The sequence below is a fragment of the Ursus arctos genome, unplaced genomic scaffold (assembly GCF_023065955.2).
Source record: "Ursus arctos isolate Adak ecotype North America unplaced genomic scaffold, UrsArc2.0 scaffold_14, whole genome shotgun sequence".
In the NCBI taxonomy this organism is placed as follows: domain Eukaryota; kingdom Metazoa; phylum Chordata; class Mammalia; order Carnivora; family Ursidae; genus Ursus; species Ursus arctos.
The window spans coordinates 198357-749815 of NW_026622808.1; the positions used below are offsets into that span (position 1 = coordinate 198357).

Sequence of the window (551459 nt, forward strand, 5' to 3'; positions counted from 1 at the left end):
GATGGGGCTGCAGCTTCAGGGGACCGCACAGGGCAGGGTGGGAGTGGAAGGCACACACCCGGTATGAAGACCGCGACAGGGCTGCTGGCACGCACAGGCAGGCCCCACCGCAGTCAGAGGCCCTGGAAGGCTCTCCTGAGGAACGAATATCTAGGTCGAAAGCTACAAAATAGGCGGGCACTGTGAAGGCGTCAGCCTACAGGCCCCGTAGGAGGTGGTCCCCACGGTCTCGGACCTCATCTCCACCACACTGCAGCCACGCAGGCCTCCCGGCCGCTCCTCACACCCGCCGAGTCACTCCCACCTCAGGGCCTTTGCACACGCGGTCCCATCCGCACAGAATGCTTTTCTCCCAGCCATCCTTGGGTCTCCCTCTCTGGCCTCCTTCAGGCCTGTGCCCAACTGTCAGCTTCTCAGTGAGGCCTCCTTCCCCAGATCCTACCCTGCCTTTAAGTTGCTACCCACCCCTCCTGATTCCCTTACTCTGCTTGAGTTTTTCCAATCGTTGCTTTCTTCTTACATCATACAGAACCGGTTTATTTTAGCTTGTTATTATCTGTCGTCTGCATCTCACTCCTAGGGTACAGGCCCGTGAACACAGTGGTTTGTGTTCCGTTTTGCTCGTTCTGTTATCCCCAGACTGGACCAGTGCCCGGCACAGACTTAAGGCTCAACAAGATTTGTTGGCTGGATGGACAGACAGATGAATGGATGGAAGAATAAAGCGGAAGGGAGCTCTGGGGAGACAAACAGCGCGAGCAAAGGCGCAGCAGTGAGGTCGCTGACGGGATCCTTCGAGGCTGCACGTGCCTGCAAGCAAGGGCGGCAGGAAGCGAGCCCCGGGAGGAGGGGGACGCAGATGATGGACAGCCTGCAGGTGTGGTAGAGGCCGCCCACCACTCGTGGACACACAGCTGCTCCTGCCGGCCCCCCGGCCCCCCGGCCTCCGGAGCTGGCGTGCCCCCGGGTCTGACTTCTAGCTGGTGGGCTGCGCGGGGTGCGGTGGGCTCCTTCCAGGCTCGGTCTTTCCCGTTCCGCTGCTGGATGCCGGCGATGGCAAGGCTGTGATGGCCGTGCGTCTACTGGGGAAGAGCGCAGGTCCCCGGGCTGCTGCGTGGCCACACGCCCCCTGCCGAGAACCAACTCTCCGTTCGGCTTGTTCCATGAGCGAGAAATACATTCCTGTAGTGTTTTAAGCATCCAGCAATTGGGGGTGCGCTATACCAGCGAGGGTACTAACTCTACCTCGAGCTGGGGCGCCTCCCTTACTTAGCAGGGGAAATAGCGGGCCTGGCTTAGGGGTCAGGCAGCAGGGGACGCGGACTCAGATACTGCAGAGCGGGAAGGTGGACACTCACGTCGTGCAGGGTGAATGTTCGTTGCCACCGTCCCCCTCCGGCCGTGGAGGGCAGAGCAGGCCGCTACTGAGCCTGGTGGCTTTCAGGGGCACTCAGGCAAAATAGTGGGTGCGGGGGGTGCCGTCTGTTTGCAGCGAGGTGCGTGCAAGGGGACGGTCTGCAAGTGGAAGGCAGGTGGGTGACAGGGTGGGCGGCCTGGCGCTGTTGGAAAAGGCAACTGCCGTTGGGCACCAACAGCCCAGGAGGCCCAAGGCAGCAGCGGCCCAACCCAGCTTTCTCCGCGCTGTAGACAAAGTCTCGGCCGCCTGCAGGAGCGGATGCGGTGTCCCCTGGGCCCGCCAGCTCACTGTCTGAGCTGCTCCGGAGGTGAAGTTTCGGGAAACTGAGGCGGAGGCAGACGTGGGATTAAAAGCAAAGAAATGGAGCTTCTTGAAAGCTACGTTAGGAAAGGGCGCCGGTGCAGTCATCTGGCACATCCTGGAAGGAGAGCTCCTCAATTTTGGGAATCGTACTGCCACGAAGAATGTGCCCCTGGCTTGGCCCCCCGAGACCTCGCCCACGTGCGCAGCCTGCAGAAAGCGTCCAGGCCCCTCCTCAGATGTGGCCACGGAGAAAACGGGACGGGCAGGGCCCTCCCAGAGAGCAGAGTCGGGGCCGAGCCAGGGCGGGGGTCCCCACGGCACCTGCCACGGGACGTGCTGCCTCCTGCCTGCCCTTCTTCAGCCGAGAGCTTCACCCGCGTTGAGCCTGTCCCTGTCCCACCATCTCATCCTGGTTCAGAGTGGGCAGTAACTTGGCTTCTACTTCTAGATGCCAGGCGGCTGCCCGTGGAGAGCACGCTGCACCTCTAAGAGACAGGAGGCCTCCGGCCCAGTGGGGTGTGGTGTGGGCTGTCCGTCCAGCAGAGCGGGCGAGCGGAGAAAGGGCAGCTCTGCCACTGGGTGACCAGAGGACAGATTGTTGCAGGGACTCCGTAAGTCGCCTAAACTCCACTTCCTGCCCTTCCTGGGCAGACAAACGGCATCGCCCAGCCTCCCTGGTCCTTGATTGGCAGAAGTGGACGGAGGCCTTCCGAAGGTGGTGCCTCCCCTCCCCCACCCCTCCTTCCCCTTCAGGAAGTGGCGGACTCCTGGGAGGGAGAGCCCACCTTGCATCTGACCTCTGAAGCATTGTTCAGTGTATCTGTTAGAACTAAGAGCAGCTTAACAAACACATGGGCCTGCTCAGGCATCTAGATTGTTGCTGAGGTTTCTGGGGGACTCATTGAAGGCTTGTAAACAGGGAAGTGCCACGTTCATATTTGTTTTAAAGGAATTATGGTGGCGAGAGTGTGGCGAAAGGAGTGCAAGGTGAAGGTTGGGGTTAGGAAGGCCGCGTAGGAGGTCAGGGCAGATCCTCAGTGTCCTGGACCACAACAGAGGAGTACGAGAGAAATGGGTAGGTTCGAGGTTTTCCCGAGTCCACAGCTGACAAGTGGCAGGGTCAAGACTCAAACTGGGGTCTGTCTGGGTAGAAGAGGGCCCTATGTGCTGAGGTGTGTGTGTGTGTGTGTGTGTGTGTGTGTACGCATGGCCCCCAGATTCCATCTCTACTACAGCCAGCCCGGGCCAGGGCCCAGCATCCCTCCCTCACCTGAACTTCTGGTCTCCTGACTGATCTCTCGTGCCCTGTGGGCTGCTCTCCACACAGGAGCCAGAAAGATCTTCCTGAACCCTCAATCAGACCGTGTCCAGTGCCCTTGCACGGCACTAAGGGTACAATCCGAGGCACCCGAAGCAGCCCCTGCTCACCCACGTCTCTCAGGCTCATCATTCTTCAGCGGCACGGACCTTGTTTCTGCTCTTCAAATCCTTCAGGCTCATTCCTGCCGCAGGGCCTTTGCACTTCTGTTTCCTCTACCTGAAATTGTCTTCCTCCAAACATTACCATAACATCGCCTTCCTTGTCATTTAGATCTGTCCTAATTAGACATGTGTTCAGCTGCTAGGAAAACCCGACTCACAGTGGCATTTCATTTACCCCCGTGTCAGTCTGGAGGATGAAGGTCCAGGCTCATTTCGTCTGCATCGCCTTACCATGTTGCCTTTTGCCCTCCTGCTTGTCGCTTCACGGTCACAGAACGGCTCCTGTGCGTCCAGGTATCTCAGCCATGTTCTAGGCAAGAGGCTAGACCTTTCCAGACCTCCCCATCTGATGCTGCGTCCCCGGGCACTCTTCACCTCACCGCGCCATCTTATTCTGACCTGTATCACTCCTTGGACTGTTCTTACTTGTTTCCTTGCTTCTTGACCAACTCTTGCCACCGAAACAAAAGCTCAGAAAGCAGGACAACACCCGTCGTGTTCATCGCCAAGCCCCGGCTACGGCACCGTGTCGGGAGCATAGGGATGTTTGTTGAATGAGTGAACGATGACATCCCCGAGCTGGCTTGGTGCCAGCGTCGGGACGCCAACTCACGCCACCCACCTCATGGGCCTGGACATTTCACAGAGTGTCCATGGGACCCTCTGTGCGAGGAATCCAGGGAGTCGTGAGGAGCTGCCCGTCCACGCGCAGGTTGAGGGCATATGAACAAGGAGCATGTGTTTGCTGGGCTGGTTGGAGAGAGAGAGAGAGAGAAAATCCCCCCCGGCCCCCACTGGGATTTGGGGAGTACTCCTTACTCGGAGTGTGAGGCCGTATTTCCTCAGAGGCCTGTGGCCAGTGAGATGATCCTGGGCCACGAGAGCACAGAGTTAAAGGGTAAGCCCTCCCCTCGGGGGCAAGTGTCTTCCTTTTCCTGGGAGCTTTAGGGGAGCGAAGATATCTTGCTAGAATTTAATAACTTTTTTTGTTCTTACTGTATGTATTTTTGCAGAATCCTGCATGTGATACAGACATTCCATTCAGATAGGCAATACAGAGTTTCTCTCTCTTTTTTTTTAAAGATTTTATTTATTTGACAGAGAGAGACAGGCAGCGAGAGAGGGAACACAAGCAGGGGGAGTGGGAGAGGAAGAAGCAGGCTCCTAGCGGAGAAGCCCGATGTGGGGCTCGATCCCAGGACCCTGGGGTCATGACCTGAGCCAAAGGCTTAATGACTGTGCCACCCAGGCGCCCCCAGAGTTTCTCTTTGAAATAAATGTATTTCAGCGTTCAAAGACTAAACGCACTCAAAGAGCAATATTAAGAGTGGACTAAGGATCTGGCACAAATGCCAATCATCACGTCTTCCTAGTTCCAAAACATTTTCTCCATCCCTAGAAGAAGCCTGGTACCCATCAGCAGTCCCTCCCCACGCCCCAGCCCCTCACGCACAACTGCTGATCGAGGGTCTCCCTAGGCGTGCCTACGTGGGCATGTCACACACACGTGACCAGCTGCTTCCGTGCAGCGTGTTTTCCAAGTCCATCCATGTTGTAGCGTAAGTGTCAGGACCGCATTTCTGCATGGCCGGGTAATAGCCCGCTGTGGGGATGGACCCTGTTTTGTCGATGTGCTCGTCGTGCGTGGACATTGGGCTTGCTCTACATTTTGGTGACTGGGAATCGTGCTGCCGAGAGCGTGGGGGTACAAGCTGCTGTTGCTGGTTTGCTTTTTTTCAGATTTATTTGAGACAGGGAGTGAGCGAGAGAGAGAACACCAGCAGGGGGAGGGGCAGAGGGAGAAGCAGGCTCCCCGCCGAGCAGGGAGCCTGACGCAGGCTGATCCCAGGACGCTGGGGTCGTGACCTGAGCCGCAGGCACACGCTTGACTGACTGACTGAGCCAGCCCGGCGCCCGGCAAGCATCTGTTTCAACACGACGTGTGCTGGTCCCCTTTGTGCTCTGTACAGAGGCCCGCGGCCAGGCACTTCGGACTGCACCTCCTGTGACTGCTGGCCTTCCGGTTCTTCTTTCAACCGCGAGGAATCTGGTGGCCCATGCTCTTGGTGGGGTCCCCTTGTCTCTCCAGGCATCCCCCGGAGCAGGACAGGATTTAAAATAGCGTCGGAGCCCTTCTCCCATGTCCTCCCGCCCAGGCGGGAATGTGACTGGCCTAGTACAAGCCGGTGCCTCTCCCCAGTGCGGCCCCCGTGGTCGCCAGCACAGCCTCTCCCCTTCAGACAGCTTCACGTGCAGCCATCCAGCAGCCCCCATGTCCCCCAGCCCAGGGGGCCCAGAGCAAGTGTCGTCAGCCCACATGTCCTTGTCTCGAAGCAATCTTCACTCTGATCTCCAGCTTCTGGTAGGCTGGGTGTTGGCCACGGTTGCCATAGGGCACGGAGCCTTGCCACATTGGGTGGCCTCAGTCCAAACTGGGCAAGAGTGTGCTCTGGGCAGAGTCATGTCCCTCCCAAATTCGTATGCTGAAGTCCAGTACCTCAGAGCGTGGTTGTATTTGGACGTAGTCTTTAAAGTGAGTAGGGTGTGGGGCGCGTGGGTGGCTCACTCATCAAGCATCTGCCTTCGGCTCAGGGCGTGATCCCAGGGTCCTGGGATCGAGCCCCACATCAGGCTCCTCCGCTGGGAGCCTGCTTCTTCCTCTCCCACTCCCCCTGCTTGTGTTCCCTCTCTTGCTGGCTGTGTCTCTCCCTGTCAAATAAATAAATAAAATCTTTAAAAAAATAAAATAAAATAAAGTGAGTAGGGTGATGGGGGACCTGGGTGGCTCAGTCAGTTAAGCGTCTGCCTTTGGCCCCAGTCATGATCCCGGGGTCCTGGGATGGAGTCCCGCATCAGGACACAGTGCGACCATGGCTGCTGCAAGCCAAGGACAGAGGCCTCAAGAGAACCCAGCCCTGCTGGCACCTTGATCTCCAACTTCTAGCTCCCAGTAGCTTGAAGAAGGAAATGTGTGTGGTGTAAGCCCCAGTCTGTAGCACTTTGTTATGGCAGCTCTAGAAATGATTCTAGGGTATGTTTTAAGGCCCTGCGAAGACGCGAGGCCGCTCCACTTCCCCCGAGGTCCCCCAGCCCGTTTGCGAGCTCCACCTGTGAGTAGATGTCTCGCCTACTTCGGGTCCCGAGGGAGGCGCCTGCTCTAACAGGAACTATAAAAAGGCACTATTATGATCAAACCATCTTGGCCCAGTTTGCCCAGGAGCTCCTCGTCTTAAAACCGGAACTCCCGTGTCACCTTCCAGTACCCCTGCTCTGTGTGGCCCAGCCCTGAATCAGGAGCTGCCAGGCGGGCAAACGGAAGGCAGGGGCCTTGTCCACGTCCTCCTCTGACACCGGGGCTTTCCCACCACCTGACGCAGAGCAGGGGCTCAGCAAGGGTTTGGGGACACCTGACCGGGTAACACGTCCCACGAAGCCCCACGACTGCTGGGCGGCATCACTCTCGTGCTGACGGCCGCCAGTCTCCACCCAGGAGGACCCTGAGATCAATCAGGGCAATCGGTGTGTTTCCCCCGCTCACGCCGTGAAACTGGGGCAATTGTTTTATCTTAACAGGCATGAGCTTGGGGGTCCCCAGGAGTATGGGCTGTGCACACACCAGGGCCCTTTCCATGTCCAAGGTGGGGTGCTGATAGGAGGGAGGATCAAGGCTCCCCAGGAACATCCTGGAAGGACGCTTGGCTGCTTGCGGCTGGGCTCATGACGGCCTTGGGCCCCACGGAGCACGGGGAGGCCAGCTTTTGTCCCACCAGGCGGAGAGCGTCTGCCAATACAGGATTTTCGGAAGGACTTGTTTCGGGCGTCCACCACTGTGGAACAAGCCACCTCAAAGCACGGTGGCAGAAAACAATGGCCATTTCTGTCTGCTCATGGAGTTCGTGGGTCAGGAATTTAGACAGGGCACAGCAGGGAGGGCTTCTCTCGGACTCTCCACGTCTGGGGCCTCGGTGGGGACCTTCGTTATCAACGCGACAAGTGCCCACCCCCACTGACCCCGCAAGCTGTCCTCAGGAAATTATCCCACAGGAAGGTGTGCACACGGGCGCCAGGAAGTCGTGCAAGCACACGGGCTGCAGCCGCCTCCGAAACACTAAAAGAGTCCTGCGAGGCTGCCTATAAAGCCGTCACATCTCAGCGTCCGGTGTCTGCGCAGCGTGGTCTCCGGGATACGGCGGAGTGAGAAGGACAAGTCACACCGCTGTGTACAGTACGCGCCCCGGGCTGAAAGGAAACAGTCGGTGTTAGTAGATGGATACATGTGCCCACGTCTGATTCTCTGTGGAAGACACAGGAGGAAGGTACAAGCGACGGCTCTAGAAGCTGTGAGGGACTAGGTAATGGGAAGACCGGGGTCCGGGAAACTGACTGTCACTGCATATTGTTTCGTAATTTGAATTTGATGCCGTGTGAATACATTATCCATGTAGAATTAAAGTTCTATTTTTAAGATGCTCCCTTTTGATGCTGTTAGTCATAAGTTCAAACCTTCACGTGAAAACATTCCACACAGACGCCTTCGTTTGCTTGCCGGATGCCTTCTGTGCGCTGTGAAGCATGCAACAGGCGTGACTTGTTCAACACTCGTTGCTCCTGCCCACGACAGCTGCGCACGGTGGCCGTGCGTGGGTGCTGTCTGCGCGTGTCATCCCACACGTGCCTTTTTACGCTCCTCCCTGCAGCCAGGACTGGAAGCCCGGCGGGTGACTCGGCCGACAGAGGCACGGACAGGGCTTCCGCAGACAGGACGGAGGGAGAGGCCACCCCAGTCCGGGGTTCTGTGGCGCCTCGGGCCACAGGGGTGACAGCAGCACCCCAGGGGTGTGGCGCTCAACTCCTGCTCCAGCAAGCGGGAATCACGGTTCTGGGAAACACGATTTCTTCTCTTGCTCCCTCAATCTTAGGGGCCACAGCTGCTCCCTCTGGTTACTAGTCTGTGGGTGTCCTTATTGTCCCCTTGCTTCTCCTGCCCTCTCAACACCACTGTAAACAATGCCCTGTATTAAACTCCTTCTGCTTGAAGTACCTAGGGTGGCTTTCCCCCTCAACTAGACCCTGATTAACACACAGAGACAATCGCCCCCATTTTACAGATAAGAAAACTGAAACGCAGAGAGAGGAAGTGACTTAGCCAAAGGCAAACCCACCACCTCTCCTCCCTCACCATGCTCCCCGGTCCCGTTTCTGGAATATATCAAGCTCGCTCACACTCCAGAGCCTTCACCTGGACTCTCTCGGTGCAGAACATTCTGTCTGCAGCTCTGCCTGATCACTCTGTCTCTCTTCAGGTCCCATGCACAGGTTACCTCTTGAAGGAGATGTCCTCCAGCCCCCCACAGTCTCCAAGTCCGTCTACTACATCATCCTGCTTCGTTTCTTCTTGGACAATCTCTGAAAATATTCAGTTGGTTGTTATCTCACTAGACTGAAAAGCGCACGAGATCAGTGTTCGTCTTACTACGTGCTGTGTCTGGTGCCTAAGCATGTGACGCAGAGTGCACTCAATGCTTATTTGCTAAGAATGCATGAAGGAAAAGGGTGCTCAATTATTTCTGAGCACCAGCGAGGACCCACCTTTCCCACTGTCTGTCTGCTTAGCCGTTCAGGGGTGGCTTCACTGCCTGGGAGGCCACGGGAATTCCAGCTTCCACCATTCAGCCTGTGCCCGCAGTGGGTGCTCCGTTTCTACATGCTGAGTGAACTAACCTGCCTGTAAACCTTCCAGATGTCTGGGCATTAAGAGTGATCAAGAGGCAACACTGGGGGTTGAGGGGGCTGTGTCTCAGCTCAACTCGGCAGACTGGAAGCAGACGGCCTGGTAGAGGTTAAGTGCAAGAGCCGGGGAGATGGGAAGATCAGCCTCCGTGCACAGCTGTTTGAGTACTTGCATTTCCTCTGTGCACTGGACATTGGCCTGGGACCTGTCGTCATTGATGAAGACAGTGGCATCCCCAGAGCTCCTCCTGAGAGGCACCACAGCATAGTGTCATCTCTGCAACCAGACAGCTTGGGTTCAATTCCTGGCACCATTCCTGACCGGCAGGGTGACCTTGGAAAGTCACTCATGTCCTCTGTGGCTTGGTTTCCTCATTTACACGGTGAGAACGTTGATAGTAACGGCATCACTTTCACAGGGTTGTCGTGAAGATCAATAGTTAATCACTTAACATACTTAGAACAGGGCTTGGCGTGACATCACCATCGGTTGTTACTGTTACCTGGGTGACATGTATGTACAAGTTCCATACATGTATCATCTCATGTAATGCTCAGAGCAGTCCCGTGAGGAGAGGGACTAATATCGCCCCCACTTTACATACAAGGAAACTGAGAAACAGGTTACAGAAGCAGTCCTAGATCCAGAGCGTGCAGCCAGGCTTCGCACCCAGCTGTTCTAGAATCCCTAGAGACCCTCCTCACCGCCACACTGGTCCAGAGAAAACGGGCCTGTCTGGAGGTAATGACAAGGCAGCATGGTAACTGTTCAGAGGTCTCTAGCAACACGGTACGTACACACTGGCACCGTGAGGCAGGGTTGTGTGACCTGAGCGGGCACTTCCGCGGTACCAGACGGGCCTAAAGTCTAAAGGAGAGTTGGCTGGGAGAGAAAGACGTTTTAGGGAAAACATGGCTTCGCTCCGGACTCACTAGCCTGGCAGGGTCCAGGCAGGAAGGAGAGGCAGGTGAAGCTGGCAAGACAGGCAACCTCCCAACTATCGAGGGGCTTCTAGATGGTGCTGAGGAGCTTGAGTTTCATCGTGTAGGTCATGAGGGCCTGTGAGAGGACCTGAAGCACTTAAATCTACTGCAGAATAAGAGCTGGAAGGAGATACCGAGGAATGCTCAATGCTACGAGCGCCATCTACACCTGACAGCCCCGTGCCCAGGCGTGCTGAGTTCCGCCAGACTTGGATGCTGACAGCAATTGCTGTGCTTCTTCCTGTCTCGTAATCTGGAGCACATTTTGACACACGAGAGTTGCTCAAATATTTATGGAACCAACTAACGTGTTGTAACGTTGTCCGTGGAAGCAGCAGAGGGACTACAAGTTCCAGCTCTGTGATCGCTCCTCCTCCAAACAGCCCAGAGGCCTGTTGGAGCGGCATCTACGAATCCCTGGGTTCGGTTTCGTCCATCCCGACTCTTTCCAGCAGCGTCCACGCAGGGAAATGCCGGCCCTGGGTAGGGCTCCCGTCAGGCGGTGTGATTTGCCCAGCATATACCCTCAAAGATACGGAAACAGGAGATTATGTTCACGTCCCCGCACCGAGGCGGGTGGGATGTGCGGTGGAGACTAAGGGCCTAAGTGGCCCTATCGGAAATGGGCTTTTCTCTATACAGGACCCTGTTTCTTTCACAGCAATGATCACATGTTGTAGTTTTTTCTCTTCTTTGCTTTGAGACTCTCAATTCCAACAGTCTGTAAGCAGGGACTTTCGGGGCAGAACGGGCGGCGTCTGTCTTGTCCCCAAAGCATCTCTGGAGTCCAGGGAATTTGGGGGAATGGTGCGCGAGTAGCGAGGGCCTCTGAGAAAGGCCGGTGCCGCCTCCGGCCCCTCGGTGACCTTAGTGGGCAGAGGCGGCTGTGAAGGGCAGGTCGGGACGCCTTCGCGGAGGGCGAGACCGAGACGCGGGCTGGACGCGCCGGCAGCGGGGCGGGCGTGAGGGCGACGAGCGCGGGGAGGACCGGGAAGCGGCGGGCCTGCCCCACGGGAAGCGCGGCGCCCCTCGGCGACTGTGGCGGGCAGCGGCGGGACTCCTCCCGCGCGGTGCTCTGGGAGTTGTAGGCACTTTCTTTCCGCTCTCTTTCAGCTCTTTGCTCTTGAACACCAAGGCCCTACAAGCGGCCGGGTGCCTGTGACTCCTAGGTTTTGAACTCTGGGAATTTTAATTTCTAAAAAGGTGCCCTGAATAGGACTCTTCCCAGGGCGCCTCCTTCCACTCCGCCCGGTTTGAGGACTACATTTCCCAGGCGGCCTCAAAGAGGCGGGGCTTCCGGCGCGAGAGATGCGTTGTGGACATTGTAGTCCCGGGGGGCTCGATTTCCACCTCCCGTGCAGTCCGGAGCTGTGGCCCGGACTACATTTCCCTTCCGTTCGCCCACAATCCCGGGGCCGCCTTGGCGCGAGACATTTGCGAGCGGAGTGTCTCCAAGATGGCCGCTTGGGGAAGGAGGCGTCTTGGCCCGGGCAGCAGTGGCGGCAGCGCCCGAGAGAGGTGAGATCCGGGGGCCTGTTGCTTTCCCAGGGCGAGTGGCTCAGGAGCCTGGAAGCCAGTGAGGCCTCCTGGGGCTGCACCGCTGTCCCTGCCTTCGTCCCCGGGCTCCCCTTTCTCGCCCACCGGCCCTCCTCGTACCCCTGCGGGGCACGCGGGGTTCCTGCGCCGGCCGATCCAGGATCTGGGTGGAAGCCGGCGCCCGCTCTAGCCCGACTGAAGCGGCCTCTGCGAAGGGCTCAAGGGGAGGTGACGATGGCGGGGCCGGGCGAGGTGGGCCGCGGCCATACAGGGGCCGGGCCGGGCCACGCGGGAAGGACCGGGAGCCCCGCGCAGGCCCAAGGGGACTCTCCTAGCATCCCGCGGCCGAGCGGCGTCCGAAGCTCCGGTCCCGCCTGGACACAAGCGTGGCCATCTCGGCCGCGACCCCTGACGTGGTGAGGAATGGTTCCCGGGAGGGAGAAGGAAGGGAAGCCTTCACGGAGTGGGCCAGCTGTGGGAAGGGCAGTGCGGTCTGCTCGTTTATCAGGGTAGCTTTAACCTTACTCAATTTGTTTTCCGGTCCGAGAGCCGGCCGCTTCCTCGAACCCTCGATTCTTGCGACTTTTCGAGGGTTCTCTGCAAGCGCCCCTGCCATGGAAGTCCTTTAAAGTGACCTTTCCTAATGAATGATGTGTGGATAGGGAGCTAGGGGCTTGTTTCTTCTAAGGTGGATCTCGATTTGGAGAACTCATTTCTAGAAGACGAGAGTGGAACAGTTTTTGTGTTTCGTGTTGAATTAACAGTTTTTGCTTCAGGAAAGCAATTTCAGCTAGTAGAAGCCACTAGAAGCTGTTCAGCTACTAGAAATTTGGGGGAAGGACGAGTATTGGTGGAGTCACCTGGATTCAACTGGTCTGTCAGTTTTGTTAGGGCTTGGTTGGTATAGCCGAGGTCAGCAAGAAAGTTGTGTGTTTGCTTTTTTTGTCTCTTTGGAGAAGCTTTATATTAAACAGAAAAGTTCTCTTTCTCTCAACTATCCTCACTATTTCTTTTGATTCCATCACATACTCATTGCTGTTGCAGATGGTTTTCTCAGCTCAGAAGATTCTTCCTGTTTGGTACTTGTGATAGACCAGCTTGCATTTTATTCTTAAACTCAGAGTTATCCAACGTTGTCTGTTCTGCATTTCCTCTTCCGTGGAAAAGCAGTGAATGGCAAGCAGATATTTTTGTTTTTCCAACTCCCATGTGGTATTTCTTAGATCAGACCGTAGAAAAAGTTAAAGAAGTGACCTCGATGGTTTCCAGATGGCCTTTAAACCTGGCAGACGTTTTCAAGATCTTCAGTGCGACCATTAATCCTGTTTAGAAAAGCCAGAGTAGCTGAGAGAAAGGCATTTCTCCTTACTGGATAAAAACAGCTGGAAGGGCCAAATGGGAAAGCCCCAGACACCATACAAGGGCTGTGCCGGCACAAGTTAAGCTTTTATTGATCTAAGAAATCAGATACTGGGGATCTTATCTCCTTGGTTGGAGACAGGCATTAATTCAAAACTGAGTTTGCAAACTAGCAGCCCATTGGCTGAATCCAGCCCTTGACTGTTGATCCTCAGGTTTTAAAAAGAATTTAAGTCAGTTGCCAATACTTATAAGTTGAAAGATTTCACATAAAACTCTCCTTGAAAAGCTGAGTAGTGGCTGACTTTTTTTGGTCAGGGCAAGTGCTCTCTAGTTCATTACTCACCTGACAGCTTGACTCCTTGCAGTTACCTGCCTAGTCTCCCTAGGTGTGCAGGTTGCAACCTTTGACCTGGAACTGAAGGCTCTGCTCACACATGCAGATGCTGTATGTCAGCCAGGAATAGGGCATCAGATTTTGTGATTTGGGTGGCCCCATCTCTCTTCCTTCCATATATCATGGTGTGTGGCTGGGGGGGAACCCTTCTGTTTGCCTTTGCCAGGAGGCCCTGGCCAGGCTCTGTTGGAGGAGTCATTTGTCTGAGCCCAGTTTCCCTAAGATCCTCCCACGCTGAGCAGGGGATGGAAACCTAACCCGCTGCTGGGCCAGCTAGCTAACTTCTGGGCACACCTCCATTCCTGCTCAGTGGGTGGAAAGACTGTTCGGGTGGGGCAGGCTGGATTAATTGATTGCCCAGCACCGTAGATTAAGAGGCCCAAGCATATTATTGGCTCTTACGACTGAAATAGGCTGTTTATGGCTCTCTTAAATGAGTTTGTTCCATGTCACATTTGTGCTGGCTCAAATCTCAGCCTTGCATTGGAAGACCACTTTCCAGAATAGCTGGACACACCCAGCTGGAGTCTGCTTTATGCTGAAAGGGAAGGACACATTGCCTGGTTTGGGGCAGGAGCTGGAGCAGAGCAAAGCTTTGGGCAAACCTTCCAGATTTGCCAGTGGCTGCGAACTCCAAAGCATGACTTGTATTTAAAGGCCCTGCCCAGGGCCATACCGTCCACCAGAATTACTTACATCAACTGTGTATTAATGGCGGCCCACTTTAGAATGCTCAGCGTGTGAATTCTTTACCTGGTTCTTGAGTTTAGAGCTGTGTTCATTCAGTAGCCACTAGTCACATGTGGCAATTAAATTTTAATTAATTGAAAACAGGGGCATCTGGCTGGCTCAGTCAGTAGAGTGTGGGACTTTTGACCTCGGGGTTGTGAGTTCGAGCCCCACGTTGGGTGTAGACATTACTTTAGAAAAAAAATCTTCAAAAATTAATTAAATAAAAATAAATAAGATGAAAAAATTCAGCTCTTCAGTCACACTAGTCACATTTCAAGTGCTCAGTGGCCACATGGGGCTTGGGGCTACCATATTGGGTAGGGCAGATATGGAACACCTCCATCACCGCAGAAATCTAGTGATGCGACAGCACTGGTCTAGACTAAAATAAGAGAGGGGTGGAAACAGCAAACTGCTAGCTGCTTGCATGTTGATTTTTCTCTCCACTCCATTAAATCCAGGGACTCAACAGTGTTTGTAATGAAGAACATCAGACTCTGAGCTGTAACCTGAATTCTTGTCCAAAATTGAGCACACTGGCAGCGAGCACACGAAACAGATTGCCACTTGTCCTGTCGGCGTCTTTGAGACACCCTTGCCCATCTAGGAAGGCACAGTGCAGGTATCCGTGTGTTCTGCCGCTTGGGTGCCACCCCGGACCAGCTCCCAGACGGTCCCGCCTGTCCTACTTGGGCTGCTTGTCTTCACTCCCTCAGGGCCTCTGAGCGTCCCTGAGTTCTCCGTGATTGCTGGAATGTGAGTATAGCCACGTACTCTCAGCTCCGCTCTTCTCAGCATGGGAAGATGTACTGGATCCGATTCTGATCCTGATGTGACGCACCAGCGCTGTTACAGACCTGGGTGTTCAGAGGGCCTGGCCTACGCCTAAAGGCCCAGGTTTTCAGGGGAAGTCACTTCTTGAGGCCCCTCCCCTGGCTTGTGCGGCGGTGTGCCTGTGTTTTTAGGCAGCCAGTCCTGTGGGATTATGGCCACCTCTTTCTGTACCCTACCTTCTTTCCCGGGACTCGGTCCTCCTTTTTTGACAGCGTTGCTTTAATACGTGAATCGGAGAGACGTGGTCCTGGATGGCTGGTGGAGGGTTTAGGTCCCGGTCCAGCTGAACAGATGGGCCACAAGCCATGTGGGCAGGTGGCTCACATTCCGGGAGTGACGTTCTCCTCATTCTGATCTGATCCTTCCCTTCTAGAGCTGAGGACCCTTAGTGGTCTGGGGTATTTTTTTTCCTCTTGGAAAACTGCCTTTCTGGCTCTAGTATGTGGTAAACGTGTTTCTTTCCTCCTGGTCTGGGTGAGCCACACGCATAGAGCATCCGCACCTGAGTCTCTAGGTGCCTGGGGCCTCCCCAGCAGGCTCCCAGAAGGTGGAGTCGTGCGCACTCGGGCCACATGCTCTGATCCCGGAAATTGGGTGTTGCAAGTTAAGGTCATCACCGGGGTTCATCCTCTCAAGGCACGACTTTCCATTTTCCTTGATTGACTTGAGCGGTCTGGTTCCAGCAGCAGTACCTCAGGCCTCAGGTCCTTTAGGCCCCATTTCAGCTCCGGCCCAACTCTGAAGAAGGGTGGGATGCTCTTGTACGCGGGGAGGGGAGGAGGAGGCTGAGGCCAGGCCTGAGTTGGGCTTCTCTGCCTGGGGCCTCAGTGAGCGGGGGCAGTGGGAGGAGGTGGGATGTCCTCCCCAGAGCAAATGCTCGGGCACCTCCCAGCTGCCGCTGTGTTCTGTCCCTGCCGCCAGCAGCAGCATTATGGGCCACGAGTCGTAGGAGTCCTTTAGCTCAGGGCTGTTCCGTAGGATTTTCTGCCATAACAGAAATGTTCTGTCTCTGTGCTGTCCGTTAGGGTAGCCATTGGCCACAGGTGGCCGTGGAGTGTTCGAAGTGTGGCCCTTACATCTCAGGAGCTGGATTTCTTACTTGACAGTTTCAGTTAAACAGCCGTGTGGGCCTTACACTGGGGGGTGCTTTGCAGCTGTCACTTCGGTTGGCATTGCTGACCCCACTCCACCCTCGCTGCGGCACTCGCTCGGAAAGACCTAGGGCCTTTGCCCTGTTTGACCTGAGGCAGTGTGGCTTACAGCAGCAACGGCTTTTGCCCTTGGCCACAGAGCCGGCGAGTCACCGAGAGGGAACTAGAATCCAGGTCTCCAGACTGCCACACCCGGTGCACTGTGTCCTTATTCCCAGAGCAGAGCGCTGTGCGGTTCCCGGAGCAGCGGGGCTTTCTCTGAAACAGGGGACTACATCAGGAAGTTCCTTGGCCTGTTTGGAATCACCCTCAGCATTTGGGGCTACATGCCTGTGCCTTTCTGTCTGAATTGGACTTTAAATCCACAACATAGAATCCTCCTGCTTTCTTTGGCTCCCGAGGAAGTGACTTTTGGTTAGCCAGAAGTGCGTTCTAGATCTGGGGGGTAGAGGTAAAGTCCGGCACCTCACAAAGCACAGGTAATGAGGTGGCCACATGCTTACTAGGTGGAAAGCAACCGACATATGGACCTAGTTTAATTTTTCACCCACCCGGTCTCTTAATTACTGTAATTGGTTCTCTTGCCACTCATTTCAGATGAGCTTGCACTAATGTTGTTGGTAACCTGTCACATTCAGGTCTGGTGCTGGGGATACTGTGCTGAAAACGCAGTCTGTCTCCCAGAGCTCCGAACTGACGTGCTTTGTATTTCAGACGGAGGAGCTCACGGCCCGGGAGCCCAGGGCCTGCTCCAGGAAGTGGGCCCAAAGCAAGTGCTTCCGCTAGAACACATAGATTAGCCTCTTCCGGTTCGGCCAGGACCAGAAGTGATGGTGGCCTGCGCGGCCCCTGGGCCAGTGCTTGCTTGAGCCGACAGGGAGATGGAACTTTCCTCCTGCTCCCTGGCAGGACTGCAGGGGGCTGAGAGCAGCAGGATACCTCAGCCATGAGATGCTGCCTGTGCCCAGGCTCGCGGTGGTGGGCTCGTGCCCTGCTAGCACGGGCTTCTCCGCAAGCACGGAGACGCTGCCGGAGCGGAACTGGGCTCCCTCCTGCTCACCTTGGCTGTGGACGGCCCGCGGCTGCGTGGCCTCGTCACCCCGAGGGATACGGAGCTGTCCAATGACAGTCTTCTTTTTAAGAAAAAGTTGGCCGTTTATTTTCCCATTATAAAAGAAGCACCTGTGTATTTGTTTTCTTTAGAAAAATACAGAAACCTATGAAGGAAAATAAAATTTTAGTCACCTGTTAGGCCACCATCCAAAGAAAACCATTGTTGACTTTTCTTCGTGTCCGGCATCTTTGATACTTCCCTCCAGATGTTTTGTCTTGGATTTTAAAAAACTGTATGTTAAACACATCAAAAGTATGTTTCTAACATGTGAAAAGTCATACACTTGCTACCGTATGTCTGACCCTTGAGAACATTATGCTTATTGAAAGAAGCCGGTCACAAAAGGCCACAGACATGATTGCATTTACATGGAATGTCCAGAACAGGCCAGTCTTTCGAGTAAGTGGAGTGGGACTTGCCAGGCGCTGGGGAGGGTTGGGGGAAATGGGGAGCGATGGGGTTTCTTTTTGGGGTGATGGAAATACTCCAGAAATGATCGTGGCGCTTGTTGCGCAAGGCAGTGAAGGCGCTGAGCCACTGAACTGCAGATTCCAAAGGAGCGAATTGTGCGGCCTGTGACCCCGGCCTCAAGCCGCTATGAGAAGAGTGCACATCAAAGCCACAGGGCGATGCCACCATCAGGATGGCTCCTATTAATAACAGAAACAAAACCGAAAATCAGAAGCATTGGTGGGAAGGTGGAGTAGCCGGAACCCTCCTGCTGTTGTGGTGGGAACGTGAGGGATGTGCCGGAGGGTCGCGCGGCGGTTCCCCGGCACTGAGCACATGCTGCAGCCGTTCTACCCCCTAGACGTACGTGCAGGAGAACTGACAGTGCAGACGTGAGCACATCGCTTTTACCATGTTCACAGAGGCATTATTACCAGTAGCTGGAAGGTAGGCGTAGCCCAAGCCTGATCGATGGATGAGCAAGTGTACGGACATCCGGTGGAGGGTTTATTCATCCTTAAAAAGAGAGGAAATTCTGACTCCTGCTGTAGAACATGGGTGAACCTTGAAAACATCCTGTCGAGTTGAGTAGCCAGTTGCAGGACAGATACTGTATGATTTCACTTACGTGGGGTACCTGAGGTGGTCCCACTCAGAGCCACCAAGTCGAAGGGTGGGGCAGGGGTGGGAGCTGTTGTTTCACGGCGCAGTTGTGGCTTTGCAAGCTGAAACCGTCCTGGAGCATGGCTGCAAGACAGCCAGGAGGTACCTAGCGCTCCCGAGCTGTATACCTGCAGATGGTCAGGACAGTCCATGTTACGTGCTTCACCATGCTCTGGAGACAGTGAATAAACCTCGGCTGAAGGAGAGAACTAGCATTGCCCCGGCGCACGTGTCCCTTCCGGCAGGCGGAGGCGCCGTGCTCATGACTTCAGAGCACACGTGAAGACGGTCCGAAGTAGCAGCGTCTCCTTCGGTTCTCTGTGCGGCTCCTCCACCCTACAAGTGAGGGATGCAGCCGTACCTCCATTTCCCCCCTGGTGGAGGAACAGCCCGATTTAGCGATCTCTTCGCATCCGTGCTGCTCTCTGGGCCCAGACGGTGCTGCTTGGATCATTTTTGTATAACTCTGACTTTTGGGGAGGTATCTCCAGACTTTGCGGATCCCATGTCCGAGACTCCTTTTGTAATTCCAGATTCCTCTGAGACCAGCTTCCCGATGGCGTAGGGGACCACGGGGCCACATGCTGGGCAGGCTGCCAGGTGCAGAGAGGGTGCCCACGTCCGGGGAGTGGACTTCGTCGGGCTGGTTCTCCATTATGGCCACCTTTTCACTGGAAAGCCGGTGTTCCCAGGGGATTCCTCTGATGATCGTTTCCCAACTACCGCCAGAGCAGATTCAGAGGAGAAGAAAGGGTCTCAGGCCCACTCTGGTGGAAGGCAGAGGGAGGCCGAGTCACAAGCCCCAGTCACAAGTGCCCATGACCCTGAGGCAGCGTCCACAGCGGCCCCTCCAGCTCCGATGGGTTGATGCGTGCTCCGCAGGCTAGTTAAGGGTTCAGCATTGCAGACTGATCTCAGCATTGGCAGAGGGCGTTGAGGAGCGTGACCCTGTTCTATAAGTACCGTGGATCGTGCTAAATCCAAAAGGTTCAAAAGTTATTTGGTAAAGGAGTTTCCCTTTTCTTCCCGGAGCCACTCCATTCCTCTCCCCAGTGATGGTCATAATTCTCAGGTCTTTGTATATCCAGGAATGTTCTGTATGTTTAAAAGCAAATGTATACTTTTTTTTTTTTTTTAATTTTATTTATTTATTTGACAGAGATAGAGACAACCAGCGAGAGAGGGAACACAAGCAGGGGGAGTGGGAGAGGAAGAAGCAGGCTCATAGCGGAGGAGCCCGATGTGGGGCTCGATCCCACAACACCGGGATCACGCCCTGAGCCGAAGGCAGACGCCCAACCGCTGTGCCACCCAGGCGCCCCAAATGTATACTTTTTTTATCCCTAAAGATTTTACTTATTTGAGAGAGACAGAGAGAACACAAGTGGGGTGAGGGGCAAAGGGAGAAGCAGACTCCCCGCTGAGCAGGGAGCCCCGATGCGGGGCTTGATTCCAGGACTCCAGGATCATGACCTAAGCCCAAGGCAGACGCTTAACTGACTGAGCCACCCAGGCGCCCCTAAAAGCAAATGTATACCTGTTTAAAAGTACACTAAAGGTAACATTACTATAATCACTGTTCTTTACTTGCCTTTTTCACTTTATTTTTGGATACTTTTCCATCAGTGCTTTCTCTTTCTCTTTTTATATGAACTTTTTAAGATTTATTTATTAGAGCGCCAAGTGGGGGGAGGAGCAGAGGGAGAGAAGATAAGCCGACTGTGCACTGAGTGCAGAGCCCGACTCGAGGGCTTAATCCCAGGACCCTGAGATCATGACCTGAGCCGAAACCAAGAGCCAGATGCTCAACCGACTGCGCCACTAGCCGCCCCTACACGAACTCTTTATTATGCACGCTTACTGGTCATTTCACACCTGTTGTGAAAAGCAAAACTACAGTCTCTTAGGAAGCCCCAAAGACTCCAATTAGCATTCTTTTTTTTTTTTTAATCTGCATTTGCGTACCAGGGCTCAAATTAGGGGTTGGCTGGTGATGGCCTAAAATTGTTCAAGTCCGCTGGGTTCCTTCCTTAGTTGGGTGACATGTGACCAGGAAACAAAAGCATATCACCTGTGGGTGGGCACTGGGGTAGCTGGGCGGCAGGAGACACAGCTCTGTCCTGGGAGCGCTCGGCCACCAGGTTTCCGAAGTAACAGCCATGGCAACCACGTGGACTGAATCCAGTGGTCCGGGCAGCTTTTAAAATCTATAGTTGCAGGGACGTGACACCTGGACTACTGGTGACACGTGGACAACTGCCCCAGCCCAGGTGGAAGGAGTAGACGCTGACTGCTTGACGGGGTGGCCTCTAACGGGGCCTCCAGCATGTGTGCGTGCGCGTTTTGAACCTCTGTGTCTCCTTCTGTGTATAACACAGAATCCTGGAAACCGACTTCTCACGACTTCAGATGACATCCCTGCCCAATGAAACAATCTGTTCGCTGAATTTGGGAATAGCGGTTTGGCTTTAAGAGCAGAATTCGTGTCAGGCCAGTGAGTATGGCTCTGCCTGCCGGGCTGGCTTCAGAGGCTGCCTTGTTGGAAGTACTTCAGTGTGGCTTCTGCTCTTTTGTTTTTACACTACGGGTAGCTGGTTGATGGTGATGGGCAGCAGTGGGGTGACCTGCTCCCAGAAGGCTGTCGGGGCTTCAGGAAGCTGTGGTGTGCTTTGGCAAGGTTCGGTGGTGTGCTGGACGAGCACCCCCGTGTCTACACACGCTCGTGGGAGCCGTGCTGTTCATGGCTGTCCACGGCCAGAACGCAGCGGGTCTGCTCACTGTTCCCGTGCCGTCGGGCCGGTCATCTGTGTCAGCAAGCAAGAGGGGAGTGCCTTGCTCACCACGCCTGCCCTTGGGATGGGCTGGGGAAAGGCGGGCGGCGTGGATATGGATGCCAGCTGGGCTTGCAGAAGTGATGGCAGCAGGGGGCTGGGGGAGGGCGAGGTGGGGTCTGCCCACTGATGTGTTTCCAGAATGGAGCAGCCTGTTCCGGGTGTGGGGTTTCAACTGCCGTTTTCTTATGGGGCCTCATGACGTTCAGGATGGCTACAGTCTGCTGGGCAGAGAGGGCACTGTATGCTAAGGTTGATTTGGGGTTCGGGCAGGAACATTCTATAATTCCAACCTTGACACCCACGTTTTGCTTTCAATGTTCTGGAGGGACTTTGTGGCCAGAAAGGCCTCCTTGGCCTCACTTTGATGGTCAGTGGGACACACACTGACTTGGAAGTAAGTGCCTCTTCACAACTTGAGAACCCAAGGGAAGTCGGGGCTGCCTGGGAGCGAGCCCTCGCCCTGGTGCTGCACACGTGGGGCCAGTCAGCCCAGGCCCAGTGCCTCTAACTTCTGCTGTGAGTGAGCAGCCAGCGTGAGACCCTGCCTCTTAGGTTTGCTTGTTTGCTACAGGTGGCTTCTAAAGTGCTGAATCCTGCCTGGCAGTAGTAACTGAAACAAGCTCCATTTCCCCTCCCTGAATTCAAACCAAATGGAGGCCTTGAAAGGGAAAACCCTCTTTTCCCGTTTCATCAACTTCCGGTGGATTCTTCCGGAAACAGCTCATTAACTCCTTCTGGAGAGGCAGCCCCAACTACTGGCTCACCGTAGTGAGCTGCTCTAGCAATGTCCCATGTTTAGGAGGCTTCTCGTCTGACCCCCAGGGAACGACTTCTCCCCAGTGCACACTGTTTAATTAGGGCCTGTGATTTAATTAGGAGGTTTCCCTGAGCCCAACTTAATTATAGTTACTTTTGCAGAATAAAGAGTTCCCTCTGCCTAAGTCCCAGCCAGTGCTTTTGCTAAAGTGGTTCCCACGTGGGAATGGAGGCCCCTCCTGGAGGATGCCCTCCCTCTGCACTTGGGGGCGCACCCAGCCCATTACCAGTGACTTTTCATTTCTGATGTGACCACGGGAGAGTACTGAGCAGTTGTTTTTCTAACAGAGGGAAACTCTCTGACTCTTTGCTTATCTGTTGGCTAGAAGTAGTTTTTATTGTGCTGAACCCTGCCTGGGATTAATAACTGGAAGGAGTGCTCAGTGGTCTCGCTTTCCGATCGCCCGCCCTTTTTCCTTGAAGCGTACCCCTGACAATCCAGTTTTCATCACACTTAACGTGGCATTTGATCTTTGAAGGAGGGCCAGGACCAGAGGTTCTGGGGATGACCTTGTTTTAAAAGCCTTCACTTGTCCTTAATGTGCACGGTCCCTGATGAGGAAGCTCTGAGCCCGGCTCCCCTGTGGCTTTCCTCTGAGTGGCTGCTGGGTGTGTGTGCCTGGGATGTGGGGCGCTGGTGGCCTCGTGTCCTTGAGTACTTAGGGCTGTGCTACTCGTTGGGACAGTCGGAGCTCAGGTGGGTGGGCCGCATTCACCTTTGTAGGGCTCAGTACACTCGTCCGGAGCCCGGTTAGGGGGGCATGGGCCTGGGTGGGAGGAGCAGTGAGCACCAGGAGCCAGACGGGGGTTCCTGGACCTCCTCTCCTTTGTGATGGTCTGACCAGCCCAGGGACCAGGGGCTGCTGTTCACTGAGGCATGTGAAAGGTGCCCTGCACTGCCTGGTAAAAGGGTTAAGTGACTTGATCCAGCTTCACGAGCTGTGTCTAGCAGTGTGCCCCTTGGAGGCTGGTAGAAAGAAGGCTTTTTACTGGATGAACTGAGAACACAAAACTAGGAGAAACGGTATACGCTGGATGGCGGTATGGAAATTCAGAAAGATCTGGACGGGCTGAAACAAGCCAAATGGAAATGACAAGGCGTGTACAGGTCTATATTTAGGTTTGCCCATCAGGGGTGTGGAAAGATTCTGCTTTGGATGCGAAGTTTGCGCTGGAGAGACGTCAAATAGAGTCCTGAAACTGCCTAAAATGCCCCCGTGGCCCATGGTCACAGCCAGCTCTGTGGCCTTGAGTCACAGCAGAGTCGTCCCTGAGCCTCCAGTTTGTCTTCCGCCGGTGAGGGTCAGGTCACCCATCCCTAGTCCCCGGGGAAGCTGGATCAGCTCAGCCACTTGAAGTGGGTCTTTGTGAACAGTGTTTCTTATGTGAGAGAAGTGTTTACTGGCAACAAATACAGAGTCCTGGAGGCACAGCGTCAGAATGGGCGGGAACCTCTGGGGGCCCTTCATGTGTCCCTCTTACACTGAATTTCATTGTCACTGTCCTTGAGGCCTTGTCTTTTCCTAATTAAAGCAGAGGGCTGCTTTTTCTAAGCTGTGTGCTGGTGTGCCTGGGGCTGCTGGCCTCGGTGCTTTGCACAGCTCGTTCTCCTGTGACGGCCAGAGGAGTTTTGTTCTCAGTCATCCGAGGCGAAGACCACCCTGTGGGTCTTCTGTTCTGCAGGCCGGGGATGACTACTCTTGAACCTTGCAGAGGGCAGAGTGCTTGGCACTCTCGGCCTTGGGTCTGTTGGTTTCTATTGGAAAATCCTCCTCCTTCGATTGCTCTGGTTAACCAAGAGCACGTTTCATCTGGCCAACCTTGGGCCTCCATGTGGATGTGATTCTGGGCTGAGACCTTCTTTCTTCCTTGGGGCTCCTGTGCGAGCTCAGCTCTGTCGGTCCACTGCCTTGGGCTAAGTGCCAGGCCGGTACACATTGCAGGCGGTCGTCTCCTCAGAGATCAGGGTGCTCCTGCTGTGTCTCTCTACCTTTCACTGTCTTCTCTCAGAAAAAAAATTCTTGGGACACCTGGGTGGCTCAGTCGGTTAAGCGTCTGCCTTCTGCTCAGGTCGTGATCCCAAGGTCCTGGGATCAAGCCCCACATCGGGCTCCTTGCTCAGCGGGGAGCCTGCTTCTCCACCTGCTTGTGTTCTCTCTCTCTCAAATAAATAAAATCTTTAAGAAAAAATTCCTTAGTGACTACTTGTATATTGGGTTCCAAAGAAGATAAAAACATAAGTAAGACGTGGTGCCCTTAAGAGCTCAGGCTCTCTGATGAGCCTGAGGCCCAGGCTTCGGACACGGACTCCTCCCAGTGTCTCAGCACAGAAGCGGGTACATGCTTCTCAGCCTCACTGTCTCACTGTCTCCTCTTTCTCCCCCCTCCCCCCCAAGGGTGAGCTTGTCGGCCACAGACTGTTACATCGTGCACGAGATCTACAATGGGGAGAACGCCCAAGACCAGTTCGAGTACGAGCTGGAGCAGGCCCTGGAAGCCCAGTACAAGTACATCGTTATCGAGCCCACACGCATCGGCGACGAGACGGCCCGCTGGATCACTGTGGGCAACTGCCTGCACAAGACCACCGTGCTGGCGGGCACCGCCTGCCTCTTCACCCCGCTGGCCCTGCCCTTAGATTACTCCCACTACATCTCCCTGCCCGCCGGCGTGCTCAGCCTGGCCTGCTGCACCCTCTACGGGATCTCCTGGCAGTTTGACCCCTGCTGCAAGTACCAAGTGGAGTACGACGCCTATAAACTGTCCCGCCTGCCCCTGCACACACTCACTTCCTCCACCCCGGTGGTGCTGGTCCGGAAGGACGACTTGCACAGAAAGAGACTGCACAACACGATAGCACTGGCCGCCCTGGTGTACTGTGTAAAGAAGATTTACGAACTCTACGCCGTATGATTTCAGTAGGACGGGGAGAGCAGCAAACGACCCAGCCCACGGGAGACAACAGTACTCAGATCGCCACAGTAACAGCTTTTGCTCTGTGAGGCAGCGGAGCCCGGGAAGGGGTTGGGCTTGATACTTGTTATTTTTTTAAAAAAATAACACAGATCACAGGTGTACCGAGGGTTTTTCAACTCATTGCACTAAGATGTGGATTTCCATAACCCACAGGGGGTCTGAGCTGTGGAAGTCTGAGGGGCGGTGGAATGTTGACGGCAGCAACGCTACTGAGGGGGTGTGAATGCGCTTGCGGGGTGGGGGGGAGGTCTTTCAGTCTGTTGTTTAACTGTACCATCCAGAGCCAACCAGAAGCTATTGACCATTAAAATTATGAGAATTTCAGCTTCGGGTGTCTTCTCTTTCCCTGACCGCCTGCAGCTGCTGTGGGCGGGCGCTTGCTCGGGGGAGCATTGGGCACCGCGGGAGCCGTCGGCCCTGCTCCTTGCTGCGGCCTGGCGTCACCGTCTGCAGCAAGAATGGGCCTTCGAACGAGGCCAGCCCGGACCCCTCCCAGAGCGGTCTCACCTGTCATGCCCGCCTCCTTTTCAAGGCCGGCACTGCTAAATGCCATTTGGGGACGTGGTAGGATCCGGTGACGAGGCCTAGAGGTCACTGGGTTTCCGTGTGGGGCCAGGTGGAGAACTGAGGCCTGGGACCTCCTGTCCAGAGATTCTGATTTAGAAGGCCCCACGGGTGAACATCTGTATTTTTTGCAAAGCGTCGAAGCTGTTCCTGACGTGGACCCTGAGTTCGAGCCCAGGGCCCCTCCCAGCGCTCCCATTCCACTGGAGCCAGTCCTGCGCCCCCCTCCCCCGCCCCTGCCACAGCAGAGGGCGTATTGCACACACCATCCTCCATATCCCTCTAAGGTGTTGGATCAATGAAAAATCTTCTCTTCACAAAGATGTCAGGTCCCCCGTCTTCCCTGCAGCCTTCCTAAGACCTGCTCTCAGTTCTGCAGCGCTACATGTCATTTCCTTCTGAAGGGTCCATCTCTTAAGAAGCAGTCTAGCTTTAAAGGCCACATCGGGAAGATCTGATACCAGAGAATAATGAAGGGGCACATGGGAAGGCGTCAAGGAGATCAAGTGGGCGATGGGTCCATTTATTACAAGGGGAGATCCAGAGCTTTTAAAAGACTTCAAAATGGACCGAGGTCCACAAAGAGTTAGAACAACTTAAATTCCAGGGGGCCTAGAAATACTCAACAGTTGAATGCTGGGTGGCAAAATGGTATTGGGGCACACTATAGTTTCCTGGCAGTCTGGCCATCTGGATCAATGCTCATTTGGTAGTGATCCCAGACACACAGACCAGGTCTCGACTGTGCAGTGGCCGCAACCGCTTGGGGTGTCTGGCCGCCAGGCCGGCTGGGCACGAATGGTAGGTGTCTTTGTAATAAACGGCGCAGATCGGGGAGGGAGCCCCATGCTCTGCCTGCAAATCAGATCTCCTGGGGGTGGTGGCTGGAAGCCGACAAGCAGTAGCGGTCTCGGTCGGTCAGCTGAGCAGACGTCCTCACCAGGAATAGAAGCCAAGTGCAAACAGGCTGGTTCCAGCTGCTGATTCTTGTCAGGCGGACTAGCCCAGATTCTGAAACACCACCTCCATTACATGTCCCCTGCCAAGGTGAGGACTCGGGCCTGCCGTGGGGCACAGGGCAGGACTTTGGTGTTTTAGGCCTCTCTACAGGAGCAGCACCCCAAATCGGCTGCGAAGGGGAGCAGCAGGACCACACCTCTCGCGCCTGGAAGGCCTTCCCCTCGGCTGGCATCGGCTTCTCTCTTTCTGCCCCCTTCCTGCTCAGACGCCACTGACAAGTGGGCTATGCTCCTCGGTGACGTGCCACAGTGCTCTTGAAGAAACAGCCTTAAAGAACTGCCAACTGGGAAACAAAGAACAAGTCAGCTGGGCCCGTGCCTGCGAAGTCCACACGCAAGTCCTGTGCGTGCCCACGTCCGTGAGTGCATCGTGCCAGTAACCCAATTACGGGAGTCTTGTTTGAACTGCCCACTCTCACCTCAATTTCTGAGAAGAGCAAAGAGCCCTTCGCAAGGTCAGCTCAAGAGGTGCAGAGGAGCAGACCCCCAGCAGACACTTACTGTCTCTCTCCTTAGCCTACCAGCTCCCTCCGAAGTGTTCACATCTGCTTCAGCAGCTGTCGTCCCCCATGAAGAAGGGAAGGGAAACTGCGTCCTTGGAGCCTGCTGGGTGCCGGGCAGTGCGCCCAGGCAGCTGTGTGCTCACTGTCCCGTCTAATCACCCGCGAGCCGCGGCCACTCAGCAGCGCACAGATGTGCAGTGCGCTCTCTGCAAACTCACTTGGTTGTGCTCTTCCTGACTGATGCGGGCACGCGGCACAAGTGCGCCTGCTTCTGCCCTCGGACCAGGGAATCTCCAGGAGGCCTACAGAGCAAAGCGGAAAGAGCCTTTGAACTTTATCTGTAGGCAGAACCGATCCAGAGTTGAGCTTTTCCAACATACCCCTCATCCAAGGAGGAGAGAGAGAGGGGAAAACAAACCCTTGACAGAAAAGCACAACTGGAACAGCAGTACCACCACTACCCCTGGTGGCAGATGTCCATCCTCAAACACGGGTTTGAAAGCAAGAGTGGAGTGCTGGCCCGGGCACAGTGTGGGCAGGGGCCTCGCCCTCAGGAAAGGGCTGCGGCTGCCCTCCCAGTCCAGGGAACTCCAGCAGGCTCAGCAAGGCCCACCTGCGCCTGCGCAGCGCGCTCTCCAGGGGATCGGGCCCGACCCCAGAGGCCCAAGATGGCCTCACGGGCCACGTGGGCTTTAAAGAGCGCTGAAGTCGCTGGCCCTGTTTAGTCCTCTCCCCAGTTTCCGAGGCCAAAAAGAGCCTGCGTGCGGTGGGAGCGCATCTGGTAGTGCCAACCTCCTCAAGAGCAGCTGGGCCTCGGACAGCCTTGGTCAGCCAGCCGGCGGGAGCTGGATTTTAACGGGTGGTTGTGTTACATTTGCTATTTATATGGTAAAATATAAAGTTTCTAAAGTAAGAAACTTTAAGAAAGTGAATGTGAGTCTTTAAAAATGTGAGGTAAATAAACATCCAGTGGTTTGGGATCTGGCTCTGGTGTCGTTTGTAGGTTTAGAGACCCTTCGTGTCTGCTCCGAGCTCTGCGCACCGCACGCGCCTGAGCCGCTGTCACAGCGGCCCCCAAAGCAGCCACCTCAGCAGGAGACTTGCTGCCATGTTTTGATGACGGACTGTGGCTGCTAAGCCTGTGTTCTTTAGAGGACAGGGGGTCACACTGGTCTCCAGTTGCTGCCCGTTTTGTTTAACGGAGAGAAAAGGACAGCACCTGGCTCCGGGCCCCGCCAGAAGTGCCAACCAACCGAGTGTCCAAGGGGAGATGTGCTCTCGTTCCCATTTAGAGGCACAGCTTCCTGTCACTGCCTTTTCCTGAGGACCCGCCATGCACCCGGCATTTTACTCAATCTCAGAGGAGCCTTTCGAGTGGCCGCTACGGCTGTCTTGGGTCCAGCTCTTCCCCGACTCTGACGGCCCAGATGGGAACAGGAAGATCTTCCTCTTCCATGTTAGGAGGGAGGGAGATGGTTTATGTGGAAAATGAAGAGCCAACCCGTATGTCCATGTCCACATTTCAACCATGGGCCCCTGGAATGTTCAGGCAGTGCTGGGAGCTGGGGAATATCACCAGATCTAATGCCCCACTCCTCGTCCTCCTGCTCCCAGGAAACTCAAGAGCCTCAAACACTAACCACAGGTTGGCTTTGGCCATTTTTATTTCAGGGACAGCTGTTTACGATACAAGCTCTGCAGGGCCAGGGTTAGGAGGCAGTGCAAGATGCTGCTATGACGTGCTAGGACATTTTTATTCCAAATCGGGGAAGCCACACAATATACCCACAGTTTCCACTTTCAGCCTCAATAATAGGGAAAGTTCCATCCTAAACTTCAGATATGAAGTTGATTTACTCACTGAACCTCAATCTTGTATTTTTCATAAATCAGAAAGGTGGAAGCAGGCATCCCTTCTGGCTACGCTCCACCAGGCACCGCTAACAAATGACTGCTCTCTCCGGGGGCAGTTGCGGCCTTGGAATCCCTCCCCGCCTGACTGGGCTTCGGAGTCAGACTTCTTAGAGGATCTGTGGGACCACGCGGGGTTTTCCTCTCCCTTTTGGCTCCTGCGTCCTTAGTAAATTCATCTTCTGCTTGGAGTGGGGCCTGGTCTACAGGGCTAGGTGGAAGTTCACAGGGAAACCGGGGAATGCCTTTTAGGTACTAAAGCCAGCATCACTCGGGTTACGTGGAAAGACAGAACACACAGGAGCCCATTTGTTGTGTTGGATGATGCACCGTAGGACCCAGAAAATGGGTATGGATGACGGCTTCTTAAAACGACAGCCTGCTCCCTTTAGTACTGCGGGTGACTCTGCCAAAACCATTAGGTATGTGATCCAGATCAGCCCAATACGAGAAGTGGGTCAGCTGATTCAGGATGTCTTCCGTCTTCAAGACTGAGACACTGTCTAGGAGCTGGCTGAGGCTGGAACTCAAAGGAGGCATGGTGCTTTCAGCCCTTGAGGACTACAACTCTTAACCATTCATTCATTTCAAAGTCTTAGTTTAAACCCAGCTCCACATTTGTTCCTTAAGGTTTACCCTTCACCCCTGAGTAGGCGGTTGCCCTTTTTGGTTCTCATTCTATTCACAGGGGCCTAGCCAGGGATCTTCAGAAGTGTGTGTTCCATCTTTCCCACCCGTAAGACAAACGTCCAGTAAGGTCTCAACAAACGCAGCCGTCCCGTCGAACAGCTACACCCAGGCAGGTGCCCCCTATCGCAGCTCGGATGCACTACTAGGAGTTCTTGGACTTCCGCTCCTTTCTGGCCCTGGAGGCCATGAGGCGGAAGAAGAGCCCAGGAGCCAGAGTTCGCAGATAAATGGCCAAGGAAGGCAACAGGTCGGCCAGGATCACATCTTTCTTTTTCTTCCCCACGGCAGCCAGAACATCTCGGGCCACCTCCGCAGGGCTTCGGCCCTGGGCCGTGGTCTTGTCCATGACTAAAATAAACAAAAGAAAGACATGAACTAGAAAGCAGAAGTCCCTCTCTCAAGGATGTGAGAGGACATGGACCAATGTCAGCTGGGTTTGCCGAATTTCCCATGAAGCTCTTCCCACCATCTGTTGGGAGGAACGTGGTATGCCACCATCCCTATTCTGTACTCCAAAGAAATGAGGAAGCCGTCTAGTTCAGTGTGTGTGAGGGGGAAAAGGGGAATGTGGGTGAGACATGGGCCCCCTCAGTGCAACAAAGGCCAAAGGCCAGGCCAGATGGGGTCCCAAAGAGTGAGCCCTTCACACACAGCGATTCCAGACCTTGTAAATTGTCTATTGGAACCAACAGTGAAGGAGGATGTGGCACTGAGTTGGTCTGGAGTAGCTTGGCTTCTTGAGGTCTACCAAATGGGGGATGGGAGAAGACCATGCCCCCCCCCCCCCGCCCCTGGCAGTGAGGGTGAAGTGACTCAGGAATAGATGTCATGGTTCCCCACATCATGTGTTAACTGGACAAGGACAGGAAGAAAGCCTTGGTTTGTCTGAGGTGTTACAGGCAGCTGCAGGGAGTTCAGGAGGTGTGAGGCTGCTTAACACCAACCGACGCTCCTTCTTTCCTAGTAATCTGACAGCTCTGCCCACGGAGCAGAAGCAGCTAGCGGGAGGGGAGGAGAGGCCACCAGCACAGGCCGTCAGTGAGCCGTCCAAACTGCATGAGCTTCCTCACCAAGATCTGTTTTCACTGTGTTTTTAACACAGAATAGGAGGTTTCTGATTATTGCTTATTTTTAAATGCCACAGAGGGAATTGTCAAAAAGAGATTCTTCTAGGTATAAATAAATATGAACCTCTCTGGCTCTATGCTTCTGTATGGTTCCTGCTGACTTGCTGAGGGAGCAGCTATCCAGGGCACGTGCGCCCTCGTGGTTCAGGTCTGGCTGGGTGGGCTGCAGGACCTGCAGGCCCCCGGTGAACACTAGAGCACAGGCCCAAGAGGGCACATCCAGGGAGGTGGGACCTGGCAGGTTACGTCTCAAGAGGTGAGGCCATGCAAGCGTGGGGAAGCAGAGCTGGCTCCCACGTCAATAGCACGTGTGGGTCCGCGGACCTGGGAGGCTGGCCGGAGCCTGCATGCCGTGCAGCCCACTAGTGGTGACTGCGTGTCAGCTCACCATGTCTTTGGCTGAAGCGAGATGGAGATGGAGACCAGTGCACCCAGCCTCACCCGAGAAGACTGCACTCTTTCCTTTGAGCACCCTGAAATCAGTCCTCTCTCAAGCACACTGGGCGCAGAATCTCTTGGGTCAAGCAACCCATACTTTCTATGAAGTTAATCCACTTTAATTTTACTTTAATTTGGAAGCTTGGCCTTCCAAGTCCTTCCAAGGACTCAAAGTCTGGGCCACCAGGGACCCTGCTCCAACAGCTGCAATGGTGACGCTCAGGCTAAGGGTGGCTCGTGGTAAATGACCACTAATCAACAGTACGTATAACCAAGGCCCGCACACCAAGGTTTTTGGTTTTAAAAATTACATTCCAAATGAAAATAACCAAAGACTCATCAGGTAGGAGGAGCACATCTCACTGTACCCAACCAACAGCTTTTCACGGAAGAAAAGAGAAACCAGGGCCTCACCTCCGTACGTGGACCCGTCAGCAGTGACGGCATTGAGAGAGAGGTTGGTGTGGATGTAGCCAGGGCTGACAACAGTCACCTCGATCTCATACTGCTCCATCTCGGCACGAAGACAGTCGAAGAAGGCCTGGGTTGCGTGTTTGGAGGCTGCGTCTGCAAAGGTTCACGGCCAGACACACAGGTGAGGGAGAGGGCCGGGGACAGCCCCTCAGATTCATTCCCACTCATTCTCCTTTACCTAAAAACTGATATTGCCATTTAAGATTACAGTATGACAGCAGTGTTCATATCCTGATTTAGGGAAGTGCACTGTAGCCTTGTTCTCAGGAAATACCCCGAACTGTGTAAGAGTAAAGAAGTGTCATGTCTCCAACCTTCTTTCAAGTGGTTCAGGAAAAAAAAAATTAGAAATTTTATATACACATGTCTGCATACATACACACAACACACACAGACTAGGATAAAGCAAATATGCTCAAATGTTAACAACTGGGGAATCTGTATGAAGGAGACATGGGAGCTCTTTGTACTATTCCTATGACTTTTCTTTAAATCCGAAATTCTTTTTTTTTTTTTTTTTTTTTTACAGATGTATTTATTTTAGAGAGAGTGCGAGAGTGTGTGTGGGGGGGAGGGTGGAAGGCGAGGGACAGAATCTCAAGCAGACTCCCCACTGAGCATGGAGCCCAATGCAGGGCTTGACCTCACGACCCATGAGATCACAACCTGAGCAGAAATCGCAAGTCGGACATTCAACTGACTGAGCGACCCAGGTGCCCTGAAATCTGCAATTATTCTAACGTTAAGAGTTTAAAAAACAAAACCCAAAAAACTTAATGCCTAATAGGCAAAACATTCACACAGGACAGAGGATATGAAGTAAAAAGTGAAGGTCTTCCTTCCGTCTTCCGGTTGCATTTTCCAGAGGTCAGCTACACTATGGGTTTCTCAGGAATTACTTTTTATAAATCCCATGTACATATATGTGATTTCACACTTAAATAATTTTTTGAGCTCATACTGTTCATTATTCCCACAAGTAGCTTTCTTCACCCAGTGACGCAGAGCGAGCAGTCTGTGCCGGCCACACAGGCCTGCCGTGCTTCCACGGGTCACGAGACCACAGAACTGGCCTGTCCATGGGACTTCGTGGGTTGTTTTCAGCTTTTGTCACTGAAACAGCACTACCAGGGAACATCCCTGCAGGCATGGGAGTGCGTGTATGAAATCCATGCCTAGCTTTCTTATGTATTTTGTTTGACAAACTTCCATGGAGTGGCTCTCCATCGGGAAGAACCACTGAGCTTGCTCCCCCAGAAGCCACAGAGCCACCGCTGCTCTTCAGCCACGGCTCCAAACATGCTGAACAGGTGCTCTGAGTGGGGACGCAGTGACCCGACAATGACATTCTTGCAAAACACATGGCATCTCCCCTGAAAATCCATTTCCTCCAACTCAGACTTCTACATGTTTTAGTCTTAGGAAAGGGGCATCCATCAGCCAAACAAACAGGAAGGGAAGAAGCAAGGAAGTGTCCCAGTGAGGCACATGAGAAATTCCAGTGTTGGAACTCACTGCAGCACCTTTCAGAGGCCAGCAACTTCGGTTTGGGCCAAGTTGCTGGGGGCTGGATGCATAGTTTGTGGGTAGGCAGGTGGAGAGAGCTTCTCCTACCAGTTGTGATCCCAGGGGTGTAGCCCAGGCCCGAGGACTGAGAAGAGTCATCCTGGGGGTCCCCCAAAATAGAAGGCTGCACCCTGATGACCAGTGTCATGGAGTCTCAGGCTGTAGGTCCTCGGCCAGGCTGTGCTCACCTACACCCTCACCACGGCTGGCAACAGTGAGCCCCGCCGATCCACAGGGCGTGGGGCTCAACACGCCACCCGGATCATCTCACTTGGTCCTCACAACAGCAGTGGGAGGCGGGGAGAGATGCTCTCCTGCTTTAGAGACGAGAAGACTGCTGCTCACCAGGATTAACCAACGTGCCCAGGCGCACTGCCACAACTCAGTCTGCTTATTATAAAGTGCCCAGACCAACTATGCGTGACCTACCACAGGCACAGGCCAAATGGAGGACAAAATTCAGTGAGATCAAATCAAAGTAAAGGTTGGAAGTGATTTCGTACAAAGAACACTGTATAGCCTTTACCCTGATTTACCTAGTATTAACATTTCACCTCACCTGCTTTATCATTTGTGATTCTATTTATGCCTGAACCACTGGGGCTGCCTTCGACAGCTGTCCTGTGCTGTCGGAGCCGAAGCAGAACGCCGGCAAACAGAGAAATAACAAGTGTAGGCACAAGTATGGCTAGAGTGCTTCCCAATTCACAAAGGACGTTCCATCTCCAGATGTCTCGTTTCATCCTTTACACAGCTCTGTGGAGCGTGTGTGAGAACTGTCAGTCTCTTCACAAGCAAGGAAATGGGGGGCCAGAGAAGTTAAAATTACTTGCCCAAGGACATGCAACGGAAAGCTCAAGGCAGAGCCGGGGGTCCTATCTTGAGGGAGAGGACGGCGTTGGGACAGCTCCAGTCCGCTGCGCCGTGTCATCCAGCTGGATGTCTGCTACTGTCCTTTCAAAGTGCTGAGCCAGCTCTGCTTGGCCTTCGCTCGCTGCCAAGTCTGCAGCCACGTGAGGCTGGGGCCAGCGCTGGGAAGCGCTGAGAGCAGACGAGGCTGCTACAGGTCAGTCTGGCAGAGGGTGGAGCAAAGACGGAGCTACCGGGGCGGTGTGTGAAATCACCTTTAAAATCTGTTAACGAAACCAGCCCAGGCCCTGTTTCCTTGCTGGGACAACATGAGGGCAGACAGATGGGTGAAATGAGATCTCAAACTTTTGACGCAGTCACTCGCGCGTGGAGGTGAGAATGTGAACTAGAGGTCAATTTGGCAGTTTTATTTTTTTGGTCCTACTTACTATTTCCACTTTTTTGGAGACCCTCCCATGAGTGGCCAGAGATAGAGGTATTTAACGATACTCTGGGTAGCACATCATTACTACTGGTCAAGAACTGAAGGGAAATCCTCATGTGTCCAGGAAAATGGCTCAAGAACTCACGTCACATCTATTCAATGAATTACTGCATACCCTCTTAAAAGGATCAAGTGAACTGCAGATGTTGATGTGGAAAGTTGTACTGTCGAGGGGAATACACAAGCCACAGAACAGTATGTATGAAGTGACCCTATGTCTGAATGTGTGATCACAAGAAAGAAGCCGGAGGTGTGTGCTGCACGTGATGACGTGGAAGTGCCTGTGTGTCCACGGTGAAAACCGGTAACGAGCTAGTGGCCAACACACGTGCGGCACTTACGCCTGGCCACACTCCAGCCCTGCACGCACAGCGCTCGCAGACTGCAGCAATCTTCCAGCGGCCCTCCAAGGCTGGGACTGCCCCGTCTCCCTTTTGCAGATCCAGACTGTGGTACAGAGCAATGGGGACCTTTGCACAAGGTCATGTAGAGGGGGTTAGGAGCAGAGCCGGGATTTGACCCCAGGCATTCCTCTCAGGAGAACACATTCTGATCAGGTCCCCTCACGCTGTGTGTGGAATCTTTCTCTCATGTCTGAATTCTGCATACTAAACGTGCTATTTTGATAATCACGAGAAAACAATAAGCAAAAGCGCTTGGGGGAGGGAGACGGGAGTACTCACATGCTGATCGGAAGGGAATGCTGATTTTGCCCTGGATGCTGCTGATGGCAACAATGTGGCCTTGTCGCCTTTTGATCATGGAGGGCAGGAGCGCTAAAGAAAGACAGCAGAGGCTTTAGAGGAGGACTTTTCTTCTGGTCACTGCAGACACGCTGACAGGAGGTGACCTCGCTTATCATATGTAGTCAGAGCCAGGGAGGCAAACGGGGAAAGCTTCTGAGTGGGGAGTGCCAGGCTGGTTGGAACTCTCAGGCCGCCTGCGTCCAACAGACCGCCAGCAGGAGGAAGGAGCAGAAGGAGGCAAGGAGGGAGGCAGGCAGAAGCCTAATCACTAGGAACAGTCAGCTCGGTCCCCTTTTCTAGGGAGACCCTCTCCCCTTGACTGGTATCTGTGGCTGGCCACAAAAATGTCCCCACTTTGTGTGCGCTTCCAAACACCATGAAGAGGAAATGGAGGCAACACTATACAAATAAAGCTGTCGCTGAGGAGAACATCTTGATTTAAGGCTAGAAAGCAGATAAAGAAAATGCAAATGAAAGCCCAGAGAAAACAAACACCCAAGCTGTAATGACAGCACCTATTTCGGGGTAAAACAGATGGAGACGGGCAACATCTAGCTAAAAAGAAATCAAGTAAAGTAAAAAGAATGCCAGCCTACAGTGCTCTTTTTTTCCTTTTAATTCAGGACTGTTACCTTTTGTTAGAGCAACTGGGCCAAAGTAGTTTGTCTCCATGACTTTCTTATCCACGTCCGTGGTGGTGTCCACGATGGCGCCCCGGTAGCTGATGCCGGCGTTGTTGATGAGCACATCCACGTGGCCGAAGCACTGCAGGATCTCAGCTGTCGCTGTGACGATGGCCCCAGGGTCTGCGAGGTCAAAGGTCACCATGTAAGGCTTGTGTGTCTGCACCTGGTCAAATGCGACAGAAATCAAATGCACCTTGAGTGACAGGCATGTGAGCCACATGTCCCTGCTTTTCAGAGTGCCGGGAGTGGCCTACCGGGTGTGACCTGACACAGGCTCTAGCACCTCTCTTCCCAAGCAATGTGGCCTGGAGGTTCCTACCTCTGGTGCTCACACTTGACCTGGGTGACTTTACCCCTAAACTGAAAATGACTACACAGCCAGGCTCCCATCACTGCCTTGTGCCAGCACCGTGCTGTACATCACCATGACATTAAACAGTGCCCCTCCTGACAGGGGGTATCCTTCTCAGGTTGTTCCTTTTGTTCATTTGTTCATGAAACATTTTTTTTATATAACTCCTATGTGCCAGGCACTGGGGACAGGCAGAAAGCAAGACAAACATGGCTCCTGTCTTCCAGAAGCATATACTGTCTAGTGAGGAAGACAAATTCTATAACTGTAAAGAATATCATGAAGAAGTATAAGATGCTAGAGGAATGAATAACCGAGCCATCTAACTTACAGGGCTTCCCAGTGGACGTGAGTTTAACAAGAGATTAAAAGGAGATGTGGAAGTGTGAAATCAGAGAAGATGGCAGAATAGGAAGTGCCAGGAATCTGTCTTTCCACCTGGACGTTGTACTGGCAGAAACTCTCTGAAGCAACAATTTTGGAACTCTGGAGTCCATCTGAATCCTTGCAGCTTCCAGGGCAGTGCTTGGCTGGCAAATTATAGATAATTTTGGTCAATTCTAGCCATCACCTTGGTGGTTAAGTTTTCATCCCCCATCCCTGCATCCCTGTGGCAAGAAGCTGTAGGAAAGACAACCCACACCTCTGGGGCAGCGTGAGGAAGCCAAGATAGGCAATAAGAACCTTGTCTTCTAAAACTCACGGTTGTGTTCTGGTGGTGGATCACTGAGGCGTGGTATGGAGGCAAGTTGCATTATTTTCACCACCAGTGGCTAAAATGGTTTACAATGGATTCAAAGGAGTTAAACCTGTTGTTTTGATAATCAAAAACATAAATAAATCCCCAGAAAATATACTAAAGTGCTAAAGGAAGACACGGAAAAAGGCAGAAAATTGATGTATAAACAAAATGAGTATCATTAAATGCCATCAAAGAAACAGAAATTATAAGAAAATTCTGGAGCTCAAAGTACAACTTCTGAAATGGAAAATACACTACAAGTATACAAAGCACATTTGAGCAAGCAGAGGTGTGAATCAGTGGAATGGAAGAGAGGACAACTGAAATTACTGAGTCTGAAATAAGAAAAAAGAATGAGGAAAAGTAAACAGAGCCTAAGGGACCTGTGGGACACCATCAAGTGGACCAATAAATACACTGTGGGAATCTGAGAAGGAGAAGAGACAGAGAGAGGGGTGGAAAGAATATCTGAATAAATAATTGATGAAAACGTCCCAAACTTAATGAAAGACATGAATCTACACATCCAAGAAGCTCAAAACCAAGTTGGATAAATTCAGAGGCCCACATGAAGACACATTACAATCAAACTGTCAAAAAAAACAAAAAAAAAAAAAAAAAAGAGAGAGAGAGAATGATTTCTGAAGACATCAAGAGAGACCTACTCTAACATAAAAGGAATTCTCAGTAAGATGATGAGCTGATGTCTCATCAGAAACCTTGGAGGCCAGAAGACAGTGGGTTGATAAATTAAAAGGGCTGAAAGAAAAAACTGCCAACCAAGAATTCTGTATCTGGCACAACTTTCCTTCAAAAATGAGGGAGAAATTAAGATTCCCAGATGAACAAAAGCTGAAGGAGCTAGTTACCACTAGACCTGCTCTGCAAGAAATGCTAAAGGGAGTCCTTCAGGTTTGAAATGAAAGTAAGGTGGAGGGTGGTGTAACTTGAAGCCATATAAGAAATAAAGATATCTGGGAAAGTAAAAACACGGGCAATTATAAAAGCTACTATTATTGTAATTTTGGTTTGTAACTCCACTTTTTACTTCCTACATAAATTTAAAAGACAAATGTGTTTAAAAATTATTATTAATCTGTTAATGGGCCAAGCACTGTATGAAGATGTAACCTCTATACGAATAACAGAAATGGGGGAGGACAGAGCTGTAAAGCAGAATTTTTGTATCCTATGAATCCCCTTAGAAACCACAAAACAATAGCTACAGCATATGCACATGAGGAAATGAGAAGGAAATCAAAAACATTTCACTACAAAAACCAAGCAAACACAGAAGAAGACAGTAATGCAGGAAAAGAGGGACAAAAAAAAGCAATAAAGCATACAGAAAACAAATAGCAAAATGGTGGAATTTCCTCCTTACTAGTAATTAGTTCAAATAAAACTCTCTCATCAAAACACCGATTGATAGCTCCAATTTTTTAAAAAATCCAACTATATGCTGTGTTTAAGAGACTCATTTTAGATCCGAAGATACAACATGTTGAAAGTGAAAGGATGAAAAAAGGTTATTTCATGTAAATAATAACCAATGAGAGCTGGAGTGGCTGTACTCATGTCAGAATAGGCTTTAAATCAAAAAAGGTTACAAGAGACAAAAAGGACATTATATGCAAGCATACCTCAGAGACATTGCAGGTTGGGTTTCAGACCACCACAGTACAGCAAATATCTCAATAAAGCAAGCCAGAGGAATTTTTTGGTTTCCCAGTAGATATAGAAGTTATGCTTACACTATATTGTAGTCCATTAGTGTGCAATAGCTTTATGTCTAACAAAACAACATATATATCTTAATTTAAAAATATTGCTAAAAAATGGGAACCATCATCTGAACTTTCAGTGAGTTGTAATCACTGATCACAGATCACCATAACGAATTAATAAGAATGGAAAAGTTTGAAATATTTTGAGAATTACCAAAATGTGACACAGAAACACGACACAGAGACATGAAGTGGGCAAATGCTGTTGGAAAAATAGCACTGATAGACTAGATCAATACACACTTGGCACAAAAACCTTCAATTGGTAAAATACACCATATCGGCGAAGCACAATAAAGTAAAGCACAATAAAACAAGGTAAGCCCATAATAATAAAAAGGTATTCATTACAGCAAAAAATGTAATAGTTAGTATAAATATTTATGTACCTAATAATAGACCCTCAAAATATATGAAGCAAAAATCAACAGAATTGAAGGGGGAAATAGACAGTTCTATAATAATATTGTGATCTTTCAATACTCCATTTTTAAGAGTGGACAGAACAACCAATCAGAAGATCAATTACAAACAGATGACTGAATACTATAAACCAAGAGGACCGAAAAGATGCATATAGAACATCCCACCCAACGATAGCACAACACACATTCTTCTCAAGCACATGTGGAACATTCTCCAGGATAGACCACATGTTAGGCCAGAAAACAAATGTTAGCAGATTGAAAGACAGCTATCATTTAAAGCGTCTTCTTCAACCACAGTGTGATGAAGCTAGAAATCAGTAACAGAAGGTAAACTGGAAAACCAGTGGAAATTAAACAAACCCTCTTAAAGAACAACCGACTCATAAAAGACATAACAAGGGAAATTAGAAATGAAAACAAATACGCAACATACCCAAACTTATGCGATGCAGTGAAAGCAGTGGTAAGAGGGAAATTTATCCCTATAGATGCCTACATTTAAAAAATAAAAAAAGATTTCAAATCAATAATATAACTTTACACCCTAGGGAACTAGAACAGAGTAAACTAACAAAAAGCTAGCAGAGGAAGGAAATAATAAAGATTAGAGAGGAGATAAAATAGAGAGCAGAAATAAAGAAAATCATGAAACCAAAAGTTGGTTCTTTGAAAAGATCGACAAAATTGAGAAACCATTAGCTAGACAAAGAAAGAGAGGATGGAGTGGGTCCCTCCCTAGATAAAAAAAAAAAGGTTATAATACAATTAATATAATATAATTGTACGCCCACAAATAAGATAACCTAGAAGAATTGAACAAGTTCCTCGAAATATACGAATTATCTGAGTCAAGAAGAAATAGAAAAATCTCAGCAGAGATTGAAGCAATAACCTAAAACCTCCCAACAAATAAATGTCAGCCACCAGATGGCTTCACTGGTGAATTTTACCAACCTTTAAAGAAGAATTAACACCAACACTTCTCATACTCTTCCAAAAACCTGAGGAAAGAGAGAACACTTCTTAACTCATTCTGAGGCCAGCATTACTCTGTCCAGAAAACCAGGAATGGAGGGGAAAGTCCTCAACATGGTAAAGGATATTTATGAAAAACCTACACCTAATATACGTTCAGTGGCGTTAGACAGGATGTGTTCTCCCTATGACCAAGAACAAGACAAGGATGCTTGCTTTCACTGTAGGTACTCAACACAGTACTAGGGTTCTAATCAGAGCACTTACACAAGAACGAGTAATAAAAAGCACCCAAATTGGAAAGGAAAAGGTAAAACTGTTCAAAGATGACATGATCCCATATGTAGAAAATCCTGAGGAATCCAGAGAAAACCATTAGAGCTAATGTAAGTCAGTTCAGCAGAGCTGCAAGGTACCAGAAAAACACACACACTCATCAGCTATGTTTCTATACACCAGCAATGAATAATCTGAAAAGAAAATTAGGAAAGCAAATCCACTTAAAATAGCAGCTAAAAGAATTAAATACTTAGGAATAAATAAAACTAAAGAGGTCAAAGATTTGTATGTTAAACACTACAAAACATTGCTGATAGAAATTAAAGAAAACCTAAATACTTGGAAAGACATCTCACGTTCATGGACTGGAAGACTTAACATTGTTAAGTAGTCAATACTACCCAAAGTGATCTACAGATTCAATGCTATCCCTATCAAAATAATTGCATGCTTTGGAGGAAACAGAAACAAAGTCCCAAAGTCCATACGGAATCTCAAAGGTCCCTGCAAAACCAAAACAATATTGAAAAAAAAAGGAACACAGTTGGAAGATTTACACTTCCTGATTTCAAAACTTACTGAAAAGCTACAGCAACCAGTGTGGTACTGGCATTAAGACAGACACACAGACCAATGAAATAGGATGGACAGCCCAGAAATAAACGTTCGCATACATGGCCAAATGACTACTGACAGGGGTGCCAAGACCATTCAAGCAGGAAAGAACAATCTTTTCAACAAATGGTGCTGGGAAAACTGGATATATACATGAAAAAGAATGAACTTGAAACCTTACCTAACACCGTGTACAAAAATTAAGTCAAGTGGATCAAAGACCTAAATGTCGGGAGTTAAAATTACAGAACTCTTAGAATAAAACACTGGAGAAAATCTTCATAACATCTAATGGGGCAACGACCTCGTGGATGTGACACCACAAGTACAGTCAACAAAAGAAAAAATAAACTGGGCTTCAACAAAATTAAAAACTTTTCGATGGCTCAGTTGGCTGGGCATCTGACTCTTGGTTTTGGCTCAGGTCATGATCTCGGGGTTGTGAGTTCGAGCCCCGCGTCAGGCTCTGCGCTCAGTGCGGAGTCTGCTAGAGATTCTCTCTCTCCCTCTGCACCTCCCCCTCCTCACGTGCACGCACGCTGTCTCTCAAATTACTAATAAAATCTTTAAAAAAAAGTAAAACTTTTCTGCATCAAGGGATGCTGTCAAGAAAGTGAAAAAACAGGGGTGCCTGGGTGGCTCAGTCGTTAGGCGCCTGCCTTCGGCTCAGGGTGTGATCCTGGTGTTCTGGGATCGAGCCCCACATCAGGCTCCTCCGCTAGGAGCCTGCTTCTTCCTCTCCCACTCCCCCTGCTTGTGTTCCCTCTCTCCCTGGCTGTCTCTCTCTCTGTCAGATAAATAAATAAAATCTTAAAAAAAAAAAAAAAGAAAAGAAAAAGAAAGTGAAAAGACAATCTACTGAATGAGAAAAAGTATTTGCAAATCGCAGATCTGATAAAGGATTACTATCCAGAATATATAGAGAAGTAAACTCAACAACAAAAACAACCAACCTGATTCAAAAAAACAGGAGAAGGACTTGAAAAGACATTTCTCCAAAGAAGACATATAAATGGTCGCTAAGCACAGGAAGAGATGCTCAACATCATTTGTAATTAGGGAAATGCAACTCAAAACCACAATGAGATACCATTTTACATCTCGTAGGATGGGTACAATTGAAAAACAAACAGAAAAGAACAAGTGTTGGCAAGAATGTGGAGAAAGCAAAACCCTTGCGCATTGGTGGTGGGAATGTAAAATGGTACAGCTTCTGTGGAAAACAGATGACAATTCTTCAAAAGGTGATACATAAAACTACCCTATGAACCAGCCATTCCACTCCTAGGTGTATATCTCCAAAAACTGAAAGCCAGGACTCAAACAGATAATGTGTACAACTGTGTTCATTGCAACTTATTCACAATAGGCAAAAGGTGGAAACTCCAGTGTCCATGAACAAAGTAATGGATAAACAAAATGTGGTCTATACGTACACTGGAATATTACTCTGCCATGAAATGGAATGAAATTTTGGTACATGCTAAAATATGGATGAACCTTGAAGACATCACGCTTAGTGAAATAGCCGGACATAGAAGGACAAATATTTTCCACTTATATAAGGTATCTAGAATAGGCAAATACATAGAAAGACAGTAGAATGAATAGAGCTTTCTAGGCACTGGGGAGAGGGGAGGAAGACTGAATTACTGTTAATAGGTACAGAATTTTTGTTGGGGAGGGTAAGTATAGAAAGTGGTGATAGTTATACACATTCTGAATGTGTTTAATGCCTCTGACTTGTTCACCTATAAATGGTTAAAATGATTCATACTAGGATATGTATATTTTATTTATATGTATACCGTTTTATGCATGTAAGTACTATGTTATCTATATTTTTCCACAATTAAAATTTTAGAAGTCATGGCTAACCTCCCCCATTTCCCCACCCTAGAGAGATGAATAGGTATTATCCAGGTAAAGGGGGAGCGGAGGCATTCACAGAGGCAACTGCCTAAGCTCAGTGCCAATAAGTGGCAGAGGTGAGACAGGAACCGTGCGACAGCCCTGCCTCCTCAGGCAATGGAGACCTGTCGCCTTCGCTGGTGCAGAGTGACCATGTGGATGCCCTGCACGTGCGGCGGCCCAGGAGTGGCCACTATCTCCTCAGATGCCTGCAGAGGATGGACTGAACCTCTGGCCCACGGAAAACATACCCCTGGCCTCACCTTGGTGGCCAGAGAAGCAAGTTCTTTGGTGAGCTCTTCCAGGGCCTCCCGGTTTCGGCCGCAGAGCACCAGCTTGGCACCCACCGTGTAGAAGACTCTGGCGCATTCTAAGGGAGGGAGAAAGAACCTTGACAGCTGAGGAAATTCAATGCCTTTCTTCCCCAGGGCAGGTCAGTCCAAACTCACTCCGTGTTTCAGAGTACGAATTTGTTTCTTCATGCACCGCACACGTGCGCATCCGCCCCTGCTGTGGACCAGGCGTGGAGCTAGGAGTTAAGGCCCCAGTGACAAATGAGCCCCGCTCTTGCCCCAGGAGAGCTCGTATCAGTGGTATGGCAGACACCAAGGCAAGAGGAAGGCTGGGACCGGTGGACAGATTTGTTAGGTACCACGCTCGGAACATTCCATGATCTTTAGCTCTGAACAACCCTGGGGGCATGACTTCCTTTTTCACAGCTGAGGAAGCTCAGAAAGGTCAAGCAATGTGCTCAATGATCAGGCAGCACCAGCCACGGTGAGGCCGTGGCCTGCTGAGGCCTGCTTTTTGGCCCAATCTAGGCTGTTTCCCAAGTCACTTCAGTGCGGCAGGTACAGATCTATGGGGCGTGCTTACACGGTCTGTACAAGCACAGGGAGCGCAGGACTCTGCTGAGAAGGGATGGGGGGCCTGGGAGGCTGTTTCTCTGGAAAGGGCTCAAGGCTAAGGGAGCAGAGTTTGCAAAGCACCTGAGGGGCCATGCACAGATACATCCGGGACACAAACTGGAGCGTCTGACAGCCTTACCAGGCTGGGAAATGACAAACAAACGTGAAGAGTTGAAGCGTGCGGAGTACCTACGACAGTGAAGGCTCAGCAAGGGAGGCTGCAGTTTAAAAGGCTCCCTCCCACTGGGTGAGAAGGAAGGGGACTGGTGGAGACCAGGCTCTGCTGAACCCACTCCAACATCCCAGTAACATCAAGTGAGACCGGGGTACCTCTATTAGTCAGTGTTCTTTTGGTGGCAAGAAAACAGACCCGACTCACACTGGGGCAAAGCAAAAAGAGATTTATCAGGAGGCTGCTGGGATAGCTCCAGAATTAAGAGAAAAGAGCTAAGTGGCCAAGACTTGGGAGGGACAGGAGTGGTTGCTGCCCAGGGCCACTGGCAGCAGGAACCAGGCTCTCTCAGGGCTGGCAGGGCCTTTTCTCCACTTCGTCTCCCTGGCCTGGCTTCTCTCCAAGATGAGAACAGGGCTGCAGGCAGCTCTGAGTCACATCAACACAGCTCCCCCCGCCAGACAGCAGAGGGGTCTCTGTAGTGGCAAGCTTTGCTGCCGAAATCCCAGGAAGGGTGGGGCGGCATCTCGAGCACGAAGCCAGCAAGGGTCACAGGCAAATCCCCTGAGGCCCAGGGGGAAGGGCAGGGAGGAGAGACCTCCAGAACCGGGGCTAACCTGTGGGGGAGAGGGAGGGTGAGGGTCTCTTGCTTCTTGCTTGTTCTGAGCCCAGACATGGCCTGACTGAATGTTCGGTGCCCTGAAAACATACAGCTTGTGAAAAGCACTGCAGCCCAGTGGTCAAGGCACTGGACTCAAACTCGACCACCTACGTGCAACGCCGACCTCAGTCACTTCCTGGTTCTGTGATCTTGGGTAAGTTATAACCTCTGCGCTTCTCACTTTCCTCTTCTATAGAATGCAGGTAAAAACAGCACTGGGACTGAATGAGTAAAACTCAATACAATACAATAGAGAAGAAGTACTATAGAAAAAAGCACCACAGAAGTGTTCACTGTTCTCACATTTCTAAGCTGCCTTTTTAAAATGTTCTAAAACCTTACTGTTGGTGGAAACTGAAACCTGAGGGTTTAAAGAGGCACTGCTTGTCCACACCTGAGGGCTGGTCTCCCTCAAACACCCACGGGCAGTTCTGCTCAGACCCCTCCGCCCGTAGCTGACCGAGCAGCCAGTGCGCCACCGTGTCCTGGGCCGAATCTCAGAGGCTCAGGCAGTCGTGTGGTGCCTCGTACCCCAGCTCAGAGAAAGGACAGGCCTGCCCCGGGAGCTGTGCAAGCGGTTGAGGGGTCAAACCTGTCCCTTCCTGGCTAGGAGCAGAGGACAAGGTAGGGTCCAGACAGGGTGTACTGGTCTGCTAGCTCTTCCCCCACAAAAGTGGCAAAAGCTAGAAGGGTTCAAAACAGGAGGGGAGAACAAATTCCAGCATCCTTTGGGAAAACAGAGAGAATGTTCTTTAACGTCTGGATTGTCTCATGGTGCAAAGCCCTCTCTCTTCACTCGACGGCTCCTCCTTTAGCTCCTCTTACAGCTTTCACGTACCATCCCCAGACCAACACCTCCTGGCATGTCTCCAGGCAGAGTTTTCCGGAAGGCAGTGCTAAGTAGACTAAATCAAGACACTTTCAGGTGTGGTGTATCACCCTCCTTGAAGCTTTGGTCGGTTTCTTCTCTGGCTCATGCTGACAAAGGGCACAAACCCAGACAGAGGTGCAGCCCCTGCTCTGCTTGTGCCTGGATGGCCCGGTCGGGGTCTCAGCCCCGGTGCAGCCCGCCTTGCTGTGTTTCCTCGGCAGAGCGGCAAAGCCAGACAGCAGCATTCCTGAGGCTGGAGCGGCTCATGTGGTTTACTAAATCATTCCCAAAGATGAGGAATCTCAGGCATGGCTGGCTTCCTCACCCCAGTTCATCCTGACGTGACTGACACAACGGACATTTCGTAAGGTGTCACCAGAGTGCAGACGCGCAGAACTAAAGCTGGGGAGAGGCACGAGTATCTAAACAGCTTCTGGAAAATGGTCACGTACATTCTGCTTAAGCTTTGCTTACTAGCACAGCCAAACAGGGAGGAAATTAAAGTCTGTGTAGGGAGTGACAGAAATGAAAACAACAGATTGCAAGGATTCCTTTTTCACTTCTTGAAAAAGCTGACACAGGGAGGCAGGAGGGTCAAGGGAAAAAGGAAAAAAGTCCCGAAGTACCATTTATCTAGCTACGGCTGCCAGATGATTCTCCAGCACTGCCGGCACTCCTGCCTGTTAAATCAAGAGAGTTATTCACGACCTCAGGGCTTAAGCTGGCTAAAGTGGGTATCTAGAACATTCTGTTCCTTTAGTCAATGGTCTTACTGTTTTATAAGGATAAGCTCATGTAGCTTAAACATACAAAACAGGAGACAAAACAGGAGAAATACAGAAAGCTGTCTGAAGACTTATCACATGATCCAGGCTTTCAGAGCGGCCAACAGGGCAGGCAGAGCACAGCCACCAAGGACCACTCACAGCCTTCCTCCTCCAAAGGCTGAGGTGCAGCAGCGCCTCCGTGGTGGCCACCACAGGGCCGGGTGTCCTTGTCACGGCTGGGGAAGAACCTGTTCCTATTTTATCTGGCTGGAGGGGAAAGAGATCCATGCACTCTTGTCCTTCAGATGTGAAACGGGGCTGCATATAAGCAGAGTGATTTGGAATCTGGGAAATGGCTGGGCCAATATATGATAGAAATATATATATACACACACACAAATAGGTTTTGTTTTTCTTTCAATTACATTGTCTATTCCCTTCACAGTCTTAGTTTCCAGAAGAGGAAATGTGGAATGACCAAGAGGACAGTGTCTTTCTTCAACATTCACATGTTGGAGCACCTGCAAGTCACCACCCCAGCCAGCTCTCAAATACTATTCAAGGACTTAAAAAAAAAAAAAAATGCTTCTCTCTGAGATCAAGAGAAGTGGCTGCTGACTACCCTATATATAGGAGCTGAGTAAGGTCAGAGGACTGACCATGGCAAAGGGCCTGGAGGCAGCTGTCCCCACGCGGTTCTGGGTATCTAATGACAGGCCGAGGGTTCACCCGCAGAGACCTCACCTAAAACATGAGAGTGGCATACAAATGAATCCATGTTTTCCCAGGCTCCCTCCTGCCGACTGCAAGCCACTTCCTCTGCACACAAGGCCCCGTCTGTTCCTTTATGTTCCTGCAACACGCAAGTGCTTCCCAGCCCTGCATGAGCACGCTGCTCCCGGCTCTGTGCTTGTCGGCAATGCCCTCCTTGCTGGCCTGTGCTTTCCTTTCCCTGGTCCTCTCCCCCAGAGGGAAGAGAAGACTTGAGTCCTGCAGTCATACCTGGGGTTTGACCCTAGAAGTCCTAGGGCAAGTCTGCATCTTGGCTGTGAGGATTCGGAGGGATAAAGTGCAAGCCAGCACATCCCCCTACTGGGCCTGGATGGGAACACCCATTACTGAAGCGTCAATATCCTGAGATAAGTCCTGGCCGCTCTCCATCGGACTGTGACCTCGCTGAGGGAAGGGACCCTGCTTTCCTTGGTTTGTCCCAGCACTTGGTCTGGAGCCTCCCAAACGGGAGCTGCTCGGTCACCGCCAGCTGTGCTACTCCCAACCAAAAGATGCAGCACCGGTGGGTTTACCGCAGTTCTGCGTGCCGCTCAGCCTTCTTCCGTGGCACCGAGCGCCAGCGTGGACGACGGGCTGGGGTGGTGTGGGACGTGTACAGATGCCGAGAAGGAGGAAGCTCCGTGAGATATGCCTGCGTGTGCCGCTCACACTCTGCCAAAGTCAATGTGTGTGTGTGGAAGGGAAGTGATGGCAGCTCTACAAACTCATCTGTGTGAGGCCGGGGGTGGTGGCTGACTCTGGGCCAGCATACAACCCCTGGGACCCAGAGGCTCAACGTGTTCAACAAATTAGACGGAACTAACTTGAAGAACTGAGTATCTGAAGTATCACTTAGTCTGTTCTCGACCTGCCAGGGCCACGCTCAGGGTAGAGCTGGAGGCACAGTCCCGGGGAGAGGAAGGTGAGGGGAAGGGGACACCAAGGCCATGAACTGGGGTTGCTCGCTGAATCCAGGAAAACGCATGCTTTGTTTGGCCCTCACAGAGGTAAAAATGTTTTTTAAGTTAGTTGCCGTATTTGACAATTGGGAGCCTTCACATAAAAACCCCAATTTCCACAACCAGCTGGAGCGGAGTAAGGCGGCCCCTTACGTGAGACACGGAGTGTCCAGTTTGCCACAGTCTTCCTCATGGCTTTCGCCTCCCAACACTGATGCCGATGAAAGTCAGGGGCCATTTCTCACCGCACTTAAGTTCTTGCCTTTTCCAAGTGGACACACTCTTGTTCCCGAGTCACCTAGCCTGCTTCACTTACTTGCACCCGAGCGGCGGAGGCGCTGCTCCTGTTGTCTGGGTCAAGTTCCCTGGCCCCTCCGCCCGCCCCCACAGCACCGCCCGCAGGACCCACCTCGCCCCAGGCCCGAGGTAGCGCCGGTAATGACCACCACGGCGTTCCGCAGGTAGGCCTTCATGCGCATCCGCTGCAGCAGCTTGAAGACGCTGAAGATTCCCACGCAGCCAAACAGCAGCGGCAGGATGGCCGTAGACGTGAGAAAGTCCATGACCCTCACCTTCAGCAGACTCTTCCTAAAGAAGCCCAAATCAAACGAATTTGTGACAAAACAGGAAAACTCAAGGGCCTTGCCAGCCCCCCTCCCGCCCAGACTGATACAGAGCCCAGATCTCTCTCGTGAGGACTTCAGCTGAGCCCAGCAACCACCCTTCTAAGGCCCTGCGCTCTATGCCGACTGCGCAGCACGGTGGAACCTGTTTCCGCTCACTCTGACTGACATGAGCAGACAGCAAAGCCACAGACCTTGCGATGCCTCTCAGAGGCGCACAGCGACCCCAGAACAAGCTGAAAGAGTCATTCAGCACGGGACCCAGTTACCCGTGAGTGTGACAGGAGGCTCTGGCATGGCCACACTCCCCGATTCTCCTTCAGAAACCTATTTAGGGGGACGTAAGTACACCCATTATCATTCTCAACCCCTATTTGTGTAACTAGAAAACGTTTTTTAAAAAGGAAAAAAGAACACCATACCAATCCTTCTACCCCTCCCTAAGCAGATGGATGTTTCTGGGTGGGGTGTACCCTGGATGGCGTCTGCGATGGCCCACAAATGTCCTCCTGGCCACAGGCCTCACAGACACCCAAAGGGAACTCAGCACAGAGGGGAGCTGCCCTTTGCCACAGACTCAGGCTGTGAAGCGGAATGCCCTGCCACGCACTGTGGCGTGTTCTCCCTAGCATTTGCCGGGGAGCCACGGCCAGCCACAGGAAATCAGGAGGCTACAGGAGTGTCTGGGCAACAGTGGCAGTCAATTCTTGGGATCCGTTCCTTTCACGACTGCCCAAATTTCCTTACTCCTCCAAGCTTCCTTGATTCCTTGTCACTTACCCAAGCCCCCATGCCCTAAGCAGCTGAGAGAGGAGGGAGACACAGGATTAGAGGAAGGTCAAGGAGGAGCCAGTGAGGAGCAACACCGTGTCTGTCACTTTGAAAGAAATGCCCTGTAAAGCTACTTGACAAGTGGGCTGAGTCTATTACACAGAAGGCCCACCACCCACACTTCTCCTCCAGGACTAAGATATTAGGAGCATAGGCTCATACCAGCCTAATGCTTTCAACTCTTCATCAGATTGGGAGTAAGTATGTAAAACCCTCACTCACCTGCTGAACGTCCCATGTCCTTCACTCCATATATTTAAAAAAATATTTCTGCTTCCATTCCCAAGACAACATCAACTCTGTGGGTACCGCGAAGCCAGGAACCCACTGAAGCCCAACACAGATGAGCTGAGCTGCTTTGATCGTGAACCTCAGGATCAGGGTCAGCTGTCCTGATCTAGGGTAAACTGCTTGACTGCAAAAGGGTTCTGCTCAGACTTGAACCGCCAACTCAACTAGTTTAGTATTTAGTTTACTTTTTCATCTGCCTTTCTAAATATATCCAATTTCTTGGTCACCATAAAAAATTAATATTCTTAGACAAACATCTGTAAAAATGACTGTTTCCCATCAAGCCCACTTAATCCACTTCTGAAAAGTCCCCAACGGCTGTGTGCTAAGTGGTTACATTTCCCTCTCACCCGCCATTGTGCCAAGCCTACACTCGGGTGAACTGGCAATTAAAGTGGCTTCTCAAGTGCCAAGCTCTTTCCCCGGGTACTACTGGCACCACCCCCTGCCCACAACTGGAAGCTGAGGCCAGGTGTTCTAGCCTGCAGGCGAGGCCGAGCCTCAGGGGAAATGTTAAGAGTCCGTGGACCCTTCGTCTGGCCGCTGGGAGTACTGAGATCGGTGCGGAGCAGGGACTGGTACCTCCGCAGGTCTGTGGGTCTGCAGGTATTGCCTGGGGGCCTTCACAGGGCTCAGCCCCTGAAGCCTGCAGGGTGTATGAGTATTTCCCAGGGGTGGGAGAGGTGAATTCTGGGGGGCAGGGATGACTGCCAGTTTGTTAGTGTAGATTTACCAGAAAATTACAGCAATTGACAGAAAACACAGGTAGGCCCCAAGGTAATTATAGCTCAGAACCTTCATGTAATGAACTTGGGGGTAGGGAGCTTTCAACCCAGCAGGACGGCTGTCTAGGAAGAGCTTTATCCCACTGCAAGCCCAGATCCTTATACCAGGCAGATCCCAAGGCAGACCACCCTGCTTGGCCCAGAATTACACAGGGCCTGGCTACTGCCCAGGATGACCAGGGAGTTGAAGAAGGGACTCATGAAGGGACAACAAGCCTCAGCCCCTGGGTGGGGGTGCAGAGCTCCATTAGGTGAGCTGGGGGAAACAGCTCTGCGCACTCCTCCACAGGCTCCTGGAGACCAGAGCCTTGTGGAGTCTGCCCATTTCAGACCTTCAACCTGGAGCTGAGCCAGAACTCCACTGAAGGCTACAGGGGTGTCATGTACCAATATGCAGCCTGTTGCCCCTCAAAATTCAGAGGCTGCAGAGACCACATGGAAAACACTAACTGTGGCAAAGTGACAGCAGTGCAGGGGTTACAAGGGTGACCCCTCGAGTCAGCCTGGCTGGGTTCACATCCTGGCTCAGTCACTTACTCACCAGCCTGGGTAAAGGACCTCCCCACTCTGGGCCTCAGTATCCTCATCTGTAAAATGAGGGTATATGATGGTCCACCTCACAGGTCTGTTGTGAGGTCAGCTGAATTAATACATGGAAATGTGTGCGCAGTCCCTAGAAAAGTGTAAGCGCTCAGTAAATGTAGTTGCCATTGGCATCATCATGACCCAGAACTAACTAAAAACTCCTGGCCCGGGAATTAGTTTCACAGCAGTCAGCTTTCCAAGGTTGTCTGAAAGAGTCCCTGGTTTATGAAAACTGGTTTCTTCCAAATGAAGGAAATTCATTAAACATAGACCTTGCTGGAGTTTAGTTTTTATACCTTCATAAACCCTTTGGTTTAATGACACTAACAAATAGGAAAAAAGAAACCCTGACTTTGTCAGAAGTCAGGATCCCATATGCCAAGGTACGTGTCAGAAAATGTGGCCACCGTGAGTCACTGAGGCCAAGACAGCAAGGAGAGCACAGACAAGTGCCCAAATGTCCCTGCCTCCTTTTTTCACACCCAGGGAGGAGCAGGATGAAAACAAACCCACCTAGTAAGGTTCACCCCGTGAAGACAATGACAGCTCCCAACAAACTGCATTTTCATGCACCTTTTTACAACCCAAGCCAGCAATCTAGGACACGAAGAAAAGAGAGAGAACTACACACCGTCTTGTACACTTCTGGGATTCCTTGTGCACCTGACACAACATCGCATGCCAGCCTTGGTCTCCTGGCCCTGGGGACCACTTTGCCTGCGGCAAATATGGCAGCAGGTTAATGGGGTCCATCCTCGGCCCACGGGCCGGCTTTCTGTGGGGAGAGCGCACATCTGCATTCAGTCTGGCAAGTCGTTAACAGAATCGGAATGCAAAGTCAATTAGAAATCAGCACCAGTTGTGCCCAGCTAACTCAGGATGATGATGGTGGGAAAAGACATTCCAGAGCAAGCCATTTATCTGAGAGCATTATGCTCAGTTTCAGGGTAGGTATTCAGGTCACTTACCTGACCAGGTAAAGCTGGTCATATTGACAATCCCAACTTTCTGGGAGTTTCTCAAAATTCTTAAAGACTTTCCCCCTTTGATTCCACTCTTCAGTGCACGGGGCCATACTGCCAGGCCCCTGGGCCGCTAGGCCTCTCCCGTCTCTGAGTGCTAGCTGGGTCAGCTCCTCCGTGTCTCACCGTCGGCAGTGAGGATGGCCAAGAGAGCAAGACACGGAGGTAACTCAGCGCTACCGCCTTGCTGTGGTGTCCGGGGGCATTCTCCAAGCAAACAGACAGCTTCAAAGTGGAAGAAAGGAATTGTGTCCTGACTGGCCACATTTCCAGATTAGGAAATACATCTCCTATGTAAAACAAGGTCAGAAGGGGTCAGTTTTCTTTGAAAACGGCATAGAAGAAGAACTTTAATATGTATACAAATTTTGCATTTTATACTGAAATGCTTAACTCAAGTTTCAGATAGAACTGGGAAGGCAAGATTGATGGTATAAAAAGGGAGTGGGGGGGGATCTAGCTCACAATTTCTAGCATTTGGAAATCAGCTCATACATAGAAGGGACAGCCCAGCATCACTGTGAGCTACAGCAGAAAGTAGGACAAGTCACAAAGAGAGAGTGAGGTCAGAAAAGGAAGAAGGCGAGATAGCCCCCCTCGAATAGAAACCACAGATCACACAAGGTCTAGAAGTGCGAGTGCACCGCCTAACAGAAAAGTAGGCACTCACCGTCGTGTCTACTCTCTTAACTGACAGGGAAGTGACCTGAAACATGACCTTAGGCTAGAAGCCACATCCACTGGCATGAAGAAGTTAGGGAGTACAGGCGTTCACACACTAAGCTCGTCTGCTTGTATTTTCATATACCACAGACTACGGAGCTCTAGACCTAAGTTAAACAGGGTAAAGGCAGAAAAGCCCCTTCCTGGGTGAGTGTTACCTGGGCCTGGACAGCCAGAAAGTTCATGGGTTCTCACTGCGACTTTGAAATCCAGCTGTTCCTTTATTCCACCGAGAGGTTCTTTAAAAGGGCTTTTGGAACCTCAAACTGGAAACAAGACTATCTCCAAGAAATCAGCTCTGAGCAGAAATGTCACTTTACTGTTATTTCATTCCTCATCCTTTAGTCAAAATTCTACATTGCATTTCACAGACAGAATCTGTTCCTAAGATTCCTTTCTTCTCTCAACCAATTATAAAAAATAAATGGAACCATCCATAAAAACAGGTTGTTGGGAAGCTACTCTGAACCACACACAGAAATTAAACCTTTAACAGCCGCACCCGAAAATCAACAGAGGGTATCCGAAAGCCCTCCACAGTTAAAAAATAAAAACGATTTCCGGTCTGAAAGAAGGACTGGTCATGAAATAATTTGTCATGTTATGCACAAGAAAATCAGGCTAAAGGGCAGAGAGGAGTTCCAGCTGGAAGGCAGGTCGCTGAAATCATGCAGCAAGGAGTGGCTTAGTATCACCAAAAGCAGTTAGGATCCCGTTCTCACAAACCTACTCTTGCATTTCGTAACTGACGACCAGCACTGAACAGCTGGTCTATTAAAGGTGACATAAGGTATGGGTCATGCTTATGACCCTATCTGAAGATACCTATCTATTTTCAGAAAGTAAAAGCAGAGTAAAGCTGCTCTTTTTTGGTCTCAAGCGTATGAGAAGCAGCAGCTAAGGCCGTCTCGGACTGGAAAGAAAGAACAATATCCTACCTCAGATGACAGCTACTTTGCCAGTGGTGGGTCCCGGTGCCAGCGTCTTCTCTGGTCTCTTGACCTGGGGCACGCTGACTAAGACTAGAGGCCAGAGGACACCTTCAGGTCAGCAAGCCCTCCCTGGAGCGCCGGAATGAGCCACCGACGAGTGGCCTGGAGGGTGTATTTTGGGATGCCAGCCTTAGGGGCCCCAGTTTAAAGGAATGCAGGCTGGCATTAGTCAAGATAAAAGCAAAAGGCAGGCCCGAGACGACTTCAGGCCGGCCTCCTGAGTGCCCACTCCTGGGAAGAGCAACCACGCTGAAGCAAGCCGGCTCTCCAGTGAGACGCTGAGCACACGCTGCACAGCGGCCCCGGCCAGGGAGGGCGGGAAGAGAGGTGCCAGCACGGCTCCAGACCCTGCAGTGCAGGCTACCCACACAGCAGCGGGCCACCAGAGCCGAACCGTTACGACGAGCCAAAGTCTTCGCTCTGCTTCTAAAGACAGCACTGATGATGTCTACCTAGTGCCCTGCCACAGCAAAGCAATTCTGGTGTCTAACATGCTTTATAAGATGAATTCAGTGTCACTGGAGGATACAGGAGCGGTCTCACTCTCTTTCCTAGAAAACACACAAGAGGCCCTGACAGAAACCAGACGGCACACTCGCTGTGAGGGTGAAGCAGAAAAAACACTACGGTGGCACTTGGGGGGCTGGGCTCGAGTCCACCATGTCGTGTACTTGCTGCACGACATGGGCAAATTTACTCATGACCTGCAAGTATGTACCCTAATTTCACAATGCGGACGATTATCCCAATGAGAAGACACATAGGAACACCCAGTACATGCTAACATCCTGAACAGACATGCTCCTGACTCCTAAACTCATGAAGGAAAGGCAGTCCCCAGAGAGGAGCTGGGAAAGGAACTAAACATGGCAGCCAAGCAGACAGCGTTAAGGGCTAGTCTTGTTTAAGCAGGCTAGGTACAAAGGCCAAACGTATGACTTTATGCCCACACCCCGTACACCAAGTGCCGTCCAGTACCAGACTCGGCTAAGACTGGGATGTAAGGCAATGAATAGGGGCGTGGTTTCTGACCTCGCGGAGCACACGCCTAGATGGCGGGACTGACAATAAACAGAGAAACAGAAGAATTAAATGATCAGAATTGTGATAAGGAAAGAAACAATCATTGTAAAACCACAGAGTGATGGCCTGTCCAAAGGGCAAGCCTTGCCTGAAGCTTTAATTCAAAGTCAAAACAATTCAAACCACTATGCTGGCCACACAACACACGACCGGGCCCAGGGCAGCTGCTAGTTTCTGACTCTTGAGTTTTAGATTATTACCTTAAAAAATTACATATAGTAATCAATATGACAAAGTACCCATGTAAATATAAAGTCAGGAATCCGGTGTGTTTATATGTTTTTTCAAAGATTTATTTATTTTATATTTAGAGAGAGCGACAGAAAGAAAGCATAAGCAGGAGGGACAGAGGAAAAGGGAGAGGGAGAGAATCCCAAGCAGACTCCACACTGAGCATGGAGCCCAAAGTGGAGCGAGGTTTCACAACCCTGAGATCACAGCCTGAGTTGATACCTAGAGTTGGACACTTAACCAACTGCACCACCCAGGCACTCCAAGAATCCAGTGTGTTTAAAAGGAGCTGGTGGGGCCCAAACCAGAGTATCTAATAGGAACTGTGCATGGGTATCAGCTTCAGAAATAAGAAAACACAGTAAACAATAGTGTACTCAAACGTGGGCACAATTACACACTATATCTGCTATAGCATAAATTCACTGCACAAACATTTACTGAGCACCTACTGTGTGTCTATTTTTCCAGGCTCTGTGGTACAGTGAGCAAACAGGAAGCAAATTGTTGTCCTGTGGAGACGCCATATCAATGAGAGGGACAAACAGTAAAAAAGATAAGCAAATAAAATGTACATCAAAAGGATTCTAGGACAAGGGTGGAATAGGAGGCACCAGGAATCCATTTCCCCACCTGCAGTTATTACTGCACGGGCAGCCTGTCCGGTGTAACTGTACATCGTAGAACTCTGGAGTCTGTTGAAGGCTTGCAGGTTCCCTGAGAAGGCCTGGAGGGCAAGCTGTGGTTAATTTCAGTCCATTTCAGCCGCAAGCACAGTAGCGGCTACACAACCTCCACCCCACGGGCATGCAGTTGTGCACCAGATCCTGGAGCAACTTGCATACAGCGTGCTGGAATGAGGGTGGGTAAAAAAGACCCTGTCCTCTAAATATCAGGGATTTGTGCCTGACTGCCGATTGCTGCTTCTGATCAGAGAGGCGCAGACAGGGGTGGGCAGCCAGTGTGGCTGCACCTCCCTGCATTGTAGCGAGCCTCTCCACCTCCGGATGAGGTGCTGCGAGGGTACTTAACATGGCCAGCAGCATTTTGTCTTGTCTTCATTTCCCTCTTTTTCTCCTTTTAGGAGCCAGTAATTAAAGAGTAGGACATTCAAAAGCAACCGAATACATAGGGAAATTAGAAATTGACCATGAATGTCCAGGAAAAGGCACATGCTCAGAAAAGACCCAAGATGACCTCAAGTTCATAGATCAGTCTGATCATAGGCACAAAGACAGCTTACAAAAATAAATATGCCAATTAATTAACAAAAAACAGCAAACACTAGGGAACAGAGAAAATCTGATTCCAGAGATTAAAATGTCCGGTGTTCAACAAAAAAGTCAAAAGGCATACAAAGAAATAGGAAACTATGACCCATTCAAACAAACCATCCCTGTGAAAGAACTACAGATTTACTTGGCGAAGACATTAAAACAACTGTTTAAAGGTGATCAAAAAACTAAAGAAAGACATAGAGACAATCAAGCAAATAACGTATACAAAGAATGGAAATATCAATAATGAGACAGAAGACCTAAAATGAAAGCAAAAAGAAACACTGGAGTTGAAAAGAATGACAGAAATGAAAAATTCACCAGGGCGACTCAAAGGCAGATTTGCGCATGCAGACAACAGAGTCAGTGAACTCGAAGATAGGGCAATGGAAAGTACTGAAGCTAAGAAATGAGGGAAAAAGACGGAATGAAACTGAGCAGAATGTAGGGGACCCACGAGACACATCAGGCTGACCAGCATATACATTGTAGAAGCTTCAAAAACAGAAGAGAGAGAGAAAGGGACAGAGAGAATACTTGAATTAGTGGCTGAAATCTTCCCAACTTTGCTGAAAGACATGAATATAAACACCCAAAAAGGGGCGTGTGGGTAGCGCAGTCGTTAAAGCGTCTGCCTTCGGCTCAGGGCGTGATCCCGGCGTTCTGGGATCGAGCCCCACATCAGGCTCCTCCGCTGGGAGCCTGCTTCTTCCTCTCCCACTTCCCTGCTGTGTCCCCCCTCTCGCTGGCTGTCTCTCTGTCACATAAATAAATAAAATCTTTAAAAAAAATAAAAAATAAACACCCACAAACTCAATGAACTCTGGGTAACATGAGCTCAAAGAGACCCATACCAAGACCTATTATAATCAAACTTTCTAAAGGCAAAGACAGAGAAACTTGAAAGCCGGAAAAGTGATTTGTCACACACAAGAGATCCTCAATAAGAGTACCAACACATTTCTCACCACAAACTTTAGAAAATAAAAGGCAGTGGGCAATATAGTCAAACAAATAGCACAACTGCACAAGTAAGTCCTTCCTTACCTGTACTTACTTTAAATGCAAATGGATTAAACTCTCCAAAGGACAGAACTTGGCAGAATAGATAAAATCACACAATTCAACTATATGCTGCCTACAAGAGACTCACTTGAGATCCAAAGACACAAACAGGTTGAATGTGAAAGGATGGAAAAGATACTCCATGCAAACAGTAAGAGAGAGCAAGGGTGGCTACACTAATATGAGACAAAATGGACTTTAAATATATGAAGTAAAAACGGACAGAACTGAAGGCAAAACAGTCCTATTAAGAGTAGTTGGAGACTGCAATATCCCACTCATAATAATGGGAAGAAGGAACCAAAATAAGGAAATAAAGGACTTAACATAATAAACCAACTCGGTCTAACAGACATATAAAACGCTATCCAACAGCATACACATTGTTCTCAAGGACACATGGGACAATTTACTAGACCACAAATTCTCAAACTAGTCTCAATATTTAAAAGACAGATATCATACAAAGTATCTTCTGTGACCACAACAGGATAAAGTTGAAAATCAATAATGAGGGGCGCCTGGGTGGCACAGTGGTTAAGCGTCTGCCTTCGGCTCAGGGCGTGATCCTGGCATTCTGGGATCGAGCCCCACATCAGGCTCCTCCACTATGAGCCTGCTTCTTCCTCTCCCACTCCCCCTGCTTGTGTTCCCTCTCTCGCTGTCTGTCTCTATCTCTGTCAAATAAATAAATAAAATCTTTAAAAAAAAAAAAAGAAAATCAATAATGAGATATTAGAAAATACCTAGAGATAAATAAAAACAAAAATATAATATACCAAACTTAAGGTATACAACAAAAAGAATGCTAAGGGGGAAATTCATGGCTATAAATATGCAACATTATAAAACAAGAAAGATCTCAATGACCTAACTCCACAATTAAAAAAAAAAACTGGAAAAAGAACAAACTAAAGTCAAAGCTAGCAGAAGAAAGGAAATAATAAAGATTAAAGCAGAGATAAATGAAACAGAATAGAAAAGAGAAATCAATGAAGCCAGAAGTTGACGCTTTGAAAAGGTCAACAAAATTGACAAAACTTTAGCTAGATGGACTTAAAAAAGAGAAAGAAAAGACTCAAATTACTAAGATCGGAAAAGAAAGCAAGGACGCTACTACTGATTCTACAAAAATAAAACGGATTACAAGAGAGTACTATGAACATTATACGCCAACAAATTGGATAACCTAGGTGAAATGGACACACTCCTAGAAACACAAAACCTACCAAAACTCAACCATGAAAAAACAGAACATCTGAATAGACCAATAACTACTAAAGAGAGTGAATCCATAATAAAAAATGTCAACAAAGAAAAGGCCCGGGGGTATCTGGGTGGCTCAGTCAGTTAAGCATCCAGCTCTTGATTTTGGCTGAGATCATGATCTCAGGGTCATGCTGAGCATGGAGCCTCCTTAAGATTTTCTCTTTCCCTTTGCCTCTCACTGCTGCTTGCATATCCCCCCCTCTCTTTCTCTCCAAAAAAAAAAAAAAAAGAAAGAAAGAAAAAGAAAAAGAAAAAAAAGTCCCAGATCCCAACAGCTTTACTGGTGAATCCTATGAAACATTTAAAGAAGAACTAATACCACTCCTTAAACTTTTCCAAAAAATTATAAAGAACACTTCCTAACTCATTCAATGAGATCAGCACTACTACCCTGATACCAAGAAAAAAACACTATAAAGAAAAAAACAAAACAACAAACAAAAAAAACTACAGACCAACATCCCTTTTGAAAACTGATGCAAAAATCCTCAACAAAATATTAACAAACTGAACTCAGCAGCATATTTTAAAAAATTATACATCATGACCAAATGGGATATGTTCCTGAAATGCATGAATGGTTCAACATATGACAACTGATCAATGTAGCATCCCACATCAACTAGAGGAGTCATCACATAACCATCTCAATGACGCAGAAAAAGCACTTGCCAAAATTTAACACCTTTTCATGATAAATACACTCAAAACAGGAACAGAAGGAAACTACCTAAATTAATAAAAACTCTATATGAAAAACCCACAGTGAACATCATATGCAAAGGTAAAAGACTGAAAGCTTTTCTTCTAGGATCAAGAACAAAGCATGGATGTCCACTTCACCACATAGTATTGGAACGAGGCAAGAAATAAAAGGCATCTAGATCGGAAAGGAGGAAGTAAAATTATCCCCATCTGCTGATGATATGATCTTATACATAGGAAACCCTAAAGACTACCCAAAAAGGTAAGTGAATAAATAAATACAGCAAAGTAGCAAAATACAAAGTCCACATACAAAAATCAGTTGATGCAAATCTATGTGCAAACAATGACCAATCTGAGAAGAAAATTACAAAAAGAATTCCACTTATAATACAGCCGAAAAAATTATATACTTAATAACTTAACCAAGGAGGTAAAGACTTGTAAAATGAAAACTACAAAATACTCCTGAGAGAAATTAAATAAGACATAAGTACATGGAAACACATACCATATTCATGGAGTGGAACACTTAATATTATTAAAATGTCAATACTACCCAAAGTGCTCTACAGATTTAATGCAATCCTTATCAAAATCCCAGAGACATTTTTCAGAAACAGAAAAACTCATCCTAAAATTCATATGGAATCTCAAATGTCTCCAAATAGCCAAAACAATCCTGAAAAAGAACAAAGCTGCAAGGCTCCTATTTTCCAATTTTGAAGCTTACTACAAAGCTACAGTAATCAAAACAGTGTGTTTTTGGCATAAAGATAGACATATAAACCAGTGAAACACAACAGCAAGTCCAGAAAGAAACCTTCTATATACGGTCAAATGATTTCTGACAAGGTACCAAGATCATTCAATGGAGAAAGGACAGTCTTTTCAAGACAGTGCGGGCAAAACTGGATATTCACATTTGAAAGAACAAAGTTGGACCCTTACCTTATACAAAGGTTGACTCAAAATGGATCAAGGACCTAATTGTAAGACCTAAAACAAGTAAACTCTTTGAAGAAAACATAGGGCAAAAGCTTCACAACACGGGATTTGGCAATGATTTCTAGGATACAACTCCAAAGGCACAGGCAACAAAAGAAATACTAGACAAACTGAACTTCATGAAATTTAAAAATTCTATGCATTAAAGAACACTAGCCGCAGAATAAAAAGGCAATCTACAGAATAGGAGAAACTATTTTCAAACCATACTTCTAGTAAAGGATCAATATCCAGAATATATAAAGAATTCATAAAACTCAAAAACAAAACAAAACAAAAAACAACCTAATTCAAAGACGGGCAAAGGGCTTGAATAGACATTTCTCAACAGGAGGTATACAAATGGCCCATAAGTACCTGAAAAGGTGCTCAATATCACCACCTAGTAGTGAAATGCAAATGAAAGCCATGAGAAACTACCTCACATGCATCAGATGACGACTACCAAAAATACAGAAGATAACGAGTGTTTGGGAAGATGTAGAGAAGTTGAAACCCTTGTGTACTGTGGGTGGGAATGTAAAATGGCAGAGATGCTGAAAAAACAGTATAAAAGTTCCTCAAAAAATTAAAAATAGAATTGCCATATGATCTAGCAATTTCACTTCTGGATATATACTTCAAAAAATGAAAAACAGGGTCTCAAAGGGATGTGTGTGAACCCATGCTCATAGAAGCATTATTCACCATAGATAAAACACGGAAGCAACCAAAGTGTCCATCAACCAATGAACACATAAGCAAAATATAGTATATATACAATGGAATATTATTCGGCCCTAAAAAGGAAGGAAATTCTGTAAAAAGCTACAATATAGATGAATCTTGCAGACATTATGTAAGTGAAATAAGCCAGTATACAAAAGGACAAATACTTTATATGAGATACTTAGAGTGATCAAATACCTAGAGACAAAAAGTAGAATAGCAGTTACCAGGGGTTGGGGCGGGAGCAGGAAGGGATGGGAGTTATACTGTAATGGGTACAGAGTTCCAGTCTTGCAAGATAAAGAGTTTTGGAGACGGGATGGTAGTGACGGCGGGACAACACTATGAATGTATCTAATACCACTGAGCTGTGCACTGAAAAATGGTCAAATGGAAAACTTTGTGGGGCGCCTGGCTGGTTCAGTCAGTGGAGCGTGCGACGCTTGATCTCAAGCCCCGTGATGGGTGTAGAGATTACTTAAAAATAAAATCTTAAAAAAAAAAGATAGTAAACTTTATTACATGTATTTTATCACAATAAAAAACGAAAAATAAGGATGTCATTCACAAAGGATTAAACACTAAATGCTGCCCAATTTCAAGTAGGCTCGTGGTTGAAATGAGATTGTCTTAAATTCTAACAACTGACTTAGTTCCCTCGTGGATTTAGATAAATCATCTGCCCCGTCCACTGTCCCTCTTAGACAATCTGCCTTACTGTAATTCATTTAAGATGACGCTTCACCCTGAATTCCAAGTTATTTTTAGAACTGAAAAACATTATTGTGAAATTTAACTAGGAAATGCCCTTTACTCTGAAGCAGTTTTTACAATGCTTTTACTTAAAACTTGTAGTGCACTGACTTTTATGCTAGAAAACATAAAGGAAGGAATTTCATAAACTGAAAGGGCAAAAGGAGAAGGAAGGCATAATAACCTGAGAGGGGTTTTTCATAGCCAACTTCTAAGCTTTCATTTAAAAATAGCCTAGCGAGTGCCCGATCACTTTATTTTCAGTGTCCTAGCAAATTGCTCCCTGAGACATAGCTATGTCTCCTCAGGACAGGCCCAGGGTAGGGAGTCAATGAACTATTTATTTCAACCACTCTTAAATTTCCCACTTTCCCCCAAACATATTTTTCCTCTTATTTCTCTCTCAGAGGCTTTTCAGTCTTAAAAAATATATATTCGGCAAATTCCAGAATCTATATTAAAAAAAGAACAACTTGCAACTGAGAACATCTACACATTGACTGTATTTGTTCTCAGTGTGTAACAGTATAAGGGCTATGTTTTAAACTGCATTAAAATATACACTGTTACATAATGAAGCTTTTTTTCCTGGTGATATAAAAATTAATAAGTTAAGCCACAGAATGAGGTAAAAGCAAACAAATTTTAAAGCCAATTTTAGAAGTCAAGAAATGAAAGATTTAAGTCTCTTTCCTTCCATGGTAAAATGCTGACGGTTGTTGAGGCTGGGTACAGAGTATATGGGGGTTCACTGTTTTATTCTAGTTTTGTGTATCTCTGAGCATTCCTATAATTTCTACTTCACTCTCGACTTTGCTAAAATGGAATTGGAAAAGTGAACAATTAGCTACACTGAAAGTATCAACTTTGTAAAATAAAACTAGCTAATAAATACCAACTAGAACACCCATAGGGACAAACTGACCAATGTTAAGTTACAGTGGCATCTACGTGGGGCAGCATGGTGGGTGGGGTCTCGATTTGGACCTTTCCTGGGACTTGAGACCAGGTGACTACAGAGTAAGTTACCAGACTTTTCCAGGCTTCCCCTCCTAACATATTTTCCAAACCAGCTGGCTCCAAGCCACATTACTCATCCTCGTCTAATCACTACCTACGTTAGAAGCACCTGTTAAAATCCAGATCCAGAGCCCCACCTAGGAAAGACCTTTGAAATCAGTAATACCAGAAAAGGTGAGACCTGAGAATCTGGACTCTTGATGCCCTCCTCCGATGATTTTAATAGATACTACAGTTAGAAGCTCCTGAAGACCTCTGTAATTGTCTATCATGAGAGATGTGCCACTGTGAGGGTAACAAGGGCTATCTGCCAACCTCCATTCACAAGGTCAGGGGTAACTGCTTTTTTTCTAGAATCCATCAACAGGAGTCCAGAAGAGGCTCCCAGCAGGCCCTCCACCCCCATCCCTACCCCAATGGCCAACCCCGCCACCCCCATCTCCCCAGAAACCACTGGGACCAATCTTATAATTTTTATGGCTGTTTACATCAGTCACCACAGGAAGTCTGGGTCTCTTGAGGCAACCCCAGGCTCCCAAACCACTCTGTGCGCTCCCTTTTCTGATCCCACCTCCCACCCTTCCCCACGTCAACCTGGTGGTTCTCTTGATCAGTCATCAGCAAAACCACTTGCATATTCTACTCGCATCTTCTACTCTGGACAGTCCCTTCACCTTCCTGTTCCAACGATGTCTGGCTCCTCCTGAGGACACATTCCCCAGCAGACCTCCACAGCGGCGGCTGTTTTCTCCCCCATCCCCCTCGAACTCGCTCGAAGGTACGGTGGGGCCGTCTTTCCTCCTCACTATTCTTCCCTTTCTCCCTAAAACTGCCCAGTTGTGCCTCTTACTTGTCAGACTATGTTACACGCTGCCTTATGATCACCTGCTTTCCTCTTGGTTACCACCACCCCCGCACCCTGGCATTACTTAAAAAGATTTTTAGCTACTCACTGTTACTCTCTCCAGCACATTTCCCGTCATCAGAATTCTTGGAGGTTTTATATACACATGGGTGCTCCTACCTATGCCTTAGTTCTGGGACCGGTCCTCCATTATCTTGTCCTCCACCCTGCTTCGGCCCCTCCCACACTCAAACACCAGCCCTTCGTATAATCCTCACTTCAAACACCCCATTCCGGCTATTGCCTATGTCCTTTGTGAATTTATTGTCATACAGATGGCATCTAAACATGTTGTCAACCCAATAGTGTCAATAATTATTACTGCTTCAATACGATCTTGCGACTTGTACAGAAGTTTAGAGAAAACACATTTACAGTCTTTTATAGCTACCCACAAGTTCATCATTTCCAGGGCTCTTTATTTCTACCTGCAGATACAACATACAGTCTGGAGTCATTTCCTTTCGGCCTGAAGTACTTCCCTTAGTATTTCTTGAAAGATAAGTCTGTAATCAATAGATCACCTATTCTTTGTTTACATGCGAATATATTTTACTTTCATTTTTGAAGGATAGTTTTAGATATAAAATTTAATATAGAATTTGGTATGGACAGTTTTTTTGTTAAACATTGTAACTCCACTGTTCTGCCACAACCATTCTTTTTTCAATTATTAATACACTTTATTTTTTAGAGCTGTTTTAGGTTCAGAGCAAAACTGAGCAGAAAGTACAGTTCCCCTATACCCATTCTCCTCACAGGTGCACAACTTCCCCCACTATCACCATCCCCCATCACGGTGGTAAATGTTACAAATGATGAGCCTACATTGACACGTCATGATCACCCCAAGTCCATACTTCATGTTATGGTTTACTGTTGGTGCACATTCTGTGGGTTTTGAAAAATGTACAATGACGTGTAATATGTCATTGTAGTATCACATAGAATAGCTTCACTGCCTTAAATATTCTCTGTGCCTGTTGATTCCTCCCTCCCCTCCCCCAACTCCTGGCAACCACCGATACTTCTACTGTCTCCAGAGTTGTGCCTTTTCCAGAATGTCAGATAGCTGGAATCATACCGTACGCAACCTTTTCAGAGTGGCTTCTTTCACTTAGTAATATGCATATAAGGTTCCTCCACGCATCCTCATGGGTTGATAGCTCATTTTCTTTTCATATTGAATAACATTCCCTTGTACTGCAAAAATATATATATATAATACTCCTGGATGTACTGCAGTTTACTCCCCTACTGAAGGGCGTCTAGGTTGTTTGCAGGTTGTGGCAATAATGGATAAATATGTTAAAACATCTGTTTGCAGGTTTTTGTGTGGATGTAAGTTTGCAACTTATTTGGGTAAATATAAGGGAGTGCAGTTGCTGGGTCATGTGGTCTAAGAGTATGTTAAATTTTGTAAGAAACTGCCAAACTGTCTTCCAAAGTGGCTGTGACATTTTGCGCTCCTAGCAGCAATCAATGAGAGTTCCCGTTGCCACACACCCTTGCCAGCATTTCGTACTGTCAGTGTTTTGGATGTTGGCCATTCTAATAGGTGTGCACTGACATCTCACTGTCGTCTCAATTTGCCATTCTCCAGCGACCTATGATGTTGAACACCTTTTCATGTTTACTTGCCATCTGCGTATCTTCTTTGCGAAGGTGTCTGTTTAGTCTTCTGCTCCAATTTTCAGCTGTTCATTTTCTTACTATTGAGTTTCAATTTAAGAGTTCTTTGTATATTTTGGATAGCAGTCCTTGATCAGATACGTCTTTTACAAATATTTTCTTCCAACCTGTGGCTTGTCTTCTCATTTTCTTGACACTGTTTTTTCCAGAAGTTTTTAATTCTAATGAAGTCTAGGTTATCAAGTATTTTGTTCATGGATCACGTCTTTGGTGTTGTATCTAAAAAGGCATCACTGTAGCCCAGATTATCAAGGTTTTCTCCAACGTTGTATGCTAGTTTCATAGCTTTGTTTTACATTTAGGTCTGTGATCCAGTCTGAGTTAATTTTTGTAAAGGGTGTAAGATCTGTGTCTAGCTTCATTTTTTTGGGTATAGGTGTGCAGTTGTTCCAGCATCATTTGTTGAAAAAACTCTTTGCTCCATTGTATTGCCTTTGCTCCTTTTTCAACAATCAAGTGACTATAGCTTTGTGGGTCTATTTCTGGGCTGTCTATTCTGTTCCATTGATCTGTTTGCTCTTTCACCAATACCATGTTGTCTTGATTAATGTTGCTTTACAGTCAGTCTTGAAGTTGCATAGTGTCATCTTCCAACTTAGTTCTTCAATAATCAAGTTGGCTATTCTGGGTCTTTTGCCTCTCCATATAAATTTTAGAATCAGTTTGTCAATATCCACAAAATAACTTTCTGGGATTTTTATTGAGGTTATGTTGAAATCATTGATCAAGCTGAGAACTGACATCTTGACAATATTGAGTCATTCTATCCATGAACATGGAATAGCTCACTATTTAGTTCTTTAATTTCATATATCAGAGTTTGGCAGTTTTCCTCATATACATCTTGAACAAATTTGGTTAGACTTATACTTAAGTACTTCTTTTTTGCACGGGGTGGGGATGCTAACAGAAATGATATTATCTTTAATTTTAAATTCCAGTTGGTCATTGCTGGTATATAGGAAAGTGACTGACTTTTATATATTAACCTTGTGCCTATAACCTAAGTTATAATTGCTTATTAATTCCAGGAGGGTTTTTTTGCTGATTCTTTTGGGTTTTCCACATAGACAATCATGTCATCTGCAAAAAAAGACCGTTTTATTCCTTCCTTCTACAACAGTATACTTTTTACTTCCCTTTCTCATCTTATCGCATTAGTTAGGACTTCCAATACTACATTGAAAAGCAGTGGTGAGAAGAGCATTGCCTTCTTCCTAATCTCAGTAGGGAAGCTTTGAGTTTCTCACTATTAAGTAGGTTGATGTTGGCTGTAGGTTTATTGTAAATGTTCTTTGTCAATTTGAGGAAGTTCTCTTCTATTCCCAGTTTGCTGAAATTTGTTTTTTTTAAATCACGAATGGGTATTGGATTTTGTCAAATGCTTTTTCTGCATCCATTGATACAGTCACATAATTTTTCTTCTTTAGTATGTTAATGTGATGGGTTCTATTAATTGATTTTTGAATGTTCAACCAGCGTTACATGCTGAGATAAATTCCACTTGGTCATGGTGTATAATTCTTTTATACAATGCTTGATTTGAAATGGTAATATTTTGTTGAGGATTTCTGCATATATGTTCATGAGAGATCTTGGTCTGTAGTTTTATTTTCTTGTAATCTCTTTGTCTAGTTTTGCTATCGGGGTAATATTGGCCTCACAGAGTGAGTTAGGAAGTATTCCCTCTGCTTCTATCTTCTGGAAGAGATTGTAAAGAACTGGCAAAATTTCTTAAATGTTTAGCACAATCACCAGTGAACTCATTCAGGTCTGGTACTTTCTACTTTGGAACATTATTAATCCCAATTCTTTCACAGATATATGCCTATTCAGACTGTATATTTCCTCTTGTATGAGATTGACACATTGTGTCTTTCAAATAATTGGTCAATTTCATCTCGGTTATCAAATATGTGGGCACAGAATTGTTCATATTCCTTTAGTATCATGTCCATGGGACCTGTAGCGATGTTTCCTCTTTCTCTTCTGATATTACCAATGTCTTTTTTTCCTTTTCTTAGTTAGCCTGGCTACAGGCTTATCAATTTTATTGATCTCTTTCAAAAAAAATCAGCTTTTGGTTTTGATTTTCTTTACTGATTTCCTATTAATTGAAATCAATTGAAATTTTTCAATTTCATTTGGATTTCTACTCCAATTATCATTATTATTCTGCTTACTTTTGATTTAATTTGTTCTTTTTCCTAATGTAGAAGCTTAAATTACTTACTTTGGATTTTTCTTTGTTTTTCTAATATATGCATTCAATGCTATGAATTTCTAAACATAGTTTTCACTACATTCCACACATTTTGATAAATTGATCTTCATTTCCACTTAGTTCAAAATATTTTTAAATTTCAGATTTCTTCTTTGACCCACATGTTATTTAGAAGTGTGTTGTTTAATTTTCCAAGTATTTTGGGACATTTTCCAACTACCTATCTGTTACTGACTTCTACTTTAATTCCAATGTGGCCCGAAAGCAGACGATATATGATTTCTATTCTTTTAAAATTTGTTGTATTTTATGGCCCGGAATGTGATCTATCTTGGTGAATGTTTCATCTGAATTTGAGAATAATTTGTAATCTGCTGTTGTTGGATGAAATATTCTATAGATGTTAATTATATCCAGTTGATTGATGGTGCTATTAACTTCAAATATGTTCTCACTGATTTTCTGCCTGGTGAATTATGTCCATTTCTGATAGAGAGGTATTAAGTCTTCAATTACAATAGTGGATTAGTCATTCATCTTTGCAATTCTATCAGTTTTTGCCTCATGTACCTTGACACCCTATAGTTAGGTGCATACACATTAAGGAATGTTATGCCTTTTGGGCGTATTTTTTACTCTCTTTATCATTATGTAATGCCCCTCTTTATTCCTGATCACTTTCTTTACCCTGAAGTCTGCTCTAAAATTATTGTAGCTACTCCTGCTTTTTCATTAGTGTTAGCATGATATATCTTTCTCCATCCCTTTATTTTAATCTATGTCTTTATATTTAAAATAGATTTCTTGTAGACAAAATATTTTTGGGTCTCGTTTTTTGATCCATTCTGAAAATTTATTTAATTGGTATATATAGACCACTGATCTTTGGAGTGATTATTTATATAGTTAGATTAATATCTACCATATTTGTTACTGTTTTATATTTGTTGTAATCATTCTTTGCTCCTATTTTTGTCTTCTATACTTTTTCTACCTTTTGGAGTTTTAACTGAGCATTTATATGATTCCAATTTTTTTTTTTTTAGAATATCAATTATACTTCTTTTTAAACTTTTTTTAGTGGTTGCTTTATGGAATGCAGCATATATTTATAACTCATCCAAGCCCACTTTCAATTAACACTATAACACTTCACAGATAATGCAAGTGATAAAATACTAATTCCTTTCTTCCATCTCTTACATCATTCCTGTCATCCATTTCACTTATGCATAAGCATATCCACACAAACTGATACATTTTTCCTATTATTATTCTGAGCAAACTGTTACCTGTTAGGCCAATTAAGAACAGGAAAAATAAAAGTTTTTATTTTACTTTCACCGATGCTCTTTCTTCTTTGACATAGATCTGAGTTTCTGACCTATAACATTTTCCTTCTCTGAAGAACTTCTTTTAACATTTCTTACAAGGCATGTCTACTGACAAAAAATTCCCTCAATTTGTGTTTGTCTGAGAAGTCTGTTTCTCCTTCACTTTTGAAAGATAAGCTCCCAGGGTATAGAATTCTAGGATTTGGGGGGCACAAGGCTGGCTCAGTCAATGCAGCATATGACTCTTCATCTCCAAGTTGTGAGTTTGAGACCCAGTTGGGTGTAGAGATTACTTAAAAAATAAATAAAAACTTAAAAATTTTGTGTAAAATTTCTAGGCTTTTTCTCTTAACATTTTGGAAATTTCATACCATTCTGTTTTTGCTTAATGGTTTCTGAGGAGAAATCAGATGTATTTCTTATCTTTGTTCCTCTATGGGTAAGTTTTTTTTGTGTGGGGGGTGGCTTTTTGCTTCTTTGAAGATTTTTTTTTCTTATCTTTGATTTTCTGAAGTTTAACAATAGTATGCCTAGGTGTTGTGAGATTTTCTTGGTATTACCTTACTTGGTATTCCCTGAGCTTCCTGGATCTGTGGTTTGGTGTCTCTGATTAATTTGGGCACATTCTCTATCATTATTGCTTCAAATATTGTTTCTGATTCCTTTTCTTTTCATTCTGGTATTCCCATTATGCATATGTTACATCTTTTGTAGTTGTTTCACAGTTCTTATATATTCTTTCTGCCTTTTTGCTTTTTCAGTTTTGAAAGTTCCTACTGTCATATGCCAAGCTCAGAGATTCTTTCCTCAGCCATGCCCATAAAAGACATTCTTCATTTCTCTTAGAGTGTTTTCTATCTCTAGCACTTCTTTTTTCTTTCCTAGATTTCCTATCTCTCTGCTTATATTATCCATCTGTTCTTGCATGTTGTCTATTTTTTCTTTTAAACTCCTTAGCATATTAATCATAGTTTTCAAATTATCAGTCTGATAATTCCAACTTTCCTGCCATATCTGACTCTGATTCTAATGCTGTTCAGTCTCTTCAAACTGTGTTTTTTGTCTTTCAGTATGCCTTGTAATGTTTTCTTGAAAGGCAGAAATGATGTACTGGTTAAAAAGAACTGCAGTAAATAGGCCTTGAGAAATGTAGAGGCAGCGGAAGCATGCTCTGGCTCTATGATCAGATCTAGTCTTTTGGCAAGCCTATCCCCCAAACTGTGAACTTCATCAGTGGTTCTCAGGGTTTTATTCCCCTCCTTCCATAGGACAGGATAACTAGAGGGAGCTAGAGTTGAGTATTTCCCTTTCTCTGAGTTCCCTAGATAAAATAGTTTCTCCTGGGGGCAGGTCTGTAAAGAACAAAATGCTCCGGTGTATTTCAAAACAGTTACTTTTCCCTCCCCATAACAGAAGCACAGGGGAATTTTTCTCCCAATATCCACTGTGAGGGCCTGGTAGAGCTCCTGGAGTCAAAACTCACAAAACTGTGGGGCCCCCTTTAGACTGGGTCCCTCCAGTTTTTAACTCTCAAATTTGTCCACATTGAGCTTCCAGCAATTTGTCAATTACAGTTCAGGTTTTCCTGCAGCAGTACTTATCCAATAAATGTGATTCTCTGTATCCACCCTTCTTGCCAATTTTAGTGACAACAGTTTGCTCTGTGATCTCATGACTCTGACGGACCTAAGAGTTGGTTGATTTTTCCACTTGTTCTTGTTTTTACTTATTAGGATGGAAAGGCAACTTCTAACCTCCTTACATGCTGAATAAGAAACCAGAAGTTCCAACACCACTCTTTAAGATGAGAAGTTAAGCCATTAATCACAGGGTTGTCCCTTGTGTGTGAGGAGTAATTTTTCTCTTATTGCTTTTAACTTTGATCTTTGGCTTTCAACAGTTTTACTATGATGTATCTAGGTGAGAATCTTTGTGTTTACCCTACTTGGGGTTCACTGAGTTTCCTGGATATATATACTGATGTTTATAGTAGCCTGAATAAAATCCCCCAAAGATGTCCACATCCTAATTCCTGAGAACTATGAGTATATTATCTTATTTACATGGTAAAAGGAACTTTACAGATGCAATTAATTAAGGATCTCGAGATGGGGAGATTATCTCACGTTATCTTGGCAGGCCCAATACAATCACAAGAGTCCTCATAAGAGGGAGGCAAGAGGGATGAGTCATTGAGTAGATATGACAACAGGAGTAGAGGTTAGAGTAATGTAAGGAAGGGGCCCTGAGCTAATGAATGCTGATGGCCTACAGAAGCTGGAAAAGGCAAGTACACAGAGTCCCTCCAGAACTTCCAACAGGAATACAATTTTGCTGACACCTTGATTTTAGGACTTCTGACCTCAAGAACTATAAGATAATAAATTTATGGAGTTTTAAGCTATTGCATTTGTGGTAAACTTATTATAGCAGCAATAAGAAACTAATACTATGCTCTTCATCAAATTTGGGGATCTGGGGACTTTTTTTTTTTTAATATTTATTTATTCATTTCAGACAGAGAGAGAGAGCACGAGCGGGGGTTGGGGGGTGGAGAGGAAAAGGGAGAGGGAGAAGCAGGCTCTCCGCTGAGCAGAGGAGATGATCTCTGGTCCCTGGGGGACCCTGGGATCATGACCTGAGGCAAAGGCAGCAGCTTAACAACTGAGCCACCCAGATATCCTGGGACATTATTTCTTTAAATAGTTTTTCTGCCCCATTCTCTCTTCTTCTGGGACTCCCAAATAACAGTACACTTGATATTGTCCCAGGGATTTCTGAGGCTCTATTAATCTGTCTTCAACCTTTGTTCTTTTTGCTATTTTCCCCTAGGTATGAGTCACACTTTCCTGTTTCTTCAACATGTCTTATAAACTTTTTGTTGAAAACTGACTATTTTAGATATTACATTGTAGCAACTCCAGATTCTCATTTTCTCCTCTGAAGACTGGTAGAGTAGCTGACTTTTAAAATTTAATAATTTGCCTGTACTAAACTTATGGATTTTGTTTCACCCCCAGTGTGTGGCCACTGATGTCTCTGCTCAGTTTTTCTTTTTTTCTTCTTATTTTTATTTTTATGCTTGGATTCCTACTGGTGGTTATCTGAATATCTTAATGATCACTATATGTAAGTATTTGTGCCCAAACACCTCAGACAAGTACAGCTTCTACCCTTTGCAGATGGATCTATGTGGTATGGGAAGTACATTCAAAGTTCAAGCAATTTTCAAGTCTTCCTCAGCTTTTACTTTTCATCAAGCTTTCTCATAACTCCTCTGTATTTGCACACTGTCATCCAGGGATGTGTGGATAGGTTGGGCGTCTCTAGCAAACCGTGCTCATACATGTAGCTTTCTAGTCATCTAGAGCATGTGGGGGTTTATCAAGCCTATCTATGCCTGTCTCACTAATAGGACCTGTCAAATTTCTAGCTAGTCTACTGGTTCACTGCTTGGCCAACCAGGGCCAAAAACCTAAGACTACAAAGCTGCTGGTCTTCCCCACTCACTTCTCAATTAAGATCAATAGCTTTACCGACAAAGCTGCTGGGCATGGCTCCCCCCCCCCCCGCCCCGCCGTTCTGTTCCAAATAGTTAGCCCCCTCTAACAGTGAGACAACTAGTCACCTGGTTGAACTACTACACTAACTGAGCTGGGGGTATGGGATGGGATGGGATGGGAGGAGCCCAGGCAGGAACACAACAGATTCCCATTGGTCTCACCTAATGTTCGATGCTTTTCTTGAATAAATGCTTCTCAATTTGTTGTGTGTCTTTGGTCAATTTCCAGACCTCTGAAATGGTTGCTTTTGACAAATTTGTCCTGTTTTACAGTTGGTTTTTTTGAGGAAATTTGCAACCTCTTTACCATACCAGAAGTCTTTACCATACCTCATCCCAAGGACTTAATGGACTTTTCCCTACTGCTAAAAATTAAAACTGATAATAATAACACAAACCTAATCAAATGGAAATTCTGTCTCTCAAATCACCCTATCTGAATATCTTCATAACCAAATACTGCATGTCAATTAGAACCTTTCAAAAGAGATGGCTTATAAGATGTGATATGTGGCCGAGTTAAGTTTAAAATGTTGAGGGAAAAAAAGCAATTAATTTTAATTTCCAGTTTATGGGAAGAAAAAAAGATACTAGATCACTGTGAAATTTGCTTCTTGTTGCAAAAATTTACATTTCCTCACTTTATCCAGTATCCCTGGCCTGGTGTCAGTTGCTACAGTTGTCCAACCACATCCTCCTTTTGATACAATTCAAAACCAAATTTTGTTTCTTACAATTTAGTAGTTTTTTTTCCAATAAATAATTTCCCTTTAAATTTCTCTTGCTTTTTACCTAAGATCAAGTTTCCAGCTACCATTTTTCTATTGAGTTATAAATGACAGGTATGACGATAATTTCAAATTACTGATATAACATAGCAAACTGTCTTTGGAACCTAGGTTCAAATACCAATAATCAGACTACCTAGGTAAGTATCTCTAGACAAGTTACTTAATATTTCAGCCAGTTTCCTTATCTGCAAAATATGTCTAACACCTGCCTCACACAGTTGTAGGAAGGATTAGAAATGATAGCAATTATCTCTACAATTACTGGGTTATCTACTTAGAAAGTTGGTAGGTAATGTCAGAAAGGGTGAAAAGAAGGAACAAAGGAGGGACGCCTGGATGGCTCAGTCAGTTAAGTGTCTGCCTTTGGCTCAGGTCATGATCCCAGGGTCCTGGGATCAAGTCCCACATCAGGCTCCCTGCTCAGCAGGGAGTTTGCTTCTCCCACTGCCTGCCATTCCCCCTGTTTGTGTGCTCCTTCTCTCTGACAAATAAATAAATAAAATCTTTTTTTTTTTAAAGGAACAAAGAAAATGGATGAATTAATCTTCCTTGCTATGTCTAGCACTCATGGGTGGCCAAAGTAACTACTTAAATTTCATTTCTCCTTATCCACCAATTAACAATGAAGTGACCTTCTCTTTTTTTAACCTCCTTTTCATTAATTGAGACCATTCTACACAGTATATTCTACCACACACAACACACTGAGGAACATAACAGATATTTTCCTACAAAGCTGCATTTAAATTTTATTTCTTTAAACAATTTTTTGGGGGGGCATTACTGTCTGAGAAACATTGACTAGGGAAAATTAAGTACCATAGTTTTTAAATTTATATATTGAATTTTTAAAATTCTCTGCCTTTTCTCGGAATAGATTCCTTTGGAAACCTTACTACTGCTGAATCTGCTAAAATACAAGTTTATACAAATAAACTGTGGAAATGATATCAGGAAATCCACAAACCGTCATAAGCCCATCTGGATACCAAAGTTAGAATGCCTACCTTTGCTAGAAAATCCTTCTGCAATGTGAATATTCACCTCTTAAACCTGAGTGAATTAGTATATCTGGATTTTCTTACTTCTAGATTCCTTAAACTGAGGCAGTCCAGCATTACAAATGAAACGCAAATCACTATAATTGCTACATGGTAGAGCAATGGTGGAGCCAAAATGTTGCCACCATTTATTTCCTGTTCTACAATGGAACTTATTTTCCACTTTGGACCCCAGCTTCCCCACCTATAAAATAAGGAAATAATCCTCATTCTACACACATCTCAAAACACTAATAAGAGATAAAGAGGTTAACAGTTCCTCACATATTATAAAGTGATGAGTGGGGTCCACTGGAATTACTTACCCCAGCTGCCAGAAACATTCTCTGCTGTTGCATGTTTACCTCATGTGAGTGTTTCTCAACGTGGAAATCAGATCAAGAGGAAAGCCCGGAACTGTCTGGTGCCTCAGGCCAGAGCTCTGGGAACACTTGATCTGTCCACATGTGAACTCTCTCTGGTGGCTTATGCCAATCAATTCTCTGTTTCCTGGGCCAGACACAAAGTAGATGTTCGGTAAATATTGTTGACTGAATGATGAACAAATGGGCAGCATATGTGAAATGAGCAAACTGAACACCTGAGCGCCATGGGCTTCCTCGCGGTACTCCTATCTCCTGGTTTTCAGGAGCTGGAACTTCAAGCCCCAATCGCTATCCCAAAAAGTCAGTGGAGAGCAAAAGCTGTATCACTGTTGTGCAACCTACTGGATTGGGCCCTTGGGAGGTGCATGCACAGTATGTAAGAACCACTATTTGTCACAATTTGTTAATCCACAGGTTAAGAAGAGAGAAAAAAGCCTGCCCTTTGTAAAGACCTTGCAACTGAGAGGAAAAGAGGGACAATGCTGCTTTCAGATGCTTTTTATATATTACAGAACGCTATAAGATATAATGTCACAATCCTTCATTCCCTTGAAGATATGGTAGAAATTACTAGATATCCCAACTCCTCAAACCAGAAGTGTATTTCTATTTCTAATATAATTAATCTTTTACCTATTCTGTGACGTTTCTAACACACATGACAACTTTAATGGAGTGAAACAATAATATTATACAAATGTCCAAACTGTACTTTAAAAAAGTAACTTTTATCTTGTTACCATATATGGCTACTGCGTAAAGAAAAATATTAATAACAATTACTAACTTTTTTTAGTGTTTGCAACATACTGGGCTACATACTCCATACCCATGATCTCATTTCCTCCTCATAGCAATCCTGTGAGGTAGGTATGAGAGTTATTTCCATCTGCTAAATGAGAAAAGCACTTGAAGTCACATAGGTAGCAAATGGAAGACTAGAGAGTTGAACCAGGTATTCAGACTCTAAAGTCCACATTAAGTGCACTAAATAGGGGGTAAATAATAATAATATTAGTAATCCTTTAGTTGGAGCCTTAAACAGGAAGAATTTTAATACTGTCTAGATGAATAGATCCCCATATTCGGCTGCAATCACCCAAACAAAATACAAAGGCTTTTATGCAAGAATTGAATATAAACAAGCTAATCACTTAATAGGAACTCAGTACAATTTCCTTGATTCAGCTTAGCTAATGTTTTAAGCCAATCTGGCCTATAATACCATACTCACAGAGAATTTTGAAGCAACAGTAGTTTCCTAATACACTTTCCAGTTTAACAACTGCTAAGTACTACTCATATAAACCTGGAAAATCTTACACCTCCCTTCAAAACTTAGTGCTCCCAGTACACACATGCCCTTACTTGATAAAATAAAGCTCTAGCTACAGCAAACAAGCTAAACTACTTGTAAGTGATGTCCCATTAATTCAGCTGCTATCAGCAGACCTCTCCCTCCACAAAGCAGATGAGCAGACAAAGTCTCAGGTTACCATGAACTTAAGGAGATGGGAAGGAGAGCTCAGGCAGAATCCAAAAGCATTTATTCAATTTCCAATTTCCTACCTTGGTGGGTGGCAAGAACCTTCCAAGCTAAATTTATTTGCCATTCAACCTCAATTTCCATCCTCAAGTTTATAGCTTTCCAGAATAGATTAATGGAGAGTTCATTTCGGCATTAAAATCTTAACGTTACCTACCAAAGAAAGGTCTCGTATGTGTATAACTGGGGTTAAAAACAAGACAAAAGACCCCAAACTGAGTCGTGTTTGCTAAGCCCCACATCACCAAACCAAATCTTAGCTGAATTACAGTCTCAGACTCTTCCAGAAGTAGGGTCTTAAGCCAGTCACTCAGGAATCACCTGGTCAGCATTAGTGAGGTAATCTGTCTGATAGACCCCTGCCATCCCCTAAAGGAAAGTGACCTTGCCAAAACCAATCCACTTTTTGCTAGTATAACTTCCTTGTTCCCACTCCCTTCTGCTGATAAGTCTTTCATTTTGCACAGTTCCTTGGAGCTCCTTTCTGTCTGCTAGATGGGATGCTGCCTGATTCATGAATCATTGAATAAAGCTAATAAAATCTTTAAATTTTACTTATTTGAATTTTGTTTTTTTAACATTGGGTAGGACTAAGAAATGACATTATTGACATTAAGGAGGACAAGACAAGCCCTGGAAGGGTTAACTATGAGAGACAAGAGTTTTGGCTAGAAACTACCAGGACGACCCAGATCTACATTTTTCTTTAAATCAATGTACAAGGGGCGCCTGGGTGGCTCAGTAGTTAAGCGTCTGCCTTCGGCTGAGGGCATGATCCTGGCGTTCTGGGATCGAGCCCCATGTCAGGCTCCTCCGCTGGGAGCCTGCTTCTTCTTCTCCCACTTCCCCTGCTTGTGTTCCCTCTCTCGCTGGCTGCTTCTCTCTCTGTCGAATGAATTAATAAAATCTTTTTTAAGAAATAAATAAAGAAATCGATGTACAAGAAATTATGGGCTACATTTGACCATTTGAGGGCATCCTAACTAGGCAAAACTACGTGGAACTCACTTAAAAGTCATCTTCAGAATAATCCCCATCCTGTGTGTGCCTCAGTCCAACATTTTACTGCACCATAAGTAAATTTTTAAAATTGACTTTTCTCTGTTGCCAAAAGGGAAAGAAATCTTTTTGCCTCCCTCATTTTTCTTAGAGCATTTCTTTGAACAACCCAGTATTTATAAAACTTGCCTCTGTCCTTTGATATGTATGCAAATCTTTTTAAAGGTTAAATAAGCTAGTTGCGGAACTCAGGAATGTTTTTCTGAAAGTCCTAGAAGCCATCTCTTTTAAATGTAAACACGCAGGAAGACAGCGCCCCCTCTCCCAGTCATGGTAGGAGTTTAGCCTACACACCTCTATTAACGTGCACACTGAGATTGGAGAGGTTTTACTTTTCCTTCAGATAAAGGCAATTAATTAGTTCAGATGGCCACCCCAATTACCAGGTGAATTTAGGAGAAATTATGAGAGCATGTACATTCAAATGGTGCTGTCAAGTCTTCTTACGAGATTACCATTAATCTTGACACTGTGTATGTAACCGATTGTAAATGGCAGAATTTCTTTTTTGTTTTTGCAATCTCATTAGCGGACTACTTGTGATGGATCCCAGTCTGGGTTAATGCTTATTCAGTAACAGAACTAGTTTCTTTCATTCCACATTTGTGGAGACAATTTCTTAGGTGGGCAGATCTTAACTTTTCTCCAACATAAATGTGGAGAAATTCTACTCTCTGCTGGGCTGCCTCACTGTCACTTTCCCGACTTTGATGGCTCCCTCAATACAAGAAAGAGAAAAAAATCCCTCCCCGACAAGGGTTTTTTAGGGCCTTAGCCGATTACTGTCATCTGAATGCCAGATCCTCCTATATCATTGCCTTTGTGACACCTGCACTTGGATCATTTCAAAGACGTCTTTTTTCAAAGCTGAACTCATGTTCTTCCTCCAGGGTTTCCTATCACAGAAGCACAAGCCGGAAAATGAAGAATTGGCCCTGACACCTCCCTTTCCCTTCTCACCCAGAGTGAAAATATTACCAAGCCCTATTGAGCCTGCCTCCTAAATAGCCCTCAAATCCACTGACTTTTGCCTCCACTGAGGAGCCAAAGTGATCTTTTAGTAACACAGACCCGCTGATGATACTCTCGTGACTGAAATTCTTCAACAGCTTCTCACCCTTCTTAGGATAAGCCTTAAATCCTTGGTACGAGCATGACCTATGAGGCCTGCATGGTCCGACCCCAGCCTACCTCTTCAACCTGACTCCCTCCCTCCCTCTCTGCCTTCAAGCCTCAAATGGGAGCTTAAGCTCTAAGACAACTGAGACCATGACTATTTGCTCATGCTGTATCCCTAGCCCAGTGCCTAGCACATAATAAATGCTAAATAAATGTATGCTGAAGAATAATGTTGATAAAACAACTGCAGCACCTTAGGGGCACCTGCGTGGGCTCGTTTGGGCACCTCGGTTGGGCGTCTGACTCTTGATCTGGGCTCAGGTCATGATCTCAGGGTCCTGGGATCTAACCCCACGTCGGGCTCCACCCTCAGCATGAGTCTGTCTGTCTCTCTCTCTGCTCCTCTCTCTGCTCCTGTTCTCTCTCTCTCAAATAAATAAACAAAATCTTCCTTAAAAAAACAGCATCATCTTAAATGGAAGGCAAATAAAACATTAAAATATGCATGGTGAAGGAAAAGAAAGTCCTTATGTGTTTGTATCCTAGGTGGCTGATATACAGTGTGAACCACAGTGGGGCTATAAAATGTTAAATCATTTTGCAAACTAGAGACAATATGATGAAACAAAATACTGGCGCTCAGTCTGTTTAGCTTTGTAGTACAAATGACCAATGCCAATTAAGTCTCCCATTTAGGTATTTATCCCTCCTCTCATCCTCAGTCCACATCCTGTGGGCAACCAGAATCTAACCACATGTTTGAAGGAGGCTGGACTCTAATCAGAGCTGGAAAATAGGTATGGTTTGTGGAGCTGATTATAAATTCTGAGAAGCAAATAAACCAAGACTGGGGGTGATACTGCTCTTAGGATAAGACCCCTACCTACATTTTGTGTTACGCCTGGGCAACATTTGCCATCCTTCGGCCACACAGTGACGGTAAGACACAAGCTCCTCCTATTCTTGAGGCTTCACACATGCCCTTCCCTCCCCCTGGTAGCTCTTCACCCTTCTCTTTGCCCAATTTAATTCCAACCCAGTCCTTAAAGGTCTCAGCTAGATATTTCCTCAGCAGAGCCTCCCCTGTCTCTCCTCACTCCCTCCCGCTGCCAAATGGCCCCATTATACGTTCTCATAGCACCCTCTACCGTCCTCCATAGCATGTACCACGACTGTAATTATTATTTAGTTTGTAATTCTTTTTCTGCCTATCTCCATTGTTACACTTAGAAGCAACCTGACAGAAGGGACTGTGTCTGTTTTGGCCATCACTGTATCCCCAACACCTAGCACATTGCTGGTAGAGAGTAGGTGTGTTCAATAAATATATGCTGAATGAAGGAATGAAATACACAGATAAGCACTAGCTTTTGGAGTACATAGAAATGGCTCTGCCCTTACTAGCTCTGTGCCTTTGGATAAATTTCTTACCATCTCTGAGCCCATTTCTTCCTCTATAAATAAAGATAACTATTCCTACTTTATGGAGTTATCGTGAGAATTGAATAATACAATAAAATGCTTAGCATAAAGTCTGGCACATAACACTCAATGAATGTTAACTACTATTATTATGGAGGAAAAGAGGAATGTATGTTAGGAAAGGCACATTCCATGCTCTTAACTAGAACACAAACACAACACTCTTAATACAAACATATAGCTTCAAATCTAAATAAAATATTTTAAGTACACTATAGGAACGTATTATCTAAAAGAACCCTAAAGAAGAGAGCACAAGCAGTAATTTTTTTCACATCAGCTATAGCAACTTCTTTCAAGATATGTGTCCTATGGGGTGCCTGGGTGGCTCAGTCGCTTAAGTGTTTGCTTTTGAGTCAGGTCATGATCCCAGGGTCCCTGGATTGAGTCCCACATCGGGCTCCCTGCTCAGCAGGAAGTCTGCTTCTTCCTCTTCCTCTACTCCTTCCCCCTGCTCATGCTCTCTCTCTCTCTCTCTCTCAAATAGTCTTTTTTTCCAAAAAAAGATATGTGTCCTAAGGCAAGGAAAACAAAAGCAAAAATAAACTACTGAGACTACATCAAAATAAAAAGCTTCTGCAGAATGAAGGAAACAATCAAAACTAAAAGACGACCTACTGAGTGGGAGAAGATATTTGCAAATGACATATCCAATAAAAGGCTAGTATCCAAAATATATAAAGAACTTAAAAAACTCAACACCCAAAAAGCAAATAACCCAATTAAAAAATGGGCAGAACACATGAACAAACATTTTCCAAAGACATACAGATGGCCAACAGACACATGAAAAGATGCTCAACATCACTCATCATCAGGGAAATGGAAATCAAAGCTGCAATGAGGTATTCACCTCACACCTTTCAGAATGGCTAAAACCAAAAACATAAGAAACAAGTGTTGGCGAGGATGTGAAGAGAAAGGAACCCTCTTGCACTGCTGGTGGAAATGAAAACTGGTGCAGCCACTGTGGAAAACAGTGTGGAGGTTCCTCAAAAAATTAAAAATAGAACTACCCTATGATCCAGTAATCGCAATACTGGGTATGTACCCAAAGAATGCAAAAACATTTATTCGAAAGGATAAATGCACCCCAATGTTTACTGCAGCATAATTTACAATAGTCAAATTACAGAAGCAGCCCAAGTGTCCATCGACAGATAAATGGATAAAGAAGATGTGGTGTATATACAATGCACTGTGTGTGTGTTTGACATATTCCGTATATAAATACAATATATAATATATATGTATATTATATATGCATATTGCATACATACATTGTACAAAATGTATGTATACGTATATTGTATAGGATGTTTACTGTGTGTATGTATATATACATCTATGTAATGGATTATATATACACAATTCAGCCGTAAATAAGAATTAAATCTTGCCATTTGCAACAACATGGATGGAGCTAAAGAATATAACACTAAGCAAAATAAGTCAGAGAAAGACAAATACTGTATGTCTTCAGTCATGTGTAATTTAAGAAACAAAACAAACAAAGGGGAAAAAAAAACCAAAAAACAGACTCTTAACTATAGAGAACTGATGGTGACCAGAGGGAGGTGGGTGGGGGGATGGGTGAAATAGGTGAAGGGGATTAAAAGTACACTTATCTTGATGAGTACTGAGTAATATACAGAATTGCTAAATCACTATATTGTACACCTGAAGCTAATATAATACTGTGTTAACTACACTGGAATTAAAATTTTTTAAAAATACGAAAAAAAATTTTAAATAAAAATTAAAATAAAAGAACCTTCAAATAGATCTGTTTATAAAGTCAAGAATCTTTTTGGATGTGAAGTGATCATACATTTATGTGGCCCACACACTCTTGTATACAGTGTCAGGTTCTTTCCAAGCAAAGTACATCATCAATCCATTACTGCAGGGCAGCAGGTCTCCAAACCTGCACTTCAAAACCAGTCCAGCTCAGTCCAGCTCAGTCCAGCTGTGCTGACCTTGGCCCAGGATACGCAGATAAAACAACGGACTTTTGCCTTTAAGATACATGTCCTTCCCTCCCAGTAGGAAACTCCATGCCTTAATGAGAAAATGTCCCTTCATTCCAGTGTTCTCCAGCATCTGAGGGTAACCTTTCCCTCCCTTCCTGGTGTATTCTGCATTACCCAAGATACCCCCCTTTAACATTGTTTTGTTCTCCCTTAGATTCTCCAAATTTAGACACATCATTCAACTTCTCTGAGCCTCAATTTCTTCATCTGCAAAAAATGGAACTAAAATAGTACTTCCCCGGGCGCCTGGGTGGCTCAGTCAGTTAAGCATCTGACTCTTGATTTTGGCTCAGATCATGATCTCGGGGTTGTTGGACAGAGCCCTGTGTCAGGCTCCACGCTTAGTAGGAGTCTCCTGAAGATTCTCTTCCTCACTCTCCCTCTGCTCCTCCCCCCACCCAGCACACATGTGCTCTCTAAAATAAATAAATAAATCTTTATTTAAAAAAAATAAGACAGTACTTCCCTATCGGGTAAATGGTTCAGCATATAACATAAAATTAACACATGGTAACTACTGTTTTAGTGTTTCTACCAGATCGCTATTCAATCTATAATCCGGAAAAAAATTACAACAAAGATCCTTTTCAGTGGTATAATTTTTTTTTTAAAGCCTGTGTTTTCTACAATAAAAGAAACCCTCCACCTAGGAATAAAAGGAATGATCCTAAAGAAGCTTCTAATGTTGCAAAGGAAAATAACAGAACAAATTAGGTGATCTTCTATTTCCTGAAAAAGATTAATTCAGCAAAACATAATTTATGCATATCCATCTTTATAATGCCTCCTTTTAAAGGAAGCCCTATTGGGACTACACAAACTACAGTCAACTGTTAATCTGGAAGCCTCACCACACTGTCTTTGGGGTTAATAAAAGGTCATCCCAGAAAATCCCAGCAAGAAGCAGCCCTCAGCCTTACTGGTAACTCCTGACCAACACCCAGTCATGATCCTACTTCTTCCTCCCATCTTGGCTCCTTTCCACCATAACCCTCAGGAGAAAGCATCATCACCTTAGGAAAAAGCTGAGAGACCTCTGTATGTTCATAAGCTATATTATGACAAGGCTCCAGATTACCTTTTAAGTATAACTTCTTTAACAAGGACCTCTTCAAAGGCAACCCTTGTACGAGGATGAGTAGGTTTTACAGAGGCCAAGTTCTAAAAGCCTGCCTCCCCCATTATTTGTTGTACGTAATCTCAGCTTCCATAACTCCCCTGAAAGCATATCATGATACCATCCACTTTACTCTTTTGTGGTGAGGAGCAAGAGAGGTATCACAAGAGACAACAATCGTAAGTTAGTTCCCCTCCCTATCCTTCAGAAGAATTAGATCATTTTTACTAATTGCATCTCCGGGTCATCAAGCTAAGGATCCCTTGTTCCACCTGCCACTCCTTTAGAAACTGACTTCCTCTTTGTTCTCACCACCAACGCCCCACCCCGCCCCCCTTCATACAGATTGGAAGACGCGAAAAGCACTTCCTGGCAATTGCACTACAAGAATCAAGTATTAGCTCACTACACATAGGTGTATACGAAGCCCAGAAGTTACTTCAAAAGTAACTTCTCACCTTTCAAGTCACTGTACCAAGGCAAATTAGAATTCTATAGGTACCATTTACTGGGTAAGTACTATGTGCCAAACACTAGGCGGGGTGCACTCTACAGGCAATCTCACTGACGTTTCACAACCACCTCACGAATATGGCGTATTATTCCCAAAATTACCGCTGAGTACCCAGGCGCCAAGAATTTCAGACATTGGCCCAAAGTCGCACAGGCAGGAAGCGGCGGAGCAAGGACTGATGGAGTAACATAGGTAGAACAGCCCCCTCCCGCGGGTGCTCCACAGTCAACACTCTCCCCTGCCTTGTGAAACAGGGGATCTGCTTTGCTAATCCCAGGTCTCTAACGCCAGGCTCCAGTGCCACCAGCCTCTAGCGGTCCAGCCTGAGTCACGCCCGCTGCCGCGGGGCTTCACTGCCGTGGGTGCGGAATCGAGTCCGCCGCCTCGCGACAGCCCTTTCCAGCCGCACACACCGCCACTGGGACCTCAAGCGAAGGCGCCAGCGGCGCAGAGCAGAAGCGCCAGAGGCAAAACGCGAGCGTAAGCGCCGGAGCTGAGTCTTCCCTCAGAGCTGGGGGGCGGCGGGCGGCCAGAGGCAGGCCCAGGGGCGCGGCGTGCCCCTCAGGGTCAGCGGCCTCCGCCCGGCCTCTACACCCGCTTCCCTCCCTTCGCCTGGGCTGGGAATGCACTCGAGTTGGGATACACCCGCGCGCCTCAGTTCCGGGCCCGTCCCTCCGCCCCTCGCCACCGAGGTCGCTTCCTCCCCAGCCCCTACCTGGTCGCTTCTGTGACCATGGTCAATCAACTTCATCCTCCCGCCTCGGAAGTGACGCGAGACTTCGCTCCCCGAGGCGGCGAGGCTCCGTCCAATCCCGGCCCTCGGGCTGCGCGTGCGTGTCGGGCGTGCGTTCCTCGAGGGGCCGGGAGGATGCGCAGGGCTCCGAGGTCCGAAAGGCTCTCTCCTGCCTAAGTGCCTTCCTTTCATCTTTCGGAGGGACGTTCGGAAGGTCGTGGTTTGGGTGCCGTGCACTCTCTCGATGGCGTGTTGGGGTGGGGAGAAGTGGTCGGTACACTGGAGAATGTATGCTCCAGTTATCAAGACTTACTATAAATTAAAAGGACAGCATTAAAACAGCGATATGTAAGAATGGAAAAGAAGAGGCTAGAAACAAACCCACAGGCATGTAGGCATATTCCCCCCCCCCCCAGAAAGGAAACCCCCATAAAGCAATAGGAAAGTTATTTTCAGTAAATAGTGCGAGATCAATTGAATGCCTAAAAGGGGTAGGGGTGGGTAATGAGCCTTGATCCCTACCACGTACAAAAAATCAATTCAAAAGTACACCTAAATGTGAAAGGCACAACTCTAGAAAATAACAGCACAATATTGTGACCATGGATTAGGGAAATACTTTTTACCAGGACACAGAAAGTACCAACCCTAAAGGGAAAGGTTGATAAATTGGGCGTCATTAAATTTAAGACGTGGAAAGACAGAAGAGAGTACCGTGCAAGGAATAGAGTGGAGAAGATATTTGCAATATGTATATCTAAAAATGATTTTTCTTCAGGATATATAAGTAGTTCTTGCAAGTAAGTTTTTTAAAAGATCTGAAGTGGTTGAAGGGGAACCATGGTAAGAGGATGTTGAAAGAGAATCAGGAGAATTCTCATAGTTCAAAATTCAAGAGATGACAAAAGTGTGTAAGTTGAACAATCTCCCTTCCTGTTCTCCAGGTACCCAGTTCTCTTCCCAGTAGGTAACAATGCTATTAGCTATGTTTGTCCTTCCAGAGCTATGTTACTCATAATGAAGCAAATAGGTGTACATACAGCACTCTCCTCGTTGTCCCTTGTACAAACAGCATACTGTACTATTGCTCTGTACGTTGCTTTTATTCACTTTAGTCAATATTTCATGGAAATCTTCACAAGTATACACAAAATCTAGAAACAGGAAATTTTATTTCTAACTAAATGTTAGTTATCTTTTCAAATAATATGTTTAATATGTTTTCCTTAGACATTTCCCTGGGAGTTTGTATACCCTCTTGCTCCCTGTCCACCGTTCTGGAAACTCTAGACTCCTTTTTTTTTTTTTTTTTTAAGATTTCATTTGTTTATTTGAAAGAGAGAGCAGGAGCAGGGCAGAGGGAGAGGGACAAGCAGACACCCCACTGTGTGGGGAGCCCGATGCGGGCTTCAATCCCAGGACCCCAAGATCATGACCCAAACTGAAGGCAGACACATAATCGACTGAGCCACCCAGGTGCCCTGAAACTCTAGACTGCTGCTTGCTGGTTCCCAAAGTGTGACTATCCCACTAACAAACCCAATATGATCCTGAGTCCTTAGTGCAAGACTGAGCCAGTTTCCTAGGGTTAATTTTCTAAGCTTATCATCCATCCCTTTAGCCAACATAAACTTCAGTCCTACTTGGAGTCATTCTGGAAGCAAGAATAAATTCCAACGTTTTTATAACCAATTTGAGTTGGATCTTCTGTCAAATGCAAGTATAAGAACTTTAACTTCCCAGCCAGGATATTACACAGATAGACCCCGTGGCTTTCAATGAAAATGGGACGGGATTTCGAAAGAAGACAGAATAGACATGCTATTCCTCTTGCTAAGTACAACTTAAAACCCTGGACAATATATATTTAAAAAGCATAAGAAGTGTCTGAAAAGTAGAGGGAAGGCATACTGGCTAGGGATCTTGGGAGTGAAGTAACAACATGGTGGTGAGTTCCCTAGTTTTGGTTTTTGTTTTTGTTCTTTTCCTCATTACCCCAAACTGGATACTAGCGGGGCAGGCAACTTAGAAGTGCCAACATGCACAGACAAAGTCCTCCCCAAAAAGCCCGCTGCTCTCTCTAAATAGAAAGACAAGGAAAAGGACAGCCTTGGAAGACAGAAAACTTAAACAATGGCTCTACTCCAGCCAAAACACCTCAAAAATACTTTAGCCCCACAACCACCCCTGCCTGCAAAGGCTAAGTGGAAAGCTTAGACTTCCTCTCAAGCCAAGCTATGAAGGGATCCGGCTACCCCTTTCTTCCCTCTACTGACATAATGTCAGAGAAGGCCAAGTAGAGAGCTGGGACTTTCATTCCCATTGGGCAGAAGGCTCTCACCCAATATGGTGTTAGTGGAAACTGTGTGGGGAACCTGGACTTCCACCCCCACTTAATGGTAGGGAGGTACCCCCTCCCTCCTCCATGAGATGGTATTAGAGGGAGAAAAATGAAGAGTCAGGATCTTTACCACTGCTCAGCAGCAACTGGGCCACCTCCCACCCCACATTCATGAAAGAGCTCAACAATTCCATCAACCGACAGAACTTAATCAACATTCGTGGGACATCCCCCAACAACATCAGAAAACACATTCTTTTTAAACACTCACAGAATATGTCGAAACAGACCATATTCTGGGCTATAAAAAACTAACCCCAACAAGTTTAAAAGAAATGGAATTAGATAGAGTGTGTACCAACTACAATGGAATCAAGCTAGATATCAAGAGAATATTAACAGGAAAACCTCTAAAAACTTGGAAGCTAAACAGCATGCTTTTAAATAACCCATAGGTCAAAAATGTAGTCTTGAGAAATTTTTTAAAAATACACTGGACCCAATGAAAATAAGAATACAACATATCAAAACCTGTGGGACACAGCTAAGATGGTGCTGAGAGGGAAATTTGCTTACGTTAGAAAAGAGAACAGTCTCAAACAGGCTAAAAATAAATTAGAGAAAAAAAGACTGAAACAAACAGATGGAAATAATAAAGACAGAAGAAATCAATGAAATTTTATTTTATTTATTTTTTTTAAGATTTCGTTTATTTATTTGACAGAGAGAGACAGCCAGCGAGAGAGTGAACACAAGCAGGGGGAGTGGGAGAGGAAGAAGCAGGCTCCTAGCAGAGGAGCCTGATGTGGGGCTCGATCCCAGAACGCTGGGATCACTTCCTGAGCCGAAGGCAGACGCTTAACGACTGAGCCACCCAGGTGCCCCTCAAAACAAAATGAAACAAAAAGCTGGTTCTTTCAAAAGATAAAATTGATAAACCTCTAGGAAGACTGACAAAAAAGAGGGAAGACACAAATGACTAATATCAGTAATGAAACCGTGTTATCACTACAGACCCGCAGACATCAGAAGGATAATAAGGGCGTACTAAAGCAACTTATCCACATAGATTTGACAACTGAGATGAAATGAACCAATTCCTTAGAAAGTACAAACTACCACAACTTGCCCAATATGAAATAGAAAAGTAGAACAGCCTTTTAACTATTAAAGAAATAATTAAAAGCCTGTCGAAGATGAAATATCCAGGCCCTGATAGTTTAATTGGAGAGTTATACCAAACATTTAAAGAAGAAGTAATACCAGTTCTACAAATCTCACCCAGAAAATAGAAGAAGAGGAAACACTTCCTAACTCATTCTATGAAGTCATTCTGTATCACCCTGATACCAAAACCAGACAGAGACAGTACCAAAAGAAAAAAGAACAGAGAGAAAGAAAGAAAGAAAGAAAGAAAGAAAGAAAGAAAGAAAGAAAGAATCCTATAGACCAGCATTCCTCATAAATATGGAGGCAAACTTCTTAGTAAAATACTAGCAATTAGAATTCAGCAATATGTGACAAGAATTATACACCATAAGCAAGTGAAGTTTATCCCAGGAATGCAAGGCTCTTTCAATATTTGAAAAATCAATCAAAGCAATCCATGATATTAAGAGATTAATGAAGAAAATAAAACATGATCATATCAATTGGTGCAGAAAAAGATTTTGACAAAATCAAACACCCATTAATGATAAAAACATTCAACAAATTAGGAATAAAAGGGAACTTTCTCAACCTGATTAACAGCAACTATGAAAAACCCACAGCTGTCCACATAGCTAATAGTGAAAGACCAAATGCTTTTCCTCTAAAATTGGGCAAGGCAAGGCTGTTCACTTTCACTGATTGCTATTCAGCCTAGTACTAGAAGTTCTAGCCAGTGCAATAAGGTAAGGCAAGGAAATATAGGGCATACAGATTGGAAAAGAAGAAACTGAAGTGGATTTCTCATACATTTCTGGTGGGAATGTAAAATGGCACAGCCACTCCTGAAAACAGTGTGATGGTTTCTCAAAACAAAACAAAAAACTAAACATAAAACCTAGTTATTGCATTTATCCCAAAAAAATAGAAACTTACAAAAAGATGAAAACCCAAACACAATTGTTCATAGACACTTTACTTGCGGTGGACAAAAACTGGAACCAACCAAAATATCTCTCATGGTTACACAAACAGTGGTACCACCATACCATGGAATACTACTTAACAAGGAAAAGGAATGACTTACTGATTCATGCAATAATTTGAATGAATCTCAGGAGCATTATGCTGACTGAAAAAAGCCAACCTCAAAAAGTTACCTATGTAGGATTCCATTTATATACGATTCTTTTTTTGTTTTGTTTTGTTTTTTAAAGTTAGCACGAGCAGAGGGGGAAGGACAGAAGCAGACTCCCGCTGAGCAGGGAGCCCGACATGGACTTGATTCCAGGACCCCGGGATCACAACCTGAGCCGAGGGCAGATGCTTAGCTGACTGAGCCACCCAGGCGCCCCATTTATATAAGATTCTTAAAATGACAGATTAGGGGTTGCCATGGGAGAAAGGGGAATAATTTTGACTATTAAGTGGTAGTAGGAGGGAGATCTTTGCAGTGATAGAATACTTCTGTATCTTTTTTTTTTTTAAGATTTTATTTATTTATTTAACAGAGATAGAGACAGCCAGCGAGAGAGGGAACACAAGCAGGGGGAGTGGGAGAGGAAGAAGCAGGCTCCCAGCGGAGGAGCCTGATGTGGGGCTCGATGCCAGAACGCCGGGATCACGCCCTGAGCCGAAGGCAGACGCTTAACCGCTGTGCCACCCAGGCGCCCGTAATACTTCTGTATCTTGATTGTATTGGGGGTTACACAAATCTACATATATGACGTGGAATTGCACACACGCACACAAACATATATTGTCAGATTCCTGGCTTTGATATCGAAGTACGGTCATGCTCTATACTGCTGTATACTCCCTTTGCAATTTCCTGTGAATCTAATTCATTCAAAATAAAGTTTAAAATCCCCCCCCACACACACGTGTTGAATTTCTTAACCCCTCAGCCTTCTCATCCTTAAAATGAAGACAATAAAGTGTGAGACCAAAGGCAATAACACTTGTAAAATGCCGCATAAGTTAGTGATCAAAAAATTGTAGCCTATGTTTTGATCCCTGTTGGTGGTGGAATTATTGTTGCAAGAATACAAGGATACATAAAAATATTTTCCTCTGATGAGAGCAGAAAAAGGAAAAAATGTTTCATTGGTAATGACACAGATTTTGTATAGTTCTAAGGAGAAATTTTCTATTAGCGACATGAACTCTAACATGACCCCATCCTCCCACCCCATGGATCTTTTTAATGAAATTGGTTTCCCACTGATAACGTGCTTTGTACGATGTTACTTGGAAGCTGCTGGATGATACAAAGGACCCCCCCCCCTTGCTTTCTCCACCACACTGAGCTGCAAGGAAAGACCACCGCCTTCCCAAAGCACTTGGAATTGAATCAGTAGTTTGCAGAACTTGTTATTTGCTCTTGTCATATCACCTCTTCATCTCCGAGATGTATTTGTCAGTATAAAGGTTATGCCAAAGATAGTAAATGGTCAGAAGGACAACTGGGAAGTGATCACAAAAGAACAGCAGTGCAATTTTGAGAACATTGCCCATCTGACGGCAGAAAGCACAAAGCTGAGGGGCGCCTGGCTGTCTCAGTTGGTGGAGTTCACGACTCTTGATCTTGGGGTTATGAGTCTGAGCCCCACGTTGGGTATAGGGGTGTAGAGATTACTTAAAAATATTTTTTTTAAGATTTTATCTATTTATTTGACAGAGAGAGAGAGAGACAGCCAGCGAGAGAGGGAACACAGGCAGGGGGAGTGGGAGAGGAAGAAGCAGGCTCCCAGCTGAGGAGCCTGATGCGGGGCTCGATCCCATAACGCCAGGATCACGCCCTGAGCCAAAGGCAGACGCTTAATGACTGAGCCACCCAGGAGCCCCTAAAAATATTTTTAAAAAGGGACGCCTAGGTGGCTCAGTTGGTTAAGCGCCTGCCTTTAGCTCAGGTCATGATCCCAGGGTCCGGGGATCCAGTCTCACATCAGGCTCCTTGCTCAGTGAGGAGCCTGCTTCTCCCTCTGCCTGCTCTGCCTGCTGCTCCCCCTGCATTGCTCTCTCTCTCTCACAAATAAATAAAATCTTAAAAAAATATATTTTAAAAAAAGCACAAGGCTGAAACACACACAGCATGTTCTGTTATTTGTGGTTCCCGGGAAATGTTCAGCTTCCTGGCAGGAAGGGCAGTTTGCTACTCCCTGTAACTTACGAGAAAAGCAAGTGCTGGTGACGGCTGCACAGAGATCGTGACTCTAAGACAGCCTTTATTCCTTCCCTGGGAGGAAGGATTTCTAAAAATTTTTAAGTAAAAGTGTCCTATAGGATCCTGTTGCCTAATCTAATAATATCTCCACTGTAGTTCTTCAAACTTTTAATCAGACATAATATTCAAGAGGAACATCCATTAAAGGCTAAGAGTGTCAGATGGAATAAACATTTTCATAAAACTGATTTTTCCACAAGAAGCTGGTGGCATTTGGGGCTAAAACTGTGCTGCCCGATACAGCAACCACTAGCTACATGTGGCTATTTAAATGTAAATTAATGAAAATAAATCTAAAAATTCAGTTCCTCGGTCACGCCAGCTATATTTCAAGTGTTCATCACAGATAGAGAACACTTCTGCCATCTCAGAAAGTTCTATGGAACAGCACTAGACCAGTCACAGCAAAGGTACGTTAACTGAAAAACATTCCTTCTGCACCATTATTTCTACCAATACTTCTACTCCTGTCAAAGACATCTGTGTGTCAAACAATGTGCTAACGTCAACTGGAAAAAAATTAACCTTCAGACACTGGGATTTGACCCTGAGGAGTCTGACTCCAGAGCACACCCCTGGAAAGAGTTATACAACCGAGCTTTTCCAGCGAGAGACCACAGCTGCACTGCTGGCTGGGGACATCCTCTGCTGCAGCCCAGGGAGTAAGTTCTCTGCCTCTGCCCCCCTCCCCCCATACAGAAGCAGCGCCCTGCTACACGCACCAACATACACACACTGCCTCAAAACCAATTCCATTTTATGTTCACTGGAACTGTTTGGGTTTTGTCTGAATCAAAACATGTCAATTTAATGGTTGCTACATGTCAATCTCAACTAGATGACAGGTGGTCTTGCTTTTCTCTTCTATATTCAATCCTAGGGCTTCCACTTTCTGAACCTCCTGGTGTGTTTAGAAAATAAAAAACAAAACAAAACAGCATCCCAAAATGCGATTGCAATACTTACAGAATACCTTTAAGGTTGCCCTTTAACAAATCAATGATTTTAACACGCAAATGAAATGTGATGGATTTCTGTTGTTTACAATTCCAGAATTCCTGGGGACATCTGACAGCTGCCCCAGGGGTGGTGCGGGAACAAGAGTGTAGCTAGTATAAGGAGCGACATTTTTCTCTCTCCCGTCAGCGTGTCTCTGTGACTCCGTGGCCTCACAGGGCAATAAAGTCAGAAGTCACAAGGACCTTGTTGAATGCGAAGCCGGGGACAAATGCCCAGCCCGCTGGCAGCCAGCGGGTATCCAGCCTCCCAGGCGGGGGGAAAGCAGTGCTCGCAGAAGGGTGTGTTCCGAACTCGTCCAGCAGGTGGCGACCGCGACCGGCGCGCGGGCGCCCGAGGAGACATCTTGAGGCCGCTCTTGCAGCTTCCATTTTCTCCCCTTACCTGGAGCCATCTGTGTTGGTATCCCCGGGAGGAGTGACTTGTGTGTGCCTTTCTTACCTTCTTGCCAGCTACACTACCTCTTAAGCTCCTCTTTGTGGAACTGTGTATAAATAACTGGTGAAGGGAGTGGGTGTCTTCCATTCCTTGTCTTGCCTTAGGGACAGGCTTCACAAAGCAATTCCACGTCCCCTTCACTGTTCACCGGGCGCATTTCAGGCAGCAAAGAACAGGTAGCTTAGCTGGTCGGTTCCATAGTCCTCTATTACTCTAGCACAGAGATTTAGCCAAAACAAAGACCATGGGTTTCTGACTGTGTTTGCTTATTTGAGGTGGTCACGTCCCTCTTTGAGGCAGACACGTTAGCTTTGATCTCAAGGTGTCCCCCTCCCTCACCTGCAAGGGACTGAATCCTTGGGACCCAAAAGCTGCAGCATCTGCCATTTACCAACTTTGATACTTTCTGCCATCACGAAGGTATTTTTGATTTTTGAAAGCACATGCGATTCTCAAAAATTCTGTTTAAGGACCTATGAAAAGCTATTTGTATGCTTACTGCCCACATGCAGCCCTGTCAGCCATGAGATCACACCGTCTGTGACATTTCTGGGTTAACTTAAACCGTCTGATCTGGAAGATGAAATGGGAAGTGAGAGCTCCCACCATCGCCTACCCAGAACTGGGTGGAAAATCATACAACGAGAGCTCAGGAGTCTGTGGGTTCAGCTACTGGAGCCCAGGACTTCAGGCCTGGGCTTAGTATATTGTAAGTGCTCAGAAGAGTACTGACAGGGCAGCCTCCTGGATCAGGGTATCTTTTGTGGAGAACCACACCTCATTTTCTTCCTATTTCCCATGTATTTGTTCAACAAATGCTTAAGGAGTACTTACTACACATAGGGTACTGTTGGGTACAAGGATACAGCAGGCTCGGCTCTAGCCCACAAGACACTCACGATCTGAGGGAGAGAGCAGACATGAACAATGAACACACTTAGCCGTAACAAGAGAAAACAGCATGCAGTATAGAGAGTTTCAGTCACACTGCTGTGGAAATTTAGGAGATGAGTAGGGATGGGCACCCAGGAAGGCTTCATGGAAGAGTGGATGTTTGTATGGGTCTGTGCAGGAGACAGAGAACTGGACATGTCCATTTCACCCTCAGTGACATTACCAAGGGCACAGAGATGGTTAGTTGTTGGGTTTGGCTACTGTGCAGGACAGGCGAAGGTGAGAATTTGGAGAGCAGACGGGGTCAGACTGGCCTGTGTTCAGCTGGAGTGGGGACACATGACTGGCTCTGTAGCAGGGAATTGAGTGGTTTTGTATCCTGTGTCAGGAATATCCCCACAGCTTCTCTCTGAAACATGACAGAAGACGGTTGAGAGTAGAGACAGATAGTCTGGTTAGGAAACAGGAGTAACACTGTTCACAGGTAAGCTCGTAACTTAATGCAAGTTCACGGAAAACACATTAAGGAATTATGGAAGGTTAATTCATCATTTAATAAATATTTCTTGCATACCTACCATGTGCCAGGTGGTTTAGGAATAACGAAGGGAACGAATTTCAAAACTAGGGTCCTGAGGGCAGAAATGGAGTTGAGAGAGGCTAGAATCCAGAGATGGGGCAAGTGTAGACTCAATGTGACTTGGCAATGGGCTGGATGGAAGAGGAGGGAGCAGGAGAGGCAAACATGACTTGAGCAGGATCCAGGGTGATGTAGGTATAAGAGAAGAAGCAGGTTTGGCTGGGGGGGGGGGATGAAATGAACTCAACTTCAGATGGGTTGCGGTTGAGGTTCTGCCAAGGGAGCCCTCTAGAGCAGCCCTGCAAGCATAGGATTTGTCAGTTTGTCGGGCCGGGAGACAGAGCAGAGACCATGGGAGCCTGTGGGAAAAGGATTCCCTTTTAGGGAAAGGGAAAGGGCCCGAGCCCCAGGTCCCCACTGCAAGCTAAAAAGAGAATACGGCTATGGTAGATTGAATTATTACTCACTCCCATGTGGTATCCCGCCCTGCAGAAGGATTAAACATCTCTGCTCTGTAGAACTCCGGAGTGGCCATTAGATTTCCATAACCAATGAAATGTGGGCGGAAGTGACATGTATGACTTCTGAGCAAAAACTATAGAAATCAGTGTGTGGTTTATCGTGCCTCTTTTCTTTCTGCCTTAAGATCAGCAATGTCCCATACAGAGGCTTCTCCAGTAGCCTGGAATGAAGAAAGTGAGGGGTGGGACCTTAGAAGACTAGTGTAAATCTTGACAGTAGCTGGTCTTCTCTCTCTCTCTCTTTCTCTCTCCCAATACAAATGCCTGACTTAATCCCGTCCAGTTTTAATTTGATGATCGATGTCATTGTTCTTGATAAACTCCTAAGTAGGGCAATTGAGCAATATCTTTCAAATTTCTTATTCCCTCCATCCCAGAAATTCCAAGATTTTTTTTTTTAAGATTTTATTTTTATTTATTTGTCACAGAGGGAGAGAGAAAGAGAGCACAAGCGGGGAAAATGTCAGGCAGAGAGAGAAGCAGGCTCCCTGCTGAGCAAGGAGCCCGATGCGGGGCTCGATCCCAGGACCCTGGGATTATGACCTGAGCTGAAGGCAGACGCTTAACTGACTGAGCCGCCCAGGCGTCCCAGAAATTACAAGATTCTAAAGATACCTTTGCACATATGTAAAATGAGGTATGTACAAGACTATTCAGCACATCTTTGTGATAACGAAAGGTTACAACGTAGGCAGGCTGGGTCTGAGGACCCAGAGGGGGCCCCACAGGACCAGCCAGGAGGGTCCTCGGCTTTGCCCAGGATAGAAACCAAGTGCAAACCAGGAGGAAGTGAAAGCAGAGTTCGCTAAATGGCATTAAGAGTTAGGTTATAGCAGACTGAGTGTCTAGGGGACTCGGAAAGGAAAGGAGAGTGAGTCTCATCATCACTCAGGGTTAGGGCTTTATACGGTGAAGGGGTCAAGGGTTTGTATTCCTTCAGGACTCCGGGGTAGGGCTCGACCAAAGGTGAGTGACAGGTGAACAATAGGTGTTATTTCATCAATTGTTGAAGGCAGGGCGTATTGGCCACGGTTTGTTCAGAGCTACTGCAGAGAGCATGTTTGGGATCTGGTTTTTCTTAGGGGTCATCAGGTGTATGGGAGCTGAGGATGAAACTCAGAGAATGATTCACTTTCTTGCTTCCCTCCCTTGGAGTGGGAACATAGCTTCCGTGGTTTATTCCGATGCAAGTAGAGATGGAGCCTTTCTGAAACAGAGTCCTTTCAGTGTCCCCATCTCGGGTGGACCAAGCCAAGCACTCATTAATGGAAGTTGCTTAAATATATGGGGGCCCAGCTCTCCACTGGAATATCATGAAACTCAAAGAAGCAAATCTGTGCTCCAATATGGGAAGTCACTATCTAGCTCAGTGACTTATATATAAAGGCAAAAAGGCAAAATGAAACTAGATTTTGCTGCAGTAATACCACCTAACAAATATGCCCCCCGCCTCCCAAATTCTAACTGGTTTACAACAACATTTTCTTTTCTTTTTTTTTTTTAAGATTTTATTTATTTATTTGACAGACATAGAGACAGCCAGCGAGAGAGGAAACACAAGCAGGGGGAGTGGGAGAGGAAGAAGCAGGCTCCCAGCGGAGGAGCCTGATGTGGGGCTCGATCCCATAACGCTGGGATCACGCCCTGAGCCGAAGGCAGACGCTTAACCGCTGTGCCACCCAGGCGCCCCAACAACAACAACATTTTCTTGCTCACGGATCTGAGGGTCTGACTGCTTCGGGCTGCCAGGCACGTTCAGGTGTGTTCCACGTGTCTCTCATTCTGGGGCCCACTCTGCACACGCAAGCTCTTGTCCTGGCAGATGGCAGGAATGCAAGAGTTCTGGAGGTGACTTGCCACATCTCCCAAAGCCTCAGCTTGGAGACGGTGCGCTGTCCCTTCTGCCCACCTCTGTTACCTAGAGGAATGTCAAGTCTGAGGTCAGCAGGAGAGAAGTAAATTCTACCTCAATGGAGGGAGGTGAGAAGAGTGACTATTAACTGAGCAAAAGTCCAATCAAAACACAGATGCATATGAAGCCAAGCTCGGAGGGAATCCAAGGAGGGGAATGCAGACACCAGGGCAGGCAGGGACAAGGATGACGCAACCATGTCAGTGAAATGACTTTTTATACTTTCTTTCTTTTTTTTTTTTCAAGATTTTATTTATTTATTTGACTGAAAGAGAGACAGCCAGCAAGAGAGGGAACACAGGCAGGGGGAGTGGGAGAGGAAGAAGCAGGCTCCCAGCGGAGGAGCCTGATGTGGGGCTCGAACCCAGAACACCAGGATCACGCCCTGAGCTGAAGGCAGACACTTAACGACTGAGCCACCCAGGCGCCCTGTCTTTTTATACTTTCTATTTGTTGAGCCCTATTCATGTATTAAGTTCATGTTTTTGAGCCATGTGAATAAAATTTAAATAACTCAGGAAAAAAATCTACATTGTGCCATAGACCTTGATTGTGAATTCCTAGAGGGCAAGATCTATCTCCTCTTTGTTTCCGCAGCACTATGTGCTTTTCAGACATTGAATGAATGCATTAGATAAATGCTGATGATGTCATGATGTTTTCTTATTTGCCACCTCCCCCATAAAGCCTTCCCCAAGTTGCGTTGTCCCCAACGTGACAACTCTGCGTCCTTTCCCAGGTTGAAAAAAATTTTCCCATTCAAGAACCTTTTGGTATCCTCATAGCTCCAATCACATGGAGACTTGGGGAACAAATTGCCCATACAGTTGTGTTAATTATCCAAACTACCTTTGGACTTCCCTCTGCCTCAACCGGTAGATTCTCGAGGACAGGAATTGTATTTGTCTATCTCACCCTTTTTGGTATATATTAAGCATTAATAACCTTTTAAAAAGACCATTTTTCAAAGAGCAGTTTAGGTTTACAACAACATTGAGAGGAAGGTACAGAGATTTACCACATACCTCCTGTCCCCACACATACACATACTCCCCTATTATCAATATGACTCACCGGAATGATACTTTTTTTTTAAAAACCAAGAATGAATCTACATTGACACATCATAACCACCCAAGTCCACAGTTTACAATAAGGTTCACTCTTGGTGTTGTAAGTTCTATGGGGTTGGACAAAACTATAATGACATATATCTATCACTATAATACTATACAAAGTATTTTCACTGCCCTAAAATCCTCTGTGCTCTCTTATTTATCCCTCCTTCTCCCACCCCTATTAATCTTTTGTTGAGGGAAGTTTAAGATATGAAACTTTAAAGCATCTTACCTTTAATCGCATTTAAATTAAAAAAATAAATTATCTTACTTTAATTTGAGCTTATGAATACTTAATTTCCCCCTTGTAATTTAGGTACTGATGTTTGAAGTCATGGGGCACTTATCTATAAAGTGAAATTGGATAATACTTGGAATTATTTTGAGGTTGTAAAGTGCTATGGGGTCCAAATGGCACCTAGTGTATTATTGAACACGGACAGATAGATAGATGGTGGCAAGCCTCTTCACTGAGGGATAAGAAAATGCTTGTTGCCTGGAATTCATTTAAATTCTTTCTCTTCTCTAAGTTTCTGGCTCTGTGTGAAATGAATACCGTCCTCCTGGAAATTGTTGGGGAATCACAGGTCACATTTTGATTCCGACGAGATACTCGCTTTTCTCCTCTTGGCCTTAAATTAAAAGAGGAGAGATGCAAATTCTGACCCCATCATGGGAGGCAGCTCCTGCCAGCCAGCTCGGTAGCTGGTCGGGTTATCAGCGACTCTAAAATGGCCTCGGAGAGCTTCAGGGAGCGTGTTGCGGGAGACAAATGCGTGGTTTTGATTTGGGTAGTGTTTTCCTCCCGGATCCACTCGCAAGGAATTGCCGTCTCCTTCCCTTTCCCGACCGTGTGCGGGTGAGTGAGCCAGTCCACCCACCTGTGAGCTGCCCACCAGGCTAGAGATCGTAGGACTTCCAATTAAGAGGTCTTCGTCAAAGACTGGGCTTGCGTCCCGTCTGGACCAATCAGGCTCTGTCTCTGGGGCTTTGGTGAGAAGCGACTTCAAGTCCGCAAAGTAAGAAAGGGTGGACCCAGATTGGCTGATACTTTCTGGCATCCCGTTCTGCGAAGCTGCCCTTTAATTTCTGTTCTCGGAACCCCTGCTCTTTCCTACCTATAAAATCCCTTTTTTGTGATTATAACGGGAATAAATATGGATCCCCTCGATCGATATTGGCATAAAAGTCTCCCTGATTTTTAGCAGGTGAACGCTGTCTTCGACAAAAGACTACATTTTCCAGCATGCTTTGCAGACCAGAGGGCCAATGAGACGTCAGTACGAGCCCCGCGTCTCCAGGAGGGGGCGCCGAGCGCTGCGTCCACCTCGCTCCTTCCCGAGGTGCTGATGCTGAGGGGTTCTCGCGTTCGGAAAGTAACCCATTGTGTCGGGGTGTTGGGCCAGGGATGGCTTGCGAGGAAGGCAGCCGAATTGAGTCGTGAAGGTGTAGCCCACCCTGTCGCCTAGTGATTCCACTGGGAGGTGTATTGCCAAGAGAAATGTACCAGAATGGGCACAGCTGCTTTATTCGTAATCACCAAAACGCTGAAACGACCCCAAACGTTCATCAACAAATTGTGATGTGATCATAAAATGCGTTGTTAACAAATTAGCGGAAAAGAATTAGCTGCAGCTGGGGCAATACGGATGAATATCACAGACACGGTGATAAATGATCTTTCATAAAGACACAAATTTGAGTACCATTTCGTGACGTCTAGGAACAGGCGATGGAGGTGGCAGGAGCCAAAACCGTGGCTCCCTGGGGCGGGGGATTGTGACGGGGCAAAGGGTATGAGAAAGCCTTGCGGTACAGGAATTATTCTACATGTTGATTTGGGAATAATTGTACAGGTGTATGCATATGTAAAAATTCTTCAAGCTGTGCACTTAAGATTAGTGCACTTCATTATATATTTACCAACGGTGTGTATATTACACCGCAGAAAAGTGAAGGATGTCCAAAATAACAAAAATTCAACCGAGTAAATTTTAAAGACCTAATTGGCTTTATTATTGACTCATGAATCAGGCAGCATCCCATCTAGCAAGTAGAGGGGAACGCCAAAGGGCTACAGAAGAGAAAGGGTTTTCATAGGGAGAGAGGGAGCAGAAAACAGGAAATCATTAGCAGAGAATTCATTATGTTAGGCAAGGCCACCCTCCTAAAGGGAATGGAAGGTGTCTATCAGTAAACTTTCTAGTGCTGACCAGGAAACTCCCATGCTGAGTGGTTAAAGGTTACATTCCTGGGGGATCGAAACTGCATTTAGGTTAGGTATTAAGTCTTGGTTTACTGACTTGGGGCCTTAACCTAAGCAATGCCATTTGGGGCCTGTGCTTTTCTTCTTCACAGATGTACCACTTCATTCTTGTGTCGGTATTCCCATAGCATCCAAACTCAGCTCAGAAGGTTTTAATGGGAATTCTCTACATTTATTTTATTTTATTTTTTATTTTATTTTATTTTATTTTTTAAAGATTTTATTTATTTATTTAACAGAGACAGATAGCCAGCGAGAGAGGGAACACAAGCAGGAGGAGTGGGCGAGGAAGAAGCAGGCTTCCAGCGGAGGAGCCTGATGTGGGGCTCGATCCCGGAACGCCGGGATCCCGCCCTGAGCCGAAGGCAGACGCCCAATGACTGCGCCACCCAGGCGCCCCCAACATTCATTTTAATCAAATTTCATTTTCCAGTAAATCACTCCCTATCATCTTTGGGCTGAACTACAAACTCCTTTGATTAGTGACATAATAATTGTGGTTAAAGGAAGGGGTTTTGGGGCCCAGACTTCCTGGGCCTTAAATCATATCTCTGCCTCCCGCTAGCCCCGTGAACCTGAAGAAAGTGTTTAACCAGTTTTCCTCATTTGTAAAGTGAAGTAATCCTATTACCGACTTCACAGGATTGTTGAATAATTAAATGAGTTAATATATGAAAAGTGCCTAGAATACTAAGAACAAAAGAATGCAAGCATTTGTTATTGGTGCTCAAGACCATTCATCCTTTGTCCCCCAGCAACCTTCCAGCAAGATGTCTCCCCATTCACCTTCCAGTATCTTCTCACTCAAGTATACTTAATCATACTGTTTTACTTCTTCTTCTCTTCATACGCTGCTCCTTCTGCCTGGAACACCCTTCCACCAGGCTGGGGCACCTAACACACAGTTTGAGCACATGCATAGAGCACAGCAAAACGGGGACACCCCTCAAAAAACCCCCCTCCAAAAAAAAATCCCAAATGCACAGAAGTAGTTATTATGGGGAAGTCTGTAGTTTACTGAGCTGTGTTGCACCTTTTCATGGTCTAGTGTTCTTTGTGTATGAATTGCATCTGTGTGGTGGGAAGAGAGGTGACTTTGATGACCCTCCCATTGAGAGGTAGAACGTCTCTCCTTGAATCTGGGAGGGTTTGTAACAATGGAGACATGAGGCCACGCCCCTTTCAAGTCAAGGTGAGACCTGTTCCTTCTGGCTCCTTTGGGATGCCTGCCCTTGGAGTCCAGCTGAGGAAGCCGAGGCCAAATGAAGGCAACTTAGGGGGTTTCCACAGCCACAACTGGAGCTCTAGTCAACAACCAGGGCCAACTCTCAGACATTGCACTGAGGAAGCTTCAAGACGAATCTAGCACCAGCCATCTCCCTGCAACTGTCTGAGATCCTGACACAGAACCATACCGCTCAACTCCCATAACCATGAGAGAATGGAATGATTCTTGTTGTTTTAAGCCACCAAGTTTTGGAGTGATTCGTTATATAGCGATAGAGAACTAGAGCAGTTTTAATGGAACACTCCTTCCCTCCCTCTCTTTCCCCATCTGGATAATCCTTCCTCTTCTTCAAGACTTGGCTCCAATATTCCACCTCTGGGAAGTGTTCTCTGACCTCTAAGTCTGAGTGAGGTGCCCCACATCTGGAACCCCACAGACCTCTGGGCATCCCCCCCGCCCAAGCTCTATAATCATTGTTTAATTGTCTGATGCCCCCATTTAAAACTTTAAACTCACGTGGGCAGTGACTGTGTTTTCCATCCTCTATATTCCCAGGGGCGAGGGCAGAGCTAGAAAAGAAGTAGTGGGTAGTAAATCATGTGAAATCAACAACTTTTTCAGCAAAGCAGGGACTCACGAGTCAAGTGATGGCCAGAACATGGCAGGAGAGTCAAAGCAGGCTTAGGGAACAGACTGCTGGGTTCCCCATCCTAGCTGGGTAACCAGGCAAGTTACCAAATTTTCTGTGTCCCAGTTTCTGTAATACGGGAATGGTAAAGAAGATATTGAAGATAAAGTCTCATAGCTTAGTTTTGAGCACTGAATGAACATTTTTTCTTTCCACGTAAAACATACGACGGAGTCTGGCTTTCAGAACAACTGGCTAGCAGATGAAAAGAGGTGGTGCTAATAGTAAAGATGATTATATGCAAATTGTCAGTCCTGATTGGATAATGTATTTCTGTTGATGAAAACTGGAAATTCCTGTCTTGTATTAATAAAAAAACCACGACGCAGTTTATCTAAAGATGACAAGCTATTGTCATTTGTACTTCGAGGCTTTCTGGAAACTCCTATATCCATGTCCTATCTCAGAACCCAAGGTTTTTAGAAATGTAAACCTTCTCTTATACTTTTTGAAGTATAAACATTTTCTGGGCTGAAGAAATGGATGCGTCTATGTGGGATAGAATTAGTCTCAGTAACTCCTTAATTGGACTTTTATGAGGACTAATTATACACAGTATATCACAGAACAGCGCTGGTACATAATAAGTATTCAATAACTATCAGTTGTTATTACTATTGATGTCACCACCATCATCAAAGCCTGGTAAAGCCAAACTTCCAATCCTCTTTGCCACTAAAGCTGTGTGAGTTTGTGCCTCTGAGCCTCAGGTCTCTTGTGGGCAAAATGGAAATTACTGCTTACTTCGCACAGCTGTTGTGACAATTACACGAAAGTATAGATGAGAAAGTGGCTTTTTCAACAAGTGTAGATTATTAATATCTTGAATATTTTCTCATTGAAAGCTAATTCACTCGAGAGAAGAAAAATTCCATACACTCTTCATTTTCATTTCACCGTTATTAAGTAAAATCTGTTATCAATCTTTTCCCCATTTCTGACAGCAAAAAGGCAGTTTGCAGCCTGTTCTTTGTGTATGAGGCTGAATAGCATCATTTCAGAGCTTGGCCTTAAAAACGGCAAGGCTGAAGAATTAACAAAGGGAATCTCAGAAAGAACCAAAGATGTAACGGGTAGAGAAAATGTCCTGCATCTCAAACTATTAAAAATAATAGTTTAAACCATTTAAAACAATCGATTTCAAATAACCTATTGAAAATTTATTATTTAAAAATCTACCATAAACATAAACAATTTAAAATAATCTGATTTGATAAGATAGTAAGTTGAGAGTGGAGGCAAGTTATATGCTCTGTTGCAAAACCGAGAGTGATGTGAATATTTAGAACAGTGACCAAATTGTGTTTGCGATTAGAATAAATGTTTCATTACAAGTGTTATTTGAACAAAGAAGCTTTAGAAATTGTTGCCATGTTCTGCAAAAAAGGAACGAACCAAACCTGCAAAAAGGACATTATTCCTACATGGTTATTTTAGTTGATAGTTTGTTGCTGAGGGGAGATAGTCTTATAATTGATGTCTCTGTATTCCTAATAGATACTTTTAAGATTTATCTGTTAAATCTGAAGAAGATCATTGACCCCTTGTCTTTTCCCACATGCACAATGGAGAATGTCCAACTTTTCTGGATTTATTATGTAACAATGAGTTTGAGAGTTTAAATTAAGAGTTTGAATTATGCTAGGGGTGCCTGGGTGGCACAGCGGTTAAGCGTCTGCCTTCGGCTCAGGGCATGATCCCGGCGTTGTGGGATCGAGCCCCACGTCAGGCTCCTCCGCTAGGAGTCTGCTTCTTCCTCTCCCACTCCCCCTGCTTGTGTTCCCTCTCTCGCGGGCTGTCTCTATCTCTGTCTAATAAATAAATAAATTCTTTAAAAAAAAAAGAGTTTGAATTATGCTGACTAAGAAATTGTGATCATTCAATCTGCTCAGGGTAGAAGTTGACTTGTTTCATCTAGAAAACTTCTTAAAGACATCACATGTTTACTGCTTGAGTGTGGTAGGCATTACTAATTTCAAAATGATACAAAATATTGCATCTGGACTTACTTTGTTAGCACTTAATTCTGGTGGGAAAGTCGTAACAGGATTTGGTGAAATTTTCACATTTCAGGATTTTCTAAATTTAAGCAGAACTTTCCCCTATTGGAAGGACCAGTGGATCCTGCTGTGGGCTTTTCTAAGAGACAAAGAGAGGGAGAGAGAGAGAGGCAGGAGAGAGGAAAGAAGAATGAGGGGAAGGAGATAAGAAATATGAGATGTTTCACTGAGCATCATGAGTGCTTAAATTCATCAGGAAATTGGCTTAGCAGCTTTTAGTGAGTGTCTTTATTTAACTTTCCAACGAACAATAACAGCATCATGCATCCTTCAAGGAAGTTCTCATCCTCTTCCCTGAAAGAGGAGACAAGAATCCCACCAGTCATTGTGCAGAATTTTGTGCCGTGTTAATTTCTCTTCCGTTTCAGTCACAGCCCTAGACAGTCTAGTCTGTACCTAAAGGCTATGAGATTAATCACCACCACTTCCCTTATCGAAAATAGCTGGAGGAAAGCACAACAGAAAAACAGAAAGTGATTAATATACACAAATACAAGCAAAAACAGAAGTATGCATATTTCCTAGAGTGTTTAACTGGTCAGATGCCATATTGGTGTTTATAACTCCTTCCTTCACAGCATGATTCATGTTACCTCTACCCTCAACTGGCATCTCAGCTGATTAGGGCTCTGTACCTCCAGAAGGATCTGAGCCCTGAGTATTGTCATATATAGTATGTTGCTGTAATCTTCCATTGACTTTTGCTACTGGATCTGGAAGTCCTGGGTCCCCCCTGAAAGGGAGCCTCACCCCACTCTGAAATCCCCTAGGATCCGGATATGGCCTTCTCTGCCCACATTTTGCATCAACAACCCTATCTGGTAATCAGGATCAATCATCCAAGACAGCATAATAATTCCCTTAATTGCCTATTGGTTCAATGGAAGAGCTAAAAATAGCTAGAGACATCTCAATGTCCAGTTAAATGGAGTAATTGCTGTATCCCCTGTGGAAACTTTCTTCCATTAGAAACTAAGACCTCTACCCAGGTTGAGCCCAATGTAATGGCGATGAAAAATGAAAATGTTTGCGTGTGAATCTATGTGTAAGAATAAAAGGTCACCTCCCATCCATTAGGATGGCTACCATAAAAAAATAATAATGTTTGCAAAGATGTGGAGAAATTGGAACACTTGTACACTGTTGGTGGGAATGTAAAATGGCACAGCTACTATGGAAAATAATATGATGGTTCCTCAAAAAAATGAAAAATAGAATTACCGTATGATCCAGCAATTCCACTTATGGGCATACACTGAAAAGAATTGAAAGCAAGGTCTGAAAGACATATTTGTACCCCCATGCTCATAGCCGCATTATTCACAAAAGCTAAAACATGGAAGCAACCCAAGTGTCCACAAATGAATGAACGAATAAACAAAAGGTGGTATATCCATACAGTGAAGTATTATTCTGCCTTTAAAAGGAGGACATTCTGACACATGCTACAATATGGATGAACCTTAAGGACATTATGCTAAGTTTATAAGCCAGTCATGAAAGGACAAATACTGTCTGGTTCTGCTTATAGGAGGTACCTATGGTAGTTGAAATCACAAAGATGGTTTGTAGAAGGGTGATTGCCAGGGATTTTGGGGGAGGGGGGATGGGAGTTATTGTTTAATGGGGGCAGAGTTTCAGTTTTACAAGATGAAAAGGGTTCTGGAGATGGATGGTTACACAACAATGTAAATACACTTAATGCCACTGGACTATACACTTAAAAATAATTAGGACGGTAAATTTTATGTTATGTGTATTTTACCGTAATAAAGGGAAGAGAGAATGAAAGGAGCCCCTTCCAATTCCACCTCTGATATCCAGCCCCAGGGTTCTGGCTATCAACAGCCCTACGTGTTGATCATTGGCTCTAAGTGTGTGCTGTGTCCTACTGGACAGCCTCCCAACCTTGCAGGCATTACGGCATTATCTCACAGCTGGCACAAAGAGTAAGTGTCCCATAGGCCCTGCCAACATTCTAAAAGCCCCATAGCTTTTCAGAGATGCTAAGGCTCCCACACCACGGTGTTTCTCAATTCCCAAGGCGCATTCTCTGCACACTCTCAGGGTACGGGGGTTTCAGGAGAATCTCACGTGAGAAATTTCCTCCACCACGTCTACCTCGCTCAGCCTGGACTCTGTCCTTTATATCAGTGATTCTGCAAACACATGCCCAGACCATGAAGAAACTTGTTAGAAATGGAAATTGTTGGCTCCTGTCACAAACCTACTGCATTAGAAATTTCAAGAGTGAAGCCCACCAGCTTGCTAAGCACATGCAAGTGTGAGGACAGCTGTTCAGTGCTGAACTAGGAATGCTCTGCCTCTCAGCTTCATTGAAGGTAGGCTGAGATGATTTCAGGTTGTAACCAGCCAATCAGACAATCCATTAAAGCCACTTCCAGCTACTCAAGCTACTCAAATCCTGAAGTCCTAGTAAGTATATCATATTCCTAAATTCTGTCTAATCAGACAAAGTATTCTCTTCTCCTTGATCTGGTGCCCTTAAAATCCATTTCCATGCATTTCCCCAGATTTTGGCAGATAAGTTAGTAAAATCTTATGATTCTTTTATCATCTTGTAGTTCTTTTGATGTGTAGACATCATAGTAGTTGTCTTCTTGGGGCAAGCTGGGATCTGACTCTAGTTAGGGTCTAAAGGCAATGAGGAGACATGAGTGGTGTGAGTCCCTGGAAAAAGTACACAAACTCCTTACAAAGCAACTGCCTCAAATGAGGTCTTTATGTTGTCTTCAAGCAAGGAAGGCTTGGGTTACATATGAGTTCAAAGTTCTCAGATATATCCAAATTCACCCAAACGTCCTCCCCAATTCCTTCCTAGTCATTGCAAGGGCTCAGTTAAAGTAGTTGAAAAGCCTGGAGGAGCAAAAGTGGGAAGAGGGTGTTACTGATGGATAAGCTACGCCAGCCCCTGTAATAGAGCCCATGAGCCTGCATTTAACACTGCTGTTGGTAAAGGAGTTGTTGGCAGCAGAAAATCTTCATCTTCCCTCACACCTGCAAATCTCACCTGCTGGCTTCCTGGTGGTGGAAACTAATTGGGCTGCATCTGACAAAGGAGCCTGGGAAATGTAGTTTTGGGGCTTCCATTTCTGAAAGCACAGAGAAGAAACAGCGCAGTAGGTGTGAGGCGGAGTGCCCCCAGACAAGAGCTGGCTGTATTTATATATTTAAAAATTATTTTTGAAGAGAGTAATACAGGCCCATGGTAAAAATTCAAACTCTGTAAAATAGGCACATATTAAGCCTCTGTCCTATCGCTCTTCCTCCTCAGAGGAAAAGATGGTTACCTGTTATTTATATCTTGCTCTAGAGATATCTAACATATATACAAGTTATGTGTTTTTAGAGGGATTAGGGGTGCACTGTGATGGTCTTTTTCTTTTTCTTTTAAAAAATTTTATTATTTTATTTTATTTTATTTTTTTAAGATTTTATTTATTTATTTAACAGAGAGAGAGACAGCCAGTGAGCGAGGGAACACAGGCAGGGGGAGTGGGAGAGGAAGAAGCAGACTCACAGCAGAGGAGCCCGATGTGGGGCTCGATCCCATGACTCTGGGATCACACCCTGAGCCAAAGGCAGACGCTTAACGACTGAGCCACCCAGGCACCCCATCTTTTAAAAAATTTTAAAAATATGTTCAAAGTTTCAATAGCAGCTAAAGAAATCAGGAATATGAGTTCAATAAAAAATACTTTTCTTGTGATGATCTTTTTCATGAGTCTACTTGGTTAGACTCAATTCCTAGATATTCAAACATCAGTCTTGATGTTGCCATGAAGGCATTTTGTAGATGTGATTAAACCTAGAATAATCTGGTAACAAATTAGAATAATCTTGGTGGACCTGATTCAATTCATTGAAAGGCCTTAAAACCAGGGCTGAGGGTTCCCTGAGAGAAGAAGCTTTAGCCTACACCCATGACTTCAGGTCTTCTCTTCCCAACAGCCTGCACCCCTGGACCTCAGGCTTGTCCAGCCAGTCCCCACGACAGTGTAAGCCAATTATTTGCAATACATCTCTTAGTATATATCTCTTATGTGTTATGCTTCTCTAGTTGAACTTTGAATGATGTATTTGTTTCATCACATATTTGTCATCTCTCTAGCCATTCAGTAAGCCAGTATATTTTGTTATGTATTTAAAAATAAATTTCAGCCATCATATACTTCCTTCTAAATACTTTACCATGCATATAACTAACTAGAATCCATTTTTTTTGCATTCAGAGGATTATTTTTATTTTTTAAATTGTTTTAATTTTTATTTAAATTCAATTAACTAACATATAATGTATTATTAGTTTCAGAGGTAGCGTTCAGTGATTCATCAGTCTTACAGAACACCCAGTGCTCATTACATCACATGCCCTCCTTAATGCGCATCACCCAGTTACCCCATCCCTCCACCCCACCCCCAGCAACCCTCAGTTTGTTTCCTATGATTAAGAGTCTCTTATGGTTTGTCTCCCTCTCTGATTTCATCTTGTTTTATTTTTCCCTCTCTTTCCCATGCTCCTGTTTTTTTTCTCTTAAATTCCACATATCAGTGAGATCACATGATAATTGTCTTTCTCTGATTGACTTATTTCACTTAGCATAATACCCTCTAGTTCCATCCACATCGTTGCAGATGGCAAAATTTCATTTTTTTGATGGCTGAGTAATATTCCATTGCGTGTGTGTGTGTGTGTGTGTGTGTGTGTGTGTGTGTATACATCTTCTTTATCCATTCACTTGTCAATGAACATCTAGGCTCTTTCCATAGTTTGGCTATTGTGGGCATTGGTGCTATAAACATTGGGGTGCAGGTACCCTTTCGGATCACTACATTTGTATCTTTGGGGTAAATACCCAGTACTGCAATTGCTGAGTCATAGGGTAGCTCTAGTTTCAACTTTTTGAGGAACCTCCATACTGTTTTCCAGAGTGGCTGCACCAGCCTGCATTCCCACCAACAGTGTAAGAGAGTTTCCCTTTTCCCACATCCTCACCAACATCTGTCCTTTCTTGACTTGTTAATTGTAGCCATTCTGACTGGTGTGTGGTGGTATCTCATTGTGGTTTTAATTTGTTAAAATCCTTTTTTTTTTACATTTTTATTTTCATGTAGAATTTACACAAAGTCTTAGAAAATGGTGGATAGGAAGCTCCAGACCTTGGTACCTCCACTGAAATAACCATTAAGCTGGAAAAAATAATTAGAATCAATAATTTCAGAACTCTGGAATGGGATCAGACATTTACAGCAACCAGGGGAGTGGCTGATGAATGAAGTCTGCTCAGCATCAGCTGCAGTGGCTTCCCTGGTGGCATTTATTCGAAGATATAAAGAAAAATAACATTTATTTTATCTTATTTTCTTTTTTGATTCAGACATTTATGGAAATCTCCATCAGGTTACAAGCTGATCATAGAGATAATTGAACATAACCTTCAGTGACCACACACAATAAGGAATACAAAATTTGAAAAGTATTTTGGAAGTCACTTTGCAAAAGGACAAGTGCAGCCCTCCACAAGAAACAAAAATAATCTCTGAGGAGGGAAAAAAAATGTAATTCTAGGGATACCACATTATAATACTCAAATATACAATTATAAATAAAAACTTATGAAGCATAAAAGTAAAAGTTAACTATTGCTCATTCACAGAGGGGGAAAAAAGAATTTGACTGAACTTATCTCTGGGGAAGCCCAGACATTGGGATTACTACTTGAGGACATTCAATCAACTGTCTTTAACATGCTCAATGAGAAAAAAAAAAAAGAACTATGGGCAAAGACTGAAGGAAATCAGGTGAATAATGTATGAACAAATAGGAAATGTAAATGAGAGAAAAATTATAAAAAGGAACTAAATCAAAACTCTAAAGTTCAAAAGTACAACTGAAGTGAAAATTCTCTAGAAGTGTTCAACAGCAAATTTGAGTAGTCGAAAGAAAGCATCAGCAAACTTGAAAATAAGGCAGTTGAAATTATTCAGTCTGAGGAGCAGAAAGAAAAAAGAATGAGCAAAAATGAACAGAATCTGAGGAGCCTACAGGACACCAGCAAAGGTAACAACATATGCATCAAGGGGGCCTGAGAAAGAGAGAAAGAGAAAAAAGGGCACCAAAAAAAATTTGAAGAAATAATGACCAAAAACCATTCCAAATTTGAAGAAACACATAAATCTACACATCCGAAAAGCACAATGAACTCTAATGAGATAAACTCAAAGAGTTCCCCACTGAGATATAGTATAATAAATCTTCAAAGCCAAAGATAAAGAATCTTGAAAACAGCCAGAAGCAACTCATCACTTCCAAGCGATCTTCAGTAAGATTAACAGCTATTTTTCATCAGAAACCATGGAGACCAGAAAGCAGTGTGATAGCATATCTAAAGTACTGAAGAATAAAAACCACCAACTAAGAATTGTACATCTGGCAAAACTATGCTTCAAAAATCAAGTGGAAATTCAAAAATCCCCAGATAAACAAAAGCTAAGGGAGTTTTTCATTAGTAGGTCTGCCCTACGAGAATTGCTAAAGAGAGCCCTCCAGGCTGAGATGAAAGGTGACCTGGCAGTATCCCGAAGCTATACAAAGAAAGAAAAGAACAAGGTAACCACACAGGTAAATATACAGACTAGTAATATTGTACTTTTGGTTTGTAACTGTTTTGTTTCCCCATATAATTAAAAGACAAATGCATAGAGAAATGACTATAAATCTATGTAAATGGGCACACAATGTATAAAAATGTAACAAAAATATAAAGAGGGAGGAAGAGAGAAGTATGTGAGCAGAGAGTGTACTATTTAAACTATTTAAACTGAAGCGGGTATTATTCAAACTAGGTTGCTATAAGTTTAAGATGCTAATTGTAATCCAAATGACAACCACCAAGAAAAGAACTAGAAAACATACAGAAAAGGGTAGAAGAGAGGAACAAAAATAAGGTCACTACAATAAATTAACTAAATACAAAAAGAGTAGTATTGGAGGAACTGAGGGAAAAAACATATGTGAGACATACAGAAAACAAGTAGATAATTGGCAGAAGAAAATCCTTCTTCTGGAAACCAAAAAACACTGCTGAAAGAAATTACAGAAGGCTAAATAAATGGAAAGACATTCTGTGTTCATGGAACAGAAGACTTAATATTGTTAGTATTGTCAATGCTACCCAAAGCAATCTACAAGATCAATGAAATCCCTATTAAAATCCCAATGGCGTTTTTTGCAGGAATAGAAAACACAACCTAAAATTCATCTGCAATCTCAAGGGACCCCAAATAGCCAAAACACTCTTTGGGGGGGGGTAAAGATTTTATTTATTTATGGGGAGGAGCAGAGGGAGAGGGACAAGCAGACTCCACAATGAGCGTGGAGCCCAACACAGGGCTTGATCCCACGACCCCGAGACCATGACCTGAGCCGAAATCAAGAGTCAGAGGCTTAATTGACTGAGCCACCCAAGTGCCCCCAAACCAATCTCAAAAAACAAAAAGCAATTGGAGGACTCACATTCCTCCATTTCAAAACTTACTACAAAGCTACAATAATTGAACAGTGGGGCACTGGCATTGGGATAAATAACAGACTAATGGAGTAGAATAGACAGCCTAGGCATTAACTGTATTATCTATGGCCGTGGATTTTCAACAAGGGTGCCAATACCAGTCAATGGAGAAATAATCCTCTATGACAAATAGTGCCGGCGAAGCTAGGTAGCCATGTGCAGAATGAAACTTTAACTTCACTCCCTGTGCAAAAGTTTACTCAAAATGGATCAAAGACTTAAATTTAAGGGCTAAAATGCTTTGGAGAAAACATAAGGAGAAATCTTTATGAACTTTCATTTGGTAGCAGGTTCTTAAATATGACAACAAAAGCCAAGGTAACAAAATAACAGATAGATAAATTGGACTTTTTCAAAACGTGAAACTTTTGCACATCAGAGGACACTATAAAATAAGTGAAAAGACAACTTGAAGAGTGGGAGAAAGTATTTGCAAATCATGTATCTCAGGAGGGTTTAACACCCAGAATATATAGAGAACTCCTACAACTTAGCATCAAAAAGACAACCCCATTTTATTTTATTTTTTTTAAAGATTTTATTTACTTATGTGACAGAGAGACAGCCAGAGAGAAAGGGAACACAGCAGGGGAGTGGGAGAGGAAGAAGCAGGCTCCCAGCGGAGGAGCCCGATGTGGGGCTCGATCCCAGAATGCCGGGATCACGCCCTGAGCTGAAGGCAGATGCTTAACGACTGCGCTACCCAGGCGCCCCGACAACCCCATTTTAAAAACGGGCAAAGGACCTAAGTAGACACGCAAATAACCAGTTAGCACACAAGATAATGCACAACATCGTTCGTCATTAGGGAAATGCAAATCAAAACCACAATGAGATACCATCTTACATCCATTAGGATGGCTGTAATTTTTTTAAAAAGGAAAATAACACGTTGGTAAGGATGTGGAGAAACTGGAACGCTCAACGCATTGCTGTGGGAATGTAAAATGGTTCGGCTGCTATGAAAAAGCTTGTCAGTTCCTCACAAAGTTAAACAGAATTTGCACATGACCCAGTAGTTCCACGGCTTGGTATATACTCGAAAGAATCGAAAACAACAAATCAAACAGATAATTCTACGCCGGTATTCACAGCAGCATTATTCACAATACCCAACAGGTAGAAACAACCACGTGTCCGTCCACAGAAGAATGGGTAACAAAATGTGTACACCTACGATGGAATACTGTGCAGCCACAGAAAGGAATGAAGCTTTGATCCATGCTACAGGGTGAATGAACCATGAAAACATTATGCTCAGTGAAAAAAGCCAGACACAAAGGACAGATGGTATAAGATGGCACTTACTTGAAACACCTAGGGAGGAGTCCAGCTCCTGCTTAGAAACCTTTGTGTGACTTTTCAGGCCTGACCACAGGCCATCACAAAGGCTTTCCCTGTCGGACCTCACGGGCGTGGGTGGGAGTGGGCTGGTGGGTCAAAGCTTCTCCCCCACACCGGGCTCAGGCTCAGGCTTGGCAGGTGCACATTAGTCTCCAAGGAGAGTTGCACTCAGGGACTCGGGCCCCTGGCTGGCCACTCTCCTTGCCTCGGTGCATTCCTGGCCCAGGCACCTTCATTGTCGCCTGGGGGAAGAGATCTGCAGGTGCTTTGCGAGGCCTCTATATGGGGGGGGGGGGGGGTTGGGGGAACCTCCAGGGCACTTTCTGCACTCTGACTCAGTACTCAGCACTTTTCTACTTCGAGCCCTCTCCCTCGCCTTTCCTCTGACCTCAGTGTTCATAAACCTGCCTTTTTTTGGGATTCCCTCCACAGTACGAAGACCCCACACCTGTACGGCTCCACCTGACCCTGGGATTCCCTCCACAGTACGATGACCCCACACCTGTACTGCTCCACCTGACCCTGGGATTCCCTCCACAGTACAATGACCCCACACCTGTACGGCTCCACCTGACCCTGGGATTCCCTCCACAGTACGATGACCCCACACCTGTACGGCCCACCTGACCCTCAGCAGGTGCACCGTTTCCCAGGGGAAATGGAACATGGGAAGTCAGTGCCTTCTCCAGTATTAGATTCTTGCTTGTATCATCTCAGTAAATGATTAAAGCTTAACTCTTTCATTCTGGGCTTGTTGCTTTAATCATCTGCTCCAACACCTGGCAGCTCAGTGCTCTCCACCCCCCCCCCCCGCCCCAGCTGGGCTGAGCTCCTAACATCTAGAAGAGGCAAATTCACAGACATAGAGAAGATTAGAATTTAGCAGGAGGTGGGGGACAGGAGGTGGGGAGTTATAGGTTAATGGCTACAGAATTTCCATTTGGGGTGATGAAATTTTGGGGTATAGACAGTGGTGTGGCTGAACCTTGTGAATGTACCTAATGACATTGAATTGTACATTTAAAAATGGTTCAAACGGTAAAATTTGTTACATATCTTTTACTACGATAAAAATATTATAAAAAATGAAATGCACAAATATTAGGTTGCATCTTCTGTGTTTTGACAAAAACACGTATAAATAACTCAAAATACATCAAGATTTACCGTAAACCCATAAAGTGTCCTCATGCCCCTTTCTGTTTCATGTCCATCTACAATCGCCCAGAGGCACTCGCTATTCTGAGTTTTTTTCAACATAGATTTATTCTGCTTCTTTTAGAACTTCATATAAATGGAATCATATACTATGCTTCCTTTTTTGTAAGGCTTTTTTCACTTGGGAAAATGTTTTAGAGATTCATCTTTCTTGTGGGTAGATGTGATTCACCCCTTTTATTGATGAATAGTCTTCCAATGAATGAATGCACCATAGTTTAACCTTGATGGCTCCTAGCGCTGTTTCCAACCTGGGGCTATTACGAATAAAGTGGCTCCATTACTTTGCAAGTCTTTTCATGAAAATATATTTTCATTTCTCTTGGTACGTATCAGAGAGTGGAACTCTGCATCACAGGGTAAATACGTGTTTAGTTCTACAGGAAACTTCCAGACCTTTTTCCAAATTGGTCTTCACATTTCAAGTTCCCACCAATAGTGCGAGGGTTCCAGGAGCTCCACGTCATCACAAATATTTAATGTTGTTGCTCATTTTAAGTTTAGCCATTCTGACAAACGTGTAATGATATGGAATGGATGTATACCACGGTTTTCATTTACATTTCCCTGATGAATAACAATGTTCCCTGTTTCATGTGCTGATTGGCTATTCATACATCCCCTTTGGTGCAATACTTGTTCCAATCTTCTGTCTATTTTAAAATTTAGTTGTTGGTCTTTGCATTATTGATTGTAGGATTTGTAATAATATATTCTAGGTACTAGTTCTTTTTCAGATATATATTTTGTAAACATTTTCTCCTAGCGTGACTTGCCTATTTGTTTTCTTTTCTTTCTTTTTTTTTTAAGATTTTATTTATTTATTTGACAGAGAGAGAGACAGCCAGCGAGAGAGGGAACACAAGCAGGGGGAGTGGGAGAGGAAGAAGCAGGCTCATAGCGGAGGAGCCTGATGTGGGGCTCCATCCCAGAACGCTGGGATCATGCCCTGAGCTGAAGGCAGACGTTTAAGGACTGCGCCACCCAGGCGCCCCTGGGGGAACACTATTATAAATAGAAATGCTTTAAGATTTTATTTCCAATTCTTTGCTCTTAGTATATAAAATACAATTAAATTTTGTATGGTAATTTTGTCTCTTGTGGAATTGCTAAATTCACTTTCAGGTTCTAGTAGTTGTAAATTCCACAGCATTTTCTAGCTAAATGATCTTACCATCAGATCAGTTTTAATTCTTCCTTTCAGATTTTTGTGCCTTTTATTTCTTTTTTTCTTGCTTTATTGTAGTGGCTAGGACCTCTAGTACAATATTGAATAGAGCTGGTATTACTTTCTTCGCGATCTTATGGAACACCATTAAATAGGATATTAAGGGTAGGGCTTCTTTTTTATAGATATATTTTATCAGATTGACAGATTTCCTTATTATTCTTAGTTTACTGAGAATTTTTATGATGAATGAGTGTTGAGCATTTTGCCAAACACTTTTCCTGAATTTATTGAAATATGGTTGTCCTGGGGTGCCTGGGTGGCTCAGTCGTTAAGTGTTTGCCTTTGACTCAGGTCTCGATTCCAGGGTCCTGGGATTGAGCCGCGCATTGGGCTCCCTGCTCAGTGGGAAGCCTGTTTCTCCCTCTCCCACTCCCCCTACTTGTGTTCCCTCTCCCCCTGCCTCTCTCTCTGTCAAATAAATAAAATCCTAAAAAAAAAAAAAAGGAAAAAGAAATATGGTTGTCCTTTATAATCCTAATATAGTGAATGACATTTGATTTTCTAATGCTAAACCCATTTTGCCTTACTGGGATAAATGTTACTTGGTCATGATGTATTGTCTTTTTTATCTACTGTTGGATTAAATTTTCTATTCTATTCTTTTCTTTTTTTTTTTTTAAGATTTTATTTATTTATTTGACAGAGATGGAGACAGACAGCGAGAGAGGGAACTCAAGCAGGGGGAGTGGGAGAGGAAGAAGCAGGCTCCCAGCGGAGGAGCCTGATGTGGGGCTCGATCCCAGAACGCCGGGATCACGCCCTGAGCCGAAGGCAGACGCTTAACCGCTGTGCCATAAGTTTTCTATTATTTTCTTACAAACTTTTCCATTCATGTTAATAGACTCTATTGGCCTATAACTTTTAAATGTATTTTTCATTAGAAAAAATGTATTTGGCATTAGAGTTCTACTGACTTCTTAAATTATTTGGAAAGTATTCCAGCCTCCTGGCTTTTTTTAAAGAATTTATATAAGATTGGTGTTATTTATCTCTTAAATATTTGGTAGAACTTACTAGTAAAATCAACTGGGCCTAGTTTCTTTGCGGAAGATTTTTAAAAAATGAATTCCATTTCTTTAATAGAAACAATTCTGTTTCTATTTTGTCATCTTGTGTCAGTTTTGGCGAATTGCATTTTTCAAGGAATATATTCCTTTCTTCTAAGTTCATGAATTTGTTGGCATGACATCGTTCATAATATTCTCTTACTATTTATTATAGTTGGATTCTGTTGCAAAGCCCCCCTTTCATCCCTAATATTGCTAACTGGCCTTATTTCTGTATTTTTTTAAATTCCTCTAGCTACAGCATATCAATTTTGTTGATCTTGCCAAAGAAGCACTGTTTGGCCTTGCTAGTTTAAAAATTATTTTCCATTTTGTTGATTTCTGGGCTTAATTTATAATTTCCTTTCTTCTACTTACTCTGAACCTCTAAACTTCTCCCTAAGCTCAGCTGTAGCCCAGAAATTTTGATTTTCATCATTATTCAATTCAAAATCTTATCTAATTGTTTTGCGATTAGTTCTTTGATTCATGAATTACTTGGCTCATTGGCCATCTGTATGTCTTCTTTGGCGAGGTGTCTATTTAGGTCTTTTGTCCATTTTTTTCCTCAGGGCAGTGTTAACACAGTCTCCTACTAGCCTGTGGGAAATTGCAGGGGTCAGCAATGGATGAGCCTTGCTCTAGGAACACCACCTTTTTAACCATGGTATCTCCTCTGCCGGGTAAGGGCTGTTTGTGTGTATGTGGGGGGGGGGGGGGGGTTGCCCGTTCTAAAATCTGAGTTGTTTGTTTTTTTTCTTGTTGAGTTCTCAGCTATTAATTCTCCAATTCATTCTCTCTCTCTCTCTGGTCCTTCTGGAACATGAACTGCGTTTATGTTTTCCCTTTTGATCATATCCCATTGGTCCCTGGGCTACTATTTGGTTTTTATTTTCCCTATTCTTAAAATTGAATGATTTCTATTGATCTGTCCTCAAATTCCCTTACTATTTCATTGTCATCCACATTCCACTGCTAAGCCCAATCCAGTGAATTTTTTTGTGATAGGCATCATGTTTTTCGGTTAGTTGTAGAGTTTCCCATTGGTCCTTCCTGTAGTTTCTATTTCTCTGCTGAGATTTCCTACCTTTTCATTCACTGTGACGATATTTTCCTTTATGTCAGGGGTCAGCAAGTGACAGTCCGTGGGCCTAATTTGGCTATTTTTGTTAACAAAATTTTACTGCCAAACAGCCTCTCCCTTTTACAGTACAATTGCAGAGCTGAACAGTTACAACAGCGATCCTATGTGGGCCACAAAACCAGAAAATACTTGCTCTCTGACCTTTTGCTGCAAAAGTTTGGTGACTTCTGCTTTACATCACTGAGCGTACGACTGATGTAAAATTCTTGTCTGCTCTACAGTATCTGAGTCATTTTAGGATTAGTCTTTAAAGATAGTCTCCTTTCCTGAGAATTTGTCACTCCTTCCTGGTTTTTCATAGTGCAGTAATTTTTTATTTTAACATAGATACTGTGAATGTCATGTCGTGGAGATTCTGAACTGTTCCAGTCCTCTGAAGAGTGTTTTTTTTTTTTTTAATCGTCTTAACTTTAAATGCTGTCTTTTTGGATGGCAGCTCAAATCTCAGTTCAGTTCTTATTTTCTGCTGAGCTACTTTAGGGATAAGCCAGAGACTGGGATTGGTTACCATACAGAATTTGGGGCTCCTTTTCTCAGGCTCCTCTTTCTTCCAGAAATCCTCTGTCACTTGCTAGCAGCTATGGTTTGTCCAGACTCTGGATCTTCGGGTCAGAACCACTGTCGGTTTACTGTTGAAATTTTAGCCACCCCATGCAATATAGACGATTGCTTACCCTTAAGTTAAAAGCTGTAGAAACAGGAAATTCATTGCAAGTTGGTCCTTCTTCCAGTTGTTGACTGCCCTCTAGAAACTACCTGCTTTTGTTTCTGTCTCTGATACCTTGTGGTCATTGCTTTGGCTTTGTTTTGTTTCTTTTGTTGCTGTTGTGCAGAGTTCCTGGTTCTCTGCAAACAGGTCAGTTCCATTAGGAGCTTGTTCTGCAACACCAGAAACAGAGCCCATTTAAATCTCGTTTCGGTTATAAATCTCATTTCTGGTGGGCCTTCAGAAATGGAATGGTTTGTCCTGTGAATGTTCCCCCCATTGTATATTTTGCTATTGCATCACCATCGTGTAATTTTATTCTAAAAAAAAATTTCATCATATTTCCTCAGGTTTCTTTTACTGTTTTTGAAGAAATAAAATGTTCCTGACACTGGTGTATTCTTTTGGTGAGATATTGCATTGAGAGGATGTTCCATAATGTATCCATCCAGGCTCCTGATGATTGTTTCAAACAATGTGGCAATTTATTGTCCTGGATCATCCTCGTTTGTGCTAACATGTAACCATATATGATGTAGTTTTGCTTAGTCAGATGGCACATCTATTTATATTTTTACAGATATTGCCCTCTAAAAGCTTATTCCAGTTTACCTTCCTAGAATACCTGCCTCCCCAAAGGTTTGTGTTATGTAATTACTTTTTAAAGTGTGTGCATTAGGGATGCTGGTGGCTCCGTTGGTTAAGCATCTGCCTTCAGCTTAGGTCATGATCCCGGGGTCCTGGGATCAAGCCCCACATTGGGCTCCCTGCTCAGCAGGGACCTGCTTCTCTCTCTACCTGCCTCTCCCCCTACTTGTCCTCTCTGTCTCTCTCTCTCTGATAAATAAATAAATAAAACCTGGATAGATAAATAAATAAATAAATAAATAAATAAAGTATGTACATTAGTTTCCTAGGGTTATCATAATAAATTAACACAAACTGGGAGGTTTAATACAACGAAAATCCTTTCTCTCACACTTCTAGAGCTAGAAGTCTGAAATCAAGGTGTTGACAGGGTTGGTTCCTACTGGAGGCTCTCAGGGAGAAACTGTTTCATGCTTCTCTCGTAGCTTCTGGAAGTTGTCGGAAATCCTTGGCATTCCTTGGCTTGCACATGCTTCAATCCAATCTGTTTCTCCATCTTCACGGAGCTATCTCCCCCACGTCTGTGTGTCTCGACATCTTTGCTTTTCTGCCAGTCCCAGCCGGCAGTACTTCTGTGAAGATAAATTTTATCAGATCCACAACTCACACACGTAATCTCTCCAGCAAAGGACTGTCCAGGCATACCCTGGTATTCTCTCACACTTTCTCATCTGTTAGATATGTTGAGAATTCTCCAAATCTTTGAGTGCTGGGTCGTTTTTCTTGCTTAACAATTCTTTCTTCCATTTATCGCTTTCCTCCTGCATTTTCCTATTAGCAGGAAGAAGAAACCAGGCTGCACCTTCCATATTTTGTTTGGACATTTCCTCACCCAAATAGCCAAGTTCATCCCTTGCAAGTTCTACTTTCCACTTAACAGCAGAACACAATTCAGCCAAATTTCTACCAGGTTGTAACAGGCATCATTTTTTCTCCAGTGTCAATGACCTGCTCATTTCATTTGAAGCCTTAGCAGGAACATTTAACATTCATACCCTAGGTTACCATGCCAATATTCTGCCCATGATGACATGTGTATTCTCTAAGAATGAAAGCTTTCTCTCCAGCTGTCCTCACTTCTTTCAGGATCTTTCAGCAGAATTACCTTTCACATGTATATTTCTTTCAGCAGTCTCTTCATGGCAACTTAGCCTTTTTCTATCAAGGGTCTCAGAATTCTTCTAGCCTTTACCCATAACCCAATTCCAAAGCCCCTTCTATGTTTTTGAGTATTTGTTACAGCAAAACCCCACTTACAGGTACCAAAATCTGTATTACTTTCCTAGGGCTGCCATAACCAATTACCATTTAACAACAGAAATGTATTCTCCCACAGTCCTGGAGGCCAGAAGTCTGAAATTAAGGTGTTGGCAGGGCTGTGCTCTCTCTGATGGTTCCAGGGGGAAATCCTTCCCTGCTTCTTCCTGCGTTCTGGTAGTTGCCAGCCACCCTTGGCATTCCTTGGCTTACAGCTACACCAGTCCAGCCTTTGCTTCTGTTTGCATATGGTGTTCTTCCTGTGTGTCTGTGTGTCTCCAACCTCCCTCTGTCCTTATAGGGACGCTGGCCATTAGATTTAGGGCTCACCTTAATTAATTAATTAATTAATTAATTAATTTTTAAGACTTTATTTATTTATTTGAGAGAGAGAGAAACAGCCAGCAAGAGAGGGAACACAAGCCGGGGAAGTGGGAGAGGAAGAAGCAGGCTCCCAGCCGAGGAGCCTGATGTGGGGCTCAATCCCAGAACGCCAGGATCAGGCCCTGAGCCGAAGGCAGATGCTTAACGACTGAGCCACCCAGGCGCCCCTCATCTTAATTTAATATGACCTCATCTTAACTTGATCATATCTGTAAAGACCTTATTTCTAAATGAGGTCACACGCACAGGTCCTGGTGGTTAGGACTCTAAAACATCTTTGTGGTGGGGCGGGTGGAGGAAGAACATAAGTCAACACACAATAAACTCTTTAGATCTTTGACATGTTTTGTCTTTATCCTGCAGCTGAGACTCTCATTTCTGATGGTGTGATTTCCTGATGCCAACAGGGGGCTGGACACAAACCTGGATATCACATTGCTTATTGGAAACTCTTTTCAGGACTCCAGGCTTTTCCTGCTAGCCTGGGCTCCCCTCTCCATCTGGTGCCAAATTAGCTATTTGTCCTGAACAGCATGCTGACTCTCCCCCCCCCTTTTTTTTTTGTACCAGCAATTTGGGGAATCTTACTTCTCACTCAGTGCAACCTTATTGGGATTATATGTCAAGGTGCCCTGCACTTCCCTAGCCATGGGGGGTCAGGTGAGTCGGGTTAAGCCAATCAGAATCTTCCTGCTGGGCCTTTGACATCCCCCCGCCCCCCACCCCTGGAGATGGAAAAATGGATGGAATACAGTCAACTTTGTGTCAGGGGTCTCCCATACACTCTCAGGTTTGGTGATTCGTTAGAAGTACTCACAGAACTCAGAAAAGCTGTAATACTCGTGGTTGTAGTTTATCATCACGAGAAGATACAGATTAAAGCTAACAAAGGAAAAGGTACAATAGGGCAGAGTCCAGGAGAAACCAGGGGTGAGCTTCCAGCAGTCCTCTCCCGGGGGAGTTCTATGGATCGTGCTTAATTCTCCCACCACGACGTGTGACAACCCACACAAAGTATTGTCAACCAGGAGAACTCAGATGAATCGGGTTTTTTATTGGCTGTCAGTCACATAGGCATGGAGGGTCCACACACTGAACTTAGGTCCTCATACTCTAGCCCCAACTCATTCAGAGGTCAAACTGATATGTGTGGCCCAGGGCTTCCCGCAAATGAAAACAGGCATTTGCCATAAATCACATTGTCAACAGAAACTACGGGCATGGCCAAGCTTTTAGCTACACAATGACACTCTAATCAAGCAGGATATTTCAAGGACTCCGGAGCTCCTGGAGCTGTCTCCCCGGAGCTCTTAAGAGCCAGTCCTCCCTTTGGAATGTGCGGAATCTGAGTAACACAAGCCTGCTAAATTAATCCTTTATTTTGCCCACACTTGTTCCTTGACACTCAAGGTTTTCTGAAAAGAGGAAATTTCAGCTGTACTTCTGAGAAGGGAGATTGGTGGAAAAGATACATACCTTTGTTAAAGGATTTTTTTTCTCAGTCGGTTCCCACGTTCTTGGTGAAGCCACTTCGAAGAAAGAAGAGGTAGACCAGACAGAGGGGTGGACAGCAAAGCAAGATGTATTGAGCGATAACAAAGTGATAGTACAAAGCTCCCAAGGAGGGAGGGGACCCTAGAAGGTTGCCACCAAAGTTTCTAAATCTAGGGATTTTTATGGGCTTGTCGGCGGGCTGTTTTATTCTGACTAACCCTCCCTGAGCCTGTCATCCAATCAGGTTTTTGTCACCTATCTATCATATGGGAAAGGGTGGAGGGCTCCTTTCAGGGTGGTGTAAAATCCTTTTGAGAGTGGTTTCCCCTTGGGCTGGGGGCCTCTCGTCCCTGCCTGCCTGACTTCCAACTATCCTTCATTACCTTAAGGGAGGTAGACCGTCTTGTCTGCTTGGTGAGTTTGAGAAACAAAATTCCTCTTATTCATACCCCTTGGATTCACTCTTGCAGCTCTGCTGCTTGCTCTTTGCCATGTTATCTCTCAAACACGCCAGACCTATTTCAGCTTGAGGGCCTCCGTCCTTGCTGTTTCTGTGCCAGAAATGCTCCTCTCCCACATATCTCCATGGCTTCCTCTCTTCCCTTCGTTTGGGCCTTTCTAAACTTGGCAGGGGCTACTGTACATTTCCATGATTATTCATAGCAGCCGTTGTTTGAGTTGGGATGAAGTTGAGAGGATAATTTGATGACCAAGTCTGGGATGTAGTCCCCAGCTGTTCATTTCTAAGAGAAAAACTGAGCTCAGCGACCTCACGGAAGGGCATTTAGAAGCCTTGAGTCAGAAGGAAAGCAACTTCTCCCCACAACCTGGCTTTCACAGGCTGTTTAGAGAGCCACTATTTCCCGGCCCAGTTGCAGCCTCTTCTGTTGGTTGTATCCCCAAAACTGATATGTATAAGTCTTAATCCCTGATATCTGTGAGTATGACCTTATGTGGAAATAGGGTCTTTGCAGATGTAATAAAGTTAAGATGAAGTTATACTGGGTTAGAGTGGGCCCTAATGCAGTGACTAGTGTCCTTATAAGAAAAGAAAACAAAGACACAGGTGCACAGAGGGGAGAAGGCCATCTGAAGATGGAGGGAGAGATTGGAGTTTTGCATCTATAAGCTGAGGGACACCAAGGATCATGGCAATCACCAGAGCTAGGAAGGACCATGGAAGAGATTCTCCTTCAGAGCCTTCACTGGGAATCAACACTACTGCCACCTTAATTTCAGACTTCTACCTGCAGAACTGAGAAAACGCGTTTGTGTTGTAATTTTGAGATGCATGGTAGAAAAAGGCTAGATTGCCCTGAAGAGATTGATGATAGAAATATGCACGTTAGAGATTCTAGTGAAAGCTCAAAGAAAGTGAGGAGAGCTGTAGAGAAAGTTTCCATCATCCTAGAGAATATATGTGTCATTGTGAACAGACCATTGGTACAGCAGCCTGGTGTGTGAATGTCAAAGTTGCATGTGGTTAAAGCCTTAGAAGGAAAGGATGAGCATGTTATTGGACATGGTGGGAAAGATGAGCCTGGAGAGAAGTGGCAGGAAGTTGATTGAATTGTGCTCTGCTGTTGGGTGGAACTTGGGTATTTAGGTGAAGAGATTTCCAAGCAAAGTGTGGAAGGTGCAGCCTGGTTTCTCTTTCCTGCTTATAGTAAAATGTGAGAGAGAGATAAATGGAGGAATGAATCATTAAGCAGAAAGGAACCAGAACTTGATGATTGGAGAGATTCTCAGTGTATCATATCACAAAAGTTGATAAAGCATGCTCTGGAGAGAATACCAAGGGTGTGGCTGGACAACCTGCTTGTCAGATTAAGCACGTGACTCATGGATCCCAGCAAGCATCTCAGCAGAACCAGAAGTAGAGATGGGATTATCCAGGAACAATCTATGGTGAATCCTCATGTTTAATAATGTGGATCCCCTTGACATACATGGGGACCCACAATAATTTTGAGACTAATAGAGCACCAAAACCACTGCCAGCTTTGAGTGAAGAGGACAGTGACAGGATGACCTGAAGGAAGGCTGTCAGACTTCTGGAATCCCATAGGTAGGGAACGGTCTGATAGAACTACTCAGCTGTAAATATTCCTTATCTTTCAAGAAAAGGGAAGAATAAGTCCAGTGGTGGCTCGGACCTTAGGGAGGCTGATGGGGCATCTGCCTCCGTGAGCCCAGAGGTGGGAGTCAGTGGGACTACTGCAGGTCCAGAGAGTGAAGCATCAGGCCCTGGAAGATTATTCTCAGGCCTTGAAAACGAATTGATTTTGCCCTGCTGGGTTTTGGCTTGCTTGGGACCCATGGTCCTTTATCCCTTCTAATTTGTCCCTTTGGGAATGGGAATGTTGATCCTGTGCCTGTCCTACCTTTGTATTCTAGAAGCAGACGACCTATTTTCACAGACCTGTGGATGGAGAGGAATTTGCTCCAGGATGGACCATACCCAGAGATTTATCCATACCTGGTTTAGATGATTTAGAAGATGAGATTTTGGACTTTTTGTGTTGATGATATTTAAATGATATTTTGTAATTAGAGTTGATACTGGAATGTGTTAAGGCTTTGGGGGATGTTAGGATGGGGTAAATATACTTTGCAATGAGAAGGGCATGAATTTTGGGGAGTTAGAGGGCAGACTGTCATGGGTAGAAGTGTGTCCCCCACCCCCAAAAAGATATGTTGAAGTCCTGCTGCTTTAAGCCACCTAGTGTGTGGTAATTTGTTATGGCAGACCCAGGAAACCACTGCAGGTGTCAACGTGAGAAGGGTTGTCAGCAGGCCGGTCTCCAGATAGGACCCAGCATAAAGCATGGGACACTGGTCCCTTAGATGAGAACTACTAAGAGCAAGACGAAATTCTTAGTCCTAAAGAGGCTTGGTCCTGGGGTGCCAGAAGCATTACCCATTGGGCTACCTGCACCCAAGGATGAAAATGGACTGCGGAAATGGAGAGATTATGACTTGCCTCCAATAGCCATCCACCCCCACTTCTGTAGCAATAGAACCCTCCATCTTTAGCTTGGCACATGAGCACTCAGAGAACAGATTACATCCTAGTCTCTCTTATGAGTAGATGTTGCCATGTGACTAAGTTCTGGCAAGTGGGACTGGAGTACAGATAACATGTATTAGTGTCCTTTAAGGGGGAAGGCTATGCTTTTTCCTCCCCTCTGCCCCTTTCTTCTTCCCAATGGCTGTAGTGGAGATGGCAGTCTGCCATCTTGTACTGTGCAGAGCTGGGAACGCCCAAGGGATGATCAAACAACAGAATGGGAGGAACTTGGATTTCTGGCCGTTGGAGCAGTCATACCAACCTTACAGTTCTTATACCCAGACTATTTTGAAATTAACTTAATTTTGTTCAAGCTTCTGTTGTTTCTGTTACATGAGCCAAAAGTACACCCTAACGAATATTATCTATATATCTAACATAGACCCACATTCGGGGGATGAAACCAAGGCCAGATAGCAGTGACAGGGGTGGGGAGAAGGGGGGCAGCTCAGCCTGAAGCCGGAAGCAGGTAGGGGTGGAATTAGAGCACATGACTTCAGTCATAGGGAAGGACAGCTGCAGGAGCTGGGAAAGCTGGCAGGTCCTAGCTACAGACCTAAAAATATAAGTAACAGGCTAAAGTGTGCGAAATGCATTAAACAAGTGAAGCTGGGCTGGGTTTAGGCAGATTTATACGTCTCTCCAGCCACCCCATGTTATGTCCTAGAACTTCACGGGTCACGTGGTCCTGTGTTTTCAAACTGTGATGTCAGGACCAAATAATAGATAGGAAATGGATTTACAGGCAAATCTTTTTTTTTTTTTAAAGATTTTATTTATTTATGTGACAGAGATAGAGACAGCCAGCGAGAGAGGGAACACAAGCAGGGGGAGTGGGAGAGGAAGAAGCAGGCTCATAGCGGAGGAGCCTGATGTGGGGCTCGATCCCACAACGCCGGGATCACGCCCTGAGCCGAAGGCAGACGCTTAACTGCTGTGCCACCCAGGTGCCCCCACAGACAAATCTTAATAAAACAGGGGAGAATAGACCAAAGAGTAGGATGAAGTGCTGTTCTGTGAAATAGTTATTTTGGTTATTATATCCGTGTGTGTATGTGTGTTGTGCTGCCAAGAAAACATGTTCTTTACTGTCGATCTGATATGCAAATGCCTGACTTCCCCAGAAGTGGTGCAGCCCTTATGAAAGAGTCAATGCACTTACGTGTGTAAGAACATGTGTTCCTGTGTTCAGATCTCAACTCTGCACTTACTGGTTTTTGAATATCGGAACGCTCTGGGCCTCAATTTCCTCATCTGTGTTTTGGGATCATCAGAGTACCTGCTTCATAGTAACATTCACAGTAACATTAGTTACTGTGAGGATTAAATGAGAGAACATCTGTAAAGCGTCTAGCATAGTACTTGGCATATGGTAAGCTTATCTTCCACTTCCTCCTCATTATTGTCATTAGTCAAAGTGGTCATTAATTATTATTACTATCAATTGGACCTTAAACTGATAAGGAATAAGCATTTTCCTCCTAGAGATTGAGAATGTAAAATACATGTAATAGAAACCATAAACTTGGGTTTGGGATTGGAAGGCTTATATTACCTTTTGCTGCAAACTTTTGAGTCAGTGAGTGCTTGACCTAGAGCCTTGGGGAGCTCGCTGGCCAGTCCCCTCACCTTATAGGAGGCCTAGACAGGGGAAGAGATTTTCCCCACCCATGAGCTAAGGCTTACCACAATCGAGAATAGATTTGTGTCCTGAGGTCCTCCTCACCACTCTCCCGAGGGACCCCTCCCCATCTCAGCCCTAAGCAGTGTCTCCTGACCCTGATCAGCTACTGTCCATATCATCTGTATCCCTGGACATTTGCTGTCCTCGTGGCCCCACACAGCTGCCTTGCCACCTCCTGTCTCGGTCCTGGGACCAGGCCACGGGCTCTTTATGCCCTTAGGATGTATTCCAGGGCCCTGCCCCAAAACATGGTCCACTCATAGCCTCACAAATTGATCCAATGTGTTTCACCTGGTCACTTGCAGTTCAACATTTGTGAGAGAATACAAAGATGAAGAGCTTATCAGCAGCTATAGAGCCTCCTATTTTTCTCTTATATTCAGTATGTGTTCCCCAGGATGCTCTGGCAGCTTACTTCTGGGGACAGTAGCACTCGACATCCCCATCAGTTGGCTGGTCTGGAAGGAGAGTATATGAGTTTTCTGTGGGCTGTAACAAAGTACACAGATTTAGTGACTTAAAACACAAAGTAATCCCCTAGAGAATATTTCTGGAGGCCAGAAGTCTGAAATGGGTTTCACTGGGCCAAAGTCGTGGTGTTGGCAGGGCTGGCTCCTTCTAGAGGCTCTAGGGGAGGATCTGTGTCCTTGTTTTTTGGCTTCTAGTGGCCAACTGCATCCCTTGTCCCGTGGCCCATTCTCAGCATCACAATTTCTTCCATTATACCATCTCCTACTACCAATGGACTCTCCCGCTTCCCCCTTATACAGACTCTTGTGATTACATTGGGCCCACCTGGATAACCCAGAATCCTCTGCCATCTCAAGGCCCTGCAGATTAGAATGTGAATATCTTTGGAGGTCATTATTCAGCTCACCACTTTGGTGCACATTGGAGTTCCAGGAACTAGCTTAGAATTCTTTTTTTTTTTTAAGATTTTATTTATTTACTTGACAGAGAGAGACAGCCAGTGAGAGAGGGAACACAAGCAGGGGGAGTGGGAGAGGAAGAAGCAGGCTCCCAGCGGAGGAGCCCGATGTGGGGCTCGATCCCAGAACGCTGGGATCACGCCCTGAGCCGAAGGCAGACGCTTAACGACTGTGCCACCCAGGCGCCCCGGAACTAGCTTAGAATTCTTGCCCTTTCCCTACTACGTCTGTTCTCTGAGCTCTTTCTTTGAAAGGGAAACAAATAATACCTACAATTTCATTAAGTAAAATTAAGTGAGATGATGTCTATAAACACCCAGTCCGGTGTCTGGCACGCATCAGGCCCTGACACATATCAGGGCTCCCTCATCTCCACACCCTTTTGTTGGCTTCCAACCTGACCACTTCGCCAAGCCTGCAGCCTGTTTCCCAGGTGGTTTGATGATGCCATTAGTTCTGGCCTCACCTGGCGATCCCTGGTGCCTTAGCAGGGATCTGCCCGCAGGAAGACACTATAATTGTTTGAGTCAAACTTCATGCAGAGAGGCTGGGGAGATGGCAGAGTAGGAGGACCCTAAGCTTGCCTCATCCCATGGACACAAGTAGATAACCCTCATTGCATAAATAACCCAGAAAATGACCCGAAGACTGGCAGAACAAATTCTACAACTAAAGGTAGAAAAGAGACCTCATTGAAGAAGGTAGGAGGGGTGAAGATGTGCTTTGGGAGTTAAAGGGACCTTGGCTGTCCATGGTCAGGAGAGAGCAAGGGTCATGAAGAAAGGCAAGAAGCAGACTATCATATCACACCAGGGAGCCTGCAAAGGGAAAATGAATCCCCATAATATTTGGATTTGAAAGTAAGAGAGGCCAAATCTTGTGAGGGGGCTTAAAGCCTGGGATTTAAAAAATCAGCAGGCTTGGCTGTGGGAGAGCTCTGAGGGCGTTAGAAAACTGAGTCCCTCCCCTTAAAGGAACAGCACAACAAACAGCCTGTGGAGATACAGTGTGGAAGCAGCAGTTTGAAAAATGCCTGTAGCCCATGGGAGGGAAAATGATTTACTCATCTCAGAGTGTGGACTGGAGAGGCAGGAATCATGGGGAGAACTTCCAGGAACAAAGGAGCTGGCAGGCACCATTTCCCTCCCCAGCCACTCAGCATAAACACACAGCTACCTGCAGAAACCAGCAGTGCCAACACTTGCTACCTAACTCATTTATATCACCCCCCCCCCACGGATGGACAGATCTGCCCTTTCTACTCAAGTTTGCCTAAGGCCTGATGTTGCAGGATCCTCCCCCCCCCCAAGAAGATCTGCAAACTCCACCAACAACTTGTCTCCTGATCCATGTCTTTTGTGGGGCCTCCCTTCTGGCAGTGATGGTGCCAGGTCTTATTTTGAAAGAGGACCAGTGCATATCTTGTTAAAATGCCCCCCACCTGGGCAGGGACCAAACACTGCCTACAACAGGCAAAGAGAGACCCTACAGACAACTGGATTGAAGGAAAAAGCAGCCAGGACTCAACAGCAGGGCACATACACACACATAGGAGACACTCCCAGAAGTGCCAGGTCCTGGGGAACAGGGGACACTGCACCGTATGGCCCTACAGGCCCTCTTCTTCATAACATCCTTACCTTCAACAGCAGATGTACCTGACTTTCCTAACACCGAGAAACAGACACAGAGAATTAGACAGAGGAATATGTTCCAAATGAAAGAACAGGACAAAACCACAGGAAAAGACCTAACTGAACTAAATTTAAGTAATATGCTGGATAGAGAATTTAAAGTAACGATCATACTCACTGGACTTGAGAAAAGAATGGAGGACATCAGTGAGAGCCTTAACAAAGAGATAAAGAAGAACCAATCAGAGATGAAGAACACAATAAATGAAATTAAAAATACACTTGATGGAATAAATATCAGGCTAGAGGAAGCAGAGGAATAAATTAGTGACCCGGAACACAGAGTAATGGAAAATAATTAAGCTGAGCAAATGAAAGAAAAAAGAATTATGCAAAATACAATAGACTTAGGGAATTCAACAACATCATCAAGCATAATAACATTTGTATTATAGAGAACCCAGAAGAAGAAAAAGAAAGAGAAAAGGGGGTAGATATTTCATTTGAAGAAATAAGAAGTGAAAAATTTCTTAATATGGGGAAGGAAACAGATATCCAGATCCAGGAGGCACAATTATCCTCCCAACAAAATTAACCAAAGGAGGTCCACACCAAGATACATGGTAATTAAAAGAACAAAAAATGATTTGAAAAAAAATTTTTTTTAAGCAGAGAGAGAAGGAGACAGTTACATATAAGAGAAACCCCATAAGGCTATCAGTGGATTTTTCAGCAGAAACTTTGCAGGCCAGAAATGGGTGGCACAATATATTCAAAGTGCTGAATGGGAAAAATCTACAGCCCAGAATACTCTATCCAGCAAGGCTATTATTCAGAATAGAAGAAGAGATAGAGAGTTTTCCAAACAAAAACTAAAGGAATTCACGACAACTAAACCAGCCTTGCAAGAAATGTTAAAGGAGACCCTTTGAGTGGAAAGGAAAGATCATAAGAGAGAGTATAAAAAGTTGGAAGCACAAAAGCAGTAAAAATAAGTATATCTGTAAAATTCAGCCAAGGGATTCATAAAATAAAAGGATGTAAAATATGACACCATATACCTAAAAAGTAGAGGGGAGGGGCGCCTGGGTGGCTCAGTCATTAAGCGTCTGCCTTCGGCTCAGGGCGTGATCCCAGGGATCTGGGATCGAGGCCCACATCGGGCCCCCTCTCAGCGGGAAGCCTGCTTCTTCCCCTCCCACTCCCCCTGCTTGTGTTCCCTATCTCGTTGGCTGTCTCTCTCTCTGTTAAATAAATAAATAAAATCTTTAAAAAAAATAAAAGAAATAAAAAGTAGAGGGGAAGGAATAAAGAATGGGTTCAAACCTAAGGAACCATCAACTTAATATATACTGCTATATGCAGAAGATGTTATATACAGATGTAATGGTAACCACAAATCAAAACCCAGTTATAGATATGCAAAGAATAAATAGAAAGGAATCCAAGTATAGAGAGGCTAACAAACCACGGAAGAGAACAAAAGAAGAAAGGATCAGAGAAAATCTATAGAAACTATCACAAAACAAGTAATAAAATGGCAATAAATACACATCTATCAATACTTACTTTGAATATAAGTGGACTAAACAATCAAAAGACTTAGGTGACAGAGTGGATAAAAAAACAAGAGCCATCTATATGCTGCCTATAAGAGACTCATCTCAGACCTAAAGACACTTGCAGATTGAAAGTGGGGGAATGGAGCAGCATTTATTATGCAAGTAGATGTCAAAAGAAAGCAGAGTAGCAACACTTACACCAGACAAAATAGACTTCAAAACAAAGACTGTTACAAAAGACAAGGAAGGACACTATATAATAGTAAAGGGGACAATCTAACAAGAAGATACAACAATCGTAAATATTTATGTACCTAACATGGGAACACCCACTACCTAAAACAGTTAATAACAAACATAAAGGAACTAATCAGTAGTAGTACAATAATAGTAGGGGGCTTTAATACCCCAAATTACATCAATGGACAGATCATTGGAACAGAAAGTCAATAAGGAAATAGGGGCTTTAGATGACACTCTGGACCAGATGGACTTAACAAGCACATTCAGAACATTCCATCCTAAAACAGCAGAAAAGACATTTTTTTCAACTGCACACGGAACATTCTTCAGAACAAATCACATATCGGCCATGAAACGAGTTTCAACAAATTAAAAAGATGCATCTTTTCTGACCACAATGCTATGAAATTAGAAATCAACCACAGGAAAAAGCCTGGAAAGAACACAAATACGTGGAGGTTAAATAACATGCTACCAATAATGAACGCATCAATGAAGAAATCAAAAATTACATGGAAACAAGTGAAATGAAAATATAACAATCCAAAATCTTTGGGATGCAGCAAAAGCAGTTCCAACAGGAAAGTTTATAGCAATAAACGGCTACCTCAAGAAGTAAGAAAAAAATATCAAGTAAGTAACCTAACCTTACACCTAAAGGAGCTAGGAAAGGGAGAACAAACAAAACCCAAAACCAGTAGAAGGAAGGAAATAATAAAGATTAGAGCAGAAATAAATGATATAGAAACTAAAAAAGCAATAGAACAGATCAATGAAATGAGGAGCTTGTTCTTTGAAAAGATCAACAAAATTGATAAACCTGTAGTTAGACTTATTAAAAAAAAAAGCAGAGAGGTCTCAAATACATAAAATCACAAATAAAAGAGGAGAAGTAACAGCCAACACCACAGAAACACAAAAAAATTGTAAGAGAATATAATGAAAAATTATATGCCAACAAATTGGACAACCTAGGAGGAATGGATAAGTTCCTAGAAACAGATAACCTCCCAAACTAAATCAGGAAGAAATAGAAAATTTGAACAGACTGATTATCAGTGATGAATAAGTTGAATCAGTCATCAAAAAACTCTTAACAAAAACAAGTCCAGGACAAGACAGCTTCACAGGCGAATTCTAGCAAACATTTAAAAAAGAGGTAATACCTATTCTTCTTAAACCATTCCAAAGATAGAAGAGGAAGGAAAACTTCCACATTCATTCTATGAGGCTAGCATTACCCTGATACCAAAACTAGATAAAGACACCACAAAAAAAAAAGAGAACTACAGGCCAATATTTTGGTGAACACAGATGTAAAAATCCTCAACAAAATACTAACAAACTGAATCCAACAATACATTAAAGAAATCATTCACCATGACCAAGTGGGATTTATTCCTGGGATACAAGTTCAATATTTGCGAATCAATCAACATGATACATCACATCAATACGAGAAAGGATAAAAACCATATGATCATTTCAGCAGACGCAGAAAAAGCACTTGACAAAGTACAACATCCATGATAAAAACCCTGAACAATGTAGGTCTAGATGGAACATGGCTTGACGTAATAAAAGCCTTATATGAAAAGCCCACAACCAACATCATGCTCAGTGATGAAAAGCTTGAGAGCTTTTCCCCTAAGGTCAGGAACAAGACAAGGATGTCCATTCTCAACACTTTTATTCAACATGGTACTGGAAGTCCTAGCCACAGCAATCAGACAAGAAAACGGAATAAAAGGGATCCAAACTGGTAAGGAAGAGGTAAAACCTTCGCTATTTGCAGATGACATGATACTATATATAGAAAACCCTAAAGACTCCACCAAAAAACTACTGGAACTGATAAATGAATTCAGTAAAGTCTCAAGTTACAAAATCAAAGTACAGAAATCTGTTGCATTTCTATACACCAATAATGAAGCAGCAGAAAGAGAAATTAAGAAAACAATCCCATCTATAATTGCATCAGAAATAATAAGATACCTAGGAATAAACCAAAAATAATAAGATACCCAGGAATAAACTCTAACCAAAGGGGCGAAAACCCATACTCTGAAAACTATAAAACACTGATGAAAGAAATTGAAGATGACACAAAGAAATGGAAAGACATTCCATGCTGGTGGACTGGAAGAACAACATTGCAAAAATGTCTATATCACCAAAAGCAATCTACACATTTAATGCAATCCCTATCAAAATACCAACAGCATTTTTCACAGAACTAGAACAGACAATCCTAAAATTCATATGGAACCACAAAAGACCCCGAATAGCCAAAGCAATCTTGAAAAAGAAAAACAAAACTGGATGCATCACAATTCTAGACTTCAAGTTATTTTAAAAAGCTGCAGTAATCAATATAGTATGTAGTACTGGCCCAAAAACAGACACATAGATCAATAGAACAGAATAGAAAACCCAGAAATAAGCCCACAATTATATGGTTAAACTTTGACAAAGGAGGAAAGACTATCCAAGGGGAAAAAGACAGTCTCTTCAACAAATGGTGTTGGAAAAACTAGACAGCAACATGCAGAAGAATGAAACTGAACCACTTTCCTATAGCATACACAAAAATAAACTCAAAATTTAAGGACCTAAATGTGAGACCTGAAACCATAAAAACGCTAGAAGAGAGCACAGGTAATAATTTCTCTGATATTGGCAGTAGTAACGTTTTTCTAGATACGTCTCCTAAGGCAAGGAAAATAAAAGCAAAAATAAACTATTGGGACTACATCAAAATAAAAAACTTCTGCACAGTGAAGGAAACAATCAACAAAACAAAAGATAAACTACTGAATGGGAGAAGATACTTGCAAAGGACGTACACAATAAGGGGCTGGCATCCAAAATGTAGAAAGACTTATACAACTCAACACCAAAAACCCCCAAATAATCCAATTAAAATGGGCAGAAGACATGAACAGACATTTTTCCAAAGAAAACATCCAGACGGCCAACAGACACATGAAAAGATGCTCAACATCACTCATCATCAGGGAAATGGAAATCCAAACGGCAATGAGATATCATCCCACACCTGTCAGAATGGCTAAAATAAACACAAGAAGTAACGGGAATTGGCGAGGATGTGGAGAAAAAGGAGCTCTCTTGCTTTGTTGGTGGGAATGCAAACTGGTGCAGCCACAGTGGAAAACAGTACAGATGTTCCTCAAAAAGTTGAAAATAGAACTACCTCATGATCCAGTAATCACACTACTGGGTATTTACCCAAAAAAATCAAAAACACTAGGGATGCCTGAATGGCTCAGTCGGTTAAGCGTCTGCCTTCAGCTCAGGTCATGATCCCAGGGTTGTGGAATCAAGTCCTGCATCAGTCTCCTTGCTCAGCAGGGAGTCTTCTTCTCCCTCTGCCTGATGCTCCCCCTGCTTGTGCTCTCTCTCTCTCTCTCTGATGAAAAGAACCTTAAAAAAAATCAAAAACACTAATTCAAAGGGATATATGCACCCCTACATTTATTACATTATTTACCATAGCCAAAATATGGAAGCAGCCCCAGATGAATGGATAAAGAAGATGTGGTATATATATATATATATATATATATATATATATATATTATTCAGCCATAAAAAAGAATGAAATCTTGCCATTTGCAAAAACATGGATGGAGCTAGAGAGTAGAATCCTAAGTGAAATGTCAGAGAAAGACAAATACCATATGAGTTCACTCATATATGGAATTTAAGAAACAAAACAAATGAGCAAAGGAAAAAAGAGAGAGAGAGAGAGAGAACCAAGAAACGGACTCTTAACTCTAGAGAACAAACAGATGGTGACCAGACAGGAGGCGCGTGGGGGGATGGGTGAAATAGGTGATGGGGATTAAGGGTACACTTAGCGTGGTGAGCACTGAGTAATGTATAGAATTGCTAAATCACTATATTGTACACATGAAACTCATATAATACGGTATGTTAACTATACCAGAAGTAAAATAAAAAACTTAATAAAAAAATAAACAGTGTACCTTCAAAAAAATAAAAATAATCAAAAAGTCTTCAAAAGTTTTAGAAAGAATGAAAAAAACTCATGCATTCATTCAACAAACATTATCCAATGACTGTGAAATAGCAGGAATAGATGCTTTTGAATGACCCACAGTGACACATTACAATGATTTGGGGAGCTTAAAAAATATACTGATGCCTCTCTGTTGTTCCAGATTCGTTAAAAGGAGTTTGAAGGGCACGGGGTATGGACGTGAGTCTTTCATTCAAAAGTTCCCTGGTGATCTTGAAGAGCAGCGGGCCGGTCTGCACCAGGATCCCCACTCCGTGCTCTCCTATCCCCATAGGAGGACACAGACCGTGAGAGAAGATTTGGTGCTAGTAACGAAACGAAGGAGGACACCATGCCGGGTGCCTGCTGGGTGCAGGGAGGCTTCCGAGGGAGGTCAAGGAGAGCCTGACTGCCGAGTGCACATCTGAGCAAAAGTAGAAATCAGGGGGAGAGAGGAGAGCTAGTGCCGCTCCCTTGAGGCAGGAGTGAGGCAGGCAGGGGTCGCCGAGGACCCCAAAGGGCATGGCGAGGAGTTTGGATTTTATTCCAAGGGCAACGGAAACTAATGAAGGGATGTCATCTGATCTGTACTTATCCAAGATCGCTCTGGGGTCATGGGACCAAGAAACGAGGCTGGGTCACTGGCAGGGAGGACTCAGGACTGGGCCATGGATATGGAAGGGAAGAAAGTAGATTTTCTTTGAGGGAAGAGTGAGAAGGGCTTAGTGATTGACAAAAAGGAAGAAGGCCCTGAAGGCACAGGGTGGGCGCCTCAGGCAGAAAGAAGAGCAGGGCGGGGGCCCTGAGGGGGAGGGGCCACAGGACTGGGAAAGGGGTTGGAGAGGGGAGGGGTGGGCAGGCGGGCCGCTGGGCGAGTGTACTGATCCAGACACAAGTATTTACTGAGTGTTGGGCATGGGTTAGGTCCTGGGTACACATCAATTTAAAAGAAAAATCTTACCTGCAAGGAGCTTGTGTTCCGGTACAGGGAGTGAGAAAATCAACATGATAAAAAAATAATGTGATACGCAAAAATATAAAACAGACTAACAGGCATCTGAAATGCTGAGTGAGGAGATGTTCGTAATTTTAAGTAGAATGGTCAGGAACTGCTCACTGACCAAGAGTTGGTGACGGAGCAAGCCGTATCTGGGGAAGAGCTGTCCAGGCTTTAAACAGCAGGTGCAAAGGTCCTGAGGCAGAAGTATTCTTGTGTGTTAGAGGGCTGGAAGGAGTTGAGGGTGGCTGCAGTAGAAGAGCAAGAAGACAGCAGGAGGAAAGAGCTGTGGAGGAATGATGCATGGAAAAGACCCAACTTGTTTTCTTGCGTGTGTGGTAAAATACACAAAACCTGACAACTATCACTTTAGCCACTTTTATTATTTTAACGTAATACTTGAAAAATATTTTTCTATTGAGATGAAATTCATGTAACATAAAATCAACCATGTGAAAGTGTACAATTCAGCAACATGAAGTGCATTCACACTGTCGTGCAACCACCATCTCTGTCTAGTTCCAGAACGTTCTCATGCCAAATGGAAGTCCCATTCCCCAAACCCCAGTACGCAGTCCCTCCCTGTTCTTCCCTCCTTATAGCCTGGCAGGGGCTGATCTACTTTCTATCTGCGTGGGTTTTCCTATTCTGGACATTTCACAGAAATGGAATCATACGGTATGTGGTCTTTGTGTCTGGTCTTTCTCCCTTAGCATAAAAATTCAGACTTCGTGAATATCTTAGCATGGGTCAGAACTTCAGGACTTTTTATAGCTGAGCAATAAGCAATTGGATAGATGGACCACAATTTCTGGACCACAATTTTCTTCTGTTGATGGACTTCCAGTTGTTTCAAGGACTAAGCTTTGATTCTGAGGGAGGTGTTGGCCATTGCTCTGAGCGGAGCACCGGACCTGGTACCTGTTCTGACAGGATCACCCTGACTGCTGCAGGAGAGCAGACGGGGAGGGACACCTGTCGGCGTTTAGAGCACTCATCCAGGGAAGAGATGGTGGTAGTTTGGCCCAGAGTGCTAGCAGCGGAGGTGCTGGCCCTCCCTCAGCCCTCTGGAAGCCACCAATGGCAGGAGGATGGAGGGCAGGTGGGCACCCTGCAGACAAGCCCTCTCACACTTCTGGGAGTCCTCCTTCGGTGGCTGGCATTGCTCGCTGCCTTACCAGGTCTCTAACACGCCGCAATGCCGCCTGGGTGTGGAGGAGAGGTCTTCTTCGAACAGTAGGAGCAGCGGAGGACAAATGGAAAACAGAGCCCTTTATCATCCAGGCAAGAAAACTCTGCGGACCGAAAAGCACCTCTGGAGGATAGAAATAAGAGCCCTGGGCTCCTGCCCCGGCGCCAGGGCCAGCTGAATCACTGACCTGAGTGGGAAGGGGTGGCCATGGGGCGTCCCTCCTCCTCCCGGGCACTGCAAAGACTCAGCGGCTCCCCAGCTGCCACCTGGACTTAGATAATCCTGGAAGCATCCATCTCAAGCACCACAGGACTCGCATTTGCTGCCCATTCAGCTCAGCTCTCATCATCCTTGGGCCTCAGGCATCCTGAAGCCAGAAGAGCAGGTGCCCCATGTAGGGCTCCACCTTTACGGCTGCCAGCAGAAATGAGTAGAGAGCTGTCTTCCCATCTCGTTGGCACATCCTAGGTCACTGGTCCCTCGGAAAACCTTACGAGCCCAGCACACGAAGAAGTCACAGGATGACGGGGTCCTACTTCTTGCCGAGCACGATTTCTCTATGTCCCACTATCCAAGTGTCAAGGACACACTGAGAAGGACTGCAGGGTGGACCTGGAAGTTTCCAGGGGACTGATTTCCTGCCCAGTTGCCACTAATGGTGCTAGAGCCCAGGAAAGTGTGAGGTTTGCTGAATTTGGCCTTGATAGACACATCCTTCCTCTATTCTTAGCCCTCCCCACTCCTGGGTTGGGGAGGCAGCCACTCCTTCCTCCTCCCCTGTCCTGCCAGAAGCTGATGGGGTTAGCTTGCTTAAGGCAATCTATATGCGTTTTATTGTGGGACAATAATAGAATTAACAGGAAGTATGAAAATCAGAGGGAAACTCAACTTCTGGTCCATTACAGGGACAGAGCGGCAGGGCACAATGGGAAGAATTTCGCCTTGGGGATGGCATGTGGCCTTGGGCAGGGCATCCGACTTGTCTAGTCCCCGTCCCCTCATCTCTAAAGGGGGGTTAATAGCACCTCCCTGCAGGATGCTGGCTGTCACCGGACCGGCATGATGCCGGGCACACAGTAGGAATGTAATCCATGCGTTAGTAGTGATGATGTTGTTTACTTCTGCGTGATCCCATCCAGTCTGTGTCTCTACTTCCAAATCGTGTGCTATGTATATGGTTGAGGCGAACGTGTGACTGGAGTTTACCATGTGCTGGGCGTGGTCCTCAAGTCTTCACTCGGTGTAACCCATTTATTGAATCCTCACGACAGGCCTTTGAGGTGGATGCTATTGTCACCCACGTGCTACAAATGAGGAAACTGAGGCACGATTAATTTGCTGGAAGTCACACACCCATAAGTACTGGAGCCAGGGTGAACCCAGGTGGTCCGGCCCCAGACCTATGCTCTTACCCTCTATGCTCCGCCGGCTCTGCTCAGGATAGAATGGGAAGTGGGGACAGAAAAAGGGTTAGGTGAAAGCCTGGAGGGTAGGCAGCAACGTGACAGGGACAGCAAAAGGAGACAAGGACTTTCTGGCTCAAGCATTCATATGCCCCCCCCCCCATATCTCCTTTCTTGGAAGGGGGCAGGGGAGCCTGAGGCACTTAGGGAAGAAGACATGGCCAGCCCAGTGCTGAGCTGTCCCTTCCCTCCCTGACCGCAATGCTTCATCAGTTTTCAAAATGCCAGCTCTTCCCTGCGAGCCAGAGACAGGAAGGAGAGACTTGTGAAGGACCACAGAGATGACGTGGAGGCAGGGGTACAAAATAGAAGAGAGAGAGGCAGAGAGGAGAGAGAGAGAGAGAGGAGGGGTTGGTGGCCTTGTAAAGGAAGAGCCATTGTCCCTCTGCCATCCCTTGGCAATGGACAAGGACACTGTTGCTAGGCTACGTGGCGTCCAACCCAGCGTGCTGCGTGTTCGGACTGCTAAAGGGGTCACGGTCCTGGGCAGAGGCAGGTCATGACACAGCATGGGGTGGTCCCGTCCGTCACCAGAGCCTGGAGACCAGCCAGGGGCTACAATTTGCTTTTTGGAGACCTTAGCAGGCTGGTGAGTGACAGAACACAGTGGTCAAAAAGTACTTCTCACTAAGGAGATACCATTCATCAAGTTCTGAATAGGCTGTGGCAATGTCTGACACAGACTGTCATATTTTGCCCCTTTTAGAGATGTACAGCTATTTTTTAAAAAATATTTTATTATTTATTTATTTGAGAGAGAGCACATGAGCAGGGGGGAGGGGCAGAAGGAGAAGCAGACTCCCTGCTGAGCAGAGAGCCCAACAGGGGGACAGGGGACTTGATCCTAGAACCCTGGGATCATGACCTGAGCCGAAGGCAGAGGCTTAACCAACTGAGCCACCCAGGCACCCCTACTCCCAGCTGTTCTAGAAAAAAACTTTCTTCTGCCTTTTCTTCTATACAGAGGAGATTTTAATAGCCAAGGTATTTCAGGAAGTCCCAGTTTGCCGGAGCAAATGAGCAAGATTTTCATTTTGTGAAACTGAATTAGCAACAAAACAACAAAAAAGACAAGGGGCAATGAGGCTGCAAGGCTGTGACCAGAGCCACATTCTCACTGACTTCAGGACTCCATTCAAATTTCATTCCATGCAAATGACACACTCCACATGCACTGTGACCTTGAGCAAGTGACTTCAGTTCCCTGAGGCTCAGGTTACTCAATTGTAAAAATGAGATAAAACCACTTTCCTCATAGGCTTATGACAAGGTCAAATGAGATAATATGTGTAAAAGCCCTTGGAACCTATAAAGGATAACACAGAAGGATGGTAATATTTGTCTTCTTTGGTTTTTTTCCTGTTACTAGAAACTGTATCCCAAGTAATATAGACCACTCTTGAATTTGGCAACTTGGATGACTCAACGCAAAATAAATGACCTAATGATACATTCGTGTAATCAGAAATATTCTTCAAAGCTTAGAAACAAAGTAAAAGGGGGCACCTGGGTGGCTCAGTTGGTTAAGTGTCTGGCTCTTGATTTCGGCTCAGGTCATGATCTCAGGGTTGTGACATTGAGCCCTGCCTAAGATTCTCTCTCTCCCTCTCCTTCTGTCCCTAAACACCCCTACCCTGGTCTCGAGTGCATACATGCACTCTCTTTCTCTCTCTCTGGAAAGAGAGAGAAAAAAGAAACAAAGTGAAAAATGACCACTTGACTTGTAATGCACTAGACACCTGTTCTCTAAGGAAATGTAGCTATGCTTATCCTACTATTGATTCAATTAGGAACCAGACATTTTACAATTCTCTAAGCTTAAAGATTAATGATAGAGAGTAGTACAGTATGATGGTTTTCTTTTATGACCAGCAGAAAAGACGACCCCAAAGCGTACAGTTGCATTTCCTTGGAGAACAGTGGTTCTCAAAGTGTGCCCCCCACTCCCCCCGACCAGCAGCAGCATTATCTGGGAATGTGTGAGAAACGAAGTTTCTCAGACTTCACTCCGGACCTATGAAATCACAACCTCCAGGAGTGAAGCCAAGCATCCCAAGGTTCCTCTGTTGTAGGCTGCAGTTTGAGAATCACGGACCTAGGACATTAACAGAGTTTTAAAGTCATAAATAGAAAACCTTATCTCATCATGCCCTTTCTTCCCACTGACCAAAACAATCCCATTTTCCCATATGATATTTTGACTTGTGTATATCTTCCTATTGTCCCTTGTTAATAAAGTTAAATAAAACTTTGCTGTGTGCTATTTTGTTGTTGTTAAATTGAGATATAATTGGCATATAACATTAGTTTTCAGTGCACAATAAAATGATTTGACATAAGTATATGTTGCAGAATGATTATTATCTGTGTTTCAGTAATATCTATCACCATACAAATTTGCCTATCCTTCTAACCCCGTCTCTGGTAACTACCAATCTAATCTCTGCATCTGTGAGTTTGTTTGTTGGTTGGTTGGTTGGTTTTCTGTTTTTTTTTTTAAATTCCACATATAATGTCTTTTCTGACTTATTTCACTTAGCATGATGCCCTCGGGGTCCATCCATGTTATGGAGAATGGCAGGATTTCCTTTTTAAGGGCCGAATAATATTCCATTGAACACGGTAGAGAAAATGTGGTGTAGCTATATAAATACACTGGAATATTATTCAGCCATAAAAAAGATATCCTGGGGCAGCTGGGTGGCTCAGTCAGTTAAGCATCTGACTCTTGGTTTCAGCTCAGGTCAAGATCTCGTGGGTCGTGGGATCCAGCCCTAAATTGGGCTCTGCACTCAGCAGGGAGTCTGTTTGAGGGTCTCCCCCTCTGCCCCTCCCCCTACTTGGGCACATGCTCTCTCTCTAAAATAAATAAATAAATAAATCTTTTTAAAAAATTAGAAAAAGAAATCCCGACATTTGCAATACTTAAGTGTCTTTCAGTACTTTCAATGTTGTTCCACTGTCTTCTGGCTTCCAAGGTTTCTGATTTTAAAAACCTATCATTGCTCTCCTGCATATAATGTCTTTTTTTTTCTCTAGCTGCTACCAAGATTTGCTCTTTATTATTTGTTTTTAATAAACTGTGTTGTGACTCAGCATGTTTTCTTCACATTTATTTATTTATTTTTATTTTATTACGATTTTATTTATTTATTTGAGAGAGAGAGAGAGAGAGTGCAAGCACAAGTCGGGGGTGAGGGAGAAGCCGACTCCCCTCTGAGCAGGGAGCCTGATGTGGGGCTCGATCCCAGGACCCTGGAATCATGACCTGAGCTGAAGGCAGACGCTTCACTGACTGACCACCCAGGCGCCCCTTCACATTTATTTTCCTTGGGATTCAACGGCAGTTTTGAATCTAAACATTTTTATCCTTCACCAAACTGGGGGAAATTTCTACCATGATTTCTTCAAATATATTTTCAGTCTCATATTCTCCCCCCTCTCCTTGAGATGGGGACTGGAATCACACTTACGTTAGGCCTTTCGGTATTGTCTCATGCGTCTGTGAGGCTCTGCTCAATTTTTCCATGTTTTTTCTTTGTTCCGATTGGATCATTTCAACTGACCTATTTTCAAGTTTACTTACTGTCCTATGTCATTTCTGTTCTGGTCTTAAGGTGACCTTTTTATTGGAGATACCGTGTACTTGAGTTCCAGTTCTTATATATAGTTCATGCTTCACTGCTCTTTCCTATCTTTTCATTGATTTGAAGGATATTGTCCTTTACTTCACCAAGCGCAGTTAGCATAGCCACTTTGAAGTCCTCACGTGCTAATTTTAACATCTCATGCTTCTAGGGTTGTTCATTTCTGTCTTATCCCTTGAAAATGAATCCTAGCTGCAAATGTCAAGTAATTTTGGATTGTATCCTGAATGTTATAAATGTTATACTGTTTTCAGCATGGATTTTGTTGTATACCTCCAAAGAGAGTTGATATTTTTGTTTTTAAAAGGCACTAATTTAGAACTTAACTATTTCTTGGGCTGCAGCTTTAATCTCTGCTCACTTCTTTTTGTTCTACTTGGGCTCGGTGGAATTATCCATGAGTGGCTAAGTGGTCAGCTAGATACTTAGAACCAGTTTGTGCATAGACTCTGGGCTCCCCTTTCTTCTCTCCTCACTTTTCAGTGGTTTGTTCTGTACTCTTCTCCTGCTTCCTCAGTCCAGAAAGGGGTGGGGAGGGGACGGTCTTTGGTCAGAGTTTCAGCCTCCCTGTCTGGGTACCTCCAAGAGTAGCCTGTCCTCAATCTACAAGCCATAAAAAACAGGTGACTTCCTTGGGCAAGTCCCGTCTTCCAAGGGTCTGCTCCCTCCTGAATCTGCTTGCTTTGGTTCACTCTCCAATACTTTCAGGTGTTTGTTTTTGTATTCTGTCCAGAGATCACAGCTGTTATCTGGCCAAGGACTAGTGTAGGGTATTACCTGACCATCTTGGAAGCACAATTCCATGAGTGTTTTAAGTTTCTCTAAATTGGAAAACAACAATAAAAAAAAATAGAGAGAATAATATTTTAGACCGTGTTAGTCTCATGGATGGTGCGAAATACTGTTCAAGGCAAATCTCTCACCATGTCACTTATTTTTAAAAACTGACCAACTCCTACTCATCCTTCTGTGCTTATGTAAAGCATACTAAACTTGTCTGGGTCCCCTCCACTATGACTGCAGGGCAGGGTTAGGGTAAAATGTTCTTGAAATGTTTTCACGTTACCTGCACTTTCCTTTATCTCTGCAATTTCTTATTACTGGAATTGCTTGCTAATGTCGCTATTTATCCCACTACATTGTGGGATTCTTTTTTTTTTTTTAATTCAAGTACAGTTGACACACATGTTATATTTGGTTCAGGTGTACCGCATAGCGATTCCCCAACTCTATACATTTTGCTTTGCTCACCGCCAATGTAGCTCCCATCTGTCGCTATACATTACCGTATACAGATTCTCAAAGTAGGACATGGTCTTAATCATTTCAATGCCCAGCAATGAATGTAGCTCCCATCTGTCCCTGTTACATTACCATTAACTAGTCCCTCCGCTGTACCTTTCATCCCCATGACTTACTCATTCCATAACCTCAAGTCTGTACCTCCCACTCCCTTTCACCCCTTTTTGCGCATCCCCTCCCATCTCCCACTCCCTTCTGGTGACCACCAGATTGTTCTCTGTATTTATGGGTCTGTTTCTGTTTTTTTTGTTGTTTATTTGGTTTTTCAGAGTCCACATCGAAGTGAAATCATACAGTATTTGTCTTTCTGTGTCTGACTCACTTCACTTAGCATAATACCTTCTCCGTCCGTCCATGCTGTCACAAATGGCACGCTCTTATTCTTTTTTATGGCCATAATATTTCATTGTGTATATACACCACATCTTTATCCATTCACATATTGATTGACACTGAGGTTGCTTCCATATCTTGTCTATTATAAATAATGCTACAATAAGCAGAGGGATGCATATATCCTGGAGTTACTGTTCTTTTCTTCGGGTCCCTAACCAGCAGTGGAATTACTGGCTCATGGGGTAGTTCTATTTTTAATGTTTGAGGACCCTCCCTACTGCTTTCCACAGTGGCTGCAACAATTGACATTCCAATCTGTGGTTTTTTTCTCATTGAAGTATAAATAACGTAAATGTTATATTAGTTTCACGTGTACAATATAATTACTCAACCATTCTATACATTTCTCAGTGCTCATCAATTTAAGTGTATTCTTAATCCCCTTTATTTCTTCCATGCCCCCACCCACCTTCCCTCGGGCAGCCACCAGTTCGTTCTGTTTTTTTTAAGCACCCGGATAGTATTGTTTGTTTTTTTCCTTTGTTCGTTTTGCTTCCTCACTTCTGAGTGAGTGAAATCGTACGGCACCCATCCTGGGATTCTCAAAGTAGGTCATGGTCTTAATCATTTCAATGCCCAGCCACTACCAGACAGGCCACAAAGACGGGAGAGGCCTGCAGAGCCCCAGACGAGGGACTCCCGTCGCCAACAAAACTGACAGCGAACCAGGAAAGCACTGCCCGGGGTGGGCAAGCCCAGGCTGGGGCTCCGCACCTATCTGCGAGGCCCAGCCCGCTGCTCCGCCTCTTTGCGGCAGAGCTCAGGCCGGTGCAAACCGGTTCCGTGCCCCGACGGACAGCCCGCGTCACCCGCTCCTCGGCTGGCCCCCACCTCCGCAGTGCTCCGTGGGCGATCGGGAGCGGCCAGCGGCCGGCCCGCAGGGAGGGAGCTCGGAACCGCGCACCCTGCGCCGACAGCTAACGACAGCGACCGCAGGCGTCAGCGCGGGGGCGGGCCCTGGTCGGCGCGGAGCGCCCGGGAGCCTGCGAGCGCGGGGGGCGGCGGGGCGGGCCCGGGAGCGGCCGGAGCCTGCGCACTGCGGCGCCCGCGGCCGGCCGGGGATGACGTAACCTCCGCCTGCGGCCTCCGCGCCCCGCCCCGCGCCGCGCTCCGCGAACCCGGCGAGCGCAGCGCGGGCGGCGCCTGGTTGGCCGCCGCCTCCTCCTTGGCGTCCGCGCAGCCGGGTCTTTGTCCGCCGGCCCCGCGGCCGCCCGCGCTTTGTTCCCGGCGCCGTTCCCCGGCCGGCCGGGGCGCGCCGCCGAGCAGCTCCCCCGCGCCGCGCTGGCGTCGTCCTCGTCCCCCTCGCCGCCCCCCGCGCGCGGCCGGGCCCTGCCCCCCATGGTCTCCCGGCCCGAGCCGGAGAGCGAGGCCATGGACGCGGAGCTGGTGGTGACGCCGCCGGGCTGCTCGCACCTGAGCAGCTTCAAGGTGGACAACTGGAAGCAGAACCTGCGGGCCATCTACCAGTGCTTCGTGTGGAGCGGCACGGCGGAGGCCCGCAAGCGCAAGGTGCGACCCCTCTCGCCCGGAAAGCCGCGGGCTGGGCTGGGAGCCAGCGGAGACCCTCTGTTTGCGGCGTTGCTCAGCAAGGGGGTGGTGGGGGGCCTTGCTGGGGGCGAGGAGAGGGAAGGGAGGGCCTGTTAGCCTCCCGCGGGCCCCTCCCGGGTTGCGCTCGCCGGCGGGGCGGGGCGGGGCGGGGGGGCCGAGAGGGCTCTTCTCCTTTCTTATTCCCTGCCCCCTCCCCTCCCCCTGCTCCCTCTGCTCTCCCTCCCCTTTTTTCCTCCTCCCCTCACCCCTCCTTCCTCTCCCCTCCACCCTCCCCTCTCTCATCCTCCCTCCCCCTTCTCCTCCTCCCTCCTCCCGTTCTCCTCCGCCTCGGTCCTCCCGCGCCCTCTTCCCTTCCCCCATCGTCCTCCCCCCTCCGCTGCGGGGGTGGGGACGGAGCAGGGGCGGGGTTTGGGGCGTGTCCAGTTCCGGGGGGTGGGCGAGCGCAGTTCTGGGAAGGGGCGGTTTTCTTCTCCGGGCTGGCTGTGGGAGCCTGGTACGGAGGAGCCAGGGGTCCGAGGTGCCAGCGCTAGGCCTCACCAAGGAGCTCGCCAGGGCGGGGGACGGTTTGGGGGCGGGGAGGGGGGCAATGAGAAAACCCGGGTCAGAAAACTGTAAAGGGACAGAGACTCCGGGGCCTCTTGGGTGGTGCGCTGTGGGTCAGTCCCCTGCCACCATACTGAGCACCCGTTAATGTGTGTGCATTAAGGCTTACCTGGCTCAGGGAAACGGAACCGTGTGTCGCGGTCGGGAGTTGTTAGGGTGAAGCTACAACTGTGCGGTGCTCGGGCAGAAGGCCGCACCGGCTCCAGGGTCTGCAGGAACGAATGCAGGGAGATGGCACGCCCCGCCTCATTTCAGATTTGAGCGTGGGTGGAGGGGGTAAGCGGGAGTGAGCAGTCGGAAATGGAGCGAGTCAGGCCACTGTGTACACCTGTATCTGGGAAAGCCATTTCGTTACCATCACGGTGTGTTTTGGAGAATCGCTTGTAGCTACGGAGGAGTGGATTTAAACGGAAAGATGGATTTGGTGGGAAGGTGGGACAGTGGCATGCCTTCTGCGTTAAGAGCCTGTAGTAAGAAACTGATCACCTCCCTGAGACGTTGAGGAAATTACATTTGGTGTTACATTTTTCAGATACGTCTCGTTAGGCTTATTAATGTGGAAATGAGAAAATAACGGTATTATCTGAGTAAATCTTGTTACGGTGTAACGCGATTTTGCAGTTTAGTGAGATCGGGAGGTCTGTGAGGCTCTTTCCACCTTGAGTAGCTTTTTTTCTTTTTCTTTTTTTTTTTGAAAACATCCACTGAGATTGTAGGGAATGTCAAGTACCAGTTTTCTTTCTTTTTATTAGTGATGGTGTCGGGAAACATCACCTCTTAAAATGATCTAAAATCAGCGATGATTTCTATTAGGATCAGAATGAGATTCTTGCTAATGGAATTATGTGCTCCTAAAAACAATCCTGGTTGAAATTGATGATCTTCAGGTGATAATCTTGGACTGCTCCATGTCGTTGGTTCATTGGTTGAGATTTATGTGGTGTGTGTAAATGCCTCTCAACGCTGGATTCCTTACTTAAGGAATCCCCTTTTTTTCTTCTTTCTCTTCTCCCCTTCCCCTGTAAATTTTTAACAGAGCTGAAGGAGTCAAGTTTAACCCATCATTAACTTTGTCTCCTTTCCTAAAGGAAGGAATCACTTTTTCTTTTGCCATATATATATATATATATATATATATATATATATATATATATATATATATCTCGGATTAATTCTTTAATGTCAGTTACTGAGTTTGGAAGCTGTTGAAGTAACGTCTCTGTTATTCACTTGTAAGCACTTGAGCTATTGACAGACAGGAGGTGGTGATAAACACCTCAAACTTCAGATCTGTCAGTGTTGCAATACCTTTTGGTACTAAACCAGCCAGGAATCCTAATGTCCTTCATCTTTTCTGCTCCGGATTTTGTGGGGGGGAGGGTCATTGCTGTATCACTCGGGTCCTGTCTAACTGCACGTCTAGCACTCTCTAGTGGCCCAGCCAAGGAAGAGTTGATTTGACAAAGGGTTTAACCCTGTTGGTTAACAATGAGCAGTACATGTTTCGCAGTGTGGATTCTCAGATCTGTAGGCGTAGCATATTTTTGGTTTTAATAATATTAAGTTTCCTATAAAAATATTTCAATTTAAGTTACAATCTTAGTAAACAAAGATGCCTTTCGAGGTCGAGGTCTCCGCTACAGTGTAACCATAGAAAGCAAGCCCTGGATAAACAGGAGAGCTTTCTCTAAGTAGAAAAGGGTTATGGTTTTTGTATCCACCCTTGATTCTTCTTTTGGTAGGCACAGAGTAAGAGGGACGTGATCAGATTTGGTAACTTTCTGTCCAATTTAGGCTTGACTTGCAGTAAAACGTGTGTACTGCTGGATGTAAAAATGTTCCCGTGGTTTAGGACTCGGTGCGGCCACAGTGGACTCTGCTTTTCTGGCACGTGTTGAATATAGCAAGTATCTTACCGTTTTAGGGTTTGTGTGTGAAAAAGAAACCGACAGTGAAAACATCAAGATTTTGCAGTGCTGCCGGTTATTATGACATAAAGTCTACGTGGTATTTTGGGTATATAGATTTTTGGGAGGACAGGGAATATTTTTTTAAATAATCACCTCTCTCTCTCGTAATGTTTCTGTGACTCTAAAATTTTGCAGCAGCTTGTCCTCAAAATACAGCCGTCTTTTTTTAAATTTTTATGTAATTTTTAATTTTTTAAAGAAGATTTTATTTATTTATTTGACAGAGAGAGAGAGACAGCCAGCGAGAGGGGGAACACAAGTAGGGGGAGTGGGAGAGGAAGAAGCAGGCTCCCAGCGGAGGAGCCTGATGTGGGGCTCGATCCCAGGACCCTGGGATCAGGCCCTGAGCCGAAGGCAGATGCTTAATGACTGAGCCACCCAGGCGCCCCTCAAAATACAGCCCTCTTGGGACACCTGGGTGGCTCAGTCGGTCGAGCGTCTGCCTTCGGCTCAGGTCCTGGGATGGAGCCCCACATGGGACTCCTCGCTCAGTGGGGAACCTGCTTTTCCCTCTGCCTCTGCTGTTCCCCGTGCTTGTGCGCGCATGCGTGCTCTCTCTGACAAATAAATAAATTTAACCCCCCCCCCCACAACACAGTCCTCTGTAGCTGTAGTACGCACTTTTACCAAATATACTTTGGTACAAGAGAAGAAGAGTTGTCAGACGTACTGTAATTCGGATTATTATGGATTCTGGTTTAGTTTGGCCAGTAATCTGGAGGACAGTAAATTGCTTTTGAGGTTTCTATCTGAGGCACAACATTTGGGGCCTGAAGCAAGCGTTTGGGTAGAAATCCTTAGGGCAGTATCTCATTTGAGGAAGGGGCTCGAGAGAAGGAATTACCTGGGAAATGATGGGTGAAAGGGGGGAGGGCTCTAAGATCGGCAGTCATACCTTCCTTTAATACTTCGTTCTGTCTGATGTTTGTGGTCTTTACACCACCATTGAAATGTGGAATGGGTACCCTTTGATGGAAAGTGGAACGAATCCCTGTTTTTTTAGAACTCTCATTCTCTCTTCCGTCCAGAGTCAACTCTGAACCCTGGGTTCTGTCTTGAGGAATTGAAATCCTAATTGTCAAAAGGCCGTTCATTGACTAGTAGGTGTCATGCAGCCAGCTAATGAGTATCTGCCTTAAAATTTAGAGTATTTGTAGATGCCCAATGGTGATTCTTACACGTAGGGTAATTAGAGCCTGAACATACATAAAGGAATGTATAAATAATTCTAGATGCTTAATCGTTGGTCAGTTTTACTGAGGAAGATTAAAATGCATGAATCTGTGTATTAAAAAAAACAATTATGGAATGACAATATGAACATAGTCTTAGTGTGTAAAAATAAAACACCTTATAGGCTTATAGACTGTATGTGGTGAGTGTTTTCTGGCCCCACACAACCACTGTCAAGATATGTTTGCTGTCTGGGCCTGCTAGATTTTAAAAAAATTATAGGGGTGCCCGGGTGGCTCAGTCACTTAAGCGTCTGCCTTCGGTTCAGGTCATGATTCCAGGGTCCTGGGATCGAGCCCCGCAGCGGGCTCCTTGCTCAGCGGGGAGCCTGCTTCTCCCTCTCTCTTTGCTTCCCACTCTGCTTGTGCGCAGGTACTCTCTCTCGGTCAAATAAATAAATAAATAAAATCTTTCAAAAATTACAACTACGTCTCCATATAAAACAATTACGTGTTTTATTTATGTAAACACACATGCCGTGTATCTTGTTTCCATTCTCACTCATTGCCCACGCGTGTCAATCTGTTCAGCTGTGCGGTTAATATTCCACTGGATGCAAACTGCATTGTGTATTTCCCCCTTTTTTTCAAGCTTTCAATTTGGAGGATTTACTAAGAATTTGTAAACCTCAAGCCTGCTAATCAGTTTGCAGAAGGAATAATCTTAGGCAAGTCGTTTATATATGTGTTTTTGTTTACTGAGGGATTGAAATGGGACTACTTGACATCAAACCTGAGATGCCTTGAAAAAGTACAGTTTTATTTATGGAAAAACATGGGGAGGGAGGTAGCCAAAAGGAGACAAATACAAAAACTAAATACGAAACATAAAAGTTTAAGGTGGTATGATTTCATGGAGTATACGTGTCATGCCCTTTCATTTTGAATCTTTACAAAGCGACAAATACAGGTCGTTACTCTGTGCACCCTTGCCTCAGATGAGAGTAGCTCTGACACTCAGGGTTGTGGAAGTGTAGATTGTCGTGGGAAAGGGAAGTCATTGCAGGAGGAAAATGGTCTTAATTCTCTTGAGTCAGTGGCACTTTGCCACGTCTTTTAGAAAAAGCTGTCTGGTCTAGGGCTATGCACTGGTCATCTCGTCATAGGTGCTGTTTGGTTCTGGAGTCTGAGATCTGTCCCTTGAGAGCTGAATGAATCTCTTTGATTCGTTTGAACTTTTTAGTAGACGTCATCATTGGGGGGAAAACAGTTCTGCCGTTCCTGGCTTAGACAGACTGCCTGCAGCCGCAGGACAGACTGATAGATGGTAAACGGAGAGCCACGAGTTGTCCGTGTGTTGCTGGCTTCACCGCTGAGACAGGCTAATCCTCATTGACTCAGCCCAGCACTTCCCCAGGATGTTGAGAACGCTGCTGAGCCCACTCTGTGTTTTGTGTTTTTGTTTAATAAGTTCAGTTCATTTTTTGGATATGTTTTTTTTTTTAAGTAAACTTTTTTTCTTTTCAAACTTTATTCCCTTGAGGAATTAACTCTTGATTTATCAATGCCTTGAATCTCTCAAATCCTTAACAGCAAAACGTCATACAGCTTATACGAAGCAGGGGACAGGTTATTCCAAGTAAAAGGTCCAGAATGGAAAAAAATTTTTCTTTTGAGATAATCATAGATTCACTTGCTGTTGTAAGAAACAATACATGGAGATCCCTGTACCCTTCACGCAGTTTCCCCCAATGGTAACATCTTGCAAACTGTGATAAAATACTAACAACCAGGATGTCAGCATTGATACAGTCCATCTTTGATACAATCCACCCGTTTTATTCCGACCACCCCCCTCCAGTCTCCCTGATAGTTAACCTCTTACTGTTACCATGGTACCTTCTGTTACAACTAACGAGAGAGCCTGATACATTGTTACTAACTGAAAGTCATGCTTCATTCAGATCCCAGTAGTTTTTTCCTAATCTGTTTCATTCTCAGAATCCCATCTGGGATTCCACGTTACATTTAGTCGTCATGTCTCCGTAGGCTCCTCTGGATTGTGACATTTTCTCAGACTCTCCTTGTTTTTGATGACCACAGCAGTTTTGAGGCATAGGGCTCCGGTATTTTGTAGAACGGTCCTCAATTTGGGCTAGTCTGTTGTTTTTCTCATGGTTCATAGCTGTGGTTATGGGTTTTGGGAAGACCAGAGAAGCGAAGCGCTCTTATCAGGTCCTGTCAAGGGTGATGCAGTCAACAGGACTTGCCACTGTTGGTGGTAAGCTTGACCCTGGTTCTCAGGCTGCCCTCCAGTAAAGTGAGTCTCTTTTCCCTCCTTTCCGAACTGTCCTCTTTGGAGTGGAGTCTCTCTGCACAGGTCACACTTAAGGAGTGGGCAGTTACGCTCTACCTCCTTGAGGCCAGAGCATCTGTAGAAATTATTTGGCATTTTTCTATAGGAAAAATTTGTCCTTTCTCACGCATTTAGTATTTATTCAGTCTTTGGTATCAGTATGGATTTGCGGATACTGTATACTGTAGGTTATAATCCCCTATTCTGCTTTGTTGATCAGACTTCCAGCTTCAGCGGGGGGGGGGGGGGGGGGCTCTTCCAGTTGTCTTCCCTGTCACTTTGACATACCGTTACCAATTTTTGTTTGGTTTATTGTTGTTTTTGAGGATTTCCTTACTTCCTTATTTTCCAGTACTGTGAGTTTCTAGGCTTATATTGTATATTTTCTGCCCCGGTCTTAGAATCTGCCGTTTCTCCAAGGGGCCCTAGTTCCTTTTATTAGAGAATAGAGTTAGAAAATACGGGTTGGCCAGTGGCTTGCTTGTTGATACCAGTGATGTGGCTTCTCAGCCCTCAGGGGACAGAGCTGGGAAACAGAAGTGTGTGTACACAAAGTCTGTGGTTGTTCATCTCCACCCTTATTACACTATCCCTGAGTTCACAGTGATGTCTCTAACTCGAATCCAACATTACATGGATCATTCTAGCCTTCTCCTCTTGCTTATCTGTAACTTCTCTGTCTAGCAGACAGAAACTTATCCACCATCCACGTACTTACCTGTTTAATTTCAGTTTACTTGTATAGTGCTATAGGGGCCAAGAGTAGTCTGCCCTTAAATGTGACCGTTTGGCATATTGTCTTTTCTGAATTAAAAGTTCCTTAAAAACGGGCCATGCAAGAACAGTCTGATCCTCCTTTGTGTCCAGAAGGCAGGAAATAAATCTTCCATCTCAAATGTACCCTCCTTGTACCAGGAGGCAAAGAGACATCTTTATCATCAGAGATAGGGAATTTAGAACCGAGAAAGCTGTATAACCGTTGTTATTTTTTACCACTTTACAGCCCAGCCCAAAATCTGTGTAGAATTCCTTATTAATTGAAGCTCCTGAACATAAGCTTTTGTCTGGTCAGTTCCTCTCAGATTTATTGTCTCTTTGCCAGCTTTTGTCATTTCTTTGGGTCTTAATGTCAGTATTGGTCTTCCTGTGCACATGATTAAACTTTGATTTTTTTCTTTTGTTAATCTGTCTGATGTCAGTTTGAATCTTAGACCAGCTGGAAGAATCTTGAAGCGTGGAGGAAAATTTTTCCCTTCCAACAGCGGTTTCAGAATTGTTACTCTGCCTCTCCTTGGGAAGCAGCGTTATCACCTGGCTGACATATGGCTCCTTGTGCCTTTCGTTTTACACCCTCTACTCATTTCCGAGTTACTTAGGCATGTTGTCCCATACCCTCTACGTACGTGGGCCTTATCGTATTCATTTATTGTAATACAGTTCTGTGAGGGCCTGCGCTGCATCCTGACATCCTCTGACTGCCTAACCAATTATTTACAGATTTGCATATATTATGGTTTGCCCTTTGTGCTGTGAAAGTTAAGAAGATTAAGTAGGAAGTATGTAAACTCGTTTTGGGGGACTGAAATGACCTACTTTAACAGATATTTGAGGTTTGTTTCTTGTCTCCTCTTATGTTGACTGGTACCTGGAGCGGAGAGTGAAATTAAACCCGAACCAGTAGCTTTTATTACTACTTATTAGCCACTCTGGTAAAAGACTGCGGAATAAAGGGGAAAGGGCAGGTTAAAATGAGGGTTTAGGAGAATCTGATCCCTCCTATACACACTGACAACTGACAGTTGGGAGGCGATGTAGAATTTAAATTGAGAATAGCCCAAGGGGGAAAAAAAAAGTAGCCCAAGGCAGTCAGTACCCTGGGGATTTTGCCTGTGCTTCCGCCCAGAAGTGTGACCTGCGCAGGTCCCCATATCTCTCGAGTGTCATTCATTTCTCATTTATGATGATAGTACCTATGTTACATAGCATTTTATATCTTAGAAAGGACTTTTCATACTTACTTTCACTGGATTTTGGCACTCGGGCTACACGTTTTTGGTGGGCGTGGCAGGTAAGTCTCCTAACCTATCCAGGGACACTGATCCTGAACACCAGGTCTGGGCCTTGAAATTAGGTTCCTTTGAGTCTGAAGTCTGTGCTCCCCGTTAAAGTATTCTGGGATGTTTTACGACATCACGAGGTCACTCGCGAATCTCGGCAGGCAGCGACCATACGTGGTACAAATGAGACTCAATCGGGGCACTTCCTGGAAACAGTGTGAGATTGTAGAGGTTAAGGGTTCAGTCCCAGAGCACCGCTCCTCCTTTAGACACGAGTCACAAGTCCGGATTGGCACCTGTGTTTGCAACTGATTAGGACCCCTTCTTCGATAACATGTTCAAATGGTTCACAAAACTGAGGGAAGCATTTAGTTAAACATTTACCACTTTATTATAAGAGATACTGTAAAGCGTACAGATGAACAGCCAGGTGAAGAGCTACATAGGATGCGGTCTGGAAGGGCCCCGGGCACAGCAGCCTTGCCCCAGTGGGGTCGGGCTGCACCACGCCCCCAGTGCATGTGATGTATGAAAGATGTTAGCGTTTGAAGCCGACGGCCAACAAGGAATTCTTGAGATGTCTTTGTGCAGAAAGGTGATTTTATTGAAGGACAGGGACAGGCCCCGTGGGCAGAAAGAGCTGCACCTGGTCATGAGGAGTGGCCCATTATATACTTTCAAGGTGGGAGAGGGTTAAGGACAGCGTAAGTCTCTAAGGAGTTTTGGGAGCAAGGTTTCCAGGACCTTGAGGGGGCTGGCTGTTGTTGGGAAAGGTTATTTATTACTGTCTAACAAAGCCTTAGTCATGAGACCCTTCAGATGTATATCTGTGGGTCCTATGCTTGGGGATGATTGCCAATATATATTTTGGGGGGTAGAGATAAAGGAAGTTTCCGTAGGAATTTTTTTTTTTAAGATTTGTTTATTTATTTATTTATTTATTAGAGAGAGCGCACATGTCCTCGCATGAGGGGAGGGAGAGGGAGAAGAAGCAGGCTCCCCGCTGAGCAGGGAGCACAACAGGGGTTCGATCCCAGGACCCTGAAATGATGACCCGAGCTGAAGACAGCTGCTTAACCAACGAGCCACGCAGGTGCCCCCAAAGGAGTTTTTATATGTTAAAGTAGACTTACAGGAACCCCGGGGGTCGCGCGCTAAGATTGCCTTTTGCCCTTAGCCAGGTATTACTATCGCGGCACCTGAGTTCCTAGAGGAATGTCACTCTGTTTCAAGGACTTGTCAGGGCTGTAACTGGTAAGGAAATGTAGTAATTTTTCTTCTGCCTTTGTTTCCCACATTACATGGATGCACTAACCAACCCAGAAGCCATTACGTAGTTCTCATTGATTAAGCAGACGCTGATTAGACCATTACATAGGCACGATTGATTAAATCATTGGCGATTGGTGGAGGTTGGGGTGGGGCTGGGAGTTCCAACCCCCTAATGACATGGTTGGTTCCCTGGCACCCAGACCCTATCCTGAGGCTCTCCAGAAGCTTTTCAAAAATCATCTCATTAACACAAATTTAGACGTGGTCTGAAAGGGACTTGTTGAATAACAAAAGACACCTTTATCAATCAGGTCACTTAAATTCCAAGGGTTTTAAGAGCTGTGTGCTTGGAACTTTGAAGGAAGACCAAACTGAGTTTCTTCTGTCACAGTTATGTCACTGCCACTTTCGTACGTCGAGGGAGTTGGACGAAATAGGTCTAGTTGAGTTGAGATTCAAAACCCTGAGGTTGAGAAGTTTGAGAAGATTGTTTCTTTTAGTGCCTCAGTTCATGTGGAAAATGGAGTGTTTATTCCTGTCCCTTCGCTTATACCGGAGTCCATGACGGGAGAAAAGTATTTTGAGCCCTTGAAAAAGTCATTGAAGAGAATGAAGAACAGTTAAACTTACCTTCTTGGAGTTGTCAGGTGTTACTAGACCAGTGGCGGTGGGAAGTCGCGCATTCCCTCTCAGGGCGCGGGCTCGCGGTTGTCGCTTTCTTTCAGCTGGACTGAGACGTCACCGTACAGCTGAGTCATCCCCGACTTCGTGTGCGCCTTCTATCCCCGCCCCATCCTTCTTGGGTGGGGAGGAGGGTGTGAGAAATAAGATCAGAGAGATTAGGGTATCCAAGGAAATGCTGTTAGTAATGGGGCCTCGAGTGGATGGACTTCCTGTGCCTTCTTGTACCGTGTAAGCTCAGAGCTGTTTAAGTTTTTATTTAAATTCCAGTTAGTTAAGACACAGCACAGTACTGGTTCGAGGTGTATAATGGTAGTGAGGCAACACTTGCATACGACGCCTGTGCTTATCACAGGTGCCCTCCTTCACCCCCCCCATCTCTCTGCTGACCACCAGTGTGTTTCTCTGCACTTGCCAGTCTGTTTCTTGGTTTGCCTCTCTTAGCAGAATCCCCTCTAGCTTCATCCACGTGGATGCAAACAGAACTGTTAATTACTGACCCCTGTCTGCTTTTGCTGTCAGTAAAAGTCCTAGTTGTGTTTCAGGATTTACTTGCAGGCTGCTGAATTTACCTGAATTAATTTATGGGAGAAAGGGATTTAATACAGAAATCATTGCAAGGCGTCCAGGAGCAGTAGACTCTGGGTCGAGTTTCCTGGAGCCCCCGCCAGCCCCCAGAATTCCGCTGCCTCTGTCGATCCAGGGAGCTTGCTGGGGCTACTTCCCCGGCAGGATGAGCCCAGGGAGGAACGTTGCCCTCCCCGCCGCAGCCAGCCGCTCCAGAAAGCAGCCAGCCCTGGCCTCTGCTGGCCCACGCAGACCAGTGGTGTGTGGTGCAAGGGTGTCCGGACCTTTTCAGGGCCAGCAGGAGCGGTTAGAATAGTCGTAGCTAACGTGAGCTCTGTATTCTTTCCTGTGGCTCCTTTAACAAGTGACCACAAACTGGGGGGCTTTAGAACGAGTTCTGGAGGCTAAAAGCCCAGTCTGGTGTTGGCAGGAGCACACCCTCCAGAGACTGGAAGGGAGGAACAATTCTGGCCTTTTCCAGCTCCAGCCCCACCCCCTCCAGTGCCTGCCTCCTTCACTGGCCTTCATTCCCAGGTCCAAGGTCTTTGTGACCCTCCCAAGAACGCTCAGGATGGCATTTAGGGCCCACCCAGATCATCAAGTGTAATCTCATCTCGATGGACACCGTAACTTAATTACACAAGCAAAATTTTCCACCTAAGGTAACATTCAGGGCTCTGGAGATTTAGACAAGGTCCCTTTTGGGGAGCGGCACTGTCCCCAGTACGTTAAAAAGCGTCCAATCATTTAATCCTTGTGGTAGCCTGAATGAGGTAGACACGTGTCCACATTTTTAAAAGTCAGGAAACGGAGGCAGAGAACGGTGTAACTTGTTTGGACTCACAGTGAGAGTGGTGGGAACCGGGATGGGACCCCTCGGTGCCCTGTAACGGATGTTGGGTGGGTCCCGGGGTTAGCTGCAACCGGAAGCACGATCTTGAAAGAATTAACTGGAAGTCAGAGGCCGGCTTTGAATAGGAATTGACGTCTATCTGTTTTCACCAGTACTGGGCAGTACTCATCACTTGGTTTTGTCCTAACTTCCTGAGATTTGGTGTCAAGCCTACAGATGTCGGTGTTACGTCTCCTTCTCAGGGCATCCAGGGTTATTCCGAGCTGCTCTAGTCTCTGGGCTTCGGCTTCAGGGGGCCACTGAACTCAGGACACAGATATCACGACGTCCTCGTGTAAGTCCGTCATGGCTCATTTTAGGATCTAGAACTGTGCTGTCCAGCACGGCAGTCAACAAGCCACGCGGGCTGTTTACGATTACTGTGAAACAGAGTGAGAAACCCAGTTTCTCGGTTGCGTGAGTCACTTCTCGGTGAAGACTGCTGTAGTGCACAGGGCAGACCCGACACTTGCAGCGTCGTTGAACCTTCTGTGGGCCGGGGCTGATACAGATTACGGCAGACAGCATCAGAGACGGATCCCTGCTTTCTGTAGCTGCTGTCTCTGGCCTGTCGGCTGGCCGCTCGATGACTGTCGGGGGACCGGTCTCCTAGCTGTTGAATCCATCAACTCCGTCTCGGCCTTCAGGGCTGAGTGCTGCACCGGCTGCTGTTGCGTGGCCTCGCTGTTACGCACGTGAACGAGGTCTCCCCAGGAGGAAGTCACGTAAGCAGCGTTTATTCTGTAGAATTCTGTAGAATTGGAGCAGAAATTGTATACAGACTTTTCCTGATTTCCCCAGTCCTCCTCAGTCAGATGTGCTGGTTCTCCTTTTAAATTTCTTAGCATTCGGTTTATGTCGCTCAGTGTAACCGCGTCTGTTATCGGTGTGTTTGTTATTTCGTATTATGGCTTTTAATCCCTCCTGTTAAAGCGCACTCCTTGATGAATTTTCGTAAAGTGAACACGCTCCTGTCCTTGTGGACTGCACCCAGCCCTCCAGGTCATGTCCCCTGGGAGCCCTTTCCTGGTGCCCCCTCGTCCCTCAGGAGGGTCTGCCATCCGCCCTTCCGTCCAGCAGGGGACCTCTGGCTGCCTCAGTGCTTTGTGTGATGGTAGCAGGCAGTATGTACCTCTTCGTGGCCCGCGTCCTCTGTGAGATTTGCTTATAAGATTCATCCTACCGTGACTTCCTTTCCATTGCTCTGGTCATTCCATTCACCGTCTATTCTTTTTGCTTCTGACGAATATTTTTATTTTCAGGTTTGGGGTGTTACAGTGATGACATTCTTCTTTGCGTCTTCTGGTGCCCTTGATATATATGCGTTTCTGTCATGTGTAAGTTCCTGTTTCTGTTATATATAAACTTAGGAAGGGAATTGCCGAGTTACAGGGTATGTATTATTTAATAGTTTTCCTTTATTTTTAACAAGTACAAAATCTGGGGCGCCTGGGTAGCACAGCGGTTAAGCGTCTGCCTTCGGCTCAGGGCGTGATCCCAGCGTTCTGGGATCGAGCCCCACATCGGGCTCCTCCGCTGGGAGCCTGCTTCTTCCTCTCCCGCTCCCCCTGCTTGTGTTCCCTCTCTCGCTGGCTGTCTCTCTCTCTGTCGAATAAATAAATAAATAAATAAATAAATAAAAGTAAAAAAAGAAAATGAAGATTCTGCATTTGTATTTTTGTCTTTCCTACTACATTGATTAGATGGAATTCTCCTGGGAAAAAGACTGTAATTTAAAAATATCCCCTGAATTCCTGAAAGCAGTTATGGTTACTTGATTTCTTTATCACTGGAAGAATAAACAGATGATGTAACTACTATTTATACTACTATGGCATTTTATTTACTTATTTTTTAATTTTTGTTTTGAAGATTTATTAGAGAGAGCACGAGAGTGCACAAGGGGAGTGGGCCAGGAGAGGAGCGTGTCTAATTTGTCTTCTGGCTTCGGACTTTGGCCCCAGGGCTCTGCCGTCTTTGAGGAGCACACGTCCGTGCACCCTCCCCTCCCAGCTCGCCTGCTCCAGTTCCGCCGCCTCTGGAGGCTGGAAGTTCTCAGCGTCCGCACACGGCTTCCCCACAGGCGCTCCCATTAGGTGCACGGGATGATTCGTGTTTTATGTAAATATGGTTTGAGCCCAGTCGCCAGAGCTTCTCCCTGCGTGCCCTTCGCTCTAGGGGAATGCACAGCCTGTGACCCCCCCCGGGCTCGGTGCCGGACTTGATCTTGTGTGTGCAGAGTGGAGCTTGGGGGGCCGCCTCCAGGCCGAGGGGGCTCCTGGGGTCAGGCACGTGCTAGTCCACGTTCTCGCTGCGTCACACACACCCCCTCGCAGTGCTCAGCAGCATATCCACTGACTTTGTTCAGCTGTCAGCGAGCCCACAGCCTTCCCCAGCGGGTGCCTGTGAGCCTGGAGTGAGGCGCATCATCGGGAAGCCCGCGGCACCAGCGTCGGGGGCGCGTTCAGCTGGCGGTGTGTGATGTTTGTGTGGCAGCCCTTTCCGTTGTGACCTTCCCTTCCCCGTACCCTCCTGGCCTCCAGCTCCCTGCTTCCGGCCGGCCCATCGCGGCAGCAGAAAATCTGACACCTGGTGTCGTCTCGGAGGCCGGAAGTTCTGTTGGAGGATCCGTGGGGAGTTGATCGTTACCCTGACGGTGTAGAGGTCGTATTGTGCTGGGAAACAGTGGTGGTCTGGGGTGGTTTGGGTGTGTAAGAATTACCCCTGCTCCCAGAGGCTGAGATTAAAGTTTCAGGTTTCTGTGGTCAGAAACACTCTTGGCAACAAACTTTCTTTTTCTTGTTGTTGTGTATCACTTTGACTCATGTCCCTCTCTTCGGTTGACGGATGGCTTCTGAATTGGCTGTGGTCTTCGACCTGGAGTAGCAAACGTACAGTGATGTCCAGGAAAGGGTGGCTGGGCCGTGAGCGGCCGGTCTGAAATGGGGACAGGAGCTGAGACGGTGGCGGCACGCTGTCCGGACTCGGACAACACTGGTGGCTCCTGCAGCTTCACGTAACCGTCGGAGCGGTTTGTGAGATCGTGGGCGGAGCTTTCTTACCTGGAGCTAGTTCTGAGCTGCATGGGCGAGGGTACCTTTTGGAGCCATTGAAAGGATTCAGAAAGCCAGCTCTTGTCCAGCGGGACTGCGGAGACCCTGTGATTTCCACTCTTGTCGGTGGTGGGTCAGTGGGCTTGACCACTCTTGTCCCGACAACGCCCGGTTTCTAACACTGTGCTCTCGATTGCAGGCGAAGTCGTGCGTGTGCCACGTGTGTGGCATCCACCTGAACAGACTCCACTCCTGCCTGCACTGTGTCTTCTTTGGCTGCTTCACAAAGAAACATATCCACGAACACGCGAAGTCCAAGCGACACAACCTGGGTGAGCCCCCCGCCCCTGCCCTTCTGTTCCCCGAGCTGTGGCTCGCAGCCGCCCTCCTCCCGGGGATGGGCTGAAATCCTTGTGGAGTCAGGGGCCGTGAAACACACGAACTCCGAGGGATTGTGCACCCGGCTTGCCTTGAGGCACTGGAGTTGAAGTTAATATTTTCTGTAACTGGAAATGATGAATTGCGAAGGCTCACCGTTCCAGCTCTTTCTCAGCTTTCCCTCTGAAAAGCGTGGTTACTTATTCGATGAGGCAGAAATTCGCAAAGAAAGATCTTTGGTGCCGTGTTGGGTTATTGATGCGAGCACGGATGAGAGCCCCACTGGGTGGTTTTTATTGCTTTCTAAAGTGGATTTTCACTCTTCTCGGTCACACCGAGTCATGAAAAGGCGAACGGCACTGTGGCATCAAGATAAATTTATGTTTCTTATACTTACCGGTTCAAACTGTCGCACATTGTGGAAGTTACATGAAGCAGAGTTTTGTCCTTGGCTTTATTTCTGTGCTCCTTCACTGTTCTCTCCTTCAGAATGATGCTTTAGGTGACGGGGGGGTTCTCAGGCTATCCTTAAGAAAATCACTTTTGAAAGGTCCAAGCCAAAGAAACTTTGTGGGGGGGTCAGCGATTCCAGCTAAAGATCTTTTTAGGCCTTTTTAAGTAGTAGAAATGGAATGTCCTAACTGAGTCATCCGTCTCGGAGTGGCACACTTGTAACTAAGAACTCACAGCGAGCGCTGGTAAAAAGGCTGCTTGGCTCACGTCGTGACGATGAGTAAATTGGCCTTTTCGGAAAGAGAGCTAATGGTGCCAGTGGTGCTCTTGTGAATTCTGTCCCACGGAGGAGTGAGGTTGTCAGTGACCTCTTCACGTTGGCCAGCCAGACGGAAAAGACACGTGTGCTTAGGACAGTGTGGATGGGATCAAACTGTGTAGTATTTACTTAATGTACGATTGTGCTTTACAATAGAAAAGAAAGTATTCCTGCCATGTCTGATTCTCAGACCAGACCCGTTAGGCCGCTCTGCTGTTAGGCCTGGGCTGTGATTTCATGGGGTTAAAGGGTTACGGACAGTTGGAAATACAGTTGCATTACCCAGAGTCGTCTGTAAAAATCACTTCAGAAATTTATTCATTTCATCCAGCTGATTGATAAACTCTGCCTCTGCTTTTGCTAGAATGAATAAGCTTTAGAAAGCTTGCTCTCAGATACAAAACCTTGAGATGGGAGAAAGATCCAGGTCTTTGCTGCGTTCGAGTCCATGAAGTTCCTGAAGGTCGCACGTGTATGTGTTTGACCGTCCGGCTGGGGAGGAGGGCGGCGGGCACAGGAGAGGGACGCCGAAGCGTGAAAGTGACGTGGGGCAGCCTGACTCCCCGCTTGTCCTTTGGTCTCCGTCGTTCCCGACTTGCTGAGACTGTGCGTCTCCCTGCCGCCCCTCCTGTCATCTCCCAGCAGCTTCTAGGCTGTGGGCACGTTGGCTTTTACACAGGGTGATTTGCAGGATGTCCAAGGGCCAAGTAACGGAGCAGTGGTATGGGGACTGAGGAGCCTCGATTTCCTTGTGGTCAAGTTCTTCCACCTCCCAGGGGGTGTTCGGCAGTACAATGTTGGGACCGCAAGTGGATTATTAGGAAAATTGTCAGCAGGCACCCAGTGTTTAGTTGGAGTAGCGTAAGAGGCCCACACTGAGTCTTGCCTGAATGTCGTGGATGATGCACTTAAAAATAGGAGTGTCAGTAGCAGCAAGGTCATTGTCCAAGGTCTCGTGGAGGGACAGACAGGAAGGCATGGGACGAGGAGGGCCTGACGGCGGTCTGATGGGGGGTTCTAGGTCTTTATCCATCCTGCCCTATAAAGTTGTCTTCATGCGATGCGGTAAGTACACAGTTCGGGAAGAAGAGCGTCCTCTCGTTCGGGGAGTCCCTCCGATAGGCTGGTGTGTGTACTTCCGGCTGACTGTGGGGCCGGCTGCCGGGAGGGTAGGTGATGAACTTGCAGCTGTTGGATTTCATACCTGCTCGTTCCGTACAGGTTTTTTTTATGGTAAGTCACAAGGTACTTAGATTTTGCCACCATGAGCCACAAAGGTGTAAAAGTAATGGCTTTAGCTTTCCTGTGTGTCTTCAAAGAGGTACTTTAGGTGTCCCCGAAAGAGCCCGTGCTGGTGGGTGCGGGGTACCAGCTCACTGAGCACCCGGTAGTGTTCTCCCTCCATTCTCTAGGTCACCCTGTGACCGAAGGGAAAAGGACCTCGCGTGGTGTCTGCAGGCACAGTGCCTATGTCGGCTGTGGCTTCGGGAATCCCCAAGGAGGCCGGTGTACCCCCATCGTGACTGTGAAACAATTTTCCAAGGGATCCACCTTGATTGTTGGTGTTGCTTTGGGTTTTTACATTTTATATTGAGGTGAAATTCACATAACGTACAATTAAACAGTTTTAAGCGTACGATTCAATGGCATTCACTCCCCACATTGTGCACCCACCATCTCTCTACTTCAGAGCCTTTTCATCTTCTCAGGAGAACACCCCACCTCCAGGAACGAGTTCTCCCCCCACCCCCAGTCCCTGGCAGTCACTAATCTGCTTTTGTCTCTGGATTTGCCTATTCTGAATATTTATAAAGGGGGTGATACAGCAGATGACCCTGTGTGTCTAGCTGCTTTCTGTAGCGTGTTTTCGGGGTTCATCCATGCCATAGCATGCATCAGGAGTCGTTCCTTTGTATGTGTGAGGACTCTCGCCTGGTGTGGGTCTTCCATATTTTGTTCATCTTTTTGTCCATTAGCGGATATTTGGGTTGTTTCCACCTTTTGGCTCTTGTGAGTGATGCTGTGTAAACACTCATGTGTGAGTTCGTGTCCACATACGTTTTTGTTTCTTTCAGATCTGTGCTTAGGAGTGAGACAGCAGGGTCAGATGCTGAGTCTGTGTTGAATTTTTTGTGGGGCCACCAGACTTGCCCACAGTATCTGCACTGCTTTCTCTTCCCGCCAGCCGTGTGTGGGCGTTCAGTTTCTCCACATACTGGCCAGCACTTATTTTCTTTCTTTTTTAGTAACTCTGGCCATTAGGATGGGTGTGAAGTGGTATCTTATTGTGGCTTTGATTGGCATTTTTGCTCAGTGACCGTTGATGTTAAATGTTTTTTTCATGTGCTTCTTGGTCCTTTGTATTTCTTCTTTGGAGAAATGTCTGTTCGAGTCACCGGTTCATGTTTTTAATTACGTTGGGTTGTCTTTTTGTTGTACTTATGAGAATACATATTTATTTTGGAAATATAGGTATATATTCACACACACGTGCACACACCTTTGATGTATCTGTCTGTCTCCTGGATACATGGTTTGCAGATGTTTTCTCCCATTCTGTGGGTTGTCTTTTCACTTTCTTAATAATGCCTTTTGAGGCACAAAGTCCAGTTTTGCTGAAGCCCAGTTTACCAATTTTTTTCCTTTAGTTGCTCGGGTTTTTGGTGTCAGATCTGAGTCCATTGCCAAATCTGACGTCATGAAGACTTAACCCCCCTAGGTTTTCTTCTAATAGTTTATACTTTCAGCGCTTTATGGAGATTGCTGATCCATTCTGAGTTCAGTTTTATGTATGATGGGAGGGTGAGGATTGAGCTTCATTCTCTAGTTTGTGGATTTCTGGTCCCCCCACCACTGTTGGTTGAGAAGGGGGTTCTTCCCCCACTGTGTGGTCTTGGCACCACGGTTGGCATCATTAGTTTGACACTGCGAGTGAAGGGTCGGGTGTGGAAACGTGCCTTGAAGAAGAGCTTGATTAGAAGGACCTGAGTGCACATTGAAATAGTTATATGCCTTCCACGGGCTGGTAGTTGTGCTGTTGGCTGTATGCTTGGTGTGTGTGTGTCTGTGTGTGTATATATATTAATTTTTTTAGATTTATTTACTTATTTGAGAGAGAGAAGGGGGAGGGGCAGACAGAGAGGGAAGGAGAGAGAACCTCAAGCAGACTGCCCGCTGAGTGCTGGCTTCGGGCTAGGTACCTTGCTTGAACATAGTTTTTATTGAATGCCGCTGCTTTCCTGAAAATGCCTGTCATCCTCACTGTAGTCTGTCTCGGGCTTTGGTATCCCCATGCGGGGAACTGACCCGCTCAAGGAATCCGCAGTGCCAAGGGGCAGCCAGGCTCTGCAACAGCTTCGATGGGGACTTTGAGAGGCTTTGTAGGAATTTTGTCCGTTTTGGGTAAGAGGCAGGGGTGGGTGTGGGATTCTTACATTGAGCTTTAATACATCTGCTTTAGAGGACTTGAAAGATCCACCACCATATACTGATCTGTGGCCTGGCGACTGAAGACACAGCATACGATAAAAGCTGTGCTTTATGAAGACATTACTGTGCCCTGGGTGTAACTGTTAAGTTATAAAGTCACCACGCAGACCGATGAGGTGCTGGTGCTGCTACCATCACCATGACGCCCAAGGGGAAGCTGAGGCTCAGAGAAGTGGAGTAGTTTATCAGAGGTGCGTAACCAGTCCTCCGCGGAGCTAGGATTAATCCCAGTAATTCTCAGTCTGTGCTCTTCCTGCTCCATTGCCTCTCAGACACCTTCTGTTGCTTGGTGAATCTGAGCCAGAAGAAAGTTCTTTTGAATTGTTGAATTGAGACACCTTCCTTCCAGGTGCTTAAATCAAAAGACTTCTCTTTCTTTACAATGAAGTGACCAAGAGCCAGTTTCTATAGGTGATGCAGTTGAGAAAATGCATAAGACCCAATCACAGGTGGGCAGGAGTCAGCTCTGTGGGTCAAGAAGTGAAGATTATCTGGGTAGAGGGTATTTTACCGCTGTCCTTAAAGGAAGAGTAGGCTAATAGCTGTTACCTTCCCTTTTGTAATCATATCAGGAATTCTAGATGTAGTAAAAAGAAGTTCTGTGTGTCAGGCGGCTAAGAATCCTTAGGAGCTGAGCATACTCAATGAAGGTTCCCCCCCCTTTTTTTTATTTGAAAGAGAGGACGAGCACAAGTGGGATGGGGGGTGAGCCCAAGGCAGACACTTAACTGGCTGAGCCATCCAGGCATCCCTTCCCTTGTTTTAAATACCAGTCTTTGAGAGGCTAGACAGAGGGTCCCGATACTCGAGGTCCTTTGTAAAATACGGATGTGACGCCTCTCATTCTCTCAGATTCCTCGGCCTCCGAAGTGCTGGGCTTCAGGGAAAATACACATCCCTCACCTGCTTAGAATAAGGGTCTGAAGTGGGAGGGATAAGTCCTTTTATAAAAAGAGGTTTCTGTGGTTTCAGAGTAGGGACATGGTGGAAACGGTAAAACGTCTAAAACAGATGTTTCGTTTGTGACCTTAAGCGTCAAGTTTCTCACTGAGTTTGATTCCTCGTCCCTCCTTTCTCTTTTCAGCCATAGAGCTTATGTACGGCGGCATCTACTGCTTTTTGTGTCAGGACTACATATATGACAAAGACATGGAAATCATTGCCAAAGAGGAGCAACGGAAAGCTTGGAAAATGCAAGGTTTGGTTTCGCCTTGATTTACGTGCCTGATGCGTCTCCTGGTGGTGCCTTCCCTCGAGGGCAGAGCTTATCAAGAGAAAGATTGGTATCTAGGGAGACAGGGTAGGGAGGATAGCCGCTGGGTGTTTGCCGGTTGGGTCTCGATGTGGTGGGAAGAACCCCCCACACACCTGCTCGCTTCCTCCTGTGGGCGCCAGCTGGGGATCCAGGAGCAGCAGGTGAGGTGACTGGCCAGACAGGTGCGCAGGCTCCCCCTGCAGGGGCGGGGGGAGGAGGGCTGGAAATGCCAAGCATCTCCTCTCATCATGGCGCCCTCTCTCTGGCAGCCAGCCCCCTGCCGGGAGCCCGGCGGGAGTCCAGATGCTCCTAGTGCTCTGATCACTTAGGAACTTGCAAGGGTTTGGGGAGCTCTGTGCCGGGAGCCAGGGGCGATGTTTCCTCCTAGCTCCGGGACCAGTGTGGGCTTCTCAGGTGCCCCGGCTCCCCTGTCCTACCTCACACGTGCTTGCTTCACCCGATGCGTAGTGGGGATACACACAACAGTATGCACCGTTTTCCCTAGCGTGCATTTCTTTCTTTCCTGTTTCCTTGCATTTGTTAGTTTTCATTTCCAGCAGACGTTTATTCACCACACAACAGTGAGAGGTACAGTTCACCCCACTTGACGAGTGAGCATCTCTCGGTGAGCAGAACTGTCAGTGTTTACAGAGAGAACATAGAAACCCAGTGTCTGCTTTACAGTTTTTGGCTGTAATTGCTCTGCTTTTGAAACAACCCCAGTTTTTGAGAATGGAACAGTAGAAACAGGCGTTCTCAGTGATTAGAAGTGTTTGAATGTAACAGATCTTTTCTGCAGAACAGTCTGTTTCACCAGCTTCCTATTCTTTCCTCCCTCAAAAATTTAGTAACATTGCAATGAAGTCTGAATGTATGATTTCTTTGGGAAGAACATTTCACCCACGGGAGCTAAGAAATGCATGGCTCAGAATAAAATAGATCATCTAAAATCTTTCCAAATTGCAGAAATTTTAGGTCACGTGGAACAAGTAGGTATTAAGATGAAGTGTGGCAGTCAGCATCCGCACCACTGTCCGTGGTGGGAATCTTTTTTGGGTACCGCTGTTCAACGCGATGTATTTTCAAACAGTGTTTCAGCGAGTGCGTTTTCTCCGTGTTGCTTTCACTCTTTCACGGGAGACCCCACATCTCAGTGCCAAGTGTAGCACTTCCCGCTGGGGCTGGTGCAGTCTCTGTGCTCAAGGATTAAAGGCTTTGCAGAAAACCCGCATCTTGGCATTAGCATTAAGGTAGCGTTAATTAGAGGCGTTGCCTTTCTCACGGGAAACCGCTTATTTGCCACACGTTTTCTAAAAGAAACTCCCTCTAAGTGTTCTTTTTAGCCCGTCGCGATGTAATACGTTTGTAGAGAGACCTCGTGTTGTGGCCGCCCCTCCCTGAAGTGCAAGCTGATCCGTATTCTAGCCCCATCGCGTTTGTTTGTAAACGCATTTGATGAAAATTGAGCTCATGGCACCTGCAACTGTCTTCCGTCTGCTTAGGCGTTGGGGAGAAGTTTTCAACTTGGGAACCCACCAAACGGGAGCTTGAACTGCTGAAACACAACCCGAAAAGGCGAAAGATCACCTCCAACTGCACCATCGGTAGGTGGGGGACCCCTCGGGGCAGCCGTGTGTTCTGACTGCGTTTAAAAGTAGATGTAAGCAGGTGGATTCCACAGCACAGTTCTCTTTAAGCCCCTGTAGACGTCGTTCATCTATTGCTGCCCGTCCCCCCCAACGATGTCTGGAACACCTGTTCTCACGGTGGGGGGGGGGGGCTGTGGTAGGCTTAGTGGGCCTCGTGGTGATGGACGGAAGCGGTCCCTGCCCCGGGGCCCTGACGGTCTGTCCTGTAGGAAGACTCAAGTTTATTCTGCCCAGGGCTGCGGGGGCTGATCAACCTGGGAAACACCTGCTTCATGAACTGCATCGTCCAGGCCCTCACCCACACGCCGCTTCTGCGAGACTTCTTCCTCTCCGACCGGCACAGGTGTGAGATGCAGAGCCCCAGCTCGTGTCTGGTCTGCGAGATGTCCTCGCTGTTTCAGGAGGTGAGCGCTGGTGACGTGGGCAGCGCACCATTTCTGGAACCGCTTGTACTTTTCCTTTAAAAAAAAAAAAAACCCGGTTGACATAGTAAAGGCAGGTTCCTGAAACCGTGCACAGTGAATTTCTCATGGGACAGTTTTGCCAAAGGGAATCGCTAGGGGCTGTCGGAGTCACTTAGAGGCACAGGGCTGACGTGGAGGGTGAGAAAGAGCCCTTCGGAAGGGGCACGAGCGCTGGAAGACATCAGTCTGTACGTGCTGTGCTCGCGTCACCCTCCTGTATTGTCTGCCGTCCTCTGTTCTCAAGGACAGTGGCCCTTCTCCTGCCAGGCCTGGGTGGGCTTCACCAGAACACCTGTGTTTGTGGCCCTCAGCCCCGAGCATCAGGTTCTGTTCTGCGAGGACCCTCGCTGCTCTCGGGCCAGGCCTGTCCTCGCCTCCCCGCCCCGCACTCACCGTGCGACAGAGCTCGGGCCTGGGCTCGGCGCCCCAGGCGGGATCCCCCGCACCTAGTGACCCAGAGGCTGTCCCGGCTACCGAACCAGCGCCTGCCCCGTGGCTGCCGAGAGCACCCGGATGTGCTTCAGGGGCCCCGCGGAGGGGCCGGCAGATTCGGCCGCGTCTGCTTTCGTCGGTACCTCGGGTCGCAGCCTTTGCACGCACTCAGCGGCCGCCCACCGTGTTCCGCACCGGGCGCTCCCGGTTCAGCAGTTTGGCTTCTCTGTAGAAAACCGACAGTGGGAGGGGACAAAATGATAGATTCAGAAAGTCCAGTGAGTCCGCATAAAAATACGTTTTGAAAAAAAAGAAGGGGGAGTAAAACAGCCGCGAGAACTTCTAGGTTTAACGTATTCTTCACCGTGCGTGCTCTGTGTTCAGAGTGTAGTACTTACTCCTGACGCGTGTCCCTTTACTCTGTGAGCAGTTCTACTCGGGGCACCGCTCCCCGCACATCCCGTACAAGTTGCTGCACCTGGTGTGGACTCACGCGCGGCACCTGGCGGGGTACGAGCAGCAGGACGCGCACGAGTTCCTCATCGCCGCCCTGGACGTCCTGCACCGGCACTGCAAAGGTGCGGCGCGCTCCCGCCCTCCACCGTGGGGCTCTGCTTTGGCAGATTGTATTGTTTATCCCCATTCATACCCCGGAGAGGCTCTCACGGCTTAAGAGAGGAGGGAACGGTTTGGGGTGTTGTGCTCCGACCTTGCTGGGAGGGAGGGGAACAGCATGGCGGGTGGCCCTGTAAAACCCGTAACAGTGAACAGAGCTCTCGGTCCTTGACGGGCCTTTGCCTCGAGTCCTCTGCTGCCGCTTCCTCTCGGCCTGATGTGAGGGAGCCAGTCTGCAGTTCCTCTGGGATATCGTGGCCCCTGGCAGGCCAGAAACTTCCACATATGCTCCACAAACGCAGCTGAACCATCAACACTGGCTCCTTCCCCTCGTGGGGTCTCCAGAACCGTGGCTCTAAGAGAGCTGAGAATACGAAATTGGACCTACACACTCCCCAGTGCTTCCCCGACCCCAAGTCACGCTCATGTTGGGGTCCAGCCAAGGGCTTTTTAAAGTCTCTCTCAGGATCTCACGGGATCTTGGCTTCTGTCCCACAGCCCGGCCCCCAGAAGGGGGCAGTCTCCCCAGGGGTCTCAGACGTGGGTGGGTTTGGACAGTCTGGGGAAGGGGACAGGGGGCAGCAGCTTTTTGGGCTCGGGGCAGGAGATTAGGACTCAATAAGCCACCGCGGCTTCCTCGTCCTGCCCTCGCCGTGCCGGGCTCCCAGTCGGACGGCCCTCCGCCGAAGTGTGCTGACACAGGGATCAGCCGAGGGGGGATTCAGTGGGTTGTAGGTGATTCTGTTAGACCACAGCTCTGTTTTCCAGGCTTCCTCCTGTCCCCGCTCAGCCTCTCTCCAGTCACCGGGCTGCTCGCCCACATGCCCCGTGTTGTCTGACATTACAACTTAGAGGCGAGCGAAACTCCAGATAAGATACCTGGCTTGTTCTCATCAGCTGCCCTGGCTTTGGGTTCTGGCTTTTGTGTGTACTTAAATGTTTTTCTCCTGAAAAACACACATCCTTTCAGTGCTCACCCGCGGAACCCAATAAACAGTGCTTAATGGCTTAGGTGAGGTTGGTTTCTAGGACGAAGTGTAGCACACACAGAAAAGAGCCGCGGTGTAGGACTAATCAATTATTATTCCAAGCACTTGAGGGTCATCAGGAGACTTCTGTAACCAGCCTTAGTCTGTCCTAAAAATGAGCGGCTTCAGATGCCTTGCTGTGAAAGCGTTCATCTGATGGAGGCATGATGTGGTGACGGTGTTTCGCTTCTCTGACGTAGTTCCGTTTCACACGTCACAGGAAGCCTGTGGCTCTTCTCGTCAGAAGCAGGGTGTTCTAGTCCTCCTCCGGCTTTGCTGGTTCACGGCCCGCAGTCAGGCCCTCCGTGCCACTGCAGGACTGTTCAGTTGTTGTGTGCGGGAAGGGGGACTCGCTAGCTCTCCCCAGTGACTGGGTGTTAGCTACGTCCTGGTACCTAGCTAGAAGCCAAGCCGATCTTAGGGATGAGAAAAAGAAGAAAATTGAAAATAAGCCAGCTGGGTTGTTTCCTCTTTCCCCGCCAATCTCCCTGTTCGAGTAAGGGTCCTCCTGTGCTCTTAGGAAAGTACCGGCATTTCGGCTTCATCGGCCTCTGCAGGTGAATGGCCTCGTGCTCTGGGCCCATGGCTCTTGCAAACTTGCGGACTCGGGGCACAGGTGACAGTCACACAGCTGCGATCTTTCCCCAGGTGACGATAACGGGAAGAAGGCCAACAACCCCAACCACTGCAACTGCATCATAGACCAGATCTTCACGGGCGGGCTGCAGTCGGACGTCACCTGCCAAGTCTGCCAGTAAGTGCGAGGCTCCCGTGCGACGCCCGGTGTTCTGGAACGCGAGAGGCCGCCTGGGCGGTGCTGGCCAGACCGTGATGGAGGACCCCAGGGCCTGCCCGTGAGACTGACTTGATTCTAGGTGCTGCTTTTTGAACCTCGTGGGACATGTTCAGCTAATAAAACTGCTGTGCTCTGAGCAGGTTTTAAAAGTTGCACACTTAGAGCCAAAAGTTTAGTCGGCATCTCCGTGCCTGTGCCTTTTTGGCGATGTGTAGATAAGTAGGTGGTGATGTGTGGGTAAACACGGGAGCCTCTGCAGCGGCAAGCAGACGTGAAGCAGGACAAGTGGAGGTCAGACAGCGTGGTAGAGAAGTAGAGAAGACCCACAGGGGAGCCGGTCACCCTGGGCGCTGCAGGTTGTCCGGAGCGGGGTCCCCGGGGCTGTCTTTGTTCCTGTGCACACCGCGGGCTGTGCCCTGAACCTTCCCCCCACCTGTCTGCTCTACCAGGAGCTACATAAGCGAGCCCTGCCTTCCGGAGGGACTGGCGCACCCCACGTGTGTTGCTTTTCATGTCACGATTTCCTTCCCCGTGTTCTCCAGTAGTGTCCCTGACGGTTCACAGCCGTGGTCTTGGCTCAGCGTGCAGAGCTTTGATTTCCAGGAGGGGGACGCATTGATCGGCGAGGTTGTAAGAACCCTCCCTTTCGACTCCATGCACACTCCTGTTTTTTTCTTCCATTTCAGGGTTTTAAAAAACCCTGGTCACGATCTACCCAAGTGATTTCGGATCCTCTGCTGGACTCCCATGTGCAGCTGGTAGAGGGTAGAGCAGATAGCGGAAGGGGAGCGGTGTCGCCTGGGTCGTGCACGCGGGTTTCTGTGACATAGATGCCGTCGTGGGCACTGCCCCAGTGTTTAGACTCTTGGTTTTACGGAACCTCCTTGTGGGCTCTGTGCTACTGAATTCCGCCAGCAGGAGGTTGTCTCGGGTTTATGTCCTGTTGCAATTTCTGGAGTGAAGTTCCAGCCCGTCCTTCACATCCGTCGCTAGGAGGGACCCGGCCGTGTTACGTAGAGCGTCCCGGGGCCCCGCTCAGCCTGCAGTGCCTGCTCGGCGTGTGCTGTCGACGGGCAGTGTGCTTGGGGCTCTGAGGTACCGCCTGCACTCGCGGTCTGCGGCTGGAGGCTGGTGACGCAGACCCATCAATTCAGAACTGGACGTGGGGCCCACGGGTTTCTGTTTTCAAGAAACCCCAAAGTGATTGTGACGACCCTCTGGGTTCGGAAACCGTTGCTTTGGAGCAGCCTGTGCCTGGAGTGGTTTACCTGCTGTCCCTCCGTAGGGCCCGCTTGGGAGCCCAGGGCGCGTCGGCTGGGAGCTGCCCTGTGTTTCCTGACCTTCCGTGTCATTTGGGTGGAAGGACAGCTGTGAGAGGATGCGGTGCCGTCGGCCAGGGGCTGCCTCAGGCGGCTGGCCATCCGTTCTCACCTGTGTGTGTGTCTCCTCTTGCTTCTAGTGGCGTCTCTACCACCATAGACCCCTTCTGGGACATCAGTTTGGATCTGCCTGGCTCTTCCACCCCATTCTGGCCCCTGAGCCCCGGGAGCGAGGGCAGCGTGGTGAACGGGGAAAGCCACGTAGCAGGAACCACGACGCTTACGGACTGCTTGCGAAGGTAAGAAAGCCGCCGGCACCTCTGGAGACCAAGAGCGGTCTGTCTTTGCAGGCACTTGTCTCTCCCGCCTTGAGGCTCTTTGGGGTAGTGGATGGTCGGAAATTCTGAAGAAATTCAGGGCCACCCACAGCCCCGGTAGAATTTTCTTTCATGTGTCCGGTGTAGATAACGAGACAAGACAGGACAGGCGGCAGGTGGCTGCGGTTGGTGCCCAGCAGCTTGTAGCATCTGTCACGTGTTTGCAAGATGACTGTCGTGTTCACCCAGCTTTGCGTGGAGCGTGTGTGGGTCACGGCCGCCTTCCACCCCACGCATGGGGTAAGGTACCCTAGAGCCGGAGACTGTCCCCTGTGGCTGATAACCTGCACCAGCGTCTGGCAGGGCCTTTCCTGCAGGCGAGTGGCCTGTTGCGTGGCGCACGTCCGTTCACCGCATTTGCACCTGAGACAAGCACTGGGGTTTAGGGGATACTCTTGTCAGCGTGTTCAGGTAGGTCTCACACATTGTGGCAGAGAGACTAGAGACCCCTTTCTAAACTATTCTTGTTGACTTTACTGTTTTACACTCTTTTCTTTTTCTTTCCTTTCCTTTCTTTTCTTTCTCCCTTCCTTTCATTCCTTTCTCTTCTTTCCCTCTCTTTCTTTTTGAAGATTTTATTTATTTATTTGACAGAGATAGAGACAGCCAGTGAGGGAGGGAACACAGGCAGGGGGAGTGGGAGAGGAAGAAGCAGGCTCCCAGCGGAGGAGCCTGATGTGGGGCTCGATGCCAGAACGCCGGGATCACGCCCTGAGCCGAAGGCAGACGCTTAACGACTGCGCCACCCAGGCGCCCCTACACTCTTTATTTTCTTTGGCTCACGTTAAAGGTCACCGCAGGGGCGTCCTTGAGCAGAGGTGTTCTTGTGAAGAGGGACAGGCTTCTTGGTTTCTCTGTTGCCGTGTGGTCAGCAGGCTCAGTGGTGTATGTTGAGAATTTTTAAACACGTCAGCTCCTCACCCTGATAGGTCCAGTTGTAAATGGGGCATCAGACTTGGAATTTGTAAACCGAGCAAAACATCCGAACTGAAAAGCCCACCATTTTTGAAGGGAGTGTTTACGACTCCGTTAAACGTAGTTGTACGTTTCAGTAAACCTTGGCCCAGCAAGTGGGCACGGAGGGGGCAGCCCCCCTGGCCCCACTGAGATGCACCCGGAGCTGTCGGTGGGGGGCCAGCGGGGCTGGGTCAGCGGCCGAGTGGCCGAGGAGGGACGGAGCACGTTCACGTCGAGTTCGTGTGAACAGCAGAGGGGCCCTTTCCAAGTTACGTTGAGAGCAGATTGCGAAGCCGGTGGGAGGAAGTTGAGGCAGATGGAGTCCCGCAGCTGCAGACCTTCCAAGTCCTCAAGTGCTTCACGAGGGCAGGCGGTGCGGGGGCAGCTAGGTGGCCGTCGCGCCTCGGGGGCCGCCTGAGGGCACGCGCACCCCGTACTCCTCGCACCCTTCGGGGAGGCGGTAGACTCGGCGGGAGCACAGACGCGGCCCCGGTGATGGGGGAGCCCTCGGCACGGCCAGTTGCTTCCCTGGGTGTCCGTGCCCCTCCTGGGATGGCCTCGGGCTGTGCCCTTGGCTCTCGTCGCTATATTGCTGGCTCCGCTCTTGACTCTCGGCGCTGTGTTTCCTCAGTCCGGATTGACATGCAGCCAGTTCGGGGAGGAGACTGCCTCGTGCTGCCTTCCTGTCCCCGTGTCCCCGTCCCCCCTGCCGCACCTCACCTGGGGATGCTCTTCTGCCGGACGCATGCTGAGGGCGCACGTGCATCTGCCAGGTCGGAGTGCTTGCAGGCGGGCGGGCGGCAGAAGTGGGCTCCGCCGAGCTCAGGCGGGTGGAGGTACCGGGAAGGCTGAAGACCCAGCCGAGCAAGCAGGTGGTCACCGTGCGAGGCTGGGGGACCGGTCTCCGGAACCGGGCAGCCCGCTGCCGGCCCGCTGCTCTCACGTGCGGTGCAGCTGCTGCCTCTGGCGAGACCGGGCTTCCTACGGACGCTGCTTGAGAGTGACCTTTCCAGAGACAGCGGCCTCAGGACGGGGATCCGACTGGGTGAGCCTGGGTCGCGTACCCAAACTTTTGTGGTAGCACTCATGAAGGAAGATGGGCCGTGCCCCCCACGGCGGTTTGGAAATCCCCAAGCGCGGGTGGAGCGGGGGCACGGAGAGATCAGTGGGAAGAGACGGGGGTTGAGCGCCGTGGTCCTCCATTCTTGACTCACGGTTATGTCAATTCAAGCCAGATCCTCTTCGTACGTGACGCTGTGGGACATTCTCCTAGTGTTGAAGCAGGTTTGGTTGACCTACCTGGTGTCAGAAAGGTAGCGTAGTTTGGCAGAGAGGACAAGGATTTGGGGGTACGTGGATTTCAGCTTTTAGGGGCATTGCATACGGAAGGAAAAATGACAAAATACCAGGACCTTCCAGAAGAGTAAAAAATGAGAAAAACCTCGAGCGAGGACTTCGGACTCAGCATTTTATGCTGCCCTGGCGTGCTGCAGTCTTTAACGTACACGTTCTCGGGACGCCGTGGCCTTATTGCTCCGTTGATTAATGGGTACCAGGTAGCAGAGTGGTGGTAACTGGCTGACGCACGAGTTTCCAGATTCCAGGGCAGGTGAAGTGTCCGCAGCCCCAGTCTGACTTGACAGGCTGCGGACCCGTCCCAGACGAGCGTTCCTGCAGCGCGAGCCTCAGGGGGCTTCCTTCCTTCACGAGGGAGGGGGCTGGGGGGAGGAGGGCCGTCAAGGAGCTGTTCTTGCAGCCCGGCTGGGTAGGTTTGTTGCCTCGGGCACTTTGCTTTCCCCCTTGGGACACCGGCTTCCTGAATGCTCGCAGGACGGCACAGTCCCGTTTCTCATTTCTGCTGGGGGCTGACATGGGGCTTCCCGCTCTGCGGGTCCGCGCTTTTCCTCAGTGCGCCCGGTAGGGACACAGGGTCCGAGTGCTTGTCGCTGCCGTCGCCAGCGCAGACCGGAGAAGCTCGTCCAGTCGGCAGGGAAGCGCTCGTGGCCCCCGGTGTGTTCCTGAGCAGTTCGGCTGGGCTGGGGCCAGGCAGGTTTGAGGTGGAAAACTGGGGTATGGGGTAGTGTGCAGCGAGTCATGCGTCTCCAGAGCCTTCGCTATAAACGTGGGCACGCGCTTCTCTCTTCCAGTCAGGTTCCCGCTGCTCAAGCTGCCCTGATTGTTTTTGTGATAAACTGTTCCGTACAGTTTGTCCAACTCAGGATCCAGACGAGGTGTGCACGTTCCATTGGGTTGACTGGTTTCACAATCCCTTGCAAATCCATAGGCTTCAGCCCCCCTTTGGTTTCCTTGCTGTTTCTGTGTTGCAAAGACAAGATCGTTTTTCAAGAGTGACGCACACTGCGGCCTTTGCCGCGTGCATTTGTGGGCTAGTTCTTGCAGGTTGTGGCAGACACGCTCAGACGCCTTGTCCCGTGTTCCTCCCTACGAGCTCTGACTGCTGTCCTCGGCTTCCCTCGGCTTCCCTCTTCTGGGGCACCTCCCGGGGCAGGCGGGGTCAGCTGTGGTCAGGAGGGGGCATCGACTTGCCCTGCTGAGATGACGGAATTTCTGAAAGGAGAAACAAATATTTCGAGACCTGGTTGGGAAAAGATGAACTTTGTTTTCAGCTTGCTTTTTTTTTTTTTTTTTTAAGATTTTTAAAATTTATTTATTTGACAGAGAGAGGCAGCCAGCGAGAGAGGGAACACAGGCAGGGGGAGTGGGAGAGGAAGAAGCAGGCTCCCAGTGGAGGACCCTGATGTGGGGCTCGATCCCAGGACCCCGGGATCACGCCCTGAGCCGAAGGCAGACGCTTAACAACTGAGCCACCCAGGCACCCCACGTTTTCAGCTTTCAACTTAAAAAATTTGGCATAAATCATATTGAAACATCTGTTTTATGGGTTTCTGTCTTAGTAGCCACCACTGGTGCCGGAAATGCTTGCTGACTTCCTTCGCACAACCTTGCTATGTCATGGTCTGTCTTCATCATTCAATAATGATCATTTCCCCGTTTTTAGAATCTAACTTTTATTTTGAGATACAGATGCACGTGCATTTAAAAGGAATAACTGAGTACCCTGTACTGAGTTTCCCCCAGTGGTAACGTCTCGTAAAATTACAGTAAAAGGTCACGATTGCGATATTCACATCCGTGCAGTCAAGATGCAAGGCATTTCCATCCGTCCAGGTCCCTCCCGCCGCCACTGCCTCGGGACCCCCGGCGGCCGCGGATCTGTCCTCCATTTGTGTAAATTCAGCATTCCGAGAATGTTACGTAAATGGAATCATAGAACATGGAACCTCTTGGATCGCCTCCCCCGGGCTCCCCGCCATAAGTCTCTGGAGATTCATCCAGGTTGTGTGTCCGTAGTTTGTCCCCGTCTGTGGCCGACGAGTATTCCACGGGGGTCACGTCGCCGTTCTTTAACCTTCTGCACTCTGGAGAGCTCCTGACTGCTGCCAGGTTCTTCTGGCCGTTAGAGACACAGCTGCTAAAAACATTTGCATTCAGTCGTTTGCATGAACACAAGTTCAAGGTTTTCTGAAATTCGAATTACTGGGTCTTACGGTCATTAGAAAATTACTATTTCACCAGACTTTTAAATAAAAAAAAAAAAAATTAAGATCGTGTTTAAAGTGATGAGGGGAACAGATGAAGGAAGAAATCGTTTGTTCTTTTTTCCATTGTGAAATTATAAACGCCCCTAACTGGATGTGTGTTTTTAGTCGGGAGATTAACCCACTGAAAGTGATTTAATAATTATTTTCGGCTTTTTTCCTCTCTTACCTCTCCCACCTTCTTTTCCCTAAAACTGTATCGTTGGAATGTCTTGCAGATTTACCAGGCCCGAGCACTTAGGAAGCGGTGCGAAGATCAAGTGCAGTGGCTGCCACAGCTACCAGGAGTCCACGAAGCAGCTCACCATGAAGAAGCTGCCCATCGTAGCCTGTTTCCACCTCAAAGTAAGCTTTCCAGAGAGCAGGCTGCAGTGGGACACCTACCGTGTGATCCCCAGTACATGCGCTTGGAGCCTGTGGGTTTGCTGCACAGAAGGACGTTTCGTAAGTGCAGTGACCCCGTAAAGAGCGCGGAAGGCACGAGAAGGTAGTAAGTCGTGACTCCCCCCGCCCCCCACGTCTTCTGCGCAGAGAGGTTTATGGTGAACGGGAGTAATTACTTCATAACGAAAGTAGGGTGTGAGTTATTCTCCCCGGGGGCGGGGGTTAAGAATTTACTCCTCCTCCTCCCGAGATTCCCCACCCTCCCCCCAACACCGAAGTTTTCTGGTTTTCTTTTACTTAAAAGCAAACAGGACCCTAAGCGTTGCGATCTAGTCTAGGGGTCAGTCAGCTTTTTCTGTAAAGGGTCAGATAATAAATGCTTTAGGCTTCGTGGTCTCATAGAATCTTCGTTTTATGGTCTGTGTTTTATTCTGTGAGCCTTTCAACACAAAACCCAAACTGTTCCTGGCTTGCTGGCCCCGGTCTAGTCAAAGGAATGTCTTTGCTGAAAGGAACAGTATGTCCGTTTTCGCTCCTGGAGCTTACGGACGTTCTGTTTCCTTCCACCGTGCGCTTTGCTGGCTTTGTTGTAAGATGACTTTTTTGCACACTTGGCGTCAATCACTTTCAACAACCCCATCCTTTCAACACTCCATTTGTGAACCCCATAAATTAGATTTGTATGGCTCAGTGCCGTGTTACTGAGTCTGTAAGCTGTAGATGTGGCCGGAAAACGAAAAGCCCGCTTTCGGGAGTGTCCAGAGAAGCCCCATTGGAGGAGACCCTACAGCTTCACCCTTGCCTTGTCTCCCCAATTCCTGTAGCGATTCGAACACTCGGCCAAACTGAGGCGGAAGATCACCACGTACGTGTCCTTTCCCCTGGAACTGGACATGACCCCCTTCATGGCGTCCAGGTATGAAAGGGTCGGGGACACGGTGTGACCGGGAGGGCCGTGGTTCCGTAGGGTCCGTGATCGGCACCGGTTCCCTGTGAGCCTGCGTGGAGGCTGATAGAAGCATATCTGCTAAAACGGAACCTTGACCCTGATCTTAACCCAGGTCACCGTTGAGTTTCCTCAGCTGTGTGCTTTGGCTTCGGGTTTTCGCCGGCAGTCCTTCGTGCGCTGTCAGACGCGGCGAGCACGTGGGGGGGCGGTCACGGAGGGCGGCGCTGCCGCTGACGGAACTGAGTTTGGATACAGCTTGATGGTGCAGTTGTCGATTCCGCTTCTCTTGTTTTCAAATCTCGACATCCCAGACCACATAAAATGTCCCCTGCAAATCACCGCGACGCTCGCTCGTGTGTCTCCTGTGGCCACTGTAGCAGATCACCACGAACTTGGCTGGAAGCCTGGCCTCCACTTCCCCACCTTCACACCGGGAGAGTCTTCCCCTAGAAAGCAGAGTTGCTGGAAGAATTAGAAAGCATGTCTAAAGTGCACTGAGTGCCCCGACTGGCAGAGGAGGCCCCCGGGGTAGTGGTACCGTCGTTCGAGCCACGCGTCTGCTGATTAATTATTTTACGTGATACTGACGAACTGCTGTTCTTTGTTCCAGCAAAGAGAGCAGGATGAATGGACAGTACCAGCAGCCAATGGACAGTCTCAACAATGACAATAAGTAAGTGGCACCTCGTGGGTTGGCGCTGGGCGTCTCCAGTGTGAGCGGGGAGTGTGGGACCACCGGTGGGCCGCACGGGCGGGGGGGGGGCCCTGATGGCACAGCCCTTCTTTCCTTTGGCCACGGGCCTGCTGCCCCTCCGCGCCTGTTGAAAATGCTGCAGCCCTGTGGGGAAAGGACTTTCCACGCCTGCACCGTAAAGCTCCCCGATGTAGGAGCCTGACCCCTCGGTCCCAGCCCCTGTGTGGGAGCGCGGTCCCGCCGGCCACGGTGGTGCTAGCGTGAGAGCTTGGTGTCTGGATTCGGGGCTCCCTGGCCCCTGCGTCCGCCGGCGCTGCAGTGAGGCCTCTGTTCTGTCCTTCACCACGCGCTTACTGTTGCTGTGGGAGGAAGAAGGGCCAGTGTGCTTCCAGCATCCCCAGCGCGGCTTGCTGTCCCCACTTCCGCTAAATGTGGTTCCCGCAAAGCAGCTCGAGAGCTGCGTGGGCTGCGTGCCCGCCGGGCGATGGTGTGTTCCGTTTGGGGTCTGTGGGCAGCGCACCGTGCAGGCTTCTGACTGCTTCCGATGGTGAGAAGACTAACTTGACTGCTCCTTCTCTCCCCGCTCGCGCGCTCCCGTACCAGGTACTCCTTGTTTGCCGTGGTTAACCACCAAGGGACCCTGGAGAGCGGCCACTACACCAGCTTCATCCGGCAGCACAAGGACCAGTGGTTCAAGTGTGACGATGCCATCATCACCAAGGCCAGCATCGAGGACGTGCTGGACAGTGAGGGGTACGTCCGGGGTGGCAGCTGACTGTGTACATCCGTTCAGGACGTTCACCTCGAGTCCTGACGTCATGAGGCTTGTTCTGGACAGGATGCCCGCTTCGCTCGGTCGTTGGATGGGCCGGGTCGCTCTTGATGAGCACGTTATCGCCCCGAACGTGGGGTGGTCGTTCCTGTTCTCACGGCAGGAGCGGCCACGTCCGTTCTTGGGGAGCTCCTTTCTTGTTGACCCGCCTCATTCCTCCCTGGCCCGTCGTCGTCCACCCTTTGCTTTGTGAAGTCTTTATTGGTCTTGAGACTGTGCGTAGAATCCCCCCGCAGGGTGGGCCGGGCTGAGCCGTCGGGAACGGCCTTGCGGCGGCTGCACTTGGCGTTTTCTCCAAGCGGTGGGGCGCCCCTGGAGCGAGTCTGTGTAGAAGAATCCGTGTGTGAGAGGACAGTGTTGTGGGTAGCGAGGAGGCCAGAGGAGGCCCCCCAAAGGGGCGGATTTGGACTAGAAGCCGTTGCAGGAGTCTCCCCCAGAGGAGGCGCGGCCCCAAGGCAGTTGGGGTGGACGGCGGGAGAGGCGGACTTAGGGGCTGGGGGGGGGGGGGCGGACAGGTGGGAGGACGGGCTGGGGGGGGCGGAAAGGTGGGAGGACGGGCTGGGGGGAGCGGACAGGTGGGAGGACGGGCTGGGGGGAGCGGACAGGTGGGAGGACGGGCTGGGGGGGGCGGACAGGTGGGAGGACGGGCTGGGGTGGGGGGGCGGACAGGTGGGAGGACGGGCGGTCGCCGCGGGCACCGCTGCTGCCTAGCCAGGGCCCCTCCTCCTCGGGGACTACGAACCAAAGCGCAGCCAGGCAAGCAGTGGGCCGCCAGTGGGCGCCGGGACCCCCGCGAGCGTTCTGGGGCGGCTTGCCTTGAGCGCCGTGACTCAGCACGTCAGCGCGCTCCCTGCCTCTGCGCCCGCAGGTACCTGCTCTTCTACCACAAGCAGTTCCTGGAATACGAGTAGCCTTCCCTGCGGCTGCTCCACCAGGACAAGGCGAGCAGCTGGCCAGCCCCCCAGAATCCTCCCCGCCCTCCCTGACGTCATGAAGCGACCCCCCACACAGAAGTGCCCCGAGAGCATCGGATTGCATCGGATTCCTCCGCAGTCCGGCCGCAGCGGCTTCCGGGGCCGCGGCGTCCGCGTGGACGAGCGCTGCGCTCGGAACGAGGCCCCAGGAGCCGCGCGGCGGAAGCAGCGACGTGGCCGCTGTGCCCTGCGTGGGGAGGGGCGCCGCCGTGCGTCCGTCCGTGACGCGTCTCCTGAGCTGCTGGAGACCACGTGCGGCGGGGGGGGGGGGGGGGGGGGGGAGGAGCAGGGCGGAGCGGTTTCTAAGGGCGCCGGGTCCGCTGAGGCCGCGGAGCGCAGGAGACGTGCGAGGACGGGGACTTCGCGGGCCCCCTCCTCTCCGTGGGTTCCGTGTCGAGCGTAGGTCGCTGCAGCCCCGAGGGTCCGTCCGTCAGCCGCCAGCAGCAGCCCCCGCCCCCACGTGGAACCGAGCACACCCCCCGGGGTCGCCGAGCACGGCTGTTCGCGCGCCACGTGGCATCCGACTGCATGTGGACGCGTCCGCCCGGGTGTTCTCGCTTGGTTTTTCTAGAAATAGGCACTTTCTTAGTCCCCGCCCCTCCCCTCTCCTTTCCCACAATGGTGACCCGCATAAACGTGATGGTGGTAACGTGAACGAATTATTGGATCGATACAGACATGTAGATCGTTTCCTTCATTCCCGAGAGTGAAGCTGGCTTTTTCGTTGGTGCTGGTTTTGTTGCCTCCCCTCCCCCTTCCCTCTGGAAGCGCCCGCGTCCTGGTCGAAGGCTGCCGGGGCGGCGGACGAGGGTCAGGCTGAGGCTCGGAAGCCTCTGTGTCCTGTTAACGTTTGAGTGGATGAAGCGTTCCCGGTGGCTTCCTCGTTCCCTGCCTCCCATTCGCTGCCCGGCCGCCCGGCCCGCTCGCTGTCCGCGTGGCTGCGTGGCGGCCCGTGGGTCGGCTGGACGCCGGCGGGGCTTCCACGGAGCTGGCGTTCCGTGGCTGATGCCTCCGCTGTGCCCTTGGTGTCGTTCCCGCTGCAGCGGGGGGCGGATGGCTTTGCCGCTGAGCTGCCAGGGGCGGGAGGAGCCGCTGGAGCAGAGGGAACGGTGTGCACGGCTCCTTGTAAGATATCCTGCATGCATCCGTCTGTGCAAACCCCAACTTGGATTGTCCGTTTCTGAGAACAACCCAGACGTGGGGGAGGAACGGCTGCTTTCATGTCGTTCGTGGAACAAGCAGCGCTTGTCCTGGGCGCCGGTCTGCATCTGAGCTGTGGGAGGTTCGTTCCTGGACGAGAGAACCGTCTGTTTCAGGTTCAGTGCACGCACTTTTGTTTCTTCTTTTGTCAAGAGCCAGACGGTGAATATTTGAGGCTTTGTGGGCCATGCGGTGCCTGCCGTGGCTAATACAGAAACAGACGAGCATGGCCGTGTTCCAGTGAAACATCTTACGGACGCTGACATTTGACAGTTTTCATCTGTCGTGGGTTTTTTTTTCTCTCCCTATTTAACCATGTGCAGACTGTTCTGAGCTGGTAGGCCGTGCAGACGGTCGGTGGGCCAGAGCCGGCTCGCGAGCTCGTCGGGTTAGGAAGTGGGTCGGAACAGTTGACTGACTAGGTACTGCTCAGTGTGGAATGTGCTGGAATACAGGAAACCACAGTTGTCTGCTGCAGTGGCCTCCACGACAATGTCCTTAGCGGTGCAGCTTGTAAAGCCCTTGCTCGGTTCATGCTCAGTGTATTTCTGCCTTTTGGGAATACGTGTTCTAAGAGAGCAGGCGTTCTCAGAAATACGGGCGGGTGCAGATTTTCAGAAACGGCCCCATGTGCTTGAGTTTGTGTGTGTGTGTGACAGAGAGAGAGAGAGACCATGCTTTGGAGATTTTTTTGGGGAGAGCTGTTGCCTTTTCATAAGGAGCAGATCAAACGAGGAGCTGGCCGACGCTGGCCTGCACAGTTCTGAGCCATGAGCTTTGCTGCCTTGTGACCCGGCTTTACTGGATTGTCCTGGGTTTTCTGGCAGGTTCCCTGTGGTCTGGCGAGCCCCGCTTCCCACGTCTGTGTCTGCTCATGTTCAGGGGAGCTCAGCTGGTCCAAGAGCATGAGGTCTGGGGATAGACGATGAGGCCACGTTTCTCTTCTGTAGACGTGACTTTAAATTTTTGTATCCAAATTAATTGTCGTGACTCCCTGTGGGCACTGGCGTTGCAAGTTGTCACCTGTGTCTGTGCCGCTGGGAAGCTCCTGTGACCGCAAACCGTGGGCAGTGTTGGCAACAGGACGTCCTGCCACCAGCGTGTTCAGTGGGATTCATCCTGTTACCCACAGAATACTCCATGCCCGGCCTGGGAATGTTTCTCTTCGCGCCCAAGCCAGCTGTTAAATTCAGGAAAGTGGCTTTCTTGTTTCCTTGTAACGACCCCTTGTCTATGTGTTCAGGTCATTACCAAGTGCGTCTGACACGAAAGGGATCATCAGGTGACCCCACCCGCCCCTGCACTCCCACCCATGGTTTTAAAATAACCTGTATTTCTGAGACGTTGGCCGTCCTTTCAGCACGTCACAGGGAAACCGGGCTTTCCGTCTGCAGGCGTGTGAAGCGAGTTCCGAGCAGCGTCCGTGCTGGGCAGGGGTGGGTCCGGCGGGCAGCCCGCGTGGCCGGGCCTCCTCTCCAGGGCACAGGATCGATCGTCTGAGGCCTCCTTCCTGCGGCAGCGCCCCCGACCCCACAACATAGCCCCGTGCTCTTGTCCTTTGGCTTGGTGTGTACGCTTTCCCTGGGTAAATGGCCCTTCTTCTGACAATTCAAGTGACTGTTTCGTTTACTATAACCTTGAAAACAAAAATTGTAAGAAAAATATTCCAATGATTGTGCTGTGGATTTTATTACCAAGATGTTTACACCTCCCTTTTACCTGTCATTTTGAGAAACTGTCGACTCTTCTCCCTTAATGGCTTGTAGTCTTTCCTATGTCATAATAAAGCTACATTTTCTTCTGAACACTGGCCGGCTCTCCTCTTACTACTGACAGCAGCCGAGAGGGCGCAGCGGAGGGGAGGGGGCGCTGCACGGCTGCCAGGGCTGGGGCTGCCAGGGCAGGGCTCGGCGCCACAAAAGCCCCGCTGAGCTCAGCGGCCGGAGCTCATACCTGGTTTGGGCCAGTCCAGTGCCGGCTCTGGGTGTCGGGACGTCCGTGCACCCCGCATTCTCCTCCTCTTCCCTCCTCTTGGCATCCGGGAGTCAGGACAACCATGCATTGTCAGTGTGTCACCGTCACAGTCCCCGGAGGAGCTTTTTAAATGCAGGGATCGTTGCCAGCGTCTGATGACGAGACCCAGGGTGTGGTATGACGATACGTGTTTGTAGTAAGCTCCCCAGACGAGGAAAGAGCATATATGAATCCGTAAGGAGAAAATGTGCAATTAGTCCTGCTCTTGATCCTGTAATTGGTCACACCACTGTACTTGGCGTTTGTGACATCCTCCCGCCTCCCTCCACACTTCGTTGTCCTCAGAACCTCCCTTAACTGGTTTTTACTTGGTTGACCCAAAGCTTCATTGCTGAGCTGTCCCATTTTAGAAACTTCTGTTGCAAGTTCCTTTACTTCCCTCACATGGAAGCACCAAGAGACACCAGCGACTTCTGGGTCCCAGGCTTAGTCCTCTGTCCCCACGGAGTAGCAGTCAGTTCAGATCACCCAGAACCAGTGTTGTGTCCCTCAGGGGAAGACCATCAAGCCAACAAAGCCCAGATTTTCCAGGCCTGGAATAAAAAGACTCTGTGATTGGGTTATTAAGTATAATACCGGGAAGTGCCAACCCCACCCCCGCAGCTGGCTCCTCAGACCCATATGTCCTGGCTGGGGGCGGGGGGAGTCTGCCCCAGATAACGGTCTCTGGCTAAAGGCATACAAGTCATCCTGGAAGACAGAACCCCATTCCTTCACCATAGCTGAGTCCTCAGTACGCCCACCTGCGTCCCGGTGGGGGGTGATGCAGTGTGAACAGTTCTTCGGACACAAGCCCGTTGCTCATGAACGTCCGTTGCTATGATTTGGGTTCTGTGATCTGGGTTCTGTGATCAACAGCTATTTGCGGAGTGTGACCATGGATGGTGGTGCTGATGGGTGCGGTGGGCGTGTCCGTCATCAGAATATGAGTTTATTCCAAGAAGACCAACCTTCCATGATGCAAGAGGCCCAGTGTAGTCAACCTGCCGCCGGGTGGCCGGCCGGTCCTCTTAGGAAACGCCAGCCGAGGGACTCGGTGTTAGTGTTCGTAGTTTGCTGGTTAGGCACTCAGCGGTAGTTAGGTTGGTGAGCCTTGGGCAGGGCAGATCTAAGACCTTGAACCTAGTTCAGCCCCCACCCTGTCTTGATGGCCCCTTGGTTCATGGGTCCACCAAGCAAGCATGGTGTCTGGGGAAGGAAGCTCACTGTATCCACAGGCATGCCGTTTTGCCTCCCTGATCATAAGAGCGTCCCCTGTAGGGATTCTCCAGCAGGCACACGTGGATACAGGTCTCTTCACGGTCTGTGCCCATTTTGAGACCTCTGTCCCCATCCAGACCTCGTCACTAATCCTGGAATCCTCTTCCAGATGTTTGACCGTCCAAGCAAGCTGTTAGCTCAGCACAGATCAACGTCGCCCCGTCCTGTCTCGTTCCAGACAAGTGGGTAACCAGACGTACAGCTCAAAGCTCCACTCAGGGTTTTCCTCCATCACTGTCCGTAGGCGACCTCAGTCATCTGGCCACAAAAAAGCACCCGATGCCATGCAGCAGGTGTCCGTTGAAAGTCCAAGCCACCTGTTCGTGCAGTTCACCTGGGCAGGCCTGCGCTCACTCTTCCACGTGCCGTTTCCGCTGCACGATCCGTGGCTGCCGCCCAGCCTTAAGGCCAGGCGGGTCAGACCACTCGTTCTGCTGTGGGATGCCCGGGCTGCACGGGCAGCTCATGACCTGTGAGTACACGTTTAGCGTGCGAAGTCCGAGAGACGAGCAGGAGCTGTTTCTAGAAAGGGTACGTATCTGCGGAAGACGTAGATTGGAGTTGCTCTGAAATCCTGGAGGTCTGTGCTGTTCCTCGCCTGCTGGCCCCCGCTAGCGTCTCCCTAAAGCGTCCTTATCTGCCCACTTGGAGTATCGCTGGATCTTCTGGATCCTACGATTTGAGTGTAGTACGGCGTGTATGACAGCCTGAACTTAGGTCCTCCTCGCAGCTGGGAGCCGTGTGATGCCTCTGGAGGTGGGTCGGATTGACACGCTAGGATGTGTGTGCAACCTCGCAAACCCAGCAAGACCCGTCAGGCATTGTGGCTCTTTTTACATAGTAGGTGGTGCGACTTGCAGCCATTTGTCCTTCACCTTGAAGAGGATATCCTGACAGGCTTCAGACCCCTGAGCCCCCAGAAACTTCATGGAGTTGGGGGCCTGAGTTTCGGGGAGTTTATTCCTCATGCTTTGGCTCACTTGTCTCGTTAAAGCCTCTGTAGAATTTACTGCTCCGTGCTTCTCAGAGCCAGTCAGCATAATGCCAGCAGCAGAGTGGACCAGAGCCGTGAGTGATGGAGTATCAAGGCAGTCCGTGTGCATACAGACTTCCTATAGCAGAGTGACGTAGCCCCGAGTCTGTACCGGGAAGGTATGCTGCGGGCCCCGTCAAGTAGAAGCAAGGCCCCTCGGTGGGCCTTTCAAATTGGTATGGGAATAAAAATGCTTTAGTCAGGTCACCAGCTGCATACTTCGTGCCAGGAGCCATGTTGACTTGCTCCAGTAACGGCGCTGCCTCTGACAGCAGCTGCGATCGGACGGCCCCTGATCAGGTTTCTAGAAGTCGGCCGTCATTCCCGCGATCTGCACACGGCGTACAGGTGAACTGCGAGGGCCTGTGATACGTAATATCACTGCTGTGCCTTTGGGGTGTTACTCTTTGAAATCCCCCCAGGAGGGGCACCTGGGTGGCTCAGTTGGTTGGGCGTCTGCCTTTGGCTCAGGTCATGATCCTGGGGCCCTGGGATCGAGTGCCGCGTTGGGCTCCCTGCTCAGCGGGGAGCCGGCTTCTCTCTCTCCCTCTGCCTTCCTTTCCTCCCCGCTCGTGCTCTTGTGCTCGCTCGCTCTCAAATAATAAAATCGTAAAGGAAAAGAGAGATAAGAAAGAGAAAAAGGAAAGAAAAGAGGGAGGAAGGAAGGGGGAGAGAAAAGAAAAGGAAAGAAAGAAGAAAGAAAGGAAGGAAGGAAGAAAGAGAAAGAAAGAGAAAGAGAAAGGAAGGAAGGAAGAAAGAAAGAAAGGAGAAAGAAAAAGAAAAAGAAAAATTCTACATAGTCCTTCCAACCACATCAGCCCTCACCTAGTGGGTAAAAAGTCACCGTAGGGATCCTGCCAATGCCAGGTATGCCCACTATACACTTAGGAACTGGGGGAATAACCACAGAATGGATCAAACATACTTCCATTTAAAAAAAAAAAAAAACGTCTATACACTTTCTGGGCAGACTCAGAGCCGGTGCATGTTGCCCCATGCTCGCTGTCCCCTCAGCCACGACTGGCCACGTTCAGTTAGTCTCCATTGGCCAGCATGTCCCAGGTAATGGGTCACGCGGAGGAGAACTTATAGGTGACCAGACACTCGTGTGAGCAAGAAATACATATTTTTTTAAAGAAACACTACTGTCTTGGGCTACATTTAGGATGATACCTAAAACTGGGGATGGGCCAGGTCGAGTCTTCGCATATCCCCAGCACTTAACATAGCTCCCACTCCACAATATTCATTAATAAGTGACTCTCGTACTCAGCGTGTGACTTCAGTAAGAAAAGATCTCCAGTGGAATGTGATGGGGAGCAGAAAGGGGCCAGGTCCTGTCCCCAAGGAACATGCAGGAAGGGAAATAGTGTTGACATAGTATCTGAGAACCGTGGGCAAACTCGGTACAGAGTTCTCTGGCAATCTTACAGGGCCGTTCGGGGCCTGAGGAAGTGACATTTAGCAGGACGGGGACATCGGTGGTGTGGGTGAGGTGGCCCTGTTGATGAAAGGACAGTCCTCCTCCAGAGGGAGAACCGGGCACTTCAGTCCGGCGGTGCCTGGGGCGTGCACCACAGCATCCCCTGCACTCAGTGACATGTCTGCGTCCTGAAACTCTCACGTTCACGCATTAGTACCGGCTCTTGCAACGGACACGATGACCAGTGTCATTCAGAGCAAACCGGAAGCCCCAACCTGGACCGCGCTCCCAGGCTTGCCCGGGTCCCCGGCTCCTGTCTGCACACACAACTCCGCCAGTGAGGAGGGCACGCGCCACCTTTTTCATGGGAAGAAATGTAACCACCTGAAATCTTAACGCATTTTATCCCAACGTGGGAGCTCATGTACGTTTGAGGCAAACACTCTGCACGCCACAAATTCGTGAAGACTAACGGGCTAATCAGAGCTCCACGTGCCCCCTCCGTTCTGTCTCGGTCAGTGGATGGGCCTGCTCCGGCGAAAAGCAGTTTCATGGAGCAGGAAAGGCTCTTTCCCGGGAACTAGAGATGAGCATTCTAGTTGGGGCTCCGTGCTCCCTGGAGGTGCTCCTAGGTCTGGCTATTCTCTTGAGCCCCCTGGCCCCTTGGCTGTAAGATGAAAAGAGGCAGAGCTTAAAATGGGTGGTCGGGAAACTCCATTCCACCCCTGCTGTTTGATGAGTCTTAAGATTTTTTTCTGCTTGCCTCTCCTGATGGTGATACCAGTCTGTCGAGAATGGATGTCAATGCCAGTAGCTAGGAGAGGGAGGCGAAATGTAAATACATTGCATTTTTGTAGAATGTTCCAAGTAGAAAAGACTTTAACAAGGATTCCATTGGGCTCCTGAATCTATTCATTTCACAACTATTTTTTTAAAAGATTTTATTTATTTATTCGACAGAGAGAGAGACAGCCAGCGAGAGAGGGAACACAAGCAGGGGGAGTGGGAGAGGAAGAAGCAAGCTCATAGCGGAGGAGCCTGATGTGGGGCTCGATCCCAGAACGCCGGGATCACGCCCTGAGCCGAAGGCAGACACTTAACGACTGTGCCACCCAGGCGCCCCTCATTTCACAACTATTTGACCCTCTGTATCGTGCAGGATTTGTACTGTTCTGGACACGCGGGAGCAAGAGACCACAGTCCTGTTCTCACGGAGCGGACGCGTCTATGTCAGATTGTGGTAAGCACTGTGTAGACGAGACAGGCTGGGGGCCAGAGCCCGACAGCAGGGACCGTGCTGTTTACACAGGTGGTCAAATGGCTCTCCAATAAGACAACCTCAGAGCAGGGACCTGAATGAAGTAAGAGACTGAGCACAGGCTATCAGAGAGAGAACATTCCAGGTAAAAGGAACAGCGTGTCCTTGAAGACGGGAAACTGAGGCTCAGAGGGACACCTTAGCGAGCCCCCTTCGGTCTGCTCTCGGATCCAGCCCACGCTGGTTTTTTCCCATTGATTCTAAGAGCCGAGTCTCGAAGGATTGAAGGAGGGACATTGTGTGACCACTGTGTCTCTGACCTGTGAAGTGGCCTGGTTCTCCCGAGGAGCCAGTGGAAAAATTCCCCCTGGTCTCCAGCCAGGACTTTTCGTGCTTTCCGCGCCAGTGGGTTCATGTGGTGTCTCTGCCTTGTCGGGCATGTCACTGCATGCTGAATGGCTGTTCCAGCTTCTCTGACATTTTACATTGTAATTTTAACCTTCTCTGTGGTATAGTCCAGTGATTAAGAGACAGGGTAGGGAGCCAGATTGCCCGAGCATGAACCCTGGTTCTGGGTAAGTTCCTTCAACTCTTCAAGCCTCATCTATAACGTGGGGACACTAATAGTATATCCTCGCATAGGATGATTGCATGGGGGAAAAATTGAGTTAATATATGGAAAGTGCTTAGGAAAATGCTTGGCTTGGAGTAAGAATTATATAAATATTTTTTTAAAACCCCAAACCTGAGAGCCAAGCTTGGGGCTCTCTGGGTGTGTGGTGTGTCTTCTGACTCACAGGGGAACAGGCATACCAAGCCCATATGTGCATTTCTGAGGATACGTTTTGGGGTTTTCCTTTGATTAGTCTATAAATGAGAGTGTGTCAACAAAAAGTAGGAAGGCAAAACCAGGCGTTTAGCTAAGCAGATGGGGGACCTGTCCCCGTTCAGTTGGAACGAGACCGCATGTGTCTGCACCACAGTCCAGCCTGGGTGAAGATGCGGGAAAGAGCATTCCTGGTAGAGGGAACGGCGAAGGCAAAAGCCTCGGGACAGGAGGATGCGGGTGCGAGGGGCTGCGGCGTGGTGGGTGCCCTGGAGTGTGATCTGAGCTGACTCTGAGAGGAGGCCAGGGGCCAGGGCACATGGGCTCAGAGGCCCTTGTAAGAGGTTGAGGTTTTATTCGGTGTTGAGAACCCGCTGGAGGGTTTTTTTTTTTTTTTTAAAGAAAATTTTTTTTTTTTTAAAGATTTTATTTATTTATTTGACAGAGAGAGAGACAGCCAGCGAGAGAGGGAACACAAGCAGGGGGAGTGGGAGAGGAAGAAGCAGGCTCATAGCAGAAGAGCCTGATGTGGGGCTCGATCCCAGATCGCCGGGATCACGCCCTGAGCCAAAGGCAGACGCTTAACCGCTGTGCCACCCAGGCACCCCTCGCTGGAGGGTTTTAAGCCGTGAAAAGACATGATGTAATCTATATTTTATAAGGTCACTCTGGCTTCCAGGGCCACCTGGGAAGGAAAAAGCCAGAGAGAGAAGCACTCCTTCCCAAGTGGTAATAAAGCCAGATAATCCACAAAGCCGTATCTTCCCTGAGCCCACCTGTGAGGCGAAGCCGCAGGGCAGCCAGGTAGCCTGGAGTCTAAGGAAGGCAGGTGCCCCCGAGGAGAGAGGGGACGAGAGCAGGGAAGAAGGCAGAGCCGCCTTGCAAATGGGCAAGAGGAGGTCCTCCAATGCTTTAAGGGATTGCTGAAGGCTGAGTGCGGGTTAGCACGAGAGCACAGAACTTTCAGGAACGTCGAACAAGGGGAGTTGACACGACTTGCAGGTTCTTCTCCATACACTTCCACTGGACCTTATAAAAAACATCAGGCACAGAGCGGAGACCACAGGAAGCATCCCTCAAAGGTGCAGGTGTGGGGCCTTGGCTGCTGGAAGTATTCACAGGCCCACCCACACTCTTCTTCCCTAACAAACCAAGGCTGGGAAAAGGGCAGCACACTCAGGATACAGGTGCTAAACGCACTGCAGGCGAGAGGAAGGAAAGTACCCTCTAGTCCATCTGGGGGCAGGACACTGTCCCGGGCCTGATCCGTGAGAGAGATTCCATTCCTAGGTGGAGGGGAGGACCACTGGATAAGGCTTATTCCCTCAGCTCCGGAACGTGGGCTGCCTGAGACTGAGTCGGAACAGGATGGGAGACCGCTCCCCCCGTCTGCCACCCCCCAGGTTGGCAAGCACCAAATAACGTCGTCCACCACGGACGGAGGGCAAAGAATGGAGAATGACCCCCTTCGGCAGAGGCATGCAGGGAAGGCATAGAGCTGAGGGCGTAGCAGGAATATCACAAACCCAGCCACCCCCTGCCACCAAGAACGTGGTAACACCAGGGGCATTTGAAGCCAGCAAGGCACAAAAGGTGAGCATACAGCAACAAAACCCAAACCCAGCTCAGCTCATAACTTGCTCGACTCAACCCCTCACACTGTGCAGGTGAGCAAGCGTGCCCGTTTCCCGCATACGCACTTCGTCCTTCTGCCTACCGTCCCGTGCAGATCTGGCGTTTGTTAGAAAGATCACAAGACACACAAGCGACCAAGTAAAAACAAGCCATTGCCACGAGACAAATCACTGCACAGAGCCAGAGTCCGGGGTGATCTGGGTGTTGAAAGTGTTAGGCAGGAATGTTTAAACAACTAAGATCCATATGTCGAATTCTCTCATGGAAAATGCGGAATACATGCCTGCATGGGGGGGGGGGGCTTCAGCCTGAATAGAGGGGGGGCTTCAGCGGAGAGCTGGAAATGGTAAGAGTCAAATGGAAACTCTGGAAGGAAAACCCATGTAATTGAGACGAAGGCCCACCAGTCAGCTCAACACAGCTGAAGAATGAAGCAGTGAACTTGAAGGCCAGTAGAATTTACCCAGACTGAACCACAAAAAGGAAAAGGAATGGGGGGGAAAAAACCAATAAAATAACAGGGCACCAGAGCTGTGGGATGATATCAAACAGTTGGAAGAGATAATGAATGGCCAATAAATATAGTTTTTAATAATGAAAGACATCAAGCTACAGATCAAAAAATCTCGGAGAACCCCAAGCAGGATAAACAAAAACCAAACCTAATCCAGGGCACTTGGGTGGCTCAGTTGGTTACGCATCTAACTCTTGTTTTTGGCTCACATCGTCATCTCAGGGTTGTGAGATCGAGCCCCGAGACGGGCTCTGAGCCGGGTGTGGAGCCTGCCTAGGATGCTGTCTCTCCCTCTCCTTGTGCCCCTCCTCCCCCGCTCACATGCTCTCTCTCTCTCAAAAAAGAAACCCAACAAAACAAAAACAAAAAAACAAAAACCAAAAAGGACCTAACCCAAAACCTCCTAGACACAACATATTCCAACTGCTAAAAAGGTAAGAAGGGCATCTGGGTGACTCAGTCGGTTAAGCGACTGCCTTCGGCTCAGGTCATGATCCCAGGGTCCTGGGATCAAGCCCCGCATCGGGCTCCCTGCTCAGCGGGGAGTCTGCTTCTCCCTCTGCCTCTGCCTGCCCCTCCCCCTTGCTGTGCTCTCTTTCTCTGTCAAATAAATAAATAAAATCTTTAAAAATAAATAAAAAGGTAAGAGAAGGAGAAGAAATTGAGGGCACAGACTACAAAGGAACAAAGAGAGGAATCAGAGGAGATGTCTTCTCGGAAACTATGCAAACCACGGATAACGGAGTAATGTCTTTAAAATTCTGAAAGGAAAGAACTGGCAACCCCAGTCTATACCCAGGCACAAAAACATCTTTCAAAAACCCAAGAGAAATAAAGACTTTTCCAAACAAACAAAAATGGAAAGAATTCACATCCTGCAGACTTTCAGGACAAGGAATAAAGGAAGTTCTTCAGACAGAAGGGACATGTTACCAGACACTTGGCTTTACACCAAACAGTGAGGATTTCCAGAAATTAAGGTAAACATAAAACGCATTGTTTTTCTTATTTTTAATTGCTCTGAAATACTGAACTTCTAAAGCAAAAATAGTAGTGATGTTTAAAGGGTTGATAGAGGGGTGCCTGGGTGGCACAGCGGTTAAGCGCCTGCCTTCGGCTCAGGGCGTGATCCCGGCGTTATGGGATCGAGCCCCACATCAGGCTCCTCCGCTATGAGCCTGCTTCTTCCTCTCCCACTCCCCCTGCTTGTGTTCCCTCTCTCGCTGGCTTTCTCTCTCTCTGTCGAATAAATAAATAAAATCTTAAAAAAAAATAAAATAAAAGGTTGATAGAACATGTAAGGAAAATGCGTGCGGGCGGCAACACAGAAGCTGGGGGGCGTTGGGAGGGTACTGCTGTAAGGTTCTTACGCTCTGTGTGCAGTGGTATATTATTATTTGAGGGTTGACTGTGATGAACGAAAGACATACCATCAAGACAAATTTAAGAGGCATAGGGCGCCTGGGTGGCTCAGTCGGTTGAGCATCTGCCTTCAGCTCAGGTCATGATCCCAGGGCCCTGGGATCGAGTCCCGCGTGGGGCTCCCTGCACTTCTCCCTCTCCCTCTGCCCCTCCGCCCCTCCTCCCACTCATTCTCTCAATCTCTCTCTCTCTCTCTCAAATAAATAAATGTGATCTTTAAAAAAATTTCAGAAGCATAAATGAAAAGATCAGGGTTCAGAGAAACAGCAAGTAGAATGGTGGTTAGGGGGGTTGGGGTGGGGGTGGGGGTGAGATGCTGGTCAAAGGGCGCAAACTTCCTTTTACAAGATGAACAAGTTCAGAGGAGCTAATGTACCCCATGGAGGCCACGGCAATAATACTGTATCATCTCCTTGAAAGTGGCTAAGAGAGTAGATCTTAGGTGTTCTGACCACCGGAAAGGAACGGTAATTGTGTGATGGGATGGAACGGTTCCTTAATGCTACGGCGGTCATCGTCTTGCAATATGTAAATGTGTCAGATCGTCACATTTGACATCATAAACGTACACAACGTTACAGGTCAACTCTATCTTAATAAAGCTGAAAAGGAAAAAAAAGATCAGGGCTGCCATGAATGGGGAAAGGGCCGGGTTCCAAGGTCTGGCCCGCGGATCAAATCTGACCCGCCACCTGCTTCTAGAAGTCCCGTTAGGGAGCACAGCCTTCCCTGCTTGCTACTGTGGCTGGGGCCGCGTACCTGTCCGGCCGCTGTCGCAGGAACCCAATAGGCTACAAAGGATAGTCACTCTCTGACCCTTTCCAGCAAAGCTGGCTGTGTCCCAGGCTAGGGGACAGGGTGGTGACAGAGCGGCCAGGGGGCGCTGGTGCACTCCCGCGGGGGAGCTGTGGCAGGAGCCTGGCTCCGAGGCTGGGACAAGTGGCAGGAATCAAAATATATGTTGCAGATAGAACCAAGAGAACTTTATCCAGAGCGTGCGTAACACAGACAGTATTTAGTTTCCGATTTACTATCTATCACAGGGATCCCTGTCTTAAAACACAGACACACACACACACACACACACACACACACTTACAACAAAGAGCAACTGAAAACCTGAAAACCACTATTATTCTTGTCTGATGGGGGCCAGGGTCGGGCACTCAGCGCCTGGCGTTTTCTGCAGCCCTGACTTCCTCAGCACTACCAGAAACATCCCCCAGAGTCCCTGGGTTTGGACGCAGAGCTGGAACGCTGGAGAAGAAACAGAAACCCGCACACCTTCCAGGTGAGCCTTCCCGTCTCAGTGGTACCTGGATGTCTCCCAAACATGCCGTTACCTTGTCAGCGTGCGGGGACATCTACACCAGTTACAGGGCTTTAGTGTCAATCCCGTCATCGGATAAGCTGCTTGCATGGGCTTGGTGGCAGGAAACACCAGGGGGTCGCCGTTTGCCATGTGGGGCTGACTGTGCGACGGGTCAGACACGTGTCTCGGGCAGAAACGCTTTAGAAGCCCCCGGTTCACATGTTAAGCCCTAACCCTCAGCTCCCTGGGATGTGACCTTATTTGAACATGGAGTCTTTACAGAGGTGATGGAGTTAAACGAGGCACCCGGGCGGGCCCCGAACCAGTACGACTGGCGTCCTTAATAAAGGACATGATTAAGCTCCAGACACAGAGGGCGAGACGACGCAGGCCAAGCCGAGTGGCCCGGAGCAGACCGGTCCCTTGCAGAAGGAGGCAGCTCCGTTAGCACCTCGAGAAGTAGGGGACAGTGACTTTCTGTCCCTTAAACCTCCCCGTGTGTACTAGTTTGTTCCAGAAGCCCCAGGAAGCCGAGACAGCCTGTTAGCCCGAGGAGGGTGGACAGGTGGCGCATCGGGCATCCCGTCTACACCACCCAACGTGTGTTACGTGAACGTCTGGTGCGTGTCGCTGTGCAAGGGAATCTTGGTGGCACAGGATGAATCATTTTCATTCCCATAATCATGGCTTTATCTTACGTGTAAGTGCTTCTAAGACTCATGCATGTTAAGTGTGACTAAAATGTCGATTTCGATGCCACTAAAAATAGAAATACAAAACACAGGTCACATCTACAATGTGTGACTGTTCAGATATCAGTGCTTAGTGTTATCACGCGTAGAATTTAGCGTGAGGCTCGAGTAGGGCTAGAAGAAAAGGGGGGTGAATAGAAAGAAGAATCTGAAGCCGCTAACAGTACAGGCTGGTGGCTAGAAAGGGCCGAAGGTGTGTGCGAAGGAGAGCGCACCCCCGGGGGCCAGGCAAGGAGGCTTGGGCTTTCAGAGCGGCTGGGCGCCCTGGGCTCAGCCTGCCGCTTCCTGTCCACCCCATGCCGCACTACACAGACACACACACACACGCGCGTGCACACACACACACACACACACGTTGCACCGTGCTCGCCGCTCTGCCTACGGACGCAGGGTGGAGAACTTGGTTTGCAAAAGGAAAGCAGGTGAGCCCAGCCCTCCTGCAGGAGGCCCACCGGCTTCCCTCCATTCTTTGACTTTCCCTCTTACATGAAAGCGTGCCTCAGAGTCCCGGGGTGTACCCCCTGCTTCCCACCCTGCACAGGTCAGCAAGCTCCTGGTGGGGCGGTCCACTTGCAGGTCCTTGGAAACCAGGCGTCTGCGGGAGGAGCCTTGCGCACAGGGAGGCGGCGGGAGAGGTGGGGCGTCCAGAGGCATCCCAGGGAGACACGACCAAAACCAGGGAGAGGGCGGAGTGGGCAGCCGGGGAAGGTTTTATTTCTAAAGAAGGGTTCTTGGGGGCTGTGTCCAGCAGGCACGGATGGCTTCACTGCAGGTGTGTAGGTGACGGTGACCTGCGTTGGAGACGTGGGAGAAAGACGTGACCGGCCTCCTTCCCTGACACCTCTCTCCCCCCTCCCCATCTCGCTCCATCTCCCCATCTCGCTCCATCTCCCCATCTCTTTTCCTCTCCCCATCTCCCTCCCTCTCCCCACCTCTCTCCCCGCTCCCCATCTCTCTCTCCGCCTCCTACTCCTACCCCTCTCCCCGTCTCACCCTTCCACGTCACTCGTCACTCGGCGGGGCCTCCCTCCTCCGCGGGGGCGCACAGGACCTCAAGGCCGCCGTCTGCGGCGCGCACGCAGGGCTGTGCGGTCGCGGTCCGGCCTAGGCGCCCCCACCTCCCCGAGGGCGCGGCGTCAGGGGTCCCGGGCGCGCCCGCGCTCTCCTGGGTGGGCTGCCTGCGCTCCGGGAAGCAGAAGCTGCACGTCTCCACCGGCTCTGGCAGCGTGCCCGGGGCGATTCCAGCTTCCAGACAGTGATCTGCGGGAAGGGGAGAGGGCGACGGCGTTGGCCTTGGCCCCATGCCTCCTCAACCGCCCTGCACCGAGGGGATCCTCGGCCAGGGTGTCAGGGTCCCGCAGAAGGTAAACTGCCCTGTCCGCCCGCGCCGGGCAGCGCCCCCTCTCGTCGCCAGCGCCCCCTTCCGCTGGGGAGCCTGCATAGGAGCAGGCCTTCACACCTTGGCTGACCTCACCCCCAAGCCCCCAGGGGGACCGCCTCCTCCAGGTTTCAGCCCTGCGCCCCTGCCAACCCAACCCCCTGGCCATCACCCTACACCCACCCTTCCTCAGGTGCCCCATCTCTTGTCTTGATGTTGAACCTGATTTCACCAAGACAGAAAAAGTCCTGCAGGTGCGTGGCCCGGGCCTTTCTCAGGAAGAGCTGGCAACATGCTGTCCCTTTGGAAGCAGGGCCAGTGCCGGGACAGAGGGATGGCCCGTGGCTTGTCCCACAGGCGGTGGGAGTATGCGGGCCCGTTTCTCGCTCACCCTGGGAGGACTTGGCCTGGGTCCGACATGGCGCCGCGGAGGGCTGGCAGGAGAACGGGTCCCCTCTCCTCTTGAGGAAGCAGGCCATGGCCAGGAGGAAGCAGCAGATGATGGCACAGAGGCAGAGGCCCAGCGTGCTGTAGACCAGGGCCAACTGGTCGGCGCTCAGCTTCAGCCCTGGGGGCGCCCCAAAACAGATGTGAGGCCCTGAGATCTGGAGGGGCCCTTCACTGCCCAGGGCCCTTCTCTGGAGTGTCCCCTCCTCTTTCTTTTCCCTCATATGCCCCCCGGGAGGGCGGAGCCCCCAGCCCCAGAGTGTTGTCCGTCTGTCTGGCTCCTGGAGAGGCTCGTTCCCTTCCTCACCCTGAAGTTTGGCTGGTGGGGACCCTTCTCTGGACTTGGGAGGAAATCAGCCCCCTCTATCCCAGGCTGGTAGCAATGTCTTCTGAGAGCTCAGAGCAGCACTTCTAGAGCTGGCCCTTTCTGCCGTCCGCTCTTGCCATAGGACGTAGGTTGGGACAGTACCAGAAGCGGAGAGCTACATGGACAGACAATAATCCCGGGAATTGTCCTGACCTGGGCTTTCCTCCAAGAGGGGGCCTTCCTGGGGAAGCATACTTGGAGAGTGAGACAGGTCCAGGTGCTAATGAGTCTGGGATAGCAAGGCAGGAGGGCCCTGGGGACCTGGGGTGCTGGGCACTCCACTTCTCAGGGCCTTGATCCTCTGGTTTGGACACCAGAGGAAGATGACCCTGAACCAAAGCCCTCCCCTTGAAATTTTTCCTGCCCCTGGAATCGGGGCACGCCTAGGCCCCAGGTGGAAAGACAGAGGGGCCAGAGGTAATCCATGCGCGTAATGAAGTGGGCCACCCAGGGAGCCCTTACACGTGCAGGCGCTCGGGGGAGGGTCTCCCATAATTCCCCTGCTCCCGTAAAGGTGGGTTGATTACCCCGCCTTTAGATCCTGAGATAGGGCCAATCTGGCAGCACAGTCCTCATCCTCGAGTGTGCAACTCAGTGGGTTTGAGTGTAGTCACAAGGTTGTGTGAGCATCACCGCCATCTGATGGGAAGACATTTCCATCACCCGTGTCCTCACTCACTAGCCGTCACTCCGCGTGTCCCCTGCCCCAGCCCCTGGCACCACCGATCTCCCCTCTGTCTCTGTGGTTGTGTCTATTCTGGACCTTTCCTATGAAGGGAATTAATCGCACAATATGGGGCCTTTTGTGTCTGGCTTCTCTCGCTGAGCCTGATTTCAAGGCTGCTGCGGACTGTCCTGTGTGTCAGGACTTCACTCCTGTGTGTGGCCGGATACTGTTCTGCTGTAGGGTCATAACCCTCTTTCTCCGTTCATCTGCCCACGGACGCTTGGGCTGTTGCCTCGTTTTGCTGTTGTCAGTAGGGCTGCTGTGAACATTTGCGTGCAAGTTTTCTTGTGGACGCATGTTTTCCGTTTTCTGCCGTAAACCCATGAGTGCAGGAATCTCTGGGTCAGATGGTAATTCTCTGTGTCACTTTTTGAGGAAACTCCAGACTGTTTTCCACAGGGGCTGCACCAGTTGACGCTCCATTTTGCAGGTGACAAAACAAATTCAAAGTCACCCCGTTCCCAGTCGCCGCTGTCCCTGGGAGCAGGTGTGATGGACTCCGGGCCAGTGCTCAGGGTTGGCCACACGGACACGATGAAGAGGATACCGCCCCCGACACGCTCCTCAGAGTCACGAGATTTGTAAAGTCACAGAGCTGGCAGGTGCCACCCTGACATTTATGGAGGGAGACCGGGTGCTCTGGGCGGTGCTGTCCTTCGTGTCCCTTGCCCGGAGCTCAGGGAGGCCCAGGGGAGGGGGAAGCAAAGAGCTCCCAGTGGGCACCATACTTTGATATTACAGATCTGGAGACTGAGGCCCTCAGAGGGAAGAGGAGCCAGGGAAGGGTCACAGGGCATAGGGCAGAGAAGGGCAACGCTTCGCATTTCCCAGCTCCCAGGTCTTTCCATCCGCCTGCCCGCTCCTACTCGGCTGTGGAATAAAATGACATCCTATGGCTGGATCCACAGCGGAGAGGCCGGCAGCCTTCATTCACATCAGGGACGGATGCCCGGCCGCCAGACTGCTAAATACAAATGAACTGCCGTGTCGATTCAAGAGCAAGTCTGACCATCTGCGTATTTCAGACGTTCTCAGCGTGAATTCTACCACCCAGACCTGGCAGCAAGTGTTCACGGACGGTCCCCAAAGAACTGCCTGCCCACAGCCTGCCCTTCACGTCAGGACCGGGCCAGCCTCCCTGACACCAGTAGAAGGTGGCGGAGCCATCGGCGCCTCTGAAGGTCTGGCAGCCCTTGCTTCTGCTCCCCTGGGAGCCCCGAGCCACCGCGTGAGAAGGACCGTGGAAAGGCCACGCAGAGAGACCACTCAGAGAGGCCACGTGGAGAGGCCACACGGAGAGGCCACGTGGAGAGGCCACGTGGGGAGACCACGCAGAGAGGCCATGTAGAGAGGCCGTGCAGAGAGGTCACTTGGAGAGGGGTGGGCCCTGAGACTGAGGGAGGGGCGAGGCCCGGCCATCCCGGCATCAGAGCCAAGCTCCAGGTGACCCCATCCCCCCACGCCCCCAGCACCATCTGCCTGCGGCTGCACAGACACCCCAAGCAGACAGCAGGCCTGCCCAGCTGAGCCCGGTAACCCACAGAACCATGCGAGATAATAACAGGGTTATTTGTAGGCCACTAAGTTTTCGGTGGCTTTTGGAGCCTTCAGTAAACAAGCAGACTGTGCTCCTGAGGGGGTGAGGGGCTCGTCCCAGCTGCTCTCTGCCCCTCTGTCCAGACCAGCCGTCTGAGGTTTCCTGCGGGCCATGGGACTAGCTCCTGCTGGTGACCTGCCCCGAGTACCTGCTTTCAGAGCCCCCGAACCAGGAAGGGACGTGCAGATTCAAAGTGCAGGTGTCCCCTCCCACCCGTCTCACAAGAGCACCTCGTTTGGGGGGCGGGAGAGCGGAGAGAAGTTTGGGGGGCACTTGGAACCAGCAACCAACAAAAACAGCACACTTTCCTGATCCCCGTGGATTCGGTGACTTCACTTCCAGCCCACGTCCCGCCCACACAGACACAGGCGTTCACCGGAGCCTTTTTGAAGCAGCTGGGTCACCTCAGACGGACCAAACCCCACGAAGTGTGCAGCGAAAGCGGGAGGCGGGCACTTTGGGTGCCAGCAGTGGTGTGAACCCCGCGAGGAGCTGTAGGTGTGCCTCAGATAAGGGAGAGTAGTTTCCGCGCCCAGCGTAGAGCCCAGCGTGGGGCTCGATCTCAGGACCTGACATCAAGACCTGAGCTGAAGTCAAGAGTCAAACGCTCAACCGACGGAGCCACCCAGGCGCCCCTCTTCTTTTTCTTTTTTTAATCATTTGTGTGTGACATCTATTCAAAACAGAAGAACAGCTTGAAGCTGTTCTGGTTGCCCACGTGTCCAAAGAGCTGCATAAAAGGGCCACCAGAAGGACGGCGGTGGGGGGGTGCCGGTCAGAGTCCCAGCAGCTGGTGGACCCACGAAGGGGATGGCTGTCCCCCGCTGCTCTCTGTACCACCCGAATGGGCCCTGCCACTGGCTCTGGCAGCGGTGAGCACCAAGACCGTCCTGGAGGGTGTGGGTGCCCTTCTGTGCTCTCCTTTGGTCAATCACGAAGGTCTCTTGGGTCACGACATCAGAGGTCGCCTTCTGTTGGCCCTCGGTGACCTGGCCCCTGCAGGAGAGAGAGGCCTTGCCCTGTCTTCTCTGTCTGCTGACCCCGGGAGCAGAGGGGCACAGTCAAAAGGTTTTGTGAGAAGAACACATGCATTCTCTGTCCTTGTCGGAAAATCAAGTCCAGGGCAGACAGCCTGTGCAGGTGCAGTTCCCGAGAACCACCACCAGAGGGCACACACGGCTGCAGGCTGCTGGGGAGCGAGGCTGGCCTCAGCCCAGGGACAGTTTATCTCCAGGCTGGTTTTTATTTTTGTTTTGTTTTGTTTTACTGTCTTCAAAGCAATCTCACATCTAAAAATAGAATTTCCCCAGACTGCTGCGGTCCCCGGCTCAGGCTAGGCTGGCCAGGTGGTCGGGGTTACGACCCGTCACTTAGGGGCCGGATAAAGGGGCCTCTGCGGGCCGGGAATCCAGATGGCCCCACTGAGCCGGACGCAGCCGAGGGCCCCGCAGCCACAACTGCTGGAGTTGAAGGTGGCTTTGGACACTGTACTCAGCTTGCTCAGCCCTCAGTTTCCTCATCTGTGAAATGGGGCACGAGATTCCGCTCAGCATTGTTTGGCATCCACGAGCTAGTGCGAGTCAATGGATACGAGGCTGCGAGGCTCTGGGGTGGGAGGGGGGACACGGGTGCCGCAAGTCCCCAAATGTCCCCACGCCTCCACGGCTCAGCCAGTGGGAGTTTGTCCGTAGGAAGGAGGGAGGCTGGGGTGGCAGCTGTAGGACACCAGACTCAGGAGGATTTCAGCCCCTCTTCCCTCTCGGAAGACTGGTGCTCGGCTGCTGGGCCGCGTCCACGGGGACCTGCGTTGTCCCCTCCTTCCCTCTGCACGTGCTGGCGACACTGGGCCCGATGTCCACCTTGCCGTGACTGTGAGCCTCACTCTCCGGTCGCTGGGGGGCCTTTCCGCAGACAGCCCCCCACGGGCTCCGTGTGAGCTTGTGTGTGCGACACGTGGCTGCCGTTCCGGGAGACGAGCTCGGGAAAGGATGCGGGGCATCCCCCACTCCACCTGCCACCCCCATCAGGGCCTGGGATCCCGGAGTCCCCGTGCTTCCTGTGGGAGCGAACCCGCATCCTGCTGGGGGAAGGGCAGGGGGGGTGACTCCTTCACAGCCTCACCCCTGCCCCCTTTGGCCCCTCTCCTGGCCCCGGATCAGGCCCACTGGCCTTTCCCTTTGCTCAAGCCGCTCCAGTGAGTGAAGGAAGCCCCCTTCCGCCCCCGGACCCACTCCAGCCACAGCCTGTTCCTCCCCTCCCTTCTCAGCCGGGTTTTTTAAGAGCAACCCCAGGCCGCCCTGTCTGGCTTTGGGTCCCACACACGAGGAAACCTTGAGCAACTCCTGAGACAAAGGCGGTGTCCTCCCTGACCCCGAAGGGCTGACCGCTGGCTTTTACAGACGTGACCCCAGTGAGAAGACGCAGTTTCCCACCCTGCCCTCGTGACCCGCAGACAGACTCACATCGGCCGCTGTGTTTCTCTTCCTGAAATGCCTGTGGTGCTTTCCGTTTGCTGAGCCGGTGCCCCAGCTGTGATCTCCTTGTGCCTTTTTTCCCTGGGGTGCGTGCACCCCACAGCCCAGTGCTCCCCACCACGCTGGACGCTGCTGCCCGCCCGCTCCTCCACACCCTCCCCTCCTCTGGCTTCAGGCCCCCTGCCTGCGATCTTCACAGGGGGCTCTGCGCCCCCGGCATGGCATCCCAAGCTGCTCCGGGAACACGGGGGCCCTGGAGGGCGGTCTGTGCACGTTCCCATCTGGTGGAATTGGGTTAAACTGGACTAGGGGATGCTAACGGCCTGATAAGGACGAGGCTAAGCGTGAGAGGGAGAGGGAGAGGCCTGGCCTCTTGGCCTCGGGCACAGTGAGAGAGGGGCTCCCTGCCGTGCCCCCCGCCATTTCCTCAGGTCAGGACTGCCTCCACCACGGACACCTGAAAATGGCCCTTCAGAGGGTTCTCTGGCCTCTTTGTGGCCAGAACTGCTGGACATCTGCGACTTCCTCTGTGCTGTGACCTAATCCTTCCAGAACTTTCCTCCTCTGTGCCTTTATGGACATAAAGCCCTCTGGGTTCTGCTCTGACCTCCCTGACTCTCCTTTGCAGTGTGTCTGGGGGACCCTCTATGACCTCGCAGACTCCCTCCCCCCCCCCAGCACCCATAGAGTTTCCCTCTCAGTCCCTTTCTGTGCACACAAGGTCCCTGGGGTATCTTTTCCACTCTTGGAAACACAACTGCCACTCCGTAGGCCCACGAAATCCAAGGTCTCCAGTGAGATACTCCCCAGAGCTCTGGACCTTTGTGGGGGTCCTGGCTGCCCCCAGGGCTGGTATCACCCTCCCATGGGGAGACCCACCTCGGAGCTCTTGGTCCCGCTGGTTCCCTCCCCCCGACTGGGCTTCCTTCCCTCCCCCCAGAGAGATGCCCCCTCGTAACCTGCAACTGTGACCTTATTTGGAAACAAGAAACTTTGTGTAATTAAGGATTTCAAGTCGAGACCATCTAGATTAGGGAGACCCTAAATTCAGTGACAAGTGCCCTTAGAAGAGAAGAAGACGGACACACGGTGAAGCCACATGACGACGGGCGCAGAAACTGGAGGGAGGCGACACACGCTAAGGCCCCCCTGGGGCCACCAGAACCGGGGTGGGGCAAGGAAAGGGCCTCCCCTAGAGCCTTTGGAGGGAGCACCGCCCTGCCGACACCTGGATATCGGGCTTCCGGCCTCCAGAACGGCGAGAGAGGACATGCGTGTGGTTTGAAGCTCCCAGTCTGAGGCGTGGCCTAACAGCAGCCGCAGGAAGCGGACGTGGCCCGCCCAGGGAAGGACCCACCTTCGGCTCTTCCCACGCAATGAGGCCCCCTGCCCCCAAATCCCAGAGCCCTTTAGGCCCAAGAGAGCCCTGTGAGGTCGGTGCTGTTATGACGGTTACAGGTGGGGACAGTTAGGCACAAGTGGTCCAGAAACTTCCCCGGGGCACCCAGGCAGGTGGGCTGGCATCCAGGTGCCAGCAGGCTGGTGGAGGGCCCTGTTCCGAACACATCCGGAGCACTTTACCTGCGACCCAGGGGGCCCGTGGATAAATCTGGGGGCTCCGTGGACTTGGATAAGAAAGGCACGTCTTTAACTTCCCTGATGGCCAACTGAGACTCCGCCTTTGCTCCTCTGTGCGCGGAGGCCTCAGCCCCGAGCGGTAGGAGCAGGCGTGTGGCTTTGTCCGTAGCGGAACCCGGGGACTCTCGGCACCCCGCGCTGTCGTCTGTGCTTCTCCGTAGTTCGAAACCCACTGTCCTCATCCAGCCCACCGCCCCATCTTGCTCTCTGATGCATTCATAGAAAAGCTCGAAGATTCATCCTGGGGTTGCCACGTGTGCAATGCTTTGGTGATCTTTTGATTTAATATTTACTTTGATTTACTATTTGGAGATACAGTTGTGACCAGCATCTCAACATCACTGGTTTCTCTGTGACCCTACGTGCCTTGTTGCGTGCGCTTTAGAATTACTAGCAGAAGGGCCCCCGCGGTGCCGAGTCATCCCGGAGCCTGAGTGGCCCCGCTGTGCTCGACGCGTCCACAGCTGTCCAGAGCCGAGGGCCTCTGCTGCCCACCCACCCTGTGCACGGGCACCACCCCTCGAGGACCATCCAGGTCCTCGTCATCTGTGGCCTCTTTGTTGCCAGAATCAGGCTCTCCGGGTCCCTGCTGCCTTCTCCAATGGCCACCCTTCAGGGGCCCTGGGGGATCTCCCTGCAGCCCAGTCCCCTCCCTCTGGTCTGTGGCTGCCCGGGCCTCCAGGAGCGCATCAGTCTCCCCATCCTCGCACAGAGGCTCTCTGTCATCGGCCTCTGATCCTCTCCCAGGGCCCTCGGTTGCTCCGCTGTTCCGTCCGCCCCCGACCCCGGCGCCCACCTCCCCTTCCCCAGAAGCCGGGCAGCCCCTCACCGTGCAGTCTGTCCAGGGAGAGGCAGACGTTCCATCCACCTAGCCCACCCCTGGGCGTCTCCCTGGAGCCAACAGCCACACTCCGTAGGTTCATTCGGGCTCCCCACTCTGCCCCACGTCGTGGCAAGCTGACGGGAAAGACTAGGGGCCTGCGCTTCTGGTGCTAGTGGAAAACTCCAACCATGCGTGGCCCCTCGCGCAGGGGATCTCTCGCCTGCCCACCCCCGTCCACAATGAAACCCCAGGCAGCCTCCTTCCCCGCCCTCTCGGGCCCTTTCCAGAGCAGCTGTCCTGCTGTCTCCCTTGAGAGCCTCACGGTGTCGGTCACAAGATTTCTGTACGCTCTTGGCCAGTGTGCGGTATCATCGTCGCAACCTCCAAAGCACCAGCACTTTCGGGTGGGGGTCCCTCCTGCCTCCGTGGAGTGGCCACCTCCCCCCCAGGCTGGGAGCCCCTGAGCAGAGACTCCGGGTCGTTCTCCTCCGATTTGCCCTCTAGCGTGAAGCCCCTGTCAGCCCTTCATGGCACAGGAACTTTAGTCCTCACAGCATCTGTACGTGCTGTTCCCTCTGCCTGGAATACCGTTCCTCCACCTTCTTTTACACATGGTTTCTTTTTAAATGAGCACTTACTGTATGCTTGGTGGGCACTCAGGTTTTAAAATCTTCACAACAACTCCATGCAGGTGTATTATCTCATTCTCACAGAACCAAGGCTCAGAGGGGTTGAGTAACTTGCTCAGGGTCACACAGTTAGTGAGGGATGGAACCAGGCTCTGTCTCCACAGCTTCCACTTTACTCCCATCTGCCTCAAAGGCCCCTCCTCCGAGAAGCCTGCCTTGCCCTCCGTCGCACCCCTGGCTGGGTTACGTTGCCACCACGCACTGAGATTAATTTATCATTTGCCCGAGTCTCGTGCATCGCCTGTCTCTCCCATTAGACTGTGCCTCCTCTGGGGTCAGGGACAGGAGTTGCCTGTCTTGTCACCTCGCCCATGCACAGCAAACCCTCACAGTTATGTGTCAGATGAAGGAATGACAATCTGGAAGGACCGCACGAGAGAGCTGGAGTAGGGTTGAGGTGGGGCCTGGCAGGGATGCGGACTTAGTAGGGGGTGGCAGGATCTGGGGAGCCCACAAGGGGGACGGGAACACGTCAGCGCCACCAGTATCTCCAGTGAGATACTCCCCAGAGCTCTGGACCTATGTGGGGGTCCTGGCTGCCCCCAGGGCTGCGGCCAGAGGCAGCCTGGTCCCGTGGCGTCCTGCAGTCCATGCCCCAAACAGGTCCACACCTGGTGCTCCCGCCGTGTGGTCCTGGTACTGCTGTTCATGATCCACACCAAGCCCAGCTCCCGCTCCAGCAGCACACGCAGGTGTCAGAGGAGAGAGCAGAACGGACCGAAACCCCAGCCTCTGGGAGACTCAGGCCATAGCAAGACAGTCATTAAGCCACCAAGTCCCTGGGAGGGCATGTGGTGTCCCCAGCTGCGCTGTGGTAGGAGAGCGACAGCTAATGCCGCAGGATCAGGCATGACCTGTCATGTAGACCCCACTGGCTCCCCACCGTGTCCTTACACACTCCCATCCACACGTCCTGGGGGATCTAGCCCTGGAGCCAACATGAGGCCCCCAGATTCCACCCGCTGCCCTGCAGGGGTGAGGCTTGGCTGAGAGTCACAAGCAGGAATAGCTCATCTTGCCCCCACGGGCAGCAGGTTACCCTCAGGGAGTGACAATCCATCCCAGGACTGCCGCTCTGGGATTTTTGCTCTTGCGGAGGGGATAAACTTCGGAACCCACAGACTTGGCCTGAATCCCAGCTCAGCATTGCTCATGCGCTCATTGCACAACTCTCAGCAAGTCACTCTAAATGTTGAGACTCAGTTTCTCGATCTGTAAAATGGGTAGGATGGATCTCAAGGGGACCCTATGGCATCAAAGGTGAGAAAGTGCTGGCTTTGGCTGGAAGAATCCAAATACATCGCCAACTGCGGGTTGGACATACGGGTCACTAGACACTGGAGGAACAGGTGTGCCCCGCCCATCCACCCTTCCTGTTCCACGCATCGCTCCCTCTGTGTCCATGCCCCCCTGCACGTGAATCTGCAGTTCTCATGAGAGAGAGGCTGTGCTGGATTAAAGTCCAGCTACGAATTCTTTGTCTCTCCTCCCGCATCTGTCTCCCCATCCTTGAATCTGACTGCCTTTTCAACTTGAGTAACAGAATGCAGCAGCGTGTCCCCAGCCTGGCAACACAAGCCTTGTGTATTTCTACCTCTTATGCTCCTGCCATCGTCATGAGAGGGACATGCCCGGCCAGCCTGGTGCTCCCGGGAAGAGGATAAGGGACACCTGGAGTGGAGCCACCTCTGGCTGAGCCAGCGGAACACAGCTGAGCCCAGTCCAAACCCAGATACACGAGAATAATAAGCCCCTGAGTTTTGGGACTGTTTGTTACACAGCAACAGCTCACTGACAAGGGAACAGAAAAGAGTAAATGCCAACAGTCTAACCAAGTAGAACTTGGGGCTGGGCAACCTCCATTCTCAGGGCACACAATACCTGCCCTTTGGTATCTCGGCCCTAGGGTCTGGTGCCATGGAAATGATGTCATTGTGAGGAGAGTCACAACAGAGGAAAGAAACCAGTCAAGCCACCGGGAGCTTCAGGCCTATTGTCTCTCCCGTGACAGACCAAGAGCAGTGTAACTAGCTCAAGTGTTTACGGACCCACATGGCATTCACCTCCCATCCTTTCTGACACCACAGAGCAGGGTAGGTAAGCCAAGAGGTGTTTTCTGGGAGAATACTTAGACACTTTCAATGCTTGGCCCTTAGTAGATGTTGAAGGGACCCTTCTCACCATGTCCCAGGTGGCCACACCCCCACCACAGTTGTTTTGTAATACTTTTTTCCTTCTCATTCTTTGGAAGTCACTATTGTCTCTAAATGGAATCAAAGATCTTGCTCACAAGGTTATCTCTGCTGGTTACCTACTGCCCTGTGTTTTAAAAACTCATTTAGCCTCCACTATAAGGCTCTCAATGGTCAGGTCTTCTTTTTTTTTTTTCCCCTTCTTTTCCTCCTGTGTCCTTCTGGCCCACAGACTTCTAGATATTTTGCTTAATTTTTATTTCTATCCTGTGACGACCCTCCCCTGCCTTCTGGCTGTTTGCCTGGACTCTGGACTTCCTGCTTTGCAGACCCTCCTTATTTAGGCCTGGCAGCTGGCCTTCCTCCCACTGTGACCCTCAGATACCATCAGGCCAACCTCAGAGGGCTTACCTGGACCTGCCTCTGAGCCTCTGTGCTCTGTTCCCTGGTACCTTCCCAAGTCGTCTGACCTGGTTTCAGCTTCTCCAGCCCGCTGTCTCTTGAGCTCTGGTGGGAGGTTCACGTGGCTCCTGAGCTTGTTCTCGCAGAAGTATGTGCACTGCTTGGGGTGACGTCCGCAGATGGATGCACAGCTGATGCAATCCCTCAGGAGCTGGTCATAGTACCTGCCTTGCTCCTTGCGGCAACTGAGGGACTCTGGGAGACGGAAATGAGTGATGTTACTGGGTGACAGAGACGTGCAGGCCCTGAAGCTGGCCTTCAAGGGTATCACAGTTAAAAAAAAAATCACAATTCAATTCCCCAAAAGCAATTCCAGAGTAAAGCAAGTCCTTTCCCAATATGTAAATGGAAGGCTATACATTGTCCTCTAAGTACTGTTTTAGCTGCAGTATATACTTTGGTATGTAGTATTTTTCCTATATCTCCTTTACAATGTTTTTATGTTTCATTATTACTTCTTTCTTGGCCTATTGATTATTTGAAAGTGAATTTCTTAGTTTCTAAACATATAAGAATTTTCTAGTTATCTTTTAAAATTTAAATCTAGGTTATTACATTATCACATATGTTCTTTACTTGCATTTTTCAAACTTCATAAAGGAAAAACATACTTCATATTAACATAAGGATTGGAGGAGGAAGCTAACTAATAATGTTTCTTCTGTCTTAATGACTGAGAATTATAAGAGCTTAAACAGGCATCAGTGCCAAGGAGCAGAAGGCAAGCAAACTAAAGCCCACACTTGCTTTAAGAGAACAATTTTGAGTGCATAACAGAAATCTATACTTTCACAGGGCAAGACTCCCTTGTCTTTGAAATAAGATTCTATTTATATGAAAATGTGACACACAGAGGGGATTTTAAGGGCACATTTCAGAGGCAGTGCAAGATAGGGGGTAAGAACACAGACTTCAAGGCCAAACAGATTTGAGAGCATCCCTAGTCTACCACTTGCAGGTTGTGGGGTCTTAACCTGTCCAGGCCTCAGTTCCCACATTTCCAAGACTAAGGTTAATGTCGACTTCTTAAACTTGCTATGGGGACTTGAAGTTCCTGGCACAGTGTCTGACACATAATAAATAAATGGTGGGTTAATGGAAGGTTTAAGTAGAATATTCATTTGTGTCTCTTTGCAGCACAAACACACCAACTCTTATGTCCGTGAAAGAGTAAAGGAAAAGACCAGGAAGATGGTGGAACTGGGACCTCAGGGAAAACTCAGATGAGATCAGTGACCTCTTCTTGCCCTGGCTCTGCCCAGGGGCTCCACTAAGCCACATAGGGCCACTGTCACTGCCACTTATGAGATGGAGTTGACGAGATGACCATGGTGTTCCCAGGGTTTTATGTGCGACCTCCTCCCCTCCTCAGGCCCCCCGTGTTGTTGCTGCAGGTGGTGTCTGTGCTCCCCAGACCACCAATCCTCACTGCCCAACCTCATAGACTTCCCTTCCGAGCCTTGATATTTCCTGTTGTGTTTTTCCACCTCCGTGCCCTTGTCCGCACTGGTCTTTCTTCCAGGAGTGTCCTTCCCCCCACATCTGACTGCCACATCTACAAGCTCTTAACAATATATCTCAGGTGGTATTTACTCCAGGAACACCTCCCTGCTCCCCAACCCATCAGCCAGGATGGTGTCTCCCAACTGTAGCATTTTATGGTACTTTATCTTTCACCCTTGAAATGTAGTTATTTCTTCCATTAAGTGATAACCCCCTTGAAGGATCACGTCAGTTTCCTATTTTCAAGGGGCTAAAGAGTTCCATGAATATTTGTGGAGTGATACAATGAATACTCTACTCCATTAATGGATAGTGGAGAGACTCTCAGTCAGCGAAGTGTCTGCCTTCGGCTCAGGTCATGATCCTGGGGTCCTGGGATCAAGTTCCTCATCAGGCTCTCTGCTCAGCTGGGAATCTGCTTCTCCCTCTCCTGCCCCCTCTGTGCTCTCTCATCCTCTCTCAAAGAAATACAATCTTTAAAATAAAGTAAAATAAAATAAAATACACGAGCAAACAAAAAAAATGGCCGGGGAATAAAAAGGCAGAATTTTTAACACTAATGATGGGTTGATAGGGATTTATTATCCTATCGTCTCTGTGATAATTTCTATAATAAAAAGTTTCAAAAGAAAGTCAGAACACAGAACGACGAAGGAGGTCCTCATTTCTATTGGGCAGTCAGATAAGACCTTTGACATTTGGCCTCAGACCTGAAGGTCGAGTAGGAGAGAGCTGAGGGAAATATAACAGGGAAATACATTCCAAGCATAAGGTACAGCATGTGTAAAGACCCTAAGGCAGGAAAAAAGCAGCATGCTCAAGAAACTGCAAGGAGGCCAGTGTGGCCAGAGCAGAAAGACTGAGGGGAAAAGGGGTGCCACATTGTACGTCTCCTTTCACCACCTCCTTCTCAGCCACCCAAGTGCAATGGGGCCTGATGGACCTCTGAGGGGAAAGAAGGGGTGATCCAGCCCACAGGGCTCGGGCCCCAGAACTCACTGCAGAATGCTGCACAGGTGCGTGGAATCTGATGGCTGCAAATGGGTTTGCAGGAGAGGCAGACGTTCAGCAGGGGGTCCCAGTACTGTTCTTCAGGGCAGGGCTCCATGGCCATCCCCATTCACAGGCCCTGTGGAGCTGAGAGGCAGGGAGCATGAGGGCAGCTGGCACCCTGCTGCAGGTCAGAACCCAGAAAGCCACTCCCACTCACATTCCTACTCTCTGTCTCAGAGAGCAGACGGGGAGCCAGACACAGTTAGCTTCCAACCCAACTGCACCTGAGGGTGAGCTGGGGCAGCCATCTCACTTCCTTGAACCTCAGTTTCCCCATTTGTGAAATGGCTGTTCTGAGGCTCCCTCTCTCACAACATCTGAGCCCTTCTCTGAGCCCTGTTCTTTGCCCTCTTTAATGTGCCTCTTTCTACCACAGTACCTTTGCACAAAATGCTGTTCCCTTTGCATAAATGCTCTTCTTCTCCGCTCCTCTGCTGGTTATTTTCTCCTGGTCCCTTAGAGCACTGTTTCAATTTCATTTCCTCAGAAAATCCCGATTCTTTTCTCAGATTACGACATGCCCCTTTTTCTGAGCAGTGATGTGCCCTTTACTTGTCACTGTTTTCACTTCACTGTTGTGACTATTGGATACTGTCTCCCCCATTAACTGTGAGCACCATTCAGGCAAGAGCTCTAATTGTTTTGTTCACTCTGGGTCCTCAGAACCTAGATGGTGCCCAGGACAGAGCTGGTACTCAGTAAGTGAATCAAAAGAAAACCAGATCTAGCCAGTGCCTAGCATACAGCAGGCATTCAATAAATGTCTATTTCCTTCCCTTTTTCTTTTTCACTGAGGTATGAAACACACACAATGATGTGTGTAGAGTGCAAAGATCCGAAGCATACAGCTTGATGAATTTTTCCATATGTATATACCTGTGTCACTACAACCCACAGCAAGGTACGAGGTGTAGATATTTCTTGCACCCTGAAGACTCCCTTGGCTCTCCTCCCATATGATACTTACTTCCAGAGGGAACTTCTACTCTGATTTTTATCACCATAGGCTGTTAACATTGCCCATTCTTGAACTTGTGTGCCTGCTTTTGTTGGTTCCACAAGGTACCTGAGACACATCTCTGTTGAGGCTCCATCAGTCATTTGTTTTGTATTGCTGAGTCTTCCATTATATGAATGCATCACCTTTTCTACAATTTTCTGCCTGATTTCATGATATTAGCTTCACCAGAAACATCTCCTTTTAAACATTTTGTAAGGCCGTTTGTTTACTTTTTAATGAAAGTAAGCCGAGAAAAGACCAGTGGCTTCTGGTTCAGTGTGGCAGCTTAAACACACGGGCTTATCTTCCTTCCCTCTTAAAACCCTACTAAAAGGACAAGAAAAATATGCTTGTCCTCAAGGAGAAAGAGAATGTAAAAAAGTTACTGTAGCAGGGGACAGATGTGAGCAACATTTTGGGATAAGGAAGGCATGTGAACTGGGGCTGATTTCAGTTCAAGTTCTCTCTCCTCTGATGCCCTCAGGGAGAAGGAAACTGATTTGAGCCACAGAACCCTAGGAAGTCTCTGGAATTGGGCGCACCAGGTGTCTCTGACAGTGGGGGATGGGAAAGCAAAACGACGAAAAAAGACTGGTTGGAAATTTATATAAAGAGGGCTTGACCCCAGCCAAATCCCATCCGCAGATAGGTAACGGCTTCTTGACAACCCAAGCAAAAGACATAGCTGAAGGTAGCCATAAGGTCCACTCTCTCCAAAACACAACCTAAGGAGTGCTGTAGCCAGGTTATAAAAAATGTCTCCTTCCCCATCCTGCAACTGGCAGGAAATCAAGCAGACTCTGGGAAAACTGATTGAAAGGAAAAGACCCAAAAGCACTGACTGGGAGATTCTCTCAAGAAAATGACCAAAACAACCCCATTTGTTAACCCAGAACTTCCCATCAGCTGTTTCTGCCTCAATCTAAGCTGTGAACCAAGAACCATGGGTCACCTGATATTGGAGCACCCCTCTCCATGAAAGAGAATTCAAGCAAAGCAAGCAGAAAGAACATGCTGGGAGCCAAGAGAGACAATGCAGAGAATAGACGAAAAGTAAAAGGTGACAAGAGCAACAATTGATATCTCAGAAAGATAGGAGAATTTTTACATTCATGAAAAGGAATGGTGTGCTGTCTTTAAAAAAGAATATGCATAGAATAAATAAGAATTATTAGAAATTAAAAATATAATAGCCAGAATAAAAACATCAGTAAGAGGGTTGCAAGATGTAATTGAAGATATTTCCCAGAAAATAAGGAAAACTATGGAATTATTTCCAGAGGTCCAAAGGTTGACTAATGGGAGTTCTAGAGAAAACGGATTTCCAGGATATAGCTTCCAGATTCAAAGAGCCAGTCAGTAGTCTGGCACAATAAATTCTCACGAGCCATGACGGTCATCATAAAATTTAGGGGGACCAGAGATTAACAGCAGATTCTACAATCTTCTTGAGAATGAGCAGGTTGCCCACAGAGTTTTGTAGGGAAATCAGTAGACATCTCAAATCAAACCTGGGATGTGAGAACAATGTCTGGGAAGATGGCAGAGTAGAAGCCCCTGTAATCTGCCTTTCCACCTAACAGCTGCTAGTGTTAGCAACCATCTGAAGTACCGGTTTTGGAACTCTGGACTTATCCAGGGGAAAGCTGGATGAAGAGACTGGTAAATTTTTGGAATTTTGGTGCATTTCAGCCAATTTCATGGAGGTGGCTACCATTCCTCAGTCTCCAGCCCCATGGATGCAGCAGTGGGAGCAGCTGCTTTTATTGCTGGTGCGACTTCCTGGAACCTAGATGGGCAATAAGGACCTTGTCCTCCAAATATTGGGATTGTAGGTTCTGACTGCTGTTTGCTGTTTTGGATCAATGAGATGCTAGCACATAGGTTGGTGGCCATTGTTTCAACCTCCATCAGCTGAAGTGGCTTCCATGGGGATTTATTTATTTTTTTAAATATTATTTCTTTATTTATTTGAATGAGAGAGAGAGGGAGGGCACGAGTGGGTGGAAGGGAGCAGAGGGAGAGGGAGAAGCAGACTCCCCACTGAGCAGGGAACCTGATGCAGGCCTCAATCCCAGGACTCCAAGATCATGACCTGAACCAAGGGCAGACGTTTAACTGACTGAGCCACCCAGGCACCCCAAGCATTCCATGGGGATTTAAAGAGACAATACTCTCCCCCACTCTTGGGAGCGAGACTTTTAAGGAAATCTTTGTCAGGTCACTGGCTGACTGTGGAGATAAACGGACAGAAACTTCAGTGGCCACACACAATAAATATAAACTTTCAAAAACAGTCTGGAAAAGCCACAAATGGACTCCAGCCATCAACAAGCAAGGTACAGCAATCCCTGAGGAATGAGAGTTAGAATTACCACAACATAATACTCAAAATGCCCAGTTCTCAAAAAACTTACAAAACATACAAAGAAAGAGGAAAATATGACACATTCACAGAAAAAAAGAATTTGACAGAAATTATCCATGAAGCAGTTTAGACATTGGAAATATTAGTCGAAGATGTTAAATCAACTGTCTTAAATATGTTCAATGAGCTAAAGAAAACCATGGACAGAGAACTAAAGGAAATCAGAAAAACAATGCATGAATGACGTATGAGAATATGAATAAAGAGAAGTTGTAAAAGAAGGAACCAAAACTTGGAAGCAAGCAAGGTTTCCTTCAGTACGTGTGTGGGTAAATAAACTATGATCCGTCCAAACAATGGAGTTTATTCAACACTAGAACGAAATCCGTAATCAGCCATGAAAACACATGGAGGAATCTTAAATGCATATTAGTAACTGAAAGAGACCAAGCTGAAAAGGCTACTGTGTGATTCTAGCTGTATGACTTTCTAGAAAAGGTGGAACAGGAGAAAGATGAGTGGTTGTCAGGGTCCTGGGGAGGGAGAGATAAAGATGGAGCCCGGGGGATTTTATGGGGCACTGAAACTATTCTGTTTGATACTATCATGGTGGGTACACGTCCTTATACATATTTGTGAAATCCCATAGAAGGTACGACACCAAAAGTGAATGTTAGTGTAAACGTATGGACTTTGGGTGATAATGATGTATTAATGTAGATTCATCAATTGTAACGAATGTACCGCTTTATTGCAGGATGCTGATAGTATAGGAGGCTGTGCATGTTTGGGTCCATGAGGTATAGGGGAACTCTCTCTACTTTCCACTCAATTTTTCTGTGAACCCAAAACTGCTCTAAAAATAATCTCTTAAACAATAGAAACAAACAGAAATTCTGGAATTGAAAAGACCAATAACTGAAATGAAAATAAACTCACTAAAGGGGTTCAACAACAGATTTGAAAAGGCAAAAGAAAGGATCAGTGAACCTGAAGATAAAACAATTAAATTGTTTAGTCTGAGAAGCAGACATTTTTAAAAATGAGGACACATGCACAAAATCTGAGGAACTTGTGGGCCTCATCAAACATACCACCATAAATTTATAGGAGTTCCAGAAGGAGAGAGAGAGAGGGACATAAACAATATTTGAAGAAATAATGGCTGAAAATTTCTCAAATCTTAAGAGAGACATGAATATACATTTTCAAAAATCTCAATGAACTCTTAATAAGATAAATTCAAAGCGCCCACACTGAGACACATTTAATCAAAGGTAGAAACCCAAAGACAAAGAGAAAACTGTAAAACCTGCAGCAGAGAAACAACTTGTCACATACAGGTGATCTTCAGGCCAGGAGTCAGTGGGATGATCTGTGTAAAGTCCTGAAAGGAAAACTTTGCCAACCAATAATTATATAGCCAGCAAAACTATCTTTCAAGAATGAAGGGGAAATTAAGACACTTCCAGATAAACAGAATCCAAGGGAGTTCATTACCAGTTCATTAGACCTGCCCTACAAGGAATGCTAAAGGGAGTCCTTTTTGCTGAAATGAAAGTATCCTAGACACAGACACAGTCATAGGAACAGATAAGGGACATTGGTAAAGGTAACTGCATAGGTAAATATAAAAGCCAGTATTATTGTACTTTTTGTGTGGTTTGTAACTCCTCTTTTTTTTTTCTGTATGATTTAATGAACCAATGCATGAAACAATGACTATAAACCTTTATTAATGGGCATAAAACGTATAAAGAGGTAATCTGTGACAATAACAATATAAATGGGAAGGGATAGTGATATAGGAAGAGAATGTGTATTATTGAAACTAAGTTAATCTTCAAATTAAGTTGTTATAAGTTTAAGATGTTAATCATAATCTCCAAGATAACCACTAAGAAAATAACTTTTAAAAATGCAAGAAAGGAAAGAAAAAGCTAATCAAATGTTACACGCAAGTAACCAACTAGGTACGTAAAAGGGTAGTAATGGAGGAATTGAGGAACAAAAAACATATAAGACATACAGATATGGTGACTAACATAATAAAAATTATTATAAAAAAAGACATGCAGAAAACAGATAAATGACAGAAGTAAGTCCTTTTTTTTAATCAGTAATCACATCAAAGTACATGGACTAAATTCCCCTATTAAAGGGCAGAAATTGGCAGATTGCATTAAAAAAGAAAACAGTATCCATCTATATGCATCTATACAAGAGACTTCCTTTAGATAAAAAGGACACAAAGAGATTGTAAGTAAAAACAATGAATAAATATATTTCATACAAATAATAGCCCAAGGAGAGCTGAGGTGGTTATATTATTGTCAGATAAAATATGCCTTTAAGCAAAAGAGGTTATAAGAGAAAAGAAGGACAAAATATATAGATAAAAAGTTTGATACAGTGAGAAGGTTATAAACATCCATGCACTTAACTACAAAGCCCCAAAATATATGAAACAGAAATTGACAGAATTGGCGGGAGGAAAAGATAGTTCTACAATAATATTTGGGTATGTCAATATCCCACTTTCAGTAATGGATAGAAGAACCAGGCAAAAGATCAATAAGGAAATGGAGAACTTGAGCAAGACTGTAAACCAATTATAAATAACAACGCTATAAACCAATAATGTATAATGAACATACACAGGGCATTACACTCAACAGCAGCAGAGTGCACTTTCTCTTCAAGTGTACATGGGATATTCTCTATGATAGACCATATATTAAATCATAGAGGCACCTGGGTGGCTCAGTCAGTTGTGTCCAGCTCTTGATTTTGGCTCAGGTCATGATCTCGGGGTCGTGGGATCGAGCCCCATGTCGGGCTCCACACCAGGTGGGAGCCTGCATAAGAGTCTCTCTCTGCCTCTGCCTCTTCCCCCCTCACTTTCTCTAAAACAAAACAAAATAAAACAAACCCAGACCATATAATAGGTCACGGAACAAATTTTAACATGTTTTAAAAAATTGAAATCATTCAAAATATCTTTTCTGATCAAAATGGAATGAAACTAAAAATCAGTAACAGAAGAAAAACTGGGAAGTTCACCGATATGTGGAAATTGAACAACCTGTTCTTAAACAACTGCTCTATCAAAGCAGAAATCACAAGGAAAACTAGAAAAATATTGAGATAAATGAAAGTGAAAAAACAAAGTTATGGGATACAGCAGAAGTAATGCTAAAAGGGACATTTTTAGCTATAAATGCATATGCTGAAAAAGAAGAAATTCTCAAATCATAACCTAACTGTACACCGTGAGGAACTAGAAAAAGAAGAGTGACCGAAACCCAAAGATGGTAGAGGGAAAGAAATAATAAAGATTAGAGTGGAGATAAATAAAGAGAACAGAAAAACTGTACTAGAGAAAATCAACAACCCAAAAGTTGATTCTTTGACTAGATTAACAAAATCGACAGACCTTTAGCCAGATTGACTAAGAAAAACAGAAGACTCAAATTACTAAAGTCAGAAATGAAAGTGGGACACGAAAAGACGCTCCGCATGACCCATCGTCGGGGAAATGCAAATCAAAACTACAACGAAGTATCACCTTACACCTGTCAGAATGGCTAAAATAAAAAAATACAAGAAACAGCAACTGTTGGTGAGGATGTGGGGGAAAGGAACCCTCTTGCATTGTTGGTGGGAAGGAATATTGGTGCAGCCACTGTGGAAAACAATATGGAGGTTCCTCAAAAAATTAAAAATAGAACTACCTAATGATCCAGGAATTGCACTACTGGGTATTTACTACTACTACTAATACAAAAACACTAATGCAAAGGGATACATGCACCCCTATGTTTGCTGCAGCATTATTTACAATAGCCAAACTATGAAAGCAGCCCAAGTCTCCATGAATAGACAAATGGATATGTGGTATATATCTACAATGCAATATGACTCAGATATAAAAAAGAATGAAATCTTGCCATTTGTGAAGACATGGATGGAGCTAGGGAGTATTATGCTAAGCAAAATAAGTCAGTCAAAGAAAGACAAATATGAGTTCGCTCATATGTGGAATTTAAGAAACAAAACAAATGAGCAAAGGGGCAAAATAAGAGAGAGAGGCAAACCAAGAAACAGACTTAACTATGGAGAACAACTGATGGTTACCAGAGGGGAAGTGGGTGGGGGGAAGGGTGAAATGGTGATGGGGATTAAAGAGTACATTTACCATGATGAAAATAAAGTGAAATGGAAGAGAAAGATTTAAAAAAATGGAAGTGGGGACATTACTACAGATTCTACAGATTATGAGAATGCTATGAACAATTACACATCAAACAAATCAGGTAACCTAGATATATAGACAAATTCCTAGAAATGTACCAATCTACAAAAACTGACCCATGAAGGAGGAATATCTGAACAAACCTATATATAACAAGTAAGGAGATTAAATCAGTAATCAGAAACCTCTCAGTGAAAAGCCCATGACCAGATGGTGTCACTGGTGAGTTCAACCAAACATTTAAAGAATTAACACTTCTCAGACTCTTCTAAAAAATTGAAGGGGAGCGAATACCTCCTAACTCATTCTATGAGATCAGCATTACACTGATACCAACGCCTAATAAAGACAACATAGGAAAAGAGAATTACAGACCAATATGCCTTATGAATATAGATGTAAAAATTCTCAACAAGATATAAGCAAATAAATTCCAAAGGGTTTATTGAAAGGATTTTACACCACAACAAAGTAGGATTTTTTTCCTGGAATGCAACAATGATTCATTACATGAAAATCAATCAGTGTAATACACCACATTAAAAGAATGAAAAGAAAAACTGTATGTTCATCTCAATGGATGCAGAAAAAGCATTTAACAAAATTCAACACCTTTCCATGATTAAAAAAATAAAACAGTAAAGTTGGAGTAGAAGAAAAATTCCTCAATATGATAAAACCCATATATGAAAAACTCACAGCTGACATTCTACTCAATGGTGAAAGACTGAAAGCTTCTCTCCTAAGATAAGCAACAAGACAAGAATACCCACTTTTACTGCATCGACTGAACATAGTACTGAAAGTTCTAACTAGAGCAATTAGACAAGAAAAAGAAATAAGACATACAAATTGGAAAGAAGAAAGTAAAATGATCTCTGTTCACAGATGACATGATCTTATATGTGAAGTCCTTTAAAATCACACACACACACACACACACACACACACACACACACACACCTATTGGAGTGAATGTTAAGTTGTAGGATACAAAATCAAAACAAATATATGTATTTGTAACAAACAATTCTAAAAGGAAATTAAGAAAACATTTCCATTTACAAAGGCATAAATGAAGAATAAAATAGTTAGGACGAAATTTAACCAAGGTGGCAAAAAAGTATACCCTGAAAAACTATAAAACATTGCTGAAATTAAAGACCTAAATAAAGGAGATCCTATGTTCATGGACTGGAAGATTTAATATTAAGATGGCTATACTACCCAAAGTGATCTACAGATTCAATGTAATCCTTAACAAAATCCCAATAATTTTTTTACACAAATACAAAAATTCATCCTAAAATTTCATATGGAATTGTAAGGGCCCCTGAATAAGCCAAAACAACTTTGAAGAATAAGAACAGTTAGAGAATCAACACTTCCTGATTTCAAAACTTATTGCAAAGCTAAAGAAAACAGTTGTGCTATACTGGAATAAAGACAGACACACAGATCAGTGGAATGGTCCAGAAATGGACCAGAAATAAACTCTCACCGAGTGAACTGATTTTCAACAGGGGTCCAAAATATTTCAATGGAGAAAGGACAATCTTCAATCAACGGTGCTGAGAAAACTGGATACCCACATGTGAAAGAATGAAGTTGAACCCTTACCTTACAATATATACAAAAATTAACTTAAAATGCATCAAAGGCCTAAACTTAAGGCTAAAACTATAAAAATTTTATTTTATTTTATTTTATTTTATTTTTTTAAAAGATTATTTATTTATTTATTTGACAGAGAGAGACAGCCAGCGAGAGAGGGAACACAAGCAGGGGGAGTGGGAGAGGAAGAAACAGGCTCGTAGTGGAGAAGCCTGATGTGGGGCTCGATCCCAGAACACTGGGATCACGCCCTGAGCCAAAGGCAGATGCTTAACCACTGCACTACCCAGGCACCCCTAAAACTATAAAAATTTTAGAAGAAAACAGGGGGAAGTCTTCATGCATTGAATCTGGCAATGACACCTTTGAAACAACACCTAGATAAATTGGATTTCATCAAAATTTAAAACTGTGCATCAAGAGTGAAAAATGGGAGCTCATAGAGCTCTGCTTTCACAGAGTGGGAGCAAATATCTCTGATAAAGGACTAATATGCAGAACATATAAGGAACTACTGAGACTCAACAACCATTAATGGAACAAGTCAAGTCAAAACTGGACAAAAGACTTGAATTGACATTTCCTCCAAAGAAGACATCCAAATGGCCTATAAGCATATAAAAATAGTCAACATCATTAGTCATTAGAGAAATTCAAATAAAAACTACAATGAGATACCACCTCATGCTCATTAAAATGGCTACCTTTAGGGGAAAAATAACAAGTGTTGGCAAGAACGTGGAGAAACTGAAGCCCTCATGTATTGATCATGGGAATCCTAAAGGCTGCAACCACTACAGAAAACAATTTGGCAGCTCCTCAAAAAGTTAAATATAGAGCTACCATTTGGCCCAGCAATTCCACTCCTAGGAATATACCCAGAGGAACCGAAAGCAGCAGTTCAAACAGATAGTTGTACACAACGTTCACAGCAGCATTATTCACAATAGCCAAAAGGTGGAAAGTCCAAGTGTTCATCACTAGATGAAAGGAGAAGTAAAAAGTGCCATTTACACTGGAATATTATCCAGTTATTAAAATGAGTGAAGTCCTAACACGTGCGGCAACATGGAAGAACTTCCTAGACCTTATGCTAAGTGAAATAAGCCAGTCACAAAAGACAAACATTGTACGATTCCATTTGCATGAGAATAGGCAAATTCATAGAGGCAGAAAGCAGACTAGAGGTTACCAGGCACTAAGGGGAGGGGAAACTGGGAGGATGAAAAGTTTTGGGGTATAGATAGTGGTGATGGTTGCAAAACATTGTGCATGTACTTAATGCCGCTGAATTGTACACTTAAAAGTGACTAAAATGGTAAATTTTATTCTGTGTATTTTACCATAAAAAAGCAAACCAGAGGGAAGAAGATGGTGGCACAATGGTCCAAATTTATGACAGGAGTGTTTTGAGTCTAGAACACCACATGTTATTAAGCAAGTGTGGGGTCAAATAAAGATGTTACGAGACGTACAAAGTCTCAAAACTTTTTATCTTCCATCCACGCACCACTTTTAGTAAGCTACTGGGAGATACGCTCCATGAAACGTAGGAAATAAACAAAACAATGGGAAGTGGGGGAGAAACACTGGGTCCATCTCAGCAAAGAGGTGAAGGTAGAATTCTCAGAATGATGATCAAAGAAGTCTCTGGGAACAGCTGCCTACAGGCCTAGAGGGAATCCTATCCCAGCTAAACGAAGAGAAAAGATGGAAGGAAGGTGTCCAGTGAAAACATTGAAACAATAAACAAGTGAATATGTTTGGCCAACTGACATGCTGAGTTTGTCACAGGCCTGAGGATAAATTACTGATACGTGCAGAGGAAATTGAGGCGCTATCAAGCCCAGAGAAATCATAGTACGTGTACGGCTCAGCTGAGAACAAAACCCACGTCATCATAAACGTGAGCAACTGTCCATGAATAACTCAGAGACTTTGAATTATGTCTGCTATACAATAGTTTACTCATCTGTGTGAGTGGCGGCAGCCATTAGACCACTGTCAATGGACAAAGGCAATACCAGGACTTACAAGAGAGGACAAAGAAAGGGAAGAACGGAACTATGGAGGGTTTTCCATCTGGGGGCAAACTAATTAGCTGGCCGAAAAGAGGGCAGTCTATCCTTGAACACCTGGGTCGGTAAAGGGATCCAAAGGAATTTCTGTTGTTGACGGATTCTCTGGAAACCCTGAGGGCATCAGAGAGGGCAGATGCGCCAGGCTGTCTGGGTACACTGCTGGTCCTGCCTCATCCACAATGGGGTCAGCCCCATTGTCTGCATCAGACTTGCTCACAGTCTCCCCGGGTCTAACTAAACACAGCGCTCTGGGAGACCGGGTGGAGGGGAGGCTGTGTGTATGTGGAGGGTGACGTAAGAGTTGAGCTCTTGTCTTAGAAAGTAGGAAGTTAATACATAATGTATAAAATGGAAAAGTCAAGAACTAGCAGTGTATGCCTATTATACTCTGAGACTCTTTGAGAGTGAGCCCAGTGAAGCCATCAGGTAGCGATGTCTGGGAACCGCTGGACTGTACATCCCGGGCCCAGCACTTCCTAGCTGTGTGACCTTGGGCAGAGCTTCGCCTCCTGGAAACCCAGTGTCCTCATCTGTAAAATAGGAATGTTAACGCTTACCTCATAAGGCCATTGTGAGCATTACATGCATGGCAAGTGCTTTGCCTGGCATGGTACTGTGCAATTAGTAAAAGGTTAACCCACTAAGCTATTGCCCTTATTAATACTGCCCTTCCTTGCAATATGGAGCACTGTGCTGGCCACTAGGTCAAGGGAAGAATAAAAAGGCCGATTCCTGCCACAAGGGCCTAAGCCAACTCCGTATCTCTCTCCAAGGTGGGCAGAGGGTCCCATCCCCATGAGAAAGGAGCAGGATGGGTGAAAATCTCAGCTCCTCCTTCTTACTCTTTACAATTTTGCCAATAAAATCTATCCATGGGACTTGAAAAGAAAGGACAATAAAAGCTTCAAGACAGGAAGCTTCTTGCCCAATCTTTGAGTAAATACAACGTGAACTGGGGGCTTTGAGCTAGGCTGTCAGTGGTGGGGTGGGGTCAGGAGGGGATTCCAACGTAAAGAGACAGGGTGTGTGTCCTGGAGGAGGTCACAGCCTGACACCTGGGGCACCCGCAAGAGAACTGGCAATGACCACTTACGACCTCGCTTTTACTCTCACGAAGAAGAAGGAGGAGGAGGTAGAGGGGTTGGGGTGGTGGGAGAAGTAAGAGGACAAGGGGAGGGGAGGAGACGAAGAAGGGAATGAGAAGGTGGCTCTTCATTTCAGTTATTTGTAGTGTGATTTCCTACCAGACTCTTCTGAAATATTGAACATATCTCAGAGACTGACCCTTGCCAGCCCCCACCTCTGCCCCAAACTACCTTTCAGAGATTCTCAGGGTGGTGAGCCCACCATCCCCATCCTGGATCTGAGTCAGAACTAAACTAGGTCCTGGGAGTTCTAGTCAAGTCACTTTCTCAGTTCTGGTTTATAAGAAGGGGACAACCATTTCTACCCATTGTAATTTTTGCCTTCTGTTAGCTCATTTTGAAAGTTGATTTGCCACAGTTCAGGGACAGAACAAGTGTGAGAGAACAAAAATGGCCTGTGTGGGGAAAGCGCAGCTCTGGGTTACCACTGAATCTCCTTGGGAAAGGGCACAAAACCTCGGCTTTCCTTATCTGCAAAATGGGGGGTATAGGCTTTCCTCTGCAGAGAAAGTTCTCTCAAGGACATGTACGGGACATGCATGTAACTGCCCCGAGACTCGGCTGCCAGGTGGTAGTTACTTGCCTTATAGAAGTGGTATAAAATATAATGGATTAATTATAGTCACAATTAGAATCATTTGATGATAATATAAAACCTATGGAATCATTTATAATGGTAGAGTATTATTATTAATAATAACGATAGTATCGTTGGATTAGCCCTCCAGGTCTGGGAACTGCTCCCACAATCTCAACTTGTGGCTTAAGCATCATAATTTTCTAAAAACACTTGTCCCCATAGCTGCCTTGTCCCCTTGCTTCTCCTCTGAGCTGTCGTACATGTGTCTTTCTGGATGACCATGTGGCCTGAGCATGTCTAGTGATGATATTTCTTGTTTTGTAATTGACATTTGAGGGTGTAGCCTTTCTGCCTCCTTACACTGTCTCATTCATCTCTGAATCTGATGCCTCCCATAATACCAGGACATAGCAGGTCCTTGATAAATGCTCATAAATGACCTTGCACATCGTTGTCCTCAGTAAAGACTTGTGGAATGAAAAGCAATCTCCATTTTTGCACTGTGTTACAGACAGCCGGGCTGGGACAACATTTAAGTTTTACTCTGCCCCCTCTCCTGCCTGCATTTCCTGCGTTCAAGTAAGACTCAGGGCAGAGATGTCCTGGTGTGGAGAGAGGGGAAAGCAAAAATCTTGGCTTTTGATTTTAATACTTAGGGGAGAAGATTCTTGGCAAAGGGGAAGTAACTAGGCCAGAAACCAGCACAGGAAATAATTTCCCATATATATATATATATATATATATATATATATATATATTTTTTAAACCCACAAAAAACAAAAAACAAAACAACAACAACAAAAATCCAGAAGTCCCATCAAAGATTTAAGTGTGAAAAAGAATAAAATTACAAAAAGTTCTAGAGAAAAAAATGATCCGATATTTCTTTGTAACCATGGAGTATGAAAGGCCTTTCTAACTATGACCCCATATCCAAAATCTGTAAAAGGAAAGACTGATAAAATAGGCTACACAGAGCAAGCAAACAAACAACCCCAAACATGACCAAAAACGCCTTTAAGAAAGTCTAAAGGCAAATGAAAAATGGGAACAAAACATGGAAATTCATATCTATGAACAGAAGGGGAAAGGCCAGCTACCCAATAGAAAATTGGGCAAACACAATGAACAGACAGTTCACACACAGGGAAAACATCATAAAGATGTCTGGTCTCATTCCTAAGAGATAGGTGAGTTCAAACTATGCTGATACTCTCTTCCCTCTAATAGACTTAAAAATCCAGGAGCTTAATAACACCTTCTATTGGCAGAATCATGAGGAAATTGGCCCTCTTATTCACTACGGAAGGGGGGAAAATAGGGATAACCCTTGTGGAGGGCGATTTGGCAACATCTGTCAAAATTACTGATGCATTTACCAGTCACATAGTGATTAAACTCTGGGATTTATCCCAGAGTATGAAATAATAAAGTCATTGGAGCAATGTTTGTAATAGCAGAAGATTGGTAAAAACCCAAATGCCATCAATAGAGGACTGAATGAGTAAATTATAGTATGCTTATATACAAGACTATTGTGCTTTTCTAAAAAAAGAATTAGGAAGTTCTTTATATGTTGCTAGGGAAAGAACTCCAAGATATATTATGTGAAAAACAAAAATAAAAATAAACAGGGTAACAACAGCATAGCTCATAAAGCTCCTTCCTTCCTTCCTTTCTTTTTTCAAAAAGGAGGAAAGTTCAAATCTATAAGCATTGGCATATACACAAAAAGCACTATAAAGAAACTGTAAAAACAAAAAAAATGGTGTTTTAAGTAAAATTCTTGGGAATAAATTTAACAAAAAAGTACAAAACTTTTACATTGAAAACTACAAAGCTTGTTGACAGAAATCTTAAAAGACCTAAATAAATGGAGAGACATACCATGTTCAAGGATTGAAAGACTTAATATTGTTAAGATGGCAATATTCCCCCAAATTATTCTACAGATTCAATGCAATCCTAATAAAAAATCCAGCTGGCTCTTCTGCAGAATTTGACAAGCTGATCCTAAAATCATATGGAAATACAAGACACCCAGGAGAGCAAAAACAATCTCAAAAAAGAAAAACAGTTGCAAGACACACTTTTCAGTTTCAAAACTTACTACAAAGCAGTAGTAAATAAGATAGTGTGGTACGGGCATAAAGATAAGCATAGACCAATGGAATAGAATTGAGAGTTCATAAATAAACCCTGACATTTATGGTCAATTGATGTTCCATAAGGGTCCCAAGACAGCTCAATGGGAGAAAGGATAGTCTTTTCACCAAATAGTGCTAAGACAACAGGCTAGCCATGTGTAAAAGGACAAATTTGGACTCCTACCTCACACCATACACAAAAATTAACTCACAGTGACCATAGATCTACAAGTAAAGCTAAAATGACAAATTTTGAAGAAAACGAGAGTGACTCTTCATGACTTGGGGTTAGGCAATGACACCAAATGTGTAAATGACTACAGAGATTGAGAGATTGGATTTCATCAAAATCACACACATTCATGTTTCCGTAGAATACCATCAAGAAAATAAAAGGACGATCCACAGACGGGGAGGAAATATTTGCAAACCATATATATGTTAAGGGATCCAGAATATATAAAGAATGCTTATAACTGAATAGTGAAAAATAACCCAATTTAAAAATAGGTTGAAGAGTCAGACATTTTTCCAAAAAGATATGTGAATGGCTAATAAAGACAGGAAAAGGTGCTCAATATCATTTGTCATTAGGGAAATGCAACTCAAAACCATACTGACGTACCTACTAAGAGCTACAATGAAAAAGAGGGATAATGACAAGAGTCCATGAGGATGTGGAGAAATTGGAGCCCTCCTGCATGTAGCAAGATTATCAGGTGGTACAGCTACTGCGGAAAACAGTTCGGTAGTTCCTTAAAATGTTAAGGGCAGAATTACCGTAAGATCCAGCAATTCCACTCCCAAGAGAAATGAAACCACGTGCACCCAAATACGTGAACACGAATGTTCGTGGCAAAATTACTCGTAATAGCCAAAAAGTAGAAACAATCCAAATGGCCATCAGCCGATGAAATGGAGAAATAAAATGCGGAATACCCATTAAATGGAATATTACTGGGCTATAAAAAGGGACAGGGTGCTGATACACACTACGACCCGAATGAGCCTTAAAAACACCGTGCCAAGAGGAAGAAGGCAGTTTGCCAAACACCACATTCGATTTTTATAAAATTGTCCAACACAGGCACCTAGGGGCACCTGGGTGGCTCAGTCCATTGAGCGGCCAACTTTTGATTTTGGTTCCGGTGGTGATCTCAGGGTCTTGGGACCGAGCCCTGACTCTGTGCTTAGTGGGGAGTCTGCTTGAGATTCTCTCCCTCTCCCTCTGCCCCTTCCTCCTCAAATAAATAAATACATCTTAAAAAAAAAAAAACAGGCAAATCTGTAGAGATAGAAAGCAAATTAGTTGTAAGCTAAGGCCGGGGATGGGGAGGAACGGGGATGTGGGGTGATGAAAATGTTCTAAAAATAGATTATTGTGATGATTGAGCCACTCCACAAATACACTAAATAAGGTTGACTCGTGTAAACTTTATGACATGTAAATGGTATGTCAGTAAAGCTGTTTCTTCCAGGGGAGGCAGGAACTGGGCAGGTGAAGGACAGAGAGGGAAGGAAGACTTCATATTGTATATCTTTTTATACTTTCTGGGCTTTCAATGGGTGACCACTGTCTACTCAAAGAACAAATTGAAAATACAGAAGGATCAAACACAATTAGAGGGAACTCTGACCCTTCCATCATTTGGGGAGAGGACAGAGAGGGTGCTGCCACCCACCCCTGCCCACTGTGAAGTGATGGCTGGGGGGGCCAGTGGGTTAGATTGGACAGGGCAGCCCTAGAGAGCTTCCAAGACATATTCATGGTCTGGAGGCCACCAAGCTGTGGGACCTGACGGAGACATAGGACCCAGTGGGCCAGATGGCGAGCACCCCCCCAACTGACCAGAGGGCGCCGGGCCTGCTCCCCACTCCTCCACCACCACCTGGACCTACATAAAAACCCCGAACCATCATCCAGCCCCAAAGAGGGGCAGGGAAACCCCAAGCTTGACACCATCCAGGCAGAATAGAAGCTTGAGAAAGTTCTATTGACATAGAGGAAAGAAAGGAAGAACTCCTCTTGCATGCCTGGTTTTGCAGACCAGGCTCACACCCCTGGCCTTCTGCACCCTGAGACCCGAGAGCAGCCAAAAGGAGTGATGGTTGGAGCCCTCTTCCTGTGATTCCTCGTGTGCTTGGCTTGAAAGTTTCCGTACCAAGAAAGACCTCTGTGGTCGAAGTGGTTTGAAAAATGCCAGATTAAAGAGAGCCAAAGCTTTTTTAACTATAGCCCTTCTCCGAGCCTCTACTTGGGACTCAAGAGGGGTTCTGGCAGGTTCAAAGCCCTTTGGAGGTTTTGAGGGACTTCTGGTGGGACAGAGGCTCTTCTTCATGGTACAGCTGAGGAAACAGAGCCTGGGGAGGTCACACAGCGAGTCCGTGAACACCGGGACCTGAAACCCCGGATTCTGCTGCACCCGGCACCCGTGCTCAGAGCTCCGTCACAGTTCTAACCAAGTCCCGGCCCGTGGTCCTGGGGGCCTGGGCACTTTCACCCTGAGTCAAGGTGGCCTCTGGTCCTTGCCTGGTCTGAGTCTCTCAGAAATTTTATACGTTTGAGCCCTCAGCTGGGGACATGTCTGGGGACACAGTCACTGGGTGAAAAAAGGAATCAGAGAAAGGGTATGCTTCCTGCCTGACGTGAGCGGGACAGAGAAGCAGCCAGCCGTGTGTGAACCCAGACCGGGCCACCGAGGGGCCCGACAGCCCCTCAAATCCAACCTTGGGGCCCCTCTGCACAGCACAGACTTGAATCGATCTGCTCCAGCAACCTATGCTTCCTGGTTTGTGCCTTCAAACAAACCTTTAAAACCCTGATAAAAATTCTGCAGGGTAAGCAATCTAGCGTCTTCAATAAATAAATTGCACGGGGAGAAAAGGAGACCAGATGGGAACTGTTCTGGATTAAAACATGTAATCAAAGGCACGGCGTGGGCCGTAGTCAGATCCTGATTTGAACAAATCAGTTGGAAAAGACATTGATAAGACAGTTGGAAAATCTCAACATTGACTGGCTGTTTGGTAATGCTAGCGGGGTCATTCTTTTTCAAACTGGTCAGGGCATGATGGTTAATTTTTTGGTTTTTGTTTTTTAAAGAGCCTTTTAGAGATCGATGCTGAGGTACCCACAAATCGAACAACACAAATGTTTGCTATTAGCTTCAAAATGAGCCGGTGGGGCTGGAGGGGGAACATGGCGGGCACAGAGGGTGTAACGTTGGCCGTAGGTCGATAATTGTCGAGGCTGGGGGATGGATGCGGAAGCCGCATTAAACTCTCCTCTTCCCTTTGGCATAAACGTCACTTCAAAATAAAATACTTTTTAAACATCCCGGCCAACCTGGCTCAGGTGCCCCGGCCAGCTTGGGGGTGGGGGTGTCTCAGCTGGTATTCCTGCCTACGTGCTGACCCTCCAGCCTCCCGGCTCCTCTCCAGGAATGCAAGGTGCAGACCCCCAAAGCCCCCAGACGTGAGGTCCTCCACGTGCAGGGGCATGGGGTGACCCCCAGACTGCCCGAGATTGCCGGTCTGCTGTGGGTGCTGTGCCCACCAAACCCCATCGAACCCATGCGGGGTGCCCCTGGCCAAGCCGTCCTCACCCCCACTACCCCCTACCCCGCCGCTTCCCCGGCTACTCACTCCACTCTTACTGGCCCGCCCGGCTCCGGCCAACTCTCTTGCTCCGGCCCAAGCTGCTCATTACTCAGGACGTTTATTATTAGCCTTAGATTTGATTAGTGCCTGAGCTGCACTTCCTGGGTTTTCCCCCCAACCTGTAGGATGTAAATCAGCGGTACCCCCTCCCGCCCTGCACCTGCGTGTTAGGAGCTGAGGTGGGTGGCCTGGGATGACTCCGGAGTCCCCAGCAGTGCTGTCTGCGGAGCCCCCACTGCACACTGCCCACCAGCGCCCGCCGAGCAGGGGAGGACAGGATGGCCTGGCGTAGGGATGAGGTATAAACTGGTAGGACCCCAATCTGGCTCTGACCCACCGTGTGGACCTGGTTTCCTGCCCCATGGCACACATTCCCAGCTGCAGGCGGGGTGAGCCCTCTCTCCAGCCTCCAAACATTGCTCAGGCCCTTCCCTCTTCCTTGACACCCATTTCCTGTTCCATCGCTTGGTCATCTCTTCTTGTTCGGCCTTCAGGCTCAACTGAGGGGCCAATTCCTCCGGGAAGCCATCCCTGACTGTCCCAGGCTGGGCTACATGCCCATTCTCTGTGCTTCCTAAGCCCGATCAAAGCCCTCGAGAGGCTGAGGCTAGCGCAGGGCAGCCTGGGTTTGAATCTCGGCCACTTACCAGCAGGAAGACTTTGGGGCAATTTACGTAACTTCTCTGTGCCTCCATGTTCTCTTCCTGTGAGTGGGTATCACCGTACCCGGCTCACAGGTTGTTAGGAGAATGAAAGGAGTTGCCACAGTCTTAGAGCAAGTTCTTGGCACCTAGTAAGTGCTCAATAAACAATCTGGAGGGTTAGCGCCGTAGCCCCCATCACACTATTGTAAGTCGTTCTCTACACCTTCCCGACTCCCCTGAAACCCCCATGGGATTAAGACTGGATTGAGACAGATGTGGAAGCCCATGGCGTTTAGGAAGGAAACTTTGAGGGATGGGAAGGAATCGGGTAGGTGGAGGCAGAGCGGGACGGCATCAGGGGGCAGTTAGGGCAGGAGCGAGGGCAGAACAAAAGCCTGAGTTGGGTGATAGTACAGCAGGGGAGGAAATTGGGTTGGTAACCCTAAAAACTGCTCCATCTCAGTGATCAGAGACACACCACGTCAGCAATGAAAAACGAGTTTTCATCCACCAGGGGGGCAGAATCTTGGAGTCTGATGCTCCAGAGGGCTGGAGGCGAGCCAGGCAAACGCGATCTCGCGTCCTGCTGGAGGGAAGGAGTTGGTCCCGCCAGTTTGGAGGGCAGCCGGCCAGCATCCATTAATCTGTACAACGTATGCCTCACTCACGACTGGCACATCCTTCTCCCCGGAGCATCTGGAAACAATGTACATGTCCATCCGAGGGAGGATGGCTGATGGAGGTACACAGGTCATAACCAGGAATGTTACACAAAGGTTACAAAGAAGGAGTTGGATGATTGTCAAGACCAATCATGATACCTACAGTAAGACACCTTGTAGTAAAAATCCCAGATGGCCTTCTCCGTGGCCCCATACACGTGAATGTGGGACGATGGTTGCCTCTGGGTAGGACGAGAGGGACCAGGTTTGGGGGTGATGGTCAAGGGAGACTTTAGCCCTATTGGTAACGTTTTAATTTTTACACAGAGAAGATACTTCTGTATTACTCATGCCACATATAGGCCGGTGGGGGTGTGTTTGGGAGCCAGGAGCTCCCTGCCTGCTGCATCGGGCCAAGCCCAGAGTCACTGTTGGATGCCCTCAGCACGTCTCCTCCTTACCTTCTACCCAGGGCTGGGGCTCTCACCACCTCACAGAGCAGCTGGCTCCCAGGGGGTTAGTTCTGACCGTTAGAAAGCTGTCTCTGTCTACTGAGCGGACTGTGCCTTCCAGAAACAGACCCACCGGACGGACCGCCGCTCTCTGAAGCCACACACGTCCTCTTGCTCAATGAGATCGCACTTTCGAGTTTTAAAGCCCGCACAGGTTAGACGTGAAACAAAAGTCAAACAAAATCCAATTTGACTTTTGGGGTGGCCGAGAGTGGGATAGTAGGGTTTCCTCATGTCTCATTGCTGATCACAGCTTGTTAATGCTTTTGCTCAAACACCCTTTACAGATCGTGGATTTTATTCACTTTCTATTTTCTTCAATTACAAGTGTAATTTATATGCAGTGAAATGCGTGAATTTTAAGTGTGCAAATCAATGAATAGGTTACATATGTGCACGCCCAGGTAACGCTACCCAGATTCAAGACTTAGAACGTTTGGAGTCCCCCAGAAGTCTCCCTCCCTGCCCCTTCCAGGCAGCCTCACCACCACCCCAGAATCGCCACCCTCCTGACGTCTATACCCATAGATTTTCATTTTCCTGACTGTATAAACAGGAACCTTCTTTCTTCTGGTTTCTTTCGGTTGATATTAGATTTTATTAAACCAGACAGACCAAAGCACGTGTGACCCGCCCCCGCCAGGGCCACACGATTACAAGGAATTTTATTATTACCGTTACTGAACTCGAATTTCACGACCCATGCAAATAGAATCCCTTCCTCCCCGGCTCCCTCAGAACAGGTGCTGAAGGTTTCTGAACCTCATTCTGAAACCAGCCCTCTCTCGGAGCTGTCTCCCCGGGGGGATGAGGGATTCTAATTTTAAGCCCCACACTTAAAGGGGACAGAAGAGTCTGGAACCTAGAGTAAAGATACCTTATACACCTCCAGGCTTTGGAGCTGATGCCTTCAAATACACGTACCTAAACAGTTAAAACAAGCACATGGTAAAGAAAAATTCAAACAGTGTGAAAGGGAATATAGCAAAAAAGAAGTTTCCCTCCTGTCTAGATACTCTCGACAGCCCCTTTCCCTGCTCGAAGCCGGCAACTGTGACCAGATCTGGTTCACACAGGCTTCCAAGCAAAGCCCTGGCATTTACATGCCTCTGTACGCGTCACAGATGATAGATTTTTGCCTCCATCCCCCCACCCCCACCCCATGCACGTTTTTTTTTTACACAATTGCTTGTTTATGCAGATTTAACACACTGTGAACATACAGCCTTTCTTCATTCAATATATCCTATCAGTCAAGCCTTATCTTTTTAAAGGAGCTCTTTAAATGCTCATTAGAGAGGCGCCTGGGTGGCACAGCGGTTAAGCGTCTGCCTTCGGCCCAGGGCGTGATCCCGGCGTTCCAGGATCGAGCCCCACATCAGGCTCCTCCTCTATGAGCCTGCTTCTTCCTCTCCCACTCCCCCTGCTTGTGTTCCGTCTCTTGCTGGCTGTCTCTCTCTGTCAAATTAATAAATAAAATTAAAAAAAATAAATGCTCATTAGAAATAGTAACAATAGTGAGCATTTATGCAGCATTTACCACGTTCCAGGCACTATTCTAAACCCCTTACATATGTTCATTTCATATATATTTTATCTCTGTGTCTCATCGAAGGCTTGAATTTCCTAAGTGGATTACTTGGTCAGAGGAAACATTGTCCCGTTGATCAATATTTTCCAATGAGACTGTTCCACTCTACACAGCGCAGTGGTGATATTTCGGCCCTGAGAACCTCTAGCCAAGCTCGGTGTCGTGGTCTCTCTGAGGCCGTGGGCATTTGTCTCATCCACGCCCTGGCGTCTGCCAGCCCCCACCCACCCGGTCCCTTTGAGGCCGTGCTGTTGAACCTTCTCTGAGAGTCCTAGAGGTAAGCCAAAAGCAAGAGTATCCAAAAAAGGACATTTCTTAGAAATGCAGTGAAAGCCCTGATTTTCATGATTGCAATTTACATATGCGACTCAGATGTGAATTTCCTATGCTGCTAATGTACCCGGCCCTCGATTTGTGTTAATTTTTCAGAAACGCTAAATACTTTTAGCAGAACCAGCTTCAAAGAAGCAGACGGCAGTTTCTAGAACAAGAGCCGCCAACTTTTGTGGGAAAACCTAGTTTCTCTTTCCATTTAAAAATTTCTTTCCCGGGGCGCCTGGGTGGCACAGCGGTTAAGCGTCTGCCTTCGGCTCAGGGCGTGATCCCAACGTTCTGGGATCAAGTCCCACATCAGGCTCCTCCGCTGGGAGCCTGCTTCTTCCTCTCCCACTCCCCCTGCTGTGTCCCCTCTCTCGCTGGCTGTCTCTCTGTCACATAAATAAATAAAATCTTTTTAAAAAAATTTCTTTCCCCTCAAACCTTTTTATTACAAAAAATTCAAAATTCAGAGAAAGGTTAAAAGTAGCATAGAATGAACACCCATGGACCCCCCCAGCGAGCTTGAACGTGTGTTCACGTTGGTGTCTGTCTACCATCCACTCTTCCCGCTGAGACGCCTGAAAGGGTTGGCAGACAGTGTGACATTCACTCCTCAGCCCTGCAGCAGGCATCTCCTAAGACACGGATGTTCTCTTCCATAGATTTAGCATTTCCACACCTAAGAAAATCAATAATAATTCAAAACACCATCTACCAGCTAGTCCATATTTAGATTTCCCCAGCTGTCGTCTGAAGCTTTTCTTGGCTGCCTCTTCTGAATCAGAACCCAGCCAAGGGGGGCACCTGCGTGGCTCAGTCAGTGAAGTGTCTGCCCTCGGGTCGTGATCCTGGGGTCCTGGGATCGAGCCCATGCTCAATGGGGAGCCTGCTTCTCCCCGTCCCTCTGCTGCTCCCCCTGCTTATGCTCTCTCACTCTCTCTGTCAAGTAAATAAATACCTTAAAAAAAAAAAAAAACAGAACCCAGCGGATGGTCACATGTGGCATGTGGTTGTTGTGTCTCTTTAGGCATTTTTTTGGGTCTAGAATTGTCCCCTCCCTTTCTCGCTCTTTTCTCTCTCTTTTTCTTAATTTAAATTCAGCTAGCCAGCATATAGTACATCATTAGTTTTTGATGTGGCGTTCATTGATTCATTAGTTGTGTATAACACCCAGTGCTCATCACATCACGTGCCCTCCTTAATGGCCGACACCCAGTTACCCCATCCCCCATCCCCCTCCCCTCCAGCAGCCCTCAGTTTGTTTCCCAGAGTCAAGAGTATCTCACGGTTTGTCTCCCTCTCTGATTTCTTCCCATTCAGCTTTCCCTCCCTTCCCCTATGGCCCTCCGTGCTATTTCTTATATTCCCCATATGAGTGAAACCATATGATAATTGTCTTTCTCTGATTGACTTATTTCACTCAGCGTAATCCCCTCCGGTTCCATCCACGTCAATGCAAATGGTAGGTATTCATTTTTCTCTTTTCTTTTATCTTCTTTTCCTTTCTTTGGTTTGTCTGACGTGGACGCAGCCTCTGTCTTATAGAATTTCCCACACCCACACCTCTGAAGGTTTCCTCCCCTGGCCTTCAGCCGGTCCTTCTATCCCGCCTGAGTTCCTGGAAGCGGAACGGTACGTCTGCACACTTGCTTGGAGTTGGGCTCCCCGTCTTGGGGGAGAAGACATCCCAGGTGATGGGACGTACTTCCTATTGATTCCCTTCAAGTGGTGCCTTTGTCAACTATCCCCCACGTGGTGCTGTCCAGTTGGACTGCCTGTTAAGGCGGTGACGCCAGATGTCTCCATGGAAAGGCGCCCTGCCCCCTCTGCAAGTGTCACCTGCGGGGGCCGCTTGGCGCCTTGCCTATCTTGCTCCCCAACCACCACTCGCTGGTGGTCCTTGTCTGACACAACTGTAACACTTGGAAAATGGTGACTTTCTAAACCTACCATTCCTTCTAACTTCTTAGCCAGTGTTTTCTCTTCTTATTTCCCTTGTTAAAAAAAATATACAGAATATAGCCGTGCACGAGATCACAAAACCCATATTTTCAGCACCTAGAGTCACCGGGGAACAGGATAGCATATTCACCTTCCAATTTTTCTTTTAGGAAAGAAAGCATTACAGCTCTGAAATCACCTCCCCCCCGCCGCCGCCCCTATGTCTCCCCTCCCCAGGAGGAACCACCAACATGAATACGGCTCCATTTTCCAGGCTTATCTTCATACCTTTGCAAGGATGCGTGTATCTATGAACAATGCAGTATCCATCACTATTTTGCGTGAGTGATTTAAAATTGTTTTCTTTTTTTTTTTAGATTTTTAAAATTTATTTATTTGACATGACAGAGACAGCCAGCGAGAGAGGGAACACAAGCAGGGGGAGTGGGAGAGGAAGAAGCAGGCTCCCAGCGGAGAAGCCTGACATGGGGCTCAATCCCAGAACGCTGGGATCACGCCCTGAGCTGAAGGCTGACGCTTAACGACTGCGCCACCCAGGCGCCCCTAAAATTGTTTTCTAAACATGGTATTCTGTATCTATCGTTATGCATTTTCCCACTTTCACCCAACGTTGTGGAGATCGACTCCCATTAATTCGTACATAGCTAGTTCATCCCTTTTAACAGCTGTCTGGTATTCTACACTCCGCTTCTGCCCCTCCTCTGCCGAGGAACATTTAGGTCGTTTCTGACTCCTTGCTGTTATGAGCAGTGCCCTCCGGGGCAGACCTGTGCATCCTTCTTTGTGTAAACATGAAAGTCTCTCTAGGGGGATGTCCTCAAGCAGGGCCCCTGAATTGTGGGGTGTGCCCTTTCCCCACTCTAGCAGCTATTGCCGAACTGGCCACACTAAGATTCGTTCCCACTGGCAGCGGATGGCTATGCCCAGGCCCCATCTCTTTATCCACACAGGGGAGTATCGGACTGTTTCATCCAGTATCAGATACTTTGGCAATGTAATAGGCGAGAGTTGGTGACTTGCTGCTTTCATTTGCATTTGCTGATTACTCATGGGGCTGTGCACAGATGCTCACTGGCCCCTGGGAGAAGGAGCTGCTATGTACCTGGAGGCTTGCAGTCACTCACTGGAAAGGAGGGAGCGTGACCACGAGAGGCGTGGGGGGCGGGGAGCACTGCTGTGAGCATCTGAGCTGCTAATGAGTACTCACTTCCTAGAGATGTCTTGCACCCCCGAAGCCCACCCTAAACCTGTATTAGCTAATAACCAGGTGGATATCATGGAAGGAATTAAGGCATGTATTATTATCCATTTATAATGTTCCTATATTTGTATTAATAATCCTTGTCACCAATTACTGGCATGTGTGAGGCACCTTACAGATTTTATTTAATCCTCTCAGAAATACATTTATTATTATTATTCCTATTGTACTGAAGACGAGACTGAGGGTCAGAGACGTGAGTGATTTGCCTAAGGTCATAGAGCTGGTAAGTGAATTGCTTGAAGTGTCCAAACCCTTCCCTCCCCATACTCCTCCCACATGCCCAGATAGTTCCCAGGCAGAATAAAAGATGACTTCTTATTGAAAGAAGAAAGGTTCTGGTTGTCCTGCCCCTCCCCTTGGCTACGAGCAGGGAAATTTTTTGTTAACCAAAGAGTGCAGCCTTGCAAACAGCTCCCAGCCCACTGACCCGGGTTCTGGATCAGGAGAGAGAGAAGGCAGCTTAAAGTACTTCTTTCCTCACTGCGGCTTAGGAAGGAGAGGTGAGCCGGAGATCTCTTCATCTTTTATAGTTTTTTGATCTGTTGGAGTCAGGGTGGGTGGGGAATGGAGCTGCGAGGCTCAACAATGGGGGAACTTTTATATCTTCAGTTTGGGAGCAGAAGGACTCTCTCCGTCTCTCTCTCCACGGCCTCTGTTGTACTTGTGGGCAGAGATATTTACAGACTTCTCCACTGTCATCCGGACTCTAGAAGAGAAGTATCTCACAGACATCCGTTCCAGCTACCCATTTTATACATGGGAAAGCTGAGGCATAGAAATCTCTAGGCTCCGGTCTGCTTGAGTTCACCAAGGTATGTGACTTGTCCTCAGAGCCCAGCAAAGTGTTCGGCACACAATATACCTTCACAAATATTTGTTGAGTGAATACGTGAATGAATGAGAAGGTTGGAAATTGAAAACGAACAAGATTTTGGTTCCTTTGGGTTCTGCTGGGCGGTGACCAATTTAAGGAAGGAAAATCGGTGAACCAGGTCCTTCGTGAGAAGACGAGGCCGGGCCCCGCAGGGAGGCGGTGGTGACTCAGCTCACACTCACGTTCACAGCCCACTGATTCACAGACCTGGGGCTGAGGCCACCAGTACAAGGCCAGGAACAGAACCTGCACAAGGCCCCATGCTGCCTAGTTCCACTGCCTCCCTGCTCTGCTTTCCCACCTCTCTCCCCCGCTCCCTCCAAGAGCCCCGCCAGACCCATTCCCACCTCGGGGGACCTTTGCCCCTGCCGTTCTCCCTGCGGAATGCTCAGCCGTGGCTCTTCGTGAGACAGTCTCTGCTCCTCGGAGAGGCACTCCTGACCCCCCGAGCCAGAGTTCTCAACCCCACCACTTGGACCTGGTTTATTTCCTTCTGAGCGCTGACCTCTGCTTAGAACGAGCTAGCTGGTTGGTGGGCTTGCTGGCAGCTCGTCTGCTCCCCCGCTAGAATGTGCCAGCAGGCCACAGCTTCATCTCCACATCAGCGTGTCCTTGGTCCCCAGAGCTGTGCCTGGCACGTGAAAGGCACCCAAGAGACAGGTGCTGCATGAATGAGAAAGAGAAGCTGCTGACTTCTGGGCGGAAGTCTCTGGCAACCTTACCTGTAAACAGTAGGAGACATGCTGGAAAAGGGGCTTGGGCCCCACAGTGAAGGTGATGGTGTGTGATGGGCGGGGGTTGGGGGTGGGGGTGGGGCATTAGGAGAATAATAAGTGACTGCACTTAGTTGAACTGCTACTGCTAAGTGCCCCACACAAGCTTTATGTTAAATTGCTTCATTCTCAGAATAAGGCCGGTGCCACCAAGCCCCCCATTTTTGCAGGTAAGGGAGTTGTTGAGACTGAGAGAGAGCATTTTTCCTATAGCCAAGGATGTGGTAGAGCCAAGATTTTCTCCCACCGGTATCTGACCCTGGGGCCCACGATCTCCCCAGTGGGTGCTGGAACAGTGGGGGTTGTTACAAATTTTCATCGAGCTCCAAATAAGAGCTTGAGCTCCTGCCCGACCCTGACGTTCTTCTGCCCTGGGACCCCTGACCCTCTCAGGGAGGACACAAGGGACCAGAAGCAGAGTGGTTCACTCACTCAGTCCAGAAGCATTAATAGAGCACCTACTGCGTGTAGGGGTGCTGCGGACATGGCAGCGTGTAAGTCAAAGTTCCTGCAGTCATGGAGCTCAGGTGATGGAGGGGGAGGGATGCCAGAGTAAGGAGATGACAGGAAGTCAGACACTGGTCTGTGCTGGGGTAAAGGCAAGTGACAGGATCTGGAGCGCCCAGGGTGTGTGCATGTCGGCAGAGGGAGGGGTGACAGGATGGGGCTGCCCACAAAAGTGGATAGGCAGCTTGCAAAGGTCTAGGTGAAGGGCAGTTCAGACAATTGGTAGTTATGAGTGAGTGAACTTGGCGTATGAGTGTAATAGAGAACAAGGCCTGTGTGGGGGAGGGTGTGAGAAGGAAGAGAGAGATTTACCTAACGAAGGAAAGATGGAAATAACGTGTTGAGCTCCCACAGAACCCGGCATGGGGAAGGTCCTCCAGAAATGTCTGAATTGAATTGAATTGAATTGAATTGAATTGAATTGAATCAGATCAATCCTTGGAAAAATCAAGAAACCACAGTTTCTGATGCCGCCTGCCTCACAGGAAAATTCCCCCCGAAAAGAATGAGGGTGAGTGTTACCCCCAGTGGCTGGCAGACCAAAACGATACATGCTGATGGTAGACGGCAGATCAGCAAGCATCAGGTTGCCGACGCAGAATTGAAAAGTTTTGGGTAAAGGGAGGGAAAAAAAACTTAAGACCTTTTGTCTTGCAGGATTTGAGTTTAATCTCCTGCTACTATTGAAGGCTCCTCGATTTTTCTCCTTTTTCCTGCTAAGATGACTCTGGTTCAGGTGGCTACACCAGCTCTGGGGGCCCTAAACCACATGGCTGGGCTGGCCTCGTTGTTGCAGCTCTGGGTCTGAAGTGGCTAAGGACACAGGGAGCCCAGGGTAAAAATGGTGAGATCCTGCTTCCATCCGCCTGCCCTGAACTGTCACCCTGACATTACCCACTAGACAGAACATATCCAAAGCATTCCCTCTGCCACTCTTGCCCATTCCAGTACGTGATACCACTGTGTACTGAATGACTCAAGCCAGAGACCAGGGATGGCCCTTGATCTTTTCCGTTCCTCACTCCCATGTCTTATCCATCACCAAGTGGCCTATTCCGTCTCCACAATACAGAACATCCTCAACGTGGCCATTTCCCTCCCCTCCGCACCACCACTCTCGTATCCACATCACCTTTCTGCTGAGCCACTAACTGATATCCTACCACCCGGTCACCTCCAGCAGTTGCAAATGCACTTTTCAAAACATAAATCAGGAGCACCTGGCTGGGTCAGTCAGTAGAGCACACAACTCTTGATCTCAGGGTTGTGAGTTCCAGCCCCACCTGGGGTGTAGAGTTTACTAAACAAACAAACAAAAATAAAAGCTTAAACCAGATATCATATTAGTCCCTCACTGAAAACTCTCTATTTTCTTTTCTTCTGTCTACTCCTAAGATTCTTCTTGTCTTAGATTCCTGGTAACATTATTGTGCTGTACTTAAGTGTGGTTTTCTTTGTATTTGTCCTCCAAAGGGTTCATTAGTCCTTTTCAAATCCATGGCTCAATGTCTTTTCATTCATCTAAAAATATTCGTATCATTTTCTCTTAAACTACTACCACTGTCCAGTACATCACCTCTCCTTTATTTATTTATTTATTTACGATTGATTCATTTAGAGCACAAGCAGGGTGGAGGGGCAGAGGGAGAGGGAGAGAGATTCCCAAGCAGACTCCGTGCTGAGTATGGAGCCCAACACAGGGCTCGATCTCACAACCCTGAGATCATGACCTGAGACGAAATCAAGAGTCGGTTACTTAACCAACTGAGCCACCCGGGCACCCCTCTCTCCTCTTCCTCTGCAACCCCAATTACACATATGTTAGGTCTTCTATACCATGTCCCATATTTCTCTTAGGCTCTTTTGTCTCTTCAATCTGGATATTTTCCTGTGACCTACCTTCAGTTCCTTACATTTCTCTTCAGCTGTAGATGCGTTTAGATAATCAGCTATTAGACTTATCTTTTGTTTTTAAAGATTTTATTTATTTATTTGACAGAGACAGAGACAGCCAGCGAGAGAGGGAACACAAGCAGGGGGAGTGGGAGAGGAAGAAGCAGGCTCATAGCAGAGGAGCCCGATGTGGGGCTCGATCCCATCACGCCGGGATCACGCCCTGAGCCGAAGGCAGACGCTCAACCGCTGTGCCACCCAGGCGCCCCTAGACTTATCTTTTGAGTTCTTAATTTCAGTGACTGAATTTTTCACGTCTGCAATTTCCCTTTGATTTCCTTCTCTTTCCTTCTTTCCTTCTTTCCTTCCTTCTTTCCTTCCTTCCTTCCTTCCTTCCTTCCTTCCTTCCCCTTTAGTTGATCTTCTTCCAGTCTTTTACAAATAATATTTCATGTTTTAGAGCCACATTTAGGTTCACAACAAAATTGAGCAGAGAGTACAGAAAGCTCACATATGCCCTTACTCCACACACACAGTCTTCCCCACCATCAAGATCCCACATTGAAATGGGACATTTGTTACAATCACGAACTTACATTGAAACATCATCATCACCCAAAGTCCATAGTTTACATTAGGGTTCACTCTTGATGATGTGTATTCTATGGGATTTGAAAAATGTATAATGGCATGTATCCTCTATAGTATCGTACAGAGTAGTTTCGGTGCCCTGAAAATCTTCTGTGCTCTGCCTATTCATACCTCTCCCCACCCAAACTTCTGGCAACCACTGATCTTTGTACTGTCTCCATGGTTTTGCCTTTCCCGGAACGTCATATAGTTATACCAGACAGTACATAGCCTTTTCAGATTGGCGTCCCCCAGTTATAAATATGCATTTAAGCTTCCTCCATATCTTTTCATGGCAAAATAACTCATTTCTTTTTACTGCAGAATAGTATTCCACTGTCTGGATGTACTATCTATTTACCCATTCACCTCTGAAGGTTGCTTCCACGTTTTGGCAATTATGAATAAAGTTGCCATAAACATCCATGTGGGGTTTTTTAATGTTCATATAGGTTTCCAGTTCATCTGTGTAAATACCAAGGATTGTGATGGCTGGATCATATGGTAAGAGTATGTTTCATTTTATGATCCCCTTTTATAGTGTCCCATTCATTGCCAAAATTCTCATCTTGTCTTGTTATTCACTGAACATTTAATTGTAGTTATTTCAAAGTCCATGTTGTAACTCCAATATCTGGCTCCTCTTGGGTCTCTTTTTATTATGTGTGTGTGTGTGTGTGTGTGTGTGTGTGTGTGTTTTCCTCTATCTGGGGGCAAGTCTTATATTCTCGTAGGCCTGGACATTGAGTATGAAAAATTATAGAAATAATTTGATGTCATCTTCCTCCTTACTTTTGCTTTGGGCAGGAAGCTAAGCTGGGATCACCTTAGCTGGCCAGCCCCAGATCACCTTAGTCAAGAGAGAAATTGGTATGCCTTAAAGCTGGGATACAATTCCTGTGAGGACTTGTCTATTTTTTTTTCCACCTTTATTCTCAACATGCAGCCCTTAAGGATACCAACCCAAAGCTTTGGGTGTTTCATAAATGCCGCCTCCTAGACAAGTTCTAAAGTCAAACTTCATGAGTCTGTAAAAAGCTCTGCTCAGCTTCTCAGCCTCTCAGATATTGTTTCAAGTCAGTAATCCCCTTGAGAGGAAAAGTGGTAACCCCTGCCAGTCTCACTCTCTGGGCATCCATGCTGTCCCAGATCTTGGCCCCGTAATTCCCGTAATTTCTCACCACCTTGATAGTTATCTGGTACCTTCAAGTAGACGCGTTTTCCTTTTTAATTTTGTCCAGCTTTTCTAGTATTCTCAGCATGGGGAATGGTCTGAAATAATCTGGTTTAACATTGATGGAAGCTCCCCCATTACCTTGGGAGAAAAGTAAAAACTTCTTGCTCTGCCCACCAGACAATATATGATTTAGATAGCCTAGACCTCCGATTTCCTGTCATACTACTCTCTCCCTTGATCATTACACTCTAGTGAGATGTTGGGCTTTTCCCTGTGACTCAGCTATGCCAAGCTCCTTGGTGCCGCAGGAACTTTGCACATGCTCTCCTCTGTCTAGAATGCTGTTTCCTTTACCCAATCCTCCAGGTCTCTGTTTAAATGTCCCTTCCTCTGAGAAGCCTGTCCTGACCTTGCATTCTAACACATTCAAGCTATACCTTCACACTCCTCACTACCTAACCTCTCATTTATACCCTGTTCTTCCCTCTACACCCCTTATCATAATATTGATTTGTTATTATTTTTTTATTCTCTATCTTCCCACTAGCTGGAAGTCCTGTGAGGGCCGGGGCTGTCTTAATTTGCACTCCTCATGAGCAGACCCTGAGAAGAAGATTAAGTACAAGTTGTTCAGGAAGTTGTACAAGGAAGGAAAAGCAGCCAAGAAAGGATGTTATGATGCCAGCTGCCATGGTGGGTACCTGGAGCTCAATCCCACAAGGCAACTCTGAGAAAGGGTGTAAAACTTATGCCTGGGGTATGGGGGAGGGGGAAGGGTATTCAGACACCAGTTCCTACCAGTCTTATTGGTTGAAGGCTGCTCCTGGGGTATCTTAATTCCCTGGTGCCTCCAGGGAATTATTTGGCAACAAGCATAGCAGCCTCCTGGAATTAGAGCTATGGACCCTGGGGCGCAGTGAAACAGGGAGGCCCGAGGGGGGTTCACCAGGCCCCTGATAGGATCATGTTTGTTTGGGGCACCATCTTATTCCCAGCCCCTATCATGGGACATGGCACGTAGTAGGAAATCAATCAATGAGTATTTAATAAGTGAACGTTCAGAACACGGTGCTAGGATTAGGACGTTGCTCTTTGAATGGGATCACTATGGTATTAAAGACAACTTTGAGAGTCTGCAGTTGGCCAGGCCTCGTGGAGGGTGGGAAGGGGCTTTCCAGAACAGGAACAAAATTAGAGGAGGGCACCCAGCAGCCTGGAGCCTGTCCCTCGTGGGGAGCAAGACCGTGCATCCCGTGAAGACAAGGCTCGGTGACAGTCCTCACACACCCTGCTGCCCTCCTGGGGGCCATCCCGTGTAGACTCCACGGGGTGAGAAGGACCTGGGAAGACAGCGCTCAGTGCGACTTTGAGGAGAGCTCCTTCCATTCAAAGGCTCCCTCAGCTGAGTAGTGAGCTCCCTGTCGCTGCTACTTTAGAGGAAATCGTGCTCTCTGTCCTCAAAGGGTCCAGTGTCTGCTGGAGAGGACAAGACATCACTCTGCATAGAGTTGTATAAAGGTTTAAGTACAACAACTCAAGGGCAAAGCACTAAACTCAGCTCCCGGTTGGGGGAGCTCACACTGGGGTGTCTGAGGCAGGAGGGGGTAATCCCATTTGATTTTTCTGTGTAATCAATCTTACAGTGCTGTGTTTCCAAGGGCTCTGCTTGGTCCAGTTCGGGGCCTTGTATGAGAGGCCCTTGTTGGGTTTCGGGGCACCTGAACCCCCTATTGAGATCCTGACAAGCCCGGGAAGAAACCAAAAGGAAGATGGGGCTGTTCCTAAGAATCATACCTGGATCTCCGACATCTCTGCCCCACCATCCCCCCACTGTGGTGGTTAATTTTATGTGTCAACTCAGCTGAGCCACAGTGCCTGGATATTTGGTGAAATACTAGATACCGCTGTGAAGGTATTTCTTGCTGAGACTAACAGTGAAATCTATGGACTTTGAGTAAAGCAGATGACCTGCCACAGTGTGGGTGGGCCTCATCCAATCAGTTGAAGGCCTTAAGAGCGAATGACTGAGTGTCCCTGAAGACGGAATTCTGCCTCCAGTCTGCCTTCAGAGTGGAAACTGCAGCATCTAGCTCCACTAGGTCTCCAGCCTGCAGATCCGAGACTTGCCAGTCCCCACAAGTGCATGAGCTAAGTCCTTAAAATAAATCTATGTATCTGTCTCCTGCGTGTTCTCTTCTCCTGGGGACCTCTGATGAATACACTTGGCCTGTGCTCGGTGTGTAGTAGTAGTGACAGTGCACAAATCCTCATCTGCATCCAGGCCTCTCCTCCGGACTCCAGACTCCGCTCCCTGTTGGCCTCCTCCCAGCTTCCGAAGAGGCATCTCAGACTTACGGCCGCCACAGCGAGCCCCGCCCTTACCTCTGTGGCCTGTCCCACCGTGTCCTCTCTGTCCTGGTAGCTGGTAGTTCCAACCTTCTTTCTCTTTCTCTGGATCCCACTCCCTGCAACAACCCAGCGGCAAACTCTGTTGGCTTTGCCTTCAAACTATCTCATCTCGCCAGCTCATGCCTGCCTCAAGCCACGCCTCGCTCCCCTAGATGGTGCCCATTGAATTCTTACCCAGGTCCTGGTTTCCCTGCTCGCTGCTCCCTACCCCCACCCCGTAGCGGCTCCCAGCCTCGAAGCTGGGAGGGAGGTGTCCTGGGAACACTGTCGGACGGCGTCCCTCTGCTACTGGAACCTCCGGGGAGGCCAGGGCAGCTCCGGGCCGAGGCTCACGGCTGGGTCAGCCTCCGAGGCCCCATAGCCCAAACAACTACCCCTGCTCTGGAGTTTTCGTTAGGTAAAAGTTTGAAAATCCAATACAGTATGATATAGACGTTGTAAGTGGGCAGCTCGAAAGGCTTTCACAGCCCCCCAGCATCCAGACCAAGGACCAGACCGCGCCCAGCCCCTCCCGGGCTCCGCCTTCCCCCAGGATAACCTGGGCTCTGACATCCAAACCTAGGGCCTGTCTGGGGCTTGACTGAACAGAAATGGAGAAAGAAGTGCCTCGGTTTCAGATGATTTTAGAAGTACAGAAAACTTGAAAACATGCCACGGGATTCCTGAATATTCTCCATCCAGCCTTCCCTAATATTAACACTTCACAGAACCCTGACCTCTGATCAGGACTAAGACATCAACCCTGGTGCGGTGCTATTGGCTAAATAATCCAGTTAGCTATTAACCGGTGTTATTCACAGAACAATAACGGTAATACAAACCGTCACCTGGATTCGATTTCTCCCGTGGATCCCTCCCGCCCTGTTTGTGTTCCAGGGTCCCGGCCGGCTCCCCAGACTCCGGCACTGCCTCCTCCATCCCCTCCAGCCCATGACAGCTGCTGTCTTCCCTTATTTTTCACCACCCGCACAGCTTTGGGGAGCACCGTGGATGGTACGGACAGGAAAGGTCTCAGAGCCGGGGTGGGCACGCGCCGACAAAAGGTATGGCTCCACGGCCCCACACCTGGCCCCCGAGCTAGGTGACCCCCCCACCAGCCTCCCAACACCTGCGGTGTCCCCGGAGACCTCTGTCCGGTCCCCATCACAGTGGAGGAGCCCAGAGAGCTGCTGGTTGTGGGCACACCTATAAACAGTGACGGTGTTGAAAATTGAAACTGAGAACTTAAAGACTATTGATTTATTTTATTTTTTAATTCTTTTTTTAATTTAAGTTTTAAATTCCAGTACACTGGGGCACTTGGGTGGCGCAGTCATTAAGCATCTGCCTTCGGCTCAGGGCGTGTTCCCGGCGTTCTGGGATCGAGCCCCACATCAGGCTCCTCCGCTGGGAGCCTGCTTCTTCCTCTCCCACTCCCCCTGCTTGTGTTCCCTCTCTCGCTGGCTGTCTCTATCTCTGTCAAATAAATAAATAAAATCTTTAAAAATAAATAAATAAATCCCAGTACACTGTTCTCTTAGTTTCAGGTGTACGATATAGCGACTCGGCACTCCATACATCTCCGTGTGCTCCTCACAATACACGCCTTAATCCCCACCCCCACTTGTCCCATCCCCCCAACCTCTCCCCTCTGGTCACCGTCAGATTGTTCTCTATGATTTACAGTCTGTTTCTTGGGTTGTCCCTCTCTCTCCCTGTTATTTTTTCCCTTTGCTTTTTTTTTTTTTTTAAGATTTTATTTATTTATTTGACAGAGATAGAGACAGCCAGTGAGAGAGGGAACACAAGCAGGGGGAGTGGGAGAGGAAGAAGCAGACTCCCAGCAGAGGAGCCTGATGTGGGGCTCGATTCCATAACGCCAGGATCACGCCCTGAGCCAAAGGCAGACGCTTAACCGCTGTGCCACCCAGGCGCCCCCCCCTTTGCTTTTCTGTTTTGTTTCTTAGATTCTACATATGAGTGAAATCATATGGTGTTTGTCTTCGACTTATTTTGCTGAACATTATACTGTCTAGCTCCATCCGTGACCTGTTCAGATAAATGGCGTCGTGTTATGAGAAAGTCCCTACGTATTTCACGAAAATGAGTGACAAGAGCAGCACTGTTGTACATTTTCACAAATCTCTTCAAAGTCACGCCTGAGACAGTGCAGCTCGGCTCTGGCACCTGCCCGCAGCCGGTCTGTGGCTACGAGCTGCTTGACCCAAGAAGTGAAGGAAATCCGCCTCGGGCGTCTGTCACTGGCAAGGTGGGACCTGGCAGGTCTCCCGGAAAGGTCTCGGGGTCCCGCTGGGGTCCCGACAGCACGAGTCCTGGTTTTCCCCTCTGTCAAATGGGATCCCTGCCAGCACCGACTCCGCGGGCTGCTGTGAAGGTCGCTGGGGGTGATGCTCGGGAAACACTCTGCGGGCCCCTGGCTCACTGTGGGCTCCCGAAAGGGGCAGGGCTTCCTGGCGCCCTTCCCTCCAGGTCTGCAGGGTGTATGCACACGTCTGCGTAAGCAGCACCCCGAGGAAAGTGTGCAGATGCTCTCCCACGGACAGCCGGGCCTGCCCCCCCACGGGCTGACCCGTCACCGGCTGCCCCCCCCACGGGCTGACCCGTCACCGGCTGCCCCCCCCCACGGGCTGACCCGTCACCGGCTGCCCCCCCAAGGGCTGACCCGTCACTAGAGATCAGCTGTGCCTGCTCCTAGGCTTCGGATACACGGAGTCCCGCAGCGCCTGTCCTCGCGGGGCTGGCTCCGCGCAACGCTGTGTCGGAGAGTCATTCGTGTTGTGCGAGGCTGTAATTTACCCACTGCCATGGCCTTGTGGTATTGCATCCATTCTCTGTCTCTTCCCACAGTTCTTAGGAACTCGGGAAGTTTCTAGGTTGCCGTGATCACCGCCGGCACTGCTGTGAACTCTCTTTCACCCGTCTCTCGGTACCAGGACTGACCCGTTGGCCGACGGCGTACCCCTGGGAGTGCGATGCCTGGGACGCCGACCTGTCACTTTAGCGAATTCTGCCAAGTTGTGTCGCTACTTTCCGACATGCTGGGCCCCCTTGGCCTCCCACCAGCTGTGCGTGAGAGTTCCAGCAGCAGATCAGGCTGTGTCACACGCCCGGGTCAAGTCCCACTCTGCCAGCCAGTAGCTGTGACACTGTGGGCAAAGCACACAGCTTCTCCAAGCCTCAGTATTCTCATCCATGAAATGGAATGATAGTGGGCCTTACCGCACAGGACTGTGGTGAGGATTGTGTGCGATGAAGCTTGTTAGGCTCTTCCCCCAGCGTGCATGACCTTGAGGGACACAATTCTCCCTCCTCAGAATTAACAGGAAGACGCCTTCCTGGCCCAACAGGAAGGCCTTGAGGGGGACATGAGGTGCCAGTTCTTATCTGTCCTGGAGGATAAGCCCCAGATCTTTGCTTCCAGAAACAACCCTCCTAGGGATCAGGATGGCTCTAAATTCCCCCGAGCTTAAGCTCCTCCCCCACCATGAGGGTTTCCCCAGAAGCAGCGACAACTGTGTCACCACCACCACCACACCTGTGTCACAATCGCCTCCCAGACCTGTGTCACAATCACCTCCCACACCTGTGTCACCACCACCACCACCACCACACAGGTGTCACAATCACCTCCCACACCTGTATCACCACCACTCACCTGTGTCACACTCCCACACCTGTGTCACCACCACCTCCCACACCTGTCACCACCACGTTCCACACCTGTGTCACCACCACGTCTCATACCTGTGTCACCACCACCTCCCACACCTGTGTCACCACCACGTCTCATACCTGTGTCACCACCACCTCCCACACCTGTGTCACCACCACCACCACCACCACACAGGTGTCACAATCACCTCCCACACCTGTATCACCACCACTCACCTGTGTCACACTCCCACACCTGTGTCACCACCACCTCCCACACCTGTCACCACCACGTTCCACACCTGTGTCACCACCACGTCTCATACCTGTGTCACCACCACCTCCCACACCTGTGTCACCACCACCACACCTGTGTCACACCCACCAGGCCCTCCCACCCAGGCAGCACCTCTCTGCCTACACACTCCTTTGGGTGCCTTCGTCCAATAGTAACAAACCCCCCCTTTCAGTTCCTCAGACATGCCACACCTTGTCCCTGCTCAGAGTCCTTGCACATGCTGTTCCTTCTGCTGGAGAGACACTTCCCTCCCACCCTCCACCTGCCTGATGCTCTCTCTGCCCTTAAGCCTCTGTTCTAACGTCCCCCCTGGTGGAGGCCTCCCCGGGCCACCGTCAGGAAAGTGCACCGTGCTCACCCCCGTCTCCCAGGCCTTGCTCGTCTTCCTCGCAGCTGACTGTGACTTCACGTGTCAGCCTCTAAGGTGCAGTAGTCCGTCTCCTCAGGCGAATGCAGCACGAGGGCAGGGACGCGGTCAGTTCACCGATGCGTCCCAGGTAGAGGGGAGTAGGAACTCAACAGATACCCGTCCAGTGGCTGCATGCACTTCGCAAAGAGGGCAGGTGCGAGATGAGGGGACACGCGGGTGAGGTCGCAGCACGTGGCGCCTCCTGGGACCGCCATTGTCAGAGCTGGTGCTTCCTGACTATGTCAGCGAGCCGGTGGCTGAGCGGACACCGACACGGGTGGTCTGGAGCCCGGGGGATGCAGATGGGGGGCGGAAATCAAGGTGGGAGGCCCGGCCAGGGCAGTCACACAGCCAGCTGCCGGCAGAGCCCACACCGAAGCCTGCTCAGTCTGGTCCCTGCACTGCCCAGCGTCATGGGCTTGGACTCCACGTTGCCGTCCACACCGCATTCCCATCCAGCCCGCCAGCTCGTCATGCAGGTGGCGCCCTCAGAATGATTCTTAGCCCACCACTTGTCAGCGCCTCCCTGAGTCCTACCTAGTCTGAGCCACCCTAGTCACTCACCCGGACTGGGCAGGTAGCCTCTTCACTGGCCTCCCTCCTCCTGCCCACGCCCCTCCTCAGCGTGATCCCCATCCAGGCCCCGTGACACCTGTTAAGCCCAAGAGGAGCTTAGCTCTCCTGTCTCAGAGCCCTCTGCTGACTCCCAGCTTACTCTGAGTGACAGCAGAATCTTTACAGGAGACTCAGGGCACTGACCCTGGGCCTTTCTCGCTCTCTCTCTCTGAGCGGTCTGCCGCTCTCCCCCTACTACACCAACTCGTACAGGAGACTCTCCTCTGGGCTTCAAGCATGCCAATTATGGTCCTGCCTCAGGGCCTTTGCACTTGCTGGTCCCTCTGCCTGGAACACTCTTTGCCCCGATAGCTGCTCGGAGAACCCATCACTTCCTACTAATCTATGCTCAAATCTTGCCTGGTCAATGAGGACGGCCCTGACCATGTCAGGAATGGTATCCAGGACATAGTACTTCCTCAACAAGTACAGGAAAGGAGAGAAGGAGAGAGGGAGAGAGGGAAGCAGAGAAGGAAGGGAGGGAGAAAGAATGAGCGAAGGAATACGACACAGCCATTGTCATTCCCGTGAAACCGGGTTACGGCGAATGCAGAAGAGTAACCCAATGGTGCAGAAAGAAAGATGATAAAGGGCCAACATGAGTCATGAATGGGGGTAGGAGAGGGAGGGATGCAGCTTGGGAGACCCCGGGGCATAGACGATTCTCTCTGCCTTCTCTCCCCCACCTCTCAGCCTCGCCCAGCCACCCCAGACTCTGGACAATACTAGGAGGCCCAGGACCCTGGGAGGGGCTGGTGGGGGGCAAGGCGCTCTGTGGGCCTCAAATCTCATCTCATTTCTGCTCCAAATAGGCAATCTTGCCGCCTCCGGAGGAGGGAGTCCAGACACTGGGTTCTAGTCTTGCTGATGTCCCAAGCTCATCGGGTGACCTCAGACTCAGCACTCAACGTCCTGGGCCTCAGTTTCCCCTTCTGTCAAAAGCAGGGAGAGTGGACGCCATCCTCCACCAACAAGCCCCCTCTCTTCTGAGCTTCTATAAATAGCGCGGGCACAGTGCTTATCTGCTAGGAAACCCGTCACGCCAAAACCACGCCGAGCTCCCGGGGCAGGTTTTACTGGAGACTGTAACCGCTGCACCTGGGCCCACCGCACCGCAGACCAAGGGCAAGGTCACCTGGCACCCCCTCCTTCCTCCACTCTTTCCTCTCGGGAGGGACTGGGGTTTCACACAGAGCAGCCAAGGGCCATAAATAGCCGCTGGCCACTCACAGGCCAACCCTCCCAGGCCCCAAAAAGGAAGTGAGAGAAAGGCGGGCCCTTTTGTTCTTTGTGCAGAAGAGAACTGCCAGCCACTCCCCAGGGCCCAGAGCCGACCCGCCCCCCCCGCCCCCGGGTGCTCTCTGTGGGCTTGGCCAAGTGGGGCTCCAACGGATCCGCCACTGACCCTGACAGATGAAGAGACAAGCCCAAAATCACAGCTGACGAGGAAGGGGCTGAGGCTGGACCGGGATTCCCTGCCCTACAGCTTTCTGTGAATGGCAGTTTGTTCAACAGGGATGTGCAGACAAAACCCTAGGGGACATCGCCGTGTAAAGAAAACCCACGGGCAGTCCTCTGGGGTGACTCCGGGAGGAGGCCACTCGAGGGGCAAATTCCTTTGTGGGGGGCACACACTCACAGATCGAAAGAGTCGGCCCCCACCTCCTTCCCTAACACTAGATTCCAGGGCGCCGAGTGGCTGAGAACAACCTGGCCCCGCCAGCCCCCTCTCAGGCCCGTGGGCACGAGGACGAAGCGGTTTGCTGTGGCGGCATTTGAAACAGCAGCTAGAGGAAAGATGGCGAAGGGTGTTGTTTTCCCTCGGCCTGCCAGATCTTTCTAAAGAGCCCCTTCACTGAGTTCCTTCTTGCTTTGAGCGCTTTGTCGGTTTCCTGCCCAGACCCTGCCTGAAACGTCAGCAGGGAAATGAGTGAATGAAACGCGACGTGTTGGGACAGTGGAGCCTGAGACAGCAGGAAGACAAAGGAAGCCAGGCCTATGTGTGTCTCCGCCAGGGGCCTCTCAGAAACACAGGGATGAGGAAGGAGACACCGGGCTCCCTCTGCGTGGACCCTGCAAGCACGGGCCCCGATGAGCTCGAGGTATAGCTCACGGCCACTCACGTACGGACGTCAGATAGAAAAATGGCCTGCGAACCCACGAACCAAGCTCACAAGAATGCGTCCTTCTGGGGAGGGGACACCTCTGGCGGTCCAGGTCCAAGGGGCCTGTGACCACACGCGCAGTACTTCGTATCTTAAAAAAGAGAAACGTGGGGGCACCTGGGTGGCACAGCGGTTAAGCGTCTGCCTTTGGCTCAGGGCGTGATCCTGGCGTTATGGGATCGAGTCCCACATCAGGCTCCTCCGCTATGAGCCTGCTTCTTCCTCTCCCACTCCCCCTGCTTGTGTTCCCTCTCTCACTGGCTGTCTCTATCTCTGTCAAATAAATAAATAAAATCTTAAAAAAAAAAGAGAGAGAAACGTGGAGTGGACCCAACCGGTTGTCCAGAAGGCGCACGTGGGTGCTGTTCGGTTATTCCTCGTGGTGTTCTGAGTGTTGAAATCTTGGATATACTTGTGTACCTGCCGGATTTCAACTCCGTCTGCTGAGCCCTCCTCTACGCCCGCGCGGGTGATGAATACGGGTGATAAAACGGGTGAAATACCCTGCCTTCTGGGGGGTTCGTGGCCACTTGGGAGACACACAATCCATGACGTAGGTAAGTAGAACGCATGGCCTGTCAGCTGCTGCCAAGGCCATCGGGGGAGGAAGCAGGGGAGGAGCTCTGGGCGCGGCGACTGCAAGGTGGAGTCAGGCCGTGGCCTACTTTCCTACGGCGGCCATGGTCAAGAAAGTACCACTAACATGGTGACGTGAACAACACACATTTATTCATTCCCCCAACTATAATCTTGAAGTTCAGAAGTCCCAAGTCAGCCTCACGGGGCGAACGTCAAGGCGTGGGCAGGCTGACTCCTTCTGGAGCCTTCAGGGGAGAATCAGCTTCCAGAGCTGCGCCCCTCGCATCCCTCGGCTCGTGGCCCCTTCCTCTGTCTTCAAAGCAGGGAGCCCAGCACCGTGCTTTGGTCACATTCCTGCGGCTTCTCTGTCAGATCTCCCTCGGTCTCCCTCTCAGGGGACACTTGAGGTCACACTGAGAGTGCCCCCAGACAATCCAGGATCCTCTCCGCATCTCAGGATCCTTACCTCGGCCACAGCGGCCAAGTCCCTTTGTCAGACGAGGGAACATTCCCACGGTCCAGGGAGGAGGCCCTGGGTGTCTTGGGGTCAGTGTTGAAGCTCTCACGGGTAGGAAAGGAAACCTCATAACAAAGTGGCCTGCGGGAGGAGGGAGCCAAGTTCTCTGTGGACGAGTGTTCCAGGCACAGGGAACCGGCCTGGCAAGTTTGAGGAACAGCGGGGAAGCCAGCGCGGCTGGAGCTCAGTGAGGAACGGAGAGTGCGGGGGGGCGGTGAGGCAGCCGAGCCAACGGCTTCGGGGCCCAGAGGGCCTGGCCAGTGGGCGGAAGTCGGTTTTCCCCGAGTGACAAGGGAGCCATGGGCCCTTCCCACAAGGGGCCTGATTGCTCCATCTCTAAAGCCCTGGCCCCCGGGTTCTAGAGGATGCAGCCTTCCGGGACACACGCGTTCCTTTTTATTGCTGAGTCATACTCCCTTGTACGGCTATATCCACTCACCAGGGATGGCCATTGCGTTGTTTCCAGTGCTTGGCAATTCGCGGACGAAGCTGGTAGAAAGCATAAACGTTCTGCAGACATGTTTGTATGAACACGTGTCATTTCCCTTGGGTCAACGTCTAGGGGTAGAACGGCGGGATCGTACCATAGGTATATGTTTAAAATTTCAAAAACCTACCAAATTACTCTCAACAACGGTCCTACACACTACATTCTGACCAGCGGGGCGTGAGGGACTCAGTAGCTCTCTACCCTCGTCAGCACTTGGCGTTGGTCAGTCTTTTTAATTTTAGCCATCCTAACAGGTGCACGGCAGGATCTTGTTATGGTTTTAATTTTTATTCCTCTAATGACTAATGAATGATGCTGAGTATCTTCTCATGGGCTTACTGGCCGTCCATATACCTTCCTCGATGACGCATCTGTTCAAATCTTTGGCCCATTTTTATTTCTTGTTTTTATTATTTATTTATTTATTTGAGAGAGAGAGAGAGCGCGAATGGGGGTGGGGGTGGGGGTGGGGAGAGAATCCCACCGCAGACACTGAGGCAGGGCCTGATCACATGACCCTGAGATCATGACCCGAGCTGAAATCAAGAGTCATATGTTTAACCAACTGAGCCACCCAGGTGCCCTGGCCCATTTTAAAAAATTGAGTTGTTTGTTTTCTTACTATTGGGTTTTTGGGAGTTCTTCGTATATTCCGATACTAGTCTGTAATCACTCCATGACTTGCAAATATTTTCTCTCAGTCTGTGGCTTGTCTTCCCAACCCCTTAACCAGCATCTATGGAAGAGCAGAAGAGTTTAATTTAAATGAAGTCAATTGATCCATTTGGTCTTGTATGGATTGTGCTTTTGGTTTTGTGTCCAAGAAATTGTTGCCTCACCCAGGTTTTCTTGTACGTTTTCTTCTAGAGGTTTTATACTTTTAGGTTTTACACTTAGGTCTATGATCCATTTTGGGTGAATTTTTATATATGGTGTATGAACTCTCTATCCTGTTCCACTGATCTCTGTTCCACTGTCAGCCAACCCATGTAGCTACGTATGGTATTAGCATACTATGCTCCCCAGCTTTACTGCACGACCAGCTAGTGTCAGCTCCCCGGCTTCGTTCTTCTTCAAAGTTACTTTGGATATTCTAGTTCCCTTGCATTTCTATATATTTCATATAGCTCTTCGGACTTCTCCAGAGAAACAGAAATATATATATATATATATAAAATTTGTTTGTTTATTTATTTATTACAGGCATATATATGCCTGTAATTTTTTTTTAAAGATTTTATTCATTTATTCGACAGAGAGAGAGACAGCCAGCGAGAGAGGGAACACAAGCAGGGGGAGTGGGAGAGGAAGAAGCAGGCTCATAGCAGAGGAGCCTGATGTGGGGCTCGATCCCAGAACGCCGGGATCACGCCCTGAGCCGAAGGCAGACGCTTAACCGCTGTGCCACCCAGGTGCCCCATATATGCCTGTAATTGTTTCAGGCCAGAGCTAGCCAGGCTAGGAGAGGCTAACTGCTGAGACCAGCTGAAGGACTCAAGTGGAAGGACTCAAAATGAAAGGCAGAGTGAACTGTAAATATTGCATGCTGTATGGTAAACATGACATGGTATTACATAGAGTATATATAAATATATATCTATTTTTTCTTTTATATAAATATATATTATTCTGTTTCTCTGAAGTACTCTAATACGTCAAGTGCCTAGACCAATGCCTGGCCCACTCTAGGCAATAAATATTTGTTGAATGAATGAATAAGTCTATCTGTGTGTTCACTACCACATCCCCAGTGCCTGACACTCAGACACAGTGAACGACGAATGTGAGCATGAGTCTCTCCCAGGATGGACTCTTCCTGTTTATGGCTTAGCTTAACACCGTCTGATGAAATGCTCACCTGCTGGCGGTCCAGAGTCTTTACACTTTCATCCCCAAGGAGTGGGGGTGACTTCACAGGTCTTAGACATCCCTCTCCTCATTCGGGTTTTATCTAACCCAGTGGTTCTCAACTCAGGCAGTTCTGTCTCCCAGAGGACATGCAGCAATGTTTGCAGACGTTTCTGGTGGTCTCAATGGTGGCATGGGGCTCAGGGGAGGGCATCCACTGGCGTCCACAGAGTAGAGGCCAGAGATGTTGCCCGGCATCCTACAATGCACAGAAAAGCCCCCCAACAAAGAATTACCTGGTCCACAATGTCAGTGGGGCTGATATTGAAAAGCCCTGGTTTATACGGGTCACTGATCAAAAACGCTCCGTATCTACGGGGTGCCTGGGTGGCGCAGTCGTTAAGCGTCTGCCTTCGGCTCAGGGCGTGATCCCGGCGTTATGGGATCGAGCCCCGCATCAGGCTCCTCCGCTAAGAGCCTGCTTCTTCCTCTCCCACTCCCCCTGCTTGTGTTCCCTCTCTCTCTGGCTGTCTCTATCTCTGTCAAATAAATAAATAAAATTTTTTAAAAATGCTCCATATCTGATCCCTTTCACGTACAGCTTCGCACCAGCCTTCCTTCAGAACGGCACGACTCCTACATGGGATGATTATGAAACTCCAAAACCACAAACAAAATGCATTCGTTTTACAAGGAACACACTGGAGACCACAACCGTTCTAAGAACTTTGCATACGGAAGGGTTTTGTTTTTGAAAACTGAAATTACAGAATAAGAACCCAAAGAGGAGAGAGGGAGAGAACTTCACTATTTGGGTTCAAATTAGCAACCTGAGTATTCTTGGCTCCTGGCAGGAAAGGTCCGTGCCAATGTCAGACCAGGCCACCTGCTGCGGCCATGGGGTTTTGTTTTGACCCGCTCCTTCCCGCTCCTGTTACAAGAGGAGCAGATGTTTGGGAGACCAGATGACGAACCAGACAGCCAAAGAACAAGGTTTATATGCAAACAGAAAACGATCTTTTGAGTAGAATGGAAAGATCTGCCGACTGCTAACTCAGAATGAGATGTGGTAATGAGCTGACCTTGACCAGTGTGGCCCAGACCACACAGCTGGGCGGACATGGGGAGGAGGTCAGCAAGGCAGGGCCTGCTTGCTTCAGCACCGGTGTGTTCTATTCTGTAAGGCAGTGGGGGCCGGGGGGGGGGGGACATCAGGTGGAATCCGTCTATGCCGTTCGTGTAAGCATCCAGAGTCTAGACCTATCACTCTTCAGCGTGGCGACTGCTAGTCTCTTGTGCAATTGAAATCTAAACATAAATTTCATTTAAAAATTCAGTTTTTCAGTCTCACTAGGCACCTTCCAATGCTCGATAGGCATGGTGGCTGGTGGCTACCGTACTGGACGGTGCAGACACAGACCATCTCCAGACATCACAGAAAGTTCTATCACAAGGGACTGATCCGCATCTCGTCTCCTTGATGCAGGCCTGCCAAGGACAGGGCAGGGCTTCAGGGAACGTCTGCGCTCACGGGGAAGGTGGGGGAGGCCATGCCTGTACCTCGCCACACGCCGTCTTCCCTCCTCCTGGCTCACCCGCACTCTTTCTCCAATCTCTTGCTCCTCTCAGCCCCACCCAAACCAGAGGCAACGTTTCCTTCTTCCAAACTCCCGTAATCCCTTACGCGTACTTGTGAATTTATTATTTTGAATTGCATACGTATGACTCAGAACAAAAGCTACTCAAGGCCCCTACGTCATCTCTGCGCACATCTCCTACCTCCCTGCTTGCGTTCTCCGCAGCTCCCGCCCCCAGCTACTTGTGGTTCCGAGAACGCATCGGGCAGGTCCTGCTTTGGGGCCTCTTCAGCGGCTGTTCCCTCTGCTCTGAATGCGCTTCCACCCAATACCTACGTCGTCATTGCCTCTCTTCTTTCAGGTCTCTGCTCAAATGTCATTTTATCAGAAAGATCCTCCCGGACCATCCTATCCCGCATAGCGTGGGCACGAGCGCGCGCGCGCACGGAGGCAACAACTTCTCCGCGCGTCTTCTCCTGTGGCCTTTCCCCAAGTTCTGGGCATGGCGCGCCCCTGTGGACAGCTTCCCCCAGCGCTCCAGAGGGTGGATTTCCAGCAAGGCCTGCAGGCACCCCGTTCCTCCACATCCATGCCCTCCCCAACGAGGTCTGGGGCTCAGCCCTGGCTCTGGGAGGGACGGCGGGGCGGGGCTCTCCCTCGTGTGCTCCATCTCGGCCCTGGGTGGGGCGGCTGCTCGTTCTTGGGCTGAGTTGTAACTTCTTCTTAGTGAATGCCTTGTTACACCATGGCTTTGTTAATAGTCCTTGAACGTTCTCCATTCCAGTGATGCTGTGGCTTCTGTCTCCCAATTGGACTCTGGTAAAGGCACCGCGACACTGTTCCAGCTCTTCCCCGCCCACAGAGCCTCGTATGTACTGCGCGTTTGATGCATGTTGGGTGAACACATGAATGAATGACAGTTCTCTTTTGGGTTCACCCCATATGCTGGTTACTGGCTGTTGTCCCTCCGTGGGGGAGGGGACAATGAGAAGATCTAAGTCATGGAAATGAGCAAAGCTATATTGGGCACCTACAGTGCAAAGCATTTCCTAGCTGCTGTGGAAGATACAAAGATACTTATTTGCAAAGAGAATAGAGAAGCTGTTCGCACTTATTCAAAGCACGAGCCCCGTGGTGGGTCCTACTCCACAGAGTGCTGGAGAAAGATGGCCCCGTGGTGAAGGTAACTGACATCAGCTCACAGAGGCCTGAGCAGTCCTGCGTCTCACCCGGCTGGGCGACTCGTCCCAGCTGAGAGCTTCAGACGGAACTACCATCGCCGCTAGCTAGTTCCAGAACATTTCCATCACCTCAAAAGGAAACCCTGTCCCCGTTCGCAGCCGCTCCCCATTCCGCCCTCCACTCCCGCCCTGGCAACCACTCAACAGCTTTCTGTCTCTACCACCTCTTCTGAATATGTCATTAAAATAGAATCATACAATACACGATCTTTTGTGTCTGGCTTTTTCCCTTAACAGAATGTTTTTCAGATTTATCCACGGGGGGGAATGTATCAGCAGTTCGTTCCTTTTTAGGGCTGAATAATATTCCAGCGTCCGGCCGGACCACATTTTATGTGTCCCTTCGTCAGCTGATGGGCACATAGGTTGTTTCCACCTTTTGGCCGTTGTGAATACTGCTGAAAATTTGTGCACAAGTGTTTGTTTTCAGTTCTTTTGGGGATACACCTAAGAGTGGGAATGTGGGGTCATACGGTAATTTTATGTTTACCTTTTTGGGAAGCTGTCCAACTGTTTTCCGTGGCAGCTGCACCATCTCCGCTCCCACCAGCAATGTAGGAGGGTTCAAATTTCTCCACGTCCACACCAATGGTTTCATTTCTTTTTTTCTTTTTTTTCGTCATTCCCGTAGTGGGTATGAAGGGGTATCTCACTGCGGTTTTGATTTACATTTTCCTAATGACATTACCCATCTTTTCCTGGCCTTGTTGGCCATTTGTATGTCTGCTTTGGATGACTGTCTATTCAAGTCCTTCGCCCATTTAAAAATTGGATTGTTTGGGGCTCTTGGGTGGCACAGCGGTTAAGCGTCTGCCTTCGGCTCAGGGCGTGATCCCGGCGTTCTGGGATCGAGCCCCACATCAGGCTCCTCCGCTATGAGCCTGCTTCTTCCTCTCCCACTCCCCCTGCTTGTGTTCCCTCTCTCACTGGCTGTCTCTATCTCTGTCGAATAAATAAAATCTTTAAAAAAAATTGGATTGTTTGCCTTTTTGTGGTTGAGTTGTAAGAGTTCTTTATTTTTTCTGGATACTAGACCTGTATTAGCTAGATGCTTTTAAATATTTTCTCCCATTCTATCGTTAGCCTGTCTCTCAAAAATGTTTTCTCCTGCCCATTTTTAATTTTAATCAAGTCCAAGTTGTCTATGTATTCTTTTGTTGCCTGTGCTTTGGTGTCATATCCAAGAAGTCTTTACCGAATCCAATGTATGACACTTTTCCCTTTGGTCTTCTTCAAAGAGCTTTACAATTTTTACTCTTACATTTAGGTCCTCGATCCATTTTAAATTGGTTATCATATATGGTGTGAGGTTGGGGTCCAACTTCACTTTTTTGTGTGAAAATTCGGTTGTCCCTGCACTATCTATTGAAGGGACTATTTTTTCCACATTGAATGGTCATGCCACCCTTGTCAAAAAATCAACTGACCGTATATATGTTAATCCATACACCAGTACCATTCTGTTTGGATTACTGTAGCTCTGTAGTAAGTTTTTTTTTAAGATTTTATTTATTTATTTGAAAGAGAGAGAGAGAGCATGAGCAGGTGGGGCAGAGGAAGAGGGAGAGAGAGAATCTCAAGCAGACTCTGTGCTGAGCACGGAGCCTTAAGTGGGGCTTGATCCCACGACCCTGAGATCACGACCTGAGCTGGAATCAAGAGTCGGATGCTTAACTGACTGAGACACACAGGCGCCCCTGTAGTAAGTTGTAAAACCGGGAAGTGTGATTCTTCTGACTTTGTTTTTTTTCCCCTCGAGATCATTTAAGCTATTCAGGGTCCCTAAAATATGAATTTTAGGATCAGCTTTTCCATTTCTACCAAAAAAAAAAAAAAGCCATTAGGATCTGGGTGGGGATTGCACCGAATCTGTAAATTGCTTTGGGCAGTATTGCTTCTCAGCAATGTTAAGTCTTCCTGTCCATAAACATGGGATTTCTTTCCATGTGTTTAGATTTTCTTTAATTTCTTACAGCAATATTTTGTAATTTTCCGTATACACATCTTTAACCTCTTTTTTTAAAAAAGACTTTATTTATTTATTTGACAGAGATAGAGACAGCCAGTGAGAGAGGGAACACAAGCAGGGGGGAGTGGGAGAGGAAGAAGCAGGCTCATAGCGGAGGAGCCTGATGTGGGGCTCGATCCCAGAACGCCGGGATCATGCCCTGAGCTGAAGGCAGACGCTTAACCGCTGTGCCACCCAGGCGCCCCCACATCTTTAACCTCTTTACTTAAATGTATTCCTAAGTAGTTTATTCTTTCAGATGCCATTGTAAGTGGATTTATTTTCCTAGCTTCCTTTTGGGATTGTTCATTGCTAGTGTAGAAACACAACTAATTTTTGTGTGTTGATCCTTTACCTGTCAACTTTGCCGGATTCGTTTATTAGCATTAATAGTTATTCAGTGGATTCCTTGAATTTTCTACATATAAGATCATGTCATCTGTGCATACAGATAGTTTTACTTCTTCCTTTCCAATTTGGATGTCTTTTGTTTCTTTTTCTTGCCTAATTGCTCTGGCTGGAATTTCAGCACTCTGTTGAATAGCAGTGGTGAAAGCAGAGTCTTTGTCCTGTTTCTGTCTCGGGGGAAAAGCTCTCATCTTTCACCACTGAGTATGATGTCAGCTGCGGGCTTTTCATAACGTCCTTTATCACACTGAAGAAGTTTCCTCTATTCCCAGTTTGGCGTTTTATCATATGGGGTGTCGGCTTTTGTCAAATGCCTTCTCTGTATTAATTGGGATGTTTATGTGGCTTTTTTCCCTTTACTCTATTAATGTGGCATATTACGTTGATTGATTGGGCAGCTCTGATTTTCCAAGATTAGTGGAAATCTGAATTCTAGTGGGAAATAGTCTTACTTTTAAACACTGACATACCTTAAAAAAAATTTGCATGGGCCAAGTCCAACTCAGCTAAGAGCCAAGTTGGCTCTATGGCCAACAGTTGGAAATCTCTGATAAAGAAACTTAAAAATCATTCTTCCCTTCGTTGACTTAGGAATTCCACTTCCAGGGATCCATCCAGAAGAAATAATACACTTAATTATCATTTTTATTTTATTTTATTTTATTTAAAGATTTTATTTATTTATTCGACAGAGATAGAGACAGCCAGCGAGAGAGGGAACACAAGCAGGGGGAGTGGGAGAGGAAGAAGCAGGCTCATAGCGGAGGAGCCTGATGTGGGGCTTGATCCCAGAACGCCGGGATCACGCCCTGAGCCGGAGGCAGACGCTCAACCGCTGTGCCACCCAGGCACCCTTTAATTATCATTTTTAAAGCCTAAAGCTGGGAAGCTCCTGAATATGGAATAAGAGAGGTTGGTTAAGGGCCATGTTCACCCCAGTGGAAAGAGTGTTTTACGGCCACTTACAATGGTCGTAATGAAAACTGTGGAATGCCATCAACGGATATAGGTGATATAATGATTGCCATTCAATATAATCATAATTGTTATCTACTATGAAGATATGTGTTTTTTTCCCCTTATGACAAGAAGCAGACAGGATCCCGAAGGCTGCCCTGCTGGCTGGGTTAGGTTGGCTCAACAACAGATCATTTGACCACCTCCCTCCCAATACCCCCCCCCACCCCTTTCTTCTAGTTTCCAGATTTGGCATAATGTGCTAATGTGATTTTCTTTTTCCTTTTTGGCATTCTCCACATTCGATTCACATTTTCAAGCATTTCAATCTCAAAGGCGCATTTCCACATACCAGCTTCCCTTCTGCTGCTTCCATGGGCCACACTGGTTTGCCCCGACTGTCATACATAGGAACTGCTGCGGGCGGAAAGCCACTCCCTTACCCAAAGCATCCCTATTCTTTATAAGCCCTTGAATCAAAACAATCTTGAACATGGCTTTTGGCACTGCTGGCTGGCAGGGACCCACACCTCTTCCAGAATTAAGCACCATGGACAACAGTGCTCACTGCACTGCTGCTTTAACCCACGGCAACTGGAGCCCTTCCACCAAGCAGCTCTGGGACAAGCAGGCTGTCTGAAGATTCATTTTACGAAGCAGATGCTGCTCCATGGAAATCTGAGAGCTCTTTCCATGGGTTCGTCTTATGAAAGCTGACTTCCATTTTGAGCACTCCGAGTCTAGACGTCAGTGATGATGACTGGAGGAGAGGAAAACAGGAATCCTGCTGCAGTTTGAGCACTGGCCTGGTCACTGTCCCACTCATACCACCTAAGCCCAGGACAGGGGAGTGGTGGGGGCACAGACCGGGCTTCCCAGAGGAGGCGATGCCTTGGCTGGGTGCTGAGAGGCAGACGTAGGGGAGAAACCGCTACACAATCTATGTGTCCAATGCAATGCGGTGCAGACCCTTTCCAGAGGCCCCACATGCTTGCTGGGGCTCAGGACAGGACGTGGTCCCGGAGGATGGGGAAGGGCTGCCTGGAGGAGGCAGCATTTGAGTCGGGCCTCTGTGGGAGGTCGATAGTGTGCCTCTGAGATTCATAACCACCTGGACCTGGGAATGGGACCATATTTGGAAAGAGCGTCTTTGCAGATGTGATCAAGTGAAGATAAGGTCATACTGGATTAGGGTGGGCCCTGATCCAATGACCCATGTCCTTAGAGGAAGCGGGAAATCTGGATGAGGATACCCAGGGAAGGAGGCCACCTCAAGACAAAGGCAAAGATTGGAGGGGGGCGTTTGCAGCGGAGGAATGACAAGACACGCTGGCCGCCACCAGAAGCTGGGGAAGAGGCAAGGAAGGACTCTCCCATAGACCTTTTGGAGGGCTAGTGGCCAGGCTGACACCTTGATTTCAGAGGCTGGACTCCAGAACAAGGAGAATACAGTTCTGTTGCTTTAGGCCTCCATTTGGGGTACTCGCTTACAGCAACCCCAGCAAGCCACTGCGCCTTGAGGGGGGGAAGCCTTGTCGGGAAAGCACCTCTGTCCCTTCCTTGTGGGTGGGCCCTCTCCGAAGGGTTCTCCCGATTGTCACCAGTAGGTGGCAGCCCTGATTTAGGCTCCAGCACTTCTCCCTGGGCCTGGGTCTGACTAAGAGGAGCCCTGGTGGCCTGACTGAGCTTGCTGCCTCCTGGTGAGAGGTGGGGACAGCAGGTGGCTGAATGCCACTGCACCCAACGCATTGCCTTCCTGACAAGGCCTGAGGCCGGGGCTGGGCTGCCCTCCCTCTGCAAGGCACTGGTCCCCGGGGCCAGATGAGAAGCACGAGTTCTTTCTTCCTTTCCAAGGTCGTGTACGGGCTTCAAAGAGTTCATGCTGTTCCATGCAATGATATAACGGAGCTGGCAGTGGAGGACACTTCCCAGGGATGCGGGACTCTTGGCCAGGGCACAGGAGGGTAATGGGTCCCCCATGCTCCAGGTCAGTGTCCTGCTTAGAAATCCCTGGTGTGTGTCAGAATGTGTGACCTTACAGAAAATGTCCACAGGAGCGTCGGGCGTCCTGAATAATCGGGATGGCCTGGCTGGAGCTGTTTGGAGGCTCAGCCTCGAGCCACCTGGAGCCAATCCTCTGTCTCTGAGGCCTGCTCCAGGGGCCCACCCCGTTCCCCCGGCCCCCATCCCCAACTCCACCTGATCCACGAACACTGAGAATGAGGGGGGGGGGTTGCCCCCAGGGAGGTCAGGAGGGCAGATGCCCGGCAGGCAAAGGCAGCCACCCTCCTCTGACGGATTCACTGGGCTGTGGTCTTCCTCTTCCCCTTCCCTCTGGGCCGGCCCCGGAGAGGTGGGAATGCTGGCTCCCCAAAGGCCTCATCCCGTTCTCTATGGAGGCAGTGGGTGGCCTGAGGAGGCAAGAAAGGCAAACGTCTTGCAGTAGAAAGAGCACAGAACCTGGAGTCAGAGCTGAAACCCGTCCCGGCTGTACCGTGCACCAGCCACGTGGTCACTTCGGTTTCTTGGGTGTAAAATGGGCCCAAAGTCGTGCACCTGTCTTTCACGGAGGTTGTGTCAACCCTTCGAGACATCACGCGGAAAGGCTCTGACCGCAGGGCGAAACTTGTAGCACAGAAACTTCTCCAGGTGTTTTGGAGATTTTCTGGTGGTGCTGGTGGTGGGTGCTCGTGGTGAAATACACATAAAATAAAGTTTACCATTGGAATGAAAAGAACTCTTTTCATCTTGTAAAACTGAACCGCTGTCCGCATTCAACGCTAATTGCCCACTCCCCTCCCCCCAGCCCCGGGCGACCGCCATCCTACTTTCTGTGTCTGTGAATCTGACGGCTCTAGAAACCTCGTATAAACGGGATTGTACAGCATTTGTCTTTTGGGGACTGGCTTATTTCACTTGGCACAGTGTCCTCAAGGCTCATCGCTGTCGTACCCTGTGACAGGACTTCCTTGCTTTGAAAGGCGGAATAATATTTTATTCTGTGCACAGATCACATTCGGTTCATGCATTCACCTGTCGATGGATGCTTGGCCTGCTTCCCCCAAGCTGCGACGGGCAGGGGAGTACAAATATCTCTTCGAGAACCCGCTCTCAATTCTTTAGATCTATACCCAGAAGTGGGATTGCTGGATCATATGGTGATTCTATTTTTAATTTTTGAGGAACTGCCAACGGCTTTCCACAGCAGCTGCTCCATTTTACGTTCCCACCAGCCGTGCACAAGGCTTCCAATGTCTCCACGTCCTCGCCAACATTCACTGCTTTCTGGCTCGGTGATCGCGGCCGTGCCCCTGGGGGTGACATGGTACCTCCAGGTGTTTGGAGCACACCACGCCTGACACAGGGATGGGTGCTTCCGAAATCAATGAGAAGCCTGGGCCTCTGGGGGCGCCTCCCAGGTCCCTGCAGAACCCGCCTACCAGATAAGGGGGTGCTGCCCCCCTCCACCAAGGCCAGGTGGACAGTGGGGGGCATCACTCAAGCAATCTCCCCTGGGTGCAGGGAGCTGGGATCGGGGCCCTGTCCCACAGCTCAGCAGCCCAAGATCAGATGCTGGGCCAGCACAGCACCGCCAAAGCCGCAGGCAGATGGCCCCTCCTCCCTCTGCCTCCCTCACCTCCCTCCGCATGTTTATTTGATGGGCCCTCGCTCACATCCAGAGCCTAGCTGCAAGGGAGCCTGGCAGATGCCGTCTTTTCGCTTTCCAGCCTCCACAGGCCAGGAAGGCACCTAAAGAGCGGGACAGACCCAGAGGGCCACATACCGTGCGGGTTCAGCAGGGGCTCGGGGCCCCGCCACTGTTGTGTTAGTGTCTCCTGCAAGTGTGAGTCCTGGAAGCGGCTTCCCGTCAGCCACACCTGCCTGCAGGACCCCTCCTGCCAAGAGCCTTTGCAAGGGCCATTCCCTCCTTCTCGACTGTTCCTACCCCCTACCTCCATATATTCAGGTTAACTTCTACTCCGCTGAAAATGCCACTTTCTCATAGCATCTTTATTCTTAGTAGGTGAAAATTGGAACAACCTGAATTTCCATCAACAGGGGAACAGATCAACTGATGGTGTCCTCGTGCAATGGGGTGTCTACCGCAATGAAAAAGCAGGGCGTGCTACCACGTGCCACGACGAGCCGGCGTCTCATGGTCGGGGGAAGAAGCCAGACACGGAAGAGCACATGCACACGCTTCCATTCATACAGAGCTCAAAAAGAAGCAGCATTTATCTATGGCCAAACAACCTTTGGGGGGTAGGTACCAGCTGGGAGGGGCTGCAGGGAGTCTTTGAGGGGCTGGAAGTGTTCTCTCACGGTCACCATGGTGTTTGCATGGTTGGCACACCCTGGTAACAGTTCACCAAGCTGTCTGATTGAAAATGCATCGTCTGTGCAATAACAAAAATAAAAATAAAACCAGTTCTTCTCTAAGGGAAGCTTTTGCTCCGACTAGAACAAACGTCCCCTCTGTGAACCGTCAGAGTCCTGGGCAGCCCTCCCCCGGGGCTCTGGCCACTGCTGGGACAGGTGATGCTGGCCGCCGGCTCCCCTGCTGGACCAGAAGCGCCCCATGGGAGGTCACTCTGTCTTGCCAGCGCCCGTTTCTTCAGGCCCCTCTCTGGGCGTGGGTAGCCATCCTCGTAACATAAACCCACTCTCTGACATCAGGAATGTGGGCTTGGGGCTGCAACGTGAGATCTGCACCCAGAGCGGGGAGAGAATAATCAGATTTGCAACTGATTAATCCTGCAGCCGTCCAGCTGAGCCGAGAAGCCAGGGAAGGCAGGCTTCAGAAACAGAACCACCTACGCCTGTCACTCTTCTGAAAATGTCCCACGTTCAAAGATCGTTTCCAAAAAAAAAAAAAAAGAGAGAGAGAGAGAGAGAGAAGAGAGAGACAAAGAATCTTTTCACCTTGAAACCTCCGTACTTATGATCCTTAAGATCGTGCACAAGTAATATTTATGTAAGTGTATCCGTGTGACGGGTGAATACTTCACAGCTGCCTAGTGCATTCAGGGGCAGAGACTGTGTTCGTGTTGAGGAGGAGGAGGAAGTGAAGACTTGCCAGGCTGGGTCCGTGTGCAGCTCGGCGGTCCCAGAAGAGCCGAAGGGACTCGCACTGCCCGGACCTCGGCTCCTCCATGCCAACAGGATGTTCGTTGCCATCTAGATGGCAATGGCAGGCCAGTGGAGAGGCAGCCTCAGAAGAGAAACAAGCTCTGAAATGATTCGAGATAGGTGATGAGCCCCCTGTCCCTGAAGGTATGCAAATAGAAACTAAAAATCTCTCATCAGCGAGGGAGACTATGAGACAGGCAGAGGGTGAGGGGCTAGAAGGAAGGCCTCTCTGGGGATCTCGGAGGCTCAGGAATCTTGTATCTACATCCTCTCGAAACGTTTCATTCTCATTGAGGGAATACCACTCATCAGATTGCCTACAACTATATAAAGAGTCTCGGAAGGCAGGAGCCAGGAGGGACCTTCCAAAGTCTTGCTTCCTATCCCCAGACGACAGCACACAGGGAGCTCAAGCTTTTGCCAGGTGTCACGCTGCTCCTGGAGGCTCGGTGCACAGGGGAGGCTGGACGGGTCACACGCGCCCAACGGGCGGAATCACAGTTGTGCTGAAGAGTGTGGGTTGTGGAGCCCGACTGTGGGGCCCCCCCCTCCTGACCTGGGGGTGAGAGTCTCAGAGTCAGATCCTGGAACAAGGATTCAAGGGCAAGGACTTGACTTGGGAGGCGCTGTCAGGAGAGCGGACGCACGGGGCAGGGCAGGGAAGGAAGCACAAAGTGTGTGTTATCAGGGCTGTCACCGCCGGGTCCCTGGGGCTGAGTCCTGCTGTGGAGCCCTGGGAGAGAGTGCGCAGGATGTCCCCCAAGCAAAGGGCAGCAGCCGGTCTTGCTCTCCACCGCCCCCCCCGCCCCATCCAGCAGGGTCCCTCATCACTGACTGCAGCACCGACCTGCCTCCTTGCCCTTCCCGAGGGCTTCCAGAAGGCCTTGAAGCACCCCCCTGTGGCACGAGTGTTGGGCTGGGCTCCCAGCAATGGCCCATGGGGCGCTGCTAGCTGTGGGCAGGAAGAGGAAGAGACCTGGGGGGGGGGGGGCTGAGAACCTGAGGAGCACCCCTCCCACGCAGTCCACCCCCACGCTCCGGAGTGCAGGCTACAGAGCCCTCGTGCCCCCGCCCCCCCAGGCCAGCCGGGCTGCTGTGAGTGTCCTCTCTGCTAGACGTGGCTCAGAACACTTGGAAGCGAACCCCCAAGAACAGCTTGTCACTGGACGCGGAGAAGGCCGAGGACTCCTGCAGAACAGAGTGCTCCCTTGCGCGGTCCTTCATTCCTTCCTGCCTTTGCTCGGCCACCGCACGCAGCCCTTCCTGTGTGCTGGGCCCACGGCTTGGCATCGTGCCTCTCCCGTGCCCCCCACCAGCACACAGCCTGGGGCACGTAGGCAGGACAGACAGCAGGGCCCAAAAGCCCCCTGAGCCGCCGGCCCCGGGGGGTGAATGAGCAACGTGGCTGGGGTAGGAGATGAGATGAGAAATCGGTAGAAAATGCTTCTCCGGCACGGCATCCAGGCCGTCCTCGGCACTGGGGAACTGTGAGCTACCAGAATGATCACCCTTAGTAACGCGCACACAGTCATCACCATCCACCCTGTGGAGCGTTTCCTAGGCGCCAGGCACCGCTTCAATAACTCAGGGTGCCCCCTCTTCCATGATGCCTTCTTGCATCTTACAGGAAGGAAGTGGAGGCCCAGAGAGGATCGTTACCTCGTGCGAGGTCGCCCAGGCAGCAAGCAGTACAACCCCAGGGAAGCTGGCGTGCGTGTGGGCTCGCAGCCCCGGGGCCCGAGCACCCGCCAGCCGGCCCTGAGCGCCCACCTTGCCGGGACGGAACCCACGGCTCCCAGAGGCCTCTGCCAGAGGCTCCTTCTTGAGCTGCACGCCGTGTCAGTCGATGAGTCACCTACTTCGCTCCAAGGAGAAGCCGCTCCCGGCCTGGCGAACGCCGGGGTCAAACCACAGACTTCTTCCGCGCGTCTCTGCCTGGACCTCCCCGGGCGGGACCTCAACCATCCGCCTTGCGAGAGCCCACTCCTCAGGAGGCCTGCAGTTTACACACCAGCCACCTTGATTACATTGCAGATGACCTGTTTCCTGGTGACATCACAGAGGAAAATGACCAGAGGCTTAGCCTGGGAGATGTTGACACGCAGGAACACTGGAGGCAGGCAGCCTCTCACCCGGAGGCCCGAGGCCTAGGCCTTGCATACAGGAGGCATTCAGCCAATGCCTGTCGACTTGCTGAATAAGCAAGGGAGGAGTGTAAGTTTTCGCAGCAACCTGGGTCTTTGGTGGCACTCAGGTCTGGGTTAGAGCCCCAGCTCTGACCCTGGAACAGGTCACTTTCCTTCCTTGAGTCTCAGATTCCCCATCTGACCTCTCAGGGGTGTTGTGAATGTAAATAAGGCAGACAGTGCAGCTGTCCCCCCCCCCCCCAGCTTCCCTGCGGCCACCAACTTTTGCACCCTTCCCCGGAGGACACCCCGGGGCTCCAGGAGCCATTCCTCCCTACAGGCAGAGCTGGGCGTGCCTGGCAGCTAATGTCCTCCAGCCCTGCCCCAGTGACCCTCGCCTAACGACTGATTGGTGCACAAGTCTGAAAACCCAGCTGCCCCGCCTTGAGGGGACTTTCTCTCAGGCTGGGGCTTCTGAAGAAACAGCTTGCACACAAATATTTTTCTCTGGGCCTCACTTCCAGAATCAGCCTAAGATTCATGCAGAAATCTGCCCCCCCGTCCCACCCCACAGAGCGTGGGACCACCTGACCTTACCATGTAATAGAACCTTTCCTTATCTCAGCAAGCACCTGCAGTTAATAGGCTCTCATGTTCCTAAGGAAAGGCCCGTGCCCCCTTCCCAAGGGTACACTGCATCTCTATGATGAAGGAGGCGATCCAGAAACACTAGCAAACCCCTGTTTTTAAAGCATTTTGTTTCAGAAATCAAGCCTGACTTGCTTTTACCAATTGCAAACATCAGAGAGGTCCTTATGCCTCCGTAACCCAAATAAGGTAAAAGAAAACTAGGACTGGATGTTGAGCAAGAGCCTGCTCAAAGTGACCAGGTGAGCAGCCAAAAGACTTCACTACCCATTTCCAAGCAAGTAAAGGTGGCTGATGAGATAGAAGCAGAAATTACTGGGCAGGTCTTCCAGGAAAGCTCCCAAAAAGCCAGTGTGTGCCCTTTTTGTTTTCTTCCTCCTTCTTCCTGCCTGGAATATATATGCGGTGGCTGGCACTCCAGTGGCCATTTTGTGACCTTGAGGATGGAGTCAAACTCTATAATAGAACAGAAAGACAGAAGGATTGTGGATTCCTGATGAGGCTCTAGAACTACCCTACCTGTCAGGAAGTGCCTGACTTCCATGACCTGTGAAAATAAACCTATTTCATCGAAGCCACTATTTTCCGGGTCTCTGCTACTGGCAGCTGGGTACCATTTCTAACTGATATAGATGTAACCCACGTCTGCAAGGTTTTGGTCCTAACGGAAACAACAGGATTTTCTCTTCTCAACCTCTCTCTCAACAGGACCATCTGGTCCTGCTCACAGAAATTTGACTGCCAGGGGCAGGTGACCCTTTCACATCACTGAGAAAACCACACTAGCTCTGGGGCCCAGATCTTCTTAGGACCAGAGTGGGGACAGGTAACACCTGGGTACTTCATGGTATTGCAGAGAATAAGGACTCTTGGATCAGAGGGAAAGCCATATATGACAATTCCATAACTTGGTAGATAATTGCCAAATTGCCCACCAAAAACATGGCACTAATTTATATTTCGCCCATAGGGCTCTTTCCCCACATCCGTGGTGATACTGGGTATTCACTCTTAAACAAGCATTTTGCTTCCTGCCTCTTTGACGGAGGATTAGGTGTTTGACATTATGTCGGATGGCTGTTGGCGCTTCCGCACGTGGCCTTTGTGTCCTTTCTTCTTGCTGATTTGTAAGGTCTTTTTGCATAATGGATTTTAACCCTTCGTCATGGTCGATAGGTTGCAAATATTTTCTCAGCTGATCATTCTACTTTTGGCCCTGTGGAGGGGGATTTGTGTGTTTGTTTTGTTTGGTGTTGGTATTTGGGAGGTTTTCATGTTCGTGTAATCAGATCTGTCATTCTTTTTCCTTTGTCATTTCTGGTTTCTATGTTAGGAATTCCCTCTCTTAAGCTCCATTCCTTGGCCTCCCTCTTCAGACTGACCTGCCATTCTCTCTAGATTTGGCTCTCCTTCTGTCCTGGTCTCTCTGGTCCTTCGTGTAAACCGAGGTGGCTACTCTCATACCACTGACCCCATAAGAGCAAACCCGAAGTACCCCTTTGCCTTGCTCACGACCCTATCCAGGACCCCCAACTCCACGGTCCCTATCCACTTCCCTGACCTGCCTTGAGGTCCCCCCTCACTTTCCTCCTTTCTTAAACCTCAGGAATGTGGCCCGATTATACCTCTCTGATCTGACAGCAACACCTTTCTTTTCTTTTTTTTTTTTTAAAGATTTTATTTATTTATGTGACAGAGAGACAGCCAGCGAGAGAGGGAACACAAGCAGGGGAGTGAGAGAGGAAGAAGCAGGCTCCCAGTGGAGGAGCCTGATGTGGGGCTCGATCCCGGAATGCCGGGATCACGCCCTGAGCCGAAGGCAGACGCTTTAACGACTGCGCTACCCAGGCGCCCCAGCAACACCTTTCTTAAGCACAATCAACACAGCTGCTTATCACCATCCTTGACAAGTGGGGCACACTCTCAGCTCAGTCCCCTGGGTCAGCATACAAGGTCATCATTTCTACCAGAAGGGAATCAGCCAGTCCTCCTGATGATTCTGGAATCATCCTGATGATTCTGGAATGATCTAGAATCATCTGTGGCTTCCCCCAGCTCTGCTCCTACTGGTGCCTCCTTCTTGCCTTCTCAGACCAAACGCCCTCATGTCTAACCCCGTGACCTGAAACACTTGCAGCCTCTCACCGGTCCATCCACTGCCCACCATCGAGCCTCACGCAGCATATCACCCACAGACCGTTTGTCACATGCTATCACAGCCCTCACAGACCAGGAGTCCAGAGAAGGACACCACGCAAGCTCCTACAGCAGACCGTGTGGTTCTGTTATAAACGAACGGGCCGTTAGGAGGCTGCTGTCCTTGCCTCCTGGCCAGCAGCAGGAAGAGTAGGGGACGTGAACAGCTTTGACAATATCTCCACAGATGGAGCTGCTGTAGGGGAAAAGAGTCACTGTCGACAAACTCCATTCAGCCCAGTGGGCTTCAAGGGGGCCACACTCTGTCCCGGGCCCACATCCTGGGTCTCCAGCCCTAACAGCCTTGCTATTCCTGGCTCCCAGGACAGGGACTCGCAGGATGTCCATGCCAGGGAGGCCTGTGTGGCCGGGAGCAGCTGTGTCCCTCTGTGCCCTCCATGGGCTCAGGAAGACCCCACCCTGCAGGTGGCAGGAAGGGGGCCCCTGCGGCTGGGGCAGGTCTGCTTCTAACTTTCCATTCCTGTTTTCATTGGCAAAGGGCTCCAGCTAATGTGATGGGGGAACTCCGATCTCAGGTGACCCGGCAGGCGGCTGGTTCCTAGCTGCTTTGCAGTCTGCTCAGGTCAACACACGTTTACTGAATGCCTACTGTATCTTCCTGGACGCCTGGGAGATTTCTCTCTGTGCCTCCTTTGTGTGAGGACTCTTCTGTGTGCTGGGGATGCAGCCTTGCACGAAGGTGTCGGTTCGGGTCCTCCGAGAAGCCAGCAGCAAGACAGAGTTAGAGATGCAAGAAACATGTTGGAGGAATGCCTGGAATAAGTGGAGAGGGAGTGTGCACAAGAATGGAGAGGCTCCAGCCTGCAAAGGAAGTGGGCGGGAGGATCAGCGGGGAGCCTTGGCCAGCCTGCCGGGCACTCCAGATCAAGGCCCACCGTGGAGGAGGTTCCTAAAAGTGCCCAGGCTGGAGGCCGCGAGCTGACCGCACTTTTTGTGGCCGCTTCTCTCTGGAGGGGTGATCGGAGCGGCACGCCCCGACGGCTGCCACAGCAAGGTGGGACGCTGCTGACACCCTGTCAGGGGACACAGGGGACAGCCGAGCCGCTGAGCAGCAATCGCACACCCTTTCCCGGACAGAGACCCAGTGACAGTGTCTTAAAGGAAGGAACTGTGCCCCTTCTTCTCGGCTCTCTTCCCCCTGTGGCCAAGCAATTGGACATGGTGGTAAGCCATCTTGAGCCACAGGCAAGAGAGACGCCCCAGGGATGGGCAAAGAGGAGCCTGGGTTCCTGAATGACGGCACGGAGCAGAGCCACCACCACGCCAGCCCCACATAGCAGACTGTAAGTGGGAGGCACGGGCTCCCTTCTGCTCAAGTCACTGCTGCTACATGCAACTGAAATCGTATCCTCAATGCCCGGTTCCATTCTTTCTGTCCACAGTAGGGCTCTGCCAGACAAACAGTGCCTGGAAAAAGATTTAATCAGCCCGCAAGCCCCAGCCCTCTGCACAGAGCTTAGTTGGTGCGGAGTGGGGTGGGGAAACAAGGCAGAGGGAGGAATTCCTTTGAGGCATACAATGACTTTTCCACTGGGAACATATACACAGCACAAAACTTACCGTTTTAACCATTTTAAGTGTATAGCTCTGTGGCATTCAGTACAATAGCATTCTTGAGCAAGCGTCTCCACCATCCATACCCAGAAAATTTTCATCTTCCAAAATGGAAGCTCTGTATCTACTCAACCCTAACCCTCCCCCCGCCCCCCAGCTCCAGCCCAACTCTCTGCCTCTAGGAGTTCGATGACTCTGGTTACCTCAGGTCAGTGGAATCATGCAGTATTTTCTCTTCTGTGTCTGCCTTATTTCACTCGGCAGAATGTCCTCAAGGTTCACCCATGTTGTAACATGCATCACAATTTCCTTCCTCTTTTTAAAAAAAACTTTTATAAAGATTTTATTTTTAAGTAACCTCCACCCCCGACGTGGGGCTCAAACCTACAACCCTGAGATCAAGGGTCACAGGCTCCACAGACCGAGCCAGCCAGGAGCCCCAGAATTTCCTTCCTTTTTAAGGCTGAATATATTCCATTGCATGGACAGACCACATTTTGTCTATCCGTTCGTCTGTCTACGACACTCAGCGGCTTCTATCTTTAGCTATGGTGAATAATGCTGCAATGAACTTGGGCGTACAGATATCTATTCAAGTCCCTGTTTTTAATTCTTTTCCGTATATGCACACCTGGAAGTGGAATTACTGGAGAGCAGGTTAATTGTACACGTGACTTCTTCACAAGTTTTTGACATGACATCCCAGCATGATAGCTCTGAGAGTAAATTGAAAAGACGAGGTGCCTGGGTGGCTCAGTTGGTTGAACATCTGACCCTTGATCTCGGCTCAGGTCATGATCTCACAGTTGTGAGTTCGAGCCCTGCCTTAGGCTCTGCGCTGGGTGTGAAGCCTACTTAATAATAATAATAATAATAATAATAATAATAATAATAAATTGAAAAGACAACAGTACTGGGGAAGCTCTGGGAGCAAGGCAGTTAGACCTGTAGAGGAGACGGTCAGGGCAGCTCCTTTATCACGCACTCACCCTCATCTACCAACAGGGACAGACCCTCCGCCGATAGCCCCAGCAGCCCTGGGCCTTGGCCCACCTCCCCAACCCCCACAGGTTACAGGACAGCGCTGGGTCTTCTTCACCCAGTTTGTCAGCCAGCATGACCACTCGGTGCACGCGGCTGATGTCATCGGTGGCCCAAAAGGGAAACGACACGTGCTGCTACTGAGACCAGCTCCGCTCTGCCCTCCATGGGGTTGTCACAGGTGAATGACCGTAGGTGACTTGCTTCACCCCCTGACTTTGGAACATAAACCCACGGTGGGGGTCCATTGGGGGGGGTGTTTTCCAGAAGAGTTGTGCCCTTCCTCCTATCTTCAATCTTTATCACTCAAAAAAAAAAAAAAAAAAAAAAAAAAGAACCCCAAGCAGAAGCTAAATGTCCCCTCCACCCAGCCTGCACCCCCAGGGAAGGGAACGCTGTGCTCCCGCCGATTTCCCCCAGCTCCTGCTTGTGTAGCCTTTGCAGATCTTCTGTACCCTCCAAGGGCACCTCCCCCTGAGCGTGCGTGGAACCCTCCCAGCAGACCAGCTCTTCGCAGGAGCCTGTGGATGGGCAGACGGAAGGGTCCGAAATGCAAATTCCTGGGCCCCACCCCAGGCCTGCTGACGCAGGAATTCTGGGAGGGAACCAGCCATCTCTCGCCCTGGCCTCCATCGTCCTAGCTCTGAGCTCACCCGGCTACCGGAAGGCTGAGTGGGGTTGGCGCTCAAGGATGGGCCGCGCTGGGCTCCAGCCGGTCCCACATTCTCTCTCTTCCTGTTGAAATTGAGGCATAACTTACAGCGAAGTGCACAAGCGTAGCTGGACCGCTCACCAGCCACACCCCCGATGGAGACACAGACTGTTTCCAGCCAAGAGCCAGGAAGGTTCCCTTGTGCCTCCTCCCAGTCAGCCCCCCTCCCCCCCAGGGAAACCACCGCCCTGATCCCTCGTGCTGATCAGTTTTGTCTGCCCTCGTGAACCCCACGTAAGGAGAACCATGCGGTTTGCGCTCGCTCTGGATTTTCTCTTCCCACTTTGCGAGATTTGCCTAAGTAGCTGCATGCAAGAGGGGTTCGGTCTTGTTCTTCGCGGCACACATCTCCCGTGGTATGAACCCAGCGCACTATCACGCCGGCTGTCGGAGAACATTCCTTTCCAGTTTTTAGAGAACGCAATAGCTCCTTGGCTGGACGTAAGCACTTGTTTCTCCTGAGTGCCTGACCCCTTCCCGAGCTTTCTGACGCCAGCTAAGCTAAGGGCGAGGCGTTTTCGACTGTCCATCACTGGGACCTGCTGTGCAGCCCTTACCTGGAGCCCAAGTCCCAGCAGGGCTGGGGCCGGCCCAGCTGAGGGAGCTGTTCTTCCGGCTCAGGTGGGAGTCGGTTAGTCCTATGCAATGGGGCCAAGCCAGGCCAGAGCTCTGGGTGCTGTGACGCCAAAGGCTTCAGGCATGTGGTTTTACAGGGCTGAGGCTGATGGCATTCTGTGGTTGTCATCTCCTGGGGGCTGGGAGCCTTGTCATGGGGACCCCTGCTCTGCACATAGCAGTGTAAGAAATGCTCTCTCCCGTGACAGCGCGGGAGCCTCCCCAGCATGGATTTCAAACATGGGAAAAGTTTCTAGAACATTGTACAGCTGGCTGATTTTCAAGCGGGGGTAGGCAGAGGTTTGTTAGAAGCAGTGGGTGGAGTTGTCCTCATGCCAACAGGAGGTCGTCCTCGAGATCAGGTGATGGGGGACAGAGGCAGGGCCAGGATGCAACTTCAAGTTCCAGGCCACATTCCAGAGGCCAGGAGGTGAAAGACTCCGACCGGGCAGTCAGAGCGGGTGTGGCCTCTTCAAGCCACCCCAACTTGGATGTCTGCTTCTGGCTCATGTCCCAGCTCCTCCACACAGACCAGAGAGATCCCCAGGAATCCAGGAATGAGGGGCAGGTGGAGAAGACAGATTCGGTGGCACCAGGGCCCCGCCCCTATTGAGTCACGGGAAGGGAATGGAAACAGGGCGTGGGCTGAAGCTGACAGGGCCCAGTCTCGCCCTCTTCGGGCCTCACCTGGCTCTGAGGTGAGTCCCACCTACCAAACCCTGGGAGGGCTCTCTCTCTGGGGGTAAAAGTCCCTGCTGCCTCCACCCAAGGAGGGTGGAGAGGAGCTGGGAGAGCAGGAAGAAATTGGGTTAGCCATCAAGCAGGACTCTCCCGGCCCAAGGCCGGGATGCTGGGAGGCATCTCTCAAAGGAAGTTGCGAAATCTCCTTGGGACTAATTTGGGTTTTGGTTTGGGGCCAACCAGCCTATCTTTATGGCTCTGAGAATGTTTTCAAGTAGTAGACATTCCTTCCAAGACATTGCTCAGCGAACACTAAACTCCTCGGCCCCTCACCCCCCCTTCCCTCGGGGGAGACTGCTTAGCCACGCCGACAAGCTTTCAGATTTGAAAAGGAAGTGATTGGCAACAAAGAGGACAAAGGGCTGATTTCTTAGTATAATAAGGGTGGCATTTTTTGAGTGCTCAGTACACGAGGGAAAAGGTTCCGAGCCCTTGATGTGCACTAGCCCCTGCGATCCTCATGGTAACCCCTTTCACAGAGGATGAAACTGAGGCACGCTGAGGGTAAGTGGCCCAGCCGGCAAGCGTCGGCACCAGACCTGGACCCAGGCTGTGGGGTGGCGCCCTCGCCAGCACGGCGGAATGCTTTCTCCGTGCTCTTCCAGCTCCTCGCAGGCATCAACGCACGTTAATCCTCACAACCACCCAAGACGGACAAGAAAAAATTCCGTGACAGAGAAAGGACAAGGACAGACAGAGACAGGGCAAAGGCTGCAAACAGACGATGCAAAGAAGGAAAAAACCAAACACATATTATATTCACAACCAAAGAAATCAACGCTGTCCATTGGGGATGTCTTCAATTGGTAAAGGTTTTAATGATTTATAAGAATTCCGAGCTTGCCAGAATGCCGTTGGGCTGGTGCCCTGCTGCTGGTGGGCGTGTCCATTGGTACAACCTTTCTGGAATGCTGGAAGGCTGCTTGGCAGGACCTACCAAATGCCTTTAAAAGCCAGCAGTCCTCTCCTCTGTTCTCCCGCCTGTGACTCTTCCTAAAGACCGATCAGAGGCACAGCAGAGATGAACATATAAAGCTCTTCAGGGGCACCTGGACGGCTCAATCACGAGAGCATGCCACTCTTGATTTCCTGGTCCCGAGTTCGAGCCCCACGTGGGGTGTAGCGATGACTTAACTAAATTAAAACTTAGAGCTGTTCGGGGCAGTATTATTTACACCGGTGAAAAGGCAAATTCCAGCAAAGGAGAACAGCTAAAGAAATTAGGGACAGATTTACTAGGGAGCGATATTTTTAAAAAGTGACATTTGGGAGGGAATTTTTGTAACACAGGAAAATGCTCGTGATGTAATGTTACGCAAAAAGGGCAGGATCCGAAACTGTGTTTTGAGAGAGGGTGACACGTTTGCTGGTGAGCTGGTTAAGGGGTCTTGAACAACAGTAGATTTTATTATCATTTGAGACAGAGAGGGAAAGCACGGAGGGAGAGGGAGAGGGAGAAGCAGACTCCCCGCCGAGCAAACAGCCCAACATGGGGCTCGATCCCAGGACCCTGAGATCATGACCTGAAGGCAGATGCTTAACTGACTGAGCCACCCAGGTGCCCCCTTATAATTTTCTTAATAACGTTTTCTTTTCTCTGCCTTAGTTTAGTGTGAGAATATAATACATAATACATATAACATACACAATACGTGTTAATCACCTATTTGTAGTATCCATAAGGCTCTGGTCGACAGAAGGCTATTAGTACTTAAGATTGGGAGGATTCAAAAGTTATACGTGGGTTTTCAACTGCCTAGGGGGTCAGCACCCCAAACCCCGGCGGGTTAGGGCCAACTGTAACAGGTAATTTCTGAGTGATATTTCTATGTGAGTATCCTGTTTCCCACCAAGGTTTTCCTCATACTGCGGTGTCTGTCCAATGCCTGAATCAATTACTATTATGATGGATACAAGTATGTATCCACTTTTATACTTTAAGGCAAGTATGTATCCACTTTTATACTTTAAGGCAAACCTTACTTTTAGAAAATTCATGATTTTTCATTTAAATAAAAAAAGGTTGTACCAATGTTGCTGAGGCTGGGTGATCGGTGCTCTGGGATAATCACACAATTCTCTCCACTTTTGTACATTTGAAAATTTCCATAATAAAACTGTTTTTTTTTTAAGTGATTTCACTGTAATAATATTCATGCTGAAGGGCTTCGGGAGTGCACACTGTTGTCTTCAACTTAATTTGAAACGCATCACAAACTAAGATAAATGGCTGGATAGATAGAGGCTGCGTGAGGGATGGAGACGTGAGCCCAGGACCAGAGGAAACGCGAACCACAGACTCGAAGTGGTTGTGTGCGCGTGGGAGTTCCCTGCACGATTCCCACAGCCGAGCTGCATGTTTGTAACGGGCCATCGTAAAATGTTGGGGAAAGTGGTTATTTCTCAGTGGCGGGTTATTTTATCTTTCTGTTGTATGTGTCTGTGTCTTTAAAACCAAGAACCAAGATAAAGAACACAAGTTACTTTGTTTTTTATGTTTATATTCAATGCTCAGGAATTCAGAGCTCTAAGAGGTGGCGGCCCTGGGGACCTGCCCCCAAGCAAAGGAGGAACAGTCTGTCCTCGCAGGAGGGCGCAGGGCTCGGGCAAGCTTAGGACTGGCCCCCGCAGGCAGAAGCACTGAGGGCTCCTTGGGAGAAGAAGGCAGGCACCCCTTTGAGGAGGAATGGCTCCTTCCTTTCTCCCTCAGTCCCTTCTCCAGATGCACGTGTCACTTCTCAGCTAGCTGACACTCAACTTGCCAGGCACTGATCTGGGGTCTTCTGTGCTCCCCGTTCCTGCTTCTGCTCCCTGCCCTGCACTCCCAGGAAGGAGTCTGGTCAGGGAGAGTGGGACTTGTAGAGAACAAAAGAGCAGAAAGGGAGAAGAGGATCGTGTGAACTTTTCGGGGTAGGAGAGCGAGGGAGACGCAGCCCCTGGCCGGAGCTCTGGCCCTCTCTGCCGCAGGGTTCCCGAAGCTGGAACCAGGCCCCTCCCTCTTCCTGTCTATGTCAAGGCAGAACTGAGGCCCACAGGCCAGGCGGGGTCAAATCCCAGTCTCACCACTCCCTTGTGACCCTGGACATGCATTTTCTCCTTTCTGAGCCTTCATTGACCCATTTGGAAAATGGGGCTAGCTTGGGAAGTGAAGGAGATAATCCACAACAGGGGTGTGCCCGTGGCTTCCGCAGAGGCCTCAACAATCAATCACTGTCCTTCACTCATCCGAAGCCTCTTCTGTGGCAGCAAGTCTTCCAGGCAGAGAAATAGCGGGAAACAACACACCGTCCTCTCTTTCTCGGTCTGCGACCTGGTGACATTTATTATCGGTCAATGTGGTCAAAAGCCCTTGACCTGGGGCGCCTGGGTGGCACAGCGGTTAAGCGCCTGCCTTCAGCTCAGGGCGTGATCCCGGCGTTATGGGATCGAGCCCCACATCAGGCTCCTCTGCTATGAGCCTGCTTCTTCCTCTCCCACTCCCCCTGCTTCTGTTCCCTCTCTCGCTGGCTGTCTCTATCTCTGTCAAATAAATAAAAATAAAATCTTTAAAAAAAAAAAAAGCCCTTGACTTACTCAGAGGGTCTGCGGTTGAACATGAGGCCCTGGATGTAGAAAAGCAGTGAAATCAGTGGAAAGTTCCAGGAGCATCTATTCAGATCAGGTGCAGGTGCCGGGGCCGCTCAGGGGAGCCCAGGTGCCTTATCACAGGGAGGCTCAGGACAAGAGGGACCCAGACTCCTTCCAGGAGCCACACAACGGAACTGCCAGGAGAATGAGAGGGTCAAGTGCAGGACAACTCTATCCCCTTCTCCCCTGAGGAGTTAGTGTCCCTTCAGGGCCCCCTGCCAAGCACAGCTACATATTTCTGGATTTCTCAGCATCTCCACGGGCCCTCGGCTTCCTCTGGGGTGGCCTTGGTTTTTCCGGCCCGGCAGAGAGAAGGGCATGGAGTGCTCATCCATCCAATGTGAAGGGTTCTCTTGGGCGGAGCTCTCAGGCCAGGGTGCCTATAGATCGCCGGTGGCCTCTGGCTGGTCGGTCATATGGTCCCCACCCCCGGCCTGGGTATGTGCTGCGTAAAACTTTGCACAAGGAAGATATTCAACCACAGTCTCCAGGCACTCTGTCTTCCCTTTCACTCCTCCCCTGGCACAGGGGGGTGTCAGAGCGGCCACAGGCATTTGAGAACTACGGACACTACAGGGAGGCAAGCTGGAGCTAGGTTTTCTTTGGGCTGCACGGGCTATACTGACACAGTTCACACGCGCTTCCTTGTGTAGGTAAGTTGTTTCTAGCCATCTCAGCACGCAATTGGCTTCCAGGAATCCTCCTTCCACCCAGGGCAGACTCACCTGTCTGGTGTCAGTACCAGGAGGCTCAGGACCGAGGATGGAATGCTGTGGTTCCAGGTGGCACGTGGGTCAGGGTTGAGAAAGCAGGGTTGAAATGCAAGAAGTCTCACTAGCAAAGTATGCAAATGTACCCATAGTCCGTCTGCCCTGTCCCACACCCTGCCCACGGTCCCTGGGAAATCAGCAGGCCAGAGCTCGCTGCAGTGGGGCTGGGGGCACCTGTCCCAGGGGCGGGCTCCCTTCCCACCTTTGCAAACATGGCTGATCCCAGAGGCTCGGCCCACCTTGAATGTTCTACTTCTAATCCTCAGATGCGCTCCTGAGGGTGGGATGTGTGTTTTTGAAGGAAACACTGCAAAGTAGGGAATCCTTTGGAAAAGCAAGTGATCTTTCCCTATTTGCCCACTTTGAAAATGCAGATTTTCCTTGCACATGCAACTTTCATACTCACCACATCATGCTATTTTCAATTTAAAAAGAGATGAGTTTGGCAGTGGAGACAGACTTCAAACCAAAGGCTTCAAAACCACTTGCACTTCCAATACAGAACCTGGGGACAGTTGCTGAGCTCTGGGAGCCTCAGTTCCCCCACCTGTAAAATGGGAATAATCCTAATACCTACGTCATAAGGGTTGTTGTGGGGATTAGACAGGGTAACACATACATGGTGTTCAAATCCAGGCCTGGTCCATAAACACTGCTCAATACTGTTAGCTGTTTTTGCTAATATTATTTTTTAGTAATTTTGTTACTCTTATTTCCAACACCACTGTAAGGAGAGAGCTAACACATTATAAGCCCTCGGTGCGTGAAGGAAGGCAGGGAAGAAGTAAGAGCAGGTGAAGAGAGGAGCTGTCTTTTTTTTTTTTTAAAGATTTTATTTATTTATTCGACAGAGATAGAGACAGCCAGTGAGAGAGGGAACACAAGCAGGGGCAGTGGGAGAGGAAGAAGCAGGCTCACAGCGGAGGAGCCTGATGTGGGGCTCGATCCCACAACGCCGGGATCACGCCCTGAGCTGAAGGCAGACGCCTAACTGCTGTGCCACCCAGGCGCCCTGAGAGGAGCTGTCTTGATCACAGTTCCCAGAAGCAGATCCTGATTTATGTGGCAGCAATGAACAAAGGAGGCGCACACTGGTGAGACTGGGAAAGGAAAGGGGGAAGCAAACACAGGAGAAACCAGGTAAGGCTGTGAGTCAGGGCAGAGATCTCCCAAGGGCAGCTCCCCCTGACCCCGCAGGGGACTAAGCCACCCATCCCAGCATCTCCTCAACCTGAGCTAGGATCCTAGCCTTTCACGCTCCCCAACCTATTAGTCACCAGTGACGGGCCATCCTGGGGGGACACTTGCAGCTCTCTGAAAGAAGGGACAAATAGTGCCAGTAGTTTGAAAACAGGGCCTTCCGAAGAATTTCAGGCAGGGACAGTTAGAAGCCAAAGCACACTCAGGCCAGGGAGAGATGCATGCAAATAGCCTTGGGATAGGACCTGCGAAGAGCCCAAAACCAGGAGCTGCTCCAGGACAAAAGTGTGGATCCGGGATTAAGAGACAGTAAACAGGCTTAAACAGACAGGTGCGCATACACAATACTCTGTCCTTGAATCCTGCTCTTTTCACCGAATAGTTTGTCCAGGAGTTCATCCCAGAGTGTAGACCGCTGCCCTGTTCTCTTTTTAATAGCTGCAGTGTTCACTGAGTGCATCTATTATCATGGAGCTCATTGTCCTGTATTGACGGGTATTTAAGTTGTTTCCAGTCTCTTGCTACTACAAACAAAACAAAACAAAACACAAAAAAACTACAGTAAATATCCTTGTGCTAGTATCATCGGTACATATGCAAGTGTCCTTGCAGGATAAGTTCCTAGGAGGGAGTTTTCAGGGCCAAAGGCCTGTGCATTTAAAAATTTCTGATAGTGGCTGTGCCAGTTTACACTCCCACCAGTAATGTATGAGAGTACTCGTCTCCCACACCCACACCAACACCGTATTATTGAGGGTTTGGATCATTGCCAATCTGATATGTGAAAAATGGCATTGGGCTGTAGTTTCAATTTGCATTTCTATTTTGAATAAGCCTAAACATCTTTTCATAAGTTTAAGAGTCATTTGTGTTTCCTGTTCTGTGGACTGTCTGTTCGTAGTCTTGCTCATTTTCCTATTGAAGTTTTCTCTGTCTTATTGACTTACCGGAACTCTTTACATATTCAGGAAATTTGAGTCTTGAGCAACACGACTCAAGAATGGAAGCAGAAGTACATTCATCCCAAAGGCTGCCCATGAATTCTGTTACCTAAATCTCATGGCCTTTCCAATGTCCTTTCCAATGTCCGGTTCTTCCTTACTCTTCTGCTTCTGTGAGCTAATTCCTATTCTCCCAACACACTCCTTGCTTGTTTTGTTTTGGCTTAACTTACCAGAGTGGATTTCCGTGGTTTAAGGGGCCTTGATGTATATGCCCTCGGTGACCCGATCAAGGGTCCAGGGTAAAGAGTGTGAGTTGGGGTCTCCCTCCTCCACCCAGGACTCTCTGTCTTCTATGCAGAATGTCTCACTTCCTGGTCCAAGGCTACGAGGGACCCTAGCAAGCGTTTGCAGGCTCCTTTGCCCTGTCCTTACGTCTAGGCCACGGGGCCTGCTCTCTTCACTTGGAAGATGATGACACTGATTGATCGAAAGAGAGTTGGCCTGTGCTGCCGGCTCTGGGACTATACACAGATCTCCCTTGACAATTACGTCTGGGGACTGTCACCTCTGTGGACAGAAACGTGGTGCAGAGCAGACGGTCGCCTGGCTGTGCTCTGAGTTAGGGGCACCCACAGGCCTGGAACTCCCGTTCTGTTGAGTGTTTGTTCATTCTCTGGGCAAACATTCCTGAACGGCTGGATACTGTAGCACGCAGACAGGGCCACTCAACGGGTGAACACCTAAGCCCATCTGAAACACAGGGGACGAGGAGGCCACGGGGAGACTGTGCCAGTGTAAAGGGGTGTTGGTCAGGAGACTGCTCCCTGAGCCGGAGCAGGGAAGAACAGAAACAACAGGGCAATGGAAACGGCCCGCAACAGGTCTTGAAGCTGCAGGGGGCCGCCGAGGTGCAGGGAACTGCGGGGAAGCAGCCTGGCTGGAACCGAGAGCGGGTGGGGAGTCAGGCTGCAGATCCGAGTCTCCTCCGGCTCAGGCCAGGGCTGGCTGCGTGCACCGTGGAGACGAGCTTTTATTCTGAGCGTTCTTGGGGATAACTGGGTGACCCTTCAAAGTTTTACCTCCATGTGTTGTCATGACGAGGGTAGAGGGGAAGAGGTGGGAACTGTAGGAACTGCCATTCCTCAGATGGCCTCAGAAGGGGACTTGAAAATTGTAGCAGAAGCTGTCCTTGAACCCGTCCCTGGCTATACCCAGGAAGTGCCTTCTCAGTGACACACTGCAGCCCCGGGGAGCCTCAGAATGAACCCTATCATCCCCATCCCCGGAGCAGCCACTGCCTGAGTGGGAGTGGGTGGGTCAGTGCCCCGGCTGGCTAGCTGTGCGACTGCGCTGACTCTGGGGGAGTTCTGCAGGGGAGGGAGCCCCAAGTGCCCACAGCGGAGGCCTGCCCACCAAGGCCGCCCATCTGGGCTTCTCCCCTTCCCTGTCTCACCTCACCACGCACCTATGGGGGTTTTCTGGATCGCCTCCACACAAGCCACCTGCACTCAGAATCTTGTCTTGGTGGGGCAGCGGGGGGACCTAAGTCAGAGCTCTTGCAAGAGACCTAATGCTCCCCTACTCCATTGGGTCTAATTTGGGATTCCTGCCCTGTAAATTCCACAAAAGCCTGGGGTCCCATCCTTGCCCCTCAACTCATTGCTGAACCCAAGCAGAGTGCCTACAAGTGACAGGCTCCTGCAGAGAAGGCCAGGGAGCCAGAGGGACTGAGGTCAGGAAGAGACTCGGCCAGCTGTCCTGGGCCCAGCGTCCAAAACCTTTTACCAGGTAACCGGGCCAAAGGTGTCAGCATGGGCTGGTTTGCAGGGCTCCATGCTGTCCGCAGCAATCCTGGCAAACTGGCTGGGGAACCTGTCTGGCTGGGTGCAAGGCCCCCGGGACCCTGGTCCACCCATTCATGGGCAGGTGGCTCAGACACGGCCATGGAGGCATTTTCGGTCCCAGGCCCCTCCCTGGACAGGGCCCACTCCGGATCTGCCCTAGTGCCACACCCTGGTTCAGTCCTTAGCTCTTCTAAAAACCTAGAAGGGACTCCAGAATCTGATTTTCATCAGTGAACACTTCCAGTGTTCCACGTCCAGCCAGACCAGAGCTGAGGATACAGCAACAGGCAGTGGGAATCTCCTGCCCGATCTGATGGGGCTTCTGGCCGAGTGGGGGAGCCAGGCATGGAGCAGGTGTTCCCATCCTCAAAGCCTTGAGTGCTGGGCAGGGAACAAGCAGACAGCTCCGAGGGCCAAGGGCAGAGAGGCACGTTTAGGGAGCAGATGGGGAAGGTGGCTCAGAGAAGGTGACCTGCCGACACTAGTTTGGGCAAGGGACAGCAAGTGCAAAGGCCCCGAGGCAGGAAAGAGCAGACATTTTGAAACTCCAAAGGTAGACTGGTGGGGGAGGGGCAGGTGAGGGAAGCAGGGTCAAGTCATAGGGCCAGGAAGCGATGGGGGCCCACCACGTGTCCTTCCGGGCGTGCGGCAAGGCCATCTGTGGAAGTGTTGAGCAGGGAGATGGCCGGAGCTGGACTTGTGTTTCTAACAGCCTTCTATGCAGGCAGGACTTGGGAGCCGAGCCAGAGGAAGGTAGACTGGTACCGGGCTGTACCCCTTTTCACCACCCACTGCTACCCTCTTCACACTTTACACTGGAGGGAAAGGGGTCTCAGAGAGGGGAAGGGGATGGCCCGAGGCTCCCCCAAACAGCGTGCTCCCCACCACCCCACATACCTCAAAGTGGCTGCTGGGGCACCCTTCTTGTCAGTGAGAATGTTTGGTCCCTCTGGGAAGGAAGATTGGGAGAGAAAGTGGGGGGACAATGGAAGGAAGGGAGAAGATGTACCCCAACCTGTCTGGCGGTCCCGCATTCGGGGCACAAGGCCTGGGGTGCTGGCCTCACCCCCTGTGTTGTCATAGGTTTGGGTTTGCTTAACGTGCCCATCTCCTTGGCCAGGGAGCAAGGACAGGGAACCACGGACCAGAATTAAGAGTCAAGTGAAGGAGTAAAGTCGGATCTCGCCTCCTCTGCTTATCGGCTTCTCACGGTCCCATCTCCGCCCAGGAGGCCCAGCTGATCTGACCTTGGATCTGACACCCCCTGTGCAGACCTCACCTCCTCTTTCTTAACCCTCTGGTCTTCAGGCTCCTGAGCTGGAAGGAGAATTTCCTTAGAGAGCCTTCCAGCAAGTCTGGGTAAGCAGGGCCTAAAGCCCAGCCTGCTGGCTCCTCGCCCAGTCCTCTGTCGACTCCAGCTGGTGCTTCCCACTGAAACCCCATCACCACCGGCCTCCAAGGCTGTGACGGGGGCTTCCGAGGGGCCACGCTCCCCAACGTGGCCCCAAGTGGTGTTGTTCTCACTCTTCCCTAGGGAGAAGGCTGAGAAACCAAGGTCCCTTGTGCTAAAAAAAATTGCTCATGACCTCAAGCAAGCCCCTGTCCCTTCTGGGCCTCAGTTTCCCCTTCAGTGAGGAGGGAGATGAGGGTCCTGTCTAGCTTTGAGAGCTGGCGATTTGGGAGGCAAAGACACATTCCCAGAATCCCCTGGAGTCCTGAGAACGCCCACGCCCCTTGTCCCAGCAATCCTGAGAAAGGCCAAGCTGATAAGGCTGTGGGTGGCCAGATGACAACATTCTTGGGACTCAGATGAAGTGGGAGGGGCCCACCCATTCAGCTGCGCATAATTCAGGGCAATGGGGGCAGCAGCCGTGCGGGCCACAGGCAGCCAGCGTGCCTGCCCTTCCCGGCATCCCGGCATTTCAGGGAGGCCGCGGAACCCCAGGCCACAGTTGGGAGCCACACAGTCCTCTTGCAAGGTTTCGAGGAAAGAATTCCAATCCTGTGGGAGGGGAGACTGGGTCTGCCCTCCCTCCCACCCCCATCTTGGCTCCCTCCGAGGCTCGTTCCTGAGAAACCCTCTTGTACCTTCTCCCAGGCGGCATCGGGGGGGGGGGGGGTGGCGCAGTGCAGCCCTTTCTTTAGCGGGGGATGAGCAAGACTGCTCCCCTCCTCACCACCCCCAGCCCACAGGAGAATCGGAAACAGCCTCTCCTCTAGGCCCAGGGCTGCATTTCAGCCACCACACCCGAAATTCCACCATCCCGGCTCGGTTCTTGACAGTTAAGGCATCACCTTGGGCGGAAAATGTCAATTTCTCTGCTGTGAAATAAAAGCGAGAGGAAGCACAGACGGTTCGTTCAACACGTGGTCACAAATGCCCAGAAAAAGCTTCTATAAACGAGAGGAACTGGGAGATGGCCCTGCAGGCTGCCCCCCTGGATAAGGGGAGTGGGGACCCCACTGCCAGCTAAGGTGGGGAGTCCCGGGCTTCGGTCTGCTGCTGGTGCTGTGAGTTCACAAGGAGGGTACGGGGCATAGAATAAACCTGAGCACTGACCGTGCCCCTCACCAGCAGTGGGACCTTGGCCAGTGCTCTCCCCTCCGAGCACTGTTTTTCAGATAAGGGTGGTCATGGTCCTTCTCTCTGTTGGGAGGAAGGAATGAACGTAATGCCCAGAGCCAGCGCCTGGCATACAGTCAGCGCTCGATAAACAACAGTGATGCATCACATCATACCAGGAGCCCCAAGCACATGCAGCCTTCCAGCCCTTTTACCTTAGGGCCCGCCACCAGACTCTCTCTCCAATGGGAGGAGATCCTGGGGTGCCCATTCCTGGTGGTTGGCCGTGGGGTGACCACCTCATGAGGGAGTGAGCTCCCCATCAGTGCGGATGGCAGGTTACCAAAGTCTGGCTGGAATGAGCCTTAGGGTGGAGAGAGAGGAAGGCTGTGGTGACTGGGGATCTAGGCAGACCACGGCAGCCCAGCCTGCCCTCCTCAGGGGGCAGTCCACACTTTCTCTGAGCACTGATCCTGGGCCGCACCCTGACAGGAACACAGCAGACGTGGTCCCCATCCCTGGGACATCGGGGTCAGCAGGGAAGCAGGAATTTGGGCGAGAAGGCCCAGGTACACTTTTTCTTTTTCCTTAATATTCAATCCATCTTTTCCTTTCCAATGTCAGCAACTGTTACCTCCTTGCAGACTCATTCTCTGTCCTTTCCAGTATACGTTTTTAAACTATATTGATTAGCATTAAAAAATGATGAAACTTTTCAAATATTCAGAAAAGTATAAAGAAACATAACAGGGGGGCACCTGGGTAGCGCAGTCGTTAAGCGTCTGCCTTCGGCTCAGGGCGTGATCCCGGCGTTCCGGGATCGGGTCCCACATCGGGCTCCTCCGCTGGGAGCCTGCTTCCTCTCCCACTCCCCCTGCTTGTGTTCCCTCTCTCGCTGGCTGTCTCTGTCAAATAAATAAATAAAATCTTAAAAAAAAAAAAGAAAAAAGAAAAAGAAACATAACAGGGGGCACCTGGGTGGCTCAGCCAGTTAAGAGTCTACCTTCGGCTCAGGGCATGATCCCAGGGTCCTGGGATTGAGCCCCGCGTCAGGCTCCCTGCTCAGCGGGGCATCTCCTTCTCCCTCTTGCTCTGCCCCCACCCACCCCCCCGCAGCTCGTGCTCTCTCTCTCTCCATCTCTCTGAAATAAATAAATAAAATCTTTAAAAAAAAAAAGAAACATAACAGATATTCATGTTTTCAGCACTCGGAGTTAACAAATGTAAACATTTTGCCATGCTTCAAATCCTCTTTGTAAAATAAAATTAGGGGCACCTGCCTGGCTTGGTCGGTAACGCATGCAGCTCTTGATCTCGGGGCCCTGAGTTCAAGCCCAACGTTGGGTGTAGAGTTGACTTCAATAAATAAATTTTTAAAAATAAAATAAAATTGGATGACACGTGAACAGGTGAATGGGTAAATATAATGTGGTGTTCCCATACAATGAACATCATTCGACAGTACAAAGTAATAAACTAGTGATACAGGCCACAACGGGGATGATGGGGGACGCATTGTGCTCAGTGAAGGAAGCCAGTCACAAAAGACCACATGGTGTAGGATTCCACGCGTACGAAATGTCCAGAAGAGGCAGAGAGTAGATTTAGGAGTTGTCAGGGCGGTGGGGGGCGGGTGCAGAAAGGATGAGGTGTGGCTGCTTCATGGGTACAGGGTGTCCTTTTGGGGTGAAGGAAATGCTCTAAATTGAGACCATGGTGAGAGAGACCATTGCACAAATCTAGGTGACAGAATAAAATCACTGAATTGTACACTTTATTTTTTAAAAGATTTTATTTAATTATTTGAGAGAGAGAGAGAGCACGAGTGGGGAGTGGGGAGAGAGGGAGAAGCAGGCTCCCCCTGAGCAGGGAGCCTGACACGGGGCTCGATCCCAGGAACCCAGGATCACGATCTGAGCCGAAAGTAGATGCCTAACTGACTGAGTCACCCAGGCGCCCCTGAGTTGTACAATTAAAACTGGTGAATTTGGGGATATGTGAATTATATCTTATTAAAGATGTATATTAGTTTGCGAGAGCTACTGTAAGAAAGCACTAGAGATGGGGCTTTAGTAGAAATTCACTGTGTCACTGTCCTGGAGGCCAAAAGTCCAGTGACAGTGTCACCAGGGCTGTGAGGGAAGGATCTGTCCCAGGCCTCTCTCCTGGGCTTGCAGGTGGCTCTCTGGTCCCTGTGTATGCCCGTCTCTGGGTCCACATTTCCCCTTGATGTACGCACTCCAGTGATGTTGGAGTTGGCTCGCCCAAATGACCTCATTTTGACTCGATCACCTCTGTGAAGACCCCATCTCCAAATAAGGAGACATTATTATTGTTCCCGTTGCCATGGCTATTGATGCAGAGTTCGGGAAGCTTCCCAGCAAGAAGGTTGGACTTGAGGATCCCTGACCCTGGAATGCAGGCCAGCAGCATCTCCCTGGCCCTCCACCCACACCACAGACACCTGACTGGAAACCACGCTGTGTCCTGTGGTCTCAACACCAACCTCTGGAAGGGCCTGTCCAGTCCTGCAAAGGTCACAAAGCCCTGGAGGCCACAGAAACAGAACACAGGTAGGAAGCATGGGGGCAGGGGAGGAAAATAAAAACCTAGCCTCAGAGACCAGCAGGGAAGGCCACTTGCCCTCAGAGCTTGGCAGCTGGCCGAGAGCAGGGGCCAGAGCTCTATGGGGCCAGAGCTGGGTATCTCAGGTGTTCGGGGCAGGGGAGGGCAGCAGGGGCCCCTAAGCCACCTTCTTCTCTAAGAGTCACTCTAGGTGGGTGGTCCTGATGAAAGCTAGCCCTGTCCCCTATGTGACTGAGGCCACCGACAAACTCCGGATTCGGGAGGGCAGCCAGGTCGTGGCCGAGGCTACAGCAAACCTTCCTGCTCTCTGTAGAACCTTCCTGAAGGAGGGGAGGCTTCACGGCTAGCTGTCCTGGAGGGAAGCTGGACCCAACCCTCCCAGCCAGGGGTCATCCTCGTTCCCTCTGGTTCTGCACCATGTGGCCAACGGCCAGCTCTCTCAGGTGGGGTTCCTGAAAAGCAGACTCTGAAACCAGGATTTGAGGACAAGTCGTTTTGTGGGGTGATGGTCCCAGAAAGTACCAGTAGGAGAGTGAGGAAGTAGACTGGGGAGGGAGAGAGGCCAATACCATGTGCGGTAGTGAGTAGGTTGCCGCTCATTCCCCTGGGTCCCTGAAGAGGTGGGGCGGACCTCAGTCCTCCCCTCGCGAGGTACGGAAGTTGGGGACGGACTCACTCACTCACTCACATACCTCATTGCTATGAAGTCCCAGAACTTCCATCCGTCCTCTCATGGTGACAGGCACGGAGGGCCAGGGGCTGGGCAGGGACCTCTGGAACAGCCCGAGCTGCTGAACGTGTGTCCTGGCCGAAGCGTTTATCAGCTGCACAAAGTTGAGCAAGTCACGATCCACGTGTGTTGACTGGGCGAAGGAACCGGAAGGTCAACTCATGACAGAAAGGGCTAAAGCTACTGTTCTCGGCTCTATCTGCCCAGCCCGGCCCAGTATCTGGCACGTGGAGCACTTGGTAAATATTTGTGGAATCAGTGTCTCAAGACTTGAGGTGTAAATCCCTCATTATTGATAATAGCCACCAATGATTGAAGACTTCCTCGGGGCCAGGCACGGCGTTCAGTGCTTTACGCCCCACTCTGCCCCCCGAGAACGCCGTTGTTACAGTAGTGGTGGTCTGCTCGTACTGAGTCATGATGGCCCAGCGAGGCAGGAAAGGGGCCTAACCCAGGCCACCCAGCTCAGAAGGAACAGCAAGATTTAAGCTGGGCTCCAAAGCCCATATTGCTTTTTTCAGTTTTTCATCTTTTAGAGCGATTATGTCCTATAACTTCCGTGCCACCAAGTGCGTAAGTCACAAGCGTACAGCTCAGTGAACACACGCGTGCCCTTGTGTGACCACAGTCTGCACCAACCCACGGAGCACGTCGAGCAGCCCGGGAGGCCCCCTGTCTGCGCAACGCCCTCGTCCACCCTAGGCAGCTGCTGGACCTCTCGTTTGTCCCTTCTGGAAATTCCCGCCGATGCATCCCTAGAGGATGTTCTCTTCTGTGTCCGGCTCCTTGCGCACAACATCGCCTCTGAGTTTCTCGTTACACTCATCAGTCGTTGATTTTTTTAACGTTGACTGTGGATAGGTGTGTGGATATGCTGTGGTGTGAATTACCCCATTCCCGTCTCCAGTTCTTGGCTATCAGAAATAAAGCCACGGTGAACACTTTGGTACGTCTCTCTTGGTGGACATTAGGGCCCATTTCTGTTGGGTTGATGGGCAGGAGTGGAATGACTCATTTGCTGGGGGCACCTCTGCTTAGTTGTAAGTGGTTTTTCAAAGTGCTTGCACCAGTCGGAGCCTGCACTCCTAGCCGGCGTGGGCCACTGTGTCCTGGGGTCATTCCAGACCAGGGCCTGCGGAAGGATAGGTGATGTTGATGTGGTCTCTTACGTGCAAGGAGCTTAGAATCAAGGAGAAGAGATGAGGGTCCCACACTGATGACCACTATGCAAATTAGACTCTAAGGGCCAAAGGTGCTCTTCACTAGTACATAATACTTCATAGTTTGCTTCTAGAACTTCATTTCCCTCTCATAACAAACAGCCTGCTGGGGCTGGGGGGTAGGTATCACGACCCGCCTCCCTTTGCAGATGAAGAAATGAGACCTGCCCAAGGTCACAGGCAAGAGCGGACAATCTCAGGTTCTCTGAGCCCTACATGTGGTTCCAGAGTGAGATCTGGGGCCCCTCACAATTCTGACAGGTGTTTGGGGTCCTGCAGAAGAGCAAGGAGGGTCTCGGGGTGCCTGGGTGGTTCAGTCGGTGGGGCGTCTGATTCTTGATTTCAGCTCAGGTCATGATCTCAGGGTGTAAGATGGAGCCTTGCGTCAGGCTCTGCACTCAGCATGGAGTCTGCTTGCGATTCTCTCTCTCCCTCTGCCCCTCCCCCTGCTCATGCTCGCTCTCTCTCTCAATAAAATAAAATAAATGAAAAAATAAAAAAGAGCGAGGAGAGTCTGGGACCACACTGGGTGTGAGTCCTGGCTCCCCATGCACTCCCACATGCAAGTTACCCAGGCCTCAGTTTTCCCATCTGCAAAATGGGGGTGATGACAACTTGCTCCTCAGAGAGTCCAGTGAGGATTAAATGAGTTAGTGCTCCAACAACACTGGCATTGGGTGTTCTAGATGTTATTTTTATAACATGTATTGCTTTTTCACTCTCTCATAAAAGTCATGCTTGTGTGTGCAGTTGAAAAGTCAGATGGTGGTGGGGACTCTGGTCCTCATTCCTGGAGCTGCTCAGACGTCGCTGGGAGGAAGGATCCAGCTTTCTTTCAACACTTTCCCCAGCCTCCCTCTCATCCTGGACAGGAAGGAATCCTGGTGGATCGCTCACAGTCGGCCCCATGCTTCGGAGGGGCTGCCCAAATCCACCCAGCTGCCGTCAGCCCAGGGCACGGCCAAGTGCACGCAGCAGGCCAGTTCTGCCTGCCCTGTGACTGTGGAGCCAGGAGCATGCCCGGGGCCCGCGGCCCCTAGCCTTGGCTGTGTGACTCTGGCCTGCAGCACTGAGCACCACAGCAAGTGCCCTTGAGCAGTGGTCTTCGCCCAGGACTTGGGGCAGGTGGGGGAGCCCGGGTAGGGCTCGGCGGGAAGCGGAGGCCTGAGGATGAATGTGGACAAGGCAGCCTCACCCAGCCTCGGCCCCTCCTGCGTCCTTACCGGGCCTCGGAGCACCGGACCGCTACGAGCTGACTGTGCAGGTGACGTTCCCTTTGCCAGCTTCGGTTTCTGGATCCCGGGACAGGAGCGCAGACTCCAGCCTCCCTCCAGCGGGCGCGGGGAGACCACGCGGTGAGGCGCGTGTCACCCAGCAAGCTCTGTATGACCGGTGGCCACTCTGTATAACCAGGTGATGGTCACTCAGGCCTCCCATTCATTCCGGAAGCCTTACAGGACCCTCCACCATGCGCTAGGCATGGTTTCCGACTCAGGCTCCAGAAGGAGACGAGACAAACGAGAGATCTGCCCTTGCGGAGTGGAAAATCTCGCACAGGAGACAGAACAACACCACTCCAAGGGACAATGCCCATTAGTGGAGACAGGGTCCTGGGGGAAGAACATTCCAGCAGAGAGAAGGACAAGTGCAAATTCCTGAGGAAGGATGAACTTCGGGCATTAGAGGAGCAGACCACTCTAGGGAGTGGGATCCCCGAGTCATTCTTAGGGCCCTTGGGGGTCCCCTCCGCCAGTAATGCACAGCTATGCCATCAGCTTTTTGTAGAAAGGAAGTTCTTCCTAACATCAACCCAAAGTCCTACCCAGCACAGCGAAAGCCCAAGCTGTCTCTTTTAGGGCTCCCTGGAACCAGAGCAAGCTGGTTCCTCCTGCCTCCTCCTCACCAGCTCCAAGATAACCATCACGGTGGGGAAAGGTAATGAAACACCAATGACCTAAAGCATCTTCCCACGAACCCAAGGCAACAGATGGGCCTATCTTATCAGCCCCAGGATGCAATGAGAGGGGCAAAATCCTGGAAAAGAGAGTGGGCCTGGGGCACTGAGTGAAGCCTGAGGAACCGGTCTGAGAGCTCCATATGGGGACCTGAGCCTGTGGGGGAGGGGAAACAGGTGGGTGGTACTAATGGAGGTGTTTAAAGCAGTGCCCTGTAACCAAACGGAGAGAACAAAAGGTGGCTTGGGAATCAAGCAAATCTTAGCTTCAGGTATAGCTTGGTCCAGCACTCTAAGTTTTGGGTAATGGCTGGTGGCTCTCCTCCTCTCCCCTTATCACTCAAATTGCAGTGACATGATGGCATTCTCCCTAGGTCTCCCTCTTTCCATTCTTGCCACCCCCACCCCCACCCCCATGAATCCATTTTTTTTTTAAAGATTTTATTTATTTGACAGAGATAGAGACAGCCAGCGAGAGAGGGAACACAAGCAGGGGGTGCGGGAGAGGAAGAAGCAGGCTCATAGCGGAAGAGCCTGATGTGGGGCTCGATCCCATAACGCCGGGATCACGCCCTGAGCCGAAGGCAGGCGCTTAACTGCTGTGCCACCCAGGCGCCCCCCATGAATCCATTTTCTATACATTTTAAAAACCGTGTCACTCCTCTGCTTAAACCTGTCCCCCATGGCATCCGGACGCCCTTAAAATAAGACAGAGACCCCTTATCAAGACCCCAAAGGCCCCTGTTAACCTCCCAACCCCATCTCGCTGTCCTCTCTCCTCACTGTTCTTCTGTCCCTTGAACACACCGTGGTCATTCCTACGTCGCAGACTTTGCACCTGCTGTGCCCTCCTGGCACATTGTCGTGTGGCCGGCTCCTTCTCAACAGGACAGTTCGGATGTCCCTGTCCTCGCCCTCCAACCCTGCAGCCCCTCTATTCACTCTCTAGATCAGCACCGTCTGGTAGGGTTGTCGTCAATGATGAAAATGTCCTCTCCCTGTGGCCCAGCACTGTACCCTCCAACCCCACGTGTCTGATGAGCACCTGAAATTGATGAATTTTTGACTTCATTGAAACTTAAATGTGGCTGGTGGCTACTGTGCCAGAGAGACTCTAATCACAAAGCATTCTTTTATTTCCTCTCCTGTAGCATGAGTCGACGTTATCTTCTTTGTTTATTGTCTGCCTCTAGAGTATAAGCTCCGTAAGGGTAAGGACTATGTTTGTCTTGTCCTCTGTTGTATCCCCAGGGCTCAGAACTGGGCCTGGCTATAGCAGGTGCTCAATATATACTTGCTGAATGAATGAATGAATGAATGAATGAATGAAAGAATCCCATGGGCTGTGAATCTGCAACTACCCAGTTCTCTGAAGGCGATGCTTCCCAGTTCTGCCTGGGACTTGCTGTGTGACCTCAGGTCAGCCTCTTGCCTTCTCTGGGCTCAGTGTCTTCATCTATAAAACAGGAGATTGGACTAGAGGATCTCCAAGGGCCCCTCTGGACTTAAGGCTCTGAGGCTTCCGGCTTCTTTTATGCTGTCCAAGCTGCCTCCTTGGCTCCCCACCCCTCCCCCTAACCCCCCAAGCTACCTCACAGGAAGGAAGACCAGACAGACTTCCTGTACCAGGAGCCTATGTTTGGGGAGTGATCAAATCAGGCTGGGCTGCACTCATCTCCTACAAACAAATGGCCGTCAGGCAGCACCAGTGGGAGATGATGAAGTGGTAGCAGGCTGTGGGGGCTGCGCCCTGGATCAAAGACTCTGGCAGGCCAAGGGCAAGGGAGGAGCCAGGCCAAGGCAGGCTGGCGGCTGCCTTGTGTGTGCACACCAGGAGCGGACCCTGGGGTCCTGCACGCCTGGCCCCTGCGGCTGGTCCAGCCTTGCCCCTCTCACCCTGTGGTTGGGACTCAGGGGCTGGCAGGGGGTGCTTGGACCCCGTGTGCTTCTTACGGCAACTTTGAAGAACGAGGCACAGGGAACTGAGAAGCTGGTCCTGATTATGAGTGACTCACACCCTGACCCCCAGCCCCCAGCATCCCGTACACACACACACACACACACACACGCATTTATATCCTCAGCCAAACACAACGCGTGGCTAGGGATGCTGAGATACGCTCACGCAGAGGCGTGGACACAACCGAGACTCCCGTGCGTACAGCACACATGCAAGCAAACCCGATTCAACTGAACAGAGCAGACACCCCCGCCCCCCGCTCTGGTAAACACACAGGCAATCCCACAGAAACACAGGCAGGTGGGCATCGGGGCCGGCCAGATAGTCCAGCTGCTCACAAACACACATGAACACAGGGCATCATGTCACACGCTCGTGACAGGTGCAAAGATGGGTGCACACGTGCAGTCATGGTCCTGCAGATGAGCGTGGCCATACCATGGCCATGCCTGTATACACCCCCAGAGATAGTCGGCCTCACTTCGGCATGCACGGACACGGACACCCGGGGAAGTGCTATATCCGTAACACACGTGTGCACACGCACGCCCATGGAGCGGCTGCCCGCGCGGTGACCTGGTGACCCCGAGGGTCAGTACCCAGGCATGCAGGCCCTGAGCAAAGCTCCACCCCTCGGCCTGGCCGCACGCAGGCCTGCAGGCCGGAAGAGCGGCAGCCTCTCCCGGCCCTGGCCAGCTGGCTGGCCTCCAGGCCCTGGTGCAGATGGTGAGGCCAAGGCGGGGGCAGGCCAGCCGGTGGCCTGTGTTGCCTGCCTCTTCTCCTTGGCCGTGTGACCCTGGAGGACTCTTTCCCACAGCTGAGTGGGCCCTGGACATTCGTGTAACAACCTGGTTTCTTTTGGAAAATGAGAGGATCCGTCAAGCCCGGTTCCAAATCCTGTAGGACGGCAACTGGCTGGGGCCATGAAACCACTGTCCAGTTTAGAAGGACCGTGAACATTCCGGCTCGCCCAGATCACTGTGGTCTTACTTGCCTGGCCCCTGGAGGCTGCAGCTTTGGAAGTGTATGCCTCCAGACTTCTGTTTTCCTGCCTGTGTGCGTATCTGCTTGCAGAGCGACTCATGCATAGACAGGAGTCAGCAAAATTTTTTTTCAAAAATGGGCTCATTCGGCAGAAACTGAATGAGACCGTACACAGACTTCCCTTTAACATATCATAAAAACATTTCAACGCTAATAAGTATTTACGTCTTGTTTTTTTTGAGAAAATAATATTTTTTTAAAAGATTTTATTTATTTATTTGACAGAGAGAGACAGCGAGCGAGAGAGGGAACACAAGCAGGGGGAGTGGGAGAGGAAGAAGCAGCCTCCCAGAGGAGGAGCCTGACGTGGGGCTCGATCCCAGAACGCCGGGATCATGCTCTGAGCCGAAGACAGATGCTTAACGACTGCGCCACCCAGGCGCCCCTTGAGAAAATAATATTAAATATTTTAATGATTTTAGGTTTACAGCAAAGAGAGCAACAGAGTTCCCACGTACCCTTCATCTAGCTTCCCCTCACGTTAACATCTTACTCATATATAATCACAGCCCATTTGCCCAAACGGAGAAATTAACACGAGTAAAATTTATCACCTACACTACAGACGTTGTTTGGATATTGCCAACTCTTCCACAAAGGTCCTTTTCCTGTTCCAGGACCCCATTCGGGTCCCAGATGACATTCGGTCTAAGTCACTTCCTTCAGCCCCTCTGGTCCGTGACAGTGAGTCTTGCCTTGTTTCTCATGACCTCGACAGTTTTGAAGAGCACTGGTTGGGTATTTTGTAGAATGCCCCTCGATTTGGGTTTGTCTGATGTTTTTCTTATGATGAGACCAGGGTTAGTTTTTGTGAGAGAAGAGCCCAGAGGTGAGGTGCCTTTGTATCAGACCGGGGAATACCTGATAGCCATGTAATTCATCACTGCTGATGTCAAGGAGCCGGATCGTTCCCGTGTAAAGCACTGTTCTCTCCCTTCTGCACTCCATTCCGCAGACGTCAATCGTGAACTTCTCGCCACACTCAGGGGGAGGGGGACAAAGTTCCACCCATTGAAGGGGGAGTAGCTACATTATTACAACCTGATTGTCAATGACAGAGCAACGTTTCATTTTATCATTTACCCGGCCGGTACACTAATGTCATATATTTCTATTGCTTTCGGTTTTTCCTTCCACCAGCAAAGCTGCAAAGGACACCACTGTAGCTGAATCTCCGATGCAACAAATATTTTTCAAGCAACCTCTCTGCACCGCACACTCGGGGGACCGGCATCTGGGCACCTCTTTCCTTTTGTTTTCTTGGAAGAAACTCATGGGTTGGCATTGCTGGGTCAAAAGATAAGCACATTTTTAAGGCTTTTGGTAAGTATCCTTAAACAAAGTTCCAGGAAAAGTTACCAGTCTACTGTCTGGATTGACATATTTTTCTTTTTCAAAGTTTTTTTTTTCCTTCTTATTACAAAGAGAAGTTATGTTTTTCGGAGATAACTGGAAATTACTCACTGGACATTTGGTGATTAAAGAATTACTGGTTTAGGTTTGTTTGTTTGTTTGTTTGTTTGTTTTAGGTGTGATAATGGTAACGTGGCTAATTTTTAGAAATAGTCCTTATCTTTAGAGGCACGTGTTGAAGTGTTTATGGAAGAAATGACACGAGTTGGGGATTTGCTTCAGTATAACATGGGAGGCGAGGAGGGCACGGGGTTTACTGGAAATGGGACTTGTCTTAAGTTGATTGTTGCAGCTGTGTAATTGGCCGGCTGACCTTCAACATACGACCTCTCTATATTAGCAAAAAGCCAAAAGTTTGTTTAAAAAGTTTTTACAGACTATATAAAGTGATAGCTCAGGTGAGAGTCTCCATTCTTTTATCTCCTGTGGTAAATTTCAACAGTTTGGTGTGTGCACCTCTAGATTTTTTTTTTTTAAGATTTTATTTATTTATTTGACAGAGAGAGACAGCCAGAGAAAGAGGGAACACAAGCGGGGGGGTGGGACAGGAAGAAGCAGGCTCCCAGCAGAGCAGGGAGCCTGACGCGGGGCTTGATCCCAGGACCCTAAGATCACGCCCTGAGCCGAAGGCAGATACTTAACAACTAAGCCACCCAGGCGCCCCATGCCTCTAGATTTTTCTATGCCAATACTAACTATGTATATAGCACATACACATATCCTTCAAACAGGAATGAGCTACCACCGTACACACCATTTTCCCCCTAGCATTTAAACGTCACCATATTTTGCAGACGGTCGGCAACTTCAAAACTTTCTCATTCCTTAATAGCTTGGTGGCACTCCCCTGTATCAAAGAACCATAATTTATTTATCTGATCCTTTAATGGTGGAGAGCTGGCGCACCTCCAGACTTCTGCTCTTAAGAACAATGATGCAGTGAACATCCTTGCACAGAATATATCTTTGTGTATCTACGTGAGTAATTCTGCAAGCTATCTTTCTAGAAGTGGAATCATTAGGTCAAAGGGTGTGCATATTTAAAATTTTAATAGAATGACTAAATTGCCCTTGTGGGGGACTTTGCAGGTCCAATGTCTGACAGTCTCTCCTTTTTTTTTTTTTTTAAAGATTTTATTTATTTATTCAACAGAGATAGAGACAGCCAGCGAGAGAGGGAACACAAGCAGGGGGAGTGGGAGAGGAAGAAGCAGGCTCATAGCGGAAGAGCCTGATGTGGGGCTCGATCCCACAACGCCAGGATCACGCCCTGAGCCGAAGGCAGACGCTCAACCGCTGTGCCACCCAGGCGCCCCCTGACAGTCTCTCCTAGTACATATCTGAGGACTGTTGTCACTGGGTGCTGAAAAGCAGTAGAAAAGTAACATGGAGTCACAGCCGGAAGGGGTCTCCAAGATCTTCTGATCTTGCTTTCAAGGTCACCCCCTGAGCCTCCTCATCTGTGAACTAGGAGTCATACGAATCCCACGTGGCAATCAGGAAGACGGACGCTTCTGAAAGCCTGGCCAGGACAGGGATGCTCGAGCAACAGGACAGGAGGGAGCCAAGAGAGACGTGGCTACATCTGCTCTGCCGTCACGTATTGTACGTACAGCTTTCTTGGAACAGAGCTATCCTCCTCCATTTAAGTTTTGTCTACGAATGCCTCCATGTGACAATGGTAGAGTTGAGCAGTCCCAGTAGAGACCATGCAGCCTGCAAAGCCTAAAACTATCTGGCTCTTGACAGAAAAAATTCGCCAGCCCCAGATAGGGGTTGTAGGTGTAATATTACATGCTGATCATTTTCAAGAACTTAGTGTGTCTCCATTCTGAACACGTCACGGATATTACTTTTCTCAGTCCTCATAGTAACCCTATGAAGTAGACACTATTTGTGGTAGCTAGTCTCAAGGATGGCCCCAGTGAACCACATCTCCTGGGATTCACGCCCTTGTGTGGTTTCCTCCCACAGGTCTGGGGCAGTCTTGTGCTGACTAATAGGACATGGACATGACCGTGTGCCCGTGCCAGGCCGAGTCTTTAAGATGACTGGGAGCGTCTACTTCTTCCCTCTTGGATCCCTTTGGGGGACCCAGAGATGGCCCTGAAGAGATGGGAAGAAAGGCCATGGGGAGAGGAGGCTCGGAGACGGAAAGAGTAGGGAGTGGCACAGATGGCCTTGGGGGTTACATTCAAGCCTCCAGAGGACCCAACCTGGTCACCATCTGACTGCACTTGCATGAAACATCCCCCCGGCAAGACCAGCAGAACTGCTCGCTGAGCCCACGGAGCCCACAGAACTGTGAGAGGCAATAAAAGAGTTAAGCCACCAGTTCTGTAGGGGTGGGGTGGTTTCATGCAGCAACGCGCACCTGAGACAGGACCTCTACTGCGCCTAGCCCAGGTGTGTCTGAGCTCAAAGCCTTTTCCTCTCTCCTGTGCCCCTGCATGGACACTGGGCTTCCCCCACAGAGCTCGTCCAGATGCCAACTAAATCAGAATATCTGGGAATGAAGGCTCAGAGTAGGTATTTTTTAAATCCTGCAGGATTTGAGAAACATGGCACCATCCACCGTTTCCAAAACTTGCCTAGAGACAAGAAAGGCCTGGCACACTTATTTAAAAAACAGAGTCCTGAGCTCCCACAGATACGCTGATTCAGAATTTCCACGGGAAGGCCCTGCTACGCTGCAGAGTTAACGTGTTCCCCCAGGTAAATCCTATTATCAACTTAAGGAGAAAAAGGGAGAAAGGAGAGCCAGCCCCCAGGTTGGAAGGACTGTTTGACAGATGCCTGCCGAGTTCAATGTGACACCAAAACAGCTATCCCCCCTTGGGTGTCCCCAGCAGAAATGAGTACTTACGTCTGCCAAAAGGCAAGCACGAGGATGTCCCTAAAAGCTTTCTTCATAATGTCTCAAACTGGAAACATCCCCAGTGGCCGTCCAGGGGAGCATGGCTAGATGGACCATAGCTGAGCGGCACAAGGGACTACGGGGTGGCGGCAAGAAAGCATGGAGTGCTGACAAACACCACAACACCATGACAGCGCAACACGGGTGCGTCTTCCAGACGTCCTGCTGAGTGTGAGAAGCCAGCCAGACAGTGCGTGTTCTACCTGCATTCAGGTCAGGGACAGAAGAGACTGACCTGTGCTGATAGGGATCCAATAGTGAGTACTTCTGCGTTTGTGTCTATGTGTGGGAGGGAGGTTCTAGACCTTGATGTGGGAGAAGATGTGTGTGTGTGTGTTCTGCTCCCTCCTAGGATGCCACGCACACAGCAGGACTTACCTGCCTCTGGGGCCCACTTGAGAGGCCTCTGCTGGCTTGCTCCTTTAGTTATTGCTTATTTGAGATATCCATTATACGTTGAGATGCATGCCATAAAGTGAGCAGATCTTAAGTGTACAGCCCAATGAACGTTCACACATTTACACTGAGTCTTTGGCCTTGTGCAAAGTGCTCTTCTAGGCTCCTGGAAATGGAAGCCAAGGCTATTTAAGACACAGATCCTGTTTGTGTGAGTTTTATAATCCGGGATGGGATATACGACAATATAAGACAGCAGAGTAAGTTTTCATTCATTCACTCAGCAAGTGCTTTGTGAGCACGACTACGTGCCAGGCACTGAAGTCAGCCCAGGAAATGCAGCAGAGACCAAGATCCCGCCTTGCCCTCATCGTGCTCAGAGTCTAGTCATCGAGTCTTGGAGCGCAGCACAAGGAACGGTTAAATATACTTATTCCAACTCTTAAATATTTCCCAAATTCATTCTGATCTTCTCCCACAGAGCCTGGCCTAGTTCAGCCCCTACTGTCTCTACTCTCTAGGCTTATAGTAGTTTCCTGGCCCGCAGTGTTTCCAGTCTTCCATCTCTGACTCATTCTCCAGGCCAACAGCCCCTATTTAAGTGCTCAATCTAAAAAATTCAGTTAATGGTTCCCTGTGTTAATGGTGTCATCCTGTGTGGTCTTGAATCCTCATTGAGAGGGTCTATAGTGTGACCGCAGGCACATTCTTTAAATGCCCTGAGCCTCATGTGTGCTTTCTGTAAAATGGAGATAAAATAGTAATAACGATAAATAGAACACCACCACGCCACCTATCTCCCTGAGGAGGTCAAGCTTTCATCTATCATAATAGGTATTCATAGAGCAGGTGCTAAACCTTCGCTCTCACTGCTTGCTACTCCTGCTTCACTGCATGACCCACTAATGTCGAGGTGCTTCTATGCATGGACACACCCTTTGCTTTCAAGGCCCTGAGCTCATGGTGCTTCTTCTGTCTGGAATGCCTTCCCTCTACCTTCTCCTGGCTGGATCTTACTCAGCTTGGGACTCAGGCTAGGCATTGCCTCCTCCGAGTAGCCCTCCGGAAGCTGCATATGGAGCCGAGTGCCCTTGTCTGGATGATAAGCCCATGACAGCCCATGACACCCTGGATTGAATTTGTCTGTTTGCCTCCTGTTTCTATTTGTCTCCACTTGCTCAAGTGTGAGCTCCTTCCGGGCAGGCATGAATCAAAGGCTTCTTTATACCCCCAGCTGCGGACCCTTCCTGTTCAAGGCAGGTGCTAGATGCGTCCACTGACTTGAGCAGAACATGCCAAGCGTTTTCTTAAGGCTAGTGGCCTTTGAATTGGCCTTGAGGCATGGATAGGACTTTAAAAACTTATGTTAAAACAAAGTGTATGTGCACACAGTACCAAATCCAAGAGGAACAAAAAGGCTCACAGTGAAAATTAAAAGTAGGTCACCTCTCAACCACCCAGCACCCCTCCCCAGAGGCCGTCTTTGGTATCAGTTTCTGAGTATTCTGTGCAGGCAAGAATGGTCTGTCTCCTCCCCTACACACACACTTTTGTATTTTGCAAAAGTTTAAACCAATAGAAAAGTTACAAGAATAGTGCGATAAACACTCTCTGCCTAGATTCACCAATTAACATTTGGCTACATCATGCAAAATATTTCACAAGCATTATATCATGTAATGCTCACCACAACCATATAATCATGCCAATTGTGTAGATGAGGTAACTGAGGCAGCAGGCAGGTGAAGGGACTTGCCCAAGGCCACAGAGCTGGCAGGGGTGGGGCTGGGCTTCCCCCGTAGGCTGCCACAGGACTTTGACCCACCTTTCCTCAGCTTGCTTTGGAGGAAAGCATTTTCTCACACTAGGTTGAAATCCACCTCCCTGGGATATTCACCAGATGATCAGTGGAAAAGTACACAGCTCTGGAAGCATTTGCTCCTTCTCCTAAAACCTCCCCATTCCCTAAGCAACAGCTGCTGTCGCTGCTGTTAACACATGCTTCAATGTCACCTCCTCTGTGAGGGCTGAGTTAGCTCACTCCACTGTTTAAAAACTCCCGTGGTCTACTCCTGGCTGCCAGGAGAATGACATTTACGCTCCTGAGCTTGGAATCCAAGGCCCTGAGTGATCTGGCCTCATGAATCGCTTTAGCCTCAACCGTCATGCTCCTTCTTGCTCTAACCTCCACCTCCAGCCGCTCTCAACCTCTCACCATCTGCTTAAGTTTCCCCTCCTCCTTGAAGCTACCCCTAATTTCCCAAAAGAGTGCATTTCCTCCTTTTTGGGCTCCTGAATCTTCTGCCTGCATCTCCCTTACGGTTTTCTCCAGGCGGTTTTCTGGCCATGAGACTGGATGATGGAGGATTGCAGTGACAGTCCAGCCCCTCCTGAACAAATTACTTCAGGAGTCTGAACCTTAATTTCCTCAAACACATAATGGGGGAAAGAATGCCTAGCTCAGTACCTGGCGTAGAGTCAGTCTTCACTAATCTCCCGGAATAGAAGTGACAGCTCTTCAAGGCTGACATCTCTTAGTCATCCCTTGAAACTCTACCTCTTATTTCTTAACTTCTCTGAGCCTCAGTTTCCTCATATGTAAAATGGGGATGATGATGGAAAGGCTGTGAAACTTTAATGAGCTAATGAATATCAAGCACTCGGAACGGTATCTAGTCCCTATTAATAATGCCATGACCACTACCTCGCGGGGGGCGGGGGCGGGACTGGCACACAGTAGGTGCTAAATGAATCCGCTCAGGGCTGGGCTCGGGTGTCGGGAAAGGGCGCGGGAAGGCGAGGTTGGAAGTGAGTGGTTTGTAGACCCAGCCGGGAGGTCGGCTCCGCCCCTTCCCCCACGGGCCCCCGCCCCAGCCCCTGCAGCTGTCAGGACGCAGCCAGCTTCGGCGCCAGTCCACCAAACCTGAACGTCCCATCCCGGCGCCCCCACCTTCCTTCGCCTACACAAGTTACCTTGCGCCCGGCTGCCCTTTGTCCCCGCCCCCGATTTCCATTGGTCAAAGGTTTTCTTTGTTAGCCTGAGCGCGCCCCTCCCATTGGTCGGCAGGGATGCCGATCGTGTGGAGGGCGCGGCCCCGCCCCGCGCGCTGCCCCTATCGCTCCCTCCTCCCCCGCCCGCCCGCCCGCGCGCCCGCCCGCCCGCCCCGCCCCGGGAGTGCGCGAGGCGCTCCGCTACCATTTGCTGCGGCCGCTGGGCGCCGAGGGCAGCGGTGGCGGCGGGGACCGACTCCGGGGACCGGCAACGACCCGGCGCCTGAGACGCGGGCCGGAGCGCGGGGAGGCAGCGGGCCCGGGAGGCCGCGTCCATGGGCCCGCGGCGGCCGGGCGTCGGCTGTGCGGGCGGGCGGCGGGGACCGCGCGCTCTGTGAGGGCCCGGGCGCCCGGCTCGGCGCCGAGGTGCCCCGGCGCGCCGTGCAGCGCCGCGCCGTCGCGCGAGGAGAGGCCCGGCCCGCATCCCGGCGCCCGCGAGGCCGCCCTGACCGCCGGGGGCGCGCTCCGGCCGCGGCCGGGCCTGCGTCCGCGGCCCGGCTGTGAGGCGGCCGGCCGGCGGGGGCATGCCGCGGCGCCCGCGCTGAGCCCGGCTTGAGTCCGCCCCGAGCCCGCCGTGCATGGTGCCGCCGCCCGCCAGCCGCCGTCCGCCGTCCGCCGCGGAGCGCGCGCCGGGCCGGGCCGGGCCGCCGGGCCTGTGCCGCCGCCGCGCCGACCATGTCGGCGGCCAAGGAGAACCCGTGCAGGAAATTCCAGGCCAACATCTTCAACAAGAGCAAGTGTCAGAACTGCTTTAAGCCCCGCGAGTCGCATCTCCTCAACGACGAGGACCTGACGCAGGTGAGCGGGCGGGGGTCCCGGAGCCGACCCGGAGGTGGAGACCCGGGTCCCGCGCCGGGCGGCCCCCGACCCCCGGCGGCCCCCTCGGGCTGGAAGTTTCCCGGCGCGCAGCCGCCCCGCTAGGTGTTGCAAGCCGTCGTCGGAGGCCGGCGAGAGTGCCTCGCCGGGGGCGCTGGCCGCCTCCCCCCAGTTCTGACGCCCGTGAGACCACCATCCTGCTGTGGACAGGAGACGGACGTTACCCAGTTCCCGAGGCGGGCGGGGGTGGGGGTGCCTCTGAAGGCTGCCGGGGAAAATAAAAACGGAGCAGAAAAAAATGTACGTTAGTCCTGGGGAGGGTAGTGAGGATGGAGATGGGGGGGGGGAGGGAGGGAGCGGGAAGTGTATTGATAGAGCCGGGACAAAGGGAAAATCCTCAAGTATGCCGAAAAAATAACATCCTTTCCCGTTCCCATAGCCCTGCCGTGTGATTCATGCTTTTTGGGTGACTCAAAAATGCCTGGTTTTTCTTAGGAGGAACAAAGCGCTTGGGGATTGCTTGCCGCTTCGCAGTACCCCCCATAGAGTCCGTTTTAGGACCCGACTTAGACTTGTCCACCCGGAGTGGCCAAGGGAGTAGGGCTGTCTGGGTGGACTGTGGGCTTCCCTCTTGTCAGACCCAGTTTGCCCGTTTTCTAAATCATTGTCACTGTCAATGATGGGAGAGGGGTGGTGAAGGGTCCTGAAGTGGGGGGGGGGGGGTCTTGCTCTTGAACTTAAACTGGAGGGCTTTTCATTGATGGGAGAGCTGGGGGCTCCTCTCCCCACCCTTTCTCCTATCTCTCTGGTCGCTTGGCAAGGAATAAAGAGACCTGCGGGCCTTCGGGAAAGTCCGTTCACTTCTCCTGGCCTTATCTGTCATTTGAGTGCTTTGGACTAGTTCGGTAGCTCCCCAACCTGCATCAGAGTCACAGTCTAAAAATACAGAGTCCTGGGGCCCCATTCCTGGAGTGATACAGGAGATGAAGGAATTTGTAACAGTTCCCTAAGAAGTTGGGCTGAAGTCCCCACTGCCCTTTGGGAACCCCTGTACTGGTTACTCTCTGAGCCCCCAGTGTTCCCGAGAATCCTCAGGATCCCGAGGATTCTCTGGAAACACTTGGAGGTCCTTGGGCTATGCAGATTCCTTGGATTTCCTGACCTAGCCTGTCTACACCCCCTTGGGATGTGTCTGTGGCCCCTCCTTGCCTCTCCCCCAGTCCCAGTGTTCTTCAGAGCTTTCTCTCGTTCCCCCCCTCCCCCAGTGAGGCCAGGGGAGCTCCCTTCACATTCCAGTCCAGTGTGACCTAGTTGTAGCCGCTCCTTTTGCAGAAGAACCCCTTAGATGGAAAACATTGCTTTGAAGTGTACAGCCTGGCTGTTTTTAATGCTACTTAAGTACTCACAGGGTTTGAATTGTTTACATGGCAGACCAGAGTAGGGTGGCAGGGCAGGGGTTATGGCCTAAGACATGGTGTCTTCCTCTGAGATCAGAATCCCAGCAGCCAGGAAAAGACTCCTTTCATCTAAAACCAAAAAAAGTTTAACTGAACACTCAGGGCTACAGTCATAGATTTTTGGGTTGGACGGCCAGGTCAGTTTGGGAAGAGTAGAACTTCGCTTCCTGGTAAGGTATTCTGGGTTGGGCTTTACAGGGACACACTCTCTTCTCAACCGAATGCCTTTTTGGGGGGAAGCAGTTATGTGGTGATGAGGGCCTTGGCCCAGGAGTCAGGAGACCTTTTTTCTGTCCTCACTGTCACTTTCAGCTGTGTGACCTTGAGTAAGTCCCTTTGCCTTTGTATAGTTTCTTTTCCTTTTCTATAAATTGGGAGTAGGGATCCCTAGCTTTCTCTCACCCTGTGAAAGCAAGGCATGGTAGCTTATTAAACTCTTTTCTCTTACAATTTAACAAACAAACAAAAATCACCCACAGAATAGTAAACTTGGATTTAGGAAGTTTATGGGCTTGGCAAGGGTTGTTTTGAGAGAGTTTCCTGGTTATCCCAGGCAACTGCCAAAATTGGTAGATTGGATCGTAAGGACTGTTTTCTTAGGCTTAGATAAACTGGAATGGGCTCTGCCTATTTGAGTCGAATCTGTTAAATTTTCTTTAAAAAATCTGTTGATTATTAATTGGATCAAGAGAGAGTGTTGCAGATTTAAAGTACTGTACTCTTCAACTTTATTCACAGTCGAATGGTGGATTTTAAACAGGCTTGAGTCCTCCAGGGCACAACTGGGATGGTAGTTTCTGAAATAATGAGTGGGGTTATTTGTGCCGGTAGAGATTAGGCCAGCCTTCTACCTCCTGGGATCTTTCAGGAAGAAACTGCTCTTGAAAAGAGAAGGAGGGAGACTAAGGGCTGTTGCCAACAGCTTTAGCTGCTACTCTCTGCATCCGGCCTCCCCCAGCCTTACTCTCATCCTCTTGGCTCCATTAGAAAACCTCAGCCAATTGGTTCCCATCACTCTCCCCCAAGGCCCTGCTTCCTGCTGCCCCTCCCTGCCCTGAGCTTATTTTAGACCTTCAAGGCTGGAGGATAGATCAGCGATCTTTGAGGCCACCCCCTCTTTAAGGCGTTTATCCTTCAGTCCTGTGCATTTCTCTACATGCATATGGACTCGAATACACGGTTGAAACCCTTACTTAACCCAAACTATATATGTATTTGCTCTGCAACGTATTTTTTTTTTTTTGTGCTTAGTACATGTCTTACAGCTCTCTTCATGGTCCGACATATAAATATCCCAAAATGGTTTTGCAGATTTTGCCAACAGGGAAGGATCATATTTTAACCATTCCCTTATTGATGGACAGCAAGGTTACTTCTGGATTTTGCTGTTACAAACGGTGAATGCTTTGGCGAACAGTTTTCTAAATGCTTTTGGGTGAGTGTGTGCGTGCACGAATGCAAGTATTTCTCTGGGGGCAGATAGCTAAAAATAGAATGGCTGGGTTGACATCAAGCACATTGAATTTTTTTTTTTTTTTTTTTTTACAGATACCACTAAATTGTCTTCCAAAAAAGGCTGTGTCATAGCATTGCCAGAATTGGGTATTATCAGATGATTTAATTCTTTAATAATTTCCCTAATTACCAGTGAGGTTAAGCCTCTTTTTTACCATATTTATGGTGTATGTTTTGTTTCTTGTGTGGACTGCCCATTCATACTGTTTGCCTGATTTTCTGTTGGGTTGATCCCCTCCCCCCTCCCCCCACCACCACCCCAGTAGGTTTGTAGGAGCTTTCCATCTGTACTCTAGGTCAGGGGTCCACTGATTTTCTCTCTACAAGGCCAGATAGTAAATATTTTAGCCATGTGGGCCATATGATCTTTGTGGCAACTATATAACTTTGCCATTGTAGTGTAAAAGTCATAGTGCAAAGCCACTTTAGACAATACATAAACGTATGAGTATAGCTGTTTCTGATAAAACTGTATTTACAGAGTTACAGAGACAGGCAGCTGATAGGGTTTGGCCTGTAAGCTCTAGCTTGCTGACCCCTGCTCTAGATCTTAATCTGAACCTGTCCTGTATTGCACGTATTTTCTCCCACAGTGTCCGTTCTAATGTTATATATATAGTCGTTTCTCTTTTTCATATAGTAGTTTTAAATAAGAATGCAGTTAGATTTCCATTTTTTCTAGTTTATAGTTTTATTTTAGTGCTTATGACGGTCTTTTTTTTTTTCAAAATTATAAACTATTCTCATGTGTGTAGTTCCCTTATAGTTATTTTTATGCCTAACTTTCTAATCCATTGGAGTTTTGTCTTAGGAAAATAATTTCGGCATAAAAGTAGGAGCTCTAAAAGATTGTCTTGAATAGTCCAGATAAATTATAGTAAAGGTCTGTGTTGGCCAGGATGGAAGGAGTCATCAGACACTAGGACAGAATATTGGTGGTTGATTGGAAGTGGGGATTGAGGAGACCTAAGTACCTTCAACAAAGACTGAGAATAACAGATAGGGAGTAGGTTTGTGGGGTGGGGAGGAGACAAAAATAATACAGTGAATTTGAGCCCATGGAGGTGGAGGTCTAGTTTGGTCCTTAGGTGGAGACACCCGCTCAGGCATGCAGGTGGTTAGAGGTAGATGAGGGCTGTGGGACTGGTAGGAATTCTGAAATCGTGGGAGTGAGTGTAGTCAGTCACTCAGGAGGCCATGTAGAGTGAAACGAGGGGGAGCAGGTGGAGAGGTGAATCAGGGGTTTGCAGTCAGTGGGAGTAGAAGGTCTGGAGCCCAGGGTTCTTGGCTCCCAGGTCCTCGTCCCAGCCATAGTGTGGGTTTCTGGGGTTCGTCGTGGGTATTCATTTGCCGTGATGTTTCATCCTTCTGCCAACTTGTACGACTTCAGGCATGCCTTTTGTGGAAGGAGTCATTGCATCTGAACTTAAGTTCTAGTTCCTTCTACTACTGTTTTTGTTGTGGGATCTTGGCTGGGTTGTTTTCTCTCCTCAGGCCTCAGTTTTCCCATCTGGAGAATGAAGAGCTTGGTCTTGATCTCTGCCAGGGCTCTTCCAGTCCTCCTGCATCTCCTCTCAGACTTCTCCGTCTAATTGTGCCCTCGCTGTGTGGCATTCCAATGCCAGGGCTGCTTGGGGTCTTGGGGTGAGAGGCCTATACACAGAGGTGGGTGGGTTAGGACTTGAATCATTTCATTGACTTTCCCTTTATCCCTGTGACATTCTTAGAAATTCTAGGGCATGGAACTTCTTTATTTCACTAAACATTTATCTTGTAAGCAATGGGGAGATTTCATGCCCACCCTTTTGAGAACATTTATAATTTATGTGCACATTGGTAGATGGTTTGGCAGGGGCTATGTCAGAAATCCCAGACCTTACAAATGGCCAACAAGCACAGGAAAAGGTGGTCAGTATCATTAGTCATTAGGGAAATGCAGATCAAAACTATAGTGAAATATTACTTTACACCCACCAGGAGGGCTGTATTAAAAAAGGGAAGGTAGTAAGTGTTGGTGTGGAGAAATTAGAACCCTTATGCATTGCTCATGGGAATGGAAAATGGTGCAGCCACTGTGGAAAATAGTTTGACATTTCTTCAAAAGAATTACCATATGACCCAGTAATTCCACTCCTAATGTGTATCCAAAATAACAGGGAACAAGTATTCAAACAAATACACCCATGCATGTTTGTAATAGTACAGTTCATAATAGCCAAAAAGGTAGCAGCAACCCCAGTAGCCGTCAGTGGATGAATGGGTAAACGTGGTGGTATATCCCTATCATGGACTCTTCAGTTATAAAAAGGGAATTAAGGACTGACCAGCCTGCAATGTGATGGACCTCAGACACGTGTTAACTGAAAGAATCAGGCACAAAGATGACATACTGCACGGTTCCATTTACATGAAATGTCCAGAATAGGTAGAGCCATGGAAATGGAAGGCAGATTAGTGGTTACCAGGGTTCTTGAGGAGAGAGGAGTGCCTGCTAATGGGGTCGGGGTTCTCTTTGAGGGAGTGACTAGATGTCTTAGAACATGGTAGAGAAGCTGGTTGCAAAGCATTGTGAATGTATGAAACGTCTCTGACTTGTTCACTTTAAAATGGTTAATTTTACAGTAGGGGACTTTTACCTCAATTTTTAAAAATGAGCACGCAAGAATTGCTCACACGCATGCATCGCAAACCTGTCCTCTGCTCCTGGTGTCATTGGAGTGAATATCTGATTGTTTTAGAGTCTAGACCAGGGGATTGACCAATTTTTTCTTAAAGGGCCGGATACTAAAAGATTTAGGGTTTGTAGGCCAAAATTGAAGAGTTTATGAAGGTACTTACATAATCACGTAGAAATGTAAAAGCTGTTCTTGGTTTTGGGACCTTAAAAGAAAAGAAAAGAAGAAAAAAAAAACACCCCAGGGGCTAGATTTGACCTATGGGTTAGACTAGCCCTGTGCTGTAGGGCTGTAACGTGAGCCACATTTGTAATTAAAAATTTCCTACTTGCTACATTAGAAGAGTAAAAACAAGTAGATGAAATTAATTTTAATTATATCTTATTTAACCTCACATATCCAAAATACCCTTTCAACATGTGAAGAAGTTATTATTTTACCTTTTCGGCACTTTTTGGTTCAGGCTGGCCACTTTCTGGGAGCTCAGGAACCACATGTGGCTGGTGCCCACCCTGGGGCCCTTGAGACCCTCAGGGGAAGTACTGAGTGGAAGGGCTGTGCTTGTGGGTTTTTCCTCTCTCTTGGGGGTGTCTTGCAGACAGCCTGTGTCAGGGGATTCCTGGAACGGTTCTCTCCTGCTCTTACTCCTGTTTGTGTCCTCTGCTTGGTGTCTCTTGCCAACTTTTGGGGCTGCTTTCTTTGAACGGCACATCTTCTTACGGACTCCTTTTAGCAGTGTTTGAGGGCTCTTTGGCTCTGATCCCCACTCCCCCTCTGGAAGCAAGAGAAAGGAGGGTGCCGGTAGGGCCTGTCCTGGAGGGAGCTGGTGAGAGCCTGGGGGGCAGGCTGGCATGCCCCCTCCAGGCATGCTGCTGGCTGCGGTCACTGCATTCTGACACAGCCCTTTGTGTTTGGGAGTGTTTTGCAGCTGTATTCTAGCTGCTTTTTTCCCTGTGTTCTAGCCTGCTACTTGACCTTTCTCTCTGAGTTCTTTTTCCTTTGCCACACAGAAGGACTACAATCAAAGACCTATGTTCCATTCTTGGCACAGACATGCAGGGTGACCCAGGAAGGTCACTTAGGTTTTCGGAGTCTCGTTTTCCCACCTATAAAGCTGGTGCCCCCATTCTGTTTCCAGGGAGTGGTCTGCTAATGGAATGGATGGAAGGTGCTGGCCAGGCCTGTGGAGGTTGCTGAACCCCCTTTGTGGTAATTAATATTCCAGGAAGCACGCTGACAGCCTGTTGTGTGGGGAGTAGCTTTTGTTTGGGCTGTTTCCTGATTACTAGAACCCTGATGCTGTTTAGCTGAAATAAAGAAATTTGACTGGGAATGTTTATCTTTAAATTGTTCCCAAGCTGCCATTTAGTCTTGAAAGAGAAGAGACCTTGCAACCAGAGAAAAGAGACGAGAGAGGTTACATCCTCCGGCCAACATCCTAAACGGGGGGGGGGGGGGGGGGGGGGGGGGGGGGCAGCACAAGAGACGGTGAAGAGCACTGGATGCTAATTGAGAAGCATTTAACCTGAGAAAACAGGCTTTTCCTTTAGGCTTGGCAACTCACTCTCCAAGTCTCCCTTTCCCATCTGAAATGACACAGTTGGACCAGGTCAGTAGTTTTCAGACTTGCACTAAATCACACGGCCTTCACTCAGAGGGATCTCCTATGGAAATGCCATGTGTGAAACAGAAAAAGTGACATGGTTCTGGGTGACATGAGGTTGGAGTCTGGAACTTGGCCGCTCAGCCACCTCTGCTTCCTGCCTGTGGGGCCCCCGGTCATCTCTGGAGGCTGGGCGGGGGGCAGGTTTGAAACCTGCCCCAGACTTTGTGGTTCCTCCAGTTTTAGCAGCTTAGGCTTCTGTGAGATGATCTGTAGACGATCTCACAGCTGCCCTGGCATGGAAGCTCTGAATGCCCAGCCTCACCGCTCCCTTTATATTATCACTTCCTTTGGGGGCAAGAGAGCTAGTGGGTTGATTTGCTGGCATTTTATCTCTGGAGACTGGAACTGGAATCTTCCAAACCACTTGCTGGTTTTCCATCAGGGTCATCCTAGTTCACATGAAACCACAGCCTGGTTTTTGCCTGGAGCCTGTAATCCTTCCAGCTCCCTTCTCCCCTCATGCTCAGCTTGGCGCCTGCACCCTTTGCTGGGTGGTGGCCTGCCTGGTCTTTGGGGGGAGCTTGCAGCGGGAGTGAGCAGATGGGCGCATCGAATCCTCCGGAGCCTTCATTGTGCTGCGTCACGTGCCGTGTACTGTGATCGTCCCGTTCCACTCTCAGCAGCTGGGGAGGGCCGGGTAGCAGCATGGGCGCTGTAGAGGGGGGACGTGGAGTCTCAGGGAGGTGGAACTGCCTGTCCGAGGTCACCGAGCTGCCTAGTGGTGGGGCTGGGACGTAGAACCTAGTTCCACACCGTTCCCGTGCCAGCCTTTGTGAGACTGGGAACCTGTCTTCCCTCCTCTTGGGAAAGCTGCTTGAACTTATTCCCCTGGTACTATTGCTGTAGGAGGCTGGGCTATTGCAAACAAAATCAAAGCTGCGCAATGGACTTCTACTTCCTAGCCCTGGGAGGAGGGGCCTGCAGGGGCCGGGCGATACCCACCCCCCATAATTAAGCAGGTGAGGGGTTGTCCCCAATTAATGGATGGGGCTGCTGAGACCCAGTTCAGTGACCTGCCTAGGTTACAGGAAGGCCAGTGTGGGTTTTTCCAAAGTTCTCTTTGACCTCCCTGTGTCTGATAAAAAGTGTTAACCTTTGCTATCAGAAACAGGGCCTTGCCCTGACATGGATTTCTTAGTAGCTGGGGTACATGTGGGGAGGGTAGTGGTACAGGACATTTCACAGGTCATCACGTAGGCCAAAATCTTCTCAGCCTTAGGGTAGCCCCATGTCCCCCAGCGGGCTGCCGGCCTGTGGCAGTGACCACACCTTTGGCACAGCCCTGAACAGGAAGCACTGCTTTTCCCCTAAGGAATTCAGAATCAGGAAATATTGTGTCCTTGATCTCTGTAGGTCCTAAAGCACTGGTTTTATCAGACAGACCAGGGAGGCTGTGTGGCACCCTTCAGACACAGTGTCTTACCTCCAAATGGTCCTGGCCAGTAGCTAAAGGGGCCGGAGGAAGGGGGAGCAACTTCCAGGAGTCCCAGTTGAACCAGAGAAAGAGTCCACGTCTCCTGGGTCTCCAGGTGCCACAGCCAGAGCTTCTGGAGCTGGTGAGTGACCTGGGTGTGGGGAGCCTCAGGGCTCAGTGGGATTGGGGCGTTCGTTTGTCTTCCGCTTGGAGACCTGCTCTGACCTAGAAATCTGACACAGTCCCACTTTTCATGTAATGCGCTCACGTAAGGGAGTGGAAGGGTCGACATTAGGGGCTTTCAGCTCAGACTTGGGTTCACATCCTGGCTCTGTTTTTATGCTGATGGAGCAGGTCACTCAGAGTTTCAGTGTCTCTGTCCTTCCTCTGAAAACTGGGGACTGTATAATGTCCTGGGTGCCTGTGATGGTGGCGAAGATGATGCAAGAAGTGGCAAGCGCCGGATTTGTAAATGCTCGGGTACCTGGGGGGCGCTCAGGAAGTGGGGTTCGTTTTCTCCAACACAGGCCCGGAGAGGGGACCTGCCTCCATGGTTTTGTGGGACAGCTGACCCTCTAGCTCCATTTCTTGTCTACCTCCACGCCCACAGATCAAAAGCCCAAGCTGCCTCCTCTCCTGCTGAGCTGCTTGGCACACCCTAGCAACTTCCTCACAGTAGCCCCTCGGGATCAGAAAGGCCATAGTCAGTTTGCTTCTGTGGGTTTGATTTTCAGAACATGTTCAAGTATAAAGATTGAACTGTTTTTTTGTGTTTTTTTTCTGTTTTGTTTTTTGGTGTTTTTTTTTGTTTTGTTTTTAATGGAGCTGGTTTTAAGAATTTGTAGAGGATAGGAAGTGAAGAGGCCAGGTGCCATTAGCCTAAGACCTACCATTAGAGGGCATGGGCTGCTCCAGAGGGTAGTGGTCAGCACAACAGTCACCTCCGAGCCCCTGCCAAGCTCCGAGAAGTACATAGTGCAGGTCCCATGGATGGCAGTGGCGGATCCTGATTTCAGAAGTCACTTTGCACGAAGTGTCTGAGTTGTCATCAACAAGGTAGGAGAGGATTAAGAGAAGCCACTATACTGCTGGTGTCCTTGGAACAGTTGTCTGGGAATCAAAGTCCTTGTGCCCCTGGGCCTGGTGAAACAGCTGGAAGGTAGAGGGCAGCGCAGTTCTTGCCCCAAATTGATGGGCAGGTGGGTGGGAGATGTGGGCAGGGCATGTCCTGGCCCTTTGGTCCCCAGCATTGATTCACTCACCTCAGCCAGCAGGTCCGTCCTTCCTGTCTCTCTGCTGCTCCCCAGGCTTTACAAATCCCGCATGCTTCCAGGGAGGGGGTTCTCTAGGGTCTAAACAGGTAGAAGAGGTTCCTCGTGAGAGCCTGTGGACAACTCTTCTAACAGGCAGATGCCATCTCAGCAAGCAGCCTGCTGACTCCATTTCCACATCTCCCTTCCTGCTTCGAAACTCTGTGAGCTTAGGGGTCCTCTTTGGGGGAGTTGGACCAGCTAGGGTGGTCATGCAGCCGCCTGTGGTGTGGAGGTTTTCCTGTACTTCAATCGAAGGAGCAGTTCACGTGCTCTGGGATTATTTATTGTGGAGGTGGTGGCATTTGTAGCTAACAGTAATTGCTGTGTACCAGGCCACTGTTAACTCATTTATATTCACAGTGGCCTTATGAAGTAGAGAGATAAGAAACCTGAGCTGGAAAGAAGTCGTGTGACTTGCCCAAGGGCAATACTGTAAGTGGTAGAGCTGGGATGCAAACCCGGACAGTCTGACGCAGGGTCTCCTCCTTCTACTCTTTCCTGCACTGTCCTGAATGGGGTCAGGTGGGCCTTCTGGACATTAGATTTCTAGTCGTGTGTGGCCTTCCTGTCCAGGAGCCAGGGGCTGTCCTGCTGGCAGGGTGAGTATGTGTGCTAGGAAGGGGAGGATGGCGAGAGGATGAGGCCTAGGCTGAACTTATTTATATTTCCTGTCTTTTTTCCTTCTCATGGCACTTTCCCATCCTACCTGTTTCTTAATGGGAAGCACTGCTTTTTGAGGGAGAGGGTGAGACTCTTGACTGCAGAGCTTTCCTGCAAAGCCCCAGAAATGTGTCCCCACGCATTCTGTAGCATTCCTCCCTTTGCCACAAATGGCGTCATGTTCCAAAAATCCCGCGGCCATGGGCTCCTTGTCAAGACCGAACAGGGAAGAGGCTTTTTAAAATGTCACTTTCTCCCTCTTCCTCCAGCTGTTGCAGTCCAGGGAGGAGCCCTGAGCATGGGTTGGACTTGCAGGGCATGTGTGTGGGCAGAGGGGTGAGCGTGCAGCTGAGCTGGGAAGTGTGGGAGGGGATGACGGAGAGTGGGCCATCAGCTGTGTGCCCGCACCCTCAGTGTGTCTGGGATCTAGGGAGCTCCGTGTGTGGGTTTTGTTTGGGGTTTTTTGTTTTTTGTGTTTTGTGTGTGTGTTGTTTTTTTTTTTTTGAGGTGAAATTCACATAATGTGAAATTAACCATTTTAGAGTGTGCAATTCCGTTGCATTCAACACATTCATAGTATTGTGCAAACACTACCAGTCTATAGTTTAAGACGTCTCATCACCCCAAAAGAACACCCATAACTATTAGGCTGTTACTCCCCACTCCTGGTCCTCAGCAACCACCAGTCTCCTTTCTGTCCTTACAGCTTTACCTATGCTGGAAGTGTCATTAAAGTGGATATAGAATATGCAGCGTTTAGTCTGGCCTCTTGTACTTAGTATGTTTCAGAGTTCATCCACTGGTAGCATGAATCAGTACCTCGTTGGGTTTTTTAATGGCTGAATAATAGTCCAGTATATGGGCATAACACATTTAGATTACCTGTTCACCTACAGATGGATGCTTGGGCTGTTGCCACATTTTGGCTGTTGTGGTTAGTCCTGCTGTGAACGTTCATGTACACGTTTTATTTGAACATCTACTTTCAGTTCTTCTGGGTAGAGACCTAGGAGTGGAATATCCAGGTCCGGTGGTAATCTGTCAGTGAGCTGTGTTTCGAATCAGCACATCAAGCCAGATGCCAGCATTGCAGACTGCCGGGTGGGAGGACAGAGCATATGGTGCTGCCCAGACCCCGGTGTTCCTCATTTGTAGGAGTCTAGGATGGAGAACTGGGGGTACGGGGCAGCCCTCAGGGTTACAAGCATGGTGTGCAGCATCGAGGAGGTCGTAGAGGTGCTGTGCCCATGCACCCGGGTGGCTGAGCTGCTTTGAGTGTCAGTCCCTCCTTTCCTTTTTATCTAACCTGAAGATGAGTGGAGCTGCCAGGAAGGAGCTAAGTGGGGGCTTCAATATTGGTGGGAGGGAGCTGAGGGAGCATAGGAGTGGAAAGCCAGACAATGTAGGGAGCCGCTGGAGCGCTCTAGTGGTGAGATTCATGGGGAACTGCTGCTATTGGGCTTCCAAAAGATGTTGGGGTCACTTAGAGGGAAGAGATGATCTGGCCTGTTCACTACTCTGTTATCAGTTTTCAAACTTTATGTCTTTAGGAGTAGAGCACAGAGCCCCTTGAAACAACATGGAACTCACATATGTGAGGGACGGGAGGAGAGGACGATGCCACCTGTGAGCCCACCCCCACCCCGAGCCCCGCCCCACCCCACGCTCTGCAGTGGCTCCTGAAGCACCACCTCCCATTGTCTCCGCTGTTTGAAACTCACTGTTTTACCCTGACCCCCGCATTAATACTTTTTAATAGAGTGAAATATTCGATGCATACAAAAGAACGTAAGTCGCATCTACGTACAGTATACGTACAGGATTCCTAAGGAACACTCAAGATGCTTGGTTGTTCCAGTGTTTCAGCCTCCCTCAGTGGCTGGCCTCCAGCCGAGGGACCCATACTGGGTGTTGCCTGTGTGGATGGAGCCCAGTGCCCTCTCCAGGCCTCCCCTCCTCAGCAGAGCCTTGCCTCGCCCAGAGGAAGGGTTCCCTGTCTGGTGTGTGGGGGAGTCCTGTTTCATTTCCAGATGCACTATATGTAGTACAGCTGCCGTGGTCAGTCTGGTGGGAAATAAGCAGCCTTTTAAGGTAGTGCTGTGGAGGAGGAAGGAGTCGGAGTAGAAACTTAGAGATGGACCTGAAAGCTCATTTGTGTTGTGACAGCATGAGCAGAGTGCTGAGGGAAGCAGGGGTGTGGGGGCAGAACGGGCCAGCCACTGACCTGAGGATTTGCAGGGGTGGGGGTGGGATGATGGTCAAGGCCAGTGGTTCTCAAACTTTTTGTTTTGGGGACTCCTTTATGCTCTTGATTGTTGAGGCCCTCAATGGGCTTTTGTTTATGTGGGTTACATCTGTAGTATTTGTTGTGCTAGAAATTAAAACTGAGAAATGTTTAGAAATTTATTAATTTATTTAAAAATAAAATAAACCTGTTACATGTTCACATAAATAACGGGTATATTTTGAAAAATTACTTTTCCAAAACAACAAATAAATCTGCTAAGAAGAGCCACACCATTTTACCTTTTTTGCAAATCTCCATAACATCTGTCATCATGAAAGATAGCTGGATTCTCCTGTCTTCTGCACTTCGTCTATTGTGATGTCATGTCACATAGCCTCTGGCAAACTCTGCTCTACACCGGGGAGAGAATGAAAGTGAGGAACGGAGATGAGGACTTCATAAAATAGTTTTGGCTCGTGGACCCCCCAAAGGGTCCTAAGGACTGTGGTACTTTGAAAATCACTAGTCTAGCTCAAGTAGGAGCATTTGCTGGAAGGCCATGATGGGAGTGGCAAGGAGGACTCCTGTCATGATGGAGCTGACGCAGGTGCAGAATCCGGGCGAGGGCCCAAGGCAGCCCCCTCAGAGTGATGTGTCACACGTGCAGAGGGCAGAAAGTGATAAGGGGGCCACTGGGGACAGTGCCCGCTCTCTCCAACGGCAGGCGCGCTCCAGGACTGGCTCACCCTTACTTCCTGCCGCCAAGGGCTGGCTCTCTGAAGAGTAAATGAAATGCAGGTACACGGCATGTGGTAGGGACTCAAGGTGAAGAGTATGGGGTAGGTTATATTCTCCTGAGTGTACAAACAGGCGTCTGAGGCTCAGAGAAGGAGGTTGCTTTGCGGTTACATTCCACCAGTGCACTCTGCAGCTCCTGGAGGGGAGGGGTCAGAGGTGCCTGGAATGTTTTAGGATGGAGATTAGACTAGTGACGGGGCTGGGTTCTGTTGTGGGGAGCGAGGGGCAGCCAAGGACTAACAGACGGGGGCAGGCAGCTCTCCTTGGGGCTCTGTCACTGATTAGCTTTGTGGCCAGAAGGCGAGATGACCCCGATCTTTTCATCTGTTCATTTAGCGGTGCTTGGTAATTTCTAGGACCCCAGCCCAGTTCCTGACCTGGAGCTCTGGACATGTGAGTTGGAAGGAAGCATGGCAGTGGCCAGGTGGCACTTCTCCTTTCCCTGGAGATGCAGGGTTGGGGCTTGGGTCAGAAGTCAGGGCTGCGAGGGAGATTCAGGTTCCTTGGTCTCAGAGTGATGGTTGGACCCTGAGCCCTCTAAGCATGTGTGTGGGAAGGGGATTCAAGGGTATCTTGGAGGCCGGAGAGGTCTGTGTGATACAGTTTGGGATTATTTATTTATTTATTTGAGAGACAGCATTGAGCGGGGGAGGGGCAGAGGGAGAGGGAGAAGCAGACTCCCCACTGAGTGGGGAGCCCAATGTGGGGCTCCATCCCAGGACCCAAAGGTAATGAATGACCTGGGCCAAAGTCAGATGCTAGCCAACTGAGCCATCCAGGCTCCCCTCCCTAAATTTTAGGAAGAAGTTTGGATCAACCCTCAGAATTTTCATCAGGAAAATTACCTCTTCTTTTTGAGACTACAGTGCTCCTCAACCAGGTCCTGCCCCTTGAATTCAGTGGCTGTACAGGAATTTCGATGTCTATAGTGTTAAGTAAGGGAGTTTTCCCCATGGACTCAGATCTTTCAGCTATACCGCAATCTTTGTTATGACTATATTTTTTATGGCCTCTGTTAAAGAAAATATTTTCTCTGCCCCTTTCTTCTCTCCATCAACGTGGAAAGGCTTTATGGAAAGGCCTATGTCTGTTTCCTTTGAGATGTTTTCAGCTTGAGATCTGCTCTGTGTGGCTAGTACCGCGTGCTGCTGAGTCTGCTTACGGGGAGCCTCTTGGGAACCCCCTTCCAGTATCTCCTTCAACCAGTTTTCCTTTTTTTTTTTTTTTTGGCTTTTGAAGAGTTCATTTTCCACACTTTACATTGATAAGGGGTGTTTACCTCTTCGACCTTGAAAAGCCATCACCAAACTTATATATCAACGTTCACAGCCACCAAAAGGTGGAAATGACTCCAGCGTCCAGCAGCAGATGAATAGATAAACAAATTGTGGTATGTTCATAAACGGAATATTATTTGGCCATAAAAGGGAGTAAAACACACACACATACCACAGCGTGGATGAACCTTGAAAACATCATGCTAAGAAAAGGGAACAGTCACAAAAGATCTCTCGTCATCTGATTGCATTCATACGCAAGGTCCAGAATAGGCAAATGTATACATACAGAAAGTAGATTAGTGGTTTAGGGTGTGGGGTGGGGGTGGGGAATCGAGGGTTTAGGGAATGACTGCTAAAGATTACAGGGTTTCGGGGCGCCTGGGTGGCACAGCGGTTAAGCGTCTGCCTTTGGCTCAGGGCGTGATCCCGGCGTTATGGGATCGAGCCCCACATCAGGCTCTTCCGCTATGAGCCTGCTTCTTCCTCTCCCACTCCCCGTGCTTGTGTTACCTTTCTCGCTGGCTGTCTCTATTTCTGTCGAGTAAATAAATAAAAAAATCTTTAAAAAAAAAATTACAGGGTTTCTTCTGGGGGTGGCAAGAGTTTGGGGTTCTAAAATTGATTGTGCTGATAGATGTCCTGCAAACCATTGAATTGTACTCACTTTTAAATGGGGGAGTTGTATGGTATGTGTATCATACCTCAGTAAAGCTATTACGGAAATACCCCCAAACAGTTACTACCCCACCTCATTCTTGGTTTGTGCTCATAATTCACATCTTACCAAACCATTATCTGACGTCTTCATTTCCCATCTTCTTGTCGTTTTCTGCTTGACATTTGCTGTCCACACGTAGATAATAGCACAGGTTCCACCTCCATTCTACCCTGTCCTGGTTACCCCAGGTCCCACTGGGCACACTGTATGGACATGGTGTTGGCCTCACCCTCTCAGACTTGCGGTCTGGTCAAGTATGTGTCAGCAGCACGGAAGCACTCTCTGCGGAAACCAAGGGGCCATCCGATAACACTTTGTAGAGCTCAGGTCATTGTTTCACCAAATATTTATTTATTGTCTTTGCCTCCGCCCTGTGCTGCTTCTGATTTGCCGAAGGGTGGGACCGTCTGCAGATTGTCTAGAGGTTTGGGGCCTCCGAGCTAGCTCCGGAGGTGTGGGCCCTGATCACACCGAGCCTTGTGGAGTTCCTGGGATGTGCCCTCTCCTCGAACCGTGCTTCCATGACACTGCCAGGCAGGGTGACACTGTGTGTGAGGCCCTGTTGCCTCCTCTGGAGGGAAGCTGGAGCCTCTGCCCGTGCCAGCTGGCCTGACGCTGGCTCAGCTCTGCCTACTTTCCCCAAGCTCACGTCTCTGACTTCAGTTTCTGAAGTTGGTCCTTTGCTCGCCTCTCACAGGAAGTCTCTCCCGGGCCTCCCGTCTCTGCCCCTGGTGCCAAGTTCCTTTCCCTTCGTTCCACTTTTGTGCCTTTGTTTCATTGTGGGTATTTCCGGTGGCTTTCTTATCTTTGCATCGATGGGTTTGCGTCGTGGCCTTTGGCACCAAAGGTCGATAAGCTGCATTTCTCCTGGGTTCCAGGGTCACATGTCTTGGTGTAATTAATAGGGTCCCAACTCTTTCCCCAAAGTATCCCTGTTTAAATGGTAAATTATAGGGTTACTCTACTTTCTCTGGGGTGGGGAGGAGTGGGAGCCTGTGCTCTCCCTTACTGTTTGCACAAGTACGAAAGACTCCTCCTTCCAGGGAAGAGCCCCACAATTTCCGTCAGCTCCTAGAACACCTCAACAATCCATGGTGCCCAGCCAAGCTGTGTGGGCGGCTCTGTGGACGGTGGTTTGTGGTTGGTTCATCCCACAGTGATGAACTCGTCATGGGTGCTGCGCACGCCCAGGCCCTGGACCTCGGCTGCAAGGGTGTCTGGGGAGATGCTGTGTGATGTGCGGGTCAGGACTAGACCCTCCGGGAGACCATGCTTCCTGTTCAGATGGCTCTAGCCTTTACTTTTGGAAGTGGCTCACTGACGTGGAGCAGTGCGGGGTGGTTACAGGCCAGCTAGGGGCCAGGTGGTGGCGGTTCAGAGCCTGCTTAGACAGGTCACTTCAGTGTCCTTGCATGTCAAATGGAGGTGCTGATGGCATATACCTCATAGGTTTGTTGTGAAGATCGGAGAGTACATGAAGGGTGTGCAGCAGTGACCAGCCTCGTACGCTTTGGCTGTTAGCTCTGAGGACAGTGGGAAGCAGGACAGGTGTGACGAAGGGAGGAAACCGATGGGCATTTTTACCTGACTCCCCAGTATGCTCACTTAGATGGAGTGTGTGTCCTCCAGGCCACGTACCGGCTGCTGTCCTGCCGGCCAGGGGACAGCAGCCTTTCTCACTCGGAAGGCCAGGCTTTCGCCCTGGTCACGGCCCTGGGTTCTGCTCACGTTTAATCACCTAGAGTGGCTGTAGTACGATTGTGAGTCTCTTGGTGATGGCCGGTTCTCTGCTGAGGCAGACGACAGGCTCTGGAAGCTCATGCTGACATAGGGTGGCCGTAATGAGGAATGTAGTTTGGGTCCAGAACTGAATGTAAAGCAACATCACAGTATTCTCCAGGCCTTGAGACCCCTTGAACAAGTTTAGGAGTCCTAGCGCAGTTTAGTCCACATAGCCTTGTGGGGAACAAGTGTGTGTGTGGCCTCTGAGGGGGTCAACAGTGATGGCCAACACCCTCACTGATGATGACTGGCCCTGGCAGGCTTGTTCTGGAAGAGATGCCCCACTTGCCTGAGGGCTTTGGCCCTGGTAGGCATGGTCAGAGTTGTGTGCTAACCCCCCCGGTGTGAGCTAGGCAGGTGCGCACCTAGGACACAGGAAGGTTAAGTCCTGAGACTGACTTTCACATGTGCTCCCTTCTCCTTTTACTAACTTACTCTAAATGTCTCGGAGAAGACAGGTGACCTTGAATTCTTCCATGATTTACAAGCTTATAAAGATGGCCAGACAGCTGCTGCCCAGGCGTCATTTCTCCTTTTAGAACCAAAATACAAAAAATATTAACAGCCTGTTTGCTATGAACATTGGAAGTGTTGCCACAGAAACACTTTTGGGGGAAAAAAAAAGGGCAAGGAAACAGCCTCAAAACTACAGGTGTAATAGCTGCAGTTTACACACATTTTGCCCATAGATCCTTTAATGAATCCTCTACCAAGGGCCGTTTGCCCCCCCCCCCCCCCCCCGCCCAGCTCATGCTTGAATGCAGGTCCCTATACCCCACCTTTAGCCCAGAGGAATCTTTGCCCCAGGAATTTCCCCAAAGCTGGGATACTGGCCCCCACATGTATGGATCCTTCAGGACTGTGGGACTTTTCCTCTTGAAGAACTTTTATGGGGATGGTCACTGTGCTTGGAATTCAGGCCTTTAGCCTGGTATGAGGGAGCCTTTGTGGACTTTGCATGCTCTGCCCCTGCGCTCAGAGTCGGGAGCCCTGAGGTCCTTCTGGACTGGCCTCAAATACTCTGCAGTCCTGCCCATCACACTCTTTGGGGACCTCCACTCATTACCTCCACTGTGGGGCTCACTCCCCTGAGCACTGCTGGTCCCCAAGTGCTACCCTAGTTTGGTCTGAGTACCGGCTGTGTGCACAGCCCCGTGTAGGTGCTGGGATGTATATCCCTGACTCTGGGCTGTTGATTATTCAGTGACCCAGTACGTGTTTGTGTCTGATGCAGTTTTGTAAAAAATGGTATGGAAAAGTTATGTGTTTTTCTATTATTGTAGATAAAGAAACTGAGATTCACAGAGGTAATGTCTTGCCCTGGGCCATACAGCAACTAAGTCATGGAACTGGGACTTGAACTTGGGCCTTCTGGTTCCCAGGCCACGGTCTTTAACTAATGACCCAGAGCTGTTAGGTCATGCCATTGGTGAAGAGTGGAGTACAGGGATTCCCTGACCTCATCTACTTCTTGTTCTTCCAGGAACAATCAAGCCCCTGCCTCCCACCCCCTGCCATCTTTTGGAAGATACTCTGTTAGCACTATATCAGAAGTCATGCATGCACAGTCAGGCAGACATCTTCCCTGCCCTTTAGAAAGTAGTGTCTGGTAAGTACTATACAATAGCATGACTTTACAAAAAATGGTAAAACCAAAAAAAACCCCCCAAGACTTGCTCATGATCCCAGCAGTCAATACAATAACTGTTTTCTTGTTGACTCCCAATCTTTCTCTGTCTCTGTCCTTATGATGCATTTTATAATAGGCCACATTTTTACATCCTACCTTGGATGCTTGTTCCCATGCCTGGTCTCCTTCACTAAACCAAGAGCCCCTTGGGGAGGGACTGTGTGCACGTCACGTTTTTATCTCCAGTCCCTAAATGGTTCCAGCTTCACAGCAGCAGCTGGGGAAATTCCACTGAACACCTCCAGAGGGTGCCGGTCACCCAGGAGACAGAGCGAATGGAGCCACCTGGCTCTGTGCAGGAAGCACTGGCTTGATGGAATCCTGTGGGCGCGTACTCTCAAGGGTTTCTTGAATTCCTCTTAGGTATTTATAAGTAATGGCTGTGTAGTATTTTCGTGAGTTGATAACCAGCATTCATTTAGCCATCTGCTTGTTGGACATTGAGTTCCTCTTCAATCATGAGGGGAGCTTTTTGCTTCTCAGTGTTATTTCTTTCAGCTTAATTTCTGGCTGTGGGGTTCCTGGGGCAGGAGCATGGAAATGCCATAGTTGTCGCCACATAGGGCCACATTGCGGCTCTTGGAGAGTGCCAGGTTTCCCACAGCACTTCTGCCTTGTGTCTTTGCCAGCGTGGCACACATGGCGTGACTGGGGGTCAGATTCAGAGAAGGGAGAAATACACTCGAAGTTCAGCCCGTCTGCCTGCTCCTCAGCCTTCTGGTTGTCCCATGGTGTTAGGTGCCGACCAGAACCCACTAGCAACCTGGGAGCTCCGTGTGGGGAGGCTGCAAGTGTGGTCTGGGCTCACCTCGGTCTCGGCTGGGAAGGCCTTCCCGGCCATACTCAGAGAATAGTTTGGAGCAGTCTCGGCTGCGTGGTGGTGACTAGTAGGTATGTCACCTGACTCACATGGATGTGTGTTTCAGTCACCACAGCCCGACTGGGTACAGGGCGCTGTGCTAGATGGAGGCAAGATTCCTGTCCGCAGTGAGCCGAGGTGTTGTAAGAGGGAAGGAACGTGGATGGCTTGGGATTGGGAGATATGGAACTTGGGAGGGTGAGCAGGATGGGGCAAAGAGCCCTCCACACAGAGAATTGCTTGTGCATTAGCCCAGAGGCCTGGACTATTTTTCTTTCCCCTGGGAGGTGTAAGTCTAACAGAGCGGGTCAGAGAAGGGGGAGGTGGCAGTGTCCTGGATTCATGGCGGCGGCAGCCACAGTAAGTTCTCAGTAAGCGGTTGGCTTTGGGTCAGTTCCTGTACTTGAAGGGGGTGCAGGATTTTGAGGGGGCCTGTGTAGGGGACAGTAAGGGGGCACCAGACCATAGAGGGCCTTTAGGATGACGGGATATTATCGAGGGCTAGGAAGGGTGGGGCCCACATTTTGCATCAGTAATTTTGGGTACTCACTCTTCAGTGCCATAGCGTGCAACGTATCTGACTGCCTTTCTCCACACCACGTACAGTCAGGGTGGGTGAATCTGAGGACAGGAAAAGCGAGGTTAACCACCTGTTAGAAATCCGTCACTGACTTCCCTGCTCTTTGAGCCTCTGACAGGCCACATGTTGCTGAGAGCCGAGCATGTAATGTTCCGGATGCCTTGGAGCTGATGGTGATTGGGCGGCTGTGTCCAGAGGCTTGTATGTTTCTGGGAAGCATCAGTGTGGCAGTTTGACAACGCTGTGTAAAGCAGGCCGGGACGTTTGCATCTTCCCCTGCCTGTGGCCTGCCCACTTGGCCTGAGTTGAGGCGGTTGGACTCTCCCTGATGCAGCCCAGATCTGCCTGGAGGATGGCGAGAGGGAAAGGAGCAGAAGGACCTCGCCTTGGTCAAGTCGACAGGCCCAAGAGGGTGTACATGTGTGGGTGTGTGTGGCCTCCAGTAGAAGCTGTTGGAAAGGCCAGTAGAGCTCATTCAGCATAGCTGAGGGCCACGGAGGGCCAGCCTGGCCTGGGGAAGACCCTTGTGGACCACAAAGGTCTTCATGGCTGGAGCTTCTGTGGTCTGGGGCTATGGAGGGTCCCTTTCCAGTGCTAAATGCCTGTATGTGGGTGGAGGCAGTATTCAGCAAGTAATAGGTTTGGGGTTTTTTTTTTTTTATTAAATTTTTTATTTTGAGATAATTGTAGTTTTCTGTGCAGTTGTAAGAAAATACAGAGCTATCCTACGTACACTTTACCCAGTTTCCCCAGTGGTAACACCTTGTGAAATTATAGTGCAGTGTCAGAATCAGGATGTTGACATTGATGCAGTCAAGGTGCAGCTCATTTCCATCCTTCCAGGTCCCCTCACGCCGCGCCTCCTGCCCTCCCACCACTACTGCCTCTTAACCCCTGGCAGCCACGAATCTGTTCTCCATTTCTATAAATTACACATTTCAAGAATTTTATGTAAATGGAATCATACAACATGTAGTCTTTCAGATTTGGCTTTTTCACTCATAATTCTCTGAAGATTCACCCAGATTATGTGTATCAAGTTTGTTTCTTTTTATTGCTGACTAGTATTCCATGGGGGGTCACGTACCAATTTCTTTAACCACTTACCCACTGAAGGACATCTGGGTTTCCTGTTTTTGGCTATTACAAATAAAGCTGCTATAACCATTCAGAAATGTACAGTTTTTGTGTGAATGCCAGCTTTTGTTTTTCTGGAATAAATACCCAGGTGTGCAGTTCCTGGATCATATGGTAATTGCATGCTTAGTTTCTAAAGAAACCGCTAAGCTTTTTTAGAGTGGCTGTACCATTTCATGTTCTCTCCAGCAATGTGTGAGTGATAGACTTCACATTCTTGCCAGCATTTGGTGTTGTCACCATTTTTAATTTTGGCCATTCTGATAGGTTTATATTGCTCATGGTTCTAAACAGATTGTTCTTTTTTTACTATTGCGTTTCCAGAGGGCTTAGTACACTCTACTGGATACTAGTCCTTTGTTGGGCATGTGGTTTGCAAATATTTTTATCCCACTCTGTCACTTATCTTTTCACCCTCCTGGTAGGGCCTTTGCACAACAAAAGGTTTTAATTTTATGAAGTTCGATTTGTCAGTTTGTGTTTCATCTTTAGTTAATTTTTGTTTAAGATGGAGCTGTACTTATTTTTTGCCTGTGGATGTCCAGTGGCTTCAGCACCGTCTGTCAAAAGGCTGTCTCTCCTCCACTGAATTGCTTTAGCAGCTTTCTCCAAAATTAAGTTGGACAGATTTGTGTGGGTCTGTTTCTCAGTTCTCTATTCTGTTTTTTTTTTTTTTTTTTTTTTTTAAGAGAGGGAGAGAGGTGGGGGAAAAGGGGCAGAGGAAGAGGGAGAGAAAGAATCTCAAGCAGGCCGCATGCCCAGCCCAGAGCCCAACGTGGGGCTCTATCTCACAACCCTGAGATCATGACCTGAGCTGAAATCAAGAGTCGGGCGCTTAACTGACTGAGCCGCCCAGGATCCCTCCATTCTGTTCTGTTGATCTATGTATCTCACGTTCCACTAATATCACAGTCTTGGATACTGTGGGTATGTAATAAATCTTGTAATCCAGTAGATGAATTCCTCCCTCCTTATTCTTTTTTAATTTTTAAAAAATTATTCTAGTTCCTTTGACTTTCCATTTAGAGTAATCTTGTCTATATCTATAGGTCTTACTGAGCTTTTCATTATTAATTGCATTAATTTTGTATATTAATTTGGGGAGAATTGGCATCTTAGAATCTTCCAGTCTATGAACATAATATGTCTTTCCCTTTTTTTTTTTTAGATTTTCTTTGTTTTATTTCATCAGTGTAGTGTAGGTTTTTTTTAGCATGCAAGTCTTGTACATGCCTTGTTCGATTTACAACTAAATATTTCTTTTTTTAAAAAAAGTTTTTATTTATTTATTTGAGAGAGAGAGAGAGAGCAAGCATGAGCAGGAGAGGGGCAGAGGGAGAGGAAGAAGCAGACTCCCTGCTGAGCAAGGAGCCTGACTCAGGACTCCATCCCAGGACCTTGGGATCATGGACTGAGCCAAACACAGATACTCAACCAATTGAGCCACCCAGGTGCCCCGGTATTTCATTTTTTTAAGCGATGGTAAATGGTATTATATTTTTAATTTCGATGTCCACATATTCACTGCTACCATATAGAAATACCGTTGATTTTTGTATACTGATCTTACATCCTGCATCCTTACTGAACTCACTAGTTCTAGGAGTTTTTAAAAATAGATTCCTTATTTTTCTACATAGAAAATTATGTCATCTGTAAACATTTTATTTTTTCTTTGTGATCTACATGCTTTTTATATCCTTTTCTGCCTTCCTGCACTGGCTAGAAATTCTAGCACTATAGTTGTGAGAGTAGACATCATTGTCTAGTTCCTGCTCTTAGAAGAAAAGCATTTCATCTTTCCTCGTTTCTTAAATTTCACATATGGGTGAGATCATGTGGTATTTGTGTTTCTCTGACTGACTTATTTCACTTAGCATTATACTCTTTAGCTCTCTCCATATTGTTACAAATGGCAAGATTTCATTCTTTTTTATGGCTGAGTAATATTCCATTGTACATATCTATATCTATAGATACAGATAACGTTTCTTGATCCATTTGTCTGTCAGTGGAAACTTGGGCTGCTTCCATAGTTTGGCTGTCGCAAATAAGGCTGCAGTAAACATAGGGGTTCATGTATCCCTTTGAATTAGGGGTTTTCTAATTTTGGGGTGAAATTCCTAGATTGTTGGATAGTTCTGTTTTTAATTTTTTGAGGAACTCATCTGAGATTTCACTTAGTTTCTGAAGGGTATTTTCTCTGGGTATAGGATTCTGGATTGATGGTTTCTTTCAGTGCCTGAAAAGTATTGTACCACTTGCCTCTGGCCTCCAAGCTTCCTGATGAGAAGTCCACTGTTAACATGTTTGGTTTTCTCCTGTCCATAAGCTGTTACTTTTCTTTGGCTGCTTTCAAGAGTTTGTATTTGTCTTTAGTTTTCAGAAATTTAATTTTGATGTGTCTTGGTGTGGATTTCTTTGTATTTATCCTTTAGAGTTTACTCAGCTTCTTAAATTTATAGCTTTCCTTTCTTGCCAAATTTGGGAAGTTTTCAACCATTGTTTCTTTGAGTGCTTTTTTCACCTTACTCCCCTTTTCTCCTTCTGGGAGTCTGATGACACAGATGATAGATCTTTTTCATTGTTCCACAGGTCTCTAAGACTCTATTCTTCTCTTATTTCTTTTAGTCTGTTTTCTTTCTGTTGCCCGATTGGGTAATTTTTTTCTTCTTTTTATTTTAAGATTTTATTTATTTGACAGAGAGAGAGAGATTGAGCACATGAGCAGGGGGAGTGGGAGAGGGAGAAGCAGGCTCTCCACTGAGCAGGGAGCCCGATGCAGGGCTCGATCCCAGGACCCTGGGATCATGACCTGAGCTGAAGGCAGATGCTTCACTGGCTGAGCCACCCAGGTGCCCTTGATTGGGTAATTTCTATTATTTTTCTTCCAGTTCACTGATTCTTCCCTTGGTTCTCATCATTCTACTGTTGGGCCCATCCATTCAGCTTTTTATTTCATTTATTGTATTTTTCAGTTTCAAAATTTCCATTTGGTTTTTATATTTCCTGGTTGTTTTTTTATTGTTGTTTGTTTTGTTTTGTTTTGTTTTTGCTGTGGTTTTCTGTGTTTCCATTTATTCCAAGCATGTTTATAATTTCTTGTTGAAACATTTCAGCGTGGCTGCTTTAAAACCTTCATCAGGTAATTCTGACGTGTCTGTCACTGTGGTGTTGGCATCTGTTGATTGTCTTTGTTTATTCAGTTTGCAACCTTTCTGGTTCTTACTATGCTGGTGATTTTTTTGATTGAAACTTGGATATATTTGTGTTATTTTAGGGAACTGTGGATTGTTCTAGTCGGCTTTTTCTGACACTACTCCAGTGGGGATAGGGGTTGGGGGGGCCACCATCTTTCACTTTGAGGTGGAAGTAGAAGTCCAGGCTGCCCACTAGACGTCCACTGACACCTGACGGGGGACATTCCTTGTTACTGCAGACCAACGGTGAGAGTTCAGCTCCCCACGTCTTCCTCTGACTCTATCCCAGCAGGGAGAGGAAGGGGGGCCTTGTTACTTCTGGGTGGAGGCAAAAATCCCACCTCCCTGCCTGGCCTCCCAACACCTTCCTGATAGGGGTGCTGGCATGCCTCTTAGCTGCCAAGGGCAGGTAGGAAGCCTTTGCTGGCAGGGGTGGGGCTGGGGCTGAGTCTTCCCTGTCATGTCTGGCTGGAATAGAGCAGTTATCGTCTAAGAATATTCTGTCTTACCAGGTTGTTCCTTCCCTGGTTCTTCAGCTAGAGAGAGCAGTTTTTATTGGGGCTTTTATTTGTTTGTACCCATTGGCACTTCCCAGTTGCTCATTCTTCCAGTACCTGGTCTGGGACAGTGAGACAAAAAGAGAAGCCAGGGTGCACATCTCCATATTGTTTTTGGGTCTCAGGGTCCCCAGCCCTCTTCTCTGCCATCTTCTTTCCACCTTGCAGAGCCTCCTTAGGTTTTTCTTATATACAGTGTCCAAGGTTTGATTTGTACTTAGTAGGAGGAATAGGGAAAATTACGTCTACCCGTCTTCCAGGAAGCAGAAGTTTCAAGTAACCATTTTTGGAAGGCCTTTGAATTGAGGAAGACACCCAGACCACCAGCAGCCTCTTCCCAGAGACCAGCCAGAAGTGCAGCCTCTGGTTTATTGGGCTTATGAGGGAAGGTTGAGGTGCTTGTTTAAAGATTTTATTTATTTATTTGACAGAGAGCGAGCAAACACAAGCAGGGGGATCTGCAGGCAGAGGGAGAGGGAGCCCAATGCGAGGCTCAATCCTAGGACCCTGGGATCAAGACCTGAGCTAAAGGCAGACACCTAACCGACTGAGCTGCCCAGGCGCCCCTAGAGCACTTGTTTCTTGCCCTGTGCCCTCCATTAGCCCAGCCTTCCCACTTTTCAGGACAACCTGCCCACCTGGAAGGGTCCCCTTTGGGGTGGTGTGTCCAAGAAGGACCTGGCAAAGTGAGGCGGATGCTGGCAGCCCCCCTGGTGTGCGGCACACAGGACCAGCACACACGAGGCCTGAGTAGATGTTGAGTCAGTAACAGTGCTGGTGATGGGTAGTGGTGAGACTGTGGCCGGGTCCTCTGTGTTAGTCCCTCACATCTCCAACTGCTCCTTTTGGGGAAAGGTCAGGTAGATGTAGCTGCTAATATGAAGTCTCCCCAAAGCCCTATGGTCAGAGACCAGGAGAGTGGCATACAGTCACGGTGAGGCAGAAATGGAGGAGACACGGCCTTGTTGTCCAGCCTCCTGATTTCACACCTCAGGGAACCGCAAGCTAAGAGGTGAAGTGGGGAAGTCACCTGGCCCAGGATCACCCCCTGGCCCTGACCTGTCCATCTTGTGTATGTGTGTCACTGCGTGGTGTGTGAGAGATGCTGAGTGAGTGTGCCTGCCTGCTTGGGGAATGGCTGGGCGCCGCTGGTCTGGTATTTGCTAAGAAAACAGACCTTACTCTCTTTACTTCTGTTTTCTGAGACAATTTCATTTTACATCCCGCATGGCTCTCCTGGGTCGTGTCCCTCTAACCCTAAGTTCCGTGCCAGCACCCACTGCCCATGTTTCATCAAAACCAGTCCCTCACTTCCTTCCCTCAGCCCTCTCCATACCCCTTGCCCGAAGCTCCTACTACTCTCTTCACTTTCATGGGGAAAAGCCAGAACTTCCCCTGGGGGCCTAAAGGACCCTGCAGAAGCCAAGAAAAAGGAGTGTTCTTGGCCTACCCAGAATGCTGTGTGACCTCTGGCAAGTGACCTTCCCTCTCTGAGTCACAGATTCCACAGCTTTATAAAATGAGGTGGTGTGACAGGGCTCCAGTTTGGAAAGTGTTGGAAAAAAATATGTTAAGAGGACCCCTAAAGCTTTCCCAGAGATGAGTCATGTGTGTAAACAGCAGGCAGAGGGTTTGGGTTTTAATTTGTATTACTGCCCTCCAAAGGGTAGTGGACAAACTGGTTTATTGTGCCTTTTCCAGCTGTTTGTCACCAGCCGGGTATGGCTGAAAAGGGAGGTGGAGGCTGAGTGTCTGTCTGGTGCCTCAACTCATGTTGAGCTCCTACTGTCAGGGTGTTGGGGGATGGGGGACTTTTCATTAAAAAAAAAAATTAATAGCTTACATTTGTTATGCACTTAGAGACCAAACACTGTGCTTAATGTTTTTTCCTCTATAATTTTTTGAGATATAATTTACATACTATAAAATTCAGCCTTTTAAAGTGTACAATTTAGTGGCTTTTAGCATGTTCACAAGGTCGTTCAACCATCTCCACTTTCTAATTCCAGAACATTTCCATCATCCCACAAAGAAACCCCATACCTGTTAGCAGTCATTTCCCGTTTCCCATTCCCTCCACGTCCTGGCAACCACTATCTGCTTTCTGGTTCTGTGGATTTACCTATTATGGATTTTTTCGTGGAAGCCGAAGCAAACAGTATATGGTCTTTGGTGTCTGTGTTCTCTCACTCAGCGTAATGTCTTCAGGGTTCGTCCGTGTCACCGTGGCTGATAATATTCTGTTGTATGGGTGTGCCCCATTTTCTTACCCTCTCATCTGTTGGTGTACATGGGGATTGTTTCTGCCTTTTGGCAGTTGTGAGTGGTGCTGCTGTGAACATTCAGGTCCAGGTTTTTATTTGAGCCACCTGCTTTCGGTCTTCTCGGGTGTATATACCTAGGAGTAGAGTTCTGGGTTGAGTGGAATTCTGTTTAACTCTTTGAGGAAGTGCCAGACTTTCCCACAGCGGCTGCACTATTTTATATTCCTGTGCTGTGTTTTACTTGCATTACCTCATCAGTCCTCACATAAGTCTCACAAGGTGTAGCTCCGATTACCGTCACCCCCACCTTTCAGATGGGACGGTTGAAACCCACACAGGAAGTTGACGATTCTTTGGCTCGTGCTAGCTGTGCTCACTAAAGCAGTGTCTCTTCTCCCAGGCCCTGTTTTATACGATCAGAATGAGGGCTTTCGACTGTGTTTGCGTGCAGCACACAGTGGTGGGTACTCACGTGGTGTTTGCAAATGCCTTTGTTTCTTGGTCGGGAACTTGAAGGAGGCGTCTGTGTCGTAGGAGTTCCTGTACTTGGTGGTTTTTCAGGGTCCCGCTGGGTTCTGTGTCCCATTTTCCACACCAGATGCTGCAGACCGCTCAGGAGCCTCTTACTCCCAAACATTTTTCTTGGGAGACTCGGCCTGTGGCTGGGGAATGAGATGCCTGGTGTGTGCTAAGCAGAGGTGACTTCTGTTTCCAGGGAGCACTGATCTTTAACTTGACCATCGAACCTGTTCTCTCTCTGATCCAAGGCCACCGATGACCTGTTTTTTCTCCTCCAGGCAAAACCTATTTATGGTGGCTGGCTGCTCCTGGCTCCAGATGGGACTGACTTTGACAACCCAGTGCATCGGTCTCGGGTAAGGTCCTCAGAGTGCATTCTTGCGGTGGGAGGGACTGGAGAGGAGCCCATCTAAGGGCATGTCGACAGAGTGGAAGAGGGGGATGGGGAGTTGAACAATGGATCCTGGGATGGCAGGATCAGCAGGGAACCCCCATTTGGCAAACTTGTCGGTCCTACAGGAAAAGTCTCTGACGCTAGTTGTGCCAGGTCCGCTCTTCAAAAGAAGATGGTCTTACGTTGTGTCTCCTGTTCATGGGTCAGCTTGACGGCAGAAACAGTTAAATGTAAAAGGCAGAAGAGCAGTTCAGCAGACATTTGCGTTCTGCTAATTAGGCTTCCAGTTCCCTCATTCCCTCCCTTCCTCATCCCATCTCTCTTCCCTCCAGTCCTCCCTGGCTAAGGGCTCAGCAAATGAGCACTTGTGAAGGGATGACAGACCGGAGGGCCAACTCTGTTTTTGCCCCATCTCTCCGGGGCGCCCCAGCCCAGGGTGGGTCCCTGTGGTGCACAGGTTGCTGGGAGCAGCCCAGTCTCAGCTGGAGCATCGAGATGATTAAACCGACATTGTCCCTAACCAGTGGTCTGTTCCTCTACCAGGGAGCCCCTTTGGATGACTCCAGTTAAAACATCCATCTTTTCTTTTCCACATGTTTTTTCCAGGTGCTGCCGCCCATACCCTGTAAATTGCTCCAGCTCCTCTCCCCTCCCGTCCCCTGCTCCCTGAGAGCCTCCACTCTGCCTCTTGATCTCTTCTGCCCCTGGCCTGAATGCTGCAGTCTAGGGTGGGGGTCATGGTGCCCCACAGACCTTGTATTATGTCCGGGATCTTTAGGATTACTTCTGGTATGGGTTTTGACTTTGGAGATATTACTGTCTTTAAAGGAGCCTTGAAATGTTTCTCAGGAAGACTTCAGGTGGCCTCTGCCTGGACATCCAGTGTGGAACCAGCCATCTACAGGTCCTCTTTCCTTGGCTGTCTGAGCGTCCTGTTCCTGCCATCCAGACAGGAGGACAGCAGGGGTGACGGTATTACAATGCCTGCAGTACCCAGGGAGCAGCCCGCTTTCCTGTTTTATATTTGGGTCATACAGAATTGCCATTTCCAGCTTCTGATGGGAAAAACATTATTCTGAATGATATAATTCTGGCCCAAAGCAAAGAGATGTGATAGTTCTTGTGGCCTTATTCCCAGTGAAAGTATGAATTTTGTTGAGCTTTTTGAAATGTTGAAAACAGGTCATGGATCCTCCTGGTGATCTTTGGGATTCGGGGACCAAGAGTCTCTTGTTCTGGACATGTTTTCCCACCACAAAAAGGAAAGTGCATACTCTCGTGGTCCCTTCTGTTCTGTTTGTCAGTGCATTTGGGCCCCCGCTGGCCCACAGTGGCCTGTCCTTTGGGTGGAGAGTAGAGGGGCACCCTTTGCCAGTCGATCACTCCTGGGACATGAGAATCATTCCCACAGGTCTCCCTCCTTCTCACTTTTGATTTTTCTTAGCTTGTTCATTCTCAGTGAACACTGAAGCCTGACTGTCTTTTTCCCTATCTCCTATTGCCTGTGGGTCATGAGAACAGCCCTTTTTTAGCAGTTTCCTCAATTTCGTCAGAAACGGGGAATCCGTGCCTGCCATTCTCTGGTTATTCCATATTGTACCGTACAATTTATCAAATAAATATCAACACGTTTGTGATCATCTCCGTGCTGGGTACATAGAGAATCCAAGAAGGTGACCAGGATGCCACCTCTGCTCTTCAGGAGCCTGCCAATTAAAATAAACTAGGCATCTCATGAAATCTCCTGTGGAAAAAACACTGGGTGGTTCGGGTCTCTCCCCTGGCCCAGTGCCATCTAACAAATTACTGTTCTCTTGCCCTGGGTCGCTCTTTTCTTGCCATCTGCCCCAGAAATGGAAGCTGTGGAGCCCGCTTTCCTTTGACAGGTTGTGAGACCCGGGGACGCAGCAAGCGGAGGTCAGGGCCAGAGCCCTCTAACCACCCACTCTGTGCTCCATTGCAGAAATGGCAGCGGCGCTTCTTTATCCTCTACGAGCACGGCCTCTTGCGCTACGCCCTGGACGAGATGGTGAGTGTCCTGCTGCGCCCACTCTCTGACTCGAGCCTCCCGCAGGCCCCCTTCTTCGTGTCTGCGTGTGTGTTGTCTGTGAGCACAGCGTGTGTGCTCTCGCTTGGGCTTCTTCTGGGAGCCGGAATTGAAGAACTTGTGGCGTCTGGTAGAGTTGGCCCTGAAAACCCAGACATTTGGTTTGAGGCATCGTTAGTGGTGACAGGTGAGAGTGAGTAGTGAGGAAGGAAGACACTTCCGTTCTGGGCTGACAGGCATCAGATTGGCCAGAGCACTGCTGGTTAGAGAAGCAGAACAGGCTGTGGGCCTGCAGCGGCAGGTGGGGCTGGCCCTGGGCGCACATGGACGCTGAGCGCGCAGGTTCCTGCGCTGTAGCCTCAGGACTGCGCTCCGTTCCATTGCTGCGGGTGCTCGCGCTCATCCCGTTGGACCTGTAGAGGTCTCCTGGTCACTAAGCCAGGGCATAGGGCTTCCTGCCCTGCCACCCACCTGGTTTGCTTTCTGCTTCCTGGGCTGGATGCATGTGTACTGTTCTTGGTCCAGAGGTGAAGCTGAAAACCAACCGGGGGGAATGTTCTGGCCTTTCTTTTTCTATCCATTTTGCCTCCTGAGTTTTTCTCTCAAGGAGATTGGTCTCTCCTAACTAATCTAAAGTATGACCAAATTCCAGGCTTTTGTAAGGATCACAAATGGAAGCTTTCAGCACCTTTTCCTGTTCCATTTGCGTTTGCGAGTGTATGTGCATTTATGTGGGCAGCCTTTTTAAGTGGGGCTGACATACCCTGTAAAATAGGTTGGCCCCTTCCCATCCAGAGTTCGTTGTTTTGCTGCAGGAGTGAGAGCAGGGTTCTGGAACTGTGTGCAGAGATAACTGTCCTCTCCGAGGACCCTGTAGACTCTTGGGACACTTGGATTTTAGGGCGATCATTACAGCTGTGTGAACAGGCCACAAGTGAGTCCATTCTCACAAGGGAGTCCTAATCTTGGTGATGAGATGCTTCCTGTGTTTCGTTTCTCACGTGAATTAATGGATATGACATTTAGGTATGGCATTAATAGATGTGATACTTTCTTCTGTCTCAACTATCATCTCATTGGTTCCTTCTTAAAAATAATTTTCTACCTTCTCATTCTTCTTGGTAAGTATATTTATACAGTGTAGTAGGCCACAGAGGGTGTTTGCCCTGGAAGCATCTGTGGTTCAGAGTAGATTCAGGTGAGCACCAGTAGGCTGGTAGAATTCACTAGAAATAGGCGCAGGGGGCTGAGTCCCCAGGACACCCATTCCTTCAGGGAAAGGAAGCAGGCCTGGAGGCAGACCCAGCACTGCCCTCCATGTTCTCCCAACTTGGCCATCAGACGAGCAGTAGCCCTGTGTGGGAGTTGGGCTCCTCCAAGCCTTGAAGTTTACTTTGTCCCGTGCCTGCCTGATTTGTTCTTAAGTCCTGCAGAGACTAGTGGTAGAGAAGGAGCCTCGGAGGTCCCTGGATTACATCCAGGCTGGGCTGGACCATGAACCTTCCCGAAAAATAGAGTTCCCTGGACTTTCCTTGGAGACCGATTGAATCTGGTCAGGAAATCTTTCTTTCCGTCTAACTGGAGTCCGGTATGGTCTTTTGCTCCCTTCAGCTCTGTTGCACAAGCACAAAGAGAGGGTGGTGACCACGGACGCCGTTGTGTCTGCACAAACGCACGGCACAGGCTGCATCCCGAGAGCTGCTCCTGAATAATTGAGGCTGTTGGGCCATGAGTACTGACACCTTGCAGTACATTTTGGTCTCCCAGCAACCTGAATGTTGGTTGGGTATTATTTCGTGGGGTGCTGGGGCAGAGGTGGGACTGTGCCAGCGATGTGGGAAAGGAAGCCCCAGGAAAAACTTGGACTGCAGAGAGGGCATTGTGGGGGACGACCAGAGTTGAGAGTTTTGGGCCATGGGCCGCTTTCTGGCGGATGACCTTGGAGCTGAAGAGACTGACCTGGTGTGCCAGTTAGCGTTGAAACGCCCAGACTGTGGGCGGTTCAGATACTCTGTACCTCCAGGGAAGGTACATTATTTCTGGGAGTGAAGAAAGACCGTGGCAGTTGCATTGAAATACCTTTAAAGCAACATTTCAGGCCTGTGAAAGTTTTCCCTGTTGTGTTAGGAAAGTCCTGTGGGGAAAGTTGCAAGGCAGCATCTGGGCTGCAGTTGAGAAGGGGCTGGGTGATGGGGGCCGTCCAATGCTACAAGCTGCCTGGGTCAGCGTTGGCAGCCACTGCCCTGGGCCTTGCAGGTAGCCTCTGGAGGGGCCGCTCCCACCCCAGGGGTCTGTATCGGGCCTTGTTCTTCCTCGCCACTCCCCGGATGAGCACAGTCCAGAATCCTGGAGCTCCAACCCAGAGGTCAGCTTTCCTGGTGCCTAGACGCCTGCCGCTCCCTGGCCAGCAGGGTCCTGAGACCTGGTGCGGGAGACCTTTTCAGGCAGGCTCGTGTGTGAACTGAATGCAGCCATGCTGAGAGTGTTCCCTGAGAAAACCCAGACGTAGAGCCACGGTCCTCGGCTGGGCACCACTGTGCTTCCCAGGGCCACCTGACAATATCTGGAGCCTTCTTTGACTCTCACAGCCATGCAGGGGTGAAGAAGGTTGCTATGGACATGTACGGGTGGAGGCCAGGAGTGCCGTGATGCATAGGACGGCAGGCCTCACAACAGGGAATGCTCTGGCCCCAAGTGTCAGCAGTGCCGAGACTGAGAAAACCTTCATGATCCGTTCAGTGGCTTGTTTAATTTTTTTTCTAATTTTTAAAAATTAAAATATAAGTTTGACTTGCGTTCTTTTCACCCCAATTCTTAAGGTGTGGAAGGACTCAGCCGTCTGATTTCCTGGGCATGAGGGAGGTGAAGGGGCAGGGTTAGCCAGCCGGCTGGTGTGGTAAGTGCCAGGCGTGGAATAGAGGTGGGTTTGTTGCTGGTGTGGAAGGGTTTCTGTGGGGTGTCCCTGCATATCAGGTGAGCGCAGGGCTAGCAGAATTGCGTATGTGTGTGGCTCTTACCTAGGGAGCTCAGAGCGCCATGCTATGTAACGGCCCTGTCCTGGTGCTGGGCTCCAAGAGCAGCCGCTCTGGGCCGCCTGTAGCCACTGCTGACCCTCCCACTGCTGCGAGTGCCCAGGCCTTCTCCCCGCCCCTCCTGCCCGCAGGTGCTCCACGGCTCATCGACTGCATGTAATACATTATAGCATTTTATGGCTGGGCTGCTCCTTTAACACTTAGTCACAATCTGTTTCAAATTGTTACTTGACTTTTATACAATATTGCTATTTGTTTTCATTGGTTTAAATGTTATCTTACCAACAACTAAAATGTAACTTTTTTTTTTTCATTATTGAGCCCCGTGATAATTCTTGGTGTCTCTCTGCATTGTCTGGCCTGGGGCTTGGGTGGCACAGACCTAGTAATAGTAAGTATTTGTTGAGTTGAACTAACCAACTTCGTAAATGCGTTGCTGTAGAGTTTCTGCTCTCAGTGTGGGGAGAAGGTGAGACCTGGGGTGTTTCCTGGAGAGGGTTTAGGTATGTTGTGTGTTGTCCCCCTTACTGGTCCCTCCAGAAGGCTCCAGAGAGCAGATTGGGGAAGGTTGTCCTGGGCCCCCTTGGCTGGGACCAACATGGGCACGGCGGTTGTCAGGAGTTCCCGGGAGGAGGAGGGGGGCTGCAATCCCTGGGTCAGTGCCCGCCTTGAGGGCTACTTCGAGAGGCTTTTAGGCTGAGAGACTTCTGCTATTTCTGGAGCCTTCAGGCCTAGTCTGGCTCCAAGGGCTGACTATTGCCTTTCTCTTCCAGGCAGCTCTGAGATGGGGCTAACCTCTGGGAATCAGTTTTCCTTTTTTGGGAAATTTCTTTCTCGATACACCCACGTACCCTGTAACTGGTGGGTGTGGAGGAGAGGCAAATTTCCCAAAAAAGGAAAAGAAATTTCCCAAACACAGGCTGAGGTGAGGTGGGCTCAGGGCAGCCTCGCAAAGTGGGAGCCTGAGCAGTTTGGCCGGGCCCCTGGTTTTCAGGATTGGACAGAGTAAAGAATCTAGAAGCCCAAACAGCTCCCTCTCTCCTCTGCTGTTTCTTCCTCTGTAATCTCCCCATTGTACCAAATTCTCTCTTTGAACTTTTGGGGACCGATGTAAGGCTGAGGTACTGGTTTCATCAGAGCCCAAAGTCATTAGAAGGCTTTCTCAGAGAAGAGCAAGTCCAGAAGGGACACGGGGCCAAGTTGTAGGCGGAGCACGCTGGGCCCTGAGGCTTTGGGGCTCTGCGTTGGGACTGGACCTGGTGAGTTGTTCAGCCATGTTCTCTTCCTTCCCTCCCAGAAGCCAGGCAAAAAGATGGTCTCAGGTTTTTGTGTTTTGTTTTTAAATTACAAGCTATATATAATACAGTGTACCGTTTCAGCCATTTGTAAGGGTGTGGCTCTGTGGCATCAAGCACATTGCCACTGCCGTGCAGCCATCACCCCCCTCGGTCTGCAGAGCTCCTCATCTCGCACAGCTGAAGCGGTGCCCGCTGAGCGCTGGCTCCCCAGCCTCACTCCCCCCCACCCTGTGGCTGGCGACCCCTTTCTACTTCCTGTCGCCACGATTCTGACAACTCTAGGTATCCAGATAAGTGGAGTCACGCAGTATTTGATCTCCGTGTCTGGCTTATTTCACTTAGCGTAATGTCTTTAAGGTTGATCCATGTTGGAGCACATGTCAGATCTCCTTTTTTTTTTTTTTTTAATATGGTGGTCTAATGGTGCTGAACGCTGTCTGCTCTGAAACAAACTGACCCTGGGTTTCTCCTGCCTGGAAACCACGGAGGGATTGTACCTCTGCTTCCATGGCAAGTGTGTGGTATTAAGGGTCACCTTTCCCCGTGTGGGGCTTCTCTCCATTCTTTGCCTTGAGCGTCAGGCCAGACCAGAGCTGTGTGACTCTGTAGGGACTGTGCTGCCAGGGACCCTTAGCTGAGTTCACATCCTCAGACATAATCGGGAAAACACTTCTAGTCCATGTGTGCAGGCCTTTTTCAGGGGCAGCCGTGGGTCTGTCCATCCCCCAGAATGCCAGGGTCCGGCCGGCACAGTTACTCTGGGGTATCTGTGCTCGGAGCATCTGTCTTTGTGCTGAGAGGTGAGCTTGGTGGGGACATTCTTCAGAGGGTGCCAAGGGCTGGCAGGTTAGGCTGTGGCTCCTTTGTAGGGTTTGCTTCCTGTAAGACAGAGTCCTGGACGTTGCTTTGGTCTCAGGACCTTCGCCCACTTCATTCTTGACAAGTTTCAGCTACTTTGGGGCTGTGTCAAAGTCCTGCATAGTGCCCAAGGCCATAGGAGGGGTGGCACAGCTCGGCCCTACTCTCTTTAGGAACGGTCTCGAAGGTGCTTTTGCCGTGTCCCCCGTCCCATCTGTTTGCAGACATTCCCCTGTCTAAGAACTTCCTGAGGGCAACGTTTCCACAGTTTAAGTCACCACTCCTTGGGGTTTTTAGGCAGCACTAATGTTTGAGAACCTCTTCTGTAAGCTCTGGCTTTGCTGCTTCCTCACTGGGCGCTTTTCTAGGCAGAGGCAGACTGATGTGTCTGATTCGTTGGCAACCAGTGTGGCTGTTGTGTCCATAGCAAAGAGCTGCGGGGCAGAAACGCGGGGCCACAAGGAGGTGCCTCTCGTGGGGAAGCTCACAGTCCGTTGGGACCCACATGAACGAAACCGCAGTGTGCGTACTGTTCAAGACAGTGGGTCATTTGGGGGGTCAGAGAAGCCTTCTGAAAGGAGAGAGGGAACATTGGCCACCTTCCTGCTTGTCACGGAGATTGTGGAGGGGCAGCGTGCTTGGCCCAGCGCTGTGTTGGCTCTTCAGGCACGATCTCTAAGGTGGTCCTCTTGATATTGTTGTATCCATTTCATAGATGAAAAAACTGAGGCCCAGAGATACGGTGGGGGTCACTCAACTTCTGAGCGACAGACTGCGCTTTGTAAACAGGCAAGACGCCTTCTGGGAGAAGGATAGTGTCTTTTCCCACGTGGTCCCATCCTTCACTGTGTCTAGCACTGGCCCACTCCGCCAGCATCTGCTACCCACACGCGGGAAGGGCATGGTGCTGGCCAAGGGCCAGGTGGGGCTCTCGGCAGCCTGCCCACCCCTCGAGTTTGTCTGTAGCCATAGACTGGCCGCGAGAGTAGTTTCCCTTGTGTGTTCAAGCCGGCCAAAGTAAACCGACTTCAGACCTGCAGTCCGGGTAGACAGACATGCGCTGGACAGGTGTAGACTCGAACAGCCTTCCTCTGTCCCGAGAGGCAGCGACGCTTCCTCCGATGCGGGGAACCTTCCTGTGTGAACGGGAGGGGTGAGATGGCAAACCTGAGAAGATATTTTATGGATTAGTCTCATGTTGTTAGATTTATTTTTAAATCTGTCATGTGTTCAGCCTTGCTTTGGCCTTCATTCTTTTCCACACGGTCTCGGCTTCCGGGAAACAGAGGCAGGCCTGCTGTGTCAAGGTGCCAGGAGCCGGAAGGGTGTAGGGAGAGTGTTGGTTTGGGAGTACAGTAAATGTGGGTTTTGATCCACTTCCTCTGTTCTGGTGGGGTGGCCTTGAGCAGGGCCCTCCTCGCTGCCTGCTTTCCCGCCTTCCCCTCCCCTGCTCCGCTGCTCTTCACTAGTCTGGCGCTTGCTGTGGTAATACTGGTAGTTTCAAAAATGAACTCTGAACCTGGAAGTGTTTCCTTCCCCAGCCTCTTGAGGAAGATAGGGAGCCCTCGGAGAGGGGAAGCCGGCCCTGAGGCGCTGCAGATGTACCGCCTTGCGCTGGGGTCTGTGGATGCTGTCACACAGGGTTGGGAGACCTCTGACTTTAAGTGGAGATCTGCACAGAACCTTCCTACAAGGTTTAAAATGGATCCAGTCTGGTGCTACTTGAGTTAAGGTAGTGAAATAATCCCAACCCCTCCTTCGCCAGTCCCCCAGCTGTGCTGATGGATATGCCTTGACTGGAGGGACCTCCTTCTGTGGCAGAACTATCCAGGTGTCTGGAGGCCGAGGCCACGTGTCGGCACGGACAAGCGATCTCTCCTTGTGTCGACTGTGTAATTAACTTATTTTTCCAAAATAATGGACTACTTTTTTAAACATCTGCAGAAGTCGTGTTTTGCTAACGTGGGCTGATGTGTGGACAGTACTCCTCTTCCAGGGTTAACTTGGAGGCCCACGTAGGGGCTGGTGTTTGCACGGGGAAGTGGCAAGCAGCAGGGAGGCAGGAAGTGGGCCACTGGCAACTCTGGGGTGTGTAGAAGGTGATTCCAGGGTGTTGAGGTGCTTTGCCCCCACCTGCCTTAACTTTCTGGACTTGGGGGCCTTCGATGAGTCTCTTATCCCATCTTTGCTTAATCACGACAACTAAGAATAGTTGTCATCTCTTTGGGAGTGACATTTGAACCATCCCTTAGCTGGAGGGTGAGGCACTAGTGCAGTCCTGGTGGAGTCTGTGTGGTTGTTCCTTGGCGGCAGGGAGTGGATGACACGATCAGGGACGGGCTTGGCCTCTGGGTGTCCTGCTAGCCGTTTTGCCTTAGAGTATCTTTGGGCCAACCTTAAGTTATTTTGAAATGTTGACATGATTGAGCAGGGTATGGCATAGATGAACCCAGATGGCATTGGGAACTCTTCCCAGCTGACAGTGGAATCCTCTTGTCAAAAGGTCGGGGGTCAGTGGTGAAGTTTACAAGTGCTGCACACCATTTTCCCTTAAGTTTGATTCACTGTGATGCACGAGACTTCACCCATTAGAAAGAAGAACGTAGACTCAGGGACATTTTCTTTGTGTCTCTCTGGGACCCTCAATACAGACATTGTTCTCTGGAATCAGGACCAGACTTTAAGATCCTCCCCTCCTCTCTTTTAAAGTAAATCAGGGGGGAGCTTAGATCTTGTTAAGACGTTTGAACCTGGCATTATTACAAAGCACAGCATCCTGCCTCTGGTAGCTTTTCCTTGTCATTTTTTGTCATTTACAACTCTGTATGCTGGCCCGGGTGACATATCTCACACATGAAACAGCTGCGGCGTGGAAGCCACCAGTGGTGAACCATGGGGCTGTTTGGATGAAAAACAGAGCAGACTCTGTTGTGGCAGAGGGGTTTCCAGAGATGACCCGGTCCAGACCTCTGTTTTATGGGTGGGGAAACCCAATGCAGGGGTCAGTAGTCTGACTGTGGGGGCTCAACCAGCAGGTGTGAGCTAAGCAGCCAGGTTCTCCAGTTGCCTGGTCCTGACCTGCAGCCTATGGGCTGCCCTGCAGGGAGTGGAGTAGGTGGGGAGGGAAGGGCTACTTTATATACAGGGCCTGAGAGGGGTGTGGTTGTGAATGTTTTATGCTCCCAGAGTTAGAATCTGAGCGCCGTTGAGGAAAGAATTAGAGGACATGCAGGAATGGGTGGGTAGAGGGAGTAAGGTAGACAGGAACAAATAAATACTTGTCAAGTGCGGTAGGAAGTTTCTGCAGGTAACCCTGAGTCATTCACAAGAACCAAGAGAATTCACAGGTACCATTCCCACATGGGGCCAGGTCAGCTGGGGACCCCCCCCCCCCGTCCCTTCTCTCTAGGACACTTAGGCCATGTGGGTCTCCCTCTGTATGACAGCGAGCAGCTCAGGATGGGGCCTGGTATTTGCCTGCACACATGGGACATTAGGTAACATACCCAGGTGTGGGCAAAGCTGACTGGGTGGGGAGTGGGTCTACTGTCCTCTTGGCTCTGGTGCTTGACTCTCTGCTGTAAACATTTTAAGAAGTCCTCCCACTGAGAACCCATGTTCTTTGCCTTTCATTCAGCACAGAGGAATTGGCAACCTTGTGTTGCCCAGCAAGTGCCTTTCCGTCTCACTGGGACCATCCGGTGTGCTTACCTTCCTTCCCAGTTACATAAGTGGTGAGTCAGGGACAGCAAAATAGTCGTTAGCTGCCTGCCTGTATCCAGTGTCTGTGAGCCATAATGAGGTACCCATGTTCTTCTCTCTGCCTCCCCCGGCGTGCCTGCAGGTATGAGTGGGGAAGCTTCTCGATGCCCATGATTAATTAACAGGGGAGGCTGAAGACGGTTTTATGGCCTGTTGTCCACTTGGGTATCATCTGCCCAGCCCTTTGTGTGTGCACGGCTCTGTAGTGACAGGAGGAGGTGATGGGGGCGGTTGGTGCAGCAGTTCTGTGGAGTTTTGGAGTGATCTGTGGCCCTCACTCTGTGCTGGGATCGCAGCCAAGGATGGGCTGTGATTGGCACCCTTGTTGGAGATCTTCAGGGCTGTGGGTGGACTTCTCTGCAGCTGCTGCGGCCGGCCTGCAGGGTGAGTCTGTGATAATGGGCGGGGTGGTTCCCTCCTGCAGAGACAGAAATGACTTCGGGTATTAGGAAAGTGAACAGCTTGGAATAATTGGTTAGGAAACTAATTAAGTAGCAGCAGGGAAAGAACTGTCGAAAAAGAGTCATTTTATGGGAGTTAGCAACAAAAAACATTTGGGGTTGAAAAAACAAAGCCAAGCCAGTGGTATTAGTATGTTTACATGTGCACATGCAATGTTCAAACACACACGCACAGGCGGGGCTGGGTAGCTCAGAGCCAGGCCCAGAATCCTCCAGGGGCACAGTCCCAGTACCCTTACCTCCTGGGCCCTCACGCACCCCCCCCCCCCCACCACTGCCGCTATGCTCTCCCTGCCTGAGTCTTTTGCTTTGGACTTCCCTGGGAAATGGGCACCGCTAACCATCAGATAAGCCAAGCCACTGGGGGTATTTATTGTGGGTAGGCAGCTTATTATGTTCATGGCCTAATATCTCCTGCTCTCCCTTCTCTCCACAGAACACTTTTTCAGAAGCATCTTTTCTTCAGCAGGGAAGGCCAGGGCATGTTCTTTTCGGCGAGAGAGCTCTGAAACCAGGGAGTGGTTCCACTGGTGAAATGGCAGGAATGATAGTAGGCAGGTGGGGATTCTTAAGGAAGGGGAATCCTTCACAGGGGCTGGCTCAGCCCATGTGCATGTGTGTTGAAGAGTCACTCACTCACAAGCATCTCTTGGGTGCCTGGAGTATGTCAGAAGTGAAGTCCGAGGTGACTTCATTCTGGGGAGAGGGTACTGATAGTAATGCACAACATGGTAGGTGTTACTGGTTGCCTGTGGCTGCCCTAACCAGTCACCACTGCCTGGTGGCTGAAAACGACACAGATTTGTTCTCTGACTGTCCTGGAGGTCAGGAGTCCCGAATCAGTAAGTCCGGGCAGAACAGGTTCCTTCTGGAGGCTCCAGGAGGGAGCCCGTGTCCTTGCCCTTCCGCATTCCGGGGGCTGCCTGCACTCCTCAGCTTGTGGCCCCTTCCTCATGTGACTGCGTCCTCTTGCTTCTGTGTCACCTCTCCTGCTCCTCTTTGTCACCTCCCCATGCTTCGTTTTTGTTTTTTTTTTTTAAAGATTTTATTTATTTATTTTGACAGAGAGAGACAGCCAGCGAGAGAGGGAACACAAGCAGGGGGAGTGGGAGAGGAAGAAGCAGGCTCCCAGCGGAGGAGCCCGATGTGGGACTCGATCCTGGAACGCCAGGATCATGCCCTGAGCCGAAGGCAGCCGCCTAACGACTGCGCTACCCAGGCACCCCCCTCCCCATGCTTCTGTCTTCTGTGACACTTGTGATGCCCTGGGGCCCACCAGATAAGCGATTCCTCTCCCATCTCAAGATCCTTGCCTTCATCACACCTACAGAGTCCCTTTTGCCATCTAAGGTCACAGGCACAGGTTCCAGGGATTGGGACCTAAATATCTGTGGGGGCCATTATTTAGCCCACACAGAGGGTATAATAAAGGGAGCTGAGGCAAAGTGTTCTGGAAACAGAGGAGGTTGTGCTGACTCTGCCTGGAAGGTTTCAGGGGAGAAATGAGCTGGGCCAGGTCTGCACAGCAGAGTGGCATTGTCTAGCCTAGGTGGTGGGGGGGGGGGGCGGCTGCCTACCTTCCTGGCAGAAGTATGACTTCCGAGTTACCCGGGGTGTGGCTGCCTCCCCTTCACATTGTTTTCCCGCCCATTCTCTCCCCGGCTCCAGTGTGGGGCAGGCTGAGCAGTGCTCACAGGTGCCCCTGGCAGGCAGGTGTGACACAGAGGCACAGGGAATGGAAGAGGAGAAAGGCGGGACATGGAGGAGGAAAGCAAAAGATGAGGCCACCAGAGATTGTCCCTGATGGCATGGACTCCACCTGATGTTGCGTGTCTGTGTTTTCAGAGTGAGTCAGTCATGGACTGTCAGTGTAGGGAAGGGCCTGAAAGGACCAGCCCTTGTACAGAGGCTGATAGAGAAGTGATTTTGCGCAGGTCATGGCAGCATGGGGACTGGCATTGCCGAGCTCTGACGGCTGCTCTGACTCGACTCAGCTCCTTGAGCTCCTCAGAGTGGAAGGTGCTGCAAAATGCACAGCCCGCTGCCCTTCTCGTCGAGCCTGCAGGGGGGGCGAGGGGGAGGGATCTCCACTCTGTCCTAGAGGAGTCTGTCTTCCTGTTGGCGAGCCCGGTTTTGTTTACGTCCAGGGAGCGCAGGGCTGCTTGCCAAGCCCGTAGGACACCACGGTGCGGGACGGTGCAGGTGGAAGAGGACTGAAACTCCCCAAAGGCCGTGGAGGCTTTGAAGGGCTTTGTACAGTCCCACTCGTGACCCTGACCCACTTCCAGCCACATGGGAGCCCCCTGGTCTTAGAGCAGAGGAGAAGGGTCTTGTGCGTTTGCCTGGATGGGAGGGGGGTGGATGGGCTGCCCTTCAAAGTCTAAAATGAACGATTCACTTTTCTTCCTCTGACCCCGCTGGTGGGGGTTGTACCTGTCTTCCCCTCAACCAGTGAGGTTATGGTGGGCTGACCGTGCTCTGCGGTGCCCAGACCCTGCTGGAAATTGGTGTATGACGGTGCTTATCAGTGGCCTCAGGCTGCCGATCCATGACCATGGCGGCTGTCACGGGGGCAGGAGCCTGAGGCTCACTTCCTTCAGGTAGCCGTGTACATTTTTTTTTTTTTGAACCAGCTAGCCTCTGTGATACATGCAGAGGTGTAAGGTCACCTACCACAGTGCTAGCTGTTCTCACTGAGTTCACATTGAATCCTTAGCATGGTCCGTGAAGAGAGCAGTAAGTTGCCCCAGGGTAAGCTTTTCCCCCTGCAGAGCTGGGCTTCTTGTATCCAGTCATGGGTCGAAGGCCTGGTCGGGGGAGCTGCTCTGGCTCAGTTCCCGTGGCTGAGCTGGGGCCCAGGCACCCTTACTGACTCCGGGATTCCAGAGCTTTGCCTGGTTAATGTTTGGAGAGTTCTGGTATGGCAGGATAAATGACAGCAGAAGTCTTTACACCTTTGTGGTGTGACTGGTGCTAACGCTGTTGGATTGCCTGTTGACACACAGCGCTCACACGCACGCAGCTGGGGCAGAGAAGTCACAAGAGGCTGTAAAGGGCTAGGCCACCTCTTTTCCTCGTTCCCCTAAGGCAGCTAATGGCTGAAGAATCCACTGGGGTGGGGTGAGGTTTACTTATGCCTGGGTGTGGAGGGCGTGCCTGGCCCTGACTTCTATTCTAGTGTGTTCTCAGGAGACCTAACCGCATGGCCACATATTCTGGTCCCAGAGATGCAGAGGGCTGCCCTGGCTGCATCTGAAGGGACCAGGGGAACAGTGGGTGTAGTGTGGTGTTGGGAGGATCCTTGGAGAAGTCCTTGAGTTTAGCCCTCACCTTTGACAGATGAGGAAAATGGAAGCCAGAGGGGAGAAGGGGTCTGTACGGTCACCCCCCATAGGTTTCAGGGACACATCTCGGCCTCTGTGCAGTGATTCTCACGGCCTGGAGTTGGGAGTGTGTGTCCTTAATGAGCTGTGAACTACTGAGAAACAGACACACTTCCTTATTCTCTATACCGGCAGAGCCTCGTATGGTAGGAAGCGCTCAGTGATTGTGGGAGGAATTGAAGTGCCTCTTCCAGGGTCACGCAGCTGGTTGGCACAGCACCGTGCTGAACCACCCACCCTCATCCAGGGCCCTCTTCACCGGGCCGTGGTGCTCACAGTTCTCCTCCCTGTGCCACCTGGCCTCGGAAGGTGGAAGCCACTGGGCCTTCCCGCTTTGAGAAGCTGAGGATATATATAAAGATGGGGAACCGAGAGGCTGGTGGTGTGATGGACCCGGGCTTTGGGTTAGAAGAATGGCAGCATGTGTGCGAGAATGCATCAGGTTTCTTATATTTTCGGGACCTTCGTTCTGAGACAGAGGAGAGAACACAATCCGTGTTCTAATGAGGCAAGGTTAGGAAAATAGCCCCAGCCCAAGTGTGACTGGGCCTGCTTTCTACATCAACATTGACACTGGGGAGAGCCAAGTTCAGTCACAGTATTGTAAATGGAATTTGACTGTCTTACGGTGCCGTAGGACGGCCTGTGCTGGGAGACGGCAGTGCTGGGCTTCAGACCAGAGCTGTTCGCAAGAAATAACCCGAACATCTCACCTGGTCCTGCCTGACCTACACTTCCCTCTCAGTCTCTCTTGCTCTCCCTCCCTCGCTCTCTCACGCTCTCTCAGGTTGCCCATAGTAATACCTCATTGCCTCCTCCCAACACGTCCTCCGAGGCGTCCTCTCTCCCTCCTCTGAGGGTAGGCAGTGTTACAGCGCGAAGTGTGGCACACATGCACAGACACCGCTCCCGGCCAAACCTACGTTGTTGTGTAGCCAGACTCGACTTCCTCTGCTTCATATGCTGAGACTTGTTATAATCGTGTGGAAAGCTCATGGTAGATGATCAGGAAAAGGGTAAGTGCTATGAATCCATGTCAGATACACACCAGTCGTCACATATTTGACACAAACAGCAGCCTGGCCTCAAGCACGGGGTTTGGAAAGGGGCACGTTTCTTTTTTTTTTTTTTTTTTTTTAATGATTTTTTATTATATTATGTTAGTCACCATACAGTACATCCCCGGTTTCCGATGTAAGGCTCGATGATTCATTAGTTGTGTATAACACCCAGTGCACCATGCAATACGTGCCCTCCTTACTACCCATCACCGGTCTATCCCATTCCCCCACCCCCCTCCCCTCTGAAGTCCTCAGTTTGTTTCTCATAGTCCATAGTCTCTCATGTTTCATTCCCCCTTCTGATTACCCCCCCTTTCTTTATCCCTTTCTTCCCCTACTGATCATCCTAGTTCTTATGTTCCATAGATGAGAGAAATCATATGATAGTTGTCTTTCTCTGCTTGACTTATTTCACTTAGCATTATCTCCTCCAGTGCCGTCCATGTTGTAGCAAATGTTGAGAACTCGTTCTTTCTGATAGCTGAGTAATATTCCATTGTATATATGGACCACAACTTCTTAATCCAGTCATCTGTTGAAGGGCATCTCGGCTCCTTCCACGATTTAGCTATTGTGGACATTGCTGCTATGAACATTGGGGTGCATATGGCCCTTCTCTTCACTACGTCTGTATCTTTGGGGTAAATACCCAGTAGTGCAATGGCTAGATCATAGGGTAGCTCAATTTTTAACTTTTTAAGGGACCTCCACACTGTTTTCCAGAGTGGCTGTACCAACTTGCATTCCCACCAACAATGTAGGAGGGATCCCCTTTCTCCACATCCTCTCCAACAATTGTTGTTTCTTGCCTTGTCTATTTTTGCCATTCTAACTGGCGTAAGGTGGTATCTCAGTGTGGTTTTGATTTGAATTTCCTTGATGGCTAATGATTTTGAACATTTTTTCATGTGTCTGTTAGCCATTTGTATGTCTTCATTGGAAAAGTGTCTGTTCATATCTTCTGCCCATTTTTTGATTTGTTTATTTGTTTCTCGTGTATTGAGTTTGAGAAGTTCTTTGTAGATCTTGGATACCAGTCCTTTATCTGTAGTGTCATTTGCAAATATATTCTCCCATTCCGTGGGCTGCCTCTTAGTTTTTCTGACTGTTTCCTTGGCTGTGCAGAAACTTTTAATCTTGATGAAGTCCCATAAATTCATTTTATCTTTTGTTTCTCTTGCCTTTGGGGATGTGTCATGAAAAAGGTTGCTTTGGCCGATGTCGTAGAGGTTGTTGCCTATGTTCTCCTCTAGAATTTTGATAGATTCCTGTCTCACATTGAGGTCTTTCATCCATTTGGAGTTTATTTTTGTGTATGGTGTGAGAGAGTGGTCAAGTTTCATTCTTTTGCATGTAGCTGTCCAATTTTCCCAGCACCATTTATTGAAGAGACTGTCTTTTTCCCACCGGATATTTTTTCCTGCTTTATCAAATATTAGTTGCCCAAAGAGCCGAGGGTCCATTTCTGGGCTCTCTATTCTGTTCCATTGGTCTATGTGTCTGTTTTTGTGCCAGTACCATGCTGTCTTTGTGATCACAGGGAAAGGGGCACGTTTCTAACCCTGTTTTCTCTCTCTCCTTACCAGAGTGAGAGTTGGGGATGGAGAGGCCAGAACATGACTGGTGGGAATTCTTGAACATTCCCCTGATGTTCCCGTCTTTTTCTTCATTTGCTTGCCTTGGCCCACTGGATCAGATCACTGTACCCAGCTTCTTAGCTGCCTTTCTGTTACAGAAATAAACACAAGTCTCGCCTTTCCAAAGTAGGAAAAGAGGAGTGAACTTTTCCTCATAGGGCCACTCAGCCATTTTTATCTTTCTTTCTTCATAGGCCCTGTAGGGAAAGATAAAAGCTCAAGTAGGTGTTGATGACCGTCAGGATGTCTTCTCTGGATGGGACCCCTCGTCCTACTGCTCTGGGCCTCTGCGAAGGCGAGGGGAGCAGTGCCCACCAGGCCCGGGGGCTGGGGGGAGGGTATGGTGATGGCTGCTACCACTGCCCATAGGGAAGAGAAGGCCCAGTTATCTGTGGAAAGGAATGGACGTGGAAGCACGTATCTCTTGCATTTGTTCGCTCATCCATTCACTCACCATTGCAGAGGTCACAGGTGTTTGTTCGGAAGGGATGCTGTAAGGGGGCCGGTGCAGTGATCGACGGAAGAGGGGAGAGGTCTTCTGTGTTGAACTTCAGTTTTTTAGATTAACAGCATATGTGAACTTCTGATAGCTTGGTACCAATTTTGGCCATGCTGTTTCCCCCCATGTGTTGTTAGCCCTTTCCCATCTGGGAGAAAAGCATTAGCCTAGAACACATTCAGTTATTTGGCTTAAACTTTATATGAAACCCCCAAATCAAGTGTTGAAACTGTTAACAGCCTGAGAAATGACCTTTCCCTAACTCCTGTGGGCAACACATGAAGTCCGCTCCAGTGAATGCCCTGTTCGAGGTCTTCGACTTAGGAGGAACGGTCTTTTATTTCCAACGGCCTTGCCCAGTGAGAAAATAATATATGAACAGATCCTAAAGAGAAGGTGCATCCAGAGCAGACAGCGTGAGCAGAGGGCCCTGGGGGGTCAGTCTCCCAGACCCGTGGATGGTATCTTCTCGTCGGTGTGAGAACAAGGCAGTATTTCGGAAGATCCCGTATCCATTTCCTGTAGCTCGGTATTTACCTTGGGATCTTACTGTGCTCTCTGATACACCTGGAAGCTGGAAATGGGCCAGGTGGGAGTTCTGTAGGTATCATGGGAGCTTTAATTTTTTTTCTTTTTTTCAAAATAATGTAAGTATCTAGTTTAAAAAGCCAAATACGTAGCCAGAATACAGGAGCGCAGTGCTCTCTTCCATTCCTCCTTACCCCTGAGCCTGTTCGCAGAGGAGGCCAGTTCCAGTTCTTAGAGCTGGAGAATTCTAGTGCTTACCTCTGCGTTTGTGAATAACATGTTTATACTGCTATTTCTTGAGTTCTTAAAGGTGTTATCTATTACTTGTGTATACCATAAGATAGGATTTAGTTCTCGCACCTGCATGGCTTTGCCACATGCACATGCCCACGCGTCTGCGTGTGTGCAGGCCCATGTACACTCTCCTGTCTTCTCTCATCCTTCCTCCATCCTACCATGTAGTTACATTAAATATTAGGATTAAATTAGTAGTGTATTAAATATTCTGGAGTGTAAAAAGTGTGCACATTCAAGCCATGTAGTAAACTATGATTAGATTTATTTTCTTAACATTTGCCTTCTCCCCTCTTCATTTCATTGTCTATATAACCTTAGTTGAACCCTAAACATTCTGACAAAACTATAAAACTCCTCTTGATGTGGGCAGGTACCTGGTGCAGTGATTTCTTTTCTTTTCTTTTCTTTTCTTTTCTTTTCTTTTCTTTTCTTTTCTTTTTTCTTTTCTTTTCTTTTCCTTTTCTCCCTGGTAACACCCCACATGGAGCTGGCTATACTCTTGTTCCAGTTTGGACTGGCTCTTCTCCAGGCCTACAACGTAGCTCTTGACCTGCGACTTGCCTTCCACCATCCTGAGAATTCCCTTCCTCCTCCTGAGTTTCTTAGTTCTTTCTCTTTTGTTTAATTCTGCTTGGTGAAGCCTTTTGAGTTTTGAGACCTTGCATGTCTGAAGATGCCTTTCCGACCCACACTGTTGATTGGTAGCTGGACGGGCTAGAGACTGACCGTTAGGCTGGATTTAATCTTCCCTTGGAATTGTGAAGGCACTGTTCTTTGTCTTTAACTTGCTGTTGAGAAGCTCATGTACAAAGGATCTGGTTCCTGATCTTTTGTAAACAGAGGAATTTTCTCCCTGAAGACCTTGAGGAGTTTCTTGTTATCTCTGGAGTTCTAAAATTTCATGAAGATATACCTTGGTGTGGATCTGTTTTCTTTCATTGAGCTGGAAGCCTGTGTACCTTTCAACACGGAAAATTCTGTCTTTCTGGTCCAGAAAGTTGTTTTGTATTTTTTTCCTCTGGCGATTTCCTCTGCTTCATTTTCCTTGGTCTTGGCCTCTAGAACTCCTAATATGTGGCTGTCGGCGCTTTTGGACAGAGTCTCCAGTTTTGCTGTCTTCTTGGATTGATTCGTCATGCCTGAGATTCCATTGACCTTGCCTTACACTCTTTTAGTTTCCTATTCCAGCTATCCCATTTTCTTATTTTCATTCTGATTCGTAGGCAGCTATCATATTTTTGGTTTCTTAGGGCTCATTTTTTGTTCTTTGTCCCTTTTTATAGCACCTTATTCATGTTTCATGGATGCAGTGCCTTCTTTTATAACTTCAGTTATTTTGAAGTGCTATTCTGTATATGGTCTGACTCCCTTTCTTCTTAGTTCCCTTTCTGCCCCTGTTTTGGTCTTGGGCCCTCTCAAATGAGTAGTCACCCCTGGCTGTACAGTTGTATTTAAGAGTAACAGTGTGCATGTGTGGATGTATGTGGGGGTGACTCGCTGGCTTTGCCTTAGACGGACAGTCAGGCAGGAAACTGGCAACTTCAGGGGGACCCTCAAATGTCCGCAGATAGAAATTCTCTCATCTCAGTCGATGCCAGTTTTAGGAGGTCTTTCTCTTGGCCTTGTCAGTTTCCCCAGGTACAGTCCTCATCTCCAGTCTAGGGAGACATGTGGGCAGTGGGAGGACTTTGAGTTGGGGGATCCTGACTTTGCAGGAATCTTCCACCCCTCCTTCCCCCCAGTGGTGTCTGCTACCCCAGGTCCAGAACCCTTCCAGAGAGTACCCTCTGGTTACTGCTGATGGGAGCCAGCCCTGGTCTGGCTGCCGGCCCAGGTCTGGCTGCTGCTTGCACAGGCGCTGACCAGTCCTGCTGTTAACCTCACCTCCTTGGTCACAGATGCCTGGGGCCTCCAGGCCCTGAGCTTGCTGGTGTTCGGGGCAGTGTTGGCCAGAAGCTTCCTCCACTCGACCTAGTCACTCCGTGTATGCAGCCACTTCCTGTGTTCCAACGCTTAATTAATATCCCACAGCTGCTGCTGTCTCTTCTCTAGTGTTTCGTCCTTGAGAGTTTATACCTTTTACAGATTCCTTTGTGGTCATTTTATTAGGGTTTTAGTAGGACCTTGAACACACTGCTGTGTTCAGTTGGCCATGTTTAACTGGAGGCCCCCCTCGTGCATTTCAGGAAGACCGAGGGCGTGTGCTGGTTTCCCCTGTTGGCAAGTCACTGCTGCTTTCCCCACCCCTCTGTTTCTGAGCTACTGTTCCCTGGTGTTCTCTGTCCTTGTTTTGTCCTGTGTGTGTCAGATTGTTGCTCTAGGTCTGTATGGCTCTTTCCGTGTAGTTGGCGGGGGTGTGTGTGTGCGCTTGTGTTTGAGGGTGAATGCACACACGCCTGCCAGGGGTGTACGTGCCTCTGCCTCTTGAATTGAATGTACTGTCTGTGATTTGCCTCAACACCTTCTATGACGAAGAAATACTTTCATAAATCGTTGAAATTCCAGATTCTTTTGGTTGGAAAGCCAAGGGTTAATGATGACTGCTCTTGCAGAGGGGTTGGAGGGAGACGTTTATCTAATCTCCCTCTCTGAATAAGGCCCTTTACTGATCAGGACCGGTCACCTACTTGCACCAACAATAAGACCCTTGTCACAGAGGAGGCAGGTTCTGCAACTGATACTCTGCCTGCCTTGAGAAATGCCATCAGGGAGACCTGGGGCTTGGGCCCGTCCTTATCCCAAGGCCACATAGCACCGTCGAATTTTCCTTTCCCTTAAACCAAATGTTTTCCCAGTGACTCTCTTCCTGGGACCTCTGAAACCAGGAGACAGGTTGAATTCATTCATTGACTCATTGCTTGTTTGTTGCACACCCTGGACAGGCTGGGAGTTGGAAAAATAAAGGTGAAGAAGAATCCCTGCCCTCCAGGATCCTATAGTCTGTAGTCAGGAAGAGGGAAGTGTCAGCCATCGTGATGGGGAGCGTCTGGGCTGAGAGAGACATGCACACCCTGGCCCGGCACAGGAGCCAGTCCGACAAGCTCTGGGACTCCTTGGAAAAGAACACTTTAGGAATAATCTGGAGGTGGAGGTGAGAAGGTGCCTCTAGGGAGAGGGAGTGATCGTTACAGAAAGCAGGATTGGTCAAAGCACACAGACAGCGGTAGAAGATGGGGCTAAAAAACCCAGTGACATCCCCCCCGCCCCCCACTCCCTGCCAGAAATGAAATATGTTCATGGTGGAAAATGTCGGAAACAAAAAAAAGCATGCAAAAACCAAATTGCCCTTTAAATCTTATTACCCAGAGATAAAAATCTGTTAATATGACGGTTTGGGCATCTTCTTAGGGTGTGTAGTTGTATATGTGTATTTTGAAGCACAGTCTTTAATTCATACTGTTCCATCAGTTGGCTGTATTTGCTTCATTTATTCTATCCTGTCGGACATTCACGTTGTTTTCAGATCTTTTTCCTTTTCTTTGTTTAATACGGTGCTTCAGGAAACATTCCCAGAGGTCGACTTACCGGTACAGGCTGCATCACACTCCAGATACCTTGAATTTCCTCAGCACGTGGCCAGTCCTCGTTGCTTACCTTCTTCTTCATTTCTCTGTTCAACGTGTCTTACACCCAGATTTTGTGTGGCTGTTCCGGAGGTTGCAGGGTGATGCTTTCTGAGTAAGGCACCCCATAGACAGTTCAGACCGAATTTGTGGTCTTAAACAGAGTTAGCCTGACTCACTGGAAGCCTGCAGGTCATTGAAGAATCTTATCTCAGATCCCATTTTATTCTTCCACTGTCAGACCAGAACTAAGGGAGCTGGGGGGCTGACAGCTCAGCATGCTTCCCCTCACCCCCGCCCCATACTTCTGAGAGCTAGGGGGCTGGGAGCAGGCAGGTGAGGGGTGGCCCTGCTCGGCCTGGCACCCCCCCCCCCCCACCCCAGTGCTGCCAGCACTGCTGTGAAGTGGCCACATTGGCCCAGCTGTTACAAATGCGGAAACCGGCTAGGCAGTAGCACAGAGAGTGAAGGGGCCTGCAGGGGTCTTAGCCCTCAGCTGATTTCTCCTTTTCCCTGGAGTCCAATGTTGCCCCTGCCGCGCTCTGCCTCCTCCGGGCCCCTTATTCTCCATCACCCATTTGCCTTTCAGAATTGGGATTGAAACAAAATTGTTTCCGGCCCCAGAAGGGGCTTGCTTAATTCCCATGTCTCTAAAAATATCTGTGAGACTCTCCCCGCCCACTCTCCTCCCTACAGAATCTGCTTCTCTCTCCCCACCCCTCAACTCGGGGAAAGAAATAAGATCTCCCTCTCATTGCTCTTTCCAGGCTCAGAATGGAATAAATAAGAAATGCTGAGTTTCCACAGTTAAAAGGGGAAAACTGTCTTTGTTCGGTCTGGAGAGCTGCCACTGTTCCTGGGTCCAGGTCCGCACTCAGAGGGTCCTGCCTCCTGCTCCGGGAAGGGAATCAAGGAGGAAGTGAGGAGGGGACACGAGTAAGGACCCCTCCCTCCCTTCTGTGTGTGGGGTGGCAGAAGGAAGCCAGGCCCTCCTGCGGTAGGCGGGCAGTTAAGAAGTGAGGCTTGGTGTGGGAATGAAGCCGGGCTCCCAGGCCCCGGGCCCCGCCTGGTCAGCGCAGGCCCAAAAGGAGTCTGTGGGAAGCCTCCAACCCCAGAGGCTGCCTGAGGCTCCCAGAGCTTTCTCAGGCATTCCTGGATTGGGACAGAGCCTCAGACCCCTCCCCCGCCCCACCCCCCCCAAACCTTGGATGCCTGCCTAATTGAGGCTTTATTTATTTCCACATTTTCCCAGCTCTGTATAAAGAGACAAGCAAGTGGGTGAGGCCTACAGAAACTCTAAGAGCGTGGGGCAGGGGGTAAGAGGGTGGCTGGGGGCAGAGGAATACTCAAGGGTCTGCTTCCTTCATCCTGGAGGCGCTGTGGAGGGGGAAGGAGCAGGGAGGGGGAACTAGGGCAAAGGAGTTGCCAAGCGAGGCCGTTGTGGGAAGAATTTCTTTTTCCCCCCACTCAGAAACCCAAAAATAGCCATGTCAAAGGCACAAGCCTTGTAAACGGGGAGCCAGCTGAAAGCCATTTGCTTCTCAGTCCTCCTCCCTCTTCCTCTGCTCTTCCTTGCCAGGCCCCTTCGTTCTGAGCTCTTGCCCAGTCGTAGAAGAACGGGGCCACCCAGTCCTGCACCCTCACTCCCAGCAGGGAACTCCCAAGTGTAACCGAGTCACAGCTAGGTGCACTCACAGGTGACCATATCCTAATCTGAAAAGTCGTCCCCGCGTTTGCTTTTCTTATAACTGAACTTTCCCATTCAGATTTCTTAAAGTGAAGGAGATGTATAGCTAAAATGTCGACAAAAAAAAAAAAAAATACGTAAAGACTGGATTTGGATCTTGAAGCAGTGGGGATTGGTCAGATGTAAGAGAGCAAACGCCACAAAACCCATGTGCGGTCACAACTGGTTTTCCCAATTTCAAAATTAACATGTTGATTGTACAAAGTTTGTAAAAACAGGAAAGCACAAAGATGAAAAGATAAATCAACTGTCCAGAAAAATCATCTGCTGTGAACATTTTGGGGTTTAAATGATGAGAGGCCCTTTTTGGTTTCCTCGCTTAGAGTTATTCCCGAGGAGAAATCCTTCCAGGCATTACCTCGTGGATGTCGGCTTGTCACGCGGGGCAGTCAGCAGAGGGTGGTGGGGCCTGTCCTTCTGTATGGGCGGCACCCCTCCTCAGGGGTGCTGGGTGGGGGTGGACGCTTGGAGGCTGCCCTAGTCTCTTTGGGCCGCTGTAACAAGTACTACAGACCGGAAGGCTCAGAAAACAATGCAGTTGACTTCTTACCGTTCCCGAGGCTGCCAGCATGAGCAGGTTCTGGCGAGGGCCTCTTTCAGACTGCAGATGGCTGACTTCTGGTTGTGTCCTCACATGGCAGAGAGCAGAGAGAGGACACGGGCTCTCGTGACTCTAGAAGCCACTAATCCCATTCCTAAGGGCTCCACCCTCATGACCTCATGTAATCCTAATCACTTCTGGAAGGCTCCACCTCCTAATACCATCCTACTGGGCAGTAGGATTTCAGGGGGGACAAACCTTCAGTCCAGCTCAGAAGCCCTTCAGTGACTCTGGCCAGGCTCTGCGTCTGCACTGTAGCCATCCTGGGCAGAGGGTCAGATGGACACAGGTTTAGGGTGGTGACAAGTTAACCTGAAACCTAGAGCTCTCCATCACAAAGGGACTCTGACTGGAGATGCAGGTTATCTAGAGCGCCTCGCTGCCCCTCCCGAACGCCCTAGGAAAGTCTGGCCTGGGGGGAGCCCAGCGTGTACAACATACAGGGGAAGACAACACAGCCAACCCGCAAGGTCCAGGCTCACTGGTTGATTCAAGCACGGCTTTTCGTCCCCTGTGGAACCCATCAAAACAAAACTAAATTGAACTAATTGAGCGGTTTGTCAGAAAATAATAGGGTTTGATGTGTGTGGGTTTAAATTCCAGCTCTCCCACCTGCTAGCTGACCGTGACCACTTTTTGTAACCTTGCTGAATCGAAATTTTCTCATCTGTGCAATGGGGAGAATAATAACAGCCTCTTGGGCTTGTGAACATTAAACGAGAACTCGGGGGAGCTGCATTTCCTTGTCTTCCCTGCCCTCCTCCTGTTTCGTGGGGAATTCATCTCAGGCGCTAAGGGGAGGAAAGGGGGACCGGCGGCCACGTCCTGTTCTACTCATCTCAGGCGTGCTTCGCCCTGAACGCAGGCCCTTCCTGCGCTCAGACCCAGCAATGCCTGCCAGCTGCTTACGAAGCTGAGTTTAACGTTTTGGTAATATTATACCCAGGTTTTTAAATATATATTTTTTATTAAATATTAAATTTGAAATGTTAAATATGTATTTTTTCCATGTTCTCTTAGAAAAAGAACAAAAACTTCAGAAACATTTTGAGAAGAGCATTGACAACAGTGAGGACTTTATGCATATTATTTCCTATTTTTTGGAGTTATCTGGTGCCCTGGCGACAGTCCCCAACTTAGAGTGTTGAGGAGTCAACGAGATGAGTGTCGAGTGGCCAGTGTGCTGAGCGTGCACACGTCTGTGGCCCAGGCGGTGCCTGCTGCCGGCACCCCCACCCTCCCAAGCTTCTCCACGGTTGTTTGGAGCCTGCTGGGCAGCAGAGAGGCAGACGTCCCGCACCCTTTGTTCTGGACTCACCTCTGGAAAAACAGTTGGCTGCTCTTCTTCCTGCCTTTATCCGACCAAACCCTGTGCCCTTCTATGGCTCGACCTCATTATTTATTCCTTTGGTAACCACTCTGTCTACCGTGTGCCCCTAGAATTGACAGTACGTTGGGAACTCACGCGCTTGAAGCAGCATGTGTCCATAACGTGTGCACAGATGCCCCCGGGTTGGAAAACCCTTGGGTGCCTGTCTGGGTGCAGCCTGTCCTGTCAAGTTCTTCCTGCAAGGCTCTCCCTCTCCTCTGTACTACCCACAGATGTGCATTCTGTCCCCTCTGCGCCCTGAGATCTTGTCTCCCTCAAGGCAGGGTGAGGTGGTAAAGCGAATGCTGGCCTGGGCGTCAGAAGGTGTGGCCACTCCACGCAGCCGCGGACTCACTTACTTCCTGGCTTGGGTCAGATACGCTCTGGTCAAAGTCTAGAGTAAAGACATACTGGTGAAGTATAGAGCTACGGAGCCTTCGCTGGTCCATTCAGCTTCCACCACAGAGGAACCAGTCACCATCCCTTGCCTACCCTGTCCTCAGCCCCGCGGGCTCTGGAGCCCTGTGTTCACCATCCGCAGGGGGAAGCTCGGACTGTATGTGCATCTGACCCCGGGACGGCAGTGGCTTCCCTGGGATCCAGCCGCCTGGGCTGTTTTGGAAGCGGTGGCCTCTATTTTTAGTAAACTGCCTAATTGGAGGCCTTGTGGAGCTTAACCAGCTCACCTTGTGCTTTGATCTCTCTGTCTGGCTTCTCTCTTTACATGGAAAAAGTTGAAGTTCATGCCCCGACCAAAGCAAATCTGTTTTTGCTGGAGACAGAGGCTCTCGCTGTGGAAACCCTGCCCCTCCCACGGCCCCTGTTGTCTCTTAAGTAATTTCCAGTAGGCTGTCAGCACTGATGCGGGTTCCTTCCTGATAGGGTCCCTCGTGATGAACGAGTGTCTCCCTCTCTTATCTGTTGTATCAGGACATCACGGGAGTGAAAAGAGTAATGAAAAAGATGGTAGCATAATTCTCTGCAGGAAAACAGATTGGTTTCAAATATGCTCTCCGTACATCCTGCCTCAGACAATGGCCCTTTGCACATGATTTCCCTGACTTCTGGTGCCCTCATTTTATTTTAAGCTGAAATAATCAAATCTTTGAGTAAAGCTGCTTTGTTCCTTTTTAGCAACAGGACATCTCCTAGAACATGAGGTAGGGTGTTTTCTTGGGAACAGTCATCATTTAACTTGTCCCCAAAGAGAAGGAACGTTTTATGACTTTAGCAGCTGCGGGGTTAGTGTGTGGAGTACATTCAAAACCTGAGGGAGGGGTCTCATCCTGCTACCCCCCACGCCTTCTGCAGTTGAGGGTTGACATTTCAGAGACAATTGAGGTCATCTAGTGAATGACCCCGGCATCTCGGCTCACCTCAAATTTAGAAATCCTGGGACTAAAATTAACTCAAGACGTTTAATTAGCTTCACAGGAGAGGTGGGTGAAGCCTGTGTGGTGCTGAGGAGGGTTACTGGACCTGTGGGGTTGGGAGGACCGTTTAGGGCAAGGAGGACTTTACTGGCAGCAAGATGGCAGCCCTCTGGACACTCCTAGCCATGTGACCCATCCTGATTGCTCACCAGACAGCCTTGTTGGCCAGCTGGTGCTGTGTGGGCGTGGAGTTCTCAAGCAAGACCAGGGCCCCACGCCTGGTTCGACTCTTTCCTAACTTGCACCGCTCTCTCAGCTTCTCGGGGGATGTGAACCGCCGCCTCTTCACACTGATGCTGGGATCCTTCCTCCCTTGTATGGTTTTTGTGAGGAGTAAATTCGAAAAGAATTCCGTGACCCAAGCCCAGCTTCCTTGCTGGGGCATGCTGCGGTGCCTGCTCCATCATGGAGACAAGGACCTGCCACTTCTTGTGCCAGAGTGTTCTGGAAGGTTGAGGCAACAGAAATAAATGTCAGCTGATGCCTGTGGGCTAGTAGACCTAGCACCCTGAGTGGGGCGTCTTTGTTCTCTGACTCTGTTCTAAGGGGCACTTTCTAGAAAGTGACTCTCTCTGGCCATCCCATTTGGTACATTGCGTTTTGATGACTGCCCTGACCAGAGACCCATGAGCTGGACACTCAGGGCTTTAACTTTTCTGGCAGAAAGGAGGCACCTTGCTATTTCCTCGCTTGTTCATTCATTTGGTGATCTCTAAGCATCTACTGTGTTTCTGCTAGTGAGCTAGGAAATTGGAGGAGCTCTTCATCCTGATGAGGGAGCTCTAGGTCTTGCTGGGGGGCGGACACATGGACACCTAAGGAGGGGAATAGCGCGCCCGCACGCAGGTACCAGGAGAGGGGCAGGGCGGGAGGAGAACTGGAGGCAGCTGGTGGGATTCCCACCAGGGGCGGGGTGTGAATCAGACCTGGAGGGAGGTGTATGTGGGAGCATGACCGGTCCTCCAAAGACGTGGAAGCTCTCAGATCCATGGAGCACAGGGAACACACTGGCCTGCCGGGAGGAGCCTCGGGGTCACGCAGTCTGTGTGGGGGGAGGACAAGGTGGAAACTCCTTTCTGCCCCTGCTGTCCACATCCTGGACGTTCTGGGTTTAGCCAGCTGGGGAGTGTGTGAGCGTGTGTAAGTACATGGGCTTTTCACACCTTCTCTTCCCCGGACCACCTTGTCCTGGAAGAGAACCTGGTTATACTTATGCAGAGAGGACCCTGTCCAAAGCCTCACGTCTGGGGAGTGGTCTACTGAAACCCTCAGGAATAGGAATGAGGTTAGACACATGAATTGAGGTCAAGATGGCAGGTTTGAAAACCGGGGATGTACTGTATGGTGACTAACATAATATAATAAAAAATCATTATTAAAAAAAAAAAAAAAGATGGCAGGTTTGGTTGTAAAATCTCTCTGTGGCAAACATAACATTTTTTTACTTTCTCTTTGGCACGGGCTGCGTGAGTTCTCATAAATTCTGATACTTGGAGATACCGGCGTAGCAGAGGCCAGCACGCCCAGACACCCAGGAATGAGGCCTATGAGAGGCCACAGAGGGATGGGTGAGCAGAGACTTTCGCCTCCAGGCCCTGATGCAGCAACCTGCTAATTGTGTAACTCAAGTAAAAACAGTTCCTTTTTGGTTAACTGTTTTATTGAGATAATAATTCACATGCCATATAATTCATGCATCGAAGGCAACCAGTTCAGTGGTGTTTAGTGTATGTGACAGAATTGTGCAGCCATCAACACAGCCAATTCTAGAACATTTTCATCATTCACAGAGAAACCCTGTACCCATAGCCATCATTCCCCACTTGCCTCCCACACCCCCGGCTCTGGGCAACTTTCTGCTCTACGGAGTTGCCTGCTGGACGTCTCCTATAAATGGAATCCTACAATATATGGCCCTTGGTGTCCACTGCTTTCACTCAGCACGATGTTTTCAAGGTTAACCTACGTTGTACCAAGAGTCAGACTATCGTTCCCTTTTACGGCTAAATAATATTCTGTCGTGGGTGTACCACAGTTTGTGTGTCCGTTCATCCGCTGGTGCACATCTGCGTTTCCGCTTTTTGGCCGTTATGAGTAATGCTGCTGTCAACACCCATGTGCAGTTTTAGTCGAGGGCACAGTTTTCTTGGGTTGTTGGGCCAGATGGCAACTCCACATATAAGCTTTTGAGGAACCGCCAGACTGTTTTCCACAGTGGCTGCGCCGTTTCACATTCTGACCAGCAGCGTAGGAAGGGTCTAATTTCTCCACGCCTTCCCCACACATTGTCCATCTTTTCATTATACCCATCCCGGTAGGGGTGAAGTGGTATTTCGGGGTTTTGATTTGCATTTCCTCGATGGCTGAGCCAATTTTTTAACCTCTCTGAATGTGTTTTCTTGTGAGTAAATCTACGACGATGATGAAGAATGTGTCTTTTATTTGTCAGATATTCTTACAAGCACCTACTGTGTGGAGCACGTTGTTCTTAAGGGCTCTGTACGTGTTGGCTCGTCTAACCCTTGTGACAGCCTTTATGAATTAGGCACTGTTTTTACCTCCGTGTTGTAGATGAGAAGAACTAAGGTCTAGAGAGCTTGAGTCACCTGCCTGAGGTCGCACTACTGTGCACCCATGTGAAAACCGATGTCACCCATGCTCAGCATTTCTTGGCATGCTAGCAGTGGTTTCCTGGACGCACGTGATGGAATACGCCAGGTTGATCCCGCTGGGGCCACACGTTGGCTGTACGAGCTAGTCAATGGTGAATTACCAGAACTTATTTTCCTTTCCTGATAGTTCTTTCTGTGTCCCCAGTAGAGGAGATGTACCATGAAGGATGGGCACAAGTTGTTCTCTGCCCATTGGGCGGCTGTGTCTTTCATCCTTCCTTCCTGCTGAACAGTCCAAGGCTGCAGTCAGGTCTGGGTGGGAAGCCACGAAGACAGAACTACTTCTCCATCCTTCCTTTGTCCCCGTCACCTTCCTCCCCTGGCTGCTGGCAGAGTATCACAGGGACAGAGGCCCAATTGTTTTCTTTCAGCTGTGTCTTCTCTGAGCCTCTCCCCCGAGGTCACCCCCTAGGGCTCAGTGAGCAGGCCTTTGCAGGGCCAGGCAGCTTGCTCCAGGGAGCCGCCCCCTCCATTCAGAACAGAGGCCAGCCCGTCCAATCTTGCTTTCCATCTGTCCCCCAAAAGAGAACTTGATGCCCAGCGGCCTTGGCCACCAGCTCTGTTCTTAAGCCCCTATTTTGTTATTTCCCTGAGACAGTCTGTTCTAGGGCACTTAGTAAGGTTTTCTGTCTTGTTAGAAGCTTGCTCTCTTGGGGTTCGTACTGGTTTGGGGAGTGGTTGGCAGATGCTGGAGCCGAGAGGGGCCTTGTTACTTTCAAGTCCATCTGTGGAACAGTCCCAAATTCCCACCATGTGTGTTTTGTTTTTTCCTATATTTCCTCTTGTATCGTGGTTTCCCCACTTGAGGTTACATAAGCCTCACACAAGAGCCTAGAAATAGACTTCTGTTGTTCATCCTCAAGTGGACACTAATCTCATTCAGCGTAACCTGAGACGGGCCTCACTTTCCCTCAGTGTCAGGGAGCGCTGTCTTCCGCCCACGGTGCCGGTTTGCCTGCCCTCGTGGTCGGAGGGAGCAGAGCGAGGGCCGGATGGTGCTGTTAGACCGTTTCACCTGCAGGCTCCAGGCCAGCTCTGCAGTGGCCTCTGCCACCATTCCCTGGCCAGCCATCTCCCAAGTCCCAGGGCTGCCTGTCACTATCTGCGGCACATGTATTTTGGCAGGTTGCTCTAAAAACTGTGTGGGAACCCCCTCCCCAGTGCTGCTCTTACCGGGGCAGGACTGCTCTGGCCTTCTGAGACCCTCAGGATGAGAAAATACGCAACTCCAGGGCCAGATGGTAGATTTTGTCTCCAAGTCACATCCAGTGAGGCAGAGGGGGGAGGGTCGGTTACTTGGCGGGGGCAGTTCTCTTGGAGGCCCTGGCACAAAAGGCGCTGTTTCAGACCATCTGAAGTCCTGTAAGGAGGAGATGCTTTCAAGCCAGGCCTTGTTCCTCTGGAAACCACGCAGCTCTTCAGAAGGGGCAGTACTCTGTGACCTGGGCAAGGCCTTTTAACACACTTCAGGTTTTCTGGTTTTGGTTTTGGTCTTGGTTTTTTTTACACTTTAATTTTTTAAATGGCAGTTCCTATACCGTATAGGACATAGGACATCTTCCACCCAAAGGGAGACTTTTAAAAAACCTCTTATTGGAGTAACCCGTACATACAGAAAAGCTTACACATCACAAGGTACAGCCGGATGAATTCTCGCAAACCAGGCATACCTGTGTCGCCAGCACCTAAATCAGGAAGTGCAGCATCTCCAGGTGGGTTGGGGGAGCTCCTCCAGGGTAAGTGTCTATGGGGTGCTGTCCTGGGCCATTGTGTCCCTTTAACCCTGAGGGTACAGCAGAGGTACTCAGTATTTATTAGTCCATCGAATGGTTGATGAGTGAAAGGAAATTTGATTCCCATGCTGTGGGTCCTTCCCAGCAAGCCTGCGGTCATTTCTGGACGTTTCTGCCTCTTGGCCCTTTGTGTTCAGCTTGCAGAAGTGCCTCTGCCCGGAGAACTTGAGGGTGGCAGGCAGCGATGAGAAGCACAGAGCCTGGTGTGGGAAAGCCTGTGGTCTCAAAAGACTTGATATGTGGCTGTTCCTGAGAGAGGGGCTGTTTCTCCAAGAACACTTCTGGAGACCACTCTCCCAGATAACCCTCCCCCAGACAGGGCCCACCGTGGATTACTGTTGGTCTAGGATGCATCTTCCTGAGTTTCTCAGTGCCTCTGTCCAGTTGAAGGCTCTGGCCAGGCCAGTTGGACAGACTCAGGGTGGAGAGCTGGTTCATGGGGAGACACGTCAGACCCTGTCAATAAGCAAGACCTTTGTTTATCTCACAGGCTGGGTTTTCATTAGGGCTGATGAGCATTGTGAAAAAAGACCCCGTGCATGCATAAAAATTGCTGCTAAGCCTCTTTAACTGACCAATCTGTAAGTTTTCTCAGCCTTGGAAGAACAGGTTGGGAATGGCACATTTTAAAGATGGGTCTTAAAGCATTACTGTGTCAGTGCAGAGCCCCAGGAAATGGGGATTTCTGAGAATGGTTGGGAATTGCCAGTAGGAAAGAGACAGGAGAGCATCCAGGATAAGGACTTCTTTGTCAATGGGAGGCTTCGTATAGTGCTTGCAGAGGATCTCAGCTCCTCATAAATCCCTTCACTGGGGTGGTGCCATCTTTGAAAGCGGAGAATAAGCTGAAGAGAAACTCGACGTCGAGCCCCCTCCTCTCTGAAGGCTTTCCATCTTGCACACATCTACTTACTTCTTTGCTCCCGCTTCTGCGATTTGGAAGTTTAACCAGAAGCCTGTCAGGTTTTGATATCCTCCAGGCTCCCTACCCCAGGAGGGAGAGTGTTGGTGCTTGTGGGTTTTTTCTGTGAATTGAGGAGAAGCATGTGGGTCTGGGAAGAAGAAGGTGCTTCTTCCAGATGGCCCCACCTCCTCCCATTGACGGGGGATCCCGGACAGGACTGGGCCCTGTTCAGGTTGCTCCTGACTCCATGGCATTTGGGCACAGAGCCTGTCCTTAGAGGGATTTCTGGGCTCTCGGTGCCAGGCCACTTTCCTTCTCCAGGTGTGTAGCAGGTGCACCCTGAGTCCCATGCTGCTGTTGCTGGTGGATGCTTGGGTATGACCAAAGAGTAAGCTTCCTCTGCAATTTGTCCTGGGCACCCTGTGGGGGCAAGGAATCCGGTGTCCCTTGGGGGGGAAGGGAAGCGATGGAGGGCCGTGGCTCTGGCCTGACCTGTATTCTGGTGGACTTGATGCATAGGCCCCAGGCCCAGGTCATCCCTGAGGGTCTCCTGCCAGACCCCTCTTGTGAGCACCCCCCTTTCTCCCTGGTGTTCCCAAACCTGGACAGCTAGGGAAGCCCAGTGATTCCTGATATTTTGCAAGCTTGAGTTTCTCTGTCTCTAGCACATTTGGATTCTTGAAATAAATCTGGGAGTTTCTCCCCAAAGGAAAATTCAAAGTCCTTTGGGCTTCCAGTTGGTGTGGGTCTTGTTAAGCTGAGCCCTGTGGTATCCCCAGGCCTGTTTGCTGCTGAGGCTCGGCAGCATGGTTGTGTATGTGTGTGTGTACACGCCTTCTGTGTGCTCTGCGGTTCAGCACATCGCCGGTGTGGGCAGCGAGCTCTCCTGCCTGCACGCACTGTGCTCCAGCCGACACTTGCACTGACCAGAGGCCAAGGAGCTGGGCCCAGAGCTCAGGGCAGGGGCTGTGGAGGCAGGAGTCTGCTTCCCGAATTGCTGGGTCTTCAGGGCACCTCCTCCCGGGGCTGGGGCTCTTCGGGGCTTTGCCCCCTGTCATCAGACAGAAATGCTGTGGCCTTGGTTGCTTCCGCCCTCCCCTCTCTCACATCCTCCCAGGTGGCATTGTCGCCTGGCATGGCCTCCATTTTCCCAGGGGACTTACTGGAGGGGAAACTGCCGTTCTCCCCACCCAACCTTTCCCCTCAGGATGCCTGAGGTTTGCATTTTCTTGCCTCATTGTGGCTGACAGGTTTTTGGGTGCTGTCCCCAGCACACGGTGTTGGGCACCTTGTAAAATCACATCTCTGGTGGCATCTTCTCTCCCTCTGTACCCCGTCCGTCCCCACCTCCCCCCCTCTACCAGCAAGCTCTTCCCAGCTGTGTTTTGTCTCTGCTCTCCCTCCCTGTCTTTGCTTTCATCGGGTCCTCTTTGGCCCAGCCAAAAACTGTGAGTGACTTAATCCAGCTGGATGGCCGCCCTGGGCCAGCGAGCCAGCGGCAGAGTGAGCCTGCTGCGGCGTCACACAGAGATCAGGGTCTCCCCTTGAGGCCGTTGTTCCCAGCTCTGCGTGGACATTAGAAGCATTAGGGGACTTCTTAATAATTCTGATGCCCAAGCCCCACCCCAGAAAATTTAACTCTGAGTCTCTGGACATGGAACATCTATTTAAGATCTATTTAAGTGGAGAACCATTGCTTTAACCTCTAAAACCTTGCATTTTGACTGCTTGCCTTCTTTCTAGCCTTTCTGGTGAGGCTCTGGTCCCGTAGAGCCTCTTCTCCCTGCTCCAGACTGCGGTACAGAGGGTGAGTGGGAGGCTGCTGCGGACGGACTTTGGGGGATGCCACGGCTCCTGGCTCCCAACGGTCGTGTGGCTTTCAGGGTTGCCCGAGCGAACGGCAGCCTGTTGTCCCAGGATCTACCTGGCAGGCCTTTAGGTAGGAAAGCAGTTAAACTGCGTGGAACAGCAGCACCCCCTTCCTCCCAAGCCAAGGCACATTCGAAGGCTGGGAGCTGGGATGTGGGAATCTCCATATAAGGCCACCCGTTGCTCCAGCTTGCCTGCCTGTGTGCCAGCCTCCGCCTCCTTCCCAGAGCAGCTCCCTCCCACCTGCCCCGGGCTCCTGAGAGACAGCTCCCACAGGCCTGAAGGGCCACTTCTGCCTGGGGGTGCCTTGAGCCTCCCTCATTCTCTTTCGTCTTTAGTTTTCTCCGTTCCCTCCTAATCTGAAACGTCTTGGGAGAGAGGGCTCAAAAACTCATACAGCAGGTATAACATACTCACCTGGGCGCTGCGCTACTCACTGCTGAGCTCTCGGGTGTATGGGGAACTCGGACAGGCTCTCTTTCCCTGGCAGTTCACTGGGAGAGATTGCAGGCAGTGGTGTAAAACGGAGGTGTGCACCTCCGGAAATGAGCCGAGCGTGTAAGACGGAGGCAGAAGGGGCTGCACGTGAGCGCTGTGCTCTAGTGGGTAACGCTCTCTCCTGTGGGGGCCTGGTTAACAGCTTCCAGGCCAACAAGGGGAGAGGCTAGCACGGTCCGTGCGGTGCTGGGTTAGAGTCAGAGCTCTCAGTATGTTTAGTTTAATAGAGTTATATAAGGAGAGACAGAGAGAGAGTGTGGATGTAGGTGGGTGGATATAGACGGATTCTGTGCACCTCCGCTTCCATGCTGCCAGCTGAGAAGGCCTGGAGGCAGCTGCACCCCAGCACCGGCGAGCATGCCTAGCACCCGGGTCTTGGTCCTAAGTACGTTCTCTAAGCTCCTAAGCAAGGCTCCTTGGAGACGTGGCCGGCTCTAGGACCGGGGCAGGAAGTGCACAGGCTGGGCCTGGAGCACCTCGTAGTGCCAGACGTCAAGGGAGTACTTGGAGAATGTGCTTGTGCATGCACCGATGGGACCCGTCAGAGACGCAGGAGCCGACCAAGGAGGCCTACTCAGTGACCGAAGCTTCAACAGAAGACAGAGTTTGGGCACCAGAATACATAATGTAGGATTGAATTATAATCCAAAGTAGAAAATAAATATCTGCAAGCCCATATAAGTAAATGATCGAATGAAGAAATAAATAAGTGAAGGAGAAAAAACACAATCTCCTTGCAGAAAAATTCCAAATAACTTGGGTGGCGACTGCCCCCTCGGGGAGGTGGAGCGAACTCCCCACTCCTTACGTGTGGGCGGCATGTAGCGACTTCTGTCCCAAGACAGGGGAAATAGTAACTTTAGAGTGCGGAAAACCAACCGACACAGCCTCAGCCCCGTGTTCACGGTCAATATCAACAGTGAGAAGTCCTGTGCCCTGGATATGACTGAAGAGAAGGGGTTTTACCCCTGTGGTCGCCTTCCCCCAAGCCCCGAACTCTAGTCGAACCATGAGAAGAATGCCAAATTCCAATGGAGAGATATTCTACAAAATATCTGACCAGTCAGCGTCACCACAAGTAAGACAAGTGACAAATGGTCACAGCGCAGAGGAGCCTAAGGTGACGTGACGACTCCATGTAATGTGAGGTCCTGGAACAGAAAAAGTATGCTAGGAAGAGACTAAGGAAATCCGAATGAAGCAGGGACTTCAGTTAATAATCATAGATCACTATTGATTCATTAATTGTAATGAATGCACCACACTGGTGTGAGCTGTTAGTAATAGGGTAAAATGGGCGAAGGGTATGTGGGAATTCTCTGTCCTAGCTTCACAACTTTTCTGTAAATCTGTCTATCCTGAAATAAAAGTTTATTTAAAAATTTTTTTTGAAATGAAGTACCGTAGGGGGGCACCTGGGCGGCTCAGTTAATCTGACTCTTGATTCGTCTCAGGTCATGATTTTCAGGGTCATGACATCATGCTCCACATTAGGCTCCATGCTCAGCAGGGAGTCTGCTTGGGATTCTCTTTTCCTCTCCCTCTCTCAAATAAATAAATAAATAAATAAGTACCGTAGAAACTTGGAGAAAGAGGAAGTCACTCTAGACTGGGGAGCCAGAAAAGGCTGTGAAAGGAGATGCCAGCAGAGCTGCCCTTGAAAGAAGGGAAGACCTGCCCCTTGGCCCGGAAGCCCAGGCAGGTGCACAGCACCGGACAAGTGGGGCTGGGATGGTGGGAGCAAAGGTGGGTGGGTTCGGGCCATGATTGCAGCATTACCAAGGGCCTCGGCTTCCCTCCATCTCCCTGTGGCCCTGGGTGCCTCACTGCTGTGACCTGTTTATCCAGGAGCCTCTGATTCCTGCCTCTACAGCAGGAGGCCTGGTGACGGTGGCGAAGGGTGACGCTGGGGAACAAGCCACCATGGAGGCCTAGCATCCTTCTCAGACTAGCTGTGCTTTCGTTATAAGACTCTTTTAGAATCTTCTGTCTGATTAAACCAAGGCAGCAGGACCAAAATGGGGGGGCCTGAGGATTGGCTCCTCTGTCAGCAGTTCCCTCGGCACGTGAAGGGAGAACTGGCAGCCTCCTCACCTTCCTGCTTCCCCATCATGTCCTGGGCTTGTTGTGAGGTCAGACCTGTGCTCCAGTCCCCTGCTGTTGGGCTTACCCCCCACCCCTTCCCTGCACCTCACTCCCTTACTCCTGCTTACCTGCCTGGGGTGGGGGGGCCTTTCCCACCTGCCCTACTCAGAATGGTCCCCCACCCCAAACTCCTCTGTGCCTGCTCCTGCCTCATTGTCTACTCTGGCCTTTAACCACTACCTGACGCTTTATTTCTGTTACTTGTCTGACTTTAGACTGCAAGGTCAGCCTCATGAGGTCAGAGATTCTGTGAGTTTTTTTCAGTGCTATGCTCCCCATGCCTAGAATGGGCGCCTGGCATGTAGTCGCTGCTCCGTAGAGATCTGCTAAGCGGATCAATGCAGTGGTAGTAGCTGCTTTGTTTTTCATTTATCCACAGTGGAGATGGTGCCTCAGATTTACAGGGACAAAATGTTCGTGCACTGAAGGAGCCTTAGTAACTGCCCTTCCTCGTGTCCAGCCGAACTCCGTGTCAGCAGCTCCTGCCCCCTGAGCCTAGCTCTTCCCGCCATGAGCTTGCCGGACAGGTCTGACCCTAGTGCCACGAGAAGCCTTTAAGACCTTGGACTTCTTTGTTCCTGGCCTGTTCCTGGCCTCCTCGCGCCGTGCTTTCCCCAGGCTGTGTTCATGCCTTTATTTTGCACTGACCTCTGTGTGGTGGGTGCCATGTCTCCCTCATCCCTGTCCCCAGGGCCTGGTGTCCAGTGCATATTTGTTGAACTAATGATTTTTGGAGACCGTGGCCCGATCCTATATCCCCAGCCCCTCCTCAGTCATCCCTCATTCTCTAGGTTAAACAGCCCTGGCTCCTTCAGTCGGCTCCTGTAGGCCTGTATTTGGGACCCTTCTCTCCACTGCTTGTCAGTCCTGTGAACCAAGTTCTGTTTATTTCTGGCCTTTGTTAAGTCCTGACTTGTGTGAGCCCCGTCCTCAAGCCACTTTCTCTGTGCTCCTTCCTCTGGAGGAAGATGGCCTCCTTGGCCTGGGGCTGGGGCTGCCTAGAGAGGCCTCTCAGAGCAGGTGGGGGTTGAGGGGGAGCAAGGGAGGACTGAGCAGCCTGCTGGGGCTGTGTGTCAGCTGCCAAATCCTGCGCCGCCCCCACCCAGAAGGGAGGACCCGGGCATTTCCCTGTTGGTGGCACCAGCACCAGCTCCCTGGGCTCCAGGAGGCCGCCTGGTGGCCCTGGGCTTCACAGGGCTGAGGTCAGCTCTGCCCAGCTGCCTGTGTGCCCTTGGGCCGTCTGACCCCTCAGGGCCCTGCTTCGTCACCTGCTGGGTAAGTGATGTCTCAGGCCTTCCACTCTGATGGACATGATCTTTCCCAGAAGGAAGCTCTTTCTGTTGAGAAGTGACGTGACTGTTGACAGGGACTGTCACTGCTTCCGTCTCCATTGCATCTGAGAGAAGGAAAGCTGAGTTCAAGTCCTTTTCTTGACTGCCACCCTCTTCAGCTTCCCTTATTCCTCAGACTCTGCCCCGCCGGTGCTCGTGCTCTGTCCTTCACCCCTGGACTCATCCTCTTCCCTTTCCTGTGACACCCCTGCTCCAGCCAGGCTGTCCTTTCAGCCAGCCCTTAGTGGTCTCCCAGAGACCTTTCCGGCTCCCCCACTCTAAACAGGCTGATGTCTCTCTGCCTCTACAGCTCCACTTGCCTTCTTGCCTGAGTGCCATTACTTGTGGCATTAGCCTAGGAGGGTCTGTTTCTGTGAAGCAAGGGAAACAGAACAAAGGTAGTTGGAATACAGGCCAAGCACAAAAAAAAAAAAAAAAAAAAAAGGAAAAAGAAAAATATAGTTCTTTAGTACCTGTTCTAGCCCTGAGTCACTGAGGCCTAAATCCTAAATGTCGTCCCTGGCTGCTCTTTTTTCTCAGCCTCATAGACCTTGAGTCGTTTTGGCTCTGTGTTTTCAACATATCCCAGAGTCACACACCATCAGCATTCCAGTGTGGGCCATCGCTTCCCCGGCCTGCCTCTCTTGTCTAGGGTCAGAAGATTCTTGTGAGCTGCAGCCAGGCCGTCTGCCCTGGCTCACCTCCGGAGCAGATCACGTCCTCCAGGCCCAGCTGGCTGTGGCCACCTTGGACCCCCTTTGTTCCCGGCCCGCCAGCTGCCTCAGGCCAGCCCCAGCTCGTCCCTGCCTCGTGGCCTTAGCACTCACTTTCTCCTTCCTTCGGCCTTGCTTGGCCTCCCTGCGTGCCCAGCCCCCTACATTCCCTAGCCCCCTACTTGCTTCCCCTTCCTTCCAGTCACTGATTTGACTACCCAAAATGGGGTCATTCTTTGTTTTCTTCTTATTTGTCTATATCACCACAAGAATAAAGTGAGCTTCTCTAAGTGTGGCCCTTTGTCCTGCTCTCACCTCCCCCCAGCACCAACCAAGCATGGTGCCTGGCATGAAATAGGTGCTCAGTAAATCCCTGTTGTCTATACCGAAACATTTGTCTAGCGAGTTCTAAGGTGATTACATGGACTTGTAGGCAGGGCCTTGAAGACTTCCTTCACTATCAGTAGATGGGATTATAAGTGTAAAGTAGAACTAGAGTCTGGGACCCGAGAACTTAGGCAGGGGCCGCAGGCGCACGAGCCCAGGCGTGAGTCGGACAGGAGCCTTCTAGGTCGGCTCCCAAAGACTATATGAGCTACCAGGAGAAGAGGCTGAGACAAGGGACATTTGCAGAGGCAGGCAGGGAACTGGGGCTTAGGTGCCAGGTGGAAACCGAGAGAAGCAAACTCTAAAAGCAGGGTTTAGTGGTCCTGTTGGTGGGGAAAGGAGATTGATTGACTTCCAGGGCCGGAGCTCAGGAAGTAAGCATGCTGGCTCTGGGGCAGACCAGGCTAACGTGCTAAACCACCCTAGTCCTGTCCAAGTCAGAAGGCTCATACCTGTAACGGATGCTCATTCATACATAGTTTGTACCTAAGGTCACCACACCTTCCAGGAAAATAGTTCTTACGTTGTCCAGGTCCAGCTGTGGTATGAAGTGTTGATACCCTATAGAAGAAGAGAGGCAGGATTCTGGGGGCCCTTACTTTGGGGGCACAGGTGCTGCTCCTGCCCTTGAGTTGAGGATTGGAAATGGGGAGAGGTAGGAATCGGAAACTGGAGGGCGGGAGGGTTGAGATCTGTGCCCACTGAGGCCTCTGTTCTGTACTGGGGAAGACCTGATGCAAGGCCACTGTACGCTGGGCTGGACTTGGCCAGGCTCCATCTCTAGAATGATCACTTCTGCACAGCAGCGTGTCAGCCTACATGAGACATTTCTTTCTGCCTGCTGCTCCGTTTCTACCGTGCGTGTTGCCATTCTCCCAATGTGGGAGTCCCGGTTGCCCTGGACGGTCGGTTCTTTGTGAGTGTGAACGTGTGTGTGTTCAGGTGCACAGCCAGCACACTGTCCTGTTGGTCTGCATCCAGTTCAGTGACACGAAGGACATTCACGTGCTTGTGCACCCATCACCACCACCCATCTCCAGAACTTTCTCTTCCTAAACTGAAACCCCATAGCGATTAAACACTCATGTTTGTCCTTTTGTGTCTGGTGTATTTCACTTAACTTAATGTTTTTAAATTCATCCACGTTATCCAGTGTATCCAAACTTCATTCCTTTTTATGGCTGAATAATAATACTGTCTTGTATGTGTATGCCACATTTTGTTTATCTGTTCATGCCTCAGTGGACACTTGGGTTGTTTCTGCCTTTTTGCTATTGTGAATAATGCTACAGTGAGCCTGGGTGTACAAACATCTGCGTGAATCCCCTGCTTTCACTTCTTCTGGGTATATATCTAGAAGTGGAATTGCTGGATGATGTGGTCATCCTGTGCTTAATTTTTCAAGGACCTGCCAAACTGTCTTCCTCAGCGGCTACACCATTTTATCTTCCCAGGAGCAGTGCACAGTGTTTCAATTTCTCCTCATCCTTGTCAACATTTTTTTTTTAAGATTTTATTTATTTATTTGACAGACAGCCAGCGAGAGAGGGAACACAGGCAGGGGGAGTGGGAGAGGAAGAAGCAGGCTCCCAGCGGAGGAGACCGATGTGGGGCTCGATCCCAGGACCCTGGGATCACGCCCTTAGCCGAAGGCAGACACCTAACGACTGAGCCACCCAGGTGCCCCTGTTGTTTTCTTTCTCTTTCTTTTTTTTTTTTTTTTAATTAAATCTGTCCTAGTAGGTGTGAAGTGGTATCTCTTTGTGGTTTTAGTTTGCATTTTCCCTAATGTGTTGAACATTTCTTCATGTGCTCATTGGCCATTTGTTTATCTTGTTTGGAGAAATGTCTGTCCAAGTCTTTAGCCCATTTTTTGTTTTTTTGCCATTGAGTTTTAGGAGTTCTTTATATATTCTGCACATTAATTCTTTTTTTTTTTTTTAAAGATTTTATTTATTTATTTGACAGAGAGAGAGACAGCCAGCGAGAGAGGGAACACAAGCAGGGGGAGTGGGAGAGGAAGAAGCAGGCTCATAGCGGAGGAGCCTGATGTGGGGCTCGATCCCATAACGCCGGGATCACGCCCTGAGCCGAAGGCAGACGCTTAACCACTGTGCCACCCAGGCGCCCCCTGCACATTAATTCTTTATCAGATTATGATTTGCAGCTATTTTCTCCCATTCTGCTAGTTGCCTTTTCATTCTTGTGGTAGTGTCCTTCAACACACGTAAGTTGTGTGTTTTTTTAAGATTTTATTTATTTATTTATTTATTTGACAGAGAGAGAGCATGAGTGGGGGGAGAGGGAGAAGCAGGCTCCTTGCTGAGCAGGGAACCGGACACAAGCTCAAACACAGGACCCCGGGGTCATGACCTGAGCTGAAGGCAGATGCCTAACCAACTGAGCCTCCCATGTGCCCCTCAACACACCAGAGTTTTGAATATTGATAAAGTCTAGCTTATTCTTTCTTTTGTTGCCTGTGCTTTTGGTGTCCTGTCCAAGAAAGCACTGTCAAATCCAATGTTACGAAGTTGTCAGCCTTGTCTTCTTCTAAGAGTTGTATATTTTTTGCTCTTACATTTGTATTTAGGTCTTACATTTACGTCTTTGATTCAGTTTAATTGTCATGTATGGTGTAGTGGGCACTTGGTTCTTGTGGAATCCTGGTGCCGTGCTGGTTGGGTGAGTGAGGAGGATAAGAGGTATTATTTCCTGTGTTCCCTTGCCCCCAGTCTTAGGAGCAAGGTGAGCCTTGGTCGAGTGGTGATGGCTTCCCAAGGAAAGCTGAGGGCCCTTGACTGTGTGGTGGGAGCCTGTGGGTCTTTGCTGTGCAGCCAGCAGCCCAAGCCAGCAGGCCAGTCTGGCACAGCAGGTATGAGAAGGGCCTTCCTGGCATTGGCAGCAAGTGAAAAAGGTCCTTGTTGTATTCTTTTCTCCCTTAAAAAAATAAGTTTAGCCAACCCTAACAAGGCCCCACAAAGGCAGGGAGGTTGGCTGGTTGACAAAGCCCCTAGTGGTTCATTTCCACAGCAGCCCTGCACGTACTGTGTTGGGCACAGCAGCCCCTCTCCTCTTCTGTAGCTCCCAGGCTACAGCCCCAGTGTGGCCATGGCACTGGGCACAGCTGCTCCTGGTGCTTCTTGGGATTAGCAGATGTTCCCCCACTTGTAAATGGGCCCCTTTCTGCTGAATCCATGGAAGCCTTGAATGCCTCAGAAAGCCCACCCCACCCCCTGGGTGGGGCCAGAGCCGAATCTTGAAAAGGAGACCTCCCAGGGGCCAGGGACGGGACCACCTGCTCATTGAGTATCACCGCTGGCAGGAGGTGATAAATGCTCAGCCATGCCCCCTGTGTGGATGCATGTCAGAGCTGGTAGATTGAATGTCAGCCCTTTGGGGTTGGTTGGCTCTAGTTGCTACAGTAGAGGTCGTGTGTTGAGGTAGCTTAGGAATTGGAAAGCTGGGCTCTAGTCCTTGTCCTGTCTGGGCTTGGCATCCACGTCTGAAACGCGGGACAGAGGGACGGGCCTCGAACACCTTCCAGGCCTGGGTTGGAGGCAGTACGCTGTGCGTGTTCTTTCTGCGGGAGCCTGAGTGGAGCTGTGTAGGTCTTTCAAAGGGCCTCCCCTGTCAGTCGCCACATCTTCATTATTTCTATACCTGTGCGATGTTTTGTTTTGTTTGTAAGTATACAAGTAATTGCCTTTTAGTGTAGTTAGTTACAGGATTGCACAGCCATCACCACAGTCTGATTTTAGAACGTTCCCCTTCCACCGCCCCAGCCAAAGGAACCTTGTACCCCTTACCTATCACCCCTAATCTTCCCCCAGCCCCCGGCAACCACCAATCTACTCTCTGTCTCTATCCATTTACTTGTTCTGGTCATTTCCTATAAATAAAATTATGTAGTATGGCCGCACCCACCTCTTCCCTTTCAGCTTGATCATCTGCCGCTTGCAACAGTCCTGGCTCCAGGGGTGGTACTTACAGACCATGGGCCCCTGGAGGTCAGGTTCCCTTTCTGGGCCCTGCATCTCCTTCAGGCCAGCTCCTGCCCCTCATGCCCGTCAGACAGTGGAGGATTTGTTACTGTCTCACCTTTGCCCGAGAAGCATCCTGCCGTCCACTTAACAAACATGGGATTTGGTAAGGTTGGGTATTCCTACTTTGTAACTGGAACATTTATAATATTATGTTATATATGTTATAAAATATTTATAAATAAAGCATACTATTTATACAATGAATCTGCAGTATAAACTTAGAGGGGTTGGTTGGTTTCGTATATCATTCAAGAGTATGTGCTAACGGCACCCGGGTGGCTCAGTCGGTTAAGTGTCTGCCTTTGGCTCAGGATCCCAGAGTCCCAGGATCGAGTCCCACATCGGGCTCCTTGCTCAGCAGGGAGTCTGCTTCTCCCTCTACCCTTCACCCTGCTTGTGCTCTCTCTCACTCGCTCCCTGTCTCTCAAATAAATAAAATCTTAAAAAAATATATATATATATATGTGCTAAAGGTCATTTTGAACAGCGCCAACATAGGCACATGGAGGAAAATCAAACTCGTTTTATCGAGGACCTCACCGTCTAGCATGGAGAACAGATGGGCAAGTTCATGAACAGTCCCATGAGTGGACTCAGGGCTACATGCAGGGCTCCTCCCTTCAGAGAGGACAGGGTGACCACCCAAGAGGTAAAGGATATGAGGCAGACATTTCTGGCACGAGATGGCTCTGAAGGAAGCCAGCCTGTGTATCGGTGGGTCACCTAGGCCTGTAAGGAAGTGGCTCTTGAGAGCCGCAGACACAGGGCAGAGAGCTTGGGCTTGACACCATGGGAACAGCTAAGGCACGGCCATGTTTATGTTCACGAATGCTTCTGGGGCCGCTACCGGCAACCACAGGGAGGCCGGCCCAGCCCCGGCTTCTAACTGTTGAACGGCACTGAGGAACTGAGTGCTGTGCCTGGGAGAAGAGAATCCACAGACCTTACTGCTGTATGCCAGATGCTCCTGCCATGCCTCCCACAGAACACATCCCAGGTTTGAGGCTCCCATCTCCCGACTTGATTTGGATCCGTGGGCCGTGCGATGACTGTGAGGTGGGCAGTAGGAAAGAAGTGGGTGCAGCACTCAGACGTGGGCCTGCCTGTGCCTGGAAGCTTATGGGGAGGAAGGCTGGGCCACAGTGCAGGTGAAGGGTCTGGTGCTCCAAAGAAGGGCAGGCACCCCACCTCCTGCCTGGCCCCATTACAGTGTGGTGGGAAACCAGACTCTGATCTCCCCCAGGGCCTTGAGATAGGGACCGGGAGGCACAGGGAATAAATGTGAGCTGCTCTGCTGCCCTTGGATAAACCCCTCTGTTTGGCCCATCGTTTTCAAGAGCCTACTGGTTGTCAACTCGGACTTGCCCAGTGTGGGCATGGAGGCTTAGCTTTTCCTCTGCTCTCAGGGAGAGGATGGCCCATGATGCCTAATGCTCCCTCCAGTCCAGCCAGGCCAGTTCCCCCTCTTCACCCTGCTGGCCTCTTCTCTGTCCCCAGGTAAGAGCCAGATGTGCCTAATGCCTTCCTCCCTTTTCCTTGTGGCAAGCATTCAGAGAAAATGTGTTGAATAAATTGTCTTCTTACCACCACCCCCTTGCTCGGTGGGGAGTGCGTGTGTGTGTGCGCGCGTGCGCACTGAGAAAGAGCAGGGGAAGCAGCCTGGGTTGTGTGCCAACCCTGAGCCCTCACTTCATGAGAACAGTATCCTCTCTAGTCTCGTGGCAACTCTGTGAGGTGAGGGATTTCTTTTATTGTGGTAAAATATACATGACAAAAACCTGTATTAACCGCTTTAATGTGTACAATTCAGTGGCATTCAGTATGTTGGTAACGTTGTGCAACCATCACCACTGCCTAGTTCCAGAACTTTCTCATCATTCCAAACGGAAATCTCATCCCCATGAAGCCGTCACTCCTCATTCTCCACTCCCCCACTCATCCCCTAGCAACCACTAATCTGCTTTCTGTCTCTGTGAATTTGCCTATTCTGGATATTTCATCAAAACGGAATCATACAATGTTTGTCCTTTTGTCTCTGGCTTCTTTCACTTAGCATAACATTTTCCTCTACGTTGAAAGCGGTGTCAGTGTTTCATTCTTCTTATGGCTGAATACCATTCTGTTGTATGGCTAGACCACATTTTGTTTATCCACGCATCTGTTTTTTAAAGATTTATTTATTTATTTTAGAGAGTGCAAGAGTGTGAGTGGGGGGCGGGGCAGAGGGAGAGGGAGAGAGAATCTCAAGCAGACTCCCCTCCGAGTGATGGAGCCCCATACCAGGCTCGAGCCCAGGACCCTGAGATCACGACCTGAGCCAAACCCACGAGTTGGGTGCTCAAGCAGCTGAGCCGCAGGGCTCCCCGTCCATCACCCATTAATGGACACTTAGGCTGTTTCTACCTTTTGGCCATTGTGAATAGTGCTGCTGTGAACATTTGTGGACATGTTTTGTTCAAACACCTGTATTCAGTTCTTTGGGGTGTAAACCTAGGAGCAGAATTGCTGAGTCATATGGTAACTCCATGTTGAGCTTTCTGAGGAACCTCCAGACTGTCGTCCACAGCAGCGGCTCCATTTTACATTTGAAGTAAAGGATATTGTCACTCCCATTTTACACTTGTGGATGCTGAAGCTTAAACTTTGCAGCTTGCCCAAGGTGACTTACATGGTGATTGGCAGAGCTAGGATTCTGTTCTGAGGGTGGCACTCTTCTTGGCTCCTGGGCTCTGGAAACGTCAAGTCCAGAGGCTCCATTAGATCTTTGAGCCTTTGTGGGGAAGAAGGGGCTGGTAAGCACAATCGTCTTTGGCTCCCCCGTCCTAGGGTGATGGGTCCACAGATGGCAGGTTCTCTGTGCTGTAGCCCGTAGCACGGCTGACCCAGCCTCCCCCTGCGGGCAGAGTTGCAGCAGTTAGGGTTCATGGTGGAGTCCTAAAGGGCAGAAAGGGGTGCAGAAGCACAGCTTTCTCCGGAGGAGACCCTGTGGTCACAGACACAGACCTGGCGTCGGAGGACTTGCCGCGAGGGTGCAGGTGCATCGCGGCCTCAGGGCTGCCCGTGCGGCAGCTGCGGTGTGGGGGATGGTTGTGAAACTGCCCTGTAAACCACAAGGACTGTAGGATCCAGGGGAGGCTGGCCACATGCCTGGGCAGGGGACTTTGCTTACTGCTAGCCATGCAAGGAGCGGGAGGAAAGAAGTTCTGCCTGGCGGGCACCTACGGCAGCTCCTCAACCATCCCTTCTGCCCTGAGGGGCCAGCAGGGGCTTTTGCTCCCGCCAGTTCTAGGTGGTTTCATGGGTATGTCTGAAGACTCCTTTTCCATGGGCCTTTCAGTTTTCTCTGAGAACTTGGACTTTGAGGATATCCGTCTAAAGAGAGCTGCTCGCTAGGGAGAACTGTGGCCTTGGAGGGTAGAGTATCAGGTAGCCAGTCCTACACCTGGATGGCATCTGGTGTCCACCTCTTCAGAGAGGGTCTCATGATTCATTAGACTTGGAACTGTGAGCAGTTTGGTGGTAGCAGGAAGAGCCAGAGACAGTCTCTGTCCTCGCGACCAGCACATGTTCCTCAGGGCATGGGCTCCCAGGGGTGCCTGAGATGGGGTGCAGTACTCAGCAAAGCTCCCCAAGGGCCACTTTCCTTCCATAGCAAATTCAGGTCTAACCTCCCTAATCCCCGAGAAAGGATGTCTGTGCTATCTCCCTGGGCCTGGCTCAGGTGGCCTAAGCAAGCGTCCAGCATGGCTGCCCAGCAGGCCTCTGTATGGGAGCTTATGGGGAGGGCAGGGGAGATCGTGTTCCTGCCTAGGCCCTGTCTGATCCTGCCCACCGACAGATTCTGCAGTAACCCTGGGCCACACTTGTCCTGGGTGACCCCAGTGGGTTCCAGGTCCCTTTACCACTGTGAGCCCCACTTGCAAGCCCGTCAGAGTGCCTTCCTCCTGAGGCTGCCGTGAGGGTGAACCTGTAAGTACTTATCCAGAGCCCTGCCCGACCCTAGAAGATAATGAGGATTATTCTTGCTGCAGTGGCTCCTACCGCAAGTGAGAGTCTTCTTGTCCTACCGGAGCATACTCACCCCTACTTCTGGCGGTGTGCAGAGGTGCTGGCTGGAGCCTGACACCAAGTAGCACTGCTTTTCCGACTCCTTGAGAGGGTCGTGGGGAGTGGGATGGAGCAATAATACAGAATACAGGACATGTGGTAAAAGCCTTGCTCCCTAATTTTTCATTCCGTGTGTGTGTGTGTGCCCATACCCCTGTTCTTCCCAGCGTGGAAAGTGTGGTTCTCTGTCAGCTGTGCGCAGGTAGGTTTGAGATACACCGACTGTTGCAGGACCTGCAGTGCGCTGGGTTTGCCTTCACCTTGAAAGGCACTTTTTGACCTTGAGATTTTGTGAGCACTTCTTTGCCCTGAGGGAAAGCCTTTGTTTCTGTGGGTCTCTGTTTTCCCATCTGAATGGAGAAGTGGGGCATAAAATGGAGTATTTCCATTCTATCCAAATCTTGCCTGGCCTCTGGTTGTATAAGCACAGCTGCCTGGAGGAAAGGGCCCCCACCAGTAGCTTTACATGGCCCGTGTTTGTACTTCTGTCCTACTTTCCTCTTCTTTCTCTCTGGCTCTCAGAAGCTTACCTTCCCAAACTTGCAGGATCCAACAAGAAGTGGAAGCTACCTGTTTTCCCTAAAATGCACCTGCTTGGGCCAGGGATGGGGGTGGAGGGTCTCCAGGTGGTAAGGCCGTTGTGGGCAGAGGTTCCCTTGGCCTTTTGTGGGCCAGTGGGCAGATGACAGGAGGGCTGGGTTCTCAGCAGGATGTGGTCACATCCCTGGAGAGCGGCCCTTGTCTTAGTCCTCCTGCTTGGTCCCTTCATGCTTACACGGTCTTTGCCCTTGGGATTCGTCGACACTGATGCAGCTCTACCATCTTAGCTGCTGTAGTGTGGAGACCAGAAGAGGACTGGAAACCCCTGGATGGCTAGACGGCCATCTGGTGACATTGCTGGCTGGGGACTTAACCCGTAACTTGGCAGCATAGCAAAGTTAGATGGCCTGCAGACAGCCATCCCGTTTTTGGAAGTGAGCAAAAGTAGGTGCTGCTCAGCCTCGTAGGAGGCCTGGATTCCTAATCTCTGGAGGTGCAGAATGAGAGCAGGGAGCTTGTCAGATGGAGCTGGCCTCTCTGCTGACAGTATTGGGGTGAGGGGTTCCCTCCGGCTGTATTCCAATTGCAGCCTAGGTATCTGCCCTTGCTCTCCAAGCACAGGGTCTGGCCTCGTCAGTAGATGGGTTGTCAAGGATCTCTTCTCTCCTCCCTGCTGAGAATGCAGATGGCTCTGGCCTGCTCCTGCCCTGAGCTGGAGAGGGCCACACCTGGCAGGGGCTCTCTGGAGGCCCTTGGTGGAATCTGCCCGAGCTCTGGGTGCAGGGGCTGTGGTTGAGTGCAGCCTAGTGAAGGGGCGGGTGGGGGTGGTGGTATAGGCAGCCTCAGGGGGGCGTGGGAGTAGTCAGTGCGAGGACCCAGCGGTGGGGGGCCCAGCGCTCCATACCCACCTGGGACAGTGAGCCTCTTGCAGGTGCGGGTGGCGCTGGTGCTGCTGGAGCCGCTCCACAGCAGGTGGCGCTATTGAGACTCAGGAGGAACTGTCGCGCTGCGCTTGCCAGGTGCGACCCTGGGTCAGTTTTCCGGTTCTCCCTGCTTTTCTGACCGCTGTCGACTCTGCTCTCTCTTCCTCATGCGTAACGGGATTAGATCAGGCTCACCTCATGAGTAATGCTTCAGGAGGCATGAAAGAGGTTGTAATCATGAGATCCTGACACACAGGTAGTAAGTAAAGGTTCGTTTCCTGCAGCTGTAGCTTGTTATGTCTTTGCCTTTTATTGACACTTCTGAAAACTCTTCTGGAAGGAGGTAGAGACCTCATTTTGCACACGTAAAAAACCGAGTCCCTGAGAGGTTGTCAGAAGTCTAGGGCATGGTTGGTGACTAGGTCCCATGACCGCGTTCACCGTGTTCAGCTGCAGGGCCAGCCGGGAAACCTCGTTGGTGGCTGGTGGCTGTGTGTCAGGCAAACACAGTTACTGTGCATGAGGGAATGGCGAGCAGGTTCATGACCCCGAGCCCTGGAACAGTAGTTTCTAAAGACGAGCACGTGCCTTCAGATGGCCCACTAGAGAGTATAGTGAGCAGAAAGTATTAGGATTTCTGTTCGTGCGTTTTGTTGTGCCCGTTTAGCTTACCTGTGTGTGTGTTCTGGTTTACAAGGTATTGGTACAGTGGCACAGGTGGATAACTCATCGTGTCCACGCATCTGTGTATCACAGGTGGGCGTACACGGGCACCTGTGACAATCATGAGTCCTAGCAGTGGGGGGGGGGGCAAGGACAAAGGAGGAAAAGGCCCCCTGGAAGAGCTTCTCCACTGTCCCCTCCCCTCTCGGCTCTGTGACCCTGCTCATGGCCCTAATCCTCACAGTGGTCCACAGCATCAGTGTCCTTGTTCCATGCACAAGACCCACCCCAGAGAATCCATGAGCCTTGTCGGTACCAACGAGGAGCATGTGCTTCTGTGTGGGGGAGACTGAGCTGAGAGAGCAGAGGTCACCACCCCTAGTTTGCCCAAAGATGTTTCAGATGGGGCAGTGGCATGATGCTGGAGAAGACCTGGTATTAGAAATTCTGAAGAGCGGAGGGGCTGGAACTGGAGCAAGGAGGTGGGGAAGCCTAGAAGGACCGTGCAGGCCCTGCCCTGGGTTGGAGGGGGGCACTCTTGAAGCTGTGGGAGCAGCGCTCATCTGGGGAGGGGGGCTCAGCCCCTACATGCTTGTGGGCCTCCCCAGCCAGAAGACCAGTGGGTGGGTCCCAGGCCTCCTCTCCTGCTCATTGCTCCTGAAGAACCCCCTTGGTTGGTTGCAGGATAACCCACCAAGCCCCCTTCCCCAGCTCAAGGACTCTCCGGGAGTACCCAGGAGAGATACTACAAGGCTGCTTTCCTGAGGAAGAGCACTAGCTAGTCTCAGTATGCGTGTGGCCCCCTCTGAAGTGGGACTCTGGCCCCTCCTCTTCGGGTCCCCACCTGAAGTCAGAGGCCTCCCTGAGCACAAGGCTGGCTCTCCTGCCCTGCCACCTCCCTTCTGGGCTGAGCCCAGAGAGTCCATAAGGAAAGGCTTCTTGGATCTGGGAACCTTACTCGTCCCCCTCCCGTGGATCGGAAAGCCAGCAGCCACGCTGGGTGAGGGCTCTGGAACTCCGTGCTCCTCTGGTCTGGCTTCTGTAGTTGGGCACCAGGGGATGAGAAGGGAGGTGGCAGCGCCATCGGAAAGGCGGGTGGGTTGGCCTGGAAAGTACCAGGAAGCCCGTATGCGCTCGAGCTGGAGGGTCCGGGAGCTTCCTGCTCCCTTCTGTTTGACAGAGGAACAAGGTTCCAATAGTGGGTCTGGTGGGTCTGAGCTCAGCATTCACACCGGACTCAGCATCCTGACCCTCAGAGCTTGAGGACGGAGGAACCTGATAAAGCAACCCCCAGCTGGCTGCCATTGGCTTTTTCTCCCCCTGCTGCTTCATCAGGAACCCAGCCAAGGAAATGCCGAGTCCTTGGGGGGCGCTCAGTAGGGAAGCTGGCAGCTGCCCTGGAAGTGGGGGCAGCCTCCCCACCTCATGCCCCGCACCACCGGGGTCCTGGCCAAGGCTTCCCTCCTGGGAGAGCCACCAAAAAGGGGCATTAAGGTAGTGCCTTGCCTGACTGCAGGCCAGGAGCTCTTTGCCCTTGGTATGGTGACGTCCAGGGCGCCTCATTTCCCTCCCAAAAGCGCCTTCCTGTTTGGGGGAGGGTGAGGGGCCAGAGGATAGAGGGTAACAGATCATCTTTAGGTAGATCCTCCTTGCTGACCCTCACCCCAGTAGGAATCTCTTAATGCCTTCTTTGCTCATTCTTGGTGTTCTTTCCCTCAACTCAGTGTCTGACTGTCAGAAAAGGACAAAAGTTAATATTTGTTGTCCAGCGCCGGCCGGGCAGCCTCACAGCGACTCCTCAGGGGCAGTCCTGGAAGGCGGCGGGGGTCACCTGCCCCGAGCAGGCTTGGCCTACCTTTAAAGCATTTCTGATATGTGTGGCTCCAGCCTGCCAGCCCCACAGCCTGCCTTCCAGGATGTGGCTTCTCTCCAGCTCCCTCCTTGCCTCTAAAAATAACCTTGCTATTTTGGAACCACCTCTTCTGGAGCTTTTTCTCACTGCTCTCTTGGATCAGTAACCCCTGTGAGACCAGACTCTTGGCTGCCTCTGTCCTCCCAGCTGTCCTTACGGAGCTGTCCTCTTCCTGTCTCTCTCCCCTTCCCCCAGTACCAGCTGGGATCTTGTTCTCCAGCCAGGAAGGAATGTCCAGCTGCATGTCCTCTGAGAAGAGCAGGCTGTCACCTCTCCTCCCTGGGACGGGTAGGGAGGAAGTGGGCTGTGGGGGTGGGGGCGAGGCAAAGCACCACCCTGTGCCTCCATTGCAGTTGGGGATCCACACAGCTGCGAGGGGCTCAGGTGCCTGTTGAAGCGACAAGGGCTGGGAGGGCCTGGGGATATGGGGACACTCCATGCTGCCTTACTCTGACCCAGGAGTACTGGCCTCTGCGTGACTCCCTGCCCCATCTTCTTCTTGCAGCCCACAACCCTGCCTCAGGGCACCATCAACATGAACCAGTGCACAGACGTGGTGGATGGGGAGGGCCGGACAGGCCAGAAGTTCTCCCTGTGCATTCTGACCCCTGAGAAGGAGCATTTCATCCGGGCAGAGACCAAGGAGATCATCAGTGGGTGAGTCTGCCCCGGTAATTTTGGGTGGAGGCACCCCTGCCTACCAGCAGGTTCTTGGACCAGTTCGCTTTGGCACAAATTGGGCAGTGTCGCCATCACTTTCTTCCCCAAGCATGTCCCCTCTACTGAGTCCCCTCTCTCTCTTCACAGCGCCACCGTGTGCCCAGTCACCATGCCAGAAACTGGCCTCCCCCTCCACCTGTCTTTGCGTCATCCCCTTGTGCACATACTCTTCCTCATGTCCCACTTCCACGGGGGCCTCGCTCCGCTGGGCTGCCCCACTTCCACGGATGCTTCGGCTTCCTTCGGCCTCTCATTGGTCTCCCCGCCTCCATTCTCACCCCTCCACCCGTGTATCACTCGACCACGAGGGTTTCAGTCCCCAGAGCACAGCTGACCTTGCCTCTCTTCTGCCTGAAACCCCATCACCTGGGAGTCAAGTCCAGGTTCCTTGGCTGGCCCAGGGGGCTCCTTCCCAGCCCGCCAGCCTCACCCCCACCATCCTGTGTCCCTCAGCACTGAGCTGCTTGTCACCACACATCCTCGTGCTGACCACCAGCTCTGTGCCTTCACTCTCACCCTGCCTTCGGTCTGGAATGACCCCTCCATCCTTCAGGCTGTTGGAGTCAGCCTGAGTGTCCACTCTTCCAGGAAACCTGCCCCCACGAGGCACGGGCACCATCAGCTGGCTCTTAAAAAAGATGCAGATTGTCTGCATGCACATCTGGCCTCCTTCAGCCAGCAGTAGGTCCTTGAGGGTGGGGGGCTGGGTCTCAGTCACTGCAGCGCTGCCGTATGCACTGGCTTCTTTGTCCACCCGGAAAGAATAGACAGTCTCTGAGTCGCACCGCTGCCCTTGGCCATGCCCTGTGCAGAGGCTTAGGGGAAACCCTGGGAGGTGGAAGGGGCCCGGGTTTTCAGGTAGCTGACGAGGCTGCCAGGCGAGCAGAGCTCCGTGCTCCTAAGCTCACGCAGTGTGTGCCTTCCGGGAGTCCCTGCTCCTGGGGCGTCTGTTACCAGCTCTGTGTGACCTAGCCACACGGTACATGCGGAGTGAGCATGCTCGGCAGGCCCGGCCAGGAGCTCCGGCACTGGAGCTTGGAGAATCCCATTGGTCCTTTAAGGCTGAGAAAGCGTTGAGAGAAAGTGAATTGGGGCATGGCGGGGTGGAGGTGGTTAGGGATACTGGGCTGATGATTGTAGTGCAGAGTAGAGGGAGCTAGAAGGTGAAGCCTTTTGGTTTCAGCAAGTAGAAGGACTGAGCACTGGCTGAGCTTCAGGATCTCAGGCCAAGGCTGCAGTATGAGGAAGCGAGAACAGTGGTCAGAAGGACCCCAGGTTTTGCTGAGTTCAGAAGTTCAAATCCACACTGTACCGGGCTGGCGCCAAGGGCCAGAGCTGCACTGCAGAGTGACCAGAGGGCCCTCTGCTGGGGGTGCCAGCTCAGCCCCAGTCCTTCTCCCTTGGAGAGAGGCAGGTTTGCATTTCTGACTCCTAGGGGCGAATAGCAGGACCACCTTGCCTTTCCCTCTCCCTGGTCTTAATTGTAGAACCATGTGGTTCGGGAGTGTAGAGGACTCAGGGAGCCTGGCCGGCTCAGTCAGAGAAGCATAGGACTCTTGATTTCCGGGATGTGTGTTCAAGCCCCACATTGGGTGTAGAGATTACTAAAACAAAACCAACCAAAAAAAAAAAAAAAAAAAAGAAACTTAAAAAAAAAATAGGGCTCTTACAGAGCCCTCATTCTATAGTTGGAAGATGGAAGCTCTGGAAATGTGAGGACCCCGACCAAGGGCACTCTGCAGGCACGAGGGACAGCGTAGAACCGTTTGCTCTTCCCAGTTTCCCGTATCTGGCAGACACACCTGCACAGAGGGGCCGCTGCCCCACGGGACTTCTTGGGGGAGATCTAGCCCTCCCCCTCGGGAGCTAGGTCCCATGGAGGATCCTGAGTAGCACGAGGAATGGGAAGGGTTGTCCAAGGTCCCCAGGACAGGCTGGGGCATGTGTGAGCCGGGGGACCAGGTCAGTGATGTTGTGGTGTGCCACATGGCATGAGGAAAACAGCTGAAGGTGCCTTTGGCAGATGGCCCAAATCCTACCATCAGGCACCTGCCACAGGCCAGGGGACCTTCTGTCCTGATCCCCTCTCCTAAGGTCATTGCATGTACAGGGACAGGGGACTGCCATTCCCATGCAGCTTGAGTAGACAAGGTCATTGGTAGACCAAGATACCAGATGTGTGTGTTCTCTGGGTCCCACATGTAGGCTGGGTCATCGAAGTTTGTGCAGTGGCTTGGAGACATAGCCAGAGCTAGGATGGGATGTGTCACCTAGTGCTTTCCCCTATCCTCATCCTGGGGTTGGGCCTAGCTCATCCCTGCCCAGCAGCCATACCCATGCAGGGTTCAAACCATGGCGACCTGTCCCTGGCCCCTGCAGCCCCTCCAGTGGCCCCCAACAGCAGCTTCTTTGTCTTTGCCACGCACTGGTATACTAGCCCTCCTTTAGGGAGTCAGGTGGGGTAGTGTGCCCTGGGTACAAACGTCTGCCTCCATCTCCTCTCCCTCCTCTGCCTTTCACCTTTGTGGACGGATGCCTCCCTTGGCATTCTCACTACCTGGCACAGCTCCTTTGCCAGATAATCTCATTTGTGGGCTCTTAGACCCTGAGATGGGGCTAAGTACTCAGCTCCATAATGAGGTACAGACTTCCTCTGGGCTGACTCAGAGCAGGGGTAGTTGGGGACAGTCCATCCAGACTTCTTTCTGGGGTCTTCTCTGAACAGAGGCCCCTGAGCTGCCTGAGGCGCCTCTCCCAGAGCTGGGTGGAGAGAGTTGGCAGTTCTCTTTCCCAGCTGTCTTGTGCCAGGACGGGCCTTCAGGATGTTGGGGCACAACTTAGCGCAGCTCTTTTAGAGGAGGTGGGATGTAAGCAGGAGTTTGCGGGGGTGGGGTGGGGTGGGGGGCTCTCCATCTGGGCTGGGCCCAAGTTTTCCCCCTTCTCTGTGCCCCGTCTCTCAGTTCTGCCCCCTCGGTCTCACTCATCCTGGCTCCACAGTCAGAGTTGGGGAACCCACTCTACCGTGTCTTGGCACTCACTTCCACTACCGAGCCGGTGGCCACATTCGCACCTTGCCTCTCTTCCCTGGGTGTATTTTACATGGTAACACATCTGAATGATTGTTACACACTTCCTGCTTGGGCTTCCGTGAGAAATCCGAGTGCAGGGGACATGTTCCATCATCTGTCCCAGGCCAGCCCCAGCCCACCCTGCCTGTGCTCAGCCCGAGTCTCCAGCCCTCTTCAGGCCAGCACAGGAGCTCGCTGAGCTCCGTTCAGTCAGCGCTGCAACCGTGGCGCAGATCTCTTCCCTCGAGGCCCTGTCCTGCGGGCTCGCCGATTTGCTTGCTTGTTCGTGTTGCCACGAACAGCAACTGGGCCAGCGTGCACGTGCCTGTCACACGCCCCATGCTCCTGGGGCCCTGGAGGACGAGGTGACCTTGTTAAGCAGTGTCTCCTTCTCTCCTAAGTAAAGCTCTCAGAAGGGTCTTCTGCAGACACAGCTTGCTGCAGTGCCCCAAACAAATGTCAGCCCCCTGCGGGCTGGAAGGCGGGTCTTTTAACCCCACAAGCATGTGAGTTCCTCAGCTTGCGTGAGTGAGGCCCTGAGCGTCTGCTCCTCTGCCGCTGGCCTTGCAGATGCAGCCATACCTCTTTTCTTGCCTTGGGGCCAGCCGACAGAGGAGTGACCCCCAGGACCTGCGCCTCAGGGCTCTATGGTGCCCGCAGTCGTTCGTGCTCTCAGCAAGTACAGAATGACCTGTTCGGAGCTGAACTGGGCTCGCCCCACATGCTGTGATCCCCCACACCCAAGCCCACTTTGCCGCTGCCAGCTCTCACCAGCACAACCAGCCTACCCTGCTGAGGCTGTCCTAGAAGGTCACTGACTGTGACTCACCTCCCTCCTGCCACCCCACATTAAAGCAGCACGTCTGAGTGCGGAGGACCTGAGCCCTTCTTCCTGACCCCGGCGTGAATGTCGGTGGTGGCCGCAGCCTCCAGCCAGGGTGCTGGCAGTGCCGGCTCTGCCTCACATTGCAGCCCAGTCGCCACCACTGGGCCCAGGGTGGCAGCAGGCCCAGCACAAACCCTCATGTTCTGGGAAGAAGGGGACCAGAGTCTGCTGCTGAACCCTCCCCTCTGGAGAGAGCACCCTTCAGCACCAGGCCCCTCCTGTCTTCCACTCCCCCTGCCCCCTCATCCAGCCCACCCAGATGTTCATGAAGCTCCAGTGAGGCAAGCAGGGAACATGTCATGGCCTCATCTACCCCCTGGTTTCGGAGACGAGGAGACTGAAGCCCAGAGGGGCAGGGAGCCACCCAAGGTCGTGGTTAGAGCGTAGCAGAGCCAGATCTGTACCAAGCCTCCTGCCTTCAGCCGCTGCTCTTCCCACGCTCCCCTGATACCTTGCCTGCTCCTGGTCCAGAGCGGACCTTCCAGCATGTGGGCCTTGGAGTGGGTCCCTGGGCAGCTCTGCTGGGCCTTCCCCAAAGCCAAGGTGCCCGTGCCCTCAGTGTGCCAGTGGGGCCCAGAGGTGAGGGAGTGGGTCTGGGAGGTCAGCTGCTCAGCCCCTGGAAGTGACCCGCCACAGAGAACTTTGGTGGCATAACTGCTGGTTTGCTGCCTCCAGAGCCCTAAATGATACCCAGTAGCAGCCCATCTGTGCATTAGCCAAATCTACCATGGGAAGATGATTTTAAAGCCAACTGTAAGCCCCGAAGACAGGGTCAGTGATGGAAACCATGATGTGCTCTGTACTCTGAGGCCTGTGGTCAGGCCTGCCACTCCACCAGGCTGAAGCACTCTTCATGCCCGGGCCGGCCACAGGGCCCTCTCCACCTGCGCTGTGGTCATTGTGGGGTCAGCATCTGGGCCTGGTCCCAGCATAGCCTGTGCTTGTCCTGGGCTGCACTGTTGGCACTTCCCCATCGGTGGGAGGCTCACATCTGGGTCATGATCTGCCCTGCTCAGCTGCCCCGAGGCCTGGCCACAGGGTGGGCACCCCCGAGTGGGAAGCATTGGGCCTGGTGCCTAGACCACCCAACAAGGTTCCTAGTCCCTGAGCTCAGGGGTCTGATCTGGTGCTCCCTCCTCTCCTCTCCCCAGGTGGCTAGAGATGCTCATGGTCTATCCCAGGACCAATAAACAGAACCAGAAGAAGAAGCGGAAGGTGGAGCCTCCCACACCACAGGTAGGCAAAGTGCTGCCCCGTCAGTGGGGCTAGGTGAAGTGAGAGCTCCCCAGGAGGTTAGAAGACCTCAGAACCCGGCCTAAAATTCGGGGTGAGAAGAAGAATCCAGATGAGGCCGAGGTGGTCATCAGCCCCGCATGCTCTCTCCTTCCCTCTGGTGGTCTGTGGGCTCTATGCTCCTCTCCACGCCACAGGGCAGGACCCTCCACAGGATAGGATGGCTTTGCTCATAGGCTCTGGGGCCGCGCAGGGAGGTCTTCAGTGAGCGAGCCAATGCCCAGCAGTGGTGTTATCGCACGTGTCCGCTCCCTGGTGGTCCTGCCCGCTGCTGAGAGCAAAGGGCTGCTTGCTGAACACGTGCATCCTCATGCATTCACAGAGGGTCCCAGAGTGTCCTGGCTGAGTGAGGAGCTCTCAGGGGACCCTGTTCCCTCTCCAGGCTTTGGCCATAAATGGAAAAAACTAGCAAGACCTTGACTTTTGTGCCCCTGCCCTAACTCCCATTTGACCAGAGTGGCAGGTGGCTTGGATAGGTCCCACCAGGTCTAATCCTTCCCCAAAGGCCACTCTCCTCCTCGTCTGCAGGGACACAGGGCACCCAGAAGGGCTCTGCACCTCCCTCCCGTGCTCCTCACATTCCTGGGGCCCTGGTGGAGCGAATTAACCTTTCTCAGCCTCCATGAACAGCTTTACAGAATGGGCCTTTTGGGATCTAGTCACAGGATTATTGTGGGCGTGGAAGGAAGCACTGAGCCCTTGATGGGTGCTCAACGAATGCTCCTCTCTGCTCCAAACTTCAGGGTTACCAAGTGCTTTGCTTTGCCTGATCAAACCTCACAGCAACCCCAAGAGTGAACAGGATGGGGATCGGGGTCCCTTGGGCATCTTGCAAGACCCAGAGTCTGGCGGGGAGCCAGCCCATGACAGAACCTTAGCTACCCCTGGGGCTCAGCAGTTCTTCCTGGCTGCTGTCTGCTTCACCGAGTGGTAGAGGTCGGCCTGGGCAGGGCTGGGAGGTATGTGCTGGCCTGGGTACCGCCGCCGCCGCCACCACCACCAGCCCCTAGCCCCTGCCCCCCGCCATGTGCTGTCCCTGATGGAGTGCAGCCCTGGGCCTGCTCTCAGCTGATGGTCATTGTTTGCCCAAGGAGCGTCAGGCCAGCATCCCCTGGAAGGTAGTACGGCTGGCCAGAAGTCAGCAAAGTGCAATCAGAGACCTTCCTGGAGACTGAAAGTGGGGCTTCCTGCTGGGGAACAGCAGATACACACACAAGTCCCCTAACACTGCCCAGTCTGAGAGAAAAATCCCAGGCCGAATAACAGCGTTAGGCCAGCTCTGTGTTTCTTTAGTGATGCCTTGGAAGCAGTGCTGGAGCAGAGCTCCTGCCTCCAAATCAGGCAACTGCATGTGCAGTAGACACATTCGGCCCAGACCAGGGCATTAGGTTGTGTCCCTCCTGCCCGCCTGTCCCCTCCCTCCAGATACTGCTGGCCGTGGCTGAGCTTCATTTCTTCAGTTGGTAGCGGGAGCCACGTGATCACAGGGTGGGGAGATCACCCACTTCTCTGAGGGTGTCCCTACCTGCTCTGCTTATTCCCTTTCTGAGCCCGGCAGAAGCCAGCCTGGCAGGACTCTCTTCCTTCTGCCCCTTGCTCCCAAGAACGTCACATTTGATTTCACTGCTTTCTGGAAGCTGTGAACTTTCATCTGGGGCCCATCTTGCTGCGACTCCCATCTCATGAGGTCACGTTGGGGATGTCTGGGCAGGCCTCCCCTCCACAGCCAGATGCTCGAGGTGTTTTGGTGCTCCAGATGGAGCAGGGAAGGAAGCCTAAAGCCTTCAGGGCCCCTGTACAGGCAGGAACCCAAGATCCCGTATCTGGCCTCTTTTCTCTGTGGCCTGAGAGAGTTTCAGATAAAAGCAGTAGGATTTGGGAAGTATTGCTGTGCAGTGCCCTGCCCTCTGGGAACTCAGGCAGGAGAGCCCACAGGGCCCCACTCGAACAAGGGTGTCTCAAGCAGTCGGGAGTTCCGGCCATGGAGAGTACACTCATGGAGTGGTTTTCTGAGACCATCAGAGAGAGACCCAAGCCAGGCCCTGAGGGAGGTTGAGGACCAGGCTGCAGGGAGAGCAGATAGCCTCTAATTTGGGGGCAGGGGTCCCAGCAGAGCCCAGGCAGCAAGGAGACAGGCTGGCCTCTGAGGCCTGAGAGGTGTGGGTTCCAGAGCTGCTTCTTAGCCCCTGTTCACTCCAAGAGGAAAGACTTTCCTGATACTGAGATGCCTAGAGAGAAGGAGTAATAATCCACTCTGGGTATGACTAGGATAGGAAGGATGGAGATCTTGCTACCCTCTCCCCAAATCCCAGATCTGGGACTCTGGCAAGGCCGGGGGCCGCATGTCTCCCCTACCAGGTGCGTGGGTTGGGAGGCTTGGTTCATTAGGTGGAGCTCTGGAATGCTGGTTCCTCCCATCTCCCCAACCCCCAGGCTCTTGGCCCTTACTTGTCGGCCTTTCTTCAGAGACCTGTAAAACAACAGACCCCAGTGTGAGCAGAGGCCTGCCGGGAGGAATGTCCCTCCTGGTCCAGTACACTGGTTCCTCTCAGGCCCACACGTGTGTTGTGAGTTGCTACCTCTTCTTGAGCGTCGTGTTTTCTACTTGGGTTCCATTCTGCACACCCACACTCCAGGTCATATCCGTCCTCGTTGGGCCCCTCCTCAGTGTCTGTGCCCGGGAAATAGAAAGGAAGGCTTTCTGTGAAACCCCCTCTAGAGAGGGTGCTGGCTTAGCTGGCATACGGCAGCTACAGAGCCTGCTTGGCCTGGGCCTGCCTTCCTGCCCTGTGTCCTCTTTCCTCCCTGCTTTGAAAACCCTTCCTGAGCAGCCAGATAAACAGCACAGACCTCATCACAGCATGGAAGCATTGCTCTCCCTGGGCAGTGCAGGTATCTCGACCATGCAGGGACTAGCACGTAGGAGACCTGGCACTTCTTCCTTCCTCTTGCACGGGCACCCCTGGTCTGTGTTGTTTTGAACCCCAGCACCCTCCCCGCCATAGCGGTGACCCTGTGGAGAGCAGAGGCAGGGCCGCGTGGCCCCAATGTGGCCTATGCCAAGTCTTACTCACCACACGTCTGCTTTGGAGAAGAGAAGCAGCTTTACCCAGAGATCAGGCTTCCCTGTACCACCCCCCACCCCCTCTCCTGGAAGCCAGCGTGGCTTGGTTCCTGCTGCCAGACTGTCCCTCTGTCTCCACTCACGCGATAAGGCTTGGCATAGAGGCAGTAGAAGGCAGAGCCTCTGAAGGAGAGAAGGAGAACTGCCTGTGGACCTTGGCTGCCATTCAGGGCCCTCATTCTCTGGGACGAGTTCTCCAGAAGTGGGGAGCATGGAGACGGATCTGCGGATGCAGCCAGACTGGCACGAGGTTGGGAGGCCCGGGGCCAGAAGGTGGGTCTGCAGCCATGTGGTGCTGAGAGATGTATTAGTTTCCCAAGCTCCCTGTCATGGCCCCTTGGATCTCAGGCCTAGAATTTCCTCTGCCTCTTGGGGATCCCTGCCAGCCCACCCGCTCACTGTGGGAGTCACCCAAGCACCAGAGAGGGGTGTGCATATGCCGTGGGCACTTCACCCGCCACATGGGGCTGAGGGCTCTGGCAGCCAGGGCCGCTTCCCTCAGAAGCACAGCCACCTGCCTGTTCCTCTTGGGCCCTTTCTGGCAACCTCTACCTACCCTTGGTGCAGCCTGTCTTCCACAGAGGGGACGAATTCACCGAGGCCAGTCTTCACGTCACCCCACCCAGCTCTGTAGGAGGAATCCCAGCTCTGCCCTGAGCCCACCAGAACATGCCCAGCCTCTGGCTTCTGGTCTTTGAACAGAAGACTCAGTCGTTGGAAGGGGCCATGGCAGGGGGACCAGGAGTGACTTCTGCTTGAGGGAAGCATTGCTAGGACATGGATTGAGGGCAGTATGCTGACTGGGGGGGTGGGTGGCCCTGGGGCCGGCTATCCTTAGGTCATTAGAGCCTGGTTCTGTTGCAACCCTCATGAAACTCTGAAACCATTGCCATTTTATTCCAAGAAGTCCACTTCTTGCAAGGTGGGTCGAGCTGTAGGGAATCTCCAGCCTGGGAGCCAGGTGTGTCGACGGCTCTGACCACATGGGCAGTCGGGTGTGTCCTGGGTCTGTGGGAAGAGCCTTCCTGTCTTTATCGTGTCTCATGAGGCCTGGAATCGTTGCAAAGCTAAGGAAAGCTTTGGACCTGCTAAAATGCCTGTCTTTTCCCATGGGGATACCTGGTGCCGTGGCTTCTCAGTGGGTCCTTTAGGCTGCCCATCCAAAGCAGTCCCCCAGCCCCCTGCAACTCCTGACGGTGTCTGGTGGTGGAAGAAGCTTGAAGCCCCACTGTGGCCCTTACTGTCCATGTGAGCCTGGGTGTGCCATCCTCTCGGCCCAGGCAGCCTCCCCTGCAAGATGTGTTGGGGAGGACAATGAGGAACCAGAGCCCAGCATGTAGTCCATGCTCAGTGGCTCTCAGACAGTCTGCTGGTTAATACTGGGTCTGTGTACATGCACGCAGGGACACATAACCCTAACCCGTGTCCTCTGTAAGCCTTGCCAATGGCCCCAACTTAGAATTGGGCTAAGGTGAGCTTTTAAAAATGAGGTTCGGCCACCAGGATGGGAGTGGAAGGTGGTCATTTGTATGCTATCCCCCATGTGTGGGAGAAGATAGTGAGAACATGTCTGTCTTTGGAGAGGCTCCAAAGCCATCTTGCTGGCAGTGCCCTCAGCAGCTGGCACCCAGGACTTTGAGCCAAGCAGGAGGGTTGGACCCAGGCTGTGAGCTCATGCTGGGGGGCAACTAGGTGTCCCAGCCCTGCCCTTGTCTGGGCTCTAGGTTTGAGCTGTTGAGTTAAGGTTCTCTGCATGCTCTGGAAATGGACTGCGTGTATCTGGCCAAGTACCTCCCGCAGGAATGCTTCTCCCACAGAGCGGCACCAGTTCTGATCTGGGGAGAGATGGGACGGACACTGTTCCCATCTGGGCTACAAGCTCCCATCTAGTTTGTGTGGGTCGGCAGCTGGGAGGGCAGAAGTGTAGATGGGATGTTTGGGTTGTATCTGATGACTCTTCTTCACATAGTGTCCCAGGTGTCCCATTTTTACTTTCTAGGACCAAAAGGGGGAGGTTGGGGAGGCCAAGGCTGGCCCCGGCACGGGTGTTGTATGAATAGCACCACATGTATGAACACGTGCTTTGCACTTACCCAGCAGGCCACCTCAACGGTGTATTCTTTACTTACCCTGTCCCATCTTTCCTGACTCGTGTCCTAATTACCTACAACTCTAGGAATGACAAACTCTGAGCCAGCCACTTGTCATCTCACCTTTAATGCCTGGTCCACTGCTCTGGGCTCTGTGGTTTTGTTGGCAGGGAGAACTTGCCTGTGTTTAGTATCGGAACTCCAACCAGAAACCCTACGTTTTTGCTCCATGTATTTGCCAAACCCGGCCTGTGGCCGGTGGGACCAGCACTTTGCGAGAACTGACTGGGGCTGTAGAAGAGAAAAGGCCACAGTGCCAGCCAGATGGAGCTTTCACCCTGACCAAGATATCTCTGTTCTGAGCCTCCCCTTTCAGGGATTCCGGACCACTGACAAGTGTCATTGACCTTGGTGTCCCTTGTAGCCAGGCACCTAGGCAGCCAGGACCTGTGTACCAGCCCAGGCTGTGTGCTCCTGTGGCCGCACAGACACCGCTCTCTCCCCCAGGAACCAGGGCCGGCCAAGATGGCTGTCACCAGCAGCAGCAGCATTCCCAGTGCTGAGAAGGTCCCCACCACCAAGTCTACACTCTGGCAGGAAGAAATGAGGGCCAAGGACCAGCCCGATGGGAGCAACCTCAGTCCAGCTCAGAGTCCCAGCCAGAGCCAGCCATCTGCTACCAGCACCCTGAGGGAACCTGGGCTGGAGAGCAAAGATGGTAAGTGGGAGCTTGTGTGCCCGCCTGTTCTGGTGGTCAGCCTCATAGCACTGGAACAGGCCTCCATCACAACACAGCTGGCACTGAGAACTCAGGGACGCTGAGCCCCGGGTCTCAGGTTCCTTCACCTTCTGTGTCCATCAGCCCTTGGCAGGGCCTGGCCTGGGTGGGGCTGGGATTCCTGGACTCCGGCCTTGGCCTTGCCCCTCTGGCTCTTAAGTCCCATCTGTAAAGGAGGAAGACAGCACCTGCTCTGTCAGCCCCGGTTGGGTGCTGTGAGAATCAAAAGGCTCTAGAATGAGGTCTGTGTACCAGGAGGCCTTTAGTTCTTGCCACCGTGGCTGCACTGTGTTCATGGCCTAGTTAACCCTGGAAGCCCAGTGTGTCCTGAGAGCAGCAGTGGTTAGGGCAGCCTCGTCCTTCTCCTCGCCGTCCCATCCTGTCTGGCCCCTGGGGGCTCGGGAGGCTTTGCTGTGCTCTCTCCACTTAGCGCTTTGGAATTGCCTGAGCAGAAGCAGGGCAGCAGTCTCCGCCTCCCTGCTCTGGGCCCCGGAGGGCTCTGTATGACATAGGCTGGCTTTTCCCATTTGCATTTTGTCCAGCTCATTAAAGACAAGCGGACAGTTGGTACTGACCCAGTTCATTCAGGCCAAAATGCTTTTTGCAGCAGCTGGGGGTGAAGGTGCCTCAGTCCTTCGTGGCTAGTCCCCATGCACTCCTCTTATTCCCACAGAAGTCCTCTGCCTCTTCCCTCCCAAAATGCACTAACAGGCTGAACGGCCAGTTAGCCCTTGATTTCCTCCTTGATCTTTGGTAAGAAGTGGTTGTTGGTGGGACATCTCCCCTGGGCGGGGGATCCTGCTCTCCCAAACTGTCCCCCAGACTAGAAGCTCAGGGACCCCCTGACAGTGTAGCAGATGCAGCCAGCTTAGAGAGGGATGAGGCGCATGCGTGGGAAGGACATTTCATTGCTGTCCCACGATTCTGCCGTTGTGTGAGCCGTATACGGATGGCTTCAGAGATGGGAGGGAGAGAGATGGCCCCTGTTTAGATCTGCGTGGGCTCTTTAAAAAGTCCCCAGAAACCAAAGATGGCAACAGGCTAAGCGCGTCTCCTGCCTCCCCGCTCTCTCTTCCAGAGGAGAGCAGCGTGAGCAGCGACCGCATGGACTGTGGCCGCAAAGTCCGGGTGGAGAGCGGCTACTTCTCCCTGGAGAAGACCAAGCAGGACTTGAAGGCCGAGGAGCAGCAGCTGCCCCCGCCGCTCTCCCCTCCCAGCCCCAGCACCCCCAACAACAGGTATAGTGGCCCCGGACCGCCCTCGCAGGAGCCTGCTCATCCCCTTCCTTCCCCAGGTTCTCGAACCCCCAGCCGAATGGTCTGCAGCAGCTCCCTTGGCTCCCTGGACGTGGCCAGCCGGCCCCCCGCCCACATGGACTCCGGCAGCGCTGGGGGGCGGGGAGCAGAGAGACCGGGGCGCACCTTTGCCTTTAAAGCCAGCAGGCAGTATGCCGCCCTGGCCGACGTCCCTAAGGCCGTCAGGATCAGCCACCGAGAAGCCTTCCAGGTGGAGAGAAGGCGGCTGGAGCGTAGGACTCGGGCCCGGAGCCCTGGCAGGGAAGAGGTGGCCCGTCTGTTTGGCAACGAGAGGAGGTAAGGAGGGGGTTATAGGGCCACACGTGCCACAGACACACTCCCCCACCTTTACACAGTCTCTTGCACACACTCATATTCTCCCTTACACGTACACACTCACACTCTCCTGTGTTCTTGTACTGCTTTTTACACTCTTCTCGCACACACACTTTGACATACGTATTTCCACATTCCCTAAGCCTTCCTTGGGGGAGTGTACTTGTCCTCCCTTTCTGTTCAGAGCATGTGGGAAAGCTTTCTCTGTTGACCTTAGACTTTGATCACGGAACTCTCAGCCCCCAGTAGCCAGAAACAAAGCATCTCTGGGCATCCAGACACCTGGGCCAGAGGCCAGCTGCTTCCTGTGAGTGCCTCCTGGCACTGAGACCTTAAGGGCCCCCGGCGTGTTCTCGGCCACCTGGGCCTTGTGTAGCTGGATCTTTTCCTTCCTGGCCCATCTCTGTCCTCTGAGATGACCATGGAGGCAGGAAGAGCCTGGAGAAGCAGATGGTGGCAGAAACTGCCCTTGCCCTCTGGTCTTCGGCATGGGCAAAGGCATGGAAGGCGGTGGGGTGGGCAGCACAGGGAAGCTGAGCCAGCCTGTGATGTCCCCGGGCACCCTGGAGCATGACTGCATCCAGGCTTGGCCGAACTGTGAAATGTGGAGGCTGTCAGAACCACAGCTTCCTGGAGAGACACAGGATGTAGACATGGGAGCTAGGACGGGGACTGGGACAGAGGCATGGAACTCATCTGTGGTCAGAAGAGAGGAGGCTTCTGTGCTTCCCGGAGAGCTGGGGAGAGAGCTTGATTCTGTCTCTGAGGCCCTGGCCTGGACCAGAGCGCTCGAGTGCCCCCTTCCCATAGAAGCGTCCATCCCTGAGTCTGTAAATGGAGCCTTTGCTATGACAACAGGGTTCTCCCCCAGGTCCAGGGGTGAACTGCCGAAGGTCCACGAACCCTTCTAAATGATTCGAGAGCCCATGTGTACATCATTTGCATTGGGTTCCCAAAGAAGTTCACTTTTTGGAAAGAAAAGATTGAGACCTAAATTCCAAAAGCATTCCCAGAGTATCGTCTCCACCCTACCAAAGGCTGAGTAAAGCTCAGAGTTGGGGCATGCTGTGGGGACAGGGCAGGGTGGTGATGGGCTTCCCCCCTCGAGGGGCCAGCCACAAGCAGGGTGCCTCTTCTTAATACACCACTTCTCTCCCAAAGCCCCAGGTGGACAAGACCTGTGCACCTGTGGGTCCACCTCCAGAATAAGGAGGAGATGCCCAGAGTTGTTGGTCTTAAAAAGAGAAGGAAACAGATGTGCCTGATTCCTAGGCAGAGGGAGAGGGAAGCTGACCTATTTCCTGAGAGGTGACCTCCAAGCACTCAGCTGTCTTCTTGTTCAGTTAGTAACCCTGAGAGGTCCTGTGTCCCTTCCCAGTGTGTGGGTACAGAGATGGGGCCTCAGAAGCGGGGAGACTCGAGGCAACAGCCTGGTGCAGGCAGAGCCAGGACTCACCTCCCTGCAGGGCCTTTAGCTGGGAAGACCCCACTCCCATGACGTGACCCAGGAGGGGCCCAGGCTGTCCTTTAAGCAACTAAGTAAATAATATAAGTGGAGGGGCTTGCCGGAGACTTAGAAGGCTGTGGGCCAGGGCAGGGGAGGCTTCAAACTGGCTGACGGGCAGGCCATGGGTCCTGGAGGTTCCTGAGTGGGCAGCTGTGCCCTGGTGTCGCGGCAGACCAAAGAATTAACATTCAGCACACCTGCTTAGCTTCGAACTTGTTCTTGTCTAGTAGCCTGGGGTAGATGGCATCTCCGGGGCTTTACTTTCTGCATGTTCCTCGCCACCATGGAGGTGGGTTTTCACCCCGGGAGCCCACCAGCTCTGCACCCTAACATTGTAATGTCACTTTCTTACCCTAATGACATCTGACTGGCTGCTGTCACTTTGCGAGGCCTGCGCTCTGATCCCAAGTAGCCCACCCAGTGCTTGATTGGATTCCTGGGTCCTGGTTGAATAGAGCAGAACCCCATATTGGCAGGACGTCCGCCACAGCTATCCAGAGTGGCAGCTGAGCCAGGCGTGCCCAGGAGCCGGGCTGGGGGGACAGTGGGGACTGGTTTCCTGACAAGCCGTGGCCACCAAAGAAGTCTTTATGGGCCGGTCCACTCTGCCCTTCACGTTTGCTCCGGAGCTTTTAGAGTGTTTCTTGGATGGTGAGTCCCTGCTGAACCAGCCTGGGGAGGCCGTGGCCCTCGTTGAGTTCTTGGTGACTGACACCAGGACCGGCTCTTTTGCAGTCCTTACATCCCCTCGGCTGGGCACCTGCGGAGGTGAGGCGGAGCGGAGGCTCAGGTGCCTCCTTTCTGGGCCGTCAGCCAGCCCGGGGAGACGTTGGCGGCCACCCCTGCGGTACCTCAAGGGGGCCAGTGTACAAACTGTTCACTCACTTTGCAAAATAAGCTATGGCTGACCTGCCCAGAAGCCCCCTCTGTGGAGAGGCTGCATTAAGTGCCACTTTTCCTTCCTCGTCTGGCTCCTCTCTTGGCAGCCCTGGCAGGCCTGCAGCATGCGAGTCTCGGGGGACGCGGTGGGGCGCTGTTCCACACGGCCTTCCTGCGGCTTTCTCGGCCCCAGGGTCAGTTGGAGGGGCTCTCATCCTGCAAGTGATGGTACCTAGGTCTGTGCGTGGGCCTGGCACCTTACCCACACCCCTCTAGGATGGTGGGGCACGCGGCATCATCCACCCGACCAGGCTGAGCGCTTACAAGAGCTTCCTGTGGTTCCCAGGAACTCCTGCTGCTGCCTGAGCTTCCAGGCTCACCGAGCACACGCCCTGCTGCTGCCCCCCCCCCCCCCCCCCCCCCCCGTCGCCGCAGGCACTTTGCGCTCTGGCCGGCTGGCTTGGGAACAAGCTCTCTTCCTGGAGGTTCCTCAGAAGCTTAGGGCACCAGAGCTCTGTGCAAGCTTTGTGTGCAAGCACAGAGAGGAGCAGAGGGCCCAGGTGCCCCGAGAGTTCGACCCTTGGTCTTCAGCCTTCTTTGATGGTGAAGAAACCCTACGAGAGCCATTTTTACTGGTAACCCTTCCTAAGTAAAAGCTGGTCTCTTGGCAGGGTCTCAGGGTTTGAGGCCATTTCCTTTTTCTTCTTATAGAGTCAGATATTAGTCTTCAGTTAGGTTTTAATCTTTTGGGCTCAGAGGCCCTTCACTTGCTTCTCCTTGACTCTCTGCCACTGGCCCAGAATGCAAGCAATTACCTACCCTTCCTGTGAGGTGACCTTGGGCGCTTGCCTGGATGTCCCTGGGAGGACAGGCCTCTGGTTTGGTGACATGCTAATGTTATAAAAAAAAAAAAATCAACTGAGTGAATTCTAAAGACTTTATTGGCTTTATTCAACAATTCATGAATCAGGCGGCATCCCATCCATCAAACAGAAAGGAGCTCTGAAGAGCTGTACAGAACAAAGGACTTTTATAGGCAGGAGAGGGCAGGACAAGGAAGTTAACAGTAGCAAAGAGGGCATTGTTTCGGGCAAGGTCACCTTCCTTTGAGGGACAACAGAGGGTCTGTCAGATAGATTACCCCACTGGTGCTAAGTAGGTAATTCCAAATTGACTAGTTTAAGATTCCACTCCTGGGAGAGGTGGCAACTGTGTTAGGTATTAACCACCATTTGGTGACTTGGAATTATTAGCACAGTTGACTCTGAATATTCCGGGCCTTTTGTTTTTTTTTTCTTTTTTCTTTTTTTTTTTTAAGCATTTCCCCCCACCCTACCCCCCTTTTTAAAGTTTATTTATTTATCTATTTATTTAAGTATGAGGCTCAAACTCATGAGCCCGAGATCAGGAGTGGCACGTTCCTCTGACTGAGCCAGTAGGCACCCCACAAATTCCCCCCCTTTTGTTCAGACTCTCAGCTTAACTGAGTGGTGTGATCAAAATTTAAGACCTTAACACCACTCCCAGCTACTGCTCAAATTCTTGTAGTTTTTTGCTCTGTGGTATTTATGGGTCATGACTTTTTTTGTTGCTGAATCTCTGTGGTACTCATAGGTCATAGCTTCAGGTTCCCATTGTTTTAAGTCACTTATTCTCTTCATTCCTTTCTTTGGTTGCAGTCTTAAGGAGATCATTTGCTTGGTGGTTACTGGCTGCAAACATGCGTTTCAGAGAATATAGTGCATGAGGGAGACTACTATGGTTATTTTAAGCAGGATAATTCCCAATGTCTGGAGTGCGTTTTGGATCCATGGTCCCCAAGACCCAAACCAATCAAAATCAAATAACTCAGAGAAAGACCTCCACTGAAGGAATCACTTTTTTTAAGTGAAGTGGCTTTTTCAGTGATTTTTACATAGCTGAGTTTCAGCTTTCCCAGAAGTATTAATCTAGGTGCGGTAAGTGGCACTGACCACAGCACAGACATTTTCTTGTTCAGCTGCAGGGTAATCAGGGGATCTCCTATTATGAAGAACAACTTTGGCCTTGCAGAGATGGGGCCTGCTGGTGAGATCTTTTTATAATTGGGGGCAGATTTGATTTAGGGAATCACGAGAACATGGGAATACAAATGTACTACGATTTGCTTAGGAATTTGTGTTCAGTTGGGCGAGTACAGTTATAATCGTAGAAAGGTGAAAACAAGGCACGGGATGTTCTGGCTGTAAAAGTCAGACTGTTTAAGCGACTCCTAAGTTCAGGGGGTCAATTGGGAATAGAAGAGAAATTGGTCACAGGGAGGACCAGGGGACCTCTAGTATCACGGACAGGTAAAGAGCTCTTTTTATGATAAATCCAGCAATCCAAAAGATTGTCCCAACCTCTTCCCTCCCTTAGTAATGGCCTGAGAGACACGCGTGATGGCTTTCTTTCCAGGCCAGTGCCAGAGTAAAGAAAAGAGATAAGGAAAGAATTTCATTTCATGTTTAAGGAATGAAGTCTTGATCCAGCATCTTGGGTGGAAGCTGTCCACTTTGGTGTCAGCTACTTCCTAGTCAATGTGATTTTGAAGTCTCTAGTTGCTATGTAGTTCCTAGAGTCTGAAGGGGCCCTTTTCAGTTGGGAAATGTGGACCCAAGGTTCAAGTCCCTGAAGTTTGGTTGCCATCTGGGGAGTGAGGAGGACCTAGAATAGCCCTTGAGGGCAGTCTTTGTTCTTAGTGATTCCAGATCAGAAGGATTGCAGAAGATAGGAAATGTTAGTTTGGTGAGTCATAGCCAGGTATTTGCAAAAACTAGAATTCAGGAGCCAGTCCAGGGTATTTATATACAGGTATGGAGCAAAACCTCAAAGACGGTTACAGCCTAGAATTTAATATCTACAAAGATGCAAACACAATTTTTCTCTCTACAGTTATTCCCTTTTTTTTTAAAAGATAGTCGCAGTAAAATTACTTTGTTTGCATTAAACTTAGCCTGATTTTATAAGTGCAGCAAGAATAGTGATTGACCACATAAGCCCTTTTTAAGACTGCTTTGATGGAACTTCGCATAAGGAATCTCAGATTGAATTCTTCTCTGAGGCCAGGAAGCCAAGCCAAGGACTCGCCATTAGATTTTACCTGTAGTATCTCTAGTTGGGGTGAATTTCTCGCTTCTCAAAGTTTCCCCCAAATATTCTGAGGTTCATAGGCCTGCCAGGAAGTGACCTTCCTTACTCACCTGGAAGGCTGCCAGGAACCCTGTAAGCAAGGTAGCAGCCCAATTTTTCTAAGCAGTTCCTCAAAGTTAGTTGGTCCTATCTGAGTCTATGTACATCTCTAAAATAGAGGACGTTCCAGTCAAAGCCTTGGTAATACAGCCAGTGTTTCCAATTATGTTCTGTTATAAGGAGAACAGATTTTTATTAAACTTATACAAAAATAACCAAATATATTGCCATGAAAAGAATACTCAAGAGTTTACAAATTCTGGAGAGATCAGGTAGGAAGAAAAAGTAAATGTTTCATCTTTGTTTACAAAGGTATGCCCTACCAGATTGCTATAGGTCATAGGTCACTTAAGTGAAAATGTTTCCCTAAATCTACAAAAGCAAAACACTAAGGAGCTAGCACCGTTGCACACAAAAGGTCATGTAAAATTATAATCATCCTCAGTTCATTCAGTCCTATGTAATTAATACTTGTTCTGCTTGAATCCAATTTTTCCGTTAGTTCTAGATATTCTTCCCCAGTTCAGTTTTATGGTCTTGAAGTTATTAGAAATCGTTACTTGTTGATGCACCTGGGTGGTTCAGTTGGTTGAGTGTCCGACTCTTGATTTCGGCTCAGATCATGATATCAGGGTGGTAAGATCAAGCCCCGTGTCAGGCTCCATGCTGGATGTGGAGCCTGCTTAAGATTCTCTCTCTTCCTCTGCCCCTCCCCCCTTCTCTCTCTCCCTCTCTAAAAAAAAAGGAAAGGAAGAAATCTGTACTTGTCAAAGTCCTTTCCATGAACACTTCTGTAAAAGCATCAGAGTAAATACACTCTGTAAGTGACAGAAGGCTTTAAAATGCCCATAGTGAAAGATCAGCTGAGAGTTCACTGTAATGGACATTTGGTTATTTTTTTTATATTCAACATTTTAAGATAACAGCTAGAATTATGACTGATAATATTGCATCAGGACATATTAGAGCCTAAGAAGATTTAGTGCCGCTTATTTGATAATGCTGCCCGTGTAATGTAACATAACAAGCCTAATTAGTGAACACCTCTCTTTTATAAGGAGAGAGAACAAATCTTTTAGGATTTTCAAGGATCCTCTGAAAAATCCCAAAGTTACTTCTAGGTCAAGAAGACTTGATTTAGAATTACATTTTGGGGCAGCTTGTCAAAATATTGAAAGGTGTTAAAACCCTTGGTCACATAGGATCTTAGGTCACTACGAAACAATACTCTGTTATCATTTAGCCAGCATGACATTTATAGACTTTATAGGCATATACGGAAAGTTACATGATTGTAAAAAAAAAAAAAAAACCAAGTTCGTTTAATAGAGGAGACTCAGTTGCCTTCAGTAATCAAAGACCTGATAAAGACTACATGAAACACAGGAATAAGACACAAAATCTTTGTTTTCTCAGCAGGTTACTTAAAAAGTAAAGAAAACCTTTCACAGTCTCTTATCAATAGCAGACCAAGAAAATTTTGTCCTTTTAACAGAGAAAACCAAATAATAATACCATACCACCTTACTTTTGATGTTAAAATTCATCTTTTTTTTTTTTTTTAACTCAGGTTTGTTTTAATATTAGCCTGACCAGGCATAAACTTCTTTTCCCAAGATTCTTTCTTCACAAACCTTCTCCAGTTTTCTTTTTTACATTCTGATTTTGTCCAGTTTTTTCTCTTTTCCATTCTGTAATAACTAGTCTCACCTTAGGGCAAAATTACTTTCTTTTCCCTCAACAAAAATGGATCTCCGTTCCTCCTATCTTCTCTTACCAAAAACATACATCCTACATATATTAGAATTTCTAACCCTTAAAAACCTTAATTTCTTGTGAAAATAAACAATTGCGAACTGTCTTATGTTAGCATTCTGTGGCTTGGCAAATTTATGAGTACATCTTGTATCTTCTGGAAACATGCTTTCTCATAATAGATTTTTCAGTGTAGCACAAAACGTGTTTACTAACAGACCCAAGTATCTTTAGCGTCTTTATATAATGAAAAGCAAAAAAGTAGGTAAACCTGTGTTCAGTAATTAATGTTTCAGTATTTTATTTGGAAATGATCTAGATATTCAGTGACTTTGTCATTTAATTTGGTAAAACCCATAAGATATTTTTACCAAAAAGATTTGGGGAACCATTTAAGTAGACATACGAAAAATATAATTATTGATGAAAAGTTTACCTAAAAATGCATATCTCACTTATATATATCGAATTCATAGATCAATTGTGTTTTGACTACCCATGAAAGCTTCACGAAACATTTGGACAAAGTCAGCCATCATCCTACATTATTTTTCCTGTTGACAAAGTTTATAACAGACACACCATGAGCTGATTTGACTAGTAAAACCCAGCTAGAATAAAAGTTGTAGGTGTATACTATAGTTAGTGTGGGTAACTCTGCAGACATGCCTATTTTAACTAAACCATAACAGATCAGCATTAATACTGAATATTTTCCTAGATTACATGAACCTGAAAGCATTGGGTTACTTTCTATTATAATTTTTAGAATGTTATTGTATAAAGATGTGTGTATATATACATATAATTCATATAAGCACTTAATTTCCTTGAAGCCAATTAAATAGAGCTCTTTTACAAATTAATTTTGGCAATACCATCCATAGGTGGAAGATACGCACACACACACACACACACACACACACACACACACCTTACAGCTTCCATTCTAAAATTTTGGCCGTGCACAGATACAATAACACAAACCGTACTAGTTCTAAGTTGGGTCCGTATTGTGTTTCCGGCAGATGACATAAGTTTACCTGGTCAGATGGCTAAAGCTTTTTAATGATATTTGTGGAGGAGACACTTAAGATTTTTCATTTACCCTTGTTCCAAATAACCTTTCCCTCTTTAGTTTTTCTGACGAAATTCCCTCCCTGAAGTTTGTATTTCAAAGAGATGGCCTAGATAAGAGGTCCCAGAGAAGACCAGGTAGACCGTTGACATCACAGAGGCACAGGGAAAGAATGTGAATGCTTCCAAGAAGGACTTTTGTTTCCTAAGGCCAAAATTTTCACAGTACTTAGAAGCATTTAGGGATCTTTAGGTGTGGTTTTGGTATCAGTAAAAAAGAGGCGGACTTCAGGTTGTTTCTGCAGCCGAATTTCTGGTTTTGTGAAGATTTATAAGATGTAGACAGTTGCTTTAATTCCTCAAAGAATTGGGCTGCAACTTAAATGATATCATAACTTGATCCACCTTTCCAACTACATTATCCTCCGTTTGCTTCTTTATGTCAGAGAGGAGCTTTCCAACTGAGATGGAAATCAAAAGATTTCTGTGTTCCGAATCTGGAAATGTTTGTGGAATGTTGTAATAAATCCTTTCACAGAGACTTCAGATGCTCTTTTGTCTGGGTACATCATTTCATTGTAGCTTAGGGAAGAAGGCCTAAGAAAACTTCCTCTGATTATCAGCTTCCAATTTGGCCAACTTCTGACCACAGAGCTATTTAAAAACTCCTCTTAAATATCTTGTCCCTTGTCAGCCAGGACATAACAGTAAATGTTTCTGGCAGTATTGAACAGCCCCCCTTTCCATGTAAGAGGGGACCCCAGGAGGGGTCCAGAGTTACTCTCAAAGATAGCCAAAAGAAGGAACCAGCAACCTGCATGTCCCATTCAGACAGAATACCAAGCCAGATTCTTAGGACACAAGACAAGACAAGCAAGAAGGCAGTAGCTGTCCCTGACAGAGAAAGGATCAAGAACCAGTGTGTCTGGATTTGGAAAGAAAGGGATAGTGTGAAATTTTATTTTTGTCTTTCGACTGGGCATTAGAGATGGCTGTTCAGGAGAACTGACTCTGGTATGGTTTCTCACTTTTCTCTGGCTTCTACTAGTTTTCCCAGGATTCCCTCTGTAGCCTCTGGTATCTACCAGAATTTGGCAAGATTTTTTGTTAATTTTAATTTTAGTTTTCCTTGGCTGTTTAAGAGAATAACATAGCAGTTTACCAGAAAATCCCTCAGTCCCACCAACTCTGGGAGGAGCCCACATGGGGGCCTCCTTCAAAGGCAGCTAGGGAGGGCATTCAAGTTGGTGTTGAAGGATTTATCCAAAACGTTCGAGGACAAACTTTTTTCTTACGGCCCAGTTGCTTACAAGCAATACTGCTGCTGTCTGGGCCAGTGTTTTGGTGTTATACTCCTAAGAGGCTGTAATGGGGGAGGCCTAGGCGTTGCTTTAGATATCTTTTGTGTCTTTAATTTTTCATTAGCCTTTGCAACAAAAAAAACTTTCAGTGAAACTGTTTTGGAATCTTGAAGCCTTTGGAAGCTTCTGCATACCAATTAAAACAGGTACCCCCGTTCTGTTTGTTTGATTTAGGAACCCTTGCTTTTAATTGTAAGTGTACTTCCTAAATAAATGATCTTGTCTAACTGGAATATTCCCATATTGGCCATTGTAATTCTAAGTTATCTTTAGCAAGATTTTGCATTTTTGTAAATATTTTTGTAATAGTTTCTGGGACTGTAGCTCAAGTAAGTAGGTGTGTTGGAAGTTGGTGTACTCAACTCTGGAATTAATTAATTAATTTATGTACGTATGTATGTATGTATGTATGTATTTTGAGATTTTATTTCTTTGAGAGAGAGTGCATACCCAGGAACATGAGCTGGGCGGGGAGGGGCAGAGGGAGAGGGAGAAGCAGACTCCCTACTGAGCAGGGAGCCCGATGCGGGGCTCGATCCCAAGACCCTGAGATCGTGACCTGAGCCGAAGGCAGACGCTTAATCGATTGAGCCATCTGGGTGCCCCTCAACTCTGGAATTTAAAGATCCCATTTCTTTTAGTGAAGCCCTTGAGTCTCCCAGAGTCAAATTAATCCCTAAAAGGGTATGCTGCTGCGTTGGGAATTGTGTGGAGTTTTACAGCACACCTTGGTGCACGGAAATTTTTTTGAGGTTGGCAGGTAACCAGTGTCACTGTCGTGTCCATTCTGTGACCAGCTTACCCTAACACAGGAGTCTTAGAGTTAGCTGGCAAATGCTCTGATAGGTTTTTAAGTGCTCGGCCCGTGCCCATTGATTTTGTAGCTTTTGGCTTCTGAGATTCTCATCCGCCATAGCCTTTACCTCGTGCTCACCTTAACGTACCGGCAGTAACTGCGATGTTGCTAACCAGCACCCCCAGCAGTTCTCAGTGTGGGGCTGGGGATGTGGGGACCTACTGAACCAGCAGACCCCAAAGGACGGGAACTGTGGAGCGGGGTTCCCATCAAACGGGGACTTGCAGATTGAACAAGCCATAGTTCCCAGCATGGTCTAGTCAAGTGGGGGACCGTAGAAAGCCAATTAGATCAGGAACTCAGTGACAAGAGAGCAGAGCTCAGAACCAGGAGGAACTTCCCATGGCCCTCAGAAATGGCGAGGAAGACAGAGCACTCAGGGTTCCCAGGTGCCACAGCTAGCTGTTTGTCATTGTCCTTAAAGCTGTCTGAAGTTTCCTTCAGGTACCATCACTGCCACCAGATCTGTAAAGCAAAAATTCAGCTGAGCAAAATGTAAAGATCTCATTGGCTTTATTCAGGATTCAGCATCCCTTCTAGCAGACAGAAAGGATCTCTGAGGAGCCGTACATAGTGAAGGACTTTTGGAGGCAGAAGGCGGTGGGACAAGGAAGTTCCTGGTGAAGAGTGCATTGTTTCAGTCAAGGTCACCTTCCTTTGGGGGACAGCAGGGGTCTGTCAGGCGGATTACCTCACCAGTGCTGACCGGGTACCTCCAGATTGACTGGGTTAAGATTCCACTCCTGGGAGAGGTTGAAACTGTAATTTAGACATCAAGTCTCAGTTTGGTGAGTGGGCTTAGCACGAGTGACTCGCATTTGGGCCGTGTGCCTTTTTTAAACAACGTCCACGTCTCAGGCCCCCCCCGGTGGGCGGCCCCCGGGGGTGAGGACTTGGCCTCGGCCCATGTGCCCCACCTGACCTCCCTGCCTTTGGACACCATGGCGACTCCTTGTGACTCAGGGACAAGGATGGCATCCCCTTCTCAGCGATCACCTCGGGTTTTTGTTTCTTTAATTCTTTGGATAATTTTGATTTACCATTATTTGATTTAAAAAGCCGTCCCTTTCAGTGTATTCATTTTCCAGCCTTCTTTTCTTTCAGGTCTTGCCCCTCTCCACCTTCTCCTGCTGTGTGGCTGTGTGACGTTACTCGCCCTTCCTTCGCCTGCTTCGCTCCCATCTCAGCTCCGTCTCCAGCCGTAGATGGCCTGATGATGCGCCGGCCTTTTCACACGAAATCAACTTGCTTTGTTTTTGTTTTAATTTGGTTTTTGATTCTTTTTACTGTTGGCACAAACGATGTTAATTCATGGGCCTTTTTCTTGCTCAATTTTGGATGCCCTGGGGTGGGGGCTGCATCATGATCTGCTGAGGAATGAATGCGAGGGGGACGGAGGCTGTCACCCTCCGAGGTGGTGGTTGCCTTCTGATCATGTCTGTGGCTCAGGAGAGGGTGCCAGGCAATGAGCTGTGTGATCGCCAAGTGTGTCATGCTGGGGCCTCCAGTGTCAAGGACAGGCCTGGGAAAGGGGGAGGCCCTGGCCCCTGAGCTGCTGCCAGCCCCTGCATGGCTTCCCCATCCACGGTGGTGGGACAGGGAGCTTGGGGAGGGGTGTCAGGTGAACTGGCCAGGTGTGCCGTGTGCACAGCCTGCACGCCCTGCGGGGGGGGGGGGGGGGGGAGGCCCAGGGAGGGCTGGGAAGGGCCAGGCATGGCAGTGTTGGCTGAAGGAGCACCTCTGCAACTCAAGGCCAAGCCCGCCTCAGGCTGTGGGGGGGACCCTGTCTCCCCCTCAGCAGCCTCGTGTCCTCTCTTGCAGGAGGTCCCAGGTCATTGAGAAATTTGAGGCCTTGGACATTGAGAAGGCGGAGCACATGGAGACTAATTCATCAGCGGGGCCCTCGCCATCGAGCGACACTCGCCAGGGCCGCAGTGAGAAGAGGGCATTTCCCAGGAAACGGGTGAGCGCCTGGGGTCCGGGGCCAGTGTTGAGGCCCAGGCAGTGCCATGTGCGGCCACGGGGGCACAGTCAGCATGTGGCCCCACACCTTCTCACAGACCCCCCAAACACACCTGGACACGCTGCTGCTGGGCTTCCCGCTCTCGTTTCCTAGTTGTTTGCTTGTGTCTCTCCTCTCCTCCAGTGAGTGACTTTCTTGCGAACAAGGCCTATCTTCTGCATCTTCCTGTCAGAACTTCATCCGTTTCTGCTGAAGGCTAGTCTGGCGAGCCTCAGATCCCAGGTCATAGCTAGAGCTGCTGTCTTCCTCTCTGAGGCAGCCCAGCCGTGAGGCTGAGCACCTTCCTTCCTCCTTCTTTCGAGTGGCGGCCATAGCCCTCGCTTCTCTACATAGTCCACGGGCAGATCCCTCTTCTGAACCCTCCTCCTCCTCCCGGGCAGCCCACCCGCCTCTTACGGCCCTGCTGTGTCCGATCTTCATCTTCCTCCCCAGCTTCTCTCTGGGCTCATGAGGTGCTCTGCTGCTGGCTGCCACAGAGTCCGCGGCTCTTCCTTCTGTGACCCTGAGAAGCCAGGGGACGGGGGTGGGACCAGGAGAGTGATGGTGACGAGTGCATCTGAAAGAAAAGGCTGCTCCAGCGACTAGCACGTCTTTGAGCCCGCTGTGTGAAGCGGGAGGCGCTGGACGAGGAGTCCCGGGACGCCGGCTCCGGTCCCCATGCTGGCCCGGACTTGCCACGGGGCCCAGACAAAGTGCTCTCGTCCTCGCCTGGGAACAGTCTTGACCCTCCCACAGCTCTGGCTGCTGGTCTCCCTGCTCCCCGCCTGAGTGTACTGGCTTGTACTGACTGGCGGCTGCTCTCTGCCACAGGACCTCCCCAACGAAGCCCCCACAGCTCCTCTCCCGGACACCTCGGCCTCCCCCCTGTCTCCACACCGAAGAGCCAAGTCACTGGACAGGAGGTCCACGGAGTCCTCCCTGACGGTGAGCCCAGGCGCCCGCGCACCGAGGCCTGGAGACGCTGCTCCTGCTGCTTCTGTCACTTGGGGTCACTGTCTGCTTATGTCCGTGCGTCCATGCTGGCTGTCCCCTCTGCACCGGCCTTTGTGTCTGTGCGTGGGAAGCAGATGCTGTGTTTCTTTCCCCTTTTTGGACTCCATGGGCATCCTGAGCTCTGAAGTCCCTGGTAGAAGAGGCCACTTGGCCAAGGCAGCAAAATCCTGACTTTGGGGAACCGGGGCCACAACAAGGAACCTCTCTGTTCTTGTTTTGGGTGTTTATTTCAGTGACACGTTGGAGGCAGGAGCCCCCTCTTGCTGGGGGCCCTTGCCTTGTCCGTGGTGTTTCACCGCAGAAGGAGGAAGGCCTCTGCCCTAGGTCCTTTGAGCTGCAGCAGTGGAGGTGCAGGTGGGGCGCGGTCATCCGGGACCATCGCTCCTTCGGGGAGCTGAGAGTGGCAGGCCAGAGGCCCTGAGAGTGCAGGACAGCTGCTCACAGGGTGACCTGGGGCTCCTCTCTGTGTTGTCCTCAGCCTTCTGAGAAGGCCGCGGTTGGTGCCACTTCTGCCCCTAGGCTGTGGAGCCTCCGCCCACACGTTCCCGTGAACCTGAACAAGGATAGGAGGGCTTCTTACCTGGACGAAGTTTGTTTTTCCCTTGAGTCTGAGTTTGGCTCAGAGGTTTGGAACCAGAGACTCGCAGAACACGTGTTGCTGGTGGTGGTCCTGCCACTGTACACCGTTCTCATAATTCCCGCCCAGTCCTTCACGTACAGGAAGACATCACAGCCTGATCTGGTCGGGACAGCTGTAGGAAGGCGGAGAGCGAGCCCATGGGGCGAGGGGAAGGATGAGTCACATCTCTTTAGGCCCTGGCTTTACAGGTGTCCAGGCGTGAAACACAAGCAAGGCCCAGCTGGGCTGCAGGTGGTCCTCGGGCGCTTCCCCAGCTGCTCTGCAGGCCCGGGTGCAAGGCTGCGGGAGAGCCCGGCAGAGACCTCACCCCCTGCTTTCCCGCCAGCTGTCCGGGGTTTGCATCTCGCAGGGAAATGAGATAAAGCCCGTCCTGTTCGATAGGTGACCTCAGGGCCTCAGCAGGCTTGCTGCTGCGTCTCTGCTCAACACTGTACGTGGGCTCTGCTCTTCAGGCTTCCTCTCTCCATCTTCCTGTGGCTTCTGTGAGAACTTCTGATTTCTTCTTTTAGGGCTCACTGCAGATTTTCCCCTTCACGGGAAACACTAAACGGCTCTCCCTCTGGGCCGTTCTGTACTGCCAGGCGGCTGCTGCCGACGTAGCCAGGGCTTCCCTCAGAGCGTCCGGGCAGCCCAGCTGCTGCTGCTCACAGGGCGCTGGGGCCGTGCCCGGCATCTCGTCCCTCGAAGACACACGAATCTGTGGAGTGTTTGCTGGCAGGTGGAGAAATGCCTTTTCCTGCCGCCCACCTCATCTGCACAGAAATGCCTGCCCCTCGGTCACCCTTTTCCCACGACTGGGATATCAGTGTGCTTTCTTCTGAACTGTACTTTTTTTCTCCCTTTCTTAGCCCGACCTGCTGAATTTCAAGAAAGGCTGGCTGACCAAGCAGTACGAGGACGGCCAGGTGAGTATGCAGGGCTGCTGGGGCCTCTGAGGTATTGGGGAGCAGGTACGAGGTCTGCCTGGCCTTGTCCCCAGCAGGTGTGGGAACACTGGCTCAACCCCCCACCTCCAGCGTGGCCTCGTGTCTGGTGGGCCAGGACTGGTATAGCTGAGACCCCCGTCTCCTCAGGGAAGTGGAGGAGCACAGCCTCCCCCACCCTCAGTTCTGCAGGGGTGGGGGGGACCTCTGGAAAAGATTGCCCTCCTGCACCCCGAAGGGATCTCAGCCTCAGGCCAGGAGGTGTCCTACAGCACTAGCTCCCTACCCAGTAATCTTTCCTAAAAGTTCTCTGGGAGCCCAGGCTTCCCAGGAAGCCTCTGGTTGTGTGGTTGGCTTGTGGTTGCTTACAAGGCCGGCCAAGTGGACAGCAGCCGAGGGCTTCTAGACTCTACCAGAGACTCCAGCTCAGCTGCAGTCCTGGGAGGAGCCAGTGTCGTAGTCTTGCCATCAAACTCAAGCAGGAAGTGCCATTTGCAGCTGGACCTGCCAGCCCCACCTCGACCCTGCTTGGGGCTGGAAGGCCAGGCCTCTAAGAAGGTGTCAAGAGGAGCCTGCTAGTTCATTAACAAGAGAGGCCCTTGAAACCCCACCCTCCTGAGCTCCCCTTCGTGCTTCCCGAGCGACTGTGCCGAAACATCTTCTTTTTCTCTCTCCTCCATATCAATCCCCTTGGCCTTGCTGAAGACTCAAGTCTCCCTCCTTGGTACTCACAGTGAAGACTTGGGAAGCTAGCTGGCTGGTTTGCTCCTGCTGGCTGCAGGTGGGCGCACCCCTCTGGTTAGCCAGCCAGTGGCTGTGGCTCACAGGCAGCCACCTAAGGGTGGAGATGCTGTTTCCACAGCCACCTTTCAGCTCTGAGGGGCCAGCCCCCTGTCTGCAGCCTCTGGAGTTGAGACTGAGGACTGCGAAGCACTTTTCACCAGCCACACCACTGTGGGTTACAGAGAGCCCATAGCCTGCGGCCCACCCCAGCTCTCCATGCTGCCTGGTCACGGGGGAGCCGCAGCTTAGCAAGTGCCCTGAGGTCATGTGCGCATGGCTGCCTGCGGCCTGAGCAGAGTCCTGTGTGTGTCTGCCACTCGTGGGAGGGGCCACCTGCCCTCTGCTTTTCCTGTGCTCTGGGAGGTTCCCCCAGGACTCTGGCTGTGGATCACCTTGGAGCAGTAAATGTGCCGCTCTGCCCTAGCTGAGTCTGCTTTTCCCTTCCCTTTTAGTGGAAGAAACACTGGTTTGTCCTTGCTGATCAAAGTCTGAGATACTACAGGGATTCGGCGGCTGAGGAGGTGAGTGTCTTGGTTTCCTTCCCAGTTGTGGAGACAGCTGAAGGGCTCCCAGCCACCGCTTCTCCAGGCTCAAGTCCCCTTCTGTCTGTCGACAGGTGTCTAAGTTGCCATCTTGGGTTTCCTGGTCTAGATTTGATGGGAAGGCTGAGCATAGTGTGACAAGCTTTTGATGTTCTCGTGACTGATTCTTCCTGAAACGTTGGGCTGTTCAGAGGCCCTGCTTTAGGCGTCTGGGTGGTGTGCTTCAGTGACTTCTCTTTTCTCTGTTCTTTGAAAAACACTGAAAGAGATCTTATTTTAAAACTCAGGATGAGCAGTTTTGTTTTTCCTACAAAAATTTCATGGAGAATTGAGTCTCTTGAAGAAATGGAACTAAATCTTGTCCCTTGTCTTTTGGACAAAGATGGGATGTGACAAATGAATTTGGTTGGCTCAGTTAACTGTCTTGATTCCATGATTGAAGACCAACCAGAAGGAGCTCTTTTTCCTTCACCTACAAAAATATCTCTTTTGAGCAATTTGGCAAGTCTGTGTGTTCCTACCTTTTCCCTTGCATCCCACTCCAGGAATCCTTCAGATATATTTCCACATATAGGAAAACATCTGTGCCCCAGGTTAGTCATTCCTACATTTCTGTAAGAGTAGCAGATGGGCAAGAATCTAAATATCTTCCATTAGGGGGCTGGTTATATGTATTTACGTATCACGAACCTCAGAAAAACTATTGTTATAAAATTAAGATGCCATTTAAAGTCTCAGTTCTTGAATACTCTTCTATATTCTGTGATTCAAAATCGACGGTGAGCGTAAGTTGCTTTTGCTGCATTCCGGAGTATGAGGGGTGCCTTGTGGGAAAGCACTTGCTGCCCACGCGCGCCGCCGGCCGACCTGGTGGCTTCTCCTCGCACAGTACTGTCCGTACTGGAAAGTGGCAGGAGCAACTGAGAGACATACTGCTCACTCACTTTGGGTGTTTGGCACTTCCTTAAAAATGAACCAAGTGAGTCTCTTCCGTTAAAGAAAACAATGGACAGTTTGGTGCCAGTGATACAATTTGAACTTTCAAGCGAAATTGGAACTTTGGAAAATGTGTTTTCCCCATCACAAACTTGGCAGCTTCCCTTTCCTTACAGACGGTCCTGATGACATAGGTGCTCATACTACCATGTTTTGAGCTTGGTAATGAAATACGTCTATTTGTGGAAGATACGCATACCTTGATGTCTTCCAAATGACCAATACATAAAGTTACAAAATCACTCACGGGTAAAAGTCCATTCAGAGGGAAAAACCATGGATTTTAATATAACGGAATGTGAAGTCCCTTGATAGGATTTCAGATTCCACTTTGCAGTTAACCTTTAAGAAAGTACAGCTTTTCACGGTGTATGTCAATCAGACCGTCATGCCGTGTACCTTCAGCTTACACAGTGGTGTATGCCAGTTATTCCTCGACAAAACTGGGGAAAAAGAAAGAAATGACCATTAAAATATGTGTCTCTTTTCCAGTCTCTCTCTGTAGGTTGGACTGTCTTTGTATACAGTTGACCCTTGAACACACACAGGGTTAGGAGTGCTGTCCCCTTCCGTAGTTGGAAACCCGCATGCAACTCTTGACACCCCCAAAACTGCACTAAGAGCCTGCGGTTGGTCACAAGCCTTCCCAACGGCACAAACAGTTGATTGACACAGATGTTGCACGTTATGTGTGTCGTACACTGTGTTCTTACAATAAAGTAAGCTAGAGAGAAGAAAAGGCCGCTAAGAAAATCATAAGGAAGAGAGAATACATTTACAGTACTATAGCAAAAAAAAATCTGTGTACAACTGGACCCACACGATTCAAACCCATATTGTTCAAGAGTCAGCTGTACTTCATTCAAAATGATATATTGAACAGGATGAATGCAGCAACAGATGTGAGAATCCAGCTGTCCTTGGAAGCCAAGCATTTAAACCAAGATTTACAAAAATCCCTGGCTGACTTTTTAAAATATTTTTTATGATAAAATAAAATGTTTCTTTGTGTTCTTAAATGAGCAAATACGTTTACTTTTTTTCTAGTTTGTTTCTAATATGCTAGTATCGTCAATAGAGAAAAGTCACATAAATGGGGACCTCAGTTTTTAAGAGTATAAGAGACTTCCAGCATCAGGGTTGAGAAGCACTGGCATGGGGTATCTTTGGCAGGACACACGGGGACATGGCGTGGATGCTTCCAGGTCGCATAGGATGGGCAGTATCCTCGCTTGTCAGTGTATATGCCCATTAAAAATAAAGCTAACATGGAAATTCACTTGTCTAGGTGTTGACTTTTACTTTCTCTCTGCAGGCGGCTGACTTGGACGGGGAAATTGACTTGTCTACGTGTTACGATGTCACAGAGTATCCAGTCCAGAGAAACTATGGCTTTCAGATACATGTGAGCCTGGGGTGGAGTTTGGAGACAGGCTTGGTGTGGAGGTGGGGGACACGGGCTTGAGCTGCTGGAACATTTCTCCAAGAACCCGATGTCCCGGTCCGGGGACGCCTGTGGGCAAGCCTGACCTCCCACGGGCTTAGCTGCACGCGTTCTTTGCCGTCTGTCCCTAGCACCTCATCCCAACCCCAGTTTGTGATCTGAACAAAAAAGTAGGCATTAGCATCTTTCTTCTCAATACTGTTTAGAAGCTTTGTGTTACTGAAGGGCCTTTCTCTTTCTTTTTTTTAAATGCTGGCATTTGGGAAGGACGTGGAATAGGGGAAATAAGAATAGAAGTGTTAGTTAAGCTTTGAATATTGGGTTTTCACTCATTTATTCTTTCATTTGGAAATTTACTGATCCACTTACAAGTCTTTTTTTTCCCCACGATCTTGTGAGGGACTCAGGCTTGTGAGGGACTCAGGCGAGCAAGGCATTGCCCCTCCCACCCCCGCCCTCAAAAAGAATCTGATTGGAGAAATGAAATGGTTCTCCTGGGCCGTTTATTAAAGCTGGTGGCTCAAGGGCAGGGCGTAGTCCTCAGCTGTTGCTTCTGCCCTCACTCTGACCCCAACTGCAAGATCAAGGGGTGCCCAAAACCGCCTCAGGCTCCAGAGTTGGCCGGAGTGACTCACAGAACACAGGAAAGCACTATACTTAACCTTTGTAGTTTCCTTGTAGCAGAAGGATGCAAGTTAGAACAAGGCAGAGGAAGAGACAGGGAGAATTGTGCTGGGATGGCCCTAAACACAGACGTTCCGAGTCCTTGGGGATGCCTTCCATCTTGGGGGATGTGTGGTAGTACCCAGAGCTTCCAGCCCAGGAGGCTCACCCGAGTCGGTGCAGAGCTTTCACTGAACCTTGAGTTACTGTCCATGTAATCGAATGCAGTTTCCCGCCTTCTCCTCAGAGTTTGGCTGATTTCACGTGTCACAAATCCCAGCCCTCTCACTTCATGGCCAGTCTTTCTGGAGTGGCCAGGCCCCGCCCTGAATGACAAGGATTCACAGGTTACTTCCCAGGAACTGGGACAAAGGCCAGACCTCTCTTTGGGCAGAGCTAATTCTTCCCTCGCGAGAGCCCTGGGAATGTGTGCTAACGAGCAGCCGGACAGAGCTGCCACCTGGGACTCGGTTTCCCACTGGGAGCTAGAACTCCAGTTGGGTTGCCTTTAGCAGGGTGTTTCCTTTACGTCTGCGGGCCCACCAACTCAGTTGTAATTCTGGACTCCGAGTAGATCAGACACCTTGGGACTAACTTCTATTAACCAAACCCAGAGGAGACCAAGGTTCAGACCGAAAGGCCAGTGAGTTTATTACAAGGAAAAATCCAGGCGGCTGCCCACCGGGCTACTGGTCATGCCACTGCCTCCACGCAGGGCAACCGTGTGGACACCAAGGCCTAGTTGGAGGTTACACTGACGGCTTGGCTTCAGGGCCAGGGCATGAGCTGGTGGGTCTTGGTGGTCTGTGCTGCCCTGCTGTGACGCTCTTCTTCTTGTCCCTGCAGGAGGGATAGCCATGCTTGGTGAGCCAGCGTGTCAGCACTGGAGACAGTGGTGCATTCTGGCTTTCCGGGCCCATGCCGACCCCCCACCTTCACCCCTACCTCTCCATTTTAAAGAGCAGGTCTCTCTGGCTAGGGCATCCTGGGGGTAAGAAATGTCATTAAGTCAGCACTCATTACTGGGCTTGTCACAGCTTCACTGTTCTAGGGCTGCTTCTGTGTGATGAGGCCGTGGCCTGAACTGTCTAGGTGCCAGTCTGTCTCTCTGAGAACTCACCTGCTCTCCCTGTCACCGACGAGGTCATTTCTGAGTCACCTGTGTTCCCTGGCTGAGCTCAGCTGTCAGTCAGACCCCTCTTCACCTTACCCTGGGTGGGGCAGCATGACCTTAGCTCCAGTGCTGATGCTTTTCCGTGAGTCCCATGGCCTCAGAGTTCTAAGCCAGGAGAGATTGCTTTTAGTGCGGGAGAGTGGGTCCCAGGAGGGGCTCGGCCTGGACCACTAAGGAGCTTTAGGGTCTTGCAAGGCAAGGCTGGAGGGCCGAGTTTGTCGTCTTCTTGCCTGGCCTCCAGACCCAGTGGCACCTTCAAGGTAGCTGAGTGCGGAAGCCGGGTGAGGGGGGCGCTGCGGGAGCCCTGCGTGCCAGGGCAGGAGTCGGTCTTGTGTGGAGGTCGGGGGAAGCCCTGGAATGTGTTAGAAGTCACAAGGCGGTTGTGCCTTAGGAAGACCCATCCGGCAGGACACACAGCTCACTTAGAATGGAGGGGAAGGTCAGGCAGCAGGCCAAGTGGTGAGAGGCAAAGCAAGTGGTGAGAAGCCGTGGTGGAAGGGCAGCTGGGTGTGGCCCTGGCCAGGTGACAGAGCAAGCGTGAGGTCTCCCACCCCAGAGCAGGGTGAGCCTTGTGCTGTAGCCGGTGACAGAGGTGGCTTCGCAGCAGGGGAGCCTCTGGAGTTCTGGCCTGTGTTTGAGGCGTCCCTGAGAACATTAGGCAGCCGCAAGCGTGGACCTGCTTGGGAAAGAGCTCTCTGCAGGTGAGAGATGAGCTCATGGGAGACAATGTACAGATTGCCGAGGTCAGACTACAGAAATACCTGCGCTGGAGGAGGGAGCAGAGGAGCCAGGGATGCGGGGGAGCTGGCCCCGGGGGCAGGGGAAGGGCCAGGGCATAAGGGACGGGTGCTTCCGAGAGCCCTGAGGCAGCAGCCCTGCCCTTGGCTTGCACGGAGAGGAAAGCGATGAAGGAGAGATGAGCTGGGTCGTGGGCCGGGGCCCTTCTCGATTAGGGGTGCCGGTGGGGGCCTGAGGTGGAGGATGAAGTCAGGTCCGAGCTGCGCTTTGCAGCGTGCTGGGCCAGCACATGCTCTCTTTATATTTTGGCCCCTGGCTGTGCCATTGTCCATCCCAAAACCATCTTGGGGATTTCATCTTCCCATCAGCTGAGTAGCTGACGTGTCTCACAGGCCCATTGGTCAGTAGCCTGAGCAGCCTAAAGAACAGTATCGATACCCTCGCTTCTGTGACACGGGAGCCCGTGGTGCAAAAGCAGGGTGATGGCCTCCAGGAGACCGCCACCTGCATTTCCTGCCCCTCCCCATCTTGGGTGCTGCCTGGCAGTATGGCTCAGCGACACAAAGGTTGTGTCCCAGAGGCCTCTCTGCTCGCTGGCCCTGCTGCCTGCTCTCAGCCCCTGTCTGGCTCCCCTCCCCTCCTGCCCACCTTCTGTCCCCACATAGTGCAGCTGCTCTCCCTCAACCATGACCGGCGTACTCCTCCATCTTGACTCCTATCCCACCAGGTCACCCAGGTCGGGGGCGGGCAGTCCAGGGATTGTCCTAGAAGAGCCCCCTTGCACTCCCATATCCTGTCAGGAACTGCATACCATCTCCTTTACCTCCCCAGAACCTCCCTCTTCTCTGTCACCATGTGAACTCTAACTACGACTGCCCTGGCGGCAGCCCAGCAGGTCTCCCCGCCTCTTCTCAGCCCGACAGATGTGGCCCCCATCGGGCTCAGCCCGCCCGCCAAGTCCAATGCCTGCCACTCTCCTTCCCATCACCCTGTGCACCTGCTGTGCGTGGCTGCGTGCTGCTGGGGCTGGGACTGTGCTGTCCCCAGCCTGGGGGGCCCCTTCCCACTGCTTCCCACGTACCAGCTTTGTTGTCAGGTTGTGCTCTCTCCTTCCCCCGAGTCTGTGAGCCCCTGAAAGAGCAGGGCGAGCCATCCGGGGGCCAGGGACGTTGTAGGCAGAGTCAGCCATGAAAGCAGATTTGCTCTTCCCTTTGTTCTCAGGCTCTTCTTCGAGGGGGGCACACTCGCTGCTCCTAGGACAGCCCCCTACCTGGCTGCAGTTCTCCCTACAGGATGTCCTTTGGGGGTGGGGAGGTGACAGTCCCTGATGACAGCTTGTCTTCTGTGTAGACGAAGGAGGGCGAATTCACTCTCTCTGCTATGACATCTGGAATCCGGCGGAATTGGATCCAGACCATCATGAAGCACGTCCACCCGACCTCTGCCCCGGACGTGACGAGGTAAGACAGCCGGGGTGCCTGAGGGAGCCACCTTCCCTGCCGGCCAGTGCCTCACTTCTTTGTGGGTCTGTGCTTCCTGTGTCCCAGCACCGCCTTCTTCCTTCCCTCTTCTGTCCCACCTCGCCTGGCCCTGCTCAGTCTCCTTTCGGCTTCCTGGTTTTTCTGCCCCTGGCGACCTTTTCCTCCTGTAAGCCTGGCCAGCGGAGGAGTGTTTGTGCCCCTGTCGGAACTGAACTTAGTGGGAGGAGCCCCTCTGGCCCAGGCACTGCCTCTCTGGCGGCGGGGTAACGGCAGCCCTGGACGCCACCTTCACAGGCTGCCAGAACATTTCTTTTTCTTGCTCTTTTTGCTCCACGCCTCCGTCTGTTCGATTTCTGTGCAACCAGGAAAAACTTCTTTGAGACTCAGTGCTAGCACCGGGTTGGAAATCTTGTTCTTCCCTCGTGTTGAGCCTCTGTGGTTCGTATACCTCATGACGTCTTCTTCCTCCCGCCCTGAAGGTTAGAAACCTGCTCTTTCCAGTTTAAGAGAAGATTCTGATGCGTGGGGCTGGTTCCACGATGCCCAGAGCTCTGTCGTTCTCTGCTGAAGGCTTCAGAGTCTCTGCCTGTTCTGAGAACCTCCGTTTACACTTTTCAGATCATGTACTTGGCATGATTCTTCAAGCGATTGAGTTGTTGGTCACAGCTGGGGTGGCGCCCCAGGGCCCGCCGTGTGCCCCTCGGCGGCCTGGGGCAGCTGTGGCCGTGCCAACTCTTTGTCAAGGGCTTGCCTGCTTCCTCGTGCCGCTGCACGTCTTTGACCAAGAAGGTGGGAACAGAGTCTGCTCTGCTGTGTTTATTGGCATTGTTTGCTCATGCCTTCACTTAGTAGGTGAAGAGAGCATTTGGTTGTTCCTGTCAGTAAGACCAGGCCTTGGTGGCCAGGACAGGTTCTCCAGTGTCCTGTTAGGAGAGCTTACCTGTTAGTGCAGTGCGTCCTGCCCGCGGAGATGAACAGGGCACTCCGTCCTCATGGGGTGGCCTCGGTGGCTGTCCTCCGGCTCTCTCCCAGCCGGGAGCAGAGACCAAAGCTTTGTGAGGCCAACACTCTAAGCACCTTGAGGGTGCCCCCCTAGCCGGGCGGGAAAGGCAGCTCGGGGTTCTCCGGCAAGGCTGCTGCCACAGTGGCGTGGGTGGTGGACATGAGAGGGCCTGAGGTCCCATCCTGGCCGCCAGCCTTGCCCTGCCTGCCGCGTCCCAGCCGGCCCCAGCTGTTCCAGGAGGGCCTGTCTCCGCGCAGGGATTGAGGGGCCCAGCTGGAGGAAGTCAGCTTTGGGATGGGGGTGTCGCAGGGCAGGCACATGGCGTCGGCCTCAGAACAGGTGTGGAGGACACACGTGAGCATATGCACATGCACATATGTCCCAGGCTGACATTTGCGGTTCCCTGCCACACTCAGACTTTGGGTCCGTATGGGGACATAGGTGCAAGGGACCAGGTCTTCCGTTTGTGTGGGAAGGTTGACTTAGTGATTGTTTTCCTGATTAGAATTTACTTCAGAATTAGTGTATCTCAAACTGAGGGGATCCTCACGCTCCCCGTTTGTCTTCTGCCTTTCTGCTTGTCTTATGTGGGCTTTTATAGTTTGAGGGAAAAGGTTTTTTTAGTGGTTACAGGACCAAGTCCCAAGAACGTATTAGAAACAAATACAAGGGCAGCTTTGGGTGATCACCGTAGTCCCCTTGCATCTGTGGTGGGGAGTTGCAGGGGCTTCCTGCCTGGGGGCCGGACAGGCTTCCTCTCGCGGAGCCGTGGAGGCTGCTGCCAGCTCTTCGTGTGGTCGCAACGCCCTACACGGCTGTCAGCCTGGGTCAGCTCTCAGTTCAGTGGCACTGGAAGGTCTCTTCTGGAGAACTTTTATTCAGATGCACGTGTGCTCTTAAATTGGCAACTTGCAGGTCCCACCGCCCTGAAGCCCTAGACAGATGGCCCGAAGCATGATGATGACCATGTTTTCTTTCCCTCGGGTGCCTCTTTCCCAGGCTCCCTTCTCTTTGACTCCCATTTAAAGACTGACGCTCCCCGGGGCTCCTGGGTGGCTCAGCTGGTTAAGCAACCGGCTCTTGATTCAGCTGAGGTCTTAATCTCAGGGTTGTGAGTTCAAGCCCCACGGTAGGCTCCATGCTAGGCATGGAGCCTATTTTTAAAAAAAATTTAAAAACAGGTGCCCCAGCCCACCCTCTCCCCGCCCCACAGCATGGCCCTGGCTGGCCCTCGAGACCCTGGGTGGCTTCCAACTATGTTCTGCCGGCTTGGGCAGGACCAGAGGCCACTCTGCTTAGGCCAGGGGCCTCAAACCACCACAACTGATGCTCCCACCTCACCCTTGCTTGGGGGCATCCTCTTTAGCAATCTTTGCTTTGGGGCAAATTGGACAAAGGCATGGACTCCATACAGGGCAAGTGGAGATGCCGTTGAATCCACTCCCTACTCACCTGCACAGGGCGGGCCACTGTGTGGTGCGGGCACACGGGTGCCACCTGGGCCATCTCTCACACAGGGCACAGTGGTCTCAGGCCTTTCATTCTGTGATCCATCTGTCACACCAGCCACCAGAGTGGTTTTCTTGAAATGCAGACCTGATTGGGGTACTCACCATTGTTAAAAAACCCTCGAGCCTTTGGGGAAAAGTGACTGGTCTCATTCATTCTGTCAGCACGGCCCGGTGCACGCATGCCACAGGGTTGGCCCCCTCACGACCTCATTTATTTAGATGGTGGCCATGCCCAGTGCAGCATGATGGAGACTCCATTGTGACTCTCTCAAACAGCATCTCCTCTGTCAGGGGTTCCTCTGAGGTCCGAGACTGGAAACTCTGAGCCATCTATGGCTCTTCCTTTCTCGTCCCCCCTCAGAACCGGTTTGGGTTCCCCCTACGGAAGGGACACAGGTAAAGGCAAAGTATCCTTTCCTCCCCTCTCCTGTGGGAACTGTAGCCGCATAGGAAGAGAATGTGGTGGAGCTGGCCGTCCCACCAGGGCAGGTGGCTGTCACCAGGAGCTGCACCTGATAGGCTCTCTGCCCCTTGCCCCCAGCTCACTGCCAGAGGAAAAGAACCGGAACAGCTCCTCCTTTGAGACCTGCCCGAGGCCGAGTGAGAAACCAGAGGCAGAGCGTGGAGAGCCAGACCCCGAGCAGAAGAGGAGCCGGGCTCGGGAGCGGCGGCGGGAGGGCCGCTCTAAGACCTTTGACTGGGCCGAGTTCCGCCCTATCCAGCAGGCCCTGGCTCAGGAGAGGGCCAGCGCCATGGGAGCTTCTGACAGCCACCCCGAGGCTGAGGCCGGCGAGCTGGAGCGGGAGCGTGCGCGGCGGCGGGAAGAGCGCCGTAAGCGCTTCGGGATGCTCGATGCCACAGACGGGCCGGCCGCTGACGACACGGCCCTGCGGATGGAGGTTGACCGTAGCCCGGGGCTGCCTGTGACCGCCGACCTCAAGACACAGAACGTCCATGTGGAGATCGAGCAGCGGTGGCATCAAGTGGAGACCACTCCTCTCCGGGAAGAAAAGCAGGTGCCCATTGCCCCCCTGCACCTGTCCTCCTCCGAGGATGGAAGTGACCGGCTCTCCACTCACGAGCTGACCTCTCTGCTGGAGAAGGAGGTAATGGGCGGACAGGTGGCAGGGTTCTGTGCAGCGGCCGTCCCCAGCACCCACTGTACCTGGTGGTGGCCTGAGTGGTTCAGCCACGTGAAACTGAGGGACGTGCGGTTCAGACCGCTCAGGGAGACAGACACACGGACAGACAGGTTCTTAGAGTATGGTGCAGGTACGAGAGGTACAGGAGGGCGCCACGTCATAGAGGGTCACAGGGAGGGGGTGCCAGGTTTTTCTAGAAGGAAAAGGTGTTTGCCATGCAGTGGGGACACTGCCATACAGAGCCAGGGATGGCCAGAGACTAGGCCGCTCGGATGTAGGACCCAGGTGGGGACTTTGCCCTACCCTGTTACAGGCACAAACTAGAGATTTGAGGCAGGAGAGGGGCACAAGCAGAGTTAGGTTTCCATATGTGGTGGGTGGCCCTGGGTCAAAGGGGCCAAAGCTTGGAGGCAGGGATAAGCCCCAAGGCTTTTAAAGCAGCCCAGTAATCATAGATGGGATGTGAGGGGGTTGCAGGTCAGGCAGCAAGAGGCAGAGGCTGGATTCTGGACATTGAGGAATATTCGAGATGTGAAACAGAGGCCCTGGGGTGGGGACGGGGGTGAGCCTGGCAGGCTGGGCAGACGATTGCCATCATCCCACCGGCCTGAAGGATACCCTGTAATTCACTGGGCACCGGAGCGTGCCCCTCTGGGATGCAGAGATAAGTGGCCAGTCCCTGTATTTGTGACATATCCAGAAATCAAATCTGGGAACCTTGGTAGTGGATTTGTAAATCTGAACAGTGAGCTTCCTGGACGAGGAGTACATCATTGTACTGGCCTTTTAGGAGCACTCAGCAGTGTGTTTCAGGTGTGTTCTTTTACAGAAGTAGCTAATGAAAGTGGAAGACTGGCCACATTGGCCTGCCCTCGCTTATCTTTTTCCTGTTAAATTTATGAGGCTGACATTTATCGTTAACACCAGCACACTAATTTTGTCCCATTTCTGTGCATACTAATATAATAACAAAGGCCAGGTGCGATAAGAGTTCAAACTCACATCGCTCTCAACTGTCAGAATGGACCTGCTGGCCTGCAGGTCACACGTTGGACCATGACTCTGTCACAGACAGCAGAGTCTGAAAGCCAGGCATCTCGGTGCCCCCGCAGGAGAGCCTGGCTGTGCTCTCCCCGTGCAGCGGGGCGGGGCGGCCCCCGCAGGCCAGCACCCAGTAGGCGCCTGAGGGAGGGGTCCGGGAAGGGTGGGTGGATGGGTGACTCATTCACAGCCACTGAGAGCAAGAAGAATGTGAAGAGCCAGCTCACGTTACACATCTCGTGGAACCCTTCCTGCAAACAGAGTTTGGATGGAATCCATTGTACAAAAGTGGTCAAAAGGACCTGTGTCGGCGGAAGCTATGGCAGGGTCTGGGGCGAGGGCTGCCCCGGGGCGGCACTGGCCTGTTTGACCACACTGAGGAAACCGGAAGGACCCAGCAGGGTGGGCTTCCTCTGACACAGGCACAAAGCCCCCATTTCCTGGTGGGGTCTGCTCATCACATCCTTACGGGCACGTGGGAATTACACAGGTGCCCTGGGTAACAAGTGTGCTGCTGTCACGTACGGCTTGAGCTGGAACCTTCCGTTCCAGATGCTGCAGATAAAGTCCAGATCAGCACGTGCACTGAAAGGTGGCCGCGTGGAAGGCCAGCCCGGGAGTCCCTGTGTGCTCCAGCCCAGTGAGAGCCAGAAACGCACGGCGGGCCCGTGCCGTGCTGCTGCCTCTGTTGCTTGCCATCACTTTGCTTACAAATGTGTGTCTTTTTGCCCACAGTTGGAGCAGAGCCAGAAGGAGGCCTCGGACCTTCTGGAGCAGAACCGGCTCCTGCAGGACCAGCTGAGGGTGGCTCTGGGCCGGGAACAGAGCGCCCGGGAGGGCTACGTGCTGCAGGTAGGGCTGAGGGGCTGTGCAGCCCTCGCTCATTTGGGCTTCAGCGTGAGGACCCAGGCAGGCTAGGAATGTGCAAAACCTGGCTGAGCAGGGCAGCCTGTCCCACGTGCCGCCCCCCCCCCGGGCTCCTCTGCTGCAGCGTCAGGGCTCGCGGGCTCGGGGGTCCTCTAGCTTCACCCTAGCAGGACGCTGTGGAGAATCTGCCTGAAACCTCTGTCTCTCAGGGTTTTTCTTTGTTTCTGAATGAAATCATCCTGCTCGTCTCTCTTGGCTCTCAGAGTACCCAGTATATTTTTATTATAAATACCGCACATCTGCATGTTGTCCACGTGCTTTCACAAATGCCATATTAGGTCCATTTTACCGATTGAGGAAATTGAGTCACAGAGCCAAGTGCCTCCTTACCACCAAGGTAGTGGCAGAGCTAGAACTGGTTGCCCATCCTTGGCCTTGTGTGTACCACACCTACGGGGCAACCTGGGACCATTAGCGCTGGCCTAGTGGCCCCTCTTCTTCTTTTCTGCCTGGGCTGAACTGCCGGGGGAAGTGTGGCCGCCTGGCCATCAGCCGACTCTCCCAGCAGCCTAAGGGGGACCCTAATGAGAAGGGCAGCAGCCTGAGTCTTGAGCTGAGACCCAAACCCGTGCCCTCCACCAGAGAGTTCCATGCCCACATGCCAGCCAGCAAGCAGTGGGTGCTGTCCTGGTGTCTCGCCGGCGGGAGCCTATTGTCCCATAGCATTCCGGGCCCCATCTGAGTTCTGGGTACAAAACAACACACTCCTGCCCCATCCTGCTGACATGCTGCTGGGGAGAGGTGGTGATGGAGCAGTACTGGGGAGATGCAGAGCGGGTTGATGGAATGCGGAACGTGAGCTCTCGGCCAAGGCTGAGGACACAGCACTCCAGTCAGGTCCTGCCACTGACTGGTGCAAGCCGGTGCCGTCCCCTGCAACCTCAGCCTCCTTGCCTGTGTAGACTTATAACTTTGCCTCAAGGGGCCTTTCCAGCTCTCAGTGACCCAGGGTCCTTGTGATAAGTGTCTGTGTCGACATTTCCAGACCACAGCACCCCGGCCACCTTGGGCCAAGTCATCCCAGGCAGCACGTGAGCCTCTGGGCAGAGTTTACCTTCCCTCCTGTCTCCGTGCCGTTTTTTGTTGCGTGTTCCCTCTGCCTTCTCTTTCTCTCCCAGCTTTGACCGTTGCTCTGATCTTCCCCAGCCCCTTCAGCCGCAGTAGGGCCACGCCCAGGTCCGATGCTCGGGCACCCGGGGCTGGGGATGGTGGGCATGTGCTTCCTGGGTGGTTTTGTGCCGACTTTCCCGGTTTGGGGAGCATCTTTTTAAACCTGCACGAATTCACTTCACATCAGGTGGTAAAGATACTAGCAGCAGATTTTGCACATTGCTAACCTAAGAACCTGCCTCTGTGTCTAAGCTGGATGATTGCATGAGCCTGCACCAAAGCCCCTGGCAGCGCTGGGCAGAGCTAGTGTCGTAAAGCCTTCCCACTCGGTCTAACAACCTCCCTTTGTGCTTTGAAAATGCTTATAGCCAAGTCATTCCGAATGAGCAAGGGGCCTTTGGGGTTCAGGGTCAGGTGGAGCCAGCCGTTCGGGTGGGCGCTGCACTAACGGTGCTGGGAGGAGGAGCTTGCATGGTTTGGACGTGGAGCGTCGAGTGTAACTTTAACATAACTGAGTGTCACATCTGTGGCTTCCCTGCCAGCAGACTGGAGCTAGAGCGAGCCACAGGCAGGCCAAATTTCCTAGGCTGGGCTCTTCTCACTCTTGTCCATGTTGTTTTTGCCCCTGCATTAATTAGTTCTGTCTATTCTGCATGCCTTTTAGTTTGGGGAGTTTTGTTTCATCTGTGTTTTGTTTCTTGCATGCTTCACTCTCTTATTTTGAATTCCACGAAGGTTTGTTTGTTTTGTTGATTATCATGTTTTACTCCATGGTTTCCGTTTTCCCTTCGTTTTGTCTTCTTGCAGGTAGAGATTAGTTCTTCCTGTTACTGTAGAGGACGGGCTCCACTTCCCCAAGGAAAATGTTTCCGATGTCACCTCCCTGGCATCCCGAGCAGTTGCCTCCCTTCCTTCTGTCCCCGTCCTAGAAGGAAGTGGCATCACCACCCGCACCCCCGCGTCCCGGCTTTGTTAGGGTTTGTTGCCTAGAGCCATCTACCTTTTGTTTTGCAAAACAAACAAACAGATCCCGAAGCTCTGCTCCTCCCCCTGTCCTCCTTCCCAGCGCTCTCCTGTCCTTCAGTCTCCGTTTGCTCATCAGTGTGCTCCATCATTCAGTTCTGTTGGGTTTAGTTTTCCTAGAAGCTGCTTGGCTAGAGCCGTTTGATGTTACTGTCCATGTGTTCTGTTTACCTAGGAGCAGCTACTTGCCAAAAAAAAGTTAAGATGATTTGTTGGATTTGTTTTTTAATTGAAAAAAAAAATTATGCCAAGGATAAAAGGCAAACCCACCAAGGAGCTTTTCTGTGGTTGACCCCGGCCAGAGGTGTGACACTCAGAACTGGGAGACCCGAGTGGTACTAACCAGTATTTAATCGGTTTTTTTAAGACTGAAGTGGCCACCTCCCCATCCGGTGCCTGGCAGAGGCTCCATAGAGTCAACCAGGATCTGCAAAGCGAGCTGGAGGCCCAGTGCCAGCGCCAGGAGCTGGTCACGCAGCAGATCCAGTCCCTGAAGCGCAGCTACGGGGAGGCCAAGGATGCGATCCGGCACCACGAGGCCGAGATCCGGAGCCTCCAGGCGAGGCTCAGCAATGCCGCTGCCGAGCTCGCCATCAAGGAGCAGGCGCTGGCCAAGCTCAAGAGTGACCTGAAGCTGGAGAAGGACAAGGTCCGTGAGCAGCTGGAGGAGTGGCAGCACAGCGAGGCCGCGCTGAGCGGTCAGCTGCAGGCCAGCGAGCAGAAGCTCAAGAGCGCCGAGGCCCTGCTGCTGGAGAAGACGCAGGAGCTGCGGGACCTGGAGACGCAGCAGGCGCTCCAGCGGGACCGGCAGAAGGAGGTGCAGAGGCTGCAGGAGCGCATTGCCGACCTCAGCCAGCAGCTTGGCGCCAGCGAGCAGGCCCAGCGGCTGATGGAGGAGAAGCTGCAGCGGAACTACGAGCTGCTGCTGGAGAGCTGCGAGAAGGAGAAGCAGGTGCTGCTGCAGAACCTGAAGGAGGTGGAGGACAAGGCCAGCGCCTATGAGGACCAGCTGCAGGACCACGAGCAGCAGCTGGAGGTCCTCCAGAAGGAGAAGCTGAGCGCCAAGTTCGAGGGCAGCGAGGTCGTGCACCAGCTGGAGGAGCAGCTGGAAATGAGGGAGGCCAGCATCCAGAAGCTGGCCGAGCACGTCCAGAGCCTCAGAGACGAGCGGGACCTGATCAGGCAGCGGTTCCAGGAGCTGATGGATCGTGTCGCCCTGTCCGACGGGGATGTCGCTGAGCTTCAGGAGAAGCTGAGGGGAAGGGAGGCCGACTACCAGAGCCTGGAGCACTCCTACAGGAGGGTGGCCAGCCAGCTCCAGAGCATGCACACGCTGCTGAAGGAAAAGGAGGACGAGCTGAAGCACATCAAGGAGACGCACGAGAAAGTTCTGGAAAGGAAAGATCAGGACCTCAATGAGGCTTTGGTTAAAATGGTTGCCTTGGGGAGCAGCTTAGAGGAAACAGAAATGAAGCTCCAGGCGAAGGAAGAGATCTTAAGGAAATTTGTAAAGGAAACTTCCGAGGACGCGGAGGTGACACGGAGCTGCCCAGAAGAGGTGGACGACGGCACCGTGCTGTCAGGCCCGCAGCTGCGGGCTCCCGGCACACCCCCGGCCTTCCCACATTCCAGGCTCGAGGATGAGGAGCCGGGGGCGGCCCTGGGGGAAGAGCATGGCGACAGCAGCCCCAAGAGAGAAGAGAGTGTGGGCGCTCTCAAGTCGGAGGTGCCAGACAGGGAGGGGCACCCTCAGAGCACCGCAAAACCTGACCAGGGAGTACCTGGTATCAAAAGGCAAAGAATCCGGTTCTCCACGATTCAGTGCCAAAAATACACGCACCCCGACGGGTCCGAGAAGACCTGGACCAGCAGCACATCCTCCGACACCAGCCAGGACAGGTCGCCCTCAGAGGAGAGCATGTCGTCAGAGGCCACCCCTAGCTCTCTCCCTGCAACCAGTGACTCCGACACCTATCTCTCCATCATACACTCCCTGGAGACGAAGCTCTACATCACGGAGGAGAAGCTCAAAGACGTGACGGTGAAGCTGGAGAGCCAGCAGGGCCAGAGCCAGGAGGCCCTGCTCGCGTTGCACCAGCAGTGGGCTGGCACCGAGGCGCGACTCCGAGAGCAGCTCCGTGCCAGCCTGCTCCAGGTGGGAGCGCTGGCCTCCCAGCTGGAGCAGGAAAGACAGGTGCGGGCGAAGATGGTCGAAAATCACGTCGGGGAGCTCGGCGACTTCCAGGTGAAAAATAGTCAGGCTCTGGCGTGCTTGGAAAACTGCCGAGAGCAGCTGCGATCCCTGCCGGCGGCCGGCCAGGAGGAGGCGCAGGACGCAGGAGCAGGCGCCCCGGCTAGCGTGGAGGGCGCACTAGTCAGCACCATCCAGGCCCTGCACCACTGGCCAGCTCCTGCCGACAGCGTGGCCCGGGCTCAGCCGGAGGAAGCACGTTTCCTGGAGCTCGGGAAGGCGATCCCACAGCCGCTGCACCAGCCCCAACTGACCGAGCAGGAGCAGCTGAAACTCCTTTCCGATCAGATAGCCCTGGAAGCCTCACTGATAAACCAAATAGCAGACTCTCTAAAAAACACAACATCGGACATCTCGCGCGTTCTCCATGAGATTGCTCAGTCGGGAAAGGTGCCCCTGGAACCTGAAAGTGCTGCTCTCTGCCCTGGGGCCCCAGCAGACACCTGGGCTAAGAAGGTGCTGGTGGATGGCGAGTTCTGGAGCCAGGTCGAGTCCCTGAGTAAGCACCTGGGAGCGCTGGGCGGAGAGGCAGCCGGCGCTTCGGGAGGCAGGCAGCAGAGCATCCCGCCAGCCCTGGTCCCTGCGCTGGCCGACGCCACGTGGGTCAGGGCAGAGCTCAGCTTCGCGCTGCAGTCGGTGAGGGAGTCGTTCCAGCGGAGGTTGCAGAGCATCCAGGAGACCCTCCGGGGGACCCAGGTGGCCCTGCGGCAGCACAAGCGCGTGCTGGGGGACATCCTGGGAGCCTACCGAACCCCCGACTTTGAGAGAGTGATGCAGCAGGTCTCAGAAGCCCTCAAGCTTCCCGCAGGCATTGAAGATGGCACACAGGCATCCTGGGACCTGAGCCCATTAGGAGAAGTACCGAGTCCTCAGGAAGCAGCCGGCTCCCGAGAGCTCTTCTGCGCGTCCGACCAGAGCTCTGGGGCCCTTGTGGCTATTCAGGAAGAACTTGCCCTGCAGCTTAAAGATAAGGCCAGCCTCTTAGGGGAGATATCTGCCGCTTTAACCTCGCTTCCCCCTGTGGAGTCAGTAAGAGATTGTCAGAAGCTTCTCCAGGCATCCCAGAGTCTCTCCTATAACACTTACCTGGGAGGCCTCGGTCAGTATTCTTCATTATTAGTTCAGGATGCAATTATTCAGGCTCAGGTGTGTTACGCAGCCTGCAAAATCCGGCTGGAGTATGAAAAGGAGCTCCGAGGCTACAAGGAGTCCTGGCAGGGCGGGGGAGCCTCCTGTCAGGAGCACGAGCAAGCAGTTGGGGCCCTGAGGGAGGAGTACGAGGAGCTTCTCCGGAAGCAAAAGAACGAGTACTTGGAAGTGATTGCCATCGTTGAGAGGGAAAACGCCGAGCTCAAGGCCAAGGTCACCCAGCTGGACCGTCAGCAGAGGTGTCTGGAGGAAGTGGAGAGCAAGCACAGCGAGAACATGTTCGCTCTGCAAGGGAGGTACGAGGAAGAGATCAGGTGCGTGGTGGAGCAGTTGAACAGGGCAGGGGACACGCTGCAGGCCGAGCACAGCAGGGTCCTGAGCCAGCTGGATGCATCGGTCAGAGACCGGCAGGACATGGAGCGGCACCACGTGGAGCAGATGCAGAGCCTGGAGGACAAGTTCCAGCTCAAGATCAAAGAGCTGCGGACCATCCACGAGGAGGAGCTGCGGACGTTGCAGGAGCACTACTCACAGAGCCTGCGGCGCCTGCAGGAGGCCCTGCGCCACCACCAGCGGCAGCTCCCCGAAGCCCTGCCAGCCCCCGGCCCCCACCAGGCTCCTCCCTCCGGCTGGCCCGCCAGCCAGCCCCGGGCCGCCCTGCAGGCCGCCGAGGGAGAGGCCGACTCCATGACAGGGCTGAGAGAGCGCATCCAGGAGCTGGAGGCCCAGATGGACATCATGCGGGAGGAGCTGGAGCACAAGGACCTGGAGGGCAATGCGGCCACGCTGCGGGAGAAGTACCAGAAAGACTTTGAGAACCTTAAGGTTCTGAAGCATCGTTTAATTTGCAAGGCAGTGGGGGCGGCAGGCGTTACTCAGCTGGTGGGGAGCAGTGTCTGGTACACAGGGCTCTCAGGGTGGAGCTGAGACCTGGTTCCTGGCTCTGAGTTACTGTACAAGCAGAGTCAGGTTGACACTCTGTCCCTCCCCCGACTCCTGGCTGGCGGCTGTGGTCTCGGCAGGGCCTGGGCGAGGGTATAGCCTCCTGTTCAACACTGGCGACAGGAGAACGGGAGCACCGTGAGAGAGGGAGCACAGTCCCCCTCATCACCTCTCTGCCTGGTCCCTCCGAGTGCCCTCAGCAGGGGAAGCCTTTGCTGTCCCCGTCCCAGCCTTGCACTCTCTTCCACCCCCACAGAACCCAGTCCAGGCCAGTACAGATGTAAACCTGAGGAGAAGAACCCAGGAGAGACGGGCCAGAGGCTCCCTTAGAGGCCTGTCTCCTGACTGCCCTAAGAGAGCAGAGTTGGGTTCCCAAAAGATGGGGGTATTTGCAAGACAGTGTCAAGGGTCACTCTCCTGTCCAGCTCCGTGTGGGGAACTGGCATTTAATAGGCACTCTGTGGAGGAAGGGCTCTTCTGCTGAACAGGCCTCTCAGCCACTGGTATTCCTTCTCTGGGGCCTGTGAGAAATGACCTGTCCCCCGTCCCCCGCACCCCCACCCCGTTTCGCACTCTGCCTCATTAGGCAGAATACCCAGGCCCTTTCATGTCAAGGTCACATTCCCAGGCTCCTCGGGGCCTTGGGCTGTGTGGGCCGGCCCAGGTTCTCGCCCAGCCCCTTTATAGCTAGAGATGGCTGCCTGCATGCGAGCAGCATGGCTGCCCAGAACGTCCCCTAAGCTTCTCAACACGATCCCCCAGTACTTCGCACCACCCCTTGGAGCTGCGTGCAGTAACTGGCCGGGCTCCTCGAAAGCCCTCCATCCCCAGTCGGGCCCCTGCTACGATGGCGCCTCAGCCAGCCCGTGCGGGGCTGGCTCCCAGGCACTAATGCTGCTCCAGCAGGAAGCCCACGGTGCAGTTGCGGGAGCTCTGAAAGCCAGAGAGGAATGTGCTGGGAGTCAGCAGCAGTGTGCTCTGTGCCTCTGGGGGACGGTGCAGCCCGCCGACCAAAGCCAAGCACGTGCGGTCGTCAGCAAGCTCTCAGACGGCCAAGAGGCCATTCTCACGGTTCTTTTTCCAAGTCAGTCAGAACCTTTTGAAAATTGTTATGAATCGTGACAAAGCTTCAAGGGCTCTTTCCCAGAAGTGCACAAATGATGCCCCCGGGGTGGTCCGTGCGTGTGAGCCCAGCACCGCAATGGGCCAGGTCCACCTTTAGAAGTAATTCAGCAGAGCACTCCGCTCCTCCCCGTGGCACCCCGCGGGTGTGTGGCAGGGAGCTGGGCACGCACACACCCTGCGTTCACTGGGAGCCAAGTGCTCCCTGCCCACCAGCGAACCCCTGTGCAGTGAGGCATTCTCAGCCCCCATGGCAGTCAGCTGGGCATCGATAAGGCCCAGACTGGTGACATCGTATCATTAGTTAGCAAGAAATCAGGTTGCAGGCTTCTGGTGGCCTGTCTCTGGGGGCTGGGACGCTGCTCGTCCTGTGCACCCTCTGTCGTGTGCCTGTGAGCCTCCAGCCCATCCACGGTGTTCTCACTGACGCTCTTGAGACGCAGGAGTTACGACTGAATAGCGCTCTTGAGGGCCTCCGACTCATAGCTGTTACTTTGTGCAGGGTTTTGCCCGGGTCAGGAGACCAGGGTCTTGGCCTGACAGCCCCTCTTCTGACTGCTGCGGACACCTTCCCTCACAGCTCTGCACAGTGGCCATCCAGGAACTGGGATTGACCCCAGGGATTACTGGCTTAAAAATTCAAATTTGTTCATAGGTGAATCATTTTTAGCACATATGCTGTCCAAGGAAGTAGCTGGTCTTTGAAGCTGATGCAGCGTTTCTATAGGAAGAATTTTCAGCCTCAACTTTAAGTATTCTAAAGCTGTCCAATCAAACTAAACCCTAAAAGACCTACTAGCTGTGTGCTTGCTATGAACCAAAGCACGCAGGAGGGAAGATGAGGGTCTCAGAGCGGGCCAAGGGCTGGGAGCCACAGCCCCAGGACTCCTCCAGCTGCCCTGTCGTGTGAGGGCAGTGAGAGGCCAGCGGCTCCCAGATGGGGGCTACCTGGGAGAAGGAATGCCCAGTTACTGGTGGAGCACAGTTAAGACCATTGGCCCAGTGCAGCCAGTCTGTTGCAGTAAGGTCCAGACTGTCGAAAATATAGAATGGAGTATCTCAGGCCGATCAGTTACTGTGGGGGCTCAGACACAGACACCCACGTGTGGTGATTTGGTTTCTTCTTAAACTCTCTTGAATCCGGGTGCAAGAAGATTGATCAAATAGTATAGGTCGGGAGGGAGGAGCCCCCCCCCGCCCCACTTCGCATTTGGAATGTAACGTGGCCATACTCTTCTGGTTTTTAAAAAATCACTGAAAGGCCTGATGCCTACTCTGAAAGAGATCGTACAAGGGATTTATACAGAAAGTGTACCTCCGTGCACAGAACGGCTGCACAGACAGCCCTCACAGCTGTGCGGCACGGTCACCTGCCCCTTTGGTAAGAGCACTCTGCTAAGTAAGCCAGGCCTGGGCTTCTGTGTGGATGTGTGGGATGGTTGGACCCCATCTTAGGGGGACCTGCGTCCAGGTAAAAAACCAGCCTGCGTTGTGGCAAGGCCCGGAAGAGTGTGGAGGACAGTTCTGTTGTGTGTCTCGTTTCAGTTAGTTAATTAGAGCCCTTCTTTGTACCTGAAAAAGGAAGAAGGAAGGTGCAGGCTGGAAGAGAAGAGATCCTATAGCCTAATCTGATTCCTTCAGTGGATACCAGGTGACAGTAGCCCGCCAGTTAGTGGCAGGGCCAGGCCTTCTGGCTCCGCGGACCCCCCACCCTGTCCTCACCGGGATACCCATCATTCACAGGATGGCCTCAGCTCCCTCCGAGAGCTGACAAAGACATATCACTGTGACTATTGGTGAAGTGCCCTGTCTGGTGCTGAAAGTTTCTTGCTGTATAACTCAAACCAGACCCAGCCAGCCTCCGTACGTTTGCTCTCTTCTCCCTCCCTCTGGTCAGTCCTCCCTAACCGTGATTCTGTAAAGGTCTGGGGTCGGCTATTTTAAATCCCACCATAGCCGCTTCCCACCCACCGTACCAACTTTCCACAGAGAAGCAGGATTCAGATCACCCAGATAAGAGCATTTATGTACAGTCTCTTTCCCAAATGCTCCGATAGCGTAAAATGCCCAGGCGCGTCCGTGAACGTCTGCAGATAGCCGTCAGATGGCTCCACTGGCTCCATGCTCGGTGTCAGGAGCATGCTGTCTGGACCGGGGAGCCTTGAGGGGCCGGGCTAAACAGAACACCCAGTGCGGAAGTAAAGAAAAAAATCCATGGAGTCCCTTTTGTGTCTTACAGGCCACGTGCGAGCGAGGATTTGCAGCCATGGAAGAAACGCACCAGAAGAAGATTGAGGACCTGCAGAGGCAGCACCAGCGGGAGCTGGAGAAGCTGCGAGAGGAGAAGGATCGCCTCCTAGCCGAGGAGACGGCGGCCACGATCTCAGGTGGGAGCTGGGCCGGGCGGCCACTTCCACCCCAAGGGCAGGGCAGGCGGCGGGCTTCCTGAGCTGACTGCACGACTCTGCAGTGAGCAGCCTTCACGCTGCCTTTTAGCTGAGGTCCCGGCTTGGTTATCCAAGACAAGCCTTTGACCGTTCCTTCCAAGGAAGAGGCTGCTTTCAGGAGCCCTCTGAGAGCTTGTGAACCCAGGGCCAGCACCCCCAGCTACACCGGAGGGCCTGTCCCCAGCCTCACCAATCCCATTGGCACTGCCCTTGGACCGTGTAAGGCCACCTCTGCCTGCAGTGCCCGAGCACAGCAGTGCCAAAGCCCCTGCCTGGTGACACACGTCACCACAGAGCCAACACGCTCTGCCCTGAGCAAGCCTTAGTGCCATCGGTTTTGTGTTACTCTCCCTCTGTGTGATTGTGCTTTACAGGGCTGGGGTATTTCAGGATGCCAGAAAAAACCTACCACCCTGAAAGCTTGCTTATTTTATAAACTTGTGCTTGATTTTTAACGTTGACATTTATTTCATCAGTTTGGCTTTCTTCTAACATTTGAAAAAAAAAAATGCCCCTGCATCCCTTTTGCTGTGGGAGTTCCCGGGAATCCCTGGGCTTGCGTCTGCTCAGAGAATCAGTTTGGGAGAGGCCAGCCTGACGGCTCATGGACTTCGCGTTAACAGCGGGCAGACACGCCATCCTGTCCATCCTGCCCCCCCCAGCCTCTCGTGCTAATGGCCACGTCCTTGCCTGCAGCCATTGAAGCCATGAAGAACGCCCACCGGGAGGAGATGGAGCGCGAGCTGGAGAAGAGCCAGAGGTCACAGATCAGCAGCATCAACTCGGACATCGAGGCCCTGCGACGACAGTACCTGTGAGTCAGCTTCCTGAAGCCCACGGGAGGCGGCCCTCGTGGGCCGGGCTGGGGGGAAGCCCTGCAGGTGGGCAGTGGCACCTTTCCTGTGTCTTGTGAAGAGCCTCAGAGACATGGGTCTCAAGGGTGGGCATTGGCAGAGGCCCAGGGGTTCTGAGGGCAGTTCAGAGCCGCCCTTCCTAGAGTCGTCCTTGATTCTGCTAGCGGAAGAAGCAGCCCGTTCCAGGGTGACCGAGAACAGCATCACGAGGTTTTGATTTTCTGAGCGTTGATGGAGTCAGGTCCTGGCTGATCAGACACAGAGCACCTCAACAGTTAGTGTTGAAAACAAATCCCAAGCGTGACTTCTCTCCTGACGTCACGGGAGTTTTGTCTGTGGGACAGTTAAGCCCCTCAAAGGACGAGCAGGGGAGGGTGCAAGAGGGATTCTCTAAGCCCGCGGTACGTTGAAGTGGGCCCTTTTGTAGCTGGGTCCAAATTCGCCCAGGCCACAGAATGCCCAGGACCTGCCCTCTGCTCAGATCTTTGCCTTGTGTCTCGTTGTTCCCCGAGTTTCACAAAGGGGACTCGCAGGGCCTTAGAGGCCTGGTGCAGGGGTGCGAGCAGAGGGGTGAGCCGTGCCCTCTCCACAGGGAGGAGCTGCAGTCGGTGCAGCGGGAGCTGGAGGTGCTCTCTGAGCAGTACTCGCAGAAGTGCCTGGAGAATGCCCACCTGGCCCAGGCGCTGGAGGCCGAGCGCCAGGCCCTGCGGCAGTGCCAGCGTGAGAACCAGGAGCTCAACGCCCACAATCAGGTGAGCCTGCCGCTGGGGGAGCCCAGGCTGGACTTGGGGGCCAGGCCGCACGTGAGCTGGCCTGGGTCCCTGAGCCACAGAGTGACCGTCCCATCCGCAGGCATCTCCCGATGTCTGACGTTCCCAGTACGGTGCCAGAGCTCACTGCAGATGGTGGAGCTGGGGCTGTCGACTGCATGACCCAGCTGTTTAAATTTGAACTTATTTGGGCTCTAGCCCTTTTGGGATCTCTGTGATGTCTCTGTTTCTCCTGAGCATCTCTGGATTTCTGCTTCTCGTTGCTGGGGAGGGTCACTGCACCTGGTCCAAGATTCCTGTCCCCAAGGCTGGGACCATGTTTAAATGTCCCCCAGTCAAGACCATACACTGTTCGTGTTTTGGTCAGAGTATTCTGTTAAAATTTGCCTGTTCTTCAGAAAATTGGGGTGCATTTAAAATCCTGGCTAGGGGAAGGCTCAAGGTAGGTTTAGTTTGATAAAAGCTTCTCTGATGTACCAAATTGGACCACCGTCTGCATGACCCACCGGCTTGTCCTCCCAGACGCTGAGTAGACAGACATTGGTCAGCTCCGGCTCGAGGTCTCTGGGCCCACACTCACCCCGTACGAGGGCGCTGTGGCAGGACTGGTTCCCGCGAGTCACTGCAGTGGCCTAAGATGACCACTTATCAGTTTGGAAGAAAGGTTCAGAAAGTGAGCGGGGAAGGTGGCAAGAGGGCCCAACCCTACAGAAACTCAAGTTGGACAAGCCACGAGACACATGGATACTAGTTACGGTGACAGGGTATTGAGAATTATGGAGCCCTGCGTACGCAGTTCCACCATCACAGCGCCCACATGAATGGCTGTTACAGGGCTGTACGTCACAGGCAGTGGCCACCTTGCACGTTAAGTCTAAAACGCCGCCGTGTGCGTACGCCCTGCCCGTGGCCCCCTCCGCTCACCCACGTCTGCCTCTTCTGGTGAGAAAACAGCCTCTCCTGCGTGTGTCGTGTGAGTGCTGCCCCCAGGCGGCTCTGTGAAGCCTCCCCCGTCACCGTGTCGCTGTCCCGCAGGAGCTGAACAACCGCCTGGCTGCGGAGATCGCAAGGTTACGGACGCTGCTGACCGGGGACGCGGGTGGAGAGGCCGCTGGCTCCCCGCTCACACAGGGCAAGGATGCCTATGAGTTAGAGGTACTGCTCGGGGCCCCCTCACCCCGCTCTGCACCACATAAGCCCCAAGCGGGGACCAAGAAGTGGCCCTTAGCTTATGGGATCATGGCAGGGATGAGAGCTGGGGACAGCAAGAAGAACGTGGAAGGATCGAAATCGCCCCAGACAGCAAAAGAGCACAGCTGCCAGGCAGTATGGGGTCCACAGCGGGAGTGGGGACCCCTCGTGAGGAGGCCATGGGGACCTTTAGCCCCATACCCACAGTTTCTGCCACAGCACAAACGCCACCCACCTGAAGTGTCCCATGTACTAGCCCTGTGAACACCACAGCTGCTGACAGCCCGAAGTGCCATATTACTCAGGGGCAGGGAGGTTTATTTTAAGTCAGATGATTGATTCTTACGTCTTTTTATAAAAGCACTTAGATTTCTTCCCATTCAGTTAACATTTCATCGTGAAAATCTGCTCAGTGATGTGGGAGAGGCTGAGTGAGTTCCAGCGGTTTCAGCAGGATGCTTTCATGGGCCCCGGCCCGGGCGCTCACCATGGCCCCTCGGGCTGAGGAACAGGGTTCTCGGGTCCAGGAGGAATCGTAGCAGTTTCTTTCTGTTTCTATAGGTGGTAGGCCAGCTGTTAGCAGTGGTCGAGGGTATTTGCCGGCATTTGTGGTTGCACGTCACTGACGAGGAGGAGGACGGGTTCCCTGCTTGGCTCTCATCTCTGCTTTCAAGACTCTGGAAGTCGCTTTGCTCCTCAGTGTGGGCCCTAATTCTTCTGTTATTCCAGGTCTTACTGCGGGTCAAGGAGTCAGAGATACAGTACCTGAAACAGGAGATCAGCTCTCTCAAGGATGAGCTACAGACGGCCTTGCGGGTAATGGCGCCTCTCCGTGGGAGACGGGGCTGAGGACAGGCTTGGGGCCGAGTGGGGACATCCTCCTCCAGAGCTCGCAGAGGCCCTCGTGCGCTCCAACTGTAGGCTCTTCTAGACTAGATTTCATTCTTATGGGGAATGTGGTTTCAAAAGTGAGCTCTCTTAAGACGCCAGCCTGTCAGCAGGTACAGTAAAACTGAGGTCTCGCTGTGTCCCTGCCCTCCATGCCTCCACTGTGCTTCGGCAGGGACCGTGAGAGCAGAGACAAATGTCCTGGAAGGGGAGAGCTTGGTGAAGCCCACGCGTCTCCACCAGGGCACTCTTGGAGGCAGGGAGGAGATGATGGCCATTCAGTCACTTAGGAAATCCAAGGCAGGGGCGTCTGGGTGGCTCGATCGATTGTCTGCCTTCAGTCCTGGGATCGAGCCCCACATCTGGCTCCCTGCTCAGTGGGGAGTCTGCTTCTCCTTCTCCAACTGCCTCTCCCCCAGCTCTTGTTCTCTGTCTCTCTCTCAAATATGTAAATAAAGGGTTAAAAACAAAAACACCCCCTCCAAGATAAGGGGTTTCCAGGAGGTCTGCAGTGGGTCAGGGCCACACCTGGGCCTGCCAGAGCGCTCGGGGATGCTCGCCCCACGTCAGACAGAGACTCTCGGCTCTGCCTGTTTCACTTCGTACTGAGAGTCCGCCTCTGGAAGGCAGGGGTCCGCCTGCCTGTCCGACTTCGGATGGCACCCCCCAGTCATTGTGCAGAGCGTTCCAGCCCCGCGGAGACGGACTGCTTAGGCCGGCCCTAACCACCGCTTGCTTCTGCCCTTTTCATCCTGAAGGACAAGAAGTACGCTAGTGACAAGTACAAGGACATCTACACGGAGCTCAGCATTGTGAGGGCAAAGGCCGACTGTGACATCAGCAGGTTGAAAGAGCAGCTGAAAGCAGCGACGGAAGCACTGGGTGAAAAATCCCCCGAAAACACCCCTGTGTCAGGATACGGTGAGTTCCCCAGGCTCTGGGCTAGGACCCCACAGCTTGTGGTCAGAGAGTGTTACTGGCCCTGGAGTGAAGGCAGAGCCCAGTTCTGTATTTAGATGTGCATTCTGTTATCGAGAACAACCGGAGGGGCGCCGGGCCCGGGGTTGGTAGGCGGCCCGGTCCACGGGGGAGCCATCTTCCTCTCGGCGCGCTGCGAGGCCTTGAGGGGAAGTCACGCTGTCGGCGTGTATCTTCCTAAGAATCCCAGGTTGCATTTTTGCGTTTTTCTGTTCTGTTCTCCTTACTCAGTAGTTCAGTGGACAGCAGCTGTCAATAACTAGTTGCTTGATCCTGGGGCTTGACCATAAAATCCACAGAAAACGACCCTGTTTTCTCTCAGCCAGCCAAGCATCAGTGATCGTGGCAGCGCTGGTGGGTAGGTAGAGACAAGGTCACTTGCGCTGCCGCTGGAGGATGAGTCGGCTGTCTTTCTGCAATCAGTCAGGCAATACGCAGGCACCACTCAAAACGAACCTGTAGACTAACTCTGGAAGGGTCACAGAGTGACAGCAGGGGCTGCTCCTGAGGGGGAGCCCGGGGTGGCAGGGGCCGTGGAAAGAGGAAGGCGTAGCATTTGCTACGTGACCTGCCACTTGAACTTCTGGAAAACGAGTGCACAGAAATGTGCGAACAAGGAGGGTAGCACTTGGCGCAGATCGAGGCTGGTGGCTTCACAGCACGATGGAACACCGCGCCGTCTTAAGAGCATCCAGGCAGACGTTTCTGTTTTGACATGGAAGGAGTTCCATAAGTAGACTAAGTGTAACCGTCCGCCCCTGCAGGACACACGCATGTCCGGTGTACGTGTGTGCAGTAGCCGTTTTTAAGACGTCTGAGGGACTGTACCCCAACTGAATGGTTGTCACCTCAACATGGCATGGGGTGGCTTACGACCCTTGCTCTTTTGCTTTATGACAGTGCTGGGTTGCCAGGAGGAAGGTGGGGGTAAGTACGTAAGGCACAGTTGCTCTGTGTGGCGGCCCCAGACCGAAGCGTGCCAGGCCCCCCGTACAGAGCCGAGCACAGAGCCTCACGGACGTCCTCCGGCCGGGCCGGTGCGTTGAGTGGTTGCCAGAAGGAGCTGGTGTGTTTTATGGTCTTTGGCTTTGTTTTCTCTTGAAGTTGTTGAAGGAAAAGCCGCAGGGGTGTGGCGATAACAGTAAGCTTAGGAGGTTTGTAAACATTCAGTCTGGTTCCACAGGGTCTTAGAAAACAAAAGTAATGGGTCCCTTTGTTCCTTCAGATATAATGAAATCTAAAAGCAACCCTGACTTCTTAAAGAAAGACAGATCCTGTGTCAGCCGGCAACTCAGAAACATCAGGTCCAAGGTGAGTCTGGGGTGCGGCCCCAGGGTGTGTGGGGCTCGCGGACGTTAGAGAGAGGAGCGGAATCAGAGCCCACCACGGGCTGCAGCAGGGGTCCCCGGTCCCAGAACTCCTCTGGCTCCACGTGCCTACCTGCTGGGCCAGTTCTGGTGGCTTCGAGCGCCGTGTCTCCTTCGTGCTGAAGTGGCGCCAACTTCTGACAGTGACAGTTGAGGGGCCAGGCCTACAAGAAGCGGGGCTTGGAGGGAATTTGACCTTGGACCTCCAAGGCCACCTTTCCCCCCAGACCCCCTGGGCCAGCCCCGCTCTGTCTGCACTGTTCTTCGCATGGCCCTGATTTATTGCTGCTGCCTGCCTTCGAGAGGGGAAGCTGCCACACTTGTTCCCCCAGCCACAGAGTAGCACGCCCCAGCGTGTTCCCTGCCCGCTGCGCGCCTCTCCGCGGGAAGGACGGGCGGGGGTGGGAGCAATGAGCATGTTGCATTTAGGATTTATTGTGTGTGTGTCTTATTTTTTTGCTCTTTCCTCTGACAGTCCGTAATTGAGCAGGTCTCATGGGATAACTGAAACGAGCCCGCTTCCAGGTCCCCTGTCATGTAGGTAAAGCACCTCTCAGCACCCACCCACCTGCGGCCCTCGAGGGGCACCTGCATGCACTGCTCACACCTCCACAGCAAGCTCCCTGTTTGTGACTTCCCTGCTCCGGCAAGCACATACACCGTCCTGGTCAAGTTTCTTTAACCTGTTCCGGGGACTTAACCGGCCCTTTAACCTCTCACCAGAGGTGACCGTTTGCCGAGGGGAAGCGCCCCCCTCCAGCTCGGCAGGCGGCCCGGAGAGACAGCATCTCGGGCGGGCGTGGGCCTGTGAGCGGCCCCCGGCACCGGTCCGCGTGCATGTCCATTGATCTGTGCATTCCATGTTCTCTGGGGAAACCCGTCTTGCCCTGTGTCAGGAGAGGCCCTGACAGAGACCCGGCAGCCGCTGACAAGCAGTCTCCCACCGCCAGGAACCCCCCACCGAGTTAGTTCACAGGCCGAGGCAGGGCGGAGCCGGTACCTTGTGGGCATAGCCGGGCAAACGGCTCAGCAGAGTGAGAGGACGAGGAGGGGTTGGGGCTGAAGGTTACTGGCACTTTTTTTGTTTTGGTTTTAACAAAACAAAATGCCGCTGGAGGCAGAGGTGTAAAGAAAGGAGGTGGGGGCACCGCCATGCTGGCTGAGAAACCTCACCGTGTTTGCAGACACACAGGAGGACAGTGGCCGTGCCCGGAGATCCCGGTCTCCGCACCAGGCTGCACACCCCAGAGTGCGCTTCCCGCTGCGCGGCCTTGATCGCGTGAACTCTCTGAGAGGTTAAGAACAGCAGGAAGAGCCCCAGGGCTGGGCCACGCTCCTGGCAGAGGGGACCCTAACGTGGGCCCAGGGCCACACAGCACTGGCTCCTTTTGTGTACGTGCCCACGGCTCGCTCTCAGGCGGGGTCCGCAGTCCAGCATCCTCTGGCTAAGGGTTTGCTCTAGGAAGACTTTTAAGAAATTCCCAAATATTATAAACCCAGTCAGTTTGGTTTTATTTATTCTTCTACGGCCCCAAATCCCTTATAACCAGATACGGTTTAGGCTTGATTGTGAACTTAGCTCGGGCTTTTTCTGTAAACATGAGAAACATTCTGTTTAGCAAAAGTAGAACTTGTTCTTTGGTTTATGGTTTTCTTATTAAAGATTCTCTTTTCTGTTTGAGGTTGAACTGTAGCTGTTTTAAGTTCACTGTTAATGATTTAGGCCTTGTGCCCGTGCCTGTAAATGACAGTCAGTGAAAAACATCTGCTCGCTCCCTTCCGGAAAGCCTTGGTGCAGTGTGGCCACCCCGTCAGGACAGGTTACGTGTCCCGGTCCCTGCAGGGGAATAAAAAATACAAAGGATTCTGGGCAAAAGGGCAGAAAATCAGTGAAAAGACCTTTATCAATAAGGGCCTTTGCAGGGGGTGTGCTGGGAAGACCTTTTATGCCGGCCAGGAAAGAGCCGATGCAAAGGTAGGAAGTGAGAAGACTGTCAGGCATGCGCACGAAGGTCTGGGCCTCCAGGGCAGCTCAGCCTCTCAGAGGTGCCAGGCCCCAGACGGCAGTGGTAAGAAGCCCAGGAATGGGGTTTTCCCAGGTGTCTTTGAGTCCACGTTTGGCCTGGCCGGGTTTCCAGTGTGTCGCTGGACCGGCACAGTCCCACTGGTACGTATAGAAAGGCAGGGACCTTGCAGAGTCTTTAGGGACATGTGTTGTGATGCCAAGCAAGGCTGGACCTGTTCACGATGTCAGCAGGCACTCACACTCACATGTGTGCTGTCCTTTTCCTGACCGTATGTGGAGGTCACCCCACCGCCACCACCGCCACGGGAATACCAGGGAGTGAAATTGCCCAGAAACAAAACTTATCATTGGTGCACTTTGATATGGGGTCTGATGTGTACCGTTTTCTGTCCTTGATCGATGTTCTGTTCTGTATCCTGCCTCGCTCAAAAGGATAGAAAGTCTCGGCACCCAGAAAGTCAAGGCAAGCGCATTGCTTAAGAGCATGATGGCTTTTCTGGTGTTGAGACCAGAGCGAACCTTTCCCACAGGGTTCCCATGGAGGCCCCTGTCTGGTAGTCTGAGTATGGGGTCACAGAGGCGCTTGGAGAGACCGGCCGTGGGCCGTGTGGGAGGAATGAGCCCCAGCGGAGCCACGGTGCACCCCAAGGACCCTTCTCTGGGTGCGCGGGGTCAGTGTGGTTCCGTTCTTCCTACCCTTAAAGCTCTAGTGTACAGACGTATGTGACACTGGGCACACAGCCTTGGCTCCCCTTGTCGCCCTGCTCCCCAGCTACAGTCCTGAGCGCAGCAGGGACTCCCACAGTGCACGGGAGGGAGCACACCCCCGGGCAGGACCTTCACTGTCCCTTGAAAGTCCCCAGCTAGAAAAAAGTGGTGCGGCACGTGACAGGCCTGCCTGTGGGCTGGCACTTAGGGGCGGAAGCTCCCGCATCGTAGCCATGCGTGCCCAGCACCCGCCCGAGACTGGCTGCTGTGCACATGGCAGCTCCTTGGCCTGGGGCACTTGGGAGAAGGCCCAAGGGCATCTGAGGCGATTAAGTGCATTAAGGGAATTTCAGGTTCAGAACGGGACATGGGTTTGCCCCCGTCCTCCAGCCGACCGGATGGCAAGCTTCAACAGTGACCCTACCCGACTGCTTACGTTGAGGTCCATCTAGAACAGAGCGTTTCAGAAAGGTTAGCCATAGAACCCTTTATTTAAAAAAAAAACAGGTACTTTATTCATTTACACGCATACAGCTGCACAGCATAGAAGGCAAGCAGAGCTATCCTGCGTGACTGGGGGGACCGTGGCCCACCCATCTTGCCGCAAACCTTGCGGGCAGCCGGGTCCCGCAGGCCCCACTCCCGAGCTCGTGCTCTTAAGCAGCAGGGCCCACAGGACCAGCGCGGTGCTCTGACTGGGGGCTAAAACTGGTGTGGTTGTCTGGAGCCCGTACCCAGGCAGCCTTGAGTTTCACACGGCGCAGTGGAGCCTGCACCTTTGTCAGCTCTGGCACGTGCCGGCCAGCCCCGGGAACTGGCAGTCTGAGGCGGGTGTCGGGACGTGCCGCAGGATCCCAGGGCTGCTAAGCAAGCAGACCTGTGCAAACAGTGCTACCCTCAGCCGCGCTCTGGAGTGAAATGAGATCTTTGGGAAGAGCCTCCAAGAGTAAAGTGGGACGTGTTTTGTCCCCATGTTAGGAAGGCGTCATTTATCTTGGAACACACATTTCAACTCTGCCAGGGTCACACGTGAAGAGAATATTGGTTTCACATTCTGAAAATTTAGTAAATATGTTGACATGTTCCCAGGTCCCCAATCACAGCAGGTCCCCCCCCCCGGCTGCTGCTCAGGGTTGGTGCCAGGAACGGGCCTGAGGGGAGCAGGCGCGGCCAGGGTGCAGCCCAGGGAGCAGGGGTCCCCGGCCATGCCCCGGGAGCTCTGCAGCCCTGCTCACGACGCTCACGTCACGGTCACAGAGGAACTAGAGGTGGACGGACACCCCCCTCCCCGGGAGAAGGACGTGGCCGGGCGGATTTCTAGTTCTCGGCACAGCTTTTTCCCCTGGCTGAATCGATCTGATCGCTGCTTGTCTGAAGAGCCCTAAGCTCAGAGTTCAGCTGCTTACACACATGGTCTGTTTCTCTGGTTTTTTCCTTTTTCATCCAGATAACACCATTTCACAGGGGACGTCTCTCTCTTTAGCATGCCCCACTAATCTCTCGAGGAGCCCTTCCTGCCCCGCCCTGCACCCCGGCACCCGCACCCTGCCTGACCGCAGCCGCGCCCACGGCGCCGGGCCGGTGGTTAACGGTGTCTTTCTTTCTCTCCTGCTCTCGTCTCCACCCAGAGTCTGAAGGAAGGCCTGACGGTGCAAGAACGCTTGAAGCTCTTTGAATCCAGGGACTTGAAGAAAGACTAGCCGTGTCCCGTTCCACGTGAACACACACCCCTCCCAGCCTGCGGCAGCACTGCCCGAACGCTGCTTTCTGTCTGTACCTTTATTTTTTATTATTATTATTGTTGTGGTTCCTGTTGTCATCATTAACTGTGGGTATGGATGCATGAGAGACTGGTTTATGGGTTGTTCACACGGTTCCCTGCTGTGTTGATTCCAGCTCCCTGTGTCTTTGTCAAAGCTTTTTTTCCATGGTATCCTCAAATTAGCCAAGCAGCGGGGGCCACGAGGGCTGTCCGCTCCTGGCCGGGGTCTGCGCAGAGCCCCCGCCCGCCGCAGTCCACCGCACTCACTGTCAGTATTAAGGCCCGGCAGCCTGTCCATAAGCTAGCTCGTCCCGCCGAGTGCCCTGTGCTGCGTGTGGGCCCCGCGGGGAGAGAACAGGGCGTCCGGGGGCCGCACTGACAACTCGCTAGCCTGTGGGAGGAGCTGGAGGAGCAGGTTGGGGTCGTGGTCCGTAACCTCCGTTCACCACCTCTGGCTTGGGAGCAGGTCAGCATTTTGTACTTGTCCCACTGCTTCAGCTTAGAGCCACACCCCGATCAGCGTGGGGAACCTTTCACAACCTGGAAAATGTCGAAAGCAGCCATTCCTATTTTTGTTTGTTTTTTATTAAATCTTGCACAAAACCCCGGCCCCTCTCATTCCTTCCTACGCTCGTTCCTTTCTTGGTCACTAGTAGCCTCTGGTCTTCTCGTAGACTTAGAGTGTTGACCTGCGGCCCGGGGCTTCAGACTGTGCTTGCAAATCCTGATGGATTCGCTTGGGTAGTCCTTCGAGGGGAAAGCCTGTGCGTGTCGTGAACCTTTCTGAAAGAGACCGCCGCGTTGCTTCTGAGAAGGCCGAGTGAAGACCCCTAGGTTAAGTCAAGAAGAAAGTACAGAGGATGTCGGAATCAGATGAAAATTGCCATTATTATGTTTCTCACTCTAGCCTGAGCTCCGAAAAGTTCTCTTGCAGCGTTCGGAGAGCTCAGAGTAAACCTACGCTAACAAAGCTGCTTTTTCTACCAGTCAGAGTAAGACCTTTTAACTGTCAGGAAGCACGGTGGTAGTTCTCGAGAGTCTCCTGCCCTGGGGTTTCCGTCGCGGCCCCGGGAAGGCTCAGTCATGCTCAGACGAGCAGCCCCGGCGAGCGGCAGCTGCGGTGGCCTTCAGAGCCGGCGGGAGGCGTTGCCAGGGGGGCTCAGAGGAGCCTGTCCCGGGCTCGCGGCCTCCGTCGCCCGTCGGTTTGACTGCCGAGAGCGTGCTGCGCCATGCCAGCGCTTCTGTTAGGTCGGCAGGCCCTCGGTACGCGGCTGCTTGGGGGTAAAGATGGGCAAGGCACCGTGCTCGGGCTGTGGATTCGGTTGAGACCGGGGTCATCCGGGGAGAGCCCTGGAAGGGCCTGGGGCGTGCCGCCTTCTCACTGGCACAAACTCTGAGTCCTCCACTGGCATTGAGCCTTCCTTCACCAGCTTCCAGACTCTTAACCCACACCTGTCACTCCTTTGTGGCTATTCTTCCATGTTTTCAAAAGCAAGAGAACGTTAGGTCTGGTTTTTTAATTCTACTTGTCAGACACCGCTCCCCGCACCACCCCCCTGTAGATCGGTAGTGTTTTTGGAAAGGACCATGATTTTGTGTGTGTGCTGCTGAGAACGGGCGCGTAGAGAAGGGATGCTCGGGCCCCGGGGCGCCTTCTCTAGGACACTGTTTAGTGTGTGTTCTCCACGGCGGAGAGTGATGTGCTGTCCAGCAGGATCTGATGGGACAGGGGCCTCGTCACCTGGCCTCTGCTCAGGGTGTCTCAGCACCGTGCCATCACGTCGCCCCGTGGAGAACTCGCCTCGTCGAGTGCAGTTTCCTCTGTGATGGCGCCTGCTGCCTCCGGGGACACTGGCCCTCCTCCAGCAGCCCCCTCCGTGCCTCCCGCACTCCCGCCTTCCTGCCAGGGTCCCTGCGTGGAGTCAGACTGGCGAGGCTGTGAGACCTGCAGCGCGTTGAATGGTACTTGCTTCATCATTTCCGCCTGAGGTTAGACCTCCAGAATTCTGGGAGCGGGAGTGAGTGCAGCCTGTGGAGGTCAAAGGCAGAGACAGGGAAACACCTCCCGTCACTGCGGCCTCTGAAGCCTCCTCCTACTCGCCCCAGAGACAACTCATGGTCCCGGGGCTCCTTCCGTCTGGGGATTACCAGGAAGCGGGCTAGAAACAGGGGCCCCCCGGCTCCTCTCCAGCCAAAGGCTGCTCCCGCGGCAGCTCGGGCTGGTCTTGCCGAGCGTCGCAGTGGTGGCTGCTGAGGAGTCCGTCCTCTGGCTGGAGGGAGCAGGCAGGACAGAACAAAGAGGGGCTTCACTGAGCACCTGTGGTCGCACCCCAGTCCCCGCTGCGCCCTGCAGACCCCCGAGCCCCCAGGAAGGAATGTAGCCACCAGGTTCCAGAGAGAAGAGAGTAAAACTGTGGAGGTGGAGTTGGTTTCTGTGCTGGTAGAGAAGGGTCCTTCCGGGGCTGCGATGGGCATGGAGGTGATTGTCAACTCGGGGTGCTCCCACTGCCCCCGCTGCCAGCAACGCGGCACGAGCGTCCCCACTGCCGGGGGGACATGAGAACACGGATCGAGCCTTCACGGTCGTGTTTGCCAGTCACTAGCTCGTGTGTAACCCGCCAAACAGCGAAGGGGGAAGCACCGCTGGACGGGCCTGGTGAACGCAGGCCAGCGCAGTGTGCACACGGCCGCTCTCCACTGCTCAGGCGCCTTTGGCGCGCGCGGTGCCAACGTGAGCGTGGGTTAGAAAGCTAGCGTCCAGGGACAGAGGCTGTCGCAGCCTCCCCGTCGGCGCTGGGGCAGCAGGCGTGTGAGGTGGCAGACGGAACACCCTGCCGTTAGAAATGCAAGCTTGTGCCATCACGCGTCAGAATAGGGGCCATCCTGGGGCAGCAGGGGGAGGCCGTGGTGGGGATGGGTGGGTCCGTCGTCGGGAGCCAAGACCAGAGGCCCCTCGCTGGGAGTCCAGCAAGTGGAGAGGCAGAGGACGAGGGAAGGCCCGGGCTCTGGCTAGTTAAGTGCAGTCTGTCACTCGCTCGCCGGCTAACAGCCAGCTGTCGGGGGCCTCGCGAGGGCCGGACTGGGAAAAACCTTAATTGTGACGCTTGGAGTCTGCCTGAAGGGGATTCTGACAGATAAGGCCAGGAGACAAAATCGATGGCATTAAAAAAACCTCTTTAGAGATGGAGTTAATATTCTGGAACACTAAGTGCTGGCCTGAGGAACATGACCCTCTCTGTCACTGCTGCCTGGTGCTCCCCTTGGCGTGCCTGCCCCACCCCTGCTCCCTGGGGCCACTTCTCTGTGGCTATAAAATGACAGCTGTACCGGGGTCCCCCCCAGCCCGCTGGCTCACCGCCCAGGTCTGTTCCGCACTCCGGTGAGCCAGCAGCCAGTGACTTTCTCCTTTAAAAAGTTCCTTCCTCCCCACACTTCCGAGGACCTGCCCCGGCTGCGGACGGCCCCTTCGGCTGACTCGGCCTGCAGGCCTGACCTCGGGGTGGGGAGAGCTCCCCTCTCTCTCCTCCTCGGTGCCTTCGTGCTGTCTTCGTGGCTAAGCACACGCGGTTTCTTCCCCGCCACTCAGGCCCTAAGTTCCGAGGCAGTTCTTCTCCGGGGGCTCCAAGCTGTTTTCAGTTAGAGTCGGAAGAATGTAACTCCTCAGCCTGTTCTCTTGAATGTAGGAGTATTCCTGAAAGGAAGTTTCCTCACCACTGTTCCAAAGAAGCTTGGAACTTTTAACACTTTCCATTCTAGACACAATTTCAGAAGGCCAGAAAACGAAAACAGTGACCCCCTTCCGTCACCAAGAAAGCCTGGATTGGTGTTGGGGGGGAAGGATATTTTCAAAGGTTTACAAAGGGCAGGGAAGGACGTAGTATTCCACTTGAAAGGAATTAGATACGAAAAGGAAAACAGTTTGGCATGCTAATTGGAAGCTTCGCTTCTCCAGAAACTTCGGTCATTTGGAATCCCTCCCACCGTGAACATCCTGAAATTGAGCTATGGCCGTATTTTCAGTGAGACAGGCATCTGCTGTGTAGACAGATCTGCATCGCCGCCCTGATGTGTCCCCACTCGGCTGAGTGGGGCCAGCCGGTCTCCGTGCCCGGCGCCACGGCCCCAACCCCTCACGCGGGCTTGGGAAGCGGCCGCTGCTAAAGCTGCTGGAAGTTCCGGTGCTGGCCTCCTCCGACTCGGGCCCTCTGCCTCGGGTCATTGCGGAGAGAGGAAGCCCGAGGCGCTCAGCGAGAGCACCGTCCTGTCGATTGGCGAGCGCGAAGGCGCCCCAGCGGGTTTCCCGCACGCTTCCCACGGGGGTTATCCGGCTCTTCCCTGCCAGCGGGTACCTAGAAGGCGTGAGCTCAGGCGCCTCACATCTAATCCTAGGGAAGGTCTTTTTACCCACCTGAGATGGGGTCCGAAGCTGAAGTCCTTGGCTGTTCTCAGCACCGAGTAGGACGCTGTGGGCACGTCCCTTCCTCCACAGCCGGCCACCTCCGCCCGGTCCTCCGAGTGCTCTTAGGAGATGGGGCGCGTTGTACTGGGGGCCGGTGCTGTGCGGTCACGCGTCTGGACACACACTTTGAGCAAGCTCGTGCTTCCCACGGTTGAAGATTTAAGGCAGCCTGCGGTGAGTCTAGTAAAAACCCTGGCTTGCTAGGAAGCCACAGCATAGCCGCAGCATGGAGAGAACGCTGTCACCTTGTCCGAGGGCTGTCTGCTGGACAAGACCCAGCCCCATTCTCGCGCCCTCTTGAGAACAGGTTTCAAGTGTTCTTGTTTCTTTATAAGGGGAGCAGGGCTCCTTCTCGGAGTGTTTCAGCAGAAGATGCTCTGCAAAGTAGGAGGAATGTGCCAGCACCCCAGCGCCGCTGTAGGAGCCGGGGCCGCGTGCTCAGACGCAGCCTGGGCCCTTGTCCTCTCGCTGTCCACACGGGCTTCGGGGAGGGAAGCCGCCACGCGCTCTGTGTGGCTGCCAGCCTCTCTCTCTTGAAAAGCAGCCGTGTATATTTTTCTTCAAAATAACCCGTATGTCATTCAGAGTAAGCAGTGTGACGACTACTCGGAAGTGACTGCAGGGATTTTTTTTGTGACAAAGTTTGTGTGTGGGTTAAAAAACAGAAAATCCTACGCAGACCTCCCCTGGTAAGCTAGGGCATACAGCTTTGGGTGCAACCCTGAACTCCACCCAGCATTACAAGGCAAGGTTTTTCATGGCCGATGGATCTTCTTAAAAGCTGTGGCCCCTTCATGGGGGGTTGTAGAGAGTGTAGGACAGTGTCCGAGATGACAGTAGGCCTGCACCCGTGCCCTCTGGCAGGGCAGGCATGCAGGGACACTTGCCGCCGCCGCCCTCTGAGCCTTCCAGGGAGAGCGGGATGGACAAGAACGCGGTGGGGCTGTCTTCCCCACACCCTCGCCGGGCTCATGGGAGACTTGGAGGGAGCCGTCGTCTCAAGCACGGTTGTGGCAGGAGTGGCCAGAACGGGAGACCTGTGAGCAGTCGCGGGGCCTCAGCTCCCGGTTTGTATCGTGCAACAGTGTCAAGGCGCCAACCTGGCCACGCTGTCACTTTTCCGCGGGCGTCCGTGGCCACGGGGCACAGAAACATGCGGTCACACCATCTCAGGACTGCATCGTCTGGTACTCAGGCTGAGCCAGGAGGGCGTGCAGGGGGAGGCACGGTCCGTGGGTGCCGGTCGGGGGGCCTTCGCAGGACGCGGTTTGAACACCGCGAAGGGGCGGCGTTCTGGAACGGCGGTGGTCGCCGGACGCAGTGCGCCTGCTGCCTGCCGCCTGTCCCAGGCCTCCGTTCTTTGCCCTTCGCAAGTAGTCGCACACATTTCAGTTTTGTTTTATAGGAAGCTAGGAATAGATTATATAAAGAACACTAAAGTCATTATTGTGTCACATTTCTATCACAAAACCAATTAAAGTGGATTTTAGGATTTACCTTTAGTATTAACGTCTTATCTACTGATTTATTGTTAGGACGTAAAACCAGTTCAGTGATAAGAATTCATGTGGTTTTCCTAAGTAATATTTATAGAATGTAAAGTTTCTAAGTGACTGCTCAACAACCCTAATTCTTAGTAACCTTTCTCACTAGTAGACTCTTCTCCCGGAGCGACTGTCTCAGGTCGGCTACTAGGGACACTGGCCGCGCCGCGGGCGCAGCTGACACACCAACAGACTGGGGCGTGTACATAGCGTTCTCTGCTGTGACAAGTTGGCCGATAATCACGGCCGTGACTTACGCCCCGGCGACTCCTTCCCGCCGTCGGGTGATGTTCAGACTACAAGCTTGTATGATTCTAACTGGTGTTTAATTTCTGTACTAACGCTAATAACGATAATGTTCACCGAACCCAAGTACTGGGCGGAGGCGAGCAGGGGCCTGGGGGGCGCGGGCGAGTCCTGCGCGCCCGCCCGCAGGTGCAGTGGAGCCCCGGGGATGTCCGTCCCCTCAGCTGCACCGCTGGCCCTCTGTGATAATTCAAGATTGTGATGGTGTCATTGCGGCTGTTTTTATTATTATTATTAACGAAGTTTCTGAATGACTGTTCACTACAATTTGAAGTGTTACTTTGTCAGAATATTTATTCCCTTGTGTGACAATGCTAGATTCCCATGGATGTAGCTTGATCGTTTCTACTTTGTAAATATGACCTAACTTTACATAAACTATATCATAATAAACTATTTTTGCATCACCCTTTGCATGCTGTGAATGAGCTTTTGTGTAATGGAGAGACGTGCAAAACGTGCATTTAGGTCAACACTGTCAGCATTCAGAAACTGGCCAGTAGCCTAGAGACCTACTGCAGCTTTTGCTTGTTTTTACTTTTTATAATCTGCCTATTTTTAAATAGTTACTGTTCTCAGAATTTGGGATTAGTTGTCAGCATTTTAAAATCGGGAGATTTCCCATAAAAATCTCTTGCACATGTTCACGCACAACACGGTGCCTGTTGCACTTCGTGAACCTACGGCAGGGACGCTGGCTCCGTCACAGAAACCTCCAGGGGAGGCCGAACACAGGACGAAGTACCGAGGACAAGAGGGCGCTATGTCACTGGCAGTCAAGGAGCTAGAATTCTCTCAGCTCTGCCCCTTCGGTATTAGATTTATCTAAAGTGTTACTTGTTGTTTAAAAAAGAAAATATATTGTACCTCATGACCAAATACACCCCCCCCCCAAGCACAACCCAACATTTCACAAAACAACGCACCCTTGCCTAGAATATGCTATGTCTACATTCTGTTTACTTTTTTAAAATTCTGGCTGTGACCTACTGAATAAACTTAAAATATGAAACTGGAGTTTTCCAGTATTGCCACGACCTTTGGAATGAATTATGTGAAAATGTGTGGAAATCCAAACTTTTCTTCAAATAAACACACACGAAAATTAAAATCGGACTCTACCTATTGGAAATCAACTTACGGAATTCTGAAAAGTCAGAAAAAAGTAGAGTACAGACATATAAAGGACACATACTTCCAGTGTGTTATTCCTTACTTAAGGATGTTTCAGTAATTTTTTGTCTGTTAAAAAAATTGTAGACACTGGTCTGACATGATGGTATTCTAATAGCTTTAGCAGCCCTTTTTTTTTTTCTTTTTAAGATATATAAGTGCAGTTTCGAACATCAGTCGGCATTTGGAAAATCCAGTACCGTTCATGGTGAAAACACTCAGCAAACTAGGAACAGAAAGGAGCTTATTCAATATGATAAAGAACATCCATAAAAAAAAATAACTAACTTCATACTTAATGGTAGAAAACTGGAAACCTTTCCCCTAAGGTCAGCAACAAAACAAGGATATCTGTTCTCACCACGTCTCTTCAACACTGTTCTGGAGATTCTAGACATGCAAGAAAAAGGAAAAGCATCTATATTGGAAAGGAAGAAGTAAAATCATATTTGTAGATGCCATGATCTTGGATATGGGAAATCCTAAGGAATCCACCCCCAAAAATCTATTAAAACTGACAGGAGTTCTGCAATTTCACAGGATACAAGATTCATATACAAAAATGAATTGCATTTGCTAACAATCTGAAACACAAGAAAACAATTCCATTTACAATAATATCAAAAAGAATAAAATACTTGGGAATCAGTGTTTTAAAGGAAGTGCAAGACTTCTGCTGCAACTATGAAGATTATTTAAAGAAGAGGAACACTACGACCACGGATTGGAAAATGCGATATTGTTAGGGTGGTGATACTCCCCGACCCTGACCTACAGAGTCAACGCAGTCCTTATCAGGACCTCAGCTGCTCTTGCAAATGTTGATAGGCTGATTCTAAGATTCATGTAGAAATGTAACAGGACCCGGAACAGGCAAAACAATGTTGGAAAGAAGAACAAAGTTAAAGGACTTGCTTAATGGGTTTCAAAACTTGCCACAAATGCTAAGCAGTCAAGACGGTGTAGTACTGGCACAGGGACTGACCACAGATCAATGAGCCATAATTACGAATCCAGAAATAAGTCATTATATTTATGTAACCAGTTGATTTTTGACAAGGGTGCCAAAACCATTCAATGGGGAAAGGAGAGTCTTTTCAACAAATGGTGCTGCAACAACTAGCTATTCATATGCAAAAGAATGCCGATGAACCCCTTCCTCACGCCGTACACAAAAATTAACTCAAAATGGTTCACAGACCTGACCCGAAAGTGGGCGGGTCCGGTGGCAGTCAGGGATGAGAATGAGCGACAGGAGGACATGGCACGGACAGCCACATGGGGGCCTCACCTTTCCACTCCGACTGCTGCGCTTCCCGCCACCACTGACCCCCAAGGATCATCTACGCTTTGGTGCAGATAAAACAGCAAGTGGCAACTGCTCGGCGAAGAATGGCATTGAAACATGTCCAGCAACAAGTGCTTTGGAGGATTTCAGGAGGTTTTTGAACATGACAGTGTTGAACTGAACTGCAAAATGAAATTTGCTAAATGCCCTAGTTTAACCCGAACAGAACCCGATGTTATAGGAAAGTCTGGGTACCATCAAGCTGCTTCCGAACGTGGCCTTGCCGTCACTGTCCCGGACAGCAGCCCTCGTGGCTGCAATAGTAAAGCAGACGCTGAGCGCTGGGACTCGCACCGTGCTGGGCTTTATGTGGATGCCTCTGAGGAGCCGCGGAAAACTGGCTACAGAACGTACTCTTCTGTGCCTGGGGAGCTCCGCAGCTCATCCGTGCTCGTCTAACCATGGGCCCCCCAACCGTGGCGGGTTTTGGCTACTCCGTCGGAGGCCACGGAGCCCTGATGTGTGCTTGGAGGAAGCCTGGAAAACATAAATCTCAGTCAGCATTTGCTCCGGTTTGCAACACAGTGCTCTGTGCTTGGAGCAAAAAAGCCTTTGGTGGATACTGGGGAACAGAGCAAAGTAACTGGAAGGCTTATGATGCGACCCATCTGGTGAAATCCTATCCAGGTTCCCAGCTGGACACACGAACTGGCCAGGGGAAAAGACCGGCTCCTTTCGGATGGGCGGTCACTACCTGATAGCTCCGCGGCTGTCTGTACAGCTTTAATGACGGGAGGGTCATGATCGTAGGTAGCGCATTGCACATCGGACATCCCGCAACATGACACGAGTGCGTGAAAAACTTCAGTAAGAGAATTTCTTCGGGATTATAAAATTGGTACGAACAGAATTGCAGGGGAAAGTGTTGGAAAACACTGGATTGTGGAGCGCTAAAACTGCAGTTGAATCATAATTGGATCACTTTCTGAATAAATCTATAAAACCTGAAAAAAATGGTTGATAGGCTGACACATAAGAGCTAAGAGTATAAGACTCAGAAGAAAACACAGAAGCAAATCTTTGTGACCTTGGGTTGGGCGATGGTTTCTTAGACATGACGCCCCATATACAAGCAGCTGAAGACAAAACAGGCAAACTAAGCTATATCAAAATTACTAACATATAGCTGCACACAATACCCAAGAAAGGGGAGAGACTGCCTGGAGAACGGGAGCAAATCTTTGCAAATCATATTTCTGATAAGGGACTCGAGTCTAAAATATAAAAAGAACTCTTGGAATTCTTATAATTCATATTAAGTTATAAGTCGTAAGTTAAAACTTCTAATTCAATGATGAAAAGGCAGCCCAATTTTTAAAAATGGGCAAAGGACTTGAATAGACATTTCTCGGAAGACAATATAAAAATGACGAGTACGTGAAGAGACGCTCTCCATCCGTAGTCATCAGGAAGACGCAAGTCAGAACCACGAGACGCCGCCTCACACTCAACAGTTCGGCTGCCATTGAAAGAGTAACTTTTTGTTGGCAAGGATGCAGAGGAGGAGGAGCCCTCATACTCTGCTGGTTGGAATGTAAAATGGCGCAGTCACCTTGGGAAAGTCTGGCAGTTTCTCAGTAGAGTTCTAGGACCCAAAAATTCTACTCCAGGTATAGACTCGAGAGAAATGAAACGCGTGTCCACGTGAACACTCACGTGTGTTTACAGCGCCATCATTTGTAATGGTGGAAACAACCGGAGGGTCCATCAGTTGATGAATGGGTTCAAAACACGTGGTCTGTCCACACGACAATACTGTTCGGCTACGAACCGTGAATACTGACACATGCGACAACACGGGCAGCCCTCAGAAACATTACGCTAGGGGTGCTGGGTGGCTCGTCGGTGAAGCGTCTGCCTTGGCTCAGGTCACGATCCCAGGACCTGGGATCGAGGCTCCCTGCTGAGCTTGCCACTCCCCCCACTTGTGCTCTCTCACTCTGTCAAATAAAATCTTAAAAAAAAAAAAAAAAGAAACCATGACACTAAATGAAAGAAGGCAGCTACAAAATGCCACATACTGTAGGATTCCATGTGTAAGAAATGTCCACAGCAGGAAAATCCGGAGACAGGAAGTAAGTCCGTGGTTGCCAGGGGCTGGGAATGGGAGAGGGGGGGTACTGCTTGGGACATGGTTTCTTTCTGGGGTGATGAAAATGCTCTCAGATCCGAGAGTGGTGCACACTTTCAAAGTGTCAATCTTAAGATCTATGGATCCCAATGAAGTCTTTTTAAAAAAGTAATGTTTGTTGTTTTTTTTTAAAAAAAACAATTCAAAAGAACCAATACATGCTTTAAACTACAGTACGGGTGCACTGGTTCATTCGAGCGCTCTCGGGGAACTCGCCAGCTGCAGGCAGCCGGTCACAGCCACACGCTACTCCCGCAACACGGGATTTAATCACAAGGGTCCAAGAGGAAGTTCCATCTTACCGCGATTCTTCTCCAGCCCACTATTATCTGAAACTCGTGAGATGTAATCTCCCGCTGCTAACATAATGAAGATAACAATATAAATAAACCATTAAATAAAAAATGTTACGAGAAGAGATCCTTTCGGAATTCTGGAGGCGTTCATCCAGGTGGCTCGGCTGGGTCACCTTCTCCGCACCGTTACTAACGCGCCGGCCTGCTCGGGCAGAAAGGGCTGCAGTCACAGCGAAGACGCAGACACGGCAGGGACAGCAGGCCGCACGTGTGCCAACCTTCACAGGGTGGGAGGAAAATGCTGGAAATCCCGCCACGAGCAGCAGGGCCACGGTGGAAAACACTTTTTGGGGTTTTGATCAGGGGAAAGCGTGCCCACCGTCCCCCACTATCAGAAACGATGCAGCCGCGTTTCCCACCCTGGGGAAACCGCAGGGGTGAGTGCACCCGGAGTGCAATGGGTCAGCCCCGCCCTGGCAAAACCCCCTTCATTATCCTTGGAAAACACTGCATACGGTCCCCCCAGGAACACATGCAGGTCTTGCTCCTGTTGGCGGCTCCCATCTTGACCAGCGGCTTCCGAAGAGCTCTGTCGTCCACGCCCCCGAAAGTGTTATTTCATAGGCAGCAGTCACTACCGGAATGAGCAAAGGCAAAGCAACACAGTACTACCATTCGAGAACAGAACGTATTTATTGAAACATGGCAGCAGTCCAGCACAGCCCGGCTTCGCCCTTCAGGAACGTTCTACAACTTGTGCCGTCTCTTCAGAACAGCCGCTGCGGCACAGGCAGGCGAACAACCACGTTCAGCGTAAAAGCATCGCTGATGCCCCATCTCTGTATTATACTTTACAGCTTCAACTAAATCCGAAAAATTAACTTGTGGTTTACTTGCCTAACACAGGAAGTCCAAGGTAACTTTAAACGGGAGAACAGGCAACACTGAACGCTCTCTGCACGCGGCTCGGCTTCGAGGCTGTGATGGCGAAAGCGAACACGCCCGACGTCAGGACGAGTCACACAGCGCATGACATACGACAAGATGGCAAAGTCATCAGAGGTCATTTCAGCCACCTCTATACAAGGATCGTGTCTGAGAGACAATCTCTAACATCTCACAAATGTACCGGTGAGAGCAAACCCCAGAGCTGACAGCGGAAAGACATGCCCAAAACTGGCCTCTCTCCCAGTCCCCTCCTCCAGCTGGTCAGGTACCTCAGCATGGATGACGCTGAGCCCACGCTGCCCGTGAGCCAAGTTCAGGGGGAGTACAGTGAAGGTCACTTCTAAGCGCACGAAATCGTCTGGAACGTGAGAATGTTAGCAAACGCATGACGTCCGGAAACAGAAGCAGCTCCTGGCCACGGACACACCTTGCGCTTGAGCGCAGCGAACACGGAGGGCAAGCGGCCGAGGAGCATGCTCACGTGCATCTGTCGTAAAGGGTCAGCGTGTGGGGAGGCCCAGGTAAGAGCATCGCCTGCCCGCTGCGGGGGCCAGCGGTGCTCACGAGGGGGCCTGGAAGGCAGCTCCCCGCTCCCGCTGTGCCCGCTTGCCTCCCCGACTTCTCCCCTTTCCCTCTGCGGACTCAGACCCGCCAAGAAGCCGCCGAGGAGCTGGTGAGAGCAGACCCGAGGAGCCAGCGGTGCTGATGGGAGCAGCGGAAAGCATTCGGGAGCCACGGGTGGGGGGACTACGGAGTCGGCCAAAGCAGCCCACTCTAGATCAGGCTGGGGGCAGCCTGTGTGCCAGAGCTGGGCGAGCCCGCAGCGGGAAGCCGTGGCCGCGCGGACCTGTGGCGGGAAAGGACTGATGGGCATCGCAGGGGTGTCCCTGTGCTCCGTAACCCCAGCGCTCTTTAGTTCGCGTTAGTGCCGAGCCCAGCGAGCACGGAGTGTGCGCCTGTGTGTGGAGCGTTCCCTCGCGGTCCACGCGGCCGCGCAGCCACCCCGGCCGCAGCTCTGCGCCAGTCTGCAGCCCCTCTCTTTGTAGCTGTGGTCTGCTTTCGAGTCCGGGCACCAAAAGTTCTGTGACAGTCAACAGCACTCTGGCTCCAAGTCCGCGGACAGAGGAGAGAGCACACCTTCAGTGGCTTTGCTTCTTTTGGGGGAAGAAGGTGTACTTTGTCGGGTTAAACTCCTCCCAGATGCGCTCAAACTCTTCCAGGAAAAGCCTCACGTACTCCTCGTCCTCCATAATCAAAACGTTTTCTCTGTTGTTCTGAATGGCTTGCGTGGTCCAGTTGAGGGAGCCGGTGATCAGCACCTTCTTGTCCACGATGGCGAACTTGTGATGCATGTAGCCGAGGTCCTGGTCGTGCCGCACCTGGATGCCTACGGGAAGGGCGAGTCAGCCTTCAGCCCCAGCGCCCGCCACACCGCCCCGCCCCGCCGCGCTTGCCGGCAGCTACGACTCTGCCTATTTGTTTCTGCTTTGGCAGGACACGTGACGCCATCCCCTTGGGCAGGTGGCGGGGACAGCGCCAGATGGGGACCAGCCACCACCGGCGCACAGGAGGGAGTGCGGGGGTGGGGGGGCACAGACACACAGATACTGATCTCTCACAACCCTCCCCGCACCCAGCTCTGCAGTCTGGGGGAGGCCTGCCCACCTGCACTTCCCGACTACAATGCAAGCAGCACAGTCCCGTTAGTGCTTCGTGAGGAGCCGGCCATGAATCCGGCCAGGGCCGGCCACAGCAACAGGCGGCTGGGGTCTGCTTCCCTCCAGCTCTCGCTGCGGCCTCCCCGGGGCTGGGACAGCCCTGGAAACACCATGCACACCAGCACCACACCCCACTGCGTGTGTGGAGCGGATGACCCTGGAACAGGACAAGCCACGCCCTGGGCGCTGCGGGTGAGGGGGGTTCAGCGTCACCGGAAGTCCGCCTGGGGCCTACTGCTGAAGCAGAAAGAGCCCTACCTGCCACAAAACCAGATTCTCCCTGGCTTTGCCGCCTAGGCTCACCAAAGAGCCTGCAACGGTTGCCTTTTCTTTTCCTGTTTGTCTTTCTCCTATTGTTTCCAAACTCCCCTAGGGCAGGACCGCTCTGTCCATCCCCACTGCCTGACCCTGGAGTCACGTCGACCTCACCGATGGGCAATCTGCTCTGTGAACAAGACTGTTAGAAATGGGACTTAGAAGAGTTTCGAATAGGCTGCTTTGCAACAGGGTCACCAGACTTCACAAACAAAAATACAGGACATCCAAAGTAGGATGAGATTTCAGATAAATAATTTTTGAAAATAACTATGTCCCGTGCAATATTTGGTTCATACACTGAAAATTATTCGTGACTTATCTGAACTTCAAATTTACGTGCGTATTTTGCCCAGCAACCCTGCCTTGAAACCCTCCTACCCCAGGGCACCTGGACACCACTTCTCACACCCTCTAACCAACCTACCAGCAAATCCTATCAGCTCTACCTTCAAAACAGATCTTAATCTGACCATTTTGGGGGCGCCTGCGGGGCTCACTCCATTAAGTGTCTGACTCCACTTCAGCTCAGGTCATGTTCTCAGGGTCGTGGGACTGAGCCTGCAGCAGGCTCCAGACTGGGAATGGAGCCTGCTTAACATTCCCCCCGCCCCTCCCCCCTAAAAAGTCTGACCATTTCTGCCCCCCTCCGACATTACCACAGGCTCTCCCACCCAACAGGACACCTAGAACACACTGTTTGTTACACTGAGATTGAGGAGGAAATACAGACCTCAGGGGTAAGCCCAGGATCTGAATTTAGACCCGCTTCAAAATCATTCCTACTTCCCCCTTCATCTGCCCCCACCCCAGAGGGAGAGAAAGGCCAGCCAGAGAGATCTGTGTTCCCTGCTTTTTCAGCTAGCGGAACTAAACATTTTAGCTCCACTTTTTAGTATATTATTTTTATTCACTTCAAAAGTTGCAGAATGAAATTCACTAGTGCAGTGAAGGTGAAATGCCTTTTTCCTCCTTTAGCCCCTCAGTGCATTCGCCCAGCCTTTGCCATCCTGGGGCACCTGGTCATATGCACGCAGCCACTCAGAGTCTGCTAGCGAAGTGGGCTGGCGGACTTGTTTCTCGAATTCACCCTTCATCTCCTCAGTGATGGAGCCAGGCCACTGTCATTTCGGTCTGCAATAGTCAAACACTCAGCTGTCCCGGCTACATCCCCCGCGCCAGCTGCCACAGGCTTTCCCCACAGGGTCCCAAGGCCAACAGGGGTCGTGAGAATGTGGGGAACCACAGGAGCTCGGTCGCTTGCCCGATGTTGTCACGAGGCAGGCCCCCAGCTCTGGGAATCCCCCAGATCTTCCTCCACTAGCTGGGAACACACAGCCGGCTCACTCCCCGGCGCTCACACGGAGATACCCAGCATAAGACCCCGCTGCACAGAAGCGCACCCCCCGGGGAGGACAGGTGCTCTCTACAGATGGCCAGGGAGTCTCTCCAGGGTAAAACTACCCTGACCTCACAAGGCCACCGTGGGACATAAATGGGGTCTCACCTATCCTCAGACCCCGCAGTACCCGCCTCTGACATCCCCCCCCCCCCCGGGTCAGATCCCGCGCCAGGTTAGGGGCATCAGGGGGCTGCTCGGGCCCGAGCTCCACGCCCGGACTCCCGGCCTCCGCGGCCTGGCCTACCTGCCTTTCGCAGCAGGCCGATCTGCGAGCCGTTGAGAGCCATGTAGTCGCAGTCGGTGATGACCCGGATGCGCACCCCGCGCTTGTGCAGCAGCTGCACCGCGCGGCCCAACTGCGGGCTGGAGAAGGCAAAGAGGCAGAGCTCGAGGCTGACGCGGGCGGCCAACAGGGCACTCAGCAGGCGGCTGAGCGAGCTCTCGCCGTGGGGGAGGCTGCACGGGCAGCCCGCTGGGGGCCCCGACAGCCCCTCACCCGGGGCCTGCAGCAGGGCCTCGGTGCAGGTCACCTGCGACGGGAAGAAGAGCACCTCACGCCGCGGCGGCCTCCGCCGCTGCTGCCGGCGCCCGACCCGCAGCCAGTGCAGCACGGAGGGCAGCGCCTCCAGGACCAGCGCGAGACCCAAGGTCGCCACAGCCGCCACCTGCCAACGTATCCGCCTCATGCCGACTAGGCCGGCCGACGACCCGCGGCCCCGCTGCCCACCGCGCCTGCGCTCCCGCCGCCACCAACCGCTGCCCGACACGCCTGCGCCCCTGCCGGCCACGTGCGTCCGCCCACGGCCAGCCCCCTCCGACACGCACGCACCGCCCGGCACGCATGCGCACCCCCAGCCTGTACAGCCGCCCCCTGCCCACCGCGCCTGCGCACCAGCCAGCCACGTGCGCGCGACCGCGTTCGGCCCCCTCCACCACCCACCCACCCAGCTCAGCACGCATGCGCACCCCCAGCCCTGTACAGCCATCCCCTGACACACACACACACACACACACACACACACACACCCGCCAGCACGCATGCGCACCCCCAGCCCTGTATAGCTGACCCTGCCCACTGCGCCTGCGCACCCGCCAGCCACGTGCGCCCCACCGCCTTTGGCCCCTTCCAACACGCACACACACACACACCCCGCCCACCAGGCATGCGTTCGGCCCCCTCCGAGACACACACCGCCCAGCACGCATGCACACCCCCAGCCCTGTACAGCCCCCCCCCCGACACACACACAAACACACACCCCGCCCAGCACGCATGCGCACCCCCAGCCCTGTACAGCCGCCCCTGTCCGCCGCACCTGCGCTCTCGCCAGCCACATGCGCCCAACCTACCCCCATCCCCCTCCACATACACCACCCACCGCACCTGCGCGCACCTCCCAGTTGCTCACCGCCGCTCTGGGCATACACACCCAATGAGCAGCATCCCACCGAGTCTGCGTGCCCGCTGGCCACGTGCACCAGGCCGTGCCGTCCTAGCCGAGCCGAGATCCGTGCACCCCACCCCCACCCCCACCGCCCCGATACCTCCCGCCACCCGCGGGGCCTGCGACAGCTCAGGCTCTCCTCCCTTTGAGGGTTGGTAGAGCTATGCTCACCTCTCATTTCACGCCTTCCCTTTTGCTTTGGGCACAGCCAGGCAGGGCTGGGAGAAAGGCCTGGAAACACACTGAGAATGTCAAATAAAGAACTCTTAGCCGGTGGCAGGGTCTGAACCCAAAGTGTCCTAGACCGTGTGTGACAAGGACGGCCCCAAGTCCACCAGGCCCATTGTATTTCTACTGCCTCTGCCAGTATCAACTTGTTATTTGAAGATGCCTATTCTGCTTTAAGCATAAACACAGTGAAAACTAGGAAGTCCTTGGTCCTGTCTTAGCAAGTACCAGACCCACCGTGTATCACTTGAGAGGGGCTATTCCTTTTTACAGGGAGAGAAAGGAGACAGGAAAGCCTAAGAATTTTTTTCCTATTTTTTTCTTTCCTGAATCTTGGTCAGGAATTTCCATGGTTCATTTGAAGACTATCTGTGGTCTTTGAAAGGAAATGATAACTCCTCTACAATCTCGTCCTTGTAACCTGTCTCCATGACTTCCCTCTGTTAAATACAGACCCCCACACGGAGGGAAAAGAAGGAGCTGATCTGAGTAACGCTGGAAAATCATGTTTTGACTGGAAACTATAAGGCTAAACACAAAAGGAAATGCTCGTAAACTCTGTGCTGTACTTGGTACATTCCTTTCCCAAGGGGGGAACTGCTTGAAGGGATCAGTAAATGGTTGGCCGATAGTAGGAGCCGAGGTTCTCCCTGTTGGATGGGGTAAGAGTAAGATCCCTGTGGTACTGGAGTCAGCGATACCACAGTGAAGCCATGTTTAGCTTAGGATATATATTATTATACATCGTATGTCAGTTTTGACATACACATATCACCTACGTCAGTCCCCCGAACAGCCCAGATGCAATGAGACCCCAGGAGCAATGAGCACACCTAGCTTCCAGATCTCAGCTTTTAAACACCATTCTCCAATAAAAGGAACCAGGACTCCTTGAAGAAATAGCTAATTCTAGGGCTGGGCAGGGAAATCGTAAGATGTGTTTTAAACATCTTGTATTACCAGAAAGTCAGGACGTGGACATGGCAGCATGACCAAAGGACACAGGAGTAAACCTGAAAGAACCCTCAGTGGCTGAAAGTGGAGCAGTTTGAGAAACAAAGTCAATACTGCCGTACTGGATTATAACCCAAGTACAAGATAAAAATGCATGACTCCAAACTGAAATGAAGAAATGACTGAATAAAGAAACAAGAGAGAAGACACAAATCTTCTTCGCAAAAGAATTCCAAATACTCTATGCAGATATTCCCTGCCACAGGAGGGAGGACTAAGTCTCCCTGCCCCTTTGAAGGTGGGCTAGACTTAGTGACCACAGTAAGGAAAGGAGAAAAATAAAGTTTACATGGAGAGACCTGGTAAACACCACCATAACCAGGTGATGGTTAACATCACCAGAGATGTGCAAATGTTACGTACCCCTGATATGATATTTTTTAAAGATTTATTTATTTGATTTTTTTAAAGGGAGAGAGAGAGCAGGGGTGAACGGCAGAGGGAGAGGAGAACCTCAAGCAGACTCCTTGCTGAGTGCAGAGCCTGATGCAGGGATCATGACCTGAGTCAAAATCAAGAGTCAGTTGCTCAACCGACTGAGCCACCCAGGCGTCCCCCTCCCCTGATACGATTGATGAGAGGACACTTTACCTCTGTGGTGGTCCTTCCTGAAGCTCATAAACCCAGTTCAATCATGAGGAAAAAACATCAGAAATCCAGGTTGAAGGACATACTATCACATGCCACAAGATATCTGGCCAAGGACATGAAAAAAAGCAACAACTTAGAAAATGTAATAGACCAGCAGAGGCTGGGTGCCCCAGACTGGATCCTAAAACAGAAAGTTAAGGTTACGGGCAGAAGTGGTGAAATCCGAATAAAGTTTGGAGTTTAATTAATAGTAACACACCACTGTCTGTTTCTTCGCTTTGACAAATGGCTGATAGCGATGTAAGACTAACAGTGAGGGAAACTGGATGAGGAGTATATGGGAATTCTCTGTGCTGCCTTTGAAACTTTTCAGTAAATCTAAAATTATTCCAAATTAAGTTTATTAAAAATATCAAACTTACAGCTCCCATCTAATCCAGCGATCCCACATCTAAATACCACCCAAGAGAAATGAAAGCCTATGTCTATGAATCTACACAAAGACTTGTACGTAGCTGTTCCCAGCAGGGCTGTGTGTAGTAACCCAAACCCAGACACAACACCAATGTCCATCGCCAGATAAATAACCAAGCCTTCGCCTATCTAATCAATGGAATACTATTTAGCAATAAAAAGAAATCAACTATGGATACAAATTACAACATGGATGAATTTCAATCAGGCTGAGTGAAAAACGACAAAACAAAGCATGTACTGTATGGTTCCACTGACATGCAATTCTAGGAAACGCCAAGTAGCGTGAAGGTAAGTCAGCGGCTGCCTAGAGATGGTGGGAAGGGAAGAGGGATTGCAAAGAAACATCCAGTGATAAGTTCGTTATCTTGGTGGGGATGTGCTCTGCATATGTCAACACCTGTAGAATTGTACGGTTTCAAGGAGTATAAATTATTGTATGTCAATCATACATCAATAAAGCTGTTTTTTTAAATAGAGCCCCTGAGTTTAATTCTGGCTCCCTACTTCTAGCTGTAGGACCAGGGGCAAATGACTTTGTCTCTTTTAGCCTCACTTTCTTCATGTGAAATGATAAGAAAGAACGAGAAGAGGGAGTTCCAGTTATGACAGCAGAAAGAGGTAGTCAATTTCTCTGTGCAAAACAGAAACAAAAAAATCCCACTACACACACACGCACACACGACCTCTTCGGGGCACTAGAAATCCACTAAACACAGACAACAAAGGAGAAGCATCGTTTTTTAAAAACTGCTACGGCTGAGGATAGGAGCAGCAGGACGCTGTGGCCTTGTTGCCTGAAGCAGCTCCCATCCCTTCACCCTCCCAGCTTGCCTGGCAAAAATGGTAGTCTTATCAATGTGGGACTCGTTCCGAAAACCCTCCAGGTTTTTAGTTTTGCTGGCTAACATGGTAGCTCAGTGGGGAATGAATGAGGAAAACCTGCAGCCTTACCAGCCCGACCTTCCAGTCCAAGGTGGGATAAGCAGCAGACCAGCCAGAAATGTGACAGCAAGATCCCGAAAGGGAGAAAACTGGAGAAAAGCTGACCTACACGCTCCACACATCCCTGGCTAACTGGGGAGCTAGGCAGGCATGGGGAGGGCAGGGAAAAGTGAAAGCCAAGGGAGGCTTGAGAGGATTCCCAACCCACACACAGACTGAACAGCAGAGGTTGGGAGTCTTACAGGCTTACGGTATTTGGGTTCCACCTCTGCGTAAATTACTGGCTGACTCCTACATTAGGAAGACCCAGGGGTGACCCCTAGGAATGAATAAAAATAAGAAAAAAAACAAACTAAACTAAACTAAGCAGACACACCAGTGCCACACCACAGAGGAAGAGCCTCTGTGCATTAAGTCCAGGCAAGTTTTCAAAGAAAACCCTTAGAAAAATACAATAGATTCCAGAATTGCTATACTATATTATCTAAAATGTCCAGTTTTCAACCCAAACTTAATAGACGTACAAAGAAACAGGAAAGTGTGACCAACATGCAGGGCACACAGCAGCCAATGCACACTGACTTTGAAAGGACCCAGATGTTGGAAATAGTAGGAAAACACTTTGAAGCAAGTCTTATAAATATGATCAAAGAATTAAAGGAAAATGTCATGGTAATGAATCAACAGATACTCATTAGAAAAATAGAAATTATTTTTTAAAGTGTATGCAAACTGTCAATTAGTTTCATCAATTGTAACCGACCACTCTGGTGGGAAATGTTAATAATGGGGAGGCTGGGGCACCTGGTTAAGCATCCTATTCTTGGTTTGGGCTCAGGTCGTGATCTCAGGGTCATGGGATCGAACCCAACATCAGGTTCCACAATGGGCATGGAGTCTGCTTAAGATTCTCTCTCTTCCTCTCCCTCTGCCCCTCCACTCATGCATGCGTGCTCTCTCTCTCTCTTTCCCTCTCTTCTCTCTCTTAAAAAAAAAAGAGCGAGAAGAGAGAGAAATAATGGAGGAGGCTATGCATGTGTGGGGACAGAGGGTATATGGGAAATCTGTACCTTCCCCTCAATTTTGCAGCAAACCTAAGACTGTTCTTAAGAAATTAAGTCTAGGGGCGCCTGGGTGGCTCAGTTGGTTAAGCATCTGCCTTCGGCTCAGGTCATGATCCCAGGGTCCTGGGATCGAGTCCTGTGTCGGGCTCCCTGCTCAGTGGGGAGCCTGCTTCTCCCTCTCCTGCTCTCCCTGCTTGTGCTCTCTCTCTCTCTCTCTGTCAAATAAATAAATTTTTAAAAAATAAATTTAAAAAGGCAGAAATAGGCCCATAAATACGGAGAGGAAGAGGGTGGGGGAATGGGCAAATGAGTGATGGAAGTGAGAAATAAAGGCTTCCGGTTTGGGTGAGTAAGTCATGGGGGATGAAAGGCACAGCTTAGACAACATAACAATATAGTCAATGGCATTGCAATAGGGTCGTACAGTGACAGGGTAGCTACAATTGTGGAGACCAGCATAATGGATAGACTGGCCAAATCACTCTGCTGTACACCTGAAACTAACAGAAGACTGAGTGTCAACTACGCTTCAATAAAATACTTTTATTTTTTTAATTTTTTAAAAGATTTTTATTTATTTATTTGAGAGAAAATGAGAGCAAGAGAGATCACAGAGGCAGAGGGAGAAGCAGACTCGCCACTGAACAGGGAGCCCGATGCGGGGCTCGATCCCACGACCCTGAGATCATGACCTGAGCTGAAGACAGACGCTCAACCAACTGAGCCACACGGACGCCCCAACAAAATAATTTTAAAAATTAAGTCTTTTTAGAAAGTCTATGCAAACCATGTATCAGATAAGAGGTTAGTTTCCAAAAGATACAAGGAACCCCTAGAACTCAATAGCAGAAGAAAAATAACTCATTTTAAAAATGAACTAAAGACTTGAACAGACGCTTCTCCAAAGGAAACATACAATTGGCCAATGGGCACATGAAAAGATGTTTAATGTCACTAATCATCAAGGAAATGCAAATCAAGACCACAATGAGATATCACCTCACATGTGTGAGGATGGCTAGTATCAAAGTAACAAAAAAGGCGTTGACAAGGATGTAGAGAAATTGGAAACTTTGTACACTGCTGGTGGGAATCCAAATAGTTCAGCTGCTGTGGAAAACAATATGGAGGTTCCTCTAAAAATTAAAAGAGAACTACCATATAATCCAGCAATCTCACTTCTGAGTATCCCAAACAAACCTGAAATCAGGACCTCGAGGAGATACCAGCACTCCAACATTCAGGGCATCACTATTCACGGTAGCCACAAACGTGGCTGGAAACAGCCTAGATATCCATCGATAGATGAATGGGTAGAGATAATGTGCGGGTGTAGACATACAATGGAATATTGTTCAGCTTTAAAAAAGAAGGAAATCCTGCCAAATGCAATGACATGAGTGAAACCTGAGGATACTGTGCTTAGTGAAACAAGCCAGTTATCGAAGGACAAATACTGAAGGATTCCACTTACGCGAGGTGTCTAAAATAGTCAAACTCGTAGAATCGAAGTGAACCATGGTGCTTGCCAGGGGGCTGGGGAGAGGAGAAATGGCATTGCTAATCAATGAGCATAAAGTCTCAGTTGTGCAAGACGAATGAGTTCTGGAGCTCTGTTTTACAACACTGTCCCGATAATGGACGCTACCGTATCACATACTTAAACATGTGTTAACAGGGTCAATGTTATGCTGTGTTATTACACCATGAAAGAAAATTCAAAAAAGAAGTCTAAATGGAAATTCTGGAGTTAAAAAGAACGATTACAGAAGTTAATTTACTAGAGGGACTGTACAGCAGTTTTGAGATGGCGGAAGAAAGAATCACTGCCCTTAGAGATAGGTTGCTAGAAATCATCCAATCTGAAGAATAGAGGGAAAATAAACAGATCGGAGGGCTGTGGGACACTGTCAAGCGTCTCAACATACAAGCAATGGGAGCCCCAGAAAAAGAAGAGAAATAAGCAGAAAAAAAACCAAACCCTGAATCAATGATGATTGAAAAAATCCCAGGGGCGCCTCAGTCAGTTAAGCATCTGCCTTCGGCTCAGGTCATGATCTCAGGGTCGTGAGATCAAGCCCCACGTCGGGCTCCCTGCTGGCTGTGGAGCCTGCTTAGGATTCTCTCTCTCTCTCTGTCCCCCACCCCGCTCTCTAAAAAAATAAAAATAAAAAATAATAAAAATAATAAAAAATAAAAGCACAAGAGAAAAGCACCTCCGGTACAAGGAACGAACAGGAAGAGAGCCAATACAAATCCATCGCCATTCGACTAGTTATCAGAAACCACGGAGGACAGAATCCAGTGGATGACACGTTCAAAGCGCTGAAAGGAAAAAAAATGTCAACAAAGAATTCTAAACCAGTGAAAACAGTCTTCAAAAATGAAAGCGAGGTAAAAACACTCCCAGGTGACAACTGAGAGAATTTGCTCACAGCACGCCCGCCCTAGCTAAACCATCAGAGCAGCTCCTTCGGGCTACGGGAAAGGGCACCTGCTGGGCGCCGAGATCCACAGGAAGACGCGGGGGCCTGGAAATGGTAAAGGGAAGTAACTGTGATTTGCGTGTTATCTTTTCTTCTCTTAATTTCTTTTTAGCACACAAAATAATTTAAACAATAATTATAGCACTGTATTGTTTGGTTAATGTATATAGATGTAATATACATGATCATAATAGCCCAAAGCAGGGAGGAGGAAATGGAGCCCTATTGCAGTAAAGTTGTTACATTTTCCAGAAATAAATCAGCATTAACCTGAAGTAGATTGTGATAGAAATTTTGTTTAAAGATTGTATTTATTTATTTGTCCGAGACAGAGAGAGACAGAGAGACAGCACAAGCAGGGGCAGCAGCAGACAGAGGGAGCAGCAGACTCCCCGCCGAGCAGGGAGCCCGATGCGGGACTTGATCCCAGGACCCTGGGATCACGACCTGAGCGGAAGGCAGACGCTTAACCCACTGAGCCATCCAGGCGTCCGTAGATTGTGATAAATTAAAGACACATATTGTAATCCCCGCAGCAACTTAAATAAATAGATAAATAGATAAATAAAAAATGAAAATAAAGCTTAAAAATAGGTTTAAAATGAGAAATTAAAATTATGTACTAAAAATATTCATTATTCATTCAACAAAAAAAAGACATTAAAAACGGGAACAAAAAGACATGAGACACATTATAAATATAATTATGCCACTGATTTGTACTCTTGGAAACCGTTTACGTGGCAAGTTTCAGGCTATATATGTTACCGCAGTAAAAACATTCTAAGTCTTAAATATTTTCTGTGTGTCATATAGAAACATACGGGCCTATAGGAAATGGACATAAAAGAGACAGAAAACAGCAAAAGGGCAGCTGAACATCCAACCCCATCGATGATTACGTTAAATGAGGGAGACCCAGAGCTCCAAATCGAAGAGCAGAGACTGTCAGACACGCGGAAGAGGCAAGATCACGTGTACAGTGTCTGCAAGAGACATGCCGTAGATTCAAAGACACAAACAGGTTGAAAGTAAGAGGACGGGAAAAGACAGGCCACGCAGACAGCAGCCGTGAGAGAGGCGGACTCGCTATACGGAGAGCGGGTAAGACAGACCGCAAGACACAACATTCAAAGTAAAAAGTTAAGGTATTCACTTTAGCAGGAGTCAAAAAGAGGTGTTAAATACCACTAGTATTTAACGGGACATTCTTAAGAATTACCAATGGAGGAATTTAACAAAGATGCTTAAGTAATTGCCCAATAATCTGAACCAGGACTCCGGACGGTCTCTTCTTGGAGAAGTGTACGCATCGAAACCCTTGTGCGCCTTCAAACCCAAAGGGAAGGCTCAAGACCCGGGATGTTTCTTCTCTCCCAGTCACCGCAAAAAAGCAGACTCGGTCAGGAGAGACTCGGGGGCCTGGCGCGCCTTCCACACCCTCACCTCCAGCAGAAATCAGTCTTGAAGAGCTGCACTACTCTCAGGTGCAAAAGCCCACAACTGTCCATAAACACTCAGCAATGTGTGGCCCTACCTGCCCACTCTTAGGGAAAAAAAAAAAAGTTCCATTATACATTCGAAATTTATTTATCTTTTAAAGATTTAATTAATTAATTAATTTAAGAGAGAGAGCGCGCATGAGCTGGGGCAGGGGCATGAGCAGGGAGCCCGATGCGGGGCTCGATCCCAGGACCCTGGGATCACGACCTGAGCCAGAGGCGGACGCTTAACCAATGGAGCCACCCAGGCGCCTGTGTCGGGAATTTAGATCACACGTTCGTAGGGAATGAATGCTAACACCTACGTTGGATTCTACCCACCGAGGGGAGTCACTCAGTAGCCTGGCCGACAACTGACAAAATTCTCTTTTGAACATGAGAGCAGTTTTCCCAGGGAACGGCATTCCCCACAAAAACATCTATACCCAAAGACGGGGGCACAGTCATCTTTTCTCTGCGTTTACCCTTGACCTGTGTGAGAACATGACCAAAACAGAGAGCTGGCAGTTTAAGGGTCCCACCGTCAGCTGGGTATGCTTCCAGCCATCTTCCTCTCAAACGGATTTACCTTTAAATACCTTTAATGGATGAGCTATTCCCAAAAGTTGAACAAAATGCCAAGCACACACCTGTAGACACTCAATAGATGTCTGGGGAGTAAATGAGTGTTATTGTGTCTCCGTCATCGACTTCAGACACTAACTTTGAGAAGAGCTTCCAAACTCACGGAAGCAGCTTAAACTTTCACACCACACAGAACTGACCACTCCTGGGTGTCATTATTTTTTTAGATTGTGTTAAAATACAAGTAAAATAGGGGCTCCTGGCTGGCTCAGTCGGTAATGCATGCAACGCTTGATCTCGGGGTTGTGAGTCCCAGCCCCACGGTGTAGAGTTTACTTAAAAACACAATCTTAACCACTATACATAAAATTTACCATCACAGCTACTTTTAAGGGTGCAGTTCAGTGGTATTAAAGATATTCACATTGGGGCACCTGGGTGGTTCAGTCGGTTAAGCGTCTGCCTTCGGCTCAGGTCATGATCCCAGAGTCCTGGGATCGAGCCCCGCGTCGGGCTCCCTGCTCAGCGGGGAGCCTGCTTCTCCCTCTCTTTTGCTGCTCTCTCTCTCCATCAAATAAATTTTTAAAATATCTTTAAAAAAAAGATATTCACAATGTTGTGCAGGCATCACCAGCCTCCATCCCCATAACTCTTTTCATCTTGGAAAACTGAAATTCCATGCCTGTTACACACTAATTCCCCAGTCTCCCGTTCCCCCCGCCAGCCCCTGGCAACCACCATCGTACTTTCTGTCTCTACGATTTTGACTACTCTAACTACGTCGTATAATTGGAATCATACAGTATTTGTCATTTTGTGATTGATTTCTTTCAGCGAGCATAATGTCCTCAAATTCACCCATGTTGTAACATATTCCAGAATTTCCTTCCTTTTTAAGGCGAATACTATTCCTTCATATGGATATGACACATTTCGCTTACCCACTCATCAGTCGATGGGCGGTTGGGCTGCTTCCATGTTTCAGCCGTCACAAGAATGCTGCTACGAAGACGGGGGTACAAACATCTCTCTGACACCCTGCTTTCCAATCCTTTGGGTATATACCCATTCGTGGAATTGCTGGGTCATATGGTAATTCTATTTTTAATTTTTTGAGGAAACTCCATACTGTTTTCCACAGTGGCTGCACCATTTTACATTCCTACCCACAGTGCATAAGGGCTGCAATTTCCCACACCCTTCCTGACCCGTATCTCCTGTTTTCTTCATAGCAGCCATGCTGATGGGTGTGGGACGATATTTCATTGTACTGTTGATTTGCATTTCCCTAACGATGAATACTGTTGGTATCTCTTCATGTGCTTGTCGGTGATTCTTATGTCTTCTCTGTAAGGACGTCTATCCAAATCCTTTGCCCATTTTTGATTTGAGTTGTTTCATTGTTGTTGAGTTTTATGAGTTCTCTATATGTTCTAGGTATTAATCCCTCATCAGATGAATGATTTGCAAATATTTTTCCCCCTTCTGTGGCTTGCGTTTTTACTCTGCGGACAGAGTCCTTGGATGTAAAAAATTTAAACATTTTCATGAAGTCCAATTTGTCAAATTTTTCTTCCATTACCTGCGGCTTTGGTGTCCTAGCCAAGAAATCATCACCAAATTCAAAATCAAGAGGCTTTGCCCTGTGTTTTCTTCTAAGAGTTTCACTGCCTTAGCTCTTCCATTAGGTCCTTGATTTGTTTTGAGTTAATTTTTTTAGTTAACTTGTGTATGTGGTGTTAGGGGTTCTTTTGCAGGTGGCTATCCCGCTTCCCCAGAACCATTTGTTGAAAAGACCGTGCTTTCCCCCACTGAATGGTCTTGGCACCCTTGTCAAAAATTGACTATAGTCGTGAGGATTTTTTTCTGGGCTTTCTATTCTATTCCATTTGTCTATATGTCTGTCTTCATGCCAATACCATAGTTTTGATTATGTATATTTGCAGTAAGTTTTGAAATCGGGAGGGTGAGTCCTCCCGTTGTGCTCTTTTTCAGGATGGTTTTTGCTATTTGGAATCCCTTGAGATTCCATATGAATTTTGATGGGTTTTCCTATTTCTGCAAAAAACAAACAAACAAACAAAACCACACACACACAAAAAACACATTTTTGGGATTTTGATATGGATTGCATTGGATACGTAGATTGCTTTGGGTAATATTGACATTTTAACAATATTAAATCTTCCAATCCATGAACATAAAATGTGTTTCCATGTATTTATGTCTTCTTTAATTTCTTTCAGCAATGTTTTGTAGTTTTCATTATACAGGTTGTCACCTCCTTATTAAGAATATTAAAATATTCTTTTTTTTTAAATTTATTATTTATTCAACAGAGATAGCGACAGCCAGCAAGAGAGGGAACACAAGCAGGGGGAGTGGGAGAGGAAGAAGCAGGCTCATAGCGGAGGAGCCTGATGTGGGGCTCGATCCCATAACGCCGGGATCACGCCCTGAGCCAAAGGCAGATGCTTAACCGCTGTGCCACCCAGGTGCCCCAAGAATATTAAAATATTCTTAGATATTTTATTCTTTTTGATGTTATTATAAGTGGCATTGTTTTTGTAATTCCATTTGCAGATTGTTCATTGTGTATAGAAATGCGACTGTGTTTGTGTGTTGATTTTGTCTCCTACGGCTTTGCTGAATTCCCTTATTAGACCTAACAGCTTTTTAGTGGCGTCTTTAGGGTTTTCTATATATGAGCATTTCATCTGCAAACAGAAATATTTGTACTACTTCCTTTCCAATCTGGATGCCTTTTCTTTTTCTTGCTTAATTGCTCTGGCTAAACCTTCCAGTACTGTGTTGAATAGAAGTGGTGAAAGTGGGCATCCTTGCCTTGTTCCTAATCTTAGAGGAAAAGCTTTCAATCTTTCACAACTGAGTACTATGTTTGCTGCAGGTTTTTCATATATAGGTTTTATTATACACATTATTTATAATAATTATGTTATACATAATTTTATATTTATTACATAATTATGTTTATTTTGTTGAGTTTTTTTTAATCATGAAAGTGTGTTAAATTTTGTCAAATGCTTTTTTGCATCAATTGAGATGACCATGGCATATTACACTGATTGTCTTATGTCGAACCACCCTTGCATCCCAGGAATAAATCCCACTTGGCCATGATGTATAGTTCTTTTAATCTGCTATTTGTTGGTATTTTGTTGAGGATTTTTGCATCAGTGTGTATAAAGGATACTGGTCTGTAGTTTTCTTGTAGTGTCTGTTCTGGCTTTGGCATCAGGGTTATGCTGGCTCATATAAAGCATTAGGAAGTATTCTTTCCTCTTCAAGTTTTTGGGAAGTTTGAAAACATGTGGTATTAGTTCTTTCAATGTTTGGTAGAAGTCACCGGTGAAACCATCAGCTCCAGGATTTTTCTTTCTTGGGAGATTTTTCTTTTATTATTACTGATTCAATCTCCTTACTAGTTATAGGTCTATTCAGATTTTCTTTTCTTCATGATTTCTTCTTGGTAGGTTTGTGTTTCTAGGAACTTGTCCATTTCATCTAGGTTATCCAATTTGCTGGCACACAATTGTTCATAATACTCTCTTATAATCCTTTTTATTTTATTATTTATTATTTGTAGAAATATAGTATATATTACATATTATTTGTTACAATAGGGAGTAATGTCACTTAGTTATTATATATTATTATTTATTAGGACAGGGAGTAATGTCACTTTCATTTCTGATTTTAGTAATTTGAGTCTTCTCTCTTCTTTATAGTCCATCTAGCTAAAGGTTGATTTTTTTTTAAGATTTTATTTATTTATTTGACAGAGAGAGAGACAAACAGTAAGAGAGGGAACAGAAGCAGGGGGAGTGGGAGAGGAAGAAGCAGGCTTCCAGCGGAGCAGGGAGCCCGATGCGGGGCTTGACCCCAGGACCCTGGGTCATGACCTGAGCCAAAGGCACACGCTTAACGACTGAGCCACCCAGGTGCCCCTGGTTGGTCGATTTTGTTAATCTTTTTGAAGAAACGATTTTTGGTTTCATTGATTTTCTCTATTGTCTTTCTATAATCTATTTCATTGATCTCTGCTTCTTCTTCTTTTTTTTTAATCCATGGGCTAGAGTGAAGGAAAAAGGCACAAAAAGGAAGAAACAGCTTGATCTTTCTTGTTGAGGTTCTGGCTTCCCCGTGAAGTGAGTGGCCTTCCTGCACCCTCCCATCCACTGTTGCATTGTTCTCTCTCACTACTCTCTCTTGTTCTAGCCATAGTGAACATTCTCACTTGTCTAAGTTGTTCATTGTTCAACTTTCTCCTGAGATAATAAGTTTCAAAAGAGCAAGGAGCTGTACATCTGGTCCCCAGAATAATGTGTGGTATATCATAGGCACTCAAAAACATTGTTGAATGAAGGAGCTCAATCAACAAGAAAAAAGAAAGGAAAAGAAGGAGGAAGTAAATAGTGGCCCATATAAAAAAGGACAGGGATAGAAAACAATCAACCGCTCATTTAGATGTAACTCAAGGTACCAAACCCTCAGCTGCCCCAGAAATTGTTCCCTACCAACAAGTTTAAAAAGAACGGTTTGAAAGAACTATGCTTACTATGTATTCGGTTTGAGGGGTGCCTGGGTAGCACAGTCGTTAAAGCGTCTGCCTTCGGCTCAGGACGTGATCCCGGCATTCCGGGATCGAGTCCCACGTCGGGCTCCTCGGCTGGGAGCCTGCTTCTTCCTCTGCCACTCCCCTGCTGTGTTCCCTCTCTCGCTGGCTGTCTCTCTGTCACATAAATAAATTAAAAAAAAAAAAAAAAAGAACGGTTTGAAAGAACTATGCTCTACTATGTATTCTCCATATTGCAAAAGCTTGTTAGATTGAGAGTCAGAATATCAGTCGCATTTTACACATATTGCTATTTCAACTGAAAAGGGGAAAAAAACACATTTGTTTGTTTTTAGATCTTTGTGGGTTTTTTTTTTTAACGTAAGCGTTTTTATCTACAAATTTCCCCAGTACTGCTTTTGCTGCATCCATTTTCATTCACCTCTAAGTATTCACGTCTAATTTCCCTTGTGATTCCTTCTTTGATCCACTGGTTGTTTAAAAGCATGCTGTTTAGGGGCGCCTGGGTGGCTCAGTCAGATAAGCATGTGACTCTTGATCTTAGCTCAGATCTTGACTTCAGGGTTGTAAGTTCAAGGCCCACGTCATGTTCCGTGCTCAGTGGGGAGTCTGCTTGAAGCTCCTCTCCCTCTACCCCTCCCCCCACTTGTGTGCTCTCTAAAATAAATAAAGCTTTAAAAAATGAAATCACGTGTTTAACTTCCACAATCTTGTGAATTTTCCAGTTTTATGTTATTGGTTTCTAACTTCATCCCATGTGGTCAGACAAGATACTTTGTACATCTTTTAAAATCTACTGAGATTTAATCTGTGGCTTCACATATGGTTTATCCTGGCAAACGACCTAAGTGCCCTTGAGAAGAGCGTCATGTTGTTGGGCGGAGTGCTCTGTGCACGTCTGTACGGTCTGGCTGGTTTATCGTGTTTGTCTATGTCCTGGTCTTCTGTCTGGTTCTATTCATTACTGAGTAGGGTATTGAAATCTATTATAGAATGCTCTGTTCATCCCTTCAGTTGCATTTTTCTGCTTCATATATTTTGATGGTCTGTCATTAGGTGTGTAAATGTTTGTCATTGTCATATCTTCTCGCCATATTGAGCCTTTTATTAATATATACCATCCTTCTTTGTCTCTTGCAGCCTTTTGTGATTCAAAATTCTATTTTACTTGATATTAGTATAACCACTCCTGCTCTCTTTTGGTTATTTGCGTGGAGTATCTTTCTTTCAACTGTGTTTTGGGGTCACAAATGAATCTCCTGTAGAGGGCACTTAATTGGATCATGTATTTTTGTCCATTCTGCTGACCTCTGTCTTTTGATTGGAGGGTTGAATCCATTTACCTTGATTACTAAGGAGGGGCTAACTTCTGTCATTGTGCTGTTTTCTATACACCCTATAGCTTTTTTGCTCATTTCCTACACTCCTGTTTTCTTTCAGTGTTGATTTTTTGTAGTGAAATGTTTAAATTCCTTTTTAATTTCCATCTGTGTATAGGCTATAGCTATTTTCTCTGTGGTTACCCTGGGGACTACATTAGAACATTAGAATGTTCTAACCTGAATTTATAGCAGATTAATTTCAGTAACGTTTTTTTCTTTTGAATGGGACATACTTTCCTTTTTCTTGTATGCCTTGTGATTTTTTGTTGAACACTGGGCATTTAAACCTAATAATGTGATCACTGAAGATTAGATACTCCCCCTTTCCCAAGGTTCCCTGTTTTTTGTCTTTTATTGTTATGGTTGTAGGCTTTGCCAGGGATCAGACTGAGGTAGGTTTCTACATTTTTCTCAGGTCTTTTCCAAGACATTCCTTGGGCATGCACAGTCAGTTTCTAATTCCCCCTGCATAAGCACTTCTTTTTGAATGTCCTTGTTTTTGCCCTGAATTTCCTGAAAGAGGAAATACACACACACACACACACACACACACACACACATGCAACTGAAGGAGCGGTAAGGGCACTGGACAATTAAGTCTCCTGGCAGCTAGAGGGGGAGGGGCTTGCAACAATGACTGCCAGGCTCTTTGCACCACTGTCATCGGAAGCAGCAGCCAGTGATCAGAGCACAGATTCCCCCATAGTTGTAGTCTAGGGTCCTCGTCATCCCCCTTAGCTCCACATGGTATGTGCAGCCTGCCCCAGGAACACCTGCACACCTGCTGTGTGGCTGGGGGTGGGGGATGGGTAGTGCTACTGTGCTCTGAGCTAAAATTGATCAAAAGTAGCCACAAAGTACAGTCCACGTCTTCTCCTAGAATTTGCAAGCCTTTAACAGACCCCAGAATTCCAAAATAGTTCTATCACAGGTGTTATTTTAGCCATATTTTCTGACTGATCCCACGAAAATTCTAGGTTATCAAACCAACAAAACCATGTAGTCAACAGTTTATAAAAATACATCTTTATTGTGTTTCAATGTACTTGCATGATAGATACCTAGTCATATAAACTTAGTTTCCGTGTTAAATATAAATTAAGCAAACACAAAAAAAACTATAAACAAATCAGCCAAACTGCTGGAAAAATCCCTCCAAGCCATGAGTCCTTATTAAAAGTGCACGCTGGGATGATGAAACTATCTTAAATCACCATACTCTGAAAATTGTTACCTGTCGCCAAATCTCAATGTTTAAAGAAGCAATAAAGGGCAAAGTGTCACGGAATAAAACTATGGTGGGTTTCTCAACTCCACATCTAGTGAGTTAGGCAGATCAAATGGCTCCATCTGACATTTCAGCAAAGTATCATCTTTGCGTAAAAAACATCAGGGGCCGTCCTGAAGCTACAGGGGAATATCGAAGCAATCGCAGGAGAGCACGGCCAGAAGACTGTGTAGTCACATGGTTCCAGAATACGAATCCCGAAGGGCCCAGAGATGAGGAAATGTCCATTCCCCCCAAAGGCCATTCCAAGAGCTCAAAACCAGATTACTACGATGACTAAGGATCGGCACATGTCCTGAAAATTCACAACTGTAGCAAACATACACGCATTCACATATAGAACCTGGAAGTCTCGAATTTCAGAATAGAGACGTTCAAACATTAACTTTGAGAGAGGTTTGTTACTGTGGCCAAAATACCCAAGTTGGGGCTGGCCTGACATGTTTTTCCTATAAATTTTGAGACTGAAATCCTTGAGAGGCCTAAGACGCATGTTCTCCTTAGTCTTCTCTCCCAGGGGTGCACAAACACAGGGGACCTACTGTCCCAAGTCTCCCCCTGCCCTCTTCGGGGCTAGAGCAGTTCAAACAGCTAGTGGAATGGTGCCGAAAACTACACCAGGTCCAAATCCCACACAGAGGCAAAGTTCAGCCCCAACAGTTTCCACTCCTTGCTAGGAAACAGCTCCATGCCGGCAGTTCAGAAACAAGAGCAGGCTGTGACTGCCGTCAGAGGCCCGGCTCTGAGTTCCGCGGCGACGACGGCCGCCACCACTTCTCAGGAGGTGAGCACGGGGTCCGATGCCCACAGTGGGGTCAATTACGAGGCTCTGAGGCTGTGGGGCTGCGGACTGTGGACATGAGGTGCGACTTGTAGGTTTTGCTCAGGCCCGTCATCCAGAACTTGAGCAGCTTGACGTTGTCCTCCTCAGACGCCCCAAGGATACTCAAGAGCTTCTGCGTGTCCTCTTTGGGGCGACTGTCCACCTTGGTGAATTTGAAAAGGACCTTCACTTTGCTGAAGGAAACCAAAAACACAACACTCAGACACCACAGCAAAATCACAGCACAGTTCAAGTCCCGAGGCCTGAGGCTCCAAGACCGGCACACGGAGCGGCAGCTCATGGCTTCACGCCCCAGGGCCTCCCACAGGCCTGGCAGCTCTAACCCCGGCTGAGAAGGCTGCTGCCTCAAAATGGGGGAAAAAGCCCGTTTTCTTTAAATTCATTACAGGACAACGTCTAATTGAATCTAACAAAAAAAAATTACTGAGGGAAACTTATTCAGGAAATAAAGTAATTAGTTAGCTTTAATAGAAAAGAAACCTCTGTGATCTGGCCTCCAGATTTTTTTTTTAAAGATTTTATTTGAGAGCGAGAGAGAGAACACGCGTGTGCATGAGCTGGGGGGAGAAGGGACAGAGGCAGAGGGAGAAGCAGACTCCCCGCTGAGCGGGGGCCCAATGTGGGGCTCGATGCCAGGACCCTGAGATCATGACCTGAGCCGAAGGCAGACGCTTAACTGACTGAGCCACACAGGCACCCCTGGCTTTCAGATTTTTTAAGTTAATTAAACAGTAAAAATAACTGCTTCTCTTGGAGGCAGGTGTACCCCCATCTCACAGAGGAGCAGAGGGAGGACTAGGGGTGCTGACCTTCCTCAAGGTCACCCAGCTAAGACACTAACTGGCAAAGATGCTATTTGAACCCACGCTCTTAACCTCTATTCTACTCCATCTCTTGGGGGGTGGTCACGACTTCTTTTTCTGAAAACAGCTCCTGGTTCTCGCCAGCAGAACGGAAGGGCTACTGGCTGCCCGGCACCCCCGTGAGAAAGCAGCCTCAGGGGCTAACGCGGGTGTGCTTACTTCATCCACTCTTCCTTGAGGCAGACGAGGCACTGGTCCACCACACCCACGGACAGGTTCTGGTTGGTCAATGCCGCTTCCATCTTATTCAGGATGGTGGGGCCAACTGGGAACAAGGGTGGGTCGTCAGCATAGGGGAGCGAGAGGCAGCCTCGGCGTTCCCGACCCCACTCACCGCGGTGAAAGGAAGGCCGGCCTGGCAGCACCCACCTCGGTCTGCGGCGACAGGACTTCCGCTGGTCACAACAAACTCGTACTTGCTGAGGGACTGGTCATCCTCGCACCCGGCTGGGTGAAGGCTGGAGCGAGGCGCTGTATGGGCCTCCACGACGACAGCGAATTCTGCAGCAACACGAAACGCACGGCTCCGGGAGGCGTGCCTCCGCCCCTAGGGAGCCCGCGTCCCACAGCTCGCTCTCAAGTCCTCCCCGATCAAATGGGCGACACCCGCCTCCCTGACGAATGCTTGGCCGCTGCGGACCTTTTGCAGTGTATTTGTTAGTAGTGCTAACGGTTAGCTCTTGCCTCAGTTAATGTATTCTACTCCAGGAACTACTAATTATGTACCTCAGTTCACCTAATGCCAAACAGCCCTGTGACGGTGGCCCAGTGTGAGTCCCATTTCATGACAGGGAAAGAGATTCAAAGAAGCTGAGTGGTTTGGCTCAAGGTCATACTGCTAATAGTGGTTAAGAAGTTCAAGCCCATCTTTGAAACTAGGAGCCTGTGTTCCAAAAAAGGTGCTGCCTCTCAGGGACGCGGGACCCAGTGGGGGGACTCGGGACGCAGCCTGGGATGCAGAAGGGAGCAGCAGCTCAGGACTGCTGAGCGCCAAACGCTCCGCCGAACCACCTTCCGCCACCTCTCGGAGGTGCTCGGCGAAGCCAGCGGCTTGCCCTAGGAGGCCGGGATTTACACCCAGGCTGACCCCCCGAATCCCCAAACCAAAAGACAAGGATGCTGGTTAGATTCCCGGCTCTCAGCCCGGAGGTGTGCGGCTGTCTGTGCTGGGGGCAGAGCTGGGCCCCGCTGAACTAGGGAACGTCAAGGCTGGAGTTAAGGCACATGCAAGAAAAGAGTGGCCTCCCCGAATCCTGTTGGCATCACCAACTCAGCATAATGGCACGACAAACAGACACCCATCTGCGCTGTTCCCACTCCCACGACTGCAACCTGCCCTCCACCGAGAAGCACCCCCAGCAAGCCACCCTCACTCGGAGGCTGGCCTGTCCAGCCGTCACCCATTCTGAAGACAGAAAACGGAGGCCCAAAGGCATGGGGAAAGCTGCTCCTGCTGCCCGAGCAGGCAGCACGCTCAGATGCGCAACTGAGACAGTTCCACTTCGGAGCCCTGACATCAGGGCCTCGGGTCGGACACGAGAGCTACACGTACCTGAGGATAGCACGTGGGAGGGGATCTGCACGTGCGGGCTGAGCCCCAGGAAGTTGCACCGGTAGGCCTCCTCATACTGGTTGCTGTAGGGGATGATTCGGACACAGCCCACCGGCAGCATCGTCTGGAGAGGACACAGTGACTCAGATCCAACACCAGCTGCAACATCCCCCACCCGTCTCCACCGCCCGCACCACGTGCCCCCGCGGCTCGGGCCAAAGCCGCTCTCCTCCCAGAAGGCACTCCTGGTCACCCGGCCCCGCCGGGGTGTCTCCCGCATGGCCCCAACTCCTACCCCAGCCAGCAGTCACACGGGACTTGTGCTGCCTCTTGCTCTGTGGTGCTAATCTTTGTTGTTCCTTGACTTCTCGGATGTTTGTCCCTTCTCTCATCCCACAAAGAGGTTATAAGCTTCTTGAGAGATTGTGTCACATGCATGTTGTGCCCTCACAGGCCTAGGCAGACGTTAGGCATGAACAAGGCTTCTGAGCACTTGAACATCATCAGCCAGACCTGGGCCCTGGCACCCACTACACCTCCAAGGTGCAGACAGCACGGCAGAGCCGCATGGCCCCGGACTCATCGGGAATGTTCTGTGCACAGGGACGTGTGACGACCTGCTCCTAAGGCAGCTGTGAACCACGCCAATGGCTTCTTAGAGGGATCCGGGTGTTGGGGGTCGGGTAGTTAGTTATCACTCTATCAAGATAGCAGACTCCTTCCACTGGAAATAACCACCACCGCTGACTGCCATTTTCAACAGCGGAGAGAGAGCACAGATCTCGGATTCCGGCATGAACCTCCAGACCGACCCATCCCTGCATCCTAACATTCACATCTACCGTCAGGATTTAAAAAAAAAAAAAGACCCAACTAGGCAAACCCCATCCTGCTATAAAACACAAGAAAAGCTACTCTTACCCGAAGAACTTCAAAAGCTGAGTGGACGAGGTCTGCGTCTCTACTTTTCCAGATCACTTGATTCCCCATGAGAACATGCCAGGCCAACATGCGGAAAGACGGGGCACCCAGGACCTGAAAAATACAGTTCGGTGCTTTCTGCCTTGAATTTTCTTTTGTGCAACCGAAGTGATTTGTGTGATTTCCGTATGAAGGACGATGGGTCGAGAGAGGGAAGGGCTGGCTGACCGTCTGAGGTCAGGAGGCAGATGGAGGTCTCTGGATGAGCATGTGGAAGCCCGATCCCCAAGCCCTGGCACGCTCTGAGATCTCTTCTCCGATTTTATTTTTAAAAACTTGAAGCAGAAAACGTGTTACTTTTTGCAACATTTTCTCTCTCTCTCTACACTATTTTCCTGAATCATTTCAAAGTATGGGACAGGCAGCATGATGCTTCAGGACCCGGGAAGGACAAGGGCTCTCCTACACGGCCCCGGTACACCCACCCCCAGAAACACGGCATGATGCGCCACCAGCCCAGTGTCTGCGGCCCCGAATCTCCAACGCTGTCCTTTGTAGCTGTTTCCTGTTAACCCAGGAGTCACTTAAGGGTCACGACTGTTTCATTTATTCTGCTGTCTACCCTGTTTTATGCTACAGTAGTCCCTCTCTCCGCCTGACTTTTTGTAACTTCCCGGACACTGGAGTTTTTGGAGAGCTCAGCCTGTTATCCTGACTTATAACATGGCTTTAAAAAAGGGGGGGGGAGCCTAGAAATATTACATTTTACAAAACCCCAACAGCTTCAAAATAGTCCCACCTCCCGTGGGATTGAAGATTCCTTAACTTTAATCCACATAAGCAACTGACAAGGATGGTTTTAGGCAAATCCACGGTTTGGGTGGGTGAATGTTCCTCATTCAGAAGCCCCACAGAGCATGTGCCGCTAATCAGTCTCTACTCCAGTTTTCAAAACAGAAATAACGATCTTCTGCTAAAACTCACGCTCACTGTAAAAGTGATCACAGAAAAATATAAAAAGGGCTGCCCTTGTAACCTTGTCATCTCTTCTTCCTGTCTGACCGAATATAACCACGGTCAACACTGTAGCGTGAGACTTCTGTCTCTGGCACACACACATATAAACACACACACCACCTTGTACGATGTACTGGACGTTTCCTCTCGTATTTAAGGACATTCCACTGTTTGGGTGCAATTCCTATGGCTGGACATCCAGATTCTGTCCAGTGTTCCGGAGGAAGGGCCACTGTTTCCACTTTGCAAAGCACCTAAGGTTGCCCGCAAGCCCGCAGTGCTGTGAGCAGCCCTTCCTTTACGAGGCTCCAGCATGACAGCATCAGAGGACCACGAGAAGCCAGCCATGCAGGGCTTTCGTAGACACCTACGTCATCTTTTTACACTTTCCATGTTTTACAGTTTTACTTTTTACATTTCTTAGACACCTAAAGGGGAGCCCTGCTCCTGTGGCCAAGATGCCCCAGACGGCCCCAGCTGTCTTCGGCCAGCCACCGAGGCTTTTTGGTTACTCCTAAGCAACCAATTCCCACTGGGTCTCAACACCGTGGGCCTAAAGGACAAAGTGTGCTGGATGAGAAGGGGGGGACCAGCTCTTCTCCAGAGCTTCTGAACGGGGGTCTACCGTCTGCCGCCTACCTGCCTCATGTGGCGAAGGGACTTAAAGACAGACAACTTGCGGGGCTGCCAGTTTGCGCAGTCTGAGAGCAAGGAAGACTCTGTCGGGCACTTGGCCAGCTCCCGCCCTCCTGCCCCCTCTGGCAAGACAGGGGCTTTCTCCTCCTCTTCAGCCTCGGAGTTGTCCCAGCTTTCAGATTCCTCTTCCAAGTCTGCAAGACAAACAAAGCCATTTATGAAACACGTGGTCCCTGGACGCGACCGTGTTGTGATTCCACTTTAGCCCAGGGAGGGCACTCCTGATGTCTGCTCTGGGCCAGATATCTACACCACTTGTCTTCGGACCCTGGGGCAGCAGGGAGGGCTCGGTCTGTTTACTTACTTACTCAGCTCAAAGCCTCACACTGCTTTATGAAGCAGGCACCCGTGAGACTAGAGCTGCTCACGGTCACGGGTAATTCAAAGCAACGACGAGCATGAGGACGGCTCGTTCGCCGCACACACCCTCCCTCAGGCACTACCGTAAAGGCTTCTGCACGGCACTTCACGTCACCCTTTCAACTGTCCTGACGTCAGTACTATTCTCCCCGTTTTACACATAAAGAAATATTTATTTCCATTCATCTCTGTGACAACCATCGCAAGAAAGGCCGTCATCACTCCACGATCCAAGTGAGATCTGCAGGGAAGAGGCCCCGTCTGGTCACACAGAACGTACGAGAGCAGCAGAGGCAGGACCTGAAGGCAGGTCTGTCCGAATCCAAAGTGTGTGCTCCGAACTAAAACACCGTCTGACCCATGAGAGAGCGCCCTGCGTGCCTGCATGGCTATCTTTCCTACAAGCTGTCGTACTTGGCTCCCTGCGTAAATACCCTCGCCACAGCCCACCCCTGCCACCTTCCCTAGCCTAGGAATTTGAAAGCACAGTACCATATGGTTCTAGGGCCCGCTGACCCGCGAGGGCGTGAAGGTGGATCGCAGAGGTTCTGTCTTCCGGAGCACGTTCTGCCCTCGCTGAAACTCTACTCCCTTTCTCCACTCAGGAAAGCAGGCTGGAAGCCAAGTGCGTGCAAAGTCCCCTGACTATAGACATAACCTTGAAACAGCTCCAATTTACTAAGAAGGCCAATTATTTGCAAGCTGAAGCATGTCAAGTGTTATTAGTAACACACTCCACACGACCTACATCGCAACTGGGGTTTACCCAACCCCAAAGCTGAGGCTGCTGACCTAGGTCACCAAGAATCAGATCCTCTCCGAAGGAGCAGCACAGCCGGGACCGAGACCAGAGGTTCCCGGGCTGGTGCGTGCCGCAGCAGAATCCCCTGGGAGGAAGTCACTTAAAACACACAGGATCCGGAGCCCCAGACGTGGAGCTCTGACCAAAAACCTGGGGAGGACTACCCAGACACCGGTGAAGCTTGGGAACCACCCTTGATGGAAACCCTGGGTCCACTGAAGCATGACATTTTATTGCTTAGGTGTCCAGAGAGGGCAAGCACCCGGGGATCATAGAACAGGGACAAGAAAACCTTCTCCACAGCCTAAGTGCTCTAAATAGCAGACTTTCCCAGCTGCCCAGGGTGGTAGAGTCCCTCATGTGACTGTCAAGAAAAAGGAGACAGGAAACCACAGTAAACACACTGAGACTAAAGGCCGAGCTCTTGCAGATGCTCTCCTGGGCTATCAATCCTAGGGTCCCTTCGTCGGGACGGAGGGCCAGGCGGCCACCGCAGGCAGAGGCTTCCAGCACAAGCACCCCCAGCTCACCTGCAAGCTTCTCCATCTGGACCAAGGTGTCCTCGGTGGGCGCGCCCTCCAGGAGCTTCTCCGTCAGCCGGCTGCCACACGCCTTCAGGAGCCTGGAGAACAAGGCATCACCTGGGAGGTCTTTTTGCCAGAAGAAAAACGGAACCTGAAGCCTATCAAGCCCTCTGATCTCACTACTAGTTCACAGAAAATATGGGTATGAAAGATCACACTGCACACACCAAAGTCACAATCAGCCAACTCTACAAGGAGAATTCTACTGGACAGATGACCCAGGTCCTCTGACAAAAGGCAGGGGAGAATCCGTGGCAGGGGTGTCACAGAAACTGCTCTAGCCTAGGAGACAGAACAGGTGCGCCCTGTGCAGTGGTGATCCGATCCCATTTCAAAAATCAATCCTGAGGCAAAACAGGGAAACAACACGGATCGGGCTGGATGACACTAAGGAATTTCTCAATTTTGTTGGATATGCTTTTTTTTTTTTTTTTAAAGATTTTATTTATTTATTCGACAGAGACAGAAACAGCCAGCGAGAGAGGGAACACAAGCAGGGGGAGTGGGAGAGGAAGAAGCAGACTCATAGCGGAGGAGCCTGATGTGGGGCTCAATCCCACAACGCTGGGATCACGCCCTGAGCTGAAGGCAGACGCTTAACCGCTGTGCCACCCAGGCACCCCTGTTGGATATGCTTTTATATTTGAAATGATACAACTAAGATTCACTTTAAAAAAATATTCCAGAAGAAAGAGCGGGGACAGAAGCAGCAGCAACATGTCGACGACTACTACAGCTGGCTATGAGGGTATGCAGCTCAGTGCACTGTTGACTCTATTTTGGGTCTGTCTGAAAATCTGTCTAAATGGTTTTATGTTGGGCACGGGAGACAGAGACTTTCTCTGTAGTTCGCAGGTCCTCAGGAGCTACCCTCAAAGACCTCTGTTCGCACCTGGACCTGATTCAGACGACGAGGCCCCAGACTCGGAGCGACGGCCGCACAGGGATGAGGATTTGAGGGCGTCTTTGGGAGAGGGGCACCTTGCGATGGAAGCAACAGAAACAATCTGAGGCCAGAGCACAGATGCGGTGATTTTCAGAAGACGGAAGCCATCGCTTCCTCCTGAGCAGGCAGGTCTGAGCGCCACGGCACGCCCCGAACACACGGCCTGCGCCGGACGGGCCCCCAGCAGCCCGCACCCAGCTGCCAGCTGACTGCAAACCCCGGACCACTGCAGCCCCGACTGCTAACCTCCTGAGGACCTCAGCCAGAACCACCCAGGCCAGCCACTCCCCAGTTCCTGACCCGCACAGCCGTGTGGGATAAGGTTTGTCGTAGACAAAAAAGGGAGATCCCTGCTCCTGGTGCGGGAGCATCCTCTTAAGCACATGGGGCAGCGAGTGCCTCCTAAATCCGTGTTCCACATGCCTGCGGGGAGGCGCCCGAGGAAGAGGAGGACGCAGGTCAGCACCTGCCAGCAAGTACACAGCACAGAGGCGGCTGGGGGACTCACCCAACCGCTGTTTCCCCAGATTCACGCACAATCCAACCAACACACCGTGACTGCTCTCATCCCAACAGTCGCTAGAAGACCGCAATTCTCGTTACCAAGCAAAGGAGGTGTGAAGGCACGCCCACAGGTTGTCGTCACTCGTCAAGGACGTCAGCGAGCGAGCCGCGTTGCCGTTGCGCTGGTGCAGGAAGGGCGTGAAGGCCGTGTTCATCCTCTGGGCGCGCTGTGGGCAGCCAAACTGCTCGGCCTCAAACACCTGAAACGCGAAGGGAAGGGGCGGCCTTTGAACGAAACCAACCCAGCCGAGCAGCATGGAGCCCGCTCATTCACGGCCAACCTCCCGGACCCGACTGCTGAAGACGCTCCCCACTCTGCTGTCCTGCCGCTGGGCACAGACGTGCCACCAGTCCCCTCAAGCCAAACAGAATGGTTTTTGCCTCACAGCTTGATTCGAAGCTACCTGAGAAGAGGACTCGTTAAGAATTTCTCCTGTGCCCTCTCCCACAACCAACTCATTAGGCACCTGACGGGCACTCGGGTGGCGTACATGCTGTGTGGTCATGACCGTTGTTCTTCACGTACTTCCGGTGCCCCCGCCCCGTCCCAGCCCGTGGAGGCTTTCACTGAGAGACGGTGTGCGGGAGGGACATGTGCCCCGTTCCGGCGCTGAGGTGAGAGGGAAACGCGGCCCTCCAGCACCATCTGTGCCCCCTCGCAGGGAAATCAGCAACATTCCCGTTTGGCTGCTGCTCTGCCTGCTGGGCTGACTACAGTGAGCAAATGCTCCCACCTCCCCACAACGGACACAGACACGAACAACAACGAAACACCGTGGGGCGCCAGGTGGCTCGGTCCGACGAGCATCGGCTCTTGATTTTGGCTCAGGTCATGATCTCAGGGTCACGGGATCGAGCCCTGTGTCAGGCTCCACGCTAGGGTTGGAGGCTGCTTGGGATTGTCTCTCTCCCTCTCCCTCTGCTCCCACCCTGCTCACTCTCAAAACAAAAAACAAAACATAAAAAAACAAACAAAAAGCCCAAATGAAACAAAACAACCCCCCCAAACTGTGTGGTTTTAAGCCACTGAGGTCTGAGGGCTGCATGTCACTGCAGCATAACCTGGCCTACTCTGAGAGACGCGTGCCATGACTAGAGGTCTGCGCTGGTGATGGGTCTACAACACGATTCACGGACTGGCTTCCACATGAAGGCCAGAGGAAGCAAAGACACCAGGGAGAAACCAGGGCTTGTGAGCGCAGTAAAGAAGCCAGAGCTGAATGAGAACCGGGACAACACTGGCCTCGAGAGAGCCCAGGGAAGCAAGCAGGACTGACCGCCACAGCCCCGCCTCTGGAGTCGGAACCACGATTCAGACAGAGCTACAGATGATAAAACCGCCCGCGCTCTGACCCCCATCAGTGCCCAGCTCCTCCCCCACTGCACCCACTCGCCCTTCCCGTGGGGTCACCTTGAGAGCCTTGCCCTGCAGTTCATCAATGATCCCTCGGATCTTGCCAAGCAGGAAGGGCCAGGAGTTGATGAGGTAAATCCGGTCCATCATGATGGCGATGATGCTGTACCAGCGCTGAAAGCCCCGGGCCAGGCTGTCTTTGATGAAGAACGTGTGGCTGAACACGAAGCCGTGCTGCTCGTCCCCAAAGAAGATGGGGCCTTCCCGGCCAGGGCACACCTGCGAAAACCAGCCGCCATTGCAGGACACAGTCCTGAGCTTGCTTTAGTGACAGTCAAATCTCCTTCTCCAACTTGTCTTTCTGTACTAATTACCTAGCACTGATTATGGGAAGAGTGGGGAAGGCGGGGACAAGAGAGGAAAACTGCTTTCATCTGCTCCTGGGATCAAACTTTCTAAAGATAACATTTATCAGCATGGACTGCAAGGGCCAGTCGAGTAGGTTCACGATGTTTTTCTACCCTCCAGACTCAAATCTGCCAACATCACTCATTTGGAATGGAGTGGTCACTGGAGAAGGTCAAAGCCATCACTGTGGAGTCCATACGGTAACATTCGCACACTCTATTTACAGGACAGAAGTCAGGTCTCCCTCATGACGCACTCACTCTTACTTTACACACGATTCTATCAGCCACAATCGTCGGCCTCTAGCAGGTCAGCAGCAGGAAATCAAACAGGGGAACCGCGGAAGGTGAAGGCAGGCACACTGCAACCCTACGTTAAAACTGAGAGGGGGCTCAGTGTGTCTCATCAGGTGGGTACAGAGAAGGGACGTTTTATAACCGTACTACCAATTCTCCGTGACAGATAAGGACATAGGAGCTAAGGGGGCGCCTGGGTGGCACAGCTGGCTGAGCGTCCGACTCTTGGTTTCAGATCAGGTCATGATTTCCGGGCTGTAAGATCAAGCCCCGCACTGGGTTCAGCACAGAGTCTGCTTGAGATCCCCTCTCCCACTCCCCTCTCACTCATGTGCACACACGTGCGCTTTCCCTAAAATAAATAAATCTTAAAAAAAAAACAGAAAACCAAAAAACATAAGCACTAAGACTTGAACTAAGCACAACAGGAGCCAGGTGGTTTAGGAACACACTGATTCACCCTTCAGGAGCTGAGAGCATATGGTGACCCGCTAAGGCTTATAAGGGTGGTTGGGACAATAAAATAGGTGATGTATGACACAGTGAACCAAGTAACCCAGAAATGGTTGGTATCTTAGAAATATGTTCACCAAGAAAGAATAACAAAAAGTTTGGTGCTTCAAATGATAAGCTAGAAACCACTCAGAACACTGGAGTCCAACTCAACTTATTCTGGAGTTCGAGAGAACTGGGGCTGCTCCGTGCTCCCTGCTCCCCTGTCCTCTTCATGGATGGACTGACCTCTGTCTTCCTTTCCGTAACCAGTACTGAACTTGTTCAGGGCGTCCCGGAGTGTGTGTGATATTCCCACAGAGTTCCCTCCAGGGTCTCGGTGCTCACCTCACAGCTCAGGCTCCGCACACAGGCCTGGCGGACAATGCTGAAGAGCTGGGGGTGGTTGGGGTGCTGGTGACTGACGTATTTGATCGAGGTCTCTTTATCATGGCTGATATACCCAGGATGCCCTGCAGCAAGGGACCGGCAGCCCTGGCCCCGAGAAAGAGAAAAAACCAATTAATCAGGAAGCAGGCAACAAACTTTTTATGCACATCGGAATGAGAGAACTCGATCTATTTTCATATAAAAATAACTGGCTCCTAGAGTTATACTTCTCTGAAGATTTCAACGTTTCCTGAATAGAAAACCCAGGACACAGAGCTCACAAAGATCATGACAGAATATGAATGAGACCTAATCTCCTGAGCACTTACGCAGCAGGTATTATGAAGAGCTCTGCAGACACTGTCTCATTTAATCCATGGTGCAACCCTACGAGGTAAGGACAGTGACAGTGCTCACTTTACAGAAGGCAAAGCTGAGGCCTGGGGTTGCCAAGCGGCTCACACAGTGAGTGTGCTAGCCTCTGTCCTTGGTCCTGACACGACCACTTCGCAGGGGCCTCAGCAGGCTGCCCCACCTCCCTGCCGGCGCCGCACCCTGAGAACACAAGCTCAGAGCCTGCGCTAGGGAGTGAACGGGACTGGTGGCCGTGGCTGCTGTCCCTCGGTAGCCGCCACCACACTGGTGCCGAGGCCACACGTCCCAGCGGCCATCCCCACCCAGAGACCGCACAAGAGGGTACTGAGGCAAGCCCACCCCTGTGAGATGCGGGGACCCTTCCCGTGGCAATGCCAGCTCAAGGACTCTCTCTGTCCAGCACTCTTTCCTCCCTTCCTCTCCTGCACAGCTGTCAGACTTGCTCACAGCAGCAAGGCACTCCCCACCTTCTGCTTCCTCACAGGTGTTTCCAGCAATAGAGAGAGCAATCTTGTGCACGCTGCCTGCTTCTCAGTGCAACCACACTACTGCGCCTGGATTCCTGTTCCCCCTGCAGTGGCAGGTCTAATGCCACTCCCGATACCAGGTCCCGACCCAGGTGTGTCACATGGAACAGCAGCCTGTTGAAGGAACTTAAACTTCACTCCCTAGAGCTCACACACAACGACACCAAGAGTAACAGCCAGGCCCCCACGAGGAGGAAACTTCCCAAGACACTGGACTGAGGGAAGTGGAGCCGAGGACGGGCCAGTGTGCAGACACGAGCATGCGGGGGGGAGGGGGGTGAAAAGCAAATGTCAACTGTCAACTGGTGTCAACTGTGTGTTGGCACAGGGTTGGTAGAAAAGCTAAAGCTGGGATCAAGGGAAAGAACTAAAGGGACATAGAAAGAAGTGACCACATTCCACAGGGCCCACAAAGAACGGTCTGCACACATCACAGGAAGCTCACACCTTCCTGTGAGGTCGTGTCCACCTCTTAGTCCCACAGGGTCTCCGCCCGCCCTCCAGGAGGTCAAATACGCAGCATCAGCACGAACCCCGGTTAAGAAAGAAACGTCTCCAACACCCTGAGAGTCACTTGCCTCGCACATGTCCGACTTCTTAGGCCCCGGGCTGCTGGACTCCGCGCTGGCCCCTTCCGCCGGGCTGTGGGCGCGGATCCGACTGCTCATCTGAATGCCACCTTCCTCCTCCTCCGCCTGCTCGCCTTGGCCGGGGCTGTCTCCATTCCCAGCCCCCTGAGGAAGCGGGGCATGCAGAACTTCTGTGCAAAAGAGAGTGCGGGGGCCGTGGAGCTCACAGAAGTGACAGAGAGCGACGATGGCATTCATGGTGTCCTGGAGACAGCAGGAGGCCTGTGTGTGGGGAGGAGAGGCAACTCCATCAGCTGGCCAGCCTCGGCTCACACTGCAGAACCCGCCCGCAGCTCTAGGGCACAGGGACTGGGCAGGTGTCATCGGTAGGCTTCCTGGCCAGCAAGGCAGGTCACCCAGCCACCCAGCCAGCCAGCCGGCCCTGCATCAAGTGCAGAGAAAACTCAGCAGACAAGACACGGTCCCTGCCGACCAGGAGTTACAATGGAGGAGGGAGACTGCAATTCAAGGATCACACAGAAAACCCTTCAGTGAGAGCTGACAGGGCTAGGAGGTGGACAGCACAGAGAAGAACACAAGTGCAAGGGACAATGCGGCAAATGTGACACAGGTCAATGCCACGGGGTCTGGAGGAGAGACTCATTTATTCTAGCAACAGCTGCTCTGCTGGGTGATATGCTGCTGTCCTCATGGAGCTTACCTTCTAGGAGGGGAGGGACGCATGACAAACTGCTTGCTCTCCTGTGGACAGCCTCGGGAAGAAAAGTACAGCAGGTCTGGGGCAGAAACTCAGTGGAGGAGGTGGGATGCGGGTTTGGACACAGGGGCTCCCTGAGTGGGAGCTGAAGGGAGGAAGGGAGCCATGGGGCCGAGGAGGGGGCATGACGAGGGGTCTGTCTACAGAGTTGGGGGACGAGGGCAGAAGACGAGAAGGAGGTGGATTTTAGGGACCCTTCCAGGCCATAGTGAAGGCTCATTTTCTTCAGACTGAAGAGTCTGATAGGTTCTGATGAAAAATATGGTAAATCTGAGTAGTGGACAGTGGCCAAGATTCAACCCTTACCTTTTGGGGACGCCCTCCACCATTATGGACCCAAAGAAGGTAAGCTATTCTCTGTCCTCATCCCCCCACAGGGGTGTGACCAAGGCTTGACCAGTCAGAGGCACCTGCCCAGGAAGCCAAACCCAGTGGAAACACGTGTGGGGGCTACGGAGTGAGTCCCGGGTGACGGCATCCTCAAAACCCCCATGGTCTGTCCGTCACTGCGTCCTCCCAGCAGCCTCCTTTCTCCAGCCTGCTAACTCTGTCACCCACCCGGCATCTTGCAGACAACGTCTCGGCTGGCACGACTACCACTGCTCCTGTCCTTGTACCTGAGGCAGGGGTTGGAGCTCGAGTGACAGCGGGAATGGCAGAGGCCAACACTGAATAGACAACTCAAGACAAAGTCAGTTGGACTGATGTGAGTCAGGCGTGGGGATCAGATGGGGACTTGTGGGTGCCTGGCTGTAGGGAGAGCTGGGGCACAAGATGTTCCTAGAGGGAGGTGGGCAGCAGGAGAGGAGACAGAGTTTAAGAGACAGCAGCACATGTAGCTGGAAAACTCTTGAGAGTTCCATGGAGATTCTGGACTGCAGAAGCAGAGAGGGCTAGGTGGAGGATGAAGGTCTGGGACACTCCGCGGCCCTCTGCCCGACTCACCATCCTCACCAGTCACTTTTTCCTTGCATGTCCCTGCTGACCGGCCTCCCCAACCCGCCCCCCAGAGCGGCTGCTCACTTCTACCGCATCACTCTCTCCCCCCTCCGCTTTAGTTTAGTTCTCCTGGACACTGCAGTGTTTGCGTTTCCCCTGTATGAATGTTCCCGAAGGTGGGGGTGGGGGTCACAGCTACAACAGTGCCTGGCACACACAGGAGGCACCACATTAAAGTTCTGGATAGATGAGTGGATTCAGGAGCTGCCCACGGAGAGAGGACAGTTGCTGCCACAGAAAGCAGAGAGCTCACCAAGGCTATCTATGGGCAGGAGAGGTTCTAGAGCACAAGCATGGGGAACACCGGAGTCTGAGAGCCTAGTGTCCTGAGACCCAAATTTAAATAGAGGTTCCACCAGGCTCACTCTGGTAAGATCAAGGAAAATGATGGCTTAAGCATCCGTTGTGGAAGAGTGGGTGACCAACAATGGAGTAAGAATCCCAGAGGAAGAAGCATTGAGACCCAAAGCAGAGGCATTAACCCTGGAGAAAGAGGGCACATCCTCCTTTGAGAGGCATAAAAGAGAAATAAAGTTCCGTCCAGCAAAACATCCTCATGGAAGCAGCACTTGGCTAAGGTTCACCCCATTTACTGTTGAGCACCCACACGCACCTTTATACTCGGCAAAATCACGCGTGCACCATCCCACCTAGACAAGAGCACGCAAGGCCATTTCCAAATGAGTCGGGCAGGGCAGCGGCGGCCATGCTGCAGCTCTAAGGCCTGACGTTTTCTAGATAAGGAAAAAAAAAATCACAGTGGATTCTTAGAGTGAAGCACTTGGGGACACACATACAACCATCAAGCAGCTTCCTGCCAACTTAAAATGAGAACATCACAAAAAAGGTGTGGGGATTCCCGTGGCTCTGAACAGCTTAGCAGGCCTCTTGCCTTTTGAGCAGTAACTGACAGCAAGCTGGCAGTGCAGCCAAACCTTGAGCTGAACTTTTGCACCCCTACAGCGTTATTTCATAAAGGACTTCCTTAAGTATATTTACATCTTTTAAAAATACAAAATATTTACAAATGTAAGGTCATCATCCTTCCGACTCTTGGTTACAAGGGGACTGCCAGGGCAGCACCCACAGCACGCCAATTTAACCCTTCAGACCTTAGACCTACATGTCTCTCTCCTCCTCGAATGGGAAGGACAGACGAGAGGTGACGCTGTTCAGCTACTTCCCAGCATCCATGGTCAACGTGGGAGACTTAATAATAGTTCGTTTTGTTTTGTTTTTTAAGAAAAGCAGTCCTGATCAGGAGTACCATAGCCCCAGGCAGCTAGTGGAAGACAGGGAGGTACCAACTCCAAAGTCACACAGAAAAAGCCTGTCTCCAGCCTTTACCTGCCAGTCCATGTCCAACATCTTACTTATCCCGAGAACTACCCTACAGCTGAGACGCAGAAGCCAACCAGCACCTCTCAGGTTAACCACAACGTGCGGAATCAGAATTCTCAGCAGCAGGAGGTCAGTTCTCTGTTCACTCTCACTTCCAATCTGTACCAGCTGTTTACTGAACAAAATAAACTGGCTTGAATACGCCTAACAGTTCTTCCCTTCCTTCCAACGAGCTTTCCGGAATGCAAGGACGAAGCAGAAATCTGCCCCCTATCCCTTCAACTTTATACTCAGAGCAAGATCCAAATACCTCGAAGGCGTAAGGCCCTTTCCATGGCCCTGGGTCTATTTCATTCTCACTTCCTGTGTGGTCTTCTCATAGGACCACAGAGGCTCAAAGAGCACTTTGCAAAAACAGTATCATAATGGCTCTTAACCAGTCATGAGCAGAATCCCCTGCAGCTTCTTTACCTAGTCTTCCTCATGGGAGTCTCATTAGGTCAGCAGCTGGATTCCAGCAAGTCCAAGGTGAAATGTTCCACAGGGGATTACTTTCAGCTCAAACCCTGCACACCGTGGTGCCTCTATTATTCCTACCAACTTCACCGGATTTCTGTTTACAAAGGTCCCTGACAACGCTAGAAGGGCAAACACAGCCACGGGCCACTATTTCTCAATCTCCCCGTAACAACGTTGATAATCCAACGCTTCCAGCACTTGCTCTGCTGTGACAGGGAGCCCCTACTGCCCCCCTGGCTGGACACCGTGGGTGGTGCCAGGTGTCCAAGGGCTGGAGAAGCAACACCTCCTTTCCGCAAAGTCCTTCCTCCTCGTCCTCCGCCTCCAGTGGCTGCTCAATCCACAATGCGCCCATCTTTGGGTTACTATTTTTTTTCCAGGTGATAAGGTTGCGTCCAACAACACCCAGCAAACTGGAGAGAAATAGGGTCTTCTACCCGCCCTGGAGAGCACTGATCTGGGCCTATCACTTCATCAGAGCGCCTGCCTCGGAATGCCAGTCTGGGAGAAAAGGAATCAAGACACACACCCTCTTCCGTAAACGAGCGAAGGTAAACCCTGGGTGGGAGGGAGGGCAGGCCAAGTCTGCAGTGTCCTGGCAACATTAAAGGAGAGCGAATCACCGACGGTGACGGGGTCTGAACCCAGGTCACGGTCCTCATGCCTTTACCGTCCGTGGATCTGCCCTCCACCCCACATCTCAGCTTTTCAGCCACCCCTTCCACTCTGGCACCTAAGCCCCCCGATCACCAACACCGCACACCAACTCGAAGCGCAGTGGTGCCGCACTGCTTCCCCGAGGACTGTCAGGCTGCTCCGAGGCCCTCAGGCTCCTACCCATTCCCCCTCTCGCCCCCCAGACGCGCCTCCAGCGGCTCCCGTCCGCAGCCACCACCCGTCCCTTCCTAAGACCTCCTCCCGGAAGCCAGGCTCCCCTCAGCCTGCACGGAGCAGCCCGACAACCCGGGTCCGAACGACCTGGACGAGCCAGGCGGCCGCTCCAGGACTCGCTCCCGCACGGGCATCGACCCCGGGGGCGCGGCAGAGCCCATTTCCCACGGGCGGGGAGAGCTCCGAGCCGGGCTCCGGCGCTCGGGCCGCGGCGCACCTGACGGCGTCTTCCTCAAAGGACCCGCCCCGCGCCCCTCCCCGAGCCCGTCGGCCCCCCGGCGCCCAGCCCCGCCGGGACGCCCGCCTGGCCTCGCGAGCCCCCGCACCTCCCGTCCGGCGGGGGGAGCCTCAGCTCGGGTCCCGGCCGCCTCACTCACCGGGGGCCGCGGTCGCGGCGGCGCTGAGCCCGAGGCGCGTGACTCGGCCGGGCCGTACCATCAGTCCACCCCGCAGGGGGGGCGCGCGGGCTGGCCGAGCGCGCCTCCGCACCGCGAAGCGAGCGGGAGCTCGTCCACCCGCACACCCCAGAAGATCGCGCGAGCCCCGCAACTCCGCACTCTGGAGGGGAACCTGAAGCGGCTGCCCGACACCTGCCCCGTCCGCCGTCCGACTTCCGCGCCCCCCCCACCGAGAAGCACGGAATGGTTCCAGCCGCACCGGCCGGGTTAGTGGACGAAACCATTTCAAGGCGGGGGGAGTACTTAAAATTAAAAAACATTTAAGAAGGAGATTTGAGAAAAAATGTAGCCAAGCTAGTACTCCCGGTCCACACCGAGGAGAGAAAGAAACAGAACGTCTCGACGTTATAAACAGCGGGGCAGTGGCTTATGGTTTCCCCGTTGGGTTTGATTAAATTGCCGATCGAACCCGTCCTCTGTGGGACGTGCTGGCAGGTGGCCGGGAGGGGCCCGTCACGTGACGTGGGGCAACCGCGGGACCCGGTTGCGAGGCTAGGTCTGTAAGTGGAGGTGGGGTGCGGCGGAGTGCGCATGTGCGGACACACTCGCCTACCCGGACAATGATACACCCAAGGTGTTTAAAAATATGAGTCAATTATTACGTAATATATATTTTTAACACCTGGGCGCCTGCTACTCAGTCTGTCTACTAAAAGATTAACTGTAAAGTCCTCAGCGCATGATGTGACGTGGGACCTTAGAAGAGCTAGAGGGACTTGAATCCCACCCTGATCGCAGGAAATTCGTTTGAGCTGCGAGACGGTGCTGCCACCTTGTGTCCGGTCGGATCACAGACGGCGGACCTCGCTGGGGCCGGCTCACGGCGGAGTCCTGGTCCCTGTGGCTGCGACAGAGGGTGTCCAGAAGGGGGTTGTCGTCCAGTGTCGAGGGAAAAGCCTCAATCGTTAGGAAGCAGAAAGAGGTGGTTGTTTTTGTTTTTGTCTTTGTCTTTTAAGTCACCGCGATCACTCTTCCTTTGAATTTCCGCGTTAGGCTGAAGAGAGGAAAGAGTGAAACTGCAATTTGTTTTCCGTCTTCTTTTAGTGGTGATAAGAGATTAAGGAGTGTGGGAGTTAGGTTAGGCATTGCCTTTATATGTTTAGTCTTACCAATCCAATTCCTCACGATATTGGACAGCACACCCTTTATATATTGGCGCGTAAGTCACAAGATAAGTTTTGAAGCAAACAACAGAAAACCCACGAGGTCATACTGATTTGGAATTCTACTTTTTATTTTTGCTGTCAACAATTCAGATACTTGAATTTTACTGAGTTTGCAAAATTCTTTGAAAGCTTTAGTGGAAAGGCGCAAGAAATGTTTGCAGCCTCCTCGTGTGGCTGTGCCTTCCCAAGGAAAAGAAAACATCATTTCAACATCTGTCAAAGTGAACAGGATTCACCCTGAAAATGACCAGGGCAGCAATGCTAAATACAAATCTGCTTGACTGACTTCCACACTAATAAGTAATTTACAAAACTTCCCCCGAAATTCAATAACCCTATTTTCATTTAACAAGGAGATGAATATATATTTAAAAAAATCTGCTCACATATTCTATTGTTTTAATGAAAAAGCCAGGAGGATGTTTTTGGTTTTGTTTTTCCTTTTTCTTTTTTCCCATTTTTTGCGGTAATCTTTTTTTCTCATTTTTCTCTTAGTGGTAGCTGTTCTTGAAACTAACATTGGTTAGACACCTTTTAAGCCCAGAAAAAAAAATTGCTCCTGTTTTGTAACTGATTTGAGGAATTAACTTCCTCGGTTTGTTCGTGGAGGACATGAACTTATTTGCATGATGATAGGCTAATGCAAGTCCCAAGGGGGAGGATGATTTATTCAACCACTGCCATTTTCAATACAATTCAACGTGCATTTGACTACAGCTGGACTCCATCTATGTCATTAAATACCCTTTCCAGCAGTATAAACCTTCAAGGACATTCAATGACAGGTATGTTAGAAGTCAGAAAATGTATCATCATCAGTGAGGAAGCAACACTGGCCACAATGCCCAGCAATGCTCAACCAAATGAAATATCACGCTAAATTCAAAGCTTGTATCCCGTAATAAGAATGTTATGGAAAGTTACCAAAAGCATTCTACGTACCACACTGCCTGGCATTTACAGTGCAGAACATGTTTTTTCCACCAGTGCAATGGGCCCAGTCAGAATTAAAGATTGCGTGGTGCTTTTCTGCCTTCCTATGACTAACCAAGAGGCGTGATTGACTAGGTAGTGACACCTCATCATTCAGACGGACAGAGTGCTTCACGGACACTAGTTGCCAAGACCATGGAGCCAAGTCAGGTCAAGTCCTTCTGGAAAATTCCTCAGAGAGGCTTTTGGGTGTATCTTGACCAGCTGAGGAATACAGATGGGGCCTGATGTGGGGCTCGATCCCATAACGCCGGGATCACGCCCTGAGCCGAAGGCAGACGCTTAACCGCTGTGCCACCCAGGCGCCCCGGATCTAATATATTTAACCGCATCTCATTATTTTACGGGTACTACGGTAGATTCCCAGTTATAAAAATAATTCATAATCTAAGCTTTCCTTTCTTCCAGCACCCAAAATAACACTGTGTTTTCAGATGTGTTTAAGTGTGGGGGTCTGTCCGGCCGCTGACAGGTAGCAAACAGTGGGCCCGGAAGGTGGATCTCACGCACAACCCCTAAGTGGGTTTGGAGTTTTAGGCTATTAGACATATAAGGTGTCCAGCTAGTTGCAGGAACTAGATTAGTAGTTTAATATTTTCTCTTAAAGAAAGCCACTCACCGGTGGGGTTCCTGGCTAGCTCAGTTGGTAAAGCATGTGACTCTTGATCTCGGGGTCATGAATTCGAGCCCTGTGTTGGGTGTGGAGCCTACTTAAAAAAAAAAAAATAAGAAAAGCTTCGTGTGTTATTTTATTACTATTATTATTATTTTTTACCGTAGCACGTTCAGAAAGCTTTTAAAAATTAGCCCTCTCTCCCCAGTTAGAATTCAACTAATAGGCGTTTTGTGTTAATAATAGCTGCTTGTTAAATATTAAATACCAAGTGCTTCTTTACATCTAATAATAAACTTTACCACGTCATTGTGGATCCAGGCTTGTTAAATGCCCAATTAGCAGTTCTCTGGTCTCAACTTTTGATTTTAGGAAAGGATGCAGATAGGATTTTGTCTTTGTTTACCATCATTAATTCAACTGCTTAAGAAGGGCTTTTCCTATTCACAATAATCTGATTGACCCATGTATTTTCTCTGGGCCTTTGGCAACTGCTCAGACTTATGTGCAAATCATGTTTTCTTCTACAAATTGGTTACCATTTCAAGTTGCACCCCCAGAAACTTAGAAACCCCAAACTGCATCTTTGAAAAGCAAGCAGAGGGGAGAGAATTAGAATACAACTGACCGTTCGCATAACTTGAGGAGGGAAGTTGAACAAGGTGGGTCAACCAATGGACACCCAACAGTTCAGCACCTAAAAACCCAAGACTTAGGTTTCCCCTCTGCCGAATTGTTTGGTAGAAAATTATTTGTCCATGATTAGATTACAAGGCATTACTCTGTTAGTAAGGCATCTTTCACAGTGCTGTTCTATCGCCCAGCTTTGTTTAGGGTTTTAATTTACTAAACAAAGGACATGCCATCCATACAAGGCAGAAGAATCTCACTGCTTTATTGCCCATTGGTACCATTCTTGCGCTTGGAAAACATCTCCTACCATTTCAAAAACATGCAACCAGGGGTTTCTTTAAATAATACTTTATACTAGTATATCCCAAATTGGAGATCACGTGGATCAAGCATACGCATTTAAGAAAGTCTATATTAAAAGTTAAACATTGTCCCTTTGGGTGGTTTACTTGGTACCAATACAAATAGAAACATAAATACATAGAGCAAGTACTGACATCTGAGGGCAAGGGTTCTCATTAATCCAGAGTATTTGTTAACGTTTGATATTACCATGAAAAGACGGACTTGAAAAGTCCTCAGGAAACTGGTAGGTCCGCTCATGAACACCAACCCAAGGCTACATCCCTAGACCTCAGACACTGCCTTAACGCCCTGGGCACAAAACTCACTGTCTTCTGGTGCTGTCAAAACTCAACAGGTGTTCCTAAGTAAACTGGTTCACAAAGTAATTTGCTCCTGAGAATAAACTCAAAGGAACAGCTAAGGGTATCTTAACTATTCATGCAAACAGATTCTGAGAACTATTCAAAAACAAGACACAGGCATAGCCAGGCAACCTGTTTTGCAGAGGCAGCATGCGTGGTCTTCTATTGTCTTAGTAACAAGTGAGGCCACTCATCTCCTTGATCCAAGATTTTCAGAACTAACTCCTGTCAAGAGAGAGAAACCACTCACCAGTTTAACAGAAATGATTTAATAGATGCATTAAGCAGGTGTGGGAGAAGGGGGAGACGTGTGTCACGAACGTAGTCACTGCAGGAAGTAGACACCCCCCTTAGGGCTTGGGGGACAAGGGGAAGAGGTTAGCATTAACAGAATTTAGAAGGTTGGAGGTACCCAGTAGAACTGGGTCGCCAGGTGACATGGCAGGTGAGGGAGGCCCGCCTTCTAAGGTCGGAATCTCTCCGCAGATCCAGGACGCTAATTCTAGCACAGGAAACACCACCGGGGCCTCACTGCTGCGCTGAACCATCCTCGTTAGGGCAAAGAGCTGTTGGGGGGTTTCACTCTTCCACGGGAAGCAGACAGTGGGGCGCCCGTCCTTTATTCCTCCCTCGCCTTCCAGCTTGCCTCTTGCTGGCAGAAGAAATGTGGTGTGCAGAGTTCTAGCCCCAGAATCGGAAAGTACATTAAGGTGGGGGTGAAGCCGAGAGACAGCGCTGAGACCAGAGGGGCAAGGACGTGTGGTTTGCAAATAGTGGAGGGGTAATAAATTCCTTTTAGGAGAAAATGAATCGCGACGTCATTAGATGCCCACAGAGAACTGTTCTTAGAGTCGCCGTGACTGGCAGCTACTAGGATTCTCAAACACACTTTAGGTGAGTTTAATTTAGATTCAGGTAAATCAGAAAGTTGTCCAATTTTTTTTTTAAGTAATTCACTATGCTGATAAAAGAAAAATTTCCATGAAATATTTTTTCTTTCCGAAGCATAGGTCCACGTAAATGTAAGTGGGAATGACGCAGTCCACCAGCAGCACTAATTTGAGCAGAGAATTAGAGGGTTTTGATGACGGGTCAAATGAAGCCCTCCACCTACTTTTGTATCAGTCCTATCGGAACTCATCGTCTGTGACTGCTTTCCTGCAGCAAACCCAGACCACATGACCCCCAAAGCCTCTCCGTTAGGGACGACTTTTTACACGACTCATGATGGGTCAGTTTCCTTCTGTAAATAATGAAAATGTGACTGACTATACAAGTTGACACATTTTAAAAAGTCAGTGTTGCTAGCAAGCGAGAGACATTTTTAAGGACTAAGTTCTAATTTAATTTTATCACACTTTACAAAGACCCCACACCTTTCCCCGGCTGAATCCGTGAGCCCTCGTCAGACACATTTCAGACAAGAGACCCTGAACATAATGGTCAAAATGCGGTCGTGTAGCTGAACTGAAAATGCTTCTGGAAGAAGATGCAGGGAAGTCCGGCACGGTCTCCTAAAAACAGCCATTCCCAAGACGACAAGAGCGTAGCACACGCCACAGGTTAGAAAGAGCACAACAGCATCTCCTGAACTCACAGTTCGTACTGTCCCTAAAATGCATGTTAATTCTAGTCATAAAAAATTAGCTTCTGCATTATGAACTCTCCCAGACATTTTTTTTCTTTAAAGGCAACCAATATCAAAACTTTAGATTCAGATCTTCCAAAAATTCCTGAAGTTTAACTCCTTCTGTTCACAATGAATGTATCCTTTAAAAACTTTTGAGAGGGGGAAAAAGCGATACAGAAGACACATCAATGTTCAAGTAATTTAAAACAAAAAGGTAGATTTAATGCAATAACAACATTAATCTGAGGATAAATAAATCCATTACAGACTTTTTAAAGTTTGAATTTCTTTTCCTTTCTTGGCAGAGAGAACGGTTTTCTTAAAGCACATAGGACTGAAGATGGCAAAACACAATGTAATCTCTTAAGGTCCAGGTCAAACAGGCTTGGTCCTCCCTGCTGCCCTCCTAGCACTTGCCACTGGCCAAGGTGATAAATTTCTCTCATCTAACTCAGGATGGATGTTATTAGTTTCAAGAGTAACTAGATGGTTTGTTTCCAGAATCGTCTTCTTGTGATCCCATGCTCTGTAAAGAAGAAAGGGAGACCATCTATTTATGTTTGCTCTTGTCAAAGGTTTCCCACCAGCCCCAAACAAGCACACCCCATCCCTTCCCAAGGCCAGACAGTCACCCTGTGTACAAATGGAGAAGCTGTAGCTTGCATACTTCCCGACTATGGTGTGAAAATGCTCAGTGAATCTCTGTGAACTCAGTGACAAAGATTTTCAAGAACTTCAGGCAACTAAACATTTAATCTCAAATCGAGTTCACGTTCCTGATGAGGAAATACCTCTCCTTTTCTATCCAGGCCACTCCGGCTAATGAAGGGAACCCTACTCACCTTTTGTACGAACTGGGGGTTCACTGTGATCTCCTGGTCCATGGCCTTCAGTCGCTCATCCAGCTCTATGCACTTCAGCATCTGGTGACAGACACGTTTGAAGGTGGTGAGTGAGTTTAGGTCAGCTTACCTCCGTTTTAACGCAGAGTACTCACGTGGGGCTACGGGTTCACAGTGCCACGATCTGGAACGCCTGGCGCTACGCAGGTTTTGGAACCAGAGATTTGAATGCAGGAAGCTGACAGAGTACAAGTGCCGTGTAGCGCCCCGGCGGGACCTGGGGCAGCACCCCATCATCAAACACATTCAGATCTGTTGCCGCGAAACCGAAAATACGCACACTACGAGGGATAAAGACTATACATCATTTCGGGTGGAATTCGCCACCACGTTGAGTTACCAAACACCTCCAGTTTTCACGGGTTTTTGGATTTTAACCTGCCAAAGAGGGAGTGTGGAAGTATACTGTGTTACTCTGCATTGCTTTTCGGCTTCTGAGATTTAATGTCTGAGGTAAGGAACAGACGGTCCACACAATCCCAACTCATGTCCTCGAACCCAGACGGGCACTCAGAGCAGTGTGACCTCAGGAGCTGCAAAGGCGACCCGCTCCGGCCCCTGGCTGCTGCCCGACAGAGAACCGCGGGACGGCGTTCTTGCCCCGACTGGCCCGCTCAGTCTCACTCAGACCAGGAACTCTCTGTGCACTTCCCACAGAAATGAGGCTCTACGTTATAAATGGTGGCGGGGTGTGAATAAAATTGTACCGATTGTTAAGACCCTGAAGTGTTTCAGTAGCTACACTAGGCTCTGGTGAGCTGATGGGAGATCCAACCCACCATTTACTTATAACCGTACAATCTGGAAGAGGCTGAAGCAACGCCTATTTTCAAAATAACTTTCTAGGAACTAAGATGTTCCTAGAAACTGGGGCGCCTGGGTGGCACAGCGGTTAAGCGTCTGCTTTTGGCTCAGGGCGTGATCCCGGCGTTCTGGGATCGAGCCCCACATCAGGCTCCTCCCGCTATGAGCCTGCTTCTTCCTCTCCCACTCCCCCTGCTTGTGTTCCCTCTCTCGCTGGCTGTCTCTCTCTCTGTCAAATAAATACATAAAATCTTAAAAAAAAAAAAAGGTGTTCCTAGAAGTTAGTTGGGAACTACCTGTATTTAAAACTAGAATTGTCCTGGAGCATCGAGGCCATATTTCAAAGACAGCATCTCAAACATCAATCAAAACAAACAAATCAAAAGCCGGCATTCATATCTACCTCCTGGTCGATGTTATGAAGCATGGCTGGATTATTATACTTTTCAGGGTTATCGTGGAAACTGACCATACCATCCTTCTGATTAATACTTGCAAAAATTTCGCCATCCTCTATCTGTTAAAAAAGAAATCAGGAAAGTAGTTTAGACCTGGTCACTATGTAGATCTGTAGTGTTTCAATGTAATCAGGCAAAGGACAAAAAGCAATAAATGTGTACGCGTATTTTTAAGCACCATCTGTTCAATCAACAAGTAGTCATTGAACGCCTACTATGCGCTAGGCACCATTATAGATGCTAAGGGGTGCGACACACACACACACACACACACACCTGCCCTGGCAATTTTTTAGTGAGGTAAGTTCCACATAATGTAAATTAACCATTTTAAAGTGAACAGTTCAGGGGCCCCTGGGTGGCTCAGTCAGTGAAGCGTCTGCCTTCAGCTCAGGTCATGAACCTGGGGTCCTGGGATCGAGTCCGGCATTGGGCTCCCCGCTCAGGGGGGAGTCTGCTTCTCCCCCTCTCTCTGCCCCCCCCACCTGCTTGTGCTCTCTTTCAAATACATAAAATCTTTTTTAAAAAATCACAAAGTGAACGATACGGTGTAATTTATAACATGTAAGCACCACTTCTATCTAGTTCCAAAGCGTGTTCATCACCCAAAAGGAACCCCTGTACCTGCTGGAGCAGTGACTCCTTTTCACAACTCTTGGCTCCCGGCACCCACCAATCTACTTCCTGCTCCCCGGATCTGCCTGTTCTGGATATTTCGTCTCGACTGAATTGTATATGCTTCTGTTTCCTGCATCGGCCAGCAGAATGCTGTGGAAGTGCTCTGAATCTTAAACTGTGAAACTCTAACACGTTTTTGTTTCACCCCAGTACAAACTCTCTTGTGATCCTTCAGGAAGACTTTTCTGCTAATGCTGACTCCAAGGTAGTTTCAAGGTCTATGTTCTTTCTTTGCCTCAATGACTGGGGATTTACCTGACCGGCCCTTACAGCCAAATCCGTCCAGGAAGTTAGAAAGGGAGAAGCCAGTAAGTCTCACGCACGTATTGTTATTCCTAACACACTGCTCCGCGTGCCAGCTTTGGAAGGGATCGATGCTACTTACTGAAACGGCAACCATTCCAACACATATTAAACAGAATACGTCATTCTCTACGTGATCATGGACAGCTGCCTCTTTAAAATGTGGGGACAATATACCCAAATGAAATGCAAACCTAGGTTTACCATAGCAGCTCTTTTTGTAGTAACCAGAACTACAAACAACCCAAATGTCCACCTCATTAATGGGAAAATGTACCCACATAGTGAAATACTGTAGCCCTGAAAATGAAGGAAACTACATACATTTTGCTCATAATTTTGAGCAAAAAAGCCAGATCCAAAAAAGCATATACTGTACGTGTCCTTTTGGATAAAGTTCAAAAAACAAATACAAAATAGGATGTGGGAAGTCAGAGTAATACCTTTCTAGCCAGAAGTAGGGCTGGAAGCAGGTGTGAGAAACGTTTCTGGAGTGCTGGTAATACTCTGATTTTTGATCTAGGTATTGGTTTCACAGCTGTCCTCTCTTTGTGAAAACGTGTTTAGCTCTACACTTCAGTGCACTTTTCTCTGGGCAGGTTATATTTCAGTAAAATGTTTCCTAAAAAAATCCCTAACATACAATCTGAATAGGCCAATATCTATTAAAAAATTGAATCAATAATGAATAACCTTCTAAAACAAAGAGCACCAGGCCCAGAAGGATTCACTGGTGAATTCTACCAAACAATTAAGGAAGAAATTATACCAATCTCTACAATCTCTTTCAGAGGACAGAAGCAGAAGGAATACTTCCTAACTCATTCTAGAAGGCCAGCATTACCCTAATATTAAAACCAGACAAAAACATTACAAGAAAAGTGAACTACAGACCAATATCTCCCATGAACATTCATGCAAAAATCCTCAACAAAATATAAGCAAATTCAACAACACATAAAAAGAATTATACACCATGGGGGCACCTGGCTGGCTCAGTCAGTTGAGCATCTGACTCTTGATTTTGGCTCAGATCATGATCTCAGGGTCATGAGATCGAGCCCTACATCAGGCTCCACACTCAGCAGAGTCGGCTTGAGATTCCCTCTCTCCCTCTGCTCCTACCCCTGCTCATGCTCTCTCTCACTCTCTAAAGTAAATAAATAAATCTTAAAAAAAAAAAAAAAAGAATTATACACTACAACCAAGCAGGATTTACCCCAGGTATGCCAGGCTGGATGAACGTTCAAGAATCAATGAATATAATTCATCACACGAGCAGACTACAGACATCATCATCATATCAACAGATGCAGAAAAAAATGTTTCATAAAATCCATTAACCATTCATGATAAAAACTCTCAATAAACTAAGAAGAGAGGGGGAACTTCTTCAACTTCATAAAGAATATCTACAAAAACCCTACAGCTAACATCACACTTAATGGTGAGAAACTCAAAGCTTCCCCACAAAGATCAGGAACCAGGCAAGGATGTCCCCTCATACCACTCCTTTTCAACATCATACTGGAAGTTTCTTAAGACGAGAAAGGGAAATTAAAAAGTTGGGAAAGAAGAAATAAAACTGTCTTTGTTTATAGATGATAAGGTTGTCTATGTAGAAAGTCTGAAAGTATCAACAAAAAAACCCTCCTAGTCCATTATAGCGAGGTTGCAGGACACAAGGTTAGCACAGAAAGGTCACTTACTTTCCCGTATAACAGCAACAAATGAGTGGAACTTCAAATCAAAAACAATACAATTTACGTTAGCATACTCCCCACCCCAAATGAAGCACTTAAGAATAAATCTAACAAAATATGTACAAGATCTATGAGGACAATCAAAGGATAAGAAGGAAATACAAAAGGCCTAAATAAACGGAGAGGTATTCCATGTCCATACACAGACTCCCTATTATCAAGATATCAGTTCCTCCCAAGTTGATTTATAGATTTGACACAATCCCAGTCAAAATCCTGGCAGATTCTTTTATGGAGATCAACAAACTGATTCTAAGTGTACGTGAAGAGACCCAGAATAGCCAACATAATATTAAAGGAGAAGAGCAAAGTTGGAGGAGTGGTACTACCTGACCGTAAAACTGAACTATAAAGCTACAGTAATCAAGGCAATGTGGTATGGCGGAAAGAACAGACAAATGTATCAGGGGAACAGAACAGACAGCCCAGAAACAGGCCTCCGTAAACAGTCAACAGATCTCTGACCAAGAGCAAAGGCAATACAATGGAGCAAAGATCTTCTCAACAAATGGTACTGGAACAACTGGACATCGACATGCAAAAAAAATGAACCTGGACACAGACCTTACATCCTTAACAAAAACTAATTCAAATGGATCACAGATCTAAACGTAAGACGCAAAACTATACAACTCCCAGAAGATAACTAGGAGAAAACCTAGATGATCTTGGGCGTGATGATGACTTTTTAGATATAACACTAATGACACAATCTGTGAAAGAAATAATTGATAAGCTGGGCTCCATTAAAATTAAAAGCTTCTCTCTGCAAAACGCAATGTCAAGATGAGAAGACAGGCCACAGACTGGGAGAAAATATTTGCAAAAGACACATCTGACAAAGAATTGTTATCCAAGATATACAAAGAACTGGCCTAGCCAGCTCCGTTGGTGGAGCACGTGACTCCTGGTTCAAGCCCCATGTTGGGCACAGAGATTAGTTAAAAAAAAAAAAAAGAAAGAAAGAAAGGAAGGAAGGAAGGAAGGAAGGAAGGAAGGAAGGAAGGAAGAAAAGAAAGAGAAAGAGAAATATATACAAAGAGTTCTTAAAACTCAACAAGAAAACAAACATTAAAAAATGGGCCAAATACCTGGATACCTCACCCTTTAAAGAAGACATACAGAAGGCAAATAAGCATATGAAAAGATGCTTCACATCGTCTGTCATCAGAGGTGTGCAAATGAAGCTGGGATACTGCTCTACGCCTACCAGAGCCGCCAAAATCTGAAACACGGACAGCCAGTGCTGCTGAGGCTGTGGGCCAGTCGGACCTCTCTTTCACTGCTGGTGGGAATGGGTGCTGCCGCTTTGGAAGACAGTTTGGCAGCTTCTTATGAAACTAAACACAGTCTTACCATAGGATCCAGCCATCACACTCCCTGGCATTTACCCAAGGGAGCTGAAAACATATACCCACACAAAAACCTGACAGGGATGTTTATAGTCGCTTTACTCATAATCGCCAAACTTTGAGAGCAACCAAGACGTCCTTCAGGAGGTGAATGGATAAACTGTGCCACATCCAGGCAACGGAATATTACTCAGCACGGAAAGGAAATGAGCTACCGAGCCATGAAAAGACACTGAGGAACCTTAAATTCTGATTACTAAATGAAATAAGCCAATGTGGAAAGGCTCCATATGGTAGGATTCCAACTACATGACATTCCGGAACAAGCGAAACTATGGAGACAGTAAAAAAGATGAGTGGTTGCCAGGGGTGGGATGAAAAGGCAGAGCACAGAGGCTTTTTAGGGCAGTAAAAAGAACTCTGTATGACACATAATGATGGCTACACGTCCTTAGACATCTGTCCAAACCTACAGAGTACACCACCAAGAGCGAACCGTCATGTAAACTAGAGACTCCGAATGACCAGGTATCAGGGGAGGTCCGGCAACTTAACACACGTGCCACTCCGGCGAGGGCTGCTGCTAATGGGGAAAGTGGATGTGCAGGGGCAGGGGGCGACAGGAAATCTCTGTACCTTCCCCTCCATTTTGCTATGAACCTCAAACTGCTCTAAAAAAAAAGATGTCTTACTTAAAAAAAAAAAAAAAATCCCCCCTCCCCCATAGACCTTATAGTCTAGGGCGAGTCTTGAGCTCACACCCACGCGTGGCAGTGTGGCTCTCCCGGGCCGATCGCTGTCTGCTGTGGGAGCCGTCCTGTGCATTGTAGGACATATAGTAGCATCTCTGGCCTCTACCCACTAGACGTTAGGACCCCCAGCTGTGGCAACCAAAATTATCCTCAGACATTGCCAAACATCCCCCAGTAGACAAAACACCCCTGGCTGATCCAGAGCCTGTGAGGGTCTGTCTGGGTTGGTCACACAGGGTTCAAAACCCATCCCCCTCCTTTGATCCCTCAAAGCACTTCCCGAGCTCGTGTGTCTTTGCAGGTGTCAGAGACACTCATGCATTTCTTCTCACCCACCAAATAGTGAGTTTCCTGGGGGTACTGTGTAGCTTCCTCAGTCTGTATAACCCCTGTGGGGTTTAGCAAGGTGCTCTTGACAGGCACTCCATGGTTGGTCAAGTCAGACAGATTTTGTTTGGGAGGGGTGTGTGTTTTGAGAATTAGGTGGAAGGAAAAAACTTCCAAACGTTTGTAAATTGCACTATGGAAACAAAGTACTCCATTATCACAATGGAAAAGAGTTCTATTACTCCTAATCCTGATGTGGCAGTGCTCCTGAAATCAGAGGGGAGATGAGCAGAAAAATGTTAAATGCTGACTTGCTACACCCAAGATTTGCCTGACCTGGGCTGAGGGCATAAGTTTGGTTTGATGGATCAGATCAGAGCCATGTATTTATAAAACTGAATCGGTAGGTAGGTTACAATGTATCAACTTGGTGGATTACCTTGTACTCATTTATTTGTTTATTTTTAAAGATTTTATTTATTTGAGAGACAAAGAGAACATGAGTAGGGGTGGGGGGAGGGAGAGGTAGAAGCAGACTCCCCACGGAGCAGGGAGCCTGCCCTGGGGCTCAATCCCAGAACGCCAAGATCATGACCTGAGCTGAAGGCAGACGCTTAACCAGCTGAGTCACCCAGGCGCCCCTACCATGTACTTATGTAAACTATGGTTACCCAAATGTGGGGAGTGCAGCGGTGCAACTGGGGCGTTACCAGCAGGGACACTGTGATATCTGATTCTGAACGCAGGTACTGAGATGGTGCCTGCTTTTGCCCCCCTTTATTGTCGATATTGCTTTAAGTGTGGTCATGAACTGACAACGGCCCACGAGGAGGTAAGGGGTTCAAGTCAGATCCCAGTCAACGACTTCACTCTCTAGTTGGACAGGACATCCTTGGTGTGGGCAGCAATGTCCTGACCTACATATGGGCACAAGGTCAAGACGTCATCATGGACCAGCACATTGAGTAGCTCTGCTTTGTGACTCTTGGTACATCTGAACTATCTCACAGGTGTTTTAAAAATTAACAGGACACACCATGTATATCATACGAGTACATAAGACTGGAAACGCCATAGATTTTAAGGAAGTAAACCAAAATGTCCAGAGGTTGACTTTGGCTGTCCCTCTCTTTCTCTTTTTTAATATTTTCTATAATGAACACCTATGACTTCTACAAGGACAAAAGTCCACTATTTAACTTCTTAAAAGTGCAAACACACTTACCATGTGTAGGACATATTTCTCCGCCTCCTGAGGTCCAGATAACTGCACACGACTTGCCATATCTTGTAATGATAATGTTAAAAAGGTCTGAAATTCAGAAGTAGAATTAATCACAGGTAGAAACAACTGAGGACATACATTTTATTAAATGTGGAAAGAGCTCTACTGAATCACTGAAAATCTGCTTTCCATTCCTGTGCAAAATAATTTTTTGTTGTGAAGATGACTTGAAGTTGCTGAAACCTGCGGCTTTAGTCATCACTTTCTCCTAGAGGAGTGATGACTTCTAGAAGTGCTGCTGCACACCGCTTCCTGCGTGTCTGAGAGACGTATGCACCAGCTTACTCACCGCAGCACCGTCTGCGAGAGCAAAGGAGCAGAACCACTTCAATGCCCAGCAGGAGAGGGCAGCTTAGCGCGGCCTGGTACAACCGCAGCAACACGCTCCTGTGCAGTTGTTAAATAATAAATAAATAGCAAGGATACTGCTCAGGGACTGAAAGCTGAGATGATAACGTGTACCTTTAAATATAAAACAGGAGAGTGAATGGTGTGCACGCTGTGTAAACGAATGGAAAGAGAGTGTGTATCTGCGAGAGAGAGAGGGTGTGCGTGCCCGTGTGATGTGCGAGACGAGCTCTAGAGGGCCACCCGAGAGACCGGTAACGCCAGGCTGCCTCTGAAGAAAGAAAAGGGGTGGCTAGGGTATAGGAACCGGATGATTTTTGTATGTTTTGCATGTTGCACTGTAAATGTATTACCTATTAAATATAATTGACAATATCATATTCATTCTTCAAAATTCAAAGCTAAAATGTATAAACCGTATGGGGGCTTAGAAATCAGTCTGAGTTTCCCACTGCTCTGCTGCGGACTGGGAAATGTCCCCTTTCAGGAACACATTAAAAGAGCTCTTTTTTAAGGAAAGCTGGCAATATTTACAGCAATGGCCTTTTCAGAGCAGGGCGTGTTAAAACCCTGAGGTTGAGAATTCGTAATAAGCCAATGACCATATACTTTACTTCGGAGAGTAGCAACCAAGAAAATGAAATTATTGTTAATTTTTAAAGAAGTACATAAGCAGTTTCACACAAGTGAAGACTTCAATTTCCTGTACCTGTACCTTACTCGGCCTACTTGTCTCCACGACTGTCCCCTCCTCACCCCTCTCTGGCTTCTCCAGGTCCTCCCACTGTCCGATCCTCCACGCACAGCCCAGCGCCACCCCCCGCCCCCACCGCTAGGTCACCTAGCAACGGACATCCCCATTCTGGCTCCTCTGCTCTTCACCCCGCCCAGCTGCTGCGTCCGACTAGACTCCTTCTCTGGAGGTAAAAGCAACCCTGTAGCTTTAAGCTGCTCTCCGCTTCCTGTTCCCTGCAGCACGTGCCTTTGGAGGTCGCCTGAGATTTCATGTTTCTTCTATACTTTTTTGTACTGTTTGAACACTTGATAATCAGCATGTTTCCTGTCATCCAAAACCACCAGCACACTTTCATTTTGAAAATAAAACTCGTGTAACTGGCTTACCTCCTACAGCTGACCTGCACACAGCCGGGACTCTGGCCTAAGTGCCAGCGTCGGGGTAGTGCCGTGTTCAAGTAAGCAGTTCGAACAGACATCAGCACGGCCCAAGAGGTTCCACGCTGGTCACCGGGGACTCACGTGCATCGTTAGCGCCACCCCGTCTGCCCACGGCACTGTTTACCTCTCTCAGGCTACCTTTCTCTGCCTCCCCATGGAGCCGTATCTCCTACCTGTCTTCCTCTTCACCTGTTCCTCTTCTCAAATACCCTGCTCTAGCCCTGAAAAGACCAAAAGGTAGAAATCAAACTCTTTCTGGTCATCAGTTGTGAGAGCTGTTGCTTAGTAGAGACATCCTGCCACGCTTTATCCCTGTCTCTGCTTCCTCAGCACTGAGAAGGAGGAGAGAAGAGGGGGAGGCCCCGGGGGAATCAGGAATGCTATCTGAGGGCGTCACTGGCCTCACCTTGGTTAGCCTTTGAATATTCTTCTTATAAAGAGAAGACAGGCATTGCTTCACCAGCCCCATGTTGTTATCACGAGTGAAAGTCTCGCTGTGCTTGTTCACCAGGTTGCGGAGTTCTGAGGGATTATTGGTTGAATAGACTTGTGCTAACTCGTGGTACGCATTGCTAAGAGGCTAGAGGTTTAAAGGTGGGAAACAAATTCAGATTAAAGCAGTAGAGGTATACACTTCCTATGGGAAGCAAAAGAAGACATGCTACTATGTTTTGAACAAGGACATTCAATATCCTTTACTGTTACCGAACAACTTAGAATTTGCCCAAAGTGAATGCCTAGTTTTTAGGACCAAAGATAGAAATGCACTAGGGAGTGATTTATTGTCAAAAAAAACTTCGTATTTCAGAGCAAATAACTGCACCGCAGGCGATCATATGCTACATTTAATAAAAGCATGCATGTCTTTTTTCTCTTTTCCTGTTGACCAATTACACCGGGAAACAGCAGGCACAATCTCCATCACTCTCACTCTCTTGCACACTTTCCCACACACATACAGACACCTCACCGGATGCAACAGGATCATCTGCTCTTTTCTGATAAGTAAAGAGAAGACAGAACAAGAGAACTAACAGTGGCTGAGGGCCTACTAAGAGCCTGAGCTGCTTTGGGGGATTTTATATACATTATCCTCTATTTTAAATATCAAGAAATTGGGGCAGAGGCCTGAGAGAATGTGGGGTGGTCATGAGGGGCACAGGTGGAAACAGGGTTCAAACTTCTATCTCTACTCTGAAGTCCGTGTTCTCTACCATGGACGATATCCTCATAACTACTGATGCTTGTGAATGACACCCTGCAGTCACGAAGACATCACTTTATAAAAACACTCTTGCTAAAACAGGCCAGCTCGAGGGCCACCTGAAGGGACCATGCAGTTCTCCAAAATGATCTGAGAACGGCTACTCTGCCTATCACTCTTCCATGGGATTCGGGGGACCTCTCTTACTCCCCCCCCACAATCTGTGACTGGGTAACCTGGAGCTCTAAGAACCACAATAAGGGTCTTTGGCAAAGAACACTTGGCTATCTTCAACAAGACAGCACAAAAATCTTCTCGTTGGGAAGATTTTCAAATTGATATCCTGAAATTGTGAATTCTATACAAAGAACAGGGTTAAAATTGTTACCCAATGACTGACCTCATAGCCTTTTGAACTGCCCAATTTTATTCTAAACCCTGAGCATCTATTTCAAACAATTTAAAAAAAATATTTAATTTATTTTTTAACGTGAGCCCAAAGCGCGGTCCTCAGTGAAAACAAAAGTTCAGTGAGCAGAACTTGTGGTTTTCACTGGGGGCTCTAGTAAGATTTCCCACACCTGGGCAGACTGAGTTCAATACAATCAGCACTGCCCGTTCAGTATTTCTGCTAAATTGTAATGAAGAACAACAACGACCACAACAACAAAACAACCTTGATAGAAGCCTAACCATCTACGGCAATAATTACTCACAGCAAAAGTCTGAAAACAAATTTCTTAACAACATTCTACCCCAGTCAGGTGACCAGAGGGTGTATGGCTCCCAGACCATCAGTGTCTGCAGTTAAATTTATTAAATGTCTGCTAACCTGGAGCTGTTGGAGAGCTGAGTCGTTACAGAAGAAAATTACAGAACTAGCTACGATTACGATTTCCTTAGGGACTTAACTTGTCACCTAAGACATTAGTTTAAAAAACTCACCTTAATGAATCTACCCACAATTTGAGATGTATATTTCGGTAGCTGTTGTACTTTGCCAAGTAATATCAAAGAAACTAGAATATACTTTTTATAGGACTCCAACATGATGTGACTGACGGCCATGGCAGGAGTAGTTATAGCCTGCGTGAGAGGAGAGAGCACAGCACAGCAGAAAGGGCAATCAGCCACACATATCACTTTAATAAAATAACCATTCTTATATTTCATGTCCTATTAGTAATTTATTAGCATCTTTATTGAGATATGATTCTCATGCTATAAAATGACCCTTTTCAAGTATACTATTCAGTGGCTCTCAGTATATTCATCGTGCTGTCCAACTGTTCTATGACCATTACCTAATTTCAGAACACTTCCAACCCCCCAAAAGGAAACCCCACACCCTTTAGCAGTCATTCCCCATTCTCTCCTCCCTCCAGCCCCAGGCAACCATCATTCTACTTTCTCTCTGGATTTGCCTATTCTGCACATTTCATAGAATGGCGTCATAATAAACATGTGGGCTTTTGTGACTGGACTGGCTTCTTCCACTTGTTTTCAAGGCTCATCCGTGTTGTAGCAGTTACTGGTGCCTCATTCCACCTTATGGCTGAATAATATCTCACTGTATGGCTAGGCCACATTTTGTGTATCCTCCTGGCCACTATGAATAAAGCGGCTTTGAACATCAGTGTACGTATTCTGGAGACATTTGTCTTCATTTCCTAAGAGTGGAACTGCTGGGTCACGGTGGTAACTCTAAGTTTAACATTTCGAGGAACTCCAGACTTTTCCCCAGTGGCTACACCATTTTACACTCCCATGGGCAGTTAGGAGGATCCCAAATTCTCCACCTGCTCGTCAATGCTGGTTATTGTTTGCTGTCTCTTTCTAATCCTAGCCATCCTACTGGGGGTGAATTGGTATCACATTGTGGATTTGATTTGTATTTCCGTGACCACTAGTGATGATGAGTATCTTTTCGTGTATTTATTGGCCATCTGTGTATCTTCTTTGGAGAAATGTCTATTCAAATCCATTGACCATTTTTAAAATTTTAGGGTTTTTTATTGTTGGGTTGTAAGAGCTCTTTGTACATTCTGGCTGCCAAGTGTCTTATCAGAAATGGGATCTGCAAATATCTTCTCCCATTCGGTGGCTACCTTTCCTTTTTCTTTCACCCGGATTTAAGAAGGTCAGGGAGAAGTGAAAACTATCACACCCAAGTCAGTTCAAATATTCCAAGTCAAAACTCAAACCACTGAGCCTGTGAGGTAGTTCAGATCTACGGAAACGCGTAGGTGCGTGTGGCTACACATACGATGATCCCTACCACATCACTGCTCTAAGAGTGAGACAGCACAACCAACGTACACTCCCACCAGTCAAGGGCTAGTGACTCAAGCAGGTCAACATGTGATGGGATATGAGAAGAGGAGCTGCTTTCACTTGTTGCTTACATAATGCTGTATGATCTGATTTTTTTCCAGTAAGTACATCTTTCTTTCGGAATGTTTTTAAGGAGTAAAAAAATCTGTATCACCTTCCGAAGTGAAGGTACTAGTGCCGTCTACAGCTGCCTATGTATCATTCAAACACAGCTGCACGAAGCAGACGAACACGAGACAATGTTGGCCGTTAGGCAAAATCTGGGGATAAATACACTTTCGGCGAAAAGGCTCCTATCTGTATCAAAAAATTTTTTTTTTAAGATTTTGTTTATTTATTTAACAGAGATAGAGACAGCCAGCTAGAGAGGGAACACAAGCAGGGGGAGTGGGAGAGGAAGAAGCAGGCTCATAGCGGAGGAGCCTAATGTGGGGCTCGATCCCATAACGCCGGGATCACGCCCTGAGCCAAAGGCAGACGCTTAACCGCTGTGCCACCCAGGCGCCCCAAAATATTTTGTTTTTAACTACTTGTGATAGAAATACTTTTTTAAAGTGCATTACATACTTTCCTGCCTTTTGAATGCCCTCGTCATCTTGATATTTCTGGCTCATCAGTATCTTATCAGCTATCACATTGGTCTATAAAATGATCACTCAGTGGCTGTGAAGTGTCTTTATCATTTTGTAAAGAACTCAAACTTTTGACTATGTGCTCTGAAACTCTTAAAGAGAAGTCACCTTGAAGATTTTACTTGACTAGAGACATCATTTTTTTTGAGTAAGCTCTACACCCAACATGAAGCTTGAACTCGAGACGCCGAGATTAAGAGCTGCGAGTTCTACTGACTGAGCCAGCCGGGTGCCCCTGACTAGACGCATCCTTTCATGACACCATCTCTGCCCAACAGCACCTTCCGGTGACTCTTCCCTCGGTCCCCTTACAGTGTTTATCAACCCCCGCTCACTGAGGCAATGCCCCGGCAGAGAGGCGTGCCATGCACGTCTATTTCTGTGTTAACATTTCCACTACATCATGAGCTCCTTCAAGGCTTAGAATATCCTTTATTACCTTAATATGTGCTATGAATGTAATAAGAAATATAAACATCTGACAAATTTCTTAAAATACTAGTATAGCCAATATTGTACCTCTTTCTCAGACTCTTAAAAACTTCTACCAAACTGTGTAATAAATCTCCTTACACAGGCCGGTGGCCGTTACACAGACACAAAGCAGGGAGGGGTTTTCCACATAGGAATGTTCTACTAAAATTTAACAGAACACCACGTGTGGTTTTAGAACAAAGACACTTCAGGGGCGCCTGGGTGGCACAGCGGTTAGGCGTCTGCCTTCGGCTCAGGGCGTGATCCCCGCGTTATGGGATCGAGCCCCGCATCAGGCTCCTCTGCTATGAGCCCGCTTCTTCCTCTCCCACTCCTCCTGCTTGTGTTCCCTCTCTCGCTGGCTGTCTCTATCTCTGTCGAATAAATAAATAAAATCTTAAAAAAAAAAAAAAAGAATCTTTAAAAAAAAAAAAAAGAACAAAGACACTTCAAAGATCATTCTGTTCACTCTCTTCCCTTTCTGCAAAGGAAGCTTTAAAGGTCAGGTGACGTAGGGAACTTAACCCGAATCTGACAGGGCGTGAGTGGCAAAGCCCCGCTCAGACCCCACATGGTAAAGCTCCTCCCTCCACTGCCACTGCCCTTCGACTTGAGGAACAGTTTACCACCATTTACGTGATGACAGAGAAAGTGTTTGAATGGACCTCCCCCCGAAATTCAGAGGCCCGAGATCGATCTACTCCAGCTGTGTGCGTCTTTGATCACACGAGTTCAAGGCAACCTGAGGGGCATCTAGATTGACGATTACCTGTTCATAAAAGTACAATGCTCTTTCGAAGTTCTTCAGTCCGGTATAGATCATCCCTCCGTAATAATAGTAACATAAAAAGTGCTTTGCGTCATAGGCTCCATTCTCTTTGCAGATATCCATCATGTCCACATCAAGGTACGGAAGGGCAGGCTTAAAGCACTTCGCCAGCAAACAAAGCTGTGACAAATGTTACAGTACACCATCATTTTAATTGTACTTGGCAGGCTTTAGCAGAAGGAGCACATTCATCGATTCCAGAAAGGTCAAGAAAATATTTTAAACCGTCTTATTGATTAAAAATGTTCTAAATGTTGACACAGTACCCCATTTTCCTAAGCATTCAGAATACAATAGCATTTCTTTAGAGAAAGACTAAGCAGCCATGAGATAAAGTACTCCACAGAGGAATGAAAGCTCAGCTATAATCAGCCCCCCTTCACCCATTCCGTTTACAGATGCCAAGACAGGTGAGTCCTTTTTCTCTTTGCAGAGAAGAGACAGACCAGGATGGCATGATAAAAATGGAAGTTTCTCTTCAATTATTTCTTTGCAATTGCTGAATCCTGTATGTGAGTGTAGGGAATTGCTCAACTCAGACTCCAGAAGGCAAGCACATGGCAACGTTCTGTAACCGCACGATGCCGGCACGGGGGCAGCTCCAGGTACAAACTCAGAGCTGTGCATTGAAGACCAGTGCACGTTACTGTATGTATGTTATACGTCAATCACCAAAGGTTTTTAAAAGATAAAAAGTAAAGAAAAAAGAACGCACCGTGATGTGAGACTAGAACGTGACTGGGATAATCCTGGTACCATGTTATTAAAGATGCAATCTACTCCCCATGGGGCTGGCTGAAGCCCCCACCCCACCCCAGTGTTATGGAATACTCTGTAGCTATTAAGCACTGATGTGGAGTCCTCTCCAAGACACACTGAGTAGAAAAAACCAAGGTACACAAGAGTTCATACAGATCATTACTATTTGTGTAAAAAAGAGAGAGAAAATGCATGCATTTGCTTATATGTGCACGAAATATCTTTTGTGCAAAAAACTAACATGGATCTCCTCCGGAGAGTAGAGATGGGTGGCTAATGAGCAGGGTGGTAGGAAGATTTCATTACACACGTTCCCTTTTGCCTTCGGGGTTTGGAACCGCATAAAATAAAATAAATGAGTAACACTTCAAGGTGTAAGAAGTTGCCTGTATTTATTCTCAGTCTCCATAATTCCTTACAAAGAAAATGACTTGGGACATTTTTAACATCACACGCATTCATTACTCAGTTCCCTCAGATCACAAACCCACTGGCTGGGCCCCGTTGTACAGTTTGCGTCCAGTAGTGGCCAGCTGAAAAGTCCTTCTCTGATAATGCATCTACATATTTCGACTTCTAGAACCTACCACGGTCTCCCCCAGATTGCTATCCTTTATTGAGCAAACCCACGACCCACCTTCCACGCTGACCCGGTGTGACCCGCGCCGCTCGCGGCTTACCTGGCAGAGATCGGCGTGTACTGAGGTCAGCTGGTTTGTATTCATCTGCATCTTGTCTATGGCTTGCTTAAGGATGCCGATTCCTCGCAGGGGCTGTCAGAAATGACATCTCTTTCAGATAAGTTCTCAAAGATGGCAGCACATTGGATCTTATGTTGTCACTTACAAATAAAAAATAACACTAATTGATAGGTTCCTTTAAATAACAATAGGAGGTTTCCATACTCTTTCAGGAAATTTCTGTTCCTATTCAATCAGAAAGCATTTTCTTAAGCCGTTTCTCATGCTATTTTAGAGTAATTCAGCACCATTTTTTAAATCATAAAGCTTTTTCTTTTTTTTTTTTTTTACTGAAGATCAATAAGCAAAAGCAGTATTACCAAAAAAACAAAAACAAAAAAGCAGTATTACTTTCTCAACAGTTCATTATATTTACATTGAAACAAACAAAAACTTTCCAAATTATTTACAGTAAAGAGCCTATGCTCAGTCAACATAGCTGTGAGAAAGATGTTGGCATCTGTCCACAGGGCAGTCTAGGGATCAGCCATAAATTCTCCCCAACACCACCATCTCTTACCTGATAATAAATTCCTATTGAAACTGATACCATAACTCATAAACAGACCGTTTCCTGCCTTGATTATAAATAACAAGACCAAGGTTCAAGTGAGCTAGTCAGTTTCTGGATAGGAGATGTGACTCTAAAATCGCTAAATAACTTCTTTGGGTTTTTCAATAAAGATTTTTTTTTTAACCATTTTTTTCAAACCACAGTTTGTTTAATATTCCGACAAAATACCAAATGGTTCTTTCTGTCTTGTCTCCTTCCAAGCACTCTCTTAAAGTTCAATTTCAAATAATAATTAAAAAAAAAAAACCCAAATCATAACTTGTGCCAGCATCACAAAAGTTAAGAAAGACCAAAGAACTCTTTCAGATTAAAGGAGATGAAGAGACATGAAAACCCAATGCAATTCAGGATCTGAGATCTTCTTTTGTTGTAAAGGACATTAGGGAAACCAGCGGCAAAATCTGTGAAGAAGGTCAGTAGATTTGTTTAAAGGACTCTGATATTGATCATTGTACTGTGGTATGTAAGAGAATGTCCTAATTTTTAGGAAACACTCACTGAAGTATTTAGGGTAAGTGGCAACGTATCTGCAATTTTCTTCCCAATGGCTCAGACAAAAAAAAAGAGAGAGAAAGAGAAAAGGTAAGTGTGGTAAAAATATGTTAACATTTGGAGAACGTGGGTGAAAGGTACATATGGGGATTCTTCGTATTGTTCTTGCCACTTTTAGTAAAGCTAAAATGTTATAACCAAAAGTTAAAACTTCTAGCAAACAAAGAAAAGACCCAGTAAATGATAACATAACGGGCGCTAGAATGGTAGTTCCAGAAACATCCACCAGCAGTAGCAGACTGCCCTGAGGCACTACTTCTCCCTGCGTCTCAGAGGCCTCACCCTGTGCAGGAGTGAGCTGTCCCTACAGCCAATGCTTGCCCACCACATACATCCATCAGGATGCTCAGTACTAACCTGGAACCTTAACCAATCAGTTCATTGTGTCAGTTAAATATTTCTTAAAATGTAACCATAAATACTTGAATAACATTGCTTACCTGTTTCCTTTCCACAAGTGCGTTTGTCAGTTGATGGCAAAGCCCAGCAACTAGAGACAGCAATGACAGAATGTTGACAACATCAATGACTACACAGGCAAAATGCATTCGGTGGGAAATAAAGTATTATTTAGCTTACAAGTGTCTGTTGCGTATCGGATGTGCTCTCCGTTACAAGTGCTGATGAAAAGCTGAACCTGTGAGAATAATGTTTCGAAGTCAGGAACACTAGGCATGGAAAACTTCACAAATCTGGAATAAAGAGAAAAGAATCAATTCATCCTGATATTTCATGGGGGAAAACAAAGAAGCAACTGAGGCCAGAAGGTCAGCCTATCTCCAGTGCTCTATCAACGTAAATGAGTCAGGATATTTTTAAAAACTAAGAAACAGACTGACCTGATTCTTGGCACAATCAAGACACAGAACATAGACACAAATAAAGGCTGAGAAAAATAGGCTTAAAAAAGAACTTTGAAAAAAGAAAACACCCTTAAATGAGGCCAAATATCATGTTGTCTAATATTCCTGAAGGAACTGAATATCAACTTCTAACCAAAAGTTTTCAAAACCGTTTTCCTTCAGAGCTCCAATGTGCTTAGGGCTATTTACTCATCTGAAAAGCGGTGGTTTTTCCTGCTCTGAGGACAGCCCACTGAAGGCGGACAAGGACTGAGAGCTCCAGACTGGCTGGAGGCTATGGCTGCAGGTCACGGGGTGCTGCGGTCCATCTGGGAGAAAGAGCCCGCTGATGGGCAGGCCAGGGGGGGGGGGCGGGAGGGAGGACACGGATGATCCACCCTGAGTCACTTGGCAGATGGGGCAGATGAGAGGGGGCCAGAGATAGGCTTGGGGAGGCAATCAGATACACTACCTACCACTCGGGCACTGCTTATGAGTAAACTACAAGCTCTTCTTTTTCACACATAAATGAACTGCTCAAATGAACTTCAAGGAAAACGAAATGGATATGACGGCCTGAACACAAATGCTTCTAAATCTTTGCATTTGTTCTTCTGTCTATATATATATATTATTCGATCTAATAGTGTCACCTCACATCTGTAATTGAACATCTCTGCAAAATGTATCTCAAACGATCTCATTTGGCTTTCACAATAGGTCAGTAGGGCCCTGTGATTTCCATTTTATGAAGCTCAGGGCCCGACGCCTTGTAACTGGAAGAACATAATTCGAATCCAGGGTGCTCAGAAACAAGTTCAGGGTTCGCTCCAGGTTTTCTTTTTCAGATATACCTTCGAGCTTCGAAATGCTTTCGTGTACTTGACCTCACCTGATACACATCTACAGGTAAGTTTGTGTGTGCATAAAACACTCACGCTATCCAGTTTTTGTAACCAGCAAACACACACAGTAGAAATCTTTACCTGCCAGCACCATCCCAGAAGAACCTTCTGCAATGGTAGAAATGTTCTTTATCTGTGCTGTCCAACGTAGCAGCTATATGTGGCTACTGAGTACTGACAAGTGGCTAGCGCACCCGAGGAACTAAAGCGGTCACGTTCATGAATTTACATTTCAGTAGCCACATGCGGCTAACGGCTACCATATTGTAGCCCACAGCTCCAGACTCTTTCATTGTGACAAAGTTTCTTCTCTAAACTCTATTCCTGGCACATCTTTGTCTCAGGAATCTCTGGGCCAGTGAAGCCAGACCCTCGCTTGAAGTCCATTTCCTCTGGGTTTATTTACATTGTTTCAACTTTCACGACAAGCATAACATCCCAATTTGTAATACTAAAACATCAAGAGAAAAAGAATTCTGTCAAGCGCACAGAGTTACAAGGAACCCCGACGGAAATAAGATCTAATTAATTTGGTCTTGAACAGCTTGAACTTGTTTGAAGGGAACTGGAACCAACGTTGCTTTGGATCATTGGTAATTTCACTCAACACATCCCACCGTGCCCTGTGCCATCTCTCTTCCCTATTTGCTTTCCGAGGTAGAAAATGTGGACAATCTGATGGGTTACATGAAGAAAAGTATTCAGATACATGCGAACCATAGTGCCCACAACTGAGATGGCCATTTGATTTTTAAAAATAAATTTCAAAATGTATAGAAACATAAACAACAGCTAAAAATGATAAAACTGAAACTACAACATGCCACGATTAGCTGGGATGAGGAAAATGTAACTTCTGTGACTTAAATTTATAATTGTGCTAAAGAGCTCAATGTTGTTTACATGGTTTACTTTTCCAACCAAAGAAAAGTACAGCCAGAAAGTGCAGAGCGTTCAGGCTTAGCAAGCACAAAACCATAAGAGAAGATGCCCCTTACAAAACAGCAAGGACGCCTAAGGAGTGCTCTTGTACATCCAGAGCCCCGAGCACAGTGTCCAGATGGGATAAGTTCTTTGCAAGGAGTTCCCCACTCTTGTTGATCAGTTCGCAAAGCTGAGTCATTTGCCCTGGAAAACAGGAATAACACTATCATTCAGTTACGGCACTAACCAAACTAAAGAAACTCTAACCACAGACTTCATACCTCCGTAAGAAATGACCAAGATGACTTCTTGTATCTCCTTCATTTCAGATAAGGACTCAGAAGGGCCAGAGAAGTGAAATGGCCTTGACTATGACCTCAAAACTAGACCACCCATTTCCCTCTGGCCCCTTAAAGTTTGTACATTTCTTCTGTTCTTCCATCCCGCACGCCAGAAATGCACACATTACCATCACCACACTCTCACCTTCCTCTCTGTATCCAAAATGTCACCAAATACGATTTTATTTTATTTTTTTTTTTAAGATTTTGTTTATTTATTTGACAGAGAGAGAGACAGGAAGCAAGTGAGCACAAGCAGGGGGAGCGGCAGAGGGAGAGTGAGAAGCAGGCTCCCCGTTGAGCAGGGAGCCCAATGCAGGGCTTGATCCCAGGACCCTGAGATCATGACCTGAGCTGAAGGCGGACACTTAACCGGCTGAGCCACCCAGGTGCCCCCGATTTTACTTTTAATTTTACCTTCTAAGTCTCTCAGCTCCATTCCTTCCTCTCTCCCCTGCCTTAATTTGGACCTTTATCATTTCTTGCCTGGACTACATCATAAATCTTTGGAACAGTCCCCCTAGTTCACTCTTCTCTCCTCCAACCCATCCTCCATAATCCTACCTGTGGGATCTTTCCAAAATGTAAAATTCAATCAAATTATTCCAATGGTTTTAAGAAGTCTAATGCCTCAGTCAGGTAACAGGACCCTGAGCCACCTGCTGCTGCCCTCCCCTCTCCAACACACACACCTACTCTGGTCACACCAAGCTCAGAAAATTCAAGCAACATGCCATGTTCTCTCACCTTTATGCCTCTATACATCCTGTTCTCCATGCTTGCTGTTCCCTCCTTCACGCTGTTCCCCTGGGTCTCCCTCTACCAACTCATACACTTCATTCAGCAATCAGCCTGGGCCTTCTTCAGACCCTCATCTCACCTCCCTTCCCCTGGCTAACTTGAAAATGTGTTCTCTCTGTGCCCTCTCTGCATCACCTGGGGTGGTGGTGGTTAGGTAATTCAACATAAACTCTGGTGGACAGGCCGTGTCATTTCTCCAGTTTCAGAATACAGTGCTTACTTACCAGCCAATCAAATCAACAGCCTGTTAATTAATCTCCGAATTGATCCACTGATTTTTTTCACATCCCACAATGTTATGTTTTAACAACTAAGGTACAGAATCTAATTAGGCCCAAGTTGGTACTCCGCAGTACTGATGTTGATGGTTGATGGGTTATACTGATAACAGACACCATGGCCACACTCTGCTGCTAGCTGTCTTTTGAGGGGGGGGGGGGTGTATGGGGTTTATGTAAGTCCATGGGCAACAACCTCTTGTTGTCTCCTCCTTTGTAGTTCTATTTTGCATTTTGAACTTCAAGTTATACATATCAGCTATTTTTATTTAGTAGCGGAGGGATTTTTTTTTCCTTATCGAAAAAACAAATAGTATAATACTTAAAATCCAAGTGACTGTAGCTAGGAACGTTGGTAATTTTGTTTCTGGGGCTTCTATACGACACCTTTAAATTTTTACCAAAAACAAAGAAATATACTATTATCACATAGACGGTAAAATAAGAATAAAAAAAATCTGTGATCTGATTAAGCATCATCTTTCAAGATAACACAAGTTGAATGGAGAAATACCATCATTTTATTACAAATGTCACTGGTGGGGCGCCTGGGTGGCACAGCGGTTAAGCATCTGCCTTCGGCTCAGGGCGTGATCCCGGCGTTCTGGGATCGAGCCCCACATCAGGCTCCTCCGCTATGGGCCTGCTTCTTCCTCTCCCACTCCCCCTGCTTGTGTTCCCTCTCTCGCTGGCTGTCTCTATCTCTGTCAAATAAATAAATAAAATCTTTAAAAAACAAACAAACAAACAAATGTCACTGGTAAATGTGACATAAACAGCTTCCTCTAGTTAAATAATTTGCCTCCCTTTTTTTACTCACTACTCTAAATACATTTACAATGATAGGAAACACACAAAAATAAGCATTTCAGTCCATTATTTTTCCCCAATTAAATAACCAATGCAGAGTTGAGACTTAAAATAAAAGATGAATCACTATGAAATCATAAGATAGTTAACTATTGTGGGCCAAGGGGAGAGTCAACAGTAAGTTCAGTGCCACTGGGTGCATCTGACATGAGCCCAGAGATGTGGCCAATGAAATTTCCTTTAATCAAAGAAAGCTGGAAATTATGAAATTCCCTTCACTTAAGGTCCATATCAGAAAATTCCAAGTAAGAGCAGAAAAAACAGAAACCTCATAAACATTTACTATGCAGGGCGCATGAGGCACAGAAGCCACAGGCAGTGAAAGTATCACGTTTATCTCTGCCTGGCAGACTGTTCCTAAAGCAGTGACTTGCACAGCAAGCATACAAACCTTTCAGATAAATCTCACTTGATGCTCAATAGTCCCCGTTCCATTTTGTAAGGGAGAAAACTGGCCCAGAGAAATTAAGTGGCCCACACGTGAAGTGACTGACAAGATTCCAGCCCAAATCTAAATACCCATACTACATCCCAGGAAGTAGAAAACAAATAGTTTGCGGCATAAATGAATGAATGAATGGTTTCTTCATTCATAGAGACTGCAAGTCTGTGCCTTCCCTGTGAACCTCGTTTCTATCCATAATAAGGGAAAGGAGAAGTATTTCACTGAGCATAGCTTCATACCCGATCCGTTAACTTACAATAACAGTGAAGTAAATAGCGCTCCTCCATTTTTACAAATGGAAATAGAGACTCGAGAGATTAAAGGTGACTTGTCCAAGGTCACGCAGCTCCTACAGCTTTACAACTAATAGCTGCTAGCAATAATTTGTAACTGCATCTATTGCACCTCATACAATAGGTACTGTTTCAAGCGCTTTTACATGCTTCCTCTCATTCAATCCCAACACCTCTCTGAAGTAGGGACTAATTTTTATTTTAGAGATGAAGAAACAGGGTGGTTAAAGGGACCTTCACTGCTCGCAGCTGATTACTTTAATTCTGAGTCCAGCATTCTATATTCAGGTGATGAGATGAATGAACCAAGGAGCATGAATATTTAAGTAATAATGGTCACCATTCCGCCCCGGGAAATGGAGCCCTACAAGCGAGAGCTCCCTCGGCACTCCGCCGGACTAAAATAGGCGCGGAGGCTTCCCGAGGGCGCGCCGGCCGGCAGCTGAGCAGCCGGCCAAGGCAAGCCTCCGAGCCAAGGCACCCAGAAAGGATTCGTCTCGCGCCCGCTGCCCGCGGCCTAGTCCAGAGGCTGCCAAGCGCCACCGTGACAGGCGAGGCTGTGCACCAATCACCGCAGGCAAGGGAGGCCGAAGGGACCAACCGGCGCTCGGGAAGGCGTCCAGCGGAAGCCACCGCCCCCAAAACTGTCAAGCGAAGCGCCCGGGTGGAAGGGGCCCGGGCCGGGGGAGGAGGGTCCAGCCGGCCCCAGGGATGGGAGGTGGCCAGGTCGCCGAGCGCACGGGCCGGCAGACGAGTGCCACTGAGACCGAGAGCGCGACGGGGCTGCTCGACCTCCGCCGCGCCCGAACCCTCCGTGGTCTGAGCGCCGCAACCCCGAGCCCAGCCCCGGAGACGAGGCTCGGGACTAACAGGGAGGTCCCAGCCGTCCGCGCTGGCGGCTGGGGTTGCAAGCCCGTTCCCGCGGCCCGGAGGGCCCTCCCAGGCCCAGCCCGGCGGCCCAGGGCCTCACCTTGAGCCGAGAGCTGTCGGACACTGTTCACGAATTGCTCCAGGGCAGACGCCATGTTTCCCCCCGGCGGCCCGAGCAGCAGAGGTAGCTCACGCGGGAAAAGGCGGCTGCTCTGGGAGGAGGGGCCGCGGCGATCCTCCACAGGGCCTCAACAGCGGCCCGACGTCACTTCCGCCGGCTCAAGCACCGCGAGATTTCACCTACCTGGGAACCAGTTACTGTTCCCATGGAAACAGTTCCGCTACTCACCGTAGCCGGAAGTTCACTTTCTTTTGCTTTTCTCTTTATCCGGTGCATTTGTGAAAGTCCTCCTGTTATTTAATGGGGCTGTGGGCAAAGGAAGAAACTAAACTTGTTTTCCCGAATTTTGCTTGGAATGGCCGTCCCGTTCTCCACCTGGCCAAATCCTTCAAGCATGGCTTAACTGCCACCTCTTCCGTGAGGCTTTACCTGTCTTGAAGACTGGAGCCAGGCAGAAAGCCTGGATTCAAATCCCTTTCCTACTACTTACTAGCTGTGTGACTTTGAACAAGTTACTTGGCTGACCTCTGCCTGTTTTCTCCACCTGTAGGATTCTTACAATGACCTCGGCCACGTAAAACGCTTGGAACAGTGCATAGCACATAGTGAAACTGCATTTTCATTCAAGGTGTATGTTGAATGAATTGATTTCCCCATATGAAATTGATCTGCTGTTCTTCCAATAGACTCCCAAAGCACTTTGCTCTTCTCTTAGAGACACTTCCACTCTGTTGCAGAAAATTGTCTCCAAAGTCCATACCATATCCATTGCTCTTAACTGGCGTGGAGTTCCTTAAATTCAAGCATCTGTCTTCCTCATCTCTGTATCCTCTAAGGGCCTACCATAGGATTTGGTGCATAGTAGGGACTGAGCAGATAAGCATACATTTTAAATTTCATCCTGTGCTAGGCACTACAGGTACACCGGTGAGTAAATCCTTCTTCCCTGAAGATAATGAACAAACAAAGACCCTGAAAAAGGGGGTAGTGCTCTGAAGGAATGGAACAAAGTTCTGTAGGATCATGCAGCAGAAGAAACTGACCTAGCCTGGAAACAATAGGAAAGGCTTTCTTCAAGAAATGATGCAAGCTGAGCTCTGAAGAAAGACTAGGAGTTAGTAAGGTAAGGGAGATGGAATTTTCCTGAGAGAACAGCATGTGATCAGACCTTGTGGTGGGAGGGAGTTTGCTATCTGACATTGAGGAACTGAAAGGAGCTCATGATGGTTGAAGGAGAGGGCTATGAGATGGGGCTACAGGGTAGACAGTGACCACAGCAAGTCAGCTGTCTTAAAGGTACTGAACTTTTCCTTGAGAAGATTGGGAAACTAGTAAGAGTTTTATATAAGTGAGTAGCCTCACTGGATTTGCATTTAGAAAAGGTTGTCTGGCTTCACATGGATGACTTTAGAGAGCCATTTAGAAAGATATTGTAGGAGTTGACATGAAATATAATAATAATAATAATAATAGTAATTGTATATTGGAAGGTAGGATTGAAATAAATTGGTGAATTTGGGACATATTTAGATGAATGACTTTAACACTTGTGCTTTAAGATGGAAATGCCTCTGAATGTTCTATGGCAGCATTTGGTCCTGAATCTTCAATCTTTTGCAACACACAAGACAGCTATTTTGACATAGAACACACTTCTGTGGATATACATGGATTTTAGTGAAAGCCAAAAAATGTTGCGGAGGAGTAAAGCAGTACAGTAATTCAAAATAGCCACAGATACTAATCCTGCTTTAAAATGTGTTGCCTATTTAGATTGTGGCAGCTGTTCCCCCAAGTAGCTCTGCAACCAGTAGCATCAGCACTATCTGGGAACTTCTTAGAAATGCAAATTCTTGAACCCCCATTCTAGACTTATTGCATCAGGAACTCTGAGGTGGTGCTCTGTAATCTGAGATAAATAAGCGGGTAATTCTGATGCACACTAAATTGGCACAGAGGAGCCACGAGACAAATTACCCTCATTTCAAAACGGCTGAGACTCATTCTACCCTTTTCTCTTTCTCTCCAAAATGAAGTGACTGAAAGAGATGTGCTTATAAGGATAACCTGGAATATATTCTAATTTGTGTCTTTTTTTTTTTAAGCTGGTCATTTGTAAAATCTGGCAATTACTGGAGACATACCTTACAACAAACAGAGGCCCAGCAGTTGGTGGAGATGTTACATTTAATCATTTGTTTCTTCTTTCCTTGAACACACATCTACTTTGTGGCTAATATGTGTCAAGTCCTGGGCTAGATGCTGGGGATGTGTCTGTGAACAAGACAGAAAGCTCCTGCCTACCCAAAGTTCTGGTTTGAGGAGTAAGACAATAAGCAAGCAAATGAACAAAATAATTTCAGATAGTTAATAAATGCTATGAAGAAAGTCACATGGTGATTGGGTACAGGAAGTTCAGGAAATATTTCTGAGGTCTGAAGGATGAGAGGAGCCAGTTAAAAGAGATCCAGGAGAATAGAATTCAAGAGAAAGAGAAGCAAACATGGTATAAAAAATCTTAAGATCCAAACAAGCTTGGTGTGTTTCTGGGAAAGAGGGGGAAAAAATGCCACTGAGGCTAAATATGGTGAATGAAGACGATCCTAGTGTGCCTCAGTTGAGTACTGCTTGTCTATAACAAGAGTAATAATCTCTTAGATTTGTCCAGCTTTTTCCATTTGCAAAGCATTTTCAGATCCAGTAGATATTTGCAAATTCATCACTGAAATACTTTTTTAAATAAAGATTTTATTTTTTTTTTTACAATAATCTCTACACCCAGCATGGGTCTTAAACCCACGACCCCAAGATCAAGAGTCACATACTCCACCAACTGAACCAGTCACATGTCCCTCACTGAAATAGCTTTACCAAGTGAAGTGACTTAAAAGAAGGGAATATTAAAAAAAAGAAAGAAAGGAATAATAGATAATACTGAGAAAAAAACAGTGTCAGGCACTTGTGTAAGCACTATCCATACAATCCACTTCTACTTGGAGATCCATGTGGTTCTGGGGAAACCGACGTGGAGATCTGAGCAAGTGACCCAGGGAAACCATCATCACATGCCATCACCATTCCCTTTAAGGCACCTCGGGCATATGACTTAGGCTGATCCAGTCAGCGGAAAGCTCAGGACTTCTGTGACAACTCTTCCCTGCTGGAATGAGCAGGGAAGCTTATAGCTTCTGGCAACCACTATCAAGAGCTGAGGGGAGCAAGGTTTAGGATGAAGCTAATATCTCAAAATATGGAGAAGAGAGGCAAAGAAATCAGTCATCTGCATCTTTGAGTAACTTGATACAGCCTTACCTGCAGAAATCCTGCCTCTACACATTTTGCCAAAAACTATGAGCCAAAAAATTCCTTTGGTTGTTTAAACATTTATTGTTTAAGTTCCCATGGTGTTTTCTCTTATGTGTAGCTGCAAGTATCCTGATACAGCACTTTAATGGTCCCCGCAAAAATCCTTCAAGGCAGATTTTATTGTGGGAGGTATAGGGGCTGTTCACAAATATTGCATTTATTTTCCTTCTACCCTCCTTTGAAGTTAGGTGTGACTATGTGACTTCGTTGGCCAATGAAACACAAGTAGAAGTGGCATGTGTCACTCTTGGGGTGGGAGTTTTAAGGGTCAGTGTGCAATTCCTCTGTCAGAGTGATCATGGAAGAGGGGGTTGAGATGGAGCCTCCATCAGCATGGGTCCCTGACTAGAGTAGGTCAAGCACTCCTTCTCAGACCACTTTGGACATGTAGCTATGTAACAAATGACCTCAAATTGAGGTCATTAGAGGACTGACATGTAGTGTTTCAGAAACATTTATTGTCTCACAATTTCTGTGGATCAGGAATTTTGTCACAGCTTAGCTGGGTACCTCTACCTCAAGTCTCTCACAAGACTGCAGTCAAGGTGTTATCCAGGGCTGCGGTCTCATCTGAAGGCTTGATGGGGAAACAGTTGGCTTCCAAGCTCATTCACGTGGTTATTGGAAAGATCCAGCTACTCACAGGCTTCAGGACCTCAGCTGCTTGCTGATTGTTGGTTGGAGATCTCCCTCAGTTCCTTGCCATTTGGGCCTCTCCATAAGGCCACTCATACCATAGCAAGTGGATTGAGAAAGAGAAGAAGAAGAAGAAGAAGAAGAAGAAGAAGAAGAAGAAGAAGAAGAAGAAGAGGAGGGGGAGGGGGAGGGGGAGGGGGAAGAATCCATACTGAAGCCCTAGTTTTTTGTAACCTAGGTCCAGCCCATACCCATGAACGGGGATTTTTCAAAAGTATGGCTCCCAGGAGGCAGGGCTTGCTGGGAGCCATTTTAGAGGCTGCCTACCTAAAACAATGAGTGAGAAATAAAGTTTCATTAGGCCACTGAGATTTGGGGGTTGATTACTGCTGCCGCTTAACCTACCCTATCGTCAGTTAATACAACTTTTATTCTCCATTGTTTAGAAGAGGAAACTGATGCTTAGAGAGATGTAGGGGCTTGGCCAAAGATACACAGCTAGTTATTGGCAGAACTAGGATTTAAATCTATCCCCGTCTCACTCCAGAGCCTAACTGCCATTCACTGTGTACACTGGGCAAGTAGGAAATACGGGGATAGGAAAAGGCCTTCAATTTCCATTACTGGGACAGTAGCAACCCTCCATAGCAGCTGGAATATATTGAGCATGTGGGGTGAGAGGGTGAAAAGAAAGAACCCAGAGAAAAACATGCCCTAATACCTTGTAATCTGCTTTCCACCAGTTCTTCATTTCCTATGATATAGTGATCTAAGTTACTGGCTCCAACACACCTTATAATCCCAATTCACCGTCCTTCCTCCATCACTTTGCAGGCCCATGTTTCTACCCACTGCTGCCTTGCAGAATTGGGTTGTTTGGTTGTTTCTTTGGAAGATGGACAGAATTGAAGATGATTTGTCTGAGACCATTTCATCAACCCATTCCTATTACTGATTGGTCAATGAAGTCCAGAGAGGAGCTGTAACTTGCCCAAGGTCACAGAGCACACTAGTGGCAGAGATGACCTCCATTGCCAGAATCCCAGTCCAGTCTCCTTTTCATGACGGTACATGCCAACATCATAGAGATCCTACAAAGCAGGATGGCCTTTATATGTTAACAGTACAAGCTCATCCAACCAAGCTGTGCACTGTATAGAGCTAGAAGTTCAATCAAGAGCTTTCCTAGCTATCTTCTGGAAGATCTACTCTCCTTTCCTTCCACTTTTATTTTTAAAGTTCCAAAAGGTAATTGATACCTCTAATTCCTTGCACCCATACTCTATTTTCATTCTAGGCTGCATCCCAGTCTTTTTTTTCTCTTTAATTTCAGTTAGTTAACATGCAGTGTCATATTAGTTTCAGGTGTACAATATAGTAATTCAACAGTTCCATCCATCACCCTGTGCTCATCATGAGAGGTGAACTCCTTAATCCCCATCACCTATTTAACCTTCCCCCACCCTCCCCTCTGGTAGCTATTAGATTGTTCTCTATTATTAAATCTGTTTCTTGCTTTGCCTCTTTCTCTTTCTCTCTCTCTATCACTCACTTTCCCCCCCTTTGCTTGTCTGTTTTGTTTCTTAAATTCCACACATAAGTGAAATCATGTGGTATCTGTCTTTCTCTGCTGACTTATTTTGCTTAGTATTATACTCTCTAGCTCTACCCAGGTCATTGCAAATGGCAAGATTTAGCTCTTTTTATGGTTGAATAGTATTCACCGTTTATCTTCTTTATCCATTCATCAATCAATGGACACTCGGGCTGCTTCCATATCTTGGCTATCATAAATAATGCTGCTATAAATATTGGGGTGCCTGTATCCCTTTGAATTAGTGTTCTTGTATTCTTTGGTAATTGCTGGATTGTAAGTTAGTTCTATTTTGAACTTTTCAAGGAACCACCATACTGTTTTCCACAGTGGTTGCACCAGTTTGCATTTCATCCAACAGGACACGAGGGTTCCTTTTCTCTGCATCCTCACTAACACCTGTTGTTTCTTGTGTTGTTGATTGCAGCCATTCTGACATGTGTGATGATATCTCATTGGAATTTTGATTTGCATGTCCCTGATGATATTGAGCATCTTTTCATGCGTCTGTTGGCCATCTGGATGTCTTCTTGGGAGAAATGTCTGTTAGTGTCCTCTGCCCATTTTTAAATTAGATTATTTGTTTGGGTGTTGAGTTATATCAGTTGTTTTTTTTTTCAAGATTTATTTATTTGAGAGCGAGAGAGAACATGGGGAGGGGCAGAGAGAGAGGGAGAGGGAGAGAGTGATAGAGCAGACTACTTCCTGAGCTCAGAGCCCGTCTCGGGCCCGATCCCACCACCCAAGATCATGACCTGAGCAGAAACCAAGAGCCAGATGCCGAACTGACTGCACCATTTGAATTTCTCCTTGAAGCTTTATATATAATAAAAGGCTGTTTTCTTTTATTTTTACAGTCATTTAAACAAATATATAATTCATTTAATGAAATTCACCATTTTAGTGTATTTAGTGTATTCAGTGGGCTTTTCTATATTCACTGTGTTATGCAACCATTACCACTATTTAATTCCAGAGTGTTTCTATCACCCCCCCCAAAAGAAACCCCATATGTATTAGTCCTAATTCTACCCTCCCTACAATCCCTGACAACCAGTAATCTACATTCTATCTCTATAGGTTTGCTTATTTTCTGGACATTTCATGTAATGGAATCCTATACTGAGTGACTTTTTGAGATTGGCTTATTTCACCCAGCATAATGTCTTCAAGGTTCATCCATGTTGTAGCAGGTGTCAGAATGTCCTTCTTTTAAAGGCTGAATAATACTCCATTGTATGGATATACCACCTTTTGTTTATTCATTCATTTGTTAATGGACCCTTGGATTGCCTCCACCTTTGGGCTATTCTTAGTAATGCTGCTATAAACATGGGTGTACAAATATTTATTCAAGTCTTTGCCTTCAATTCTTTTGGATATATGCCCAGAAGTGGAATTGCTGGATTATATAGTAATTCCATTTTTAATTTTTTTAGGTATTCCCATACCATTTCCCACTAGCAGTGCACAGAATTTTGATTTCTTCATATCCTCACCAACATCTGTTATTTTCTATTTTAAAAATAAATTTTATGATAACCATCCTAATGGATGTCACATGGTATCTCATTGTGGTTTTGACTTGCATTTATCTAACGATTACTGATATTGAGCATCTTTTCATATTCTTATTGGCTATCAATACATATTCTTTGGAGAAATGTCAATTCAAGTCATTTTCCCATTTTTAAATGTCACTTGCATTGTTTCTGACACAAAGTCTGCTATCATACTTATCTTTGTTCCTCTGTAGATAATGTGTCTTTATTTTTCTGGAGGCTTTTAAGATTTTCTCTTTATTTCTTATTTTGGGCAATTTGGTTATGATGTGTCTTTGTTTCCCCAACCATCGGAACTCCAATCATGCATAACATAGAGGCAATAATAGAATTTACAGCATAGGGTTGGGGTCCTTGTGGTTGGGAAGCAAAAAAATTTTGAAGAAATAGGGCTGAAAACCTTCTAAATTTGATGAAAACCACAATTCTACAGATTCAAGAAGCTCAAAAAACCCCAAACTATGAAGCAAACTATGCTGGGGCATATTCCCCTGAGACTGGAAGGTATTAAGGAAATCATACACACTGAAAAAGTGATCCCATAAAGCTGTGTATGAATTCATGATCTCACCTCCAAGTAATGCATGTGTGAATGGACCCTAAACTGTACACCAAAGTCTTTGGAAACTGAACTATGGGGTAGACCACTTCCCAGTCTGAGACTGACAACTAGGTGGTGCATACAGGACACAGATCTGAATAGCTCTGTAACAGTTTTGAAAACTGAACTAATGAAGTTGTAGTGCACAGAAGGTTGGTAGAAAATGGTAAATTAGAGCTAACATGGTCAATGGCTTCCTAAAATAAAGCCAAACAAAACAAAAAAAATCAACATATTCCACAGGATTTAAATAAGATCCAGGGTTTCATAACACAATATTCAAAGTGCTCAGGATACAATCCAAAATTGCTTGACATATTAAGAACCATGAAAATGTCAAATTCTTTTTTAAAAGAGATTTTATTTATTTATTTATTTGAAAGAGAGAGAGAACATGAGTGGGAGGAGGGGTAGAGCAAGAGGAAGAAGCAGGCTCCCCACTGAGCAGGGAGCCTGAGGCAGGACTCGACCCCAGGACCTAGAGATCATGACCTGGGCTAAAGGCAGAAGCTTAACCGACTGAACCACCCAGGCACCCTGAAAATGTCAAATTCTAATGAGAGAAGAGACAGTCATCATGTCAACTCAGAGATGACACAGACATTGGGATTATCAGACAGACTTTAAGTTCATTATAACCATGCTCCAAGAAAAAGGATGAGTACACTTGAAATGAAAAGAAAGATAGGCAGTTTTGGCAGAGAAATAGAAGATTTGAAAAAGAACCAAAAAGAAATTGTAGAACCGAAGGACACAACTGAAAGGGAAAAAAATGCTGGATGGGATGAATAATAGAATGGAGATGAGAGGGGAAAGGGCTGGTGAACATGAAGATAGTTTAAGCTGAACAACAGAGAGAAAATAAACAAACAAACAAAAAACAAAAAACAGAGCCACAAGGACCTATAGAACGATACCCAGAAGGTCTAACATTTATGTCATTAGAATTCCAGAAAGAGAGTAGGAAGAGCACAATGTGGAAAAATATTTGAAGAAATAAAGTTCTAAAACTTTCCAAATTTGGCAACAGATTTAAATTTACAGATTGAAGAAACTCATCAAAATCCATACAGGATGAACTCAAATAGATCCATCCCCAAACACATCACAATTAAACAACTGAAAATAAAAGACAAAAATAAATATTCTAAGCAGCCAAAGAGTAACAAAGCACTACATATAAGGAAAGAATGATTAGAATGATTTCAGATTTCTCATTAGAAAACATGGAGGTTGGAAGACAGTGGGACAACATTTTTCAAGTGCTGAAAGAACCTCCAATACCTAATTCTACATCCCACAAAAATACCCTTCAAGAATGAAGGCAGAATAAAGACATTCTCAGAAGAAAGAAAATGAAGAACTTATCACATGTAGACCTGATTTAAAAGAAATCCAAAGAGAGTTCTTCAGATTGAAGGGAAAGGATACGAGAGGGAAACCTGGAACTTTAGGAATGAAGGAAGAGTAACAGAAATGGTGACTATCTAGGTAAAGCCAATTTTGGAGCTTTTTTTTTTTTCTTCTTAAATTCTTAAATTTTTTTCTTCTTAAATTCTTTAAAATATATATAATGCTTGAAAGTCAGATTTATGATATGGTCTGTGATAGCCAAAGCAATCTTGAAAAAGGAAAACAAAACTGGAGGCATCACAATTCCAGACTTCAAGTTATTTACAAAGCAGTAGAATTAAAACGGTATGGTACTGGCATAAAAATAAACACATATATCAATGGGATAGAATGGAAAACCCAGAAATAAATGCACAACTATATGGTCAATTAATCTTTGACAAAGGGGAAATGAATATACAATGGGAAAAAGACAGTCTCTTCAAAAAAAATTGTGTTGGGAAAACTGGACAGCTACATGCAAAAGAATGAAACTGGACCACTTTCTTCCACCATACACAAAAATAAATTCAAAATGGATTAAAGACCTGACTGTGAAACCTGAAACCATAAAAATCCCAGAAAAGAGCACAGGCAGTAATTTCTCTTACATCAGCCGTAGCAACGTTTTTCTAGATATGTCTCCTGAGGCAAGAGAAATAAAAGCAAAAATAAACTATTGGTATACTACCTCAAAATAAAAAGCTCTGCACAACAAAGGAAACAATCAACCAAACTAAAAGACAACTTACTGAATGGGAGAAGACATTTTCAAATGACATATCTGATAAAGGGCTAGTATCCAAAGTATATAAAGAACTGGTACAACTCAACACCCAAAAAACAAATACTCCAATTTAGAAATGGACAGAAGTCATGAATAGACATTTCTCCAAAGAAGACAACTAAATGGCCAACAGACACATGAAAAGATGCTCAACATCGACTCAGTATCAGGGAAATGCAAATCAAAACTCCAATGAGATATCACTGCACATCTGTCAGAATGGCAAAAATCAACAACACAAGAAATAACAAGTGTTGGCAAGGATGTAGAGGAAACGAAAATCTCTTGCACAGTTGGTTGGAATGCAAACTGGTGCAGCCACCATGGAAAACATTATAGGTGCTCCTCAAAAAAATAAAAATTAAACTAACCTATGATCCAGTAATCTCACTATTGGGTATTTACCCCTAAATGCAGAAACACTAATTCAAAGGGTTACGTGCACACCTATGCTTATTGAAGCATTATTTACAATAGCCAAACTATGGAAGCAGCCCAGGTATCCACTGATAGATGAATGGATAAAGAAGTTGTGGTATATTTATACAATGGCACGTTAAAAAGAATGAAATATTGCAATTTGCAACAACATGAACAGAGCTAGAGAGTATAATGTTAAGCTGCATAAGTCAGTAAGAGAAAGACAAATGCCATATAATCGCAATCATATGTAGAATTTAAGAAACAAATGAGCAGAGGAAAAAGGGAGAAAGAGAAACCAAGAAATAGACTCTTAACTGAGGGTAGGTAGGTGGAGGGTGGGGGAAATAGGTGATGGGGACTAAATAGTGTGCTTATCATGATGAAAAAAATGTATAATAAGGTCTGATGGGGTTTCCAGTGTTTGTAGATGTAAAATGCGACAACTACAACAGAAAAGGGGGGGGGTAAATAGACCTAGTAGTGGTAAGGTTTGTATATTCTACTTGAAGTGGTAAAATATTTATTCCTAATAGTATATGAAAAGTTAAATAGGTATTGTAATCCTTAAGTATATATTGTAGTCACTAAAAAGTTAGTAAAAAAAAAAACTCAATAGAAACATGAAAAATACTAAAAAATGTCAAATAATCCTAAAGAAGGCAGGAAATAAAAAACAGAGGATTGAAAACAGAGGAAACAAACAGAAAACAAATAATGAAATGGTAGGCCTAAATCCAATCACATGCACAATTACATTAAATGTAAATGGTTTAAACACACCAATTATAGAATTGAGATTGTCAGAATGGATCAAAAAGTTGATCCAAGTATATTTTATCTACAAAAAACTCACCTAAAAGTTAATGCAAAGATAAAAAGTAAAAGGATGGGAAAAAATATGCCTTGAAACACTAGTCAAAAGGAAGTTGGAGGTGGCTGTATTAATATCAAACATACTAAAATTATGTACAGAGAGGTATTCACAGCTTTCTCTTATTATCCTTACAGTATTTGTAGATTCTGTGGTGATATATCCTACAAGGAAAATTAACAGAGATAAAGATAATGCTGAAAGAGTCAATTCATCAAGAGGACATAACAATCTCAAATGCAAATAAACTTAATCTCAAAATACATGAACCAAAGTTGATTAAAAAAACTGAAATGGGGGGCACCTGGGTGGCGCAGTCGTTAAGCATCTGCCTTCGACTCAGGGCGTGATCCCGGCATTCTGGAATCAAGCCCCACATCAGGCTCCTCCGCTAGGAGCCTGCTTTTTCCTCTCCCACTCCCCCTGCCTGTGTTCCCTCTCTCGCTGGCTGTCTCTCTCTCTGTCAAATAAATAAATAAAATCTTTAAAAAAAAAATGAAATGGCAAATCCAAAATTAAAGTTGGAGATTTTAACATTGGTCTGTAAGTAATTGATAGAACAAGGAGACAGAAAATAAGCAAGGAAATAGAAAAACTGAACAACACCATCAACCAATTGTATCTAATTGATATTTACTATAAGGCTTCATCCGATAACAGCACCATACACATACTTTTCAAATGCACATGTAACATTCCCCAAGCTATACCATAGAGTGGGTCATAATACAGGCCTTAACAAATTTAAAAGAATTGGAATCATACAAAGCATGTTCTCTAATTAATGGAATTAAAGAAGAAATGAAGACCGAAAAGGTAACTGGAAACTTTCTAAATACCTGGACATAGAAGAACACTAAAATATAATAGATCGAAATTTGTGAGATGCCGCTAAAGCTGTGCTTAGAGGAAAGAGTATAGCATTACACATGATATTATAAAAGAAGTTCTTAAATCAACAATTTAACCTTTGCAAGAAAACTACAGACTAATATCCTTCACGAACATAGGCACATAAAACCACAAGAGAATATTAGCAAATTGAATTCAGCAATAGATAAAAAAGTCACACCATGACTAAACAGGATTTATCTCAGGAACGCATGAGTTGTTCATTGTTTGAAAATCAATGTAATCCATCATAGTAACAGCATGAAGAAGAGAAACTATATGATCATATAAACCGATGCATGCAAAGAAAGCATTTGTCAATATTCAACACGCATTCGTGATTTTTAAAAAACTCAGAAGACTAGGCATAGAAAGAAACTGCTTAACTGGATTAAAAAAATGTCTATGGGGGCGCCTGGGTGGCGCAGTCGTTAAGCGTCTGCCTTCGGCTCAGGGCGTGATCCCGGCGTTGTGGGATCGAGCCCCACATCAGGCTCCTCCGCTATGAGCCTGCTTCTTCCTTTCCCACTCCCCCTGCTTGTGTTCCCTCTCTCGCTGGCTGTCTCTCTCTCTGTCGAATAAATAAATTAAAAAATCTTTAAAAAAAATGTCTATGAAGAGCTCACAGCTAACATGATTCTTAATGGAGAAAAAATGAATTCTTTCCCCCAAGATGAAGAAAAAGACAAATAATTTTTAAAATCCTAAAAAAAAAAAGAAAGCTAAAACAAAACAGCTAATCAACACTCAAATATCCTAGTATTTAAAATCTTTGAGCCTTTTATCTTTTTTTAAGATTTTTAAAATTTATTTGACACAGAGAGAGACAGCGACACAGGGAACACAAGCAGGGGGAGTGGGAGAGGGTGAAGCAGGCTTCCTGCTGAGCAGGGAGCCCAATGGACGGCTTGATCCCAGGACTCTGGGATCATGACCTGAGCTGAAGGCAGATGCTTAACGACTGAGCCACCCAGGGGCCCTGAGCCTTTAATTTTTATGTAAGAACCAACTGGACTATAAATGTCATGGTGTCTTCTTTTTATTTCATATCTAAGGAAACCATGGAACATACATACTCAGGGCACAGTATATTTTTTTCTCAGTTTTTGACATATAACTCATATGCCATAATCTTTCACCCTTTCACAATTTAGTTGTATAATTCAGCTATTTTTGTATATTACAAGGTTGTGCAACCAACACCACTACACTTCGTTCACACTAAAAAGAAATTGCATTCCCATTAGCAGTCAGTCCCCATTCCCTCCTACCTCCTCCTATCCCCCGGCAACCATTAATTTACTTTCTATCTCTATGGATGTGCCTAATCTGGACATTGCATATAAATGGAATTATGCAATATGTGACCTTTTACGTCTGCCTTCTTTTACTTAGTACGTCTTCATGGTTCGTCCATGTTGCAGCATGTGTCACAATTTCCTTCCTTTTCAAGGCTGAATCCTAGTCCATTGCATGGATATTCCACATTTTGTTTATCTGTTCATCAGTTGGTAGGCGTTTGGCTTGTCAGCACCTTTAGGTTATTGCGAATAATGGTCTTATGAATATTCGTGTGTAAGTTTTGGTGTGGATATAGTTTTTCAATGTTCTTAGATTTATACCAAGGAGTTGAAGTTCTGGGTCATATGGTAACTAAGTTTAACTTTTTGAGGAATTGTCAAACTATTTCCACAGCTGTTGTACAATTAAAATAAAGATTTTATTTATTTATTTGAGAGAGAGAGCACGAGCAGGGAGGAGGGGTAGAGGGAGAGGGAGAAGCAGTCTCCCTGCTGAGCAGGGAGCCCAATGTGGGCCTCGAACCCACGACCCTGGGATCATGACCTGAGCTGAAGGCAGAAGCATAACCGACTGAGCCACCCAGATGCGCTGTTGTACCATTTTATAAGCCTACCAGGAATGTGTTGAGATATCTTGTTGTCGTATGTTCTTGCTGCATTCAGAATTTTCAGTCTTTTCGATTTTAGCTCTTCTCGTAGGTGTGTGGTGGCATCTCACTGTGGTTTGGATTTTGGCATTTCCTTAACGAGCAATGATGTGAAATGTCTTTTTTTGTGCTTCATGGCCTTTTGTGCTTCTTGGCCGTACCTTCTTTGAAAAAATGTCTATTCATGCATGTTGCTCATTTTATGATTGAATTATTTGTCTTTTTACTGTGAAGTTGTCAGAGTTCTTCATGTATTCTGAGTCAAAGTCCTATTCCAGATATATGATTTGCAAATATTTTCTCTCATTCTGTGGGTTATCTTTTTACTTTCTTGGTAGACCTCTTTGAAGCACAAAAGTCATAAATTTTGATGAAGTCCTCTATTTTTTCTTGGGCAGAGCATATGTGAAATACACCCTGACGTACCTCCCCTTATCTGTCAACTGGCTTTCCCCTCTTTACCCCTTTGGTTATATAAACTTAAGCCATAGGGTTTATTGCAGCCCAGAAAGTGAAGGGCAGACAGCAGAAGTTAGAACAGAAAGGTCATTTGACTCAAAGTCAGCTTTTTCATTAAGATTTCTAAATTCTAAAAATTCTCTCTCTATATCAAATGAAAAGCATGGTGTTCTATGCCTTGGAGAGAACTCAATACAAAGGGAGTTTCTAGATACCTAGGGAGATATGGGAAATTCTTCTGGAACCAGGAGTTTGAGAGGAAAATTAGATAGGGAAGCAGTCAGATGTTGGCCCTGGCTTCTCACCCTGAGTCAGAAGTCTCAAGGGGCAGGTCTGTTAGAAGCCACAGCATTCCCAGAGCTCCCCTGGCATCAACAGGGAAGAGGTTAAGCTCTCTCTGAGACAGATCATGTTAACTTAGTGCCAGGTCAGTGCAGCCCCTCACTGGCAGGCCTGCAATATCTGAGGGATGTGTCTAGAATTAAGTGGGCCTGAAGTCGTGTCCTACACAGGCTATGCATACCCAGTGCTGCAGGCAGAGTGGTCAGAACATGGAGGCTGCAGTGTGGGGACTTTGTGAAGAGGCAAAAGGCCAGGACCCCAGTCTTCAACAGTTGGGGCAAGCAGGCCACCACAAAAGGCTAAGGGAGTCACATGCACCTCAGTGTAGACCAGCCTAGGGGTCGGGACAAGTACAAGCAGTTATACCCTGGAGAGCAGAACAGTGAGCAGATCCAAGCTTCTGCCCCCCCCCACCACCACCATGGAGATGTTAAGCTTTCTTCTTGCGGGCACCATGGTGGCAGGGAGGGATCCCCAGTAAACACTATCCTGGACAGTGGAAGAAGAACAGGCTCAAGTGTAGGGGTGCCAGTCAGGAGATCCTTATCTATTTTATTCAAAGACAACGTTTTCGGCAGGTGAGGTCCTCAACCAATAGGGCAAAATAATCCTTTTTATCATAAAAATCAACTTTTGTACATTCTGGGCTATTTTTAATTCAACAAGAACTTTTTGTGTCAAGCATAGGAAGGAACCTGGCAAAGTATGTGTGAATCGCTGCTTTGGCCTGTGAGTGAATGAGAGAACATACGGAAAGCCTTTGGCACAGTGCCTGGCACACAGCAAGCCCTCAATAAATGTGAGTTCTTTTTTTTTTTTTTTTTGAAAGATGTATTTGTTGGGGCGCCTGGGTGGCACAGCAGTTAGGCGTCTGCCTTCGGCTCAGGGCGTGATCCCGGCGTGATGGGATCAAGCCCCACATCAGGCTCCTCCGCTATGAGCCTGCTTCTTCCTCTCGCACTCCCCCTGCTTGTGTTCCCTCTCTGGCTGGCTGTCTCTATCCTGTCGAATAAATAAATAAAATCTTTAAAAAAAAACCAAACAAACTTCCCCTATTAAAAAAAAAAAGATGTATTTGTTTATTTTCGAGAGAAGGGGGAGGGGCTGAGGGAGAGTGAGAGAGAGAATCTCAAGCAGACTCCCCACTGAGCATGGAGCCCCATGTTGGGTTCGATCTTATGACTCTGAGATCATGACCTGAGCTGAAATTAAGAGTCAGGCACTTAATTGACTGAGCCATCCAGCTGCCCTTGGCAATTCTGTTTCACCCTACCCAGTTAGCAGAAAATCTAGGTTAATGCAGAGATTGGAAGATCATATGATGGGAAGAATTGGTTTGAAGTCATTCGGGCTTGATTCACAGGCCAGCTGTGTTAGTTACTAGCTGCGCGACCTGGGAAAAGTTACTTCACCTCTCTGAGGCTATGTCTACCCTGTGAAATGGTGACGTTGTGAAGATACAGCAAGATAAAGTGCTTGCAGGCTGTATGTAGGTCATTGTGTTTGATACAAAACATAGGGTCGTTGTGAAGATACAGCAAGATAAAGTGCTTGCAGGCTGTATGTAGGTCATTGTGTTTGATAGAAAACAACTACCAGGTAACACAGTATCAACAACTCTCAAGGTAATACAACCGATATACACTGAGTGTCTGCCATGTGCAGGACTCAGTTCTGATGCTCCAAGCGTAGAAAGTCATGTGACTCCACAAGAGCCCCCGGAGGCAGGTGCTACTATGATTCCTGTTTTGCAAATGAGGAAATCTAATCTAAGTGATATGTAAAGACCTGTCAAAATGCCATAACTGATAAGTGCCAGAGTCAGGATTAAAGCCCAGGTGGTTGAACTCCAGAGCCTGCAGCCCCAGTCACCACACTGCTGTGCAAAATCAGGCACCAGGCTCCAATCGAAGCCACTGATTCAGGGAGACCATTTCACAGAGCCTGGGGCGTGAGAGCCACTCATTTAAGGATAGATGTCGTTAGGTACATTGTGTTAAATGCAGTCTGACTAGACTGAACGAATCCCAGTTCTAACGCTCACTGGTGACCCAGTGTATTTGTGAGCTATTGTGTAAAAATTACCCCTGGACTTAGAGGCTTGAAGCAGCAAACATTTACTATCTCACAATTTCTGAGTTATAAATCTGAGAGGGCGCCTGGGTGGATGAGTCGGTTAAGCATCTGCCTTCAGCTCAGGTCGTGATCCCGGGGTCCTGGAATCAAGTCCCGCATCGGGCTCCCTGCTCAGCAGGGAGTCTGCTTCTTCCTCTACCCTTCCATCTGCTCATGTGTGCTTTCACTCTCTCTCTTAAATAAATAAATAAATAAATAAATAAATAAATAAATAAATAATATCTTTAAAAACAAAAACAAATCTGAGAGCAACTGTGGTAGGAGGTCTTGAGTCAGGGTCTCTCAGGAGGTCATAGTCAAGATATCAGCTGAAGCTGCGTCATCTGAAAGCTTGAGTGAGGCGGGAGGGTCTGTTTCTAAGGCGGCTCACTCACATGACTACCGTTGGGAGAGCCTCCGTTCCTCTCTGGATATTGGCAGGAGGCCTGAGCTCCTTAACGTGGGGACCTCTCCATGGGGCTGCTTGAGTGTCCACAGACATGGCAGGGAGAGAAATGAGAGAGAGAGAGAGAAACCACAATGCCTTTTATGACCTATCCTTGGGAGTCACAAACCGTCATTTCTGCCCTAGTATGGATCAGAAGTGCAGAAGTCAATCCAGCCCACATCCAAGGGCACAGGAAGTCAGCTCCATCTCTTGAAGGGGGGAATATCAAAATCATTTGTTTCATTTTTTTTTTAAGATTTTATTTATTTATTCGACAGAGATAGAGACAGCCAGCGAGAGAGGGAACACAAGCAGGGGGAGTGGGAGAGGAAGAAGCAGGCTCACAGTGGAGGAGCCTGATGTGGGGTTCGATCCCACAACGCCAGGACAACGCCGGGATCACGCCCTGAGCCGAAGGCAGACGCTTAACCGCTGTGCCACCCAGGCGCCCCCAAAATCATTTGTTTCAAATAACCACACCAAAGGGCAAGTTTTTAATCTTTCAGTGATTTCAGTGGGTTTGTCCTTCAAAATGGGTTAATGTTAGTATTCTTCACTGCAACTTTGTGGCGTTTAGTGAGACAATTCACACAAAGAGCTTAGATGGTGCCTGACACAGAGTAGGTAGGCATCCTTATATGTAAGCTTTGATTACCATGTATTATCAGCTATGTTGAACATGACTGTGCCTCTTGTCCCTTAGTCCCAGTCTTCTCACCTGTCAAATGGGATTAGCAATATCTGCTATGTTCAAGGCACACAAAAACTAGTTGTTGAATATAAGCACAAATGAATTTATTGAACACATATTATATGCCAGCCCGTTCTTTTTTTTTTTTTTTTTTAAGATTTTATTTATTTATTTAGCAGAGACAGAGACAGCCAGGGAGAGAGGGAACACAAGCAGGGGGAGTGGGAGAGGAAGAAGCAGGCTCATAGCGGAGGAGCCTGATGTGGGGCTTGATCCTATAACGCCAGGATCACGCCCTGAGCCGAAGGCAGACGCCTAACCGCTGTGCCACCCAGTCGCCCCATGCCAGCCCCTGTTCTAAGCACTAGGGACATATAACTAAACACACCAGACAAGGTTTTACCCCTATGCAACATACATTCCAAAGGGGGAAGACAAAAAAACCCACAAGTAAACAATAAAGCAAATCATTTTATTTTTTTAAAAGATTTTATTTATTCATTTGAGATAGATAGATAGACAGAGCGAGCATGAGCAGGGAGAGAGGGAGAAGCAGACTCCCCACTGATCTGGGGAGCCCAACATGGGGCTCCATCCCAGGACTCTGGGATCATAACCTGAGCCGAAGGCAGACCCTTAACTGACTGAGCCCCCAGGCATCCCTAAATTATTTAAAGTTAAGTAAAATGGAAAATCTGGTCCCACAGGTGCAGTAGGCACATTTTAATTACTCAACAGCTACATGTGGCCAGTGGCTACTGTATCTGGATAGCATTGTTCCATATCTTCCCAGGGATGCATCCCTAGGGATGAGTCGTCACAAGTCACGGGATGGTGAGGTTACGGTTTGTGTATTTCATTTGTAAAATTTACGTTTAAATACATTGAACTCGCTTAAAGCTACGGAGGCTGGTGTGTTTACGGGTGAAGTATACTGCTGTCTACAGCTTACTTTGAAATGCTTCCAAGAATAAGATGGATGAGGGAGGGGCGGGCAGACGCACTGACGTATGGCAAAGCAAATATAGCAAAGTGTTAACTGCAGAATCCAGGTGGGGGGTGTATGTATCTTCCTCAGACAAGTCTTTCCACTTTTCTGAGTGAAAACTTTTGTAATAAAATTAGGAAGAAAAGCAAGGTGACATAATTAAAGAATAAATATCAAGGCGGAGAAACACAGTGGGGAGTCTTAGCTAGGGGGTCAGAGAATAACCA

At 49.2% G+C, this 551459-nt stretch overlaps 8 protein-coding genes and 1 pseudogene across 29 annotated transcripts; 4 read left to right on the forward strand and 5 right to left on the reverse strand.

Annotated features, from left to right (window-relative positions):
- The first annotated feature begins 11209 nt into the window (after positions 1–11209).
- TMEM11 (transmembrane protein 11) lies at positions 11210–27844 on the forward strand. Of its 4 annotated transcripts, XM_026521192.3 has the most exons (3): positions 11210–11434; positions 14402–14562; positions 24199–27844. In XM_026521192.3, the coding sequence occupies exons 1-3, from the start codon at positions 11225–11227 to the stop codon at positions 24713–24715; spliced, it is 888 nt and encodes a 295-aa protein (XP_026376977.1). In that variant the 5' UTR covers positions 11210–11224; the 3' UTR covers positions 24716–27844. The 4 variants fall into 4 exon arrangements, with proteins under 4 accessions (XP_026376977.1, XP_026376978.1, XP_044247765.1 ...); XM_026521193.4 differs by lacking the exon at positions 14402–14562 and having other exon boundaries at positions 11280–11434; XM_044391830.3 differs by lacking the exons at positions 11210–11434; positions 14402–14562 and adding an exon at positions 11460–11868.
- Positions 27845–28510: 666 nt separating this feature from the next.
- Positions 28511–84609, reverse strand: DHRS7B (dehydrogenase/reductase 7B). Of its 9 annotated transcripts, none has more exons than XM_057311256.1 (10): positions 84544–84600; positions 48464–48642; positions 43209–43315; positions 40120–40166; positions 36912–36981; positions 36647–36738; positions 35803–36019; positions 35108–35200; positions 31445–31597; positions 28511–29813 (listed from the first exon to the last, which is right to left on the reverse strand). In XM_057311256.1, exons 1-10 carry the CDS (start codon positions 84577–84579, stop codon positions 29608–29610), a joined length of 1200 nt encoding a protein of 399 aa, XP_057167239.1. In that variant the 5' UTR covers positions 84580–84600; the 3' UTR covers positions 28511–29607. The 9 variants fall into 9 exon arrangements, with proteins under 9 accessions (XP_057167239.1, XP_057167240.1, XP_057167238.1 ...); XM_057311257.1 differs by lacking the exon at positions 84544–84600 and adding an exon at positions 74899–75553; XM_057311255.1 differs by lacking the exons at positions 36647–36738; positions 36912–36981; positions 40120–40166; positions 84544–84600 and adding exons at positions 51801–51944; positions 52138–52481; positions 53853–54407.
- A 60771-nt stretch (positions 84610–145380) lies between these two features.
- On the forward strand, positions 145381–184384 carry USP22 (ubiquitin specific peptidase 22). Its single transcript, XM_026521187.4, has 13 exons — positions 145381–145733; positions 160595–160727; positions 166119–166232; positions 167792–167893; positions 168173–168342; positions 169265–169412; positions 171126–171231; positions 172733–172891; positions 177765–177891; positions 178755–178846; positions 179490–179552; positions 180177–180326; positions 181274–184384. The coding sequence occupies exons 1-13, from the start codon at positions 145563–145565 to the stop codon at positions 181314–181316; spliced, it is 1578 nt and encodes a 525-aa protein (XP_026376972.1). The 5' UTR covers positions 145381–145562; the 3' UTR covers positions 181317–184384.
- A 12673-nt stretch (positions 184385–197057) lies between these two features.
- TNFRSF13B (TNF receptor superfamily member 13B) lies at positions 197058–305907 on the reverse strand. The gene is given in 6 exon segments (XM_057311239.1): positions 197058–197308; positions 197818–197994; positions 208792–209037; positions 211345–211482; positions 303176–303274; positions 305376–305907. Coding segments are annotated over 6 exon segments (1443 nt in total).
- MPRIP (myosin phosphatase Rho interacting protein) lies at positions 305727–456395 on the forward strand. Of its 9 annotated transcripts, none has more exons than XM_048226876.2 (25): positions 305729–306028; positions 334636–334713; positions 336715–336780; positions 387333–387484; positions 392653–392737; positions 398516–398726; positions 400081–400378; positions 412884–413025; positions 413896–414009; positions 415567–415623; positions 416877–416945; positions 419278–419367; positions 423332–423441; positions 426518–427082; positions 428895–429011; positions 431587–435444; positions 438923–439070; positions 439827–439944; positions 440577–440736; positions 441790–441909; positions 442675–442761; positions 443592–443754; positions 445037–445122; positions 445654–445715; positions 449541–456395. In XM_048226876.2, exons 1-24 carry the CDS (start codon positions 305906–305908, stop codon positions 445684–445686), a joined length of 7050 nt encoding a protein of 2349 aa, XP_048082833.1. In that variant the 5' UTR covers positions 305729–305905; the 3' UTR covers positions 445687–445715; positions 449541–456395. The 9 variants fall into 9 exon arrangements, with proteins under 9 accessions (XP_057167243.1, XP_048082833.1, XP_048082831.1 ...); XM_048226875.2 differs by having other exon boundaries at positions 305730–306028; positions 445654–445719; XM_048226874.2 differs by lacking the exon at positions 445654–445715.
- Positions 456396–456497: 102 nt separating this feature from the next.
- LOC130543572 (S-formylglutathione hydrolase-like) lies at positions 456498–464788 on the forward strand (annotated as a pseudogene).
- PLD6 (phospholipase D family member 6) lies at positions 462921–466000 on the reverse strand. Its single transcript, XM_026521182.2, has 2 exons — positions 465559–466000; positions 462921–463266 (listed from the first exon to the last, which is right to left on the reverse strand). The coding sequence occupies exons 1-2, from the start codon at positions 465998–466000 to the stop codon at positions 463019–463021; spliced, it is 690 nt and encodes a 229-aa protein (XP_026376967.1). The 3' UTR covers positions 462921–463018.
- Positions 466001–482616: 16616 nt separating this feature from the next.
- FLCN (folliculin) lies at positions 482617–501452 on the reverse strand. Of its 3 annotated transcripts, none has more exons than XM_044391754.3 (13): positions 501360–501452; positions 498845–498965; positions 496464–496736; positions 494942–495088; positions 493455–493676; positions 492083–492243; positions 490480–490571; positions 488731–488921; positions 487075–487188; positions 486154–486277; positions 484971–485102; positions 484761–484866; positions 482617–483911 (listed from the first exon to the last, which is right to left on the reverse strand). In XM_044391754.3, the coding sequence occupies exons 3-13, from the start codon at positions 496710–496712 to the stop codon at positions 483710–483712; spliced, it is 1740 nt and encodes a 579-aa protein (XP_044247689.1). In that variant the 5' UTR covers positions 496713–496736; positions 498845–498965; positions 501360–501452; the 3' UTR covers positions 482617–483709. The 3 variants fall into 3 exon arrangements, with proteins under 3 accessions (XP_044247689.1, XP_026376966.1, XP_044247688.1); XM_026521181.4 differs by having other exon boundaries at positions 501309–501384; XM_044391753.3 differs by lacking the exon at positions 501360–501452 and adding an exon at positions 499355–500882.
- Positions 501453–507379: 5927 nt separating this feature from the next.
- Positions 507380–532287, reverse strand: COPS3 (COP9 signalosome subunit 3). The gene is made up of 12 exons (XM_026521177.4): positions 532098–532287; positions 528174–528303; positions 526008–526120; positions 525869–525918; positions 524243–524335; positions 522744–522923; positions 519480–519620; positions 517737–517910; positions 515747–515833; positions 509292–509405; positions 508025–508105; positions 507380–507708 (listed from the first exon to the last, which is right to left on the reverse strand). The coding sequence occupies exons 1-12, from the start codon at positions 532150–532152 to the stop codon at positions 507655–507657; spliced, it is 1272 nt and encodes a 423-aa protein (XP_026376962.1). The 5' UTR covers positions 532153–532287; the 3' UTR covers positions 507380–507654.
- Positions 532288–551459: the final 19172 nt, after the last annotated feature.

Excerpts from the sequence above, each read along its gene's own strand:
- TMEM11 (XM_026521192.3), top strand. The coding sequence starts at position 11,225 with ATGCGTTGTGGACATTGTAGTCCCGGGGGGCTCGATTTCCACCTCCCG. Across the intron at positions 11,435-14,401 it reads GGCGGCAGCGCCCGAGAGAG|GGACTCAACAGTGTTTGTAA; the intron begins GTGAGATCCGGG and ends CATTAAATCCAG. Across the intron at positions 14,563-24,198 it reads TCTAGGAAGGCACAGTGCAG|GGTGAGCTTGTCGGCCACAG; the intron begins GTATCCGTGTGT and ends CTCCCCCCCAAG.
- DHRS7B (XM_057311255.1), bottom strand. The coding sequence starts at position 52,244 with ATGGCCCCGTGCACTGAAGAGTGGAATCAAAGGGGGAAAGTCTTTAAG. Across the intron at positions 43,316-48,463 it reads TACCTCGGGCCTGGGGCGAG|AATGCGCCAGAGTCTTCTAC; the intron begins GTGGGTCCTGCG and ends TCCCTCCCTTAG. Across the intron at positions 35,201-35,802 it reads CCCAGTTGCTCTAACAAAAG|CGCTCCTGCCCTCCATGATC; the intron begins GTAACAGTCCTG and ends GTCTTTCTTTAG.
- USP22 (XM_026521187.4), top strand. The coding sequence starts at position 145,563 with ATGGTCTCCCGGCCCGAGCCGGAGAGCGAGGCCATGGACGCGGAGCTG. Across the intron at positions 160,728-166,118 it reads GTCCAAGCGACACAACCTGG|CCATAGAGCTTATGTACGGC; the intron begins GTGAGCCCCCCG and ends TTCTCTTTTCAG. Across the intron at positions 169,413-171,125 it reads CCTGCACCGGCACTGCAAAG|GTGACGATAACGGGAAGAAG; the intron begins GTGCGGCGCGCT and ends ATCTTTCCCCAG.
- MPRIP (XM_048226873.2), top strand. The coding sequence starts at position 305,906 with ATGTCGGCGGCCAAGGAGAACCCGTGCAGGAAATTCCAGGCCAACATC. Across the intron at positions 413,026-413,895 it reads GGGCATTTCCCAGGAAACGG|GACCTCCCCAACGAAGCCCC; the intron begins GTGAGCGCCTGG and ends TCTCTGCCACAG. Across the intron at positions 439,071-439,826 it reads GACGGCGGCCACGATCTCAG|CCATTGAAGCCATGAAGAAC; the intron begins GTGGGAGCTGGG and ends CCTTGCCTGCAG.
- PLD6 (XM_026521182.2), bottom strand. The coding sequence starts at position 466,000 with ATGAGGCGGATACGTTGGCAGGTGGCGGCTGTGGCGACCTTGGGTCTC. Across the intron at positions 463,267-465,558 it reads CGGCCTGCTGCGAAAGGCAG|GCATCCAGGTGCGGCACGAC; the intron begins GTAGGCCAGGCC and ends CCCTTCCCGTAG.
- FLCN (XM_044391754.3), bottom strand. The coding sequence starts at position 496,712 with ATGAATGCCATCGTCGCTCTCTGTCACTTCTGTGAGCTCCACGGCCCC. Across the intron at positions 487,189-488,730 it reads CCCTTCGCCACATGAGGCAG|GTCCTGGGTGCCCCGTCTTT; the intron begins GTAGGCGGCAGA and ends TGTATTTTTCAG. Across the intron at positions 483,912-484,760 it reads CTCAAGGAAGAGTGGATGAA|CAAAGTGAAGGTCCTTTTCA; the intron begins GTAAGCACACCC and ends GGTTTCCTTCAG.
- COPS3 (XM_026521177.4), bottom strand. The coding sequence starts at position 532,152 with ATGGCGTCTGCCCTGGAGCAATTCGTGAACAGTGTCCGACAGCTCTCG. Across the intron at positions 528,304-532,097 it reads CCGACAGCTCTCGGCTCAAG|GGCAAATGACTCAGCTTTGC; the intron begins GTGAGGCCCTGG and ends CCTGTTTTCCAG. Across the intron at positions 507,709-508,024 it reads ACCCCCAGTTCGTACAAAAG|AGCATGGGATCACAAGAAGA; the intron begins GTGAGTAGGGTT and ends TCTTCTTTACAG.